This window comes from Asterias rubens, chromosome 11 (assembly GCF_902459465.1).
Source record: "Asterias rubens chromosome 11, eAstRub1.3, whole genome shotgun sequence".
Lineage (NCBI taxonomy): Eukaryota > Metazoa > Echinodermata > Asteroidea > Forcipulatida > Asteriidae > Asterias > Asterias rubens.
The window spans coordinates 15342500-15796478 of NC_047072.1; the positions used below are offsets into that span (position 1 = coordinate 15342500).

The 453979-nt window shown below is 38.9% G+C and overlaps 25 protein-coding genes and 4 long non-coding RNA genes across 48 annotated transcripts; 13 read left to right on the top strand and 16 right to left on the bottom strand.

Moving 5' to 3' along the window:
- Positions 1–17159: 17159 nt before the first annotated feature.
- Positions 17160–31065, bottom strand: LOC117296511. Of its 3 annotated transcripts, XR_004519770.1 has the most exons (7): positions 26859–26947; positions 25250–25880; positions 23935–24000; positions 23301–23371; positions 17920–18002; positions 17680–17759; positions 17160–17271 (listed from the first exon to the last, which is right to left on the bottom strand). It is a non-coding gene; the product is annotated as an uncharacterized LOC117296511 (long non-coding RNA). The 3 variants fall into 3 exon arrangements; XR_004519769.1 differs by lacking the exon at positions 26859–26947 and adding an exon at positions 30980–31065 and having other exon boundaries at positions 23301–24000; XR_004519768.1 differs by having other exon boundaries at positions 23301–24000.
- Positions 27633–35186, top strand: LOC117296510 (SET domain-containing protein 4-like). Of its 3 annotated transcripts, none has more exons than XM_033779477.1 (11): positions 27633–27780; positions 28038–28100; positions 28682–28777; positions 29392–29429; positions 29865–29953; positions 30260–30674; positions 31027–31201; positions 31624–31801; positions 32410–32530; positions 32985–33307; positions 34348–35186. In XM_033779477.1, the coding sequence occupies exons 1-10, from the start codon at positions 27723–27725 to the stop codon at positions 33102–33104; spliced, it is 1353 nt and encodes a 450-aa protein (XP_033635368.1). In that variant the 5' UTR covers positions 27633–27722; the 3' UTR covers positions 33105–33307; positions 34348–35186. The 3 variants fall into 3 exon arrangements, with proteins under 3 accessions (XP_033635368.1, XP_033635371.1, XP_033635369.1); XM_033779478.1 differs by having other exon boundaries at positions 27743–27780; positions 28038–28104; XM_033779480.1 differs by lacking the exon at positions 28038–28100.
- A 1165-nt stretch (positions 35187–36351) lies between these two features.
- LOC117296415 (zinc finger MYM-type protein 3-like) lies at positions 36352–64709 on the bottom strand. The gene is made up of 21 exons (XM_033779321.1): positions 64689–64709; positions 60491–62127; positions 59803–59889; positions 59490–59633; positions 58581–58752; positions 58008–58078; positions 57276–57536; positions 56345–56575; positions 55259–55504; positions 52042–52275; positions 50390–50698; positions 49692–49791; positions 48879–49059; positions 48292–48473; positions 47857–47925; positions 47087–47323; positions 46318–46644; positions 45343–45483; positions 44084–44851; positions 43251–43389; positions 36352–39622 (listed from the first exon to the last, which is right to left on the bottom strand). The coding sequence occupies exons 2-21, from the start codon at positions 62099–62101 to the stop codon at positions 39430–39432; spliced, it is 5703 nt and encodes a 1900-aa protein (XP_033635212.1). The 5' UTR covers positions 62102–62127; positions 64689–64709; the 3' UTR covers positions 36352–39429.
- Positions 64710–66160: 1451 nt separating this feature from the next.
- On the top strand, positions 66161–92787 carry LOC117296476 (paraspeckle component 1-like). 3 transcript variants are annotated; one of them, XR_004519766.1, is made up of 10 exons: positions 66241–66822; positions 67330–67631; positions 67906–68064; positions 68183–68316; positions 68873–68936; positions 69475–69652; positions 70648–70821; positions 90702–90761; positions 91353–91415; positions 92125–92787. XR_004519766.1 is itself a non-coding variant. In XM_033779422.1 (8 exons), the coding sequence occupies exons 1-8, from the start codon at positions 66241–66243 to the stop codon at positions 76717–76719; spliced, it is 1815 nt and encodes a 604-aa protein (XP_033635313.1). In that variant the 5' UTR covers positions 66161–66240; the 3' UTR covers positions 76720–78032. The 3 variants fall into 3 exon arrangements, 2 of the variants coding, with proteins under 2 accessions (XP_033635313.1, XP_033635314.1); XM_033779422.1 differs by lacking the exons at positions 90702–90761; positions 91353–91415; positions 92125–92787 and adding an exon at positions 76498–78032 and having other exon boundaries at positions 66161–66822; XM_033779423.1 differs by lacking the exons at positions 90702–90761; positions 91353–91415; positions 92125–92787 and adding an exon at positions 76498–78032 and having other exon boundaries at positions 66161–66822; positions 69475–69637.
- Positions 92788–96479: 3692 nt separating this feature from the next.
- LOC117296746 (tctex1 domain-containing protein 2-like) lies at positions 96480–97118 on the top strand. Its single transcript, XM_033779790.1, has one exon. It carries the CDS (start codon positions 96480–96482, stop codon positions 97116–97118), a length of 639 nt encoding a protein of 212 aa, XP_033635681.1.
- A 1036-nt stretch (positions 97119–98154) lies between these two features.
- On the bottom strand, positions 98155–104751 carry LOC117296265 (EEF1A lysine methyltransferase 1-like). Its single transcript, XM_033779106.1, has 5 exons — positions 104679–104751; positions 101117–101258; positions 100682–100764; positions 99798–100075; positions 98155–99141 (listed from the first exon to the last, which is right to left on the bottom strand). The coding sequence occupies exons 2-5, from the start codon at positions 101249–101251 to the stop codon at positions 98999–99001; spliced, it is 639 nt and encodes a 212-aa protein (XP_033634997.1). The 5' UTR covers positions 101252–101258; positions 104679–104751; the 3' UTR covers positions 98155–98998.
- Positions 104752–105199: 448 nt separating this feature from the next.
- LOC117296947 (uncharacterized protein KIAA0895-like) lies at positions 105200–114220 on the top strand. The gene is made up of 6 exons (XM_033780051.1): positions 105200–105613; positions 106460–107004; positions 107727–107877; positions 109036–109204; positions 109729–109896; positions 110522–114220. Exons 2-6 carry the CDS (start codon positions 106586–106588, stop codon positions 111265–111267), a joined length of 1653 nt encoding a protein of 550 aa, XP_033635942.1. The 5' UTR covers positions 105200–105613; positions 106460–106585; the 3' UTR covers positions 111268–114220.
- A 2416-nt stretch (positions 114221–116636) lies between these two features.
- On the bottom strand, positions 116637–123173 carry LOC117296376 (interferon alpha-inducible protein 27-like protein 2A). 2 transcript variants are annotated; one of them, XM_033779256.1, is made up of 4 exons: positions 123014–123173; positions 122136–122160; positions 120657–120908; positions 116637–116902 (listed from the first exon to the last, which is right to left on the bottom strand). In XM_033779256.1, the coding sequence occupies exons 1-4, from the start codon at positions 123095–123097 to the stop codon at positions 116865–116867; spliced, it is 399 nt and encodes a 132-aa protein (XP_033635147.1). In that variant the 5' UTR covers positions 123098–123173; the 3' UTR covers positions 116637–116864. The 2 variants fall into 2 exon arrangements, with proteins under 2 accessions (XP_033635147.1, XP_033635146.1); XM_033779255.1 differs by lacking the exon at positions 116637–116902 and having other exon boundaries at positions 119394–120908.
- A 1138-nt stretch (positions 123174–124311) lies between these two features.
- Positions 124312–135355, bottom strand: LOC117296374 (ubiquinone biosynthesis O-methyltransferase, mitochondrial-like). 2 transcript variants are annotated; one of them, XM_033779252.1, is made up of 5 exons: positions 135128–135355; positions 127976–128255; positions 127294–127536; positions 126836–126995; positions 124312–125832 (listed from the first exon to the last, which is right to left on the bottom strand). In XM_033779252.1, the coding sequence occupies exons 1-5, from the start codon at positions 135250–135252 to the stop codon at positions 125675–125677; spliced, it is 966 nt and encodes a 321-aa protein (XP_033635143.1). In that variant the 5' UTR covers positions 135253–135355; the 3' UTR covers positions 124312–125674. The 2 variants fall into 2 exon arrangements, with proteins under 2 accessions (XP_033635143.1, XP_033635144.1); XM_033779253.1 differs by lacking the exon at positions 135128–135355 and adding an exon at positions 128621–129100.
- On the top strand, positions 130020–134347 carry LOC117296375 (putative uncharacterized membrane protein YMR173W-A). The gene is made up of 3 exons (XM_033779254.1): positions 130020–131656; positions 132542–132631; positions 133089–134347. Exon 1 carries the CDS (start codon positions 130314–130316, stop codon positions 131181–131183), a length of 870 nt encoding a protein of 289 aa, XP_033635145.1. The 5' UTR covers positions 130020–130313; the 3' UTR covers positions 131184–131656; positions 132542–132631; positions 133089–134347.
- Positions 135356–137530: 2175 nt separating the features above from the next.
- LOC117296747 (interferon alpha-inducible protein 27-like protein 2B) lies at positions 137531–142026 on the bottom strand. The gene is made up of 5 exons (XM_033779791.1): positions 141965–142026; positions 139566–139590; positions 139121–139190; positions 138031–138342; positions 137531–137658 (listed from the first exon to the last, which is right to left on the bottom strand). The coding sequence occupies exons 1-5, from the start codon at positions 142024–142026 to the stop codon at positions 137531–137533; spliced, it is 597 nt and encodes a 198-aa protein (XP_033635682.1).
- A 6515-nt stretch (positions 142027–148541) lies between these two features.
- On the bottom strand, positions 148542–150258 carry LOC117296749 (interferon alpha-inducible protein 27-like protein 2). Its single transcript, XM_033779792.1, has 3 exons — positions 150238–150258; positions 149404–149740; positions 148542–148705 (listed from the first exon to the last, which is right to left on the bottom strand). Exons 1-3 carry the CDS (start codon positions 150256–150258, stop codon positions 148542–148544), a joined length of 522 nt encoding a protein of 173 aa, XP_033635683.1.
- Positions 150259–161290: 11032 nt separating this feature from the next.
- LOC117296262 lies at positions 161291–163276 on the bottom strand. Its single transcript, XR_004519732.1, has 2 exons — positions 162672–163276; positions 161291–161795 (listed from the first exon to the last, which is right to left on the bottom strand). It is a non-coding gene; the product is annotated as an uncharacterized LOC117296262 (long non-coding RNA).
- A 258-nt stretch (positions 163277–163534) lies between these two features.
- Positions 163535–167026, top strand: LOC117296263. Its single transcript, XR_004519733.1, has 4 exons — positions 163535–163823; positions 164179–164288; positions 164630–164698; positions 165854–167026. It is a non-coding gene; the product is annotated as an uncharacterized LOC117296263 (long non-coding RNA).
- A 7293-nt stretch (positions 167027–174319) lies between these two features.
- On the bottom strand, positions 174320–177304 carry LOC117296264 (interferon alpha-inducible protein 27-like protein 2B). Its single transcript, XM_033779105.1, has 3 exons — positions 176962–177304; positions 175944–176097; positions 174320–175035 (listed from the first exon to the last, which is right to left on the bottom strand). The coding sequence occupies exons 1-3, from the start codon at positions 177109–177111 to the stop codon at positions 174713–174715; spliced, it is 627 nt and encodes a 208-aa protein (XP_033634996.1). The 5' UTR covers positions 177112–177304; the 3' UTR covers positions 174320–174712.
- A 1391-nt stretch (positions 177305–178695) lies between these two features.
- On the top strand, positions 178696–207134 carry LOC117296595 (trifunctional purine biosynthetic protein adenosine-3-like). Of its 2 annotated transcripts, none has more exons than XM_033779614.1 (17): positions 178696–179036; positions 182169–182318; positions 184330–184603; positions 185168–185279; positions 185895–185963; positions 186453–186578; positions 189385–189472; positions 190312–190566; positions 194426–194657; positions 196314–196533; positions 197055–197253; positions 197368–197616; positions 198717–199076; positions 201642–201770; positions 202550–202686; positions 203406–203663; positions 205042–207134. In XM_033779614.1, exons 2-17 carry the CDS (start codon positions 182174–182176, stop codon positions 205231–205233), a joined length of 3045 nt encoding a protein of 1014 aa, XP_033635505.1. In that variant the 5' UTR covers positions 178696–179036; positions 182169–182173; the 3' UTR covers positions 205234–207134. The 2 variants fall into 2 exon arrangements, with proteins under 2 accessions (XP_033635505.1, XP_033635504.1); XM_033779613.1 differs by lacking the exon at positions 178696–179036 and adding an exon at positions 179159–179317.
- A 6551-nt stretch (positions 207135–213685) lies between these two features.
- On the bottom strand, positions 213686–261436 carry LOC117296564 (AT-rich interactive domain-containing protein 1B-like). 11 transcript variants are annotated; one of them, XM_033779558.1, is made up of 18 exons: positions 259997–261436; positions 254063–254269; positions 252051–252233; positions 247620–247802; positions 231837–232050; positions 231319–231426; positions 229604–229888; positions 227854–228927; positions 227426–227598; positions 226534–226707; positions 224088–224120; positions 222199–222375; positions 221559–221838; positions 220396–221056; positions 219365–219632; positions 218472–218712; positions 217052–217429; positions 213686–216052 (listed from the first exon to the last, which is right to left on the bottom strand). In XM_033779558.1, exons 1-18 carry the CDS (start codon positions 261050–261052, stop codon positions 214110–214112), a joined length of 7638 nt encoding a protein of 2545 aa, XP_033635449.1. In that variant the 5' UTR covers positions 261053–261436; the 3' UTR covers positions 213686–214109. The 11 variants fall into 11 exon arrangements, with proteins under 11 accessions (XP_033635449.1, XP_033635451.1, XP_033635455.1 ...); XM_033779560.1 differs by having other exon boundaries at positions 247653–247805; XM_033779564.1 differs by having other exon boundaries at positions 228469–228927; positions 247620–247805.
- Positions 261437–264975: 3539 nt separating this feature from the next.
- LOC117296526 lies at positions 264976–266928 on the top strand. Its single transcript, XM_033779497.1, has 3 exons — positions 264976–265282; positions 265704–266051; positions 266275–266928. The coding sequence occupies exons 1-3, from the start codon at positions 265148–265150 to the stop codon at positions 266509–266511; spliced, it is 720 nt and encodes a 239-aa protein (XP_033635388.1). The 5' UTR covers positions 264976–265147; the 3' UTR covers positions 266512–266928.
- A 22-nt stretch (positions 266929–266950) lies between these two features.
- Positions 266951–291103, bottom strand: LOC117296528 (SWI/SNF-related matrix-associated actin-dependent regulator of chromatin subfamily A containing DEAD/H box 1B-like). The gene is made up of 21 exons (XM_033779499.1): positions 290782–291103; positions 289640–289844; positions 289351–289511; positions 287801–288156; positions 286306–286396; positions 285717–285841; positions 281953–282076; positions 281548–281699; positions 280882–281114; positions 279874–279964; positions 279318–279417; positions 278602–278737; positions 277809–277944; positions 277311–277445; positions 276299–276406; positions 275222–275476; positions 274751–274939; positions 273978–274096; positions 271241–271423; positions 269206–269318; positions 266951–268432 (listed from the first exon to the last, which is right to left on the bottom strand). The coding sequence occupies exons 1-21, from the start codon at positions 290963–290965 to the stop codon at positions 268371–268373; spliced, it is 3258 nt and encodes a 1085-aa protein (XP_033635390.1). The 5' UTR covers positions 290966–291103; the 3' UTR covers positions 266951–268370.
- Positions 291104–291598: 495 nt separating this feature from the next.
- On the top strand, positions 291599–306920 carry LOC117296750 (serine-protein kinase ATM-like). Its single transcript, XM_033779793.1, has 11 exons — positions 291599–291665; positions 294613–294741; positions 295405–295567; positions 296274–296360; positions 296697–296861; positions 297409–297574; positions 298530–298695; positions 300901–301005; positions 301821–301903; positions 302541–302598; positions 306720–306920. Exons 2-11 carry the CDS (start codon positions 294670–294672, stop codon positions 306918–306920), a joined length of 1266 nt encoding a protein of 421 aa, XP_033635684.1. The 5' UTR covers positions 291599–291665; positions 294613–294669.
- Positions 306921–308173: 1253 nt separating this feature from the next.
- LOC117296527 (serine-protein kinase ATM-like) lies at positions 308174–374093 on the top strand. Its single transcript, XM_033779498.1, has 50 exons — positions 308174–308230; positions 308727–308834; positions 309187–309321; positions 309810–309938; positions 310473–310676; positions 311167–311482; positions 312118–312243; positions 312813–313052; positions 313469–313643; positions 314153–314340; positions 314530–314565; positions 315177–315259; positions 317940–318098; positions 318872–319096; positions 328773–328887; positions 330197–330367; positions 333168–333328; positions 333667–333922; positions 334458–334567; positions 335250–335379; positions 336123–336434; positions 337002–337079; positions 337552–337710; positions 337901–338027; positions 338660–338776; positions 339353–339527; positions 340737–340881; positions 342116–342304; positions 342924–343086; positions 344236–344326; positions 344696–344830; positions 345254–345454; positions 346733–346844; positions 347523–347896; positions 348626–348848; positions 349255–349422; positions 350169–350291; positions 351828–352033; positions 352965–353184; positions 358515–358628; positions 358831–358995; positions 359485–359629; positions 360603–360826; positions 363866–363982; positions 364328–364486; positions 364974–365142; positions 366271–366357; positions 367423–367537; positions 371782–371845; positions 372807–374093. Exons 1-50 carry the CDS (start codon positions 308196–308198, stop codon positions 373146–373148), a joined length of 8121 nt encoding a protein of 2706 aa, XP_033635389.1. The 5' UTR covers positions 308174–308195; the 3' UTR covers positions 373149–374093.
- Positions 374094–375134: 1041 nt separating this feature from the next.
- Positions 375135–376355, top strand: LOC117296863. Its single transcript, XR_004519806.1, has 3 exons — positions 375135–375688; positions 375844–376077; positions 376312–376355. It is a non-coding gene; the product is annotated as an uncharacterized LOC117296863 (long non-coding RNA).
- A 201-nt stretch (positions 376356–376556) lies between these two features.
- LOC117296751 (cytochrome P450 2U1-like) lies at positions 376557–379332 on the bottom strand. Its single transcript, XM_033779795.1, has 4 exons — positions 378841–379332; positions 378255–378438; positions 377682–377825; positions 376557–377321 (listed from the first exon to the last, which is right to left on the bottom strand). The coding sequence occupies exons 1-4, from the start codon at positions 379330–379332 to the stop codon at positions 377140–377142; spliced, it is 1002 nt and encodes a 333-aa protein (XP_033635686.1). The 3' UTR covers positions 376557–377139.
- Positions 379333–383616: 4284 nt separating this feature from the next.
- On the bottom strand, positions 383617–387473 carry LOC117297103 (peptidase inhibitor 16-like). Its single transcript, XM_033780237.1, has 5 exons — positions 387283–387473; positions 386392–386646; positions 385515–385609; positions 384931–385079; positions 383617–384215 (listed from the first exon to the last, which is right to left on the bottom strand). The coding sequence occupies exons 1-5, from the start codon at positions 387424–387426 to the stop codon at positions 384205–384207; spliced, it is 654 nt and encodes a 217-aa protein (XP_033636128.1). The 5' UTR covers positions 387427–387473; the 3' UTR covers positions 383617–384204.
- Positions 387474–393669: 6196 nt separating this feature from the next.
- Positions 393670–399141, bottom strand: LOC117296961 (monocarboxylate transporter 13-like). Its single transcript, XM_033780065.1, has 5 exons — positions 398923–399141; positions 397967–398229; positions 396881–397021; positions 395639–396448; positions 393670–394495 (listed from the first exon to the last, which is right to left on the bottom strand). Exons 2-5 carry the CDS (start codon positions 398208–398210, stop codon positions 394353–394355), a joined length of 1338 nt encoding a protein of 445 aa, XP_033635956.1. The 5' UTR covers positions 398211–398229; positions 398923–399141; the 3' UTR covers positions 393670–394352.
- Positions 399142–400126: 985 nt separating this feature from the next.
- On the bottom strand, positions 400127–407387 carry LOC117296960 (monocarboxylate transporter 13-like). Its single transcript, XM_033780064.1, has 4 exons — positions 406965–407387; positions 402242–402382; positions 400818–401648; positions 400127–400542 (listed from the first exon to the last, which is right to left on the bottom strand). The coding sequence occupies exons 1-4, from the start codon at positions 407197–407199 to the stop codon at positions 400352–400354; spliced, it is 1398 nt and encodes a 465-aa protein (XP_033635955.1). The 5' UTR covers positions 407200–407387; the 3' UTR covers positions 400127–400351.
- Positions 407388–410175: 2788 nt separating this feature from the next.
- LOC117297095 (eukaryotic translation initiation factor 1A, X-chromosomal-like) lies at positions 410176–415429 on the top strand. Its single transcript, XM_033780228.1, has 5 exons — positions 410176–410382; positions 410628–410711; positions 413158–413261; positions 414019–414225; positions 414848–415429. The coding sequence occupies exons 1-5, from the start codon at positions 410367–410369 to the stop codon at positions 414851–414853; spliced, it is 417 nt and encodes a 138-aa protein (XP_033636119.1). The 5' UTR covers positions 410176–410366; the 3' UTR covers positions 414854–415429.
- A 3385-nt stretch (positions 415430–418814) lies between these two features.
- LOC117296735 (polycomb protein EED-like) lies at positions 418815–426835 on the bottom strand. Its single transcript, XM_033779779.1, has 10 exons — positions 426686–426835; positions 425621–425956; positions 425174–425296; positions 424396–424477; positions 424089–424180; positions 423711–423844; positions 423440–423545; positions 423023–423184; positions 421233–421306; positions 418815–420919 (listed from the first exon to the last, which is right to left on the bottom strand). The coding sequence occupies exons 1-10, from the start codon at positions 426782–426784 to the stop codon at positions 420793–420795; spliced, it is 1335 nt and encodes a 444-aa protein (XP_033635670.1). The 5' UTR covers positions 426785–426835; the 3' UTR covers positions 418815–420792.
- A 779-nt stretch (positions 426836–427614) lies between these two features.
- LOC117296736 (macoilin-like) lies at positions 427615–452968 on the top strand. Its single transcript, XM_033779780.1, has 11 exons — positions 427615–427786; positions 431838–431979; positions 432741–432867; positions 437306–437438; positions 438876–439069; positions 439595–440078; positions 440970–441128; positions 441830–442012; positions 443003–443126; positions 443404–443578; positions 445795–452968. Exons 1-11 carry the CDS (start codon positions 427707–427709, stop codon positions 446193–446195), a joined length of 2202 nt encoding a protein of 733 aa, XP_033635671.1. The 5' UTR covers positions 427615–427706; the 3' UTR covers positions 446196–452968.
- Positions 452969–453979: the final 1011 nt, after the last annotated feature.

The following is a 453979-nucleotide window of genomic DNA, read 5'->3' on the forward strand; positions in this document are numbered from 1 at the left end:
ACGAAGTCCATTTTTTTCTTACTTATATTTTTTTTTAGGCCTGTGAAGTTTTGGTTGTGGGCAATTCACACGAGACACAATTTTGTAAATCGTAATGCCTTAGGAAAAGAATAAATATGCTACTGCCCAACGGTTAAATTCTCATGAACAAAACTCTGACTAATACTGCAGCGTCGTTTGTGTGTGGCAATTAAAATGGTCGATAATTAGCACTTTGGTTTGTTTTATAACACACCAACAGTCACTTGTTTTAAATTTGTTGACTCGTTGGGAATCCATAGATGGGCACAGTATAAACATACTGCGTCTTGCATGCTGTATTGTCATTTAAATTTGTAAGTTCAGTGCACACCACGTGATAATCAGAAACCAATCATGTTGGCTAAAGCAACATTCATCACGTGCAGCATCACATGCACACGAGGGCACGGGCGCCATTTTGTAGCTGACCTTTTAAATCTCTTCATACAGAAAAAAAACCAATAATTTCCCCCAGTAAAATAATTAATTTCCGGAAGACATGACTGTCTGCTTACAGCCTGCAAACGAGAGGCCCCACAGTGGTCACATTTTACCGGTTAGTTACTTGTAGATGTTTTTGTGAATTATTGAAGTTGTTGGAGCCTTCAATCATTTTGACTGGTACCAGGCAAAATCAACCAATGGTGCCTCACTCTAATTGCTCAGTGGAGGTAGCATGAACCATGCCATTGACCGTCGGCTGCTGGATATGGACTCATTTGGATGAAGCCTTATGGACTTTGTCTGCGCCTGCCTGGAGTGGAATTCTCTTTTCTCGTTAGCTGAACAGGAAAAACAGGATAGTAATAAATGTTTTAAACAATTTCATAAATAATGAAGATAAGTGGATTGTGTTGAGGACGACCATGAAGACTCTGCCATATCTGTGTGTATCTAGAGCTTGTTGCGCCCTCTCTTTGACACGTACTTGCATTCAAGTTACAATATCATGTTTTCAATTGCAGTGCTTTTCCACCAAACCAATAAATAATCACCATTGTCAACAGTGAACAGGGGGAAATTTTTGGACAATTTTTGCCAGACTAACCACCAGATTTCCCCATATTGACCAAAAATCATGGCACACACTCTAATATTAATAACATGATGGATTATTCTTAATAACCTGTGATTGTGCAAATCAATAAAATGTGCTCACCTTTTGGCAACCTGCGTTTTGGTTTAAGCTGATTGGTTGTATGTGTGCTCCGTTGGTGAGTTTCGGTAAAAGAACTTGTTGTTATCCGTTCAGCAAAAATTACTCCCATTACAAATGTTGCACAGAAATGCTCTTGACACAACCATTAATATAAACATAGTTAATTTGATCACTCTTGTGATTAACATTATTTCTGGTACATTTGGAAATCATATTATTTAGGATTGCCTATTTTTTGTGGTGATTGGTGGGGGGGGGGGGGGGGGGGCTCCTGACTGATGTGAAGCTGATAATTTCTGTCAATTCATAAACTGAGGAGTTGCAATTGCAATGAACCCCATCACTCATAGTTACTATGAGTCTGGTGTTGAAAGATTGCTCAGAACATACGTTCTTTACAGAGGTAATTTAGATGTTATTTTGTTTTTCTGTTTTTGTTTTCATTTCAGAATGCAGCCCATCATCTTAAGTCGGTATTTGAAGGTTCAGGATGTAAATGGAGTTGTCACCAATCCCAAGAGAAGAAAATGCTGCTAAAAAGGTAAACATTGCTTTGCATTCTAAGAATTCTTGTTTGTTTATCACAAAAAAAAAAAAAAATTATATTCCATATCCCTGATGCAAATTTAAGAAGAAAATGCTGTCTAGCTCAAGCTGGCAAAGGTTGTGGGTTCCACTCCACCGTAGTAAAGTAAAGTGAATTTTGATATGCTTCACAGGATCAAGGGGTTGGGGGGGGGGTTAGTGGCCGGTTGTGGTCGACTGGTCTAGTGTATCGGATTCCAGTTATGGTGGTTTAATTCCTGAACGGCACTTGTGTCTTTGAGCTGGCAAATTTAACATCTATTAATCTATTGCAGTATCCAGGATTCGAACTGCCTCATAGCTGCTAGGCAAGCTCGATGGGCTAGTGTTGAGACATGTGCTGTAGAATGGCAAATATCCAGGGTTCAAATCCCATTAGGGGTTATATGCCTAATAATTTTTCTTCACTCGGGATTAGTACTACAGTTCCTAAAATACACATCAATTAGTTTATTGTTTTCACAGAGGGGAGGGGAGGGGAGGGGGGGGGTCGGGGATTGCTAATTCTTTTTGAATTCGTTTTTTTAATTATCTTGCACAATAGGAAAAGATTAAATTGTCTAGAATGTCTATTAATATATCATTATGCTTACATGGTTTTCATTCTGACTAATAAGATGTTTGGGAATATTCAATAAAACTCAATTAAATTCATTGCTGTATTTTATTTCTTTGTATACAGGAAGCTCCTCGTCTGATGTTATAGAGAGAAGTTTCTTTGGCAAGAGGTAAAGACATACATAAATTTTGTCCGTTTGCAAACATTGTTAAAATGGGGAAGATTTTATGTTGAAACATGTAAGGAATCAGCCTTGTATACTTTCTGGTCATTTTTAAAAATTAGTTCATCCACCCTGCAAACATATAGTTACAGTTTCCCAACTTTATTTTTTTTCTCTTCAATATAGGCCTATAATAAAATTACTTCAATGATCACACACACATTTACTAGAAAGTGATACTTTTGGGGAGAAATGTCAAAAGATACTGCATTTTAAGAAAAAAAAGTCAGCTTATCTTCAAGGGGAATATTAAGCTACGTTTGGGATAAGAAAAAAAACATTCACAAGCATAGTTATCTTTTTAAAGACTTGTGGATGATATTTTTCTAGTTAATTTTTGCTCTTGAACTACAGTTTGATGGGTGGACATAAATTTGGTTGTTGCCATTTGTCTTTATGAAATGTTCATGAATTGTTTTTGTATTTCAGGAAGTTTGTTGTTTGAAATGTTGAGCCATCTATACACAAAGTAACACCAGCCCTGTTTCTCATCATATGAGGTAAGATATTTAATTTAATCTACAGGATTTACAAATTAATAATGTCTACGGGTTTTGGTGATGTGTTCTCTACAAATAAAGATTAGGAAAGTTACAATTTGTGCCCCAAATAATAATAATAACAGTGGCATCTTATAGACGATGTGACCTTTGTTTACATTCAAACCGCCCTCTGTTGACAAAACACTATATACGACATGTTTGGCTGGGCACTGAGTTGCGTAGTCATAGTAAGATTGCGTACACTTTCTAGCTGGCTGCCAAAACACAAAGGTTTTGCCCGGCGGTATGCGCGCGAATCATGTTATGGTTTTTGTGTAACGTCAGAGGTCACATCGTCTATATAGCATATCCGCCACTCAGTGACGCTCCTGGCGCTTGTGGATGTGGGACTACGCTTGAACTATGAGACCTTATCCATGTATGCCTAATGGTTTGCAATGTGCTGTAACCTTTACTTTTTCTGTTCATCAGAATGGTTTTTCCAAGGACAAAATATTAATGGGACACAAGTGACAGATACTTCAATGAAATTAATATTAGATTATGTTTTATTTTGACAAATAAAATTCTTCTTTTATTTTGGAGAAATATTCAGATTCTGTATGAATGAGTTTTGTATGAATTCTTGGATTATAACTAAACATCAGCCCAACCATGGAGAATGCTTTAGATAAAAGGTTTAGTCTAGTCTATCGATGGTTTGTCAAGCCATATTTTGTCTTAGATTGACTAGACTAGTTAAGCAGTTTCTTCCCTTAGGATTTATCAAATCTTAGGCCCAAATGTGATAAAACTGCTTGACTTTATGCTTTTGATTTTTAAAATATTTGTCTTGACTTTGATTAAACTGCTTTACTTCCTTCCCACTTGTGATTTTTAAATTAATTTGAAGCCTAAATTTGATAACACTGCTGGTCTCTTCATTCAGGTCGTCTGTCATGTGAAGTCATCTCTTTGTTACGCAAACTATGGACAAGTTCATCTCCGATGGAAAATTATAGGTAAGCTGTGTATATAACCAGGCTTTGTGTGAGACCAAAGCACAAAGTTAAGGTTTTTTGGGTCGAGGCAGCCCTCAATAATACAATACAATATACAATACAATGGGTTTTAATATAGCGCCATTTCATTTAGACCACAGCGCTTTAAACGAACAATAGCAATGCAGATAATACAACAAATGAACAATAAAGCAGTAAACAGACACTAAGGAAAAAGATGTTTTTTAAGTGCTTTCTTGAAAATAGGCAGTGAAATTGAGGTGCGTATTGTGATGGGAAGATGGTTCCACAGTCCTGGAGCGGCTAAGGAAAATGATTTAGATGCAGCAGATTGAAGAGATTTGCTGCTCGGTTTATTTTCAGCAAGACGGGTTTTGTCTGATGCTGAGCGAAGCCCAGCCCTAGTTTGAATGTGAAAAGAAAAACAAGATGAAAGATATGCTGGTGCAAGTCCATTTAAGCATTTATACACATGCACCAATATTTTGAATTTAATTGCGCTCTTTCACCGGGAGCCAATGTAGCTTTTTGAGAAGAGGAGTTGCATGATCATGTTTAGAAGCACAAAATATTAGTTTGGCAGCCCAATTCTGAAGATGTTGAAGTCTATTAATTTGAGTTGTGTTTGCTCCAAGTAAAAGTGCGTTGCCATAGTCCAATCGTGAAAGAGCAAGAGACCTTGTAACACTGCTACATGTGTCAACGTCTAAAAACCTTCTTATACGTGTAATAATACACAGATGGTATGACACAGACCTAGACAATGATGTTATTTGTGAAGACATAGACATAAGATTGTCAAAGACAATGCCAAGGTTCCGAACAATTTTAGTGGGTGTGATAATTTCATCTCCAATATGCAGTTGAACACTGGGCATGAGGCGATTGAAATGAGGTGAGGTTGCAACAAAGAACTCGGTTTTATTGTTGTTCAGTTTCAACATATTTTCAGTCATCCAGGATTTTAATTCTACAATGCACTTTGTGAGCGCCTGTAAGGCAGACTGAATAGATGATGAATCCGAAGGTGTGAAACTGGTATAGATCTGAATATCATCAGCATAGATGTGATAGAGTAGATTGTTCCCCTTGATGATTCTACCAATGGGAATGGTGTAAATGGTAAAGGATTTTGGTCCAACAATTGATCCTTGCGGCAATCCATAAAGCATATCGTGTGAGGCTGAATAAGTATTGTCTATCAAAACCTGCGTTGTTCTACCACTGAAGTAAGACTTAAACCACTCAAGAGCTGTCCCTGTAATGCCAATCTCACATTCTAATCTGTTGAAAAGGACATTGTGATTAACAGTGTTGAATGCGGCACTTAGGTCTAAAAGTACCAGGAACACGCCCTTCTGATTGTGGATCATGCCCATGATATCACTTTTGACTTTCAGTAGTGCGGTTTCAGTACTATGAGACACACAATAAGCTGACTGAAATTCCTCACCCAAACTGTTTTTAACAATGTGATCATTGATGTTGTTGACCACATGTTTCTCTATCAGCTTAGATAAGAACTTGATGTTAGCGACAGGACGATAGTTCTTGAGTTCGTCTGGATTCAGTGACCGCTTCTTAAAGGAACACGTTGCCTTGGATCGGACGAGTTGGTTTATTAAAAGCGTTTGAAACCGTTTGTTATGAAATGCATATGGTTAGAAAGATATTTTAAAAGTAGAATATAATGATCCACACAAGTATCACTCGAAACTGCACGGTCTTCCTTTTACGTCGCGAACTATCACGGTCGGCCATTTATGGGAGTCAAAATTTTGACTCCCATAAATGGCCGACCGTGTTAGTCGACAGGGTACAAAGAAAACCACGCAATTTCGAGGCATATTTGTGTAGATCATTGTATTCTACTTTTACAATATCTTTCTAACCATATACATTTTACAACAAACGGTTATAGAACGATTTTCAAAGACCAACTCGACCGATCCAAGGCAACGTGTTCCTTTAAGGAGAGGGTTGAGTACAGTATACTTTAGAATACTGGGGAAAATGCCTGTAGTGAGAGACTTATTTATGATGCGTGTTAAAACCGGTAGAAATATGGAAACATTATCTTTAAGAAACCAAGTGGGTACAGGATCCAATATACAACTTTTTGTGGCAGCTTTGTTAACAAGCTTAATAACATCTTCTTCAGACACTTGACTGAATTCAGGTAGTTTACATGCTACACAAACATTGCGGGAATTACCACCTGTTACACTTGATTGAACATGTTTCATACTAGAATAAATGTTAGCAACGTTCTCTTGGAAATACACTGCAAAGTCATTACTTAAATCTTGTGCGGACTCATATGCGGGTAACAATTTACTTGTATTATTCAAGAGCCCATTAACAATTTTAAACACAGTCAGATTGCAGCTTTTCCGAAATATGCTGCTTTTTAGCTTCCTCTATCCTGCAATTGACTGTTCTGTTTTGTTCAATATAAAGCTGGTGATGAACTTCTAGACGAGTCTTGAGATACTAACTATTCAGGCCCCCCCCCCTTAAAATTAGAATGAAAAAGACAAGCAAAAAGGAAAGAAACTGAACATTTTAAGAACAAGATAGTAGATATTAGTAGAGTTTATTTTAAAAACAAATAAAATATTGCCAAATTTATTTCGTTGTGTAAAGTTGTTAATGATGTTGAAGTGGAAGGAGGTGGCCCAAACTGCAAGGAATAAACATTGTCTAGAAAACAAAACATATTTTACCTTGTCCTTCCTGTAATACATATTTAAGGAACTAATCCTTAGATCTCTAACAAGGAAGTGGTCATTTGTGGTTGCTCACTCATCTGTCTTAAACGAGGGCTGAAAAATAAATTCTGCCTCCAAACGGGGAGATGGGTGGTGGGGGGGGGGGGGGGGGGGTGCCAATTCCATCTTCGATGTCTTGAAACTTTGTTCAATACTAACAGCCTCTTGGGGGAGGCTTAAGGGTGCACCCCACCAAATAGGAGAAAACAGAGCGTCGAGCTCATTAATATTTTGTAGGCCCTGAAAATATTCTATATTAGACAGATTTGGGAGCCCCCCAGAAAGTGTTTCAGTGTAAAAATGTTGTCCCATTGTGACCTGGGGGTTGTTGACTTCCAGCTTGAGGTATTTTGGATGACATAGGCCCTGAAATAAATGGTCCTATTTGCTGAGAGGTGTAGGGACATTTTTCAAGATTGATGCTCGGACATTTTGAAAATTAGACCTGTGAAGGGGTGTTTTTACTTGGAGGGAGAATAACTCGACGGGCCCAGGGACTCCCCATATAAAATCAATAATTTTCCCTTTCAAGTTAAAAGCTGTGAGACTTTTAAGTATTTTTCGTGTATTTTTGAATATTTAGCATTTTGCACTCTGTGCTATGGGAGATTATTTGGTGGGGTGCACCCTTAAGCTCCTTGAGCCCTCCTCCCCAGGGTGCACCACTGGCTCAATGAGCAATAGTTAGGGATTAAGTAGCTTTCTCTGCCTTCAAATGAGAACATGAGGTGGTGTTAGGGGGCATGGGGGGGGGGTAGCCAATTCCACCTTCAATGTCTTGTAACTTTGTTCAATACTGACAGCTCCTTGAGCCCTCTTCCCCAGGGTGCATCACTGGCTCAAGGAGGAATAGTTATGAATTAAGTAGCTTTCTCTGCCTTCAGATGGGAACATGAGGTGGTGTTAGGGGGCGGGGGGGGGGGGGGGGGGGTAGCTAATTCCACCTTCAATGTCTTGTAACTGTGTTCAGTACTGACAGCTCCTTGAGCCCTCTTCCCCAGGGTGCATCACTGGCTCAAGGAGGAATAGTTATGAATTAAGTAGCTTTCTCTGCCTTCAGATGGGAACATGAGGTGGTGTTAGGGGGCGGGGGGGGGGGGGGGGTAGCCAATTCCACCTTCAATGTCTTGTAACTGTGTTCAATACTGACAGCTCCTTGAGCCCTCTTCCCCAGGGTGCATCACTGGCTCAAGGAGGAATAGTTATGAATTAAGTAGCTTTCTCTGCCTTCAGATGGGAACATGAGGTGGTGTTAGGGGGTGCCAATTCCACCTTCAATGTCTTGTAACTTTGTTCAATACTGACAGCTCCATGAGCCCTCTTCCCCAGGGTGCCTCACTGGCTCAATGAGGAATAGTTAGGGACTAAGTAGCTGTTAGGGACTAAGTAGCTGTTAGGGACTAAGTAGCTGTTAGGGACTAAGTAGCTGTTAGGGACTAAGTAGCTGTCCAGCTTTCTCTGCAGAGGATGTTTTAAAAAAAGATTTACAAGACAGTTTCAACTCATCTAACATCATCTACATTTATCAAACTTACAAGGAATGTCTGGACTGTTTCCAAGATCTGGTAAGACTGACATTAATAAATGGTCATCCATAATTGTAAATTGTTCCTAGTAGTATAGGGAGCAAAACAAAGGGAGGGGACAATGTTTGCATACATCATTCATTCTGTTCCTAAATGTACAGAGTAAAGAGACATGACTGAAAAAGAACATTTGAAAATATTGGGAAAAATTCACCATGATAATTGAGACCATTCTGGATGACTGGAATTAGTTAATCTTTAGAGAAACTCTTTAAAGGGAAGGTACATGTTTGGTTATTACTCAAAACAAATATTAACTTAAAAACTGACTAACGGGCATTTGAGAGCTGATAGTAAAAAACATTGTGAAGTAAAGTAGTTTTTTAGAAAGAGGTAATTTCTCACTTAAATATTGAAAGACTTTTAGCGAGAAGTCTTTTATTCCTATCTGAAAGCACACAGATTTGTCAAACAAGGGTGTTTTTTCTTTCATAATTTTCTCGCAACTTCGATGACCAATTGAGCCAAAAATGTTCACAGGCTTGTTATTATGCTTATGATGGGATACACCAAGTGAGAACACTGGTCTTTGACAATTACCAAACATGTACAGTGCCTTTAAAGCAATATGAATGCTTACAAATTCATCAATATACAAGTACATCTAAATTAATGTTCAAAGGATTTGGTGTTATAAGATTCATTATAACCTAAAAGATCACTTATTTAAAGAATACACCAGATTAATCCTCCATGGAAATTAATTCCATCTGAACTTGAGGAAATAACGTGTGGAGATCTGTTAAATCACTGGTTCTTTAAAGCCAAATGTGAACATCAAATCCCTGAAGAAAAAAGCAATTGTTTCTCATTTTGTGTCAAAATGAGACCAAGATGAAATTTTCTGACATTGGTTTAATGGTGGTGTGTTCATTTTATAACTAAAACTGGAGTTAATTAATTCGTCCATGAAACAATGATCAACTTTTTTATTTTACGTTAAATCTTCAATTGTCTCCAGTCCCACTCAAATAACAGACTTTATTTTAATTTGGGCAATAGACAGAAATCGCCTACTTTTCTCGTAAGTTAGTATTTATGCAAATGTATCCATTATTCAGAACTATTGGTTGTAGCATGAAACATTTTGTAAAACACGTTTGTTTAAATAAATAAACATATCTTATTTCATATGCTTAGTGTCAGAATTGTAGTAAACCATTTTTAGTTGCCTGTGTCCATTTCAAACATTCCCAGAAACTGCACAAACTTCCCTTGAATAGCCTACTGTAGTCCCCACCTGATGTCAATTTATCAACCTCATTTTACTACTTCTCCTATAGATTGAGCTGAATGAGTGAAATTTACCGACTACAAACTTCCCCTTACCAAAACCCCATCCAATATCCAGTCACTGCATCCCATTACTTACTATTGAGCTGAATGAGTGAAATTTACCGACTACAAACTTCCCCTTACCAAAACCCCATCCAATATCCAGTCACTGCATCCCATTACTTACTATTGAGCTGAATGAGTGAAATTTACCAACTACAAACTTCCCCTTAGAAGACACTACCAAAACGTCATCCAATATCCAGTCACTTCATCCCATTACTTACTATTGAGCTGAATGAGTGAAATTTACCAACTACAAACTTCTCCTTAGAAGACACTACCAAAACCCCATCCAATATCCAGTCACTTCATCCCATTACTTACTATTGAGCTGAATGAGTGAAATTTACCAACTACAAACCTCTCCTTAGAAGACACTACCAAAACCCCATCCAATATCCAGTCACTGCATCCCATTACTTACTATTGAGCTGAATGAGTGAAATTTACCAACTACAAACTTCTCCTTAGAAGACACTACCAAAACCCCATCCAATATCCAGTCACTGCATCCCATTACTTACTATTGAGCTGAATGAGTGAAATTTACCGACTACAAACTTCCCCTTACCAAAACCTCATCCAATATCCAGTCACTGCATCCCATTACTTACTATTGAGCTGAATGAGTGAAATTTACCGACTACAAACTTCTCCTTAGAAGACACTACCAAAACCCCATCCAATATCCAGTCACTGCATCCCATTACTTACTATTGAGCTGAATGAGTGAAATTTACCGACTACAAACTTCTCCTTAGAAGACACTACCCAAACCTCATCCAATATCCAGTCACTGCATCCCATTACTTACTATTGAGCTGAATGAGTGAAATTTACCGACTACAAACTTCCCCTTACCAAAACCCCATCCAATATCCAGTCACTGCATCCCATTACTTACTATTGAGCTGAATGAGTGAAATTTACCAACTACAAACTTCCCCTTAGAAGACACTACCAAAACGTCATCCAATATCCAGTCACTTCATCCCATTACTCACTATTGAGCTGAATGAGTGAAATTTACCAACTACAAACTTCTCCTTAGAAGACACTACCAAAACCCCATCCAATATCCAGTCACTTCATCCCATTACTTACTATTGAGCTGAATGAGTGAAATTTACCAACTACAAACCTCTCCTTAGAAGACACTACCAAAACCCCATCCAATATCCAGTCACTGCATCCCATTACTTACTATTGAGCTGAATGAGTGAAATTTACCAACTACAAACTTCTCCTTAGAAGACACTACCAAAACCCCATCCAATATCCAGTCACTGCATCCCATTACTTACTATTGAGCTGAATGAGTGAAATTTACCGACTACAAACTTCTCCTTAGAAGACACTACCAAAACCCCATCCAATATCCAGTCACTGCATCCCATTACTTACTATTGAGCTGAATGAGTGAAATTTACCAACTACAAACTTCTCCTTAGAAGACACTACCAAAACCCCATCCAATATCCAGTCACTTCATCCCATTACTTACTATTGAGCTGAATGAGTGAAATTTACCGACTACAAACTTCCCCTTACCAAAACCCCATCCAATATCCAGTCACTTCATCCCATTACTTACTATTGAGCTGAATGAGTGAAATTTACCGACTACAAACTTCCCCTTACCAAAACCCCATCCAATATCCAGTCACTGCATCCCATTACTTACTATTGAGCTGAATGAGTGAAATTTACCAACTACAAACTTCTCCTTAGAAGACACTACCAAAACCCCATCCAATATCCAGTCACTGCATCCCATTACTTACTATTGAGCTGAATGAGTGAAATTTACCGACTACAAACTTCCCCTTACCAAAACCCCATCCAATATCCAGTCACTGCATCCCATTACTTACTATTGAGCTGAATGAGTGAAATTTACCAACTACAAACTTCTCCTTAGAAGACACTACCAAAACCCCATCCAATATCCAGTCACTGCATCCCATTACTTACTATTGAGCTGAATGAGTGAAATTTACCAACTACAAACTTCTCCTTAGAAGACACTACCAAAACCCCATCCAATATCCAGTCACTGCATCCCATTACTTACTATTGAGCTGAATGAGTGAAATTTACCGACTACAAACTTCTCCTTAGAAAACACTACCAAAACCCCATCCAATATCCAGTCACTGCATCCCATTACTTACTATTGAGCTGAATGAGTGAAATTTACCAACTACAAACTTCTCCTTAGAAGACACTACCAAAACCCCATCCAATATCCAGTCACTGCATCCCATTACTTACTATTGAGCTGAATGAGTGAAATTTACCTACTACAAACTTCTCCTTAGAAGACACTACCAAAACCCCATCCAATATCCAGTCACTGCATCCCATTACTTACTATTGAGCTGAATGAGTGAAATTTACCAACTACAAACTTATCCTTAGAAGACACTACCAAAACCCCATCCAATATCCAGTCACTGCATCCCATTACTTACTATTGAGCTGAATGAGTGAAATTTACCAACTACAAACTTCTCCTTAGAAGACACTACCAAAACCCCATCCAATATCCAGTCACTGCATCCCATTACTTACTATTGAGCTGAATGAGTGAAATTTACCAACTACAAACTTCTCCTTAGAAGACACTACCAAAACCCCATCCAATATCCAGTTACTGCATCCCATTACTTATATTGAGCTGAATGAGTGAAATTTACCAACTACAAACTTCTCCTTAGAAGACACTACCAAAACCCCATCCAATATCCAGTCACTGCATCCCATTACTTACTATTGAGCTGAATGAGTGAAATTTACCAACTACAAACTTCTCCTTAGAAGACACTACCAAAACCCCATCCAATATCCAGTCACTGCATCCCATTACTTACTATTGAGCTGAATGAGTGAAATTTACCAACTACAAACTTCTCCTTAGAAGACACTATACCAAAACCTCATCCAATATCCAGTCACTTCATCCCATTACTTACTATTGAGCTGAATGAGTGAATTATACTAAGTACATGTACAAACTTCCCCTTAGAAGACACTACCAAACCCCATCCAATATCCAGTCACTTCATCCCATTACTTACTATTGAGCTGAATGAGTGAAATTTACCAACTACAAACTTCCCCTTAGAAGACACTACCAAACCCCATCCAATGTCCAGTCATCTCACTCCATTGGTTACCTTGAAATTTACTGAGTACAAACTTCCCCAAAGGCCTTACCTTGTCTTGTACCAATACCTAGTCATTAGACTCCTGTGCCTGCTGTATACATAATGCACTGAGCCAAGTTTAGAAAATTTACTAAGTACAAATTTGTTCTTTATATATCAGAAATGAACACATTTTGACGGGGGGACCCGATTGCTCAACATGGTAGACCCTCTTAAGAAACTTGCATCTGACGTTAATTAAAACCCTTAGAATGGACACAGGCAATGAAAAAGAAAATTAAAACACAGGGGGAATTGAACCCAGGACCATAGCACCCAGAGTCACTGAGTCCTTCCACTGGACCACAAACTCCTCTTAAGAATGTTGCATCTGACGTTAATTAAAACCCTTAGAATGAACACGGGCAATGAAAAAGAAAAGTAATAGAGTGGGGTTTGAACCAGGGACCCAAGTGTCTGGAGTCACAGAATCCTTCCACTGGACCACCAACTCTTCTTAAGAAACTTGTGTCTGACGTTAATTAAAACCCTTAGAACGGACACAGGCAATGAAAACAAAAAGTAACAGAGTGGGGTTTGAACCAGGGACCCAAGTGTCTGGAGTCACAGAATCCTTCCACTGGACCACCAACTCTTTTTAAGAAACTTGGATCTGACGTTAATTAAAACCCTTAGTTTTATTGTGTACACTTTATTAGCTTATGGTCAAGCTTATGGGTGTGTTTTGGGGACCATAACTGGAAACAAATTTCTGATGTAAAGTTTACTGACCGAAAAAAAATTCTGAGAGCTATGAGAAAGCGGTTACCAGAAATAGTTCATGACATAATTACATCTCTTGAGGTTATTTCATTTTAAAAATAATTCCGCTGATATTCTTGAAAGTTTGCCTTGAGAGTCAGCCATCTTGAAATTGAGCCAAACTGAGCCAACAAGTTGGTTACTGTTTGGTCACCGCATTCAACCAATGACCAAAGCTCAAATATGTTTCTGGTTGGGGTTGCCAAGACGCACTTTATGCAATACAAGAAAAATAACACGGGCTGTAAACTGAACCAAGATAGCATCCACCAACTCTTGCTCTAACTCTGTTAAGGAGAATGGACGAGAAAGTGTAGATTTGTGAATAGAATGTACGAGGCAAAGGCGAGTACATTGTGTTCACGAATCTACACTTTAGAGTCTATTCTCTGACTTAAACTATTTCCCCCTTATGGTTATGTAAAAACAGTTTCAATTAATTGGGTTTATCAATGTAACAACACTAGTTAGTCTATCCAATTAATTGGATTTATCAATGTAACAACACGTCGAGTTAGTCTATCCAATTAATTGGATTTATCAATGTAACAACACTAGTTAGTCTATCCAATTAATTGGATTTATCAATGTAACAACACGTCGAGTTAGTCTATCCAATTTTGTATACATTGTCAAAGGACGTTTGGTTACATTATTTTTATAATTATTTTACTAAGTATAATGGGCAGGTCTTTAGTGCTTGCAACATTATTGAGTACAACGTCAGTTTGCTCAGCTAACAATTCATTATGTTATTGAAGTGATTTTTTTCTAAACAGGAATTTTTGTTAGTAAATTAAAAGACAACATATTTTCAGCTATGTTTTGTTGCACTTCATGCTATCTTTCAGTTTGGAAAGACAGTAATTAAGTTGAACTATTTATTTATGTTGTACACTCTACACTCAACTGTAGATTATGTTACGAATCTACACTTAGGCCTTAAGTGTAGATTCGTAACGAAGCTACAGTTAAGTGTAGATTCGATAAAATAATCTACTCTTTCAACAATAGAGTGACATCACAGAAATAGTTTAATTGACTTTAATTTAAATGGATGATTAGATTGTTCAAAAGAAATACTGCACAGAAGTCTTTCCATTAGATTCTGCTTAAAAAATGTTATTATTCATTGTATGAGTTATTCATATACATGAATTTAGGCCCAATGGCACTGCTTGCTTGCATGTTCTAGGCCCAAGTTCCTTAAACATGTAAGCAGCAGTTTTGTGCTTACTGAGCGCCTCTTAGCAGAAATTCTATTTCATAAATCTGTTGACCATAAGCAAGGGTAAATTCTTCCTTATTCCAGTTATTATATAAAGTGCTGTCGGACTCTGTTATTCTGGTCCATACATTGTTGCACTGCTTGTGTGTGTGTTCAGGTCATAGATTCACACACTTTACAGCAGGCTGTAAGCACATAATCTCATGGTAAGCAGGACCATGACATTGGGCCTTGCTATTGGAGTGTTTAATTTGTCTAGACTCACAATAACCCGAGTATTCATTTCTATTTTTTCTACTGTTACAGAAACCCACCCATGAACCCATGTCCAGCATTGATAGATTCAGGAATGACTGGAACAACCATCCAATAATCCATATGATGATCCTAGAGAACTCGTCCTTGTCTACACAGTGGTAAGCACCACATATGCAGCTTCTAAGGAATACTTGTCTCGGAGTAATTGAAGCTAATTGAATTTAGGTGATACTAAACCTGTTTGTGGGGAAACATTTTGCTATGTTTGGTTACGAACTTGTACTGTTGGATTCAGCACAACAAAACAGCTACTAAGGAATACCTGTCTTGGAGTAATTTACAAAGCTAATGTGTACTTGAAAACCTATTTGTGTAACATTTGTGATCAGGAAAACAAATGTTGGGCAGATTTATAAAAATGGGCCTTTTTGAGCCAGAATTTTTGGTTAACAATACTGCAAGGGGTTAAACTTTGACTTTTGAGCGAATTTGGACAATTATATTTTTTGGCAAATTTTTAAAAAGTGGCCTTTTTGAGCCAGGATTTTTGGTTGAAAATTCTGCAAGGGGTTAAACTTGTACTTTTGAGCAATTTCTGACAATTATGTTTGTTGGGCCAATTTTAAAAAATTGGCCTTTTTGAGACAAGATCTTTGGTTAAAAAACTGCAAGGGGTTAAACCTGTACTTTTGAGCGATTTTGGACAATTATATTGTTTGAAAAAGTGGCCTTTTTGAGCCAGGGATTTTGGTTGAAACTCCTGCAAGGGGTTAAACTTGTACTTTTGAGAAATTTCTGACTATTATTTTTTGTGTAAATTTTAAAAAATGTGCCTTTTTGAACCAGGATTTTTGGTTACAAATCCTGCAAAATGTGCCTTTTTGAACCATTTTGTGCGATTTTGGACCATCATATTTTTTGGCGAATTTTAAAAAATGGGCCTTTTTGAGCCAGGATTTTTGGTTGAAAATTCTGCAAGGGGTTAAACTTGTACTTTTGAGCAATTTCTGATAATTATATTTGTTGGGCCAATTTTAAAAAATTGGCCTTTTTGAGCCAAATTTTTGGTTAAAATACTGCAAGGGTTTAAATTTGTAGTTTTGAGCAATGTCGGACCATTATATTTTATGGCAAATTTTTAAAAATGGGCCTTTTTGAGATAAGATCTTTGGTTAAAAAACTGCAAGGGGTTAAACCTGTACTTTTGAGCGATTTTGGACAATTATATTTTTTGAAAAAGTGTCCTTTTTGAGCCAGGGATTTTGGTTGAAACTCTTACAAATTTGTAGTTTTTAGCAATTTCTTACTATTTTTTTTTGTGTAAATTTTAAAAAATTGGCCTTTTTGAGCCAAGATTTTGGTTAAAAAAACTGCAACTTGATTTGAGCAATTTCGGATCATTATATTTTTTGGTAAACTTTTTGAAATGTGGTTCTTTGAGCCAGGATTTTTGGTTAGGAACTACTCCCTTTTGCCAACCATTTATTATAAAACCATAATCATCTCCCTGATGCATCTTTAAGATCAACAACCAGCTGTTATCCTGGCCGGAAGTAGGACTCCACATTCCTTGGTTGCATGTGTCCAAGCCCCTTTAAAATTAGGGCCTTTTAAAAAAGGGCCTTTTTGAGCCAGGATGTTTGGTTAAAAATGCTGCAAGGGGTTTAAACTTGCATTTTGGAGGGATTTTGGACAATTATATTTTTTGGCAAAAATTAATGGTAAATGAGCCTTTTTGTGCCAGGATTTTTTATTAAAAAAACCGCAAGGGGTTAAACTTGTACTTCTGAGTGTTTTTCGGACCATTCTATTTTTTTGGCAAAATTTTAAAAATGGACCTGTTTAGGCCAGGATTTTGTGTACAAAAGAACTACAAGGGGTTAAGCTTGTTCTTTAAAGTGGTTCCAGACCATTTTACTTTCGGACCAAATTTGAAAAATTTGCCTTTTCGGGGGGGGGGGGGGGGGGGGGGGGGCAAGTCCAATATTCAAAATATTTGGTCTTTTGAGATGGGCGTTGAAACTCTTGTTCTGGGTAGCTGGGTGATCTCACTGGAATCCGTACCACACTGCAGGAAAACATACAGAAATATACACATGAATACATGTACTTTTGGTCAAGTGGTTAGACTGCAGGACTTGCAATCACAAGGTTGTGGGTTGAATCCCCAGCTAACTGCTGATTTCACAATGACTAGAATAAATATTGAACCACAATTTCTTGATTTGTGTAATTCATAATCATAGACGTTAAACCAATTGGCTGTTGCCAGCTTGGTGTTTATATCCAGAATGTTTTGTCGTCAATCCAAATGTTCTACCTTATCTTGATTCAAGGCCCATCAGTATTTCATGTGTTTTAGCCAATTGTAGGCCTACCAATCATTTAAAGCATCCGCCAGAATCACATAAATTGTGACACTACAGAACAAACACTGAACCTTGTCTTCACTATTAAACATTCATCTTGTACATACTTTTTAAAAGATGACTTTGAGATGGGCGTTGGGACTCTTGTTCTAGGTAGATGGGTGATCTCACTGGAATATGTACCATACTGCAGGAAAACACACAAAAGTACACACATAAATACATGAACCAACATAAGGATAGAGTGAAATGGAGCATTAATGAAGAGGCTTTCCTCCTACAGTGAAGGGAAAAGAAGAACAAACGCTGCACCTTGTCTTTATATTAAACAGTCATCTTGTACATACCTTTTAAAAGATCAATTTTAAGACGGAGGATGTTGGAACTTAATATTCTGGGTAGATGGGTGATCTCACTGGAATCCGTATACCTGCAGGAAAACACACAAAAGTATACACATAAATACATGAACTTTAGGACAACATTAAATGACTGAATACAGTTGTGTTGAATGTCTCTAAAATTTGAGCACAAATTTAAAAACAAACAAAATGTGTAAGTCCAGCATTTTAATCAAATTAAAGGGTGAAAGGAAACTTACAGAACTGTTTTTGTTTTTTCTACTAAAACAGTTTCTGGCAGTGTAAGCACTTTATGTAATTCACTATTAGCACAAACAGACAAACCTGTAGAAGTTTGAGAACGATCGGCCATCTGGGTCACTAGAGTGAAAAATTGATTACACATTTTGCATGACAACGATTTAAAAAAAGTGATAAACATCACTAGATAGGTAAGTTTTATGTAAATCTGTGATTTTAGAAGTTTTTTTCTTCTTACAAATTCTGTAATATCCCTTTAACACCAGCCTATTAATCAACCAAGGTTAAAAAATAAAACACAATTCAGGTAAAAGTTTCAAAAAATCTCAAGGGGTAAATCCAGAATTGTAATCAAATTTGGTCACACATTGAAAGAAAAAAACTTGAGGAAGGAAATTCAGCATTTTATTCGAATTTGGGTCTAAAATTAAAAGAAAAAAATCACAAAGGGAAAGTCCGGCCATTCAACAAAATTTTTGCCAAAAATGGGGAGGGGGTTGGGGGGTTGGAAGGTGTTTGTCTAGTTTTTATTCGATCTGGGTCAAATAATTAATTGACAAAAATCAAACGGGGATAAGCCCACTAGCCCAGCATAGCTTGCAGATGCTTAATGAGTTGTGACATCATGATGACATCATGATGACATCATGAGGTGTTGAAACTGTTTCTGAAACTGAAACTTTTTCTCGAGTGCTTCAACAATAAGTAGGATGCCAGTAACAATTGTGCTGAGAAACAATAAGTAGGATGCCAGTAACAATTGTGCTGAGAAACAATAAGTAGGATGCCAGTAACAATTGTGCTGAGAAACAATAAATAGGATGCCAGTAACAATTGTGCTTAGAAACAATAAGTAGGATGCCAGTAACAATTGTGCTGAGAAACAATAAGTAGGATGCCAGTAACAATTGTGCTGAGAAACAATAAGTAGGATGCCAGTAACAATTGTGCTGAGAAACAATAAATAGGATGCCAGTAACAATTGTGCTGAGAAACAATAAATAGGATGCCAGTAACAATTGTGCTGAGAAACAATAAATAGGATGCCAGTAACAATTGTGCTGAGAAACAATAAATAGGATGCCAGTAACAATTGTGCTGAGAAACAATAAGTAGGATGCCAGTAACAATTGTGCTGAGAAACAATAAATAGGATGCCAGTAACAATTGTGCTGAGAAACAATAAGTAGGATGCCAGTAACAATTGTGCTGAGAAACAATAAATAGGATGCCAGTAACAATTGTGCTGAGAAACAATAAGTAGGATGCCAGTAACAATTGTGCTGAGAAACAATAAATAGGATGCCAGTAACAATTGTGCTGAGAAACAATAAATAGGATGCCAGTAACAATTGTGCTGAGAAACAATAAATAGGATGCCAGTAACAATTGTGCTGAGAAACAATAAGTAGGATGCCAGTAACAATTGTGCTGAGAAACAATAAGTAGGATGCCGGTAACAATTGTGCTGAGAAACAATAAGTAGGATGCCAGTAACAATTGTGCTGAGAAACAATAAGTAGGATGCCAGTAACAATTGTGCTGAGAAACAATAAATAGGATGCCAGTAACAATTGTGCTGAGAAACAATAAATAGGATGCCAGTAACAATTGTGCTGAGAAACAATAAGTAGGATGCCAGTAACAATTGTGCTGAGAAACAATAAGTAGGATGCCAGTAACAATTGTGCTGAGAAACAATAAGTAGGATGCCAGTAACAATTGTGCTGAGAAACAATAAGTAGGATGCCAGTAACAATTGTGCTGAGAAACAATAAATAGGATGCCAGTAACAATTGTGCTGAGAAACAATAAATAGGATGCCAGTAACAATTGTGCTGAGAAACAATAAATAGGATGCCAGTAACAATTGTGCTGAAAAACAATAAATAGGATGCCAGTAACAATTGTGCTGAGAAACAATAAATAGGATGCCAGTAACAATTGTGCTGAGAAACAATAAATAGGATGCCAGTAACAATTGTGCTGAGAAACAATAAGTAGGATGCCAGTAACAATTGTGCTGAGAAACAATAATAGGATGCCAGTAACAATTGTGCTGAGAAACAATAAATAGGATGCCAGTAACAATTGTGCTGAGAAACAATAAATAGGATGCCAGTAACAATTGTGCTGAGAAACAATAAATAGGATGCCAGTAACAATTGTGCTGAGAAACAATAAGTAGGATGCCAGTAACAATTGTGCTGAGAAACAATAAATAGGATGCCAGTAACAATTGTGCTGAGAAACAATAAGTAGGATGCCAGTAACAATTGTGCTGAGAAACAATAAATAGGATGCCAGTAACAATTGTGCTGAGAAACAATAAGTAGGATGCCAGTAACAATTGTGCTGAGAAACAATAAATAGGATGCCAGTAACAATTGTGCTGAGAAACAATAAATAGGATGCCAGTAACAATTGTGCTGAGAAACAATAAATAGGATGCCAGTAACAATTGTGCTGAGAAACAATAAGTAGGATGCCAGTAACAATTGTGCTGAGAAACAATAAGTAGGATGCCGGTAACAATTGTGCTGAGAAACAATAAGTAGGATGCCAGTAACAATTGTGCTGAGAAACAATAAGTAGGATGCCAGTAACAATTGTGCTGAGAAACAATAAATAGGATGCCAGTAACAATTGTGCTGAGAAACAATAAATAGGATGCCAGTAACAATTGTGCTGAGAAACAATAAGTAGGATGCCAGTAACAATTGTGCTGAGAAACAATAAGTAGGATGCCAGTAACAATTGTGCTGAGAAACAATAAGTAGGATGCCAGTAACAATTGTGCTGAGAAACAATAAGTAGGATGCCAGTAACAATTGTGCTGAGAAACAATAAGTAGGATGCCAGTAACAATTGTGCTGAGAAACAATAAGTAGGATGCCAGTAACAATTGTGCTGAGAAACAATAAATAGGATGCCAGTAACAATTGTGCTGAGAAACAATAAATAGGATGCCAGTAACAATTGTGCTGAGAAACAATAAATAGGATGCCAGTAACAATTGTGCTGAGAAACAATAAATAGGATGCCAGTAACAATTGTGCTGAGAAACAATAAATAGGATGCCAGTAACAATTGTGCTGAGAAACAATAAATAGGATGCCAGTAACAATTGTGCTGAGAAACAATAAGTAGGATGCCAGTAACAATTGTGCTGAGAAACAATAAATAGGATGCCAGTAACAATTGTGCTGAGAAACAATAAATAGGATGCCAGTAACAATTGTGCTGAGAAACAATAAATAGGATGCCAGTAACAATTGTGCTGAGAAACAATAAATAGGATGCCAGTAACAATTGTGCTGAGAAACAATAAGTAGGATGCCAGTAACAATTGTGCTGAGAAACAATAAATAGGATGCCAGTAACAATTGTGCTGAGAAACAATAAGTAGGATGCCAGTAACAATTGTGCTGAGAAACAATAAATAGGATGCCAGTAACAATTGTGCTGAGAAACAATAAGTAGGATGCCAGTAACAATTGTGCTGAGAAACAATAAATAGGATGCCAGTAACAATTGTGCTGAGAAACAATAAATAGGATGCCAGTAACAATTGTGCTGAGAAACAATAAATAGGATGCCAGTAACAATTGTGCTGAGAAACAATAAGTAGGATGCCAGTAACAATTGTGCTGAGAAACAATAAGTAGGATGCCGGTAACAATTGTGCTGAGAAACAATAAGTAGGATGCCAGTAACAATTGTGCTGAGAAACAATAAGTAGGATGCCAGTAACAATTGTGCTGAGAAACAATAAATAGGATGCCAGTAACAATTGTGCTGAGAAACAATAAATAGGATGCCAGTAACAATTGTGCTGAGAAACAATAAGTAGGATGCCAGTAACAATTGTGCTGAGAAACAATAAGTAGGATGCCAGTAACAATTGTGCTGAGAAACAATAAGTAGGATGCCAGTAACAATTGTGCTGAGAAACAATAAGTAGGATGCCAGTAACAATTGTGCTGAGAAACAATAAGTAGGATGCCAGTAACAATTGTGCTGAGAAACAATAAGTAGGATGCCAGTAACAATTGTGCTGAGAAACAATAAGTAGGATGCCAGTAACAATTGTGCTGAGAAACAATAAATAGGATGCCAGTAACAATTGTGCTGAGAAACAATAAATAGGATGCCAGTAACAATTGTGCTGAGAAACAATAAATAGGATGCCAGTAACAATTGTGCTTAGAAACAATAAATAGGATGCCAGTAACAATTGTGCTGAGAAACAATAAGTAGGATGCCAGTAACAATTGTGCTGAGAAACAATAAGTAGGATGCCAGTAACAATTGTGCTGAGAAACAATAAATAGGATGCCAGTAACAATTGTGCTGAGAAACAATAAATAGGATGCCAGTAACAATTGTGCTTAGAAACAATAAGTAGGATGCCAGTAACAATTGTGCTGAGAAACAATAAGTAGGATGCCAGTAACAATTGTGCTGAGAAACAATAAATAGGATGCCAGTAACAATTGTGCTTAGAAACAATAAGTAGGATGCCAGTAACAATTGTGCTTAGAAACAATAAGTAGGATGCCAGTAACAATTGTGCTGAGAAACAATAAGTAGGATGCCAGTAACAATTGTGCTGAGAAACAATAAGTAGGATGCCAGTAACAATTGTGCTGAGAAACAATAAGTAGGATGCCAGTAACAATTGTGCTGAGAAACAATAAGTAGGATGCCAGTAACAATTGTGCTGAGAAACAATAAATAGGATGCCAGTAACAATTGTGCTGAGAAACAATAAGTAGGATGCCAGTAACAATTGTGCTGAGAAACAATAAGTAGGATGCCAGTAACAATTGTGCTGAGAAACAATAAGTAGGATGCCAGTAACAATTGTGCTGAGAAACAATAAGTAGGATGCCAGTAACAATTGTGCTGAGAAACAATAAATAGGATGCCAGTAACAATTGTGCTGAGAAACAATAAGTAGGATGCCAGTAACAATTGTGCTGAGAAACAATAAATAGGATGCCAGTAACAATTGTGCTGAGAAACAATAAATTGGATGCCAGTAACAATTGTTAAACTTAACTTGATTCTTAGCATAAAGACCACCAACATCACAAAAGTTTAAACACTCATTATGTACATACCTTTTAAAAGATGACGTTTGAAATATCATATCCTGGGTAGATGGATGTTCTCACTGGAATCCATTATCACTCTGCAGGAAAACACACAAAAGTGTACACATAATTAACATGCACTTGAGGGACACAATTGTTACCTGAATTAGTTATCAAAACAGTTTTATTGAATTTCTCCAAAGTTTTTCTATTTAAAAAAAAAGAATGGGTTAGACATGCATTTTAATCAAATCACGTCACAAATTGAAGCAACAAAAAAACTTAAGGGCGGGTAAGTCAGGCATTTTAATCAAGTTTAGATCATTGAAAAAATCACATGGGTAAGTCCAGCATGTTAATCAAATGGTGGTCAAAAATTGAAACAATAAAAAACTAAAGGGGTGGGAAAATCAAGCAGTATAATCACATTGGGTCAAAATAAAAAAAAATCACAAAGGGTAAGTCCAGCCAGATGCTTAATGAGTTGTGACATCATGAGGACACCATGATTTGTTTTCTTTGCTGCTTAAAACCTATCGTTAAACTTAAGTTGATTCTTAGCATAAAGACCACCAGAATCACAACAATTGTGACACTATAGACTAGATGCTACACCTTGTTTTAATTCTTAAACACTTATCTTGTTCCTCTAAAAGATGACTTTTGAGATGGGCGTTGAAACTCTTGTTCTGGGTAGCTGGGTGATCTCACTGGAATCCGTACCACACTGCAGGAAAACATACAGAAATATACACATGAATACATGTACTTTTGGTCAAGTGGTTAGACTGCAGGACTTGCAATCACAAGGTTGTGGGTTGAATCCCCAGCTAACTGCTGATTTCACAATCACTAGAATAAATATTGAACCACAATTTCTTGATTTGTGTAATTCATAATCATAGACGTTAAACCAATTGGCTGTTGCCAGCTTGGTGTTTATATCCCTTGTGGGAGTTTGCTGAGTTCCCTTGATGGGAAGATCATTCAAACAAACAAACAACAATAGTTATCTGATACATGGTAATCAGTTTGATTCAATTTAAAAAGACAGTCTTTTTCATGTTGAATTAATTCACTTTAGTTTGTAACAAATTAATAGCAAAGCTAAGTGAAGATTCCTAAAAATAATCTACAGTTTCATCAATAGAGTGATATCACAGAAGTAGTTTAATAGTTTAACTATGTATATTTAACAGTGTATTTTAAGTGTGTACAGAAAGGTTTGTTTCTATTTTTTTATTTTATTCTATCAAGAGAAACGCGTAGTGCACAGGTTCATAGAGCTGCAAAAAATACGCTAAATCAAATTGTGCTAAAAAAAAACAATAAGCAGGATACCAGTCACATCAAATACTGCATATGAAATGGCATTTTAGCTGTTAATTTTTTTCTGCAACAATACAGTATCTTTACACACTGACAAACTTTGAAATCTGTACAAATTAAAGGTACGGTAACAGAGTGGTGAGTACTCCAAAAATCAATTACCATAAAGGTACGGTAACAGAGTGGTGAGTACTCCAAAAATCAATTACCATAAACACTTACTACAGCTGTCAATAATATGAACTTTTTTTGAGAAAATACAGTTTGGATATTATTGTTCACCACTCCACTATACATTTGAACCAGAGAAATAATTTATGCATAAATTGTGTCTCAGATTTCTGTTTGCCAATGCTGTTGCCAAAGAGTTGGTACCCATACCACTTTCACCTTGCTAAGCTTGGATGGATTCAAGGTTATTGTGAAAATATCACGATAGTTTGTTGCTGATTTCTTAGCAATTAAAAACTGTACTCAACTTAAACTTCCACCTTTTATTGCAGCTTACTACATAAATCAGGGCTATGTAACGAAGATCAATCTATGAATGACCCTATCATTATAGACATGGCTTCCAATTGGCTGGTGTTATGTCCAAGTTTCAACATGACAAATTTCTAGATTTTGGAATCAAGACCAGCTCTTACATTATGAAGAGAAAACATCTGTCATAATATGACACTGATGTAGGTAGCAGGCATCACATGATTGGTTGAACTTGTTAAGCATCTGTCATATGACACTGATGTAGGTAGCAGGCATCACATGATTGGTTGAACTTGTTGAGCATCTGTCATATGACACTGATGTAGGTAGCAGGCATCACATGATTGGTTGAACTTGTTGAGCATCTGTCATATGACACTGATGTAGGTAGCAGGCATCACATGATTGGTTGAACTTGTTGAGCATCTGTCATATGACACTGATGTAGGTAGCAGGCATCACATGATTGGTTGAACTTGTTGAGCATCTGTCATATGACACTGATGTAGGTAGCAGGCATCACATGATTGGTTGAACTTGTTGAGCATCTGTCATATGACACTGATGTAGGTAGCAGGCATCACATGATTGGTTGAACTTGTTGAGCATCTGTCATATGACACTGATGTAGGTAGCAGGCATCACATGATTGGTTGAACTTGTTGAGCATCTGTCATATGACACTGATGTAGGTAGCAGGCATCACATGATTGGTTGAACTTGTTGAGCATCTGTCATATGACACTGATGTAGGTAGCAGGCATTGGTTGTTGTCAGACATCAATCTCAATGCTTTATTGATAAATGGAATACAAAACATTCAAATGAATGCCACAATAAATTATTGTTATTATTGTTATTGTTTTCTATTGTTTTTCTCAAGACTGGACTAATCTGCACCAAATAAAGATAGTCTCATCAGGGTGCATGGCAATTACCCTTTCTATGAAAAAACAAGAGTATAATATATAAAGTTTAGTATTGACAGAGAAATATTGCAAGTCACCAATTATTAAAGAAAAAATGTACTAGGTGTGTTAGCAGGGTGAGTGTGGCAGGGTAGTGTAAGGAAGATGCACCCCCCCCCCCAGAAGTTTTGTGTTAAATGAAAGCCCAATTCAAGCCAAGGATGACAAGGTTATTTTCGCGCTATGATATTGGTTATTATAAATATCAATTACTTTATCAATTATTTATTTATTTAATTTATATCTATCTATCTATTTATTTATTAAGGTTATTATTTTGGTTTAAATTTATTAATAATATTTTCTTTTGAATGGGTGGCCCCCGCCGGCTATATGGACATGCAAACAGAAATTTTTGCCAGAAGTGCCCCCTAGAAAAAAAAACATCAGTCCACGAAGGTGAACGTACGAGTAGTAATTAAAACAGTGTTTAAAATCACATTTATGAATTTGGATAAGATTTGTACCATAAAAATAAGCTACTTATTATTCATCAAAACGAGTCTGAAATACACATTAGTATAAACTAAACGGACCATTAATGGATAATTTACTTTCGACGGACAATGAGCAGATGGGAGAACGATAAAATGAAGTTGGACACTATAATTCATGACATGAATGAAAAGACTGTCAAAATTTGCTTTTCTTCGACTGTACAATTATCGTCTGCTCACACACGTGAAAAAAATCCACTTAAATCTTTCCACATTTCCCCACCAGTGCAACAAACTTGAATGTTCCTAGTCTATGGGTCACAAAAAACCATATTATATTCTTTATGACTACTCTTTCAACTTACCATGCATGACTTTAGGGGTTAATTTAACGCCGAAATTGTGAGACAAAGTCTTGAAAATAAAGTCGTCTTTTTTGTTTATGACCTTCGACCCTCAGGCCACCCTGGGCTTGTTTGCATAACAAAACATAGTTGCGATGACGTAACCCTCCTCCCGCGGCCGTCGGGAGGAGGGTTACGTTATCGCAACTAAACAAAGCAGAGCTTTCTTTTGCAACAGGGACAACTTGAACTTCATTTGGAAAACTAATTAAGTTTTTAAACATAAAGTTGCCTGTAAAAAATGTGACAATTTTATTGTCTTTCGTATCGTTGAATTCCAACAAGAACATAATAATCAGCACACGATTTAAAGAACTTAATAAGTGAAGTTGTGTTTAGTGGTTTTTATTCAACCAAAGTTTTATATAAAACCTTTAGTTTAATGGAGGATACCAGTGAAGTCAACACCACGGAAGAATTTCGGATTGGATGGTTTGATCACCGCAAAATTTAACGCACGCGCAAAACATCTTTTGCGCTTCCTGCTATCGACGAGAAAACGCCCATCTAATGTTTAACACGCTAAAAATAGGCAATTCTTTATACGGGATAAACAATTTTCAAACGAATAAACAATAACAAATATTACTCAAAAAAAAACCTGATACTGGTATCAAATTGATAAAATTGAACGCTTCAAAATAAACTATTAAAAACTTGGTTATGCCTAAAAGTGTGCACCTCGCCGGTTGAGGGCGCTATTGAAAATATACTTCTGGATCAAAATGCTGATGATGTGTGTACGTGTGTGGTAGCATGGCACTTTCTTCTAAACTCGTATTTTGCTTGTACAACCAGCTAAAATCGTTTCCAGTTTAACATATAATGGGCAGAACTTTGAGGAATCGGAGGAGAAGACAAAGAGGAAATCATCCGCTACATGGTGGAGTAGTTTATGCATTTGATTTAGTCAAAAATGATGGCACATTTGTTTTCTTATCTACTAGCAGCAGACGACACAATCAATTTGTCAACAAACTAGTTCGTTGCGATAACGTAACCCCCCCTCCCGACGGCGAAGGAGGGCTACGTTATCGCAGCTATCAACAAATATGACATTGTTGAGGTTAAAAAGTTGTTTCTACCTCCATCATGTTGTAATCAATTATATTATGTTTGTAACCAAACCGATTGATGAAGTTAAGACACCAAGCGTTAGCTCCATTGCTCAAATCAACAAACAAGTGTTCAACAAAACAATATGTATGTAAGTCAATTCGTGCTGTTGTTTCACATATGAGGTGAATGAATGATATTCAATCCAATATGTATTTGGTGGTCGCTAAACCATTTGTAAACCAGGCTCAGCCCAGTAACATTGTTGTTTTCACAGCCTGGATATTATGTAAGTTATGTATAGACCCAGTAACGAGGTGCTGTACTCCTTAAGCAGTTAAGTTCAATTGACATTTCGTAGCACAAAATACAGATCTCAATTTTTTAAGGAGTACATCGCCCCAGTTGCATATGGAGGTAGAACTACCTCCATCGGGCTAGGCCGGATCACGGGCTGCTGCATGGACCTAGACCCAGTAACTGGGGCGCTGTATCCCTTTTCCGAAATTTTGACATTATCGGTCATACTAGCCGATTATGTCAAAATTTTGAAAAAGGAATACAGCGCCCCAGTTACTGGGTCTAGGATGGACCTACTTTCATTACTTGAGTGTGTTTATTGAAACAATGGTCTCCCATTGACATTTTGATTAATTCAAGCATTTCTTATGGCCTACAAACTGTTTACTATTACTAATAATGAACAATCGTCTCACTATTCATCACAGATGATTCAGCTCAAACAGCCATGTACATTCAACTAATGAAATGGATGGCATGTAATGCCTTCACAGGTACTCAACTACAACTAGCACACTTTCAAGGTAAGCATTCCACCAAACAAAACTCTTATTTAGTGTTACACCAGTAGTGTTACATGTGACGATGATGTTACATGTAACACTGCATCCATGCTGTTTGTGTCAAAGTAACATTGCAAACTGTTACATGTAACACTGTAACATTAACACTGTAAACAGTGTTACATGTCACACTGTAAACAGTGTGACATGTAACACTGTAACATATTGTTACATGTTGCGTTATATGTTATGATACATAATGTTACAATTAACATAGTAAACTGTGTAAATATCCATATGATCAAACTTTACGGTGCCATCTTGTAAAGTTTCCCTTTGCAAAATGTTCACCAAAACATTTTTAAAGCCAATAGCAAAGGGGACATGCTCTATCTTAAATAAGCTACATAACTAATGAAATCTGCTGATAACCACATGCATCACATGCATTTGGCAACTGTAGCTACAAACACAACCTTGTGATACATGTAGTACACATTTTTTGGAAGATAATCTGTACAAAAAAGCACATGAGATCGTATTTTAATTTGCTTGTATTTACTCTTACACACAATTGTTTGGAATCTACTTGTTTGATGTGTTGCATTAAACTTTGTATTCTCTTGAATTTACAGATACTGGAAGAGGCCTGAAAACGACTGTCGATGTAAAGGTGTGAATTCAAATTCAACTCTGAAAACATTATCAAGAATAAACACCTGCAAATAGTCTCATTTTTCCCTGGGACTGTCTCTATTTCTAAGTTTAAAAACTTATCATCGATCTTATTTCATTGGATTTCCGCAAAGCATTAAAAGGAACACACAATGAGGGTTACAAAGAAGGAAATCAGAAATAAAATTTGCATAGTAAAAAAAGTTGAACATGTGCAACTTTTCGGAAAACCTACAAAATTGAAACTGAAATAACCAGTTTACCGTTTACCAAGCAGTGTGTTCACCATTTCTAAAAAATGCCAATAGTGTTGTTCAGCTTCTGAGTTTTTAGAATTAAAAAATGTATCTTTGATTTGATTTTACACACCTCTTGATTTGTGAACAGAAACTGATTTTTTTAAGGCAAATAAAAAAATATGTTTATTTTTCAGTCAGGAGATACATTGTTGTACATCCCAAGCAGGCTGTTGATTACAACTTCTACTGTACTCAGAAGTCAACTTGGACCATTCATTCAAAAGTAGGGAGTTTTTAGTATTTTTTTAAACTATTTTTCCCCATCAAAAGCAACTACATTTTTCTAAAAGCTTACACATTTTTAAACTGCACAGTTAAAAAGAAATGTCATATCAATAACATGTGGTGATGATATTGTGCACATAATCCTAGTTACTAGCATTAGTATCCCTGTTCATCCGGCTTACTAAAACCATTCCTCACACTCTCTGTGGAGCATACAACCCTAAGCTACTCATTAGTAAGACATTGAAACGATTGCATTAAGCTTAACCAGTATTTTTGTTGATGTTGTGATTTTATGTTACAGACATAGCCCACCAATGACATCACAACAAGCTCTTGCCATCTTTCTACTCTATGAGGCCACCAAGGGAGTACACTCAATGTGGTTTCCTTACATAGCAATCATTCCTCCATCTTACACCACTCCAGCATTCTTCAATCAAGAAGAGTTACAACTTTTACCCCAAAATCTTCTAACTCTTGCAACGATGCAAATAAAAAAAGTCAGGACTGCATTCAAGGAGCTTGAAAGTTGTTTTGTAGAAATAAAGAAGTTGCGGCCAGAGATGGATGTTAGTTATGAGAGATTTCGTTGGGCGTGGTTTACTGTGAATACAAGATGTGTTTATGGGAAACAAGAAAAGTTGTGTTTTGCGGAGGAGGATAATTGTGTCTTAGCGCCGTTCTTAGATCTACTCAATCATTCACCAACAGCGGAGGTAAGAAGGCATCCACTAGAAGATGTTTTTTAATTTCTTTCATTTAGAATAATGCTCTGCTCTGTGTGAATTTTACATCACTTGTTAAACAAGGAACAATAATAACAATGGTGGCTTCTTATAAAGCGCTCAAATCCGTCACTCAGTGATGCTCATGGAACTACAACATTCTAATATTAACCATGGGTCACTTGGCCATATCTTATATTCCTTAAACCATCTCAGCTCCCTGGGGGAGTATACAACCTAAGCTCAAAATGCTAATATAGCTCTATTCTTTAAGATGAAATACTGACTTATTGTACCTTTTGATACTTGCATGTACACCTTTTCTCTTTTCTGTTGACTATAGATACAGGCTGGATATGATGCCTCACAGGAGGGCTATGTGATTACTACAGATACTCCCTACAAGAAGTGGGAACAAGCATTTATATGTTATGGACCTCATAGCAATCAAACACTACTATTAGAGTATGGCTTTATAGTGTGTAACAACCAACACAGCTCACTGCAGTTTCATATAGGTATGTTGCCCATTCAACATTCCTACTCATGGCAGAGTTGTAATCGTGTCACCAGTGTCTAGTCCGAGTCACTTTGTCCGAGTCCGAGCCTTTTGCCAACGTGACTTGAGTCAAGTCCGAGTCACCAAAATTGTGACTCGAGGCGACTCGAGTCCAAGTCCTGGACTTGAGTCATACAACGCTGACTCATGGAGACAATTTCCAGCAAGTTGACGCCGTCATTTAAAACCATTCAACTGCAAAGGTAGTTTTGGTTTACAATTATACTAGCGTCTTGAATCAAGACTACTGCAAAGCTTGTGTATGCTGACACCAGCGTCTTGAATCAAGACTACTGCAAAGCTTGTGTATGCTGACACTATTTTGTTCAACACCAAAAATAACTTTGTTCCACTACTAAGTTAATTGTTTTTTGTTAACAGATGATATCATTCAGTGTATAGACTGTAGAGTAATGAGGCGCTATAACGAACTACAAGACAGAAAGCTAGAAATCATTAGAGAGAACAACTTTCAAGATAACTTGTGTTGTGGATGGGATGGACTATCATGGAGGTTAATCACAGCACTTCAAATCATGTGTATGGATCAAGTGGAAATGTGAGTTTGCTTATTAGTCTTAACTCAAGGCTTGGAATTGAGAGTGCAAGGCCATTTTCATTTGGGGAACTTGTGAAGGGGCACCAAGGCCAAGGACCAGGGCAACAGAAGATGTGTAATACTGTCAATTAGGGGCACCAAGGCCAAGGACCAGACAGAAGATGTGTAATACTGTACCTGGCCTGCCAATTAGGGGCACCAAGGCCAAGGACCAGGGTAACAGAAGATGTGAAATACCAGGCCTGTCAATCCATTTAATTTCTCTAGTTTTTATATGAAAACAAAGTATAGGATTTCTTATAGTTTCTTCAAAGTAGTTTCAATCGTAAATCTCACTGAATATTTAGTTCATACCAATCTTCCAGAATTATTTTCAAAGTTCTGAAAATAGCATTTGAAGAGCTTATTTCAGTTGTCCCAATTGAAATAAGCCCTCCATGAACATGCACAAAACCCCTGAAAAACACATAGTATATTGCTGTTTTCACTACACTTATTGAAATTCTCATCTTTCGGCTGTTCGTTTTGTTTTAGAGAACTAGGGGACAGTCCTTATTTGTCTGTTTTATAACAAATTACTTCAACATCCGTTTTACTTTTATCACTAGAAATGACTGGAAGAGGGTCTATACAACAGACTCTATCTCACCACACTGTGATAATCAAGTCATATGTTTGGCTACCAGACTATTGTCAAGAGAAATGCAGGAAAACCAGTGTGTTTTACAGGTAACTAAAAACACTATGTCATTTTAGTTCATCAAACTCACTGTGTTTATATTAAGTGAACTTCCAATTCAAAGAAAGATCCAACATTGGTGAAACGTTTTTCCTGTTTGGAATACTTTTGTGTTCTTGTCTGTGTACTTATTTTGTTGTTTTTTGTGTGGTTGGTCTTTGTTATAAAATAATAATAAGGATAATTCTTTTAGCAAGATTACATTAATTTGAATTACTTGAACCAGTACACCTGATGTCATCACACAATAAATTTCACTTGCGCCATTTTGGTATTCAGTTGCCCTTTTGCAGTGTGCATTTTAGGAGATTTGTGTGCAGATAGATTTGCACAATAAACTGTACAGTTATATTGACTTCCAAAATGGCAGGCCGTGGGCAGACAGTAGCTGCGCGTTCAAACAGTCTCAGTAACATCAGTGTCTGGGTTTTTGTTTTGTTTCAGAGTATTCAAGACAAGATGGCACTCCAAATCACTCCGACTGATCACGTTTCTCTTATACAAGGACTAAGACTTGAAAGACAACATCTACTGCAGATTGCTCTGAAGCAACTCTCTTCCTGATCATTACTGCACTGATGAGGTGCTTTGAATCACACATGGTTGATGAACATTTAGAAGCCTGATGTGACTGGACGTTAAAGTGGGGTTACCGAATGCAGACTACTGTAAGACTGCCCTCTATTGACCAAAGATACACCTAGTCAGGTCGGAGCTGGGCTGTCAATGATATCCAATTGACAGATTGGCTTACTAATCCTAAAGCAGTAAGTATTTACATGAACTATTATCATGCCCCCAACTTCACAAAATTTGTTCCAAACACAACATAATAATAGCAGCTCTGAAACAGCGCACTTCCCAAAGAAATGGTCATTGTTTTCTTTGAACAGTATCACTCATAGTCACTGGGCTATATATTTTATTTCTTAAACCAGCTGCCTTGTGAGTATACAGCATGTACTGCCAAGTATGTAGCACACAAAGCTAAATCAATCACAAGAACCATTGCTGCAAGACACAATTGCTTCTCATCACAAAGGAGTGAATTATTAAAAACCTGTGCACCCATTTTGTCGCCAGTGCTGCCAAGTATGTAGCAAGTATGTAGTACACAAATCTAGATCGACCACAAAAACCATTGCTGCAAGACACTTGACAGTAATTGCTTCTCTTCACCCAGTGACTACCTGTGTGGAGAGAGCGTGTCGATGTGAATTATTAAAAACCCTGCACCCATTTTGTTGCCACGGTTGCTGCATACTGCAGAGGAGATGAGATGGTTTTAAGAATACCTAATGAACAATGAACAGGGGTAATAATACTGTGGTTTTAAGAATACCTAATGAACAATGAACAGGGGTAATAATACTGTGGTTTTAAGAATACCTAATGAACAATGAACAGGGGTAATAATACTGAAAGGTGCTTTAAAAAGCCTACTCGGCTTGAACAAGTGATAATAAATAAAATGTTTTACCTGAAATCATTCTTGACTCTGGTGAGAAAGAACTGGAACACTTGAGCCTGCATAAAATGTTGCCAATCAAAGGAACTCGTTTTACTCCTGTACAAGAAAACATGAATGAAATTTCAATGAACTTCACCCATCAATTCAGACATGGCTTACGGCTTACATTCGTGTCCAAACTGTGTGACTGTTGCTATAGGTCTATGCGTCAACACACGTTGACAAGTTAATCTAGCCCTAGCCTTCGCCACCAATAAAGACTTGGAAGAACAACAGCCTTCTAAAGTTAACTACAAGACATACTAGACTTCCAAACTCCTTTTTATATATTTTCAGATTTGAAGTCATGGATTCCGACTATGAAGATTCCATCTGAGGTTCCATCCAGCTTCCTTATCATCCGACACACAATGATGCTCAACATTTTACTCACTAAGCTAAGCCTAAAAACTGTTCTAGACCAGCAGGTACTTTTAGCCAATAACCTGTAAACTGCCAATCAGTTTTGACATGCCTATAGCAGATTTATGAAGTTTAGCTACAATCACATGCAGAGAATGTAAATTCAAAACTGACCTCACTAAAGTCAGACCAGTAGTTTACTTTAAATATTTGGTTGATTGAGGATATCAAGAGCTTTGCAATAAACAACCCTAAGAGGTTATATGAGGTTTTATGCATCTCAGGAAAGTCAAACAGTCTCAGGAGTTGATTTGATTTAATATCTCTTGCTTTGTGAGTTTTGATTTTGTATTTTTTTTTAACCTTGCCACGCATACCGTTTGAGTAACGAGGGGCCAACTTGCTGTATTTTGACGACCTCCAATGTCTTACACCACGAGTAGTGATTAGTGTACAATATACAGGGGGAGAATTGGAAAATACAAGCACAAAAAGCAAATACACTGATACTAAGTAGTAACTACACTTGCAACTAGTAAACTTGTCGGTCCACAACGCATAAAATATCTTTGCTAGAAGTACTCCCCCAGAAGGAGATTTGACACAAAAACCGCAAGTTTACTAGTTATAGTTACTTATTTTCCACACCATGCAAAGCGTCAAACATCACTTACTCTGTTACTGCCCTATCCATTACTACCCAACCTCATTATCACGTAACCCAATCGCAGTTGCAATCGGAGACTTTCAAACAGTGATGGCAGCAGACGTCCCAGGTAAATATCTGTCAATGTCATTTTGAGCATGCGCACATTTTGTACTTAGTAGCTTTGCTGCCACCTAGTGTTTGCATTGTGTTTAAACCAGAATAAGAACATGAGATTAATATTGTCATCTGTGTCTGCTGCACACGCCCTCTATGTCAGCTGTGGACGTAGAGTATCTATACCATGTGCCATCCCTGTATGGATTCAGATCAACCAATGAGAAAGCTGTTAAGCAGTACAATTTCTTATTTGAGTGGGTCACCAGCCACAACAATGTAAACTTAACATAATTTTGGCTGGTAACCTGTTTATGCTAAGCAATACTGTTCTCTGCTAAGCAAGTTTTTGTGCTTACAGGCTATTATGAAATTGAGCCCAGATAGACACAGATAACTACACACATATTTCTAGTTTACATAGTACCAAATAATGAAATCTGAAATTAACATGTACTGCTAATCATGTACTGCACAATGACATAGCTTGAGTACGCTGGGTGCTGCACAATGACATAGCTTGAGTACGCTGGGTACTGCACAATGACATAGCTTGAGTACGCTGGGTACTGCACAATGACATAGCTTGAGTACGCTGGGTACTGCACAATGACATAGCTTGAGTACGCTGGGTACTGCACAATGACATAGCTTGAGTACGCTGGGTACTGCACAATGACATAGCTTCAGTACGCTGGGTACCTTTAGAGCAAGCATAGGTGGCATTGTTAACCTTGTAACTAAAACTCTTGTATGCTGGACTGGATAAGTTATCGGAATGTAACATCAATTATCACATTGAGTTAATCCAAATAATTGAGTGGGATATATTTCAAGGTTTTAATAGAGCCCTTGCATTAGCTGTCATCTTTAGTGACAAACAATTGAATCGTGCACGCGTGTTCCCACAGCGCACAACTCTCAGCCAATGATGGCTCTTCATGCATGCATGTTTTAATCAGCGATAGCGGCCAATGGAAGGGGTCTATACAATTGTCACAAACAACATCAAAGTTCACTTTTCGGAAACCAAAAGTTTGTGAGACATTTTAAAAAGCTCCGACACAAAAGTATTGCAGAGTATGTTCTCATTGTGTTAACTAAAACTTCTTATGTGCTTCACTCTTCCGTTAATCAAGTAAAATTTGTAATAAATTTTCTACATTTAAACCCAATTTTATGACATGCTAAATTTTTAATGATCTATGATGTTCCAGAGCAGGTGGAAATTGACAAACATTAAGTAAAACAAACCAAAAATAAGGATACAAGGTATGAAGTATTTTTATAGTCTTTGCATTTCGCCTAATCTAACACATGAACTCACAAATCATTACTAAGTAAAATAACTAGTTTTTACAATGCAGGGCATTTCAATTTGGTTACTCAATTACACTAAATTCTTACAATTATGTCTGTTTCATCAAGTACTGAAAAAATCATCTATCCCTTAAATAATTTAATGGGTTTAGCTTAACTTAATATACATCTTCTTGATGAGCTATTGGTAAAAAAAAAACCTTATTGTAAACAATAACCATGTACAAGAACTAACTACAGATACAACTGCGAACCTGGGCATAATATACACAGAAGCTTTGCAGTAAAAAACAATTTACAGGCAACCAGTTCTTGGCGATCTCAAAGATTGAAAACGCTTCATGCTTCAATTGTTTTGGGGAGTGTGAGGAACTGTGGCCCATGTCACATGAGGCAATTTACAGGCAACTATTTCCAGGCCATCTCTAAGAAGAAAAGGGCATTCATGTTTAAATTTTCACATCATTTTCTTTGCAGTTTTGCGAGTCATTGTTTAAAAAAATGCTGTGCTACGGAAAAGTTGCTCTTTCATAAAGTGCAGTTTGCCTCTAAGCTTCTAAAGAAACTGCCCTGTGTAATAAGGCCCCGACACCGAAGTGTTCCTTTGGCACACCTGGAAATTCATCTTTAAGAGGGCAAGGCCATTATCATTTTGCAAAGGTCACTTCCATTGAAATCTTACAAGTCTACAGGAAATGTCTTAAGGGGCACCAAGGCCAGGGCAAACAGAAGCCAGGGCAAACAGGCCTGCCTTTGCATTAAATGCAGTTATTATTTGCCTGTAAGTACTGTGGAACAATCCTCTCTTCTGCTCCCTCTTGGGAGTGGCAATTGAGTACGGTTTCAAACAGTAATACACATGCACATCTTTCATGAACTTTCACCCCTAAGATAAGACCCTTGGTTTAGCTGTGTGATGAACCTACGTATATGAAGTCTATATAAAGAGTATCAATACTTCTTCAAAGTTACCTTTAATACATTACCAGTCTCCGCAACTGTAGTGATTCCAAGTATATTTTGAACCAGTAGCACATTTACAAATCCTGCATTTTTAAGCTGAACTTCTTGAAGAAAATTGGTCAGAAAAAAAGTGAAAACACTGTACAGAATACAAGAGTATGACTGACGACACAAAGATGGGTCCATGGTCAAAAAGCATAATAAAAGCAACTAGAATACTAAGAAAATCAAAATGTCAAAATATAAAAGAATTTAGCACAACTCAAACTTGTACCCATGAAGGTCATCCCATTGTTTTGGGTTCACTGATGTGTCCACTATAAACATCAGTTTGTATCAAGTGATTCACAATTAATTCATTCATTAATCAAACCATAGAACAGTTAGTGAAATAAGCATAGATGGTTAGCCTTAAGCCCTTACAATAAAAATGTTGACAGCTCTCCAATGAAACAGATCAAAAATTGTGGCTTACAGGAGACAACACAGAAGAAAAACTCCTCATTTACAAAATGTACAAATGCACTTTAAACTTGAAGCCGCATCCGCCTTATCGGCTGTGGCTGTTGCTAAGGTATGGGCCTTCTATACTTTAACACATGCTTATGTCAACTGTAGCCAGCAATAAGCAGTTTGTGAGTTAGTTTTGAATAATGTATGGTACAATGACTTGCTTGGTCACAAGTAATCGCTAAATTTGATTTCCTCAGACTATAGAGACTGTGAGACAGTCTTATGATTTAGGACAAACTTTTGCAGAGTTACTAAAGAACACCCATACACAATTGTGAATGAATGTGTATGGCACAATGGTATCAGGGTTTGCTTATCTGGAGGTTGCTATACAAAGCTTGCCCTGAACCATTTTGACATAGCCTCCATAGTCTAAGGAATTCAAATTTAAGCAGCTTACGTTTAGCAGCCTTTTACACTAAAAGAGAATGAGGTATTACTAATTGACAATAATAAAATTTACAATTCTTGTTTCAACATGTTTGGTTTTTAAGAAATGTCTCTAAGGGTCGACACAACTAAGCCCAATCTCAGCCGTTCGGAATGACTCTGGAGCAGATTGGTTCAAGATGTTGATTCTGTCGTGAGCCGAACCTAATGCAAAATGTATTTTAATGTACAGTAGGAGAAATGTAGCTTAATAATGCTTTAATTTAGGGCATTCTTCTCCAATCCGCTAACATGGGGCTTTTATATGGCTCCCATACTGTCAACTACACCTTAAAACAAAAACCTTTTTCCTTTTTTTTTTACGCCAAAACGATCGTCTTTTGTTGACCCTGTTGATAATACAAATAGTAGGATGGAACACCCTATTACCATGGTACTAAGCACGTTTTTTTTTATCAAAATAAAGCATGTTCAGCAACATATGAAAAGTGTCCTGCTATTAATATTTGGTGCATTGTTTATATCTCCTGCCAATACATTCAGTTTGCCTGTCTGAAAATAAAACTTATTTGGATTGACCAAGAGTTCCACCTAGTCTATTTGGTTTGGGACGGCTCTAGAGCACTTGTCTGGAATGGGTTTAAGACAGAGCCAAATATGATGCTGTGGATTGCAATAGCGCCCGAGACACTTTCTAGCTCACTACATTATCACACAACCGGATAGAGCCTAAAGCCAAAGCCTAAGATATCTTCTTGCTTACTATTGAAGTATCATCTTCTTTAAGATGCCATCTGCTGTAGGCTTTTTGTTTTTCTGTTATTGAAAATCTGTCTTGTTCAACACAAATGTTAAATGTTTCCTAATTTCAAAATGCCCTCGTTAAGGATTACCTCTGTCTGCAAGCACTAAATTGAAGATATCAAAAGCCAATCTGAACCATGTTGACTAAGGTCCTGTGATAGATATCTATAATCCATTTAGTAAAATTAAACAAACGATCTTCCAAGTTGACTACCATCTGATTGGTTGACCCTCAGCCAATCAACTGATAGGTGACCTGCTCTCTAGTCATCAAGGTCATCACTTGCCTCTGCCCAAGTATCATGAATATCAGTCACCATCAAGATACGAGTCAAGATCTTATTCATATCATGTTGACCAAGAGGTGCACTGGAGTACCATACTGGGCTGTCTGGAACACAGGATCGCTCCGGTACAAGGTAGAATAGATCAGTGTTACTACGCACTGAGTCAGGGCTGTTGGGCATAAACACAAATCATATAGAAGAGTTACTAGGGTAGGAAACTAATTTAACCCTCCTACTATGTGACTAGTCAATATCATCCACTGTGGTTGTGAATGCTAATTGTAGTATGCAGCCCTCCAATCGGATGCTATTTAGTGAATGCCTCACTTTTACATGGGCCCAAATTACAGGGTTTGTCCTCAACTGTTTCAGTGACTGGCCATCTGGATGTTAGCTTGTCATTTCACTGGTCCATCAGCCTTTTCACTGGTCCATCACCCTTTTCACTGGTCCATCAGCCTTTTCACTGGTCCATCACCCTTTTCACTGGCCTGTCACCCTTTTCACTGGTCCATCACCCTTTTCACTGGTCTGTCACCTTTTTCACTGGTCTATCCCCCTTTTCACTGGTCCATCACCTTTTTCACTGGTCCATATTTAAAATAAAATAGCGGTGCTTTGCAACACTGACCTAGCCAGCTGGACCTCGCACTGACCTAGACAGCTGGACCTCGCACTGAACTAGACAGCTGGACCTCGCACTGACCTAGCCAGCTGGACCTCGCACTGAACTAGACAGCTGGACCTCGCACTGACCTAGCCAGCTGGACCTCGCACTGAACTAGACAGCTGGACCTCGCACTGAACTAGACAGCTGGACCTCACACTGAACTAGACAGCTGGACCTCGCACTGACCTAGCCAGCTGGACCTCACACTGAACTAGACAGCTGGACCTCGCACTGAACTAGACAGCTGGACCTCGCACTGACCTAGCCAGCTGGACCTCGCACTGAACTAGACAGCTGGACCTCGCACTGACCTAGCCAGCTGGACCTCACACTGAACTAGACAGCTGGACCTCGCACTGAACTAGACAGCTGGACCTCGCACTGAACTAGACAGCTGGACCTCGCACTGAACTAGACAGCTGGACCTCGCACTGAACTAGACAGCTGGACCTCACACTGAACTAGACAGCTGGACCTCGCACTGAACTAGACAGCTGGACCTCACACTGAACTAGACAGCTGGACCTCGCACTGACCTAGCCAGCTGGACCTCGCACTGAACTAGACAGCTGGACCTCGCACTGAACTAGACAGCTGGACCTCGCACTGAACTAGACAGCTGGACCTCGCACTGAACTAGACAGCTGGACCTCACACTGAACTAGACAGCTGGACCTCGCACTGACCTAGCCAGCTGGACCTCACACTGAACTAGACAGCTGGACCTCGCACTGAACTAGACAGCTGGACCTCGCACTGACCTAGCCAGCTGGACCTCGCACTGAACTAGACAGCTGGACCTCGCACTGACCTAGCCAGCTGGACCTCACACTGAACTAGACAGCTGGACCTCGCACTGAACTAGACAGCTGGACCTCGCACTGAACTAGACAGCTGGACCTCGCACTGAACTAGACAGCTGGACCTCGCACTGAACTAGACAGCTGGACCTCACACTGAACTAGACAGCTGGACCTCGCACTGAACTAGACAGCTGGACCTCACACTGAACTAGACAGCTGGACCTCGCACTGACCTAGCCAGCTGGACCTCGCACTGAACTAGACAGCTGGACCTCGCACTGAACTAGACAGCTGGACCTCGCACTGAACTAGACAGCTGGACCTCACACTGAACTAGACAGCTGGACCTCGCACTGACCTAGCCAGCTGGACCTCGCACTGAACTAGACAGCTGGACCTCGCACTGAACTAGACAGCTGGACCTCACACTGAACTAGACAGCTGGACCTCGCACTGAACTAGACAGCTGGACCTCACACTGAACTAGACAGCTGGACCTCGCACTGACCTAGCCAGCTGGACCTCACACTGAACTAGACAGCTGGACCTCGCACTGAACTAGACAGCTGGACCTCACACTGAACTAGACAGCTGGACCTCGCACTGACCTAGCCAGCTGGACCTCACACTGACCTAGCCAGCTGGACCTCACACTGAACTAGACAGCTGGACCTCGCACTGACCTAGCCAGCTGGACCTCGCACTGAACTAGACAGCTGGACCTCGCACTGACCTAGCCAGCTGGACCTCGCACTGAACTAGACAGCTGGACCTCTCAGAGTGAGGTTTGACTGGTCCTTTGGGGCCAAAGCCAAAAGTGGTCATCCTGAGCTCTAAATTTTCAAGTCTTTCATTTGGGTGAAATAAGTATGTAGCTATGTAGAGTAATATCTAAAGTTTCAGGATTAAAAAAAGAAAATGAGATATAGTCTCCTACAATGCTAATTATGAAGTGATTTAAACGAGAAACGAGCGCTTAGAGTGCAACAGGACGGAATTATTAATTAAAACTATAATACCTTAACTAATAATTAACAGATTTATCAGTTTAGTTATTTTTGTATGTAGACTAGCTGGTCATGGAGCACATGTATCTAAACCAAATACTTAAAATAAGTTGTTTAATTTATGCGAATATGCAAATCTAAAGGTATCAATTCTGTCCTGTCGCATTTTTTAATCTATTAATTAGTATTCAAATGCTTAATTTTGTATTTATTTGTATGAATTCTTCCAAACTATCAATGACAAGTGTGTTTGACACTTTAAGCATATTTGCTTTCAATTAATTCCTCCAATTAACTTAATGAGGCAATCCGTAGTGTTCATAACAGGACAAAAACAAGTGCGACAGGACGGAAACAGGTGCGACAGGAGAGGAAAAAGTGCGACAGGACAGAATTATTTAGTCAGTTTCCCATTGTATGTTTTGTTTTTATATGGTTATTTATACACTGGCTTAAAATGGATTAAAATAATTTAATTAGACCCATTTTTATAATGGTTTTAGTTGATTAAAACCATGTGAATGAAATTCCATCCTGTCACATTTCCATCCTGTCGCATGTATATCATAATTAATCTTCCATTAATTGAAAGAAAGAAACATGCAAAATAAAATCTTTTTCTGTAGGTTAGAGTAAGACCTTCGTTTTTGAGCAGTGCGATCACGCTCACGCTCCTACCGCGCTCCTGGGGCTGTTTTCAGGTGCGCGATCGACAGCGCTCCTCTTCGATCACAAAAGCATATTTCACGCCAGTCATTGTTACTTTGCGTGCGACAATAAATAAAAGAAACATTGAACGCTAGAGGTCGCTTTGGAACGATACACTAGCTTGATATTAAACGCCCTCTATTGGTAAAATCTTCAAACATATGTTTCTATCGATCCCTCCTGTCGCGCGAATAAATTTGTGTTACTATGGCAACAAACTAAATACTATTCAATTTTTGTTTGGAGCTTGCTTGGGTCAGTTGGTTCCTTGTTTACACACCATAAATTAATTTGTGTTTTAATGGTTCTATTATTAAATGCACGAAAATACTACATCAAATTCCGTCCTGTCACACAAACGATACTTTTGGCTTTGGCCCTTTGGTGTTTTATCTGGTATTTGGTTATAGCGGACTTTTGCTAAGCCAGAACGCCGAATTTGATTCTTGCTACTGAGGCAAAATATTGCACCAAGGATAAAGAGAGCAGGAACTCGCTTTCACAGAAGAGTGGACCCTCAGGTTTGGTTCTCAATTCGGAACCGGGTAACGGAAGGAAACTGCCAAGCTTAATGCCAAACAGGTTCCTGTAGTGTGGTTAGGTTTTTACCATTTAGAGAGATAGAATTCATAGAGTCTGACTGGACATCTTAGTGGGTTCACTACATTCTCTGTCTGCTCCAGTCGAACCATTTCTGCATCACTGTCTTTATCACGTTTCCTCTTGCCTCCAGTTTCTGAGGATCCAACTGTACAATAAATACAGCCAGTATTATTAATATAGCACAACATGAGTATTATCAACAGTTACCCCTCCTACTGCTTTACCACTCAATATTGCCCACTATGGTTTGAAAGATAAGATTGTGCCAGAGTGCAATATTCATATGGTGTGGTGAATGCATATAAAAACAGTACTCAGTCAACCCTATGTCTGACCGTTCATAACTATCAACTGTGGCGTTGCCATCCTGCAAAATCAAACAAGGTGGTGAATACAACTATATACAGTCAACCCTACTACTGTCTGACCATGCAATACCAGCTATTGTTGTTTTTAGATGATAGATAATAAAAAATAAGTCAACAGTTTTTTGTATTATTGCAAATCTTGTATCAACACTTTTACCATTCGTGTATTCACTTGATACATGTACGGGTTCATCCTCAATGAACAGTTTGGAGGATTTATTTCTAAGGGAACAATACCCTTAGAAAACAAAAAGAAACTTAAATCCAATTTGAAAAGAGAGCACAAGAAAGCTTATGTGCTAAACTCGGCTTTGTATAAGACTGTGAATAGTACAGTCCACTGCTATTGCAGAAGACAAACATTGGACACACAAATCCAGTCTCCGTTTGACCTCAGTGAGGGTGCTGAGCTTGCAACGCCATTTAACAAAGGGAGTAAACGTTATTTAAGAGCGAGTTGGTTCTACTTACCCTTCTTGCCTGCTCCAGGGTAGTATCTCAAGAACATAGCGCGACCTGATCCCATCTTACGAATATGCTTCTGAATACGGCAGAATGCCAACGCTTTGTGATTCTCAATGGTCTTCAACTGGAAATGCTTAGCGTTGAAGTAAATCAACGTGCTGAGGAGAATGTACGGAGAGTGCGCCCCCAACTGTTTAGCATTCCATAACGTCTCCTCATTTATACGGGAGTTTAAGATCACACTGCTTAAAGGATCAATGTTAATCTTCCAGTGTTTAATCTCTTCATGTAGGAGATCAGTAAAGCGATGGTAAATCTCATCAGTGAAGATATTGTCTGGACGACCGCTGTTTGAGAGATAATGTTGAATTGAGAGGAAGATTAGATGTAAGATGTCTGGTGGATACTTAGATCCATCTGGCTGTGAAGCTTCTTTACACATCAAGCACAGTATATACGCTAGCTCATCCATACTGATCTCTAAGATATCTTGATTCCATGTTAAGCCCGGCTTATCTGACATCTCCGTTTTCTTTGTGGTGATGAAGTGGCTGTATGCATTCAAGCCAATGCTGGTCCGAGCATCCTCTTTGCTTTTCTTCAACTCAACAACTGGCTTCTCAACTTCCACCGGGACGGGTTCCTCCTCGAGACAGGCTTTCTTGTTTCCACGGCTACGTCCACGTCGCCCACTAGGTTTGGCTTTGGAGCGAGTAGTTGGGGGAGGTAGATCAATTTTGGGTTCTTCAACGGTATAAAGACTATCCAAATCATCTACGTGAAAAAAAACACCAAAATAGTTATCAAATTTGAATGTGGAGTCATGCTTCTTAACCCATTAGCCTAACATTGTTTATATTGTGCAACTTCCAATGGTTCCATGTATACTTTTGTAACAGGTAGTATACCATTATATTACCAACAAGCAAATGAAAATGATTGGTCACAAAGTTTGGTATTCGATTGAACTCAACAAGATAACAGAAATAGGCCAAAACAGGTTAAAACAGCTAAAGAATGGTTAAAAAGCTTTGCCCTAGACTGATTGGAGAGAAATGCAACAAAGTAAATGATGTTTATTGGTTGTTGATCAGAGCAAAAGAGTAAAAACAATTTTCCCAATCTCAGAGATGGGTTGTAAAGTTAGGACTTGGTAATCGGTGTGAACTAAGAACACAACCAACTACTGGGCATTTTGGATTGGAATGTTATTGGCTAAATTCTGACATCTTGCCCAAACAGAGAGTATTTCAAAATCAGCTTACCTTGCAGATCATTGTTGGGTACCTCCTCCATTACTTGAGCCATATCGGCAGCCATCTTAAGAATATTTTCAGACAAGAACTGCGATGACATCATGTCTGCAGCATCCTCCAATGCCATACTACTCAACTCATCTCCTCCACCTAAAACAATAAACAATGTATCCATAATGAGGCTGGAGGGAAAATAGTCTGGTGTACTGGATTATGAGCTTCCTTATTTCAAATCCCAAAATAATGCAGATGATACTTACATGATAAGCTGGGAGCTTCTTAAAACTAGTGATCCAATGCCCAATGTCCAATGCTTTAAGTACCCTTTCTTGGTGGTCATAGATGGTGTTGTAGGCGTGGTTTAGACTAGTTGGTTATTAATGTTCTTCACGTCTACAACCCCCTCTATGACCACCAACAAAAGGGTTTGTGACAACGATATTGTCAAAAACAAATTCTTCTGGAAAAAATAACACATCGCAGAGGCACAGTATTTCGTTTTACTATCGACATGAAGTGGGTTCAAATGCCACCCAAGTAATTTGCCTGTAGATTTTCACAGGACTCAGCCGTCGATTTCACAAAGAGTTAGGACTCGTCTTATCTTGAGTTAGGACGAGTAACTAGTCCTAACTTAGGATTTATCTTAAGGTGTGCATGCTACAGTGCAGGGTTGTGACTCGTCCCAAGTCCTAAGATTAGTCTTAAGTTAGGAAGAGTTTTGTGAAATTGACGGCTGGATTGTAAAGTGCTTTACACACATTAGTGTCGGGTAAAACTAAATTGAAAATCTATTGGAAATGGTTATTTATGAAGGTTGGTACATACGGCTTTGTTGTACCTCAGTAACTGTGAAGTTTGATTGGTCGAGAAGTTTGATTGGTCGAGAACCAATCACGTGCCGTGCAACAAATACGCATGTACCACGGCTGCACAGTGTAGCAGGTAACAACATTTGTATAATGTATGAAGGATGGTACATACCAAGAGCTTCTAATGCAGAAAGGTCAGTAGAAGCCGCTTCTCCTTGTTCTGATGCCTGACTGGATTTAGAACCAGCATTATCTACTGCTAATGCATCAGCTAACATCAATAACTCTGCTTCTAAAGGATCAGATGGGATCCTATCACGAATTTCTTTAATGGTTTCAAGAAGCCGGTCAGCATTGTTATGGGCAACGGGAAGAAACATTGGTATGGGTACAGGAACAGGTAGGGTGATGGGATGAGGGATTGGTAGTGTGTACATGTGCATTGGTACAGGGACGTAGATCGGCACAGGAATTGGAATTATCAACGGGAGTATAGCATCTGTAATAGACAAAAAATACAAAGCTGTGTTAAGTTCAAATGAAATGTTTACAGTAACTTAACACACTTTTAGTATTGAGGTGTTGAAGCTGGCAAACATTGATCAATTCTTCAAGAAATGGCTTCATTTCTCCCAAGACTTTTCTCACTAAGACCTTGGGCACTGCAAAACATGGACAAAAAATAATACATTCCAAAGTTCACACTTACAGAGATTTGCATTGCATTTGGTGCTTTGCTCAAGTAAATTGGTGTTTTTTTTTAATTTTTACAACAGTTCAAAGAGATGAGTGTGAATAATGACATCTAGTTTAACGGCACCTTGTAATAACATTAATAATAATAAGCATTGGGAGTTTTCTTGTGTTAACAACTTCTTATTTGCTAACCACAAGTTTTTCAACGAAAAAGAAAAAGAGAAAAAAAAAGGTTAATTTCTTACCAGTCATGGTTTCCTTGGTGGCAGTAAGAGGTCTGCAAGAGATTGATTTGGTTTGAGTGTAAGGTTTAACAAGAGTGACTTTATTCTTCATGATCTTAGGAGCTGGAGGTAAAGGTGTCGGTGGTGGGGGAGGAGGAAGTACTTTAGGGGGAGCTGTAGTAATCTGTGTTTGCTTGTGGCATTTCTTGACGATGTAGGATGAGATGCCAGCTTTCTGAGTGCTGTTCTGAGACAAGACTGTAATGTCAAAGGTTCAAAAGGAAATTAATGTTAGGTCAATCTTATATCAATTAATAAAGAGGAAATTGGTTTACAGTAAAGTTAAAGAAGTGAAATTGAGTTAAAGGGACATTACAGAATTGGTAAGAAATAAAATCGTCTAAGATCACAGATTTACATAAAACTTAGTCTAATGATGATGATAGTAGAAAACATCCCTTGAAATATTTCTGTCTGAAATGTCATATTTGATGAGAAATACATAAAACTAATTTCCTGTGTGGAGTTTATCGCTCAGTGAGCATTTTATTAATTTTTTGTTTTAACTAAGTCAAGCAAAATGGAAATCGTTTTTTTTTTAGTTTTTTTTTAGTTGTGACCCAGATGGTCGATCGTTCTCAAACTTCTACAGATTTGTCAGTTTATGTATATGGTGAATTACATAAAAGTGCTTACACTGCCAACAACCGTTTTGGTAGCCAAAAAACCCAATTTTGTATGTTCCTTTAAAAAATAAGGTGTTAGTTTTCAAGGTGATGAGACTGACTTACCAGTTGGTTGTTGTTTCTGTGGAGCAGCTGCTAAGGACATCACGTTAGTTATCACAGGTGTAGTCGTTTCTAGCAAAATATCAAATATACACAGACCGGGTTATAGACGATTCTCTGATTGGCAGTTGTAGTTTCATTCCAGAGAGCACAGAATCTGTCAAAGTCTCAGATCCATCTTAAGATGAGTTAATAGTATCACCATATCGGTTTGGATTTTAAGCAAAGTGTAATAACACTTTGCTTAGCAATTAAGATTGATACACAGTTAAGATCAATCTTAGCTCTATGTGAAATCAACCCCAGGCCTAGTAATAGCAAAGGCTGAGAAATAAAACCTGTGCTTCAGGGAGCTAACGTAAGCAGAAATCGTCTGCTTACAAGCTTTATGAAGTTGGTCTATTAAGCAGCATTAAGACCTGATATGGATGTACTTACTGGTTGCACTTTGTGTATACTGTGTAGCAGGTATTGTAGCCTGTGTCTGTGTACTCATATTAGGAATATTCTGCTGAGTGTAGAATAACAGGAGGCAATGCTGATTACAAACTCTCTTCATTTCACCACGCCATACAAAGCTCTCTGCAAGCTTACGTCCAGTGCACTTACAACCATCACATCTACAACAAAGTAAGGTCAGACAAGATAGTACTTGGGTTCATAAAATATTCTTTATCAAGTAACAGCCACGAGGGAAGCTGACTGGGCAATAGACAGATCCATTAAGCTCCGCCCCATTGCATATTGACCAATCACAACCCATTGCACAACCAAAAGTCCGACACTATAAGGTCTGACATGCGTGCGCATGTGCTTGGCGCGTGCGGCAGAGTTGTGCAGAATGGCCAATTGGAGAGGCTCATGTGTTCTTGCTCACACGTTTGCCTTGGGCAGAGCCTAATGGATCGGTGTATTATTAAGTAGTTAATGTCAGACAAGCGGATGTGCACACAAACAATGTAATGGCCTTGTTTCTGACCAATAACTCCGCTACTGACTTGACTTGATAACATAACAATACTTACTTGGCACCTTTGCTCAACCATTTATCATACTGTGATTTACAGGCCACACTGCAGAACTTCTTCTTATGGTTGCCATACATACGTTCCACTTTACTACGGCATGTTTGTGCACAGTAATCGCATACGGTACATCGTAGTCCTAAACGTTGGGCAAACTGCTGCTTGAATAGTAACTTGCAGCCTGAGGGAATCAAAATAAAAACTTTACAATAATAACGGAACCAAATTCTTCACAATCCTTTTCAAAAGGGTGTCTAGACTGCAGGCAAAAATAATAACTCTTTATCGATGTAACAAACATACTACTCACAAAAGAAGTGGGCGTTGAGTTGCCATGGAGGCCGGGGAGTATTTACGAGGATCTGGGAGAGTCTTTGGCAGACAAAACTTGCTACTGACTTATAATTATGTGCCGGGTACTTTTTTGCAACTATGTATCAGGAAATGCACAGATAGAGCCGAAAGCTAGAGCAGATAAAGCACTTACATTATACAGTCCTCTAAAACTGTTGGCAGGCTCTATAACCAACACTATTATGACTTAAAGTTTGCCTCCACATACAGTGGCGTTAGCTTCAAGTCATCTGCTTGCTACTTTAAATGGTTATGAAAAACCTAGCAGATTCAATTTCAGAAAGCTGCTCAAGCACAACAAGTTGCTAAGCACAACAAACTGAAGCTTACCAGAATAAGATTACCAACCAAACTATCGTGTCAGACCTTTCTGACAAATGACATTTTAACATCAGTTCAAAATATGAATAATGTTTTCAACCCAGCTTTCTGACTGCTGTGGTCAAAGTTGATACCGACCTTCACTGCAGAAGCTCCGAGCTTGACCAGAGAAGTAAATCCTCTCATGTAGAATCTTCTCTAGATGACAATAATCACATTCTACGACCACAGAGTTCACCTGTAATCACAACAGTAGAATACATTACAATAATCACATTCCACGACCACAGAGTTCACCTGCAATCACAACAGTAGAATACATGACAATAATCACATTCTACTACCACAGAGTTCACCTGCAATCAAAACAGTAGAATACATGACAATAATCACATTCTACAACCACAGAGTTCACCTGTAATCACAACAGTAGAATACATTACAATAATCACATTCTACAACCACAGAGTTCACCTGTAATCACAACAGTAGAATACATTACAATAATCACATTCTACTACCACAGAGTTCACCTGCAATCACAACAGTAGAATACATGACAATAATCACATTCTACTACCACAGAGTTCACCTGCAATCACAACAGTAGAATACATGACAATAATCACATTCCAGTTCAAGTACCCAGTGTTAACAGGTCTACTCCAGTATCCTTAAAAAACATGTCTGTCAGGTTTCTGTTTTTGTTTCTGAAATTTGTTTTCTTGTATACACGTCTTCTGACATTTTTGTTACTTGGGTTTGAGATTGTCACGCTAAAACATGAGGGTATTAAAAGTGCTTTGTCTTTAAAAAAATTCATCATAAAAACCTACCCTTTTGAATTCATCCAAGCAGTTCTGAGAGCAGAAAACGTTAATAACCGATTTAAAATCCAACGGCAGGGGTTTATTTGAGAAACCCCGATGGCATTGGCTACAGGTCAGCTGTAGAACCTCCTGTGGTAAGGTGACTGGAGGAACGTTGAACTGGGCTTGGAATGCAATCACGCAGGCATAGGAGCAGAAGTTACGAATACTGTTATCAGACATGGTCAGATGGTATTGAGGGCGCTGTTGCTTAGAGCAATGGTCACACTTGTTGCCGGATTGACCACGTGTATTCCCTTGTGCGGTTGGTGTCGGCTGAGAAATAAAAGTTTGATTTGTAATATTTTAAGAAATGCATGGCTTTCATCAGTTTCACTGCAAAAATATTTGATCCTTAACTAAAAATTAAATCTTCCCTGTTAAAGGCTGTGGATTTCACCCTCTGGACCTTCCATGGAGAAGATAACAAATTCACTTTTACTTTTTTTATTTCCATGACCCAATCTAGCACACAGCATTAAACAATTTGTTTATCTCTCATGGGGCAAATACAGGTAACAACACTCAACAGTCACTCATATAATTACAATAATTGTCAAATTAGTTGTAAACTTGAAGAGTTTCAGCGACGATCGGGTGAAATAATAGTGCATCTTGATCAGGTGACAAAATACACTATGTTGTTACACCAAGCCAAAATCCTATTCACAGCTGAGGTCAGTTGTGTTCACTGGATAAGCCATGTTCAAATAGTGGCTTCAGTAGTGGCTGTGGCTGGAATGCTGAATAGTCCTACTCTCCAACATTGTTGCAGCGAAAAGCCAAAGCCCTTAGCCAAAAGTCATGTCGCTTAAAATGTGATTTCCAAAAGGGTGTAACCAAGATCATAGATCGAGCAAGTATTCTGCGTATTGAATCATTTTCAAGATCATAGATTCGAGCAAGTATTCTGCATATTGAATCATTTTCAAGATCATAGATTCGAGCAAGTATTCTGCATATTGAATCATTTTCAAGATCATAGATCGAGCAAGTATTCTGCGTATTGAATCATTTTCAAGATCATAGATCGAGGAAGTATTCTGCGTATTGAATCATTTTCAAGATCATAGATCGAGCAAGTATTCTGCGTATTGAATCATTTTCAAGATCATAGATCGAGCAAGTATTCTGCATATTGAATCATTTTCAAGATCATAGATCGAGCAAGTATTCTGCGTATTGAATCATTTTCAAGATCATAGATCGAGGAAGTATTCTGCGTATTCAATCATTTTCAAGATCATAGATCGAGGAAGTATTCTGCGTATTCAATCATTTTCAAGATCATAGATCGAGCAAGTATTCTGCGTATTGAATCATTTTCAAGATCATAGATCGAGCAAGTATTCTGCGTAGACAATCATTTACTAGACCCTTTTAGTCCCACAAACATTACTGGCAAACCGGCACACTCTACAGGTCTAAATGTTCGTACACGCGAGGAACTTGCACAATCTATTATGATGATGACATCAGATACATTGGTTCATAAGTGTCAACTTTCACTGCTAAATCAGTTAGCAGCAACATGTTTGCTGCTACCTCTTGGACTTAACAGCGAAGTTAACAATAATAATAGCTACTTATTAAACTGATAACACTAAACAATTGTTTACCTTTTGTTGTGTTGTTTGAAGCTGCGGTAGTGGTTTGGCTGCTGGCTTGGCTATTGGTTTGGGTGAGGGTTTAGGTTCAAGCAAAGTCACATTTTGCATGTTAGCAGCAACCTTCTGAGCCGAAGTGGAGAACGGGATCAATTCTCTTTTACCAAGACATGATGTGGAGCAGAAGAATCGAACTAGCTCTGTACCATTCCATTCCTCAATCATACTCTGAGATGAACAGGCAGTCTGCCAAAAACAAAACCAAATCATTGTCAATAAAGAGATTATTAACAAGCCAACATTTCTGATCCCCCCTTGCTCTTGTTGGCAACGCTCACTATTATGGGAGTCAAGTCATTAGAATGTATTCCCATCATGAGAAGTACCCAATCACGATAAATTGAAAAATACTCAGTTCTTAAGACAACTGGTTCTTGTATAAACTCTATGTATCCTCTCAAATAAACTAACATGAAACAGCATTCACCAAGTAATTCACCATCAATACAGAATTATCCTAACCTCATCATCTGTGGGTGAAAGCTGAGGGTTTTTATATCATTCATTTATTGTAGCTGTGAAGCCAAGGACTCTCAGAAAAGCAAACTTGATCACTGTACTAGCCAAGAACTCGATGGAGAGAAGTAAACTTGATCACTGTACTAGCCAAGAACTCGATGGAGAGAAGCAAACTTTATCACTGTACTAGCCAAGAACTCGATGGAGAGAAGCAAACTTTATCACTGTACTAGCCAAGAACTCGATGGAGAGAAGACAAAGAATGAAGTAAAACCCAAACAGTTAGGTAGGGACTGAAAACCCTAATCTACATAGTGGCCTCGGCGTGATTGAACTTGGGGCCCTAGAGGGGGAAGGCGGGGAAAGATAGTACTATGTCAACCCGACCACCGATCAACCTGGGCCCAATTTCATGGCTCTGCTTACTGATACTCACAGTAGCAGAACAATCCACAACAAGCGAAAGCATTGTAAGCAACCCAAGTTTATATCAACAAATTGTGACTTCATACCTAAAAATTACTAAACATTCTTCTGTTAAAACTTGTGCAGAATTTTGGGGGTTACCCTTTAAGCAGAGAGTGATGACCAGATAAATACTGCAGAGCAATAAAACTAGGCTCAGCACCCCCTTCCCTTTCCTCCCTTGTACCGTCAGTCTTTAATAACTAGGCTCAGCACCCCCTTCCCTTTCCTCCCTTGTACCGTCAGTCTTTAATAACTAGGCTCAACACCCCCTTCCCTTTCCTCCCTTGTACTGTCAGTCTTTAATAACTAGGCTCAGCACCCCCTTCCCTTTCCTCCCTTGTACTGTCAGTCTTTAATAACTAGGCTCAGCACCCCCTTCCCTTTCCTCCCTTGTACTGTCAGTCTTTAATAACTAGGCTCAGCACCCCCTTCCCTTTCCTCCCTTGTACTGTCAGTCTTTAATAACTAGGCTCAGCACCCCCTTCCCTTTCCTCCCTTGTACCGTCAGTCTTTAATAACTAGGCTCAGCACCCCCTTCCCTTTCCTCCCTTGTACCGTCAGTCTTTAATAACTAGGCTCAACACCCCCTTCCCTTTCCTCCCTTGTACTGTCAGTCTTTAATAACTAGGCTCAGCACCCCCTTCCCTTTCCTCCCTTGTACTGTCAGTCTTTAATAACTAGGCTCAGCACCCCCTTCCCTTTCCTCCCTTGTACCGTCAGTCTTTAATAACTAGGCTCAGCACCTCCTTCCCTTTCCTCCCTTGTACTGTCAGTCTTTAATAACTAGGCTCAGCACCCCCTTCCCTTTCCTCCCTTGTACTGTCAGTCTTTAATAACTAGGCTCAGCACCCCCTTCCCTTTCCTCCCTTGTACTGTCAGTCTTTAATAACTAGGCTCAGCACCCCCTTCCCTTTCCTCCCTTGTACTGTCAGTCTTTAATAACTAGGCTCAGCACCCCCTTCCCTTTCCTCCCTTGTACTGTCAGTCTTTAATAACTAGGCTCAGCACCCCCTTCCCTTTCCTCAGTCTTTAATAACTAGGCTCAGCACCCCCTTCCCTTTCCTCCCTTGTACTGTCAGTCTTTAATAACTAGGCTCAGCACCCCCTTCCCTTTCCTCCCTTGTACCGTCAGTCTTTAATAACTAGGCTCAGCACCTCCTTCCCTTTCCTCCCTTGTACTGTCAGTCTTTAATAACTAGGCTCAGCACCCCCTTCCCTTTCCTCCCTTGTACTGTCAGTCTTTAATAACTAGGCTCAGCACCCCCTTCCCTTTCCTCCCTTGTACTGTCAGTCTTTAATAACTAGGCTCAGCACCCCCTTCCCTTTCCTCCCTTGTACTGTCAGTCTTTAATAACTAGGCTCAGCACCCCCTTCCCTTTCCTCCCTTGTACTGTCAGTCTTTAATAACTAGGCTCAGCACCCCCTTCCCTTTCCTCAGTCTTTAATAACTAGGCTCAGCACCCCCTTCCCTTTCCTCCCTTGTACTGTCAGTCTTTAATAACTAGGCTCAGCACCCCCTTCCCTTTCCTCCCTTGTACTGTCAGTCTTTAATAACTAGGCTTAGCACCCCCTTCCCTTTCCTCCCTTGTACTGTCAGTCTTTAATAACTAGGCTCAGCACCCCCTTCCCTTTCCTCCCTTGTACTGTCAGTCTTTAATAACTAGGCTCAGCACCCCCTTCCCTTTCCTCCCTTGTACTGTCAGTCTTTAATAACTAGGCTCAGCACCCCCTTCCCTTTCCTCCCTTGTACTGTCAGTCTTTAATAACTAGGCTCAGCACCCCCTTCCCTTTCCTCCCTTGTACTGTCAGTCTTTAATAACTAGGCTCAGCACCCCCTTCCCTTTCCTCAGTCTTTAATAACTAGGCTCAGCACCCCCTTCCCTTTCCTCCCTTGTACTGTCAGTCTTTAATAACTAGGCTCAGCACCCCCTTCCCTTTCCTCCCTTGTACTGTCAGTCTTTAATAACTAGGCTCAGCACCCCCTTCCCTTTCCTCCCTTGTACTGTCAGTCTTTAATAACTAGGCTTAGCACCCCCTTCCCTTTCCTCCCTTGTACTGTCAGTCTTTAATAACTAGGCTCAGCACCCCCTTCCCTTTCCTCCCTTGTACCGTCAGTCTTTAATAACTAGGCTCAGCACCCCCTTCCCTTTCCTCCCTTGTACTGTCAGTCTTTAATAACTGGGCTCAACATCCCCTTCCCTTTCCTCCCTTGTACCGTCAGTCTTTGCAAACCCTTCCTTACCTTACAAGCTGCACATGCGATGGTGCTCATAGAGCGTTTGATTTTCATTTTAAAGCATCTCATGCTACAGAATCGACGAAGTTTGCCCTCAATCTCAACACTCCGCATCATCTTCTGGTTGGAGCAGAGGGCGCTACATTGACCACACAGCGAGAACTGTAACTTATTCTTCTCCTTGAACTGATTGAAACAGTCTACAGAGCATAAACCATTCAGTTTCCCCTGTATGCTGATGACATGCTTGGCCTACAGAATGAAGAAACAACAAAGTCTAAATAATGAAGCATAACCCATTCAGTTTCCCCTGTATGCTGATGACATGCTTGGCCTACAGAATGAAGAAACAACAAAGTCTAAATAATAAAGGAACAATAAAGTCTACAAAATGAAAAAATAATTCTATTTTATACCCCGTTCACACATAGACGCCGCTTCTACTATGATGAAAAAGTGGCCGAGAGCGTGGTCAATTGTGGACCAATCGTGGGCCAAATGTGGGGGGGATCTCTATGGGCGTGGTTGGGTCGGGGTGGGATCTCCTAGGTAAGGAAGCTGCAAGCTCTCCCCTTGTTTATTTTTATAATGTTCAAAATAACCGTAGCCGGGTCGTGGCCAACAATAAGCGGGGCAAAGTCGTAGTGGGAACGCCGTTATCGTACAAGCAGCGTGGTAGCATCGACAACCATTTCCAGGTAGAAAACCGCTTGGTCGACATTTGTCTTGGTGTAATCGTAAGGACAGCGAGTTAGAACCACTTTTTACGAAGAAGCAGCACAGTTGGGTGGAGTTTTCAATTTGCCAAATTGCTTGATTTTGACAGCAATCATACCCCGACTTGATAATTTCTTGAGATCGGGTGATTGGCATAATCTGAGTAAAGTCGTAGTGCTGTCTGGACATAATGAGTAGTTACCAAACTAAAAATATATGAGTTTCATTTTGAAAGCTCACCAGTTAAAAACATAACCAATCCTTAAAAGCATTTCCATCTGAACATTCCAGACCCCTTAAATCATAATTGCTCATTTCAATTGCCGCAATACTCAAAGACAGCATGTGTTTGACGGTGTACAGAATAGAACTTACCTTGGCATACTGGTTACAGATCGCACAAACAAAGAAGGTATCTTGAGCCCAATATCTTGGTTGACCTCCTTCCAGTTTATTTAATCCTTGGGAGGAGGGTGTGACCACATTCTTGCCGTAGTTATCTACACATTCTTGCCGACAGAAGTCCACAAATTTCCCATCTGAGCCTGCAGGAGCTAGGATGCCTTCTGATGCTTTAGAGATCTCTTTGCCACAAGTGTTGCAGTGCTGGAAAATAAAGCATCAACATTAAATCATTGATAAGAGGTTTGAGGCATATTGTGTTATAGCAGTAGAGGGAGCCCTCGCTATCTCGCGCCATGGGCATGAATCCCTACAGGTAAATTGATAGTAGATGATGCTAGTGAAGGTGTAACCCGTTTCAGCCCCAGGAGTAGGTTGGTCTACAGCCCAAATCAGTTAAGTAACCCTCACCTTAATGTGTACAACCAGCCTTGTGATACTAGGCAACTTCTAATAAGTAAGTCAGTGCATCCCTACAGTGCCCCCCTACAGTAAGCTTGGGCGATATCACGATATTATCGATTATCGCGATATTAATTTGGACACGATTTCGATATCGGATGGATTTGGTTTTAATCGAAATATCGATATATCGCGATATATCGCGATAATCGCGATATATCGATTAAATATCGCGATGTATTTGCTAGCTGAGACATCTTGCACCCCATAGGTTTGGAGTAAAACCAGAAGAATAGGTCATTAGAACACCTCTCTTCTGCTAGGACTGTCTCTTCTACAACTTTCACTTGGAGTTTTAAGACTGATGATGTCAAATTTTATTAATCGCGATTATATCGAATATCGCGATATATTGTCGGCGATATATCGTGAATAAAATAAATCAATATCGCCCAAGCTTACCCTACAGAAAAGTCTCCCTTAGATTACACCAAATACTCACTCGAACTCGTTTAGAGAACTCCTCGGTGCAGGCTTGAGAGCAGAACTTCTTCCTTCCTTCTTGCGTATCCCTCACATACTTATTACTAGCAGCTTCAGTGATCAGACCAGAGCAGTAATCACAAACCTTAGTCTGACGACTCTGATAGTTATCTACACAGGTCTGAGAGCAGAAGTTGAGATCCCCAATAGCTAGCATGGAGACAGTGTCTACTGGCAGGCTGCACTCTGTACAGTAGTTGCTCTTTTTCACTGGTGAATCCTGTAACATGTACAAGATTTAAGAACGTTAGTATGTGTTCAGGACAAGAAAAATAAACTGGGTCTAATTTTACAGCCAGTTAAAATCTTTCCTGTGTATCAATCTAAATTGATAAGCAAAGTGTGATGCTGAATACAAATCACCATGGAGGTGTATACAAATCTGATTATGAATGCTGGTCATCTTGCAGCCAATAATGACGCCTCCTAAACAAGCTTGCCTTGGCTTTAGGCCATACCGGCTAACATGTACCTTCTCATCCTTCTTATTCTCATTCTGACCCCCATTGGCCTAAGAGCACTCTGCAGGTTACAACAGAGTCATTGCTGGACATTACCATTCAACAAAAATGTCAGTCAAATTTAAGCAATTAGCGAACAAACATTGCACTGTTATGGGCACGGCCATTTTAAACATTTGCACCGTGAGCTACGTATTAACGTCGCAAACAGAAAGTATTTGATTGCTTACCTTGACAGTTTTATCTGTGTTACTCTGCGCTGGTGCAATTGAAGTAACATTCGATATGACCAATCCAGGAGCTGTGCAAAGTTGAGGGAAAAGTTGAACACAAATCAATTTTAATGTATGGAGTATGGAGTCAAACTAATGAACTGAAAAATATCGTCTGTGTAGATAACTTATCGCCCAAGGAATGAGAGGAGGTTCTATTATGAGAGATTCAAATGAAAAGTGAGTACTCTATCGGAAAAGGAATTGTGTGTTGTCAACTGTTAAAGGCATGGTGAGAAACCTTAGATAGGATTGATGGCAATTGGGACAGGGGTAGGGGCAAGTGGGAACCCTTACCTAGAGTTGATGTTAGTCGGAAAAGGGGCAGGGGCAAGGTGTCTAGAGACTTACCAATAGGTGGTTTATGACCTTGATTGACCTTCTGGTTTGGTTTTGTCACACTGCCAGTGATAGGCAGCCTAATGTAGGATTGTAATGGCAATTGGGATGGGGGTAGGGCAAGGTGGGAACCCTTACATAGAGTTGATGTTAGTCGGAAAAGGGGCAGGGGCAAGGTGTCTAGAGACTTACCAATAGGTGATTTATGACCTTGATTTGTCTTCTGGTTTGGTTTTGTCACACTGCCAGTGATAGGAATCTTACTCTGTGTTAAACTGCTACTGAGCTCTATTCCTTCATCACTCTCTACTTTGTCATATCCGTACAAACCAAGCAGCTCATCCATTGTGCTGATGGCGTAATTCTAAAATTAAATTCACAACAAAAAACAAAAATTTAGAAAAATGCATGTTATCTATCTTTTGAACTGATTGTAAAAATTTGTCAGAATGCACCTTGTAAACAGTATTTACAAAACATCTGTGTACATGTATGAGTAAAATCAAAACAATACTCATTATTAACTGAGAACAGCCCTCAACACATACATACTATGAATAACTGATTGATTAATAGACTGCTTAATTAATTGATTCATTGATTAATTGGAAAAATAATGACTCAATGTTTTCTATGTGGCTGAAAATCATTACAAAACAGGGTTTGCCATTAATTGTTTTCAATGACTAGCCAGCAGGACCATTTATCCATACAAGTCCATCAGCAGTTTTTTCACTTGTCCATGTTTCATGTTAAAAGATGGAACACATGAAGTCATTGATCACCACCTTTGATGAAATGTGCTTGTGTGAACCGCTATCATTGGCTAAGAGAGTAGTGCGCAGTGCGTACATGCAGGCACTTTTCCATTGTCTATCATCAAATATGGCAGACAATGCTATGGGCAATCCATCTATAGAGATGCACTATCCAGCTGGTCCACTAATGGCAGACAATGCTATTGGGCATCCATCTATAGAGATGCACTATCCAGCTGGGCCACTTAGAGCAACTTATGAATGGTCCTTAGTTGTTTTAGTTATTATTTGGCCAGGGGACCACTATTAAGGGAGAACAAGATCTAAAGATGCTGTGTCTTACCTTCATTCCTTTAGCATCACCATCTCCTTTCTCTTCATCTTTACCATCTTTACTCGTTGCTTCATCATCATCTTCTTCCTCATCTTCACCAACATACTCTCCATCTTTCAGCATCATCAGCTCTGCATGTGCTGCTGCTCTCATCTATACCAAACAAATGTAAAATAGAGTTAGACAAACATTTAAACAGATTTGTTTTTGTCGAAGGGGTTTTGTGGTATTACCATGTGTTAAACTCTTTTGAGTAGCGGTGGTTCTGAGAAAAAAACTAGTGGTTGACAAACTCAATATTACAATCAGTATACTCTTTTACCTGTTTGCCTTGCTCTTTTTGCTCACTTCGTTTAGACTTTTTCTCAACAACTGCGTCTCCACTTTCTTTCTTGGTTTCTGTCGTATCCTATAACGAATAAAAATATATACAGTATTCATCACAGGAAGTAATGATTGACAGTTAATACAAGAAATCTCAAGATTGTTTACATTAAAGGGTCTAGAATGACTCTGAAAATTAATGGCAATAAAAACAAACTTGGTAAGAAGTAAAGCAGCTTTGGATAGTATAATAATATTGAAGTCTTATAAAGCGCACATATCTACCAAAAGGGTACTCAAGGTGCTGAGTGTATACAAACTTGCATTTTGGAGAAACTTTTCACTTCTAAGGACTGCAGTTTAGGCTACTGCGATTATGGAAAAAGGTATCACTTCTTATCCCCAAAATGTTGACAGTTATGGACAGTAACGTTTCCCAGATTGTGATTTCCAACTGCAGATTATTACTTTCAAGTCCAAACGTGTTGGTATGCAGTGACATTATATCAGAGTGGAGGGTAGTGTAGAATTGGCACCTACGAGCAAGTGGGCTGAGGTACTAATGGTAAGACAAACTTTCCCTGCTCTTAAAATGACAAAGTATCAGGCCCCACTGTACGTTGAATTGCTTAGTTTCTACCGTTGTTCCTTGATAGGGTACTGGTTTAAGATTGATTAATTCATACCTCTTGCTTTGATTCCACTTGAGTCATAAGCCTTGAGACGATGTTGGTTAGACTGAATCCCTTAGATGCCCCTTTGCTTCTCTTCTCTGCTGAGCCTGTCTTAGTCTGTCCATCTCCGGTTATATCAGATGAGATTGGTGATTTAGAAGATGCATCATGACTCAAGGAATCCTCACCAGCTAGAGGGAATGGTGACTTACTAATGGACTCATCAACAGATGGTGACTTGGAGGAGGAATCCAGCGGAGTATCTGCTAGAAGGAGGGATTTAGGCAAGTTCTCTTGTTGGCTCGTCTCATCCTCTAAGATTATCACGTCATCAACAACCTCATCACTAGTCTCTTTTCCTTCAGTGTCTACATCCATCTTTTCAGAATCAGCCACTTTGTCCTCATCAGCAACAAGTACAGGAGATTCAGATTTTGTAACTTCTGTTTCCATCTCCTCAATATCATCTTTCAATCCCTCTGTACGAGGTTCATTTTCCTCATCCATCTCCATCGGTTCCTCTTCACATTCCTCTACAAGATCCTTTGCTTTGATACCTTCAGTGGATTCAGTTTCAAGTTCTTCCCTGGAGCTTTCATCTTGTTGATCCTTCTGGAAAGTTGCTGGTGTATCTTGTATCTCTTCACTTGGAGTTATTTCTCCTACTTCCTTAACTATTTCAACATCAATCTTGTCGACCTCTTTCTCTCCCACATCACTGAGTGTTTCCACATCATCCTCTAGTTCTACTTGTGGGTCTTTGTCACCATGAACCTCAACCTCTTCAGGGACGTCATCCTTTTTATCTTGGAGCGATTTCTTCGCTCCTAAACTTTCTACATTGCTTTGTTCTTCCTCATTCCTGATTTTGTTTTCATCACTGTCTGTTATTTCATCTGATGGATGATCCTGCAGAATTTCTGAATTCAAAGGTTCTCCCGAAATCTGTTCAGTACTTCCTTCTTCCTCAGGCTCTTTTCCAACACCATGGTTACTAGAGTCATCAACACTTGCAATATCCTGACTACTAGAGTCATCAACTTTTTCAACATCCTGGTTTCTGGAATCATCAACTATTTCAACATCCTGATTACTAGAGTCTTTCTGTGTGTCTTGCATGGATGGAGTTTTTGTCTCCCCAGTATCCAGAGTCTTTTCTTGTTGTTGTTGTTGTTCATCTTCCGAATCAACTGGATGAACTGTGACACTTTCTTTGTCAATAGAGGATATCTCTTTACCAACGTCATCTTCTACAGCAGTGGGAGATTCTTGACAATTCTCTGGCAATGCTGGTGATGCTGCCGGTGAACTTTCTTTCTTTTCATCAGCATCCATCCGTTCCGTTTCAACCTTTCCAGGGTCAGAGGTCAAAGGTTGCTCCTCAACATCCTTTCCAGGAACAGAGGTCAAAGGTTGCTCATCAACATCCTTTCCAGGGTCAGAGGTCAAAGGTTGCTCATCAACATCCTTTCCTGGGTCAGAGGTCAAAGGTTGCTCATCAACATGTATCTTCCCATAATCATCATCTGGTTCTTTCATGTCTGTTTTGGGTTGTTCAATGAGATTGGTTTCTTGTTCGGTAGACGTGTCCACTGACGTCCCTGAATGTTCTAAGGATTCCATCTTGTCAGATGGTGCTTGCTGGATAGCTGAAACAAAAACAAAACAAATGTGAAAGACCAAATGTTTAATTTCTGTTAAGGTACATAAAATAATTGTAAAAAAACTGTGAAGATCACGATCACAGATTTACATAAAACTTTCACGGTCTAATGATGATGATAGTAGAAAACATCCCTTGAGATATTTCTGTCTGAAAAGTCATATTTGATGAGAAATAAATAAAACTGATTCCCCAGTTTGAGTTTATCACTTAGTGAGAGTTTTTTTTGGGGGGATCATTGTCAAGGGATGCAAAATAAGTCATCAGTTTTTCACTATTTTCTCATGACCCAGATGGCCGATCGACCGATACCCGATAGACCTCACAGGTTCTGTCAGTTTATGGTGGATTACATAAAGTGCTTACACTGCAGTGCTAGCAACTGTTTTGTTAGGAAAACCAACTCTGCAATGCTCCTTTAAATAATTCCACCATTATACAGATGATTCTCCTGATCTTGTTTACTCGGATCGTTGGGTGTGATGAGCAGAAGTAACAATGTAGACAATTCACCAAAGAACCATACACCTCACCACAAATACGGCCATGTTCGCAAAACAAATGTCAAAAGGCATTGTGGCCTGGGAGGGAAAAGCGAACACTGTGTTTGCACATTACTTGACTACCGCACTCCACAGTGCCTTTCAGACATTCAGCAAAATCATTATCAACCAAAGCAGTGTTTTTCATAAAGTCTATGTTTGAAATATCGTTCATTTAAATAGAATACCTCTTTATTTATTTATTACGGCAAATTATAATTTTGGCCACCCTTTGTTTACCTTTTTAAAGGCACTGGACACTAATGGTACATGGTAATAATGGTAACAAGTAATGGAGAGCTGATAGTAAAACAAAACATTGTGAGAAACGGCTTCCTCTGAAGTAAACGTTTACGAGAAAGTAGTAATTTTCCACAAATTTGATTTCAAGACCACAGAATTAGATCTTGAGGTCTCGAAATCAAGCATCACAACACTGACAGAGTGTTTTTTCTTCCACTATTATCTCACAGCTTCGACGACCAATTAGGCTCAAATTTTCACAGGTTTGTTATTTTATGCATATGTTGAGATACACCAAGTGAGTCGACTAGTCTTTGACAAATCACTGAGTGTGGACACTGTTGGTAACTGTCAAAGACCAGTCTTCTCACTTGGTTTATCTCAACATATGCATAAAATAACAAACATGTGAAAATTTGAGCTCAATTGGTCGTCGAAGTTGCGAGATAAGTATGAAAAAAACAAAAACCCTTGTTAGACGAAGTTGTGTGCTTTCGGATGCTTGATTTCGAGACCTCAAATTCTAAATCCAGGGTCTTGCAATCAAATTCGTGGAAAATTACTTTTTTCTCCAAAACTTCGTCACTTCAGAGGGAGCCGTGTCGTGTTTTATACAATCAACCTGTCCCCAGTACTCGTTACCAAGTGAGGTTTTATGAAAATAATTATTTTAAGTAACTACCAATAGTGTCCAATACCTTTAAGTTAACACAGGAAAGAAAGAGGGCGCTTCTATTCTAAAAAAAACTCTTCACCATTGGCATGTCCATGTGCATGTTCATTACTCCTAGAACTATTTCGGTTGCGTCCGGCTATCGTCTCCCATAACCTCATAGGTTTCTCTCTCACGCGTAAAACGATGATGGTTCAATGAATTTTGGAATCACAAATCTCTCTTTTTTCTTTTTCTTTTAAATCTCACCAAAATTAGGCTATATGTGTCCTTTGATATCTCACTGTACGAGGGGACGACCAGAGAATCCACTCCGCAATCTCACAAATGGTTAAAAAATATAAATTCTATGTGTTACTGCTCTGCCAACAATTTGCAGACACCTCATTTTAATTTTGCGAGAGTAGGTAACGAGAGGGCGGATAGGATTCGTGCTTTGTGTACAAAATATATGTCCATGTGGCATGGAACCACGAATCTCACACAGGGTACCAGTATGTACACATTTTGCACACGTAGCAAACAGCCGTAGGTAAAGCATTTGCAACGTGAACTCTGTTTTAGCCGGCCATGTGCGTGCGCTGTCAAATGTTTTACCTACGGCAGTTTGCTGCATGTGCAAAAAGTGTACATACTGGTACCCTGTGCGAGATTTGTGGTTCCATGCCACATGGAGATATATTTTGTACACAACCCCAAAGCACGAATCCTATCCGCCCTCTCGTGACCTACTCTCGCAAAATTAAAAAGAGGTGTCTGCAAATTGTTAGCAGAGCAGTAACATGTACGGTAAGAATTTATATTTTTTAACCATTTTTGAGATTGCGGAGTGGATTCTCTGGTCGTCCCCTCGGACAGTGAGATATCAAAGGACACATATAGCCTAATTTTGGTGAAATAAAAAAAAAAGAAAAAAAAAAGAGATTTGTGATTCCAAAATTCATTGAACCATCATCGTTTTACGCGTGAGAGATATTAACCTATGAGGTTATGGGAGACGATAGCCGAACGAAACCAAAATAGTTCTACACAAGGGCTGGAGTACATTTTCATAATAATAATATAATAATAATATTCATTATTATCTACCTGCTGAGCTGTGTTTTGTTTTTGCATCATTTATCCACTAACTACCCACAAATTATACTAAAATTAGACCTTGCAGTGCAGGTTTCTGTTTTGAAAGAAATTAGTGAGTATGATGTCCAGCTAGGGAGCCGGCCATCAGTGGCAGTTATGGCACGCACAATTAAACGTCCAGCCCAGGCTGGCCATGTTGCATGCATGCAAAAAAAACGTGCACAACGCACACCGTATCGGCTGCGGGTTAAACAGTCTCCAATTTCGGATGTACCGCCAAAGTTTGCAACCTTAAAAAAAACCATACATTTACTTGACAATAATACCCTCCACTTAATACGATAAAGGCCGTAATTCTTACCAATTTACCATCGAACAATGAAGCTGTAACACCAACACTTTGTACTCTGAACATCCGCCATCAAAAGAAAGGCCATTGCAACCTTTACACGCCAACCTAGTTGTATCTCGCTCGATCTCCTCTTACAATTATACACAATATCGCCCGTGCGCAATCATGAGAAACGAGGTTGAAGTGAATGCGCACCGCCGTGTGCACGCGCGCATTGACGCGCCGACCAAGTGACCCTTAGGTCATCTGGGGAAAAGGGCGCCAGAAATTCTGTTGAAGCAAAGTGTCCATGGAAAAAGCACTCAGCTCAACAATTCAACTTAAGGTTTTAATTGAAGAGGAGTGATACTCTGTCAGCTATGAGTTGTTTTGACATTTGAAAAAAAATATGTGTAAAGATTGTACTCCGAAAACAAACTACATCTAAGATGACCTCTGCGCAGAGGGTGGTTGGTGGGGGGGGGGGGGGGGGGCGTCGGAAAGAAAGTCGTGGCCATTGTTTTCTAGATCGACTGACTTAATCCACAATTTAGGTAACAAGGGCTGCCAGTCTGATACTTTTTCTTAAACACATTTGCATTGAAGCTTAAAACGACCCCTCCCCACCCCCTGACTTCAAAACTGCAAAGACATCCCCCTCCCCAAACCCCACACAAAACCACACCCACCTTAATATGACATCCATTAAAGTGATATAGCGCCCTCTCGTGCATGAAACAAAGATAATTATTGAGCTGGGAACCAGCCACTACTAGCAGCGCTTCTAGTACAGTAGGAAAGATGGCTGGTAACCCACAATTGGGACGCTGCGTGTGGTTAATTTAAGAACCGAGCCGTGACCCGAGTCGAAGCTTCGTAGACAATCGGCTATTCGGACTCTAGGCTCCTTCACAAATAAGTATTTATATAAATATATTTTGTATCTATAAAGTATGTTTAAATAAATATTGAAACATTTATTAAACTTTTCAAAAATATAATTCTTTTTAAAACTATCTTTATTAAAAGAAATTGTTCAAATGTACTTGTAAAATGTAAACTCAAGTAAATTTATGAGATTTAAATTTCCGCGTCGTATCTTCGGCAAAAACCGGAATAAAGAGAACAGCACCGCAAAGAGTCACTCCGCCATTTTGTCATTCGCTTTGTGTGCATGTGCAGTGAATCTTCCGTTCAATTTCTCTCAAAATTGTCCTAAAATCGCTGAAAATGAATCGTGGTCGCAATGATCGTCCGTACAGGGGAGGCCATAGAAGCAATTACGACAACAGAAAGAACCAACCGCAGCGACCAGCCATCAAAAAAGAAGTCCAAAGTCCTTCGCCCAACGTCGCTGCCGCAAATAATCCCCGTACGCCGGCAGTCACCACGCCAAATGCGAAGCCAAACAACAAGGATGAAGCCAAGGTTACAAAGACGAGTCATCAAGACACGAAGCAAGAGTTGAACAAGTCAATGGAAAGAGGTTCATCTAGTATTTCTTCATCTGGTGATCGTGACAACAGACGCCATCATCAACGAGACCACGACCGACGAGACGGAGGAATGTCTGGCGGTCATATGTCCGGAAATCACGGGGGACACGGCGGTCCCGGGGGCAATCACGACCAAATGATGGTCGAATCTGCCACGCGAAAAACTGAGAAAAAGTTCACACAAAGATGTCGATTGTTTGTTGGAAATCTCACTCCAGATACGACCGAGGACGAGTTCAAAGGCTTGTTTGAAAAGTATGGTGAGATCTCCGAGGTCTTCTTGAATAAGTCAAAAGGATTTGGCTTCATCAGATTGGTAAATTCCTTTGTTTGGAGATTTGAACATCCTATTATTGAAATAAAATATCATGAACCACAGTCTGTGCTGTGAGGAAAAAAGACTTCACATAAAACTGTTTTCCTCTTCAACATGTTCAGTTCAAGGCACATTTGTTGAGTTGAATTTGGAAAACTCCACAATAAAAATTGTCCCAACCCCAAGCATGTGCGCAAATTACAATTAGGCCTAGCACAAAACACTTTTAAACATGTGGGACTTACTATTTTTTTTTTTTAATACTTCAAATGACCTTCATAACTGTTTTGGTGTTCTTATGAAATCATTTTGTCAGATTTTTTTCTAATTATGTTATTAAAATGCAATGCATGATGGTTCAAATGTTCGTACAGTTTCAAACGTCAAGAACTAGTATTTTCAAATTTATATCTTTTCAATGATTTTAAAACTGGTAAGTTTTAATGATTAAAATTTATAAAAACAATTATGAATCTAATTTAAGAATCTTTTTTGTTTTATTCATAGGACACAAGGTACAATGCAGAGGCAGCCAAGGCAGAGTTGGATGGCACAATGAGAAAGAACAGAATGTTGCGTGTACGCTTTGCTACTCACGGTGCCGCCCTAAAAGTCAAAAGTATCCCTCCATGTGTTTCTAATGAGCTATTGGAACAGGCTTTCTCACAGTTTGGTGTTGTGGAGAGAGCAGTTGTGATTGTTGATGATCGTGGCCGACCTACCTCCGAGGGGATTGTTGAGTTTGCAAGGAAACCTGGAGCTCAGAACGCATTGACAAGGATCAAAGAGGGCGTTTTCTTAATAACCTCGTAAGATTTCTAGATTGTGTTTTTCACTTGATTAGTAAACTATGAACAAATCACAGAGATCTATGGACTCTCGAATGGTTTTTGTTTTGAAATATATATACTTGTATTTCTTTTTATTCATTGTTGCTTATTGCTTCAAAGTTCAAATTTTATGTTGTGAAATGAGGAGCAAGTTTTTTTCTGAGGGAAGATTTCTAGGATTTGAAAGTTTGTCCAACTTTTTAAAATGAGAATTATTAATCTAATATGTAGGACTTTATTTTGTATTATTTAGATCTCCAAACCCAATCTCTGTGGAGCCTCTTGAGCAACGTGATGAGGAAGATGGACTTCCTGAGAAGAACTTGCCCAAGAATCAAGCCTATCACCATGAGAGGGAGAACCCACCTAGATTTGCCTCCCCAGGGTCCTTTGAGTTCCAATGGGGAAACAGGTAAGACAAATATCATGGTCTTGTGCAAGGTTAAGAAACTATTGTGAAATGGTGAATGCTTAAATAAGTACTTGTGTGTATTGATAACGGATTTTGATAAAAACTTGTTTTTGTGCAGATGGAAGGCTTTGGAAGATTCTGAGAGACAACAACGTGAAACACTTGAGAGGAAGTTACAAGACAACCGAGATAAAATGGAAGGAGAGATGGACATGATTAAACATGAACATCAAGCAGTCATGATGAGGCAGGGTAGGTTCTTCCTAAACCCTACACTACGCGTCCTTATATCCACATAATATTCTTCAGAGTCTGATTTACATTTTTTTTTTTTTTTTTTTGCCCTGGGAAAATCAGACAAATTGTGATTAAAAAGCCTGAAATGCCCATTAAAGCCTACACCTTGTGAACATATAGGCCAGCCCTTGTACTCAATTAATTGTTCCTTCTTTTTTCCAATAAACAATTATATGCCTGTTCTAGACATCAAACATGACTTTGTAATAGTCATGGTCAGTACAAAAGAGCCGTATAGAATAATATCAAAAATTGTTGTTCAAAGGCTCGACTTGGGAGGCAATCTTGTGAGTATGGCCATTTTTGTATAGCTCAAATACTCCAATAATTGATTTATGGAACCTTTGTTTGTCTGGGAAGTATTGAGCCCTTTAAACTACCAGCTTGCCCAAGAAGATGGATGTAGGAGTGTTTGGAATAATAGGCCGGATGATTAATTAAATCGATTACTTCTAGCATGATTAGTAAGTAATGCATTTTTTTTTTTTTTTTTTTTTTTCATCTCATCCAGAATTGGTCCGTCGTCAGGAGGAATTGAATCGTCTTGAAGAAGCTCAAAGGGAGATGCAGCTAAAGTCAGTGTTTTATAATCAGATACTGTGTCATTATTTGTTTAATTTTTTGTTTTTAATAAATTAGGGCTGGAATTTATTTGAGAGTAAATTCTTGATTCATTTCAAAGTGCAATCCAAATTTTGCAAACAAGATGTTAATTTTTTGTTTTATTTTATTAAGTTGATTCCATCTTCTTCTTTTTTACTATTAAGATGTATCGCTTTAAATGAACAATCCTTTTTGTATTTTATTCTAATACTCTTGTCATACAAGTTTATATTAACAGCACTGTTTAAAACTAAACTGACTTAAATCAGGTCTGGAAACTTGTCTGTCAATGATTGGAAAACTGAATCATTTTGTTGGGGGGAGCTGTAATTTCTCCGTTAACACATTTGTGTATATCTTTCCAGATTTTATATATATTTTTTCTGTTGGGGGGGGGGGGGCAAAGGGTTTCTCCCTCAGGTACAGGATTGCCAATTAAGATTTGAAGATAGGGTGTATAGAACATGTCAAATCTTACCTTAATCATGGATGGTTTGTTTGGGTTTACAGGCGACAAGAGCAGATGCACCAGAGGGAGGAACAGCGAAGACGAGAAGAAGTCTTGATGAAACAGCAGCAGGAAGAGATGTTGCGTCGCCAGCAACAAGGCGGTGGTGGTGGTGGTGGTGTCAGTATGCATCAAGAAATGCGTCGGCGTCAAGCTGATGAAATGGTACGTCATGCTAATGTGAGTGCATTTTTTTTGTTTTTATGGTTGCGGTGGTAGTCTCTCTAAACCTGCGTCTTCATCTTCTAAACATCTTCTAAACATCTAAGTATGCACCATCTCTGTTGTTTTCTTTTGTATCGTTTCAGTTGTGTAAGGCTCTGCAAAGAAAAGAAATTATTTTTAATGATTATAATTTCGCACTTTTCTCAATAAAATGGCTTTGAGGGTGGAAGAGGTAAAATGCAAGAGGTGAAACATTTGTTGAGCTTTGTGAACAGATGCAACGAGCAAGTCGATAGATCATACCTCACTTGGTGTTTGTTTATAGCTGAGTTGTGTGATATTAAAATAGTTCAGCCTCTTTACAATACTTGGTTTGAAATTTACATTAGAATTGTTCAGAGGACCAATTTTCTGTATTTGAACTTTGAAATGTAGCCCAGATTCACACAAAAATATCATTGAACTGTTTGATCAATTTAGAGCAAACTTTTTAGGTGTTATACAGTGGACCCTTTAGATTGCTGGTCCTGTATACTACCGAGGAGTTGAGATGGTCAAAGAATGCTTAAAGCCATTGGACACTTTCGGTAAACATTATTGTCCAAGGCCCACACTTAGTGTATCACAACTTATATATAAAAAGTTACAAACAGGTGAAAATTTAGGCTCAATCAATCATCGGAGTCGGGAGAAAATAACGTGAAAACCCACCCTTGTTTCTGCATGTTTCGCCGTGTCATGACATTGTTTAAAATAAATCTGGAATTCTCGATCCGTTATTCTCGATATCGAGAATTGATATTGTTTTAATGTTTTCTCAAAAAGTAAAGCATTTCATGGAGTAATATTTCAAGAGAAGTCTTTCACCATTACCTTCTGTAAACCCTGTAAGTTATTTGTAAATCTGTGCACTTTTAATTTTTGTTCTGTTCCGAAAGTGTATAATGGCTTTAAGGTCTAATGACCAGGGTTTCTTATTTGTAAAGCTCTTCTATTATTCTGATGATCAGGGCATGAGAGGCAATGGACCACAGGGTCAGATCAATCCGGCTAGTGGTATGGGAGGACCAGGTAATAGTCAAGGTCTACTGAGTAGCCAGGGTCTGCAAGCTCTTCAATCTATTCAAGGTCAATCAGGAGGGAATGGTAACGGTGGAAGGATGGGACCTGGACAAGGACAATCGGTAAGTCAAACTCAATTAATATCTGCGTCTTGATTTGATGAAGACAGCAAACTGGAGAGAATCCTTGCAGAATAATCATTGTTGGAGGATATTGCAGAAATTACGTGGTTTTTATGGTTATACATGATTTCTTCACAGTACTTGCTGACTTAAATTTTGTCCAGAGGTGTTTGATATGTTTCAATCAGACCACTGCCTGGGCTTATAACTTTCAGGCATTATTACCTCTTCACACCCTTCCAAGATATAGTTCTCAAATTAAGAAAGTTTAACCAGAAACCTTTGTTTGTCTAACCTGTACAATCAAAGCATGTACTACTCCCTGTCATCAGAAACCCAAGTTGATAATCTTAGAGTCTGTCTATGGATGTGTGAGGTTGATACATCAAGATGGATTCCATGTTATTTCCGTGCATCGATTCATTACCAAAGAGTAGTAAATTGGCCACTTCTCTTAACATGAAGCAACACACCATCTCATAATCACACCACCTGAAAGCAAACTGACGACAATTACAGCACACTAGTTGAAACATTGAGAATGACCAACTGGCTCTGTTCAGAGCCAACACCTCTCCTAAGAGATAGTTTGCATGGTGTACAACTGTTAACTCCAACCATGCCAAAGTTTAAATCCTACAGCAATGAACTGATGATTCATCTTTCACTCAATCTCCGGAAATATTAATATTGTAACCCCACCTTTTTAGACTTAATATTCACAAGGATAAAGGATGCAATGATTTTTCTTATAATTAATATATATTCACTTGAAGATCAGAAATTGCTCTTTCGCTTTTACCTGAGTGCTGTACATTGTGAAAATGTTCTCCCGTATTAATGTGAAATGGTGCGTTTAATCTTGAAGGAATATTTCAAAGAAGATAAGTCATTGAAACAAAAGAGCTCTGAAAGGGTTTGAGTAGCAAGTTCTTCTAAGGATTTGTTTCTGCTTATGTAAAATAACATCTGAGTGTATGATACAGCAAAAGTTAAGTGAGTGTTGCAACAAGTGGAATTCAATTATGTCTTCTTTTGACTACAATCACTACATATTGGATCATGACCAATTCATGTGTTTTTCACATTTATGTTAGGGTTTTTTTTGGGGGGGGGGGGTGAAGACTGCTTCACTATTGTTTTTCAATGCAGATTATGTATCTAATTACAGTAAGCTACCATATTCTGCAATGCTTATCTGTTGAATAGTGTCAAGATGTAACATTTACTTGTTTGGAAACATTCAAATCATCATCTGACTACGATATCCAGCCTAGAAACAGCAAAGCGATGATCAACAATTCAGCACGGAACCTCACAATTTGCTCTTTGAGGTCAACAGTCTTCAAGATTATGTTAAAACAACACAGTTATCTCGGACCAATATTTATTTCCGTATTTATAATCAATGAGAGACGTCCCATGACTATTTAATTAAGCACAAGTTGAGGGCAGTGTTAATTGGTACTAGTGTTTTGCACATGATCAGAATCTGTTTGTAACTTGGGAGGTGTTTTGTAAAGTAGTAATGACGATGGAATTTGACCATCATGTTATGAATATAGGGACTGTTACCGTGTTTAGATTAGTGATGATAAGATATATAATGGGTTGGATGCCTCTGTCCTGACACTGTTGATTATGTCTTACTGCAACCCCATGTTCATTTAAGTCCATCAATGTGTGTTAACACCCTATTTGAAATAAATTGAGGTTGGTAATGGCGGACACCCTGTGTAGCTGTGCAGTATTGACTTTTTCAAACTTGTACGATGAGGGATTTGGGGGACTTGAACAATGTTCAGATATTCTGAAGGGGGACTTTTTAATCAATAGGCCTGATACTTCGTTCAAGGCAGTTAAATTTCTGCTAGAATATTTTTAATTGGCACCAAGGCAATGACCGGGGCATTAAGACGTTGGCCAGATAAAGTATCGGACCTTCACCATATGCTGTCACAACGCCTTGTGTTCTTCTCACTTTGTGTAGTATGCTTTTCATGGTAAATTATTGCAGGTGTAACTGACAATGGGTGATGACGCTAGACAATCGTGGACAAACAACACAATCAGACAGGATGTATTTTGTGTTGTGTGACCTTGGATAGGGCCACAGTCTTTTGCGCGTAAACTTTAAAATGAGATATGAAAGGAACAAAATAATGACTACTGTAGGTTGCTTACTGAAGAAGTCATTTCCGACGTTGAAGGGAGATCAATGTAATCGTCGTATAAATAAATTTATTACATTATTAATAAATAGTGATCAGTGCAACTTATAACAAGATTTTTTACTCCCATGGCTATCTTATTTTGAACTGATTTAGTCTTTTGACTTGCTAGATAAATTGTCAGGCCCTAGTGACCATCCGAAAAGTCCATGTATTTGGTAGAATCTGTAACACAAAGGATTGCTTACTTTATGAGTGTATTTCTTGTATGTTGTTTCTGTGTTATATGACCAAGTAGAAATTTAGTAACTTTCGCGTTTGGTATTGAAATCCATCTAAATACTGCCTGCCTGCCTGCCTGCCTGTTGCTCTTCATTTATTTACGAATATTCCTGCTGTTTTACAGTTTGCTGAGCTGCTTTACACCAGGTAATCATATCTTCTAAGACGATGCACTATAATAAAAAGTAGGGCCATGTTGACTAAGTACACAGCCCAATGGGATAGGTACCAGACGGCTTTGTACTATGACTTGGATTGGTACCAGACTACTTTATACTACTAGTTGGATTGGTATCGGACAGCTTTGTACTACGACTTAAATTGGTACTAGACAGCTTCGTATTATGACTTGGATTGGTACTATACAGCTTTGTACTACGACTAGAATTGGTACTCGACAGCTTTGTACTTTGACTTTGATTGGTACTAAACAGCTTTGTACTACGACTAGAATTGGTACCAGACAGCTTTGTACTATGGCTTTGATTGGTACTCGACAGCTTTGTACTAAGACTTTGATTGGTACTCGACAGCTTTGTACTATGACTTTGATTGGTACCAGACAGCTTTGTACTATGACTTTGATTGGTACTCGACAGCTTCGTACGACTTGGATTGGTACCAAGCAGCTTTGTACGACTTGGATTGGTACCAGACAGCTTCCTACTATGACTAAGATTGGTACCAGATAGCTTTGACTACGACTTAGATTGGTACCAGATAGCTTCGTACTACGACTTAGATTGGTACTAGACAGCATCGTACTGCGACTTGAATTGGTACAAGACAGTTGTGTGTTACGACTTGGATTGGTACTATACAGCTTTGTACGACGACTAGAATTGGTACTCGACAGCTTTGTACTTTGACTTTGATTGGTACTAAACAGCTTTGTACTACGACTAGAATTGGTACCAGACAGCTTTGTACTATGACTTTGATTGGTACTCGACAGCTTTGTACTATGACTTTGATTGGTACTCGACAGCTTTGTACTATGACTTTGATTGGTACCAGACAGCTTTGTACTATGACTTTGATTGGTACTCGACAGCTTTGTACTTTGACTTTGATTGGTACTAAACAGCTTTGTACTACGACTAGAATTGGTACCAGACAGCTTTGTACTATGACTTTGATTGGTACTCGACAGCTTTGTACTATGACTTTGATTGGTACTCGACAGCTTTGTACTATGACTTTGATTGGTACTCGACAGCTTTGTACTATGACTTTGATTGGTACTCGACAGCTTTGTACTATGACTTGGATTGGTACTCGACAGCTTTGTACTATGACTTTGATTGGTACTATACAGCTTTGTACTAGACTTGGATTGGTACTATACAGCTTTGTACTAGACTTTGATTGGTACTATACAGCTTTGTACTATGACTTGAATTGGTACTCGACAGCTTCGTACAACTTGGATTGGTACCAAGCAGCTTTGTACGACTTGGATTGGTACCAGACAGCTTCCTACTATGACTAAGATTGGTACCAGATAGCTTTGACTACGACTTAGATTGGTACCAGATAGCTTCGTACTACGACTTAGATTGGTACTAGACAGCATCGTACTGCGACTTGAATTGGTACAAGACAGTTGTGTGTTACGACTTGGTTTGGTACTAGACAGCTTTGTACTATGACTTGAATTGGTACCAGACAGCTTCCTTCTATGACTTGGATTGGTACCAGACAGCTTCCTACTACGACTTAGATTGGTACCAGACAGCTTCGTACTACTACTTGGATTGGTACTAGACAGCATTGTACTGCGACTTGAATTGGTACAAGACAGTTGTGTGTTACGACTTGGTTTGGTACTAGACAGCTTTGTACTATGACTTGAATTGGTACCAGACAGCTTCGTACTACACTAGGGTGGCATTGTTATAAGTTTTGGTAAACTAAGGCAGGTAATTTGTTTTCTTATATTTTTTCGATGTCCACTAATGAGCGTGTTTAAAATCATCAATGGGTTCTGATCATGTGCATTATCAAGTACCAATTAATTAAGTAGCAGTATATTTCCAATTATCTATAAAGCCCTTAACAGAAAAAAAGTATATTAAATGTCATTGAGGATTGTCCAGTGTTTTGGCTATTCTGAATAGGTAGCAGCCATATTCGTAAATGCGCTATTTTTGTTTTGATTGAAATTAAACAAGTTATTTGCATCTTGTTACTGACCAAAATAGTTACTAGGGTCATCTTGAAGAAGAGACACTTGATTTTCTTATTACTTTGCCAAGAATTGCTCGTATTGAACAATCATGCATTTGATTTGTTGTGCCTTTTTCCTTATTTGAAATCCAGATTAATTTTATGCTTGCCAATTTCAAGTGTAAACTTGATTAACTCTCATTTTATTTTCGTAAATGCTTGAGTTATGTTTACCTGAAAACATGAATTGACATTCTTCCTTGAATTGAGACAATACAATATGAAATATGAAGTTGACTATTTTTAACAAAAGTAACATTAGGATTCAAAATTCTCATCAAACACCCCCCCCCCCAAACGTGCAACAACAGCGAGATAAAGAGGAAGCAATGAAACGGTGATGTAATCTTCAAGTTTTGTATTAGAGCTAAGAGTAGCCTTATTTTAGGTAAACAGATATCCAGCTTGGGAAATATGAGGGAACGACGCCAACAGTGATTGTCCAAGTCAAGTCCATACTTTTCAGTATATGATCCTTGATGATTTTTTTTTTTGGGGGGGGGGTATGTCATACTTGGCTTCAAATTAACAAGACGCAATTCCATACAAATATTAAGATGACAAAAGCAACTAATCAGTACCTCCACTATCAGTTAACAAAACAGATCATTGAGAATTTTGAATCCTTTTCGTTGTTACAATATGCCAACGGCCAATGTAAACGCTGTTTGAACACTGTTCAAGTGGGTTTATTTCAAAATAGCTTATGTTTGAAGTCACAGCGCTGCGCCAAGAATCATAGCCACTGAACTATTACTAACGTGACCATGTCCTATATCTCTCCTCTCCCATTGGGTAATGTGACTTCTCCTTGCATGATGGATACCAACTTTATCATCGATGTCATCGTAACCATGGAAACATTCTTCGTCCTGATTGGATTCTCAACCTGTCCATATATCACAAACCCCTGATGCTTTTATTAAAAAACTTCTAAACATTGTATGAAATCTAAACAATGTTTATTGTTAACTGGACATGTACTATACCCCAGCGCCAATCTCGCTTTGAACAAGCACCACCGGCAATGGGAGGGCGTGGCCAGGGAGGCCCAGGAGGAATGGGAGGTCCCCAGCAGAGTGGTGGGTCTTATGGAGGGGCATCAGCTGGAGGGCCGCGCCCATTAGATGAGATCCGTACCAGGCCTCCACCTCGTGATATGGACCGACGTGAGAGACGTGATGATTACATGCCTAAGCGTGCTCGCCACTACTAAGCTTTGATTCCGATATTTTTTATAAAGTCATGTGAAATCTGATAAATTAGTGGTGAGTAAGTGATATTATGTTGTTGTAAACCACTTAATGATTAAGATGCATGGTTGTAAATACTTGGGAATCACCATTAGAGACCCATAAACATGTACATGTATAAATGTTAGTGTTCATCACATTAGTTTAGTTCTTGTCATAATCAATCATAACTATTTTGTGTTCAACTCCAAAAGTTTTAACAAAATTTTAGCTTAAATTTGTTTTTGATTGATGTCACTGTACACTAAAAAGCTTCTCGTGAACTTGTTTTAGAAGGAAAAAAATAATGCGACAAAAACATGTTGTCTGCAAGAGAATAAGACCATTGTTGAAAATTGTTTTTTATTTAAGTTCACAGTTTTTTAATATTTTTCAAGTCTATTGAGCTCTCGGTATAATTTCAGTTCAAATTGTAAAATTGAACGAGTTATTAGTTTTGATTTATTATTCACAGCACTTGATCACTGCGCTGTTAATTGCTTCAAAATTGTAAGAAGAACCTTTTAAAAACATAAAAATCATTTAAAAAGAACAAAAATAAGACTATCAGACACAAGTTTTAAAAAGTTGTTTAAGTGCAGAGTTGTAGATAGGATGATTGTGTCATAAAAAAGCTCTTGTATGGCTTTTGTTTGGTGGGGTTAAACACATAGTTAGTTGTGACTTGTCTATAAAGTTAGGGGGTTGGGTGAGAGGAGAATAAGTTGGGAGGAGACATGTTATTTGGTTGGGTCCACACATGAGAGGTTATTGAAGGATGAACCGGGTGTACAAATAAAATCTTGGGTTAGTCAAATTTAGGGAACAATAGGAGGGGTGGGTGTTTGTTTTTTTTAAAGAAAATTTCATGGACTTGTCTTTTAGATTAGAAGAAAAACTTATGAAGTGGTTCCTTTGTTTTGGGGTTATATTTTTATTTTTGGGGGGAGGCAACACAAATGGGGATGGTGTGTTTATTGTGGGAAGTTAACGCCTTGTGAGGGTTTAATGGACGGATCCTTTGTTGTTGTTTTGTTTTTTTTGTTTTTTTCAATATACATATATATTTTTTTAAATTAGGGGGGGAGGCAACACAAACTGGGATGATGTATTGTTTATTGCAGGAAGGTTTGTTTGTTAGGGGTTTAATGGATGGATTCATTGTGATTTGCCGTTTACACTTAAAATAAATTGTTTTAAACAAGTCCCAGATTGCAGATTCTTACCACTGTATCTTTTACATTTAATGTTAGAATAAATACTTGTAGTTCACAGTTTTGATGTCAGTTCAACCAAATCAGTGACCATGTTTGTTTTATTCCTAAATGCTCCATGTTGTGTAGCTACTTTCTTTTCTGTTTACTCCAATTCTAACAATTGATGAAATGTTTGTCTTCATACAAAAAAACACATTAGATTACTTTGAACGTTTCCGATGAAATGAATAAGTTATGACAGATGTCGCACTCATTGTTGGTAGTGATAATAATTAGGCTGATAATAACAACCTTAAAAATTGCACAAACATTGTCTGTTTGACCAACTCTACCTTAAATCTGATGTGTAGGCGAGGGAGAATACTCTCGGCATAAAACCTAGTTGAGTGCTTGATGTTATTACAAGTGCCAGAATATCTCCTGAAATGGCCAACGTTAAGTCACAAAATGAACCCAAAACGTTTCTGAATTTTATCTCGACATCAATTGAAAGTCTATACTTTCTATTCATCAGCCAGGCCTGCTTTTATTTTAATGATTTGGGGGAACCTAGCCCCATTGTGAAGTCAGAATTAATCACTGATCAATGCTCCATTTAGAGTGCGGTAGTAATACTTGGTAAACTTGAGGCAAAGTTTAACCTTCCTCAGACTTATCTCAAGCATACAAACTCTTGTGTTTTTTTATGAGAGATAATCTAACAAAACAATGCCTCAGCCCTTGCAGGTTCTCATTGATACACCTAGGTTAAGAGCAGCAATTTAAGGTTAAGTGGACCTTTTAAGGGACACAAGCATCATGGCTGGCCACAGGCCTGGAATTACATGCAGGACACAGGCCTGTAATTACATGCAGACCAAGGAGGCAATGGCCTCTGCTGCCCCTGACCTTGGCTTCGGTACCCCTTCGGTTGCCATTTCAAAGATGAAATTCCAGGCCTGTGGCCACAGGATGAGATTCTAACTGTACACGTACCACTAGAACAAAGTCTGAAGCACTCTGAGATGGCACACAGTTTTTGCATTTATTTTACTTTTTGACCAAAAGTGTTGATGTTTTTTTTACCAAAAGGTATTTATGAATAGGAACCAAAGTGTGTTGAATCGGTTTTCAACTAGTGGTTTAAACCCGCCGAGGCCTGGTTCTTGATAATTTACCCCGACTTCGTCTCGGTAAAATTATCAAGAACCAGGCCTAGTTGGGATTAAACCACTAGTTGAAAACCTCTCCACAACACTATGATACCCTTATTTAGCGAAACCAGACTTCATGTTATTACATGATTTGTTGTTCATCTGAGACACACTGAGTTTGGTGGCTGTGAAAAAGCTATGCATTAATCTTTTCTGGCCTGCATGTTGGCCAATTGACCCGGGCGCTGTAAAGTTGTTTTTCTTGTTGTTTAAGACACTGCTCATAATGACAACACGTGAAGATTTCTTTCTTTTTTTTTGGGGGGGGGGACGACGACTAACAGTGTTGTAGCTAGACCAATTGTAGTGGTGGGCTCTAATTTAGTCCATCAAGGGCTAGTGGTTCAACATAACTATTCACGTTTAGATATGGGGCCATCATTAGTGAAGTGCAATCTGGGGGAAATCTGTGATGGGCAGCAGAGAGTATTTTGCTCAGAGTGCTGGGCGAAATTTGTTAGTTCTGGACAGGCCCACCCGGCACCGCCCACCGTGGCTACAACATTGACAACTAATCGTATACGGATATTCTGAATTGCCTTCAGCTTTTTTAGATGAACTTGCGAGTAAGCCTGGGCGACTACAGAAACATATAGCTCAAATAGTCACCGCCTCAAATAGTAAGAACTAATTTTTAATTCCCAAGATGCGTTGTTGCATATTGCCTGCCGCAGGTGCAATATACTAAAACTTGTGCTGAAAGGTTCGAAGGATTGTCTCACTGATGTTTGATTGTGTTTCTTAAGTAAATGATGTCGTGAATAGTCGCACTAGTCGCCCAGGCTTACTGGTGAGATTGTAGAAGTGGGAGGAAGCTTTGCTAAGTTTAGGCCTGTTACTGTAAGATTGATTATTGAGCCTGATTTCATCCAGTGGATGTGGAACGGTTCGAGTATCCCATACAATAATACATGTGCGCATAATTAGTGCACATAGGATTACAGGTGAAATCTGAGTACAAGCAACACAGGCAACCATCATAGTGCGCAGTCATTTTGAAGCAATGCGTTGCACAGCTTTACCAAAAAAAAAAATGACAGCATAGCATCCATCTTGGCAGCTTGTTTTATTTGTTAACTGTACTCGGTTCCTTCCCAAGATGCATTGCAGTATGTTTTTAAGGAAGTGCTTTTGCATATGGCCTATTGAATTTAAAAAAAAAAATTACAGGTTAGTTTTTCTCATATTTTGAGGAAGACTTTTAATCTTGATCCAACTTAAATTCTAAATAGAGATCAAGAAATAGTTACATGATTCCTTGCTCGAACTTGAATGCCAAAGGCAGCCCGAAAGAGAAAGAGTAATTATTTCACATTTCAACAGAACAATGAGGGCTCAATGTTGCAGGCTTAGAATTACACAAAGGCCTTGTCCTGCCCTGCGTTGCTCCTAGTTTCGGCCTTTGTGCCCCTTCAAAAGTTTCCCAGTGACTTTAAGATTTTTCAATGGAAGTGCGCTTTGCAGAATGAAAATTGCCTTGCCCTTTTAGAGATGAAATTCCAGGCCCGATATTGGATATGTAATCAATAATATTTATCTTTAACTCTCCTGATATGTAATCAATAATATTTATCTTTTACTCTCACAGTGATGTGTTTTAGCACTGTGTACTCAGTACTCTCCCGAGTCCTGTGAACAAAATCCACAGGCTGAAATTTGTTTTTTTTTATAAAATGGTTTTTTTTTATAAAATAAATTAACTGTGTTGTCCTGAAGATTTTATAAGTATGGATTTTATTTTTAAAATTTTTTTTTACCCGTACACCGATGTGTGTTAGCACTGTATACTAAGTACTTTCCTGTGAAAAAATATCACATGCATGTTACTCGGGTGGGATTCGAATCTTGCAATTCCAGAGCAGTATGGATTTGTTGGATTCATTTCACTAACAATACATTATTGATACATGTACATGTTTGTTAGCAGCAAAGACAAACTTGGGTCCAAACTGCAACCTTACTGCTTGGACACAAGTTTTCCAAAGCACTCATAGCCAAAGATAACAGGTTACAGTAGAATGTCTTGATTGGCCAGATAGGCTGGTCAGTGTTTTCTATTCATGTTAAATGGGAACTCCTAACATTATTTCTGATCGTCAAGCAAGTCATGCCGAGTTTCACACAAAACTACCGTCCAGCTGCATCCTTGCATTCAAAGAGATGCCTTATGTTGAATAACCACAGAAAGTGATGGACTTCTGTTAACAAATTGTTTTTCTTTGATCAAATTTATTTGGCTGAAGCCAAATCCATGTTGTAGTTTTGAAAAGATCTATGCAACATATTTTACCAACTGTGAATGGTTACCTTTTCAAACTAGAACTTAAAGGGGTATTCAAATTTATACCAGTACCAGAAACATCAAAAACTTTCTTGCAGAACACTTGTGACAAGAAGCCGAACAATAACAGTGTCATTTGAGAATTTAAACAAATAGGAACAAAATCTATAAAGATGACATCTATGAATTTCATTGAGCAAATGAAACAAAAACAATGTTTCTTTTTCAGTAGCAATCTTTTTCAAAGTAGGGTTGATAACCACCACTAAGTACCTACCAGTGGGGCATCTTCAAAAGTATCTAAAATAGTAAGGACGTTCCCTCCCCTCAAAAGTACCAGATTTGAACAGTAACTCTGGGAATTATTATTTCTTTGCTTGTACATCTTGAGATGAAAAAGCGGACATAGGAAAAATATTGTCCTACGTCCAGCCCTCCCCCCAAAATATAAAAATGAGTGGGGTGGGGTGGGGGTGTCTGTCGTGTGTTACAAAGAAGTTTCTTCAAGTTGGACCCTGTAAGTGATAAGACAACATCAAGAGGACACAAGATCATCCACAAGATAACCAACTGAGAGTTAAAAAACTCATCAAAGTATTGTTTGGATGACCATGTGGCCCCTGATGTTTTGGCTTCAGCTGATGTGATTCTACAGACGTAGGGCCTTTCATCATGTCATGCTAAAGTATCTGTGATCGTACTACCCTAATATGGCATCCTACTTATACTGTTGATGTCAGTGAACCAGATCCCATTTTGAATTGTGACAATAAGACATACTTCACCATGTGAATTTACTGATCTAAGACTGATGCCATGGATGAAGACGCTGGTCCAGGAAAAGGAAATCAAAAGTTGCAGTTAATACAATCGGCTTAAAATTGCGCACTGTTAAATGGTTTGATGTAAGTATTGTTAAAGTTGGTGATTATTTGTGGACACTTTTTGTACTCGGTTATCTGTGCCTTTTAAAAATAGGACCAATGTTTTTCCCCATTTATTTAAAACCATCTTTAATGACAGTTGCCCATCCAGCAGAGTTGATTATTTGGAACCCGCACATGATAAAAAATTCATCAGCATTTTAAAACAAATGACAAGATTTTGGCAGAAAGGGGCACAAAGACTTATTGAGCCCCCTTTCCATGTGCAATTTTTTGTAGTAATTTTGTGTGGGTACATGTACTGGTCTTGGTGTTAATTCAAAAGAAGATTGATTCTTAAGTGCCCCACAAATTAAACTGGTGCTCTTCTATTTTGACTTCCTTCCCACAGCTTTAAGGGCCTGACCTGAAACATTTCTCCAAGTGTTTAACATGGCATCTTCCAAATGCTGTTTTCTTCCCCTGAACACATGAGCCTTTGAAATTCCATTTTAATTTGTAGAGTTAAAAAAAAAAGCATGAACAATTTCATGGCATACATTTTGTAAACCAACTTTTAATTTATTATGGGAAGATTGTGTTTTGATAAGTACTTGTTAAAATACTAAATGTTCTTTGGAAATCAGCTCAATTTACATGAATCCAAACACATAAAACTAGACACAGTAGTTGGAGAAAGATCACAAATACTGGCTTAATCAAAAAAGGAATAAACAAGTTTGCCCAACAATCGTGAAAATCCTGGTAGGTGTCTGCTGAACTTGTGACTTAATAGATTCTGACTGTCTTTGTATTTCATCATTCAACTCTTTGCCTTAAATAATTACCTGATTAATTTGCATATTTACATTATAATGTACTTGTAACTGCTGTTGGATTCCAGACACTCGCCATTAGTATCCTTACACAACAGTTATTGGTATGAAAGGCACCAGTCTGTACTAGAATAAGACTTAGCCTCACCTTAATTCCATGAGTTTTGTGTTGTTTAAAACCTGATATGGGTACTGAGAGGGTTGCGTAATGCTATTATGACTGTGTCTGACTGTACCGTCTTAAGTTTCCCCCTTGTAATTCTTCACCTAGCCAAACTATCAATTACTCCCAAAGCTTACAGGTGATCATAACAGGTGTAACTACAGGTGGCAGATTCTATACAAGTGTTGCAATGAGCTTCAGCGAGAACCCAGGATCGATCTATCTACCAGAGTGCGATCGATCTATCTACCAGAGTGCGATCAATAAACTATAAGAGACGCATGGAATAACCCAAGCATAAGGAAGGTATTCTGTATAATAAACGACCACTGTTGATGTTCTGCAGTGGTAAGGTGATGTGTACAAGGATAGCACCTAGACCTAGCAGACCATACTTTTATTGTTGTAACTTGCATTTTTCAGGTCTTAAAAAATCTTACTTTGTAATAATATGACAAGTTTTTCTTGGAATTTTCCCAAGCTGTGTTAATAATTTTCTCAGCCTCTTTGTATGCCATGTTTAAAAGAAATCTTTGAGGACTTTGTTATTGTAAGTATGTTTGTGTCGCTAAGCTTTGACTTGCAACAAAACACATACAGAAATGCATTTGTTGCACCATGTGTTAGCTAAATGCAATGCGCAACTGCATTGGGTTATATCATGCAAAGTCCTGAGGCTGTGCTTTTGTACTTAAATAACTCCTTTAGTCCTTAAGTACTGTCCTTTATTACTTTAGACTTGAGGCGCAAGGGACTGTTATAAACTGAATGAGACCTCATCTTTGTATATGACTGCGGAAGCAAAAGACGTATACAATACTGATATAATAATTTTGTTATTCTGAAGTTGTGCCTTTTCCACTGCATAATATGTAAGATGTAGCATTTTGAAAACAAGAAACATCACTATGTCAGGCATTTAATTTCTCAACTGTTGAATAAGGTGCCTTATCTTGATATTTATTAAAGCTATTGTGTAAAGCGAGTCAAAGACATAATCATATTTAACCCTAAGGAAATTAGCTTGTGAGTCAGTGCAGACATTGCCCAAATGAACACTGCACCCCTTGAGTTATCAAGAAGCTTTTGTATTTGATCAACGTTTTAGGGATATACTGGAAGAGTGAAACAAAGAATGGACCCTGTGCAATATGACATGAAAATCTTAAACAGCGCCCTCACTGAGGTCCAAGGAAGGCGTTTTCTTTTCTGCGAGTTATGTGTGGCCCCTACCCACTGGAGTAGTTTTTATTGTCAGCAATGGTGGTCTATGCAATGGGTCTACTATTTGAATGTATTCTTAAATGATAAGAATACATACAAACATCTTGAAAGATGGTAAACTTTTTTGAGTATTTTACCAAACATTTTCTTGAAAAGTGACATCATGAATTAAAAAATATAGTGTGAAAATACGGGATAAACACCTCGGGCACGACGTTTTTAATGGAATCTCTGTTGCGACCGCTAAATGATGATTATGATGGAAAGAAGCTTATTAGGATAAAGCCTGTCTAATTTAGTTGATCATATTATTGATATCGATGTATGTAAACAACTTATTCTAACCTTGTGACTTCTTTTATCTACAGCTTTATACCTTGGAAGTGACAACATTACTGAGAATGAGTTTGAACCATAAACCCGAAGGGTTTAAAATCTCTATCAAAATGGGATTGGGGAGGGCGGATTAGTGACCATGTAAAAATTGTTTAAGAAGTGGGAAGGTGGAACAGGCCTGTATGCTTGGTTTTTTGAGAGGGCAAGGGCACCAAGGCATTTTCTCCTTGTAAACCAAAAGGCAACCTATAAGGGAATAGTAAATTTGTACGGGAACATTTCAAGGGCACCAAGGCAATGAATGACCTGTGTTGCCTCCCTGAAGTATCAGGCCTGGTGGGACGTGACTAAACCATTGAACACCAGTGATTGGCTAACTCATAGGTGGACTCGTGGAGTTAAGAATTTGCAGTGCTAATTCAACACTGCTAATATTACTTTTTGGGGGAGGGAAACGTTTGGTCACTAAAAATGTTTTGCGTCGTTGTTGGTAAGCGCAAGCAACTTTTTTTGTTGCTCTAAATTGGAAATTTGTTTATTATTTTACATCATAAGTCTTCCCCATTAAATTGGCAAAACAAAACCAAGATGTAAAGAAGGGCATTGTTGTATATCTCATATGGCTAAGTATGGATTGACCATGCATCAGAGCAGAATGGAGCTTATGCGAAACACAAGTTGCCATTCTGAGCTTAAATTTAAAAAAAATCTACATTTACTGCCTGTTCCTTCCAAAAGTGTGTCAATGTCATTTTAAATCATGAACTCCGCTCAAGTTATATCTTACATGTGTAAAGGTTTTGTGAGGTTCTTCTTTTTCACTGCATGTTATTTTAAACAAAACATTACTTGGGGGGAGCGGGGGTGAAGGGATACAGTCTTAGTATGTTGCATGTCCCTCCCTGCTGTAGACGACATAATATTCATAATAAGGCACCTGACAATTGAATATAACGCCATTATAATTATGAGATTATAATCATTACTTTGGACAATACTACCCCAGTTTTTTCAGTCCTTGAACCATATTATCTCCATATGGAAGTGCAGCATGTGCAACAAGGACTGTCTCTGCTCACACAGGTACCCATTTTATCCTTGGGTGAAGATGCAAATAACAGCGAAGCATTTTGCTGTTGGACATGACTGTCATAACCAGGATTCATTCGAACATGCACCCTAATGACTTTGCTACCAGAACCCGAGTCTATTCCAGTACAGAAGACTTGTGAAATATCCCCTCCCCCTTTTCATCCATCCCCTCCTTGTCCCCCTTCCTTGATCCCTTGCCTCACCCTGGATAAACTTTGTGTTATACTGTTGGTAGTGTCCTTAAAGTCAAGTATCAAGGTTGAGTCTCTAGTCATTAGAGATCAAGTCTTGATTATTTAAGGGGGGGGGGGGATCTGACAGGGTCTAAATATTTGCAATCCTTGTGTTCTCGGATGCAACTTTGAATCATGAATTGTAAACCTTTCAAATGATGGCGGGGGGGGGGGGGGGTGCATGACAATGAGCAACATTCACTGGATTATATCATCATTACTCAGTGTTCTCTAACATGTAATAAAAAGGGCACATCCAAGCTTTCTTTGGTGATCACCAGGTTTAAAAAGTGCCACCAAGGTTTGAAGTCCTTCTGCCACGTTTTTTCTCCCTCTTTTTGTTTTCCAGTTCAGTTATTTCAGAGTTTGAATGCAAATTTCATTGATCTTTACTCAAAGAAGTTAGAAGGAAGTGGCCATTAGGAATCACTTTAAAGTTCATCACCATGATCACATACATTTTTCTGGGTCCTTAAGTGGGCCCAAGACCCATGCCTGTAAAGTCTTCATGCTCGACAAGCCCCAGCCCCCCCCCCCCCCCCCATTAAAGTTGGCGAACACTGATTTACTCGTAGACACCTGCATGTATGCATTTTACAACCCAAATTCTTGGCTCGATGCTTAACATGGGGTCAACTCGTATCGTTCAAGCTCTGGACAGAACAAGGGGATGCAATTTCCAAGGACTGGGGGAAAGAATTTGTTCAATATCAAGCATCTTGTTAAGTAAGTTGACCACGCATCTGGAAAATGGCTTTTGTCAAATGTGATCGAGCAAGTTGTACCTACTACACACTTTTCTTTCTAAATCTTTTTCCAGAAGGGGATGCTATGGGAATGCTGAGTGGTCTTCTATTTCATTTTGTAAAAGTGCTCGTTCAAAGTTGTCTGTTTTTTTTTCATGGGGGGGGTGCCGATTTTATTTTTCCTTCATGTTTTTCGGTAAGTTAAAAAAAAAAAAATTAAGCCAACTGAATTTCGACAAAAGGATCCACCATTCTAAATGGCTAAGATCTTCCTAGTGTGTAGCGCAGTCATTAAATTAACTTAAATGTCTTGGATTTAAAGAAAGGCACCAGTCAATACTTGAGACTTTCCTAAACTTCCAAGTTTTACTAAAATAAACACATGACTGCTAGGTGGTCTATAATAGATGTTCAATTTGCATCAGGGATAATGAATATTTATTTTGGTTATACGGCGATGTGTGTTAGCACTGTATACTCAGTACTTTCCCGAGTCCTGTGAAAAAAAATATCACAGGCATTACTCAGGTGGGATTCAAACCCACGACCCTTGCAAGTCTAAAGCAGTTTCTTGACTACCGAGGTTGCCCGGTAGCTAGAGGCAGTTCAAATCCTATGCAGGGTGGTTGATAAGTGCAAACCATCAACATTTTCTGAGAAAGAAAAATACTCTTTTCATGTTTCGCACATTTTTGGTGTTGCAAATCACCCCAACAAAATCTCCATTTGACCATTAAATAAATATTCAAGTGCCCAAATATTGACAAGTTTTCTGGGAATGGTTTCATCTCGCAATTTTGCATAGCAAAATATTTAGACTGAATGTTTTTGTGCACAAAGAATTTACGAGAAAAATAGTTCAGCTGGTTTTCATAAAAGTAGTCTTTTCACAATGGCATTTCAGTGATTGTCCAAGGGGGGAGAAGGGGTTAGGTTATCTGGGATTCCATACTCGTCCGAATAGATGGTCTACCTTGAGAAGGAGTGGGGAAACTAATGATGAGGAAATTATTTTGATAACCCCAGTTTCTTTACAATAGAACGTTGCTATGTTTGTAAAGTAATCAGCATCGACAGTACAGGAGATGAGCTCAAGATAGTTCTCAAGATAGTTCTCAAGATATTACTCTAGTTTGTGTTCTTAATGCAGAGCTATGCTGCAGGTAAGTATAATGTATTTGTTTTAAAAGACAATTATCACGTAAATGTTACAGCACTTGGAATCTATTGGCAAATTATATGTGTTGGAGGCATTGGCAAAGATGCGAGTGTATTATGATGGCATTTGGAACAAGGTGAAAACTGCCGACATTTCATTATGTTTTGTAAAATAATCGACAAATATCAATAATTAATTTCCTTTGGTGTGATGTAACTTGTTAGTTGTTGTTTATAGATCAATAGTAGACAATAGATGAAGGCACCTGTCAATGTAATGGAGCTTGTTTACCTTGTTATACAAAACAAGGTTTGGTAATCAGATACATGCACATGTATTCTTTTTTGTGTGTCTAGTTTTGTTGAGATTTGTCATCCAAAATGCAAATCCCATCTCTGCAGTATACTTGCGGCTAATTCATGATGTCAAAAAGAACTAAAGGCACAACAGAAAAGTGAGAAGGAAAAGTGAAGCCTAACCAGCGATTATATTTACAAAAATTAATTCAGAAAGAAAAATGTATCCTTTTCAAATTCACTTTGAATGAGATTTGAATTGATGTCGAAGTTGCAAGATAAAAATGACAGAAAAAACACCCTTGTCACACAAAGTTGTGTGCTTTCAGATGCTTGATTTCGAGACTGCAAAATCTAATTCTGAGGTCTTGAAATCAAATTCGTGGAAAATTACTTCTTTCTCGAAAACTATGTTAATTCAGAGGGAGCCGTTTCTTACAATGTTTTATACCATCAACCTCTCCCCATTACTTGTTACCGAGTAAGAATTTATGCTAATAATTACTTTTAGTAATTACCAATCGTGTCCACTGCCTTTAAGGAAGAAAGAAGAAGCACTCCGCAAGTGCTAAACATATAAGCTAATTTTCCGGGATCTTAGACAAGTGTGTCAATCACACTAACAAGCTCACACGTATGTCCTTTACCTTTATTCATGTGCACTGGCTTTACTACTAGTGCAGTTTGGCGCATCAAAATGTGGTGAAGTGGAATGTTTCAACTTAAAGCTTGGTATTTTCAGCAAAAGTGACGTCGTTGGTGCAGAGTGCTATTATTCTATTATAGAAATTGACTGTCTTTATTTGGCAAATGATTTGGATGGAAGGCTATCATCTATCATGAATCCTATGAAACCATTCTTGAAAACAATTTCCGTAAGCCAATATCTACATGTTACTAAATGACAAAAGGACATTTTTGTCCCCTCTTATAATTTGTAATACTATGAGAAATCAACTTGTGGACATTTTATACACTGGAGTATCAGTAAGAAATGCCAGACGAGATGTAGGTTGATAACTATCATCTTTGTTCTGAAAGACTTGCACTAAACTTAAGTCAACTGAAACGACTTCTTGGCTTTGTCCTTAGGTTACAATTCTGTAAGATTGGTACTTAAGTATTAAGTGGGATTTGTAGATGGACAGACTCTGATGATGTCCAGACTTCTATAAAATTGAATTTGTATTTACAATCATCTTTATGGGGCTAACCCATCCAGTGTGGCTGATTATTTTAGGCCTTCTCGTTAAAAATGTACAGGAAATAAAGAATGGATCAATGCAGCGACAATACAAATTTGAAATTACAAAGTAAAACAAAGCAAAAAGGCAAAGAGTATGGCATAGACAGGGCTGGAACTACACACGCCATGACATCTGCTACCTTGGTCTTGGCTTTGATGCCCCTTCAAATGCCCGTTTGAAAATGACCTCGCCCGTTAGAAACAGGTGTTATCTTCCCGAATTCAACGTCTTAAATCGCAACTCTTGACAGAGTGCTACAGACAAACTAGTATTAACCGATGTGTCGGTGAGCAACACTCGTGTAGCATCTGAAGTTTGTATTTCTCTCTAAGTGGGTATTGTATTGCAAACAACCAAACCTATTGTGTGCTACCTCATTAGACACCGCAATTGATGTCTGTAAAGAAAGATACAATTTATTAACAGAGGGATTGGGTTTATTGGAGAAGCATCAAAAGGACATAAACCTGAACCTACTGATAGTTCAGTCCCACTGAGATCTGCTATTCACTGCTTGATCAACAGCTCGGTTACTTGTGGCATATATATTGACCAGCAACGCTTAGTAGTGTTTCACTGCCAGCGGACAAATAGGATGATATAAAAATGGCACAATTGCTACAGTGAATAGCAATGCATGTTTGTTCCATCTGACTGACCAGTTATTTTACAGTTTAACATTATCCAGATACCAAACATGTGCCCTTTAGTATTCTACTTCTCAAAGCCTTTGTTTCTCGCTTAAAATGGTGTGTTTTGTTTTAAGGAATTGCTTGTAAAGTTTAATCTCGTCATTGGACAAAGAAGTTGGTTGGAAACATTTAGAACAGGAAAGTCTGTAAGATGGTAACATTGTAAATATTCTCATTGTCTTGACATTAACCTTATAGACTTGAAGTTCTTTTTTGTTTAAGAATTGTCTTCGAAATTGCATATTGAACATGATCAAACTCATAGTAATCACTGTAACTAACTTTTCTTGTTTAAATCTCCTCAATAATTATCTGCATTAGGGTTGAAATATTTGATGATATTTTACTAACACATTTTAAATATTTTAAAAAATTTTTGTTTTGTAAGGTATGGTTAGCCAGTCCAGGATGAACTGTACCTTTGCCAGTTACTGATGCCTAATGAATGGTGAGTTTATCTTTTGTTATAAATATAATTTGAGTGCTATACTTGCAGGTGTAAAGGCCCGGCCACACTGGCCTCGATAACAATGCACACCCTGATCAGTGGAATAAGCGTGCACGTATTCTGCGCGGAGCAGTTAAACCAATAGAATTCGTTCTCTTTCACCGTGATCGTTATAATTTTCGGTATCGCTGCAGTGTAACTGGCGCTAAAGTTTGATACTAAAGTTTATTAATTTGATTCTTGAAAAAATCTTGTAAGAAATGTAGAATTGTTTGAGTGAACTTGTGGTACAAAGACATGACAAGCGACAATGTCTCAAGTTTATTCAACAGGTTACTCTCTCATGTTATAAGCAATAAACAAGATTTGTTGCTGTACCCAAAGTTTGATCTTTTGGCCTGGAATTTTATGGAGACATAGAGTTGAAGATTTTCTAATGGCCTTTTCCTCTTAAAGATAAAATTCTTTCAGTTGTGTTTGTTAGCAATACAGATACAATAACTGATTGTATTGTTTAAACTTCTTTCTTAGTTTCATTTGTTTATTGTTTTCACTTTTAAATTGTTTTCACTTGTTTATTGTTTTCATTAGGTTGGCTTTGATGAATCAGCAGGAGAATGTGTCGACAGATGATGAGACTATTCTGGAATTGAGGTGAGGATCAAGCTGGGCCTGAGTTATTCATCAAGCGTGCATGGAATTCTCATAGTGTTGTACTTATTTGTTTGGCTGCAAACCTTTACGAAATGAAGACATCTGCTATTGCAAAATATGACTGTTCCAAAAGCTGGGAAAACGAGCATTTGTGGTTGTTGCAGTCTGAACTCCTCTTGTTCATTTCTAACCTCAAATTTAAATACATGTAGGTGTTCTGAGCAGTCTTGTATTGTACCCTTGTTTCTTCAGGCTAATTTGAGAATTGTTTTCCACTAACGTTGGTCTTTGCATTGTCTTTTAAACTTGATCGATCAACACTTTTTATAGTTGATGGTGACCTGATTTGACCTCGCTTCCTGTTCAAACCAGAAGTTTAATTAAAATTTACATTTTAATGTTCTTTTTGGTTTAGCTTTTAAAATTCACACACACTCACAAAACATAAACAGTTTGAGTTTGTGTTAACACAAGCCCTAAACTTTTTTTTCATCTTATTATGAAAACCCTACCAGCACCTATTTCATCGTGTGAGAGAGATTAACGTCATCATTATGTGTTTCACACAAAGTGCATGTAATTTAAATTGGTTCTTTATTAGTAACAACAAATTATGATTTGTGAGTATCTTTATTAGGCAGTGGTACATTATTCTCAGATGACCCCCCAAATATTAAACCTTGCCTCTTGTCTTCTTTTCTTCATGCAGGAACTCTTGGTTGCAAATACGATGGAGGTCTTGCTTCTAGTGAAGAGGAGAGTGTTCCATGTTGCAACGGACACTCGTAGTCGCATGACGTTTGCATATCCATAAATCTTTATCACACTGTGGCAGTCTCTGTCTGGTCCCCTGTGTTCACAGTAAATCATAAAGCCGTCTGACTATATCTCCATCAAGCATTGTAGTTTGGTGGTGTGTATTTTGCTATGATGAAGAAACAAAAACCTGATGGGGTAAAATAGAATCTTATTTTTCCCGTTTTCCCTTGTATTTTTTTTGGGGGGGGTTGAGGTAGTTGTGGGATACATTTTTCAAAACCCTGGTGCAAACAATTCTTGGATGAGTCTTAACTTTTTCTTTTTTTTACTAGAAAAAAACAAGCAAAGTCTACCAAATCTGTTGTGAGCTACAGGAGGGCCTGATTTCACAAGGGGTTAATATCAATCTTAGTCCAATGCTCGATTTCACAAAGCACTAAAAAGATTCTTTTTAAGATGAGTTGTCAATATCACTATAATTATTTGTATTGTGACATCACACTTTGCTAAGCAATTAAGATTAATACAAAATTGTTAAGATCGGTTCGTACTCTTTGTGAAATCGAGCCCAGGTCGTGCAACAAAAAATACAATCGTTTTTTTTTAACAAAAACACATTAAACCTGAGTCACAGATAATTCAGTTATTTTGTTGTGTTTCTTTATGAATTAATAAATGAAAAGTGTCTTGAAGAGAAACTGATAAACCTCTGTTCAGTGATTATGATTATTGTTACGTTATCTCTTTTTAGTGATTGTACGTGTTGTATCTGTATGTCTGCCTGTTAGTCTTGGTTCATGCTGACATTTCACAATTCTTCAAACTGATAAACCCAAATAACCAAATTAATGTGTACACATGTATTGTGTCTCCCTTCGGAATTATTTCTTATTTTATTTCAAAATCAATCTGCTAGTATACTAAGGTTGAATAAGACCTAAATGCACTCTCTTTGAACCAAGACTAGCTGTCTGACTCTTTTGTTAAATACAAAAAGGAGCTTGAATTACCTAGGGTTGAGTTTCAATTCAGTTATTTTGAAGTGAGGTACTCAAAACTCATGTTTTTGAGGGAAATGTTAAATTCTTCATGTTCTGGGATTGGGCACTTGTAACAGATTAGTAAATAAGGGCTAAAATAAATAGTTGGTAAGAAAGCATCTTACCAGGGAGCCTTGTTAAACGTTTGGATATGACGAATACTTGCTTTGCGAAGCAAGATTTATGAGGGAATATCATTATACATGTAGTATTTTCCCCCATGTGACATGAAGTTGTCCTTTGCCACACGGTCACTGACAAGAGACTATCGATATAATTTTCCCTTGTCTGGTAAAGTAAATAATTCTACAACATTACCGAAATTCGAATGAAATGGCAGGCTCTGTGGCTTTCTGACTAGACACTTCCCAAGTATAAAGTGAATGTTTGATAATAATCCTTACCTTTAAGAGTCGGTCTATAAAAATAACAAATTTCACAACAGTCACACGTTGTCTTTCATCCTTTGAACTCTCGTCTGCTCGGCGGCTACTTTTGCAAAAGTGAAAATATGCAAATTAGGCATTAACAACAAATTTATTTAAAACAAGGTAAGCAAAAGGATTTAATTTTAATCATAATTAAAATGAATACTAAAATCTAGACACGTTTATTCAAAGTAACCTTGTAATTTAAATGTTGTAAATGAGTTTTTCATCGTCAAATAATTTGATGTGAACAAAAATGCACTGCACGAGGACACGTATTGAACTGTACAAGTTAACAGGTTTTTTTCCGCGAATCAAAATTATGCATTAAAATGACCCGTGAATAAAGTTTCTTGTAAAAACACATTTTTTGAGTAAAACAATCATTTTTAGAGTATTTTATTTGTTTAATTAATATTTAATAATTTAAGAACTTGGGACCAATACAGAGCGTTTATACATAACTCGTGGACCAATCACATCTGTCGACAGAAAAGTATGACGCCATCTTGATTTTACATGAGCGCGTTTTTAAGTACACCTGTGCACACGTGTAATCCTTCACTGCTCAAGCTGTGGACTGTTGGAAAATGACTCAAGATGATACGAATTAGCGGCTTCAACTTCAGCCATAGAGGAGGGAATTAATGCTAAAAGGTAGGCATGTAACCTTGAAACATGTTCACCTATGTTTACTCTCGTGTCATGCTTGTGTTGGACAAGTAATCAGGAGTTTTGAAGTCACCCAACATTTATGCTTAGTGCATACTTATGTGCATGTCTATACACTGAGGATAATGCCTGGATTGATTGTTCATAAGGCGTACAACGTTTGCTGAGTATATGTTGTGTGTTGACTGAGACTTGATTGTAAAGTGACATTCTATGCTGGGTAATAATAGCTAACAATAGCTCAATACGGGTACGGTTTGGCTTTTTGGTGGGAAGCTGTTAAGTCAACTTTGGGCCATTAATTGTCAGCAGAGGAGCCGCGGCATTTTTGTGCTCAAACCATCTCTTCAGTAGATGGAATGAACCGTTGATTCTCGACTCCCATGACTCGACAAAATTTGTCCCAAATGCATGTTCTTAAAATGTGTATGTGGTCTTCATAAATGTGTTCATAAATGTGGTCTTCATGAATGTATGTGGTCTTCATAATGGTTACATGTACATTGTTTCAAAAAGACAGTTTCTCTTGTGGTTTATTTATCACTGGATGTTTTAAATAGTCAAACACAAAAATCGGTTAAGAAATCATATAACTCGAATTATGGTTCATTTTCACGCCCTCTTCCGAGATTTTCGGAATTTTTGTTCGAAACAAATATTGGTAGGTAGGCCTATACAAGGGCCAAGAGGAAACATTCGGAGTTTTATTTCATACTGAGTAAACAATTTTTGATTGGGCTTTTTACAAAGGTCTATGGGCAATAATACTATCGAAAGAAATTGAAAGTAATATGCACTCTAGATCTAGACTATCTGCTTCGGCTAATAAATGTTAATGGGCTTTGGAATTAAAACGCTCAGTAAATCGTGTACACTATGTACTCAGGGCTGGAGGTTTCCATAGTAACAGTTTGTTTTAACAGTGTCGTGAGAGTTCTTCGCCTGTCTCGTAAAAATTCTGTTTGAAGTCGGTTAATATTTAATTATGAATTATGTCAATCCATGATCTATACAGGCAGGGTACACGTTTCAAAGGTTACCAATGTTGCTTTTGCTGTGCAATTAATTAACCAGGTGAAACGTGCTTGTTTGCTCTAAGAATTTATTAAGGAATACGTGCAGTATTGGTTTATCAAAGAGTTCGTTCAATAAAACTTTCTTTTCTCAATGAAATGTTTTTATAATGATGTTTCAATGTTCATACAATCGTGTTGTTTTACATTGCAGGGTTTGCCCTGAACTTTTTGCATTGCGATTTAAAGGGTTTGCTGGGTTTATCTTTTTGTACGAAACAATTAAACACAAACGAACACAGATTGACATTAAACTTTTGTAGCAGCTGAAACTTCTACAGATAAATCCTTTTACAAACAGCTTCATTCACAGTGAGTGGAGATTCATGTCATGTTCAAGATGTTGATATACTAAAAAGGTATCAAAACCATGTTTTAGGTTTTGAGTGTAGCCAGTCAGTTTTTATGAGCTTTGAATCTTAAATACACCTCTTGTTATTATGTGGACACCGTTCTGTGAATGTTGAAACGGCCTTAAAGTGACCATCGTGACACTGTAAAAATAAGAAAACTTCACAATACTATACAGACGAAGTGCTCTTTCTCTTATCACAAGAAACTGTGAAACCTCTCAAGGGGTGTTTGCTGAGTATTACCCCCAAGCTTTCTTATTGAAGACCACTCGCCTCTTGTGAAGATATTATACAAGTGACAAGATTGTTACGACACAACTCCTCACTTTGTTTTTACAGTCATGTTGCAAAGCATTCACTCTTTGTGATGGAAGTGAAGTGCTATTACTGCACGTGCGGGTAAATAAACCTCTATTTAATTTTGGAAGCGGTGTTCCCATGGTGACAATGCTATCTCTCAATCGTCTGCTGCCACTCTCGCGCTGGGATAACTCAGTTGGTCCACACGGGTCCAGTGTTAATACAAGATATAAGCGGCTGCGACACGGGAGTTCACAATCAACACGTCTCATGAGCCTCGATGAGCCTCTCTATAGCTCATAAAATACATCACACTACACCTCGGCTGAAAATTAGACGTGAGAAATCGTGACTAAAGACTTAGTCCTCGTGGATATTGGATACATCTCATCCATCCTGATTTCAAAGCTTCAGCTGATCTTTGATACAAGTTGTTACAATGGAGAAGCTGAGAGCCAAGTTATTGATGCCAACTGTGGTGGAGGATAGTAGTGCAGGACACGAAGGTAGTGACCAACCCTCATCAGAGACTGCTGTAACACCCAAACCGAAACTTGCTCAACTTGGCCGGTCAAACAGTAAACTTGCAACATGGAATCTCCTCAAACGCAAGATAAGCTTCACGGCATCAGGTAAAGGTGTCCACATGGGGAGTCCGATGTTGGGTCGGTCTAAACGGCTCCATAGCTTAAGCTCAACATCAGAACAATCTGTACCTAAGATGGAGAACACATTCAGAATAACTCCAGACGATAAGAATACATTTAAACCATTGTCAGTACAACAAGAGATTGCAGATGTCTTAGAAGGAGTTCTTGGTAGTATGGAGTACAACCCAATAACAAGTGGGAGGATTACTACTCGTTTATCTGAAGCCATCAAGGTTCGAGTCAAGGCGTTGCAATTCAAGAGACACAAGCTCGTTGTACATGTTTTGGTTGGTTCTCATGATGGTCAGAGTATGGAATTAGCAAGTCGATGTTTATGGAATCAAGACACTGATAGTTACGCCTCAGCTAGCTATCAGAATACTTCACTGTTTGCCATTGCATCTGTTTACGGTGTTTATTACGAATGAGCACGGGAATTAACCATAAGAATGCTATTTGCACGTAAAATACACCAGTTTTTCAAAAACTTAATTTAGTTTTAGCGTGTCCAAATGTGCCAGGTGGAATACTTGTTTCGTTTCAAAAGAAAAAAATTATTAATAGTGTTTCCCTTTGTTATAGTTGTATAAAAAAATTGATAACTTTTTCATCATCAGTAAATAAGACAAATCGTTTAGATGCATCACTGTTCGTCGATCTTGCAACAATAATTAGATCCATAGGGAAAATTTCATTTTTGTCTCGACCTAGAGATTTTGCAGTTCTTTACAATTTGTATTCTGTATTACTTTCTAGTGCAATGTCTGAACTTATTGTATCATTATTGAACATTATGTCCTACAAATATGCAACACGTATTAATTTATGCAGCTGTAATATTGCACCACATAATCAGTCCGTTTTACATCCAATGAGCAAATAGACTTTACTAAGTGTACTTTTAGCATGTTCATTTCTTAAATTGGATGTAGGCATAATCTTCTAAATCCTCTTATACAGCAATTAAGCTAGAGGAGACTTTAACTTCCAAGTCATTAAGTAAATCGACTAGCTTTCTTGATGGTTATTGACAAGCATACAGGGGAGTTTAAAACTGTCGAAGTACTTGTTATCTTGTTCCCATGGTAATGTAATCAAACACACATCGATCTGGGCAACTATTCAACTATTTTCGAACACATGTTTGATATCTCTAGAAAATAATATGTGATTGATATGACCGAAGTGTAAACTAGAAACTCCTTAGGGTGTCGGCTCTCAATGCATATTGTAACTAGAAATGAAGCACCATTCAATAATGGCGCCTAAAACTATTGATGTCGATTATCATACCATGATTGTTGATTCGTTTGACACCCTTCATTAAATAAAGGATTCATTTACAGCAACACCCAATCAACTTGGCTGTACCATCTGTCCAGATATAGAAGCCGACCTTTGAGTTTTAATAGTAACAAACACACCTGTTCAAATCTTTACACAATAATTTATGACTGCTTTGCATTAATTATTTATCACTTTATTATTAGTTTTAAGGTGGAATTCAGACCACTACCGTATAATCTTTTAAAAAGTCTATACATTTTATTTTATTTTTAGATTAGTAAAATCTATAAGTACCTAAGTACCTTCAAATCCAACTAGTTTTTTTGGAAAATAAAATAAAATGAACAGAAATTTGGGGCGAGGCTTATGAAATTTCAAGAAGATAATCATATAGATTATTACAAATCATTTGACTCCTTAGGAGTTTCATTTGGAGTCTTTGGCTAGTATTGTGATAATGTTGCTTCACAGCAAAAATAAAAAACAATCCATAAACATATTTGCCCCTGTTCATTAGCTTTCAATTAACGTAAAACAAAACAAACTTTTTAATTAACTTGTCTAGACTTAAGTTCCCCAGAACTATTATGTGCAGCAATGACATGTATTGTGTGTGTTTACGTTGGTCTAGCAAGTCAAATCAAAGCTAATTTGTGAGTATTTCAGACAGACATATTATTGTCAAAAGTTTTAACAAAACAAAACTTAGGTTTTCAGACTAACTATAGTTTATATTAAAGTTTATGTAGCATTAAAAGCTATCTAAGTGTGCCATTAATTTAATAAATTTAATGAAATACTTTGATGTTTAAAATAATCGATAAACCAATGAGTAGCGATTTAAAGACAGAAACTATCAATAAACAAGTAATACTGTGTTGTTAAACCATTGGCACCATTCCTGATTTCCTGATATGCCAAACATGTAAATAGATAGTTAAAGGTTTAACAGTTATGCTTTGAATAAAGCAGCATCATGTTTTTTAGCGTAACAAATTAAAAACTAAAAACTGAACAGTGGTCATCTGTTGTCTGTGTTAAGAAAATGTGTCTGGAAGTTTGCATAACAGCGGAATTCGTTGGCTAGATTTCTTGTGTGATGTGGAATGAAAGGGCATACAGTTACACCAAGTAGATCTTGAGCTATCTCTAGCATCACAGCACCTGAAATGGTAAACAAAATTCAAGACACTAGTGAATTTTAAGTTTTCATTAACACACAGCGATGATGGAAACTGTGTCTTTTACATTTACCTAGAAGTTTTCTTTGCCTTCGAATTTAATAATAATAATAATAATTATAAGACATTTTGTAAAGTGCCTAATGCAAAAGCCTCTAAGCGCCTTAAAGAAACAATAAAATAAACAATTAGAGAAAGATACAAGATACAAATAGGCAAATTACAAAAAAGAAGCTTTAAACAAATGAGTTTTCAACAAGGACTTCAAACATTGTAAAGTATTAGCTTGGCGAATATGCACAGGAAGACTATTCCAAAGAAACGGTGTGGCGTAAGAAAAAGATCGGAGTCATAAGAAAGTTGTTTTAAATTACTTCAACGCTTTCAATGTTTTCAATCATTGGTTTCGGACTCATTCCTGAAAAAACTGTATCATTTCAAGCTCAAATATGTCATAGGAAAATTTCCACCATGACCAGCTTTATATCATGTAAGTAAGGTGCAAGTTTGTCAACATTTGTATTTTCAGTCTTTCCAATGTTATGCACAGTATTTAAACAGACACTCGAAACAGAAACACAGAAAAACAGAAGGATGCATTTGTCACAGAAATATGAAGACAATTGCTTCATTCATTACCTGTGCATAAGATGATTTTTCCTTTGGTCAAGTACTTGATAGTCTGTGCTGTTTTCTTCAGACACTCCTCAGCCAGGTATGGAGGGTCAGCAATAACAACATCAAATGAATGCTGCTGGAGATTGGATAATTCTAACGGTGCATTGTAGTCATAGAAAACAAAGTCGTCTCCATAGACTGAGAATCGCTTATCAAACTCTAACAGAATCGTTGTACAAGATGGGGGCTTAACCTGCTGTAGTTTCTGATACAGTGTTGGTGAAGACACACATGCAATTCTGCATCATTAAAACAAAGATATACAAATTATTGGTAAATATTGCATGCATTATATAATGAGTTTTGATTTAAGTCATGCACAGAGGTCTCATCAGGGGTACAGACATCAATTAGGGAGGCACTTGCCCCCTTTAGTTATGCCACTGCTTCTAGATATAACAAAAGGGCATGCTGTGTCTCATCTAGTATTATCCACATTTTCCTCTTAAAACATCCAAAGGTCATCTGTGCAAAATTAAGCTCACCAGAAAGCAGCACATTGTGTGCAATGTTTCTTTCAATTTTAAAATCAACAGTTTTTTTCTTCAAACTTTTGTTCACTTAAAGGAACACGTTGCCTTGGATCGGACGAGTTGGTCTATAAAAAGCGTTTCTAACCGTTTTTTTTATAAAATGCATATGGTTGGAAAGATGTTTTAAAAGTAGAATACAATGATCCACACAGGTTTGCCTCGATATTGCATGGTTTTCCTTTTACTGCGCGAACTACGACGGTCTGCCATTTATGGGCCATCCATTAGATGACTGGATGGCTTGCTAGATGAGGACACTTAGGGCATGCCATTAAAACACTTTCTTGACTAAATAGAATTTTATAAACATACCTTCCACTCTCACCAGCTACTTCGAGGGCCTCCTTAGCCAAGATGTCACTAGTAACTTCATCGTACCAAAATTGGGATAAATTCTGCATGAAATCAAATAATACTGTAAGGAAATCTTCATTTCCATTATGCATTTTCAAGGTATGTGATGTTTAATGAATGATACAGTAAGGTCTGACCATCAGACAATGTGGTTTTCAAAACAAAATGTCAGGGAAGCTCAGGGCTCAGTTACATAAAACTGTGAAGCAAAGTTCAGAAAATGTTCTACTAATCAAAAACTAGAAGGGAAACACTATACACTACAGTTTGGCTGTTGGTAACCTGCTTCTATAAGCAAGACTTTCTGTGCTAAGCAGTTTTGTGCTTAACACTAACAGCTTCATGACAATGAGCCCAGGCCCAGATTTCATGGCAGAAGCTTTTCGTACTAACCCAGTTTTCACTGATATTACTTCCTTGTGATTCTGATTCCGATGACTGAGTCTTAGCTTGGCTGCTGTAAAACTCTTGCAGAGCAGCCATTGTTTCTGCAGAGAGCTGTGGAACCTCATCATCCGAGTCACTCATTGTATTCCTGCGGACGGAGAGTAAAAAAAATGATATAGTTGATGACACTTTAGCTTTGGGCCAGTTGTATCACATTAGGACAAGCCCGGCCGGTGGTCATGTGGTGTTCACTTTGATGACTGTACTACTGACATAGACCCAGTAAACTGGGGCGCTGTATTCCTTTTTCGAAATTTTGACATTTTCTGTCATGTATTCCTTTTTCGAAATTTTGACATTTTCTGTCATGCTAGTAATAGTATGACAGAAAATGTCAACATTTCGAAAAAGGAATACAGCGCCCCAGTTACTAGGTCTATAACAAACCCTAATCAGTAATCGGTGAGCTTTAATTAAGAGTGCCCAACTCCACCTCTTATTTTTCACTTGATAAATGTGGCACGTTTCATATTTAAAGTAGGTTAGCCTGGGACTGCTTATACTTATTTTAAACAAAGGCCACAATGCATAACTTGTAGTTGCGATAACGTAACCCTCCTCCCGACGGCCGCACAGGATAACGTAACCCTCCTCCCGACGGCCGCACAGGATAACGTAACCCTCCTCCCGACGGCCGCACAGGATAACGTAACCCTCCTCCCGACGGCCGCACAGGATAACGTAACCCTCCTCCCGACGGCCGCACAGGATAACGTAACCCTCCTCCCGACGGCCGCACAGGATAACGTAACCCTCCTCCCGACGGCCGCACAGGATAACGTAACCCTCCTCCCGACGGCCGCACAGGATAACGTAACCCTCCTCCCGACGGCCGCACAGGATAACGTAACCCTCCTCCCGACGGCCGCACAGGATAACATAACCCTCCTCCCGACGGCCGCACAGGATAACATAACCCTCCTCCCGACGGCCGCACAGGATAACGTAACCCTCCTCCCGACGGCCGCACAGGATAACGTAACCCTCCTCCCGACGGCCGCACAGGATAACGTAACCCTCCTCCCGACGGCCGCACAGGATAACGTAACCCTCCTCCCGACGGCCGCACAGGATAACGTAACCCTCCTCCCGACGGCCGCACAGGATTACGTAACCCTCCTCCCGACGGCCGCACAGGATAACGTAACCCTCCTCCCGACGGCCGCACAGGATAACATAACCCTCCTCCCGACGGCCGCACAGGATAACATAACCCTCCTCCCGACGGCCGCACAGGATAACGTAACCCTCCTCCCGACGGCCGCACAGGATAACGTAACCCTCCTCCCGACGGCCGCACAGGATAACGTAACCCTCCTCCCGACGGCCGCACAGGATAACGTAACCCTCCTCCCGACGGCCGCACAGGATAACATAACCCTCCTCCCGACGGCCGCACAGGATAACATAACCCTCCTCCCGACGGCCGCACAGGATAACATAACCCTCCTCCCGACGGCCGCACAGGATAACGTAACCCTCCTCCCGACGGCCGCACAGGATAACGTAACCCTCCTCCCGACGGCCGCACAGGATAACGTAACCCTCCTCCCGACGGCCGCACAGGATAACGTAACCCTCCTCCCGACGGCCGCACAGGATAACATAACCCTCCTCCCGACGGCCGCACAGGATAACATAACCCTCCTCCCGACGGCCGCACAGGATAACATAACCCTCCTCCCGACGGCCGCACAGGATAACGTAACCCTCCTCCCGACGGCCGCACAGGATAACGTAACCCTCCTCCCGACGGCCGCACAGGATAACGTAACCCTCCTCCCGACGGCCGCACAGGATAACGTAACCCTCCTCCCGACGGCCGCACAGGATAACATAACCCTCCTCCCGACGGCCGCACAGGATAACGTAACCCTCCTCCCGACGGCCGCACAGGATAACGTAACCCTCCTCCCGACGGCCGCACAGGATAACGTAACCCTCCTCCCGACGGCCGCACAGGATAACATAACCCTCCTCCCGACGGCCGCACAGGATAACATAACCCTCCTCCCGACGGCCGCACAGGATAACATAACCCTCCTCCCGACGGCCGCACAGGATAACGTAACCCTCCTCCCGACGGCCTCACAGGATAACGTAACCCTCCTCCCGACGGCCGCACAGGATAACGTAACCCTCCTCCCGACGGCCGCACAGGATAACGTAACCCTCCTCCCGACGGCCGCACAGGATAACATAACCCTCCTCCCGACGGCCGCACAGGATAACGTAACCCTCCTCCCGACGGCCGCACAGGATAACGTAACCCTCCTCCCGACGGCCGCACAGGATAACGTAACCCTCCTCCCGACGGCCGCACAGGATAACATAACCCTCCTCCCGACGGCCGCACAGGATAACGTAACCCTCCTCCCGACGGCCGCACAGGATAACGTAACCCTCCTCCCGACGGCCGCACAGGATAACATAACCCTCCTCCCGACGGCCGCACAGGATAACGTAACCCTCCTCCCGACGGCCGCACAGGATAACATAACCCTCCTCCCGACGGCCGCACAGGATAACATAACCCTCCTCCCGACGGCCGCACAGGATAACATAACCCTCCTCCCGACGGCCGCACAGGATAACATAACCCTCCTCCCGACGGCCGCACAGGATAACGTAACCCTCCTCCCGACGGCCGCACAGGATAACCTAACCCTCCTCCCGACGGCCGCACAGGATAACCTTACCCTCCTCCCGACGGCCGCACAGGATAACATAACCCTCCTCCCGACGGCCGCACAGGATAACATAACCCTCCTCCCGACGGCCGCACAGGATAACATAACCCTCCTCCCGACGGCCGCACAGGATAACATAACCCTCCTCCCGACGGCCGCACAGGATAACGTAACCCTCCTCCCGACGGCCGCACAGGATAACATAACCCTCCTCCCGACGGCCGCACAGGATAACATAACCCTCCTCCCGACGGCCGCACAGGATAACATAACCCTCCTCCCGACGGCCGCACAGGATAACATAACCCTCCTCCCGACGGCCGCACAGGATAACATAACCCTCCTCCCGACGGCCGCACAGCTGGCGGCCGAGGGTTACGTTATTACAACTACATAATTTGTTGCATCTTACTCTGCGTTAAAGTTTACTAGAAAAGAAAGTGGTTGTAACTGCTGGTGCTGGTGTGTGTAGGACTGATTTGTGGGAATTGGTTTTGTCTGTACATTGTCTGTATCACTCATAATAGATCACATGACTCAGTTTGTATTGTATTGCTGTGTCTGATTTTACTGGTGGAGCATTCAATATTCAATTCTTCTATTCAATTCAATACACAGTGTATTACTCGTCATGCCCAGCCATGACTCATGGTTCTTGTATGTATCAAATGGCGACAATATTACTAAATATCCAGTGCTGTTTTCGGTAAATTATACGTAAAATAAATTACTGCTTAAACTTCAAGAGATTACTACTATCATGGAGGTAGTTCCATGCTACTACTAAACTAATAAGTCTCCCAACGAAACTGTTTTACCTGTGTCTGAGTCGGAGTCTCGATCACGGAACTAACAAAACTCACGTGTGTTGTTGTGTGACAGCGCCCGCTAGAGGCTGTACTGGCAAAGGGTCAAAGTTCAGTTTAAAGGTCGGCAACATCGCTGGCCTTTTTTCCAAGTTTTATGTTGTTCATAAAAATATGTATTCATAAAGAGTATTCATTGATAAGTATAAATAAGTAGGTTTTATAATTGATTTGTTTTAAATTTAACTTTTTAAGAGATTATTAATATTTTGGGTTATATTTTGCTTTTATAATCTGTCAATACCAAATATTCTATATACATATAAAAGGAATTCATGGTATTGACAGATTATAAAAAGCATGTTTAACCTGTAGACAAGACTAGTTCTAAAAATAAACACAACATAGAATGGTACCAACGAGTTTGCCATTTTGTACATTGCGCAAGTTGTTGTAGGCGTCCAGGTAACGGCCACTTATAAACAGACAATGCAAATCGGTAATCGATCTGGCTGGCGTGGAAACAACAAACATTGATCGAGAGAAGTACTAGCGGCCGTCGCGTGGTGGTCTAGCCGTGATATCGACGCGTAAGTCCCCGAGGCGACTCGACCATACCCGCCTGTCCATCCCCCGACCCTCAACGTTTTCCCGTGTACTGTTGGGGTGTTATTGTCTTAACGGTTGTGTGCGTGAACATACAATTTGTGAAAACAAGCGAGATTCGACAAAAAGTAATTCGGCCCGGTTGGCAACATCGAGCAACGACCATATACAGTCCTACCGTACACAGCAGCAGGGGTTCGCAGCAGGACAGGGGGGCCAGAATAAAGCAGGAAGGGCAGACAGCAGGGGGGCAAAGCCGACGATAATCATTCACCTCAACGAGACATCCTGCTAACAGTGCAATACCAAACATCGTAATCTTTTTTTAAAGTTATGCCGTGGTAAGGATGCTTATTAAACTTTACTTAAATATTTAATCATATTCATTGCCTTGTCAATGTCAGGTTGTTTTATAGTCGGTCAGATTTCTGTTCGGTTGGTTGTGGTTTTAAAAACTCTGGTATTAATGGAATATATTGGGAAAAAGTTTCTGTATCATGCCACCACTTTTTCATTCGATATGAAATAGTATAACTCAATGAAAATCTCTTTTTGTAAAAATGAGTGAAAAAGTGGTGGCAGGATATGAAAAGTTATCCGAATAATATGGCTAATTTATTAGCTTCAAAAATACAAATTGACTTTATTTATAATATTAAGGAAATTTACACATGTTTCAACTACCAACCTTCATGGTTACTTAATTAATTGCACTTCAAATCACAAAACAAAACTATATGCTTTCACATAGTTGCGATAACGTAACCCTCCTGCCGATGCCGTCGCCAGGAGGGTTATGTTTTCGCAACTAGCTTTCACAGTGCCACACGTACCAGTTGTTGATGTTGTTGAATAACTGTTTGTTTCAGGTTCATAATATCTTTTTTTGCTGTGCTGTTTTTTTTGGGGGGGGCACAAAATGATGACCACAAATTTTGTATCAGAATATTTTTATTCTAGTAACCTGTATCCTCCTACCCAATCAATATGAAAACAACCCCATTTTTTATTAACATGGCTACAATATATTGGCCAGGTTTGTCTGGTCTAAGACTTTAAGAGCCTAGGAAGGGTCAATAGTTGTGGTTAATTGCAAAATGACAAATCACTCAAATATAATGACTTGATTCTTGGTTAATGATAAACATACATTTTCTGTTAATAGCTTTCTAATTTTCTCTTTGCAGATTCCTAATGTAGTTTCTACCTAATAGTGGAACATTAAAGTCACTCAGCCAGAAGACTATGGAAACTGAGTTCAGAATTTCCAGGGAGCTGTTATTCACAGCTTGTTGGGAGTTTCAGAGTTAATCATGAAAACTAAGCACAAAAAGTCCAAGAATAAATCTGCACAATCAAAGAACAAAGTTGTAATCCGTAACTATGACGAGACCCCCATGAAGTTCCGCTCCAAGATAGACCCACTGAATCTCGAGGAACACAAGTTGGAATTCCTACAACACGGTCACATCTCGCAATTTCAGTTCAAGACATTCCATGATGATTCAACTGGTAGCAAAGATGGTCAGATCAAATTTGATCTCCTTCCTGAGGCTACCCGCATCCTTGAGATGGTTCGGGAGGAGTTTGGGTGCGGAGATCGTTATATAGAGCAAGCATTTGGGCCAAGGATTGAAGTAGAGGAGGCATCTAATCTGATCGCTAGTTACCTGAAAGAAAGTGGATCTGAAGGAATGATGACCGTCAGTTGGAGCAAGGATCTGTCATGCAGGTGGGAATACAGCTCTAGTTTCACTAAGATCTTCTATTTCAATGTCTTATCCATCCTTTTACACACATCAGCTTGTTAAGTGTTCCTTCCACTAAGAAAAGGGAATTGTAGGAGCACCAAGAAACCTATATTTAGATTTTGCTTAATTAAATTACATTTGAATACTCAATAACAAAGGATTGAAATTCAAATACACTGCCTTCTCCCCAGTTGGTATTGTATTGTTTTTGTATACTGCAAGAAAAGGAATACCCTGTAGATTTTGAATTATTCAACAAAGTTAAAGGCTGATTATACTTTTGGTAAAGTCAAAGACCATTATCCTCCATTGGTGTCTTCCTACTCCTAGAACTATGAGGTTCGTTCAGAGCTGATAGTGGAACGAACTCATAGTTCTAGGAGTAGTGTCTCCCAACATACATAAAATACCAAACCTTTGAAAATTTGGGCTCAATTGGTCATCGAAGTTGCGAGAATAAAATGAAAGAAAAAACTACCTTGTTGCTTAGATATGTGTGTTTTCAGATTCCTGTGAAAGGCTTAATGCCCGAAGATTCAAATTCTATCAATGTTTAATAAAATGAACAGCTCTTCTCTTTACCAAATTCAAACTTGTGGAGTAGTATTCAAAAAGAATAACCTTCTTTCAAAGGAAGGTTGTACCGACACATCAGAAAGATGCCTATTAGTTCTTCTTTTTGTGATTTTGTTTCTTCCATTAGTGGTCAGATGTGTTGGCATGGTCCTTCTCTTCGATATAACCGGCCTGAGGCAAGGAAGTACTCCATGTGGATCAAGAACTCTAAAGATAATCTGTATCTTCGCAAGCATGGAATCCGCTGTCTAGCAAACCATGAAATTGCAACACACTTTGTATCCTTTTACATCTCCTAAAAGATTATTTGTCAAAGTTTCATTATAGATGGATTCATTGCAACATTCAAGCAAAGCTTCTTTGTAGCACAATAATGAAGGATAGGATGTTAGTTTGATGAAGCATGACATAGTTATGTCTTAGTGTTTGACCATACAATATCATCCACTGTGGTTTGGAATGATAAAGGCAATTCTATGCCAACCTGCAATATGATATATCATGTGGTGAATGCACCTACACAGTACACAATGTACACAGTCAACCCTCCTACTGTCTGACCATACAATATCATCCACTGTGGTTTGGAATGATAAAGGCAATTCTATGCCAACCTGCAATATGATATATCATGTGGTGAATGCACCTACACAGTACACAATGTACACAGTCAACCCTCCTACTGTCTGACCATACAATATCATCCACTGTGGTTTGGAATGATAAAGGCAATTCTATGCCAACCTGCAATATGATATATCATGTGGTGAATGCACCTACACAGTACACAATGTACACAGTCAACCCTCCTACTGTCTGACCATACAATATCATCCACTGTGGTTTGGAATGATAAAGGCAATTCTATGCCAACCTGCAATATGATAATTCATGTAGTGAATGCACCTACACAGTACACAATGTACACAGTCAACCCTCCTACTGTCAGACCATTCAATATCATCCACCATTGGTTTGGAATGATAGATGCACTAGTTATGTCAACCTGCAATATGACATCAATTCAATTAAATTCAATATTTATTCGCCAGCATGAAAATCATTTCCTCTGTTTGCCTATATAACAATTTACAAATATTTAAGACAGCAGATAAACCGTTAAATAAGAACAAGACGCAGTTGGGTGAATGCACCTACACAGTACACAATGTACACAGTCAACCCTCCTACTGTCTGACCATTCAATATCATCCACCATGGTTTTGAATGATAGATGAACAAAAAATCGCATATTAATTTAGAACACAGTTACTGAAATCAAAGAAAGCTGGATTTAATTGTGTAAGCTTTCAAGCCCAAGTAAGGGGAACATTTATGGGGAAGTTGATGGTTTAAGTAAGTGGTTTTTGTTTTAATTAACAAACTCATATCAATATCATTATATCAAAGAATAGTTCCTTAACATTTGTTGCCAGTATCGATCATTGAATGATGGCCTACAACCTTGGTTTTCACATCGTCAGAGGTTTGGTCTTGGCAGCTTGAGCAGTTATACGTTAACAGAATCAGAAGAGGGCTTAGCATCGATCAACACAATGTTAGAAGCAAATCAGAAGTATCTCTACTTTCAAGCTTTGACATATTGTAAGTCTAGACAATATCACACTGCTCAATATCAATTGGTGTTTTAAGAGGTGTTGTAAGGGCATTTGCTTTCAGATGGTATGATATGGCCAGTTAATTAGCTGGTCTCCCATTCTTAAACACCTGTGCTCATTTTCAGGTTATATCTTGAAACGTGGAAATAGGAGGGCAGATAGGGAAACTATTTTGGGCCTTGACAATAACTGATTTCAGCACACAGTCAGAGTATGACATGAGAAAGATATTTGGCTATGGGGGCCATCCCAGATGTTATTTGGGGAAAACATGTAGAGTTTTAAAAATGGCTGCCATTCCCGTTGTAATCCCTTTTTTTCCAAGTGAATAATCTTTGATGAGTCTGTAGCCAATATCAAAGTCTGTAACAAACTCTGAGTGCCAATTTGCATGCTCGTATCAATAAAGGTGCACTCCGAGAATCAACCTGGCATATGAAAAGTATAATGTCTACAAGGGATCTTGATAGCCCATTAATCAGTATAACATTCTTCTTTCCCGTTTAACAGATGTGGCGTGCAAAGCAACAGAGCTAACATTTCAAGAGTTATTTGATCATCTTGGCCAATACGTTGTCGACCAGGAGCTTAGATGGAAGTATGTCATGAGAGTAAAACGCTGCTTGCAGGATCCGGGCAGTGTAGGGGGTTATGGAAAAGACCAATGCTACTTTGCAGGTAAGATATAAACAAACCCCTTGGGTATGATGTCACAAGCTTTAAACAGCGCCCTCACTGAGGTCAAAAGGAAAACTTATCATAGACCCCCTTGCATGTGACGTCAAACGCTCAAAAAAGCACCCTCATTACTGGGGTCAAAAAGCCCCTTCACTGGGGTCAAAGGAGGCAGATGATTGGAAGGTAGCTGTTCTTTGTGCGTCAAACAGGCGCGGGACCCCAGCCTCCTTGTAGCACTTGGCGTTATGCAAGGGTCTTTTTGCTGATGATGGCGCGTTCTTGTATGTTTGTGTATCCACTGTTCCTCAGTGATGGCGGTTTATGCAAGAAATCTGTTCTGACAGCGTAAAATTGTCCAGTGATTCGTAGCATCTTTTGTTGTGTGTGAAGGGATGAGCAATTTGAGGTTTATCTTAGTAAGCATTAAATATGAAGTGTGGGCCTGAGAACACAAGAGGTCCACACAAGGCAGGGTTTTAGAAACACTATGTGGACTTACACATGTCCACACAGGGTTTTCACCAGTGTTGAAGAATAGTATTTGAAGACCCCAAAGTAAAGCATTGAAACTGCTCTAAAGACTACCTCTCTTCTGAAAATATTAATTAATGATCTTTCCTTGCAGGTGCTGTGGACATTCTTCGTAATATTGACACTACAGATTTCCATCTGATGTATGCCGGCAAGATCAGCAGAGAGGAGATACCTCGGATCAAACGTCTGGCTCGTCTTGATTTCATCAAGCTGCCAATATTCCTTCAGAATATGGAGTCCTACCGAAAACAGCTTAGACATATAGCTGTTGTCAATGGACTCATTCAGATCAAATCTGTTGGAAAATCTAGCCAGAAATCCTCACAGATGAGTAAGTTTGGCAAAAAGAAAGTTCCTCGACCTCCTTCAGCAATGTCTCACAGCTTACAGGAAAATTCAGATAAAGATGTTCGCTGTGCATCACAGACTTCATCAAGGTACACCCCGTCATCAAGACATTCTACCAAGACAAAGTCTAACACTAAACATGCCAACAAGAGCAGTAGTTGCCGCACAAAGAAGCAACCATCTCAGAGATCAGTATCACCACTGAGTGAATCAGAAAGCAAAACGGTCGTCAAGATGATTTACATCACTAAGGAGGATAAGAAAGAGAAAGACAAGAAGCTATCATGGTGGTCGTCTAGATCCCCATCTCCTGTAAATGGTAATGTACCAAGTGAGGATAGGATGACTGCCGTTAGCCCGGTGCCATATTCACCTCACCGATGGCTGCTAAGGAGACGTAATAGAACATCACCCAATACTTTAGGGAGAGTTAATGAAACCAAAGATAATGCTAGGTCTACCTCACAACATCCTCTTTTAAAGATATGACTTCTCACAGTTTCAAAACCTATGTAGTTTCTATGTCATTCTGTAGTCAAATTGGATGTAACAACTTTTCTCACAACTATTTCTCTCAGTGATGCTGATTGCTGAGATGGTATGTCAACTCCTTAGTTTCAGTAAGTTGTCTTGGCAACAAATCAACACATTCCACACAATCAGTGGACTAGGCAAGACAAGTATTTCTTGTATAGTCAGATTGCGTTAACTTGTTCTCAAGAACCTGTCTTGCTATTTATTCTGGATTTATTCTCCTATTTATTCTCTCAACATTTCAATCAGTACGCCTATGCTCTGATCATCTTCAAGGCATGTGTAAAAATGCCTGCCACGACTTGTAGGATTTGAGACTTTGGCAACTTCTTCAAGCCTTTTTTATATTTATTTCTTTACTTCAGAAATTTTTTGGCACCACATCTTTTAATTTTCTCTAATTTGATTCAAAAATTTTGTTTCTGTACATTGTCTTTGTTAACATCCTTTGAGCATAGAGAAAGGTAGTCTAACCTAACTCCATGCTTTAACAAGCAATACATTCTTCAAGTTAATTTCTGATACTCAGGATGTTTTTGTACTGATGTAAAGCAATCAATTTACCATACTGTTATGTTATGATTATTTTATCACAATATTAATTTAAGTTTCTACTGCAGTAAAAGCAGGGCCCAGTTTAATAGAGCTGGTTCAACAGACAAAGGTGCTTTAGAAGCAGCTCTATGAAATTGGACTCCATAGAGCTGTTCCATAGAGATGTATCTATAGTGAACACATTTGTCATTTAGAAGCAGAAAAATCCACGCAATACATATTGATTGGCATATTTACATTTTGTGCAGATATTTTGTTTTGCGATTGTGTTGGTGTATTTCAAGGTTGGACTGCGACTGAGGATTATTCTTTATATGGGATCAGGCAGGGTGTCGAGTTACCATATGGTGTTGGGTTATGTTAGAATAAATCACTCATGGGTGATAAGGGCTGGCATACCACCATAATCAGAGTCCAACAGTTTGGGTGCTGAGTTACCATATGGTGTTGGGTTTTGTTAGAGTGTGGAAGGATCTTAATAAATCACTCATGAGATCAGGCTTACCACCATAATCAGAGTCCAACAGTTTGGCTGCTGAGTTACCATAATGGTGTATGGTTTTGTTAGAGTGTGGAAGGATCTTAATAAATCACTCATGGGATCAGGCAAACCACCATAATCAGAGTCCAACAGTTTGGCTGCTGAGTTACCATATGGTGTATGGTTTTGTTAGAGTGTGGAAGTATCCTAGTAAATCACTCATGAGATCAGGCTTACCACCATAATCAGAGTCTAACTGTTTGGCTGCTGAGTTACCATATGGTGTATGGTTTTGTTAGAGTGTGGAAGTATCCTAGTAAATCACTCATGAGATCAGGCTTACCACCATAATCAGAGTCCAACAGTTTGGCTGCTGAGTTACCATATGGTGTATGGTTTTGTAAGAGTGTGGAAGTATCCTAGTAAATCACTCATGAGATCAGGCTTACCACCATAATCAGAGTCCAACAGTTTGGCTGCTGAGTTACCATATGGTGTATGGTTTTGTTAGAGTGTGGAAGGATCTTAATAAATCACTCATGGGATCAGACATCCCACTATAATCAGAGTCTAACTGTTTGGCTGCTGAGTTACCATATGGTGTATGGTTTTGTTAGAGTGTGGAAGTATCCTAGTAAATCACTCATGAGATCAGGCTTACCACCATAATCAGAGTCTAACTGTTTGGCTGCTGAGTTACCATATGGTGTATGGTTTTGTTAGAGTGTGGAAGTATCCTAGTAAATCACTCATGAGATCAGGCTTACCACCATAATCAGAGTCCAACAGTTTGGCTGCTGAGTTACCATATGGTGTATGGTTTTGTTAGAGTGTGGAAGTATCCTAGTAAATCACTCATGAGATCAGGCTTACCACCATAATCAGAGTCCAACAGTTTGGCTGCTGAGTTACCATATGGTGTATGGTTTTGTTAGAGTGTGGAAGGATCTTAATAAATCACTCATGGGATCAGACATCCCACTATAATCAGAGTCTAACTGTTTGGCTGCTGAGTTACCATATGGTGTATGGTTTTGTTAGAGTGTGGAAGTATCCTAGTAAATCACTCATGAGATCAGGCTTACCACCATAATCAGAGTCTAACTGTTTGGCTGTTGAGTTACCATATGGTGTATGGTTTTGTTAGAGTGTGGAAGGATCCTAGTAAATCACTCGTGGGATCAGGCAAACCACCATACTCAGAGTCCAACAGTTTGGGTGCTGAGTTTACCATATGAAATACCAGAATGTTTATTCCTTCATCTTGGGGCGATGTTTCTGTTTATCGTGTCACTAGAAAATGTATATTTTGTCTTTTAACTAAACCTATTGAATCGTGAAGTGTGTGAATTCAAATTATACATTCTGTACTCTCTTAGCCATCGGGTCAGCTATAAGCTTACATTAACTTATTGGAAAATTAAAAAGAAATTCTAGATTTTTTTTTTTGATAGCTCATATTTAGATTAGTCAATTTTTGTCTTTTCATCTGCTTTGAATATCCGTTGAATCTTGCCTAAAATATTATTTATAACTAAATTAGAAAATAGCATTTGCTGTTGCAAACTGTTTACCAACCGAGAGGATCTGTGGTATAAATGTAAACACAATAGCAGAGTCTTTCTATAATTAGATAATAATACATGCAGTGTGTGTGATATTAAACAAGTCAGGTTATTCTAAGGTTTCTAGTTGGTAATAAGTTGCAAGGCCTCTTTGAGGAAATTTACTTATCTTGCTGTTTAATTTTGACTAATTTTGTTCTTCAAATGAAGATAGAAACCCACACTTTGGGAAGTAAGGTTAAAGGCAGTGGACACTAATGGTAATTACTCAAAATAATTATTGTCATAAAACCTTTCTTCATTACGAGTAATGGGGAGAGGTTGATAGTATAAAACATTGTGAGAAACAGCTCCCTTTGAAGTGACGTAGTTTTCGAGAAAGAAGTATTTTAGAATTTGAGGTATCGAAATCAAGCATCTGAAAGCACACAACTTCATGTGACCATGGTGCGCCAAGGGTGTTTTTTCTTTCATTAATAATAATATCTCGCAACTTCGATGACCGATTGAGTTCAAATTTTCACAGGTTTGTTATTTTATGCATGTTGAGATACACCAACTGTGAAGACTAGTCTATGACAATTACCAAGTGTCCAGCGTCTTTAACCATGTATAAATCTCTATTGGGACGAGTGTTGGCTTTGAGAAGATTTGTTGCTGTGTGGTCTCACTGTTTCAAACAGTATCTTGTCTTGAGGAGTTGTCTTGAGGAGACTACTTTAGGTTGCAGCAAGGGCTGGAGGAATGCACAGGGTAGACCGTTAGAGGTCTAGCAATCTCCTGAAGATGAGCAGAGTATACTTGTATCAAATTGTCAAGATCACAACCGCTCTTTTCAGAGCCATCACTCCTCCAAAAGAGATTTACGCATGGTTGACAAGCTTATTAGTGATAGTTTGTCCACAGCCTGCAAAGCTTCAAACATCACTGATACAACCACACCCTGGTGGCGAGGGTAGTTAAATGCAAAGATTGGTCAAACTTCCGTTTTATTGTCATTGATTCCAATCAAACATGAGAAAATGTTTGTTTCAACAAACCTTGGAAAATTTGCTTTTGTGCCATTTGAAAGACAATTTTGGGAGAGATGAACTTTTCACATTAAAACTACATTGTTTTGAAAAATATATCTTTAACAAAATTTACTTGTCCAAATGCTTTTTAGACATTAAATGTTACAACACAATTTGCCTTTCTGTAGAAGATTTTTATTTTAGTTTATTTCCAGTGTGCTCATAATAATAATGAAAAGTGTGAACTATACAGGAACAAAAATAAACTCGGATGCAAGTTTTATTTGAGAAACATTCTACGTCCATTTTTATTGAAGTGTAATAACAAAAGTTCTTTACCAAAAACCCAATGTAATTAAACTTTTTAATCTAAGCAGTTACTATATATTGATTACATTTTATTAATGCATAATCTAAATTTTGACAATTTTGAGGGCATTCACTTTTACAAACAATGAATGTTTGCATTCGTGCAATGATGAGAATTGATTCATAAGTTGATAGATGGAATGCTTCAAAGGCGAGCTAAGCTGAATGGAACATTCCATCTATCATCTCAACAGTCATTGCTTTCTGCTACTAGAGCTTCTTCCATTTTTTATGGCCACAGATCTTTTTCTTACGCAGCACCGTTTCTTTGGAATAGTCTTCCAGTGCATATTCGCCAAACTAATACTTTACAATGTTTTAAGTCCTTGTTGAAAACTCATTTGTTTAAAGCTTCTTTTTTGTAATTTGCCTATTTGTATCTTGTATCTTTCTCTATTTGTTTATTTTATTGTTTCTTTAATGCGCTTAGAGGCTTTTGCATTAGGCGCTTTACAAATGTCTTATTATTATTATTATTATTATCAACAAATTGAAATATTTTCTTTATTGTACAAATGCAAAACATTTATTATTTATTTAATAAAACACCCAGGAAGATCTTTGTCATTTGAAGGACAAACCAAAGCTCAAAATGTTCAAGATATCGCTGAAAAACAGGCGAATAGTCTAAGCAGGAAGAACAATCCCAAATACACAATCTGAGACAGATTCAAATTAAATATTGGCCATAAAAACTAACAGTTTTTATTGCCATTAATTTTATGAGTGATTATGTAAAAAACTAACAGTCAAATGTCTGGCTTCAAAAATCTTCCAAGTTCACTGTACGAAAATAATAAAACTAAAGCAAGCAATTTACTTTAATTTATAAGCAAATCAACATTTCAAGGTTGTGCACACTATTGACAAGATTGAAAATATAAATGTTCCCATAACATAATATAAATGTTCCCATAACTTTTGCCTGAAATGCTACCACTTTTGAGAAATGAGAAGAAAAAAAAACTGAACAAGTTTCTCGTTACTCCGATGACAAACTGAGTAACTTTCACAGGTTTCTTATTAATTTATATGTGGGTGACGTGGGTCACATAAAGTGGGAATACTGGTCTATGACAATATTGTCCACGGTCTTTAATATACAAACATTTTGTGCAATTCAATTAAAACATATGAAACACTTACTTGTAATAAGCATACACTGCAAAATCGTAACTCTTGTTTATTGGCCAAAAGTCTACCCTGTAGGTCCAAAAATAGCGTGCAAAGAAAAACAGACAACGTTTAATAACATTTCTGTAATATTGAAGATATTAGAAGTTCCTACTTAATTATCCATGCCCAAATTATCCCTTTAACTGAAACAATAGTTTGTCTTCACAAATCAAAGTCATTCTTCCTTAATCCCTTTCCTGTACAGTTCAGCCATCATATGATGAGTATATGACGCACTGTAAATTGAAGCAAATTTAGTAATAAGTGTTTTGCCCAAGGACACACAAGTGTCATGACCAGGATTTAAACCCACACTCCAGTGAATTAGTCTCCAGAACTTGAGTTTGATGCATGCGCTAAACTACTCAGCCAAGATACAGTACCATTCATCCTCTAGAATGCTTCTGAAACAGCAGCCCCAGCTGCTGCACCAGCCACAGCTGCTGCAGCAGTACCTGCAGCTCCTAACCCTGCAGCTCCAGCTGACTGCAGAACAGCCACTGCACTTCCTGCTGCAATACCGCCACCATTTGCAATTGCTGCAGTAGACATCATGCCTGCTGCGTAGGATCCTGCTGCTATTCCACCTGATGTAAATCCTACAGCAGGGAGTATTACTGGAGCTGCGACTACAGCAAGTAATCCGCAAAAACCCATTGCTAGGAAACCGCCTAAAGATCCTGGAATAAACACAAAAGAAATTAAACTGTTTTAGGCTTGCATGGATGACTTGGAAATCAAGTTACAAGTGCTCTGTGTGATGATAAGTGTTTTTGAAAAGGCTGTTGTGTTCTTCCCACCTTTCCAATGATGATTTCGATTGGGTATCACTTTTTACATAATTTTTAATGCAAACCATTACCCAGTTTAAAAACTTACTTTATAAAGCAGATTTTGATTACACATTTTGCATGACATCATTCATCAATTTAAAAAAAAATAAATAAATGCTCACTGAGCGATAAACTCCATGCAGCCATCAATGAGGGTTAAAAGTGGAAAGGTGTTCCCAAGTATGGGCCAAGCACTACTCTAGCTGCAGGTCTTTGGTGACTTTTAGTGAGGATCTATTTGGGTTTGTCGTGATGTCAAATCATTTTGACAAATGCCAGGGGTTTGTCTCATGTTTACACAAATTACTTACTTGTTTCAGTTCCAGGATGGGTGACCTTATCCTCATAACTGACATCATCCTCAAAACTGACCTGTTAGACAAATAATCCACAAGGGGAAATTGACTGGGTTTGTTATGATTTGGGGGTTGATAGAAAGATTTACTAGAGCGAGATCTGAACCAACGACCTCTGGATTAACTTGGCAGTGCTCTACCAGCTGAGATTCTCTCGGGCGGCAAATATGACAATCTGGTCCAACACGTATAATTTCGACAGCTGGTCACCAGATTTGCCCAATTTTTACCACTTTCAAAAATCATGACACAAATTCTAAGGGCACGAACTTAATCCTCAATGTCTATAATGAACACTCAAAACACCATTGAGAAAATATTTTTGGAGAAAAAGGAACAAAAACTTACCAGATCCCGGAGCGAATTCCCAGGTTTTTTTACACTGATTAACATCCATATCATCTAGACCCACTTAGGGGCGCTAGATTCCCTTTTTTCGAAATTTTGACATTATCGGTCATCTGTCGATTATCGGTTAAATTTCGGGAAAAAAACAGGAATCTAGCGCCCAAGTTACTGAGTATCAATTGTCTGATAATGCATACAAGGAAAAGTTTCCGTATGGCGCCACCACTTTTTCATTCGATATAAAATAATATAGGAACTTATTTACCTGATTGATATATCCCTTTTTGTAAAAATGAGTGAAAAAGTGGTGGCGCCATACGGAAAGTTATCCGAATAAAAATGAGCTTGGTTTTTGCATCAAGTTTAGCCATTTTAACGTCCACTGCTTACACCTCCAGCGATCTGCGCCTGCGCATAGTAAAAAAAAAAAACACTGGCGGGAATTCCCCGTTGTGAGAAATAATGACTTTAAACTTAAAGGGGCTTTGCGTATAATAGTTTCAGGGTTGAAATAAAGAGAATATGATGATATATAAATTGACAGTAGCTACTAATAATCCACAGGTTTTCTTTGAAGTTGTTATTTATAGAGCAAAGCCTATTATACTTGCAGTGATTGCTTAGTTGCTAAAGACTCGTTGGAAAATATGTTTTTCAAATTACTAACCCACTTTGGGAGTTAGTTGTTGACGTAATAATATGGAATCACACACATACTGATCTTACGATAGGCTTTATTAAGCAATGGAATAATTTTAGTAAGCAATAGTATACACTAGTGGAAGCACAGAGACATGTGTCTCGTTTGGTGGTTGGAAATAGAGTGAGGGAAGAAACTAATAAGTATTTTGGGTCAGGCTTTCCAATTTAAGAGCCATCATAAACCAAAGACCAGAAGAATGTAATGGGCTTTTAACCCAGGTGATGACATGTGGTAGGAAGGACAAGGTAATGCACTTGGGTCAAGGGCAAGGCATACACCTGGGCCTTGGTACAGTGAGTAGTCAATAATCAATCAGGGAGGTTGTTCTAAGGTCCAATATTTAAGCTACTGGACTGTTGATGGGGCAATATACAGGGGTTAAAAGTTAACATGTATTTGTATCAATTGGAATCTACACCACAACGCAGAGTCCTAGACACACTTCCAATAAACATCGCAGCACGTAGAGATGCCCTAATTCGTTACCTAAATAACTGGGGTAGGTGGGGATTTCCCGCTATAATTATTCTTCACTGTGTATCAACTTCGCTATGATTGGTTGAACATTCGTCGGACACAGGAGAAAACAGTGAAACATCAAAACTTTTGTCAAATCAAATGCGATGTAACTTCACACCACGGTACGGACTCATCGGGAACACAAAATAAACTCGGATGCAAGTTTTAGTTGAGAAACAATTTACGTCTATTTTTATTGAAGTGTTCCAGTATTTCATAAATCTATAAGCAGCCACTATATTTTGATTTCTTTTTATTACGCATTATCTAAAGTGTTCACTTTAACAAATAACGATTGTTTGCATTCGTGCAATGATGAGAATTAAGTTATTGAATGATGGAATGTTCAAACCAATGAGGTGAAGTCGAGTTGAATGGAACATTCCACCTTTCATCGAATTAAATATTCTCTCCATTGTAAGAATACAAAAGACGTATTTTTTTGTTTTATATAACACCCAGGTAGATCTTTGTCATTCTTAAAGGAAAAACCAAAGCTCAAAATGTACAAGATATCGCCGAAAATCTAAATCGGGAAGAATAATCCCAAACAATAACACCCAAACTGAGGAGTCTTATTGCAATAACGCTTCACCCAAACTGAGGAGTGTTACTGCAATAACGCTTCTCAGATTTTTATTTTTGAGATTAAAAACTGATAAATTTTATTAACCACATCTTAGAAGTGAAATGTCTCTCAGAATGCTTTATACTAACCGTAAACCCCTGTAGGCTTTTAACCAACAGTTTTTATTGCCAATAATTTTATTGCCAAACGAGTGATTCCCAAACGTTTACCTTTCCTTTAAGTTTATACTGAAATCTAGCACAGAATCATTGAAAGAGACAAACCACAAATGCCAAACACAAAGTCTGAAACAAATGCATTAAAAATTCACAGTCATCCTTATAAATCAGATCACATGTGAAGATTTTAGAAATCTTCTAAGTTCAGATTATGAAATTAATCAAACTAAAGCAATCTATTAGTCAGGTGCAGCATATTTCATTTATAAGCAATTCAACATTAGTTGAAACGGGGAGTGAAATGTAACTTGGTTAGGGTTAACTCTATGGCTAATAAAATAATGATTAGTTATTTCATGTAACTATGTTTTGTGACTTGGGTCACATTAAAATTAAATGCCGATACTGGTCATTGGTAGTTAACAAGTTGCCCATGGGCTTTAATCAAATTTAATAAGCTATTCTTTACACTTTCCCTTTTAAAAGTTTATGCTGCGAAAGCTAAGCATTGATTCATTGGCCAAAAGTCTACTGTACTGAAAATGAAAGTTCCTTAAATCTACTAGAAATTTTTACTTAAGTAAAAACAAACACAGTTTGCTTTCATTTAATCCGAATCATTCATCCTCATCCTCATCTTGGTTGATTGCAGCAACAGCAGCAGCCCCTACTGCTGCACCAGCCACAGCTGCTGCAGCAGTACCTGCAGCTCCTAACCCTGCAGCTCCAACTGACTGCAGAACAGCCACTGTACTTCCTGCTACAATAGCGCCACCATTTGCAATTGCTGCAGAAGACATCATGCCTGCTGCGTAGGATCCTGCTGCTATTCCACCTGCTGTAAATCCTACAGCAGGGAGTATTACTGGAGCTGCGACTACAGCACCTATTCCGAATAAACCCATTGCTAGGAGACCACCTAAAGAGAAGCCTGGAATATAGAACACAATATTATTAAATTCCCTAAGGGTGGCATGGTAGACTGGAAATCAACTAACATGTACTGTGTGTGATTAGTGTTTTTGAAGAGGTTGGTGTTTTCACATTTCCTCTGATACCATTGGGTGGGTATAACACAACTTTTTAAAGGCAAACTTACTAGATCTAGAGGTAAATTTACCAAAATCAGAAATTTTTACTTAAAAACAAAAGGATTCTAGCCAAGTTCTAACCGCCCTGTATATAGCAAATCTCGACCAATCAGCAGACACCAAACCGCTGTTGTATGCATGATGCTCATTAATATGCATGCAGATTTGTAACATGCACAATGTTCAGGTTGCGCCGCTTGTTTGTGTGATTGGCCGAATGTGTCACATGGTGTCCTGAAAAGAAGGGGTATAAATTTGGGAAGTCTGGTGACTAGAAATTGCAGTAAGTTCTCTGCTGTGCCACGAGGGTTTTCCAGACTATCCGGTTTTCCTCCCTCAGGAAAAAATCAAACACTTTCGATCTTGGCTGTGCTCCGTGGTCATTATGGGTTGATGTGGCTGGCAGCTGAATGCGCCCTTGCATGTCTGCTTCTCGAACACGTTGTAGCCGCGTCCTTCGCATTTCAGCTCTTAGCTGCGAGTAAGGATGATTAGCCCCCCCCCCCCCCCCCCAAATTATTATATTATTTGGCCTTATGGAGTATGAGGGTTACGATTATCGCAATTAGTATTAACTTGACTGTATATAATATATATAAATAGATAATAATAACAATAAATTATATAGGATTTGAGGCATTGCATGGTGAGGTATCAATGTGTACTTGGATTGCGGTAACACCATGTGTGTATCTACTTGCCAGGTAGAGTTGTTCTTAGGGAACTGTCTTGCTATATTCTACTGCCGCGGAGTAGATAATCGGAGGTTCGGGAGACTTCCCAGTTCTGAAACGAACTGTCCTGCTTTTTAACAGGGCGGATGGTATAGAAAATCCATCCTGGTAATAGTTAAAAAGCAGGACAGTTCTTTTCAGAACTGAGAAGTCTCCCGAACCTCCGATTATCTACTCTGCGGCAGTAGAATATAGCCAGACAGTTCCCTAAGAATAACAATAAATTAATTAATTAATAATAAATAACGAACAATAATTTCATCTAAAGTGATGTATGAATATTCATTACCCAAGACAATTAATATTTGTCCATATACATTAGGATATACATACCATCACTTTCTTCCCTGTGCCTCCCCTGAAAAAGTAAAAGAAACTAAATTTACTTATTGGGATTTTAAATTTCCATAGACATTTTGTCAGGAATTTTGTCTATAGAATGTTAGCAGTGTAAATTTTACAGCCATAGAGCGGAGGGACTTTTTTTATGACAATTGTTATTGTGTTTTATCGGCTCATTTTAAATAACTCCTGTTTATTTTGTTGGTTGTATTTTGCTTATCTGCCTATTATGCGATTTTATGAGTGTTTTCTATTTGTATCTTTGTATTGTTTGCTGATTTTTATATTATTGTAAAGCATTTTGAGGCCATGCATAAGGCACTGTATAATTGTTTTGGTGGCCCTGAAGGGACATTGAACATATATATTTATGTGAATATTTACGTAAATATTTATGGATTTTGCCCTAAATCGCAAAAATATATTCATGTAAATATTTACGTAAATATTCACGGTTTGTGGCCAATTCGCAAATATTAACGTAAATATTCACGATTTGTGCCCCAATCTTAAATATTCACGTGAATATTGACGTGAGTATTTACGTAAATATTTGCGTATGGTCAGAATTCGCAAATATTGACGTGAATATTGACGTGAATATTTCCGATTTAGGGCAAAATCCATCATATATTTACGTAAATATTCACGTAAATATATGTTTAATGTCCCTTCAGGGCCACCATATATAACTACAGCAGGTAGAACTAAATTACATGATACTTATAAATTATCACTGTCGGCAACAGTCATCACTGTCGGCGACAGTGATGAGACCAATGTTAAAAGCGGAGCCATTAACAGCTCAACAAGGTGGGCTACTTGAAATGGATCATATTCATAACAAAAGTACGTTTCTTTAGACCTACCTGTCTTCTTGCACTAGTATTAGTAATGCTCAGGAAGAGTAAAATGAGAATGAACTTGCCCTTCGTTTCAAGTTTCACCATCATGTCCTGCGTTTATTAACTCATGGACGAAGGAAAAGCACTGATCACACCACAATGACAAAGCACGCTGCACACCTGCTATTATGCATCTAAAAAGGGAAATCCCCTTGTGAGAAATTCCACTCGTGAGAAATATTAGAAGAAGTCTCATGCTGAAATCTGTTGAGCGCGTTAATCAGTAATTTTCGTCCCTTCGTTATTAAGGACAGAAATCAATAAACAAACAACTGTAGACACTATGCCCTTTCCTATTGCTCGCTAGACTTGTGGACAAGTCGGCCCACGCGCTGAGATAGTGGTCTCGCGAGATCACTGCTCCACAAGTCTAGGTGCTCGCAGATTCAAACTGATTTCAACCTAAATGTTTCCTTGCAGTGTTAATACACATTATCAATGTATTATTTAGTGAAATTTGCTTTAGGGTTTTAAGCAGGGGACGTTTGTTATGCGCAAGAGACGGACTACAAAAGAGTTGGCAAACAATGCCACTCTTTACATTTTTAAATATATATTGAAACTTGAAAAATTATATCAAATTTTCTCAGTAATTATGAACAATAAATAGCAACACTTCATGAATTGTCAACAATTAAAAGTCGGTTACACTCAAGAAACTGGAGGGGGCTCTTTACAAATGCAAGGACAATGATTTCCAGTGAGGGACGACACATTATGAGACTAATTTATAAAATCAACAACATTTATAAAGTCTATCTTGGAAAATAATTTTTAACATAAACATTTGTAAATAATATGATTTGAGAGAAAAAGTACAAACAAATGATTTATTTGAGATGTTTGAGCCCGTTTTTAAAGTGATGGACGGACGTGAGGGACGAACTTGTGCTTGGAACTGCATGTTGTCATAAGACATGGTATGAAAATAATTGGAATCAATTGGGATAATCTTTGACCTCACAGTAACATGATAATTGCAAAATAAATTTTTAACTTGGTATAAAAGACCTGGTTATATCAGTTTTGGGGTAATGTCCCTCCCTCTGTGGCTTTCCAAGTCGGAGTCTTTGTCCCACATCAAAAACTCATTTTTTCATCATTCCCTATTCATCCTGTTATAAGCCTAGTGCCTATTGTGAACACAAAAGGCATTCTATCACTTGATTTATGTGCAAGGTACAGTTTTGCTATTATTATTATTGCAAAAATCAAATAACTATAATGGGCAAGAAATAAACATGTCTCAAATTTACCTTGGGAAACATTCTATATATGCTATTTTATTGTTTCTCAATACAGTTACAGAAACAATAGACAATATCAAATAACTCCTTTGTTGCTATGAAAGTGGCCATATGTTAGGGCAGACTGTATGGGTGTGTCTAAATGCATATATCAATGAAGCATGCAGCGTACCGCCCACACGCACACCCCGCGCCATGTTGTGGGACAGGCTATTTGAATGATATAGTCGCATTCAATACGGTCTACATATTTTACATTTTATTTCATCCCAAAACTCACATTAAATTTATTACACTCTTTTTGTCTGATATAAAATTTGTTTTGATTGTTATTTTTCAATGGTAAAACACCAGTTGGGCTGATGTACAATTTCTTTTATTATGCCTTAGCCTTGGACTTTAAACCCATTCACTGGTAAGCAAATTTGGTTGCTAATTAAAGTAGGAAAATGTACTTGTTTATATTGTCTGCACTAAAAACTCTGCTGGAAGTTTGTGTGCCTACTGTAGTAGTTATGAAGAATGAAACTGTTTTTGTTTAGCTTATTGTACAGCGCCATGACCAATGACTGTTGGATTAGCGCCTTATTAATTTAACAATTGATTGATTGGTTAGGCAGACAGCTGCTAACAGTCAGTTGTTATCATCAGCCTTGTGGTTTTAGGACTGTCTGTGGTAGATAGCACTACCCAATTAAATACTGCCCTCTGTTGGCAGGTTGGATGGTGATCGATAGTTCTTGACTGGTAGTTAATAGAGTCGCTTCTCCTGAAGACTGTTCTGTTCGAAACGAGTGTACTGTTCGAAACGTCGAGACCAAACCAGCTCTTTTCAGAGCCACCACTCCTTCAAAAGAGATCTTACTCATGGTTGTACCCACAAGTTTACTATTCATATTTATTTGTATTTATAGTTTTTCTTAGAGTCCCTTAAACTGCTCAAGAGATGAAGCCTTCCAGATGGACATAAAGAATTCCATGGTTTGAGCAAAAGCAAGGTCCCGGTACTCCTCCTGGTAGTGCAAGGGAAGCAAGGTCCCGGTACTCCTCCTGGTAGTGCAAGGGAAGCAAGGTCCCGGTACTCCTCCTGGTAGTGCAAGGGAAGCAAAGTCCCGGTACTCCTCCTGGTAGTGCAAGGGAAGACCAAATTGGACTTCCAGAAGAGACCCTGTTGCAAGGGTTGGCCGAGGTCGAGAACATCAGAAGATGGAAACTTATTATTCATGGTTTTCTGCATGTTGTATACTGTCTTCAAGATGATCCTCGGGTTGATTGGAGCTAGTGAAGTACAGCAAGTTAAGGTTTGGTGTGGAATACTGCCCTCTGTTGGCGCATTGGAGGATTCTTAAATCATCTCAGGAGAGTCTGACCCATGGAGTCAACTTTGTGTTTCCTCAATTTCATCAAAGTCCGTTTGTGATCTATCATTCTTGATAGCATGGATGGCATAGTTACATGCCTTGGGAGACCCCCATGACCAGCGCATTGTGATTGGATTCAAAATCATCCCATGCACTAATCTCATGTTACAGTCATCTGTTGATAAAAACAAACATTCAAAATAAAGTGCCATAGGAATGTCAAGAAATCTCTGACAAAACAAGAAACTGGTTTTCATTGTTTGCACCTAACATAACCATATAATGTGGAGGAATCATCAAAATGTGGCGTGTTAACTGAAACTAGAGGATGTGTAAGAATTTTCTCTTCTAAATATCAGTGTTTTAGTTTTCAACTAACCCTTCTATACACAGGTACCACAGCATACCACAAAATACCACACCATCCAGGCTAGCATTGGGTGCATGGGTTTCTTCTGTGTACGAGTACAACAGACAGTGACTGGCACAAAGTACCATACCATCCAGGCTAGCATTGGGTGCATGGGTTTCTTCTGTGTACGAGTACAACAGACAGTGATTGGCACAAAATACCATACCATCCAGACTAGCACTAGGTACAAGGGTTTGTTTTGTGTCTGAGTACAACAGACAGTGACTGGCACAAAGTACCATACCATCCAGACTAGCACTAGGTACAAGGGTTTGTTTTGTGTCTGAGTACAACAGACAGTGACTGGCATAAAGTACCATACCATCCAGACTAGCACTAGGTACAAGGGTTTGTTTTGTGTCTGAGTACAACAGACAGTGACTGGCACAAAGTACCATACCATCCAGACTAGCACTAGGTACAAGGGTTTGTTTTGTGTACAGACAGACTGGCACAAAATACACTTGGTGCCAGACGGAGACCACAGAGGTCATGGCCTCTGTACGTTGCCCCTGGTGTAGGCTGTAGTGTCCCATCAAAAGTTTCCCATACACTTTTAAGATATTTCAATGCCATGGCCTTGCCCACTTAAAGATGAAATTCCAGGCCTGGGGATGCATAGGTTTCTCCTATTTGTACAGCTGATATTATGGGATACCCTGTGGCTTGGTGTACTGTGGACTAGTTAGTCTCCACAGTCTCCTGTGGTATTTTGTGGCAAGGAGAGTTTAGGGATAGTAAAAGGGTATAAGAAGAATATACTCACTTGCTTCAAGAAACCTCTGCAAATCATCTGGAGGGATAAACTTAGTCCAGTCATGAGTGCCATGTGGTACAACCCTCGCTATGTCCTCAGCCCCAATTACTGCTAAAGCATAGGACAGCCACGTCTTGTTAATAGTGGTGAAGAATATCGAACCTCCAGGCTGTTAAATAAGCAATGCATTGAGTTAAACTACAATGGTTGTGATACAATAGCAAAATGCAAAACCCTTATGGTCTTAATGCAGTTGCCAACCCTCCCACACTTGTTCCAATCTTCTACCCTCACACCCAGTGACCAGTCCTCGAAATAACCCACAGCACTCACAGCAAATGCCATACTTTTGATGTGGTGTCATTTGCAAAGTTCCATACAAATTTAAATCTTCCTTATAGAAGTACCTTTAACCAGAAAAAATTGCTGTGCCTTGAGTGACTGTGTAATTTTAAAATTGAACAAACCTTAGTCAACTGTGAACACGTCGCTACCAGCCCCTCTACATCACTAACATGTTCCAGCACCTCAGACGCAACAACTGCATCAAACACACCTCTCTCTGTCTCTAATAGTTCCTCTGCTGTTATACACATATACCTCAGTCCTCTGTGTAACAAAGGATCATGAGAAGCATGTTGTTGAGCCACTTCAATGTTCTCCAATGCAGCATCAATACCAGTCACTCTTGCTCCTAGCCTGGCCAATGGCTGCAAATATTAGTCAATAGAGTTTTGAATAGTTACATCTTGATAATGGGAAACTTTTAAGGATGCTAGATGACAGGTAAATTGTCCTCGGAGCAAAGCCTGTCATTGAGGATTAAGTGTCAAGCATAGTCTAGTCTGGGCCAGTCACAGAGGCTTTCACAATGATTGATTGACTATGCCAGCCTGCAATATGCAATCATGTGGTGAATGCATCTCCACATTACGGTCACCCCTCCTACTGTATGACTATTTAATATCATCCGATATGGTTTGGAATGATAGGTGCACTATGCCAGCCTGCAATATGCAATCATGTGGTTAATGCATTTGCACCACCATATAAACAACCCTTGCAATTGAATACATTATCAACTCAATGGCAAATATAGCCGAGTGTGAGAGGGTATGGGGGTGCCAAATATTACTCGACAAAACTCACCTCTGAAAGAATTCCTCCTCCACATCCAACATCCAAGATGACAGAGTCAGTGAGTGGTTGTGGCCTGGCTAAAGTTTGACCTGACCCTTGACCTTTTCTGACCAGACCATCTCTAATGAGTGGTATGCGTAGATCGTTGAGGCTGTGTAATGCCTGGAATGCACCATTCTCATCCCACCAAGATTCAGACAGTCTACGGAACTTCAATATCTCCTCCTCAACCACTGTTGTGTGCAGGGACCGATGCATCCCAAGGGTTGAATAAGATGCTTGTTCCAATCTTTTGTTTAAAGTCAAATCAAATGACATCAATAAATACAGGAGAAAATCAAGTGCAACTGTAAATTACGTTGTCAATTAAGGGCACTTCAAATAATAGATTCAGTTGAGAATCGTTTGACTAAAGGGAGAATATAGTTGAGAAACAATAATTACATTTTACTCTTACAAATATTATAGGTATGTGGACCAAATTCAGACTGAACCCAAATGCCACACAGGAGTTTTATCTACCCCAACCACTTTCTCAAACCTATTTTAGAAATGTTGTCTTTCATCAGACTCACATAGACGACAGTCGAGGAGGTAAACATTTCAATGAGTACAAATATTTCAATAAATCAAAGCAATTTGTTTTACAATTACCTTGTTCAGCCTTGCGATACGTAACAACCCTCCTCCCTCAGGCTGTCAAGAGATGAGGGTTGCAATTCACAAGTAGTTCAGGTCAGCCGAACCCGTTCAGCCAGAGTCCCTGACCATTATAGGTTTAATAATAAAGGGAATCTGTTTAATGTGCTCTTCTGTGAAACTGAAATAAAAGCTTCACTCTACTCTACTTTTCTTCTTACCATCTCTATTCTTTAATTATAATACCACTGAATTGAGATGTCTTTTTCTGAATCTTTTGTCATGTGTTTGTTGGGCTGGTTTAGTTGCGATAACATAACCCTCCTCCGCCGTCGGGAGGAGGGTTTTACGTTATCGCAACTGTCGATTGTAGGGCTGGTTCAGGTAAGGCTCTCTATAGTTTTAAATGATGTTTTTGTTTGACTATCTTTAAAAGACCGACGTTAACATGGTAAAACGAACACAGCTCACCAACAACAAGAGCTGTGTCTTCCCTTGTGTGTTCTCCTAGAAATGAGGTTCGTTCCGCTGTTCGGTCGTGGGAGACGATAGCGGAACCATGGAGCTATAAAAACAAACACTATTCTTTTCTTAATAATAATGTTCCGCCCCAACTTGATAATTGTCCCAACTATAGTTGGGACTGGTCCCAACTTGAGTGTTAAAGTTGGGGCATCCCAACTATAGTTGGGACAATAATTCAGGGTACCAGTGCGTTGCAGTGGTACCAGGGTTGTTTTTTGCTGCTGTGTGCTTAGTCTGGTTCCCAGACCCAAAAATCTACGACTAGGCTCTGTCGAGTTTAGGGTCCGGTATCACCCAAAATTACGACCAAAAAGGAGGAATTCCTCCTCTTTCGAAGTTATCCGAAATGTTCCGAACGTGTTGTCGTTAACATTCGGACAGTATCGTTGATGTTCGGTACGGACTCGTAATGTCAGTCCTGTCGGCCATAGATCCAGGAGTTTTTATGCCAGTTATTGCCAATGCAGGCGTTGTGCCTAAATAAAGCGTTTGCAAAGCGATGCGACAAGTTCAAAATATATAAACCTGGGAAATCGCTCCGGGATCTGGTAAGTTTTTGTAAAAAATATGTTTTCAAAGGTGTTTTGACTTGTGAGTGTTCATTAGAGTTAGACATTGATTGAGGATTAAGTTTCATGATTTTTAAAAGTGGTAAAAATGGGGCAAAATCTGGTGACTAGCTGTCGAAATTATACGTGTTGAACCAGATTGTAATTAATTGACGATCAAAATAATCTCGTAACCCTCCGGCCTGGCGGCCGTTGGGAGGAGGGTTACGTTATCGCAACTAGTAGTACGTGCAGACATGGTTTCCCTGGAGATGACCCCCGACCCTGACAAGTTGCGTCATGCTCTATTTTTAACCGTGGATGATACCTGACCTAAGAGTTCTAACAAGGGACGTCAAGGAATCTTTGGTCAGGGAACCAGACTACTGTGTGCTAGTTGTGTGAGCACAGATTAAACAGTGCCTCATGGTGTAAGCTAGTCTGCAGTGTAGTTTAAGGGACGGTATTTTTGTGGCTAGAGCGTGGTGGTGCGTAGCTAAGGGTTTGAGTGGGTAAATTAATTATTCTCAAGAAATTCTAAATTTGATATAGTTTTATGTTGAAAATTACAGTGGTATGCGTTTGAGCCTACTTGTACAAATAGAGATGAACTTGTGGGCATCAAACAAAAAAACATGCCTAGCCTACCCCTAGGGGCCAAGACAATGAATGAACAAGCGAAGTCAAGTTATTTCTACAGTTGGGACTGGGGGGTCCCAACATGCCCAACTAGAGTAATGACTGTCCTAACTGTCCCAACATGCCCAACTAGAGTAATGACTGTCCTAACTGTCCCAACATGCCCAACTAGAGTAATGACTGTCCTAACTGTCCCAACATGCCCAACTAGAGTAATGACTGTCCTAACTGTCCCAACCTGCCCAACTAGAGTAATGACTGTCCTAACTGTCCCAACATGCCCAACTAGAGTAATGACTGTCCTAACTGTCCCAACATGCCCAACTAGAGTAATGACTGTCCTAACTGTACCAACATGCCCAACTAGAGTAATGACTGTCCTAAGTGTCCCAACATGCCCAACTAGAGTAATGACTGTCCTAACTGTCCCAACATGCCCAACTAGAGTAATGACTGTCCTAACTGTCCCAACATGCCCAACTAGAGTAATGACTGTCCTAACTGTCCAAACATTCCCAACTAGAGTAATGACTGTCCTAACTGTCCCAACATGCCCAACTAGAGTAATGACTGTCCTAACTGTCCCAACATGCCCAACTAGAGTAATGACTGTCCTAACTGTCCCAACATGCCCAACTAGAGTAATGACTGTCCTAACTGTCCCAACATGCCCAACTAGAGTAATGACTGTCCTAACTGTACCAACATGCCCAACTAGAGTAATGACTGTCCTAAGTGTCCCAACATGCCCAACTAGAGTAATGACTGTCCTAACTGTCCCAACATGCCCAACTAGAGTAATGACTGTCCTAACTGTCCCAACATGCCCAACTAGAGTAATGACTGTCCTAACTGTCCCAACATAACCAACTAGAGTAATGACTGTCCTAACTGTACCAATGACTGTCCCACCATCCCTACACTGTTAAAAGAGCTGGGCAAAATATCGCTGGGTAAACGCCATTTGTGATTTGTTGGTAAATTTTTGTTCAACTATTGAGTAAACTTAAGGGTTGGTTAAGATAAAAAAGTTACCAACGTTGAGTATAGTTTAAACAACAATTGTTGGATAAACATTGTCCAATTAATTGGTATTGTTTATTAGATTTATCCAACCACGAATTGCTGGGTAGAAATTGGAGAAACACTCCCGGCAGATGGGCATTGTGGCGTGAAAGGGTGTGACGTTAACCATTTTGTTGTGAACCTTGTTATCGTGCGCACACGCGCTCATTACCAAGTCATGAAAGTTATAATGCGACGTCGATGATGGCTGACCACCAAGTGTTGAGATTACTGGAGGAGTGTGGCGTTAGCTCCCTAACGGACGTTTTCTGAGGTGAGAGTTGATAAATGTATCTCTAAAGTTTATAAGTACATGTTCTTATTATGATTTAGATCAAGAACGTGTGGGCCTGTCTGAAAACTCGGCTTGAGCTATGAATGCATGGCCTACCGCACGTTATTGCAGTTTCAGGGACATCGTCGACACACAACACACACACGACGCCACACGCACAGCCATGCCTAGCCCTTGTGTAGTAGTAGTAGTAGCCTATATAACGTCCAAATAGTATCCTTAGTTAACCCCCTTATCATTAACTTTGATTGATAATATCCCTTGATATAAAACATGTAGATGAACTTGGGTGAACATGTAATGTATAGCAATTAAAACAGCATGGGTTTGGTAGGCCTCTTCTTCCCAAGGAATGGGAAAACTGTTTTAATTATCTCCAAAGACTTGGTATTTTCTCCTTAGAAAATGGGTAATCGGTTCTGTTCTTCCAAAACGTTGAGTACATGCTATTATCTTGCCCAACTGTTTGCTTACTGATCTAAAAAAGTTGGGTTACATGTTCCTGATCTCCCCAAGGGTTGGGTACATGTGCACCGCCAACTATATTCTCCCTAAATAGTGGGCGCATGTGCTCCTATACCAAGCAGTGGGGGTACGTGACACTGTTTGACCTGGGACCGGGGTATGTCCCTATTTTTCCCTGATGCTGACAATTTGGAAACAAAATGACCACTTCTTGATAAAAAGGGAACACAAAAATCGAAGCAAAAAAAAAAGGACCCTTAAATTTACCATAATGACACTAGTTTTAAGAGTATTGGAAGCAGTGCATAGTTACACACAGCTACTTTTAAGATAGGATAGCTATGCCCATGCGTAACAGCTTTGCAATTAAATTTATTTTTGTTTACAACTCATATACAGATAATGAGATCGACATGCAGGCAATGAAGGTGCTGACCGAGGCAGATAATTTGCAACTTATTCCCAAAATCATCCATCGACACTCAACGGGTAAGTGATGAATTTCTCTGAAAACAAGCAGCCTTGCTTTGGTCTTCTATGTAACTGTTATCTGAATTTGTTTTATTTAAATGACTCCAGTATGTTTTGAAAACCCAATTTCATGAATCATTTGTTTTCAGAAATAATTACAATTCTTACAAACCCAACACAAAATAATAGTAACACACATGCCTACTAGTAAATTACTGTTACTCTTCTCAGTATACGGATCTGTCCTTATGTTCGTGCGTGGTTGTCTTCAGATTGTGCCGTCACCTTGTAAACCCTAACAAGGCGCTTTAAACAGCTCTCATAACTCAAAAAAATAACTCTGTATATCCTCTTGTTAAATAAAATACTAATGATCACTTTACTTGACATTTGAATGTTATATTAGGCGCTATATCTTAAGAACTGAGTATTAGGATATTAACAAGTTTTATTTATTATTCTTGTTATGCCACAGGATATAATCAAGCCACAATAACTGAAGGATAGACACAAAGCTTCATCCCCAGCCCTTTGTGCTATCATTAGGCAGCGCTGATCTGGAGTCAAGAAATGCTTTTCCACAACCATCAGTCATGAAAGCAGTAGATGTGTACTACAAGGCACACTATGTGCTGGACTGCAAATACCAAGTTCAGTGCCAGGGGTATGGACTTTTTTTGAAACGTGTGTGTTCACCCAGCAAGGTGTGCAATCGAGAGAAACCACCACACTGAGAGGTGTAATGGCTTATCTTGCACATTAAAACGTGCTGTAAGTCACTGCAGTAATGCTGCACCCATCTAAAAGTATAAAAGGCTACCTAACAAGTTATAATTATTGTAGTCGGTGTGTGAGAGAATCACATTATAAAACTTTGTTTTAAAAAAATATGTTGTTGTTGATCCTTAGGCAGTCTTATTATAGTTGGTGTGTAATAGTAGCAGATTCTTAACTTTGGTATGAAACAATATTATGAGTAAATATATTACATTTTGAAAGTGTACATCCCAGTAACGTCCGACCTGTCTGACTTGTCATGCAAGTGTCATCAAATTGAAGTACTTTGCTTTACACAATAACTCTCATTGTTTTAAAAGTCACTGCAGCAATGTCTGCTGAACCCATTTACAAGTATATAAGGCTACCTAACAAGTTGATCATTACGCAGTCATATTGTAGTCGGAGAGTAAAAGTAGCAGATTCAAAAAAATTGTTTTAGTTTGAAACAAACAGGCTTTTTCCGTTGATTTTTTTTCTGGGGGATGGGGCGTTTAAGTCAGCAGCTTTAACGGTTTTATGAGTAAAATAGCCTATGTTTGTATTTATTTGTGCAAAAACGTTGTTTCATTGCTTGTTTGATGTTCACAAATAAAAAAGGAAAAGCAAAGAAGTACTTTCTGAAGTCTTTCATTAATGTTTGTGCTAATTACTCAACTGTTGGATGAATAACTTGGTTCAATCTAGTCTCAACAACTGAGCTTTAGTAATGGATTTGTGCCCAACAATTTACAAAAACCAACGGAAATTTACCAACAAGTGGTCATTATCTGGATACACGGTTGCCCATCTATTGCATAGTCATATTCCAACTACTAAGCAGTTATTCTAAAAGGTTGACCAATATATGAGCAAACATGGTTATACAACGTTTGTGTAACTGTTACTACCCAAGTATTGGGAGACTTATTATTACCAACCCTTGGACATATAAAACAAACCAAAGGTTGGGCAGAAGTAAATTCCCAACTTATGTGTAGGTCGTTTGCTCAATCATTAAGCAATGACATTGACCAACGACCGTTGGGCTATAATTGCCCAATAGATGTTGAAGCTGACTATTGTACCAACGTTGGGCAATAAGTTGGGCAATTTTTTGCCCAAATTTCTAACAGTGTACCAAATATTGGGTGCGTTCGTTTAGTTTCCCTTGGTCGACCCCGGTGTGTGGCTTTTTTCGCAGGACGAGTGTGCGCAGATAGTTACCCACGTTCGTCTGGAGAAAAAAAAACGCCACACACCAGGGTCGACCCAGGGAAGGTAAATGAACGCACCCGAAATATTGGAAAAGTTTCCGTATGGCGCCACCACTTTTTCATTCGATATGAAATAATAAAGTATCTTATTTGCCTCAATCAATGAGATATCCCGTTTTGTAAAAAATTGTAAAAAAGCGGTGGCGCCATACGGAAAGCTATCCAAAATATTATAAAATAAATTTGGTCTATCCCCACTACAGTTGGGACAATTTACAATCATTACTCTAGTAGTTGGGACTGGGGGTCCCAACCAGAGTAATGACTGTCCCAACTCCGAACTGTACCAATGACCATGATGACTGTCCCAACTACAGTTGAGACCATCCCTACCACTACCAGATGAAAATGTTAAGACGACCCAATTATTGTCCCAACTATAGTTGGGATGCCCCAACTTTAACACTCAAGTTGGGACCAGTCCCAACTATAGTTGGGGACGATTATCAAGTTGGGACGGAACAACACTCACTAGTCTTACCTTCTTGAAATCATCTTAAGGTTAGTTGAATGATGCATTCTTGTTGGTCCCCTACCCACGATAAAACACCATTTCTGATGTTTATGAGCAACAGAGATACCGTGTTTGCAAACTCGTTTTAGCATCTTGAATAAGACCAAAGAATTAAGTCATTTTTCATCAAATTGTAACCCCCAAATCGCGGCACTTGACATAGGCATGGTTCATTGTTACGTGTGTACAATCGGTAGTAGTTACAAGACGGTCTCCACTGTCTCAACCACGCAACTGCTTTTAGTCTGGTGCGGATTGTACGTGTACAGAGCCCTCTAGAGGGCAAGAATAGTTATTAACGTTGAAATTAATGTCGTCTGCTAGCATTCAGTAGCACACTAAGTGTCAAGGGAACTATTAGTCTTGGTTCAGGACTCTCCTGGATTTGTAACAAGAAAGCGCGCTATCACCCCCAACGCGCTATCAACCACGAACCGCTATCACAGGAGAGTCTTGGAACATTCGTTAAATCTCCCCCCAAAATCGGGGGGAAACATAATGCGCGTGCGTAGGTTTCCCGCAGAGCCCGCCCCTTTTTTTGGGGGGAGATTTAACGAATGTGCCAAGACTCTCCTGTAATAGCGGTTCTTGGGTGATAGCGGTTCGTGGTTGATAGCGCGTTGGGGGTGATAGCGCGCCCAGTTGTGACAAATCCAGGAGAGTCTTGAACCAAGACTAGGGAACTATCAGAAAACTTGTTAATAAGTGTTTGTAATTTTTCTTTCAGATGTCGGAATCTTTCCGAAAGATTAACACTTCATGCCATACTAGTACAGAGAGGTGACTAAAGGTAAGGAGACATGATTATTATAACAACTCGACTTCAAATAACCTTTTTTGTTTCTTTTATTTTTCTCAACAAAAATTATAACAAAAGTCCAAAACAGAATGTGTACGTATTTCATTGTTTTCATTGACAGCAAACAACAAAACAATAAGACTCAGGGTAAAAACACCCATATGTTTGCTGACTGCAGATATTATATAATGATAATTTGTAGATGATTTTTCATCACAGTGTGGACCTTGTCAAAATACAAATTATGATAGTGTACAATAAGCAGTACTCAATTGGAACTCTGTCATATAATATCATTAAATGAAACACATACCGTTTAATTAAAGTCACTTCTCGTGTAGGACCTCGCATTTGCAAAACTTAAACAAAGAAACCAAATACTGTTCATAAAGTCGGTGGTTTTGAAATAGGCCTAATTGCTATTGATTTGAAGATCTTTATTTTAGCCTTGTTGTCCACTCATCTTATATACCACCCTCTATTGACAAGTTACAGTGTATAATATAACTCATGTACTGAAGCATTACTTGGACTGAACATGACCCAAAGAGTTCTTAGGCAAGTCAGGCTGTCATTGCCTCTTTCCTTTGAGTCTCAATCTAATGAACCCATAACAAGCCTCATTGTACTGTGGCTATATTGACATGCAGGGCAGGAAGGAAGACCAGTCAACCAAAAGGCAACTGTTTTGGCTGTTTTTATACCCCCCCAACTCAATCTGGTTTAGCTCACATTTCAATGTTTTGATATGAGACCTTATTGTAAATAAACCTCTGAAAGAAGAAATATATGTGTCAGAGTAGACATTTTTATAGTACTCGTTGAATCCTTTAAAGGCAGTGGACACTATTGGTAATTACTCAAAATAATTATCATCATAAAACCTTTCTTGATTACGAGTAATGGGGACGAGTAATGGGGAGAGGTTGATAGTATAAAACATTGTGAGAAACACGTCCCTCTGAAGTGACGTAGTTTTCGAGAAAGAAGTCATTTTCCACGAATTTGATTTCGAGACCTCAAGTTTAGAACTTGAGGTCTCGAAATCAACCATCTAAAACGCACACAACTTCGTGTGACAAGGGTGTTTTTTCTTTCATTATTATCTCGCAACTTCTACGACCGATTGAGCTCAAATTTTCACATGTTTGTTTTTTCATGCATATGTTGAGATACACCAAGTGAGAAGACTGGTGTATGACAATTACCAATAGTGTCCACTGTCTTTAACTGGACAAAGTTTATTGGCAACAATTATGTAGTCTTCAATGCAATTGGAGGATACTCGTTTAATGCCCTTAATTTGGTTGTATTGTACATAAATAACAACTGATCGATGTACTTCTAGATACAGTCTGCGTATAAGGGTTAGGGTAATTTTATAACTATAAGATAAACCATCTATGTACAGGTGCCAATTATCATCTCAATCAGCCCCCTCCTTCATTTAATCTTCTCTTATCATAATCATTGCCCCAATCCAATCATAACCCCATCCATCCTCCTTCATCCAATCTTATCTAATCTAATCATTATCATCATCCCAATCCCAATCATAACCCCCCCCATACCTACCCTCTCCCCCCTCCCCCATCCTTCCCACCTTCCCCATCATCATCATCATCCTCATCATCATCATTATTATTTTCATCCTGTGTTGTATTGGATGTCTTTTTCTTGATTGTAGAGTCCCCATGTCCTAGGAGAAAAGAATAAGAAATGAATCTGTGACAGAAATGATGGATAAGTATTAAAAACTCACTGTTTAAATGAAACGAATGAAGTTAAGTTTGTTTGTGTTTTTTGTTTTCATTTTTCTACTGAGGTAAGGTAGGCTACAATAGCCATGACTTAATGTTTTTTAAATAATTTTGTTTTCATGAGAATATGAATACAGTTGGTTTGTCACATGGCTGTTTTTCGCAGTGAATGTTTTGCATAGTTCAAATGTTGGAAATTATTTGTTGCGGATTTGGGACATCATAATTCGTATCATGCTCATTCACATGAAGTATGAACCAGGCTTTAATGTGGATGGATTCGACAGACAATAACCAATCTATGACCCTACCTCTAAAGTAATTCTGAAAGAAACCTGCTACACCAGAAACAGCAGCCCCAGCTGCTGCACCAGCACCACCAACTGCAGCAGTACCTGCAGCTCCTAACCCTGCAGCTCCAACTGACTGCAGAACAGCCACTGTACTTCCTGCTGCAATAGTGCCACCATTTGCAATTGCTGCAGAAGACATCATGCATGCTGCAATGGATCCTGCTGCTATTCCACCTGATGTAAATCCTACAGCAGTGAGTACAAATGGAGTTGCAGCAGCAGCAGTTACTCCGACAACACACCCTGCTACAACATGTCGCACATAGTAGCCTAAAGTATAAAAATAATACAACCATGACAACCATGTAGAATTATAGGCATCACATGTTAAACCAGCCACAGAGCCTGGACTTACCGTACAGTGCAGGCACAAGTTGTACACAACTCAGGGAGTGGGAGTGGCAGCAGAGCAGACCTACCAGGTAAATTTTCATTGTTTACGCATAGATTTAGTCTGCTGCCACCTCGCGTACCAAAAGCCCAGCAGCCCGTCAATATAGCTGGGCTGCCGGGCTTTTGGGACGCTAGGTGGCAGCAGACTTACCAGGTAAATCTATGCGTAAACGATAAAAATTTACCTGGTAGAGCTGCTCTGCTGCCACTCCCTGAGTTGGGTACAAATTGAAAAAAACAATAAAAAAATCTTATGTTCAATCATGGAAAGTGCGCAGTTTGATTTTTAGCAAATTTAATATGAAGAAAGGGGCATTACATTACTAATCGCTTTTGAATTGAAGATGAAATTTAAAAGAATTCATATAATAATAATGATCAGTGTACAGGGTGTAGTACTAGTACTACTACTCTATGAGTTTCGTTCTGCTTTCAAAGCCGTCGGGGGAGGGTTATGTTATCGCAACTATCACAGTTCACGTCTTAACTTCAGTTCGGACAAAAACATTCCAGGGATATACCGTACTTGAAACAGTTTGATCCTCAGTACATTAGAGAAAAAACAGGTTTCATGCAGATTCTGGCATAACAATAACATTCATTGGTTATGACAATGAAATTTGTCCAATGATATATTAACAGGATAAAAGCTTACCTCTTTTACGTTCTTCCGGTAACTGAGCCCCAGGTTCTTCCGGTAACTGACCCGAAAACTCCTTAGCAAACTGCTTGGCAAGGTTTATCGACTTTAAACTGGTGTCTCTTTGACCCATGATAAAACACCATTTCTGATGTTTATGAGCCACAGAGATACCGTGTTTGCATACTCGTTTTAGCATCTTGAATAACGACAAAATAAACTAGACATAGTGTTTTTTGTTAATTACAAAAACACGGTGTTCGGTTGGACTTTACGTGATGACGTAGTTCAAAAACATTGAACCATAAAGATGTTTTTTATACAATGTGTCGTTATTTTATAGTTAAACTTGTATCACACTTTTGAACGCCTTGTTTCTTCAAAAATGCAATATATTTGTGTGAGATTGGCATCAGTTTTTTGTCTGAACTTATGAAAGCCCTTTAAAAATCTAGCTCACCCCTGCACTTGATGCTGTACACAGATTTGATAATCAACAGCGCCCTCTTTGGTGGGCAAAAAGAGAGCGCTGTTGGGAATTCACCAAAAAACTTTCGCGCCATATGATTTTTACACATTTTATTGTTATTCAATACCTGATGACGTCATTATGACGTAATTAGGCCTGTGTTGTCTTAAAAATACTAAGGTTCAACTATCTATTGAGTTTCAAGGTTCAAATCGATCTCAATCTTGAGTTATGCCGTAGATAAGCTCAAAAGTTGTTTTTTTATGAAAAAAACACGAAGGCCAACTTTGACCCAGGGTAACGACCCGGAAGTTAAGGTGGTACGATTTTAGCGTTAACTTTTCAAATGTTGTCCAAGTCTTTATCTATCCGATGCCCAAATATGAACATCATAGCTTTTATATTCGTTGAGATACAGCAATAAGCAAATGGTCATTTTTTAACATTAAAAACCCTGTCATGACGTCATCAATGACGTCATCATTCTAAAAAAGTGGCGGTTTCATCAACTCACTGGTGCCTATGTACATAGTAAGTTTTAAGTTTATACAAGCTTAACTTTTGTTTAAAAGCTCAAAAGTAGTTTTTTTATGAAAAAACACGAGTCGAAAAACACAAAGGCGAACTTTGACCCAGAGTAACGACCCGGAAGTTAAGGTCGTACGATTTTGGCGTTAACTTTTTAAATGTTGTCCAAGTCTTTATCTATCCGATGCTAAAATATGAACATCATAGCTTTAATATTCGTTGAGATACAGCAACAAGCAAATTGTAATTTTTCAACATTAAAAACCTTGCCATGACGTCATCAATGACGTCATCAATCCAAAAAAGTGGCAGTTTCATCTACGCACTAGTGCCTATTTACAAAGTAAGTTTTAAGTTTGTACATGCTTTACTTTTGCTTTAAAGCTCAAAAGTTGTTTTTTGATGAAAAAATGCGAAGGTGAACTTTGACCCAGGGTAACGACCGGAAGTTAAGGTCATACGATTTTGGCGTTAACTTTTCAAATGTTGTCCAAGTCTTTATCTATCTGATGCCCAAGTATGAACATCATAGCATTCTTATTCGTTGAGATACAGCGAAAAGCAAATGTCGTTTTTGAACTTTAAAAACCTTGCCATGACGTCATCAATGACGTCATCATTCCCAAAAAGTGGCGGTTTCGTCTACTCACTATTGCCTATGTACATAGTAAGTTTTAAGTTTGTACAAGCTTTACTTTTGTTTAAAATTGCTGGAGAAGGTTCGCAGGGAAAGAAGAACGCGAGGAAAACTAGACATAAGAATTTGTTTGATAACAAATTCGAGGTGTTCGGATTTCTGGCCTGAATTAACGAGCCATCACTTTTTAAGTTTAGTTGACTGGGGAGATAGTGAGCTATGCTGTGTGTTAAATACCCAACTTGAGTTCAGTTTAGGTAAACATTTTGGAATTTTTACTCAAGTTCTACTGTCTGAATGATCCAAATGGTGATTAAAATCACACACATTGGTTGTTGTGCTCTTGGACGTAAAACTGAATAGATGGGAACGATTAACACATCTGACTCAAATTCTAGTCCCTGACTCACAATGTTAGTTCAAATGTTACTACTCATGGCTTTCCTGGCAGATCTGCTCATGAGCAAATCAACCCGATTGGTGAATACATGTACAGTCAGCACATCTTTAACCAATTTATTTTTACCCGAGTCAGAGTGTGTGTTTGACAATTATTAAAATGTGCAACTATGACACATGTACTTCACTGAATGATTAAAATTACAATGCTAGGATGTACTCTTTGAAAGGTTCAGTACACGTAAACTGGCCATCTATGATTACAGTCTTTACAACATTTTATAAATGATTACTGTTTCCATTAATCAGAAATAGTGACAATACTATAACTTTTTTATTACAATGGCATCTGGATTGGTCCACTTGATGATGATGGTGATGTTTATAAATTGTGATGAACTTAGATTCCTGCACTCGTGGCAAGACAGGGCCAACTGGTTTATCACATCGAACTCAAGTTCTGATGTCTAGTCATTGGGGTGTAGATTCGATTCTTGGTCATGACACTTGGTGTCCTTGAGCAAAGGTACTTAACCATATTGCTTCGTAAAAGTCAGGGAGATAGTGCTATAGAAAATAGTGATAAAAGAACCCAAACCTACATCCTTATGGACTGTAAAAGGGTAACCCTGTTTCAACCCCAGGAATAAGTGGCAACGGCCCCTGGAAAACAGTTGATTTGTAGCTCACATATTAAAGCGGCTTTCAGGCTTTGTGTCTCTGGCAACTTCAAAAAAAAAAATCATCAGCATCACTGTCCATACTATCAGCACTTTAGACTCAAGTTCTGGTAGGGGAATCATCAGAATGTGGATTACAATTTTACTATTCAGGAGAGATGGTACACGTGTACACAAAGTAGTTTTCTTGATTGTCACCTTGCAACATCTCTCCTTAAAATGTAGATGATTTCATACATGACAAAAATAAATGTACTTAGTACATTATCCCTTTCTGTCAGCAATAGTATTGCTGAAAGAAAAGGATAATAAAAATATGAGATCTCGGAACCTCTTATGTTATACAATGAATTAGCTTTGTTTAATCAAAGATTCTTCAGATAAATACACTTATTTTATGATAAAGTGTTCTGTTTATAATGCCTCTGCACCAAGACAATTCTTTTAATACAAAACAAAATCAAACTTCTATGTTTGTAATACATGTTGTCTATTGTACTGTAGTATCGACCTATTTTGGTTTTCGTTATAAGTTTGCTTAGTTTAAGAATGTCACTAATAAAAGACAGAATAATTTAGGAATTGCAGTATGGTGATGATGTATAATTAATTTTGGTGAAGGCCTACATGGTTATTCTAAGAATGTCAATAAAGACAGAATAATTTAGAAAATGCAACATTCATTATTAAAGTGCAGACCTCGCTACACTACACTTACACGCGTCGGCGGTAAATCGCTAAACATTTCACTGGAACTCCCGGTTTGGACACAAAGAAGGGTTAATAAACGAGGTCACAATAAATCACTTTTAGAGCAATTTGAAAAGCTCAGTTGAGGGGAGGTCATTACTGTGTGCAGGTTTTTTGTCTTTTTGTGCTATGCTGACGGGCGAAATATTTATTTGTACTTTTTTATCTTTATGCATGAGGGTTTGTCATATTAAACTTCAACTTCCAGTTTGACAGGATGTAAAGGTCAAATGGGGTCACACTTTGTGCATAACATCTAGAATTGCCAGAGAGCTCAAAATTGATGTAATAATTATTAACGTACCACGTTTCATTAATAAAATACACAATTTTGAATGGACATTTTTTCATATTTTCATTCACTTAGGCTCTAGAGCCCAAAATAACATGAGTTGTTACTTTAACTTCCGATTTCGACCGGAAGTAAAGGTCAAATGGGGTCACGTTGTGCACCGCATTTGTAGATCTTTATAAGAGGTTTCATGTACAAAAAGAATCTTGAACGTAGCTCTTTTGGTTTTGAAGATATGATTTTTCAAATTATTTAAGGTTTATTTAACGTTTATTTAACGTAATGACGTCACCATTCCAAAAAAGTTGCGGTGCCGTCTACTCACCGAGGTTGATGTTCATGAGAAGTTTCAAGTTCATACAAGTTTCAGTTTTTCTCAAAATTGGCGGAGAACGTTCAGGCAGAAGAAGACGGACAAATGAAGGTTTGTCATATTAAACTTCAGCTTCCGGTTTGACAGGATTTAAAGGTCAAATGGGGTCACACTTTGTGCAAAACATATAGAATTGCCAGAGAGCTCAAAATTGATGTAATGATTATTAATGTACCACGTTTCATTAATAAGATACACAATTTTGTATGTACAAACTTATACTTCCGGGTTCGACCGGAAATGAAGGTCAAATGAGGTCACACATTGTAAACATTTGTAGAATCGTCGAAGGGCCTTAAAATTAAGTTATTATATTAATACACAAAATAATATTATTCAGATACGATTTTTTATAAAACAAACTACTACTTCCGGTTTCGACCGGAAGTAAAGGTCAAATGGGGTCACACCCTGTGTAAGATTTGTTAAATACTTCATGACCTTTCATATGGTGTAAAGATCACGTATGTACATATCTGATTCCGGAGATATGAGTATTTTAATAAAAAACTTCAATTTAATATAATGACGTCATCGATGACGTCATCATTCCAAATTTTGTTCTTTGTCATATACACGCTTTGGTCTAAGTACGTGGTAAGTTTCAAGTCCGTACATGCTGTATTTTTTGAGATAGCAAAATAATTTTTTTTTCGACCTCGTGTACCATTTTCGTTGTGACGTAGCTATGACGTCACACATTATATTTTTAGAATGCTCTTGAGTTTAAAAAAATTTTATGCATTGGACATTTTTTCATATTTTTATTCACTTAGGCTCTAGAGCCCAAAATAACATGATTTGTTACTTTAACTTCCGGTTTCGACCGGAAGTAAAGGTCAAATGGGGTCACGTTGTGCACCGCATTTGTAGATCTTTATAAGAGGTTTTATGTAAAAAAAGAATCTTGAACGTAGCTCTTTTGGTTTTGAAGATATGATTTTTCTAATTATTTAAGGTTTATTTCACGTTTATTTAACGTAATGACGTCATCAATGACGTCACCATTCCAAAAAAGTTGCGGTGCCGTCTACTCACCGAGGTTGATGTTCATGAGAAGTTTCAAGTTCATACAAGTTTCAGTTTTTCTCAAAATTGGCGGAGAACGTTCAGGCAGAAGAAGAAGACGGAGAAAACTAGACATAGTGTTTTTTGTTAATTACAAAAACACGGTGTTCGGTTGGACGTTACGTGATGACGTAGTTCAAAAACATTGAACAATAAAGATGTTTTTTATACAATGCGTCGTTATTTTATAATTAAACTTGTATCACACTTTTGAACGCCTTGTTTCTTCACAAATGCAATATGTTTGTGTGAGATTGGCATCAGTTTTTTTGTTTGCAACTTATGAAAGCCCTTTAAAAATCTAGCTCACCCCTGCACTGGATGCTGTACACAGATTTGATAATCAACAGCGCCCTCTTTGGTGGGCAAAAAGAGAGCGCTGTTGGGAATTCCCCCACAAACTTTCGCGCCATATGATTTTTACACATTTTATTGTTATTCAATACCTGATGACGTCATTATGACGTAATTAGGCCTGTGTTGTCTTAAAAATACTAAGGTTCAACTATCTATTGAGTTTCAAGGTTCAAATCGATCTCAATCTTGAGTTATGCCGTAGATAAGCTCAAAAGTTGTTTTTTTATGAAAAAAACACGAAGGCGAACTTTGACCCAGGGTAAAGACCCGGAAGTTAAGGTGGTACGATTTTAGTGTTAACTTTTCAAATGTTGTCCAAGTCTTTATCTATCCGATGCCCAAGTATGAACATCATAGCTTTTATATTCGTTGAGATACAGCAACAAGCAAATGGTCCTTTTTTAACATTAAAAACCCTGTCATGACGTCATCATTCTAAAAAAGTGGCGGTTTCATCAACTCACTGGTGCCTATGTACATAGTAAGTTTTAAGTTTATACAAGCTTAACTTTTGTTTAAAATTGCTTGGGACGGTTCAGAGGTAAAGAAGAACACGAGGAAAATTAAATCTATGAACAGATTGTTGATAGCTTTTTAATTTTCACAGAAAGTAAAAGTGTAAATCTATTACATTTATACCTTTCTTTGCACAGAAAACAAATGCTAAGTTTAATACTTGTTAAAGCGATGTATTTTATTAGTAAAGAGCTAACTATGTGCAAAGTTTGAAGGTTTTGTGATCCTTGTGATGTTTAACTCAAGAGTAAACTTCTTAAAAGGTTAAATGGATTTGGGGAAACTTTATACGAAATTTAGACTGTTTACTAATTTTAGACTTGTGAAGTAAATAACTGTAAAAGACTTATTTATTAAGTATTACAGAGGTTTCGCAAGTGTACGACACGGGTACAGATACAACTAAGATAACTGGGATGCACGTTAGATTTTGTTAGGCATTAAATAAACACTTATTTTGAAAAGCAATGATTTGTACACAAAGCTTTACCGTGTAGCGCGCTTAACACTGCCGTGAGTGCCGGATAGAAACACCCTTCACGAGTCGATGTCACGAATCCGCTTCCCGGTGTTTGATCAAAACATAACCAATGTTCGTCTTTTTCTGGTTGCATTTTCTCACATAATTAAAAGTCATACGAATCGCTGCAGTAGGTGGCCATCTCAGCGAAGCTTCGTCTTTAATTCCGTTTTGATAATTAAGCCATGAGAAGGGCGAACAGGGGAACAATTTGACGCCGAATATGATATGAGCGGACTTCAATTGTAAAATGTTGGTACACCATTAAACTAGCGCTACGTTGTAAGTACAATGACCTGAGACTTGTCAAAACATGAATCGAAATCACGCGTACAGTCAAACGATGCACTATTCCGAGCAGAACAGACAGGCCTCGTGGACTGAACAAGGTGTGATCAATGGAGCGGAACGGCCAGCCAAAGCGCTTTTGCAGTGTACGCAGTTATCACGCGGGTCAACACATCCGTGGGCTTTATCGTCCGATTTCGACCAGAGTTTCAGGTCAAATTGGTATCATCTCTGTGGGAAAGTTTGAGCAGGATCACTCATCTATAACGGGATGCAAAATTTATGTTGAAATGTTACGTAGTTTTAGAGATCAAAAATTGTAAAATTGTTCAACCTTTGGTTTGAACCGGAAGTCAAGGTCAAATGGGGTCATTTTGTGTGTAGCGTTTTTTGAAGTTTGATCGACCTGTCCGATGATATGTAGATTGTCAAAATCCACCATGTGGTTCAGGAGTTATGATTTCTTTAAAATATTTAACTTTGATTTGTTGTAATTCAAAACCTGATGACGTCATCATGACATCATTAAGTTTGTGTGGTCTTATTATTAAGGTTCAATTGTCTGATGAGTTTCAATGTTAAATTCCATATCAATCTTGAGTTATGACAACAAATTGTCTTTTTTTACAAAAAAACACAAAAAACACAAAGGCAGAGTTTGACCTTCCGGTACGACCGGAAGATGAGGTCATGCGATTTTGGCGTTAACTTTTCAAATGTTTTTCAAGTCTTTATCTATGTGATGCCCAAGTATGAACATCATAGCATTAATATTCGTTGAGATACAGCGAAAAGCAAATGTCGTTTTTCAACTTTAAAAACCTTGCCATGACGTCATCAATGACGTCATCATTCCCAAAAAGTGGCGGTTTCGTCTACTCACTATTGCCGATGTACATAGTAAGTTTTAAGTTTGTACAAGCTTTACTTTTGTTTAAAATTGCTGGAGAAGGTTCGCAGGGAAAGAAGAACGCGAGGAAAAAAAAAAAAAAAAAAAAAAAAACAGAACAATAACAATAGTTGTTCGGCTGTTGGCCGAACACCTAAAAAAAAAAAAAAAAAAAAAAAAACTTAACAATAACAATAGGTTTTCGGCTAAAAGCCGAACACCTAAAAAAAAAAAAAAACAGAACAATAACAATAGTTGTTCGGCTGTTGGCCGAACACCTAATGAGTCACTTTATTACAAAAACGTTCGCTGTATATGTGGAAACCCCCTAAAATCGCAGAAGTTGACGTAACATTATTAGGGTACTGCGTTCGTTTAGCTTCCCTGGGTCAACCCCGGTGTGGCGGGTTTTTTTCCATGACGAACGTGGGTAATTATCTGCACACGTTGGTCCTGGAAATAAACAAGCCACACACCGGGGTGGACCTCGGGGAGCTAAACGACCTATAATGTCTGTAGTAGTACACACCCAGACGGTTTTGTAATTGTGTACAGAGCCCTCTAGAGGGCAAAAATAGTTAATAACGTTGACAATAGTGGCGTCTGCTAGCATTCAGTAGCACATGAAGTATTAGGGTACTACCAGAAAAACTTTTTAAGTGTTTGTAATTTTCTTTCAGGTGTCGGAAAGATTAACACTTCACGCCATACTAAGACACAAAGTGACTAAAGGTAAGGAGACATGTTTATTTATAATAACTTGACTTCAAATAACCTTTTTCATGTTTCTTTTATTTTTCTCAACAAAATTATAACACTATATATGACTCTTAACAGAAAAGTGGCTTATTTTATTATTTTCAATAACAGCAAACAACAAAATAATAAGATTGAGGGTCAAATTATACCTATTACTCAAGCTTGTTTGCTGACTGCAGATATAATGATAATTTTCTCTATTAGTATTACACTTACATTAAATCACAGACAGAAAAATTCTGCTGATTTTTCATCATACAGTGTGGACCTTGTCAAGATACAATCATGATAGTGTACAATAAGCAGTACTCAATTGGAACTCTGTCATCTAATATCATTACATGAAACACATACCGTTTCATTAAAGTCACTTCTCGTGTAGGACCTCGCAATATGCACAACTTAAACAAATAACAAAATAAAAAATACTCTTCATAAAGCCGGTAGGTTTTAAAATAGGCCTAATTGCTATTGAATTAAAGATCTTTATTTAGCCTCCATTGTACTGTGGCTCTATTAACATGCAGGGCAGGAAGGAAGAGCTGCCAACCAAAAGGTGACTGTTTCGGTTGTTATACATCACTACCTCACATTTCAATTGATTTTGATGTGAGACCTTATTGTAAAATAAACCTCTGAAAGATTAAATGTAATACTCGTTGAATCTTTTGACTGGATAGGTTTTTCGTTCAGACAAAGGTTATTGCCAACAATTGTCTTTGAGGGATACTTAGTCTAATGTCCTTAATTTTGTTGTCGTGCACATAAATAACAACTGATCGATGTACTTTTAGTTACAATCTGCGGGTCAGGGTTAGGGTAATTTTATAACTATAAGATCAAGCCATTTACAGGTGCCAATTATTATCATCATTATCATCTCAATCAGCACCCCCTAATCCAATCTTTATCTAATCATTATCATCATCCCAATCATAACCATAACCCCCATACCCACTCCCCCCCTCCCCCAATACCCACCCATCCCCATCTTCCCCATCATCATTATTATCATAATCATCATCCTCCTGTGTTGTATTGGAGGTCTTGTTCTCGGTTTTAGAGTCTCCACGTCCTAGAAGAAAAGAATAAGAAATGGATCTGTGAGAGAAATTATGGAGAAATATTAAAAACTCACTATTTATTAGTTTCAACTGCGGTATACAGGTTAGTAATTGCCGAAGACCATTCTTCTCACTTGGTGTATTCTCAACTATGCATAAAATAACAAACCTGTGAAATTTTGAGCTCAATTGGTCGTTGATGTTGCGCGATAATAATGAAAGAAAAAACACCCTTGTCACACTAGTTGTGTGCTTCCAGATGCTTGATTCTGAGACTTCAAAACCTAAATCTGAGGTCTTGAAGTCAAATTCCTGGAAAATTACTTCTTTCTCAAAAACTATGATACTTCAGAGGGAGCCGTTTCTCACAATGTTTTATCAACAGCTCTCCATTGCTTGTTACCAAGTATGTTTTATGCTAAAAATTATTTTGAGTAATTACCAACAGTGTCCTCTGTCTTGAATATTTTTAATCATTATGTTTTCATGTGGATGTCTTCCTGCAAATGTGAAAACAATACAAATTTTGACGTCACATGGCTGTTTTCCAGCGAATGTTTTGCAGGAGTTGAACACAGTTCAACTGTTGGGAATTATTCGCTGCGAATTTGTGACGTCAAAATTTGTATTGCGTACTCAATCACATGATGTATGGACTGTGCTTTAATGTGGATGGATTCGACAGACAATAACCAATCTATGACCCTACCTCTGCAGTAATTCTGAGAGAAACCTGCTACACCAGAAACAGCAGCCCCAGCTGCTGCACCAGCACCACCAACTGCAGCAGTACCTGCAGCTCCTAACCCTGCAGCTCCAACTGACTGCAGAACAGCCACTCCACTTCCTGCTGCAACAGCGCCACCATTTGCAATTGCTGCAGAAGACATCATGCCTGATGCAATGGATCCTGCTGCTATTCCACCTGATGTAAATCCTACAGCAGTGAGTACAAATGGAGCTGCAGCAACAGCACATACTCCGACAACACACCCTGCTACAACATGTCGCACACCATAGCCTAAAATATAAAAATAATACCACCACTACAACCATGTATAGGCATCACACAAAACAGCCACAGAGCCTGGACTCTGCGAGTGCAGGTACAATTTGTACACAACTCAGGGATGGGGGATACTCTGGAGCACTAGGTGGCAGCAGAGCAGACCTACCAGGTAAATTTTCATTGTTTACCCATATCCGAGAATGCTCACATTACAGAGAACAATAGATATACCTGGTAAGTCTGCTGCCACCTCGCATCCCAAAAATTCCTGATGAAAACAGCAAATCTTATAAATTATCTTCGTTCATGGAAAGTGTGCTGTTTAATTTTTAGCAAAGTTTGATATGAAGAAAAGGGCACATCTTTAAAACCTATTCAGCCGTTACTTTTATAACTAATTTTTGAATTGAAGATGAAATTAACAAATTTACATAATGATAAGTGTAGTACTATCATGCCTGCCAAAAAGGCCCTGGAATGTACAATGTTTCATCTTGATCACTAAAGGGTTACATTACCTGTTTACCTGTTTACCTGTAGATTCGGGCTCTGCATAATGAAGGCTAAATGAAGCCTTATAAAACGCCCATCCATATTCACACAAAACTTACTGCAAAAGCACTGAATGCAATGGAAGTAGCGAAGTCAAATGTGAGAGCAGAAGAGAATGAACTTAATATTTCCATATATCCTGTGGTGAACATCCTGCAAAACTGTACATGTCAATGTTTTTGGTGAGGTACTCATCAATGCCATTTTTGAAGATGTTAGTTGAATGAGAATGAACAACTGCAGCTGGTAGTTTGTTCCAAACATTACAGACTCTCTGTGTGAAGTTGTTCTGACGAATTCTGGTAGTACTACGTTCCTTGTTTATCTTCAGATCATGGCCCCTTAGACCCTTTACATTTCTTGACATGTCAAATAACTTATCTGGATGGACATCCTGGAACCCATGCATCACTTTGAAAACTTGAATGAGGTCACCCCGCAATCTTCTGTAGGCAAGTGTTGGGAGATCAAGGAGTAGCAGCCTTGTTTCATATGGCAAATCCCTTAAAGATGGAACAATTTTGGTTGCCCTCCGTTGCACCTTTTCTAACTTGTTAATGTCTCTCTTCAAGTAGGGGCACCAAACGCTGTTGGCGTACTCCAGATGTGGGCGAACCATGGTCTTGTACAATGCCTTGAAAGTCTCCTCATCCATGTAGTCAAAGGTCCGTTTTATTACACCTAGAATTCGAGTCGCCTTGTTTGCTATTGCTCCAATGTGCTTACTGAAAGTTAGTGACTTGTCAAACAGGACACCAAGATCCTTTTCGTCGTCCATTTCATTCAAATTTCTGGAGTGGTTTCCTTCTGTCATGGTGTAAGTGACTCTGTCGACCCCTTTCCCGTAGTGCAGTACTCCACACTTAGCAACGTTGAATTTGAGCTGCCATTTTGAGGACCAGTCACCCAACCGGTTGAGGTCTTCCTGTAATTTCTGACAGTCGTCTTCTTCCTTGACTGGAGTGAAGATCTTGGTGTCGTCCGCAAACATCATTACAAGACTGGAAACTACATTTGGTAGGTCATTGATGTATATTATGAAAAGTATTGGCCCAAGAACACTGCCCTGCGGGATGCCACTCCTCACACTGGCCCAGTCTGATTTCTCACCATTTAAAGACACTCGTTGCTTTCTTCCAATCAAGAAACTTTTGATCCATCGAATCAGCTTGCCACCAATTCCATTTGCTTCGGCCTTCTTCAGGAGGCGCAGGTGTGGGACAGAGTCAAATGCTTTCCGGAAATCTAGGTAGACTACATCAATATCCGCACCTTCCTCCAGCAGTTTTGTCCACATTTCCATTAGAACGAGTAGTTGCGTTACACACGAGCGACCCTGTCTGAATCCATGTTGTTCCTCCTGAATGATGTTATGGTTGTTCATAAATGCCATAATGTGGTTTCTGATGATAGACTCCATAATCTTGCATACTATCGAAGTGAGGCTGACTGGCCTGTAGTTCCCAGCATCTGCAGCACTACCTTTTTTGAAGATGGCAGTAACTTCAGCAACTTTCCAACCTTTTGGAACTTCACCTTCATCCATTGACTTTCTAAAGATGATGGCAAGTGGATGTGCTATCTCATTACATACTTCCTTCAGTACCTTTGGGTGCAGTCCATCCGGTCCAGGGGATTTTGTTGGGTTGAGTTTCTGCAACTGTTTCGCCACTTCTTCCACGGTAAAGACTACATCCGTAAGTTTATCGCCATCAAACATATTATCGGGAACTGGTACATCACTTAAATCTTCGTCTGTGAACACACTAGCGAAGAAGGAGTTCAGAATCTCTGCCTTGTCACCATCTGTATGTGCATAAGATCCATCTTCTTTTAGTAGGTCCTTCACTCCTGACTTGACTTTGGTTTTTGACCTCACATACTTCCAGAAGGCTTTAGGGTTAGTTTTTGTCTCATTGGCAAGATTTCTCTCGTAGTATTTCTTGGCTTTTCTCACTTCTTTGGTGGCTTCATTTCGTATATGGCAATATTCTTCATAGTACTTGTATTCTCTCGTTCTAGTATAACGCTTCCAGGCATTATATTTCTTCTTCACCTTTTGCATGACGTCTTTATTCATCCACAATGGCTTGAATTTCTTCTGCTTTTGGTCACATTTGGTAGGGTTGACTTTAGGAATGTGGTTTCCCATTGCATTCTTAAGTTTATTCTCAAAGAATATCCACGATTCGTTGACATCAAGGGTGCACATATCTTGTTTCCAGTTAACATCTCCTAATTCGTTCCTCATCATATCATAGGCACCCTTCTTGTACAGAAATCTTTCTTTAATTTTTGTCCGGTCGGTTGTTACAAAGCAGTCCAATTTGAAGAAGAGGGTGACATGGTCACTCTTTCCAAGCGGGCTGCTACTTTTCACATCACTAATTAGTGATTCGTCGTTGGTAATTACTAGATCTAGTAGACTGCTGTTCTGTCCTATTCTGTGTCTAGTGTCGCAATCGATCAGCTGGTGGAGGTAATTATCCTGCAGGCAGTCGATGAGTGCTGAACTGCCATGGCCTTCACCTGCATTTGATGTCCATGATTCCCACTCTACATCTGGGTAGTTGAAGTCTCCAACTATAACAAGGTGCGAATACTTCATCTTGCTAGCTTTGCTAATTAGGTCCGTCAACCTTGTATTATTGAAATCTGTGGAATTTGGACTTCTGTAGATACAACCAAGTAGTAGTCTCTCTTCACTCTGCAGTCTCATCTCACACCAAACACTTTCCTCATAGATTGAGCTAGTCAGGTCCTCGACGAGCTTAGCGTTAAGAGACTTTCTCATATAAATACAAACTCCTCTTCCTGTCTGGCCTGACAAAAAGCAATCGTAGCCCTCTAATTCTAATTCTGATTTATCAACATCAATATGAGTTTTAGGATACACTTCTGTGATCGCTATGACATCTGTCTTTGCTGAGGATAAGATGGCCGTCAATTCACTCCTTTTGTTAAGAAGGCTATCAGCATTCGTGTAAAAACAAGCAAGTCCACTTGATACTTGCAAATAATCTTTATCTTGATCGGGTGCTGTGCAGTGCTTACTGGCATTGGGTGTGCTAAATAAAGGTGCAACATCAATCAACTCATGTACAATGTGCTTCCCGTTGCCGTCTGACTTTCCTTTCGCTGGGTTAGCCTCGAAAAGGATCGCTGCTAGTGGCTGCGTCCTCAACATCACTGGCTCGAGTCTCTCCTTCCATTGTGAGTAGGGTAATTTGCCCTTTCCTTATTACGAGGCGTTCTTCACCCAGTTCTCGTCTCCTCTTAAGTTCTTCTCTCAGCTCTTTATTTTTTTCTCTTTCCCTTGGTGTCATGTCTGGAGTTATAAATATCTCCTTCCAGTTCTGGGTATTACGCAGCTTTTTAGCATTCCTCAGCACCTGGATCTTGCGGGAAACAGAGTCAAGGGTAACCTTTAACAATCTATGTCTATCGGGTATCCTCTTGCCTAATCTCACCACTGATGTCATCGTTACATCTTGGATTCCTATCTCGGATAAAAGCTGTTCAATATTTCCTTTATCTTCTTCAACTCTATCATTTGCTTCTGGTTGTGTTGACTCTGACACCTGGTGTATGATGATATTACATTTTCTATTTTCTCTGTCTCTGTATTCCTCAACTGCCTGCTGTACTTTGTCATCGATTGAGCTCTCCAATTTCTCAACCTTTGTATTTAGGATGTTTACGTCTGATCTGCATGAAGTCTGTTCATCCTTTACTCCACTCAAGACTTTGGTGAGATTCTTAATTGTAGGAATAGCGTGAATACATGAGTTGCATGTCCAAACAAAGCCTGGTATTTTGTCATCCATATCCATGTCATATACAGATTCTGGAACCCCTGAACATGCGAGGCATGACCATACAGCACAAAACTCACACTGCAGGGCTTTCACATCTTGATCCACTGAGCCTTTACAGCCTGAACAAAAGAATTCTTCATCATCTTCAGTCTCAGTTTGCCCCTTCGTATTTCTTCTGTTGGCTTGCTTTGGCTTTGACTTTGCACTTGCCTGCAATTTCTGGTTTTGAGTACTCTGACTTGGTTCAGCTAATGAAGGCATGCTTTTCCCCTGCCTCCTTGTGTTAGGTTTCTTTGCCTTCACGGTCACTTGGGTTCCGCTCATTTTGAATCAGACTTTCATAAAAGCACCAGTCTAGCTAGATAGTAGTAGCACTAGTTGTTGCAGTAATTACATGTCATGCATGTGGATGGCAGAATGGTACAAAACAATATCTCAGATTTCACTGCGAATACAACATTTTTCTCCGTTCAGCAATTTTAACATCGGGCATAGAAATGGAAGATCTACAGCAGCCTATCATCAGAGACAAATTGTGGTATATCTATCACTAGCACATCTTGGTTGAAATAGCCTTGCCTACATCTTACAATGCTGAATGTGCATCATGATGGATGGTTCATACACAATCAACAATGTGATGCAATGTACTGTCAAATAATCCCTCAAAATCACTCAAAAAATGCAGCCATCCAAGCTCAAAATACTCAGGAATAGTCAATATATGTTACACACAGTACGATTGCAGCATGATTTTTGATATATGGATGATATATGGATGAGAAATAATTAGAAAACGAAAATCTTAACTGGAGCTATCTTCTTGCCCGTCCACCTCCTTCTATGAACCGGTATACATGTTGTATACAATGAAATTTTTACTTAGAATTAAAAGATAACTAAGCAGGTTTAAAATCTCAGTACCTGGTCTAACCATAATAAGGTTTTAAAGCTTGTGAATTGTTGAACCAAAATTAGGTTTCAAGTCCAAGCCTTCTTTAGTTCTTCAGTTCAGACAAGAAATTGCCAGGGATATACTCAACCAAACAGTTTGATCCTCAGTACATTTGAGAAAAAAAAGGTTTTATGCAGAATGTGGCATAATATTCATTGGTTGTGACAATGAAATTTTATCAAATGAAATTGGATATAGGATAAAACTTAAAAGCTTACCGCTTTTAGTTTTAGGTTGTTCTTCTGCTGGTAACTGGCCCGAAAACTCCTTAGCAAACTGCTTGACAAAGTTTATTGCCTTCAAATCTGCCTTCAAACTGGTGTCTCTTTGACTGAAATCATCCAGGGATAGCTGTAGGCTCGACCCGTTTTCAAAACTGACCTGAGGAGACAGATGATTAGCAGGACAACTTTTAGTTGCGATAACGTAACCCTCGCTGTCGGTAGGAGGGTTACGTTATCGCAACTAGACAACTTTGAACATTTACTAATTTGATTTGGACAGAATTGAGTGTAGCCTGGAGTCGTTATTCTTTTTATTGCACAAACATCAATATACATTGTGGTGCAAAAGAGAAACTCGGAACATGCACAAAGGCCCAGCAGTCAAAGATCATCATTTTTTATTTAAAATGTAAGAAATATTTTGAGGTTCATGTATTATACCTCGCCCCATAAATCGGTCCAATCCACTCCGTAGCCTTGTGGATTGGACCGATTTATGGGGCTAGTAAAGTAGTATAAATAGTATATATACCGTTATATTTCTTCCAGTTTCATCCTCTTGCACTGCACTGACAGCCACGATGAAAATTAAAACATCATGTTCATTTCGGACTGGACGGTTATTTTGAAGAAGTATGAGCTTGTTTGCAGATTCAAGTTTCTCTACCCACCACATGATGATCTTAACTAAGGGAACCTTATGTTTCACAGTGGTCAATAATAATACGACATTTGCCTGCTGGAGTTAAGCGTACGTGTCATCCCATGCAAAATTGCGATAACGTTTACAATTATATAACACCCAAGCAGATCCTTGCCATTTGATTGGAGGATTGTCCGTCACGTGATAGCAAATAAAAGTACCATTGCACGCTGAGTCACTCGCCGTGCTTGTTCGTTCCATCCGAAAAGTACCATTGCACGCTGGCACGCTGCCAGCGTGCAATGGTACTTTTCGGATGGAACGAAAAAGCTGAGTAAAAACATCACTGCGTGCGTGTGTCTTTGGTAACGCAGCAGGTGTTACTGCAAGAAGGCATAGTAAAATTACTAGCATTCGGCTTCTACAGTTGAAATTGTTTGTTTTGAAAGTTGTTTCTTTCAATCAAAATGACAAAGTTCTACTTGGATGTTATATAAAACAAATAATGAATGTTTTTCATTCGTGCAATGGTGCGAATATGTTCATTCGTTGAAAGCTGGAATGTTCCATTCAACTCGGCTCCGCCTCGTTGAATAGAACATTCCATCTTTCAACTCATGAACATATTCGCACCATTGCACTCATAAACATTCATTATGTGTATACTATTGAACCTATAAGTATATAACAATTAACTATAAGCTGCTCCAAAAAAAATTAATGTGGCCATTGACATGGTGTTCGATCAACTCTTCTTCAATTTGCCTGTAAATAAACAAATTAATAAAATAATAACTATTATGAAAATTGAATATCATGATAATACCAAAATATAATTATATTAATAACACTAATAATACTATTTAAAATGGTATTCATTACAACTAGTACTAGACTTGTTTCCCTAGCCTATCTTATTTAATTTTTAACTAGTAAATGACAGAGTAGCAGTTGAAACTCGTATGTTTTTTCCATTTTCGTTGATACAACAAGGAAATTTGATTTGGATGACTGCGCAGACAGCTTTAAAAAAAAAACATAATAAGTACTACATGTACATAACAAACCAACAGTGCTGCATTTCTATGCATTCTAAGGAGTCTTGATTCCATGTGAAAAAAACCTGTCCAGAAATCTCATGTTTGAATCTGCCGGCCGCACTCGCGTGCTCATCAACGTTTACCTGTCCCTTAAAACTCAGAAAATAATTGGAAGCATGCACAACTCATTTCCATTGTTCTGTTATAATTAAATTAAAAACCTAGGGCCTATTGAGGCCTAGGCTACCGTTTTTGTAGTTCCCAATTTTCTCACCGTTTGAGTGGTCATACTTCGACTATTTTCTATCAAACGAGGGCGCTGTCTTTTGTTATTGTTTTTATAACAATAGTCTCGCTCCCTGTCCTAAGATTCAGTGGCGTGAATTCTATGTTAGTCAATTTTGCTTCTTGGACTATGCTAGGCCATCGCCAGAAAACTATTGTTTGGTGATGCTCTGCATTCCCCAACCTTTTCTCGGGGGACCACACGATGGCTACATTTTGACTGCGGGCATGCTTAGTAACCTCTCGCACGAGAACGGGACTTGAATCAAGTCTAGGTTGACAGCACGCAACTGAGTTGTCGAGGCCGCTGCCCCAAAAATTGTCCAGGGACTTTTAATATTATTATCAACACAATTCGGGTAAGATTTCAAAAATTGACGAACAGAACTCGCTAAAGTGCTTATTGACTTACTACATGAACAATTATCAGTCGGTATGGTCGGACACACCCAATTAAAAATCAGGAAAGGTCAGCGCCCCAATTGGAAAATTGGAAAAGTTCGATGTACTCTACAAGAGCTCTACGTTTCAGGCACAATAAGTTTAGTGCCAACCACACTGTTGCGTCGCTATCGAAGGTAAGCTATCATCCCATTTTCACATCCCAGATGCTCTTCGTTGATAATAGGTTGCTGGATCATAATTTTGTAAACACCATAATACTATAATAGGTTTTGAATTGTATTTATATATACACAAAATATTGGATTAAAAAAGTTTGAATTGGGGGGGGGGGGGCTCAGTTTTCAGCATTGAAAGTGGTATCTATCTGCGCGCGTGTGGTGGACGTGGACTGTCACTTACGACATTTATATAGTAACACTGGTCATTCTCTTCGGATGTGGATGGCTGGATGTCAGCACCAACCATGGAGCTAAATCTGTAAAACTTCATTGTGAACAGCTGTGTATGTATTAATGGACAAAATTGCCGCGCGTATTTTGTCTAAGATAAGAATGTTGTATAACGAGCTGTGGATAAGCAAAGATCGTAGGCGCCGCTGATAAGAGATTTCCAGCATGTGCGCGATGCATGGCATCATATATCGCATGGCAAAATGGCCTGTGTGTGTGGATGTGTGTGTGTGCTACGCGTCTTGTTGTTTTGATACCCGCGTGGTTGTTGGATGGAGTTCCTATAGAGCTGGTTGTCCCAGCCCGGAGGCGTGGAGAACGCGTGTGTTTTTGTAGTTGAATAAGAAAGTATTATGGAATGATTTTTAAGTTATCTGAACGCGTGGGCGTTTGGTTAAACCATGAGCTCAATGCAGGTAAATCTTATAATTATTTGTCACTGTTTTATTTAGTGTTGCTGTTTTCGTTCAGGGAGGGATCCTCCGGGAATCAGCAGCGTAAGCCTACAGTAAATCATGTTTATTGTAATATTCGCTGAAATTGCGAAGCTGTCAATATTTTACATTCATTGTACAATGGAGGTAGAAATAGCCTCCATGATTGTATTATTTCTACCTCCATGGTTTAATCCATCGTGCTGCATGGGCTATTTTACATCATATATTATACACATAATGAATGTTTATGAGTGCAATGGTGCGAATATGTTCATGAGTTGAAAGATGGAATGTTCTATTCAACGAGGCGGAGCCGAGTTGAATGGAACATTCCAGCTTTCAACGAATGAACATAATTCGCACCATTGCACGAATGAAAAACATTCATTATTTGTTTTATATAACATCCAAGTAGAACTTTGTCATTTTGATTGAAAGAAACAACTTTCAAAACAAACAATTTCAACTGTAGAAGCCGAATGCTAGTAATTTTACTATGCCTTCTTGCAGTAACACCTGCTGCGTTACCAAAGACACGCGCACGCAGTGATGTTTTTACTCAGCTTTTTCGTTCCATCCGAAAAGTACCATTGCACGCTGGCAGCGTGCCAGCGTGCAATGGTACTTTTCGGATGGAACGAAAAAGCACGGCGAGTGACTCAGCGTGCAATGGTACTTTTATTTGCTATCACGTGACGGACAATCCTCCAATCAAATGGCAAGGATCTGCTTGGGTGTTATATAAACGTAGTTATTAGGTCACACTGTCTGCTCTGATGTGGGCCAGGACTGGAGTAGACTTGTGGACAAGTCGTTAAATCGGCCCCACGTGCTGAGATAGTGCTCCCCCGACAACACTGCTCTCGCGCGAACTCACTGCTCTCGCGCGAACTGATGGCTCCCCGATTTTGACTCCTCATTAACGACTTGTACAAGTTGTCAGCGGTATGTATTCATGTATTCAAGTACGAACGCGGTATACCTTCACTGTTGCCGCGGAGACAATCGTGCAGACGAGTCCATTTTTATAAGAGGGTAGTAATAGTTTCTAATACTGTAAAGCTTGAACCGGAGGGCATCTGTGAATCTTTTTTATTTTGATTTAACTGCTTTATTGGTTGATTAGGGCCTAACTTTACGAAGTCATCTTCAAATGCATTACTATTTATCTGTTTAATATCCGTGAGCTGCCTCATGCAAATAAATAATGCCCACGGTCAATGGTAATGGTCCAATGCAATCCTTTAACCCGATGTGTTCTGCTCGGACTGTGTACACTGGACAAGTTGCAACATAAAATATAGTTTGTATTAATACTACCAGTCCCAAAATTCATTATTTGTTTACTGACAAATGTTTTTTTATTTTAAGTTTTCATCTAAAAAGTGATTTTGAAAACCATGGTCGACATGTGGAAGTTTGATATGTGAGTCTTGTGGACAAGTTTCACAGGGCAGTCGTGTGCGGATCGCAGGGATTCCGGAAAATTTCAGTAACTCTTTTCAGATGTCGATGTATTTTAAAGGTATTATAGCTAATCATCGACATACACTCTACTTGCCCAAGATATTGCAAGACAAGGTTTCATATAGCAGCTGTACTTTTGTTTTGTTTTAAGCAACTGTAACCACGAAAAATACTTCTCACTTCCAAGCAATCATAACAATTAATATAAGGCTCACATAGGGTAAAGACACCGTGAAATGCAAAAAAGGAACAGTGACTCAAATTGTAGTTTGCCTTAAACAAAAAACAAGAAACAAATTTATTGATAAATCGATCAACAAATGCAAACCAGTGGTTGAAATAAATAAATTAAATTGAGCAATAAACAATGAAAATACCTTCAGACTAATGGATATTGATGGTAGAAACTGTAAATAAAGAAAATGTGGAGTGTTTCCCTTGCACTTCCAGGTTGCTATATAAACATAGTGAGTAGTTGACTTTTGCAAAACCTGTTCATTACAAAACACTTTAAACAATTTACAAACTAGGCGAGTGCTAGAAGGGTTACAGCTCGATGGCCGAAGGTTCAATAGTCTGAATGTTCGATAGTCCAAATTGACAATAAGGTCCGATAGTCCGAATTGACAATAAGGTCCGATAGTCCGAATTGACAATAAGGTTTGATCGTCGATTCGGACCTTATTTGGACCAGTGAACCTTCAGATCAATGAACCTTCGGACTATCGTATCAAATGTACGGGTTAATGAAACCTACTTCATTTTGGGACTAATGAACCCCCTGTTATGGGAAATTTGTGCGTTCGGACAATCAAACCTTCGGACTAACGGACCTTTGGGTGGACACCGCTAGAAGACCGTACAGAAATGTAAACAGTGGTGGATATGGGAAAACTAACTTGAATGAACATTTTAAATGGGTCTTCTACCTATGTTGCACAACCGCCTAGCCTTTATACATTATCAAACCCTCTCAGTCTGTGCTTTGGATATTTAAGTATTTGGATTGGAAAGAATAAATTTTAACTAAAATGAGCAAAATAATTGTTGGTAATTGCACAGTATAAATGTCATTCTTACATTTGGAACCATTCAGAATGCACCATCCACATCAGTCAAGAACTTTGGTGCATATTTTGATTGAATTGTCTATGACTGATCAAATAGACCTGCTTTCGTTTACACCAAACTCTTTCCAACTTGTGTTAATCTTACGACTTGAGTTGAGTCCCAGCCTTGCAACGTAACATGCAAACCCTAAGATTAACGTTTCGTGAAAACGGCTCCAGCTTTGCAAGTCTGTTCGATTTCATGTGTCACAGATTAGGAAGTATGTATCTGACGATTCATAACATCATGTGATTCGCAGCCATGTTCTTTCTCGGTTAGATTGTTGTAATGGGCTGCTTACAGAAAACCCACATGCATATTTTAAAAGAGACTTCACAGTTTGCAGAACTGGGCTGCTCGTGTTATATTTAGGTTAAATCGTCGTCGTGATGCCATGCTCCTTCTAAGATCGCTTCATTGGTTACCAATTAAACAGAGGATTGCAATTAAGATTATTTTATTTGTATGAACATTTCTTTATAAATCAGGCACCAGAGTAATTTAATGAGTGTCTAGAGTTGTATCAGTTTTTGCGTACACATCTTCACTCCAATGCAGATCCATCTCGGCTAACTTTTCCCATGACTCGCAGTAAGGCAGGAGATCAAACTTTCACAGTTTTTACAGCAGCTTAGGGGTAGGGGTGGAACGAACTTCCTTCTTAAACGAGGAGTGTTTCCCTTGCACTGTCAGGCTGCCATGTGACCCTGTGGAGAAAAGAAAGAAACACACAATGTTGACCTGAACATATGTTGATTGTGTAATACTATCCGTAGTATGATAGGCTAATACCTATTGCAAGCAAATAAGTTAACGTAAATGTCAGAAAATTGTGTTGTTAAAATCACACATGAAGATACCATTTTTCACGTCAGGTACCTCTCTGTGCAGACGTCTTACGTGAGCATGAATTAAGCCCAAAGTGGTGACGTCACCTAACAACACAATGTTTTGACCTTCACGTTCACGTGTTTGCTGGCATAACATGCAGCTCATAAAACCTACCTAATACTTACGGGCTAAAGTGAGGTTCGAGGCAACACCATCACAAATAAAGACTCTCATGTAATTTCAAATCTTATTTAAGTTTTAGTGTTTAAATTTTTTAAACATTTTGTTATTATGTTTTATTATTGTTTCTAAAAAAAACAACAATTATGTTTAATTATAAAAACCAACAACAACAAAAACAGTGAATTTGGTACTTTTTGCATTGCTTGAGACTCTACTCTCTAGATACAAAAGTTCCAACAACAATGCAAAACAAGTAACCTTGTGTAGAACTAGAACTTTAGAAGTAGGGGCTCAATTTTAATAACCTGTGTGTGTCGGTGCAACCGCCACTGACGACAGTGCTTTTTGTGGAACCATGGAGGTAGAAACTACCTCCATGGTGGAACCAGTGAGTTATATGAATAATAACACATGTTTTGTTAAGTTTTACTTCAAAACAAAACTTGTTCTTTTAAGTAAGAAGCCCCAAACCAAGTTACCGGTAACTCCATGGAGGTAGATTTTTGCAATATTATTTGTCAACGCAAATTTATGAGTAGTTTAATTAAGAAACTTAACAGCAAGCTCACCTGTTTTGATTTCATGATGCCAACACAGTATGCACCAACCATCACCACTGCCTTGAGCAAGGCTACTGATTTCATCGAATATTCGGCCGGTGCAAATCATTTGTTTACAAAAGTGTCATTGCCTTTCATCAATCAATACACGCTGTGTGCAGTGTGTGTGTGTTGGCATGATGCATATAAATGGCGGCTTCTTCTTCTTTTTCCTTGCGACCTGTCGTCGACGTGAGCAGATCTCTTGCATGTTGCATGCCTTGAGAAAACTGGCTACTTGACAGCTGCTTCTATATCTTGTTCTTCAAGTTTATCAACCAAGTCAGACCAAGTTAAGACGAAGTTATTTATTTAATATGCACGTCAAAGTTCCCGATGAAAATCCGTACTCAAAAGTACAACCATACACACACGACGTCTAGTGTGTAGGCATAATAAATACACGCTGACAGGTTTGTTGATCGTTCATTCATACATGTGACTTCCCGAACCCATCCAATACAGGGTGTACTGTTTGATAGCATATACATGTTGAATATTCATTGATTTAACGACATCGACCAATCAGATGCGTCCGTACGATTTCGGCTGAAGTGCCCATAGGCTGTGCACAAACTGATGACAACTTGTACAAGTCGTTAAAGGGGGGGTACAGAATTGGTAAGAAAAAACCTCGTAAAAAATTCCTAAGATCACAGATTTACATAATACTTACACGGTCTAATGATAATGATAGTAGAAAACATCCCTTGAAATATTTCCGTCCATAATGCCATATTTGATGAGAAAGAAAGAAAAGTAATTTTCCGATCGGACTTTATCGCTCCGGTAGCGTTTTATTAATTTTTTGAATCAATTTCGTAGATACTGCCCTCACACGACCAATAATAGTTATTTTGTTTTCTCAATTCGGCACGCGTAAATAATTCGCGAACGGTCGGTTACTGGTTCGCAGCAAACGTCGTTCTCAAGGATGATCGATCTCGCCGCGCAAAGCGCACCAAATTAACCCTCCGTGGAGATGAGCCAAGCATATGAGGTTGTAGTGTTATTCACGTCGATGAGTTGGCCACGTTGCTGCTCTAGACACACGCACGAACACACACACGTAAGCTAAGTCATGCCTGAGACCAGCACTATGGCCAGTTCAAGCCCAATGAAGTGAGTATTTTGTTTAATTTAGAATCCAACAAACTTGTCATTTCATCATCTGATTTTTTTTTTTTTTTTTTCAATAAGAAAATCTTCACCGTCAAATCGGAAAATCTTCGTGTGGCATTCCAACGATACCACTAATAATAGTATCGTTGGTCACAGTTTAGCTACGTCAAAAGCACTCTGAAATCTCTGTGAACTCATGATTTTGACAGTTTTACGAAATTATTTCTCTTTCACCTTGTTAAAATTTTAGGGCCTTGAAAAAAAAGCCAGACAAAAACTGAGACTGGCCTCTGTCTCTGTGAATTTGTTCAGTCAGTCACTGAAAATAAGCTATTTTTTTATTCCTACATTTTAGTCCTAGTGGTGGCAGTGCATCTAGATAGGCCTACTCTACCATGCTGTTTCAACACCTGTGGATAAGGAGTTCCATGAACAACAAACCCTTCCCTCTGTTTTAATTAAAATGTAAGTTATCAGATTTGTGTTAGACTTTCCAAGATAAGTAATGTTTGTATCAAAAAAACAAGTTGTGATAAACATTTTCTCTATCAAATGGATGAAACCAGGAATGTTTTTTAATTGGTTATCGAGGGTGGTTCATCAAACACAAGTCAAACTCAAAGGTGTTGATTTATTTTAAAAGGTTATGTGATGGTTGAGGTGAAAGCTCAATCACAAAAGGAAAACAAAAGATAGTTATGTGGCAGAGTAAATGCAGTTTATTTGCAAGGCATCTAACATGACAAGACGAGACTATAAAAAAAGTTTTTTAAAGAAATTTATTGGTGTGGCTTTCTCTTTTTCAGCAACCCTGTGGGAACTACCAACGGTTAAGATGAATTCTTTGAAGACAGTGACTCGATTTCCTCTGGATTGTAAGTTCAGTATGCTTCTCTGTTTTTGCATTGCAAAGATAATAAAATTGACTAATAAATTGATCTTTGCAATTTTTAAAATAGTTTTATTTCTTCCTAAAGTGGCCACCTAAAAACAAAAAATGGCTGACATTTTTCAGTTGAAATTAATCTTGACCTTTTTCTAACAGCCATCCTGCTAGTGCTAGAGTACGTTAAACTTCCTACGAATGCGAAAGCGAAGCGACTATGGCGTGAATTTGACGTCACAACTCCGTTTTCGCTGCGAATATTTGCAAGAGTCGAGCACAGGCCAACTTCCGCGAATATTTGTTGCGAATTTGTGACGTCAACATTCGCTTCGCATTCGCATTCCCAGGAAGTATGAACCGGGCTTTACAATACTTTAGGTAGAACAATGTTTTGTGCACTTTAAACAATTTATGCATGTTGAAAGTAGCTTTTTTAGGTGAAAACAAATAAATAAAAAAGAAAACATACATGTAACTGATTTTTGTTTTGTTTTGCCGCAGTCTTATGATGAAAGATGTCACTACTTAAAGCCTTTTTAGTCAGAGTTTGTTTCAGTAATTCACCTCGAGGTACTCCAATCTGATTAAGCCTTCTTTGTTTTCTTTTTTATTGAAATTGATGTGTAAAAATGCAAGTAAATTTCAGCGTTCAGTTTTATCAGATCAGACAGTAGTTTACTTAGATTTTATGAAATTTTTGGCTCGTATCTGGGCCCAATTTCATGGCTCTGCTTACCGTAACGTAAGCAAAGAGTCAGCGCTTACTTAAGCAGGGAATTCTGCGCGTATGTCAAGCGTATTTAACAGGTTAACAGTGAATTTTTGCATGTGCACGCGTGTACTCGACGTTACTAAAATACTAGTCATTATTCGCTTACACCGCTAGCGCAAAAATTCTGCGCTTGCACAGTAAGTGAAGTAATGGTGATCGCAAGCACAAAATACTGCGGTAAGCAGAGCCATGAAATTAGGCCCCGGTCATGCTTATTTTGTATTGTAAATTTGTTTGAAGAAAATTGAATCATGGTAAGTTTGGTTGGGGAGAAAAGGTTAGTTTTTTCTTTTTTCTAATGTGGCTTGGTTAAAACAACAGTTTAGTAAAATGAAAATTTATCTTATTGTTTCTATTTCCCTCCAATTTCAGGCCTAGCACTCTTGATGACCTACCGTTTTTTCAAGTTAAAGTATTGGGCGATTCCTTCACGAGGTACTTGCCGAGGAACTTAAACAGTGACTGGTTTCTTCCTGATGTTGTAACCCAGCCAGGAGCAACATATTTCTTGCAAAATCGGAAAAATTTTCCTTGAAATGTAGTGTCATAGATATGTAAATACTTCAACAAATAATGACCATAAAAAAGTTACTTGATACTTTGTAGGAAACACTGCAGCTGTTGATAGTTTTGAGAAAAGATTATTTTCGAAATGATATGGTTTGGACAATTGGTCATCAGAAAATATGTGAAGCTGAGAAACAATTTGATTCATGTATGAATCGTTCCGCTGTTGCCAGATATGTGGTTGGTAGCGCTAAACATTGATGAACTCTATGTTTATGTGAACATATTATGGTGATATTTTTTAAAATTTGGTTTGGCTGTCACATAGACAAAAACCAATCTGTGTCCCTTAATGTTATTTGTTATTTATTATAGCAAGGTACATGGACTTAGGTGTCTGATTTTTGTGTTTAAGGTACTATACAGGATTGGTAGAGCTGACAAAATAGTAGTAGTGAATGTGATGGGATCAGCTAATGCCTTTTTTCTTTTTTCTTGAGGTTTTCAGATTCAGTTTTGTCGAACATGACTTAATTTCAGAGGGAAGTTTTTCACAGAAAAGAATGTCTCTGGTATGAATTTCATTGTCAAAACTGAAATAAAGCAACATTTTTGTATCCTTACCGATTCTGTGTAATACAAAAATGTACCTTGAAGGTAAAAAGCAATGTTCATATGATTGCTTTACAGGGTTTTCATTATTAATATTTAACTTATTTTATGCAATACTAAACATTCCAAAATGTCCTAACAGTTGTATTACAAGTTGGATGTGATACTACAAAAAGCAAGAAAATAAGTATCAAGTGGAAAGTATTTTAACTTGGGTAATTAACAGGTCTCCTAATTACTTGGGTGTCCCTGCAATTACTTTTAATTGTACTGCCACAATACTTGTGTGTAAATCTTTTATATAATTGTATTTTTTCTGTTTTATATAATTGTGTGTACATGGAAATGTTGGTAACTGTGTGAGACATTCATGCTGCTGAAAGAAGAAACCGAAAACAAATAAATGTTTCCATAAAACAGGAAAAAGTGTGACAGAGTTTTCATTTTGTTGGTATTAAAAACTATTAATTTGACTACTGAACCCCCACAAGAGGTGCAAATAAATAAATAAATAAATGAATATGTGGGATTGGGCTCGTGACGGTGATGCCTTACAAGAAAATAGTGCATCTGAAATAAGAGTATAAACCAATGAGATTTTTTTAGCATCTGAAAAATGCTTTAAAATTGTTATTTGTTGAGTGAAAAGTTAAAGTGAAAAGTTTGTGAGACCAAATGTAAGAAAAACAAAACTGTTTTCCCAGTAGCTGACTGGCAATGGGGTACAAGTTTTTCTTCACAACGAAACCACGAGACGCTAAATAGTCTGGTACCTCACTGTTTACCAAACACAGCTTTCAGATTTCTCGTAGTAAGTAGGAAGCCGCACACAATCAACTTGCCTAGCGTTTTCTTACGCAGCAGCTGATTAGTCAAGAAGGCAACGTAGTACAGTCTGACCAATCACAATCGGGCTCTCATTTTTTAGCCATGCTGGACATTTTGATTCAAACGATTACGCTGAAAAAGACATATTCTGTAAAGGTTTTTGACTGTTTTGGGTTTCCTTAGGAAAAACGAACATAGTAAAATACTAGATGAATAGTGTATCTAACACTCATTAAGGAAAATTATTCTGCCCAATTTAGTTAAATATTATGAAAATGACTTTTACGGAGACCCTTATTTCTTCTCAAAATCCGTGATGCTTTTGGTCTCATATTTCTGTATTTTTAGCACAAAAAATCGTGTTATTAATTTTCTAGGTACAATAAAACATTATCGCTTCGTTGTGTGATGTTTTTTTTCGTTACAGTGTTTAATTTTCCCGAAATGAATTTTTGAAAACGTGTCCTCCAAGCAGAAGCTCATAAGATACGCAGCGAATAGCTGTGTTTTAAATATTATAAAAACGACTTACGGAGACCCTTATTTCTGCACAAAATCCGTGATGTTTTTGGTCTCATATTTCTGTATTTTTAACACAAAAAATCGTGTTATTAATTTTCTAGGTACAATAAAACATTATCGCTTCGTTGTGTGATGTTTTTTTTTCGTTACAGTGTTTTATTTTCCCGAAATGAATTTTTGAAAACATGTTCTCCAAGCTTACTATTTATTGATAACGGTCATGCATCCGACTGACTGTACAAGGGTAACATGGTCTATACACGTACACCTACACGCAGTTTGCAATACATACACATTTCCACACACACACGACGTGCAGTTGCATGGCCGTACGTGAAAGAGCTCATTATATATGCGGATGACCCTTCAGTGGCCTTTCAGTAGACGACCGCAAACGGCCGGGCCACCTCCGCCCTAAAGCCTGAATGGGAATGAGTGTACCAACGGCGCTGAGACGCATGAGGGCGATATTCAAAAATCTATACAGGGAAATTTGCAAGCCTGGACCGTGCGTGGCTATTCAATGATTTCATGCAAAATGTGTAATCGGTTTTTCACTATTTTCTCGGGACCCAGATGGCTGATCGATCTCAAACTTCTACAGGTTTGTCAGTTTATGTATATGGTGGCTTACATTAAGTGCTTACACTGCCAGCAACTGTTTTGTTAGTAAAAACCAGACCTGTACCCGGCCTTTAATGAGGAGTCAAAATCGGGGAGCCATCAGTTCGCGCGAGAGCAGTGAGTTCGCGCGAGAGCAGTGTTGTCGGGGGAGCACTATCTCAGCACGTGGGGCCGATTTAACGACTTGTCCACAAGTCTAGGACTGGAGGCACTTGTAGTTGAACATCCCGTCCCATGTACCTGATTATCCATGCATTACCAGTGCATATGTACATACATATTTAAAAAATAATTTTCTTATTCTGAAATAAAACCAAAATCCCAGCAGTAGCCTTCCGGCATCAGACTTAGTTTTGACATGGTTGAGAAGAACCACTATTTTGTTTGACTATTTTGAATGACTACTATTTTGTTTACTCTAAAGATTAAGAATTGAAAAGGTCTATTTTGGTTGTGGGGGGTGGGGATCCACATGAGTTTCTGTGTGCATGCAGAAGCTCACTCTAGTGGCTCAGAATATTTACTGGATCAGAATTTTACAAAGCCAGGACAAAAACAAGAAAAATAATCCTAATCCCTTACGTGCATCTGTTTGTATTTTATTAGAACAAGCACATCAATCTTCTCTTACACAATTTTGTGTAAGAGAAAATTGATTTAAATTATAACCACTTGCCTCGGGCATGGGTTCCAGTGTAAAATTTTAGGCCTGTTTTTAAACAATCTAAACAAATTATAAACTATTTTATTTATGAACATTTTTATGTAGGTTACCATCATAAACCTCGGTGAAAAGCCACGGCACGCCTACTATCAACCCGTCAGTTTTTGTGGAACATGAACATCTTTTGCAAGCTGTTCTGACCACAAACTAAGATCACATTCTCCCATTCATGACTTCGAAGAGATATGTACAAGGTTTTCATACAGGTGGTGTTGGCAACAGTTGCATGTATTGTCCACACCAAAGGATGACTTTGACAGTAATGATGCTGATATCAATGATGAGTCACAGACACAATTACCCAGTCAAAGGTAAGTGTTCTCTACATCAAAATGAAATTTCAGAATCTTTGTTTTTTACCCATAATGAAACCTTGGACTGTAATGATCCATTAGGTTTAACAATAATTCGAGAACCCCTCCCCCCAATAACAACAAAGATGTATAAATTAATATAAATAAATAAAAAAGTATAAAACAAAGGTTATTTCAATGTTTGTGAACTTCATTTAAAGGAACACATTGCCTTGGATTGGACGAGTTGGTCATTGAAAAGCATTTGAAACCGTTATGAAAAGCATATGGTTAGATAGATAATTAAAAAGTAGAATATAATGATCCACACAAATTTGCTTTTACAACATCTTTCTAACCATACATTATATATCGAACGGTTACAAACGCTTTTTATATACCAACTCGTCCGATCCAAGGCAACGTGTCCAATGTGTTGGCTGGCTCATGGAAAAACACTAACAATTAACAAATGAACAAAAACAAACAAGAATTTTTGTTTTTCCCACTAAGATGTAGGCCTACAAACCCATTTTTCTCAGCGTGATGTCATTGGATGTTTTGGATGTTGAAAAAGGTTATCAAATACAATGGCTATTTACACCATTTCAACGTGAGGTTAACAAAAAATTCCCCACTCACAGTCACATGAAGACTCTATGTCTATTGGAAAATGAGGATGAATTTGACATTTTCCTTGGCCTTTAATAAAATCTGACTGCATTATTGAAAAATTAAACATTTTTCATTTAAACATTGAAATTGTTCATTCTTTATGTTTAATTTTCCAGTATCTTGACTGGCCATCCCAAGAAGCATAGGAGAGGAGATATCACACCCCCCCCCCCCTTGCACTCATACAAAAGAGACGGACCCCATCACCATAAGCAAAACAGCTCTCAGGCGGAACAGTTCAAGAAAGAGGCACAGAATGCATGAGACTTGAGCAGTTACAGTACAGGTGTCAAAGCTTCTTCCATGTTAAAAAAAAACAAAAAATCTGGTAAGTAACTTTTTGCAATGACAGCAGCGACAAAATTAGCTTAGCTAATCTACACAATCGCTTGAAAAAATTTACATTGTTTTTGTTGTAAAGCATTGATTTTTACTGATTCTTATAATGAAGTTTGGTATGTATTTAACATCTATTATATCGTTGTGGTACCCGCTGCCAAAGCATATGATTCGAACTGCCTCTAGCTTACGGGCAGCCTCGGTAGTCTAGTTGGTAAGACACTGCTCTAGAATTGCAAGGGCTGGGGTTCGAATCCCACCCGAGTAACATGCCTGTGATAGTTTTTCAGAGTATACAGTGCTAACACACATCGGTGTATGGGTAAAAAAAAAAAAAATTAATATTCTTTATCCCCGATGCAAATTTAACATCTATTGTATGTATGGTAGTTTCTGTGCATGCATCTAAAGACACTGGACACTATTGGTAATTGTCAAAGACCAGTCTTCTCATTTAATGTATCTTAACATATGCACCAAATAAAGAACCTGTGAAAATTTTAACTCAATTGGTCGTCAAAATTGCGAGATAATAATGGATGAAAAAACACCCTTGTCGCACAAAGTTGTGTAAAGTGCTTGATTTCCGGACCTCAAAATCTAATTCTGAGGTCTTGATATGAAATTAAAATATTTTAGTGGAAAATTACTTCTTTCTCGAAAACTACATTACTTCAGAGGGAGCCATTTCTTACAATGTGCTATACTACCAACCTCTCAATTGCTTGTTACCAAGTAAGTTTTTTATGCTAACAATTATTTTGAGTAATTACCAGTAATTGTGAGAATAAAAGACAAACCAGAACAGAAAATGAATATTTTGATTGTCATACTCGGTTTAGGCCTATTTGTTTTTATATAACGATATAATCTGCTTGGTTATGCCAATAGTACCAGCATGTCAGAGTTTGTTCATGTATCGCCTTTAAAACCACCAAGCTCGTAGCTAGGGGGGGGGGGGGGGCAGGGCGTCAGATCCCCTCTCCAACCAAAAAAAGCCTCCAAAATATATTTTTTTAAATGAGCTCAACGATTGACCACATGGCTTGAATATGTGGTCATTGCGATTTGTACAAACCATGTTAATGTTTCACTAGGAAGAAATTGGATCTCAGCGGTCATCACAGCTGGAGAGTGAAATAAGGTTAATTACTCACTATGTTTGTTTGCTTTTTTCTGCAGAGGAGCCTCTACTCCTTCAGTTTATGTCTGGTGTTGGCCTTGACAAGGACTCAAGGAAGCAAAAGAAAGTAACCTGGGCACTTAGTGTGACACACGGACAACTTCAGCAAAAGGTTTCAGGATGATGGGGAAGTTGTGGAACAAATGCCCCTCCATATCTACAGGGACTTAAGATGTATGCTGAGGCACAGGTACTTTTGTTTGAACAAATCTATGAACTTCAGTTTATGTAATGCCAAGGCGAATTGTTATTGGTAGAATAACAATCACATGATGCTTTACCAAGGTTAATACATGGTTCAGATGAACAAAAGTGCATGCTGTAACCCAAGCACAATGATAAAACATTTTTTGTAACTGTAATCTTTTATCATGGCATAACAAAATGCTGTGATATTGTCCATGGGTTTTTCACACACTCTGGGACAAATAGCACCATCTGTTTTACCTCAGATTCCACTCGCTCATTGCTCATTGCGTGTACAAAACCCATGGACACCATCACAGCGGGCAACTAATGAATGGGTCCAAGCCTGGGTTTTCATTTTTACCAATGTCTTTGCTTCCATCACTATTATTTAAAGAAAGTGACAAAATAAAACATTGTTTCTTCATTGTAGGAACTAGGCTCATTGCAAGGAGGCACGGAATACTTGTTTTGCCACGGACAGCAATATAGTGATGCTGCAGCACCTGAAGGCAAGATGCCACACTGAGCTGGAAGGGAAGACAGGAGGGATAAGTCACCAAGATGCAAGCTCGATTGACTATTAAGTCACTGATGGTGAGATTGAAGCTTTGTGATTTGTGGAGTCACAGGATCAATCTTTGTGAATTAGATAATTCTACTTTTAGCCCTTTTTATCCTAGCTAAACCCATTTTCTCAATTTTCTAGTGTGTTCTTTAAAAAAGCTATCCAACTGTATAATATAGTATATTGCAGCATAGACAAGCCCCTGAGGGTACCCCAATTTATGTTCCCTACCTTTGCTCTCTGATGGAAAGTGTAACGTGGGGGTTGGTCGAGTAAGAGATGCCAATATATATCCCCTACCTTTGCTTTCTGATGTATAGTGTAATATGGGGTTGGTTGGGTAAGGGACGCCAATTTATGTCCCCTACTATACCAACCTGTATGATAGACTTTGTACATTGAAGCATAGACCAAGCCTCTTAGGGGACGCCAATTTATGTCCCCTACCTTAGCTTTCTGATGTATAGTGTAACATGGGGTTGGTTGGGTAAGGGACGCCAATTTATGTCCCCTACTATACCAACCTGTATGATAGACTTTGTACATTAAAGCATAGACCAAGCCTCTTAGGGGACGCCAATTTATGTCCCCTACCTTTCTTCTCTGATGTATAGTGTAACATTGGGGTTGGTTGAGTAAGGGACGCCAATTTATGTCCCCTACCATTGCTTTCTGATGTATAGTGTAACATTGGGGTTGGTTGAGTAAGGGACGCCAATTTATGTCCCCTACCTTTCTTCTCTGATGTATAGTGTAACATTGGGGTTGGTTGAGTAAGGGACGCCAATTTATGTCCCCTACCATTGCTTTCTGATGTATAGTGTAACATTGGGGTTGGTTGAGTAAGGGACGCCAATTAATGTCCCCTACCTTTGCTCTCTGATGTATAGTGTAACATAGGGTTGGTTGAGTAAGGGACGCCAATTTATGTCCCCTACCATTGCTTTCTGATGGGGTATTGTGTGTTCATTCAGGTCGGTTGAGTATTAAGGGGAGGCTATTTTATCTTCTTTGCCATGTATGCCTTGACTATAATGATGTTGTGTTCAACCTGTTCTGAGTAAGCTTGTATATACATATGGGTGTTCAATAAAAAATTGAGTCATGTAGTGACATTGCCTCATTTTCTCAAATAAAGATATTTACTGATTAAATTTAAGAACAATTGTTGAGATTTGTTTATTTTGTGTTTTTCTCAAAGAAGTTCATCATCATCTCAAAAATAAATAGGAATCACCACTTTTCTGACAAAAAAATGCATCTTGAGATAGGAACTAATACAAAGAACTAGATTTGGATTTTATACATGAACAAAACAATTCGTTTAACTTTTTCAATTATTTAAGAGGAAAAAAATTTAATCTACCCATTTCCAATAATGCGAAAATGTTTCCAATACTGTTAATATACTTTGCAGTTTAAAAACGAATTAAAGGCAGTGGACACTATTGGTAATTACTCAAAATAATTATTAAAATAAAACCTTTCTTGGTGACGAGTAATGGGGAGAGGTTGATGGTATAAAACATTGTGAGAAACGGCTCCCTCTGAAGTGCCATAGTTTTCGAGAAAGAATTAATTTTCTACAAATTTGATTTCGATACCTCAGATTTAGAACTTGAGGTCTCGAAATCAACCATTAAACGCACATAACTTCATGTGACAAGGGTATTTTTTCTTTCATTAATATCTCGCAACTTCGATGGCCGATTGAGCTCAAATGTACACAGGTTAGTTATTTTATGCATATGTTGAGATACACCAACTGTGAAGGCTAGTCTTTGATAATTACCAATAGTGTCCACTGCCGTTAAACCAAATGTAATTGTTCATCAAGCAGGTCTATTCTGATTTAGTCTCATTTTTTCAATATAGTTTTGTAACGGGGCAGGAAGAGCCAAGGACCAATAATTGATTGTTTTGTTTGTATATCCTATCTGAATGACTAACAAAAAATGATGCTTCGTGGCACATTATTTTTCAAAACTTGTAAACATGTTTTAGCCCAAGCAGTATCTTTCTCAAAGGGTAGGGCAAGAAGTATTTCTTTAACTATAAATGAGTTTTAGAAAGATGTGAGACAACTTTTTTTTTAAATCTATTTCCATTCAACTAAATTATATAAAGGTCTTAAGATTATTAATGAATTACAATCTGTGTCTGTGTCACGTCATTCCTTAGAGGACTTCTTAACCCTAACTGCATCTACTACACCAGAAACAGCAGCCCCAGCTGCTGCACCAGCACCACCAACTACAGCAGTACCTGCAGCTCCTAACCCTGCAGCTCCAACTGACTGCAGAACAGCCACTGTACTTCCTGCTGCAATAGCGCCACCATTTGCAATTGCTGCAGAAGACATCATGCCTGCTGCAATGGATCCTGCTGCTATTCCACCTGATGTAAATCCTACAGCAGCGAGTGCAATTGGAGCTGCAGCAACAGCAAGTAATCCGCCAAAAAGTGCTGCTACAAGATGTTTCTTCTTGAATTCTAAAATACAAAACAAAATTAAAAAACTTGTTAAAGACTGTGGACACTATTGGTAATGGACAAATACCAGGTTCTCACTTGGTGTGTCTCAACATATGCATAACACAACAAACCTGTGAAAATTTGAGTTAAATCCCTCATCAGAGTTGCGAGATAATAACGAAAGAAAAAACACCCTTGTCACACGAGGTTGTGTGCTTTCAGATGCTTGATTTCGAGACCTCAAACTCTAATCTGAGGTCGCGAAATCAAATTTGTGGAAAATTACTTTTTTTCTCTAAAACTACGTTACTTCAGAGGGAGCCGTTTCTCACAATGTTTTATACTATCAACCTCTCCCCATTACTCGTTACCAAGAAAGGTTTAATGGTAATAATTATTTTGAGTAATTACCAATAGTGTCCACCGCCTTTAAGATATGGAGTGGGGCTCTTACTGTGCTTTCTCTTTTACTTTCATTTATAACTAGGCTAGTTTTTAAATGTTATAGGAGCGGCTTTCTTACCAGGATGAATTTATAACTTCTCAAGGATTACATTCACCTTGTTTTTAAACAACATGCTTAATATCAGGTTTTTAGAGATTTAAAAAAAAATAGTTTTTTTGGCTGGTTAATAAAATTATAAATGTCAAATTTAAACTCAGTTTTTAAGCAAAAAAAAACCCAAAAAACAAAACAAAAACAACAACAAACAAATAAACAAACAAATAAACAAACACCCCCCCAAAAAAAAAAACAACAACATACAAACAAACAAACGAACACACAAACAAACACCCCCAAAAACAAAAAACCCACAAACAAACAAACAAACAAACACACAGACAAACAAACAATTAAACAAACAAATAAACAAACAAACAAACCAGGTGAAATAATAATCGTTGATTGTGAGAAGACAACTCACTAGTTTTAGAAGCAGCTGGCTTTAATTGGCCTGAAAACTCCTTAGCAAACTGCTTGACAAAGTTTATTGCCTTCAAATCTGCCTTCAAACTGGTGTCTCTTTGACTGAAATCATCCAGGGATAGCTGTAGGCTCGACCCATCGTCAAAACTGACCTGTAAAATTACAATTTTTGATAAAGAAAATTATTTTTATTGGGACATCCGCACCAACAAAGATTTTGTTTAGAATAAATTATGTTAGTGATGATGGCTCAATTACGTAAGTTTTGCGTAATCTCCACGTGACTCTGGTAGAAAAAACGCACATTTTTTCTGCAATTAGTATACAGCAAGTGTATGTAATCAAATAACTAAATATGCATCAAAAACAAACTCATCATCAGAGGGATCATTTTCCGCACGTCGCAACAATAGCCGCCCGAATTAACTCCAATTTCACTGATGATTTGAAAACCACACTTTTTGACCCTATAGCCCAATCGATTAAAATACTCATCAGGTGTGAAAAAACTGGCAACAAATGTTGGCGAGGTCGCCAAAAAATGTGTCCATGAGTCAGAGATCAACCTACGTATAATGATTCAAGTGAGTAAAAAAGTGTACAACTACAGCATGCAGAGACCAGACAAAAAATAAAGTTTGGTTACAAAAAGTCTGCATCCGGTCACCGTTTTATCTCAGGTCGATTATTTTTCCTTGGGGTTTACCGCGAATGCACATAATTATTGAGCCGGGCAGTCACTTTGATGTATACAAACAAAATCAAGCCGTGTTCAGGCATGGTGGTTTTTACAATGCTGCTCGGCTCTTACACTCCATTTTGTGTGTTTAATTTCCCTTTGTGAAGGTCAACAATTTGCGTTTCAGCAACCAATATAAAGTCCAACATCACCATCTAAAACCATCAAAATAATAGTTCCTTTTTCAGCATGCATCTTTTTTTCTCCCAACAAAGTATTTTGTAACTCGTGTAAGAACTTTTTAATGAGTTTGATATTCATTTATTTCAATATTTACCTTAATTTTTCTTCCAGTTCCATCCAAATATGCACTGACAGCCACTATGGCCACGATGAAAATGTGAGAACCATTTTTATTTAGGATTAGACTGCCATTTTTGATAAGAATGAGTTTGTTTTTAGAATCAAGTTTCAAAATCCACCACATGGTTGTATTTTATGAAGACACTTTGTGGGAGATAGCCATGCAATGTTGATAATCAAGTATTTTGTGAGGGGCGTAAAAAATGGAAAAGTTATTAATAACTCAATGGAAAAACCGGGAATCATAGTTATATTTAGAGCGCTAAATTATCAACCCGCCGCGCGCAAGATTGTCACGGTGCCATGCAGCCTCGTCCCCAGGGTGTGTCGAGCATGCAATACGTGGTTTACGCCAAACATGAACATGGTTGAAAATAAAGTAAACCTCTGGGACGAGGTTGAGCTCATAACCGAATGTGTTCAAAATGCAAACTTCTAAAAAGCGCGGATTATTTTTGACTTTGCCCTCGTTAAGTCCGGTATTTGCGAAAAGGTCTATAAGACCTTTTCGCAAATACCGGGGCGCGCGCGTAAAGCTTGGAATTAGGTGCATTGTGGTCTAGCTGGTATCCAAATTTGATCCATATCTATCCCACAATGCACCTCATTCAACAGTCTGCGCTTGCGCATTGGTATTTGCGATAAGGTCTATGAGGCGAGTTCAGTGCTAGTCTTGGTGCAAGACGTTTCTCGTTCCCTTTTCACGCACACCGCGGCCAATTCACCGACAGCGCGCGCACCGACTCACCTGACTTATAGTCCACTCACCGCCCCGGAGAAACGTCTTGGTCCGTGTGCTGATCGCTCGGGAAATTCCGAGCACATTCCAATCATGCCGTGCTGCGCTAGGCCTGCATAACTCTGACGTAGCAGTATCAGCATAATTTCCCACAGTCTGGTATCTGTACGTCTTCTGTGCAACGCAACCAGAAACAGCGAGGCTTCCTCGTATGTTAGTTGGAGTGTCGGGATTGTACATTTACGTTCGTCTTTTAATTTTTGTAAACATGATTGCTGCTGAACGATGGGCGAATTTTAGTTTGCCCTAAAATACGTTTTTGGGGAAGATTGATTTTGAGAATTTTTGTAAGTGCAATTAATTGAGGGGAATGGAATCTTAAAACGTTATGAACGATGATGTTTTTTAGCAACAGAGCTAACAAAAATAGATCGATGTACACGAACGTGGGATTTTCTGGCATTTGTAGTCTTAGTCCAAAGGGTGACTTTGTAGGTAAAAATAATTATAGGGTCACAGTGCCTGAAAGTACTTTTTATGCAGAAAAAAACTAAACACTACATCCAAAACTTCCGTATCATACTCACACAGCTTGGTCAAAATCAACCAGTGGTCGACCACTATTAAATATCTAAGCCTATGAGTAATTTGACACAGAAGCCCAGCCACAACACCACGTTGGCATTCGGTTGTGTACTGTGTGCATGTGTACAAGAAGGTACATGTACATATCCTTTGCCCACGCACTTGGCCACAAGTAGACATGACATTTAATGGAGGACAATTTTGGCGAACGATTGTGATCTCTTCGCCCAAAACTGTGCCGGCCATGCAGGATATCTTTCTTTATTTTCGAAATAATGTGCAAATACACCCATACAAGTTACAAGTTCTCTCATCTGCAAATAAAACACTCGACTCCTCGAGTCTTGCCGATGGGGTCAGCAATATTGTTATAGTATTTTTTTCATTGACTGACAATTTCTTCCCTCTAACAATCGATCGCAACCGCTGATCTCTAATTAATAATAACATAAAGATCAGTGATCGCCTTTGCATGCGCAACAAAACGCACATGGTGTGTATTTCCCCGGGTTCCCGCCGTAGCATGATGCAGCGAGGCTTTTTGACTCGACACGTCGGGTGCATGCAAGTTACCAGGCTGGCCCGCTTGTCTGTTTCCAGTTGTGCGCGTGCGTAGTATTTTGTTGACCCACACGTTGAATATGTATACGAAGGTCACATAACTCAATCTAGCATACACACGGACCAAGACGTTTCTCCGGGGCGGTGAGTGGACTATAAGTCAGGTGAGTCGGTGCGCGCGCTGTCGGTGAATTGGCCGCGGTGTGCGTGAAAAGGAAACGAGAAACGTCTTGCACCAAGACTAGTTCAGTGCGAAACAGCGCCGTCATGAGTTCGGGGAAAAAAGACAGTTTACTTGCGGCGTGCGGCGGCTTTGCTTGTGCTTTGCCGCGAAATCCCAGCAAGTTCGATTGAAAATATCAATAAGTTCAATTTAATGGTGTTCAGCGATACAACAAGAAACAGAGACAAACACTGAGATAAAGTGGAGTGCAGGGAAATTAAGGTAGCTTTAGAATGTCGTTGTTTAACAAATATATATTTTAAAAATGGAATAGGAGTCGCTCGTCCGTCTTTTTATTTTATTACGAATCGTTGGTTGGTGCATGAGAGGTTTGGCTTATGAATATGAGTCAACTCGGTCCCAAGTCAACTCGGTCCCAAGTCAACTCGGTCCCAAGTCAACTCGGTCGTCCCAAGTCAACTCGGTCCCAAGTCAACGCGGTTGACGGGAAAAACTACTGTTCTTCGGGGTATATCGTAGGAGGTCCTGTTTATGTTTTCGAGGTGTCCCTAAAATCGTGGCAAATCTTTTACCTCTCTGTGCGCGATGTAAACAGTCCCTAGATAATAATTGTGTGGTTTTATTTGCCAAGCAAAGAGTCTCCTCTCCCTTGACCAAAACTTAGAAACACGTAAGGCTCCACTGGATATTTGCACTTGTAAATGCAAAAAGTTTGGTAGTTTAGGCATTTCTACAATACAAGGTACAAAAATATGTCATAATGTTGAGGCCATATAAAAATATTTGCCCACTGAAAAAGTTTCATCAAACACTATTTCAATTCACAAATCATGATGATCAAACCATGTGACTGAATATTTTGCTGAGCATTCTGGAAAAAAAAATACAGAGGCTTAAAGAAGCCATGTGCCTTATATCATTTTCTAATATTTTTGGAGAATTTGTTTTTTAACCCTCTGATCAATATTTTTATTAATATAAAAATTTAAACGATCAGCTTGTTGATTCAATTATCACTTTATTTATACGATTAATCTAAATTTTAAGAGAAAAAAAAAGGGGGAAAAATAAATAAAAATCAGATTTGAAAGCCAATGATTATTCACACTTCTTTTTAAATTATTATCTTTTGGTTTTTTTTGCAAATTATCATGGTAACTGAAAAATTTCATAACAAAATATTTTGAATAAAACGAAGACAACTGCTGGCTATAGAGTAATACACAGAGTCTCAAAGAACACTTGTAGTCACTGTAGATGTTTCTTCCATGTATGGCTTCACCGGGAAACTATGCTTTCTTGTTTGCCGTGAAAACAGGAAAAACTCAAAACAAATGGAGCCAGTTGAAGTCATCGAAGATCGGTGTGTAGTGTGAACATTTCAATGTCCATCAAGTTTTAATATATGTTTGCATACTTTATATTAACAAAAGAAGGTAACTAGGGCATCGGTTGATATAAGGCATCATTTTTTTTTCCCAATTCTAAGAAAAAGGCATAATAGCGTGAAAACTGGTAAGGGGAGTATATATATTATAATATTCGTTGCCTTCAATAGCAACCCATTTGTTTCTATATTCAACATTCACTTTTGAAAATTACCGATTGTGTTGGCCAATAAATTTCAACTAAAAAAAAGATCTTCAAAATGTCTCTTTGCTTTCAACCAGTCTGTATGGCTCTCAACAATTCATTAATTGACACACATTAACAATTGAATCCTCTTTGAGTTTGATTTCTTTTCAAGTAACTTACATTTAAAAATTAAATAACCAAAATCTACTGATTCAAAAACGAAAACTATTAAGGAAAATAGTGTTTGGTCGAAAATAAATAACAAATATAATATTGTTCAATTATAACTTGGGTTGCGGTCCCTCCCCGCCCTCCCTCCAGCCCATGCAAGCTTCCCTGCCTTGGGACTGAGTTGTCTTGGGACCGAGTTGACTTGGGACCGAGTTGACTTGGGACCGAGATGACTTGGGACCGAGTTAGCTGGGACCGAGTTGGCTTGGGATCGAGTTGACCGGTACCCGAAGTAGCTGGAGAAGTAGAAGTTAGAAGTAGTCTATTTGACCTCCATGGTTGGTGTATACACAATTCGATGGTAGTTATGCATTGGTAAAATCGATGGTAAAACAGGTACCACCCTACATACACATCATTAAAACACAGATGGTATTGCACCACACTCCTTGTTTATTGTAGTTTTGTACAGTATTGTGTGCACAGTCCACTCCTTGTTTATTGTAGTTTTGTACAGTATTGTGTACACAGTCTACATCATGGGTTACATCATTCTTGTTTATAATATTTAATTTGAATTGACCCTATAACTTTTGTATAAATAAAATATTGATTTATAAAAATTGAAACTGGCATGACCACCACCAGACCACTTTTTTGTTCAGTGTCACACATTCCTGATTAATTTACTGGAAACACAGAACACACATTGTCAATGTCATTGACACAGTCACAGTAACATTCGGAAAAGTGTCCATATTGCGCCATTTTGTCATTCGATATTTTCCAAATTCCATCTTATCTCATTTTACTAGCATGACCTATATAGGGAGGTTGATTTTAAAAAGGGAAAGATAGTCAAATTTGCACTTTAATCATACATTGTAATATATCACCAGAGGCCTATACATTATTTATGAACATGTCCTCATTGGACTCTGGAGGATGATTTCCAAAAGAGAAAATCAGCCCAAGTTTTGAATCTGCATCTTCTGTCTTAAATATCCCTCTATCACGATTTGTATATTTTGAACTTGCAGGAAAAATGTGTTTATGCTGCCAGCTGCCCCCACTTTTCCACTCAGTTTTATCAGTATGAGTATATTAATTATAATAATAATAATGAACAGTTTTGATATAGCGCAAAGTGACAATGAAGTCCAGATACTAATTTATTTCATAATGCATGAAAAAGTGATGGCAGGGTACAGAAATGTGTCTAAATCGCAACCCACCCTCTGCAAGACAGCACAAGGCTTTTAGAAGGAGAGTACTTTAAAGTAAGACTTATTCTGTCATAGGTTTAAACTGGCTCAGCATTTTGTGGTATTAGTTTAACCTAATATATTTCCTTTGTTTCATGAAGCTGAAATGGGAGAAAAAGTCCTGGTTCTTGGCAATGGAGGCAGGGAACATACCTTGGCATGGAAGTTGGCGCAGTCAGACACAGTAACTCAAGTCTTTGTTGCCCCTGGCAATGCTGGCACTCAAGCAGTCCCCAAGGTTTTGAACACAAGTGAGTTTAAATTGATAAATTGATTGATTTTGTTCAACAAGTGTATTGTAACTAATTATTTAACCCTCTTGAGGGCATTTGAATATTTTTTGTTGATTTTGGTGCTATATGAATGTGTTCTGATTGATTGATTGATTGGTTGGTTGATTGATTGATTGATTGATTGATTGATTGATTGATTTGATTTGATTTGATTTGATTGATTGATTGATTGATTGATTGATTCAGGCCTCGACCTCTGCAGCGGCCACCAGCGGCCATTGCCGTGATGCCCCAGCGAATTGCCGTGAAGCCCTTTTAAAAATCACGTACCTTACGGCCACTTGGCCGTTGTGCCCTTTTTCATTGATTCCATAACATTATTTATTCGAAAATGTTATTTAATATTAACATTGTGACCCATTTGATTTATATGGAGGTAAAATTCGGAACGTACGATCCCGCACACTAGTTTTCACAATGCTGATTCTGTGCACTAAAAAATGTGTCGAGAACGTGGCATGGTAACCATATCAAACTTAGTTGAGCTGTTTACTACTAAAAACGAAGCACCAGACTACTCCAATGTATAAACTCGCCACAAGTCCCTACACTAAATTACGCATTTTTGCACTGATTTGTCTATCAAGATCTGTATTTGTAGCGGATGGGGCGGGGGAGGCGCGCGGCCGGGGACTGGATACAGTCTATGTTTTTCCCCTGGCTATTTCGCTGGTGTCCAAGGCTTGTACTGGATTAATGTTTGTGACCCACCACTACCAGTGATCTGCCTGCCTTGCGACTGTTTTTCATTGCCAAACACATGTTTGTGTACACACAACAAGCGTGGAGTTGTAAAACGTCAAAATCGGACTAAATGGAGGTAACGGCAGAGCCCTAATTTTGGAAATCATCATACTCCATCAAGTTCATTATAGATCAGCATGCCATCCCACAAAGGATGCAAAAATAAGCAGGAAGGCGAAAGGGCTGGAGTGCTGGCAGCAAAGTGCCAACTTTAGAAGCATTTTTAAATTACGTGCGTTTGTTTACATTTTTATAGTATTTATTTAGCGCAGTCTAGCGTGGCAGGCAAAATACAACTTACAAGTTTAGCTAAATGCTAGGCCAATTATTTTGTGCTAAGGGGTTCGTTTTTAATTTTCATAATCATATTTATATAATAGAAAAAGAAAAAAAAAAAAAAAATCCAAATCATCGGATTTAGCTGAGCCTCCGGGTTGTTGGTGGGTTTTTGGCGTGGGCTGGGTGGACCCGTTTGTCGCGCAGAGATGGGGTAGTGGTGAGCCAGAGACTAATTGATCTTTTTTTCTTCAGATTGGCATGCAGGGAACTAATTTTCTTAATATTTTTTTCTGTATGATTTTTTCAACAATTCTTTGTTCTGGAGCAATGATTTGTTTTCAGATGAGCAGAAGGGAGTTTTATTAAGTCGATGAATAAGGGGAGGGGGTAAGGGGTAAAATGGGGCAAGTTAATTACTGGGGTAATCGTTTGCAATTCGAGTGCTGCAAAAAAACTGTAAATAATTCAGAAACAAATATTTTTAAACTTTTATTTAATTTCAGTTGCATAGCATGTAAACAGCGACAATGAAATAAATATGGGTTGGAAAGTTGACCACCATCTTGAAATCAGTGGAAAGTATATTAACATAATCATCAACAAATAAAGGTTTGAAAATGGCCGTGGTGCCCTTTCAGTTGGCCTTGGTGCCCCTTTCTTTTTTAGAGCTTTTGAGGCCAAGTGGCCTTGCCCCTCTGAAGCTAAAGGTTGAGGCCTGATTGATTGATTGCATATTGCGCCACAGCACCTTGTAAACAATTACACAATGCTTTAAAGGAATAGGTTTCATACTTCAAATCATAGCTCCACGTACCTTGCAGGAAGAAGACTGTGCGCTTTGATACGCTCCTTGGGGGTTTGATAAAGGGCTATATAAGAACCGAGGAGTTTTATATTATTGATTGATTGATTGATGGATTGATTGGTTGAATCATTTCTAAACTAGATGATGTATCAGTCAAGGACTCCTCTCAGCTCATATCATGGTGTCAAAGCAATCATATTAACCTGGTTGTGGTTGGACCGGAGGCTCCACTGGCTGCAGGAATCACAGATACACTCACAGCAGCTGGTATTGACTGCTTTGGACCAACGAGGGCAGCAGCACAGATAGAATCCAGTAAAGAATACGCAAAGGGGTTCATGGACAGACATGGGATTCCTACAGCAAGATGGAAAGCTTTCTCTGATGCAGAGTCTGCTTGTCATCATATTATGAGGTACACCAAGTTTGATTCATCTGTCGGGTTGTTTGGGATTCATGAAACTTCACCTTGTTTCTTAGTTGAAGATAAGTAGGATTTGAAACTTTGCATGGTGGAAATACGATATGGAAAGGTTTGCGGTAACACCATGTAATGACTATCTCTAATGAGTTGGGGTGGTTCTGAAATAAACCGTTGGTTTCAACTCGACGGTTCGATCAGTATGCTCTGATTGTCTTCTGGAGAAGGCTTAGTTGAAGATGTTTTTCTAAAGATATTTGTTTAAATATACAATATTTTCAAAGTAGTGAGTTGTATAACCCCTCACAAAGATTCTGCCATTTTACTGGTTTAGAGAGCATCACATGATAAGTCTAAGTCTTAAAACTGAATACTTTATTAGCGCATTCACCACATGATAATCACATGACAGGCTGGCATAGTTTATCTATCATTCAAAATCATAATGGATAATATTTAATGGTCACATGGTAGGAGGGTTAAGAGATTTCTAATTTTGTCTGTCAACCTTTTGTTAATGCTATCATTGTATGATTCTGTTTGTGATTGTCTTTCTAGTGCAGAGTACCAAGCGTTAGTAGTGAAAGCCAGTGGATTAGCAGCAGGTAAAGGTGTGATTGTAGCGTGTACCAGGGAAGAAGCGTGTCAAGCAGTCAGGGACATCATTCAGGTAACGGACAAAGGCAATCTTTACATTCTCCAATCCATCATGGAGAAGTTTTGTTTTTTGTTTTTTATATATGCAAGTTGCCAGACACACAAGGCCTGAAAGCCACTTCAAGGTGTAGGCTACAAATCAACCATTTTTCCAGGGGCCATTGCCACCTACTCCTGGGGCTGAGACAGGGTTACCCCCTTTACAGTCCATACATATGTAGGTTTGGGTATCAGCCATCGGAAGCCTGGCTGATAGAACAGAAAGCACTACCTCCCCAACTTTACGAAGCAGTCATGATTAAGTGTCTTACTTATCACTAGTGTTCAGAAGAATGTGTTGAGGATAACACTCGGGGGAGTCCTAGACAGTTGGGCTAGTCAGCTTATCCTTTTACTAGTGGTGTATCTTTCTCTAATATTATCTAGTGGGAAAACTGACTGGTTCAAGTTGACTCATTTAGCACTGTTTTCATTTCAACTGTGTTGTATTTTCAATTAGCAGGTTTTTCATTTCTACTGTTAAGCAAAGTTTGATTCTACTGTGTTGTATTTTGATGTATTTTATCAAGGTGTCTAGAAAACACTTGGTGATGGTTTTGGTTAAGACAATGTTTATTTTTGATTGCAGGATAAATTGTTTGGAGAAGCTGGAGAGAGGGTTGTGATTGAGGAGCTTCTAAAAGGCCAAGAAGTCTCTGTAAGTAAATCTCCAAAGCCAATTGGATTTCTTTATTTTTGAGAAACTGCACTGAGGTGTATTGATTATAGATTTATAAGTAATTGATTATCAACAATATGATTTGTTGATGTATGTGTTTTTTGGAATGTGTATTGATTATAGATTTATAGGTAATTAATTATCGGCAATAACATTTGTCGTTGTATCTATTTTGTTTAAAATGTAAACATAGCGCACACTTAATCGCCATCTGTTGGTGAAGTGTGTGTTTAAGAAAATTCATGCTTAAAGTTTTTTAAAATTTCGTCACACTCAACATTTTGCTCTGGTATATTCAGATATTGTAGAATATGAATGCTTTGTGTATTGATGGAATATAGTGTGGTTCTACTCTAATGAAATGCTAACTGAATTATTCTAAACCTTGCTTTGTGTTTTGTAGTTTACTCAGAGTCTGAGATGTTTTGTAGTTTACTCAGAGTCTGAGATGTTTTTTTGTCATTTCAGGTCTTGGCATTTTGTGATGGGACGCATTTTGCACCGATGCCCCCTGCTCAGGATCATAAGAGAGTAGGGGAGGGGGACACCGGTCCTAACACAGGAGGCATGGGGGCATATTGCCCCTGTCCACAGGTAACAATTGATTTAAGGAAATCATGGCTTAAGAGGCTTGGTTTGATAAAGAGCTAAGATTGATCTTAAGTTATGTACCAATCTTAAATGCTAAGCAAATTGTGATGTCACGTTACAAATTACTGTGGTGATATTGATAACTCATCTTAAGTTGAATCATAGTTCTTTGGGTTTAATTTAATTCACTGCTGACTTCAAAGTTCTACACTAACAGCGTTCTGTAAAGTTTGTATTCTATCAGCAGCTAGCGAGGAACTTCACTGCGAGCTTGGCTGTGAAATTAAGCCCTGATGCTTGAAAGATGTAGTTGCCCCCTGGCCATTACCTTGGTGCTCCTTGAAATATGCCAGTAAATAGTTTAATTTCCCTCATTCAGGTGCCCTTTACTGATGAAAACGGCCTTGCCCTGCAAGAATGAAGAATAAGAGCGTTTTAGATGGGTCTAAGATTTGAGATGGATGCATGCATCTTTGACTTGAGACAAACTAGTAGCACTTCTTAAACAAACAGATATTGCTCACCAGAATTGCTTGACAAATGTTAACAACTTAAACACCATGTAATGTTCAATACTGTCCAACCCAAGGCATAGGTGACTAGTGTGTAAAGCCCTCACCTCTCACAACTGTGGCCCTGGTTCTATTCCTGGTTGGGGCCGTAATGTGAGTAAAAGTCAGCATTGGTTCTCTTCTATTCCTGGTTAGGGCCGTAATGTGAGTCAAAGTCAGCATTGGTTCTCTTCTATTCCTGGTTAGGGCCGTAATGTGAGTCAAAGTCAGCATTGGTTCTCTTCTATTCCTGGTTAGGGCTGTAATGTGAGTCAAAGTCAGCATTGGTTCTCTTCTATTCCTGGTTAGGGCTGTAATGTGAGTCAAAGTCAGCATTGGTTCTCTTCTATTCCTGGTTAGGGCCGTAATGTGAGTCAAAGTCAGCATTGGTTCTCTTCTATTCCTGGTTAGGGCTGTAATGTGAGTCAAAGTCAGCATTGGTTCTCTTCTATTCCTGGTTAGGGCCGTAATGTGAGTCAAAGTCAGCATTGGTTCTCTTCTATTCCTGGTTAGGGCCGTAATGTGAGTCAAAGTCAGCATTGGTTCTCTTCTATTCCTGGTTAGGGCTGTAATGTGAGTCAAAGTCAGCATTGGTTCTCTTCTATTCCTGGTTAGGGCCGTAATGTGAGTCAAAGTCAGCATTGGTTCTCTTCTATTCCTGGTTAGGGCTGTAATGTGAGTCAAAGTCAGCATTGGTTCTCTTCTATTCCTGGTTAGGGCCGTAATGTGAGTCAAAGTCAGCATTGGTTCTCTTCTATTCCTGGTTAGGGCTGTAATGTGAGTCAAAGTCAGCATTGGTTCTCTTCTATTCCTGGTTAGGGCTGTAATGTGAGTCAAAGTCAGCATTGGTTCTCTTCTATTCCTGGTTAGGGCTGTAATGTGAGTCAAAGTCAGCATTGGTTCTCTTCTATTCCTGGTTAGGGCCGTAATGTGAGTCAAAGTCAGCATTGGTTCTCTTCTATTCCTGGTTAAAGCCGTAATGTGAGTCAAAGTCAGCATTGGTTCTCTTCTATTCCTGGTTAGGGCTGTAATGTGAGTCAAAGTCAGCATTGGTTCTCTTCTATTCCTGGTTAGGGCTGTAATGTGAGTCAAAGTCAGCATTGGTTCTCTTCTATTCCTGGTTAGGGCCGTAATGTGAGTCAAAGTCAGCATTGGTTCTCTTCTATTCCTGGTTAAAGCCGTAATGTGAGTCAAAGTCAGCATTGGTTCTCTTCTATTCCTGGTTAGGGCCGTAATGTGAGTCAAAGTCAGCATTGGTTCTCTTCTATTCCTGGTTAGGGCCGTAATGTGAGTCAAAGTCAGCATTGGTTCTCTTCTATTCCTGGTTAGGGCCGTAATGTGAGTCAAAGTCAGCATTGGTTCTCTTCTATTCCTGGTTAGGGCCGTAATGTGAGTCAAAGTCAGCATTGGTTCTCTTCTATTCCTGGTTAGGGCCGTAATGTGAGTCAAAGTCAGCATTGGTTCTCTTCTATTCCTGGTTAAAGCCGTAATGTGAGTCAAAGTCAACATTGGTTCTCTTCTATTCCTGGTTAGGGCTGTAATGTGAGTCAAAGTCAGCATTGGTTCTCTTCTATTCCTGGTTAGGGCCGTAATGTGAGTCAAAGTCAGCATTGGTTCTCTTCTATTCCTGGTTAGGGCTGTAATGTGAGTCAAAGTCAGCATTGGTTCTCTTCTATTCCTGGTTAGGGCCGTAATGTGAGTCAAAGTCAGCATTGGTTCTCTTCTATTCCTGGTTAAAGCCGTAATGTGAGTCAAAGTCAGCATTGGTTCTCTTCTATTCCTGGTTAAAGCCGTAATGTGAGTCAAAGTCAGCATTGGTTCTCTTCTATTCCTGGTTAGGGCCGTAATGTGAGTCAAAGTCAGCATTGGTTCTCTTCTATTCCTGGTTAGGGCCGTAATGTGAGTCAAAGTCAGCATTGGTTCTCTTCTATTCCTGGTTAGGGCCGTAATGTGAGTCAAAGTCAGCATTGGTTCTCTTAGCCCATATTTTTTCCTTTCATTCTAAAAATTCAACACTTTTGATTTCTGGCTGTGCTTTGTGGTCATGTATGGTTCTATATAGCTAGACCACGTAGTAGCCGCGTCCTTTGCAATTTCGCTTCTTAGCTACAAGTACAGATAATTAGCCAAATTATAATTACTTAGATGATGATATCAAATACCACAGTATACTTTCTGGTGATATAGCGTGATGGTGAATTTGGGTATTGATACAAGCTTCCTTTGTATATTTATCTAGTCATTTATTTTGTGTGAAGGTGTCCGGTGATGTGCTGAAATGTATCCATGATGCGATACTACACAAGGCAGTAGTAGGCTTGAAGGCAGAGGGCAGACCATACAAAGGTAACCATTTTATATCACTGGGTAAATAAGTGAATTAATTCTTATCCTCTAGTTTTCAAAAACGCACAAACAAAACCCACATGTGATAATGCCATCAAATGTGGCGGTCACAACAATCTATTTATTGTATTTCTACCATGCAAACCTTTTAAAGAGAGCGTCATTTTACTGCCATTTGGAGAAGAGAGGGTCACAACAATCTATTTATTGTATTTCTACCATGCAAACCTTTTAAAGAGAGCGCCATTTTACTGCCATTTGGAGGAAAGAGGGTCACAACAATCTATTTATTGTATTTCTACCATGCAAACCTTTTAAAGAGAGCGCCATTTTACTGCCATTTGGAGGAAAGAGGGTCACAACAATCTATTTATTGTATTTCTACCATGCAAACCTTTTAAAGAGAGCGCCATTTTACTGCCATTTGGAGGAAAGAGGGTCACAACAATCTATTTATTGTATTTCTACCATGCAAACCTTTTAAAGAGAGCGTCATTTTACTGCCATTTGGAGGAAAGAGGGTCACAACAATCTATTTATTGTATTTCTACCATGCAAACCTTTTAAAGAGAGCGCCATTTTACTGCCATTTGGAGGAAAGAGGGCAATATGTATTTAGTTTTTATGTCAAGTTTTTTTTAAATGATGTGAAAGACGCAGATTTGTTGTCTTCTGAGATGGAGTGTTATATGTTGCCGATGTAGACAAGTTGTTTGGGTGTCGCTGCTATTTAGGGGACCTTGTAGTGCAATTGCACAAGGCTACGACATAAGGTTTTTTCCTATTTCTGACTGTTCAGTATTGGCATTTATGTAAACGGCTGTACTTTCTGACTACAGGGATTTTATATGCCGGCCTAATGCTAACGTCTAACGGACCTCGCGTCTTAGAGTTCAACTGTCGTTTTGGAGACCCAGAAGTCCAGGTGGTTCTACCACTGCTCAAGAGTGATTTGTATCTGACATGTAAAGCATGTGTCCATGGTAACCTACCCAATGCACTGCCTAGTTTCCATGACAACATGAGCGCTGTAGCTGTGGTCAAGGCTAGTGGAGGGTACCCAGGCTCTTACAAGAAGGGAGTTGAAATAACAGGTAAAATAGTCTTTTTCCAGCAGTCTGAGAGCACCAGGGCCCAATTTCATAAGGCTTTTTAAGAACAAAATGTTGCCAAGCAATGCTCTGCTAAGTAGAAATGAGCAGGATACCAGTCACATATGGTACATGTGACACGGTAGTTTGGCTAGTAACCTTATTCTGGTAAGCATAACTTTGTTTTGCTTAGCATGTTCTTGTGCTTAAACAGCTCTGTTAAATTGTGCCCTGATTGTCAATGGGTTTTTTCCATACATTTCTAAGCCGTTAGTGTATCCTTTCTTATACATGGATGCCTGTTACAAAGTAAAACTTGTATAGTAAGGTTTGGGGTTACACCACAGGGCTCGAATTTGGGGGAAAAATCCATAAGACCGCAGGGCTTGTTGCTCAGAATTTTTACTGGATCGGAAGATTTTTTACAAGACCAAAATTTTATTAGGAAAAAAAAAAGTTAACACGATAGAACAGCAGGCCTTTTTCATCCCTTAGGAGGCTTTTTTTTTGCTGTGAAACCCAATCAATAAAGTTCCATATACCTACTTCACGTCATTCTTGCCGCCTAAAAAAAAAATCCAATTTGACAGGCAAATCACCAACAAAACACTGCAACGTGCAGCATTCATAAAAAGATCGTCATAAAAAGATTGACCAAATATTTGACAGCAGTAGTCAGAAGCTCATCACTGTTGGTAGCCATACTTAGCAAGACATTTGGCAACAAGACCTTACTTTTAATCCATGCAACACAGGGATGTGTGGTATTGCAACCAGACCTTCTTATAATGCAAATTTAATACTCCTTTGTAAGGTATCAGACTTTACACATGGTCAGTGGTAAAAAAAACATCGCTGTACTAAGGTGTGCTGCCGCGCCGGGTACCAACACATCACTCCCTCGTCCCCGCTCGATCACTCCCCGGGTGCATAAACATAAATGGTTTGAGACTAGATGTACAAGGTGTGGGCATGAGTAAACTGAATGGAAAACTTGTATGCAGCCTGATGCACGTGAAAAAAGGACGGATTGACGTTCCGCAGGCGTGCTCAGAACACTGATTTGACGACAAGTGAAACAAAAACTTTTATTTTAAATGAGATTGAAATACATTTTTTAATGAAAGAAAATATATTTCATATAATTATTTGTAATAGTAACTATATTAGTATGCATAAAAAAAAACACAAGACCGCCGGACTTGTTCGGCATAAAGTTTACTGGACCGAAGCTAAAATCACTGGCCTCGGGCCTGCGGTCCAGCGTGAAATTCGAACCCTGGACCATGTAATGATAATCTCTATTTGAGTTGGGTTTGTTCTGAAAAGAACTCTTGAGATTTCCACCTTGGTAAATTTGAAATCCTACTTAAAGTAGAACCTCTTAGTCTCTTTTATAAACTACAACAATGGAGAGTAAGCCCAACTTTCTAGAATATTGTGCATAAGTGAAACATAATTCCACTGTACATTCAGCGTTCGACCTTAACGCATTCGACCTTTCAGCGTTCGAAAATGTAACGAATTTGCATCAATTGTTCTTGTGACGTCATGCAAGTAATGGTGGCTTCTTATTGGCCAGCAACTCACCACGCTAATGTATTATGCATTACATTTTCTCCCACCAAAATCGTTGGCAAATGAAAGAAAAACAAAAGGCCCCTGAAAACGAGTTGGTAAAGGCGCTTCGCGGCTTCGCCGCTCGCGGTGATAGTCTTTTTTCGTGCGTTACATTTTTGGGGCTGTGCATGCTATCCGGTGTGCTGCGTGCTCCTTGACTAAAGGCTAGGAAGACTTGGGTTCTAGAATGCAATTATGTGTTAAACAAAGGCGCGGTTGATTTTGCTGCTTTTAAAAACATTTTTTAAATGAAAATTTTGTTCACCGACCATTCCATACACATAATTGAACAAAATACCGTAAAACTTATAGGCTTCTTCATGGATTTTGCAACTACTTTGATGTCTACTTTATGTTGGGGGTTTACTTTTTCTGGACGAAAGTGAGAAGATTTTGGGAACTTCGGTAGATGTATTATGTTTATGAACACTTTATAAAACTACAATAATAGGCAATGTTTATACATGATAAAATAACTTGAGCGATCGCACGTAACCCTCCCCACCGTAGATTTGAAGGCAATACATAAAAAGTTTATGATATTTTAAGTCTGCTTTAAAGTGTTTTTGTTTGTTTAGTAAAACACTATTTTTTTTCATAACAAAGATCTTCTTACTAGGAATACTTTGATGTCGAGTGCTTACAATAAACCCTGGACTAAAAAAACTACCTTAATAAAGATCATATTAAATTTTCCAATTTGCTCTGACAAATAATTTGACCTATTTTTAAATTAATTTTAATAATATTGTTATTACATTTTTATATTGGTAATTGTCAAAGACTAGCCTTCACAGTTGGTGTATCTCAACATATGCATAAAATAACAAACCTGTGAAAATTTGAGCTCAATCGGTCATCGAACTTGCGAGATAATAATGAAAGAAAAAACACCCTTGTCACACAGAGTTCTGTGCGTTTAGATGGTTGATTTTGAGGTCTCGAAATCAAATTCGTGGAAAATTACTTCTTTCTCGAAAACTATGGCACTTCAGAGGGAGCCGTTTCTCACAATGTTTTGTACCATCAATCTCTCCCCATTACTCGTCACCAAGAAAGGTTTTATGCTAATAATTATTTTTAGTAATTACCAATAGTGTCCACTGCCTTTAAAGAAAAAATACTCTCAAATTAATGAGCCCCCTTTCGAACACAATAAGAAGTTGACGTTGCAATTCATGTTGAGTTTTGAAATAGCGACGATTGGAAATCGAGCAGTTGGTATACAACAGTATACTAATAGTTTGTTTTTTTTTTATAAAAAAAAATTGACGGACCAGTCAGAAACCTGGCGGACCAGTGAAAAATCAAGCCAACTGGTCCTGCTGGCCAGTTGAAAAAAAAGTTAAGGGCAACCCCTGACATTGTTCTCACCTCACACAAACCGTTGCCAGAATTACATTGGAAATGTTTTGTGCTAGTCTTTCTGTGATGTTTGGAATGATACATAACTATACCAGGTTCATAGAGTATGGATCTGCACAGTACACAGTCAACCCTCCTACTGTTTGACCATTTAATATCATCCACCATGGTTTATAATAAGGGAATAAAAGGGTAGCAACGAGTTCTTAAACGGCCGTTAAAAACCGGCAGGGTCGTTGCCACACTCAAGCCTTTATCGCACGGCAGCGACCCTGCAAGGTTGTAAACGGATGTTTAAGAACGAGTCACCACTCTTTTATTCTCATTCATAAATGCCCCTTTGTTAAAAAACCTTTAAAAATATACAATTATAGACACTTTGACAATTGAAAGTTCGAGGTTTTAAATATATTTTTCAAAAACTTTGTGAAATAATCTGTTTGATGCGCGTGGGTTGTGTGTATGTGCGCATGCTTGTTGTGTGTACACGAACGCGTTAGACATAGATTACGCGCTGGTACTAATAGCTGCTATGAATTGCGTTCTGTGTGATAATATTGGTGTATGCTCATGCCGACACGCGGAAGCCAGCCGGTTATAGCTCCAGCTGGTCATTATCAACCATTTAAACACCCCCACGTGACACGCTCTCCACCAATAGGAGTAGAGAAACTGTCTTGGGTATTTATGAATGATAGATAAAAAATGCCAGCTTGCACAATAAACCCATGTATGTTATATGCCACCACACAGAACCTGTGCAGTTGAAGGTTTTGAATTTGTTTGTCAACTCGCTGGAAATATTACAAATAAAATTTTCAAAATGTGATTGATACATATTTTCACATTATTCATTATATATATTTTTGTTTTAAAGGTTTGGACAAGGTTGATGAGCTAGGTCAGATGGTGTTTCATGCTGGAACAGCTATCAGAGATAACAAGGTCGTCACCTCTGGTGGGCGTGTCTTAACTAATGTAGCCATGGCAACAGATCTTCGATTGGCTGCTGGTCAAGCACAGAAAGGAGCAGAGTCCATTCAGTTTGAGGGGGGATTCCATCGGAAGGACATAGCTCTCAAGGGGTGTGAGTTCCTCCAGAAAAAGAAGTAAATAATCCGCTCAATATTCTCATTTTACAGCCAGAGTACAACTTAGTGTCCCATCTGACGAACCAAGCAATTATGGTTAAGTACATACCTGAGTCCATTATTACGTGAAACAAACTCAAACCAACTTGTTTTCTGCTTTTGAATATTTATCAACCAGTTGTTAACATGCCAATAATTTTGTATTTTTACGTCTAATTGAATGACCAGAATAATTAGAGGTGAAAATACAGTTTCGCTGAGTATTTTCTGTGGATCGTGGTTCCAATCCCAACGGTCTTTCTGGATTGGGTTTTCAGTCCCTACCTGATTGAGTGGATTTTTCCCATCAGGGTTTTTCCTTCCATATTGGAAACTAAACATGTCTTCATCAATATCAATTCATCCCGTTATTGGTGCTTAAGATTTTATATTGTTACAAATTCATCCCGTTATTGGTGCTTAAGATTGTATATCGTTACCAATTCATCCCGTTATTGGTGCTTAAGATTTTATATCGTTACCAATTCATCCCGTTATTGGTGCTTAAGATTTTATATCTTTACCAATTCATCCCGTTATTGGTGCTTAAGATTTTATATCATTACCAATTCATCCCGTTATTGGTGGTTAAGATTTTATATCGTTACCAATTCATCCCGTTATTGGTGCTTAAGATTTTATATCGTTACCAATTCATCCCGTTATTGGTGCTTAAGATTTTATATCGTTACCAATTCATCCCGTTATTGGTGGTTAAGATTTTATATCGTTACCAATTCATCCCGTTATTGGTGATTAAGATTTTATATCGTTACCAATTCATCCCATTATTGGTGCTTAAGATTTTATATCGTTACCAATTCATCCCGTTATTGGTGCTTAAGATTTTATATCGTTACCAATTCATCCCGTTATTGGTGCTTAAGATTTTATATCGTTACCAATTCATCCCGTTATTGGTGCTAAGATTTTATATCCACTACCTTATGGAGACCGAGAACAAAACAGAAAAGTGAACACAAAAGTGGGAATTCTAGTGACTGGGGTGCTCAACAAAGAATACAAAGTCTATCGGAGGTTCTTAACTAAGTGGGAATTTTAGTGACTGGGGTGCTCAACAAAGAATACAAAGTCTATCGGAGGTTCTTAACTAAGTGGGAATTCTAGTGACTGGGGTGCTCAACAAAGAATACAAAGTCTATCGGAGGTTCTTAATTAAGTGGGAATTCTAGTGACTGGGGTGCTCAACAAAGAATACAAAGTCTATCGGAGGTTCTTAACTAAGTGGGAATTCTAGTGACTGGGGTGCTCAACAAAGAATACAAAGTCTATCGGAGGTTCTTAACTACAGGGACAAAGAGAATAAGAAACTCTGTCTCTTCAAAGATGCAAACAATGTTGTTTGTTAATTTTTTTTTTTACCCATACACCGTGTTAGCACTGTATACTCGGTACTTTCCCGAGTCCTGTGAACAAATATCACAGGCATATTACTAGTGTGGGATTCGAACCCACAACCCTTGCAATTCTAGAGCAGTGTCTTATCAACTAGACTAACGAGATTGCCCAGTAGCTAGAGGCAGTTCGAACCCTATGTTTTAGCAGCGGGTACTGCAACGTTGTTTGGTTCGTAATCAAATCTAAATAAATTTGTTGTAATGATTTTCTTCTAAGGTCTTCTAAGTTATGTGGTTTGACGTATGCTGACTGTGGTGTAGACATCAATGCTGGTACTGCGTTAGTGGAAGCAATAAAACCATTAGCCGTTAGTACATCACGACCTGGTTGCCATGCTTCACTTGGAGGCTTCGGTGGCTTGTTTGATCTCAAGGCAGCTGGTTTTAAAGACCCAATCCTCGTCTCTGGTACCGATGGAGTTGGCACTAAGTTAAAGGTTTGTTTAAATCATGACAATGGGGCAAATCTTTATGAGTGCTGAAGAGTAGAATTTGGTGTACATAATGGAACAACGGTCCCCACGGCATTATTCTTTGTTCAACTGGGTTCACTCATGGGAATTCTTTAGAAAAGGAAATAATAGAACAACTAAAACAAGTCCCCTCAACCTGACCTAGGCGTTTAAACAGCCGTGTGTGGGTTGGAGTGTTTGGGTGAACATATCTTCATGTTGATTGAGTTCGGGCGGTGTGTTCTTGGATGCTCAGGAACATGTAGGATTGCTGTTGGTGTATCTTCCACTCACACAATGACAATGATGATGTAGCGCCATTTTGCACAGTGTTGTTCTCAACTGATCCCTGCTGCAAGGAGGTGTGTGATCTTGTTTTGAGTGCATTGTACTTTGATCGTGTTCTCATTGTTCAAGCGTGAGAACAGCGCACTCATGCCAAGAACACACCTCCTGAACGTGGCCATTGAAACCTTTTTATTTATATTTTGATTGATATATTTCAGATTGCACAGTCATGCGGTCTTCATAAGACAGTGGGCATAGATTTAGTGGCTATGTGTGTGAATGATATCCTTGCACACGGTGCTGAGGCCCTCTTCTTCCTGGACTACTTTGCGTGTGGCAAGCTGGATGTAGGCGTGGCTAGGGATGTTGTGAGTGGGGTGGCCGAAGGCTGCAAAATGGCCGGATGTGCATTACTAGGTAAACTTAATTACAAAAGACATGACATCATAATATTTTAAATATATCAAGTAATAAACCACAAGGAGACTGAGCATTGAATGTTTGTGTTTTGTTTTGTTGTGTTTTTGATAGGAGGAGAGACTGCAGAGATGCCTGGTATGTACCAAGCAGGGGATTATGACCTCGCTGGGTTTGCCGTCGGTGCCGTAGAGCGTCAACAATTACTCCCTCGTACTTCAGATATCACAGCAGGTGATGTTATCATAGGCATTGCATCATCAGGTATCCATAGCAACGGATTTAGCTTGGTGAGACGCGTCGTGGAAAAGAGCGGCCTTGGGTTTGCATCTCCTTGCCCCTTTCAAGAGAACCGAATGTTAGGTAAGATTGGTTTGCATCTCCTTGCCCCTTTCAAGAGAACCGAACGTTAGGTAAGATTGGTTTGCATCTCCTTGCCCCTTTCAAGAGAACCGAACGTTAGGTAAGATTGGTTTGCATCTCCTTGCCCCTTTCAAGAGAACCGAACGTTAGGTAAGATTGGTTTGCATCTCCTTGCCCCTTTCAAGAGAACCGAACGTTAGGTAAGATTGGTTTGCATCTCCTTGCCCCTTTCAAGAGAACCGAACGTTAGGTAAGATTGGTTTGCATCTCCTTTCCCCTTTCAAGAGAACCGAACGTTAGGTAAGATTGGTTTGCATCTCCTTGCCCCTTTCAAGAGAACCGAACGTTAGGTAAGATTGGTTTTGCATCTCCTTGCCCCTTTCAAGAGAACCGAACGTTAGGTAAGATTGGTTTGCATCTCCTTGCCCCTTTCAAGAGAACCGAACGTTAGGTAAGATTGGTTTGCATCTCCTTGCCCCTTTCAAGAGAACCAAACGTTAGGTAAGATTGGTTTGCATCTCCTTGCCCCTTTCAAGAGAACCGAACGTTAGGTAAGATTGGTTTGCATCTCCTTTCCCCTTTCAAGAGAACCGAACGTTAGGTAAGATTGGTTTGCATCTCCTTTCCCCATTTTAAGAGAACCAAATGTTAGGTAAGATTGATTCATGAAAATCTTAAACCTGGGTTACCAGTAACCAGGTCATGTTGGTAACCTGTTATTTGTTGCTGGACAAATAAACTTGTTGATTGTCAGGGCGTTGAGTTATTTCATGTTGACATTCAATTTTCAAACCAAATGAAATGACCATGTGCTGAATATCATCCGTAACCATTCCCAATCCTTTAAAATCCAACTGTTTGTTTGTTTGGTTTTGTAGGGCTAAGGACTGCCCTAGTAAATGGGTCATTCATTACATGGGATCAGGCATACCACCATAATTAGAGTCCAACAGTTTGGGAGGTTTTTGTTGGGTTTCTAATCGAGGAATGGCAGGGTCTGTTAGAATGCAATCTGGACACAGCTTCTGTGTTCAAGTCATTTGATGCAACTTGATCAATACATTCTTCTCATCTACTCATCTTCCTTAATTCCCTTTCAGGTGAAGCCCTCCTCTCACCAACTAAGATCTACTCTAAGACAGTCTTGCCAGCAATCCAGACGGGGAAAGTCAAGGCCTTTGCTCACATCACAGGAGGAGGTCTCTTAGAAAACATCCCTCGAGTTCTCCCTAAATCCCTGGCTGTCCAATTAGATGCCAGCAATTGGACTGTACCATCGGTCTTTGGGTGGATTGCGTCTACTGGAGCGATTGGTGAGGGTGAGATGGCAAGGACCTTTAATTGTGGGATAGGCGGAGTTCTGGTGGTATCGGAAGGGGACGTAGATACGGTGATAGAGGCAGTGAGGAATGGTGGGGAGACTGTGTGGCGTATTGGCAGCGTTGTTGACTTGGCACAAGGTAAAACTAAAAATAATCTATTTTACAAAGTTGGCTTCAAATAGTCAGAAAACACAGGCCAAACATATTTTTGCACAAACTGTCGCTCAAAATGGCGCAAGAAAATGCTCCAAAATCATTTCAAAAAAGAGGAACAGTTCAGTATTTTGACCTCAGTTGCTCAAATTTGCTTGAAAATGAAAATCGTCCAGCATCGCTAGGCCTGGATTGCTACTTCAAGGTGAGGGCTACACTTGTTTGGGCTGCCAACTTAAAGTTAAGTGTCTTGTCATGACGAGCATGGGTTTGTTGAACTAGAACACCACCAAGGGCAAGGCTGTTGATAAGGGACTAAAACTAGAACACCACCAAGGGCAAGGCTGTTGGTAAGGGACTAAAACTAGAACACCACCAAGGGCAAGGCTGTTGGTAAGAGACTAAAACTAGAACACCACCAAGGGCAAGGCTGTTGGTAAGAGACTAAAACTAGAACACCACCAAGGGCAAGGCTGTTGATAAGGGACTAAAACTAGAACACCACCAAGGGCAAGGCTGTTGATAAGGGGCTAAAACTAGAACACCACCAAGGGCAAGGCTGTTGATAAGGGACTAAAACTAGAACACCACCAAGGGCAAGGCTGTTGGTAAGGGACTAAAACTAGAACACCACCAAGGGCAAGGCTGTTGGTAAGAGACTAAAACTAGAACACCACCAAGGGCAAGGCTGTTGGTAAGAGACTAAAACTAAAACACCACCAAGGGCAAGGCTGTTGATAAGAGACTAAACCTAGAACACCACCAAGGGCAAGGCTGTTGATAAGGGGCTAAAACTAGAACACCACCAAGGGCAAGGCTGTTGATAAGGGACTAAAACTAGAACACCACCAAGGGCAAGGCTGTTGGTAAGGGACTAAAGCTAGAACACCACCAAGGGCAAGGCTGTTGATAAGGGGCTAAAACTAGAACACCACCAAGGGCAAGGCTGTTGGTAAGGGACTAAAACTAGAACACCACCAAGGGCAAGGCTGTTGGTAAGAGACTAAAACTAGAACACCACCAAGGGCAAGGCTGTTGATAAGGGGCTAAAACTAGAACACCACCAAGGGCAAGGCTGTTGGTAAGGGACTAAAACTAGAACACCACCAAGGGCAAGGCTGTTGGTAAGGGACTAAAACTAGAACACCACCAAGGGCAAGGCTGTTGGTAAGGGACTAAAGCTAGAACACCACGAAGGGCAAGGCTGTTGATAAGGGACTAAAACTAGAACACCACCAAGGGCAAGGCTGTTGATAAGGGACTAAAACTAGAACACCACCAAGGGCAAGGCTGTTGGTAAGCGACTAAAACTAGAACACCACCAAGGGCAAGCCTGTTGGTAAGGGACTAAAACTAGAACACCACCAAGGGCAGGGCTGTTGGTAAGGGACTAAAACTAGAACACCACCAAGGGCAAGGCTGTTGGTAAGAGACTAAAACTAGAACACCACCAAGGGCAAGGCTGTTGGTAAGGGTCTAAAACTAGAACACCACCAAGGGCAAGGCTGTTGGTAAGGGACTAAAACTAGAACACCACCAAGGGCAGGGCTGTTGGTAAGAGACTAAAACTAGAACACCACCAAGGGCAAGGCTGTTGGTAAGGGACTAAAACTAGAACACCACCAAGGGCAAGGCTGTTGATAAGGGACTAAAACTAGAACACCACCAAGGGCAAGGCTGTTGGTAAGGGACTAAAGCTAGAACACCACGAAGGGCAAGGCTGTTGATAAGGGACTAAAACTAGAACACCACCAAGGGCAAGGCTGTTGATAAGGGACTAAAACTAGAACACCACCAAGGGCAAGGCTGTTGGTAAGCGACTAAAACTAGAACACCACCAAGGGCAAGGCTGTTGGTAAGGGACTAAAACTAGAACACCACCAAGGGCAAGGCTGTTGGTAATAGACTAAAACTAGAACACCACCAAGGGCAAGGCTGTTGGTAAGGGTCTAAAACTAGAACACCACCAAGGGCAAGGCTGTTGGTAAGGGACTAAAACTAGAACACCACCAAGGGCAGGGCTGTTGGTAAGAGACTAAAACTAGAACACCACCAAGGGCAAGGCTGTTGGTAAGAGACTAAAACTAGAACACCACCAAGGGCAAGGCTGTTGATAAGGGGCTAAAACTAGAACACCACCAAGGGCAAGGCTGTTGGTAAGGGACTAAAACTAGAACACCACCAAGGGCAAGGCTGTTGGTAAGGGACTAAAGCTAGAACACCACCAAGGGCAAGGCTGTTGGTAAGGGACTAAAACTAGAACACCACCAAGGGCAGGGCTGTTGGTAAGAGACTAAAACTAGAACACCACCAAGGGCAAGGCTGTTGGTAAGAGACTAAAACTAGAACACCACCAAGGGCAAGGCTGTTGATAAGGGACTAAAACTAGAACACCACCAAGGGCAAGGCTGTTGATAAGGGACCAAAGTTTTTACTGGAACATTTCAAGGGGGTAAATGCCTCCCAAGTGTCAGCCATACTATTATTAACCCCTTGTAATTTCATATGTTGTTTTTTTATACCAAAACTGATTGAATTTCTTTCCATCAGGTTCTCCAGCGGTAACCATCCACAATTTATCGTCTTCCCTCATCAATTGTTGTCCTGTCAAGGAAGATTCATCTGATCAAAGCATCGCTACAGAGAAGATGAAAGTTGCTGTCCTAATATCAGGAACAGGTCAGTTTCATTCTTCCTTCAATGTTTCACTGATGGTTATTCATTGGACAAAAACTCCATTGTGAATATTATTCCTTTGTTCATCACTCTACTTACATGTAGAGTGAATACTATATTTGCATTGTGTCCCAATAGACCTTTTTCGCAAACACACATTGCGCAAGCACGAGCTATAGAATGAGGTGCATGCTGATCTAGCTAGCGTTCAAACTTGATCGCTTGCTAGACCAACATTTGATCGCTAGCTAGACCAGCATGCACCTCATTCCACGTGTGCGTACCAAGTATTTGCGATAAGGTGTATGCCGAAGAGTTTTAAATCGTGACACCCTGCGACCTGTGCACTCCATAAGCTTTCTCTTTTTCTTTGATTGCAGTCAAAGTTAACATGTGAATTTCAGCTTTTTGATTAAATTTACTTTACTGCTTTGACAAAGCTTGTTATCAAAATCGGAGGGACCTACATCCCATCGGGACAGTCCGTGTCCTAGGGACATCACATCGTCCACACTACATTGGGGCTACTCTTGGGGCACTATGTTTATTGGGTTTTTCAGATTTGTGTGGGTTTTCCCTGGAATAATTCTCGGTGGTTTTCCTCTCACATCTAAAACTGAAAGTTTCTTTTCTCCATAGGGTTCCTGGCTTGTATAGTGATTAAGTGATAGTGATCACATCCTACTCTTAGCAGAAAGCTTGGTAACACATACTTACATGCTCTGATAATGCGATATGAGTAACCTTTTCGTTGATGAATTTCTGTTTTGTGCCCTCTATAGGCACCAACCTGCAAGCGCTGATTGACCATACTAAAGATCCAGCAATAAACAGCAGAGCTGAGATTGTTATGGTTGTATCTAATAAAGATGGTGTGTTAGGATTAGAGAGAGCTAGAGAAGCCGGGATACCAACCAAGGTAAGATGACTGACTACCCTCAGTCTTTTGGGACGTAGCGACCAAATATAGCATTTTTAATCACGTAGGAATTGTCCTGTTGTTTCCTGGGACCATAGGATTTCATAGTAAAACTCCAAAGCTGGGACGCCCCATTTAAAGACAGTGGACACTATTGGTAATTGTCAAAGACAGTCATCTCACTTGGTGTATCTAAACATATGGATAATATAACAAACTTGTGAAAATTTGAGCTCAATGGGTCGTCAAAATAAAAAATACACTTGTCACACGAAGTTGTGTGCTTTCAGATGCTTGATTTCGAGACCTCAAATTCTAAACTTGAGGTCTCGAAATCAAATTCGTGGAAAATTACTTCTTTCTCGAAAACTACGTCACCTCAGAGGGAGCCATTTCCCACAATGTTTTATACTATAAACCTCTCCCCATTACTCGTTACCAAGTGAGGTTTTATGCTAAAAATTAGTTTGAGTAATTACCAATAGTGTCCACTGCTTTAACAGGGGAGGATTTTTATTCAAAGTCCAAGAGGTTGTTCCCATCAGTTGTCGGACTGCTTAAATTGAGCGGGCTCTGAAGTTGACATCGGTAGCAAAAAACATCTTGACATAAAAACAAATTGGGTGGATATACTTGTAAATCAATGTGAAGTTTGAGGGAGAAAAAAAAATATGTTTTTATGTAAATCTTGAAGAATGTTTGTGATTTATTTGACACAGGTGATTAACCACAAAGACTTCAAGTCTCGCGTAGACTTTGACATGTCTGTTCATGCAGCATTGGTTGCTTCAGGAGTAGAGTTTATCTGTCTAGCTGGATTCATGAGGATATTGAGTGGAGAATTTGTCCGACTTTGGCACGGCGGTTTGATCAACATACATCCATCATTACTTCCATCATTTAAAGGAATGCATGCTCATCAAATGGTTCTAGAGTCTGGAGTCAGACTCTCTGGGTGTACTGTTCATTATGTTGTGGTAAGTCAAATAACTGTCTAGAGTCTGGAGTCAGACTCTCTGGGTGTACTGTTCATTATGTTGTGGTAAGTCAAATAACTGTCTAGAGTCTGGAGTCAGACTCTCTGGGTGTACTGTTCATTATGTTGTGGTAAGTCAAATAACTGTCTAGAGTCTGGAGTCAGACTCTCTGGGTGTACTGTTCATTATGTTGTGGTAAGTCAAATAACTGTCTAGAGTCTGGAGTCAGACTCTCTGGGTGTACTATTCATTATGTTGTGGTAAGTCAAATAACTGTCTCTTACCACATGCACGACCAAATTTCATGGCTCTCCTTTTTTACCACCGATCACTATTTTCCGCTTGCACAGCCATCACTGAATTTCTGTGCTAGCTGTGTAAGTAAAAAATGCCTCACATGGAGTCCACACAAGCAAAAATAAATGGTCAAAAATCACTCAAGTTTAACCCCTCACACTTTTATTTTACCAAAAATCTTGGCCTCAACAGGCAAATGAACAGACCAAATCAAAAGGTAATCTTGGCCTCAACAGGTAAATGAACAGACCAAATCAAAAAGAAATCTTGGCCTCAACAGGTAAATGAACAGACCAAACCAAAAAGTAATCTTGGCCTCAACAAGTAAATGAACAGACTGAATCAAAACGTAATCTTGGCCTCAACAGGTAAATGAACAGACCAAATCAAAACGTAATCTTGGCCTCAACAGGTAAATGAACAGACCAAATCAAAACGTAATCTTGGCCTCAACAGGTATATGAACAGACCAAATCAAAAAGAAATCTTGGCCTCAACAGGTAAATGAACAGACCAAATCAAAACGTAATCTTGGCCTCAACAGGTAAATGAACAGACCAAATCAAAACGTAATCTTGGCCTCAACAGGTAAATGAACAGACCAAATCAAAACGTAATCTTGGCCTCAACAGGTAAATGAACAGACCAAATCAAAAAGTAATCTTGGCCTCAACAGGTAAATGAACAGACCAAATCAAAACGTACAATTTTTATCAATCACTTTAATCCTAGCCCTTTTAATTTTTTTACCATAAAAAATGGTCAAAAGTTACTCAAAAATTTGGGCCAAAAGTTAAATATTCCACAAATGATCAAGTTAAACCCGTTGCAGATTTTTCTACCAACAATCCAAAAGGCCCTCTTTTTTTGAACGGCCGAAGAACAAAAAATCTGAAATCATTCAAAAGTGCAAGTTGTATCCAAAATCGCCCCCAATACAAATCAAGCATTTGGAAGTTTCTCAAAATAAAAATTTTTATTCAAAAATTGCAAGTTTCTTAAAAATTAAAACAAATTTGTTGAGTATTTCCCAATGTAGGTTGATTGATAATACATGTATTTTGCATTTGTTTTCCTACAGGAGGAGGTTGATGCAGGCGCTATCTTGGTTCAAGAAGCAGTTCCAGTCTTACCAGGAGACACCATCGACACTCTTCAAGAACGTATCAAAACAGCTGAACATACGGCATACCCACGAGCATTAGAACTAGTAGCTTCAGGAGCAGCTACACTGGATGTAACTTCAGGCAAGATACAATGGAAATGCAAATAATTCATCACCACAATATCCCACCGTAGCTTATGTATTCATAATAATTATAAGATCCAATTTCATAGAGCTTCAGCACAAAACATATCTAAGCACAAACACTTGACGCTTACCACAATACGATTACCAGCCAATGTCACACTAATCTATGGTATCCTGCTTGTTTTTTGCTTGGCATAGAGTTTGCAAGCAAAACTTCCTGCTCCAACGTCCTAAGAAATTGGATCTTGGACTCTTAATGAACTTATAAAGTTCATGTACTGTTTTAGGGTTTTTGTATATTTGTCTTTAGAGGTTTTCGAAATGAACAAAGTTCTTTGAAGTCTAACTGAAATAAAGTCTTGTCTTTAATGTGGAAAATAAGTCTCCTTATTAAGAACACAAACCAGGGTTTACCCTAAAAAAAAATATATTTTTGTTTAATGGTGAAATCTTAGTGCTTATTTTTTCTTAGGTTATTGTTATTTCTGAAATGGATTCAAAGCTTGAATTAAAATAAGTTTAAGTCATGTCCTTTAAACTTCAAATAAAGTTATTTTTGATAGGCATTCCACAATATAATCAAAAGGCTAACTTTTGTTTCTGCCAAATTGAAAAATTTGTCTTGTATCCATACACACAACGATAAATTGAACTATCAATGGCAAGATGGGATATATAGTAATACAAGTGCATTTTGTACTTTAGGCGCACATCCGCCATCGATGCAAACATGTTTATTTATAAACACAAGACTTCAACAAAATTTAATTGCCTGGAATTGTTTTCTTTTGGCAATTTACATTTAAGGGTCATTTATCTTTTTAATGAAATTATTCACCTTTGTAAATTGTGTTATTTTGAAATATTGCTTAACCACTAACAGGACCATCAATAAACCACTTTTCTTTTTCCATATGCCTTGTGCCCAATCAGAAATTTACTAAGTACAAACTTCCCCTTAGAAGACACTACCAAAACCTCATCCAATGCCCAGTCATCTTATCCCATTACTTACTATTGAGTACAAACTTTCCCCATAGGCCTTTTACCTTGTCCTTTTCCCCCCAGTACCTAGTCATTAGACTCCTGTGCCTGCTGTATACATAATGCACTGAGCCAAGTTTTGAAAAATTTCTAAGTACAAATTTATTCTTTATATTTTAGAAACGAACACATTTTTAATGGGGGGACCTGATTGCTCATTAGGGTAGACCCTGCGTTAGGAAGCCACTGACCCAGGTTCAAACCCAGTGCATGTACGCCGAACCTGAGGTCCGTGCCTATGAAACTAGAATAAGAAAAGGTTCCTTTTGCTAAAATTTAATATTTTAAATTTAATTCGTTTTTATAAAAAAGGCCAGAGTTACACACAGGGGAATTGAACCCAGGACCATAGCATCTGGAGTCACTGAGTCCTTCCACTGGACCACAAACTCCTCTTAAGAAACTTACATCTGACGTTAATTAAAACCCTTAGAATGGACACAGGCAATGAAAAAGAAAAGTAACAGAGTGGGAATTGAACCCAGGACCATAGGGTCCAGAGTCACTGAGTCCTTCCACTGGACCACCAACTCTTCCTAAGAAACTTGCATCTGACGTTAATTAAAACCCTTAGAATGGACACGGGTAATGAAAAATAAAAATAAAACACAGTGGGAATTGAACCCAGGACCACAGCATCTGTAATGGTGAGTCCTTCCACTGGACCACAAACTCCTCTTAAGAAAACTGTGTCTGACGTTAATTAAAACCCTTATAATGGACACAGGGTATGGAAAAAGAAGAGGAACAGAGTGGGACTTGAACCCAGGACCATATCTTCTGTCATCAGTGAGTCCTTCCAGCAGACCACCATCTCTTCTTAAAGGCAGTGGACACTTTTGGTAATTACTCAAAATAATTATTAGCATGAAACCTTTCCTGATGGTGAGTAATGGGGAGAGGTTGATAGTATAAAACATTGTGAGAAACGGCTCCCTCTGAAGTGCTATAGTTTTCGAGAAAGAAGTAATTTTCCACGAATTTGATTTCGAGACCTCAGAGGTCTCGAAATCAACCATCTGAACGCACACAACTTCGTCTGACAAGGGTGGTTTTTGTTCTTTCATTATTATCTCGCAAATTTGATGACTGATTGAGCTCAAATGTTCACAGGTTAGTTATTTTATGCATATGTTGAGACACACCAACTGTTACCAGTAGTGCCACTGCCTTAAAGAAACTTACATCTGCGGTTAATTAAAATCTTAAGAATGGACACAAGCAATAGAAAAGTTAAGGAGTAGGGCTTGATTGAACCCAGGACCCCAGTTTTTGGAGTCCCAAAGTTCTTCCAATGGCCGACCTACTCTTCTTAGAATTTTTACAAATTCTTAAATATTTAAAGCAAAACCCAGCAGGTTCAGAATTGGAAAATGATTAAAGTCTGATAGCCAAAATCTAGCATAGACTTGCGTTGTGGATATTGATAAAAATTGTATTGAGTAATATGGCTATGAGTATTGAGTGTTTTAGCACCAATGTCACATGCAGCTACTGTCCTGCATGGCTCCTCAGTTTGCCAGTCAAATAGCACTAACGTTACACCTGTTAACTTTTAATAAATTTTAAGGTCCATTTTAAGACAGAAAAATAATGACTATCTTGAAAAGATTCAAAGATAAGACATTCAAACCAAAAAAATTCTGCTCCTTGCACTTAATTTCATCTCTCTATGAAATATCAGGGGATTTGGAAAGCAACACTATTGGTAATTGTCAAAGACTAGCCTTCACAGTTGGTGTATCTCAACATATGCATAAAATAACAAACCTTAGCTCAATCGGTCATCGAAATAATAATGATAAAAAATAAACACACGAAGTTGTGTGCAGTTAGATGGTTGATTTCGAGACCTCAAGTTCTAAACCTGAGGTCTCGAAATCAAATTCGTGGAAAATTACTTCTTTCTCGAAAACTATGTCACTTCAGAGGGAGCCGTTTCTCACGATGTTTTATACCATCAACCTCTCCCCATTACTCATTACCAAGAAAGGTTTTATGCTAATAACTATTTTGAGTAATTATCAATAGTGTCCACTGCCATTAAAGACAGTGGACACTATTGGTATTTGTCAAAGACTAGTCTTCACAGTTGGTGTATCTCAACATATTCATAAAATAACAAACCTGTAAAAATTTGAGCTCAATCGGTTGTCGAATTTGCGAGATAATAATAAAAGAAAACAAAAAACCTTGGTCACGAAGTTGTGTGCTTTCTGATGCTTGATTTCGAGACCTCAAATTCTAAACTTGAGGTCTCGAAATCAAATTCGTGGAAAATTACTTCTTTCTCAAAAACTACGTCACTTCAGAGGGAGCTGTTTCTCACAATGTTTTATACCATCAACCTCTCCCCATTACTCATAATCAAGTCAGGTTTTATGATGATAATTATTTTGAGTAATTACCAATAGTGTCCACTGCCTTTAAATCTTGCTTTTTTTCAACCTCGGAACGTTGTTCTCTCTGATTTGCCTCAAAATTAAATCAATTAAATGTACATGTATGTAAAGGACAGTCGCCAAGTTACATGTGCTTTGGGCAAGGGGTTTGAACTAATAATAAATTTCAAGCTCCATTTGAAGGCATCAATATATCACAAAATAACAAATATCTTGGAAAGTTGCAAAGATAAGCGACTCAAACCAAGAATGTTCTGCTCTTCGCACTCCATTTCACCTCATCAAATATGAAGTGTTTTGGACAAATTTTTGAGCCATTTCGGACCATTATATTGTTTGGCCAAATTTTAAAAATTTGCCTTTTTGGGACAGGATTTTTGGTTAAAAATACTGCAAGGGATTCAGACCATTATATTTTGAGGCCAATTTTCAAAATGGGCCTTTTTAAACCAGGATTTTTTGTTCAAAAAACCTGCAAGGGGTTAAACTTGTATTTTTGTGCGATGTCGGACCATTAGATTTTTTGACCAATTTTTAAGAATGGGCCTTTTTGAGCAGGATTTTTTTGTTAAAAATACTGCAAGGGGTTAAACTTGTACTTTTGAGCATTTTTGGAACATAATATTGTTTTGCCACTTTTTAAAAAATGGGCCTTTTTGAGCCAGGATTTTGGGTTAAAAATACTGCAAGGGGTTAAACTTGTACTTTTGAGCAATTTCGGACCGTTATATTTTTTAGCCTACAAATTTTAAAGAATGGGCCTTTTTGAGCCAGGATTTGGGGTTAAAAGTGCTGGAAGGGGTTAAACTTGTACTTTTGAGCAATTTAGGACTGTTGTATTTTTTGGCCAATTTTAAAGAATGGGCCTTTTTGAGCCAGGATTTGGGGTTATAAGTGCTGCAAGGGGTTAAACTTGTACTTTTGAGCAATTAAGGACTGTTGTATTTTTTGGCAAATTTGAAAAAAATGGGCCTTTTTGAGCCAAGATTTGGGGTTAAAATACTGCAAGGGGTTAAACTTGTACATTTTGAGCGATTTTTAGACCATTATGTTTTTTGGCAAATTTTAAAAATGGGCCTTTTTGAGCCAAGATTTGGGGTTAAAAATCTATAAGGGGTTAAACTTGTACTTTTGAGCAATCTTGGACAAATATATTTTTTGACCAATTTTTAAGAATGGGCCTTTTTGAGCAGGATTTTTTTGTTAAAAATACTGCAAGGGGTTAAACTTGTACTTTTGAGCAATTTCGGACCGTTATATTTTTTAGCCTTTTTTAAAAAATGGGCCTTTTTGAGCCAGGATTTTGGGTTAAAAATACTGCAAGGGGTTAAACTTGTACTTTTGAGCAATTTCGGACCGTTATATTTTTTAGCCTTTTTTAAAAAATGGGCCTTTTTGAGCCAGGATTTGGGGTTAAAAATACTGCAAGGGGTTAAACTTGTACTTTTGAGCAATTTCGGACCGTTATATTTTTTAGCCTATTTTAAAGAATGGGCCTTTTTGAGCCAGGATTTGGGGTTAAAAGTGCTGCAAGGGGTTAAACTTGTACTTTTGAGCAATTTTGGACAAATATATTTTTTGACCAATTTTTAAGAATGGGCCTTTTTGAGCCAGGATTTGGGGTTATAAGTGCTGCAAGGGGTTAAACTTGTACTTTTGAGCAATTAAGGACTGTTGTATTTTTTGGCCAATTTTAAAAAATGGGCCTTTTTGAGCCAGGATTTGGGGTTATAAGTGCTGCAAGGGGTTAAACTTGTACTTTTGAGCAATTAAGGACTATTGTATTTTTTGGCCACTTTTTATAAATGGGCCTTGTTGAGCCAGGATTTTGGGTTAAAAATACTGCAAGGGGTTAAACTTGTACATTTTGAGCAATTTCGGACAAATGTGTTTTTTGGCCTTTTTGAGCCATAATTCTTGGTGAAAAATACTGCAAGGGGTTAAACTTGTACATTTGAGCAATTTTGGACAAATATATTTTTTTGGCAAAAAAAAAAAAGGGCCTTTTTGAGCCAGGATTTTTGGTTAGAATTACTGCACTTTTGAGCGATTTCGGACCATAATATTTTTTGCCTAAATTTTAAAAAAGGGCCTTTTTTGCGCACAAATTCTTGGTTAAAATACTACATTTGAGCAATTGCGGACCATTATATTTTTTGGTAAAATTTAAAAAATAAACCTTTTTGAGCCAAAATTCTCGGTTAAAAATACTTCAAGGGATTAAACTAGTAGTTTTGAGCGATTTTGGACCATTTTTTTTTTTTTTTTTTGCCAATTTTTAAGAATAATCCTTTTAGAGCCAGGATTTTTGGTTAAAAACACCGCAAGGGGTTAAACTTGTACTTGTGAGAGATTTTGGAACAAATTTGCCAAAATTTTAGAAATGGGCCTTTACGGAACTGGACTTGGTGTAATAAAAACCAGAAAGGGGTTAAACTTGTACATCAAATATTACACCATTAATGAAATCTCTGGTTTCATGACATCATATTGTGAAGATCCACGTTCTGTATTTACACTTTATTTCATAGACACTTGTATATAAACCATTTTAAGGACATTTTACAATGGTTAAGCCTAATGCTCTAGAAAAGACTACAATATTAAGAGAAACCTCTTGCCTAGCTTAGACAATTTACCTCGTCACGTTACCTTACGTTTCTCTTTAAACCAAGTTTGATGTCTCTTAATAAAGCTACACCTAAACTTTCTAAATTGGACTGTACAGTGAACATATACAAGTAATATTCAGTCAAAAACACTTTTGATTTGACTTACAACAATACAAAAAAGCTGGACAAATAAAGAATCTTGCACATGATAATTATATCGAGTCGTCAAGAAAGAAGACAACATTGCATGCTTAAGACGTGTCCAAAAAGAAAGAAAAAAATAAGCAAAAATGACCAGTATTGTCTTAAATATGATGTAATAATGTGGTCACACACAACATTGTCATTGCAGGGACCCAAGCAATTATCAGTATGGAATTTAATACAAGATAAGATATACAAAAACTGTGAAAATGTCCTTAAGCATAAATATGTGCGACCATAAATTAATCATGTCACCAATGACACTGATACACTTCATATTTTGATAGTCATTTTTCTTTTGTTTTGTTTTTATTTGTTTTTTAATAGTTTTTTTAAATATTTTTTTCAAGTTTTCTTTTTTACAAAACTACACATGGGAATTAATTTGGTTGGTTAACCCCCACTTATGCCAATTAGCTGTACATCAAAACATTTGTGCCAGAAATGCATTCACAATCGGCTCACTCTGTCTGCCCCGGACACTTCAATAATTCTTCTCATTATTTTGAATAAAGTGCCTCACAATCTGTGTACTAATTTATAAAGGAAGTTTTATATTCTATAATAGGCATATCAGTCAGTTATTGCAAACCAGCAATAAGACTACGAGTGCAAATCATAAATAATATATTGTCTTACAAGTCATTACTCGATAACAACTGAGCACCAATTAGTCCACATAACTCAAGTCCAAATATTCCTCCAAGGGTTTGCCCAACACAACTGAGTGAAAGAACAATACAATATTTAACTTTCAATTATAACTACAGCAAAAAATAAGACTGTAATACTTTAAAGGACATCTCAAGAAACATTACACTACATTTATAAGGCTTGAGGTTCAAGCCATCAAATTAATTTACATTGAATCACCAAATATCTCCAAAGAGTGACGCTACTGACAACTGCAATGTTCACCTCATACAAGCAAACAATATCCAAGTCAAATGGTTGATGTTCAGCAAATACACCTGTTTCGCCCAGTTGAACAACAAGAGCAATTAAAAGTACTGATTTAATGTAAACCATTGATAGGGATCTTGAATCAGCTTCAACACAAAGTCATCGCACTCAATGTTGTCTTCCAGAATCAAATGCAATCTGAAGAAACAACCTGTTTGCTGTAGGCTTATTAATTGGGTTTCTACATCTTTCATATGCCGTGCTAGAACCAGTTCCAACATCATTATTACAAGTTGTAAAATAAATAAGTGTTTATGTAGAAAACTATTTCATCTTGTCATATTCATTTATTCTGAGATGTTTTACCAGTAAAGGCATCTTGTTGATGTTACCATGGTGACTGATCTCCATCTGATCCTAATCATATCAATCAAATAATAAGTCAAAAAACACATAACTACATTATTGGATTTGTTTTCTGTCAGTAAAGGCATTTGCAACAACAGTGAACATAACAGCGCCCTCAAGCTGTCACATAGGAACAGTGTGAGATCGCTGCAGTGAAACTAATTTCTTTACAAATTCAAGTTCTCATCAATTATATAACAATCACCATGGTAACATAGATTAAATTTTAGTCAGTGGTCTGGTATCCAGAGCATCACAATAGCGAGCTGCTGTGATTTCTCCAGTACAAAATGCAACCTGTTTTCACATACAACTAATAACATGACAACAAATTGCGATAAATTGACAAACTACAAACCAACATCAACTGAACAATAACTTATAAATTGTATGAATCAGCTACAATCAAAATGTGGAAAGCTTAGGATAATTGTGAAGACTGTAGCACATCTAACAATAAATGAATCAAGTAATTTGTGGACAAGGAGGTAAGCAGGAGGCTGTATTCCTGCATTTATATTACACAAAATTAGCATCATGATCTTATTTCTTTTAAAAAAACACCACAGAAAAATGGCCCAATCTGGAAAAATATAATTGTAATATCCAATGTTTACACAACAACAAAATTCACTTGATAATGTGCGGAGTGTGGGTGCAAGTGTACATGTTTGCTATTAAACATGTAGGTAGTGACACGTCTTCATGAGGTAAATTAGCACTAATTAAAAGGTCAAGTTGTAAACAACACCGCAATGGAAATCTAGATTTATCTTAAAGACAAATGACCAATTATGGAGAGTTCATACAAGATTAAGTACTAAAGTTGACTCCAGCAGCAGAACGTGAAGGGAAGTCATGCAAGAACAATCATAAACTACATATAAAGACACCCCCCCCCCCCCCCCCACTCAAAGCGCTGGACATATTGAGATGCAAGGACCTGTGAACACAAAATAGCATCACAATGCATACAAATATCCCCTTAAATTACAATGAACACAACTTGCAGAAGCTGATTTTGTATTGAATCAACTGATGTAAAGTGATTATCCTTGGATTGAATCACAATCTTATGAAGCTCACAGGCACATGGCTTAGTCTAGGATGAAATGGTTCACACCCAACATTGATGAAGTATTTACTATGGGGGGAATAAAAATGATATATGAGATGTTTCACAAGGAGAATGTGTTGAATCCAACTCAATGGCTTAAAATGATCATATCAGATGTTCGGTCTCTATCAATGTGTTAATCCATGGTAAGATAGTGATGAACACACAAGTCTTAAAGACGAGGACTCTGAGGTCAAAGGTCATAGCTCATGACCTAGAGATCTCATACAAGGCATCAGCGATGAGACATTTAACAGGATCTGTCACCATATGAGACATGGATAGGTTTAGCAGTCTATGTTGATGTTGAAGGAATAGGGGTCGGTTATCAGGAACTTTAGCTAGTGATGCTAAGAGGATCGCTGTCCGTCGCATCATATCAGGACTAACTGATTGAATGTCTGGGTTCTGGCTCAGCTGCTTAGCATTACTGCCATTCTCCAACGACTTGGCATATTCAGAATCCTCCAGGTAACAAAGTAGGAAAGAGATGGTGGAGTTCTGGGTTGCAATGGCGCGACTCGCTACATTTTCACCCTGGGAAATGCTGGATAGAAGTACTATTGCAAACTCCCTCATAACTGGCTCTTTACGATCGCTCAGGTACTGCGTCAAGGTGGAAAAAAGCTTCTCTAAACGCTGGAATGGTGGAGTGGCTAGAATCATATCCACATTGCTTTCTTGAATGCTGAGTTTGGATAGGGCTTCAATGGCAATGCGTTTGGGTGTGAGAGGAGATGTTGCAGGCAGTGTAGGGAATGGATCCATTGCACAGGCTGACAGACACACTGCCCAATGTAGCAACCCATCTAAGATAGGTAAGCTAACACTCTCAGCATACAGTGATAAATCCAATTGTCCAGAGACATTAGTCAAGGTTACCAGGGCATTCTCACGTAAGCAATTTAAACAATGCCACCACCATGTGTCCTTATCTGTAATAGGACATTCAGTGTCTAGATCATCATGGTCTTCTCTATCATACGTTTGGGGGAGTTGCTTCCTCTCTGCATGTTTATGATGCAATAGGAGTATTCTACCAAGCACAACCAGGACACCAGCATGCTTTGATAACTCGACATCATTCCCAGGAATAAAAGACAGACTACGGATGATGTTAGATATAGTGATACAGCGTTGAGCTAATGAATGCTGTGCATCCGTTGATGTAACAAGAGCTGTGTGGTCATTACATGTCCCTTCATCTTCAAGAAGTGACATAGGAGAGGGAAGGGAGGGTCGCGTTTCAAACAGGGAGATTACACTTTTCTTTTCTTTAGCAGCTCGGAGTTCTTCACTGCATGCATCCAGCCACATATGATCCAAGTCTACTTGCTTCTCCTTATTCTGCTCATCTCCACTTCCTTCTTCTTCTTCAGATTCATCCTCAGATTCTTTCTCTGAATCAACTTCTTCTTTGATTCTTATTTCCTCTTCCTGTTCACATTCCTCCAAGCCATCCTGACTCCCATCATCTTCTTCTTTCTTTATTTTCAATTCTTTCTCTTCTTTAATCTTCTTGGCTTTGGTGGCCTTTTTGACAAGCTTTTCTCTCTCGACCTTCCTTCTCTTAGCTTGTCGTTTCATGATGTCCGCTAGGATTCCGTCACTCTCAAACACATGTACAACATGTTTGGTCATATCTCCCCCACCTAGCTGCCAATGTTGATGATTACTCTTAAAGCCTTCATGACAATCCCATTCCTTCACACTAGAATAGAATCCATCCATACCTGGTTCTATCCGAATGGGTTTCTCTTTATCCGTTCCTTTCAGTTTCTCAATGTCAAACAATCCCAATGCTTCTTGGATCAACTCTAGTTCTGTTTTCATAACGTTCTGACTACCGTCTAAATGTTTCCTGCACACACAATCAGAGTCTTTCAGTGAGTCTCTACTTTCATTAGAAAAATCTTTCCTACGAGTTCTTGCATTTACTTCCATATCCATCAAGGTTCCAAAGACTCGGATAAGACTTGCCCGGAAATGGTCCACCAGGATCTCAAGAAGGCCTTTCAACTGACTTAGGTCAAAGTAGACGATGGTATTGTTGTCATAGAGTAGGATATTGAGCACTTCAAGAGCCCAAGTGCTTTCAGCTAAGAGACCCGACTTGAGAGCCATCATCAGTTTCCACGCCTCCACAGTGCCTGGTTTATAAAGACAAAGCACAACCAGAATGTAAGTTTGGTATCAATCTGCAAGCAGGGTTTACATTGCAGTGTTGAAACCATAAATCACGAGCTAACCCAATGACAAGATTCAAGTTTAACACGCATCAGACCATGCATTACAATCGATAATCACCAGCACAAATTGGGCAGGCTGCCATCAAATACATTATCCATCAAGATTTATAAGATCTTGATATTGGGACAGGGTAGGGGGTGGGGTGCTAATCAGCTTGGCTTATCAATGAGAATCAGTAAGAAAGATTATTGAGACACAATAAGTACAGTGAGTGTTGACATCTTTATTTATTGAATCACAATGCAACCCCAGCGGGCAACAACCCCAGCGGGCAGCAACCCCAGCAAGCAACAACCCCAGCAAGCAACAACCCCAGCGGGCAGCAACCCCAGCGGGCAGCAACCCCAGCGGGCAACAACCCCAGCGGGCAGCAACCCAAGCGGGCAGCAACCCCAGCGGGCAGCAACCCCAGCGGGCAGCAACCCCAGCGGGCAGCAACCCCAGCGGGCAGCAACCCCAGCGGGCAGCAACCCAAGCGGGCAGCAACCCCAGCAAGCAACAACCCCAGCGGGCAGCAACCCCAGCGGGCAATGACCCCAGCGGGCAATGACCCCAGCGGGCAACAACCCCAGCGGGCAGCAACCCAAGCGGGCAGCAACCCAAGCGGGCAGCAACCCCAGCGGGCAGCAACCCCAGCGGGCAGCAACGCCAGCAAGCAACAACCCCAGCGGGCAGCAACCCCAGCGGGCAATGACCCCAGCGGGCAGCAACCCCAGCGGGCAGCAACCCAAGCGGGCAGCAACCCCAGCAAGCAACGACCCCAGCAAGCAACGACCCCAGCGGGCAACGACCCCAGCGGGCAACGACCCCAGCGGGCAACCCCAGCTGGTTTACAGTACTAGTGTCTGATCATACTACATGAAGTGAATAGGTCTACCATGTTACATGATACTACTCACCGATATCTCGACTGGTTTTCTTCTTTGGTTTGGTTAGAGCCGGCTGAGAAGCCTCTACAGAGTCAGGTGGAAACACAATCTCTTTCTTCTGTGGTGAGGTAGTATGGATCTGAGGAGGAGATGATTTCATCATCTTACTAGGAGGATGTCGATCTCGCTGAGCTGCCATCAAGGCTTGTTGAAGAGTCCTTGGAGGACCAGCTTGACTTACAAAGGTATGAGGTCCAAGGGAAGTGTTGGTATAAGGTGGAGCTGGTTGACGTTGCTGCATGGTTCCCCAAGAAGGAGAGGGTCCTCCTCCTGAGAGGGCTCTATCTCTCATCCCAAAAGGTTCTGCCATAAACCCACCTCCACTACCAGGTAGTTCATGCTTGGCACCTACAAAAACAACATACAAAAGCTACATTCAAAACCAATCTTCAATCCTAGAAAAACAAAGCATTCCTCAACCCTGACCACCATTAAAGAGTGGTTCTAGAATGCTCAGAAATTATTAGTTTTTACAATTTTTAATTAATTGAGTGCCCAATAAATAGACAAAAATCCCTTACCATTAGCTAAAATAGGGTTAGAATGTCTTTTACTCGAAACGCTCCCAGCCCAAAACGCGAGATCAAACAAACCACGCAAGAAAGTACGTTTCAAATAGGTTTAACCGTAAAAGAAATCCATCCAAAAAGTGCCGCAAACCGAAGACCAAATACACTACTCACAATACTTGTGACACACACGCACTCACATCATTTTCAATTTACGTGTTCGTAGGCTTTGTTATCTCGTTACGATTGCACTCTGAAACATTTAGAAGAATGCAGTAGCATGAAAGAAAGTGCCCTCTGTTTGTGATAGCAAACAAAAAAAGTTACTGAGCCTTGACTAAAGACTTAATGTTTCTGTGCATGCTCAGGAAAACAGTTATTCCCCTGAAAACATGGCAATAATCATTGCTGGTTGCGTGTGTGTTAAAACCATACACAGCTCTATCGTTGCTAGTCTGCACGTAGTTTGTTTACAACAAAACTACCCAATGTGTAAGCTTCATTTTACAACAGGGACACAAACTAGGGTATCCCAGATGGTCAGACAGATGTTGTTCTGTAGAATAGATCTGATTAATATTGACCAATACTGAGAGCTGTTTTAGAAAACCGGCACACAGGATTGGCCAATAAACAACGTCTTGTTGACCTCTAAGTGAGGGCGCCCTACTTAAACGACATAGACCTCATCGCAAATACTCAGTATGCACGCATTGGGTGTGGAATGAGGTGCATGCTGATCTAGCTTAGTGATAAAGTTTGATCGCTAATCGCTTGCTAGACCAGCATGCACCTCATTCAACAGTTAGGGCTTGCACAACGGGTATTTGCAAAAAGGTATATGACATGCACAAAGTCTATATAGAAGAAATCTGTCTTACTTGGCTGTGGCACAGGTGTAGGCCCTTGGTGTGAAGGTCTACCTTCCCTATAGCCAGGGGGATACGCTCCTTGATTTCCCATGGGTCTATCACCTCCTGGGTAAGCATTCTGTGGATATGGACCCTGTTGACCAAAGGGTGGCATCCCCCTGAATGCTGGTTCATCAGGTCTAGCCATTGGTGGAGTTGGAGTTATGATATCTGGTCGTTTAGCGGGTGGCCCTGGACCATACATCTCACCCTATCATGGAAAATAAATGACTGTCACAACCATGTACAAACTCAGTAACACCAGTACTTATTAACAAAAAGAGACTTTGGAACACAAGGTGGCAGCAGACAAACCAGGTCCAATTCTGACTGTGACAACATTTCTGAAAACAAGGGATTTACCTGCAAGTCTGCTGTCATTTATTGTCCGTAAAGAGCCAATATAGTCACAGTTAAGCTTCTGCAATTACATTTCAGCTTCAGAATTCCATTGATGCCAATGGCTAATTCAATTTCTTGACGATAGAGTATTAAGCAACTTGATAACACTACTATAAATGATTCTTAACTGTGCATTATGATGAAAACGATCAGAGCATAGTGATCGAAACCTTGAGTTGTTTCACCACTGGTTCTTTTCCAAACAACTACAACTCACAAGAAAGATTTGTGAACAAGGTGTTACCAAAGCTAACGATCAAGGAAACAGAGGCAATGGCCTCCTCAATATATGTCCAGGCTTGGCATACAGCTATTTACTGATGCTGCAGTGAATACCGTGTACTCCACAGTCTCTGTGAAATTTTGTGGTAAATGCTAGTTGGGCAGGAGAGTGTATTGATCAATAGTAAGAGGGTTAAGGTTGTGAATCAGTAAGGTGAAACAACCAATGATGTACTTACAGGTCTCTTCTGAGGGAACTGTTGTCTCAGTTGATCATTTGGTAATCCAGTGCCAAGAGTTGGTGGTTTCTGCTGATTAGGTAAAGGAGTCGGGCCAAAGGAGTCATTAGGAGTAGCTGGTCTAGACCCTGCATGTTGCTGACTGAACCGAGAGGAATACATGTTTTGGTCCATGGAATTATTAGGATATGGTGGGATGATACCAGGGGTGCCTTGTTGACTCGGTTGACCAGGGCTGGCCGAAACTCTCGATCTCTGCTGGTCAAATCTAAATATCAAAACAAAACCACAATTTAATGTGAGTGCACAAACTTCACATTAAAAAACGCATCACAGGAATGTCTAGAAGTTAAGTAATGTATGCAACTTTCCTTCAGAGTAAACAAGTTATATTTGATAACTGTGAAGAAACATACGCAAGTCACTTTTAGCACTAGTGTGCCCAACAAGTCTATTGTACAGACATGTTGGTTATTAGGATAGTGCTGTAGGCTGTGACAAAAGCAAACTCACAAATAATCATAATAAGCGCTTAATGTTTATGGCAAGTTTCTACATTTGATACATTTTTAACAGCACCGTGTAAGGGTTTTCAAAGTGATGTGGTGCAATCTGCAGCCTACTGAGCCAGAAACACCAGGGCAAACACTCTACAATGATATTAATGTACCAAGTTCTTATACATGTATTACACAACACACTAGACAATGGCTTCACATCCCATCTGTAGGACGAAGCATTTATGGTTAAGGTCTTGCTCAAGGAACAAGCATCGAGACAGGGACTTAAACCAACACTCTGATGATCAGAAACACCAGACAAGAGATAACTCCATAACCTTGGGTGCATTTTGGCAGTCGTATCCAATAACTGTTTCGCTCAATAGCCAGTGATTAACCAATGGCAAGTTGAAGCGAAACAGTTATCTTTGAACTTCTATATCTTGCTGATTTTGCTATACCTTAAAAATCAAATGGAAACCTATCAAGATGTTGAAGTTGATATTAGTGATAAGACTGAACATTGCTTACCTTTCTCTATCATAAGGCCCTCCATATGGAAACTGGCCAGCAGCAGCAGCAGCAGCCACAGCAGCAGAACCTCCTTGATTCATTGGTAAGCCAGCAGCTCTATTATTAACAGGAAATGGCTCACTACCAGGTAGGTTAGTCCTTCTATTGAATCCATCAGGTATTCCCATTGCATCACGTCGAGTTGATGTAAATGGATCAGTACCAGGAATGGCATTGTTCCTCATCCCACTAGGGAAAGGTTCACCAGGAGGATGGCCTGATGAGGGTGGCATGTTACCCATAGCATTAAAGCCATCTCCTCCACCTCCCATTGAGTTGTTACGATATTGAGTCATACCAGGTCCATATGCACCATCCATTGAGTTCTGTGGCATACCAGGAGGGAATGGACCTTGAACTGGTCGTGGTCCTTGGGCATTACCAGATGATTGGAAATCAGCATCAGAGAAGGGATCTCTTACAGTCACACTATTGCTACTAGCAGTATGGTTAGGCATGGGCATCATATTGTTGGGCATTGGTGACATTCCTCTACCCATGTTGTTATGCATGGCTTGAGAGTAGGGGTGCATCTGATTCATGGGTTTACCTCCTGGGTGGGGGCGCTGTTGATACATATCCCTAGGTCCACCAGGATAGTCTTGTGGATTGGGACCTGCTGAAACAATCACAAGTACACATTCAAACGTGATGTTAACACTAAACCTATTACATTCAGTGTGAACTTATAATAATGATAATACTACATGGTTCTTGTACTGCAATTACCCCATTAACTAGCTAGAGACGCATTAAACATTTTAATCCCTGTTCATCGGGCGTTCTTAGACCATTCCACAAACTTTCTCAACTCCCTGGGAGCATATAACTCCAAGCTGCTTAAATTAGCGCTAAGAGAAGCAATTATGATAAAGGTTTCTTGCGAAAGGACATAAGTGTGATGACCGAGAATCGAACCCACAGTCTAACTCAGACATCAGACATCAGAACTTGAGTCCAATGCAGTAGATTGCTAGACTAGTCACATAGGAGACATATTAAGAACACTTGAGTTTGAAGACAAGTAACATATATATCATTTGAGCCATCTTGATGTTGCCAACCAGGCTGAAGTCACAAGAAGACAATGAGAGAGAAAGAGGATTGATTGTGTACAATACCTTTACCTGCCATGTTATCCATCATGGGGTTAGGTGCTGGGTGGTGATGGGTAGCATCGCTGGTTGTGTTACTGCTGCTGCTACTACTACTACTACTCTTCTTCTTACTAGTGTCTATCTCAGCCATAATGACCTGAGGGTCAACGCCCCCACGGTCATGGAAGCACTCGAACGGTAGAAGGTAACGGATGTAGTTCTTCTTAAGAGTAAAAGCTGCGCTGTTAGAGCTGCCAACGGTCAGATGGATAGCAATCTGCTTCCATTGTTTGTTCTTAGAAACCTACAAGCAAACAGATAATGGTTTGAAAGATAAACTGGTCATACTAACCCAGGCAAACCAACCAGGTATATTGGCCAAAGTGCCTCAATGAGAGAGGTTAATTGGAGAAGCTACAAGCTGAGCTTAATTGCAATGGTATTTGGGCCACTCTTGGAAAAGATAAGGTTCTAAACCTTGGCCAATTCTGCAGGGGCAATCTGTGGCACTGATTGGTTACACATAAAAATACAAGGACAGGAAAGTATGACATGGGTTCCTTTACAGTTAAGGGTATGGTGTGGCATATTGGAGTATGAATCCTTCACAAATAAGTGAATGGTGTGGCATATTGGAGTATGCATCCAATTGTATTTAAATTACCTTGACTACACCTCCACGCTCCTTGACTGAATGATACAGCTTGAATAAATCCAAGGTATGTGTACTAATCTGTGGCATGGTGCGTATAGGCTGGCCACGATCCTCCATCAATCTAAACACAGCATCTAAGAAAGGCTTTCGCTCCGGATGGTCACATAAGTCATATAGCTTCATCAGCTGAAGGAAGAAGGAGGCAGCATTGCCATGACAACAATCATTACTCATGTCAATCACTGACATTGTTATTTAAGTCACAGCATTACAATCAAACATGAGCAGGCAAACACAAAAATGCAACTAACAGAATCATGTGTGGTGTTTGTTAGTAGAAACTCATCTTGGTTATTTGGCATGACATGCATTAGTAATTAATCACAATTGCCAATGGATCAATGATGATCCATTCTAAATCACTTCAAAACAAATCATGAGACAATTAATATGAAATATTCCCACTCTTATGAACTATCACTACACTGTCTACAAGGGGAGAGTACAGCTTATCAGTTTGGATGAAACTACAAAAAAACCATAACTTCAAATTGGCAAACATCATCTGGCATGCTACTGCTAGAATTTGGTCTGTGTTTTTCAACTTTCATTGGCACAGCTAAGAAACCCACAAGGAAATCAGCTGATGAGCTGAAAATGGGTCCCTAAGTAGCAGTGAGGTTGGGTACTGTTTGAGGTATTGAACACCCATTGTTTATGATTACTAGCAGTGAGGTTGGGTACTGTTTGAGGTATTGAACACCCATTGTTTATGATTACTAGCAGTGAGGTTGGGTACTGTTTGAGGTATTGAACACCCATTGTTTATGATTACTAGCAGTGAGGTTGGGTACTGTTTGAGGTATTGAACACCCATTGTTTATGATTACTAGCAGTGAGGTTGGGTACTGTTTGAGGTATTGAACACCCATTGTTTATGATTACTAGCAGTGAGGTTGGGTACTGTTTGAGGTATTGAACACCCATTGTTTATGATTACTAGCAGTGAGGTTGGGTACTGTTTGAGGTATTGAACACCCATTGTTTATGATTACTAGCAGTGAGGTTGGGTACTGTTTGAGGTATTGAACACCCATTGTTTATGATTACTAGCAGTGAGGTTGGGTACTGTTTGAGGTATTGAACACCCATTGTTTATGATTACTAGCAGTGAGGTTGGGTACTGTTTGAGGTATTGAACACCCATTGTTTATGATTACTAGCAGTGAGGTTGGGTACTGTTTGAGGTATTGAACACCCATTGTTTATGATTACTAGCAGTGAGGTTGGGTACTGTTTGAGGTATTGAACACCCATTGTTTATGATTACTAGCAGTGAGGTTGGGTACTGTTTGAGGTATTGAACACCCATTGTTTATGATTACTAGCAGTGAGGTTGGGTACTGTTTGAGGTATTGAACACCCATTGTTTATGATTACTAGCAGTGAGGTTGGGTACTGTTTGAGGTATTGAACACCCATTGTTTATGATTACTAGCAGTGAGGTTGGGTACTGTTTGAGGTATTGAACACCCATTGTTTATGATTACTGGCCAAACTTTCAAGCTCAGAGTCCGATATTTGAGTATCTGGTAATTGTACAGAATGGAAATGCTTGAAATTCATTACAAGTTTACATTTTGAAATCTTTGCCAGTAAATTAACAGAACGAGCCAAGATCAAACTCAACACTTGAATTCAGTTAACTTCACCCACTATTACTCAGTTGGCATACAGGTTACACCCCCCCCCCCCCTTGACAAATTACAATCAACACAAATGTGACTAGAACATGGCGTTGAAAAATCACACAATGCAGGAAAGACACACATTAAGAAAAACCTGTGTTGATCCATACGTGAGCTACATAGTCATATAAAATGAGTGCATGGTCGTACCTGTTCATGCACCGAAGGCTTGGTGGAAGTGGACTGAAGAAGAAAAGAGAGATAGAGTCAGTGCAAGAGCCCCCTCCCATAGTGCCATGCAAGCCATACCACCATGTGCAAAACACACAATGTCACAACAGTCATAACCCACTTAAAAGTGTTTCAAATCATGTAAATCATTCTTATCATCCAAATCAATCTATGCTCTGATGATTGTTATCCAGAGAAACACATTATTGCTTTAGTTCTCAACCCATAACAACAATTCACAGTGGGAGTAAATACTGCCCTCTGTTGACAACATTTGTGAAACAAAATGACGGTTGTATTTCTTTGATAAATTTTAACATGTTCTTCACACAGGATCTCAAAATCTTTACTCAAAATTACTTAACTGTTGCCCCCCCCCCCCCAGTGATACTTATTAGTGTTTTTTTAAGGACCATGTTGGATTGACATTACAATTTGAATCATGTGAAGTGAATTACAATTGTTGTGCATTATCCTGCTAATCATTTCGCTTGACTAGAATCATAGAGGGTGCCCCCAATCAAAGTATCAGGTCATAGTGTTGTGATGGCATGTTGTGAGTAGACCCCATAGGACCTCCCGTCACTTCAATTAATAACTTCCTTTCATAATGACTTGGGATTCTTCTTTGGTCAACCATTCTGTGTGAAGTTTGTTTTTGAAAATCATGAATGAAATTTGATCTTGGACAACAAAATAGGGAACAGTTTTGGAGTATGATGGCTGAACATGATATGTCTACATGTTACAGGCATACCACTTTGGAACTGAAAACAACTAAAAGGCCAAGCTAATGAAGCCATGTGCGGTAATTTATTTTGCCAGAGATAGACATGGAAGTAGCAGAATTGCTTGGACAGCCAAAACTTTTCTCTTTGTTTGAGACACCCTGAATGTAATTAACACCAACGATCATAATACTTCACTCTGATTTCTAGAATTCAAAGCTTAGCATCAGCAAGGGTCGAGTGTACATGCAATGGACCCAAGATTCATCCACTTTGGATTTTAAATTAGTTTCCAAATGAGCGTTAGCATCTTTTCCTTTCGTGTAACACAACAAACAAAATCAACGATTCATTTTGTTTAAAAGTTGTTGATTCTGAAACAGGATGATTCCATGAAATACAAAATAAACATCAAAATATACAACTTAAATAATAAAAACAAGATTTGCAAAATGTCTGAACAAAACCATTTATGCACTTGAGTTAATAGAACAAAAAAAGCAACAAAATGTTAACATCCTGTGACATTTTAAAATGAACTTGATACAATTTGTTGCCCAAATATCTTGCATGCCATCGAGGGACTCAATATCAACTCCAAGAATCCAGAGAAAGAAGTGCAAAAAGAGTCCAATGCAATTGATTTGTTGTTGGAACCAACAATCATGAATACAGATTAAAAAACTCTGTGCACCCAGTGTTAACATAGCAGCATGCAAAATATGCAACAACCCTTCCATTGTATTGATTAAGTTATCCCAACAGTAAATGGTTATATTAATAGCGCAGATCATGTGACACTACGCTAATCCTACAGGCGGCAATCTTGCCTAGTTTCATTGACGATGGTGACATGTGCTGAAAGGGGGGGGGGGCAAGTGTGTAGACATGACGTGCCAAAAGTCAAACTAAATATGCGACTTGACTTTCCATGAAAACAGGTACATGAATTGGAGAATTTCACTACTTAGGTCTGCAGCCCTATTCCAACTTGTGTTCAAACTAAAGAGTATTTGTCAAGGCGCCTGGCCGCTTTAGCAGTTGAATATCTTGTGTGTACTGGAGAGGAGATTGATTTGTATGGAATGGGTTCACGATTGGGTATACTTTGGGATCACGTGGGATTGGAGTAGGGTTGATCTGAGTGGACACGGGTTAAGAAAAGGTTTGGGTGTAGGATAAGGTACACATGGGAAGACTAAAGATGCAAATCTGGGCGGATTTGGGTATAAGATTGGATTTGGATGTAGGATAAGGTACACAGTAGGTGGGAGAAATATGGGTATTGTACGGTTGAGTACACAGGTGTGGGAAAGGGTATGAGGTATAATTGGATAGGGCGATTATGGACTACTTGGGGTACAATTGAAGCACACTTTATATTCAGCAGAGTTCCTACGACCGCAATACAATGTGCAGTGCCTCTATGACTACAGCAGTATTTCTATAACCATTGTAGTAATTGCATGACACTAGTTACTCTAGCACAGAGTATATATCCAATACTCTACTAATAAGAGAGTATTGGTAGCATTGTATGCCCATACAATGTGCAGATAGTGATGTGACAGTAATAACCATGTACAATCCATGTACAATCCATGAACAGCTAGACACCAGTGCATAAACCATCACCGCTTAGAAAAGCAAATACAAACACCAATGCCCAGTCACTTGACCATTGTTTTAAGACTCACCCTTTTAGGAGGTTTATTTGCAGGACTAGCAGGGAGTTTATTGATGAGACTTGGAGAAGGACTTGGAGCGCTTTCTTCTTGAGATGATTTACTGATGGCTCCTGGTGATCCTAGCGGAGATGCTCCTAGGAGTCCAAGAGGAGGTGATGAAGGACGAGATGCTGTCTCAGACTGCTTCATTCAAACAATAACATCAGCATTACTTAATAATTTCATGACTCAACCATTCCACTCCATCATCCAAACACTTGTTCTCAACTTGTCTACATAGACATGGCTTGAATCAATCTAACATGTTGAATCAATCTAACATGTAAGAAGGTGACTGACGCTCACACCATTGGATATTGGTATAAGCGCTAATTTTCCTTCTTTGGCTGAGCACAGACAATTGGTACTGCCTCAATGTTCAAGTTGAAAGCAGTAAACAATGTGTCTGTGCAACTTCAATTATTGAATATAAATGACAACCATAACCTTAGCAAGGGCCCGTAGAAAACACATGCTATGCCATCTTAGTCGTTTTATTACTACTTTGATTATAGAAATTGCAGACAAACATTATAGAAACTATACCCGCAGTCAAGGCATACATTAGTATAAAGCCAACTTTAAAAACGTTTAGTTATTAATTGAATTTTCACAAAGGTCATTGTAAGGGCACATGATCCATTCTAGACAATACAATATCAATCTAAATCCCTGCCAAAGCTGTAAAGAACTTGGGCTGATTCAAACATCCCTGTTTTGGTTAACAAACAATTCTCAAGAATAAATGTCCATAGGCCAAAGGTTGTTTTGTCATATGGATTTAAATAAATGGTGCAGTACAATTTGTAAATGTAATTGGCTATTCATCTGCAGTTGGGTTTGGATAGTAAATGGACTTTACCTTGACAGTTTTCTGAGACTGTGGAGTATCTGCTCTGTTGTCATCCTTGGACATTGCTGGACTGTTTTTAGGAGTGTCCAGCATATTAGGCATGCCCCCTCCACCACTGGTTGTTACTGAAGGCATACACACTGGGGCTGTTATACTTGGAGTTACTGTAGTTCCCATCATACCTGGGTAGATGCAAACATTAAAAACCATTGCAACTCTTGCACTACTCTAAATGAACAATTACCTTCTATATTAGACACAACTAGGAACATTGTGGCAAATAAAACTTGTTTTAAAGGAGAGGCAAGACAGGGAGTGTTTTAAGAAGCCTCAAGACAAGAAGAACCAAATCTTCATTGCCTCTGTGAAGTTCAAGGATTTCAAAATCAATATAAATGTATTCAAGACAGTTGTGGTTGTGGTAGAAGTGGACTCACCAGGTAAACTATTAGCCATTGTGGTCGTAACTTGTCCGGATGGATCCGTTGACATGAAGGAGTTATTCCTTTGTGAATTGTTTCCGTGTGGAAATGGTGGCATGGAGCCTGGAACGTTAGCACTGGACATGGAGATTGGTATGGAACCAGGCATTGAACCATACCCAGAGTTAGGTATGGAGTTAGGCATGGAATTCATGATAGAGTTGGGAGGCATGGGACTACCCATAGAGTTTGGCATAGAAGCTGGCATAGGACTGGATGAAGAGTAGGGTACAGGACCAGCTGCGTTTGGATTTCCCTGATTTGGTGGCCCATGAGGCCACTGCTGCTGCTGTTGTTGTTGTTGTTGTTGTTGTTGTTGTTGTTGTTGTTGTTGTTGTTGTTGTTGTTGTTGTTGTTGTTGTTGTTGGTAGGGTGGTGGATAAGGAGGTTGTTGTTGTGGTTGAGGTTGTTGCTGCTGTTGCCGTGCATGTTGTGGTTGAGTACCAAGTGTTCTATGATAAGATGATTTAGCTGATGCCATGTTGGCAGCAGCGATAACGGCTGCTTCTGCAGCAGCTTGAGCTCCTTTATTACCAGGTCCTAGAAGCCCCGGTGTCGGGTTGGGCATACCTGGTGATGTAGTTCCACCAGTCAAACTTGTTTCACTGGTTGCACCAGGGATTCCAGAAGCACCTGTGATCATTCCTGGACTGCCCATCCCGCTGCTGCTACTACTTGTATTACTGCTTCCCTGGACCATTACAGGCATCTCTGTTCTATGGGGTTGGTTATAACCATAACCATGCCCTCCTAAGCCTGGACTTTTCATACCAGTTGAGTTTACTCCTGGAGTACCTTGTGAGGGACTGATTCCAGGCCCGCAAGTATTAGGCATGCTTCCTGAGTTGTATCCTGGGTATTGTGAGTTGCCAAATCCTTCCATGCTAGACACGCTGCTACTACTACTTGTACTGCGCATTCTACCATCCATGTACATTCCACTGCCACCATTACCCGCGGAATGGGACGGGAAGTTACTATGAGGTCCACCACCAAAACCCTGCATACCAGCTTGCCTTGGGAAGTTCCCTGATGAGGAAAATCCAAAGAAAATACTTGCATCAGAACAAGTTAGCATCAAATTACTGCCGACCCTACTTGAAGTTGACGTTTGAAGTCAAAGTGGGGATTGGTGGACGTAAAGCAGAGCTTTCCAGCACCTTGTCAGTCAAAACTGCACATCTTGAGCTCACAAGTGCTTTTCCTGAAACATTTGATTCATTTTGTTTGAAACTCAACCCTTTGGAGAGGAGGAATTACAGGTCTTGAACTTCACTAAGGCAAGGAAAAACACTTTTTCTTTGCTACTTGTCATTGCCTTTGACTTCCTAAAAATGTTCCCATGAAAATTACATTCAATTAGTATTTTCCCTCCACCAAATTAATATTGCCTTGCCTCTTCCAGAATGAAGTTCAAAGCCTGACATTCAGATTGGACGCCATCGCACAGATATTGTTTTTATTGCTAAATTGCACAATAAATTTCAACAACACAAGTCTGCTGGAGTGTTGACATTGATTGCTTCATTGTTAACAAAAACAATATCTGAATACTTTTTTTTCATCTCCATCATTGAAATCAATAAGCAATTGTTTGCATTTGGTGTTTTTTTCGCAAGAACATGAACAACTATTTTTCCGAGTGAAATAACTAAAATAAGATTGATAGATTTAGAGTTAGTAAATATGACTTGTGTAACGTTACCTTGCTGGTTGAATTGAGGGGCCATGTTGGGCCCAAACCCACTCCCTCCTCCTCCAGGGTAATTGCCAACAATACCAGGATACATCTGAGGTCCTCCTGGTGTGTTCTGTTGGTGGGTGGGTTGTGGCTGCCCATGGTGCATCTTAGGTGTACCTGGTTGGGAACCATATGGAGGGGGCATCTGGTTGCTTCCCATTTGGGCTGCTGTTCCCATTTGGGCTGCTGATGCCATCTGTGCTGCTGTTCCCATCTGGGCTGCACCAGGCATCATTGGTTGATTAAAACCTACAGGAGCAGAACATCAGCAAGATAAATGTGGTGCTTTGTGAATATATATCTGAGAACAAACATCAAACAGAGGACTTTGTTATTTGTTTGTTGTCCAAATTGCCAAAGCTTCCTTTACATGTCGATGTTTAAGCCACCCAAAATAGAAATCACAGAGCATGTTCAAAATCAGTTCAAAAGCCTCAGCTTATGGTCCGCAAATTATGGTACTACAAAAGATTTTGGTAAAAGTAAAAAAATTACTTTAGCATTGCAATGCGAGGCTTTCATATCATTAAAGGGAAGGTACACATTTGGTAATTGTAAAAGACCAGTCTTTTCACTTGGTGTATCCCAACATAAGCACAAAATAACAAGCCTGTGAAAATTTGAGCTAAATTGGTCATCGAAGTTGCGAGAAAATTATGAGAGAAAAAACACCCTTTTGACCTATTTGTGTGCTTTCAGAGAGGAATAAAAGACCTTTGGCTAGAAGTCTTTTATTATATTAGTGAGAAATTACCTCTTTCTCAAAATCTATGCTACTTCAGAGGGAGCTGTTTCTCACAATGTTTTATACTATCAACAGCTCTCCCATGCTCATTACCAAGTCAGTTTTTAAGTTAATATTTATTTTGAGTAATTACCAAACGTGTACCTTCCCTTTAAAGCCATAGTTACAATAAAAACCAACAAATCAACAAAATGAATCAAAGACCAGTCGGCTTCCCTTTGTTGTGATTGAGATCTGCTCCTGCCTGAAACAAATCAATCTTATCTCATCTATTCCAAGATGTGGTGTGAGCAAATTTGGCTGCAAAAAATCTAGCCCTGAAAGTTTATCGAGTTGTTATTTCCAGAAAGATCTTGTTGAAAGATTTTCAGAAAAAGATTCAAGAAATTGAACATAACGTCTGTGAACTCTGACTTCCCATTATAGCGGTAGATCAAATCTTACAGAGTCAAGTACCATTGCCATTATAGCGCTAGATCAAATCTCACAGAGTCAAGTACCATTTGTTTTCCATCATTTATGTGCTCATTAAAACAAGAATCAAGTGCCTGTTAGGAACAATCTAAAGATACATTTGTCAAACGATCCGTTTGTTAGAAATGAACTTCCACTAGTTTCCATTCCCCATGAGAGCCATAAACATCAAGTTGTATCAAGTGGATAAATTTGAAACAACCCAGTGTGGATTCAAACTTTGATTTGCTGATAAGTCATATGTTTTATGACCAGGCCAATTTGTCATTCCTGATTTGTAAAAGATACAATGTAATATAAATAAGAAGGGAAACACACACTGTAAAGGTTCGACAACTAGCGTAATTGATTATGGATTGTGTTCCTCGTGACATTACAGATCGCACAGTGAATGGCAAAACTCCATTCTTGAATGAAGCAAATAATATCCAAACAATATCCAATCAATGAAGTGTCTGACCTCTATCCTGCTGTCCCATTGGTGAATGAGTCATCTGATTATGAGAGCTGGACTCTGATTGGCTGGAAGGTGGCGGCATGGAAGTGGGTTGGGGAGTTAGCGATCCTCCTAATGTGAACAAATTAAGTGGGTTTTACATCAGAAAAAAACATAAATAAACAATCTTAAATACTTGACATCAAGAGTTGGTGTGAGATTAAAACAAACGCCAGCAATGTTTATGTATAGAGCAGGAAGTGTAAGATTCTTTACACGAATATTAATTGATGTTGACTCAACTCTAATCGACATTAACCAAACGCCAATTGTCACTATCCTTCTTAACAAGTTGTTTACACTTCAAGAAAATTTAACCAGGGTTGAAAACAAAATCTAAAAAATATTGTGTAGACAAGTTGTGTAATCTGATCATGTCATATTATATGATGATTGATTTTATAGACCAGACAAAGACATTTTAATTGATGATATATTTTTTGAAGGGGGGCGGGGGTGATATTTGGAGTCTTGGTTTGTACCTGGTACACTTGCTGGAGACAGTGATGAACGTGACATGTGACTTGCCGGTGAGCCAACTGGCGATGGAGATGGTCTAAGCGCAGACACAGAGGGATGCATGTGAGGAGATTGTGAGGACTGAGAGTAGGTATCAACGCTCTGAGAGCTGGTTGCAACATTATTCTGAGAGAAATCCGCTCCAGTTGGCAAGTCATCTAAAGAACCAGAGAGATCCTGTAACGGGAAAAAGGAGGAGATAATAAGGGAGGAAATGAAGGAAATCTGGTGACTTAGCACGTTGCTATCACAGCAAATGGGAATTGGAGAGTCCAGATAGATTGGATACGGCTGCTTGGGTGGAATGAATCAAGGCAAGGCCTAGAGGTTCACATGAACAACCACTCACAACCCTAACACAAAACTAAGAAAAAACCAATGCGCAAAATTGGTATGTTCCTGTGTGGAAGGGTGACTCACATGGCTTGATGAAGCTATAAATTGCTCACGTATTTGCTACGTCCGCTGTAAGGCCTATCTTCTCATGCCTAGTCAGCCTGCACCCACCCACCGTAGTCTCCTACCCCTAGTGCTCTTTTTGGACAACCAATGTGTGTTTCTGGGAAAGTGCTGGGTTTCTTCCTCCCCCTACGGTATGTTGACAAGTTGTCAGATTGGGGGTTTTACAATGACGCTTGATGCCCCAAGGGATAGCACTTCATGAATAGAGAAATGAATAGGAGGCTTTAAGACGATGCATGGGCCAAGACCTTGATCATTAGATATACACTGGTACTACACTGACAGATATTAACTCTTAGTAGTCATTAGTAATTTCAATCACCAAATTAATCACTGAATTATGACTGACTGGAAAGAACATGTATAACGGTTATGATGATTCACAAACATTGAATGATCAGTTAGTGATTTTGATAAACATGATGTGCAAATATTTTTCATTTAGTAATCAGTTTTTTTAATGATGCGTCCAACAAGTTAATGTGATGTTTTAATAACAGGTGGAAGTAATTAAGATTTAAGTATTGTGCAGGATTTAAAATAATATAGATGTAAGAATTGGCTGTCGATTCCAACTAGTTAGTGAATATTTTGTTGTATACTCAGTGGCTTAAATTGAGTGATTTTAGCTAACGGGAAAGCTAACTCACAAATCATTAGCAATTACTACAGGTCCAATACTTCAGGGATGCAATGTTCACAGGTTCAACCTTCTCTAACTTAGAGACCTTTTCTGAATTAAGAACTACCATATCCCTCTACAAGAACGATGTATCCATCTTATGTAGCTGACTTTCTTGTTTACAGTACGCAGTACTAACCCTTCATTATAGACTTTCACTCATCTCCACTGATATGACAGTTATGATTTAGTTGTCCATTAATATAAAGTCACTGTAATAACGTAGCAGTTTGCAACAGCTAATTCTACTTTCTCAGTGATAATTTAGGCGATAACATTTGATGTTTTCTTTTTATATTTCAGAGAATCTGAGGTCTGATACTACATAAAGGCAATGAGGAAAATTGCCTCCATGCCCCATGATCATTGTTTTATTGCCCTTCAAAGATGTGCCCTTTACTATATAAGTCTTGCCCTTACATGACAAGAGTGAAGCTTAGTGTTTGATAATTGAAAGGATACGTTTAATCAAAACTGAGCATCTAAACGAAAAGCTCCTACAACTTGATCAAAGATGAAACTCAGTATTTGTTATTTCTTTATCTTGTTTAAGGATTTTCATTCCCTGAATTTAACCGAGATAAAAACACCAGTATACATCTAAAATGAAAAAAGGACTTGCCACTGAATTTGTTTTTTTTCCAACCAAATTTCAGTGGAACAAGTGCAAAGACACACTGGATAATGGAAGTTCCTCCTGATTAATGTATGCATTCTTCACCGATATATTCCTCATTGCCGATATCAGCCACTGCAGAAACTATGCACTAACCCACAAGCAGAGATTACTGGGCTCCACAGCGCAAATTTCAAAGAAGAGCAGTTCTGCTTTTCAGCACAAAGAGTAATTAAGCACAAAACAATTGTCTAAACTAGAATAAGGTTACCAGCAGCATTAAATGTATCATTTGTGACTAGTGTCCTGCTTATTGTGCTCAGCTAATTTCTTTTTATGATAGACCCCTGTCTTAATGCCCAAATAGCTCTTATGCAGAACATTCTCAGGGTACCAATACCAATAAGCTGCTCTCAGTGACATTTTGGCTGGTGACAGATTCCTGCTGAGCAATACTTTTCTACGCTTAGCAGGTTTCATGATATCAGAAAAAAAAATCTTATTTTCCAATATTAATGAGAAAATAGAATTAGCTGTTGCAAACAACTTACCAACCAAATGGACCGAGAGTATAAATGCAAAAAATAGTTCATGGCCTGACGTTTCGACCCTAGCAGAGTCTTTCTCGAAGGCTCATTTACAATTTTAAGCAAGAGTTTTGATTTGGACAGGTGTGGTAAAGGACTGCATCTGGCAAGCAGAGTGGCGAGGATGTAGCGAATTAGAGTGTTATAAGCTACAACCCATGCTGGCTATATACATCCATACACTAAATAGATGCTTACAACTTGCTGTTTTCTGGCTATATACATCCATACACTAAATAGATGCTTACAACTTGCTGTTTTCTGGCTATATACATCCATACACTAAATAGACGCTTACAACTTGCTGTCTTCTGGCTATATACATCCATACACTAAATAGACGCTTACAACTTGCTGTTTTCTGGCTATATACATCCATACACTAAATAGATGCTTACAACTTGCTGTTTTCTGGCTATATACATCCATACACTAAATAGACGCTTACAACTTGCTGTTTTCTGGCTATATACATCCATACACTAAATAGACGCTTACAACTTGCTGTTTTCTGGCTATATACATCCATACACTAAATAGACGCTTACAACTTGCTGTTTTCTGGCTATATACATCCATACACTAAATAGATGCTTACAACTTGCTGTTTTCTGGCTATATACATCCATACACTAAATAGATGCTTACAACTTGCTGTTTTCTGGCTATATACATCTATACACTAAATAGATGCTTACAACTTGCCGTCTTCTGGCTATATTGTATCCATACACTAAATAGATACTTACAACTTGCTGTTTTCTGGCTATATACATCCATACACTAAATAGATGCTTACAACTTGCTGTTTTCTGGCTATATACATCTATACACTATAGAAGCTTACAACTTGCTGTTTTCTGGCTATATACATCTATACACTATAGATGCTTACAACTTGCTGTTTTCTTTTCAAATCGTGCATGTTGTACATCAGATTCAGTTTCAGACTTTGTGTGTTTGTGCATCAAGAAATTTTCTATTTGATTAATTCTACCACATGCGCAGCACCTTTTCACTTAAATTTGAGTAACACACTCAAAGTTAATAGCTTATTTTTTGAAAATCTCTTTGAAATTTATATGTAGGAATACAGTAAATAAATCTACAAGGGCTTCCCAATGAAACCTCAATGTTTCATGGGGGAAAAAAACTAAGTGTGCTTGAAATATGTTGATAAATTATAGACTACTCAATTCAGCATAGGACCCCTAAACAACAACAATTAATTAATAGCTATTCATAAATACCTCAGACAGTTTCGCTATTCCTATTGGTGGAGAGTGCGTCACGTGGGTGTGTATAAACCTTTATGACCGATAAAAGTGTTAATTCATGGGCGTGACACGCGACCTTGCACCTGTTCTTATAAGACAGTTTCTTCATTCCTATTGGTCGAGAGCAACGACTGAAACAGTTGTGCCACATCACGCGATACGCGCGACGCGCACAGCATTCCCTTATAAGGAGTTGTTTACCCGAGGGCGGCGGAGGGCTTTACCATTTCATAGCTGGAGGGGTGTTGTGTTGAAAGAAATCATTTAACAATTATAATATTTAGCTGTTCCGACCTACCGTCTTCATTTGAATTTTTAATTTGTAAACTTGATGCAGTCACTTTCATGTTATTGTGAAATATTCTCTTTGGTAAATGCCATACAGTATGTACCTATCATGAGTTGTGACTTCTTGAGATGAGTCTAGGCGCTTGAACATAACTGGATGCAGTCACTTCCATGTTATTGTTAAACATTCTCTATGGTAAATGCAATTCAGTATGTACCTATCATGAGTTGTGACTTCTTGAGAGGAGTCTACTCAAGTCTCTTTTTCTTGTTTTTCTACATACGTTCTGGACCACAGCGCAGTGTATGTTTCTTCGTTTCCTAACCGATTTCTGGACTAATATGCTTTGTACACGAAGGCTTAGGGTTTTCGTTTAACGAACGTGCGTATATAAATATAGGGGTTTTTGACGACGACGACATACCATGGTGTCCACAGAATTACACTAAACTTAAACAGTTTGAAGATAATGACAGTTGAAAGCTTCCCTTAAAATATTACTTGCTGTGGTGTTGTAGTTTTTGAGCAATGAGTGAAAAAATGTCAAATTTAGACTCCGAGGTGGCGTCCTCCGTGGACGAACGTGCGAAATTAAATAGGGGTTTTTTACGACAACGACGTCCTCGTCAAAAACTCCTAAAGGCATCTTATACTACATTTCAACCCTACTTAATAGTTAAAGGCGTTAGCAGTTCATATTTAGTGACAATGTTCGCAAAATCATGACACAAGAATTATTTCGCCGGATCATAATCCCCTCTGTTGATATAAATACATGTAAACCCTCGAGTGATGCATTGGCCCTCATAGCCTAGTGGTCATCAGTCGCGCTTACTTCACTGGTACATGCGAGTTCGAATCTGCGCACGGGAACAATATTTTGTTTATCCCCCAAAACTAAAAAAATATTTCTTTTTGTAATATTTAAGTTAGATTCTTATCTTATATCGATAGTGTTGCCTTTTCTTTTTCTCAATTGTTAGCCCAACATAACATGTGTGCATGCATGACACGATGATGTTTGAAAAACACAGTAAGCGGAAAATGGTGACCATAAGCGCCAGGGTGCGAAATTAACGGTTGCCCGGTTGCCCGGGGCAACCAAAAAATCATCCGGGCAACCTGTGATTGTGTCGCCGTTGCCCGACGGGCAACCTTATGAAAAAACAATTTAGGCCTAACCTGCTTATATTGTGCCAGCTCCAAAGATCGTTTGATATTATGATGTTCAACCATTTTTGTATATTCCACGACCGAACCGCGAGCCATGTGAGAACTTTCCAGCATCATCATTCACGTATTAAATAATATGCGATGGCACAGCGCGGTTAAAATTGCAGTGCTGTGTAATAGCGGGACAGTAATGCACGTGCGTAGGGTACACGTACAGCATTTACAATTGGAATTCACGTTCTTGTTCTGTCCCAACTATAGAATCAGCCTAACTGCAGATATATGGGCCTTTACTTACCATCTTTGCTGTGTAGCAAAACACATAGTTGGGTCATTTCTATAGTTGGGACTGAACGTTTGCACCGCTGATCCTGGTCGCACACGCGCTTTCCAGCAACCGCTGGTGCCGCGCAGTTGTCAAGCTGCACAGTGTGCCGCGCGCGGGACCAGCTTGCAAATGATAAACACGATGAATGGAGGCTGCGGGCACACGCGCTTTCTAGAAATTGCGCTTTTCCGGGGATCACTGGTGCCACGCGTGTTATGCTGCACGCGCACATAACAAGCGTGTGGGAACAGCTAGCGAGCATGTGTGAGCGCAGATCCACTCGCTACTTTAATTTGCGTGGTTGACACTGACAGTTCTAATATTTACGAAAGTTGCATGACACAAAGAATAACAATGATTACCTTTATCGCTTTTTTTTCGGGCAACCTATTTTTCTTGTGGGCAACCTATTTTCAGTTGCTGGTTGCCCTGGGGGCAACCAGCAAATTTTCTTAATTTCGTACCCTGAGCGCAGAGTTTGGTGGTTAAGAGTTCTGTAAAATCAAATCGTACTAGATCAAACATCAAACCACCGACCCCCAAAAATGTTAAAAATCGTAATTAATTAACCACGTGACCCTTATTTGCATATTTAATTGGGAAATCTTTGTAGCACCATATCTCAAGAAGTAAACTGCCGTTTTTTAGACTGTTTGTAGTTAAAGACTCCTTGGTGATTGGAGATTTATTTTGAAAAACCGTGACCTCAAGTTGACCTCTACTTCCGGGTCAACCCAAAGTGTGGCAATATCGATTTTCAAACTGTTCTCAGTTAGAGACTCCTTGGGCATTGGAGATTAGCATTAGGTTACCATGACCCCATGTTGACCTCTACTTCCAGGTCAACCGGAAGTGGCACCATAACTCATTCAGCATTTTCTTCTTTTTTTCAATGATAGACTCCTTGGTCATTTTAGCTCATAATCCAAGCAAAAGAACACAGAACAGCTTTGTGTTTGTTCACAAACACCTAATGTCTAGTTGCATTTATTTTACTCTTTGACCAAAAAGTGATGATGATGTTTTTGACCGAAAAGGTATTTATGAATGGGAATCAAAGTGTGTTGAATCGGTTTTCAACTAGTGGTTTCAACCCGCCGAGGCCTGGTTCTATATAATTTACCTCGACCTCGTCTCGGTAAAATTATCCAGAACCAGGCCTCGTTGGGATTGAACCACTAGTTGAAAACCTCTTCACCACACATTGATTCCCTTAATAATAATAATAATCATAATACAAACAAAAGCAAACAAGCACAAAAGGTAAAACAGAAGCTACTTGAATGTAATACTTCACATAAATTTAAATACATTGATTATCCAACAGTAATACATTTATTACATATTATTATAAACAAATCAATATGTAACAAAAGTATAACAATAATGAATTTCCAGACATCAATTCAAGCCTAGAATTTCAGAGCAGATACAAAACAAGCCATGGCTTTTTATATACAATAATCTTCAAACTCTACCAGTCTAAATTAAGTTTGTTTTTCCTCTGTATGAAAAAACCTCCCCTGTCCCACCAAGAACAGATCCAAAACACAAAGACAAACTGTACAAGAATACAGCAAGGAGCTAATTGTACATTGTTCTTAAGACTGTAGATGTAGCAATTTAGTGATGATGCTAACCACTAGCCTTGAGCCAATGTCTGATGTGATAAGGTAAGCACAGTCGGTCATTCACCTTTTGGCCTACATGTAGAAACGTCAAGCCCTCTTGATTTAATTTGAATGAGGACATCTTGAGCAGTCTCAAGAGGACTTGGCCAAACCAAACGCTACAATTACCTTTCATTGATTCACTACCACTTCAAATTGACTACGTGACTACAAACAAAATTGAAAATTCTCACCAAAACAAAACAACACATCTCTTCAATCAATGACGTGGGAATTCCATGAAATCTGAACTAACACAGTCAAATTAAGTCGCAATTTACATTGTTAAACATTATTTTCACTTGCTTGTTAATAATATTTGTAAGACCTACAACTCTACAAAACCTTGTAGATAAAGATAACGTGGTAAAAGTGTATGCTGTGTGGGTGTTGAAAGAAGATGAAGATAAAAGCCAGAAATTTCCACTGCAGAAGAGGCAAGGTTCTCAACCAAAGCAAGAAGGCCATTGTGAAACCTTAAATCTACCACATGAGCAACACCTACAAACAAAATTAATAGTTTCTTTTTCAAAAACCTCTTTGAACTTCTCATCGTCTTGAAACCTTACGACTAGAAATAAAATAAAGATAATATTTGTTCAACACTGATAAATCATTCAAACACAACCTGAACTGGCCCCAAATTACACCTCAGAATCTTATTTCATTGTTATCACATTAATTGTTGGTAAACACTTCATACACACAAACAACCTGTACAATTGTCATCAAATTTGATGGTCACATTTTGAGGGAAATGGACTGAAACTGTTTTTGTTGTGTCAGACATTTTAAACACCTTCACATCAGGTTATTTTAGTTGTAGCAAATTAAATAAGAAATTATGATTTGGGGAATTTCCTCCAACACTTATGCTGTTATTGTTTGTATAACATTTAATGATCTGTGATGATATATTGCTTGTTACTATTGTAAGCGCTGTGAAATAGTTAATGAATAGCATACACTAGTTTAGATGTAAATATTATTTCTGACTATGAAAATATTAAGTTAGGGCCTATTTACTGATATGAAATTTATAATGAGAAGGCTTTCAGATTTGTTTATAATTACTATTTACATAAATCAAACCGTTTTAATAACACACACCTTCATTGGCCGAGAGCATGACAAATTAACATTCTATTGTCTGGACCCCTTTCAGTTTCTTTTACTTTCATTTAAATTTCTTACTTTAAAATTTGTGTGCACAATATCCACCTAGAATTTACCATTAAAATTAGATTGAGTGATAGAATGACACCAACCACCTACCCAGTACCCACCCACATCTTCTTCATTCAAAGTTAAATCTAGTCAAATTCCCAGCATATTAAGCCCAAACAATGAGCCTCAGTTCCCAGACTTTGCGCCTGTCACATTCTGTGCTGAAAAATGGCCAGGTCCAACTTGAGTCACGCTCAGCCATCCAGGAAATCAGCGAGCTGCATTAGCATAACAGGGGTTGCCAACCCTAGAGAGAGTCCAGGTGAATACAAGTCAAGCATTGGCTTATTCTCTTCTCCTACCCAGGTACTACAAGAATACCCCCAAGGAAATAATAGACATGGCCCAATGTTTTTTCGCATGCCAAACAGAGTTTATTGTGCCATCTGAAATATTAGAGAAAATGATAAAATATTCATGCAGAGAGCTAGCAGTAATAATAACAGTGAGGACGATTTTCAGGCCGTCCCTTAAGGTCCAATTAAAAGGCTGGTTTCTGCCTGTATGCATGCACAGTGCATGTGAGCATGTGTTATAGGTTTCTCTCTCCAGAGGTTGTACTACATGCATGAACTGCACTCAGTGCACATTATGCAGCGCCATTGTGCTGACTAGCCCTGTGTACAGCGTATGCATGCTGAATGACTAATGGCTTATTTATGAGCACGCACACTCATTTGCATCTGAAAGTAGTTCCGTCCTTGCTAGCAGGTTGTGGCAATACATCTCCAGTGCAATCTCTATGCATGGATTGTTTGTGGACTTTTTTCTCTCTTGGTTTTACTGCATATGGATTCAGGGTGTAAGGATTCTACAGTAAGTGCTAAAGCAATAAAAGAGTACAGGCAGGTTCTGCTTTTATATAATGGTGGGTACACAAAATGACCTTTGGCTACACATGCAAATGAAATAAGGGGGTAACTTTGGGCTTTGTTAACTCGCTAGTCTCAACTGCCATCAGTGTATGACTGCAATATTCCTTCTCAATATGAAAAACAAACCGTGTAAAAAATACCAGATTGTCACACCACACTGGGAAATAAAAAAGGGTTATATAACTAAATCTTCTGACACAACAAAGAAAAAGTTATACTTTTCAATTCCTAAAAAAAAGAAGTGTTTTTTTAAGTTAACGTTGTGGATCTTTTGGTTTTGATCAACCCATAATATCTTCTCTTGTGATGAGTGCATTCTTTAATTTTACCTTTTCACAACTAAAAATGTGCCATCTTCACCAAATATTTTGTTCAAACAGTTCTCCAAAAACTTAAATAAATACTATACACACAAAGGGGTATCATTGCCAATACACCTTTATCCTACACTCCGCTTTTGTAAGCTGTGAAAACGCTTTCTTATTTTTCAACAGTTAAAAATCCCTAAATTTAAAAACGCAATTCAAAAAAGAGTTTTGAGAAACAAAGAATTTATTGAGTCTTTGACTGAGAAGTCCCAATATTTTCAAACCCCCTAAAAATGGAAACACTTAACACTTAACACTTAATCTGTTTTAAATAAATTAATTTTAAGTGTGTGTTTGTTTAATATATCTGGGTTTTGGGGGCAGTTATGTTTTGAAAAGATTTTTCCGTCAAGAAAATAATAAAATAAGAATGGCAGTACTGTCCTGAGATTCATCAGAAAACAAAATACAGACTGGAGGAATTCAAAGAAAGAAAAAAATACTTAATATTCTCACACTTTCATTTCATCAAACAGAAACCTTTCCAAAAACTAGAAAAGGTTTCCCCAAACAACAAAAACCCGTCCTCATTTCTGAGAATCTTGACCAATTAGTCAAACTCATTAATCTAAATATTGTCCAGCCACAGAGTGACAACAACAGACCCACAAAAGGTATACACAACTTTATTCTCTCTGGTCTGATCAGTGTTTACCATTGCCTAGTCCTGAATAAACAACCCATTGAAACAACCTTTTTAGACACGATCCCTGCATTGTATTACTGTACAGTGTGCCATTGTATGCAGTCAGGTAGAGTTAGGTTTTTATCAGTACACATTGGGCTCAAAGGGCACAGCTTGCGCAGCTCAATGCTGCATACATTTTTCACCATGTAGGGAGGTCAGCCAAGTGACCTTAAGGGATCGTCTTGAAAACTCTTCCAACACTGTGTTCTAACTTAAAATAGACTAGATTGTGCCTGAATAAACAAGTAAAATTTAAGTCTGTAATGTTATCAATTGCAGATAGATGTACTGGGGCTGTTACTTTAATTCTAAACACTGAGTCATTTATTCTTTGTTAACTAAAATTGTGTGTTACAAAACTACCCATGAAATCCTAATGACTGCAGTACAGTTCCTCTCTCATCATGGTACCAAGCCTAACAACACTGAGTAGGCAGTAGGCCTTTAGCTTCAAGTCTGGGGCTATTTCATGGCTCTGCTTACCAGATAATTCTGTGCTTTTACAGAGCCCTATTGGTGCAGATGGACTGTTAACGCCTAATTCAATGTTAAGCACAGCCATGAAACAAGTGAATAAAAGGGTAGCGACGAGTTCTTAAACTGCCGTTTAAAACCGCCATTGTTGTGGTTGTGCGATAAAGGCCCGAGCCGCAGTCGAGGGCCTATATCGCAAAACTGTATTTATGAATATAAATTTATAGTCAATCTGTCTTTTATTAAATGCATTTTCTATATATTGATTCAAATAAATTAAATTTTGTTTTATATTTAGTTTAGTATGTTTTTAAAATTTAAGCAGCCATAAATATTACAAAACCATCGTCACAAAGTGAACAGAAGTGCTGCACATTAACTGCTCTCACCACAATGGGATCACGATGTCCACATCCCCCCTCCCTCCCCCTCCCACCACCCCCCCCCCCACCGTCACATGAATGTACTCTTTGATAATTTGTTTTAAAAATTCAACATCTTGCCTTTTATCCCCTTTTGTTTTTGTTTCAGTAATAACAAGTAATATTCAAAATGAATAGAAAGCATCAGGCACTTTGTAATGAATAAACTTCCATGCAAGTCCTGCAAATTCAAAATCCTTGGGCACATTGGGTCCCTGCATACATTGCTTTAACATGTACAGTGAAACAAAATCGCAGAATGTCAACATTTGAATTTATAAGCAAAAAGACTAATGCGCAGTCTGTAAAAACACAGTACATAATTGTGGAGTTTAAATAGACCCCTTGCGTTGGCTGCCATCATTGAAGTTAAATGATGGAAACAGACAAGTGTGTACACATCGCACACAACTCTCAGCCAATGATAGGTCTTTACTGACCTCAGTGAGGGCGCTGTTTGGATCTTATGACATCATATTCCAGGGATCTATCTATTCTATCTATTCAAATCGCTCTTTCCACAAAAGTCTCTAATCTTCTCTGATAATTCTTTAGAGTGCCAGCCTATAGGACTACAAAGGAAAGTCTGGACCTGTCTACAGCTGTTTCAACTGGCAATCATCCAGCAGACTAATGATAAGGGCAAACAAGCATTAGACGTCTTGTCCCCAGACTCTTCAATTGGAAGACGCTTCTCCATTATCCAAACGATTGACAGTTTAGAGTCCTAATGTATTGATGAAAACTTGCTGTACCTAAACTGATACAAGATACTGTAGTATTTCCATAACCCTCAAGCCTTTAGATCATCTTGACAATAATAATCATAGCAAATTGTGACATACTTGTTCATTCATAGGCTACATTAACACAGGATCACATTCATGTAGTCCAGTATCACATTCATGTTGTCATCCATTATTCATCATACAAGAACCAGAATAAATTTGCAAATGACATTATCTGCTCATATAGTGCAGTCAACTTGCGCTGAGCCAAATAAATGCGGTTCAGGCAAACACTAATTAGGATATTGGTGAATGGGTAACCCATAGAAGCGATGCAGCAGCGTGGGCACCATTACACTTTCTAGCGACCTTTTTTATTTCAAAGGGTCTGATGGCCAGATTGTATGAATACCACTATGAATCTTTACCTGAATCTGTAAATAGATGACATTTCATCGCAGGGATCTGTGGAGCAAAGAAATTAGCCTCGGGATGAAAGTCTTTCTAAACATCTTTTGTTTTGACCACCTGACAATTAAAAACAACAACTACAACACAAACATTTTGTTGTTATTAGTTGTTTTCAATACCACAAAATCTTGACCCAAATAAACATTAAGATCAATCAGAGATTTACAGAAATTAATTTTAGCTTAAGACGAGTTTTATCATACCACTGGCTTGGAAGAGATATTGTATGAAGACTGTCAAAGGCCAAATGACTTGCTAGGAGCAACTGAATGCCCAGTGTGAGTATGCCGCTATGGCCATGTGGGAATGCCCATGTGGGAATACCCATCATTCGCTTCTTTACAGTCGAAGCTCTTCACCCGAGGTAGAGTTTCGGTAAAAGCATCATCGCAAGAAGTTGCGTCTGCTGAATCTTTTCTGTTGGAACAGTTGTCAACATAGTGCCTAGGCATCTTTTAGGGCACTTGACTTTTAATTTAACCCCTGCTCAGTCTGTCAGTTTACATGTCATTGTCAAATGAATTGAAAGTGAACAAGTTGGATAACCTGGTTTGGGGATTTTCAGTCAGTTTGGGTGACTTGTATACCTTGTGTTACATACAATTTCAAGAGAGAGCATCGTGCTTCAGTAAAATAAAAAAGCAACAGCACCTGCCGATTTAAATCAACTTCTACACACCCAAGTTTCCTTCAATCCTCCACAATGCTATAAAAAATCAAGCCAATGCTTAAATTCTTATGTTAATCACACTACATGTCAAGCCTGATCCTTCACTACGGAAATGGGGACATCCATGCCACAGCCTTGGTGCCCCACAAAATGCTCCAGAACAAACTAAAGTTCTCTCACATATGTGCTCTTTACTAAAAAATGCCTTGCCCATGTAAGAACAAAGCATTAGTTCCTGTATGTAGGCTACTCAAGGGCCAAAGCAAAATCACAGTAAAATACACATGCTGAAATCCCTTGATGTTATGAACAGTACACCCCATTCACCTTGAATACACTAAGTACTAACCTATCACTTCTTGTGAGTCAGACACGCCCCCAAGACTCCCATCATTACCACTAGAGCTTGAGATTTATGTTCCTGATCTATTTACAGCCTCATCCCCAGTTACAGTTAAATTGATTATGTAGGATAAGGCATCGTTTATAATTGATTCATACCAGTAATCTCAAAGAATCAATAACAAACCAACTCCAAATCCAATGTTGCTGTCTTTGGAATCAAGATTGCTTCGACTTTCCTCAAGCCCATTATTTGGGATTCAGACAAATTGTAAGGAGTTTTACGGACTTGTGGTTTGTTAAAAATTTATTTAGTTTTTTTTAAAGGGATCTTCCCATCAAGGGAGCTCTAGTGTCATTCTCTAAATAGCAAAATTGTACTTGATAAAAACCCAACACAAGAAATGCTACCTAATTGATAACAAGATTATTATGTTGGTGCTGTACTCGATCACTGATGTTTGATAAGCACTAAATAATGGTTTCTAAGACTTGAGTGGAAACAATCCAAAGACCACTCAGGTGGGATTCCAACCCCCCTAGCTTCTCATTTACAAAGCTACTTGCTCAATAACAAAGTGTATAAGTTTCTATGAATATAGTTTTTGCAGCAATGTTCATATATGAAGGTGAATTGAGATCTGTGTCCTGGAAGCTCTAAGAATTCAAAATGATAGAAGGCTGCACTAAGGTAAATGTAGCCTACATGTAGTTTTCTGTTCAGCTACAGAACTAACTACAGTGCCTCCAATCATTTACTATGATCTTAGACTACGTTTAGTATTTCACAAATGCTCCTCAGTTTTGATCACAAAAACTGTCATAGCAAGTGAGCCTTCTGAAGTATGACCCTCTTCAAGCTGATTGTACATCATGTAGTTCCTTGTCTCAATCACAAAATATTGCCTAACAACACAGACGGCGCCTTGCTACTCCTATGATATTCACTACAAGCATTGAATGGCAACTTCATGTACAAGTTTATGTACAGTGTACATGAGCGTCTGAGCATAGGGCATGGATAGGGGATCCTTTCCAAACATTGAAATCAATCCTATAGTAGGAAGCAGTGAAGAGTCAATAGCACTTGATGATAGCTTCCTAGCATCAACAGGCTACATACCGCTAGCAGGCCTTCTCAGTAACACTACACCAATATCACTGCTGCAACTCACCTACACTACAAATCAACAAATAATTCACCATGACAATAACAAAATGTGCATTTCTTTAATATAAGACTTAAATACCTAAAGGCATGGTTAGTCAAGTCTGAGACGAGAACATGTTAACGCCGCCGTACCGTCAAGCTAATAATCAACGCTTGAGTTATAACTACTGCCTTTTATGAGGTTGAATGTTGGAGGGTAATAGTAAGACCAGTACACCTTACATGCATGGGGCTCTCATTCATTCATGAGGAAGTTCACGACAGGACATGTGAATGCCCATGAGCCAGGCAGACTTCTTAGAGCACACACGGCTCCACGTAGTCTGTGCTTGTGTTTATCTCCCTAGAGTCAATGACCTCAGTCGCTATGACTCTATTCACTTTCCCTCTCTCTTGGCTTTTACTGCATCACCGCTCTCTCTCTAGCTCATGGCAAATTGCATCGCTGGCATCAATGACGGTCAAATTCAGCTGCAATGTGACCCGGCTCTCATCAAATCCATAATGTTTACCATCAATCCCGTTAGAGGGCGCCGCACAAATATGATAGCCTGGGACTACTTGTCTTTTTGAGGGTTTTTCTTAACAATAAGGGGTTTTATTTGTATTGCTTGACATCACACACAATGATGTGCCACATGTATACGCTCATTATTTACTCTTGTACTTTACCCACAAGTACAATTAAAAACATTTGCATAAGTGGTGAGGATCCAAACAGATATTTTCCTCATAAAAGTGGAAAAGAAACAAACAATGTTAAATGAGAACCTAATTAAATTAACAAATCATGCAAGTGTTGTAAATATTAATGATGGTGAAGTTACAAACTATAGGAACTAAACACAAATAACAAACAAATTTCACCACAATTAAATATTAAGGAAAAGACAAAGAGATGCCCATGGAAAGTAAGGCAATGGCAGACCCAGGGGGGCAAGATTCATACTTTCCTTGTTTTGGGAAATGCCAGTTATAGAGTATGCACCTGTTTGGGAAAATGTCTCTGCTTGGAGGAATTCCCCCGTTTGGGGAATACCTTTTTTGGGAGAGTGTCCCTGTTTTGGGGGAGTGTCCCTGTTTTGGGGAAATGCACCTGTTTTCAAGTATGCCCCATTTGAGTGGGGGAAGTTGCCCTGTTTGGGGGAATACCCCCTTTCCCTTGACTGCTACACCCTGGGTTGGCCATTGCACACAGTGCAGGTTAGTTTGGATGAAAGACTTACAGGCAGACTGGGTGGTCTGTTAGCAACACTCACTTCATCAGGGGGATTTCCAGATTTACTGTTGTTAGGCAGGGCCTGTTGCCCTCCTCTATTGAAGCTAGGTGTTGTCTGCTGCGGTTGCTGATAGTTGGATGAAGACTGGGACGGTGGCTGCTGCGGTGGCTGCTGCGGTGGCTGCTGCTGCTGCTGAAGTAACAAACGGCAACAATGTAAATCACATGGCAATATTAACCCAATTTTATTACACCAACTTCCCACATTGTTCTTTATAGACCAGTGCTATGCTACCACCACATTAGTTAGTCTTGCTCCCCTTGTGGAAATGGTATTACTCAGTACTGATTTTCATTCTATTAGAAAGATGCCAGACTACTTTCCCCAACCAGCCTCAATTCTGCATAAAGTGCTTTGAATGGTGGTGGTGGGGGGGTGGGGGGGGGAGGGAGGGGGAGATTGCGGCACCAATGATAAAGGTAGAGTTAAATAAGAACTGGAGGGCGTACAAACCCATGCGACATAGCCCGACAAGACACATGTTTTATCATTCAGACCATGTTGCGCATTACATTAATGTTGCTCAATCAAACAATGTTGCTCATTACATTAATGTTGCTCAATCAAACAATGTTTCTCATTACATTAATGTTGCTCAATCAAACAATGTTGCTCATTACATTAATGTTGCTCAATCAGACAATGTTGCTCAATCAGACAACTTGCTCATTAAGACAATGGTGCTGACCCATCATATTACACCGACCACTTTGCCGTTAATATAGCCACCTTTTTCCAATTGGACATTCAGATCCAATCGACCCATAAAGATTTGTGTCCGAGGCGGGTTGACGGAGTTACATGGCCAGTGCTCTCTCTAGTTCTTACATAATCTCTGGGGAAAATATCAATCCATCGCAAGTATGCAAGCTCACCTTTTAATAAAGGTACTCTCAGTGAGTTAACAGTGCCTCAATTATCAGGCTCGTATATTTATATAAACAAGAGGAAAGGTTGGTAGCCTTATATTGTACCGGCATATATGCATTCATTTGAATTTGTTCCAGACATGTACAAATACAAAATAATTAAGAGTCTAAGAAAAGAAAAAGATGGAAAATGATGTGTTTCTTTGACATAACTAAGGGTGTAGAAATATAGAAGCCAGCACACTTCCAAGACTTCCCATGATGCGACCATGGATGTTAACACAACCCAATGTGGTTCTTGCACCAGCTACTAATATTATAAGGTAACTCAATTTAAAAAAAGAAACACTGATAAAAATAAGTATTGTTTGAAGCTTTGCATGGTGTGGAGAAATAAGAACTATAAATAAATAGTCAACTTGCGGGTACAACCATGTAAACTATTTATTTATATAGTTTATTCTTACTGATAAAAAAAAAAGTAATGAAACATGCGAATCTCGTAAAAAACTCTTTCATCAAATTCCAGCTCAAATCAATATACATAATTAAAATGTAATTTTGGTAGGGGGCCAAATCATTTGGCCCCCTACCAAAATTACATTTTAACTCTATGTATATTGATTAGAGCAATGTCATTTTGGTAGGGGCCAGTTGAGTAAGCAAAACTCAGAAAGTGAGACCATAGGAAGAGGGAATGAAAGCCTGCACTTAAATTAACAGGTCTTGAACTTTTCCTCTAGTAAGAGGCACTTCTAGGCATTGTAACTTTGCAAAGGACACCTCAACAAAACCACAGGTGACATAGGTTTATTTGAGGCCTGAACTAAAATAAATATTTCAAATTAAAAGAAAAAACGTGATTTGTTTTTACCAGTTACGATGGTTTCAAAGTTAAGCTAACAAACATTACCAACGCTGCACCCATTTAGCTGAAGCAAACCACATTGTGAAGGACTTGCTATAACCCCCACATGGACCATACTGCACCATGTTAATTCAATTAGGGAAAGATCAGTTTACCATTGTATTAACAGGTTTGAAAAACTGCTTATAACCGGTTTCAAAAACTACTTATATTCATAATGCATTATTCACATTATCCCACAAAATTACCCACAAAACTTCAAATACTCAAACAGGCAGAGGACAAAAAGATCACTGCTGTACCTCTAGTTTTTAATTAATGTTGGATTAACCAGGAATAAAATTTTGAATGTCAAATTCAACATATTGTTTATATTCCCAAATTTTATTGTGGCCTAGTCATGATTTAAAATCAAGCAATTATAAACTACTACCTGCAGCACAACTGCAAAAATATATTCCTGAATTACATAAGGAGGACAATATCACTTTCTGTTTAGAAAAAAAAAACTGCAATTAATTCCAGTTTTACGACTTCACGCATGTCTGCACAGAGGCGACATCGTAGGGGTTTCCCCTTTCAAAAGGGATCATTATATTAATGGAATTATCTAATAACGTAGTTTAAAAGTGGATTGTATATCAACGTCACAAAGGCTCAGTAGATCTGAAAATACAACACAAACTTTATCAGGGATAACTCCCTAGAGATAATTGAATTGTGAAGGATGATAAATGTGGCTTATAACATTACATTTCTCATTATCAAGTGTAAGGTATCCAGTCATGACATAATGAGGCCCAAATTCAATGATAAACAATCTCACTTTACAAACATCAAATGTTTTTAATCATCCCGCTTGCTTTTTGTGAGTGTCAGTCAGTGCTTTTAATGCACAAAGAAGTCCATGGACAATGAATGGACAAATTAATAAGTGCCTCATTTTTGTTGGTAGCGAACTAGTTTCTTTTCTAGACCAAAATATAAAGTAATAAATAAATACCCGGCTGATTATATTGACAAATAAATTTCCTCCTTGAAATACACTTATTATTCAAAGCTTACAAGGTTTGTCCTTTTGCTTATTGGATCGCAATATTTTCAATTCAGTCTCATTTGTTGTAATTTTAACCAAATAATACATTTAACACACAGAAATCAAATACCATGTTTTGGAAAGTGTGTTTTTCAATATGAAGTGTAAAATTTCAAGTGATAGAAAACTGCAGACAGTGAAAATGTCAGTGAAATTTTCACACTTTAGTCACACCGAAAAATCCTGCAAAATTTATTATTTCAACTAGAAAAGACTAGGAAAGTATTTGATCAGTAGGAATGGTTTGGTTTGAATCCCATAATCGAAACAGAGGCTATTCGGTGAAAGATGGTCTTGGTTTAAAATGCATCAGGTGCTGCTCAAAATATTCACCATTTGCTGCTCAAAATATTCACCATTTGCTGCTCAAAATATTCACCATTTGCTGCTCAATATTAGCATTTAGAGAGCACCAAACATCTCAATTCAATTTAATCTTTTCTTCAATCAACCATTTACACAGAGATCAAATCATATCTCCAAACATTTTCACATCATATCCATTTTGAATGTGACTAATCACTACACCCAGAAAAAGGGTGAAAGTTTCAGGGTGAATTTCACTTTCTGTGATAATTAATCACTTGAAATAATGCACAGACCCTTGTTGATAATTTACACACATCAAAGCACACATCCCACTTCTTCTTCAAACACACAGCAAACTGGCAAATAATTATCCAGAAACAACAAGCAAAATTCCCTGTAAAAACAAATCATTATCAAACTCTTACTCAATGATTATTTTACTATTTTAGTTTTTATTGTTTACTATTGCACATCCAGCATCCCCTATTGTTTAAGTCATTCATGGCTTATCATGAAAACCGGTTCACAATCCAAAGATATTCATCTCACTGATTTTATTTCAAGATGTAGATTTCATGGTGCAGTATGATTCACTGAGAGTTGGGCAGGATAGCGTGATGCTATCTTCACAGAGACAACCAATTAAACAAATTTAAACTCTTCCTTTGCATGTCTTTAAAAGATTTTGAAAAATCTTGTTGCGATTGAACAACAGATACAGAAGGCAAAAACCCTGGTGCTGGTTTTGTTCTATGTGAGTATCCAGTGAACGATGCATTACCAAATAAGTACATGCAATAAAGGTGTGGTACAGCGAGTCAGCCACATTGTCCATTTAAAGTTCTACTTGAAGCACTAAGGTCATGCAGTGTGTTCAAACTTGCATGATGTGACTTTGTCCATTGTTACTTGGCTGGCCTAAAGATTTTATTTGATCATCATTCTTCACCAGTGTGAAATACATTGTACATTAGGTTAAATATGATAGAGATGTATTCAGTCCAAACCATTAGCTTGAAATTTAATTAGTGTCAACAAAAAGATCCACAACAGTACCACCAGATATTAGTCTGTCAAAAGGGAAAGAAAGCAAAGTGATTGGCACCCCGGAACCAGACTATATAATAGCAAGTCACATGTTAGCATGATGTGTATATGTAGTCTATTTAGGACTAGGAGGCCAATGTTAGTACGTATGTGATGTACATGTTTCTTGTAAAGCACTGCGGCTATACCTGATGTGAAGACACTGCCTGTGAAGGTGTAGAGTCTTTCCACATGGGATAATGCTGCTGTTGGCTGTTGCTGTAGGGTGGCATGCCTTGCTGATGTGGTTGTTGCCATGTTGGTGCATGCTGTTGGTGATTGAACTCCATGCCCTGGCCTTGCTGACCATATTGTGAGGGCATCTGTTCATACTGAAGTGATAGTCACACCCATATTAATCTTATACTACCTACTTCTTAAAATTCACTTCACAAGGTTTACAATGCAGAAGTTGTTTCCACTGGCATCATGGTATAAGGGGCATGCCCTGCAATTTGCTTAAAGGCAGTGGACACCTTTGGTTATTGTTAAAGACCAGTCTTCTCAATTGGTGTATCTCAAGGTCGTCCATGTTGCAGGATAATAACGGAAGAAAAACGCCCTTGTCGTACAAGTTGTGTGCTTTCAGATGCTTGAGGTCTCGAATTAAATTTAAATATTTTAGAGAGAAATTACTTCTTTCTAAAAAACTAGGTTACTTCAGAGGGAGCCGTGTCTCACTGTTTTATACTATCAACAGCTCTCCATTACATTTTTATGCTAACAATTATTTTGAGTAAATACCAATAGTGTCCACTGCCTTTAAATCATGTTTTGCCATCTTAGTGCCTAGTCAATTAAACACTTTGATTTTATTCTTATATCAAAGCGGTTAATAAATCATAGCAACTTTACATTCATTTATTTTTCAAATACCGAATAAAGTCATCATTTATCATTTGGAAGGTGAAGACGTCATTCCAAAACAACAGCGGCTCCGACATCACAAAAATGGCACTTTGCACACCTATTGCTTGCATATTCCTTAGCCACTTCTGCCAGGGGTAACCCCGGTGCAATGTTATCAATTAATCTTAAGGCAACATAAACCACATTTTATCCACAAAGGTCTGTCTTAAATGAACAAATAGCATTTTTGGGGCTCCATTACCCAAAGGTTGGTGTTTGGCATAGCGACAGAGCTGTACGATCTTGAGCAAACATTTTGTTTCTTTCTGAAAATAATAGCGTAAAGTTGCAAAAAGCAAACATTTTAAAGCTTCAAAATGCCTTCTAGTTGAAAGCCTTGATATAGTTTTGGCGCTAAAGTAAAAAGGTTCTTTTCTTCTAAAATGTGAATAAAAATGATGCATGACGAATAAAAACAGGCCTCATTCCTTTTACACAGAGAAACAAGAAATGCTAAAATGACAATTATTGCAATATTTGAAGACTGTGGACCAATCAAAATCAACATAATCAAATTTGTTGGAGGATATCTTGCTTTGTGACGTAAATCACAGTCACACACAAATCTTTGTCATTTTTGTTAGTGGTACATGTACACCCAGCAGGGTGGATATGTGCGCATTACAAGTCTTATTATTATTATTATTATTACACATAATGTGTCACCTACAAAATTCTCAGGGTTGTTCAACTGCACTCACTGCACACACAGCATCAAAAGCTTTATAACTGCCTTGTTCTCAAGGTTGTTGATCATTATCACCATGCTTTAAGTGTACACAACAAAAGAGATAAGACTTGGGGACAAGGTTATGAATCCACAATTTTGTTTTTCACATTTATATTGGCTGGCAATGTACCACACCACAAAGGCAAACCTACAACAAATAATTGAGTGCAGTTTTATTCAAGTTTTGGAATCAAAACAAAAATCAAATCAAATGACAAAGGTTAGTTGTGGTGCTAAATGCAATGGCTTACTTCAATCTGTCTATTTAGAATAATAAACCCTTAGATACACCCCGTAATTGTTCAAGTTTCCATTATTTGTTTCCATTGAAAATGGACTAGTCATTGGATTTTGTTTTCATTCTTAAGCACTACTCTGTAGTAAGAGTTAACTACAGCAGTGCGTTAACATATGAAATAATTATTAACCAGATCTAATGTCATTGTAATGACCACTTGTGATTCTTACAATTTATATAAGAATGTTAGAATAAGATTGAAAATGTTAAAATGAATGTCTTACCGGTTGTCCGAACTGAGCGCTGTTTCCAATCATATTCCCGACCATTCCCCCTTGTCCCTGTGCATTATGGGTCGCTCTTGATGCTGTCATGTGACTACCTGGATACATCGGTTGTGACATAACAGGGTACTGTCGACTGCCAGGCTGCTGGTAGGCCCCTGGGTAGGGGCGCTTTAAGACCGAGTTTTGTACACCCTCTGGCACACCCTACATCAAACAAAAAACATTCATACATCACTCACTATAACACTATTCTTCATGATGTTAAAATACAAAAACATCCACAGTTCCTAGTATATGAATTCGAAAAATCCACACTGAATTGGAAAGCTGGAAATAGCATGATGCTTATCATTTCAAAGAATGCATCAGGTTTTTGTTTTTTGCCAGGAATCAGCTTTGTGCACAATGCCATACGTACATGTGCATGTTTAACTGCAAACTAAACAAGGAAGTGCTGCACAAAAAATACTAACTGGTGGCTTTCATGTGTTCATGGTATCTACATAATGTACATGTACATGATCTCAACTCTCTATACAATGTACACACACCACACTAGTCAGGGATTTTGACGCTACACTGCAGCGAATACAGTCTGATGTACAGATGGTATCACTAGACAAATCATGGGTTCTGCATTACGTTAATATCAGACTTGAAAAAAAAATACAACCAGTTGTAACAACCAGGTAAACAACTTGTTGATTTCAACTGGATTAGTTCATTCATAATCATTGATGAAGTTGTTTACTCATGCATTATAATCAGGTGCTATATGACAGTTAAGAATTCTGGTTAAGCTTGCATTTCCTGTTATCTTGAGGATTTATTCAATGTTTAGATCACCCAGAAGTCTTATCTATACATTCAAACACTTGACTTGAAGGGTGGTGAGGGTAAGTGTTGGTGTTTTGAGGGCATCAGGCACAGTTATGGGGGAAAACAAGTAAAGTAACTAACACTTAAGAGATGTGAATTTTTCCTATCATGACTTTGATCTAAGAATGATTTCAAAAACACTTTCCGCATGGATACAAAAGACAGTTCTCTTGCAGAATCCTTGTCAAACTACAATAAAATAATTGAACACAATTCAGAATGTAAAAATTCCCCCCAGACCAACCCATGTGTAAATGACAACAATAGAGTTGTACATGAACCTTGACAAGCCAGACAAATCAATAATGAGTGTTGAATAACATATGATAGCCTCTTGTGTCAACCACACAGGTAATTATCTCCTCTCAGTAACAACAACCACTCCAAGGGGATATTCCATTTCAACACTGACAAAGGGAAACCCCTACATTAGCATAATAATGATAAGCAGAGCAGAATGTAATGACAGGGGCTATCCCAGCCACCATCATACAGCAGCAGTCTGTGTTTACTCAAGCAGTCACATTGCCAGTTAGCAACTCAAAACCCAAGCACTGGAAATTCATCTGGGGCACTATTCTATAAATAGCATCACTATTATCTCCCAGCACAGGCTGCTTGACAATGGGGGGAAAGCCTGAATTATTTAATGCCTGAGTGTAAACATCCAATGTATGGAAGTGCAGGTCATGTGAGCGAGTTAGGTTGTGGGGCAATCCCCTTGTGGCTGACCTCTGTTGTGACTCAGACCAGGTGGCATTCACATTCCACAAATTCCAATCAACCACATGGCCTTCATTCATAGATTTCCCCCTCAAAAAATATATATCCTCAACATCATATTCATCATTCAACATTGTATAGTCATTGGGGTCGTACACCGTATAATGTTGTTTGACATGTAAACATTGCCTGGTACCAACATGCAGGCAGATTTGGGCAGCCACTAATTAGTAACATTCATTAGGAATTAGGATAACCCAGTGACAAACAACAACAGCGAGGTCCGACTCTGACGCTAATTATAGAATACTGCATTGATTTCAGTTGACCTTTTTTGCCACAAGTGTTACACTTTATTTGTCGTTGCACTTCCAAAAATGATAAATCCTGTGTTTCCCTATTCTTTATCTACTCTTACATTTGACATGAGAAGGTCCATAAGGAATGAGCATAGAACTTCATTGTATCAAATTGGTACAGATTCAAAAATTATCAACGGTCTCAGCCATTGCAGAAACCAATATTGATCTTATAGGCCTAACTCAAAATTAAACTGGACCTAATATTAGTGCAATGCAATCTTCCACAATTAACATCAAGCACAATGTCCAGACTCCCTGCCAAAATGCCTTGGTGCCCTTGCCCTTTAAAAACAAAGCATACAGGCCTGTAATCATCCTAGTTAATCATTACACAGAACCTCAGCTGTACCCAGTTATAAAAAACAAAACCGTACAAAAACTTTACAGTTTTGCCTCATATTGTTAGCTTCGTATTGTTAGCTTCCTAATTATAAGATACATTCAACAAGTCCCTCATTAAAATTGTTGCAAGTCTTTCCATTACTTCTTGTTCCATATGTTTTATACAACAACACAACTATCCCAACCTAAAGTAGTACCGGTACTTGTTATTTGAGACAACACTTGTCAGCTTTCACAAGGGAAACCTCCTGTCCTTGTATGAAGACGGGTAAAATGAAGACCATACTTTCATTAGTTGCGTTGATCTAGTTATAACTCTGTCAAAGAACAGTAGAATATTACTACATGATATATAGTAGTATATAAATGCAATATTCAGAAAGCCCATCAACCTACAACATTTATGAGCAACTGGCGACCATACTTCATAAAAATGCACTAGAGATTGATCCTATGCCGCCAATACTGCAGAGCTGATTGTGTGTGCAGCTGCTGGTTTCAGACGCCAGTGTGCCATACGGATTGGCAAAGGATTTCATCAAGCATGATTCAAAGGGGATGGAATATACTTCAAGAGGCTCCCTACAAAATGTATTTTTCATAGGGGAATCCATCAAAACTCAACGAACAAATTGCTGCCGAAGTTTATAAACTACCCCATGATTGACTGTGTTAGGATTTGTTGTTGTTGCAGCGAAATGGAGACCATATCTATATGTTGGTATGCAGAAATTTAAAAAACCCTATTCACTTTTTTATCACTGCTATTAATTTCAAGTAAAATCTGGAATGTGAAGTTATAATTCTTTGCTGCAGTCTGCACTCTACAATTCAAAAGAAGTTCAAAGTACTTTATATGTGATTTTATTTTGAGATTACGCAAGGAGAGACTGGGTGGCTTTTTCAATTTCTGACATTTTTCCATACTTGTGGATCGAGTCCTCGATTGGAGTTTGCAATTAATCAACAAATAGTCGTAAGCTTTTATAGTAAAATCACATCAAAACACTCACATTAGACTGGTAGCTGCTTATCAACTGCTGCATATTTACATTTTCAATACTGAACTATAGTTGGTTCCTTTTAGATGGGGCTTGAGAATATAAAAAACTTGCACAAACTCTTGTAAATATATTGCCGCCATGATGCCCGGGCTGCTCACACTGAACTGACCAATCATAAGATAGCACACTAGACTTGGTTGCAAGTCTGTGCATGTGAATTCAATCCTCATACATACACACTGCATGGTAGTGCATAACAGGGCCAAGCTTCAACAAGCTTGGACTAGCATAAAACTCTAGTTTTTGCAACACATCACAAATATTATTTAAATAAAAAGACAACTGCCATGTTTGGGCTTCTTAAATTCAATGAATAGTTTGTCACATTTCCCTTTAGTTTGTGTACTTTATTGGCATGAAAACAGTCTATGACATTGAAGGTGCAGGCTAGTGTCAGAATATGAATACAATTTATACAAAGGAAAAACACACAACAGAAAGCAAACATGTCTTATTTACTGATTTCTTCACCAGCTTTATACCAATTTGCAAAACAATCAAACATTATGAGCAGGCCTTGCAATATGCAGAAAATTTTAACATTTAGAGCATTTTCCTTGATAACAAACTTAACCCACAGACATTTGTTTATTTATCTCAGAAGACATCAAGGGTTCCCCACAATGCCTCAGGAACTAAAACTTAACGTCTTGCCAGGAGTGAAACTATGAAATCGCTTCAAGTTTTAATTACTTGGGGGAGGAACACCCCCAGTTATTTTTTCTAAAGCCAAAATGAAATGCCATGTAAGTTATTTACAGCTTATCGATAGCTTTACATTGATGGGATTTGAACCATGGTCACTAAGGTGCATGCAAGAAAAATACTATTGTACCACATGGGAACATGTGCCAGACTTCATGGCAATCTCCTATCCAAAGATGTTGAAGCTTTACATGTTGTTGAGACTACACTATCCCTTGGTACAACCCCCGGATTGTTCCTGAATTTGGGCAAGGTATTGTCTTAGGATTTTATGAAAGCAAACGCCTAGTGTCGTACAATTTCTTGAAGGGTAAGTCTGTTTTTAAGTGTTGTTGTTGTTGTTTTTTGTTTTTTTAATGGTTACAAATCTAAAATGTCAACAAATTTCCCTTGCTTCATTTTATAGTGACAAAGGAAACGAGCATTCTTTTTGACGTTTATTCGGTTCTGCTGACTTTTCAGAGGATGATTGTTGGACCACATCGCGAGAGATCTAATTACAAATCTTTACGACTTGATTTGAAAAGTGGAGTATTGTTTAAAAGCAAATTTATTTGTGTCAATGTAGAACAAGTAAAAATCATCCTGATCTTTTCTTAGAAAGGATAACAATATTATTTTACCTTTTAGGACCGTTTTTATGATACGGGTTTGATGTTGTAAATTGTTCATCCATTTTTGTCTATCATTATATTAATTATGGATGGAAGCTGCAGCAATTTACTTTAGACTCATTAGAAGTTCAGAAGTGTTTCCAAACTGGGAAAAATTATCAGGCTATGCTGATTTGCAGAACGAGAAGACTGTGTAAGAAAGCGCATAACAAAAACTGCATTGCTGCTACATTGAGTAGTTCACAAACAAATGAGTTATTGTTGACGTCACTATGTTGTTAACACAATAACATCCATGTAGCAGTTCTAAGGGCTAAACATTTGGCAATAAGTAAATGCTCAATATTCGATTAAGTTAAATAAAATGTAGAAATGTTAAACATTCTTTGTTCAACCCCAAGTCTTTTCTTTTAACATAAAGTCTTAAACAAAATTTACCAGTTGAGTATGTTGTTACTCCCAACAATACAATAATAGAACCAAGTTTAAATATTCAAATTCATGTTTATTTCAATTAGCTTTGTTTAATCCAATAAAAACAATTACCCCCCTCAAATAAGAACATCCATGACAACTATCGATGCATTTAACAGAAGCACCAAGACTCAAGAGAAAACAAATCAACAAACATAAGTTCTGATTTAATTCTACCTCCATGTTTTAACAAACACAAAGGCAAACAGGTCCCTGTGACTAAAATGTATACCATGCCATTCAATGAGCAGATGAGTTGATTATGTATGTGTGTATGTACTCAAATGTTATTATTAACTTGACATTCAGTCAACCAACATCTTAATGAATGGTTAGACAAGTCATAGATGTTGACCAATCATCGCACGAACGTGCAACAAAATGCACAGCTGTCATCCAGCTCCAAGATTTACCTCCAAATTCAAAACAACTCGCAGGCACACACGCCGGCGAACTTGCACTTGACACCCGCTGACCGGCCACAGTCAACCACACACGGTTCCAAAAAGTCTACCGAGTGCTACAAAAAAGTATCACTTCTATTCAAGTCTCACCGAACTTCAAAACTTTTGAGGAATACATCGTACCATTATATGATTCAGCAACAACTTTTGTTAGTTTTTGCTGTCCAAATAACATGAAAAAAAGAAAGATGTACATTATCATGATAATCAGGCAGTTGTTTTCAAATTATACATGACAAAAATAAAGTTGTAAACGTGAAAATTTTGGGTGATACTTTACAGGATGGAACGTTGGTTTACGTACCTGATTTCTGACCATGTTTGGACCAGCATAGCCAGTGCCATGGCTGCCACTTGCTGACTGAGGATGGACTTGTGAGTGCGACATGCCTGCGCTTCTTTGTCCCCAATTTTGAGGCGATTGGTGAAAACCTGTGCCTTGGTTTGTCATCATTCCTAGTGAGCCTCCACCATCAGAACCCTTCACCATGTTCTCACCTGGACTAGGATAACTACTAGAATAGTTTGGCATGTGTTTTTGGCCTTGGAGAAGTTGGGAAAGGGTTGGGGCAGAGTTTGAAATTCGGTCTCCGCTGTAAGGTTTGGGTTGTTGCTGATGCGACGAACCGTAACTTGGCGGCATTGGTGGGACATTTGGACCCGCCCTGGAACCCATAACCATGGGGGAATATCCCTGTCTAGATCCCATATGACCATCGTATTGGTTATACGGATTATTTGACATATTTTGGTTCTGGTTTGGGCCTATATTCATGTTTAATGAAGAGTTCGGCGGTGCGCTTCCTGTCTGGTGTCCGCCATGTTGGTTTGTCATGCCGTATCCAGCATTTCGATTCCCATAATATCCGCCATTGTAGCCTTCACTGCCGGACATATTTGGAACAATTTTCTGTCCAGAACTGTCTAGTAGTTGGTTGTGCACACTGCTGTTACTTTGATAGGTTCCTCCTGGTCCAGCATAAGGATCTAAACTTTGAGTCTGTGAAGGATGGTGGCCTGCGCCCAATCCACTTTGTCCGCCATGACCATCTTGTTGTAGCATTACAGAGTTTGAACCAGGCATGCCAGGACCAACATTGCCATGATTGCTTGCTGTCTTTGTCCCCATATCAGTTCCACCATTTCCCGGTGGTTGGCCTGCCGAAGTCATGGCGTTATTCATAACGGTTCCTTGGTTCTCTGTGGGTCCATTTGCCCCCTCCCCACCGGTGTTGTTGCGGGATGAGGGCCTAAAATCCTGGCCCGTGCTATCCATTGTGTTGTTTGCTGCTTGCTGGCCCTGCGGACGAGAGCTAATTTCTTGATCGCAATTGACATTTCCAGCGACTTTGGCTGCCATACTAGGAACAATTTACCCCCAGTATTCTGCCCTCCTATAAAGAGGCAGCGCGGCTGGTGTAAGTCCACAAAGTATCATAGATAAACGGCTAGCGATTCTTCGGTCGGACACACGTGTTTTTCCAGGAGTGATTTGGAGAATAACATCGGATCTTAGCAGACCATCGGAAAGACTTGCTCACACGTAATTCATATGGCGCACATTCTGCATGGCTGAAATGCTAGCAAAAGGCGACATTACAAATATTTAGAGTGTGAAATCCATGCGCCAGGCAGGGGAAAAAACAACGCAAAAAAGTCCAACCGACAGTTTTTTGCCATCCCCATAATTTTTTGATCAAATTTCAAAACTATCCCAAGTTTCCCAGGTGATAATGGGCGCGTAGGAATTACCTATTCTTCATTTATTTGAGAACTAATTCATGCTGGCTCGGTAGGACACTACATTCCTGGGCTGTGGACTGTCCCCAGCATTCTTTTCATGCTGCTTTCGATTAGGATTTTCAGACATCCCTCTGAAGCACGCTTCATTTATCCTCTAAATATCTCTCTCCATACCATTCAGTACTACAAAAACTCACTTTTCTGATAAAAGCTGATTAGAATATGTCTGAAGTATTTAAATATTTTCATTTTATCCCCCTTGTCGTATAAGCAGTCAAATTATGATGATATGATTTCAAGGTTGCAGAGGGAGTAAGCACACTGCCCTCAGTTCTCAAATTACCGGGCCGTAATTGAAGAGTGACGTCAGGCGAGGCTGTATTTCCATGCGATCTTTTGTTTGCAATCTCTTCGCAGCTAGCGCACGTTTCACGGCTCAATTGAAGAAGTTATTTTCATTTTCGCGGGCAAATCCGTCGCAACGACTGGCGTTATCTCTGCCCTCCTGTGACGGGCTCTTCTCCCGGTGGCGTCGCTTTGTCACAACTCCAGAAAAAAACCAGTACAGCAGGAAGACAACGATTTCTTATTTATTAAAGTGATTTAGTTAAGTGTAAACATAAAACCACATTGCAAGACATACCAAGCGAGCATCAATTTTAATTTATTAACACAAGACAATCCATTAGTTGGAAGGGAAAGTGTGTTTTAACAAGACAAACAAAAACAAACCAAAATGTTCTCAGTGGTTATATGCTATTCCTCTCGGTTGAAGGTCATTCTGTCTTTATGCGTGTAAAGCGAATACCTGATTATTTTTTTACCGTTCTTTGCAGTGTATTGGTAGTAGTGGGTTGGGATGTAATAACTAAGCACTATGTCGTGCCTGTATATTGATGGAGCTAGCCAGCCGGCCAGGCAACGGTGCACGGGCAGAGGTGGCGCGCTATAATATAATCAGTGTGGCACACGACAGCAAGGATATAAATGGATGGGAATAAAATTAATAACAGATTTTTTAAAATAATTTTAACAGAAATTAAAAAGACATAACAAAGGAAAGGCAGAATTGAAGATTGTTTTTATTACTTGTGATATCACGTACTTTTAAGAATTAACTCCATCTAGAAGAAGGCCTAACATCACTATTAAATGACTTATACATTAATAATATAAGTGAATAAAATGGTTTGAATAAAGCAACGACTAAAGTGGGGAGTTTTTTTTTACTGTTAATAACAAGAGCTATAAACAAATAATTTCTGTTTGCTTTGTTGTAATTCTAATCGAGTTTAAAAACATTATCTAGTTCTGTTTAAAATAATTTAATTCCCCACAGCAGCAGTTATTTACCTAGTTTGAGGTGAGAAAACAAAGACAGACATTTAAATAATTCTCACCATAAAGTTCATCTTAAAAATATAGATATTATAGTCTGTGTTGTTTTGATGTCTTCTTGGTCTGCTTGGAGTTGCCAAAAACCTTTGCAATTTTATTTGTCTGACAAATATTTTCCGTTTTAATGTCCATTATTTATTTATAGTGCATTGCCTGTTGAATAATTACTTCCCCACTTAAATAAATTACAATCTTTCCCGAAAACTGCATTATTGTATATAAACTGCACCTCAAGTATAGTGGGCGGTAATGAGGCACTGAGCTAGCTAGCAAACGAGGCGCTCCTATAGCGCCCTCATTGTCAGTAATTTTAATAAGTGCATTACTATCGGAGTGATGAACATAGAAACGAAATAAATTACAATCTTTCCCGAAAACTGCATTATTGTATATAAACTGCACCTCAAGTATAGTGGGCGGTAATGAGGCACTGAGCTAGCTAGCAAACGAGGCGCTCCTATAGCGCCCTCATTGTCAGTAATTTTAATAAGTGCATTACTATGCGGAGTGATGAACATAGAAACGAAATAGGGATGGAGGCGGCGTGTCGGGGTCAGGGGGTTGTCTATTATTGCCAAATGAATTCCAGATCTGTTATACAAAACAAATGAGCAATTGTATATAATTAAATACAAATGTAATATTGATTACACAGTTACTGATTCTTTTCATTAATTGATTTTAGGCTGCGCGTAACGACCTATGGTCGGTATTTGGGGCATGGTTTACCAGGGGGGGGGGGGTCTTTTTAAAAGTAAGTAAAATATGGGGTGGGGGTACTCTCTGCGCCGTATCGGACATGGTATACAGAGAAGACAATAACATTTTTTGTTCTTCCATACACCTAACTATGCATGCCTGAAGTCTCATTAATAAAAAAAAAAAAACCAAAGAAAACAAAAAAACGCTACAACACCAACGCTTGTAGTGATTATATAAAAAATAGTGAAAAAAACTATCAAAGTTTCCCCCTTCCCCCACTCAACCCCGACGCCTCCAGATCTCCCTCCCCACCCACCCGCGGGGGCCATTATCACAGGGACAGTGTTTTTATTACATCTTTGTTGTCTTTTTAAAGCGACGGAGTATAACGCGGACTCCTGAACGCCACAAGATGAGGGGAAACTTTAAAATGAAATCATTCCTTAGGCTTCATCTACTGGTTGGTTCGACTTCTTGGAACGAGTACGTCGGTTACCGGAACTATATTCACTGCTGGGATGAGGCTCTTGTTGGGTTTATGTTGGGGATCTTCCTGTTTCAAAAGTTTAATGAAACGGGTTGAGTATCCTTGGGGTTATGTTGGATGAAATATTTTAGACGTCTTCTGCATCTTCGTCGTCATTGTAATTTGGCCAGTGGATGTCAAGTTTTTATGTTTTTAACGTGGACAATAAAAATAATTATAATTCTCATTGTGATCTTGTCTGAAAATTACTAACACACTTTTGTAATACCTACCTTACCAAGAGGGCGCTATACGCTCACTTTACTGAACTGCAGATGCGGTGTATAATCCAGGAGACTCTGTCCCACGGAGATTTCATTTGAAATACATCCAGCTTTATGAAAACATTTCTTACAAGGGGGATATTGCTGATCTGGTTGTTCTCTTAGCAAACCATAGGCGGAGGATAGTTTTTATTATCTAAAGAATACTACCCATGAAAACCCCACAAAAACAAAGCCAGGACAATATTAAGTAATTTTATTTTCAAAAGTGTACGAAAACCCCCCACGAATCCATTATAATTCCATACGAGTTCAAACACACATTCTTTGATTGCGACAGGTTGAAAACAGCATCAATGTACAACAATGCTCTACAAAACAGTGCATTCAATAACAAAATATGGACTATGGTAGCAATTTCTTCACATTGAAAATGCCTATTAAAAAATTACCGTCATATTCAAATATAAATAAACTATCATTGTGAATGGTGAAAAAACCCACCACAATACTCAAATTCTTGCGATTTGTTTAATACCACATAATATTACCCATTGGTGACGTGTAAGGATGCGGAGACTATACATGTCCATTGCACCTGTTACATCTATTATTGTTAATTAACATAATATTAATTTCGAAGGTTGGGTTTATTTCACGTTGTTTCACGTTGGACCAACTAAACAGGCATTCACTCACCGAATTAATAGCGTATTATCGTTACGTATTATCATTACAATCAGAACACTGCGGATTATACCAGCGTTTAGTAATTTTAAGGACTTTTAAAAATGGCTATGCTTCAGGAAATTGTTCACATTTTGGGGTAGTTTTTGGATGATGGTTTAGAGAGAGTGATTCAATGGCTTCGGGCCGGACAGTGTTAGGATGTATCTTACTTCTACTTCTTGGGTTTTTGTGGGCACCAATTTGGATGTTGACGAATGGATCGAAGGATAGTGTCAACGTGCATGACTTGTTTGCTGGGGACGAGGTGGTGAGTTTATATTAACCAAACATTTCAACAGATGCCTTCATTGTATCGCAGAGGAATAGAGTCACACTTTGGTTTTACCGTTAGCGAAACAATTCCCATCATTTTAGAGACCACCTCTCTTTAAAAGTTTGTTTCATTAGTTTTTTAAAGTATCACAATTCAAGAATTATGTTGTTCTTAGCATGTGCGGAAATCCTTGTTGAAAGAAAACAAATATTTACAGGGTTATTGGTTATATTTAATAAGATTTCTTTTCTTCCATATTTACTGCAAGAGAGTTCAGCATTCTCTTGAAGATGATCAGAGCATATTGATCAAAACGAGTTGCAACCACTGGTTCTCCAAAAACCTATACTAGATTGTTCCCGCCATGTCGATGTGGTGAAAATACTTCACAAAATATGATTATTTTTTTTTATAGGATGCAGGCACCCTTCTGAACCCTTCACAAGAACCTCCCACACAAAGTACAAGTGACCACGCCCCTAAAAGATTACCAACCGTAGAACTACAAGAAGGACATGTACAAACCAAGACTTCAGTTTTATCAAAGAAGAAAAAGAAACCACCCAAGACATCGACGAGTTATGAAGTTAATCCGACTGTAAAATCAGTGGGGCGCGGGGATGCGATTCCAGCGGGGAAAGAGGGAAGCCATCGGTATAATGGTACCGTTCAAACTGTCGGAGTGACGGTAGGATTGGAGGGTCAGGCTTACGGTAATACTACCATGGATTACGGGGCAATACAGACAGCAACGACAACCACAGTGAGTTAAATCAATTCCTTCATCCGTGGTTAAATTGCATCCACAGTTAAACGATGGGTAATCAAGTCATTGGAAAAATCAACCTTCATAAATAACTCTAAACATAAACTAAATTCACTTGAAACAGCGTAAAACGTTTAAAAAATGCCGACTTCATTTACTGTAATGACCCCTTAAGTTATCAACTGATCCATTTTTCAACATACATTGCTTTTTCCTCCAGAGTGTATGCAGCCAAATGACACTTTTACGCAACTCCACTTTCCGCTGGATTGCCAAGATATGCCAGGCGCTGAAAAGGCAACCAGTTTACTTACGAGCGGGGCTCCTTATTGCAGTGGGCTTGGCTAGTCTACTTGTGACATTGATTGCTTATAAACTGATGTGCCCCAAAGTGTACAACAGGGAAGGTGTGGAGAAGGTCTACGATATGGAAGATAGTTGGCTCATAATTAACTGAAGTCATTTATATTCAGTCAATTTGTAAAATTCACTTCAGTGTTGTTAAACTGAAATGTTATTATTATGGATGTTAATTTGATGTATTTTTTTTATGTACATATTACTTTAGACAAAAGGTATAAGGGCATTAGACTTAGACTCAATAATTATGGTCATCGATTCCATCTAAATATTAATTTACAAAATGAAACTGCATTTTTTTAACTGGAAACATTGGGGTAGGGCGGGGAACAGCCACCCCGCCCACAAAGAGTAATGGGATATTGGATAAGTGGCAATCTCTATTAATTTTTGTATGGACAATTTAAGGTTTTGATGTTGAGAACTAGTGTGAACAACTGTCATGTAAATATTGTTGTTATAAAATAAACAACAGTTCACAAAAAAATATACACCAAAACACAAACAACAAATAAAGAACAAAATGCCAATTTACATTAAAAAATACAATATTTTTTTATTAATCCACTGAAGCTTCCCATGTTTTAAATTAAATTAAATATGAAATGCTGAATGTTATTATGCATGAAACTGTTACATAATCATGCACACTTGTAGACAATACTCTCTGTTCAGTCAGGAATCACCTTTTCAATCATAGACTAATCCATCAAAACACCTCTAAGCCTTGCCCCTCCCTCCATCACAACTACTATTTATAAATGGCACATGTGTGGGGAGCATGTACATTAGTCATGTGCCTCAATAACAACATTAAGTTGAGACAACTTGTTTACCTTTTGGTAGTGTTTAGTTGGTTTTAGGGGCATGTGTTTGTGGCTGTAAAAAACTGGGTTGAGCTTAATGGACCCATCTATTCTATGTTGGGGGGGGGGGGGCTGGGGTGGAGACAGGAGATGTAAAATGTGCCTTATTATCATTAAATTGTAATGAAGTTTTTCTTAAAGTAACTTGTTTTTGTTCCTGGTACTTATTTGTGACATTAGGATCCCAGAGTGTTTTGGGTTGTGTGTTGTTTCAAGCAAAGGTTTATAAATGTTTAGGAAATGAGCTCACACTTAATTATAAATTGGAATTTTGAACTGATTTTAAGGTATCATTTAGTATTCTTTGGATAATTTTTTGCGTAAATTGCGCGAGATCAATGATTCTTTCAATAATTCTCAGCAATATAAACAAAGGAAACAACTGAAATAGAAACGGCTCACTGCGAAATAAAAGACTCACAAAAATACTGTATATTTGTAATGAATCTAAATAGACATAATTCAGTTAAATTAAAACAAGAAACAACAATTTCATTATGGTTTGGGGGGGGGGGGGGGTGGGGGAACAGACTATTTTATACTTTTAATAACATAAACTAAGTGAACATAAAGACAGACATAGTATAAATGATTTGGTGTCAAAGTTCCAGTTTTTGGATCTCATACACAAGCTCTTTTGAGAACAAAAATACATAAATAATAGTTTTAAAAGTTTGAAACATTAATCCCATTTCTTACATTTGTGTACAGCAGTGTGCAGACAACAAAACCACAAGTGGCACATTTGGGTGTGAAAACACCAAGTATTAAATACATGGACAAATTTGTAAACAGAATTGACTATCGCTGTGTGGTGCTTAATTTGTTTTGATGGGTAACAATTATGGGTAAGACAAAACAAATGAAAGAGACGTGGTAACACAAAATAAACAATGATTCATACAAACACCTTTAACTCAAGATATAACCAAAATGGCAAGCTCTTGATTGAGCTCAAATCTCAATTTACGCTTCATTTGATGTTGGCAAGATGACAGGACATTGTACCTTTGTTACCCTTTCTAATGCCCTTTGAGGTAGACCTTGGATTGCGAAGCTGATCAGGGTGGGGCCTGGGCGTTGCCATCTATCATAGATCTAAGGCATCTTTAAGTAAGCTCGCAATATCTGCTGCACTTTTATCATCTCCTTCTGAAATGGTTTACAAAAAATAATGGAAGTTTTTAATCTCTCAGAAGAATTAGAGCACAACACTGCTTTTAAACAGGCAGCTACTCAATTTAAAAAAAGGTTTTTCCAGTTTTTTTTTAAAGTTGAACTGCTATAACCACTTTTTCTCCCTAACTTGCCTAGAGTTCCCAAACCAACCTCCAACTGATGAACTTAGTGAGGTGGTAACAAAACCAAATTGATGATTGAAACAAAACTGTACCCTACAAACTCATGAGAATGAAGCGCTAACACAAATGTGTGATGATTCTATTTGTTGTCGTTACTCTATAAGTACACCCAAATTGTGAGTTTATAATACATACAGATCAAGCAATGACACAAAGTAAAACATTGTTCCCATTATTATTGACTTTATGGTAAATGTAGACAGCAAGGTGTAATATTGGCCAACAAATGAGTGAAGTGGTCACTCAAGATAAACAGGATACCAGTCATAAGTGGTACATGTGCTTAAAAGTATTTTGGCTGGTAACCTTATTCTTGTAAGCAATCTTTTATAATAATAATATAATAAAAGCGGCACAGCGCTCATATCCGTCACTCAGTGATGCTCAAGACTACGTTTTTGAATAACAAGACCTACTCCTGTGCTTAGCTACTCTTTGTGGTTAAGCAGCTCTACGATATTGGACCCAGATATACATTTCAAGCAATGTTCATTATTATCTACTACTAACTTATGAATATTCAACATTCCATCTCATGAATATTGATTGATAATTTCCTCTTACCAGCGTCTTCATTGGTTGTCATTTGTTCCTCTAGCCTGAGCTTATATTTAGCACATCGTAGCATTCCTTCCTCAATGGAATTATTACTGATCAATTTCGTAACCATCACGTCCCTATAACAACAAATCATACATAGAGAAATTACAGTGCAAATATCAAAATATCAAATATCATGAGAAAAATAATGATCGGCAAGGTCGAAGAAAACAAATATTAGAAATGTATAATTTCAAGACATTTTAATTAGGATTAATATTTTTTGAAAGATATTTCATTGAACAAACACCTACTGTATTCAAAATACAAATTCTGATAAAGGTGAAAGCCTTTGTGACATTATTATTATATTTTGTTTGCTTTTGCATCTGTTTATTTATTCATTTGTTTGTAAGTCTTGTCCCGATGTGTTGATAGGTTTTCTGATTTTCATTGGGGAAAATAAATTAAGTAATGTGTCGTGGCCAAGCAGTTAAGAGCACTCGACCCAGCAGAGTGTGGGTTCGAGTCCCGATCATGACAATTGTATCCTTGAGCAAGATGCTTAAACAAAATTGATTTGTCCTTTGGATGGGACATTAGCCTTCGGTCCCATGAACTAGGATTGATCGTACACATAAAAGAAACCAGAACACTACCGTGGAAGAGTAGGGGTTAATTAACCACAGTGTTTCTGCTTCACATAGCAGGCACCATTGTTTACAGGTTTACTCATTAGCAGAAATATTTAATATCATCTTGCTGTAACCGCTACCAAAGGGGGCTTAACTGGAAATCTAGCCATAACCAGGGCTGTGGTTACCATTTTAATGGTGTAGTGGTACAAACAAACAACACCAAATTTAATACTGTTCTGTATACCACATACATGTACATCTGTTATTAAATATCAAGTGAATTTATTACTCCTAGTGATGTCATTGTTTAATGAATTATACAACTGAATTGAATGGAACTGCTAATATGAACAATAATGTGACAATAAATTCTGGGTTTACAACTTAACACACTGACACCTGTTGCAAAGTCCTTGGCCAAAAGGCTAACAAACTCACTCCAACACTTAATGGCAATCAATCAAAGCTTTCACAAATCACAATGGCCTATTGATTTTAGAAATATTTGAGTTCTGTCTAGTCTAATTTGAGAACGAAGGACAGGGATTTTGTGTTTTAATTGTGTCAGATTCTATTGTAGCTTCATGTACATCACAGCTTTGGATTTATATGCGTCTATTTATAGTCTGCCTGTGGCTCTAGCCTGGTCCATGCATATCTTGTGGATATGTAGCCTGGGATGCTCCTCTCAATTACATCAATACCTCTCATGCTAGTCGAATGCACAAGGAATACAATTGCTAACCCTTACTAATAAGGGATATATGATAGGCTGTTTAGAATAAAACCCAAACTGTGAGCTCAAAGCATGAGAGCTTGAGAGAGCATGAAAGCTTGCGAGTACAGAGCTTGATACAAACATTTATCTTTGGTTTCAAAAACTCTACTCTGTAATCTGGGGCATTCTACATGGTTCCATTCTAATGTTTTTATGAATTTGATCTAAATATGAAAAAGGGAGAAATCACATCCCTGTTGATCAGAACCAGATTACCAGATGAAAGCACACCTTATGTTCCTTGATTTTAAATCACATCCCTGTTGATCAGAACCAGATTACCAGATGAAAGCACACCTTATGTTCCTTGATTTTAAATCACATCTCTGTTGATCAGAACCAGATTACCAGATGAAAGCACACCTTATGTTCCTTGATTTTAAATCACATCCCTGTTGATCAGAACCAGATTACCAGATGAAAGCACACCTTATGTTCCTTGATTTTAAATCACATCCCTGTTGATCAGAACCAGATTACCAGATGAAAGCACACCTTATGTTCCTTGATTTTAAATCACATCCCTGTTGATCAGAACCAGATTACCAGATGAAAGCACACCTTATGTTCCTTGATTTTAACTGGTTTCCTTCTGATATATCGTGAGATCTAAAAACACAATATTCTTCTTATAGATACTTACCTTTTTTGTCCGACCCGATGGCATCTATCCTCAGCTTGTTTATCATTATAGGGATTATAGTCAATATCATGTAGGATCACGTGATTGGCGGCTGTTAGATTGATTCCAAGACCACCAGCACGAGTTGATAAGAGAAACACAAAGATGGACTCATCATTGTTGTATTTATCAATCATAGTCAACCTGCCAAAAGGAGGCAAGAAATGCAGGATCGGTTATTAGTGGAAAACAAAACTGATCGTGTTTGAATCTGAAAGCTCACTGATTCTAAAGTTCATACCAGTACCAATCCTCCAGAGAAATATTCCCCTCTGAAAGCTCACTGATTCTAAAGTTCATACCAGTACCAATCCTCCAGAGGAATATTTCCATCTGAAAGCTCACTGATTCTAAAGTTCATACCAGTACCAATCCTCCAGAGAAATATTTCCATCTGAAAGTTCACTGATTCTAAAGTTCATACCAGTACCAATCCTCCAGAGGAATATTACCATCTGAAAGCTCACTGATTCTAAAGTTCATACCAGTACCAATCCTCCAGAGAAATATTCCCCACTGAAAACTCACTGATTCTAAAGTTCATACCAGTACCAATTCTCCAGAGAAATATTACCATCTGAAAGCTCACTGATTCTAAAGTTCATACCAGTACCAATCCTCCAGAGAAATATTTCCATCTGAAAGCTCACTGATTCTAAAGTTCATACCAGTAAGCTTGGGCGATACCACGATATTATCGAATATCGCGATACTAATTTGGAAACGATATCGATATCGGATCGATTTTGTATTAATCGAAATATCGGTAAATCGCGATATCGACTAAGTATCGCGATGTATTTCCTAGCCGAGACGTCTTGCGACAATAAATCTCATAGTGGAGATAATCTTACATCATCACTAAAGAGCTGCGAGTCACCTGCGGTCTGTGACAGTCACAGACGCAACCGCAAGATTCCTTTGTAGATTGGACCGACCGGGTTTCTTCGGGAAAAAACCCAATCAAAGCGGAGATTAGGCGGTCTTACACAGACTACCGAAAACTACATTTAGTATCACTATTGTATCACATTACACTCCCTTTGAGTGTGCAGCTCAGGGCCGCTGTCTGCGCCCATCCGAGGTGTAAATCGGCTATTAAACTTGGTAGTTTATTTGGTTAGGCTCTATAGAGAAGAGTGATGGTCAACTCAGTTTGGAAATAATTAAAAGAGCCGATCTTTATTCATTCATTCTTTTTAGTAAAACTTGCTGATCCAAAATAACTGACTGCAAATATACTTACCCTAACAAATTATTTTTCAGTGGTTTCAAATTTAACTCGGAAAACTCTTACAAAACTGCTTACCTTAATTTTGTTATACCTCCATTTGATTAAACAAGAGAAAGTGAGAAGCTGTAATTATATACTTTTAAATTAATCAATATTCAATACTCCATGATTCGATTGTTGTTGTGTTTAAAAAATACAATTAACGGAGGTGCCTTGTTCCTTTCCTTCCATTTTGTTTATTCTTGATGTTATCTTCTTGTTGTCACTAATGCTGAAATAAACTTGACTTGATATAGCCTATAGTTTCATTCAACTAAAGTTAAAGTGTAACGGTGCTTATTATTTTGTTATTTTGTTTTTAAGAGGCTGAGGCAAAGATCAGTCCGTTTAACGTTAGTTGTTTATTTTTTTCATTAAAAAGGTAATAATTTATGAGTACCAGAAAGTTTACCCGTTCAAAAAGAAAGTTTTATTTGAAAAAAGAAATCAACTGCCAATGGTGCGTCATTGAATTACCAAACATTACTAAATTATGTAAGCCTTTACTTTTACGACGGCAGCGCTAATCAATTGAATACATTTACCGATCTGTTGGTAAATGTATTCAGATGATAAGCGCTGCCACACTGCGCCGTCAAATAAAAGTAAAGACCTACTGAATATTGGCTTCCCTCCTCACTCTCAGTCTGTGACGCAGCCGCAAGATTCCTTTGTAGATTGGACCGGCCGGGTTGTTTCAGGGGGGAAAAAACATCAAATCGGGGATTAGGCGGTCTCACACAGACTACCGAAAACTACAGTGCGTCTGCAGAACGCCAGGGTCACTGCATGCTCACTGCACCACCACGTACGTGTGTGCTGCACCACCACGTGTGTGCAAGTAGCGCTAGCGCGAACTTATTAATCATGCAAACAATAGAGCAGTCTGTCATGCGCAGACGTTAACATCTTAAACGCATGTAAGTAATGGCCACTAGTTTTACACCCCATTGGTTTGGAGTAAAACCAGAATAATAGGTCATTACAACACCTCTCTTATGTTACAACTGCCTCTTCTACAACTTTCACTGGGAGTTTGTAGACTGATGATGTTAAATTTAATTAATCGCGATTATATCGAATATCGCGATATATTGTTGGTGATATATCGTGAATAAAATAAATCGATATCGCCCAAGCTTACATACCAGTACCAATCCTCCAGAGAAATATTTCCATCTGAAAGCTCACTGATTCTAAAGTTCATACCAGTACCAATCCTAAAGAGAAATATTTCCATCTGAAAGCTCACTGATTCTAAAGTTCATACCAGTACCAATCCTAAAGAGAATTCCTATTTACAGTGCTGTATTTTATTTAATAAGTAGTTGCAATCCCCTGTTTAAGTCCACTACAATAGACCCCTGTCATAGAGTATTTGTGTATTCCTATTTGAAACTACCAGATATTGTTGAGTAAGCTTACCTATCACACACTGGAGTCTGGCCATCTAGGCGTAGATATTTATATTGATGATGTTTCATATAAATCTCAATAATGTCTAAGACCATCACAAACTGACTGAACATCAACACTCTGCTTCCCTGCAAACAAAATACACTTTAATTATTAATTCATATTATTGAATGTTAGGGGTTACTTTTGTCAATTTCTCAAAGTACAGACGATGCACCCGTCTTGTAGGATGTTGTGGCTGAGCGGTCTATATCCCCAGAGCCCCGAACTCAAGTTCTAATGCCCGAGTCATCACAGTGTGGGTTCAAGTCATGCCTATTATTATTATTACTATATCACATGTTTACAAGAGCCTGGGGTTCCTATACACATTTTTGGCACTTGGCAAGTAACCAAATAATTGAACTAGTCATCCAGTGTAGTGCCTTTTAAAAGATTATACTTTAAAGATCCTTCAACTGCATACCTCATGCTAAATTAAAAAACAACTTCTGGGCCCAATTTCATACACATTCTCAAGCACACAATTTTGCTTATCAATGTTGTGCTAAGCAAAACATAGCAGGCTACCAGTAAAAGATTGCACATGTGACATGGTACTTTGGCTGGTAACCTTATTCTGGTAAGCATAATTTTGCTGTACTTAGCCTACTTTCTGAACTTCAGCAGCTAATTGAAATTGGACCTAGGTCTTGTGTAAAATATTTCTGGTCCAGTAAAAGTTTAGAAGTACAAGACGTGTGGAGGCTGAGATTGTTTTGAAATCTGAGTCAAGTACTTACATTTTCTTTGAGTTCTGGAAGCATCTTATCTAGAGCTTGGAATTTACCAGAAGCAACAAGAAGCTCAGTGGGGAGTACGAATGGTTTGAGGATGCTGTATTCCTTACAGAGTCGATGTAACTCAAAGTCTGTCATGACTGACATGTCCTCAAAGATTAGTTCAGGTTCAGCATCATAATGAGTTGGCTCCTGTTAGTACAAATAAAAGAGATATTTTGATGTCCAGATGTAATGGTCCAGATTTCAATACATGGTAGCAATGGGACTCCAGATATTTTAGATCAAAGGTCTCTACCATCAGTAGTTTTCAATGGCTTTTTTAGATTTAAACAAACAACTTTGAAGTTTAATCGGGAATAAAATTGACTTCTGACTTATCTTGTAATAGAAGGTTTCAATTGAAACACCAATCTCTCAGCCTTAAATCAATAAACGGCAGAGAAAAGGAATAGTAAGGTTTGCATGACTGACCTTGAGCATGAGTTTTGACATCTGTCGTAGTTTAGCGTCGTCATAGTGATTTCTCATCAACATCTCATGATTAGCACCTTTACGTAACTGCATCATGGCACAAGACAGCTTAGTCAGCTTGATCTTAGATCCATCTCCAAGATGGCGTAGATCTTGTGTTAAGGCCATCTTAATATTATTATAGCACTCTTGTTGACTGGCGATCATTGGACATTTAAGTATAGTTTCACTCTTCTTTGGTAGTTGTTTAAGCACCTGTGAAAATTAGAAACAAACGAAAATCCTTAATATCTGGCACTGGTTTAGGTTAACCCCAACCCTTCTGAATCCCACTCGCTGGTCTGGAATTACACAAAGGTAGTGTCCTCTGTTGCCCTGGTCTTGGTGCCCCTCAAAAGTTTCCTATAGAATTTGAAAGGATAAAGGATAGTGAGACAATAAAGAAAAGAGCTGGAATCAAGTCAGATCATCAAAACACAGAGGTTATTCTCCTTTGGGCACATCAGCATACTGCCAAACTTCCGATACCCCAAAGATCACTCTGTAGGGAGGCGTGGAGACCACCCATGCAATGAATAGAAACCAATAATCAAACTGTAGTGCCAGAGGTACCTACTCTACCAACAGAAGTCAGTAGTAAAGCTGAAAACCATCAGCTCAGGAGAAGTTTCATTATGCCGCAGCCAAGTCTAGCAAAGACAGCCAACTACTTAGCATGAATGGTTGTGAATTGAGACATGTGGCTTGGTATACTGACCTGTGATTTAAGTCTTCTTAGCATGAATGGTTGTGAATTGAGACATGTGGCTTGGTATACTGACCTGTGATTTAAGTCTTCTTAGCATGAATGGTTGTGAATTGAGACATGTGGCTTGGTATACTGACCTGTGATTTAAGTCTTCTTAGCATGAATGGTTGTGAATTGAGACATGTGGCTTGGTATACTGACCTGTGATTTAAGTCTTCTTAGCATGAATGGTTGTGAATTGAGACATGTGGCTTGGTATACTGACCTGTGATTTAAGTCTTCTTAGCATGAATGGTTGTGACTTGAGACATGTGGATTGGTATACTGACCTGTGATTTAAGTCTTCTTAGCATGAATGGTTGCATAATCTGCTTAGCATGAGTAATCCGATCTCTCTCAAAGGAACTCTGCTCCAAGGGATTCTCACTCTTTTGTTTCTGTCAATCAAACAAAATCAGAAATGCAGACAAGTTTAAAGGGAAGGTATACATCTGGTAATCACTATTAAAAATAATTGTAATAAAAACATTTGGTTAGAAGCTCAAAGACAATGGACACTATTGGTAATTGTCAAAGACAAGTCTTCTCACTTGGTGTATCTCAACATATGCATAAAATAACAAACCTGTGAAAATTTGAGCTCAATTGGTCATCGAAGTTGCGAGATAACAATGAAAGAAAAAACACCCTGGTTACACAAAGTTGTGTGCTTTCAGATGCTTGATTTCGAGACCTCAAATTCTAAAGGTCATGAAATCAAATTCATGGAAAGTTTCTTCTTTCTCGAAAAACTACGTCAATTCAGAGGGAGCCGTTTCTCACAATGTTCTATACTATCAACCTCTCCCCATTACTCATTACCAAGTAAGGTTTTATGCTAATAATTATTTGGAGTAATTACCAATAGTGTCCACTGCCTTTAAAACAGCTTTTGATAATATGAAGCATTTTGGGAAACATTTCTTTTAGAAATAATGCAGTTATGCAAAAAGATAAAAGTTTTGATTTCCCACAATTTGAATCTGAGAGTAACGCTTCTCAGATTGTGTTTTCCTTTCCCTATAAGTTATTCTTTGCCTGTAACTATCTAATAATTAATAATAACTTCCATCTAGATCAGGGTGTTCCTTGCAGGCACATGGAAGACAGAAACAAAGCAAACAGTTTAGAGAAATAGATAAAAACGTTCAAGCTTTCAAGTTCTTCTTGAATAATAGAATAGAACCAGAGTGTGTCTGCACCCCGCATGCAACACTGCCTTTGGCTTCATTCCACACATGATACAAAAGTGCGATATATTATACTGGTACATTCTAAGGAAACTGATGTAACTTAACTTACTGTTAGTGTGAACATCTTCTGTAGTTCTGCTGCGTTATCGCAAAACATTTTAGGCATGACGAAGCTTAACAATGAAATCAGCTCTTTCAGATTGTTCTGTAGCGGGGTACCAGTCAAAAGCAGCTTCCTCTCAGCCTATCAATAAAAGAACAAAGTAACAAAATGAAAACGTGGACTCCTAAAAAGCTTCTGTAACCCAAAGGCCAGAAGATACATGTGTAAAGAAAACGATGAAGAGATGTTTAATAACAAATGAAATCAAGTACAGACTGAAAGACCAATCCTTAGCGAAGCTTGGATCTGAGAAAGGATTCGAACCTGGGTCCAGAGAGGTGAAAGACGGGGTAAGATATTAATAAGTCAACCCCCAAAAAACCTTCACTATAAGTTTAAACTTTGTTATTGCATGACAACTTTATCTCCAGCTTTATGATTTAGTTTTGGATGTAATTCCTTGGTAGTGATACTAAGAATTGGTTCCAATAACTGATGACTAACCCTGATCTTCATGAGAGTACCATAGCGTTGAGATTGCATATTCTTCAGCATGTGTGCCTCATCAAACACAGCATAATGTATCCCCATCTTCCTGAACAAACTACGATCATCTGCATTACTAGTACACATGTTGTATCTGTAAACAAGAACAACCAATAAACATCAACAGTATTCAAACCAAGGACATGCTGTGCCTGTAAACAAAAACATATAACATTAACACTGATATTCAAACATGATGACCAGAGTAATATTAATGTATCAATGGACTTTAGGACCTCATGTTCATTCCTGACATTTTCTGAGCTCCTTTGGAGTATGCAGCACCCGCAGCCAAATTAGCACACAGGTTGCTAATCATTCACATCAATAATCTCTAACCTTGAAGGTTTATAGTTAACCTATCAAGTTAAAGGATTCTCTTTGCAGTAATACAGTTTGTTATAATTTTTCACTTCAAAACATTTGAATCTAAGAAATGGTTCATACATGATTTTTTTCTTAAATTTTTGAGGGTTGTTGTTCAAACATGAATACTGCGGCCAGAGATGCGTTTGATATCCGCTGTCACCTCACTTAACGTCGATGGATTTTACTTTCTTGTGAAAATACTGCGATAGTTTTCTCAGGAAGTAAACATGGTATGCAACTTTCACATGCGACTCTCACATATCTTTCTTAATAATTTCACATGCGACTCTCACAAATCTTTCTTAATAATTTTGTTGACAAAAACCAATTTATGATGCTACCTTCAAGGCATAATGATAAATCAAGCTTCTGATCTACTTACGATGTAACGATGACATTACATGAGATACACTCAGCTAAGATGTTATATCGTAACTCTCTCCTCTCCTCAGCACTACCCGAATATAAAATCACCTCCAAGGCTGGGCACCATGTATGAAGCTCACGAGCCCAGTTCTCTGATAAAAAGAAGAACAAAATCGTTCACATCAAAATTAGATTCATTTGCAAGAAAAAAGAAAGATGGATTTTATAAAAATAGTTGGAAGTTATGAGGATGAGTTTGTGCCCAACATTTTTTATCTTTAAGGTTTGTTATTGGAAACAATCTTCATTGAGTAGTAGGTTTGGAATTGGCCCTGATCTTAATCCTAGCAGTTTTCCGGGCTGATTAAATTAGCTTATATTTATTGGTTTATTTCATAAAAACATTACAAAGAAATGAAAAGTATGACAACCGATACGGTTGAATTGCACTAGATCATGTACATTAGAAAATAAAAAAATCTTTAAAAAGAGCTAAAGGTTAAACAATTAAAACACACAATAGCTAATAAGTAAGTATTACAAACAGTCCAAACAACAAACAATCACCCAGCACTTAAAACAATAATGAGACTTAACAAAAATAGACGTTAACAAAGGGACAAATTGTGGATAAAGAGCCAACATTAGAATCCATACAGCTTGATTCATTGGCCGTGTCTTGGAAGGGAATACTAAGGATTAATGACTGATAATGAGGAGTGTATTGGTTACCTAGAGTTGATGATGGAACTACAATAAGATGAGGTCCTCCATCTCCTTGCTCCATTAAATAAGCTAAGAATGCAATCGTCTGTACAGTCTTACCAAGTCCCTGTGTAAACAAAGGTTATTGAATTCAGATGCTTCATGTCACAAAACAAGGGCCCAGTTTCATAGAGCTGCATAAGCACAAAATTGTGCTTACCAGAAAAAGATCACCAGCCAAATTAACATGTCACAAGTGCAATTTTTGACTGGTAACCTGCTCATCTCTGCTTAGCAGAACATTGTTAAGCAATATTGTCTGCTTAGACAGCTCTATGAAATTGGGCCCAGGCACGATACAAATAATTCAAAACAAAGGTTTATTTGCTTGTCAAATAGATGAAAATAGCTATTGGGATTACTAATCAGGTATGGACTAAAAACCCAATCCACATACAAGGCTTTAGTGTGCAGTGGGATTTGAACCGGTGACCACAGAGCAAAAAAGCGGGGAAAGAAACTAGGCCCCAACATAATCCCCCACTTATCACTTTTGGGTCTATATTTTGAGATGATATTTTACCATTTCATCAGCTAGGATGCCATTGACTTCCTGTCTGTGCATCAAAGCTAGCCAGTTGAGTCCAACCACCTGGTATGGCTTCAGGACGAGTCTAGGAACAAGACACACACACAGGTCAAAGGTTAAAATTAATGGCAGATTAGTGATGATTCTCTTGAAGACTTCACCTCATCATTCATCTGTATATCAGAGAGAAAGGTAGTGTCTGAAACGGTGACTTCGGCTACAGCTAGATCGCTCACTTCCTGCCTATTCTTTAACACTGGCAGACGCACTGATCTAGCTCTAGCTGTGTCTGAAATGGTGACTTCGGCTACAGCTACAGCTAGATCGCTCACTTCCTGCCTATTCTTTAACACTGGCAGACGCACTGATCTAGCTGTAGCTGTGTCTGAAACGGTGACTTCCGCTACAGCTACATCGGTCACTTCTGCCTGTTCTTCAACACTGGTAGACGCACTGATCTAGCTGTAGCCGTGTCTGAAATGGTGACTTCGGCTACAGCTACAGCTAGATCGCTCACTTCCTGCCTATTCTTTAACACTGGCAGACGCACTGATCTAGCTGTAGCCCTGTCTGAAATGGTGACTTCCGCTACAGCTACAGCTACATCGCTCACTTCTGCCTATTCTTCAACACTGGTAGACGCACTGATCTAGCTGTAGCCGTGTCTGAAACGGTGACTTCGGCTACAGCTACGGCTAGATCGCTCACTTCTGCCTATTCTTCAACACTGGCAGATGCACTGATCTAGCTGTAGCTGTGTCTGAAACGGTGACTTCGGCTACAGCTACGGCTAGATCGCTCACTTCTGCCTATTCTTTAACACTGGCAGACGCACTGATCTAGCTGTAGCTGTAGTCAAAGTCACTGTTTCGAACACGGCCTAATCTAGCCCTCAGTCTGGTCTTCTATAGCATATATTGATTACTGCATTTATATCAGCAAGAAGGAACCAGCCTTGGTTTAGGGACATGGATTAGGTTATTGGAAGATAAGATTACTTACTTCTCCGAGAGGATTAGAGGTTGTTTTGTAATCTGTCCCTCAATATCTCTCCCATCATCACTGTCTTCACCTTCCTTATTAGGTAGTAGCTTAGATACTATGGTCTGAATGCTATCTGAGATCTTACAACAACGATCCATGATAGAGGTCATGACCTGGTGACTCTCAAACAACTCAGCACAGTTCCATACTAAGGAGATCGTTAGTCCTTTAGTCAGCTGCATCTTAGATACCTGAAGGTCAAAGGTCAAATCAAGATTGTTTCATCGTTAAAGACAGTCTTTAGGGAATATAAAAGGGCGATGACAAGGTCTTGAATGGAAGAAGAGGGTTTTGACTAGGGGGTAATGAACTGAGCCAAAGTTACCCCACGTCTAAGACCCTATCCAGTCTTAAATGGCTCACTGAATCTTAAGTTCATACCAGAACACATCCTCTAGAGAAATATTTCCATCTGAAATACTGTCAGTGGAGATGATGGTATTATCTGAACTCATAAAAACCACCATTGCTCATTTAAATTGCTGCAATGGGGGACTTTGGGGACACTAGGTGGCAGCAGATATTCCAGGTAAATCCATTGTTCTCTGCATTCTGTGCATGCTTGTCCATTATTATGAAATGATCCCACTGTAGGAGGGTTAAGCAATAATGATGAATTCTTACCAAGTCATCATAGTCTTCATACGGTCTTATAGAAATTATTTTCTGAACTTTAGTCTTGGAGCAATGATTGATACTCAATAACTCCTCAGGAGTTGCTTCGTTGAAAAATGTAAGAATCAAGTCATCCATCTCAGTCTTCTCTCTAGATCCACCTAACAAGATCAAGATAACAACAATCAATAATAGTTCAATCAATCAATCAATCAGTCAATCAATTTATCAATTAATCAGTTGCAGAATGTTAGACTCAAGTCATCCATCTCAGTCTTCTCTCTAGATCCACCAAACACGATCAAGATAACAACAATCAATAATAATTCAAAAACTTTATGCTCCATTGGGATAATCCTACTCCAGAATCCTGCAGAACTAAGGTTGGGTGAGGTGGGAGCATTAATGAGTTACCTCTTTGTTCAGTATTTTCACTGTCGCTACTCGTTGAGTAATTCTCATCCTCACTACTCATGATCTCTTTATCGGGTCGTCTCTTCTTCAACGACTCATCCTGCTTAGTAGACGTCTTAGTTACCTTTCAAACAAGACAATCAAAAAGTCAAGATTTAAATGTACATTTCTGTCACATTTGTCCCAATAACTTGTCTTTAAAAAAGGCATTGCATTCTGCTCTACCACCGGGTCTGCTAGTGGATGCTACCCATGCCTACATCCTTATACACTGTGAAGGGGTAACCCTGTTTCAGTCCCAGGAGTAGGTGGCTCCTAGTGGATGCTACCCATGCCTATATCCTTATACACTGTGAAGGGGTAACCCTGTTTCAGTCCCAGGAGTAGGTGGCTCCTAGTGGATGCTACCCATGCCTACATCCTTATACACTGTGAAGGGGTAACCCTGTTTCAGTCCCAGGAGTAGGTGGCTCCTAGTGGATGATACCCATGCCTACATCCTTACAGACTGTGAAGGGGGTAACCCTGTTTCAGTCCCAGGAGTAGGTGGCTCCTAGTGGATGCTACCCATGCCTACATCCTTATACACTGTGAAGGGGTAACCCTGTTTCAGTCCCAGGAGTAGGTGGCTCCTAGTGGATGCTACCCATGCCTACATCCTTATACACTGTGAAGGGGTAACCATGTTTCAGCCCTAGGAGTAGGTGGCTCCTAGTGGATGCTACCCATGCCTACATTTTTATTTATTAATTATTAATTAATATTTATTTCATCGTTGTCCATTCATCTTACAATACATAGATTAACATTACATTCAGTTACACAATAACATGTTTATGATAAAGTAGGCTATTACAATGTATACGCAATATAAATAATAGATTAACAACAATTTTATATGTAATAAGCGGTTGGACAACAATTAGGTTCAGGTGAAGCCGTGGCTTTTGTTCCTTAACCCATGGACAGACGAACACAAAAATAACAGCACCAGCACATATTGTACAGACAATAGACTTGACAGACAAACACAACAACGGCTAATGTAAGGTGTGTTGAAAGATAACATAACCTAGGCAATGCAGAAACAGTCATAATCTATGAATATCCATCAAGTAGTTGCTTTTTCAAATTTCTTGTAAAGACAGGTAGAGTAATTGATTTTTTAATTGAGTTACTCAGACCATTCCAGAACCCAACTCCACGCTGAACAAAACTCTTTTGGTATAATGATGTTCTTTGGCGGGAAACAAACAAATTTGTCTTTGCAGTACTTCGAGTATTATATGAATGGACTTTTGAAGTTAAAGTGAAAAATGATCTAAAACAGCTTGGTAATGCGTTAGTCATAAATTTATACATAAATTTACCCAAATTAAGATGATAAAGGTCGATGATTTGTAGTATTTTAAGATTGAAAAATAATGGAGCTGTGTGTTCGCGAAAACCAGCATTGGAAATTATGCGAACAGCTCTCTTTTGCAATGGAAGAAGTTTATTGCATTGTGACAAGGAACCACCCCATGTAAGAATTGAGTAATTTAGATACGGCAGAACTAAAGAGTTATAAAGTGTTAGTAAAATATAACCGGGTACGAATTTCCTTAGCAATTAATTATACCAATATTTTTAGCTTTTTTACTAGTAACTTCACTAATATGATTTCTCCAGGATAAATGTTCATCAATTTCTAAACCAAGAAATTTAGTGTGTTCCAATTTGTTAAGCCCCACACCGTCCAAAACTAGAGGAACAGACTGATTGTATCTTTTCTGTGCTGTACAGAATATTATATAATTACATTTCAACAAATTAATACATAACTTATTAGCTTTAAGCCGAGTACTTATTTTTACAAGCTCAATATTTAAATTATTGACAGCTACGTTAACATTTTTGTGGCTGTAAACTAAACTTGTATCATTAACAACAAGACAAAATGATATAATGTCAGAGGTGTTGCATATGTCGTTGACATAGATAATAACAAAGGTCCTAAAACAGAGCCTTGAGGCACTCCACATGTAATAATAGGTTTCTCTAATGAAGTAGCAGAGTTATATGAGACTGATTGTTTCCTATTTGATAAATAACTTTTAAACCACTCCAGAGCTATACCACGGACTCCACAGTGCTCTAATTTATGTATCAAAATGTTATGGTTAACCGTGTCAAAGGCCTTAGAAAGGTCCAGAAATATGCCAATAGAAATGTTTCCGTCCTCAATGCCTTCGAGCAGTTTGTTTGTTAAAAAGGATGTTGCTAACTCTGTAGAGCGATTTTTTCTAAAACCAAATTGAGATTCAGAGAGAAGGTTATGCTTAGATATAAAGCCTATTAGTCTTGCATACATTAGTTTTTCAAAGGTCTTCGAGAATGTCGATAGAACTGATATGGGCCGATAGTTCCCGATAACATTCCTATCACCACCTTTATGAATTGGAGTAACTTGAGCTATTTTAAGACCATCAGGAAATATTCCATGAGTTAAAGACATGTTGAAGATCTCAGCAAGAGGTTTTGCCAAGGAATACCTTGCTTGTTTGATAACAATAGGGCTTAGTGAGTCGCAGCCTGTGGCTTTACCAGAAGGAAGATTGCTAAGAATGTCGATGATTTCTTCTTGTGTAATTGGGCTAAGAAAAAGAGAATTGTGACATTTACCATCAAGAAATGACTCAAATGCAGTGTTACATGGTGGGAGCTTACTGGCAAGCTTAGCACCGACACTAACAAAATAATCATTGAATGCATCGCTAATTTCTTTGTCACCTTCAATTGTCACACCATCTTGAATAATGCAGGAAGGGTTTGGCTTGTGTTTTCCTTTATTTAAAACCGAATTTATCACATTCCAAGTACCCTTGACATTTCCCTTTCTAGTTTCGAATTGAGAACTAAAATACCTCTTTTTAGATGTTCTAATTAAAGAATTTAATTTGTTTTTATACAGAGTTGTGTTTTTAAGGAATTTTTTATATAGAAAGTTTTTCCTCCTGATTGAATTATAGATACCAGCAGATAGCCATGGCGATTTACATCGGTTATACCTGCATTTGACTTCTTTTAGGGGGAAGTGTTTATCATACAATTTAAGTATGTGGTCTAAAAAATTTATCATACACATCATGCACATTATTCTGTGCAGCCGTTACATTCCAATCACTTGTACTTAAATCGTGAATAAAGTGTTGGATAATAGTGTCGGTAATGTGACGCTTTTTATATATCTGTTTGTTTTGTACATGATTGTGCATTGTATCGGCAATAGGAAAAACTGGTAAATGGTCACTTATGTCAGTTTCCAGAATACCAGTAGTGTGATTCACAAAGGTCCTTATAGACTGTGAAGAGGGTAACCATGTTTCAGCCCTAGGAGTAGGTGGCTCCTAGTGGATGCTACCCATGCCTACATCCTTATAGACCGTGAAGAGGGTAACCATGTTTCAGCCCTAGGAGTAGGTGGCTCCTAGTGGATGCTACCCATGCCTACATCCTTTAGACTGTGAAGGGTAACCCTGTTTCAGCCCTAGGAGTAGGTGCCTTCTAGTGGATGCTACCCATGCCTACATCCATATAGACTGTGAAGGGGGTAACCCATGTTTCAGCCCTAGGAGTGGGTGGCAACGTCCTCCTGGTGACAGTTGATTTGGTCGATAGCCCAAATCAGTTAAGTGTACCCTCACCTTGAAGTGGTTGTCTGTCATTTTGTGAACAGGTCTTCTCATTAAAAAATATAAAAATAAAAATAAAAGCCCATTTACCTTGGGGAAATATGCCGTCATTTTAGACTTTGACATCCGCTGACTATTTTCTTTATCAGACGCATGCTCAATTCTACGACGCTTTTTCCTTGGACTTCTTTTTCTCACTGGAGATTCTTTAGTATCTACATAAAAGGATCAACCACTCACTAAGTATATTTCGATGTTAGAATTGTTGAAATGAGAAATAAAGAAAACAAGTCATTCTGGTCTGGACATTTGACCTAGGTGATCCGAAAACAATAGGCTTCTGGGGATCCCAATAATAATCCACAAATGAAGTTTGGAGTTGATAGGCCAAGTCCTTTTTTAAATATCTGTCGCACAATGATCGCAAACACTTACTTCTGTGTTGCAGTCACTGTGTGGATATTCCTTTGTTCCATTCAATTAAGGAAAATCCTTAAAAGTATCATGTAAGTTGGAGTGTGTGATGGCACACACATGCAGCACAGTTACAGGGTAATTCTATTGTTGTTCTATTCCTTTTTCAGACAAAACGATATGCAGAGCCATGTAATTGGGCCAAGACGATTTCCAATATGATACGATATATGAGGATGGCATAGTGATTTACTGGCTAGCTTACCTGACTGACCGCTATCACTGTCTCTATTAGCCATCATAGAAGCTGCTGTATCACTACAACCACCAGACTTAGTTAACACTTCTTCTATTTCCTGTAAACAAGATTAACAACCACACAATTTAAAACAATAATTTAGAGGTCGAACAAAGAAAACTTGACTAAACCATTGACGTACGAATTAACGTGTTGAGACTCTTACCAACTGAGCTATCTAGACTTAATATTGACAGTCTCCCTACATGGTGCCAGTCAGAAGCCATTTAGACTGTAACTGTCAGGGCTTACAACAAGTTTATGATTTAACCTGTGAAGTGACAGGAGAGGGATCACAGAATAAGGGGATCTGACATTTTATTTCAAATAAAGGTAATTAACCATGAGGAAAACTGACTGGATATACATTTAAAATAATGGTGGGTTGAACAAAGGCAAATTGAACCTTTGTCCTCCATAGTGCTCTAGTACCAACTGAGCTATCTAAGTTCATGTGCTTTTTATTACCACCACATTGATTTTCTTTGTGACATCACATTGTTGAGACTGAAATTAAAATGTCTACAGGAACATTTCAAGGGACACCAAGGCATTGACCAGGGGTATGGAGGCAATGATCAGGGGCCACAGAGGCAATGCCCAGGGGCCACAGAGGCAACGACCAGGGGGGCATGGAGGCAATGCCCAGGGGCCACAGAGGCAATGACCAGGGGTATGGAGGCAATGACCATGGTCCACAGAGGCAATGACCAGGGGTCACAGAGGCAATGACCAGGGGTCACAGAGGCAATGACCATGGTCCACAGAGGCAATGACCAGGGGGTATGGAGGCAATGACCATGGTCCACAGAGGCAATGACCAGGGGTCACAGAGGCAATGACCATGGGTATGGAGGCAATGACCATGGTCCACAGAGGCAATGACCATGGTCCAAAGAGGCAATGACCAGGGGCCACAGAGGCAATGACCATGGGTATGGAGGCAATGACCATGGTCCACAGAGGCAATGACCAGGGGTCACAGAGGCAATGACCATGGTCCACAGAGGCAATGACCATGGTCCACAGAGGCAATGACCAGGGGTCACAGAGGCAATGACCAGGGGCCACAGAGGCAATGACCAGGGGTATGGAGGCAATGACCATGGTCCACAGAGGCAATGACCATGGTCCACAGAGGCAATGACCATGGTCCAAAGAGGCAATGACCAGGGGCCACAGAGGCAATGACCATGGGTATGGAGGCAATGACCATGGTCCACAGAGGCAATGACCAGGGGTCACAGAGGCAATGACCAGGGGCCACAGAGGCAATGACCAGGGGTATGGAGGCAATGACCATGGTCCACAGAGGCAATGACCATAGTCCACAGAGGCAATGACCAGGGGCCACAGAGGCAATGACCAGGGGCCACAGAGGCAATGACCACAGGCACCAAGGTGATGACCAGGGGCATGGAGTATCAAGCATGCACACACATAAATATTGTTATGATCATACCTCAGATCTCCATTTAGGAAACATCTCCTTTAGTTTCTTAACATCCTCCTTCCTCCTCATCTCAACCGCATCCTTCTCTTGCTCACTGTCTCCTCCTCCATCAACACTCTCCTGCCCCTCGGATAAAATACGCCTCCTCTTCTTTTTTATTCTCTTGACTGTTGGAGGTGGAGTTTCCAGATCACTGATTCCATTGCCTACTGGGTTGTATTTGAGACTTTGTTGATGACTGCCGAGGGTGGTGATGTCTGAGTCAGATGAGGAGCTTGGTAAGGCACTGTATTTCATCGGAGAGTAATGATTCGAGGATGCTTTGTTGGGAGAGGAGTGTAGGCCTGCACTCTTCACTCTGGTACCTATTAAATCAACATCAGAATATTAAATCAATATCTACAGAAAATGAAACCTTACTCCAAAGGCAACTGAGATTCAGTGGGCACTGTTGGAGAAGCAAGAGATGGCTCAAGTAGTTTGACTCCGGGAGCCTCAACATTAGGCCTGGGCGAATTATTCGAATATCCGGTTAATGGCGAATAGGTTTTCCTATCCGTAACCGCGAATGCCTTTTTTTTCTTAACCGGATATCCGCAATGGGCGCGAATACCTATTTACAAACCGGATAGTTCTGTAATTACAACCAAGTAACCGGATATTCTTTAATATCCGAATATCCGCGGACGTCGGGTGACAACTGATAGGAATGTTTTGTCTGAATCCTTATGAAACTTCTATTAAGACAGCATAAAACAGCATAAATTAAGTATTTAACTATGCTCACCTCCGTGAAGAGTAAAAACAATGACACTTCTGACGTAATTTGTTCAAAGATTACGAAAGTTTTCCTTCACGTAGAGTCAATCACGATCAAAAGAAAAAGCAAATCGCCATCTTTAAATTAGATCCGGTTATTTTTATGAATGAACCGAGTGACACTGTCTAAAACTAATATCAATCCGCCCATAAGATCTCATTCATAAACGAACAGCGCCCTCTAGCAGCAACAAAAAATTATTTTAAATATTTTGTTTCATTTTTTTAATTTTAAATAGCGCCCTCTAGCAGCGAAAAAACTATTTGAATATCTGGTTAATTTCGGATAGATGGCCAGCGATATCCGAATACCAAAATTTCACTATTCGCCCAGCACTACTCAACATGGTAAAAGCAATATTTGTTGACACTCCTGGAGTGTGATTGTGAAGGATACAGATGCAGGCCCAAAGAACAATTGCCAGGCATACCAATCTCATCAGAGTCCAATTATTTTGATGTTGAGTTGCAATAGAGTGGAGTAACTTGGAGGATTCAGGAGGGTGTAAAGCCAAAGGTACCATTGAGTTACAGTTCCAATACTCCAGTGTCTTATTGGTTTGAGGATAAGGGGGCAGGGTAGGGGCTTGGGGACGCACCTGTTGGTACCCGCCCCTGGCTGCCAAAATCATAAATCATGAGTGTGTCAAGCCAAATGTACTGGCAGTGAGTTACAGTTCCACTACTCTACTTTTATATAAGTTTGAGGATAAGGGGTGGGGTGGGGCTTGGGGACGCACCTGTTGGTACCCGCCTCCTGCTGTCAGAATCTGAGGATGAATCAGTTGTATCCTCATCCTCTGAGCCATTAGTAGATCTTTCTTCAGACGATAATGCTGAACTTGCTTCATTATCCTCTGTATCGGATTCTTCACTTCCAGTTGAGACTAAACGGAATTTCCTGAAATATGTAAAAAACAAGAAACAGTTATTAATACATGAAGAAACGGAAGAAGCATAGGCCTGTATGCATTGGTTTTGTTAACCACAAAAACATAACAACAGTCATAATATCTTATGTTTCTTTACCTTTCACCAAGTGATCTCATTGTTGGTTTATTGCTGCTTTTGGCTCCTTTGGAAGTCTTTGGTGTTTCTGCTAAGTCTTTATTACATTCCTCTTCTGAGTCTGATGATGAGAGGTTAAGTCTTGATGAGCGTTCCTTCATCTTTGGGAAGACAGGGCTGGACGCAAGAGATGTTGGAGTGTCTGGTATACAGGTCACATCCGAGTCTTTAAAAGCAACAACAATAGCACACAAATTAACTTAGCACAATAAAAAGATTCTTACCTGACTAAGTTCACCAGGCAAAACACCATGTCACTGTGTACCATTGTCTGGTAATGTGATCATGATACTTTTCAGTGAGCAGAAAACGTTACAAGAAGCCCCCTATGAAATATGGCCTGATGTTGATTATTAATCATACATTTAAATCCATGGCACAATTTGATAATAAATAAAGGTGTAGGGGCTATAATATAGCAAAAATGTGTGCTTAGCAAATGTTTAGTTGGAAAAGTTTCCGTATGGCGCCACCACTTTTTCATTCGATATGAAATAATATAGTATCTAATTTACCTCAATGAGATATCCTTTTTTGTAAAAATTAGTGAAAAAGTGGTGGCGCTATACGGAATGTTATCCGTTTAGTTCTCAAAGGCAACATATTTTTAGTAATGTAAAATCAAAGGCTAGAGAGCAAGAAGCACATCCCTAACATTAACAACAGTATCGAAAAGTCCCCCAGAAATGTTAAAATAATTCTCACAAATAACATGAACCAAACATTGATTAAACAACCATAATTTATAAAACAAAACAAACAAACAAAAGCTAATATTTATTTATGTGGATTACATAAAAACAAAAAAATTTATGGTTTTGTTGTACACAATAATTAATGTGGATGCATGAACTGGTGAAAAACCTACACCGGCAGACAGACAGAAATCCAGGATAACAAGCCCCCCAACAGCTACAAATAAACCAAGAAAACAAACTTCAACTCAATGAAAATTGACTCGGAATTGACTGAGCTGACGACTGCTGGAGTGTGTAGTTTCAGTCACAGACCGGTGTTTAAAAAGTGAATTAATGAAGAAACAAACAAATCATACAATCATAAAAACACAAAAACTACGTGACTATCATAGACATAGTGCTTACCTTGTGAATTCAATGATGGACTTGACAATGTGGCAAATGTCGATGAGTTTGAAGGAGACACGTTTGAACGTGATGAAGTCATGGAAGTGTCATCAGCATGTTGTTTTCCGTCAACCAGAAATTTCTTAGATCTTTCCTGATATCTAAATTTATTCAGTAGTGTCGAAAGACTCCCGGCGCTCATAGTTTTTAACTTTGGATTGTTCACAAAAACCAGAGGAAAACGTGTTACAAATGTATATTTGGATAAAATACAGAAAAATAAACGTTTTATTACGAACCACCGGTCACACAAAACTACCGACACTGGAACTGGAAAATTCGCGCGACAGTTTTGTTCACTCTACTAAAAGGTAACTGGCGGCGTGACCCGCCACACCGGCCCCTTCCCAATATCTATTACATGCAGTAGCGCGGCTACTAGTTACCTTTTATTAAGTCTTTCAGCGAGCTCGAGTCTCGTGTAGTAGTTTTTCACTGTGCACATGCGCATTAGCAATTCCCTAATACACTAGTCGGTGATTTTAGTACGGAACCGAGACTTAAAAACATTAAAAATTGTTTCTACTAAAAAAATAAGAACGCCCATACATTTATTAAGATATTTTCTTGAACATCGGTAAATAATCATTAGAATGTATTGTGTTTTAAGTCATTATTTTGGTAATTGAACAATATTATCGCCATTATTTTGAATCAACAACAAACTTTACCTGTCATTCTTTTCTGGACGAATGAGGGCGCCGTGTACATCCGGAACTTTTTCGTTGCTTTAGAAAACTCCGCGGTAAACACATGACACAAACAGAACATGACCGTCCGTGAGAGAGTCGGAAAGAGAAAGTGCAGTGTACGTCAACTCATTCTATTCCAATAAAGCGCTGGTAAATACTCTAGTATCTTAATATTGAAAGTGTCAGGTTTATTGGATTATGTTTTGATGTTTAGTTTTTAAATTGTCCAATGTCCTGATGTTAATTAAAAACGCCTGGTTTTGACGTTTTCTTGAATCTTCTTCTTGTGTTGTGTTTCGTGCAAGCCTCACTCGACATTATTGTGTGTGGCAGCTAGGGGGGCTTTCCCGTGGTGGTGGTGAGAAATTCCACTCACTGTCGTGATTAAGGTTATTTTTTATGTGTTTCTTATATTCTATTCTATGACTTTCCATCAGCTTTTACTGAGCAAGCCGTCGGCAGGAGGGTTACGTTATCGCAACTATTATTAGTTTTACTGAGTAAAGTATGTTAATGTTATGTAAATATTTTTATGTTAACAGATATTATTATTTTGTTCTAAAAATGTTTTAAATTCTAATAATTCACTGTAATTCAATTACTAATTGACTTTCCAAATACAATTTACAAAACATGGTTTTTGTTTAAATTTAAACTAAGATTAAGAAGTAAGAATAAGATCTCAATTTAGTTGACATGGGATAGGTGATTCAACTGCTGCTTGGATTAAGGCATGGCTGTCTGACAGACAACAGAGGGTGGTGGTGAACGGGGCCCAATCGGAGTGGTCAGGAGTTAAAAGCGGTGTCCCCCAAGGTTCTGTTCTTGGCCCGTTGTTGTTCATCATCTACATCAACGACATTGACGAGGATATCTTGAGATCGGTCCTGAAGTTTGCTGACGACACCAAGGTCTTCAGAAAAGTGAAAACCCCAGCAGATGCTCGCGCTCTTCAGGACGACCTCGATCGCCTTTACCGGTGGTCTGATGACTGGCAAATGTTATTTAATATTGACAAATGCAAGTGCCTCCACTTCGGGCATAGTAACATCAAGCACAACTACTCCATTGGTGACAGTATAATTCAGACAGTAAGTGAAGAAAGAGATCTTGGAGTAATCATCCATCAGTCACTAAATGCAAGTACCCACTGTGCGAAGGCAGTCAAAAGCGCATACAGAGCCCTGGGGCTAATCAACAGAACCATTACGAACAAAGACAAAACAACAATCATCAGACTGTACAAAGAACTGGTTAGACCACACACCTAGATTACTGTGTTCAGGCGTGGAGGCCTCATCTTCAAAGGGACATTGACCTAATAACAAGAGTGCAAAAGAGAGCATTGCGAATGATTGGAGGTCTATCTCACCTAGACTACGTTCACAGACTCAGGGAAGTGAAATTGACCACCCTGGAGTGCAGGAGGCTGCGAGGAGATCTTATCGAGACCTTTAAGATACTCAGGGGCCTTGAGGGCTTGAACCCTGAACACTTCTTTGATTTGTCAACCGTGCAGCACAGGGGTCACCAACTTAAACTGTACAAATCAAGATCCAACCTCAACCTCAGGAAGTTCTGGTTTACCCAGAGAGTGGTCAACTACTGGAACATTCTTCCTCGAAAAGCAATTGAAGCTTCAAGTGTGAACATTTTCAAGGGACATGTGGATAAATTCCTAAAGAACGTCGGGGGGCTCTACATAAGCTTATCTAAGCTGTCTGCCCCAGTAACCAGAACCACCGTCTCCTCCCCAGTTGTGTGATGGCGTCGGTGGATTCAAGTAAGTTCAAGTAAGTTCAAGTAAGTAGTTTTATTAAAAGATCGTCCTTAGTTAGGCCTGTTAACCTCAACATGCTGTTTTTGTGGTCAATGTATTTTCCTATTTAACTGTCCACAGAGTCAGTGGAGCATGTACACATGTCATATGCATTGAATTAATTAAAGGCAGTGTGCACCCTGTAATTACTCAAAATAATTGTTAACATAAAAACTTACTTGGTAACAAGCAATGGAGAGCTGTTGATATGATAGTATAAAACATTGTGAGAAACGACTCCCTCTGAAGTAACCTAGTTTTCAAGAAAGAAGTAATGTTACACAAATTTGATTTGGAGACCTCCAGAATTAGATTTTTTAGACAACTTCGTGTGAAAAGGTTGTTTTTTTCTTCCATTATTATCTCGCAACTTTGTCGACCAATTGAGTTCAAATTTTGACAGTTTGTTATTTTGTGCATATGTTGAGATACACCAAGTGAGAACACTGGTCTTTGACAATAATACAAAGGTGTCTAGTGTCTTTAATTTGAGGGTTGAGACCTTTTTTAATTAACCACCATTTGACTCGTGAGAAAAAATCTTATTTAATTATGACTGGAAATTATTGCTACTGCAAGATTATATGAGTATTTTTCTCTTGTCGTGGGATAGTCGGTTCCTCGGCTGGGTAGATAATAAAATAAAATAAAATCATTGAGAATAATTAGTACATTTTTCTTGGTGTGTGTTTGTTTTTATTACAGTTTTGTTTAAAAGTTTTAGATTGGTCAACTCAAAAAGTCTGACATTTTCTCACTGCAAGTGAAACCTTTACTTATATTAACTTTTTGTTATGATTTCTGTATTTGTTTCTCTTCTTTGTTTCTCTTCTTTTTAAGCCTAGAATGTTAGTAATAAAAAGTTTATTGTCATGCTGTAAAATTAACTTATTAAGGTAAAGTAAAGTAACTGGAAATGGAACCTAAACTTTGTTACATGGCATGATCAGGGATGGTCTGAATTCGAAGTATTAGCAATATTACCAAAGAAACCTCAACTTTGTTATAATATGGCATGATCAGGGATGGTCTGAATTCGAAGTATTAGCAATATTGCCAAAGAAACCTCAACTTTGTTATAATATGGCATGATCAGGGATGGTCTGTAGCGATATTACCAAAGAAACCTCAACTTTGTTATAATATGGCATGATCAGGGATGGTCTGTTAGCAATATTACCAAAGAAACCTCAACTTTGTTATAATATGGCATGATCAGGGATGGTCTGTTAGCAATATTACCAAAGAAACCTCAGTCTCTCTGTAATTTCTCTGCAGGAATACCAGATGCACACTGGATGCTTTATGTGCTGTGCTTGGTAAACAGCAGCCATAATGTCTGAGGGTCTACTATCACTACAGAATCACTGTGATCAACTTGACTCAGACAAAGTTACAGAAAGAAAGGTATGACCATTAAGACGCTCTGATCTACAGACTATGTGTTGAAATGTGGCAAAACAAATGTATGCACCAAGATTTCGGAGTATTCAAACATCGCCTGCCTTAATTGTATGAGTTGTTCTTATATGGTCTGCTATGAAATTGACTTTAGGAGCCTTTGGCCTACAGAGCACTGTCGCATTGGGCCTACGGAGCACTAGCGCCTACATGTAGGTGCCACTGGAAACTGGTGTCTAAGGAGCCTTTGAAACACTGGTGGGCTTACGGAGCACTGATGCATTGGGCCTACGGAGCACTAGCGCCTACATGTAGGTGCCACTGGAAACTGGTGTCTAAGGAGCCTTTGAAACACTGGTGGGCTTACGGAGCACTGCTGCATTGGGCCTACGGAGCACTGTGGTGGGCTTACGGAGCACTGGTGCATTGGGCCTACGGAGCACTGGTGCCTAGGGGCCCACTGGATACTTGGGTCCTAGAAACACTGGCACAAGGCCTAAAACTTCCCCTGGTCATTGCCTTTTTGCCCTTGAAATGCTCCAGTAGAAATTTACAATTTCCTCATAGGGTGCCCTTTACCAAGGAAGAAAAACAAAGCATACAGGCATGACAAGGTCAATTTATATACAACCTGTTTTTTTTATATGTAATATTTTTGATATACTCTAGAAACACATTGAGTCATTCAAGAGAGAGCTGAATCGAACTGTGATCGTTCAACAATTAGATCATAACAGCAACAATGGACGAGGCTTAACATGGAATGCTGTCTTCAATTCTTTAATCTCATACATGCTGAAAGAAATAGATCATCTCAAGAAGCAGAAAGGAGGTATGGATGAAAGCACGAATGGTCTGCTGCCATCTAGTGGTGGATGAACTCATTTGATGATTACTTGTATACTCAAAAACAATGAAGTGATGTTATAACTCTGTCAGGCTCTAGCTGTATTATTGGTTTTTACTCTTACAACCAATAAGTAAAAAGCACTGTATACTCGGTACTTTCCCGAGTCCTGCCAACAAAATCCATAGGCGTGTAATACTTAGATGGGGTTCGAGCCCAGAACCTTGCTTTTCTTGTGAGATTGCCCGATAGCTAGAGGCAGTCTTAATCTTATATTTTAGCAGTGGGTACAGAGCCAGGTTGGTTAGGACACGGGTCAACGCTGTTTTGAAGTAGCGTTCAAAGTTCAGTCAAATAATTTTGATTTGTTAAACAGTAGTTTTGGTGTCTAGCAATTATGTGTGCTTTGCGATTCCAAGTAATAAAGCACAAGGGGAAACTGACTGAATATTTTAGGGTTGAACAAAGAAAGATTTGCTAGAGCAGGAATTGAATCTGTGACCTCCAGATTAATGCAGTCTACCAACTGCTGCGCTCTACCAAGTAAGACTGTTGGCGGTCTCACTATTTTGTAAATATCTTTGTTTGTACATGTAGGTGCCAGACGGTTTTGGCATTCCATGACTTTAGCCCATGATTGTTGACAAACTATTACTGTGAAAAACACTCATTTTGTATATTTCTTTTCAAGAATCCAGCACAAGTTTGAGCAGCAAGGACCGTAAGAAGCAAACAGTTGGGGAGGTCTTCAAGTGGTTTGTCCGCAAAGCTAATCAAAGTAAGCAGCTATAAATAGTTTTATTCAGGCCAAATACTTGTTTATATAACGTGTATGCTGCAGCCAGAGATGTGGTTGTTATCTGCTGTCACCTCACTTAACGTTCTCCTGAACATACTGTGACATTTTTTTGCTGTTTTCTCTGCAAGAAGACACTGTACTCAGCTGACACTTTCACATGTGACTTTGATTGAATCTCTCTTTATTGTTTTGCCTATAAATCAGCATTACATTGAAAAAAACATTCTGTTACCCTACCTGTAAGAGCAGTATGCTTTCTGTCGATATTCCCGAGTGTTGTCATTTATTGTGGTTATTATTTATGATTTATTTCAGGAGGTGAGAAGCTGAACTGCTCTGATCTCCTGCATCATGTTCTAACCCTAATGAAAGATGACTTCTCAGGTATTGCCTTTGGTGAAGTATGTTGCAGCGTCATATTGAAGGATATACTAAGAAGTCGGAAATACTTTTGTCAGATTTCTTCAAGTAATTGGCAAGGTACGGATTAGGGCCCAATTTGAATAGAGCTGTTTAAGGAAACAATAGTGCTTACCAATTCAAGAAGCAGGACACCAGGTTCAGAAGGTATTTTTGACATTGTAACTTGGCTGGTAACCTTAATATAGGAAGCGAAATGTGTTTATGCTTAGCTACTTGTTGGACTTAAGCAGCTCTATGAAATTGGGCTCATGGTTAACAATCAGTAAAAATCAGATTATTGTTTATCAAGACTTTACCTCCTTACCTAATAATAGTAATAATAAAGACATTTGTAAAGTGCCTAATGCAAAAGCCTCTAAGCACATAACGAGTACAATAAAATGTACAATAAGTGAAAAATATATTACAAATAAGCAGATTACAAATAAGCAGCTTCAAACAAATGAGTTTTTAACAGAGACTTAAACAGTGTAAATAACTAGACTGGCGAATATGTACAAGAAGACTATTTGCTGCATCTTTGATAAGTACTCGGTGTAAGAGCGCTCTTATAATGTTATACTTAATATTAATAATGTGTTTTATTATTGGTGGTTGATTTCAGAGTTATTGAAGTACTTTTGTAAGGCACTCCGTGATCCTGTGCAGAGAACGAGTCATGATGTACTCTCTCGTATTGTCAGATTAATCTTAGCAGGAGCTCTCAAACAAAGTAATGTCTCTACATCATTCATCTTGACCTTCTTCAACTCAATCATTAACAAGTTCAGGTAAGATGAAACTAAGGCTGCTATATATACTTCAAGATGCTGTTTCAAAGGGACTTCCTTTTTGATGGACGTCAACAAAATTTGATCATAAACCAGAGGTTGATCATAGCAGTCACTAGTCTTGGCCCAAGACGTCAGTGATTGATAGTGGGTCATGCTGTTAGAGGGCGAGCTATAACGATTTACAAGCTGAGTGCAGTACACTATCAACTATCGATTACTGACGTCTTGGGCCAAGACTAAACAGTCATCTGCTCATCAGATGCGAGTGTCAAAACACTTCCGTTTGTATTTTCCCGGGGCCAGTCAAAATTCAAATAAATGTGTGAAAAACTGGAACTAAATTGAATTTCTCAAACCATAGCTCCTAGATCCGGAAGCCACAAGTTTAACATGTGGTTGGAAAATGGTCCCTGCTTTTACAAAACACATTTTCTTGCAACATGGTGCTTTGAATTGATGTTTGTTTGTGTGCATGATGTGGTTTTACGATATGGTTCACACATTGTATTATTTGATAATTTAGTGCACCAGCTTGGTGGTAGGTGCTATTAGTAACTAGTGTATTGATGAGAAAACATAAAGGAAAGTGTAAGACGGTGTCCCAGGGAAATCTGTTCAGCTGGCGATTCTGTCCCCCATATGGGAAATTAACATGGGCTGAAGGAGGACGATTCAAAAGAGGACGCTACCACAAGAAGTTTGTATACAGTTCAGTGTAAGGTGGGTCAGAATCTCCTACCACACGGTGCTTGAGGGGCTTGTTAGATTACTCACAGCAAATTTGAAACCACAAATGTTTCATTCTTATTACATATTTGTTATATTTTATTTTAATAAAACCACAAATCGTGGCCCAAGGGCCAAATTGCATGTGACGGTACAGATAAATATATTAAAAATATAACAAAATATTGTTTATTGATTTGATATTTATTGGTGTGTTGTCTTTTAGAACAAGTGAAAGGAGTGCAACGGTAGTGGAGAATATTTTGGGATCACTGAACCTGTTTATTCTGACTTGCGCTAGTGATTTAAGGACACAACTTTGTAAGCTTGGTGAAGACTCTATTGATAACTTACTACATGTATGGAAGAAATACTCCACACCTGCTGTCAAGGTAAGATTTAGAGGGAGCAGGTTAGCTTTGTGGTATCTTTCCCTGCCTTTCACCTCTCTGGAGCCTGGTTCGAATCCCACCTTAGACCAGAGCCTGCCATGTGATTGGGCTTTCAGTCCCTACTTGATGTATCTTGGCTAAGCAGTCAATCACACTGGACTTTAGCTCTGGTGTTTCTGATCAGCAGAGTGTTGGTTCGAATCCCACCTTAGACCAGAGCCTGCCATGTGATTGGGCTTTCAGTCCCTACTTGATGTATCTTGGCCAAGCAGTCAATCACACTGAACTTTAGCTCTGGTGTTTCTGATCAGCAGAGTGTTGATTTGAATCCCACCTTAGACCAGAGCCTGCCATGTGATTGGGCTTTCAGTCCCTACTTGATGTATGTTGGCCGAGCAGTCAATCACACTGGACTTTAGCTCTGGTGTTTCTGATCAGCAGAGTGTTGGTTTGAATCCCACCTTAGACCAGAGCCTGCCATGTGATTGGGCTTTCAGTCCCTACTTGATGTATCTTAGCCGAGCAGTCAATCACACTGGACTTTAGCTCTGGTGTTTCTGATCAGCAGAGTGTTGGTTTGAATCCCACCTTAGACCAGAGCCTGCCATGTGATTGGGCTTTCAGTCCCTACTTGATGTATGTTGGCCGAGCAGTCAATCACACTGAACTTTAGCTCTGGTGTTTCTGATCAGCAGAGTGTTGATTTGAATCCCACCTTAGACCAGAGCCTGCCATGTGATTGGGCTTTCAGTCCCTACTTGATGTATGTTGGCCAAGCAGTCAATCACACTGGACTTTAGCTCTGGTGTTTCTGATCAGCAGAGTGTTGATTTGAATCCCACCTTAGACCAGAGCCTGCCATGTGATTGGGCTTTCAGTCCCTACTTGATGTATCTTGGCCGAGCAGTCAATCACACTGGACTTTAGCTCTGGTGTTTCTGATCAGCAGAGTGTTGATTTGAATCCCACCTTAGACCAGAGCCTGCCATGTGATTGGGCTTTCAGTCCCTACTTGATGTATCTTGGCCGAGCAGTCAATCACACTGGACTTTAGCTCTGGTGTTTCTGATCAGCAGAGTGTTGGTTCGAATCCCACCTTAGACCAGAGCCTGCCATGTGATTGGGCTTTCAGTCCCTACTTGATGTATGTTGGCCAAGCAGTCAATCACACTGGACTTTAGCTCTGGTGTTTCTGATCAGCAGAGTGTTGGTTTGAATCCCACCTTAGACCAGAGCCTGCCATGTGATTGGGCTTTCAGTCCCTACTTGATGTATCTTGGCCAAGCAGTCAATCACACTGGACTTTAGCTCTGGTGTTTCTGATCAGCAGAGTGTTGGTTTGAATCCCACCTTAGACCAGAGCCTGCCATGTGATTGGGCTTTCAGTCCCTACTTGATGTATGTTGGCCGAGCAGTCAATCACACTGGACTTTAGCTCTGGTGTTTCTGATCAGCAGAGTGTTGGTTTGAATCCCACCTTAGACCAGAGCCTGCCATGTGATTGGGCTTTCAGTCCCTACTTGATGTATCTTGGCCAAGCAGTCAATCACACTGGACTTTAGCTCTGGTGTTGTGTCTGATCAGCAGAGTGTTGGTTCGAATCACACCTTAGACCAGAGCCTGCCATGTGATTGGGCTTTCAGTCCCTACTTGATGTATCTTGGCCGAGCAGTCAATCACACTGGACTTTAGCTCTGGTGTTTCTGATCAGCAGAGTGTTGGTTTGAGTCCCGGCTTGATGCTTGTGTCCTTGAGCAAGGCATTTAACCATTATTGATTTATCCTTCGGATGAGACCTAAAGCTGTAGGTGCTGTGTCTTGTGCGATGTACATAAAAGAACCTACTTATCACTAAGAATAGGGGTTTGCCCTGGTGTTTCAGGCAATGGCTGCTGATTACACTAAAGCACCTTACACTTAAAATGTATTGAATAATTGTGTCTTATATTTCATAAACTTCAAAACCTGTTTGGAAGTAAGTAATGATAAGTGCTTTGAGACACTGAAGATAAAGAACTGTATAAATACTAGCTATGTGGGATTTCACAATCTTGGGTTTTTTCACTCTCCCATCTAGAATTCTGTGAAATAAATCTGTCGATATTGAGTTTGAGTTTTTTTCTGTCGATAAAGTTTGAGCATTATTTAAAGTAATAAATAAGATGGTAAGATAAATTTGTGATGCTTTTGATATTGATGTTATAGGAGGAGGTTGTTGTGTTCTTGAGGATGCAGATGGCGTTACATCATCCTAAGGGAGTTGTTACAGAGGAGCAAGGGGCATATGCTGAAGACTTCACAGTCTGGAGGGTGAGTATGCTAATATTGGTCTTTTATTAATCATGGTCTTCATGGCTGAGTGGTCCAGTGCATTAGACTCAAGGTCTAGCCTTGTCCAAATGTGAGTTTGAGTCTGGTGCCCAATTTTATAAAGCTGCTTTTAAAAGCAGAAAATATTGCTTAACAGTTTTCTGCTAAGCAGAATTGAGTACAGTTAAAATGTGTACATGTGACATGGTAGTTTGCATGGTAACCTTATTCTGGTATGCATAACTTTTTGTTGTGCTGAGCTACTTTTTGTGCTTAAAGACAGTGGACACTATTGGTAATTGTCACAGACCAGTCTTCTCACTTGGTGTATCTCAACATATGAATAATATAACAAATCTGTGAAAGTTTGAGCTCAATGGGTTGTCAAAATTGTGAGATAATAATGAAAGAAAAAAACACCCTTGTCACACGAAGTTGTTTGCGTTTAGATGGTTGATTTCGAGACCTCAAGTTCTAAACTTGAGATCTCGAAATCAAATTTGTGGAAAATTACTTCTTTATCAAAAACTACGTCACTTCAGAGGGAGCTGTTTCTCACAATGTTTTATACTATCAACCTCTCCCCATTACTCGTTACCAAATGAGGTTTTATGCTGGTAATTATTTTAAGTAATTACCAATAGTGTCCACTGCCTTTACGCAAATCTATGAAATTGGGCCCTGTGTCATTATTGATTTATTATTATGATGGGAGAAAAAGCTTTAGGAAACGCTCTGCAAAACCTCTTATGTCTTGTTGTTGTGGTTTTAATTTGACTGACTTTCATGCCTTGTGTGTTCACATTGTATTTCAGGGTCATTTGAAGTATCTGTATGATGAGTTAGTTTACAATGAATGGACTAAAGTCAACACTAGACGGAAACTCAAAGGTGTCATGTGAGTAGAAAATAAACTATAACTGCTTTAATAATTGTATGCATCCACTGTCCATCACCAACTGGATTCCTATAATGAACTGCAGTAAGCAATGATGTCATGATATTATAAGTTATCACACAAGCGCGAGTTGAATACGGAAAAATGCGTGACATAGAACACACAAGACGCATGGTAGTGATATTAGCCATGCAATATAGGTTTTTATCACCACTCCATTCTGCGAATCTGATTGGAGGATTAGCACGTACTTGAAGATAATTGTGATTGCCTAAATGTTAGATCAGAACACTTATCACAGGATTGTTGGAAGAACCAAAGCTTAGAGAAGATCTAAATAGCTGGGTATTGCTCTTAAAGACTGGCTCTAAGGTTAGATTCAGTTTTGTGATGCACTCATATGAAAAAGAAGGGAGTCTTTTTGAAAAATTATGTTTCTCAGATTGAAACAAATAAATTTTATTCCGTAAAAAAATGTCAATTATGTACAGCTTCCAATTTCTTTACTGCAAGTTTATTCTGATCGAAAATTATTTCTAATGTGTCATTATGGAGATTCAGGGTTTATGATGTCTGCTATTGTCTGGTGTTGAGGTGTAACCAATCTGATTTGAATCCTTTCATTGTTTATTGCCAGTGGTCGAGAGATCTTCAAGGAAACTGATGTAGATTTAGCAGCAGACATCTGCCATCAGGTAAAGAACAAACCTAGATTAATAATTTGTTGTTGTGCTTTACCCCTCCATTGATGTGTTTTAGGCACAGTACACTAGCCCCCCCCCCCCCCAGTCCTGTGTGAACAAAAGTCCACAGCTGTATTACTCAGGTAGGATTCGAACTTACAACAATTGCCATTCTAGAGCAGATGTTTTACCAACTAGACCACCGAGCTTGCCCCTTAGCTAGAGACAGTTGTTTTACCAACTAGACCACCGAGCTTGCCCGTTAGCTAGAGACAGTTGTTTTACCAACTAGACCACCGGGCTTGCCCGTTAGCTAGAGACAGTTGTTTTACCAACTAGACCACCGAGCTTGCCCGTTAGCTAGAGACAGTTGTTTTACCAACTAGACCACCGGGCTTGCCCGTTAGCTAGAGACAGTTGTTTTACCAACTAGACCACCGAGCTTGCCCCTTAGCTAGAGACAATTGTTTTACCAACTAGACCACAGAGCTTGCCCGTTAGCTAGAGACAGTTGTTTTACCAACTAGACCACCGAGCTTGCCCGTTAGCTAGAGACAGTTGTTTTACCAACTAGACCACCGAGCTTGCCCGTTAGCTAGGAGAGTTGTTTTACCAACTAGACCACCGAGCTTGCCCGTTAGCTAGAGACAGTTGTTTTACCAACTAGACCACTGAGCTTGCCCGTTAGCTAGAGACAGTTTGAAGAGACAGTTGTCTTACCAACTAGACCACCGAGCTTGCCCCTTAGCTAGAGACAGTTGTTTTACCAACTAGACCACCTAGCTTGCCCGTTAGCTAGAGACAGTTGTTTTACCAACTAGACCACCGAGCTTGCCCGTTAGCTAGAGACAGTTTGAAGAGACAGTTGTCTTACCAACTAGACCACCGAGCTTGCCCCTTAGCTAGAGACAGTTGTTTTACCAACTAGACCACCGAGCTTGCCCGTTAGCTAGAGACAGTTGTTTTACCAACTAGACCACTGAGCTTGCCCGTTAGCTAGAGACAGTTTGAAGAGACAGTTGTCTTACCAACTAGACCACCGAGCTTGCCCCTTAGCTAGAGACAGTTGTTTTACCAACTAGACCACCGAGCTTGCCCGTTAGCTAGAGACAGTTGTTTTACCAACTAGACCACCGAGCGTGCCAGTTAGCTAGAGACAGTTGTTTTACCAACTAGACCACCGAGCTTGCCCCTTAGCTAGAGACAGTTGTTTTACCAACTAGACCACCGAGCTTGCCCGTTAGCTAGAGACAGTTGTTTTACCAACTAGACCACCGAGCTTGCCCGTTAGCTAGAGACAGTTTGAAGAGACAGTTGTCTTACCAACTAGACCACCGAGCTTGCCCGTTAGCTAGAGACAGTTGTTTTACCAACTAGACCACCGAGCTTGCCCGTTAGCTAGAGACAGTTGTTTTACCAACTAGACCACCGAGCTTGCCCCTTAGCTAGAGACAGTTGTTTTACCAACTAGACCACCTAGCTTGCCCGTTAGCTAGAGACAGTTGTTTTACCAACTAGACCACCGAGCTTGCCCGTTAGCTAGAGACAGTTGTTTTACCAACTAGACCACCGAGCTTGCCCCTTAGCTAGAGACAGTTGTTTTACCAACTAGACCACCTAGCTTGCCCGTTAGCTAGAGACAGTTGTTTTACCAACTAGACCACCGAGCTTGCCCGTTAGCTAGAGACAGTTGTTTTACCAACTAGACCACTGAGCTTGCCCGTTAGCTAGAGACAGTTTGAAGAGACAGTTGTCTTACCAACTAGACCACCGAGCTTGCCCCTTAGCTAGAGACAGTTGTTTTACCAACTAGACCACCTAGCTTGCCCGTTAGCTAGAGACAGTTGTTTTACCAACTAGACCACCGAGCGTGCCAGTTAGCTAGAGACAGTTGTTTTACCAACTAGACCACCGAGCTTGCCCCTTAGCTAGAGACAGTTGTTTTACCAACTAGACCACCGAGCTTGCCCGTTAGCTAGAGACAGTTGTTTTACCAACTAGACCACCGAGCTTGCCCGTTAGCTAGAGACAGTTTGAAGAGACAGTTGTCTTACCAACTAGACCACCGAGCTTGCCCGTTAGCTAGAGACAGTTGTTTTACCAACTAGACCACCGAGCTTGCCCGTTAGCTAGAGACAGTTGTTTTACCAACTAGACCACCGAGCTTGCCCCTTAGCTAGAGACAGTTGTTTTACCAACTAGACCACCGAGCTTGCCCGTTAGCTAGAGACAGTTGTCTTACCAACTAGACCACCGAGCTTGCCCCTTAGCTAGAGACAGTTGTTTTACCAACTAGACCACCGAGCTTGCCCCTTAGCTAGAGACAGTTGTTTTACCAACTAGACCACCTAGCTTGCCCGTTAGCTAGAGACAGTTGTTTTACCAACTAGACCACCGAGCGTGCCAGTTAGCTAGAGACAGTTGTTTTACCAACTAGACCACCGAGCTTGCCCCTTAGCTAGAGACAGTTGTTTTACCAACTAGACCACCGAGCTTGCCCGTTAGCTAGAGACAGTTGTTTTACCAACTAGACCACCGAGCTTGCCCGTTAGCTAGAGACAGTTGTTTTACCAACTAGACCACCGAGCTTGCCCGTTAGCTAGAGACAGTTGTTTTACCAACTAGACCACCGAGCTTGCCCGTTAGCTAGAGACAGTTGTTTTACCAACTAGACCACCGAGCTTGCCCGTTAGCTAGAGACAGTTGTTTTACCAACTAGACCACCGAGCTTGCCCGTTAGCTAGAGACAGTTGTTTTACCAACTAGACCACCTAGCTTGCCCGTTAGCTAGAGACAGTTGTTTTACCAACTAGACCACCGAGCGTGCCAGTTAGCTAGAGACAGTTGTTTTACCAACTAGACCACCGAGCGTGCCAGTTAGCTAGAGACAGTTGTTTTACCAACTAGACCACCGAGCTTGCCCGTTAGCTAGAGACAGTTGTTTTACCAACTAGACCACCGAGCTTGCCCCTTAGCTAGAGACAGTTTGAAGAGACAGTTGTTTTACCAACTAGACCACCGAGCGTGCCAGTTAGCTAGAGACAGTTGTTTTACCAACTAGACCACCGAGCTTGCCCCTTAGCTAGAGACAGTTGTTTTACCAACTAGACCACCGAGCTTGCCCCTTAGCTAGAGACAGTTTGAAGAGACAGTTGTTTTACCAACTAGACCACCGAGCTTGCCCCTTAGCTAGAGACAGTTGTTTTACCAACTAGACCACCGAGCTTGCCCGTTAGCTAGAGACAGATGTTTTACCAACTAGACCACCGAGCTTGCCCGTTAGCTAGAGACAGTTGTCTTACCAACTAGACCACCGAGCTTGCCCGTTAGCTAGAGACAGTTGTTTTACCAACTAGACCACCGACCTTGCCCCTTAGCTAGAGACAGTTGTCTTACCAACTAGACCACCGAGCTTGCCCCTTAGCTAGAGACAGTTGTTTTACCAACTAGACCACCGAGCTTGCCCGTTAGCTAGAGACAGTTGTTTTACCAACTAGACCACCGAGCTTGCCCGTTAGCAAGAGACAGTTGTTTTACCAACTAGACCACCGAGCTTGCCCGTTAGCTAGAGACAATTGTTTTACCAACTAGACCACAGAGCTTGCCCGTTAGCTAGAGACAGTTGTTTTACCAACTAGACCACCAGTCTTGCCCGTTAGCTAGAGACAGTTGTTTTACCAACTAGACCACCGAGCTTGCCCGTTAGCTAGAGACAGTTGTTTTACCAACTAGACCACCGAGCTTGCCCGTTAGCTAGAGACAGTTGTTTTACCAACTAGACCACCGGGCTTGCCCGTTAGCTAGAGACAGTTGTTTTACCAACTAGACCACCGAGCTTGCCCGTTAGCTAGAGACAGTTGTCTTACCAACTAGACCACCGAGCTTGCCCATTAGCTAGAGACAATTGTTTTACCAACTAGACCACCGAGCTTGCCCATTAGCTAGAGACAGTTTGAATCCTATATATTAGAGGAGGGTACCTAAATTTGCATCGGGATGAAGTGTTTTGTTTGTTAGATGATAGTTTTGCAAATTGAAATTCTGCCAAACAAATTGAAAGGCGTCTGCTACAGGCTATATAAAATTTCTTCTGGTATTGATTAATTTACAGTGTATTTCTATTTGCTAATCAGATCCTATGCCGGAGTGACTCAACAGCAGATGATAAAACTCCAGGCATCAATCCTGACTTGAACCAATCATCAAATAGCTCTCGTTATATCAGCCAGGGCGGTAGTGCAGCTAAACGACGTAAGGTTGACTCCTCAGGATGTAGTTGGGAGATTCTACTAGACATGATCTCTATCCAGACCTCAAATCTTATCCCATGGTGAGTTCCATTGCTAATAGTCCTGTGGTTTGAGCGATTCTGTGTTAGAGACTACGCATAGCGTACTGTCATAAGACGCATCAAGAATGTAGTTGGGAGATTCTACTAGACATGATCTCTATCCAGACCTCAAATCTTATCCCATGGTGAGTTCCATTGCTAATAGTCCTGTGGTTTGAGCCATTCTGTGTTAGAGACTACGCATAGCGTACTGTCATAAGACGCATCAAGAATGTAGTTGGGAGATTCTACTAGACATGATCTCTATCCAGACCTCAAATCTTATCCAATGGTGAGTTCCATTGCTAATAGTCCTGTGGTTTGAGCCATTCTGTGTTAGAGACTACGCATAGCGTACTGTCAAAAGACGCATCAAGAATGTAGTTGGGAGATTCTACTAGACATGATCTCTATCCAGACCTCAAATCTTATCCCATGGTGAGTTCCATTGCTAATAGTCCTGTGGTTTGAGCCATTCTGTGTTAGAGACTACGCATAGCGTACTGTCATAAGACGCATCAAGAATGTAGTTGGGAGATTCTACTAGACATGATCTCTATCCAGACCTCAAATCTTATCCAATGGTGAGTTCCATTGCTAATAGTCCTGTGGTTTGAGCCATTCTGTGTTAGAGACTACGCATAGCGTACTGTCATAAGACGCATCAAGAATGTAGTTGGGAGATTCTACTAGACATGATCTCTATCCAGACCTCAAATCTTATCCCATGGTGAGTTCCATTGCTAATAGTCCTGTGGTTTGAGCCATTCTGTGTTAGTGACTACGCATAGCGTACTGTCAAAAGACGCATCAAGAATGAAGTTGGGAGATTCTACTAGACATGATCTCTATCCAGACCTCAAACCTTATCCCATGGTGAGTTCCATTGCTAATAGTCCTGTGGTTTGAGCCATTCTGTGTTAGAGACTACGCATAGCGTACTGTCAAAAGACGCATCAAGAATGTAGTTGGGAGATTCTACTAGACATGATCTCTATCCAGACCTCAAATCTTATCCCATGGTGAGTTCCATTGCTAATAGTCCTGTGGTTTGAGCCATTCTGTGTTAGAGACTACGCATAGCGTACTGTCATAAGACGCATCAAGAATGTAGTTGGGAGATTCTACTAGACATGATCTCTATCCAGACCTCAAATCTTATCCCATGGTGAGTTCCATTGCTAATAGTCCTGTGGTTTGAGCCATTCTGTGTTAGAGACTACGCATAGCGTACTGTCATAAGACGCATCAAGAATGTAGTTGGGAGATTCTACTAGACATGATCTCTATCCAGACCTCAAATCTTATCCTATGGTGAGTTCCATTGCTAATAGTCCTGTGGTTTGAGCCATTCTGTGTTAGAGACTACGCATAGCGTACTGTCATAAGACGCATCAAGTCTCGGAGAAACTGACACTATCTCATTCATTTTCGTCCCTGTGATCAACTAACTGTATGCAGTTTAGGGTGACCATATCAAAACATGATTAATTTGGAATGTATTGCTTCAAAATACGTGTATTTTGACTAAGTCCCTGCGAAGGGCCTGTCAGGAATTTAATGTTTTTAACAAGCGTGTGCGCAAAGCAGTAACTTTTGGTTAGCCAATCAGCATTTATTTTCAGTGCTTTCCTTCCAGGTGTTAGTGACAGGAGGTATCTTGATATGTCATGCTGCCCATGGTAGAGAGAGTTCTGTACTTCTGTAGTTCTGCACATACTGTAACATCCACAAAACCTCCCAAAAGTACTTCTTCTTATGTTTCTTCTTGCAAGATGATTTAGAATGATTTTATTGAATCGTCCCTCAGGTTGCAACTAATCCAGTTAGTACTACACAAGTATCCAAACAGTCTTCCACTGGACCAACTACTGCCGTTAATATCAAAGCTTCATCAAGTACAGACTGAAAGCAAAAGGTGTGTGTAGATCAAGGTTACTCCATTGCTGCTCTAGTTAATCTTTCTTTGTTTAATTCCAAATGAAAAAAATAGTTAATGGCCTGACGTTTCGACCCTAGCAGAGTCTTTCTCGAAGGCTAAATTCCAAATGAATTACAACTTGAGTGTTCACTTGTGACTTAGCAGGTCATTGTACTAAACAGTCTTGATTTGCTGTGCCATTTTAGGAAACAAATATTAATTGGGTTCAGTTTGAAATTCAAATCAAAATATATTTTGGCCGTAAATAATAATTCTGTATTTACCAGCCTGTTATAACTGATGTTTAAATTCAACAATTAATCATCAAATTGGGCAAATCTTTTTCCAGAGCCGAAGTACAAACATGGTTGTTAAAGACACTACAAGCGTTGGCTGTTTGTCAATTTAAACTGAGCAATCTACCCACTGGATTAGTAACAGCATTGCAAACAGAGTGGAACAAGATCTGGTCCTGTGCCATTAGGTGAGTCAAAGATTGAGAAACATTACACATTTTGTCACTGTGTTTTAAAAACAGGTCCTGCTGTTCCATGATTTGGGTAAATCCTGTTTTAAGTTGAACTATTCAGTCTTCCTACTTAAGTCTGTTCTCCAAATTTGTTTGCCCTTTGAAATATTTAAAAATTGTTGTTATTAATGCGATCAGAAAAGTCTACTTTAGCCTACACCATGTGTACATGTAGGTCAGCCCTTGTACTTGACAACATATTTTTCCAGGGAACAAATTGCCAGACTACTTTTCAAACTGCTGTCCATAGACTGCTGACTGTTTTTACGAAACCCCAAATAAAGCTGACATTTTTACAACTATAAATATCAGTAGCTTTGTAGGCATGAGCCAAAATAGCAATACCGGGAATGATCATGGCTCATGACATCAGGTGAATTAGCCCAGTATATTCTAAAACAATCTGCAGTCTTTAAAAGATGTTGTGCTTCAATTAATTACAGAACGATCAGCTTGCATTCAGCCGAGTGTGATGGATTTGACCTTTTGACCTCTATGTTGCATTATGGGATAGTCAACCCAGACAAGGAACACTGGCGCCTCTTCATGGCAGACTCTACTCAACCAACAAGGTAAATTTATTCATTTATATAGTGCAAATTCCAATAAGGTTTTCAATAAGATTCAAATGTGCTGATAATAAAAAATACAAAAAAATACACTATAAGAATACCCATTTGCGCTAATACACACATTAAACTTCCTCCCTCAACATGCCCCGTCTAACTTTGTCTCCATCAACTATGCAGATTTCTCTGCTGAAATCATCTGGAAGTGCAACACCACTGCATTGCCATCAATCGTTCTTGGAAAGTTTAAGAGGGAAAATACATTTGTTTTGAAGAAGATTTTCATTTGAGTTTTCAATAAACATGTATTACAGCTGTAACATTGAATCAAATGATTGAATCAAATGCAGTGGGCATGCCTCAATGAGAAACGCTAAAAACTATTTGTGTTGTTATTTGTGTTTATTGTTATTATTAAATGTAACACAGTAGCATAAGCTACACATATATTCCACTGAAAAACTCATAGTCCAAATTGTTGAAGACTTAACTATTGCATATAACTTAACTATGCATTGAAATGATTTTTATTTACAGGAGCTCTGTTCAATTTTTGGCAATGTATCTGAGCCATCATTCTCTACCAGAGAACTACACCTGTAAACCTGGTGGGATCCTAGTCTCTGAATCAGCCGCTGTTAAAGGAATCTATCCATTAAGACACCAGCTGCTCAATTGGCTTCTACCAATAGAGGAACAAGATGAGCCTGGAGAGAGACTAATTATGACGCTCCTTAAAAGGTATGAACACCTGCAATGTGGTGGCCTAACGGTCTAGTACACCAAACTCAAGTTCTGGGCGAATTGCACCAAGTGGTCTCAAACCAATCTATGTGCTATAGTGGGCTAACTTGAGATGCGCTTAGGCAGTCTTTAATCATAGACCGATTGCAATACCACATTCTATACTTAAAGAGCCAGTCTTAAATCATTAGACTGTGTTGAGCTGGCTGTAATTGTTTTTTGTTTTGTTTTAAAACGAGGGGCTACATGATGTTGAAGATGATGATTTGCAAAGAGCCTTACTACCAAGGCAAAGACTTGTACCACCAAGGCAATAAGGAACTTTTGTTCCAAAGTCTCCCATTGCCTCTGTTGCATCTGTGAAGTGTCAAGCCTGACTTAAAGGAATGTGTCATTTTTCTAATTCCAAATGTTTACCATCCCCCTAACTTCCCTTTAACCTACCAAGATAATGACAACCTGTTGATCTCATTTTATTTATTAACAGCCTACCAACCACCCTGGTAGCCAAGGTTTTGGGTAAACTGACCCAACGTACTACCCAGTGTAGACCTCAAGACACAACCCACAACAATCCTCCAGATCCCACAAGAAGCAAGACAGAACAAACACTGCAAGATGTAGAGACACTGTATCTCCAGTCCTCCTTTAATAAACTAGTCTGGCAAGTTACTGAGGATAGATGTCTGAGTGAGAGTGATGTTAAAGGAGGTTCTGCTAGCGTGGTACTCTCAGTCAAACAGAGTTTAATGAAGACTCTTGAGATTATCGGAATTCAAGTTCTAGACTTCTCAAGCAATGAGGTTATTATATTCATTTTGGTTTTGCCCATATACACTCTGATGTGTGTTAGCACCGATACTCAGTACTTTCCCAAGCTCTGTCAACAAAATCACATGCTTATCACTCGGGTGGGATTCGAACCCACGAACTTTGCAATTTTAGAGCAGAGGTTATTATATAAACTTAGAACTCATCCAAACTGAAGTGTACTCGGCATCTAAGATGGACACGTACTTTTTTGCCATCCCAATTAACTTTCATCATTGGTACTTCGCACCCTGCACTGGTTACCATGTCAATGAGCCCATAGTTTTCAAGGTTTCATTCCTCATTAATAAATACATTCGTGAGTTGGAACCAGCGTCTTTTCTGGAAATTAACCAACCACCATGCTTTATAGTTGAAAGTAACTGCTTAAATATGACTAGAGACAGTTGCTATGTCATATGGTTCAGGGCAAGCTTTTATTTAGAAACCTCTAGATGAGCAAAACCTGGTACACATTCATTTTAGAGGCACTCCAACTTTAACGAGAGGTAAAAGACTTGTCATTTTTTCACAACTTTCATGAGGACTCTACCTATTGGAAAATGGGTGCATCACAAAACATGATTTTACATTGGAGCCTTATATTTTGATGCTGTTTCATTTACAGGTGTCTTGTTTTGAGGCTTTGATCCACTATGCCAGCTTTCTATGCAAGACTCTATCATGGCTAATTCAACTTGGTGTTCTATCAAATCTAGAGATTGCTCAATCAAAAGTCACTGACAGCTTAAAGGTACACACTTATTACTTTGAATAATAGACCCTCGACTAGAGGTCATAAGAAGGTTACTCATTGCCCCATCCTGTGCGTTGGCATACAAAGATGTGGGTTTCCGTTTTCATCATTGGTTTATCTTTAAGATGGCAGCGTGATGACATCAATGCAAAAGGTATACAACAATAACAGTAACTTTTTATTTATGCCAATTAATTCTAAATTGATTTTCATGGTGCAGAGAGATAAAGTCAAATAATCATATCATAATGAAAAGGAACCTTATAACAACAGGTGGTAGATAAAAATGTATTATTAAAGCAATGACAAATAGATTAACAAACAAAATCAATACTCTTGAAGCTACAGAATGCTGTCTTGAAAAGGTGAGTATTCAGAGAAATATGAAAGTGTGGATATTACAAATATTGAATATCTTGAAGAACATCATTCTAAAGAGAACATCTAGGACACTAATGTAATAATATGTTCTTGTAAAATGCACCCTAGTTATTATTGTTATTATTGCTCAATAAACTGCTGTTCCTCACTTACTTTTTCTATTCATGTGATTTTATTGCTGATAGACTTTACTAAAGAGAGTCTCTGTTGCCCTTCGTACTCTCTGGCATAAGAACGAGTCCGATAACAAGGTTCGAATCCAGTCTCTGGAATCTCTGATTATGACTTTGGATGATATGTTAACCTGGGACCATTCATCTAGCGGTCAGATGGTTCAAGACTCTGCTCAATGGCTAGCTGATACTTGTAGACGTAGCACACCAAGGGAGCTCATTGATTTACTCTTTGAAATCATACGCAAGAAGGTAGTTTTATTCTCTTTTTACTAATCAGGTGATGTTTGCGGTACCACAATGTGTAAATATTTTTTGAGTAGTGTTGGTTTTGAAAACAACAGTGGTTGACCACAAGGGAAACTGTATTTTTATTTTAATTATTAAGTAATAAACCACATGGGAAACTGTCTGGGTAAATTGTAAATAATTTTGGGTTAAACAAAGAAACACTTACTGGAGCAAGATTTGAACATATCTTTTCTGGAGTACATGTAACTCGCCTATTCCCTACCAACTGAGCTATTCAGTAGCCCTAATGTTAGCAGTTTCTGTATTTTGTCTCTCGTAGTTTAGTACTTCAGATTGGGTTTCCATTCATAAATTCCTAAGAATTGCAAATAATTTCTATCAATATTAAAGCAGCATTCTTTTGTTGTTGTCTGTAGGGAACCAATGCTGTAACCAGTAGGAGTGGACCACCCAAGATGGCTGCCAAAGATCCATTTGGTGATGATTTCATGGATACTGAATTTGACGATGATTTAAGTGACACTAATCATGATGAAGTGGATTCATTTGATGTCAACAGCAATCTCCCTGATGAGACTGCTAATCAGAAAGGTAAAAAGAAAAGCCCCCCCCCCCTCCCAGAATACACAAAGCTGTCAGGCAGAAAACCTCCATAGAATTTTGGTATAACTGTTAAGCAAGGTTCTTCTGTGGTTAGCAAGATTTTTCATGAGGCTATGATTCTGACTGAATGTTTCATCAGTTGGAGCACCACTGTATCCTTTTACAGTACTTAAACTGGTTTCTAAGTAGTATTGTATTTATTATACACACATGGAGGTCAAGTTAATACACAATACATTTGGTCTACGTCCAGCAGTATGGGGGTCTGGTGTACCTGTTTTTCAGAGTCTGGTGTACCCACTTTTGGGGTCTGATGTACCCCCTTGTCAGGGTCTAGTGAACCCACTTTTGTGGGGGTTTTGTGTACCCGCTGTATTATGTTCAGTGTCCGGATTGCCAAAAACATTTGGTATCCAGCCTAAAATAAAGACAGTTGATTTTGATTGTAGCATTGTGTTTGCACTGAGTCTTTCTGATTTGCTTGTTGCAATGTCCAGATAATCTGAGTCTACTGTCTAGTGATTCACTGTCTGAGTGTGAGCAGCTAGCATTGAAAGCAGCTAAGTGTCTATGTTCATGGAGTCTTACTGGTGGTGGTAAGCTGAGTCAAGAGAAGCAGATTGCACGATCTGCACTCAGCCCGTTCAGTGTTCAAGAAAAACTACTAGACTTGTTTGAACAAGATGTAAGTAGTTTATTTGTCAATTTTTTGCTCCATATTGCATTCAATATGATATCCAATCAAGCATTGTGATTGTGTGTTCATGTTCGTTGATACTCAGCCATGACTATTCGACCATTCGGTTTTTAAATACTGACAAATTAAGAGAACTTTTTTGATTTGAAGGCTAATCCAATTTGTTTTTTTATTCAGGTTTGGGATCCTAGTTCTGCATTTGATGTACAATTGGTAAGTTTCAAGTTGATCATAACCATTACGTAGCTAAATATTTATTAAAGCGATGTTTAAGTTTGGCATTACAACAATTTCCTTTATTTTGACAAATGAGAGAATGGTATGAATGCCTCAGCTGTCAGGTGATGTATTCAGCCAGAATTGTGGCGTGTGGCGTGTCGTTCACCGGATCCCAATTTTGGTGCTGTCAGCAGCAGAGTGTGGGTTTGAATCCCGGTCATGACGTTGTGCTCTTGAGCAAGGAGCTTAACCATTATTGCTTTGTAGAAAGTTTGGAAGGTAGAGCACCTTGCTCTACCAGCCAGGCTCCTAGTGGATGATTCCCATGCCTACAACCTTACAGACTGTGAAGGGGGTAACCCTTTTTCAACCTCGGGAGTAGGTGGCAATGTGTCCCTAGTGGCAGTTGATTTGGGTCGACAGCCCAAATCAAGTGTAGCCCTCACTTTGAAGTGCTTAATGCCTTCTGATGTTAGGCAATTTCTCATATAAAAACAAATCATAAATAAATAAAAATTGAGAAAACTGCTAATTTGATACGTCATTATTGTATGCAATCAGGAATCAATATTAACCTGTGTCTATTGTTTCTTTTCTTGATGAAGTATTTCTTGGTTGCAGATGCATTTATTGCATGTGATGAGATACCAGATGATGCTCACATCAATGGTTTGCTGTATGCTTTAAAGTAAGTCTTCATTCTCACTCTTGAATCAGCACAAAAGTAGCAATTATTATATTTAGTTATGAAGAATTCCTGCTCTTTGATCTTCTTCTCTAGCACTGAGGATACTGTTGCGCAAAACTCCTTGGAATCTATAACTCCAGTGGTTACCAAAAGGTGCAAATGCCATCAATTCAATGTACTTCACGTACATGTAATGTGGATCATAGTTTGAAATTTTTTTGGTCAGCAATGACTTTCAACTCTGTTAAAAAACACTTGATGATACACCAACATTCCTAAAAGTGAATGTATGCGGTTGTTTTTTTGGAATACACAATCTGAGAAGAGTTACTCTCTCAGATTCAATTGTTGGAGAATACAAACTGATATAATTTAACATAACCACATTACTTCAAAGTGAAATGATTCTTAAAATGCTATTTTATTGAAAGCTGCTGTACTTCTTACCAAGTAAATGTTTATTTCCATTATAATGGAAATTAATGCATTAATGTTAATGTTAATGCATTAATGCTAAGAATGACTACCAAACATATTATACATTCCCTTTAAGAGTTACTGACATTCTTGCTACTCCAACCCTGTTATATGATTGTTCCCTTTAAGAGTTACTAACATTCTTGCTACTCCAACCCTGTTATATGATTGTTCCCTTTAAGAGTTACTGACATTCTTGCTACTCCAACCCTGTTATATGATTGTTCCCTTTACGAGTTACTGACATTCTTGCTACTCCAACCCTGTTATATGATTGTTCCCTTTAAGAGTTACTAACATTCTTGCTACTCCAACCCTGTTATATGATTGTTCCCTTTAAGAGTTACTAACATTCTTGCTACTCCAACCCTGTTATATGATTGTTCCCTTTAAGAGTTACTGACATTCTTGCTACTCCAACCCTGTTATATGATTGTTTCCTTTAAGAGTTACTGACATTCTTGCTACTCCAACCCTGTTATATGATTGTTCCCTTTAAGAGTTACTGACATTCTTGCTACTCCAACCCTGTTATATGATTGTTCCCTTTAAGAGTTACTGACATTCTTGCTACTCCAACCCTGTTATATGATTGTTTCCTCTAAGAGTTACTGACATTCTTGCTACTCCAACCCTGTTATATGATTGTTTCCTTTAAGAGTTACTGACATTCTTGCTACTCCAACCCTGTTATATGATTGTTTCCTTTAAGAGTTAATGACATTCTTGCTACTCCAACCCTGTTATATGATTGTTCCCTTTAAGAGTTACTAACATTCTTGCTACTCCAACCCTGTTATATGATTGTTTCCTCTAAGAGTTACTGACATTCTTGCTACTCCAACCCTGTTATATGATTGTTCCCTTTACGAGTTACTGACATTCTTGCTACTCCAACCCTGTTATATGATTGTTTCCTCTAAGAGTTACTGACATTCTTGCTACTCCAACCCTGTTATATGATTGTTCCCTTTAAGAGTTACTAACATTCTTGCTACTCCAACCCTGTTATATGATTGTTCCCTTTAAGAGTTACTGACATTCTTGCTACTCCAACCCTGTTATATGATTGTTCCCTTTAAGAGTTACTAACATTCTTGCTACTCCAACCCTGTTATATGATTGTTTCCTTTAAGAGTTACTGACATTCTTGCTACTCCAACCCTGTTATATGATTGTTCCCTTTAAGAGTTACTAACATTCTTGCTACTCCAATCCTGTTATATGATTGTTCCCTTTAAGAGTTACTAACATTCTTGCTACTCCAACCCTGTTATATGATTGTTTCCTCTAAGAGTTACTGACATTCTTGCTACTCCAACCCTGTTATATGATTGTTTCCTTTAAGAGTTACTGACATTCTTGCTACTCCAACCCTGTTATATGATTGTTCCCTTTAAGAGTTACTGACATTCTTGCTACTCCAACCCTGTTATATGATTGTTCCCTTTAAGAGTTACTGACATTCTTGCTACTCCAACCCTGTTATATGATTGTTCCCTTTAAGAGTTACTGACATTCTTGCTACTCCAACCCTGTTATATGATTGTTTCCTTTAAGAGTTAATGACATTCTTGCTACTCCAACCCTGTTATATGATTGTTCCCTTTAAGAGTTACTGACATTCTTGCTACTCCAACCCTGTTATATGATTGTTCCCTTTAAGAGTTACTGACATTCTTGCTACTCCAACCCTGTTATATGATTGTTCCCTTTAAGAGTTACTAACATTCTTGCTACTCCAACCCTGTTATATGATTGTTCCCTTTAAGAGTTACTAACATTCTTGCTACTCCAACCCTGTTATATGATTGTTCCCTTTAAGAGTTACTGACATTCTTGCTACTCCAACCCTGTTATATGATTGTTCCCTTTAAGAGTTACTGACATTCTTGCTACTCCAACCCTGTTATATGATTGTTCCCTTTAAGAGTTACTGACATTCTTGCTACTCCAACCCTGTTATATGATTGTTCCCTTTAAGAGTTACTGACATTCTTGCTACTCCAACCCTGTTATATGATTGTTCCCTTTAAGAGTTACTGACATTCTTGCTACTCCAACCCTGTTATATGATTGTTCCCTTTAAGAGTTACTGACATTCCTGCTACTCCAACCCTGTTATATGATTGTTCCCTTTAAGAGTTACTGACATTCTTGCTACTCCAACCCTGTTATATGATTGTTATTTATGTCCTTATAGAACTGTTGTGTCCAGTCATCGTAAAGATCATGCGTTATGTGCAGCAGCTTTTAGTCTCTTCTCAAGACTGATACCATGTCTTGATTGTGGCACGGCAGAAGTGTCACAGACACTCAGACAAGCTAGAGATGTTGCACTACGTCTCATCAATGCAATTTGGTAAGATACAAATTAAATGGACTTGATTCAAGAACAGCTGGTAAGAAACATATTGTCTTTGAAGAAATTCATTTCAATTGTGTTTAAGGTTACACTCAGTTTACAACATTTTGTGGTAGCCCCGTTTTGTATAGTTGCTTTGTTGCAATAAGAAAGCAATATACCACAGATGACGGATAGGAAGCCACTATTTCAAAGGTTTTTCAAAGGTTTGAGCTTAAGTTTTTGATCGATAATTTAACAAATTTAGAATGGTAAGATATCAAAATTACAATGAAACGAGAAACACACACCTTATAAACAAGTTTAAATAGTATCTACTAAAGTAGCTGTTTAAATACTACCACAGAATCTAAAATAAACCCCTGGACTATGTTAGATATTTACATTCAGTCCCTTTCTAATTATTTCACCATGAGGATCTTGCAACCTTGTTCCCACATGCACTTTTGACACATACACAAGCTGCAAAATCTTCTGGAACGTTTTGAAGTACACTTAGCTCTTTGACATAGTAAGCGCAACTTTAATAGATGTTAAATTTGCATCGGGATAAAGATTGTTCATTTTGGTTTTACCCATATACACCGATGTGTGTTAGCACTGTACACTCATTACTTTCCCGAGTTCTGGAAAAAAAAAATATGCATAATACTCGGATTGGATTCGAACCCACGACCTTTGCTCACTGGAAAAGACTTTATGCCACTGGCCTCGAGTCTCAAACTTTCTAATCAACAATACTGCCTTTGTTTTATTTGTGATTTTTGTAGGAAACTCCAGTGTGACTTCACCCCTCCAGAACGTCTAGCCATTGCCAAGTGCATACATGCTCTGGTTCTGATTGACCCCATGGGAAAATGGACTATTCTGAGGTCAAGGGTCAAGGAGAGTGGTCAAGGTGATAATGATCTGAGTGCTCATAGCTTGATGTACATGTTAGTCAGAGATGGAGGCAGTCATACAGTCCGAATGTACATGGCTCTTGCAATCAAATGGTATGTACTATTTGTTTTTTTCTCCTTAACATAAGGGCAATTGCCAAGGTGCCTTGTGCTTATGCTGTGGTGCCCTTTGTAAAGTTCCAATACAAATTTAAATGTTCTTCTGAGAGGTGCCCCTAATCAGACCAAAATTGCTATCAAGAGTGAACTTCATGGCCTGTAACACCAATGTGTGCTATGTCCCTTCATCAAGAGTGAACTTCATGGCCTGTAACACCAATGTGTGCTATGCCCCTTCATCAAGAGTGAACTTCATGGCCTGTAACACCAATGTGTGCTATGCCCCTTCATCAAGAGTGAACTTCATGGCCTGTAACACCAATGTGTGCTATGCCCCTTCATCAAGAGTGAACTTCATGGCCTGTAACACCAATGTGTGCTATGCCCCTTCATCAAGAGTGAACTTCATGGCCTGTAACACCAATGTGTGCTAAGCATTGAGTGCTAACACTGTGTGCTTCCTTATTTCCAGTGTCCTATGAAAAACATCCACAGGTACTTAACAGATATTCTTTATCCTTGATGTAAATTTAACATCTGTTTAAACTAATGCAGTACCTTCTGCTAAAACATTGGATTCAAACTGCCTCTAGCTACTGTAAAAGCTTTGTGGTCTAGTGGTAAGACATTTGCTCTAGAAAGGCGAGGGTTGTGGGTTCGAATCCACCCAAGAATATGCCTGTGAGTTTACAAAGGCCTTGGGAAAGTACTGAGTGTACAATGCTTAACATACATCAGTTTATGGACTTAACACAAATAATATTTGTTATCCTTAATGCAAATTTTAACATCCATTTTGAAAAAACATATTGAAATAGAATATTACTTGTAGCGCTCGCAACATAAAACAACAGCTGCTTACATAGAATTAACCCTAGCCTTTTATGGAGTGCCTCAATAGATGGATTGCACTAAGCGTCAACGGCCGCCATATTTGATGAAACGTGAAACTAAGGGCTGTGCGTAGCGCGTACACGCATACACTTTCCCCTTGTTTATCATCAAATTATTATGGCAGTAGTCTTTGAAGAACATGTAAAAGCCAAGTCAATTTATTATAAGTTATCACACAAGCACGAGTGGAATGCGGAAAAGCGCGTCTGCGTCCCATATCCAACGAGGCCGAATGGGACGCAGACGCGCTATATTTTTCCGTATCTTCCAGTCTCACTTGCAACGTGCACAATTTGAAAGTTCAGAGCGTTATTTTACGCGCACAAACTTTAGAATGTAATTTTTGCACTGTCCGTATACAGAGTGTGACAAAATGACATTTCACAATACGCACTTTGTAATAAAAACAGAGGAAATAGGATATAGTTATTATTAGTTATTATTATTATTATAAAACAGAGGTCAGAGCATATATAGTAGTTGGAACTTTTGATTCGTGGATTAGCGCGTACTGGAAGATAACAACTTTAGTTGAGATAGAGATGCCCCTATACTATGAAAACTGACTGCCCTCACAAGATTTCAGCATCGGTCTTGCTACTTGTCTATGATTCGTTGCAACCATATGTTGTGTATTTTTTATAACTGATCAAAATCAGAATTTCATTTCAATTTTGAATGAAATGCACATTTCTGGCACCAATTCTATTGTGTTTCTTGAAACAACAAAGAATCACTGCCTCCCTGACCCCACGTTGAAATGACTTGTACATAAATGAGTAAATGATTGGATTAATTACTGAGTTAATTACAGGAAAGCATTGAGGCTAGCTAAAAGATCCATCCTGCTCATCAGTTATAAAAGCTATTGTATACAGAGTTAGAAACGGAACCCATAACATGAAATACGCTCCTACAATAACTAGGACAACCCTAGCCACCTTCCTCTGTGCTTTCATCAACTCATTTGCAGGGGCGTGGTTGTTATTGCGTCGTTGTAGTGCAGCAGTTTTTCTCAAATTTAGAGCGATTTTGCCGTAGAAACCAATTTGAAAACACATGGAAAACAGAAAGCTTCCTGTGAAAGTTGCGAATTCTGCGATATATGTTACTGAAAATGTGTAGGTGCCCTGGACTCGGAAACATTCAAACGTTGTCAAATCTTTCAAAGAGAAAAAAGCTGGGGCGTAACCTAATATCATTAACAATGGTGCGATCCAGACTACTGTGATCATTAAAAAGGTCTTGACATGTGTGAAAAACAGAGGATAGTGCAACGAGTGCACAATAGCTATGTAGCGCTCAAAAGTAACCAACAATGTAGTGTTGGATGACACAGATACAAAGTACCACACTATACTTTTTCTGCGAAAAAGCGCACAGACTATAACAACATTTGCACCGTTTGGAATAAAATGCTCCAAGAATATAATGTTTGTTAAGCAGACTAAGAGGTCTACCAGAGCAAGATGGCCGATCAGTAAGTTGGTGATGTTGTGCATGAATTTAGCTCTGATGATCGTAATGCAGACGAGAGTGTTGCCCAAAATGCCAATCATGCCTAGAGTCAGCGACACTGCAAAGGAGACGTTGTCTTGGTCTAAGCTGGTGCTGTTTGTTTCATTCATTGTGCACTGATGTGGATTTGTTCTTGGTAGCATAGTAAATAACTGCACAAACATAAAAAAATAACTTAGAGATAATAAGTAATATTTACTGTCAATAAATAAAGTTTGGAAAGTGATAAATGAACCAAATAATGGTTTTAAAGTGTCTTGTTTAAGGACACATTTGACACGACTACGACTCAAACCCACCCACACGTACACGTTGCTGATCAGAGCTTGGGTCTGTTGCTTTTATCCGCTCAGCTACAACACACATTAAAATCAATCCCCAGCTCAGGTTTAAGAGAAAGTGAGCCTTACAAATGCTGTCTTATTATAAAGCTGGTATAGATGTGTTAGTCCAATGACAGAGACATCACACAGTAAGTGTTTGGCTAATATCTAACAAATAGATTACTAAGGAATTTGCTGTTGTCAATTTTACTGCCAAATTGTTGCATTAACTTAGAGGGTGGCTCCAAGGTTCTATTCAGTTTTGTGTTGCATTCATTTTTCAGTAGATAGAAAGTGGGGAAAAAGTTAAGTCTCTTAAACCTCATGTTAGAATTGTATAACAATCCCTTCTATTTGATACCCAACCAGTGTGAACTTTTTCAACATCCAAAAACATTTGATTTAAAAAAAGGGGGTCTATCTTTAGAGACTTGTATTTTTATTTACCATCTTTCATATATTAATTTTGGTTTTTACCCATACACCGATGAGTGCATCACAAAATCCAATTTCTTCTTATAGAGCCGCTCTTAAATATCAATTCACTTACCAGACTTTGTAACATATATCCAAGCAAGGTTGATCAAGTTGGTACTGCTGACTGCTGCAACACAGGATGCAACACAGGAATAACTCCCTGAATAATCATTTGTAAAATTCAAGGTTCATTATGTCCTGCCTCTCCAATACGTAAATAACTGAACCAAAAATCCTGCCCACCTTCACTTACTCAGATACCTAAATTGACTCCAACTCAAAACACTGTCCGTCAATATTACTCCTATACCTAAATTGACTCCAACTCAAATTCCTGTCCGCCGTTATTACTCTGATACCTAAATTGACTCCAACTCAAAATCCTGTCAGGATTCATTACAAAGAGCCACGCCTAAGTAAATAAAAAATGCATTAACCACAAATTGCTGTTTACATGGCATCAGAGATTCATCTTGGTTTATTAAAATTCAACAAACTACTGCTTCTCCTCTTTTATTTAATAATTGAAAATAATAATAACAAATAGAATAGCTGTTGCAAACTGCTTACCAATCAAAAGGACCTATGGTCCAAAACAATAGTTAGTGTCCTGTTGTTTGGACCCTAGCAGAGTCTTTCTTGAAGGCTAAATGATACTAATACAAATTAAAAAAAAAATAGTTACAAACTTCATTTCTATAGCGCACATCTCCTGTGGTCTTGGCCTTTTACAAATATACTAATAGGCCTAAACTAGAAATAAAACGATCTAAGCAATACTATTCTTACAAACAATTAAAGGGATTAATCCAAATTGTCTTCCTCCATGGTCCAATGCTGAGACATCAGCCATCTCAGGTTCCCTTGTATAAAACCTTGGTTAAGAGAAGCAATTATGGTTAAGTGCCTTGCTCAAGGACACAAGGAAAGTGTCGCGATCAGTGTTAGAACCCACGCTCTGCTGATTCATCAACTTTTTGTAAGTTTCAACTTCATGAATTTTCAGTAAAGTTTCTATTCACATTGAGTTTGATGCAGTAGACTGCTCAATCACAACATACCACTTCAGACAAGGGAAAACTACTGGAAGTTATCATAAGATACGTACTTACTAGTAAGCCTAGATGACTAGTGTGGCTAGTCTAGTGATCACAGCCTTGGATTAAAATATCTCCCTACACCGCCATGTATTTAACAACTTTTACTTTTGCTGTGATTTAAAACATGGGCTTCATGTGTTGATGTTTCTCCCTGTCATTGATAAAGCCATACAGCAACCCATAAAAACCTGGCAATGCAGCACTCCTTTTGTAACACCAAACCCTTAGTTACACATACACACTTCTGGATGTGCATACTCTGTTGTGACTGGCTCACAGATTGTCAGATCTAATAGTCTTAACCATTCACTGCAATTAAGCAGTACCAAGGCCATTGTAAAGATCATAGATTGGTCATTACTCCAAAACATAATGGCCATAAGCAGTACGAGGCCATTATAAAGGTAGGGTCATAGATTGGTCATTACTCCAAAACATAATGACCATAAGCAGTAGAGGCCATTATAAAGGTCATAGATTGGTCATTACTCCAAAACATAATGACCATAAGCAGTAGAGGCCATAGATTGGTCATTACTCCAAAACATAATCGCCATAAGCAGTACGAGACCATTATAAAGGTAGGGTCATAGATTGGTCATTACTCCGAAACATAATGGCCATAAGCAGTAGAGGCCATTATAAAGGTCATAGATTGGTCATTACTCCAAAACATAATGACCATAAGCAGTAGAGGCCATTATAAAGGTAGGGTCATAGATTGGTCATTACTCCAAAACATAATGACCATAAGCAGTAGAGGCCATAGATTGGTCATTACTCCAAAACATAATGGCCATAAGCAGTACGAGACCATTATAAAGGTAGGGTCATAGATTGGTCATTACTCCAAAACATAATGACCATAAGCAGTAGAGGCCATTATAAAGGTCATAGATTGGTCATTACTCCAAAACATAATGGCCATAAGCAGTAGAGGCCATTATAAAGGTCATAGATTGGTCATTACTCCAAAACATAATGGCCATAAGCAGTAGAGGCCATTATAAAGGTAGGGTCTCAGATTGGTCATTACTCCAAAGCATAATGACAATAAGCAGTAGAGGCCATTATAAAGGTCATAGATTGGTCATTACTCCAAAACATAATGACCATAAGCAGTAGAGGCCATTATAAAGGTCATAGACTGGTCATTACTCCAAAACATAATGGCCATAAGCAGTACGAGGCCATTATAAAGGTCATAGATTGGTCATTACTCCAAAACATAATGGCCATAAGCAGTAGAGGCCATTATAAAGGTCATAGATTGGTCATTACTCCAAAACATAATGGCCATAAGCAGTAGAGGCCATTATAAAGGTCATAGATTGGTCATTACTCCAAAACATAATGGCCATAAGCAGTACGAGACCATTATAAAGGTAGGGTCATAGATTGGTCATTACTCCAAAACATAATGGCCATAAGCAGTAGAGGCCATTATAAAGGTCATAGATTGGTCATTACTCCAAAACATAATGGCCATAAGCAGTAGAGGCCATTATAAAGGTCATAGATTGGTCATTACTCCAAACATAATGGCCATAAGCAGTACGAGGCCATTATAAAGGTAGGGTCATAGATTGGTCATTACTCCAAAACATAATGGCCATAAGCAGTAAGAGGCCATTATAAAGGTCATAGATTGGTCATTACTCCAAAACATAATGGCCATAAGCAGTAAGAGGCCATTATAAAGGTCATAGATTGGTCATTACTCCAAAACATAATGGCCATAAGCAGTACAAGGCCATTATAAAGGTCATAGATTGGTCATTACTCCAAAACATAGTGGCCATAAGCAGTACAAGGCCATTATAAAGGTCATAGATTGGTCATTACTCCAAAACATAATGGCCATAAGCAGTAAGAGGCCATTATAAAGGTCATAGATTGGTCATTACTCCAAAACATAGTGGCCATAAGCAGTACGAGGCCATTATAAAGGTCATAGATTGGTCATTACTCCAAAACATAATGACCATAAGCAGTAAGAGGCCATTATAAAGGTCATAGATTGGTCATTACTCCAAAACATAATGACCATAAGCAGTACGAGGCCATTATAAAGGTAGGGTCATAGATTGGTCATTACTCCAAAACATAATGACCATAAGCAGTAAGAGGCCATTATAAAGGTCATAGATTGGTCATTACTCCAAAACATAATGGCCATAAGCAGTACAAGGCCATTATAAAGGTCATAGATTGGTCATTACTCCAAAACATAATGACCATAAGCAGTACGAGGCCATTATAAAGGTAGGGTCATAGATTGGTCATTACTCCAAAACATAATGACCATAAGCAGTAGAGGCCATTATAAAGGTCATAGATTGGTCATTACTCCAAAACATAATGACCATAAGCAGTACGAGGCCATTATAAAGGTCATAGATTGGTCATTACTCCAAAACATAATGGCCATAAGCAGTACGAGGCCATTATAAAGGTCATAGATTGGTCATTACTCCAAAACATAATGACTAGGAAAAACTTGCCTTGTAAGAAGCACTATAATGTTTCGTATAAGATTCAGAGAAACGGTTCCCTTCTAAGGAATGTGGTTTTACAGAGAGGGATTTAAAAACATTTCAGTCTGAGAAGCAACTCATGCATAAAATGTTCCTTCCAGACTGTGTTATCAATTACAGATTATTATTCCCTACATGGACATTAAATCACTCTAGATTTTCAGCAATCTCTCTAGAAACAACTTTCAAAATAAAAAACTCACAGAATAGTTTTATTGTTTATAAAAACAATGGAGCGGTTTCCAAAAACCAAAGGATGTATACTTTGCCTTTAATACAAATATTGTCAGTGAAAACAGTGCCATTATCTGGTATCACTAATGGCCAATATAGAGGTAATATAAACACACTAATTACAGCTGACATGTCTTCTTTTTACCCCTTGCAATTAGTATACTTACTTAGTCTGGCAGGAAGTGTTTACATTTCATCTATTGTCTGTGAAAACAGTGCCATTATCTGGTATCACTAATGGCCAATATAGAGGTAATATAAACACACTAATTACAGTAGTCTTGGTGCAAGACGTTTCTTGTTCCCTTTTCACGCACACCGCGGCCAATTCACCGACAGCGCGCGCACCGACTCACCTGACTTATAGTCCACTCACCGCCCTGGAGGAACGTCTTGGTCCGTGTGCATATCGCTCGGGAAATTCCGAGCACATTCCAATCATTCCGTGCTGCGCTAGGCCTGCATAACTCTGACGTAGCAGTATCAGCATAATTTCCCACAGTCTGGTATCTGTACGTCTTTGGTGCAACGCAACCAGAAACAGCCAGGCTTCCTCGTATGTTAGTTGATGTGTAGGGCTTGTACATTTACGTTCGTCTTTTAATTTTTGTAAACATGATTGCTGTAGAACGATGTGCGAATTTTAGTTTGCCCTAAAATACGTTTTTGGGGAAGATTTTGAGAATTTTTGTAAGTGCAATTAATTGAGGGGAATGGAATCTTAAAATGTTAAGAACGAGGATGTTTAGCAACAGAGCTAACAGAAATAGATCGATGTACACGAACATGGGATTTTCTGGCATTTTTAGTCTTGGTCCAAAGGGTAACTTTGTAGGTAAAAATAATTATAGGGTCACAGTGCCTGAAAGTACTTTTATGCAGAAAAAACTAAACACTACATCCGAAACTTCCGTATCATACTCACACAGCTTGGTCAAAATCAACCGGTGGACGACCACCATTAAATATCTAAGCCTATGAGTAATTTGACACGTCTTCGCGAAGATAAGAAGCCCAGACACAACACCACGTTGGCATTCGGTTGTGTACTGTGTGCATGTGTACAAGAAGGTACATGTACATGTCAGTATCCTTTGTCCACGGCTCCACGCACTTGGCCACAATTAGACGTGACATGTAATGGAGGACAATTTTGGCGAACGATTGTGATCAACTGTGTTTTATAGTTAAGTGCCGATAGCCATGCAGGATATCTTTCTTTATTTTCGAAATAATGTGCAAATATACCCATACAAGTTACAAGTTCTCTCATCTGCAAATAAAACACTCGACTCCTCGAGTCTTGCCGATGCGGTCAGCAATATTGTTATAGTATTTTTTCATTGACTGACAATTTCTTCCCTCTAACAATCGATCGCAACCGCTGATCTCTAATAAATAATAACATAAAGATCAGTGATCGCCTTTGCATGCGCAACAAAACGAACATGGTGTGTATTTCCCCGGGTTCCCGCCGTAGCATGATGCAGCGAGGCTTTTACTCGACACGTCGGGTGCATGCAAGCATAGAGTAAGGATGCAAGTTACCAGGCTGGCCCGCTTGTCTGTTTCCAGTTGTGCGCGTGCGTAGTATTTTGTTGAAACCCACACGTTGAATATGTATGTGAGGTCACATAACTCAAACATGCACACGGACCAAGACGTTTCTCCGGGGCGGTGAGTGGACTATGTCAGGTGAGTCGGTGCGCGCGCTGTCGGTGAATTGGCCGCGGTGTGCGTGAAAAGGGAACGAGAAACGTCTTGCACCAAGACTATAGTTACAGCTGACATGTCTTCTTTTTACCCCTTGCAATTAGTATACTTACTTAGTCTGGCAGGAAGTGTTTACATTTCATCTTTTTATTGAGAAAACGAGCCTTGATTTCACCAAGAGTTAATAAATGATCCCAATATTGGATTCATATTGGTACAATAGCTGATTATAATCACAAAATGAAGTCTGGGCTGTTCACCTTGTGAAATGGAACAGTCCAAATTCAGTGACGCTATTGTGTGTGTTTTGTTATAATACTTATTTTGTTCTTTATTATTTTGATTGGTTTGTTGTGTTATCGTTTCTCTTTTACTGTGCCTTTTGATGTACTTGTATTTGTTGAGGTCAAATATCTTTTAATTAATGAAGTGCATTAATTCCGTCTATACACCTCATACTTTGATCCTAGTTATTTGAACCAACAGCCTGTATTTGATGTTAAATATATTGTCAAATATCAAGTAATAAACCACAAGGGAAATTGACAGAGTACATGTAAGTTCTTAAATAATTTGGGTTGAACAAAAACAAATTGACTGAAGTGGAGTTTGAACCAACAACCTACTTATGAAAATGCCAACACTCTAACTGAGCTATCTAGCCCTATGGTGATGGTCTCCCTCGACTGTCAATATTTTTTATTTAAAAAAAAAAGTCCTGCTTTGTACATTTTGCTTTCTTCAAGCCTAAAGTATTTGTACCCAGTCAGTTTCCCTCGTTAAACTTGAAATGAACTATTTGAAATTAACTACATAATATAAGGTGTATCCTTCCTGTGAGTTTTTATTTACTAACACTGTGATTTATTTACAGCCTTTTCTGTCATCCAAGTAAAGATGGAACAGTCAGTACACCTTTTACTAAGGAGATACAGAATCAGGCATTTGACATGGTGTACCAGGCAGCCCAAGATGCCATGGATATCAAGGTAATATTCATTACATTGCATCAAAGTGAGGCTTGGTGGAACATAGACTGGTACCTTAGTGTGGTTGTTTACTTGGGTAATACTTAGAAGCTGTACAGAAACATGTGTGTTTGTAGGCCTGATTAAATTGGCCCTACACTGTGTTTATGTGTGTTGGTAGGCCTGATTAAGTTGGCCCTACACTGTGTTTATGTGTGTTTGTAGGCCTGATTAAGTTGGCCCTACACTGTGTTTATGTGTGTTGGTAGGCCTGATTAAGTTGGCCCTACACTGTGTTTATGTGTGTTGGTAGGCCTGATTAAATTGGCCTTACACTGTGTTTATGTGTGTTGGTAGGCCTGATTAAATTGGCCCTACACTGTGTTTATGTGTGTTGGTAGGCCTGATTAAGTTGGCCCTACACTGTGTTTATGTGTGTTGGTAGGCCTGATTAAGTTGGCCCTACGCTGTGTTTATGTGTGTTGGTAGGCCTGATTAAGGTGGCCCTACACTGTGTTTATGTGTGTTGGTAGGCCTGATTAAGTTGGCCCTACACTGTGTTTATGTGTGTTGGTAGGCCTGATTAAGTTGGCCCTACACTGTGTTTATGTGTGTTGGTAGGCCTGATTAAGTTGGCCCTTCACTGTGTTTATGTGTGTTGGTAGGCCTGATTAAATTGGCCCTACACTGTGTTTATGTGTGTTTGTAGGCCTGATTAAGTTGGCCCTACACTGTGTTTATGTGTGTTGGTAGGCCTGATTAAGTTGGCCCTACACTGTGTTTATGTGTGTTGGTAGGCCTGATTAAGTTGGCCCTACACTGTGTTTATGTGTGTTGGTAGGCCTGATTAAATTGGCCCTACACTGTGTTTATGACTTATTATGATTGGTTGTAATGCACTATGAAACCTTGAAATTACCTTTTGTTAAAGTTCAAGATGTGACAAAAGTTACGCTTTGGAAGTCATTTTTGAAGTTGTGTAAGCTTTGACTGCAGTCATTGATTAAGAAAGTAGTAAGTTATAAGTTAAAATTCATTGCGTGCACGTAGAGTTACACTCCAATGAGGCCATTAGTGCATGTATGGACTGGCAATGAGGTCATTAGTGCATGTCTGTGTGTGTCCCCCCCCCTATAAGGCTGTGAGTGACCAGTAGATGATTCTATTTCCCAGGACCGAAGGCCACTCAAGGCCTGAAGGGTGGTAGATGTACACTAGTCACAGCATTATGCCAGTCCATAGTGTTTATAAACAAACATCATTCCAAAGTATAGAATAAGAGACTATTGACCATACAGTTGAAAGTCACGTTGTTGTATTGTTACCATAGGGACGATTGAAGACCCAAGATCAAGCTGAGCAGTCAGCTAATCATACAGCTAGTCTGTTAGCGACTTTGTCTACGATGGCTCGATACAGTCCAGCCTGTGAGAAGAAGACTGTGTTTGCTCTGATGCAGATTGTTACCCTCAATGGAATCAACATACCACTCATGAACAAAGTAAGCAGTTTCTTCCTTTCAGTTCAGCCATTCTGATTGCTTGGGATTAGATCACAGGAGTGAATGGCTGAGAAAATTGGGTCAAAAGAGCGCGCTATCAGATGATGCGTGCACCGTGCAAATTTCACAAAATAAATGAAGTGTAGCTCTCACCTTGAACTGGCTGTCTTGTTATTATTATTATTTAGGTGTTCGGCCAACAGCCGAACAACTATTGTTATTGTTCTGGTTTTTTTTTGGGTTTTTTTCTCGTGTTCTTCTTTCCCTGCGAACCTTCTCCAGCAATTTTAAACAAAAGTAAAGCTTGTACAAACTTAAAACGTACTATGTACATAGGCAATAGTGAATCGATGAAACCGCCACTTTTTGGGAATGATGACGTCATTGATGACGTCATGGCAAGGTTTTTAAAGTTAAAACGACATTTGCTTTTCGCTGTATCTCAACGAATATGAATGCTATGATGTTCATACTTGGGCATCAGATAGATAAAGACTTGGACAACATTTGAAAAGTTAACGCCAAAATCGTATGACCTTAACTTCCGGTCATTACCCTGGGTCAAAGTTCGCCTTCGCATTTTTTCATCAAAAAACAACTTTTGAGCTTTAAAGCAAAAGTAAAGCTTGTACAAACTTAAAACTTACTTTGTACATAGGCACTAGTGCGTAGATGAAACTGCCACATTTTTGGATTGATGACGTCATTGATGACGTCATGGCAAGGTTTTTAATTTTGAAAACTGACCATTTGCTTGTTTCTGTATCTCAACGAATATTGAAGCTATGATGTTTATATTTCAGCATCGGATAGATAAAGACTTGGACAACATTTGAAAAGTTAACGCCAAATTTGTGCGACCTTAACTTCCGGGTCGTTACCCTGGGTCAAACTTCGACTTTCGTGTATTTTACATCAAAAAACAACTTTTGAGCTTTTAAACAAAAGTAAAGCTTTAACAAACTTAAAACTTACTATGTTCATAGGCAATAGTGAGTGGAAGAAACCGCCATATTTTGGGAATGATGGCGTCATTGATGACGTCATGACAGGGTTTTTAATTTTGAAAACTGACCATTTGCTTGTTGCTGTACCTCAACGAATAGAAAAGCTATGATGTTCATATTTCAGCATGGGATATATAAAGACTTGGACAACATTTGAAAAGTTAACGCCAAAATCGTACGACCTTAACTTCCGGGTCGTTACCCTGGGTCAAAGTTCGCCTTCGTGTATTTTACATCAACAAAACAACTTTTGAGCTTTTAAACAAAAGTAAAGCTTGTACAAACTTAAAACTTACTATGTACATAGGCAATAGTGAGTAGATGAAACCGCCACTTTTTTGGAATGATGACGTCATTGATGAGGTCATGACAAGGTTTTTAATGTTTAAAAATGACCATTTGCTTGTTGCTGTATATCAACGAGTATAAAAGCTATGATGTTCATACTTGGGCATCGGATAGATAAAGACTTGGGAAACATTTGAAAAGTTAACACTAAAATCGTACGACCTTAGATTCCGGGTTGTTACCCTGGGTCAAGGTTCGCCTTCGTGTATTTTACATCAAAAAAACAACTTTTGAGCTTTTAAACAAAAATAAAGCTTGTACAAACTTAAAACTTACTATGTTCATAGGCAATAGTGAGTGAAATAAACCGTTGGGAATGATGACGCATAGATGACGTCATGACAGGGTTTTTAATTTTGAAAAATTACCATGTGCTTGTTGCTGTATCTCAACGAATAGGAAAGCTATGATGTTCATATTTCAGCATCGGATAGATAAAGACTTGGACCATATTTGAAAAGTTAACGCCAAAATCGTACGACCTTAACTTCCGGGTCGTTGCCTGGGTGAAAGTTCGCCTTCGTGTAATTTACATAAAAAAACAAACTTTTGAGCTTTTAAACAAAAGTAAAGCTTGTACAAACTTAAAACTTACTTTGTTCATAGGCAATAGTGAGTAGATGAAACCGCCACTTTTTGGGAATGATGACGTCATTGATGACGTCATGACAAGGTTTTTAATGTTTTAAAATGACCATTTGCTTGTTGCTGTATATCAACGAATATAAAAGCTATGATGTTCATACTTGGGCATCGGATAGATAAAGACTTGGGAAACATTTGAAGAGTAAACACTAAAATCGTACGACCTTAACTTCCGGGTCGTTACCCTGGGTCAAAGTTCGCCTTCGTGTTTTTTCGATAAAAAAAAACAACTTTTGAGCTTATCTACGGCATAACTCAAAATTGAGATCGATTTGAACCTTGAAACTCAACCGATAGTTGAACCTTCAAAATGACGTTATCGGGTATTAAATAACAATAAAACAACGTTTAAAATTTGTAAAAATCATATGGCGCGAAAATTTTTTGGGGAATTCCCAACAGCGCTCTCTTTTTGCCCACCAAAGAGGGCGCTGTTGATTATCAAATCTGTGTACAGCATCAAGTGCAGGGGAGAGCTAGATTTTTAAAGGGCTTTCATAAGTTGCAAACAAAAAAACTGATGCCAATCTCACACAAACATATTGCATTTGTGAAGAAACAAGGCGTTCAAATTGTGATACAAGTTTAACTATAAAATAATGACACATTGTATAAAAACATCTTTATGGTTCAATGTTTTTGAACTACGTCATCACGTAACGTCCAACCGAACACCGTGTTTTTGTAATTAACAAAAAACACTATGTCTAGTATTATTATTTATTTGGCAATTCACATAAAAATGCGATCTCCCATTAAATAAAACCAAATAAATGAAATCAGAAATGTTTTCTGTGCAGGTTCTACACAGTATATCAGACAGTCTACAGTACACCTCAGTCACCGTCTTCATGGAGACCCACTTGAGTTTTCTTCTTTATCAATGGCTTCTGGAGAAGTATTTACTCACTCAGTTTCCTTACCAGCTCTTAGGATGCCAGACTGAGCAAGAGTTCTACCGGTAAGATTGAGTTTAAAGGTAGTGTCATTGATTGACAAGAGCTCTTGAAATTAATGAGCATAAAACTTTGGTGTGAAGCACTGCAGCCTTTGGTAGCATGAAGTTGGTATACTTTTTTAATCTATGGAATTTTGCATTTGGGATAAAGAATATTAATATTAATCATATATAATGTTTAAGTTCACTTTTCTGGGAGTCCTTGGCTTCACAACCAGAATAAATGAAAAAGAAAGGTTTGTGATTTTGATTTAAAGGATCAATACAATACTCGTCACACATCGAGGTTGGAGGAGTGGAGTGGAGGTTAAACCCAAACTATGATTCTGATTTCTTGTTAGGAGATATCACCGAGTAGTAATTCCTCATCTTGTTACCATGGAGTCTATTGATACAGTACAAGACATCGCAAAATCCCTCCACACTGACTGGACACAACTCCTCAAAGACTCGTTCCCACAAACCATTGCGCATATCCTACCCCTGTTTGCTAACACAGGGGCAGCAGAGGAAGGTATTGGAAGTGAAGATTATCAGAAGAGGCGTAGTGGAGCCATTAAGGGATTAGCAGCGCTTGAAGGCACCCTGGGAAAAGAGGTCAGTATTTGGCAGATAACTCTTCTTGTTGTTGTTCCTCTAGGTCTGGATCTAGGTCTGGATCAAGTCAAGCTCTCTCTGTCTCTCCACTAAAGTCGTGGCTTTTAAAGTGTCTCCATAGTTGGGACTTCCCCATACTATTGCAGAAAATACATCCCCTCTGATATCTTCAAAGTAATGTATGTACAAATGCGCAAATCCGCTGAGCAGCGTTGTGATGACTTTACAGCACACCATTTCTTCTAATCGCTTTCCGTTCACACTAATAAAGTGCAAGCAGTTTGCTCAAAATTCTGGACACCTCAGCAAATAGACGTCAGAATAAACTCAAGATTTTATAGACTTAAAAGTTTGTCTGCATCTTGCGAATTTTGACTGACTCATTGTGACCCTTTTGATGATGGAGTTTAACCTCTTCCTGTCCAGAGCTGACTGTGGTCAGAGACGTGCTATTTACTCCATCGGTCCAGCAGAGTGACTCTTGGTGAAAGGCTTCCTTCAACAATGATAAATAAATGTGTGTTTTTCATTGCAGGCAATAGATAGCATGATACAAGTCAATCTAGATCAGATTGTAGTGGAGCTTCTTGCCATGCTGTATGAACCACACTCTGTAGGAAGTAGAGATGGAACTCAGTTTACAAGGTAGGAATGGCTCAACAGTCAAGCAGTCTGTCTGTCGGTCTGTCTGTTTGTTTGTCTGTCTGTCTGTCTGATGGTTGGGCTGTATGAACCACACTCAGTAGGAAGTAGAGATGGAACTCAGTTTACAAGGTAGGAATGGCTCAACAGTCAAACAGTCTGTCTGTCGGTCTGTCTGTTTGTTTGTCCGTCTGTCTGATGGTTGGGCTGTATGAACCACACTCAGTAGGAAGTAGAGATGGAACTCAGTTTACAAGGTAGGAATGGCTCAACAGTCAAGCAGTCTGTCTGTCGGTCTGTCTGTTTGTCTGTCTCTGTCTGTATGTTTGTTTGTCTGTCTGTCTAATGGGTGGGCTGTATGAACCACACTCTGTAGGAAGTAGAGATGGAACTCAGTTTACAAGGTAGGAATGGCTCAACAGTCAAGCAGTCTGTCTGTCGGTCTGTCTGTTTGTTTGTCTGTCTGTCTGATGGTTGGGCTGTATGAACCACACTCAGTAGGAAGTAGAGAATTTGGCTCAGTTAGGCTCAGAATTATCAAGCCATATTAGCGTGTATCTGTTGTTTAACTCCATTGAGTTATTTTTCCAATAGTTTTCTCTTAACTTAAAGGCCTGCTTTGCAATGATTCTGAATAATTGTCTGTACTTTTAAACACAAGTTTTTGTATTTGCTTTTTGTCTAGTGACAGAGATCCGGAGCCCAATCCACCATTCTTTACTTCCTACACCATCAAGGCTACCCTGGATTACTTAACTACATGTCATGCTGGTAGTAAAGCTCTAACGTTGGTCACGCTGCTGGCTAAGACACAGGTAAGTTCCTTTTGCCTCATTGAGGGCACTGTTCGACTTCTCATGCAACGGGTTTATTGGTGAACCATCCCCTTTAAACCACTGGTTATTTTTGTATGAAGTAATTTCCTCACAACTAAAGTTTTTGTTTGGCTTACAACTGTTGGGAGATCAAGCAAAACACTAAACCATTATTGCTGTTCCATCGGATGGTATGTAAGCAGTTGTTATTGTAAAGAGAAGGGGTTCGCCCCAGTGTTCCTGGTTTGATTGGCTGCATATTGTGCCACAGCACCTAACTATTACATTGTGCTGTATAAAAGGAAAAGGTCTCATACTTCAAAACATAGCTCCACATACCTTTCAGGACAAATACTGAATGCTAATGAAGTCTACAGCACCTTGTAAACCATTACTTGGTGCTGTGTAAAGGAAAAGGTCTCATACTTTAAAAAGTAGGATTATATTCAGATATATTTGAGGTACTGGTTTTCCTGTGAGTATTTTGAATACTTTTCTGCTGTAATTGGAGGGCCAGTCCTCAATCCTACCCCCATAATCCCACCCCTGACTGGGATGTACCATTTCACAATAAAACCAAATGTTTCTTTTCACTGATAGATTGATTGATTTCCAGAATACTTGTCTTCTGTAATTGGAGGGCCAGTCCTCAATCCTACCCCCTTAATCCCACCCCTGACTGGGATGTACCATTTAAAACAATAAAACCAAATGTTTCTTTTCACTGATTGATTGATTTCCAGGACAACATTCAGAAGATTCTATTATCCCTTCACATCAAGATTTCTAAATCTCCTGGTTATCATGAGAAGCAACGTATACTCCTAGCCTATCGTCTCTTTATCTCACTACTCCTAGCTGAGCTTCCTACTGGTGGACTAGGTGGATCTTGGGCAATGGTCTTACAAGATGTCATCTATACCTTAGTACATAGCCTACAGGAAGGACAGGAGTTAGGCAAGGGGTTAGAGCTAGGGGAAGGCGGACGTCTATGTGGTCTGTGTGTGGATCTATTACATGATGTTTGCATGACAGCGCTCAAGTGTTGTGCTGAGGTTTGTTAAGTTAAAATCTAGACTTGTATAAGCTTGATGTATACCATTACACTAGCCCTATGTTAGACACTTCCTCTGTGCTGTACACAAATACATAGCCCTAAATATGAGAGTTCGTTTCCGGTGTGGGAATATTCAACATTCAAATTTTACTTGTAAGAAGCTACTCATCTCACCGGATTGATATTCCGTGGCAGCATATATTTTTTGGCGGTGGGTTTTGGATGTCAGATATTCCTTATAAATTTGTAATATTGTGAAATATTTCAGTTTAATATGAAACATTCTTCAGACTTAAACATAGTTCATCACGCTAACGTTTGTATGTATGTGGTCATTGATGGAATTTTCTTTTAAGTCATAGTCAACTCGATGCTATTTGGCGGACCCAATACTGAAGTTGAAATTTTTGACCGGCCAATGGCATACTCGGTTTTAACCAAAATTCCCAATAGAACTTAAAATGTAATTTTTACAGGTTTATCAATTGGATAGGTATGGCAGTGGTATAGGGTATACTGTTGGATTCTGATGGGTTTATAACGGTTTGTATTGGTTATTTTACAGGAACTTGGTAAGCATCTATGTGTGATGATAGGAGCTCTAGTACCATTAATGGAAACAGATGATGCTGTTGCTAATCAGGTAAGCAATCAGGCCTCTCGGTCCAGTTACGTAGAGGTGATGAAGTACAGTAAGTAACTAAGCATGAAACAGTTTTGCTTACCAGATTTAGGTAACCAACCAACGTACTATGCCATATGTACCCTTTGTGACTGGTTTTGTGCCAACTTTTGCTTAACAATGTTTAAATTGACTCCTTGGTCAATTTGACTCCTTGACTACTCTGAGTCGATAGCGAAACAGTAGACGTCTATCCCTTGAGTGGATCAGGGGACTTCTAGCAATGATCTTCACTACTGCACAGTGAGATTTATTGTGCTTTTTGCTGACTTTGGTTTAGTTGAAAAAAATGGCTTTGTCATTAATCAACCTTCTAGTGATAGACAATGCGGATACACTTGGCCCTTCTCTCAAACTCCTAGATCCATTCCCAGACTCAGCCAAGCTTGCTTTATGAATGACTACTTGATGTCTTTATTTTCTATTCCACCAGGCTTTGTCATTAATCAACCTTCTAGTGATAGACAATGCGGATACACTTGGCCCTTCTCTCAAACTCCTAGATCCATTCCCAGACTCAGTCAAGCTTGCCCCGGCCAGGGCGGCTCAACAAGCAGTCAAATATGAGGCAGGAGAGTTCACTCTAATGGAGGTAAATTAAATCTTAAAACTACTGGTTCACTCTTGTCTCCATGTCTGTGGATAAGTTTGTACATACTGTCCTATTGTACATACTTTAGTAATCTACAAACAAAATGACAACAAAACACGCATAACAGGTATCCTAGTGAATCAGAATCAGCCTTCCTTAATTGAATCAATTGTTTTTGCATTCCTATCAGGAAGTGCAGCATTTCTTAATGGTTGGTAAACAGGGAGGTGTTTTAAGATTAGAGGGATTGAGGCATCTACATCATCAGCTTGCTACAAAGAAAGAAGAGTTGGCTATCATGGTACAGCAATGTGCAGGTTAGTATAAGACCTGGCTATGGCTGTGGGTATTGGCTTCAGTGATGATGTTGGAGAATGGGAGTATCCAGCAATCTTACAATATCCACAGTCAAAGCCATTAATTCAGACAAAGCCTTAGAACAGCCCTCTTGATGGAGATAATGGTACAGCATCCCAATACTAGGTTCGTTATCCTATTCCAAAGTGTGAAACCAACTTCACTCAAACAATGAGCAACTACAGAAAACTTCATCCAATGTTCATGTTTAGGGATTGCTTGTGCAGCCTGGGGCCAAAGCTATTGTTCCGTCGCAGACTAAGGTGAACAAAGAAACAATTAGGATGACAGTGTGTCAGTGTTAGTGGTTTTTGTGTCTTGTTTGATATGGTTTTTATTTGATTACACGCCCAGCAGCTTGAGTGCCACTAACATGATGAATATGAGAGTGTTCACTTTTAGGAGTGGGGGGAAAACCCCATGGGGGAGAACCCACGCAATCAAGTAGGGACTGAAAACCCAATCCACATGAAAGGCTCAGGTTCGAGGTGGGATTCAAACCAGGGTCCTTAGATGAAAGGCAGAGAAAGAAACCAATGAGCTAACCTGACACCCAAATGTTTACAATGAATGATGTTACGTTTTCTTATAGAAGGATGTGATAGAACCATCATTCATCTCCTAACTGAGCTGGTCAAGATAAGTGGAGCTGGAGATCACGTCTTAGGATCCAAGGATAACGTCTCACAATCACTGAAGGAAGAGGCTGGTAAGGAACATTGAAATCATTGTAATCAGAAAAGTCACTGGAATCAAAGAAAATCATTCATATCTTCATTTAGTTCTTTCTTGAAAAAATAAACAACTTAAAAAATTATGATAGGACTTTTTGATAATAATAAAACTAAAAAGTTATAGAATTGCTCCAGAGCTGTGTATTGAGAGAGTTGCGACATAGAGGGACCAGTTTTCTTCGGTCACATTGTTGCTGTTCGCCATGTTGGGGTCCTAATCATTATAACCCAATGGGCACCCTGTATTCACCAATGCGTTTTGGTATTGTTTACTTTGGGTAACGTTGCCAACTCAAGCTCTGGTGTTTTTGATCAGCTGAGTGTTGGTTCAAGTCCTGGTCGTGACTCTTGTGTCTAATAAGCAGACACTTGACTATTATTGCTGCATCTTTTGGACAGATCCACATACCTTACAGGATAAAGTATAATAACTTTCGAGGGCCATGAGCGTCACTGAGTGATGGATTTGAGTGCAATATAAGAAGCCATTATTATTATTATTATTATTATTATTATTATTATTATTATTATTATTATTCTAATTACTGCAGGTCGTTGTTTGGGTGACATTGGAGCACCTAATCTATCTACAGTAGCATTACATTGTGATGAAGCTGAGAATGTTGCTAGTTACACCACTGCCTTGAAGGTGTTTGCTAAAGATCCAATCATGTCTAGGCATGTTGTTATCATTCATCTACTTCAACAGTATCTCTCAGATCCAAAGTAAGACACTCCAATTATCATTCATCTACTTCAACAGTATCTCTCAGATCCAAAGTAAGACACTCCAATTATCATTCATCTACTTCAACAGTATCTCTTAGATCCAAAGTAAGACAATCCAATTATCATTCATCTACTCCAACAGTATCTCTCAGATCCAAAGTAAGACAATCCAATTATCATTCATCTACTCCAACAATATCTCTCAGATCCAAATTAAGACAATCAAATTATCATTCATCTACTTCAACAGTATCTCTTAGATCCAAAGTAAGACACTCCAATTATCATTCATCTACTCCAACAGTATCTCTCAGATCCAAAGTAAGACAATCCAATTATCATTCATCTACTCCAACAGTATCTCTCAGATCCAAATTAAGACAATCAAATTATCATTCATCTACTTCAACAGTATCTCTTAGATCCAAAGTAAGACAATCAAATTATCATTCATCTACTCCAACAATATCTCTCAGATCCAAATTAAGACAATCAAATTATCATTCATCTACTTCAACAGTATCTCTTAGATCCAAAGTAAGACACTCCAATTATCATTCATCTACTCCAACAGTATCTCTCAGATCCAAAGTAAGACAATCCAATTATCATTCGTCTACTCCAACAGTATCTCTTAGATCCAAAGTAAGACAATCAAATTATCATTCATCTACTCCAACAGTATCTCTCAGATCTAAAGTAAGACAATCAAATTATCTTGAATTACTAGGAAGACATGAGACAAATGAATCTAATATTAACGGTCTCCCACTCCTGGTTTGCTAGACTAAAGAAAAAGAGTACTTGAAAAGCCTTTCTCAGGCAACTGGAACCACAACTGTGCAACAAGGGTGTGTTTTTTCTTTCATTATTTTCTTTCAACTTCGATGACCATATTTTCACAGGTGTGATTTATCACACATGTTGAAATACACCAAGTAAGGATACTGGTCGTTGACAATTAGCAAAAAGATACCCTTCATTTATTGTGTGTGGAGTGTGGGAATGTGCATTTAGTTCCTGGCACCCTGGAATGAAGGAATCAACAAAATAGTGAGACTGCTGAAATGAGAGCCAAGATAACTCAGTTGGTAGACATCATCAATGATCCAAAGGTTGTTGGACTAAACACTACTCTGGTCAAATGTTCTTCCTAAAAACCCAAATTAGTTACTTACATGTACCTGTGTATTCTTTCATTCACAGCGTTGATATAGTAGAAGCCGCAGCCAACTGCTTAAAGACTGTACTAGCAACAAACTCAGGACAACGATGTCATGAGAAGTACAAAGAGAAAAACATTGATAAACTCTTTGGTTATCTACAGCCGTTCAGACCGAGCAAGAGAAAGGTATTCAGTACCCAGGGCCCAATCTCATACATTGATAAACTCTTTGGTTATCTAGAGCCATTCAGACCTAGCAAGAGAAACCTATTCAATCCCCTGGGCCCAATCTCATACATTAATAAACTCTTTGGTTATCTGCAGCCGTTCAGACCTAGCAAGAGAAAGGTATTCAGAACCCAGGGCCCAATCTCATACATTGATAAACTCTTTGGTTATCTAGAGCCATTCAGACCTAGCAAGAGAAACCTATTCAGAACCCAGGGCCCAATCTCGTACATTGATAAACTCTTTGGTTATCTAGAGCCATTCAGACCTAGCAAGAGAAAGGTATTCAGAACCCAGGGCCCAATCTCATACATAGATAAACTCTTTGGTTATCTAGAGCCATTCAGACCTAGCAAGAGAAAGGTATTCAGAAACCAGGGCCCAATCTCATACATAGATAAACTCTTTGGTTATCTAGAGCCATTCAGGCCTAGCAAGAGAAAGGTATTCAGAACCCAGGGCCCAATCTCATACATTGATAAACTCTTTGGTTATCTAGAGCCATTCAGGCCTAGCAAGAGAAAGGTATTCAGAACCCAGGGCCCAATCTCGTACATTGATAAACTCTTTGGTTATCTAGAGCCATTCAGACCTAGCAAGAGAAAGGTATTCAGAACCCAGGGCCCAATCTCATACATTGATAAACTCTTTGGTTATCTAGAGCCATTCAGACCTAGCAAGAGAAACCTATTCAGAACCCAGGGCCCAATCTCATACATTGATAAACTCTTTGGTTATCTAGAGCCATTCAGACCTAGCAAGAGAAAGGTATTCAGAACCCAGGGCCCAATCTCATACATTGATAAACTCTTTGGTTATCTAGAGCCATTCAGACCTAGCAAGAGAAAGGTATTCAGAAACCAAGGCCCAATCTCATACATTGATAAACTCTTTGGTTATCTAGAGCCATTCAGACCTAGCAAGAGAAAGGTATTCAGAACCCAGGGCCCAATCTCATACATTGATAAACTCTTTTGTTATCTACAGCCGTTCAATAAATTCGCTCTGGGCTTACTAACTCAAGATAATGTAAAAGAATTCAACATTTTCTTTTGTATGCTTTCAGGTTCAGGGGTGGGTAGGAGGGGTCCTGAAATAGTGTACGGTCTGTACTTTTGTGAAAATGTTGATAATTGTGAACAGCCTGATGATAGCCTTTGTAATGGTGCTTATATTTATGATTTATTGACAGATAACCCACAAACCAGCACTCCCGCCTTCAGCCGCTACCTTTGAGAAGACCATTGGAGATCCGTTACTATGGCAGCCAGTTAGTAGTAACCATGGTGATTGGGTGAGGAATCTGACTGTTGCGTTGATTAGGAGTGGTGGAGTGAAGGATGAGATTCTACTTCAGTTGCAACCGATCTGTACAGTCAAGGTATTCAACAATCCCTTCCCTCCTCTCTCATGATCAGGAAATGTGTTTCCCGTGATCAAATTATCTCAAGAGAATAGTTAGATAATATAAGTCTGTATCTAGAAATGGGTCTGAAGCATATTCATATCCCAAGAAAATAAAGCCTCTTCAAACAAGACATTTATGAGTAAGATTTGAATAATGTTTGGTAGAATGACTTGCTTCATCCAAAGTGGCCGCTCAAGTTTGACTTCCCGTCACCACTTGATGTTGGATGACGTCTTTTCAGCCACAATTTCCTCAACTGAATAACAGTGTATGTTTAGGAACTAGCCTCTTTTAAGTACTATAATTTGACGAGCAGGCTATCAATTTTAGAACAGTGTACATTTTGAAGCTGAGAGACGAAGCCTTATTCGATTAGGGATTGCCCTTGTGTCTATAAATACACTGCAAAAACTGGGGTGTTCAATGTGCCACATATATCCCACAGAGAGAAACAAAGTTTACATCAGTGGGTGTTAAAATCACATCAAATCACCTTTTGGTGTAAATTTGGATTCTTCCTTCGGTATTTCTATGTGTCAACACCTACATTATATTTAAACCATCTCTTTGATTGTTTTGTTTTTCTGATTAGGTTGAATTTGCAGAGAGAGTCTTACCCTATGTATTCCATGACATCTTGAGTCTAGGTATTGATAGATTCAGACAGGTTTTATCACATGGTGTGGAGACAGTCTTCTCTAGTCATTGTCAAAGTACTAGTAATAGTCGAGCACCTACACCAGTCCCCTTCCACGGTAAGACACCATTTTATGACATCTTGAGTCTAGGTATTGATAGATTCAGACAGGTTTTATCACATGGTGTGGAGACAGTCTTCTCTAGTCATTGTCAAAGTACTAGTACAAGTCGAGCACCTACACCAGTCCCCTTCCACGGTAAGACACCATTTTATGACATCTTGAGTCTAGGTATTGATAAATTCAGACAGGTTTTATCACATGGTGTGGAGACAGTCTTCTCTAGTCATTGTCAAAGTACTAGTAATAGTCGAGCACCTACACCAGTCCCCTTCCATGGTAAGCCAACAGTCTAATCAACTTAGACCTTATGCACATGCTGTCTTTCAAGTAGGGCGCCCTAATCACTAATTTTTCACACTGTGTACTACCATCTTCTCAAACTGGTAGAAAAGGCTATTGCCCATATAAAGATATCTGAGTAGGTCATCAGATGATATTTGCTTCATAAATGTTCCGTCATTTGTTGGGTTTTTCCCTGATAATCCTTTTTTGAACTTTCTTGAAAGAAACTACATTGAAACATTGAAACTACATTCATAAATACCTAAGACAACTTATCCATTCTGATTGGTCAAGAGGCCATCACGTGGGGGTGTTTGAACGGATGATATAAAAAGTGTTGAAACATGGATGTGACACGCCAGCTTGCACCTGTGCTTACAAGACAGTTTCTTCATTCCTATTGGTCGAGAGCAACGGCGTGAACAGTTGTGCCACATCACGTGATACGCGCGACGTGCACAGCAATCTCCTTTTAAGGAGTTGTTTACCCGAGGGCCTTACCATTTCATAGCTGGAGGGGCGTTGCGTTGAAAGAAATCATTGAACAACTATAATTTTTGCATTTATTTTACTTTTTGACCAAAAAGTGTTGATGTTTTTTTGAACGAAAAGGTATTTATGAATGGGAATCAAAATGTGTTGAATCAGTTTTCAACTAATGGTTTAAACCCGCCGAGGCCTGGTTCTTGATAATTTACCTAGACTTCGTCTCGGTAAAATTATCAAGAACCAGACCTCGGCGGGTTTATACTACTAGTTCAAAACCTCTTCACCACACATTGATTCCCTTAATGAAACTACATTGAAAGATAGCTGATGTGATTCCTGTGTGTCATGTTGGGTGTTATGCGTTTATTGCAGATGCGTCTTCAAGTCAACTAGGTCAAAGGTCAATCCACACTCTTCTTGATGTCATGTACTACTTGAGAACACAAGAAAGACCAACAGGAGGGTAGGTCATGACCTTTCAACTTTGACATAGGTATTGAATCTGACTTGGGTCATTGATACCAGCTCTGATTGCCATACTCAAACTTCATGTCATTGCACACCATGGAACTCTCTTAATACTGCCTTGTAAAATGCATAACTCTGCTGGCTGGATAACAAAGACTTCTGCTTGACGCAGCATTATAAAGCTTGGATGTACGCTTTTAACTGGTGCACTAAGCTTTACAAACATACAATCTGTGGCTGTATTTAAATTGGGTGCTGCAGCTACAGCTATTGGAGACTTTTTCTTACAGTGTCTTGTCATCAAGTCAAATGCAAGTATATTGTCATTTATGTCGCTGACTTATTGACCTTTCTTTGCTCATAGGCGGAGTAAGAGCACAGCATGGGATAATAACTTCTGGCTTGACGTCAACTACTTGCTAGCAGCTAAAGCAGCACAGAATTGTAGAGCACACTTCACCTGTTTGCTGTATACTGAAATATGGTGTGACGTTCAGAGGTAAGTGTATCCATCAATACAACTATTTGTAACCTGTATTCCCTGGGCCATTGTATGTCTTTGCAGCGTTCTGCTTTTCAGTGGTCCGTGCGTCAAATTCTAGCGAAAACACATAAGGACCAGTCAGAATTCTCCAGCCAGCTAGTTTAGTAATAAAAAGCTTTTCAATTTAGTATGAAATGTGGACTAGTAAAAACGCTATTGGACTAATGAGACCGTAGTGAAACTGTTCACTAAGTAAAGATTCAGATAATCCTTGTTTTGTATGTATTTTCAGGTCCCAGCAAGGATCTATTGGTTCTAGTAGATCCTGTAGCCAGTTACTAAATCAACCTTCAGATATAGAATCTCTCAGTGTACTGTCTAATGAATCCCATATTAACATACAGAGTCAGATAACCCTTGCTTTGTATGTATTTTCAGGTCCCAGCAAGGATCTATTGGTTCTAGTAGATCCTCTAGCCAGTCACTAAATCAACCTTCAGATATAGAATCTCTCAATGTACTGTCTAATGAATCCCATATCAACATACAGAGTCTGCTGCTAGAGGCTTATAGTAGTATTGGTGAACCTGATGGGGTGTATGGATGTGGAGCTGGGAGACTCACTGATACATGTGCAAGGTTTGTCTGCTCACTTTCATTTCATTTATTCATTCGGGTTGTGAAGCCAAGGACTCTCAGAAAAGCAAACTTCATCACTGTACTAGCCAAGAACCCAATGGAGAGAAGACAAAGAATGAAGTTTCAGTTTAAGATGTGGCAGGAAAACCCCAGAGGATTATTCCAGGGAAAACCCACGCAGTCAGGTAGGGACTGAAAACCACCTCCACATAGTGCCCCTGGTGGGATATGAACCAGGGTCCTAGAGGTGGAAGGCGAGGCAAAATACCACTACTGACAGTCAGGTAGGGACTGAAAACCACCTCCACATAGTGCCCCTGGTGGGATATGAACCAGGGTCCTAGAGGTGGAAGGCAAGACAAGATACCACTACTGACAGTCAGGTAGGGACTGAAAACCACCTCCACATAGTGCCCCTGGTGGGATATGAACCAGGGTCCTAGAGGTGGAAGGCGAGGCAAGATACCACTACTGACAGTCAGGTAGGGACTGAAAACCACCTCCACATAGTGCCCCTGGTGGGATATGAACCAGGGTCCTAGAGGTGGAAGGCGAGGCAAGATACCACTACTGACAGTCAGGTAGGGACTGAAAACCACCTCCACATAGTGCCCCTGGTGGGATATGAACCAGGGTCCTAGAGGTGGAAGGCGAGGCAAGATACCACTACGCCAACTCAACAATCAACATTTATTTTCATACAAACACAATTAACAAATACAAACAGAATTGTACAATACTGAAAACTGTATGAAAGTACCATTTATCCCTCATCATTGCTGTTCTTGTCCATACTATTCCTGGATAATGCCAATTATTATGTCATCCCTTCATCTTCTTGTTTGTCTGCCTCTTCTTTTTTTCCCTGTCCTTGTTTCCCTGTTCTTGTTTCCTTCATCCGTCTTGCTGTCCATCCGGCATTCTCTCTGTCTTCCTGTAGGAATCCTACAGGCAGTGCTTTTTCTCCATTTGGTCATTTAATTTTCCTTATGATGTCTGTAACTCCAGTTTTGTTCGCATTTCTGTACATATTATGTGACCTTTCGTCTGACAAATTAGAAATGTCTACAAATTTAAAGATCTTTGCCTGTTAACATAAAGCTGCTGAAGCAGACATTAACGTTTAACAATTTCTGCTCAGCGAAAATGTATAGTATGCTTAGCATTATTTGTTTGTGCTTGGTTACTTTTGTGCTTGATGAAATTGTGCGCAGAAAGTAAATGTCTAAAATTTAAAGCGACTTTCATTGATTGATTCGTACTTGGTGTATGTTGTAGGATCCACACGTATGAACATGAAGGTGACTGGGATAAAGCACTGAGTGCGTATGATCTGAAACTTCATTCTAAATCAACCCACACTGGACAGGAAGAGATAGGAATCCTACAGGTAAGAATTGCATACAATGGACATACTCTCTAGTAAAGTTTGCAGTGACATCTTGTAATCATAGATAGGAATCCTACAAGTAAGTATTGCATACAATGGTCATACATACTCTCTAGTAAAGTTTGCAGTCACACCATGTAATCATTTCTCTCTTTCAATTGAGGTGGTTCTGAAAAAAGCCCCAGTGGTTTCTAGTATGGTCTTATCATCTTCTATTCTCCTGAAGATCATCAGAGCATACTGATCGAAACGTCAAGTTGCTTAACCACTGTTTCTATACAGAATCACAACAACTCATTCATGATTATTACATAGTGTTACTGCAAACCTTGTTAGATTAATACAAATTTTAGTTTAACTTTTGTTCACAACACTGGAAATATTTGCGTACCTGTAATTATTGAGTGAAACTCTGGTTTTCATCAGCAGATTGACTTGGTTTATCAATCAGTGACATTGCGGATATGTGATCCATTCATAGGCCCTTTAAGGCCACGGCTTCGGCTTTGGATTAGGCTTGAGGGTCTCTCGTCTGAATCCCAAAGCATGCTGCGCAATTGTCAAAACAACCGGCGGGGCCAAGCTAGCCTGAGCCTAATCCAAAGCCAAATTAATTTTTCGGAAAGGGCCTTGGACTCCTGGGTGTTTAAATTGATCTTGTGTTGTTTTTATTGGCAGGCGATGCAGAATAAAGGTCTAAGCCACATTCTAAATGTCTACCTTCATGGTTTACGATCAGAACAAGTCGTCATTGGTCCTGAGATGGCTGAGTTTCAATATGAAGCAGCATGGAGGAATGGACAATGGGATCAGGAACTAGACCATTCGCATCAGACTCAATCCACTGGTTATCATCAATCCATATTCACTGCGTTATCATGCCTAAGGGATGATGAGGAAGAATCATTCCAAATGGCCCTGCAACATGCACGATTAGACACAGTCAGGCAGCTATGTAATGTCAGTATGGAGAGTGCTTATAGTGTGTACCCGATGTTATCCAGGTTACAGGGCCTTACTGAGATGGAGGACTTTGGATCTGTGTTGCTTGAGTAAGTTTCAATCTTTCGGTGAAATGTACAGTTGCCTTCCCTAAATTTTGTTCAACTCTATCCCAATGTGTGTTAAGCTCTGTATACTATTTTGCTACTACATGTTTAAACATGGACACATGATCTCCTCTTGACCAATCAGGAGTGAATAAACTGTCTGGAGTATTTGTAAATCAGAGTTAAGTGGATCAGGCTATGTCTGTATTGGCAGCCCTGGCTTAGGCTGGTTTACCATGTCATTATGCGTTGAAGTCTAGGATGGCTTTAGCAACAGTCGTATCTTAGGCTGGTTTACCATGTCATTATGCGTTGAAGTCTAGGATGGCTTTAGCAACAGTCGTATCTTAGGCTGGTTTACCATGTCATTATGCGTTGAAGTCTAGGATGGCTTTAGCAACAGTCGTAGCTGTAGCCAGAACTGGCAATTTGGATACAGCTTTACTATTTTTCATAGCATCTTTTATGAATAATGGTTTTTGACTGGCACACCCTAAACAAAGATACTAACAAAGTAGAGAGACCACTAACATTAGCTCAGTTGGTAGAGAACTGGCACAGTAATTTGGAGGTTGCAGGTTCATATCCCACTCTAGTCAATTTGTCTTTGTTCAACCCCAAATGCTTAATATTGAAGCGGTCACTTGTGACTAAACCTAAGTCCCACTGCTTATTCAACCCCAAATGTAATAAATAATGTGACTGTATTTCCTGATCTATTGTTGATTACAGGAACAGTCAGCCAATGTTAGTGCTTCACAGCTGGAGTTCTCAACTCACCTTAATGGATAATGACTTTGAGTTTTGTGAGCCAACCCTTGCCTTAAGGACCGTGTTACTTCAATTACTACTAGAGAGGAATAATGAGACTAGTTATATACAGCAAGCCTATGAAGGACTCGTCACACATCTTAAGAATTACACTCAACTAGCTCGGAAAGCAGAACGCTTCCAGGTATAATCAGACTGTCATTCATTTAAAGGCACTGAACACTATTGGTAACTACCAGTACTCAAAATAATTGTTAGAATACAAAACTTACTTGGTAACGAGCAATGGAGACTGTTGATACACATGTAGTATACAACATTGTTAGAAACGGCTTCTCTGAAGTGACAAAGTTTTTGAGAGGGTTTACCACAAGGTGTAAACTTCCTCATTGCAACTAACCTTTTCAAACTTGTATCAAAGTTGTCAATCTTAGGTTGAGGTGACTCTATTCACTACTTTCAGTGGTGGGCAGGGGACCTTTGAAAGTACTGGTCTCTCTCTCTCTCTCTCTACCCGTTATGTATTTAAAAATGAATTTAAGGTGAATAAATAAATGAAATTGAAAACTTTGGATGTACTTTGTGTTTAGATTGCAGAGAAAGCCTTAGCGACGCTACAGTGCTTAGATAGACCATCTGATGTACAGAGTGATCCATCATGGTGGAGATTGATTGAAGAAGCGAAAGTTTACTGGACTAGAAATGAGAAGACTACTGCTATGCATCTTATTAAAGCACTGTTAGACAAGATCAGTAGGGTACGTGCAATTAATAATAATAATAATAATAATAATAGTAATAACAATAATTGTGGCTTCTTATATAGCGCACATGTCTGTCACCCAGTGAGGCTCCTGGCGCTGTAACATACAGTATTTCCTGCCAGATGTGGGACTGAGTTGTGAATTATGAGACCTAATTCTGAAAGCACCATGTAATGCTTTACAAGATGCTGTGGCGCAATTTGCTGCCGATCGGACCAGGAACAGCGTGCGAACCCCTTCTCTTTTCAATAAGTGCACTGGGTTCTTTTACATGCGTTACATAACACATGGGACCAACGGCTTAACGCCCCATCCGAAGCAATGGTTAAGTGTCTTGCTTAAGGACACAAGTGCCACGGCTGGGGATTCGAACCCACCCTCTGCTGATCAGAAACACCAGAGTTTGAATTTGGTGCTCTTAACTGCTCGGCCACGACACTTCGAATTATTAGTATTATGGTGTTGCTGGTAATTAAACCAAGGATGCCTCACTGCAGCTTGCAAGTCTGAGGAAACTTACAAACAAGAGTGCTTGCTACGTGAACCATAAACACAGGGGGTAAACCCTACTCTTCCATGTTAATTGTTGTGGGTTCTTTTCAATCACTACCAAACTAAGTGCATGGGACTTACAGCAACTAAGGGAAAAACAATTACGATTGGTGTGGGGTAAAACACCAAAGTAACCTTTATTTTATTGCTACTTCATGGCATTTTCTTTATCCTTTTGATTCTCCCAGATTCACACCCAAGACCCCGTGGCAGAGTCCCTTCATCCAGAGGTTCTGACAATCTTTGGTAACTGGCTGGCTGATACATGCTCAGAAAGTCCTAATGTCATTATTGATAAGTATATGGAAAAGGTGATTACCAATGACCAGCCCTCGATTTCACCAAACTCTTCGTAACTCAGGATTACTTTTAAGGACATAGGACGAGTTATGTTCCGTATCCGGGACGTTAGGACGCATTGAACCCATCCTAAGTTGGGACGGGTTACTCGTCCTAACTCGAGATAGGATTAATCCTAGCGTTTCGTGAAATCGGCTGCAGTACAACTACTTACTAAGTAGACCATTATTTTAAACACCTCTTTATCAGAAAATAAAAAATTTTATTCACCCCTTCAAGTCAGTATTTATATTTGAAAACAAATTGTACCCACTTGCAGAATTACTTTTGACCTTCCCCCCCCCCCCCCAAAAAAAAATGAAGAAAATACGAACTTGTTTCGGGCGTTACAAAAAGTCTGCTGCAAGTCTTTCAAAAACATTAAAAATAGAGTATAAACGTGTGATCCGGTGTGTAGTGGTTAAGGAGCCAGTCATTAATAATATCAATCAGATGGCATTGTGGCTAAGCAAATATTGTTGACACTTAGCAGCTTATTGTATATCTCTTTGTTTGGTGTATATGCAGGCAGTTGACATCTATGATACTAGGAGTGATACCAGTGCTCTAGCTATCAATGCTCATCTATCCCTGGCTCGTTTTGGCTAAGCAAATATTGTTGACACTTGGCAGCTTATTGTATATCTCTTTGTTTGGTGTATATGCAGGCAGTTGACATCTATGATACTAGGAGTGATACCAGTGCTCCAGCTATCAATGCTCATCTATCTCTGGCTCGTTTTGGCTAAGCAAATATTGTTGACACTTGGCAGCTTATTGTATATCTCTTTGTTTGGTGTATATGCAGGCAGTTGACATCTATGATACTAGGAGTGATACCAGTGCTCCAGCTATCAATGCTCATCTATCTCTGGCTCGTTTTGGCTAAGCAAATATTGTTGACACTTGGCAGCTTATTGTATATCTCTTTGTTTGGTGTATATGCAGGCAGTTGACATCTATGATACTAGGAGTGATACCAGTGCTCCAGCTATCAATGCTTATCTATCTCTGGCTCGTTTTGGCTAAGCAAATATTGTTGACACTTGGCAGCTTATTGTATATCTCTTTGTTTGGTGTATATGCAGGCTGTTGACATCTATGATGCTAGGAGTGATACCAGTGCTCCAGCTATCAATGCTCATCTATCTCTGGCTCGTTTTGGCTAAGCAAATATTGTTGACACTTGGCAGCTTATTGTATATCTCTTTGTTTGGTGTATATGCAGGCTGTTGACATCTATGATGCTAGGAGTGATACCAGTGCTCCAGCTATCAATGCTCATCTATCTCTGGCTCGTTTTGGCTAAGCAAATATTGTTGACACTTAGCAGCTTATTGTATATCTCTTTGTTTGGTGTATATGCAGGCAGTTGACATCTATGATGCTAGGAGTGATACCAGTGCTCCAGCTATCAATGCTCATCTATCTCTGGCTCGTTTTGGCTAAGCAAATATTGTTGACACTTGGCAGCTTATTGTATATCTCTTTGTTTGGTGTATATGCAGGCAGTTGACATCTATGATGCTAGGAGTGATACCAGTGCTCCAGCTATCAATGCTCATCTATCTCTGGCTCGTTTTGCTGATTCTCAATATCAGAACATTGTGAACTACACTAAGTCTAGTGAGTATGAAGCTAAGGAGAATCTACTGAAGAGGGCAAAGAGAGACTGTGAAGAACTCAAGGCCATCGGGGGAAAGAGTAGCAGCAGGTATCTAGCCACTTTTATCTTTTGTGCATGCTAAGTCGCCAGACACACAAGGCCTGAAGGCCGGTTCAAGGTGTGGGATACAAGTCAACCATTTTTCAAGGGGCCGTTGCCACCTACTCCTGGGGCTGAAACAGGGTTACCCCCTTTACCGTCCATGCGGATGTAGGACAGACGAATGTAGGATTCTATCTTAGTTTATATAGTCGAATCAATTTGTCTCTTGGATGAAATTGGGATTGGTAGTACTTGATAAGTTGAGGGCACTGGGTTGTGAAACATATTGCCCTAGACAAGAACTGAGTATTACTATTTTCCTATAGCACATGATTCAGTCAGAATGAAGGTAACATATATAAAACCAGTGTTAGAGCCAGTATCAGAATGAAGAGCAGGTTTAGGCTTTAAGGCACACTTGAAGTCAAAATAAGGGTCTGTTAAAGTTTAAGGGTCTTCTAGCGCAAAGTCAGACCGAATTTAAAGGGCTGGAGCGTTTAATCAAAGTAAAACAAAACGGAACAGCTTTGTGTTTTTTCACAATTACCTAATGACTAGTTATTGTTATTATGTATATACTGCCGTGAAGTAAATTATGAAAACTTGACAGGATATTAATAAGAATCTCTCTTTAAGAAGCAGTGTTAGTTTAGAGAATGAAAACATTGATGTTTCAAATGACAGGAGATTACAACATACCAGTAGAAATATCGGTTTGATCTCTCCTCTAGTTTTTCTCCAAACCAGCACTTTATCCAAGAAGTAGGTTTTGGCTCCTAATCTAAATTCCTTTCACCATCCACACTTTCTTGTTTTCTTACAATGACAGTAAATACTTACATACCCTTCATAAGCAATCCGGGATTGATGAGCTAGAGTTGGGTTCACTTTCCACTCCATGCAGAGCATTAAATCTCGCTTTCTTGTTTTCTTACAGTGACAGTAAATACTTACGTACCCTTCATAAGCAATCTGAGATTGATGAGCTAGAGTTGGGGTCCATGATGGAAGACAGAGAGAACTTCTTACAGAAAGCGATTGAATGCTATTTGAAGTGTCTTCAGCATGGAAGCCAAGATCATGATATGAGAGTCTTTAGAGTTTGTTCATTGTGGTTTGATAACTCATCAGATGACTATCTTAATCAACTCATACAGGTTGGTAGTAAGGCTTTTACAGCCCCCTTTCACACTACTCTATTCCCAGGGGTTGATAACGGCCGGCCCCTTTCACACTACACTATTCCCAGGGGTTGATAACAGCCCGCCCCTTTCACACTACACTATTCCCAGGGGTTGATAATGGCCAGCCCCTTTCACACTACTCTATTCCCAGGGGTTGATAATGGCCGGCCCCTTTCACACTTCTCTATTCCCAGGGGTTGATAACATCCAGCCCCTTTCACACTACTCTATTCCCAGGGGTTGATAATGTCCAGCCCCTTTCACACTACACTATTCCCAGGGGTTGATAATGGCCGGCCCCTTTCACACTACTCTATTCCCAGGGGTTGATAACGGCCGGCCCCTTTCACACTACACTATTCCCAGGGGTTGATAACATCCAGCCCCTTTCATACTACTCTATTCCCAGGGGTTGATAACATCCAGCCCCTTTCATACTACTCTATTCCCAGGGGTTGATAACATCCAGCCCCTTTCACACTACTCTATTCCCAGGGGTTGATAACATCCAGCCCCTTTCATACTACTCTATTCCCAGGGGTTATTAACATCCAGCCCCTTTCACACTACTCTATTCCCAGGGGTTGATAACGGCCGGCCCCTTTCACACTACACTATTCCCAGGGGTTGATAACATCCAGCCCCTTTCATACTACTCTATTCCCAGGGGTTGATAACATCCAGCCCCTTTCACACTACTCTATTCCCAGGGGTTGATAACGGCCGGCCCCTTTCACACTACTCTATTCCCAGGGGTTGATAATGTCCAGCCCCTTTCACACTACTCTATTCCCAGGGGTTGATAATGTCCAGCCCCTTTCACACTACTCTATTCCCAGGGGTTGATAATGTCCAGCCCCTTTCACACTACACTATTCCCAGGGGTTGATAACGGCTGGCCCCTTTCACACTACTCTATTCCCAGGGGTTGATAACGGCCGGCCCCTTTCACACTACTCTATTCCATAGGGTTGATAATGTCCAGCCCCTTTCACACTACTCTATTCCCAGGGGTTGATAACGGCTGGCCCCTTTCACACTACTCTATTCCCAGGGGTTGATAACGGCCGGCCCCTTTCACACTACTCTATTCCATGGGGTTGATAATGTCCAGCCCCTTTCATACTACTCTATTCCCAGGGGTTGATAACGGCTGGCCCCTTTCACACTACTCTATTCCCAGGGGTTGATAACGGCCGGCCCCTTTCACACTACTCTATTCCATGGGGTTGATAATGTCCAGCCCCTTTCACACTACTCTATTCCCAGGGGTTGATAACGGCCGGCCCCTTTCATACTACTCTATTCCCAGGGGTTGATAACGGCTGGCCCCTTTCACACTACTCTATTCCCAGGGGTTGATAACGGCCGGCCCCTTTCACACTACTCTATTCCCAGGGGTTGATAACGGCCGGCCCCTTTCACACTACTCTAATCCCAGGGGTTGATAACGGCCGGCCCCTTTCATACTACTCTATTCCCAGGGGTTGATAACAGCCCGCCCCTTTCATACTACTCTATTCCCAGGGGTTGATAACGGCTGGCCCCTTTCACACTACTCTATTCACAGGGGTTGATAACGGCCGGCCCCTTTCATACTACTCTATTCCCAGGGGTTATTAACATCCAGCCCCTTTCACACTACTCTATTCCCAGGGGTTGATAACGGCCGGCCCCTTTCACACTACACTATTCCCAGGGGTTGATAACATCCAGCCCCTTTCATACTACTCTATTCCCAGGGGTTGATAACATCCAGCCCCTTTCACACTACTCTATTCCCAGGGGTTGATAACGGCCGGCCCCTTTCACACTACTCTATTCCCAGGGGTTGATAATGTCCAGCCCCTTTCACACTACTCTATTCCCAGGGGTTGATAATGTCCAGCCCCTTTCACACTACTCTATTCCCAGGGGTTGATAATGTCCAGCCCCTTTCACACTACACTATTCCCAGGGGTTGATAACGGCTGGCCCCTTTCACACTACTCTATTCCCAGGGGTTGATAACGGCCGGCCCCTTTCACACTACTCTATTCCATGGGGTTGATAATGTCCAGCCCCTTTCACACTACTCTATTCCCAGGGGTTGAAAACGGCTGGCCCCTTTCACACTACTCTATTCCCAGGGGTTGATAACGGCCGGCCCCTTTCATACTACTCTATTCCATGGGGTTGATAATGTCCAGCCCCTTTCATACTACTCTATTCCCAGGGGTTGATAACGGCCGGCCCCTTTCATACTACTCTATTCCATGGGGTTGATAATGTCCAGCCCCTTTCACACTACTCTATTCCCAGGGGTTGATAACGGCCGGCCCCTTTCACACTACTCTATTCCCAGGGGTTGATAATGTCCAGCCCCTTTCACACTACTCTATTCCCAGGGGTTGATAACGGCTGGCCCCTTTCACACTACACTATTCCCAGGGGTTGATAATGTCCAGCCCCTTTCATACTACTCTATTCCCAGGGGTTGATAACGGCCGGCCCCTTTCACACTACTCTATTCCATGGGGTTGATAATGTCCAGCCCCTTTCATACTACTCTATTCCCAGGGGTTGATAACGGCTGGCCCCTTTCACACTACTCTATTCCCAGGGGTTGATAACGGCCGGCCCCTTTCACACTACTCTATTCCATGGGGTTGATAATGTCCAGCCCCTTTCACACTACTCTATTCCCAGGGGTTGATAACGGCCGGCCCCTTTCATACTACTCTATTCCCAGGGGTTGATAACGGCTGGCCCCTTTCACACTACTCTATTCCCAGGGGTTGATAACGGCTGGCCCCTTTCACACTACTCTATTCCCAGGGGTTGATAACGGCCGGCCCCTTTCATACTACTCTATTCCATGGGGTTGATAATGTCCAGCCCCTTTCACACTACACTATTCCCAGGGGTTGATAACGGCCGGCCCCTTTCATACTACTCTATTCCCAGGGGTTGATAACGGCTGGCCCCTTTCACACTACTCTATTCCATGGTGTTGATAACAGCCCGCCCCTTTCACACTACACTATTCCCAGGGGTTGATAACAGCCAGCCCCTTTCACACTACACTATTCCCAGGGGTTGATAATGGCCGGCCCCTTTCACACTACTCTATTCCCAGGGGTTGATAACGGCCGGCCCCTTTCACACTACTCTATTCCCAGGGGTTGATAACGGCTGGCCCCTTTCACACTACTCTATTCCATGGGGTTGATAACAGCCCGCCCCTTTCACACTACACTATTCCCAGGGGTTGATAACAGCCAGCCCCTTTCACACTACACTATTCCCAGGGGTTGATAACGGCCGGCCCCTTTCACACTACTCTATTCCCAGGGGTTGATAACATCCAGCCCCTTTCACACTACTCTATTCCATGGGGTTGATAACAGCCAGCCCCTTTCACACTACACTATTCCCAGGGGTTGATAACGGCTGGCCCCTTTCACACTACACTATTCCCAGGGGTTGATAACGGCCGGCCCCTTTCACACTACTCTATTCCCAGGGATTGATAATGTCCAGCCCCTTTCATACTACTCTATTCCCAGGGGTTGATAACGGCCGGCCCCTTTCACACTACTCTATTCCCAGGGGTTGATAATGTCCAGGCCCTTTCACACTACTCTATTCCCAGGGGTTGATAACGGCCGGCCCCTTTCACACTACTCTATTCCCAGGGGTTGATAATGTCCAGCCCCTTTCATACTACTCTATTCCATGGGGTTGATAATGTCCAGCCCCTTTCACACTACTCTATTCCCAGGGGTTGATAACGGCCGGCCCCTTTCATACTACTCTATTCCCAGGGGTTGATAACGGCCGGCCCCTTTCACACTACACTATTCCCAGGGGTTGATAATGTCCAGCCCCTTTCACACTACTCTATTCCATGGGGTTGATAACGGCCGGCCCCTTTCACACTACTCTATTCCCAGGGGTTGATAACATCCAGCCCCTTTAATACTACTCTATTCCCAGGGGTTGATAACGGCCGGCCCCTTTCACACTACACTATTCCCAGGGGTTGATAACAGCCCGCCCCTTTCACACTACTCTATTCCCAGGGGTTGATAACGGCCGGCCCCTTTCACACTACTCTAATCCCAGGGGTTGATAATGTCCAGCCCCTTTCACACTACTCTATTCCCAGGGGTTGATAACAGCCAGCCCCTTTCACACTACACTATTCCCAGGGGTTGATAACATCCAGCCCCTTTCACACTACTCTATTCCCAGGGGTTGATAATGGCCGGCCCCTTTCACACTACTCTATTCCCAGGGGTTGATAACGGCTGGCCCCTTTCACACTACTCTATTCCCAGGGGTTGATATGGACGGCCCCTTTCACACTACTCTAATCCCAGGGGTTGATAACATCCAGCCCCTTTCACACTACTCTATTCCCAGGGGTTGATAACGGCCGGCCCCTTTCACACTACACTATTCCCAGGGGTTGATAACGGCCGGCCCCTTTCACACTACTCTAATCCCAGGGGTTGATAACATCCAGCCCCTTTCACACTACTCTATTCCCAGGGGTTGATAACGGCTGGCCCCTTTCACACTACTCTATTCCCAGGGGTTGATAACGGCCGGCCCCTTTCACACTACTCTATTCCATGGGGTTGATAATGTCCAGCCCCTTTCACACTACACTATTCCCAGGGGTTGATAATGTCCAGCCCCTTTCATACTACTCTATTCCCAGGGGTTGATAATGTCCAGCCCCTTTCACACTACTCTATTCCCAGGGGTTGATAACGGCCGGCCCCTTTCACACTACTCTACAGAGAGAGGGCGCTTTACTACAAGCTGTATTAAAAAGCCAACACTTTGAGACAAGACTAGGCACACATGGTCTTCCCACTTGACGTACGTATGTTGTGTATGTATTTTGCGACAATAGCAGTCAACGTTCACGCTTCTGGCTTGTGGAATATCTGTCTAAGGAATGAAAAATATCTTGAAAATGAGGATGCACAGCACATTGTTACAATGTAAGAGTTGTGGCCTATGTTTCTGTGAATGTTTTGTCTACGCTGCAGTTTTAAGCCTTCTAACCTTCGTAGCCCAAAATCGACAAGTCAACAAGTTTCTTGATGGCCCCAAATCCGGACAACCGTTTTCCGCTTTTTTTTCATGACCCATTCACAGGCCTGGTAACTGTTTTGTTTTGTTTGTAAAATTTCTGCTGAATTTTAAAGGTCACATAAGCACATCATAAAACAGCAGTGGGATTTGAATTAATTTTGCCTCCCCAGGGTTACATTTGAACTGCTATTTACTGTGTTTGTTTTCTTCAGGAATCTTGTGAGAGAATTGAAAGTCGTAAGTTCTTACCCATGTTGTATCAACTAGCAGCTAGGATGACCACAAAGACTCAAGATAAACAACTGTTTCATGAAGTACTAAATGAGGTAAAGTCACCCAATATTAATATCACTAAATAGTATACAAATAGTCAAGTGCAATGGACAGAATCATTTCAGAAATGTAGTGATTAGGAAGATTTAAGCGATAATCTTCAGTTGATAGAGAAGATGGCTAGAGACCATCCTCATCATGCACTGCCTATTATTCTAACTCTTGTTATTAATCTTTGTATTTAACAATCTTCAGTTGATAGAGAAGATGGCTAGGGACCATCCTCATCATGCACTGCCTATTATTCTAGCTCTTGCTAATGCAAACAAGGATGCCCTGATCACTGCATCTAAGACTACAGGTAGACTGGCCCGTACTACCTCATCAGTCAAAGACTCAGATACCAGCCATGCTGATCAAGTAAGTACAACGAATCATCTATAGTTTGTTTATATACAACGTCCAAACAGACAAGGAGACCGGCGGCTGTGTAAGTCATCCAGAAGCTGAAGCTGATGATTTGCAACTCTATTGCTCCCTTTGAAGTTAATGAAATTGGCGGCTCAAGTCTTACTCGAGTCCAAGACAGCAACTCGATTCTACAACACTACATTAACAGCATTTCAGATGGAATATTTCCCTGGAAGACTTGCACAATTTCAACTTAATAACATTTCATAGAGCTGCTTAAGAAGAACATTTCTGCTCAGCAAACATAAGCAGGATACCAGTCATAGATGCTACATATAACATGGTATTTTGGCTGATAACAATATTCTGGTAATCAAGCTACATTTTGTGCATAAGCAGCTCTATAAATTTGGCACCTGAGCTATCAGCTTATTTATACTAATAAATCTGTTCAATTTTAACAGTGAATAATTTTGTACATTGACCTTAAACCTTTAGGCCAGAATGCAAGCAGCTAAAGGCATGTTAGAGCGATTGAGATCTACTCCTAGTATTCGTGATATTCTTGCTGGATTAGAGAGACTATCTGATGCTTATATTGAACTGGCTTATTGGGATGTCTCGGATCGCAAGAGAGAAACAGGTTTGTATACTTGGTTTCTTACCCTAAAGTAAGCACACTGGACTCAAGGTCCTACAGTAAGCACACTGGACTCAAGCTCCTACAGTAAGCACACTGGGCTCAAGCTCCTACAGTAAGCACACTGGACTCAAGCTCTGGTGTTTCTCATCAGCACAGTGTGGGTTGGAGTCATGGTCATGACTCTTGTGTACTTAGGCAAGACACTTTATCATTATTGCTTCTTCCTTAGGATGGTGTTATAGACTCTTGTGTACTTAGGCAAGACACTTTATCATTATTGCTTCTTCCTTAGGATGGTGTTATAGACTCTTGTGTACTTAGGCACGACACTTTATCATTATTGCTTCTTCCTTAGGATGGTATTATATAATAATAATATAGTATCACTCAATGACTCTCATGGCTTCAGTATCATTATTCTTCCTGCAAGGTTTGCGGAGCTACGTTTTGTAGTATGAGGCATATTCCGTTACATAGCACAATGGAATGGTTTACAAAGTTTACTAGCTTCGTGTACTTGCATTACATCATGTATGGGACCTACAGCAACAATAATGCTTAAGTGTCTCGCTTAAGGTCACAAGTTTCACGACTGGGTCTTGAACCCACACTCAGGTGTTCTTATCCACTTGGCCACGACACGCCAGTTTTCCAACTGACACACACGGCGGGTCCATTGGCTTGGCAGAGCATTGCATGGGAATGTTTAGCACACCACTGTGTAAATAACCCATTGAGGAATGCTCCTATATTTTGGTATAATGCTACGGTCCAGCAGAACATTCGTGTAGTCCAGTGGATTGTGAGTATAGGGAGGATGTTTGTTGTATTTGGCCAGTGGATGTCAAGTTTCTATGTTTTTTTAACGTGGACAATAAATAAATCTATTCTATTTATTCTATTCTTGTAGTTAAGAAGCTCCCTGACATTACAATAAAAAAACAACAAATAAGTCACTCTTTACTTTCCCCAGGAGCCATTCGACTTCCCTCGACTCAACCACTGACTCAACTATCGCACTTACAACATGTTGCCATGCCAACCATGGAGGTACCTATTGATGCAAACTGTCGCTATGACAACATAACTTGGATTGAAGGATTTGAAGGGACGTTCAAGTTAGCTGGAGGGATTAACCTTCCTAAGATTATCACTTGCATCGGATCAGATGGGATCAAGAGGAGGCAGCTTGTTAAGGTAAGAAAGGAAAGCATCATCCAAAATATTTACTGTAACACTCCTAATTCCTTGACTTAACTCTATTTACTGCAAGTTAAAGATAACACTCTCAGTAGAAAAAGACAAAACACTCTGTAACATCAGATACTTAACTTGTAATGATCATGTGGCACACTGTGGTGTGTCATGGCGGAATGGTTAAGAGAACCCAACTAAAGCTCTGGTGTTTCTGATCAGCAGAGTGTTGGTTCAAGTCCTGGTCATGCCCTTGTATCCTTTAGCAAGAAACTTTACCATAACTGCTTTGTCTTCTGGATGAGACATTAAGCTGTAAGTCCCATGCACTATGATTGGTAATAACTGTAAAGAAAAGGACCTAGAACACTTAACATGGAAGAGTAGAGGTTAACCCTAGTGTTTCTGGTTCACATAACAAGCACCGTTGTTAACAGGTTTCCTCAGGCTTGCGAGCTATAAGAACACTTAACATGGAAGAGTAGGGGTTAACCCTAGTGTTTCTGGTTCACATAACAAGCACCATTGTTAACAGGTTTCCTTAGGCTTGCGAGCTATAAGAACACTTAACATGGAAGAGTAGGGGTTAACCCTAGTGTTTCTGGTTCACATAACAAACACTGTTGTTAACAGGTTTTCTCAGGCTGGCGAGCTATAAGAACACTTAACATGAAAGAGTAGGGGTTAACCCTAGTGTTTATGGTTCACATAACAAGCACCATTGTTTACAGGTGTCCTCAGGCTTGCGAGCTATAAGAACACTTAACATGAAAGAGTAGGGGTTAACCCTAGTGTTTCTGGTTCACATAACAAACACCGTTGTTAACAGGTTTCCTCAGGCTTGCGAGCTATGAGAACACTTAACATGGAAGAGTAGGGGTTAACCCTAGTGTTTCTGGTTCACATAACAAACACCGTTGTTAACAGGTTTTCTCAGGCTTGCGAGCTATAAGAACACTTAACATGGAAGAGTAGAGGTTAACCCTAGTGTTTCTGGTTCACATAACAAACACCGTTGTAAACAGGTTTCCTCAGGCTGGCGAGCTATAAGAACACTTAACATGGAAGAGATGGGGTTAACCCTAGTGTTTCTGGTTCACATAACAAACACCCTTGTTTTTCATGTTTCCTTAGGCTTGCGAGCTATAAAAACACTTAACATGGAAGAGTAGGGGTTAACCCTAGTGTTTCTGGTTCACATAACAAGCACCGTTGTAAACAGGTTTCCTCAGGCTGGCGAGCTATAAGAACACTTAACATGGAAGAGTAGAGGTTAACCCTAGTGTTTCTGGTTCACATAACAAACACTGTTGTTTACAGGTTTCCTTAGGCTTGCGAGCTATAAAAACACTTAACATGGAAGAGTAGGGGTTAACCCTAGTGTTTCTGGTTCACATAACAAGCACCATTGTTTACAGGTTTCCTTAGGCTTGCGAGCTATAAAAACACTTAACATGGAAGAGTAGGGGTTAACCCTAGTGTTTCTGGTTCACATAACAAACACCGTTGTTTACAGGTTTCCTTAGGCTTGCGAGCTATAAGAACACTTAACATGGAAGAGTAGGGGTTAACCCTAGTGTTTCTGGTTCACATAACAAACACTGTTGTTAACAGGTTTTCTCAGGCTGGCGAGCTATAAGAACACTTAACATGAAAGAGTAGGGGTTAACCCTAGTGTTTATGGTTCACATAACAAGCACCATTGTTTACAGGTGTCCTCAGGCTTGCGAGCTATAAGAACACTTAACATGAAAGAGTAGGGGTTAACCCTAGTGTTTCTGGTTCACATAACAAACACTGTTGTTTACAGGTTTCCTTAGGCTTGCGAGCTATAAGAACACTTAACATGGAAGAGTAGGGGTTAACCCTAGTGTTTCTGGTTCACATAACAAACACTGTTGTTAACAGGTTTTCTCAGGCTTGCGAGCTATAAGAACACTTAACATGGAAGAGTAGGGGTTAACCCTAGTGTTTCTGGTTCACATAACAAACACTGTTGTTAACAGGTTTTCTCAGGCTGGCGAGCTATAAGAACACTTAACATGAAAGAGTAGGGGTTAACCCTAGTGTTTATGGTTCACATAACAAGCACCATTGTTTACAGGTGTCCTCAGGCTTGCGAGCTATAAGAACACTTAACATGAAAGAGTAGGGGTTAACCCTAGTGTTTCTGGTTCACATAACAAACACCGTTGTTAACAGGTTTCCTTAGGCTTGCGAGCTATAAGAACACTTAACATGGAAGAGTAGGGGTTAACCCTAGTGTTTCTGGTTCACATAACAAGCACCGTTGTTTACAGGTTTCCTTAGGCTTGCGAGCTATAAGAACACTTAACATGGAAGAGTAGGGGTTAACCCTAGTGTTTCTGGTTCACATAACAAACACTGTTGTTAACAGGTTTTCTCAGGCTGGCGAGCTATAAGAACACTTAACATGAAAGAGTAGGGGTTAACCCTAGTGTTTATGGTTCACATAACAAGCACCATTGTTTACAGGTGTCCTCAGGCTTGCGAGCTATAAGAACACTTAACATGAAAGAGTAGGGGTTAACCCTAGTGTTTCTGGTTCACATAACAAGCACCGTTGTTTACAGGTTTCCTCAGGCTGGCGAGCTATAAGAACACTTAACATGAAAGAGTAGGGGTTAACCCTAGTGTTTCTGGTTCACATAACAAGCACCGTTGTTTACAGGTTTCCTCAGGCTTGCGAGCTATAAGAACACTTAACATGGAAGAGTAGAGGTTAACCTCAGTGTTTCTGGTTCACATAACAAGCACCGTTGTTTACAGGTTTCCTCAGGCTTGCGAGCTACAGTAATTATGTTCACTTATGAGGTATCCTTGATACCAATACCAGAATTATTTAGTAATAATAATTAATCTCAACTTAAAGTTTTTGGGTATTTACGAATGGGAATAAAAGAGTAGTGACTCAGCCTTATAAAACCTTGCGGATCATGGCTGTGCCGGTTTTAAACAACCATTTAAGACCTTGTCACTGCTTGCTTTTTGGATTAACGAATGACACATATTCTTACATAGGGGAAGGATGATCTGAGGCAGGATGCAGTCATGCAACAAGTGTTCTCATTGGTCAATAAACTTCTTCAAAGAAATCAAGAAACAAGAAAACGGAGACTTCAAATCAGAACATACAAAGTAAGATTGTAGGTCATTATCAGTCAAAGGTAGAAACATAGCTAGTTTTTCAAAACCTTGAGGTTGGGCCTAATTGTTTTGATTGATAATTACGGAAATTCCAGACATAACAAATTATCAAGATATCAATTATATGATGAACAAACCCATTATACAAGTTAAAATAGCATTCATGTTCAAAATGTTCACTCAAGTAGCTTCTAAAACACAATATTAATAAGGACTTCAAGATAATAAAGTTCTTTATAACACTGGGTTATTATAATTACCTATTTGGGATAGCCCTGGAGAATACCTACAACCACAGAGAGTGTGACCTTGTTAGTTTTTGTTTCTTGCCTTTAGATTGTACCTCTTTCTCAGCGTAGTGGCTTACTAGAATGGTGTGAGGGTACAATGCCTATTGGTCAATATCTCATTGGGAATCAAAGGACTGACTTTGGAGCTCATAAACGCTACAGACCTCAAGATTGGACATCCATGGAATGCAGATCTAAAATGGCGGTAAGTTAGAAATATTCAGTAAGAATTATAATAAGAATGGCTTTCATGTTTCCCTGATCAGTATAGCTTCAATTACCATGAGAGTTGTATTGGTCGTTCACACTGGTTAAATTGCATAAGAGATGCAGAGGAGGATTGATTTGACCCATTTACACTGGCATTGCTAACCCTGGCAAACTCGGAGGAAACAGCTACCCCTGCTTGGGTGTTGAGGTTAGCATAACAAGTGTTTGTTTCCCAGAATTTGTTTTTGAGAACTAATTTTGACGTGTTCACATTTGAATTGTCATAACCCTGGTGTACTCTCTCTGGAAAAAGCTACCCCTGCTTATGAAACCTGTCATTGGTTGAGTGTTTTGAACCACAACGATGCCAGGCTATGCAAGGGGGTCTAGAGTATGTCTTTGACTGTTTTTACAGAATGTAACATTACAAAGTTGGTAAATTAAATTTAAAAAAACTTATGTTGTAATGTTTTCACTCGTAGCAAGCGCACAAAAGCTCTGAACAAGGGAAGAAGTACAGAGAGTATTTGGCTGTGATGGCACATTTCAAACCGGTGTTCCGTCATTTCTTCTTGGAGAAGTTTCCTGACCCTGCTGTGTGGCTTGAGAGGAGACTAGCCTACACAAGAAGTGTAGCTACATCCTCTATTGGTAAGACCACTATTTGTTTGTCAGTGAGCAGTTTGCAGACTTCAGAATTATCCGCATCATGGTGAACACAAACGGAATCGCGGAAATTGGTGTAGAACACGGAATCGATCCAATTGCACGGAATTTCACGGAATTAAACAAAAATCTAAATGATAGGTTTAAATATTGTCTAAAATAAGATCGAGAACCAACAAAAACAACATTAAAATACCTCAAAAGTTTTTATTCTTGCGATATAAAATCCATCACTAGGCCTACCGATTGGATCTTTCCCCAGTAGAGCGAGTCAGTATCGTCCGCGCACGCACACACCCGGCCCGGCTGCATTCACGTATTTCAGTCTGTGTATTGTTTGCAAGCATTCCACTTTGTACATGCTTAGCTATGTAAAGTGTAGGGTTCCAGACGACAGTGCCATGAACCATGCACCAGTTTTTCCCAGGGCGAATGTGGGCAGATAATTGCCCCCTTCATCCGGGAAAAAAAACCCGCGCAAACCGTGCTGGTATCTGACCATTATATGCACAAATGGATAGGTTTCCGTCGGTTTCATCAGCAGTGTCTCAAAATGGCGTCCAAACGGACTGAAGGCTTTGCCGCGCCGTCGGGGAAACAATCCACAACGCAACGTTCGAGTGAGACAACAATTTTAGTGTTGAGGTAATAAAGTTTACATTGAGCGTTACAAGTGGGTATTTGTGTCATGTTTATAGGGGTTTGTTTTTTTTTCACCTTAAATTTACACCGTTGTTATCACGGAAACAGTTAAAAGATAACACCGGTAAAAAACGGAATTCAGGGTTTTAGAAAACGGAATTCTGGGTTTTAGAAAACGGAAAATTCTGATGTCTGAGTATGTTGGACTTTGTGTGTCAAGTTGCTACATTATAATTGCTTAAGTGGAGACAAGCCTACACAAGCTACGTTTGCTATTCAAATATTAATGTGTTTGAATTTGAATAAAAGTGATGTTTTTAAGCATTATTATGAACTAAGACTTGACATTTCAAAGAATTTTTAATAGTGATTTAGCCATTACAAAATCTGTACTTTCAAATACTTTTTTTGGCGAAAAGAAACATTTCCAATTGTTTTTAGTTGATTGATTGATTGTTTATTTATTTTTAGTTGGGTACGTGGTGGGTCTTGGTGACAGACATGTACAGAACATCCTGGTGGATTGTAACCTTGCTGAGTTGGTGCACATCGATTTAGGTGAGTAAATATTCTTGATGTCCTCATCAAATAATCTCTTCACTTGTGTGCTCTCTGGGTTCAATGTCTATAATATGCATTGATCATGTGAATGTTATAAGCAGAGATGCACGCACAGATATTTGTTATTAAAGATACAACCCTTTCTTATACTACTGGGTTCTGAAAGCCAGAAGTCCTAGTAGCTATAGATCAAGGTGCATTAGGGCAATTTCCCTGTTTATCAGAAATACTTGAACCATTCCTCTAGCTCCCTGTTTATCAGAAATACTTGAACCATTCCTCTAGCTCCCTGTTTATCAGAAATACTTGAACCATTCCTCTAGCTCCCTGTTTATCAGAAATACTTGAACCATTCCTCTAGCTCCCTGTTTATCAGAAATACTTGAACCATTCCTCTAGCTCCCTGTTTATCAGAAATACTTGAACCATTCCTCTAGCTCCCTGTTTATCAGAAATACTTGAACCATTCCTCTAGCTCCCTGTTTACCAGAAATACTTGAACCATTCCTCTAGCTCCCTGTTTATCAGAAATACTTGAACCATTCCTCTAGCTCCCTGTTTATCAGAAATACTTGAACCATTCCTCTAGCTCCCTGTTTATCAGAAATACTTGAACCATTCCTCTAGCTCCCTGTTTATCAGAAATACTTGAACCATTCCTCTAGCTCCCTGTTTATCAGAAATACTTGAACCATTCCTCTAGCTTGACTCAACTCCCTCAGAATCATACAAACCCAAGCTGCTTATCAAAAATAATACTGTCTCAGTCCTCACAGTATTCCATTTATACACCTGGGTTGAGAGGAGCAATTTATGGTTTTTTGCTCAAGAACACAAGTGTCATAACCAGGATTTTAACCCACACTCCAATGACTAGGCCATCTGAACTCAAGTCTGATGCGCTAGACAATTTGGAAGTAAAGTAATTGCCCTAGTTGTACAAATCCAGTGTGTTCCTAATGTATTTATAACCCAGTTGATAATGTGAGATTCTAATTCAGTTGATTTTGTGTGATTCTAATGTATTTATAAACCCATTTAATAATGATTGACTGTATTCAGGTGTGGCCTTTGAGCAAGGAAGGATTCTACCGACTCCAGAGACTATTCCCTTTAGGCTTACCAGAGATCTTGTAGATGGAATGGGTATAGCTGGAGTGGAAGGGGTCTTTAGGAGGTAAGCGAGACACCCCTCACTATTCCCTTTAGGCTTACTAGAGATCTTGTAGATGGAATGGGTATAGCTGGAGTGGAAGGGGTCTTTAGGAGGTAAGCGAGACACCCCCCACTATTCCCTTTAGGCTTACCAGAGATCTTGTAGATGGAATGGGTATAGCTGGAGTGGAAGGGGTCTTTAGGAGGTAAGCGAGACACCCCTCACTATTCCCTTTAGGCTTACCAGAGATCTTGTAGATGGAATGGGTATAGCTGGAGTGGAAGGGGTCTTTAGGAGGTAAGCGAGACACCCCTCACTATTCCCTTTAGGCTTACCAGAGATCTTGTAGATGGAATGGGTATAGCTGGAGTGGAAGGGGTCTTTAGGAGGTAGGCGAGACACCCCCCACTATTCCCTTTAGGCTTACTAGAGATCTTGTAGATGGAATGGGTATAGCTGGAGTGGAAGGGGTCTTTAGGAGGTAAGCGAGACACCCCTCACTATTCCCTTTAGGCTTACCAGAGATCTTGTAGATGGAATGGGTATAGCTGGAGTGGAAGGGGTCTTTAGGAGGTAAGCGAGACACCCCTCACTATTCCCTTTAGGCTTACCAGAGATCTTGTAGATGGAATGGGTATAGCTGGAGTGGAAGGGGTCTTTAGGAGGTAAGCGAGACACCCCTCACTATTCCCTTTAGGCTTACTAGAGATCTTGTAGATGGAATGGGTATAGCTGGAGTGGAAGGGGTCTTTAGGAGGTAAGCGAGACACCCCCCACTATTCCCTTTAGGCTTACCAGAGATCTTGTAGATGGAATGGGTATAGCTGGAGTGGAAGGGGTCTTTAGGAGGTAAGCGAGACACCCCTCACTATTCCCTTTAGGCTTACCAGAGATCTTGTAGATGGAATGGGTATAGCTGGAGTGGAAGGGGTCTTTAGGAGGTAAGCGAGACACCCCTCACTATTCCCTTTAGGCTTACCAGAGATCTTGTAGATGGAATGGGTATAGCTGGAGTGGAAGGGGTCTTTAGGAGGTAGGCGAGACACCCCCCACTATTCCCTTTAGGCTTACTAGAGATCTTGTAGATGGAATGGGTATAGCTGGAGTGGAAGGGGTCTTTAGGAGGTAAGCGAGACACCCCTCACTATTCCCTTTAGGCTTACTAGAGATCTTGTAGATGGAATGGGTATAGCTGGAGTGGAAGGGGTCTTTAGGAGGTAAGCGAGACACCCCTCACTATTCCCTTTAGGCTTACCAGAGATCTTGTAGATGGAATGGGTATAGCTGGAGTGGAAGGGGTCTTTAGGAGGTAAGCGAGACACCCCTCACTATTCCCTTTAGGCTTACCAGAGATCTTGTAGATGGAATGGGTATAGCTGGAGTGGAAGGGGTCTTTAGGAGGTAAGCGAGACACCCCTCACTATTCCCTTTAGGCTTACCAGAGATCTTGTAGATGGAATGGGTATAGCTGGAGTGGAAGGGGTCTTTAGGAGGTAAGCGAGACACCCCCCACTATTCCCTTTAGGCTTACTAGAGATCTTGTAGATGGAATGGGTATAGCTGGAGTGGAAGGGGTCTTTAGGAGGTAAGCGAGACACCCCTCACTATTCCCTTTAGGCTTACCAGAGATCTTGTAGATGGAATGGGTATAGCTGGAGTGGAAGGGGTCTTTAGGAGGTAAGCGAGACACCCCTCACTATTCCCTTTAGGCTTACCAGAGATCTTGTAGATGGAATGGGTATAGCTGGAGTGGAAGGGGTCTTTAGGAGGTAAGCGAGACACCCCTCACTATTCCCTTTAGGCTTACTAGAGATCTTGTAGATGGAATGGGTATAGCTGGAGTGGAAGGGGTCTTTAGGAGGTAAGCGAGACACCCCCCACTATTCCCTTTAGTCTTACTAGAGATCTTGTAGATGGAATGGGTATAGCTGGAGTAGAAGGGGTCTTTAGGAGGTAAGCGAGACCCCCCCCCCCCCACACTATTCCCTTTAGGCTTACTAGAGATCTTGTAGATGGAATGGGTATAGCTGGAGTGGAAGGGGTCTTTAGGAGGTAAGAGAGACCCCCCCCCCACACTATTCCCTTTAGGCTTACTAGAGATCTTGTAGATGGAATGGGTATAGCTGGAGTAGAAGGGGTCTTTAGGAGGTAAGCGAGACCCCCCCCCCCACACTATTCCCTTTAGACTTACTAGAGATCTTGTAGATGGAATGGGTATAGCTGGAGTGGAAGGGGTCTTTAGGAGGTAAGCGAGACACCCCTCACTATTCCCTTTAGGCTTACTAGAGATCTTGTAGATGGAATGGGTATAGCTGGAGTGGAAGGGGTCTTTAGGAGATAAGAGAGACACCCCCCACTATTCCCTTTAGGCTTACTAGAGATCTTGTAGATGGAATGGGTATAGCTGGAGTGGAAGGGGTCTTTAGGAGGTAAGCGAGACACCCCCCCACTATTCCCTTTAGTCTTACTAGAGATCTTGTAGATGGAATGGGTATAGCTGGAGTGGAAGGGGTCTTTAGGAGGTAAGCGAGACCCCCCCCCCACACTATTCCCTTTAGACTTACTAGAGATCTTGTAGATGGAATGGGTATAGCTGGAGTGGAAGGGGTCTTTAGAAGGTAAGAGAGACACCCCCCCCCCCCCACTATTCCCTTTAGTCTTACTAGAGATCTTGTAGATGGAATGGGTATAGCTGGAGTAGAAGGGGTCTTTAGGAGGTAAGAGAGACACCCCCCACTATTCCCTTTAGTCTTACTAGAGATCTTGTAGATGGAATGGGTATAGCTGGAGTAGAAGGGGTCTTTAGGAGGTAAGCGAGACCCCCCCCCCCCACACTATTCCCTTTAGACTTGCTAGAGATGTTGTAGATGGAATGGGTATAGCTGGAGTGGAAGGGGTCTTTAGAAGGTAAGAGAGACACCCCCCCCCCCCCCCACTATTCCCTTTAGTCTTACTAGAGATCTTGTAGATGGAATGGGTATAGCTGGAGTAGAAGGGGTCTTTAGGAGGTAAGGGAGACTCCCCCCACTATTCCCTTTAGGCTTACTAGAGATCTTGTAGATTGAATGGGTATAGCTGGAGTGGAAGGGGTCTTTAGGAGGTAAGCGAGACACCCCTCACTATTCCCTTTAGGCTTACTAGAGATCTTGTAGATGGAATGGGTATAGCTGGAGTGGAAGGGGTCTTTAGGAGGTATGAGATACAACCCCCCCCCCCCCTATGAATCCAATTTTTACCTGGTCGGGGCATGGTGACATTTCAGACAGTATACTCAGTAAAACTGTACAAACCATCAAGACTAGACCAGCTTATTACTGAGTCAACACTCTAACAAAAGAGATGACTGTACTTGCAAGTTTACTATTTGTTTATAGTTTTTATTATTGAAATAATGCAACGCTTAAAACTTCACTAACCTTCAGGATAGCAATGACTGGTATCATTTTGCCCCACAATTCTATGAGAACTATTTCTGGGTGTTTGTCGACTCTTGTGTAACTTAGGAAAAGCGATGTCCCTTACCATGTTACATAGCAATACTGGATTTAGTCTGAGGAATTCCAATTGAGCATTGACTTGAGACTGAACAAGGCAATGTACCAGACATCATTTTTATCTAACTCACAAATGTCTTGTTGAGACCTAGGCACAATTTCATAGAGCTGCTAAGCACAAAATGAAATTACTGCCTCGCTAAAAAAAGAGGATTACCAACCAAATTTCCACATGATTTTCAGGATGAGCAAACATAAGCTGAATACCAGTAACAAGCAATATGCAACAATTGGAAATGTTGTTTGTAATCCTGTTTTTATCAAGGAAGAACTTTCATGCTAAGCAAATTTGTTTGCTCAGCAGCGCTATGAAATTGGGCCCAGGGCACAATTTGATGGCATTAAAGGAAGGTGTCAGCGCTTATCATATTAAAGGAAGGTGTCAGCGCTTATCATATTAAAGGAAGGTGTCAGCGCTTATGGAAGCAGGAATTCCACGCAGCCATCAAGCAAAGTTCATGGGTTAGCAGGGATTTGTTTTTCTTTTACAGAAGGGTTGTCCACATTACTAGACATTCTTCACTTAGCACAGCTAGTGCAGAAACTTGGTGCTTTCTCTGTAAGTGCAGAATTCACTGGTAAGCAGGGCCATACCATTGGGCCCTGTACTTTCCATAAGTTTCACAGTCTTTGTCATTATGAAAACCTGAATGTTTCAATCAATATAGTTTTTGACAATGATACTGATTCTGAATTGCTTTGATTGTTTAGGTGTTGTGAGAAGACAATGGATGTAATGCATAACTCACAGGAGGCTTTGCTCACCATACTCCAGGTAAGGTCATAGGTTACCAACATGTAGACATTATGGCAGACTCTGTAGTGGTTATTAGGGAAACCTTAGGTAGTGGTGACTTGATGTTGTAGAAATCGGTGCCTGTATTGTGTATGAGTGCCTCATATTGTAGATTCAGAGCCTCATTGAATTGAGTTGGGATTAGTGCCTCAATTTGCCTCGTATTGCCTCGTATGTCTTCAGCCCTTATTGAGTAGGAATAAGTGCCTCTTTCTGTAGAGCTCCATACATCATCGAGGTAATATTATTTCCTCGTGTTGTAGAAATCAATGCCTCATTAAGATGGTACCACCAGTACCTCGTGCTGTAGTGACCAAAGCCTCATTGAGTAGAATTAAGTTTCTCTTATTGAGTCGGTCTGGGTACTAGGTATTAATGGTTCATGATGGTGATGATTCTTATTGAGTCAGTCTGGGTACTAGGTATTAATAAGGGAATCAATGTGTGGTGAAGAGGTTTTCAACTTGTGGTTTAATCCCAACGAGGCCTGGTTCTTGATAATTTTACTGAGACGAAGTCGAGGTAAATTATCAAGAACCAGGCCTCGGCGGGTTGAAACCACAAGTTGAAAACCAATTCAACACACTTTGATTCCCATTCATAAATACCTTTTTGGTTAAAAGGCATAATAAAGTAAGAAACTCTGTCAAACTTATCCGTTTCCGAGTGCTTCGTCCGTCGTCCGTCACATGCACGTATAGTCTTGGTGCGTATTCGCTGGTTTTTCTTTCACACACAGCGCGGCCAACTCACCGACAGCGCCTGCATCGCCCGCAACACGAAATGTCATGCATCAAGACTAACGTGGAGTCTCCGCTCACAACCGGTTATAAACAAAGGTTTAAACACCCCCACGTGACGCGCTCTCCACCAATAGGAATAGCGAAACTGTCTGAGGTATTTATAAATGGTTCATGATGATTCTTTTACTACTCATCAGGTACTTCTATACGACCCTCTCTACATCTGGACCATGTCTCCACATAAAGCCATTGCACTCCAACAGCGCCGCGATCGCAACGACCCCGATGCCTCAGACCTCAACACCACCGCAACAGACCTTCCAGATGGTGAGACAACCTTCAAAGGTCAAGACAGTAATGATGGGTCAGAGGTCAACAAGGTAGCTGAGAGGGTGGTACTAAGATTACGGCAGAAGCTACAGGGTGTAGAGGAGGGGGTCGCAATGAGTGTCAAAGGTCAGGTCAACAGATTAATCCAAGAAGCTACAGATTCTAAGAATCTATGTCGAGTCTTTCCAGGTTGGCAACCTTGGTTGTAACATGCAGGGCACTTAGCATGGAACATTTGTGCTTAGCATATACAGGTTACCAGCCAAAATCCCGTGTGATAACATGTTGATTGTGCTTGGTTCACTGCTAACATACTCGGAACTTAAGCAGCTCTGGATGTAGGTGTGGAGTCAGTGAGTCAAGACTTTCCATTCCGCCAAATCGTATGATGCATTTTACTGAATAACATTGTATTCAGTTTGTATTGGAGTCGTCCTTGCCAGTGCAACACTGCACTAAAACAAAGTACTAACAAAAATAGTTTGCTGCAAAAATATCTTTTATATTGTATTCTTCCATTTGTGAATTGTATACCAAGTTGATCATCAATTAATACTCATAAGATTCACCCAGCATTTGGATGTCTCTTAAGATTATTCCTCTACATAGAATCTCTATCAGCAATAAGTTCAAGTAAATTTACAAAATTGTTGTTTATCCGACACAGCTTTATAGAAATCTTTCGCTTTTCTGAGAGATGATCAATTTGACTGAAGTTGGATTTCATTAAAAAATATTCAATATTACATTTATATCGATACAAGTAAACTTGGCATAATTTCTTTTTAGAAGTGCAGGTATAAAAACCCAGAACACTTATAGGTTTCCCCAGCCTTCTAAGTTTCAATGATTAGTTTCAATCATTAACTTCGCTTTTGAAGATTCCTTGATTTCATTACCATAAATGAATAATTAATAATCTGTCTTCACACTGAGTTGTCCCTGCCAGCTAGTTTTCATTTGTATAACTATCATCATGGTGTATGAAGAATGTCTAAGCTACATGACATATAGAGTGTATTCCTTATAATGTAAAATCTTTAACCATTGTGGAGCTACTGTCATTAAAAGGATATGTTGCTTAAAGGGAAAGTACACGTTTGGTAACTACTCAAAACAATATGAACTTAAAAACTGACTTGGTTACGAGCATTGGAGAGCTGTTGATAGTAAAAAACATTGTGGGAAACGACTCCCTCTGAAGTAACGTAGTCTTTGAGAAAGGGGTAATTTCTCGCTAAAATAATAAAAGACTTCTAGAAAGGGGTAATTTCTCGCTAAAATAATAAAAGACTTCTAGCTAGAAGTCTTTTATTCCTATCTGAAAGCACACAAAATTCGTCCAACAAGGGTGTTTTTTCTTTCATCGTTTTCTCACAACTTCGATAACCAATTGAGCCCAAATTTTCACAGGCTTGTTATTTTATGCTTATGATGGGATACACCAAGTGAGAACAAAGGTCTTTGACAACTACCAAACGTGTACAGTGCCTTTAAAGGTCATGTCACACAGGTTGATTTTTACAGCTTGGAGGCAACCACTTGCACTGTGAGTAAAAGGAAGACTTCATCAATACAAAAGACACTCCTATAGCTTTCAGTTACCATCTCCAAGAAACTAGTAAGAAAGCTGGAATGGGAATGTCTTTTCTTGTTAGAGAGTGCCTGGAACTGGTTGGCTGTAAATTGCCTCATCACGTGTGACGTAGCCTTTAGATTGGGCGCTTCGGGCTATAAACGACGCGTTTCCTATGAAATGAATGTTTTAAAAGTAGAATATAATGATCCATACAAATATGCCTCAAAACTGTGTGGTTTTCTATTTACTTGGTCAACCAACACAGTCCGCCATTTTGTGTTGTCAAAAATTTGATTTTGACAAGATGGCGGACTGTGTCAGTTCATTAAGTAAAAGAGAACACTCAATTTCAAGGCTTATTTGTGTGGATCATTATATTCTACTTTTAAAACATCTTTCCATCCGTATTAATTTCCCAAGAAATGCTTTGTATAGCCTGAATTGCCCAAATTTGAAGCAACGTGTTCCTTTAAACCAAAACATTCAATGCATATTGTCTCAACTTGTGATATTCAGAAGTGTTTCAAATAAAACAATAAAATAGAAAGACAAAGCTCATTGGTCACCATTTATTTATTGATTGATTTGCAGAAATCTTCCACCCTCAAGTAAAACAATGATATGTTTATATACAATGTACTAAGGATTAGGGTTGACATTTTGGGCTTTATAAACGAGTGGCTTAAACTGTGCCAGTAAGGTTACAGCATTGTTAATAGTGCACAACACAGAACACACTGTACATCATTTTGGGAGTGAATTCCTTTGTGTTTATCCTGATACCCAAAATGGCAGACAGGATAGGCATGTACGTGCGCTGTGCAATGAGTAAGTGTTAAATGAAATATTGGATGGTAACCTTATTCTATTAAGTGAAAGTTTTGTGCTTAGCTACTTTTTGTGCTTAAGCAGCTCTTCTATGAAACTAGCCCCTGGTTATATCATCTGAATGACGCTAAACCTGATTATTAAAGTTTAATTTGTATGGAAAAAATAGACATAAATATTGGTTAGCTATAAAATGTGAATTACTCTGTCAACATTTATCTTATAGATGACATGGTATGAAAAAGTAGTGTGAATGTAACTAAGTTTGTATCATTGGTATTCAGGTTGGCTCAGTGGTATTCAGGCTGGTTCAGTGGTTTCTTTCCCATCATTGGTATTCAGGTTGGCTCAGTGGTTTCTTTCCCATCATTGGTATTCAGGTTGGCTCAGTGGTTTCTTTCCCATCATTGGTATTCAGGTTGGCTCAGTGGTTTCTTTCCCTCCCTTTCACCTCAATAGACCCCGGTTTGAATCCAACCTCAGACTGCAGCCTTCAGGTTGGCTCAGTGGTTTCTTTCCCTCCCTTTCACCTTAATAGACCCCGGTTTGAATCCAACCTCAGACTGCAGCCTTCAGGCTGGTTCAGTGGCTTCTTTCCCATCATTGGTATTCAGGTTGGCTCAGTGGTTTCTTTCCCTCCCTTTCACCTTAATAGACCCCGGTTTGAATCCAACCTCAGACTGCAGCCTTCAGGCTGGTTCAGTGGTTTCTTTCCCATCATTGGTATTCAGGTTGGTTCAGTGGTTTCTTTCCCTCCCTTTCACCTTAATAGACCCCGGTTTGAATCCAACCTCAGACTGCAGCCTTCAGGTTGGCTCAGTGGTTTCTTTCCCTCCCTTTCACCTTAATAGACCCCGGTTTGAATCCAACCTCAGACTGCAGCCTTCAGGCTGGTTCAGTGGTTTCTTTCCCATCATTGGTATTCAGGTTGGTTCAGTGGTTTCTTTCCCATCATTGGTATTCAGGTTGGCTCAGTGGTTTCTTTCCCATCATTGGTATTCAGGTTGGCTCAGTGGTTTCTTTCCCATCATTGGTATTCAGGTTGGTTCAGTGGTTTCTTTCCCATCATTGGTATTCAGGTTGGTTCAGTGGTTTCTTTCCCATCATTGGTATTCAGGTTGGCTCAGTGGTTTCTTTCCCTCCCTTTCACCTCAATAGACCCCGGTTTGAATCCCATCTCAGACTGCAGCCTTCAGGTTGGCTCAGTGGTTTCTTTCCCTCCCTTTCACCTTAATAGACCCCGGTTTGAATCCCACCTCAGACTGCAGCCTTGCATGTGGATCAAGGTTTTCAGTCCCCATCAGGTTGTGTTGGTTTCCTCAATTTGAGTTTTCCTCCCACATCTAAAAGTTAATTTTTTTCATAATCTTTGCTACGCTCAGATATCTTGAGGCCTATGGGTCACACTTTAAGGCTCAGGTTCCAAGGTTTTGTTACCAGACAAATATTAATGATAATGATAATGACTAATCATGCAACTATTACTGTATTGATCTATTGTCAATTATTATTTGAAACAAGTCATTTGAATCAGGTGAGGTTTGCGGTGACATTATGTTTAACATCTCTCTGAGTAGTGGTTGTTCTGAGAGGAGCAGGAATGGTTCTCAGAATCAGTTCTATCCAATACCTCCATTATGGGGCTAACAATTTAGTTTTTTTCCCCCATTCAATTCATTGTGATCAAAGTGAGGCTTGGAGGTAATTAGTCTGGCTCCTGTGTATAAGATCATATTCTATGATTATTATTATGCATGCAGTTAGATGCATGGTGTATTGTGTATTGTTTGCTGTCAGCGTTTCACGCAGCAGACCTTGAATTTTGGAGCATACATGACGAGACCTCCAGTGGGTAGATCTAGAGGCGGGAGCCCTTCTCCTTCTGGTACCTTGAAGGTGAATCGTTGTAAGATGGTCACAGTGAATATAAACAGCTCCATCTTAGTCAATGCTTCACCCAGACACATACGCCGACCTGAAAATTGGCAATTAGGCAGGAATTAGACAAGGAATAATCAATTTTTAGTCATTTGCGTATGCCCTGTTTTTTCCTGGAACTACTTGCAATTTTGGTGTGTATGAAGAACAAATTGACTGGAATGGGATTCGAATCTGTGACAATTTGATTTACATTCTAGTCAGAATTTTAAACTAGGGGTTGCAGGTTCAAATCCCATTCCAGTCACTCGATGTTCACTCCAAAACAAGAATTATTAAACGAAACAGTTCTCCAACCAGGTTCTTTTATATTGCTTTATTATCCCTGGGGTTCCACCAAGGTTTGTTTTATTTTGTCCAGTGTGTTTGTTGCTTTTTTGTTTTTATGTTAACTTACCCAAACCAAAAGGAATCCAGTCTTTCCTAGGAACGAGTGTCTTTCCATCTTCAGACAGGAATCGCTCTGGTCTACATTCGGTAGGATTGTCAAATACTGCAGGATTATTGTGAATGTAGAAAACATTGCCAAACACTGGAGTTCCTACACACAACAGGTAGATAGCAAACAAATACACAATAAGACAAGTGTTTTGTATAAAACATGAAAATTACTGAGTTTTCCAGCAAGGAAGAAATAAGAACAAAATTGCCCCGTTTTTATGATAGATAAAACAGTGAAGACAGTGGGAGCACTTTAAGACTAATGCCTTATGCAATGTTTTAATGTAACTAGTTAATCTTTTTTGTTTCATGTTCTAAATGATAGTTGTTGGTTTATAAAACAATTACTAGTTTGCAAAATAAGAATATTATTTTGTTTAAAAAAATGTTAGCTCTAAAATATATAAAAAATACTGAGAAACAAATATGGGAAATGTTATTGTAAACAATAGGTGAACAATTCTTTATACATTTGTTGTTGTATTTCTCTTTAATTCTTTGAGCTGTTATCCAAAGTTGAATCAATTACCCTTTGGAATGTTGTAACCGCACAATTGAACTCCAGACTGCTGTAAATGTCTAAAGATGATTGCCGCCAGAGGGCGCAGTCTCTGGACCTCCATCAAGAAGGCACATGTGTATGGCATTGCTTCTCTGTGTGTAGTGGAGACTATGCCATTTGCTCCCACAGCGTGATCTATCTCAACCAGTATCTGTGTGCAGTTAACAAAACATAAACATTGATATAAGAAAAAAATTAATTGGTGATAACCTTTTGTGTATAAAACGTATAAGGAAGAAGAGAACTTATGACAAAATAATGTGTTCATGTATAAATGAAGAAAGTTTTTACATGGTTCGTTGATTGAAAGTCTTTTTAAAGCGCAAAATATTGAATGCGAAATGTTTATCTTCAAATATGTTTCAATATCAACAAGAAATATTAGTATTTTGTGTTTACGACAGAAGGTTGTACTTATGAAAGGGTTGAATTTTGTTCACAAGTTTGCAGTAAGAGTGTTACTATAATTTTGATGTATTTACAAAATATTCCTACTTTTTTCCCCCTTTTTTTTTATAATGGTGGCAAATTGTTATAATTGATTTTACTTTACCTTTTTCTGTATTTCGGGGTATCGTATCAAATACACAATGATCCACAGTGTGGTATTAGACAAGGTACCAGTCCCTGCTCCAAACAAGTCCGATATACTGTGTACAATTCCTAGCTCACTATGTTGTATTGGATCATTGGTTTCCTGACGTCTCTCCATCTCAACTAGATATGCATCCATCATATCCCGTAGGTTGGTTCGATCCAATGTGGCTTTATGACGTTCCAAATGTGCCCAGATGAAGTCCTCATGCGCTTTGAACATTCCTCGTCGTCTCTTGTACCATCTTGAATGCCATAGGGGTGGGATAATATTAGCAGGCTCTAACAGTCTTACTCCTTCAATAAGCTCCATCATGATGTTAAGCTGCTCCTCAAAGTTCTTATCATGGAAGTCGTATCTCGTCCCGTAAGTGATTGTACTAATGATGTTAGATGAAGCATTGAAGAGGAGGCTGTTTAGAATCACAGGTTGCCCGTTGAGTCTTTCCATCTCTTGACAGAAGAATCGCCCTTCTTCCTGGATGCGAGATTCTAAGCTTCTCTTACCGAATCCGAAACCTCGAAGTGTCTTCAAGGAAAAACGTCTTCGTTGTCTCCATTTCTCTCCGTTCTCCCAGAAAAGACTGCCTGGTATTAAAGTAAAACGATCATTATCCGAATAGCTAATAATGTGCGATCTCAATTAACTTAGTCAAATTTTAATGGGGTGGTGCAAAAGTTCTGAAAATGCTTTCATACTTTAATATGTTTTAATAAGGGAATACCAATAGGAATAGCGAAACTGTCTGAGGTTTTTATGAATACATGTTTTAAATGTGCATAAGGGTTAAAGAATATTAAATGTGTTTTAATTTTTATACATGTCAGGACATTAATTTTTGCAAATGTCGAGAGGTTCGGATCCCACTCGAGTAATATTTACCTGTGGACTTTTTTTCCAAAAAGTATGTGGTAGTGGACGATGAAATTTGGGTTTAAAGGATACTTTTTTTGATAATGTATAAGTCCTGCAGGATGTCTTACCTACATCTCGTTTACTCTCTAAAACCCAAGACATGATCATATTATCTGAGAACTCATCAGCTCTGCTCACATAAGCACTTCTCAACGTCTCGTAGTCACTCAACATCACTACAAGCTGCGGCCCCATACGAATGCTCAAGATCTTGCCATATTTATCAGCAAGATTGCAAAAGGAAACCAGTGGGTCCGGGAAAAGCCCAGGGAGGTAGCCGAGTAGAGGCCAACCCATGGGGCCTGGAGGAAGATTCTTCGGCTTGAGAATGTAGATGAGGAAACATATGAGGCAAACTATGACTGCTGTTATAATATGCTGGCTCTGGATGAACTCCGGCAGCATCGCTTGCCTGACTGCCTCCATGATAAATCCCTCCACAAGAATATCCACAAGGTTTGGATTTCTCTTGTGCAGGAGGTGTGTAGTTCTCTGCAGTTCTCTGGTGTTCTGAACTAAAGTCTGTGTCGAGAATGGTGAACCTCCCTCGTGATCTTTGGAATTTATACTAAATGATAAAGGCTAGCAGGAATTTGACCCAACAAACCATAGAAAACAAACTATGCTGTGGCTAAATTTGTTTCAAAAGCTTTTGTTTATTCTGCTTAACTTGGCTTGTCGCTGCTGTATCAGTGTGTTATTTGTTTATAAAGTTAAAAACATTAAATGCGGATTCGGTGCTACAAGCAGCTAACAAAAGCTATATAATTTTTCAGAAGCCTGTTATTTGTTATGCTGGATCCAACAACAAATAAATTCTCCATGAAATAGTATATCAGAGAGACCTGAAAATCGATTTGTGTTTAATTTTAGATTTTATCTGCCAAGTTTTTGAGGATAGGCAATGTGAGGTCTAGTTAAAATGTCTATATTTGTCAGTAAAAAGGTTCATTGTGGGATATAGCATTATCTGTTACTCTTTGTTAATTGAAATGGAGGTCAACATCGGTATTGAAATAGACCAGTGTATTGTTTAGGAAACTAATAATAGTAGATTATCACACTATTAATCTTGAACTTGGGATGCTAAAGTTCAGTACGGGGCATACAGGAATTATCACACAGTGTGCAGTAACCCCTTCGACCTGTATTAAATTGAACTTTGTTGGGTACCCTTTTTATTAGCATGATTATTGATAGTTTCTGCATATACGAGCCAGCCTATTGCTTGTGTGGTCTCAGTGTTAAATTCAAAATTGTGCCCACCCCCCCCCCCTCCAAAAAAACAAGCCGAACATACCAGTGGTACTATAGATAGGTAGGCCAAGGCCTAATTGAAAACAAACACAGCTCAGAATATGAATAATGTTTTTGAGTTTGTTAGTTTACAGTGTGAGTTGCGAATGGAATCGTTTTTACAAAACAATACAAATGGTATTTTTTTTTAGCCGTGTAGTCTTTTCGAAACGAAAACATCATGAGATAGGCCTAGGCACCATACTTTCACACCTTGAGGTGTTGCGCCTGCACTACACTTTTTAAGTTTCCTAAACGAATCAGTTTCGTTTGATGAACTTTTCAATTATCCCTATACCCCGCCACTGTGCAATTTGTTGTGCACAATAACCAGTTCACGTTATAGCACCCGTTGTGTTCATTAGCTAAATTTCTCATTTCCTTTGATCAAAGGTCTTTAGAAACTTCCATGACGTGTGTTGTCTTTTTATTTAATAGGTAGATAATCATACGCCACTCATAACCCTAGTATAATGTCCTTAGAAGTTAGCATGAGGGCCCTGTATTATTAGAATCACATTTGTTTCTCTGCTATAGACCTATACAAACTAAATTTAATATTTAAAAATAGAATTATGGTCTAATGATAAACCTGTAGCCACCCCTCCGAGATTAATTTGTCTCACCAAACAAGTTTGGAGCCCTTTCTGTGACCATATAAGGACAAAGAGTTCTCACGTGTTGGTGTTATGCAAATCAGCCCAGTGGCGTGACCCCACGACCCCGAGAGACGCGCAAGCGCAGTAGCCGTGCCGTCCGTGAACGTTTTTCATACTGAAGAAGCAATGGACGACTTCAACATGTAACATGTCTTCGTCTCAGAAATTCAATATTTTGACCGCGATTCCGGCTTCAAAATTACCCCCAAAGTATGCATGGTAAGTCGAGAGAGTCTTTGTTCGAATTATGATATGAAAGTATGAAAATATTACTCGTAAACTTTGAAGAATGTTAAGCTTGTTTCCAGTACAGGGCGGTAAATTAAAGATTGAAAATACCACGTGTGGATGTGACGTGAGCAGACGGTATTTTAATGTTCAGTTTTGTGTTTGTTGACATGTTAACTTTTGTGCTTTTGACATGTTAAGTTTGAATTCCGACCCTTTATTGTTTGGGTCTTAAGTAGAAGAAATTTGAACCGTAATTCCCTCTTTACTATTGAATATTTTTAAAAAGTGGGAACAAGTTATGGAGGGCTGAAATAGAGCATCTTGAAGTCCACCACTTCATGATGGGGGTAGGCAAACAGTAAGGGGATTGGGTTTGAAATAGAGCATCTTGAAGTCCACTACTTCATGATGGGGGTAGGCAAACAGTAAGGGGATTGGGTTTGAAATAGAGCATGTTGAAGTCCACCACTTCATGATGGGGGTAGGCAAACAGTAAGGGGATTGGGTTTGACATCTCCTCTCCTTAAAAAGTGGGCTTCGCTTACCCTACTCCTAGAACTATGATGTTCGTTGCTATGAGTAACCTTACCCTAGCCAGAATTCAGGTCCTATTATGACTGGTAGGTGGAGTGAGGCAATTGAAAACAACAATTTAAGTCACAAAGGACAAATATATAGCAGTGTATATACACATCATTTTATTGGCTTAAGTTGAGTTGACCAGACCCAAGAACAAAGATATACAAAAGCAATATAATTAATAAGCTAATAAGATGATTACTAAGTGTTGAGGATATTGCATTTTTTAAATGCAAATAGGGGTTTTCTCTATTGTGAGGACGTTAATAATGCGGTTCGGCAAATTTTCCGTTACAAGATTTGCAATGAGATGATCTTGAAAAGCTTACCCAAACTGAAAACTAGATTAAAACATTAAAATTCACTAAGAAAAACTTCCTGAACCCTTCTTGTTATCTTGTACCCTCAGTTTTTCCCTGTTAAGTACTCTCGTCCAAAGCAACACAAAACCTTTTCAGTTTTGTGAATTCAAAACAGAACACACCAACGTAAAAAAAAAAAAAAAAAAAGACACAAATTTCAGCCACCAATTTTTAGTCTGGAGAGCGCGCCTCGTTATCAAACATAGTTTTAACCACGTGTGAGCCGTTTTCACCCAGTGACCAGGAACACTGACCCAAATTTAAAACGATGAGCACTGATAGTTTGTTCTCTGCAGAAAATATTAAATTATTCTTGAAAAACACTTGTAGCTGTCACTGACCACGGTGTTTTACTTTGCATTTCCAAGCTTAAACATTATTTGAACTTTAGTTTCTGGCAACCATTGATCTCCGCAGTATAATGGAGATAATTGGTTGTAACTCGGTAAAGATGTTAAAAGTAACGTCTGGAGTTGGAAAGAAGGGGCTTTTGATAATCAATGAGCAGGGGGGGGGGGGTTGAGTTAAATTTAAATACTCCTTGGTGTGTTAAACTAATTAGTTATCTTAAACCTTATTAGTTGTCTGCATGGCTTTCTTAAATGACTATTTTTTCCCTCGGTGGTGGGGGGGGGGGGGCGGGTGATTAGAACCAGGGTTTTCAACATTTATATAATAGAAAACAAATAACATTTCATGAGAGCAACTTCGTTGGGTTTATTTCGTATAATATCCCGCATAAAGACATACATTTCAAATAAATAACTGGCCGTTTTTAACAACCCATGTTTTTAATAACAACCGGATGTCAACTTTATTAAAATCATGCAATTATAGACAATGTTTTATAGCAGTAATAAACTTCCATTTTGATGATTCTAAAAACACTTCACGGTTTCATTAATAATAGTTTTGTCGGAAGGGGAACTGCTTGTGAATATTGGTTTCAAATAAAAAATATCATGTTTGTAATATTTTCAGCTAGGGCGTCTGAAAATGTTGAAAGTTTCGGTAAAGGCCTACCCATAATCTACTCTGTGCAAATAAATAAAACGTTTATTTGAAAGTTTCGGTAAAGGCCTACCCATAATCTACTCTGTGCAAATAAATAAAACGTTTAGTTGACTTAGCTTTATTTATTTATCATAGAACCTCCAGTAGATATTAAAATCATTTAGCAAGTATTGATAGCTCTATAGTGAACTATTGAAGCGGTCGTTGATCTTTCCTCTTCTTTAACCCAGTCAAGCGGAACCAACAGCGGATCATGACGTCATCTATTAGTCCAGAGCTGTCAACAAAAATAAAACATCAAACGTTTTTTAAACAAAAGACCGTACAAGTTTTCCGTTTATTTTGACTTTTTGGGGAAATTTTAAGTATAAAACGTCTGATGACGTCACATTTATTTTCGTTGGCTATTTAAAAGTACTTAAAACGTGCAAATCACAATTACACACGACGTCATTGACCGCCATCTTTGATACAATAAATGAAATCGTCCTGTGCACGGCGGGCGACACGCTGCGCACGGTTTGTGCATGTTTCATCAGAGATTGTGACTTTTAGCTGCAACGCAACGCTGGATGACACGCGTACGTAGTGACACTCCGTGCATGTAAAATCATGTTGCGCCAGCATACCCGCATTGATAATGAAAGTGATAAGGATCAATTGATTTCCATTATAATAGAGATCAAATAAATTGGTATATCCTGTTGGAACAGTTTGGAAAGTCATTGCGTCACACGTGCGCGTATCTGCCTCACCTTAAAATGGTTGTGTGTTTGTTTGCTTCTTCCAAAATCACATGTCATCGTTCAAAAGCATTTCTTATGAAAGAAACGTTTAGTTCCTTTAAAACTTAATATACAAAATGTAAATACAACTCTGTGATTGTTGAAATTTTTACTGGTTGCCTTTTTTTAAACATAGTATTTCTTGCATGCACGCATCCTTGTAGGTGTTCCTTTTTCTGTAATGATGTATTAAAACATAACATGTACCTTCCATGTCACTGGGGGTCTCAAAACACCTTCGTCGACGTGGTTTGGATTTCTTAGAGCAGAGATTGTCCTTGCATGAGGTGAAGCCGTCTGGGCAGGCGCTGCATTTCTTACCAGACGTATAAGGTTTCTCACCAATCATGTTGCCACTTAAGAGAAACATAGACAAAGAAACATTTACCATTAATTATTTTTATTATAACAATAGGGAGATGTTCACTCTTACTTTATTTCATTCCTGCATTTAGGTTTGTGGTGGTTTCGATTGTAGCAATTCAAATAATTAACGGTAATCACTTTTGAAATTGGAATTGACGGTAACACGTTTTTTATGGATTCGCCTTGGGTTTTTTAAAATTTGTATGCATGTGTAATTATTTCCATTGTGCGATTTAATTTCAATATAAAGCAGTTGTCATTAAAACTAGGGGCTTCGAAGTGTATGGATTTGCTCGACATGACAATAATTCTCTGGGTGAACTTTCTACTTTGTGAAACTCTTTATCTACCCGGGGCTCCCCGATGAGGCAAGTCGGCATCACTAAGTCATTGAAGACTAGAAGCCACGATTTACTATAACTTACCCGATAGCGTAGTTACAGACGAGTCGATTTGGCAAGTATCCAGAACAACCAAGCTTCACACCACACCCTATGAAATGAGTCTTGGCCCATACCATCTGAAAATAACAATAATATTAGGTGTTGGTTAACGGGCTGCGGATCTGACAACGGTTGACATTTGCACCAAAAGTTTAATAATTTTGTTATCAAACTTTTTATCAAACTAATTCTAATCCATTTTATAAGGGCTTGGTGTTGACATAGGGCTCAATACATAGTTGCTTTATTAATTCACTCCTCAAGAAAATGTATTTGTTATTTAGAGTGTAGTTGAGGTTTGCGAAATGTATTTGTTATTTAGAGTGTAGTCGAGGTTTGCGGTATCACCATGTGTGTTATTCTCTGTTGAGTAGTGCTTGGTTTCTAAAAGAAATGGTAGTTCACACCTTAAAATTTTGATCAGTATGGTCTGATCGTCTTCAGGAGAACGAGTTGTATGAAGTTGAGCCCCGTCAAGTTTGCTCAGAATGACAGTTGATAAAAACTATCGGAACAACTGTTTGGGTTTAAGGTAGTCATTTGTAGAAAGTTGTGTAATTTATTGTCATGGATGTAACTTATTGTCATTGTCAATGTCATTCACCCGACTCAATGTCCGCGCAGTGGGTCATCAATATTGTTTAGGAAGAGCTTTTGGAGCAAGTAATCGGGGGTCATTTTACGGTAGGCCCCTAATGGATGTCATTTATTGTCATTGTCACTGTCATTTACCTGAATGTAATGTTCACAAGCTCTAAGCAGTGGATCACTAGGGTGTTGGTTGCGTTGTTTGGAGTAAGTCATTGGGTCATTTACAGTAATGGATGTCATTTATCGTCACTGTCACTATGTCATTTACCTGAGTGTAATGTCCACAAGCTCTCAGCAGTGGGTCACTAGGGTGTGGGTTGCATTGATTGGAGTTGTAGTCGAAGATCTGCTGTTCTTCTTGCCACATTTGCACCATATTTCCCAGATCTTTCTCAGTACTGAATGCCATGTTCTCTCCAATCCAACTCCATGATTTGCCGCTGATGGTATGGGAAGGGTTGTGGCCAAGGGTGCAGGTATCAGCCCAATCCTGGGCCTTCTTTGCCAGTGAATTGTCCCATTCCTGATGGTTAATCAAACAAAAACATTCATCAAGTATGCGGACAATTATTATATTAATTACTTCAAATTACCAAGATCGATGTCACAGAGTGTCGTCCAAGTGTAACTTCTACCAGATAAAGACCATAACCACTCGGCCTACGATAACAGGAATTATTTCGACATTAAATTGAAAAACTAAAACAGGCATTAAAGTAAGTTATACCATAGGCCTAAAAACAGTCTCACTCAAATAAAGCAAACCAAGTAGTTCAAATTAATTGTGCAAGAAAATACAGTATGAATGACAAACTAGGGTTGCACCTGTTCGACAATCCCTATATTGTTCCAAACTCAAACGAAACAAAAAATCCTTTCAAAGGCACGAACCAAAAACAAATAATCCATAATGCAAAATATCACATTTTACAATTCTTAAGACGCTTTATTATAAAAAAAATAAAGTCGTATATTGCGTTTATCTAACTAAAACCAAGGTCTGAAAACAATATAATTGTGAATGGTGGCATAAGTCAAAATTTGTCGCAGTGTCTTAAAATGTAGACCTAAGTACATTACTGAATCAAAGTTGAACATTGTTGAACATCGGACATCAGAAATGCAATTCTCAATTATGAAGTAATGTTCTAAGACTTACCAGTTTCACCATATCAGATGCTTTAATGGAAGCACGGAACTCATTATGCTGGTTAAGGATTTTTTGTTGTTCCTTCTTGCTTAACCCAGCAGCAGCAGCATAGCCGATAATACAGCATACGATAAGAACAAGTGAAGTGTTCATGATGACGAGCAGTAGACAGCTTCCTCTGTGGATGTTACTCTGTTGATGCTTAGAGGCAACTGAGATATCCAGGGGGCTTGGATGTGCTTTTATATACTCTGATAACCCATCGTGATTGGTGCTCAAGCTTGGTTGGGTTGTTATATTCTCATATAGCTCATCGTACCACTGACATCAGTTGCCACACCCACTCGTGGTTCCACCCACATCTCTGTATCTATACATTGCAGTATGGCAGCAGAAGTTGAAGTTTACCAATACGTCGTTTTCACAACCGACAAGTCATGCTTCAGTGACGTGTTAATGTTTTCTTAAGCGTTTTTTATTTCTGATGTGATGACGGAGCTGAAAAACTATACCGAATGTCTATACCAATATCATGGTAAACAAAAACTAAAGACACATTTTCTACAAAATGTTGTCAAAAAAATTACACTTCATGAATACGTCATACTAAAAACTAGCAGAATGTTTTTTTTTATAGTAACAACTGATCCTGAAATCAATAAAATCACATTTGATTTTTTTTTATATATTCCTATAGTAAATCTCCACATACATTTTCGATTGTGTTCTTAATGTGGACGTTGTGTGGGGGAAAACCAGAAGACTTCTTGCAGTTTGTGAGCTTACCGTCGCTGTTGTTCTAACCGAATATGAAAGACTCGGGCCGTTGCGCAGAGGAATCCAACACCCTCTTTTATATGGGAAGTTTGATGACAAATGGCTCTAAAAATGATAGGTTTTCCTTTCTCCTAATTGTGAAAACTTACTTTCTAAGCGATACAAATTCTAGACTGTTTGAGAATATGGTGGTAGTGAATGTCCTGGTTATATAATCATTATGCAGAGGTGTGTGACAACACCTTTTTGGCCCAACGTTTTGACAGTGGTATCTATAAACAAATAGGTTTGTATTTGGGGATGACCTGAAAACAGCTCGCGGCAGGTCTGAGGTGCATTATTTACCAAAATTGTTAATAAGATCAAATGTTTACACGTTATTTTGGAATAAATAAACTTTTAATGTTTTTGTAATTACAAAACAAAGTGACCCTTTTAAGAGTAGCCTACGTATAAACGGAATCAATGAAGACCACCGCAAGAGGGCTGCCGGACTTAATTGGGCTTTGTTTTAAACAAAGTAATAATAAGTAATAAAGACCATCTGCATTGGAGCTTTTCGGAAAAGAGTCTGCATCAAAGAGTCGTTGCTGAGTTAAAGAGCACTACACCCACCAATCCGCATGTGCCTTTAATATTTACAGATAACTATTTGATGAAGAGACTGGAGCACATTAACTTCGTTTCTAACTATAATGGATCTGGTGGTGGAGGTTATAAATAGATTTATATGGCCGTAGACTCCTCGCTTACTGACACACATTGAGTCGAGGTTTGTGTAATAAGACATTGGTATTCTAATAGGTTTATATTGATACCAAACTAACCAAATTACTTAAATTAATGAGAAAAAATTGTCTTCCAAAGCTAAAACAAATGCACAAGTGAAAACGGATATTATGCGTGTTATGGATTATTACCGAAAATTGGTTTGGGATTTATTTTTGTGAAATGAAGCTATATATTTTATTTACTCATTTTTCGGTGGACATTTATCTCCCACAGGAATAAATAACAAAAACAAACAACACATACAAAAACGAGTGTTAAAATTTAAACATCCACGAAACCGTGAAGTAAAGAATTGGCGATCCCGGTGGTAAAAGCACAGTGCTTCAGACATGACATTAAGCTTAATAGACGTTCAACCCCCCCCCCCCTAAAAAAAAATAATAATAAATAAATAAATAAATAAATAAATAAATAAATAAATAAATAAATAAAATAATAATAATAATGTTGTTCAATGACAAACAAACACCCCAACAAACAGTTTTATTCAGATGATCAAGATTTCAAATCTTCAAATATTGCAAAGAATGTATGGGCTATTTAGGGCATGAAATACTCCACACAATTTTTTAAACTTGTTTAGCTCAATCAGTTTTAAGTTGAACCATCAAAATATTTACCCTCTATAGGTCCAAAGCTTTACCTTCTTTACTCAGATGATTTTTGTTTTCTTCAAAGTTGAGTTTGGGGTTTATTTCCTAACAGTATCCCCCTTGATAACACATTATCAATTAGCACAAGTTTTTCAATAGAAACGTATGTCATCGTTATCTTAATATATCAAATATTTATTTATTATGCTTTTCATGACTTATAGATCTGAAAAAGGTGCAGATACAAATATTTGTGTTTGATGGCAATATGAACTATCAAGAAACTTGGCTTTTAAGAACTTTGTTATGTTCTCGATGGGTGATATCTACTGCTGATGTATGGATACAGAATTGACTACTTTGGATCGTTTATGTGTTTATAAACGTGTACACAGTTGCAGTTTCAAATTGCAAGTGACCATTCCTTGTGTATTTTCATTCACAACAAAACAATAGCTTTTAAACTCAGCGTGGAAAGAAAAACTCACAAAGTATGGAAAGTTTGGAAGGGTTTCATTGCTGCTGCTGACATAACCAAATGGGCTTAAATGACAATTGATTGGGAAACTGATGCAGATGTTACGGTGGACAGTTTCATGGCGTAACATCCAAACTGATATGACAAAATAAAACATCTGTTATCTAGTATTTAAAACTATTAGCGTGATAGACATATATAATAAGAGACAAGAAAATAAATGTAAAAGCAGACACTGAACACCAAGGAAACATGAGGCATTGGTAACTAGAGCGTTATCTACGTAATAGGGGAGTGTCCAAAACCGGAAATATTACCACTTTCTGGAAATTCTATCATGTCTAAAAAACTAAAAAAATAAATAAAGGGAAGGTACTTTTTAAAAGCTTAGTTATTCTCCGATTTTTATTTTTAAGCTTGCAAAATATCTCTCTAAATGCAAAGGAGTGAAAAGGAACTCTTTGAAGAACCATATGAGGGACAACTCCTTTTCGAGTGGTCTTCCACTCTTTTAGATTTTAGATTGAAGTTTGCATCTTTTTGAGTGATTTTTCACTCTGTCCTGGAGTGAAACCCCTCTAAAAGAGTGAAATACCCACCACTCTTTTTAAAGAGCCATATGAGGGACAACCTGAAATGTAAATAGTGGTATTTTTCACTCTTACATTTGAGAGTATACTTGGAAACTGCCTGGCATCTACAATTTTCTAAAATGTTCAAAAGGTGAATGCCTGCTGGGTATACATTTTAAAACAGTTATACATAACATTGTGATAGGTCAATACAACAAATCTATAAATGTGAGACCGGTTCCCTTGAAAAAGGGGAATAGGCCCTATTGGCTACTTGTGAAGTTTATATATCTGTCAAACTTCAATGTCAACCTGACATTGTCATTTTATATTGGCCTATATATATGATGGTCTCAACCTATTCAAGAACAAGGTTTATTGGAAATTGATATGAAGTTTTTCTTTTTCCTATTGTTGTTTTTCTGTTGGTCTTTGATTAAGGACAAGTAAACATTACCTAGGAGGTGATTTCACAAAAAGCCAAGATTGATTTAGAGTGCCAATCAATTTTAACTGTTAAGCAATATGGCAATTCTGACAACTCATCTTAAGATGAGTTCTTAGTGGTTGTTAAGTCAAGCCCATGCTTGAGTAGTTTTAGGTCAGTTTTCATCACTGTAATTCACAAGAATGAGGCATAAATGTTTCTAAAATAAAGTAGAAATGATCACAGCATCAAATGTTTCTGATGGGAAATTTCATTCGAGGGGCAGGCAGTTCTGACGCTTCATTGTTGACGGACAGGGCGTTTTTCCTAAGTGAAGGGCAACTCCATTCTGAGAGAAAGTTTAAAGAGGCACCAAGGCAGTGACCGGGGTGGATTTCACAAAGAGTTAGGACTAGTCTTATCTCAAGTTAGGACCAGTTAGTTACTCATCCTAACTTAGGACCATCCATGCAATTTGTATATTTCCTAGGACTAGTCCTAAGTTAGGACTAGTCCTAACTCTGTGAAATCGACCCCGCGAGCATTGAGGCAGTTATGACGTGTCAGACCTTGTCATATTCAAAGAACCATTCATTGTATTCAAACCTTCTTACCAGAGTTTATATTTGGGGGCGGGGCAAGCAGGAGCAAAGACACACTTTGGAGGAGGGGCTATTTAATGACAATGACGATGCAAACTGTCTCTTGCCTGAGAAAATTAAGCGAACACAATTACTAAATATTTGAGTATAAGTCAATGTACCAGACCTTATTCAAGTCTACTCACAAATTGCCACCATACCATGCATTTGTTCACTGTAGTCACTTGTGCATTGTTGTCTCTCCATTACATGTAGATACTTGGTTATGTTGAAAGTAATACTAAACTCCAAAGCACTGCACGCAAGTCCAGCTTATGGCATTTGTCATGGTGGTTTAATTTACTCTGGTGGTTTCCAATTCCTTCATGAAACTCTACCCAGGTGAACCCAAAGGCTTGTACTTCAACCGAAATACAGATGTAACAAGGTTACATAGCTTTCAGTTTAAAATGTGTGAATGCAGCTATGCAGGACCATGTCATGTGATGAAGGTTTAAGCCCAACCTCAACAATATTAGAAAGCAACCAATATTGAAAGCAACCAATAAGGAAAACAAAAGCACAAATTTGATTAGCAAGTTTCTCCACTTTTACAATCTGCTTGCTTATCCTTAAAGCCATTGGACCCTTTCGGTACAGAAAAAAAAGTTCACAGATTTACAAATAACTTACAGGGTTTACAGAAGGTAGTGGTGAAAGACTTCCCTTGAAATATTATTCAATGAAATGCTTTACTTTTTGAGAAAACAGTAAAACAATATAAATTCTCGTTAGCGAGAATTACGGAGAATTATTTTAAACACATGACACGGCGAACGCGCGGATACAAGGGTGGGTTTTCCCGTTATTTTCTCCAGACTCCGATGACCGATTGAGCCTTAATTTTCACAGGTTTGTTATTTGATATAGAAGTTGTGATTCACGAAGTGTGGGCCTTGGACAAAAGTGTTTACCGAAAGGGTCCAATGGCTTTAAAACAGCTACCCGACCCATTGAAATATTTAAGACAAATTAAACCAACTACGTAGACACCGTCTTCAAAAGCGTAAAACGAAAACTTTTACACAGACTTTGTCTGTTGACATAAAGTTTTTGGAGGCTGCTGCCGCTGGAATGTAATGACCACATGAGGGCGCTATGCTCCTCACTTTTGTGTTTTGCTTTTACACCACAGACGTACGGCCCTTTTCGAAACCACGGATTCAGCTCCAGGTTCGGCTCAGGCTTTACACACCAGTAGATCAAAGTGCAGTTGCTATAATAGTACATGTACACTGTACCCTGAATATGGAGACGACGGACACAAAACCGTGCTTTAAAAATCCGCCCATCAAAGCTGACGGGTAAGTTCCTCAAATCTCAACATAGCTGTATGTAAAGGCTTTGTCAACACGAGATGTAACTTTTCTGCACTGATTATGTTTTATTTAGCCAACGCCAGGATCCGAGGAACACTTTCTAACCGACTAGTGCTAGAAGGAATGTTTAAAAGGTAGGCCTACAATATATTGGGGGGTTTCATGGGAAGATGGTTGAATTGCCTCTAAATCGCCTGGTGAATGTAACATAATAATGTTAAAGCCGATGGACACTTTCGGTAAACAGTATTGTCAAGGCCCACACTTCGTGTATCACAACTTATTATATAACGTAACAAACCTGTGAAAATTTAGGCTCAATTGGTCATCGGAGTCGGGAGAAAATAACGGGAAAACCCACCCTTGTTTTCGCACGTTTCGCCGTGTCATGACATGTGTAAAATAAATCCGTTAATTTCGATATCGAGAATTGATATTGTTTTCCCAAAAAGTAAAGCATTTCATGGAATAATATTTCAAGGGAAGTCTTTCACTATTACCTTCTGTAAACCCTGTAAGTTATTTGTAAATCTGTGAACTTTAAAAAGAAATTCTGTTCCGAAAGTGTAAACTGAAAATAATATATAGCAGGTGTGACCCCCCCCCCCCCAATACGGCGAACACTGTGCAAAATTTCTGATATAGCGCCCTCTTATTTTTTTTTCGTACATGAAATTAAACGGGACGATACAACAAAGAAACGAGCAATACAAGTTTGTCCCTTTGTGGTTATCTAACTAAATGCAAAACACTCTGAAAGATCCTAAAATAAATATGAGAGGCGATTGAGATTGTCATTTTCTAAATACTCTACACAATGATCTTTATTAAATACAAATAACAAAAGTAGAAACATATATCTAGAAATAATAAATAAAACTACCTATTCAAAAGACAAAAAAATAAATTAAAGTTTGGCAGAGGGTAATTATTGTCTATAACGTATCAATTTAAAGCAATATATAATTAGCACACGGAGAAAGCTACAACCGTCCGCACGGTGGCCATCAGAACTGTGTATTGAGAGAGTTTCGAAAGGGGGGGGGGGCAGTTTTCTGTTATCACGTGGTTGATGAGCGTCGGTTGTCATCACGTGGTTGGTGGGCGCCGGCTGTCGCTTACAAAAAATAGCACAAAGAATGTGCAGTCTAGTCTGGAACCCTGTATGCGGACAAACGTTTCTCTTGGACCTTTGCTATAGTTGTGTCTTAATAGTGTGTGTGTGCTTGGACTCTCAGGAGTTCTGTAGAGGAATTTAGGAAAGGGGCAGGGTGTACTTCCATAACAGGAACTCAGTAGGGCCACTCCTGCTCCCATATCGGGCAAGATGGGGAGATCTGGTCTGTTTTTGCTGTGCACACCATGTCCGCTATGTTTTTTATACATAACTTCCTTACATGAACGTTAAATGAAACTTTGTGAAAGAAATCACAGGCATATTACTCAGGTGGGATTCGAACCCTTGACCTTCGAGTTCATCTTAAATCTGCCGTTCGACAACTTCACTCCGACCCCGTCGACGTATGAACATCAACAAGGATACAATACAAAAGGCTGTCAGATACATTCCACCTCCAACCAAGAAAGGAGCTATGTAGTTCCCTGTTGCGTCATAGATCTCACCTAGAAACAAAAAGATGAAGACGAAGAAGGGATTTATCGTGAATCATTGTTGTGAAGATACAAACAGAGCGGTAAACGTCATGAAGTAACAAATATCCATTATATTACAAGTGTTATGAACACCATGAAGTCACATCTTGAAGTGACACCTTGATTATTGGAGAGTTCTTCTCCAAATTATAATCACAAACACTTAAAGCCATTGGACCCTTTCGGTACAGAAAAAAAAAAAGTTCACAGATTTACAAATAACTTACAGGGTTTACAGAAGGTAGTGGTGAAAGACTTCCCTTGAAATATTATTCCATGAAATGCTTTACTTTTTGAGAAAACAGTAAAACAATATAAATTCTCTGGTAGCGAGAATTACGGAGTTATTTTAAACACATGTCATGACACGGCGAAACGCGCGGATACACGGGTGGGTTTTCCCGTTATTTTCTCCAGACTCCGATGACCGATTGAGCCTTAATTTTCACAGCTTTGTTATTTGATATAGAAGTTGTGATTCACGAAGTGTGGGCCTTGGACAAAAGTGTTTACCGAAAGGGTCCAATGGCTTTAATAACTTATGTCAGAGTTGTTACTATAGCGGAAGAAACGTTCAGGACTTAAAAGTCGTCCACAAGGCCTTGTTTTTTCTCACTAAACGGTAGTTTCATGAGAACAGGAAATCAGAAATGCTGACAAAATGAGGCGAGCGGCCTTTGTGTATAATCCCAAGACCCTGGTTAAAAACGCTAAAAAAGATAAAACATTTCGTGCAAGTATACTTGACACTTTTGTAAATTGGAAGGTAACAAATTAGTTCCTTTTGCATTACCCTGGGTGTTTGGTAATGAAACGATGGCGCTGTCCAATTATGACTGTCGACTTGAAGACAATGTGTTTGCAAAATAAATCTTGTATTATTGGTGCGGTCCTTGTCATTTATATATCCGCCTCCGCCATTGTGGCCAAGAGGTGTGGTGGGCGTATATTTGGAGGTGCATCTTAGCAATAACATTTTATCATGCCTTCTTGGCAATCACCAGTTGCGGGTGTGGGTGATTCTAAATGAATCGGTGGGTCTCACGTCTTGTGAAAGACATAATTTATAACTTACCATACCTGAAGAAGGGAAATGACGCTTTGATAACTTACCTGCAATCAGTGTTCCAGTTCCCGCGAAGAGAAAAAACACTGCTGAAATCAAGCTGAGAGCTGAGGGAAGTTGAGCAGGGCTTGCCAAAGTTCTCACATTGTATATCAATAAAGGAGAACCAATGCCAGTGAATGCACCGACAACTATAGAGTTACCAACCAAGAATGCATAGCTGTCTGATATAGGGTTTAAGAAAGTTGCCACAGCGCTACCTAAGATTACAATCTGTTGTAGAGTGAAGGAGTTGATGTAGTTTCTATCTACAAACCAACCATGGGTTGCTCTGGTGATCAAAGACACAACTGCAAACATTGTAAGTAATGAAGCACTCTGGACATTTGTGACCCCGCCCTCCATTGCCCGTGCAGGTATATGCACGAGGTTGACCATCAAACCACATGCATACAGGCTGGTAACTACAAGCATCATAATGACCGGTACATTTCGAAAAACCATCAAATTTCTCTTTAGGATTTGCAATTGAGTTTCCTTTCCATCTTTAGCTTGTTTAGTGTCTGCATCGTCAAGTGTCTCCATTTCTAAAACATTTTCATAAACTACAGGAAGTTTAGCCTTCAAGGGTCTAAAAAGAGCACTGGCAGCGACGCCATTTAGCTGAATTGCTCCAAATATAAACATGGCGCCTCTCCATCCATATTGATCTACAAGATGACGAAACAACGCAGAGAAGATCATCTGACCAACATTGGCCCCTACGTTCACAATCCCATTGGCAAGTGCAAACTTGTCATTAAAGTATTGGGACAGTATTATAAACGCCGGTGTGACAACCATGGTAGTTCCTATCCCTGTAATATAGATAGACAAATAAACGATAAAAGAGTATTTTATAAGACACGTGAATACGACGCCACAAGCTCAAACAATGTTTCCAGACGAGGTCAGAAATGGCCGAGTGTTTGACCTTCCATATCATGGCGGCCAAAGTGAAAGGTCAATGCTATAGTTAGAAATGAACATCCAAGTACATTGAATAAAGGGTGTATTTTTTTTTTTAAGTTTAAACAAGTAAGCTTAAAACACTTTTGAGAACACATAATAAATTTTCAATACGTTAATATCAACAATGGGGAACACGACAGAAACAAAATTGTGACTTTTATCAGTTGTGACAAATCACTTTAAATTGCTCGTTATTATCTATATTTACGATGTGTATTAGCAGTCAATTCAATCCATATTATTTGTTGATTTGATGTTCAATCAGTTATTGATATTACCTGACATTACACCACAGAGGTAGAGTTGTTGTACATTCCTTGAGTACGATCCAAGTACAGTGGCAAGTCCATTAATTACTGATCCTATCATAGCTACTCGACGCACTCCAAACCTGGTTGCAATCATACCGCTTATAAAACCTGGGAGTAAAGACAAGAACATCATCTAAGAACGAAATAGATGGTTCAGACTGCACTCACGGTCATCCATTATATGTTGATGATCTAGTAAGGTCAACAATAATATTTTCATGAACTAGTTGCTCTGATATTATTCAGGCGCGATTATTACCTAATATAGTGTATCTCCAACATGCAAAGTTATAAATCTTATGTGTTCTATTAGATTTTTGGGGTTGAACAAAGAATTGACTAGAGTGGGATTCGAACCAACGACCTCCGGATTAACGTGCCGGCGCGTTAATCCGGAGGTCGTTGGTTCGAATCACACTCTAGTCAATTCTTTGTTCAACCCCAAAAATCATTTACAAATTTACCCAGTCAGTTTCCCTTGTGGTTTATATCAATGCGTTCTATTAGAGTTACACCCACCGCTTAGACCACATATAAATAAATACCAGTGGATCGTCCGGATTTTACGAAAAAGAGGAGGAAGAGGGCCTTTTTATTTAGTATTATTTTTTTGGTCCAAGATGGCGGCTTAGTATTTCAAATCAAACAGGCCACCAGTTATTCAGTTTGAACCCACCGCAAACTTATTTTATATCTATTTGACTCATGTTAACAGGGTCAGATAATAATACACTAACAATATTTGCTGGTGGTAGGCATTTACTAATATTTGTTTTATGAAACAGACGGTTACACCTTTTTAATAGTTGGATTTAAAAAATAAATAAAAGTATCGAAAAATAATAAATAGTAAACAAAAGGATGCGGGCGGGGACGATCAAATTATTATTTGGCCTTATCCTCCAAATTAATCTAATTCTTCAGATGGCTGGTTATTTTTTAACTTCTAGTTTTGACAGGTAGACAGGGTCAACATTGGGTCATGTCTGTGTAAGAAATGTAGCACTAAAAATAAGCTGCAAGACTGCATACAATGATAGAGCTTGAACTTACACAATGGACTAGCAACCAGGAATGGTATGCTGACGATCCAGCTAGATCCTGCTGCAGATAATGCAAAGTATTCTTTCCATTCAATATAGAGTACTCCTAGGGAAGTAAGATAACCTGGTGACAACATCACACATAGATGACCACCAAAGCACACCATCCATGCCCATCCACCATCTACAGTAGCTGGAGCGTGTTGAGCAGAGGCTACATCTCGAGTTGGTTTGTTCCTTCGTCTAAGATTCATGATTGTTTTTATTTCTCACCTGGTGACAAGATAGAAACTTAATCTCAATACATAAATGTAGACAGATGAATTTAGGCTCCAGCTGTTTCTGTTTCCTTCATCTGTATTTTAATATTTACTGGATCTTAAATGTTTTTACTTATTGATATTGTGAATTAGCCTATTGTACTTTTTATCTACCGGAGAAATATGCAATAATAATTTAAACACAAATAAATACTGGGTTTAGTGAGGAACTTTTATTTGTTGATTTTGCCGAAGTTGCCGATTCTGAATTGGTGTCAATTACTAGTTTAATAGTGTCCCCACCTGCAACCTGCCAGGGGACATTTGATATTAGTGGACACACACATGCAAATCATGTGTGCTATGAGGGGGGGGGGGGGGGGGGGCTAAAAATGTGTGTGTCCCCCCCCCCCCCCCCCCCACCATCCTTATGACCTTCAGCTTAGGGCACCCTTACTGTGGGTACATCAGATCCACTGTCATTATGAGTAAGATTTACGATTTTGAACTAAAGATTGCAAAATGATGGTATTGGTAGGTTTACTTCCTGCATCAGTTCATGTACACTACGTCAATAATTACTACAGTGGTATTAGGTATATGATCGGCACTATATCACGTATTTTCTTCAGATCTAAAATTATGATAATGTGTCAGTCATGAATAGGACTAGGTCTAGGAGGGATGGCTTATCTATCACACTCACCGTTCAGTCGTGATGGTTCTTCTATCTTCAGCTGCGACTGCAATGAGTCAAAATGATGGAGATGAAATGGACCCAATGGCCATACCGGCCCGGCACGAAACAGTACACAGTGTGAATGTGAATTCACAATACAATCGACTTTTGAGAAGGGAATATTATAGCTCGAGTAGGCAAACTGGCCAACAATGGCGGTGTATTGACCTTGCACACACACGTGCGGAAACCGGTACGGTATGCCAACAACCCGTCCGTACGCACAACAGGAATACAATCATGACGTACGGGGGGGGGGGGGGTAGAAAGAGGCTTGGTAGTCAAACACACTATTTTCTTATTGAACAGATGTAGGCCCCTACCCTAAAATCCTCTTTAAAAAATCTCAGATTCCGAAACAGTAATATAATTATGAACACTCCTTTTATTATTATTATTATTTTATTTTGTTTTATGTATGTATGTATTATTTTTTTTTTTGGTGGGGGGGGGGGGGGGGGGGGGGGAGGCGGCAAATCAGGGCTTGCGTGTTTTGTTTCTAACGCATTGTTGTTCATCAGTAAACGCCAGTGTCCCACGGAATCTTTCTCCAAGAGATTCTGTCCCCACATGGGAAAATACTGGATGAACTTCTAAAACATTTTGTTTGGGCGTAAAATAATTGTACGCTCGAGCCCTCTTTTTCTTATTCAAATTAAGTTTGGCCAACAAAACACGAGGAGGGGTTATAAGTGCAATACACGTATGAAGACACAATCGTATCACTATCTTCGAAGGTTAAAATTGTTTTCCTTTAAATAATTTGAATAATAAAGTGTACTAAAAAGTTCAAATAAAAGATGGCCTTGACCATTTAATGGACATTAAGCACTGATAGCACACTAATCCGGAGGGCAACTGGTTGCACACTAATCCGGAGGGCATTGGTTGAAACTCCGCCCTAGTTAATGTTTCTTTGTTGAACCCGTAAAAATTAGGTTTAAACAATGCTCTTGGCATCTTCATCATTAACCTTTGTCATCATGTTTTTGTAGGGTGTCATATTATTCGAGCAGTTCAGAGCATCGGATTCAAGTTAAGTGGTATTTTGTCATTAGATATTTAGGGTGTGGGTTTTCGACTCCTGGTCATGTGATTTGTGTCTTTGAGCAAGGCACTTCGTCATAACTGCTTCTCTTCACCCAGGGGAATAAATGGGACTTGCGGGGGGGGGGGGGGGGGGGTTGATATTGTGTTTGATAAAGTTTTTGGAGCGCCTTGGCAGCCGACCTCCCAGAGCTGTATACTCCATCTTGGGGCTTCATCACACAGCTGCAGTTGACATCATAGGTTCTGACTCTTTGCACAATGTCTTGCGTGCAATGTGTCCATCTTGGGGCTTCATCACACAGCTACAGTTATGTCTTGTGTTCAATGTGTCCATCTTGGGGCTTCATCACACAGCTACAGTTGACATTGGTTCTGACTCCTCACAAGGGTTGTTAGTGAATGTCTTGCGTTCAAGTTTACCATCTCTTCGCTTTTTCAGGAACAAAATTAAGATAAAGAGTAAGAACGATGCCATGAAAAGTGCTCCGGCGGTCAAGAAAGGAGCAACGTAGTTTCCAGTGCCATCGTATATTTTACCTGGAAGAAAAATCTAATATTATTTTTAATGTTGTTTTACATTCCTTTTTGAAACAAACTTAAACAAACTTAAACAAACATACAACAAAAGTTATAAACTTGCATCACAAATGCATGTGTCCATCTATTTGTAAGACCTTAACATCCTACCAAAAATATCCAGTTAACTTTTACTACAAATAATTTAAATACTGGATCAAAACTTTAAATAAATATAAGATATTGATGGATATAACAACAGATAGCAACACAAATATGAGTGAAATTGATCTTACCTGCAACAACTGTACCGATTCCATTGAAGAGAAAGAACACTGCGAAGATTAAGCTGAGTGAAGCAGGCACATGGGACGGATGAACCAAACTCCGTAAATTCACGATCAATAGCGGTCCACCTATACCAACGAATGCTCCTACTAGTATTGTATATCCCACTAGAAACACGTAGTTATCAGACACAGGGTTTAAGAAGGTCACTATAGAAGCTCCTAGAAGAACAATCCAATGTAGTTTATAGGCACTCACGTAGTTTCGATCCACAAACCAACCATGGGTAGCTCTCGTTAACATGGATACAATCCCAAAGGATATAAGTAACATTGCCCCTTGGTCATCAGACCAACCACCCTCTTTAGCTCTAGCTGGTAGATGGGTAAGATTTGTAATCCAGCCTATGGAATATAAAGCTGCAGTTGCAAGCATCAACATCGCTGACAAATCAGAGAATATATCTAGAAACTGTAAATTTCTCAACCATGTATTACCCTCATTTGGTCTGGCATCCTTTTGGATAACTGATGTTATTGGTTTAGGTGGTGTTACTGCAGTCTGATTTACCTCCAAATCTAGTTTCACTTTGATGGTGGTTGTCTTAAGAGGACGGAAGAGGGCACAAGCAGCAACACCATTCAGCTGAATTGCTCCAACAATCAACATAGTTCCTCTCCATCCATAATGAGCAATAAGGAGACGAAACAAAGGAGGGAAGACGATTTGCCCAGTGTTGGATCCCAGAACAACAATTCCATTGGCGAGAGCGTATCGTTTCTTGAAGTATTGAGACAATGCAACCATAGCTGGAGGGATCATTAGCACTGTACCCAAACCTACAAAGTTAAACAAAGTATAGATCAACTCAAATTATAAAGAAAACAAAATACTTCAAGAAAATAAGTGAGCTGCCCCATTTATGCGGTTTTGTTCCATCATTGTTACTTTTTTTGTATGAATTCAATTAGTTTAAAATATGATAAACATTGTGTCAATTTTGTAAGATATACTATTACTATGGCCTCATTTTGGGGTAGAATAGTGACGTATTCATGGATACATTATTATAAGAGGTGTATACCGATGTCGTATTTGGATGTGGTATTCTGTTTTTAAACGAACTGTTTTTATTGTTTAATCCGCAATTATCATTATGACTGATGCTGGATACCAGCACTTGTTCATTTATAGCTGGTCCGACAATTGCTTTTATGATTAAATATGCTCATTTAAAACAAAAATCCATTAACAGTTTGTACACGAGGAATGGTATTTTCGCTAACCTTATTCTGGTTAGCAACCATTGTTAGCGCTAAGTTACTTTATGTGCTTAAGCAGCTCTTTGAAACTGGGCTCTGATCTTACAATACTGGATTTAATTTAAAAAATTATATTAAATTTGTGGGTGGAATAATGATGTGGTAATTACCTGACAAAGCACCACAGAGGTAGAGTTGAGTGACATTGTTAGCGAACGATCCTAGTATTGTGGCCAGTCCATTAATTGCTGATCCAACCATAGTTAGTCGACGTACACCAAGCCGAGTTGCAAGAACACCACTGAACAAAGCTGTGCAAGGAGAAACAGTGTTTACTGTCAGTTCTTTTAAAATTATTTCAATTTTAAGGCTCACCGATTTAAAGTTCATATCAGCACCAATATGCATCCAGAGAAGAGTTTCCATTTGAAATAAGCAGCAAACCTTGTTATTATGTTTAATTGTTTTTATTGGGTTTTATGTGGCATGATCATGCCTGGTGGATACAGCACTAATACAAGTGTTTATTATTATTAATAGCTGGTCCCCAGTTTGTATTTGCTTTTACGATAACTTACCTATTTTGTTCAGACAATCAAATCTCATTCATTATATCGTATGTTTGTTCTGTCTTGTAGCATAGGACACTTTTTATTCAAAATGATTGCCCACTTTGACTTTTACTTCTAGTCCAAACGGGGAGCTCTCAAATTAAAAGAGAATCATATCTCCTGAACCTGATATCATAAAGTCGTATGTTTGTGATGTCTGTATAGCTTACAATACTTATGCAATTTCATTCAAAAGGATAACCCTGCTTTAGCAATAAAAATGGGTTTGCCCCAAGGGAAGTCGCTATTGTTCTTAAAATATGAATCCTGAATCTTCAGGGTTCTCCTTCGAAGGCATAAACATCTCAAATTAACATAAATAATTTATAGACGTGCTTTTAGGAAAAAATAATGGGCTCCATTAAGACATGGAGGTAATTACCTCAGTCGCTTATCTGGCCCCATAAAGCAATGGCCAGAAGGGCTGGAAGCAATTGCCTAAGTTGTCAACTGATATGTACAGTATATGTGTACCAAATCCTGACAGAACATGTAATTTTCCTTGTTCATTAAATGTCTCCAATAAAATAGCTCCACCAACAGTACAACAAAAATGTAATGAACAATATTCACAGGTTGATTTGTTTGTATTATTGTGTTTATTAAAAACTAATTTAACAACAAGGGGGTTATTTTTGCGCGTGTTGGCTCAGCATGCGCGTTACTGCTCTTTGGCTGTTGGGAGCCACCAGCCCCCCCCCCCCCCCAGTGGGGGAGCAGTTTAGTCTTGTAAGAGCAGTCTTCAACCACCGTTAAACGCAACAAACGATACTTTAACCACTTTAAGTCTACCTTGGGCCTTCAATTTGAATCAGGGATAAATTATTTATGTTTGATCCTACTTATGAGTATTTTAAGTACGACGTCAGGCCATTAACTATCAGAAGCAACCAAGATAATAACAGTTTTATTTACATAATGCTCCTATTTTAGAGTCATAAGAGCGTGATGAAGCAATTCGTGGTTAATGGGATAATTATAATTGTACAGTGCCGCCCCTGTATATGCTTATGCTAACCCTATATAATATGCTTTATAAATAAATTACATTGGTGTGATAACGGACAATGGTCGCAAATTGGTCTAAAGCAACTATGAATATAGTGCAACAGAAATATTACTGCGTCACGGACTCTCACTTTACTTGTGACTGCGTTTAACAACTGACCATCTTGGAGTTTGCGTCTCAACAATTAGCATATTACCAGAAACCAGAAGATTACTGAAAATGAAGTTCTTTATAGTGACCTCAATCACTGTGTTTGCTTTCTCTGTAATCATGGTAACCAAGGCGTTTGCAGCTCGTGGGTGCCCTGAGGGATGGGTGCCTTATGCTGATTCTTGCTACTTGGGTCTGGATGGATCCATGAAGGGCAACTGGTCCATTGCCGTGAAGAAGTGTGATCAGAACAACGCATCTATAATGGTCCCAAGCTCAGATGGCGAAAATGAGTTCATATTTACATCGTTTCAGCACCATGAAGATCTATATGGTGTTTGGATCAATTGTAATGACATCGAAGTTGAAGGTGAATGGAACTGCTACGAGGATGGTAAATATCCAACTGAATATCGGAAATGGGAACCAAACCAACCAGATGACAATGAAAAACCAGGAGATCAGGATTACGGCTTCATGTTAACCAAAGACTACAAAAACAATCCTGACATTCTGGGTTATTGGGGCGATACCTTGGGAAATGAAAACCAAATGTTTGTCATTTGTGAACGTCTTCGTCAAGCTAGATGTGTTCAATCCACTACGTACTGCCTGACAGCAGATGAGTCTACTGGTCGCTTTGTGTCTCGTTGTCTCTTCAGCCACACCCTGGACAGATATCCAACTACCACAGTACCTGCCTGCGGACAAAGATGTGTGGAGCGCGAAGACTGTCTCTCATTCAACATCAAGTCAAGTTCCACGTCCCGTGTTTGTGAGCTCAATAACGCCACTCGCTCTCAAGTCTTGAAGGAGTATTTTCAAGAAAGTAAGGGATGCAACTACTTTGATTTTGAATGTGTTGAATAAATGATAAATTTTTGATTTGGCAAATATTTAGTATTACCAGATAATTTCTCAATAAGCTTGTTGAATTTGTTTAATATCATATGTAACTTTGTAAAGTAGGCCCTATACGTAAAACTTGTGTGTTGTTTTTACGTATCAAGAAAATTTTAGCTTTGTTAATTTGATTAATATATAAACTTAAGTGGTCTATAAATTTAATATGCCGTTATCTTTGAGCAAAGTCATTGTATTCGTAGTGTTTTTTGACTTGCACTTTAGGCTAGTTAAATTAAAATCACAAATTTGAAGGGAAAAAATGAAAAATATAAATTTTCTGAAGTCTTGAAATAATATAGAACATAAAAAAGATTCAATGTTCAAGTATAATTAGAATATTTTTCTAAGAACCAAAGCTGTACCATAATCCATGTTGCTTCATTGATCGCTACTGACTTTTTAAATACATTTTGAACATCAATTTGAAAAAAGTGATGTACTACATTTTGTTTGGGAACGGGAATGTTTTGGTTTATATAATTGACTTTTTCAGAGCGAAACTTGAAACATGACGTCACTTTGATTTCAACAACTAATTGATCTTTACACTTCAAGGACGATTTTGTTTTGTCAGTCTAAAGGTACAGTTCAAGCCCATTTTGATTGAATATTATCGGAAGTCGGGAATTAACACGAAATCCCTATACAAATCTAGTGGAAATTTATTACATCACAAAAGTGAATGTTACATTATCTTCCTCTTTAAAAATTTTATCCTCTCAGACATTCTATTGTGGTTGTCTGTTTTCTTACATTTTTTGAAAAATCATTGAATAGATGGATGAAGAATGTTGTACTAATCTTTTTGTTTTTCCCTTTGGTAAAATTTCCCCGGTACTTAATTTGGGATGAGCACAAATCTGTTCAATATCAGGAAATCTCTCATTTTATAAAGACATTACTTTTCGGGGAAAAACATGTATAAGTTTAAAGCTGAAAGAATTTGAACAGAAAACAGACGGCCAGTTTGAAAAGGCAAGTTGAGTATAATTAAACTTACTGTTTCTGTTTTTTGTATAATGATAACTTATTTTATTATTTGTTGTAATACAATGTACGATGACAATATTAAAGTTATCAGTGTTGACATTATATTCTTAAAATGGAAATGCAAGTGACTTTCAGATTTTATTGTATTAAACTTCTGGGACCATGGTATTGAGTTTTGTACATTTATTTGGTTTATTTAATCACTTTAGTTTAGTGGTTTATGGCTACACAGAGTGTTGGGTAAATGATATCAATTTAACAACACAACAACAAAACACGAAAATAAGACTTGACCTTCATTTATGATTTACCTGTAAAACAGTTTGCCTAATCGTTGTTCATGTTGTAAACCTAGTGTAAACCAAGTAGCCAAGGCTGTATAGTAACTCGGTCAATTCTGTTTACTACTATCGGTTTATGAAAAACAAATATCAAAATTTGATTGGTTGATTGAAATGTATGGTTTAAAATAAATTGGCATCAATGTACAAAACGCTGTTAGCATCTTCGTCCCCAGTTTTAAATTATATTCAATTATAATTAAATTGTTACGGTCCATGTCATCTTGTGGAATCAACAATTTGGTTCAATGGAATTGCGGATTGTTTGTTACGAAGGAAAATCACACAATTTCAATGCAAAGTTATGTAGATCATTGTTAACAACATCTTGCCAAACCTGTTTTACCGGTACACAATAGATGACACACATTCAGGGTCGGGGGAGGGGGCTTTTTTTAATAAGAGAATGATTTTAATGCGGCCTTTCAAATCCACAATAAAAGTGTATGATATTGTACCCTAAGTCTATAGACTATAGACTATAGACTATAGAGTACCCAACTTCCACTTTTTCACGTAAAAATCAAAAGCAACATCTCATTATTGAGCAAAATTGTATATTTCAGTGATTTCATGAAAAAGTGGCAGGTGGATATTGAAATTTAACCCATCCCGAAAGTAAATGGTGTCAATCCACTTCATCATTGGTCATAATGACCCTTATTCATCCATGGGACTAATATCTTTTAAAATAACATCACATGAGTGAGAGGCTACTGGGGTACTCAGACAGCTTAAAATCTAGCATAGACACTGTAGAAACCACGGGACGGTGAAGCTACACGCTAAGTATTGATGGCTAATTTGGAAATCTAATGCTACACACGTGTCATTGGTTCCAGTTCCAATTCACTGGGCCATGTAAATGTTACACGGTGGTACTTACTCAATGGACTAGCAACCAACAATGGCATGCCAACTAGCCAGCTGGACGATGTAGCAGATAAATCAAAGTAGTCTTTCCATTCTAGGTAGAATATCCCAAGAGTAGTGAAATATCCCGTAGTTACGACGAAACATACATGAGCAGCAAAGCATATAGCCCATGCCCAACCAGTGCCGTCCCTCATTACACTGCCTGCTCCAGCACTGCTTGGTTTGCTCGCTGTTTTCAACCTCATTATTTCACAAGGTGTTATGGAAAGTCTAAAACGGTAGACAGTCCCAGTCTCATGGAGAGTGTTTTAATGTCCACTTTTATTGGCGAAATTCTATCCTTTGTCAGTGTCTGGTTATGTTATTTCCCTCATACAACAATGGAGGGGGTCGACCTTGCTACCCAGACCAACGTGGTGGTATGTGACGTAATACTCTGCCTATCAGTGAGTTGGCGTTATTTGTGTATGCGGGTACCCGGCTAGACTTGTGGACAAGTCGTTAAATCGGCCCCACGCGCTGAGATAGTGCTTCCCCGACAACACTGCTCTCGCGCGAACTCACTGCTCTCGCGCGAACTGATTCGCGCGAGAGCAGTGAGTTCGCGCGAGAGCAGTGTTGTCGGGGGAGCACTATCTCAGCGCGTGGGCCCGATTTAACGACTTGTCCACAAGTCTAGTACCCGGCTCAAGGTGGTAACCGTGTTGTGTCGTCTGCTCCGACTGGCTGGCTGTATGCTCCGTCCATGAACATGTCCTGAAGGCGTGCAGTGAATTCAACCATAGCAAAGGGACCACATTATTTTTTCAAAGTTCATGCGTTGTGGATTTGGGCAAACTTCATGGCACGTTTTGGGATGAATTGCCGCCTATAACCCGCCCGGGCGTGATGAAAGTTGCACGTCTTATGGACGCAGTCTAAACCGAAGCCGTGTTTCAGAGGTAGTTTGGAACCTATGGTGTAGATTATGGTTATTTGTCATAATCAAAGTATAGCTGGCTGGACTGGTTTGCATTAGAAAACAGACTGTGTTCTTTTTACACAGCTACAGCGCAAAATATTACTGAAATAAATTCAACCACGAGCCAGGCTTTGCACAAAAAGGTTCCCTAAAAAGCTAAAGACAGGTGGAAATAATACTCACTAAGGATAATTTTGGACATAATTGGACATAAAGTCAAAAAGCACAATCTTGTTGTGTGTTCGTCAATCAGAATATGTTTGTAAAACTGAGGCATTCTGTCCGCCTGAAATTCGGTTCCCGATAATCTTTGGAAGTTTGAACAATGGGCTGTATTATGAAAAGAGGGCATGCCATGCTAGCAGAAGAAGTTTATATAGTTTGCCATTTGGGGACTGAATCACGGTCCCGAACCATCGGGGGGGGGGGGGGGGGCTGGGGAGGGAACCGGCTAATTATAGATTATCATTCAGGTCCACAAAAAATTAAAACCGTGTTGTTGATATGAATAATGAAACTATGGTTATAATAATTATAGTGGAAAGATGTTGTACTATAAGTCTAATGTTCTATGTCCTTCCTCTATGATGGTAATCTAAACCAGACTATTTAGGCATTAACTGTATTGGCTTGGATATAAGTGCGCTTTCACCATCACGGGGCCTTTATTTGGGCGGATTGATCCAGAACAAAGCCCAGTCAATCTTACGAAATAAAGTTTGCCGGGCCCCTAGTCTGGTTCCCAGACCCAAAAATCTCCGACTAGGCTCTGTCGAATTTAGGGACTGGTATCACCCAAAATCATGTGACCAAAGAGGAGGAAGTTATCCGAAATGTTCCGAACGTGTTGTCGTCAACATTCGGACAGTATCGTTGATGTTCGGTACGGACTCGTAATGTCAGTCAGGTCGGCCGTAGATCCAGGAGTTTTTATGGCAGTTATTGCAAATGCAGGCGTTGTGCCTAAATAAAGCGTTTGCAAAGCGATGCGTTCAAAATATATAAACCTGGGAAATCGCTCCGGGATCTGGTAAGATTTTTTTTCAAAGGTGTTCTGAGTTGAGTGTTCATTAGACATTGATTGAGGATTAAGTTTCATGATTTTTAAAAGTGGTAAAAATGGGGCAAAATCTGGGAACTAGCTGTCGACATCATACGTGTTGAACCAGATTGTCATTAATTGACGATCAAAATAATCTCGTAACCCTCCGGCCTGGCGGCCGTTGGGAGGAGGGTTACGTTATCGCTAGTAGTACGTGCAGACATGGTTTCCCTGGAGATGACCCCCGACCCTGACAAGTTGCGTCATGCTCTATTTTTAACCGTGGGTGATACCTGACCTAAGATTTTTAACAAGAGACGTCAAGGAATCTTTGGTCAGGGAACCAGACTACCGGGCCCCCAGACAAATTACGCGTGAACTGTACAAACCGTAGAGGTCGCTATTGCAAATTAGCGGTCACCGCGCCGAAGGGTGCACCATACCAAGTGGACACAAAGACTAGTCTTCACACAGTCGGTATATCCCAACATATGCATAAAATAACTAACCTGTGAAAGTTTGAGCTCAATCGGTCGTCGAAGTTGCGAAGATAAAGAAAAAACACCCTTGTCACACGAAGTTGTGTGCTTTCAATGCTTGATTTCGAGACCTCAAATTCTAAACCTTGAGAGGTCTCGAAAATTACTTCTTTCTCAAAAACTACGTCACGTCAGAGATGGTCAGAGGGAGCTGTTGCTCACAACGTTTTATACTCAATCAAGAAAGGTTTTATGGTGATAATTATTTTGAGTAATTACCAATAGTGTCCACTGCCTTTAAACAATGATAATGCTAAATATTATTCCCCAAAACATAGAATTGTTATAATATCTTATAGCCCCTTGAAAGCCAATCGGATATTATTTTCATACAACTAAACGTAAATCCCCCCCCCCCCTAGGTCAGCCGTTTCGATATATGTTTTTGCTAATATTATTATTACCCTAGTAAAAAAACATCCGAAGCCTTTTTCCAAACTCAGTGAAACCTGACAACCTAAAACCATAGAGTAAGGCTAAAACCGAGCTAAAAGAGCGATTACTGCTGCTTTCTACGCCTTTTTAATGATTTATAATTGTATTTCAGTACTCTATGGATCGGTATCATCGTGCTTGATTAGGACAAAAAGTAGAGTCAAATACGAGTAGTCGATTTTTTCAACAGCGCTCGTCATCTCCCTGGTACCTGAGCGACATTCCTCGCCTTTATTATTGTAACACTGATTACCAGCTAACAATACATGCATGCTCTGCTGTGTGTGGTGTGTGTGTGCATGTGCCCAATATTAAGTACGTGCGAGAATTTGCGCAATACACTAAACAACACAATATTGAACTTGTTTGTCAGATTTTCAACAGAAAAACAACAAACCAGATCGTCAAAAGTAGTTCATACATAGACTTGTAAAGATGCCCAAGAATAAAGGTGAGATTATAAATTTGTTTCAACATTAATACAATAATTGTATTGGTTCATTGATGCAGTGTTTGATTTTTGATTGTTCACAACCCACGAATTCTGTTTGTGCATGTTTTGTTTTTAGTTTAACTTTTAGAAAATTTTACCTAAATCAAATAATTGTTTTTTTGTCCCTTCTCCAATCATGCTCCCCAACGATAATACTTTAATGAGATCATAAGTTAAGTTATTATTGTTTGTTTGTTGAACAGGAAAGGGAGGTAAAAACAGAAGGAGAGGAAAGAACGAAAATGAATCTGAAAAGCGTGAGCTGGTTTTCAAGGAAGATGGACAAGGTAAAGTTAATTAAATTGCAACATTGTTCAGTCGCACTAAATACCGACAACTCAAGACCCCTCACGACAATAATTTTTAAATGCACTTTAACTGAACATTTGAACATAATTCAACCGTTTAATATGTGCACAATAACAAGAGTCAAATGCATCTAAATCACTTTCAAACTGTTAAAAAATTTGTAGGATTTTTAACTGTAAAAAAGTTGTTTAGTACACCGAATTTAGTAACGAACAGAAATATTTGCCATGTTGTCTTTCGATGAACTTGGACGATTCTATTACACCGCAGGGGGCGAGTTAATTTCTGAGGGCTGAGTTGTATATTTTTCTTTTTGGTTTTAGCAGAGCTGCTGTTTTTTTCTTTCTTGTTAGTAACTAAGCCGCCACTCTGGAATTCGAAGTTAAAAGGGGAGATTCAAATATAATATTTTTTAAAACTCCATGAGAGGCACATAAAATGGTAAATAATCATCTTGCATGTATCACCCCTGCGGTAGAATAGAACTGTCCAATTTGTTATTTGTTATTGTACGCTATAGTTTATTTATTTTTTGTTTACATTGCTTTGACATCTACATTGAATGTTGTGCTGGTTGCAGGTTAACACTGCAGCAGATTTTATGTCTTTTAATAAATGCATTTGATGCATTTCTTATCTTTGGTTGGATTTTATAACTAAGGCCGAACAAAAGAATAGTTGTGTTTCCTATAATACACTGTGGCAGGAGAATAGGGTAGGTAGGTAGGCAATAACTTTTTTTTTTGCTTAAAGTTTTTATGGCTCTGAAAATTAGGGTAGGCTAATGTTCCGATATTTTTTTTATTTTGCGCACTCAATTGAAAAACTGACTGTGTCAAATTTGTTATGTAAATATCAATAGTCCCTACATGCAGTACTGTCTATTCACTGATTTGTGAATACATGTATCTGACTTAATTAACACCAGTTGAAATTGGATGGTTTGAGTACAAATACAAACATAAGAACATGTAACCATTCTTTCAAGAACAAATAACAACATGTTTTTATTGCAGTTTTTATGTAAAAGTAAATGAATAAATATAAATATGTGAGGTTTGTGGAGACACCATGCTAGATCCGTTGCAGCAATGCGAAGACTCCCCCTGTCCCCAGCTGTGCCGCCATGATGCTGCAGCGAAAAACACTATTTATTTTTACATGCGGTGCCGTGACACACACAGTACACGGCATGCACAAACACACGCCGCACGTACACACGCCGCACGTACACACATAGTACATGTTTGGTTTAGATGTACATGTTTATGTATATGTACATACTCATGTACAGCACATGCATGCAACGAAAGGAGTTGAGAAGTCTCGATTGATTGCGTCTCGGTGGGGCACCATGCTTGTGTTGACCCTTGTCAAACATTTTCAAAAACACTTTCCTCATTTATATTAATGTATTCTTAAGTCATAAAAACAAAATTGCAAAAAATAACTTTTCAGAAATTGCAATGCTTGACCCCCAACTTTATCTGCAAATAAACGGAGTGACAAATTTCTGAAAACACCCCTGCACTCCTTTTTCGACGAGCCCAAGTACGTCACAGAACCGCGCAAAAAAAGTAATCACGCAAGTTCAAAATTCCAATGCGCAATGTTGGAAATGTGCACATTCTCGCAGGTAAAATGTTTTAATTTGCGTAGGCACGTCTTCAATTTGCGCAAGTGTTGCAAGCACACTTCTAGAATATATAAACACAACAACTGAATTTGTCGAGAAGGTCCTGGTGCGTGTGGTGTGTGTGTGTGGACGGACGAAATCATAACGATCCGAAGGACGGGACGACACGCGGCGTGCTGGTGGGTACGTACGATTGAAGTGACCAAGGTACGAAATGACAAAGGTTCAAAGTGTCTGACAATCTTGTTTGGATGAATACAAAATATAGGAAAAAACATAGAAACATACCAGGACGATGTGCACAAAAATGAGGTTTAGGGTCGGCACCATAATATTTTATTTTATACGTTTTTTTTAAATAAAAAGATACAGGGTCGGCGTGATTTTCTAGGGACGGTCGGGTAACCGGAAACACAAAAATTATTTTGTTCAGCCCAATATGTTGGAGCTTGGAGGGATAACTTTCCGTATGGCGCCAACACTTTTTCACGCATTTTTACAAAAAGGGATATCTCATTGAGGTAAATTAGATACTATATTATTTCATATTGAATGAAAAAGTGGTGGCGCCATATGGAAACCTTTCCGCTTGGAGCATCACTGAGTGACAAGTTTGTGTGCTGAAAGACGTTCTTGTTAGTAGTATTCTTATAAAGACAATATTGTTATTTAAGATTGTTTTGTACACATCTAATGTGTAGCATGTTATTTGGTAATAAACCCTTCCATAGAAATTGTCATGGTGTTTCTGCAAACTTGAGGTTCTAATGTCTATCTCTATTTTACAGAATATGCACAAGTATTGAAGATGTTGGGGAATGGCCGATTGAAGGCTCATTGTTTGGATGGACCAGAACGATTGTGCCACATTAGGGGAAAGCTGCGGAAAAAGGTAACACTTTTGCAACATTTGTATCTCAAACAATTCTAGAGAAAATACTATTTCATGGGCTGTTACAGGGAGATTCCAGATTAAAGTTGCAATTGAGTTTTCAGTCACTAATCCTTTAAATTAACTTTAAATGTGTAAATCCTTCCATTCAGCTGTGTGCACATTGCATCTGTAGGAAGTCAAGTTTCTGTGGCTCTTTGTAATCCTTTTTTACTTACGAGTATGTATTTTCAAATATTTTTAGGACCTAGTGACTTGTTTCATGGACAGGCCTTATGTAAATGATCATTTAATTGCATACTCCAAGATGGCTAAATATCATCCATATGGTGTACACATGTGGTGAAGTAACCTGACCAATCAGTGCCACGGATTGCCACTGCAGAAAGTGACAGAGATTGCTCTTCCAATAGTTGCCCCCAATTCCATTGCAATTGAGCACAACTTGTAGATTCTTACCACTCATTGGAGCTTTTTGGGTTCTACTCATCAGCATACATGTATGTGTGCCTCAAAGTGCCACTGTTGTAGCATAGTTAGGTATGGGGTGGTTGCCTCAAGATACTCACTGATTGATAGTACTTACATGTATGGAGGGAAATGTTAATAAACACCATGTCATTATTGACATTGACTTCATGATCTAACACAGTTTAGTAAAAGATGTTGCATACCAACCCTCATTGATCTAACACTGTTGTTTAGCAAAAGATGTTGCATACCAACCCTCATGACACGTACTTGTTTGATTGACCAGGTATGGATCAATACTGGTGACATCATACTGGTAGGTCTACGAGATTACCAAGACGACAAAGCTGACGTCATTCTCAAATATAGTACAGATGAAGCCAGATATCTGAAGGACTATGGGGAGTTACCCGAGTCATGTAAGATCAATGACACCGCGACGTTTGGACCTAATGATGATGACGATGATATCCACTTTGGGGACATTGAAAAGGTAAACAAATTCTTCTTTATCCTCTTTGACTAAATGAAGGATTCTAAATAATAATTTCTTTATTTACATATCTGGTAATGGAACAAGGATGCCTTATAAGTGAACTTAATCACTGTAGCTTGCAAGCCTGAGGAATTTTGTTACAAGTATGCTTGCTAAGTGAACCCAAAACACTGGGGTTAACCCCTACTCTTACATGATAAGGTTGGTTTATTTTACATGCACTACTTATTTTATTGCATCCGCTATATTTACACACCAGTTTCCTGCACAGGGGAAAGACGCATGCCTAGTAGACATGTGCAACAGTCTACTACTCATTTACTTTACGAAGCAATCACAAACAATGCCCTGGTATAGAAATAATAAATTGCGGCACACATACAATGTCAAGCCATGTTTTGCAGAGCTCAATGATGCTGAACTAGTACTGGGTATACCAAAACAAAAACAACCTGGTTATTTCGGCTGGGTATTGGAAGATGACAAACTACGCTTCGGGAACCAGTTTTTGGAAACCAATACTGACTATTCACCCTCAAACCCTGTAATGTTTGTTAATAACCTAATTCTCTGTCAACAAAGTGTTATTTTCTATCTTCTTATCTGTTTGTTTGACCAGGTTTGAAAATCGATGTCATTTGGAAGCCAGAGCGGTGCTGTAAAGATTTGTAAAATATGAAGTTTTCTAAAACAAGAGAGAGTATGTGAGTGAACACATAAAGTGACTTAACCCAATGTCACTCAATGTCCCCCCCCCCTCCCTCCCCTGATTATTATTAGCCAATATCAATTTATTTTTCCAAAGAGATTTGTAAATATTCAGCAAGTCTTGCTTGGTTTCTATCCGAGGAAACCAATGCAGTGCTGAGGTTTTAATGCTTGTATCCCCAGCATGGACTTCTAATTGTCCTAATTCACCCGATGTCATAGTCTAAGCTGCGCCATAATGGGAGTCAATGTCACTGTGTGAATACAGTGTAGTGCAACAGTTACTATAATTTGTACTCCCAAAATGGCCTGCCTGGCAGACAGTATTTGTGTTTGTGGTTGGTGTAGAGGGTTAATATACATATAAGATGTTTTGTTAAAGGGTCATATATTGTTAACTGCTCACAGAGTCAACTACCAAAAAACTTACTTGATGAGAAGCACTGCAGCTGTAGATAACTCTTGATGAGAAGCACTGCAGCTGTAGATAACTCTTGATGAGAAGCACTGCAGCTGTAGATAACTCTTGATGAGAAGCACTGCAGCTGTAGATAACTCTTGATGAGAAGCACTGCAGCTGTAGATAACTCTTGATGAGAAGCACTGCAGCTGTAGATAACTCTTGATGAGAAGCACTGCAGCTGTAGATAACTCTTGATGAGAAGCACTGCAGCTGTAGATAACTCTTGATGAGAAGCACTGCAGCTGTAGATAACTCTTGATGAGAAGCACTGCAGCTGTAGATAACTCTTGATGAGAAGCACTGCAGCTGTAGATAACTCTTGATGAGAAGCACTGCAGCTGTAGATAACTCTTGATGAGAAGCACTGCAGCTGTAGATAACTCTTGATGAGAAGCACTGCAGCTGTAGATAACTATTTTGAGAAAGGATTCCCTTCGAAGATGGTTCCACCTAAAAATATTTGATTTGAGGAACGATTCCTGCATGAATCGCGACTCAAATTTCTGAAGTTTAGTGTCCAGTTGTGAATGCTACTGCCACAGAGATGCAAGATGGGCTTAACGTAGATGGATTGGACGTTGATTTGAAAATACTGCGACGGTTATTTCTGTTATCTCAGCAAGTAGATACTGCAATGTGCTGAATCTTTCGCATGTGACTTTTAGCATACCTGTCTTTATAATGTTGCTTATAAATCAGCATAGCATTGACAAAAACCAATCTATGACCCTACCTTTAACAGTGTCAAGATTAACTACTCTACATTGGGTCACATTATAGGGTTTCTCACTGCTCAAGGAGCATGAATTACTGTATTTATACTAAAACTTAGCTGTAAAATCAACATGCAGAGCTAACCAACACATAATGACACTGATTAGTGCAATTGTATATTTTACCTTTCAAAGAAAACTTCATTAAAATCTGTTGATGTTGCATACGAACTATGGTAGAATTTCTTGTTTTTTTAATATCTGAAAATATTTTGTGGAGATACGTCAGAGGCGTGCACCGGATTTGATTTTACAAAATAAGAAAAGTGTTGAAGGTTCTTAAACCCTCCTACTGTGTGACCAATCAATATCATCTACTTTGGTTTGGAAAGATTGATGCAAAATGCCAGCCTGCAATATTTCATGTGGTGAATGCACCTTCACAGTACACAGTCAACCCTCCTACCATGTGACCATTCAATATCATCCAGTGTGGTTTAGAAAGATTTATGCACAATGCCATTCTGCTAAGTACATGCTGTGTTTAGAATGAGCCAATGCGCAATCATCTGCTGACCTCTGCACGAGGGCGCCCTACTACAGTAATGTCATGTGTATAAGGTCTATTTATTCTATTTGAATGCACATAATGTTTTCTATTATACGATTTTGCACCCTCTTGGGTTTTGCTTTATGAGGTTCTTGAAGGTTAGGATTAATAAATGTATAAATGCCTCCTTAAAAACATTTGCTTTTTCAATGAAAATAAAATAACGCTTTGTTCTAGTCATTCACAAATTGTTTAGGATAATGAGCACATGCATATTCATGCCATCAGCTAAAAGTTTGTACTACTTAAAGATCGTGTACCTTGGGCTCATTAAATGTACTTCAAAAATACAAGAAATATTTCTCTGTATTAGAAAACATTACGGACTGTCAATGTGATGCTGAGGATATGATGTGTTCTAAAAAGTTTGCGTTTAATTTATGGATTCAGTTGTGTATTGGCCGTCTTGTGCCATCTAAACAACTCCACTGTTCTGTGGTGTCGACTGTATGCATTTTAAAAGTCCTTTATGTACAGAGGTTATTGAGGCATTGATTAGAATGCTATTTCTTTGTTTTAACCATGGAGGACGGAATAACCACATTGTTTTAAGCCTACTTGGCGAAGACATGTTTGAGGCTGGTGTATGACTGAGGAATGAATTGTCAGTACAAACCACAGTACCTACATCCCTGTGTTGCAGTCACTCTGTGGACATTCCTTTGTTCTATACACTGATGGAAAATCATATTCTTCAACACTGGGTAAGTCCACAAAGTGATAAAAAACTCTGCCTAATGTGGACTTCTTTTGTTCTCCACACATCATGCTTATCCATGTATACTAATTATGTGTGTAGTTAAAAGATTTCTGCGACACACAGAAAAGACCAACTTGCTATGTATACACAAACTTGGATGGAGCCACGCAGCTTCGAATCGCAGGCCTTGTAAGGACTCTGGTCAAGTTACATGCCTAGCTCTTAGACAAAATCAATCATGTTTTATTCATATATCATCGTTTCTTCATATTATCAAAGCTTCCAGTTGGTTAAATCATGGAGGAAGGAGCTCGAATGACCCGCAAAACCGCAGAGTAACAAAAGAATACTCTGACAATGCCCCTGTCTGGCCAGTGGAAAAAGATAGGGGACCTCCAGCTGGACAGCCGATTAACGAGCAGGATTAAATCTCTTTGTGCAGAACGTGTGGTACCGCCAGTCTGCGCGCTTGCCTGCGTGTAAAGTTGAATTATTGGAGACAAGAATTGTGAATATACACGTTTTAATTTACTGTTGTGGTGTTTCACTAAAACATCATGGCATATTTTGAAAAATTTTGTGACTTTCCGGTCACTAGCGGTGGTTCATAATTTGGGTATTAGCACACGAGGGTGGTTGGTATTCAATTGTGTTTTTCAATTTGGTGAGCACAAGTGTACACAATTTTTATCAGGTCTCAAAATAGTTGTTTTTCTGTATTATATCCATACGACATACGACACCATAGTTGAGTGAAGAACCAAGTGCGCACGCGCAAACTCACATACGCCAGGTCGCCCATTGTCTGTGTAAGGTATGTGGGTTATTACGAGGTGTCGTTAAACGGTTATGGTACCACGGGTTGGCCTTTTAAGTCCCTTCGTTCGAGCTCCTTCTCTTCCTTCCTCCATGGTTAAATCGACATGCTCTCATTTAGATTTTCATGCATCTTACTCTAAAACATTTCAGAGAATAATTTTATATTTCTGCAGGTGTACAGTCTAGTGTGTTATCAAGTTGTCTTGTTTTAGGATTAGAGATTAGAAAAAGAGATGTCTGTGGGGTTAGATAAAATCACGGCAAACCTGGCATGGTAGTAAATACCATAGTTTAACGCCTCTGTTGTCAAATAAAATTTCTCTTTTGAATGATTGTAAAGTTAAATGAAATGCTATAACAAATTTGTAACAAAACTGGTTGTAGGTTGAAAAAAGAAAAAGTAATTTGTCAACGTGAAAAGTGTTGTGTTAAAGATGTTAAGTTAACTCGTAAGATAACGTTTATTTTGGTACGCAAGATTGAAAATGTATTGAAAATTGCTACAAAATTACAAATCTTGATGGATTTTGGACAGTAATAAGATTTTTGTAATGATGTATCTTTTTGTTTAGATAGAAAAACAAAACCTTCAATTTGATGTCATTTGAAATACTGTTTATTTTTTCTATCCATTAAAACTTTAGGCACCCAACCTCGCCACCTCTAGTGAACACCTCACTCATTGTTTGTCAATATCAACACCTTGCTGTGAAGATTTGTCACACAAGAAATACTCGTACAAAAATGTTCATTTTTAGTCATTTATTCCTTTTCCTTAATCTCTATGTATCAAAAATTCACGATTTTGATGTGTTGTTATTATTATTATATATTTCTGGCAATGAAATTGAGGATGTGTCATAGGTGAACTGGATCACTATTGCTCGTAAGCCTGAGAAAACAAACGTGCTTGCTATGTGAACCAGAAATATTAGGGAACCCCTATTCTTCCACGATAATTGTTCCGAGTTCTCCTACATTCACTACTAATTCTTGAGCACAGGACCTATGGCTTAATGTCCCGTCCGACGAAATAAATTATCTTGCCCAAAGACACAAGTGTCAAGATTGGAACTCAAACCCGCACTCTGCAGATCAGAAATACCAGAGCTTGAGTCCGTTGCTTTTAACCACTGCTCAGCCATGACACATCAAGCAATTGTACGAGAGCTGCGTTCTTGTCAGTTTACAAAAATATTGCTTCAACTCTGTATGAGAAAATAGATTGTAGTAATAATATTTAAAACTTGGATTTTTCAAGAAAAGTGTTTTAGGAAAGAATGCCGTCTAAATATCTAGGGCTATGTCTTGAGTATCTTCATTTATTCTTGTTTTATTTTCTAAGATGTAAAACAATTGCTAGCAAAGGTGACATGTTTACTACTGTGAAAAACGTTCAAGAAAATGTACGAATAAACAATTTATTTCTGCTTCTTAAATTTACGGATTTGTTATCTTGTTTGCTACTTCAAGTTACACTGTATTTATGAAATTCTTGGGGATAGTATTTACTTTGCTGTGTGTTGTTCATGTAAGAACTTGTCCTGCTGTTGTTACTACTGCCGAAGGTAAATTCTGAAAACAAGAAGACTACTCATTTCTAAAAAGAGCTTGTCCTGATGTTTATCTACTACCTCAAGAGTTCTACTTTCACTGTAGTGACTAGGGAACCAATGAACTGTCTTCACTGAATAGCAGTGGACTCAACTTGCCTGCTCTAGTTATCGTACGGAGACTGAACAGAGAGTAATTAAATATAAATGAATCCAAAACAGCAAAGTTGTGAAATGTTTACTATGAGATGCACAGACTGACACTAAACACCAATTTATAGAAACTTGTAAAAAAGAAATTTATTTCACTCGGGTTTTCAGAGAACAAAGAGTAGAAAATGTATTAGTTATAGTACATAAAATCAAAATGGTTCAAGACGACACTGGTTCAGACATTTTTAAATCTTTCAATTCAATGAAGAAAGATTTTAGAGGGAACAATGTTTAAAAGCACCTAATAAAAAGCCTACTATTAATATTTACAGAGATCATGGAGAGCAGTGTAATCGGCAAATCATTTGTAAGAGTTTGTCACCAACACAAAGCCTGTAAGCAGACACTTTCTGCTCACTAAGCAGCCGTTAGCATAATTTCTATCTCATAAACACTGCTAACCATAATCAAAGTAAAAGGCACGCTAGCTTGTTAGCAGTTCTTGTAAGCAGATGAGAGACGCAGTAATGCAAATGTTGATCAATATGAAATAAACTTTTGCTTAAGCATGCTTTTTAATAAGCACCAAAGTTTGCTGACCATTTAGCAGCTTTATGAAATTGGGCCCATTTGCAACCAAGGTGAGATGTAATCAATCGTATACTGTAGATGCCAAGTCTGAAGATTTATACCAAAGTTAGGTGACTTTGGCTGTTGCTTGTGGCTGCAGCTAAAATGTTGAAGAATAGGGTTTGCTTTTCAACTGGTAACATTAACATGTCTAGTAACCCTGACTCCATTCCCAGATGACAGCCTAAATAACCATGGTTGGATTAACTGTTTTTTTATCGAATCCGATCCCATCTCCAGACTGTACTGTCATCACTCACACCAATAATAACGGATCCATCTCGAGATATACTTGTCTGTCTGATTGCAGATAAACACTTGGGATGAGTCAGCTTTGTGCATCTGTCAATGAGAAAAACAAGACACTAGTTAGTCAAGATGTTGGACCATGCAACAAGCAAGAAACTTCAGAGTAGGAGTTGTTGGCTATCATAGCAAGGGAGTCGTGGGTTCGAATCCAACCCGAGTAATATGCATGTGATTTTGTTTCACAGAGCTCGGGAAAGTACTGAGTATACAGTGCTAACGCAAATCGGTGTCTATGGGTAAAACAAAAATCAGTATTCTTTATCCCGATGCAAATTTCCATCTATTAAAAGGGATTTATGCAAAGAAAAAGTATAGAAATCGAAAAATGTAAAATTTGTTGGCTTACCTGGCTTTACTTGGCTCTTCTACATCCAGATCCCAAACATAAAGTTTACCAACTTGATTACCAAGAGCTAAGATCTGAAATAAAAATATAATAATAAGAACTAGATATAGTGTTTGTAGAAACAAACACTAGGTGTTCGGCTATAGTTGGGTCAGTGTTTGAATCAATTAAAAAAGTGTTGTTGTTAATAGCTCGTCAAAGTTCAAAGAAATCAAACGAAAATGTTTTCTTGATGTGTGATATGGTAAGCATCAATGTCTACATTTCAACCTATAGCCTTTAAATAATGCCTTTTCCAAGCATTTTACAGGCACTTCCGGTTTAAAAAAGTCAAAAGGTCAAGAGAAGGTCACCAACATACCTATTTTTGTGAAGTACGTGAGGCCCTTTCAAATGATGTATAGATTGTCAAAATAGCTTTTGTGGTCGAGGAAATGTAAACTGATGAATAATGACGACTGGAGAAGAGACTAACTAACCGGAAGGAAAATGTTTGTTGAAAACGCCTTAAAAACAGGCTACGTACGTAAAGCCCTTTCATATGATGTAGATTGTCTAAATAGCTTTTGTGGTTGAGGGCATAGGAACTTATGCATAATGACGACTGGAGAAGAGACTAACTAACCGGAAGGGAAATGTTTGTTGAAAACGCCTTGAAAACAGACTACGTACTTAAAGCCCTTTCATATGATGTATAGATTGTCAAAATAGCTTTTGTGGTTGGAGCCTTATGCATAATGACGACTGAAGAAGACATTAACTAACCGGAAAAGAAATGTTGGTTGAAAACGCCTTGAAAATAGACTAAAAACGAAGCTAATTACAGGAGAAGAAAAAATTAAATAAAAAAATAAAACATACAAAATTTGATCGGCAATTGGTCGCCCATACAAGTACTGACCAAGCCCGATTTTGATTAACTTCAGTGATCGGACGGGAGCCGGTGTTATCAACTAGTACGGTCGTAGATAATATACAATAAATTCGATTTGAATTAGAAGACAAGGTCAAAATGTTAAACGCCTTAAACGAAGACTATTCTACATGAAGCTTTTTCACGCTCTATGGATGATCACTGGAGCGTGACTCTCCCGCACAGCTTAGACACTACACGTTGTGTGTATGCCTAAGTGTAATGTTTATGCACATACCAACGGGGGATTTACGTTGTTCTTTAGACGTGAATTTTGAAATTTTCAACCTCTCTTTTGAGCCGGAAGACAAAATCAAAATGGGGTCATGTCTGTGAGGCGTTTACGGAGTTTTTAATGCCCTTTTCGATGATGTATTGATTGTAAAAATCCCTCATGTAGATCAAAAGTTATGATTTTTTGAAATAATAAACTTTGAATTAGTGTATCTCGTCAACTGATGACGTCATCGTGACGTTACAACTTTTGTATCATCTACTGGTTATTGTCTCCCTGTGTGCAAAGTTTCAACTTAATGCAAGCTTCGCATGTATGCTTTTTCTTGCGGACAATCGACAGCGAGAAGAATAAGAAAAAAAAAACAAAACAAAAAACGAACAAAATCAAAGAGTTGTTCGGGCTGTTGCCCGAACACCTAATTATACTGGGTGCATAAATAGTGCTTGATCAAATCCCTAGGGGGTGTATTGAAGCACATTCAGCAGCCACTGCCAGAAACACAGAATAGAGAACCTACAGCTTTATGTCCCATCTGAAGGAAAAAGCAATAATGGTTAAGTGTCTTGCTGAAGAACACAAGATTAGACATGCCAGAATACAAAATAAATGAACAGACACTTAGCCTGGCACCTTGCTTACCTTCTGTGCGTAATCCATACTGAAGCGCATAAACCAGATGTCGCATTGGGCGTATTCAAACTTGTGTAGTACGGTGACGCGTGATGGAGATGACTTTGTTATGGTGTCCAATGGGTCCGAGATGAGACCGGGTTTCCAGCAGGCTATGCAGTTCTCACATGACTTAAAGAATAAGAAAAACATATAACAAAGTCAGACCAGTCAAATTCATAAACAAAAAGCCTAGCTGAGCACATGTAAACAGAAATGGAACACAAATGCTGAGCTATTGGGTTTTTTTTTCCACATCTAAAACTGATATTTCTTGTTACTATCTTCTCTACACAGATATCTTCAGGTCAAGGGGTGACAGTTCAAGAAACTTTTAAGGGTCCCATTCCCAGAAAGACATATAAATAAAAACAATAAAAACCTTACCTTGGACAGGACAAATTCTCCCAACCATCGCACACAATCAACGTAGTTCCGATGTATATCCCTTGTTGAGAAGTCTGGCGTGTTAACATGGACAGTCCTGAATGGCCTAGTAAAGAAAACAATTTACTACATGATATCATATTGAAGGCTGGTCTGGCTTATTCAACACTACAGTGGATGATATTGAATGGTCAGACAGTAGGAGGGTTATTTTAGAGTGATACAGCAGTGTGGGGCAGCAATAATTATAAATACATGTTATAGTTTGTACCTGTCCGTCTTGCTGGCGTTGTATTCGTATGAATTCTTGATAGCTTCTTGTACCATGGGTCTTTCTAATCTCCACATCTTTAATGAATGATCCATTCCACAGGACATAATCCGGGTTCCATCGATATCAAAATCCTAAAAGACAAATACATCAATCATTCTATTATCACAAATTCTCAACCATTTACACAAAGTAGTTCACTTTTTGGTGCATCTTCCCGCCTCCATTTCCTAAGGCCAGTACTGTTGAGATATTCATCCAGGATTTTCCTTCTTCTTCAGCACCAAGGAAGACACTACCCCCATGTTACAATTAGCGGCTATTGGTTAATTGTCATGCATTGAACCATTATTTTAACAAAGTGTAGATGGTACTTACGGCACTTAAGACTTCATCTCTATGACCTTCGACCCCACCGAATACAATGACAAGAGTGTCTGTTTGGATGTTCCAAAGTCTAACAGAATGATCTGAAGGGAAAAAAACTTGGCTTGTAAGTATAAACTGCAAAGCTTAGTAAGTCTAATTAACTCAGATAACAACATTTGGCTAACTGGAGTATCTATCCCAACAACAGTTGGCAAAAGAAAGCTCTAAATGCCAACCATTCAATAATATGTCAATATTAGTAACCTTCTTATTAGTCTTGTCTCGGTTCACACTCCAACAAACTACACAAACTCACCTTTACTGACTGACAGAAGTAAATTACAATCCCTTGGGTGGAACTTTAATTCATTAACTGCGTTGCCGTGAGCGATATAATGCTGAAATATAAACAAAACAGATTCATTAGAAATAGTACGCCAAATAAGGGCCCAATTTTATAGAGCTGCTTAAGAACAAAAGGTAAGCATAATTGAGGTAACCAGTCAAAATATGATTCCACATGTATCTGATGTGACTGGTACCCTGCTCATTTTTGCTCAGGGGCAAATGGTTAAACACTAAATGTTACTTAAAAAGGTAGCTCTACGATATTAGGCACAGGGCCCAATTTCATGGCTCTGCTTTCCACGGAATTCTGTGCTTACAGTCACCATTCTCTGCTTAAAGAGTGAGCATCAAATTTGTGCACTAGCTATGACCTTTTAAAAACAAAAAGTTTACTTAGGTTCTGTCTGTCTCTTTCAAATTCTGTATGGAAAGCGCACATTTTAAAAATAAACTGTTAGTGCCTAAGCGATATCAAAAGCATTGGTTACAAAAAGAGTTCATGTAAGCGAAGAAAACTTAGTAACATTGGAGTATAGGCATTCAAAAACCCTTTACAATCTTGTTAATTAATATTCTGTCATTGCATAGGCATGCAACTGCAACCTTTCTTCATAAGAGTAAAGTGCTAGGTAAGGCAAGACTTAGTTCTGTGTTTTTAAATATTCAACAGCACAGCAAAGACACCAAATAGGAGATGTTTTCTTTGCTACATTGCATTACAGTGTCGTGTTGTTTAAACACTGTACCTTAATACACTGCATTGTGATTGGGCTGATGATGCGTATGGTACCCCGTGACCCAGCTACAGCAAGCAATGGCAAACCAGTCTTCTCATAGGACCAGGCACATGTATAGAAACTCTCATCAGACTGGAGAGCAAATTAAGGGCAAATCTACTCAACATTGAAGAAAAATAAGACATCACAATCATAAGGAACCCACAAATATAATGCAAGACCATATACTGGTATAAAATTGTTGTTTAGTTTGTTCACTTTCTTTCTAAATTTTAAAGAGAATCAGCAAAAGACCAGTTTGTAAATAAGCCATTAATGAGTAAGATTTGAATAAAGTTTGGTATGTTGACTTGCTTAGCTACAAGTGACCACTTATTTGAATACCTCAGACTAAGTTTTTAAAAACAAATCCTCCCCTTTCGCTCCTGGATCCGCCCCCAATAATTGCAAGGATACATCAGCATCTATATAGCTCTGTAGTAACTTCATTCCTCCACCATCCAACAACTCATAAACAGAAACACGGTTACTGCCTGCTGTAGCAAAGACTAGCGCATCACCTTCTTTATAGAAAGGGTTAAAGGTCACACCAAATATGGGTTGGCCATGGTCTTCTTTCAAGAAGGAACTGCACTTGTATTGGAGTTTGTTTTTATTGGTTCTCCATCGTCCGCGGTTGCTCTTTCTGTTATTGAAGCTGCCAGTCGATGAGCCTGTGGGTGTATCTGAACGGGAGTTGCTGTCGACTGTTGGAGTGCTGGCTTCACTCCGGCCATCATCAAGCTCTAGAGACTGATCATACAGAAATAAATAACATTTGTCTTCAGATATATAATCTTCTTAGAAACTTAGTGCTTTTTGATATGAAAGATAAAATCAAAACATCATCAAAATGCATAGTACGACTGGTAAAATTTTAGATCAATAAAAAATCACATCAACAAAACCTCATTCCTAAATGCTTAACATAGATCGAACCAAAATTCATTTAAAAAGTGATCATCAGGGTTTGCATTATGTAGTTTTTTGTTTACGGTTTTACCTCTGCCTTTTTAATTTCCACTTTTCATTGAACATATGACGGCCTTCATCATCATATCATATTATGTGAATTGATTGTGAATTGTTATAAACAACAAACTGTCTTATATTACAATTTAATTAGGCCTATATATCAATACTATTACTAATTACTACTAACTAGTACTACTAGCTAGTGTCAAATGTCAAAAATGATTAGAAATGATTAAAATTAAATGATTTTGATAGTCTTTATAGTCTTTATTTAATTATAAAAAAATAATGAACACTGTCAGCAGGATACGGAGAGTTTTATTAGCAATATTTAGGCCTAAAATTGTTAAATTTGAAGTGTGCACTTGACTTGAGTTGGTTGCACTTTGCACTGTGACTTGGTTGTGGCGTCCGGAAACTGGACATTCGAAATCTAATGACCGCAAAAACATGAAATAAGTTGGCAACCTTGACGATCCAACAGAAAAATCACAAAGACTCACTCACATTCTCATCCCCAGAAGCTGTGTTTTGATTTCCATTTTGCGGTAGAGATTTGGGTCTTTTTAAAACTGGTCCTAGATCGGATTCTTCTTTGTCAGACATCTTCGTATCTCAGTTCGCGGGAGAAATTCGTTTCATGTTTTTTTAATGGTCTTCTTGAACAGCGCCCTCTACTACAAAATTCATTTTTTATTTTCATGGTGAGTTTTTAATTTAACGGTCTCCTTGTTTGAACAGCGCCCTCTACAAATGTTTTTTTTGTGTGTGATGTTTTTAACGGTCTCCTCGAACAGCGCCCTCTCAACTTTCTACCTCCTAATTAGCCTGAACGTCTGACAGGGGCCCAATCTACCTCCTAATTAAATTTCATACTTAATTACCCCCATGGTTATAAAAAGATAAATACTAAAACAATCAACCTCTTGCATTCGTATATTTTGGGGTCTATCATTATCTCCGAAAAAGGATCGCCATTTTATTCTAATATAAGTGCTTTAGACAGTTATATAACAACCAAAGGTAGAATTTTAGGGGAAAAGCTGCAATTTTCAAACTTTGTCACTTGTGCGTTTCGGATACAGAATAATATTTAATGACAGCATTTCACTATTTACGCGCCTTACTTCCAATGATATTGGAAGTTATTGGCGTAAATCACGTTTTGGGGTGGGGTTTTTGTGTAACACAGTGAATTTTTTTTTAGTAGCCGAAGTTTCTTTGTAGGGGAAAGAAGCAACAACATGCCGCCTAAAAAATAGAAGACCCTTTGTTCTTCTTTATTTGGAATTTACAAGTTACAGACAGACGGACGGACAGAGATCGAGCGAGAGCACCCGGGACAAGTGTCATTGCGCATGCGCAGTCACCAACAATAAACGATACACAGACATCACGAACTACATGACAAAAAATGCAACAGGAGTAAAATTCAGTAAAGAAAGCGGACATTTTTAGCTACTGATGAGAAAGGCATCGTGTAATTATTTTGCCGAAATTCTAACATAAGTTCGCCGAACTAAGGAATATGAAGAGGAGAAATGCCGAATGTGGTAAGCTAAGACGCCCTCTGAAACGAAACAAGATCGCAGAAGGCATCTACGGCAGGTGAGATTTTTGATTGAAAATAAGAGAGTGGTACAAAAAATCAAGGATGTCTGTGTGTGTGTGTGTACTGTAATGGGTTTGCATACTGCACATCATTAGTAAATGCACAGATTGGTCGCCATGTAAAAAATGTGAACACATTATTCGCTGAGTGATGTATACAATTTTGAATGTTACATATAAATTATGATGTATTAAATGTTTATTTGTGGATATTGGGTATCTATAACGTATAAATCAACTGTTAATTCATTGGATTTAAGTTTGAAAAGGCTGCATTTAGAAAGGTAGTTTTCAATGTTGACAAAACATTAAACAGCATGGCCATTTAGTGTGACAAGCCAGGCGCATTCTACAGTGTGACATGTGGTGGTCAATGGTGGTGGTGGGACCGTGTGGTGGGTGGGGTGATATTGCTAGTAATACAAATATCAATTGATTGGTAGTCTCCGAGGCCAGTCATAAAAACCAAAGTGTATAATTGATGTTTTGAATTTACTCACACTTAAATAAACCTAAGGTTCATCCATGTTGAAATATTATTTTATCAGTTCATTCAAGTTTTGTGATTTTTGTTGTTCATGCATGCTCACTTACTTACTTTCACTTCCTGTTTGTAGAGTTGGAGTACTTTTGCATATATTATTATTAGAGAACATCTGCATATTTATGGAAAAGTTTCCGTATGGCGCCACCACTTTTTCATTCGAAATAAAATAATATAGTATCTAATTTACCTGATTGATATATCCCTTTTTGTAAAAATGAGTGAAAAAGTGGTGGCGCCATACGGAAAGTTATCCATATTTATTGGTGGATATTCGGTTACATAGCTTTCTGAAGAATGATTTCAAATATTGGGAAAAAAAACATGAATTATGGGTTGGGTTTATTGGGTTGTATTATAACAAGGTCACTCACCCATGTACATGCACATGGTCTGAGTCTGACTGAGTACACAGCATACTTGATACTTCATGGTAATTGGCTCCATGTCTCTGTGTTGCCCCTGAGTGTATCTGTATCTGTGTAGCTGTAACAGTTTCCTTATAAAGGTGCCCATCAGGCTTATTAGGAAAAATGCCTTTCCCTGCATTTGAGTATTTTCTATTTCCATTCTTATAATGTCAAATGTACTAGTGACTGGACATTGGTTTTTTCAACACTGTACATGTACATCATACTTGTACCTGTACTGTAAACCACTGGCTGCTTTAAGAAATAAGACAATAGTGCCTAATAATTATCTGCTAGGCAAAACAAAGCAGGAAACTAGTTGCAATATGTTCATATATGGACATTATATTTTTTGCTTGCAACTAAGCTTTCTGGTAACCCTTTTCTGGTAAGCAATGTTGTTTTGTGCTTAGCTAATTGTTGTTCATAAATTAGCCCAGCCCCTCATAAATTTGAAAGGGAACATTTGCATATTGAGATTTGGCCTGTGACCATGGTGACTAATGAAATGTCAAATAGGCTGGAGCATAGAGCAAGGCTGGACCAAGTACTTGGGGGTGAAATTTGACTGGTAGTCCTCAGGTGTTATTATTAGCATTTGGCAAGCCGTTACTGAGAAGAAAACATTGTTAGTATGCGGTAGGGCTCAGTAGAAACTTTTACAGCACCGCTAAAAAACATCCAATTCAATTCTCTTTATTCTTGACGTTGCTTTAAAATGAAATGCAATCAACATCAGGACATATTGGTCAAGGTTGGATTGGATTTAAGAGGTGTTAAAAATAATTTCTGCTGGTAATAACTAATGAACTGTCATAATAATTGTGAGTGGTTGACATACTTTGACTATTGATTATTGACTATTGAGTAAAAAGTATACATGTAGCAGCAAAAAGAATGAAAGCAAAACTACAACAATAATTTATACAAATTGATGAAACTGAAAAAGTAAACAAGCCGAGTATTAAATTTGAAAAGATGGTATTCTCGCTGGAAAGTCTGTTAAGATACATGTAACTTGTAGGTCGGATCAGGTGCTTTCTGGGGGTCTTTGTATCCTGTGTGCCTATTGGCAGATATGTAATATATGAATGATCTACGTAATGACATCACAAAATACTATCAAAATGTAAAACTACTTAATAAACAAGATTTTTACTCAGTTGCATTCTTGCTTCAGATTCCACAGTGGGTACATACATGTAGTTTGAATGCAAAATTGAATGATTGAATCATTCCATGCATGTAAAATGTGCAACTTTTTCTTATGTTACCCACCACTAGCTCTCTACACTATGTAAGTTTGGAATGCACTTATGTAACCTTTGATCACCTTGACCTTTAATGACCCTCATGAAGGGTCACTTGGTTTGGTTAAGGGTCACTTTAGGTTAAGGGTCACTACATGTAGGTTAAGGGTCACCCGATTTTGAATAAGTTCCTACAGTACTGCAGGAAAGAGATACAGTAGAACCATAACTAGGCCCTGCCAAGGATGTTTTTTTTCTGACCAGCCCCCTTGGGCTCATCAGCTACCAGTATATTTTTTTAGTTTGCATTTAGAGTACGCGTTTGTTTTGTTTGTGATCTTTTATACACCATATAAAAACAAAGTCAGTTTGCAAATTGTGGTGGAGCCTGTTCTGCTACCAAATTTATAGTAAGCAAATTGTATGCATCACTTTTGACAAGTGTTGTGCATACATGGAGACATTTAGTATAATAGCAAGAATATATAGGGCACACACATCTACATGTACCTAAATAAAGGCAATGTGCTTTGTGGCGCTACAAAAGAAACAAATTAACAAAAATCAGTATATGAATGTTAATTTGAGACTACACAAAATAAGTTTCCACAGTATTTATTATAGGACCTATAGTGTCTGCACTAAAAAACAGAGCATGGGGAAAGGTAATTGCGGCTTCTGGTTGGACCGTGTAGAGAAATCATTAGACAGACAATTATAAACAAACCATACCATTAAACTGAAAAAGAAAAGACAACAAAAAACAGAAGCAGAAGTTGCTAAAAAAAGGTTTTGAATTTTTGAAATGTTTGTTCTGTTTTAAATTTAAGCTAAATTTCAAAACAAATACTTGTTTGAACTACTGTTTGATACTTGGTTTTTCATGTAAACTTGACAATAATTCTCTTGACTAGGATAGTTGGAGAAATTGACTAGTTACATTGAGAACAATATGTGTATATATGCATTGTTTATTACAACAATCATCTCAGATTTGCTTGTGTTGTCCTTTAATTTCAGTTGTCAGAAATTATCAGTACATTGTACAAGTACTGTTATGTTTGTATAGCTTGATAAATCTGTGGGCATGGTTAACTTGGACAGCCAAGATCATAATGTGAAGCAAATATACTTGCCTATTGTTGTCGACCTTTCCTGAACAGTAATTTAAAAGCAGAAAGGTTCTATGCAAGGCAAATCAAACTGAGTTACATGAAAGGCTATAGAAATCAGGCAACACAATTAAAACTAGTGTGATATAAAGGTTTGCCTCGGGCCAGATAGTGTCGCCATCTACGCGGTGAATAAACAAGAGGAAGGCCATTGAGTGCTTTGAGCCAACTACGCGTCTGAATAGGTTTTGAGATTCAAAAGGATTTGATTTCATCAATTATAGAGTATGGAAAATAGGTTTTCAGGTTAGGCAATCTCTATTTGTTAGGAATATGATAATTTGTCTACTGTCCAAGCAGACACAAACTGTACAGGTACAAAACATCACAAATAAATAAACGTACATTATTTCTGTTGGTGATATGCATTTAATGCAAGCATTTAAAATAATTGAACCAAACTTTAATATAATTTAGCAATTTATATATTTTTTGTGTATGTTTGGTTATTCTAATAAATAAATAATATATATTAAAAATATAACGCAATAAAGCACTGTCACAAAAATCTAGAGTTTGCAGGTTAAAATACCGCTCTACATTCAAATCTGTCACTCCAAATTTTGTAGCACCAGCAGCCTCAGAGCCGGTTTTCCTTGTGCTTATTACTTGAAAGATGTGTTTGCAGTTGACATTAATAGCCATTGTTTGTTATTGTTTCTTTATTTGCAGTACTTTCTTGTACCTGAAGTTCTTGGGAATATGGGCGTTTGTCCTTTTACTAGACTTCATTTTGGAGTTCCGCTTTGAGTATCTGTGGCCTTTGTGGCTGCTGTTACGGAGCATCTATAATTATTACAGGAACCAGGGACTGGTAAGTCATGTTTCAAATTGCTATTTTAAGTCAAGGTACCATTACCTATTGTTGAGTATTCACTTTAAAACATAAACAAAGGCTTGAAATAACACAAAGGGTATGACCTCTGTTGCCCTTGGCTTGATTTTAGAAAACAGTAAGATTCATCTTAAGTTGAGTTTGTTGTGCACCATGTATTTATCTTAGCATACCATCACTGTATGAGGAGAGCTCTATGCACTCTTCATATAATGCCAATATTCCACCATCACCATCTTGATACCATTTGAGTTCTGTGCAAATCTGTGGACATTAATTTATTGATTTACAATCTAACCAATGTTGTGCACACCCTTTAAATAGTATTCCTCATAAATTTCCCCATAGTATTTGTTTAGCAAACATTTTTCTGTGATGTATGATTATTTTATTTTACAATTTATTTATAGCCTTTTTAGATGTAATGTGTTTGATTATTACAAAAACAAATCAAAACTTTATGGGAGTGAGTAAATTGAAGGGAAGATATTTATCAGTTCTGAAAGCTTCAGATTGGTGTATCTTACTTAGTTAGCTGAGTAGAAAAACATAGAATGAATGTTGAAAGTTAATACAAGAAATGCAGACAATTTTCATTATTTCATAACCCAGTTTCTATATGAGTCATGCATTGTATAACATCATCAATGGATAAAAACCTTGACAAAATGACAGTGAAAGTTCTGTTTTTATAAATTGCTCAAACAATGAATGAATGCATGTTATCTGTTTGATTGCAGGCGTTTTCTGTGGTCTTTATATTCATTGCCTTCACATCAGACATGATCTGTTTACTCTTCATACCAGTGCATTGGCTCTTCTTTGCTGCTAGTACATATGTATGGCAGCATTTTGTGGGACATACTGGTAAGTAATGACCAAGCCAACATATCATAAAGAATGCTACTTTACACTTTCTGCTAAGCAAAAATTAACTGGATACCATTTACAAATACTGCATGTTTTTCTTGCCGGTAATCTTATTCTGCTGGTAAGCATGATTTTGTTGTGCTTACTGTAGCAATGTTTCGTGCTCAACGAAATGGCTGTATTTCATCAAGAGATTGCTTAAAGCACAAAAAGCAGCTAAGCAGAGTAAAATTATGCTTACCAGAAGAAGAGTTCCTGCCGCAATTCATGACACTTGTATCATCTACATACATGTATGACCAAGTTAGAAAATGACACTGTTTGGTATTTGGCTCATTTTTGTCATTTATTTATCTGAACAAGTTTCGCATGATATCAAATTGGACAGCACGTTTGTGTTTGAACTGGATTTTTACTTAATGTGGTACGAACACGTTATTAAGGACTGCAAGTGTGCATCACAGTCGAACTTCAGCTCTTATAGTTCTTCAACAGTTCTCATTTATAGAATAAACACTTGACATCTTCAAATAACTTCAGCGTTCTCCCTTAACATTGGTCTACAAGCCAAGTTGTTTGAAACACCCTACAAGTCAAAGTTATTTCCAAGTGGTCAAGCTGGATGGTTTAATTTTGAAAATCAAATGTATTAAATGTTACATGTGAATTCAGATTGTGTAGTGAAATGACAGACTATTCTTCCTGCGTTGACCTAACCGCTCCAGATTTTCAGCGACTTACATGTATTTCAAATTAGCTACTACTTTCTGGAAATATAAAAGAAATTGCAGTTAAATTTGTTCAATACAATTGAGTTTACTTATAAAGGTAAAGTCAATCTCATCAAATATTTTATATGATTAGAACCAAGTTTTACCCTTTATAAAAGTAGTGAAGTTTGAGATTAGTGGAAAATATTTTTAGCTGTTTAAAATTTGAACATTACTTGAGGCTATGTACAACGTACATGTACATGTAGCTAGCATACATTAGATCTCTCTATATGATCATTGTTTGCTTTGTATAGTGAGTGTAAACTTGAAATGTTTGTTTTAGGTGAGAGGCAAATGGACAATGATTTTTTGTAGCTGTGTTTAAAGGAAGCCAGAGTCAATGTTAATTAGTTTGAAATTGTTAATGACCGATATGACCTGTGATCAGGTCAGCAAAGTATACAGAGGAAGGATTGAGATGTCATTTGTAAATTTTGCACACCACACAACTAGAACTGTGAGTTGATGCAATAATGCAGAATACAGTCAAAAATGGTGTTCTTTGCTAAAGAGTCTACACCTAGACAGCATTAGGCATTACATTCCAAACCCAACCCTAATTCACACCCACTTATCCTTGCCTCATCAATTTAACCTCGGTCCACTGTAATCCTCACCCGACCAAGCCTTATCCCTGGGCAACACAACTCTATCCCACCCTAACCCTTCACCTAATCTAATCCATACCCATTTAACTCACCCACTCCACCCAATCCCCAATCCCATCCCACACCCACCCAACACCCTCGTCATTTTGTTCTTATTAAAGGTGGCGTCATAAATTGGTATCTGCTCCATAAAGTAATGGCCATAAAAACTGACTTCATTAGAAAGGATTCTTCTCAAAGTAGTATGGTTTGGATAATTTTTCATTCCAAATGTTTGAATCTGAGAATCGATTCATGTGTCGCTTCTCAGATTTCTGAGGGTTGGTGTCAGTTTGTGATTGCTGTGACCGGAGATGCAGTTGGTACATGTATATGATGTCACCTTGCTAAGCATGGATGAATTCACTGTTTTTTTCAAATATACTGTGACACTTACGTTGCTGTTTTTTGTTTAAATATTGCAAATATGTATTAGCTAGCATCACCTTGACAAAAAAAAGCTACTTTTTTCAATGATTTGCCGGCAGCTTGGCATTTCAGAAGTCCACCAGGTTGTTCCCTCTTCCAAAGAAAATAGAGATGCTTTTCAATTCTGAACTAACCAATCAAACATTTGGAGTGAATTTTGACTGGTCTTTAAGTGTTTTATAAGTAGTACACACGTTGTATTTGACCTGTGGACAAACATTTTAAACATTTGTTTACATGAAAGTTTTGTGTTGATGAACAAAGTCGGTAAATTTCTCCTCTCGTTCAATTCATTAAACAACTCAACCTTTAAACCCCTTGCTACCAGACAAGGAAATATTCCAAGATATTCAAAAACTGTCAAGACGTGGTAAAATGTCAAGTGATATGCATAGCCATGATCAAGTGCATTGCACTCTCTCTTAGACTATGTTAAGTTGAATCATACAAGGAACTAGAGTTACCTCTAATTTCATTTACTTTGGAACCAAATCTCTAGGCACACATTTTGTATGGGGCTTTCATTTATAGAGACCCCTTTGAGTGGTGACTGGGTCTTTAGTACTCCAGTAGAGTAAAATAAATTACTGATAAATCACGTTTCTTGCTCTTTGAGTACATTTATCTTGGGTTTCATTCTAGTTTCCTCTCATCATAGTCTTTACATTTTTTTATCTGACCCAAATACTTTTTATTTTCCATAGTCTTACATCATAAAGAATGTCAGTTGGGTAGCATTAACTGACAATGAACAAGTAACCGACCGGAAACTGAGGTCAACTCTAATTCTAGGGTTTTCTTAGTCATTCATTGAAATGTTTTTACTTTCATATTGTTTCTATTTGACTTCCCCAAAAACTACATAAAACTTAAGCATTGTAAGAAAAGGTTCAATGTTAATTGCACAATGGTTGGTTCTACAATATGCGTGAGACGTGCCGAAACTATTGTTAATAACATTTAAACCCAATCAAATATTAGCAGTAAAAATTCATGTGTCTTGGCCCTTCATTGTTTCTTAATCAAATGCAGTTGTTATCAAATAGGAAGTTATTATCCACATTGTTTGTTTTGTTTTAATATTTTGATATTAATCTTATAATCCATTGATTATGGATATAAGCTGTTAACATAGAGATTAATATAAATCCTCATCACACAATGGCATGAATGAGATACTGTAAGGTGTATGGTGATTCACTATAGTGAAGTGACTTCCATGCTTACACAGTGCACTAGACGTCTCTTCAATTTGTACATGATTATGAATCTAAGTGCATCATTTAACGTCATCTACGCCGTGGCAGACCGTGGCACATCGTCCACTACTCACACATCACATTACGACCCTGTAATACTACCTCATCTCTTAACAATACCATCAATCCCACCGGGAGAGTAAAACATAGACCACCACTCCCTGCCCTATCACCATAAATTGTGTAGTTACCATGGTAACGGATCTTCCCCAGACCAAATGTCGTCTGACTAAGATGAATCAAAAGAGATTTGATCAAATTAAGAGCGAGATATTTGTGTTGGTTGGACATCAACAAGTGGACTGGTCATTGGGAATAATAATTGCATCCTGCCTAATGTTTGGATAATTCCCATCTCAGTAGATGGAATGATTTATTAACTTGTAGTTGATGTTATTACCAGCTTAATTTGCATTATGACAGTGTCCCTCTGTGAATATGATTTGTAGATTACATGTATAAGGTAAATTACAACATGTACAAATGTCAAATTGGAGGGAGAATATTTTTAAATGGAGTGCTGCATGATTTCTGCAGAGAAGTGTTTTTGTTTGCAGCTATAACAGAACCAAATAATGATGAATAAACAAATAGATAAGTAAATAGATAAATGGATAAAATTAGTAAGTAAAAAAAAATAAAAAAATGGAAGGTGGGGGAAAGTGTTTCTTCAACCCTAACCCTGCCAAATGCAACAGAATTCACATAAGTTATGGTTATATTTAGTTGCGTTCAACAGTCAACTCCAATCCCATACTCTAATTGTATTTAGCTGACATTTTGTTTACATCAATGCAACAAACTTAATTATTTGGATGTCGGCGCCAGGAGTGTCATTTATGACAGACATGATGCACTATCATTTGGTCTTGTTTAACCAGGGTAGCCCCATCATTTATCAAAGAACTGGGGCCCTAGGGTCACACGAACAAGTACTGTACATGTACATTGTACACAACTACACAGTACAATAAATAACATGCACTATGCACACAAAAGACGCTAAGCATTCAAAAAATATCCAAATCCATGTACTGTGCATAAGTAATCTTATGTTCTCATTCACTTCTTGTAGACATGTACATGTAACCTTACATCAATTACTAGGGTATAACATTCATTTTACTCTTCTTAATATTACACAGTCTGTTGCCTTCATCAGTAGCTAGAATTTAAATGAAAGCATTACCTTGAAATATTAACATGGATATGATTGGAATTTTGTTGAGAGAACTACGTACATTGTGTGTAATTGCATCTTTTATTGGTACGATATTGTCACATTGGTAAGTTACTAATGAACCATTGATGTATTCTTTGTCTACAGATCGAGGCATCTGTCTGCCCACAGTATCATTATGGCTGTTGTTTGTTTACATCGAGGCGTCGGTTCGATTGCGAGAATTCAGATCAGCCATACCTTTTCATCTGGATCTCTGTAGACCATTTGCAGCACATTGGTAAATAAAATACTTGATGATTTGTGCTATTACCTCAATGCCCCTTGTCATTGCCTTCATGTCCCTAGTCATTGCCTTCTTGCCTCCTCATTGCCTTCTTGCCTTGGTCATTGCCTTCTTGCCCCTACTCATTGCCTTTATGCCCCTGCCCATTGGCCTCATGTCCCTAGTCATTGCCTTCTTGCCCCTACTCATTGCCTTCTTGCCCCTACTCATTGCCTTTATGCCCCTACTCATTGCCTTCATGTCCCTAGTCATTGCCTTCTTGCCCCTACTCATTGCCTTCTTGCCCCTACTCATTGCCTTTATGGCCCTGCCCATTGCCTTCATGTCCCTAGTCATTGCCTTCTTGCCCCTACTCATTGCCTTCTTGCCTTGGTCATTGCCTTCTTGCCCCTACTCATTGCCTTCTAGCCCCTACTCATTGCCTTTATGCCCCTGCTCATTGCCTTCTTGCCCCTACTCATTGCCTTCTTGCCCCTACTCAATGCCTTTATGCCCCTTCTCATTGCCTACTTGCCCCTAGTCATTGCCTTCTTGCCTTGGTCATTGCCTTGCCCCTACTCATTGCCTTTATGCCCCTGACCATTGCCTTTATGCCCCTGCTCATTGCCTTTATGCCCCTGCTCATTGCCTACTTGCCCTTAGTCATTGCCTACTTGCCCTTAGTCATTGCCTTCTTGCCCTGGTCATTGCCTTCTTGCTCCTGCTCATTGCGTTTATGCCCCTGCCCATTGCTTTATGCCCCTGCTCATTTCCTTCTTGCCCCTACTCATTGCCTTCTTGCTCCTTTTCATTGCCTTTATGCCCCTGTTCATTGCCTTTATGCCCCTGGCCATTGCCTTTATGCCTCTGGTCATTGCCTTGAGATCAGATTATGACTTGTAATTTTTGCTCGTAACCTTGGTCTGGTAAGCGCAATTGTTTTGTGCTTAGATACTTTCTGTACTTGAAATTGGGCCCTGGTAATGAAAAACAAATATTTTGTTGTATATTTGGTTTGTGGTAACACCATGTGTGTATCTACTTGCCAGGTAGAGTTGTTCTTAGAGAACTGGCTTTCTTTATTCTTCTGCCGCGGAGTAGATAATCGGAGGTTCAGGAGACTTCTCAGTTCTGAAAAGAACTGTCCTGCTTTTTAACTATTATCAGGGCGGATAGTATAGAAAATAGACTGGACTACTACTTAGCTTATAGGATCGAAATTAACTGTACTGCCGCGGAGTCAGTTCTGAATTGGTCTCAACGTTTCGACTAGCTTGCTCTAGTCATCGTCAGCAGAACAACTCTACCTGGCAAGTAGATACACACATGGTGTTACCGCAAACCAAATATACATTGATACCTCACCATGCAATGCCTCAAATCCTATACAAATATTTTGTTAGTTTGATAAGATGTGTGATGTTAAATGATTTTTTTTCTTGTCCATTGTAGCATTGGTTATCCAGTAGTTACACTCGGTATTAGTTTTAAAAGTTACATCAGCGATCGTATGAGACTTCGGAAGCAGAAAGAGGTCCAGAAAGAAAACGATTTCTACATCCAGCTGTTACAACAAGCCTTGCCACCAGAACAACAACAGCACCATCAGCTTCAGAATGCTGTCTTAATAGCAGAGAAGCAAAAAGGTGAGACTCAAGTTCTGATGGATGAATCATCCAAGTGTGGGTTCGAATCCCAGCAAGGCACTTAACCATAATTGCTTCGCCAGGTGTGTAAGTGGGTACCTGAGAGGGGCTGAGATGTTACTATGTGGGATTAACCCCCTTGGTGCCCACTACCAGGGTGTGCTGCATCCCAGCAAGGTACTTAACCATAATTGCTTCTCCAGGTGTGTAAGTGGGTACCTGAGAGGGGCTGAGATGTTACTATGTGGGATTAACCCCCTTGGTGCCCACTACCAGGGTGTGCTGCAACCCAGCAAGGTACTTAACCATAATTGCTTCTCCAGGTGTGTAAGTGGGTACCTGAGAGGGGCTGAGATGTTACTATGTGGGATTAACCCCCTTGGTATTTACTAAAGCAGTCCTCGGCCCAATACAAGACATGCAGTTGGATTGTGATGGGTGTAGGCTGGGCTAGAGTTAAAACTATGATTCAGTTGAATATTTCAATGTTGTGATCTAATTCTCGTACCTTGCGTTTCAAATTAGGAGCCATATCAAATAAACTAGAAGAGCCTACGTCCAACGGTGTTACCTCAAGAAAAGGGTCGCCAGTTATCCAAGGGACTAAGGGTTCTTCAGACAATGACAAAAGCAGCAAGGAGACGTCTCGTAAGCAAGCTTCTAGTAACAATGCCACTGTCACCTCTAAATCTGGAGACCCAGACTTGATTGAGACTAGACTGCCACAGCGCAGTGTGAACGATTACGACGGGTCAAAGGAAAACTTGGCAAATGAACAGATGCAGGCTAAAAACTTAAAACATAATACGGTGGGGTCAGGACAACGTCAGAAGAATCCACCAGGGAAGGATAATAGTGGATCATCTCTCTCTCATAGTGGAAGTAAGAAGCCAAAACCATTAGCCTCAAAGCTGGAAAACAAAGACAAGGAAAAAGATACTAATCTTAATGCTGATATAGCTAATGGTACGGTGCCTTCTGCTCCTGTCAAAGATGATAAGGTTTTGAGGTGAGTTAAAGGATCCCAGACTTTGGGTTGCTTTTATTTATAGGGAAGAGAGTTGTTTTCCTAGGTAAGAAATGGCTCTAAGGAGTTGAGCTTCAGATGATGTACCCTCTGACGTCATAGCGAAACCATAACATTCAGTTTCTGCCCAGTGGTGAGTGCACACAACAAGTTTTGGGTAAATTTGGTTTAGGAATGACATCATGGGCTGAATTGTCTCAGAATTATGTAATCTTTACGCTCTTTGAATATTCATTTCCTTGTTCTGATCAGGATGCAGAAGATTCATGAATATTCATTTCCTTGTTCTGATCAGGATGAAGTAACCTTATGAATATTCATTTCCTTGTTCTGACCAGGATGCACAAGCTTCATGGATATTCATTTCCTTGTTCTGATGAGGATGAAGTACCCTTATAAATATTCATTGTCTTGTTCTGATTAGGATGTAATAGCTTCATGAATATTCAGTTCCTTGTTCTGATGAGTATGAAGAAGCTTCATAAATATTCATTTCCTTGTTCTGTTTAAAATTGAGTAGCTTCATGGATATTCATTTCCTTGTTCTGTTTAAGATGAAGTAGCTTCATGGATATTATTCCTTGTTCTGATGAGGATAAAGTAGCTTCATGAATATTCAGTTCCCTGTTCTGATTTATTTTTTATTTGATTCATTTCTTTTTAACCCTGGGAAAACCTCTCAGTGAAACACTGTTTCTCAGAAGTGCCCAGCCACTGCAAACACAATAAAATTTTGAAATTATATTAATATAAAAATATATTTATAATATTATATTTATTAATATTAAAAATAGAAAAACAGCCAAATTTAAATATAAGACTTTGAATTAAGATGGAGTAGCTTCATGAATAGTTATTTCTTGTTCTGATTAGGTTGGAGTCTGATATAAAGAGACTGAAAGCTGACCTACAAGCGAGTCGTCAGACACACGCTGATCTGAAGTCACAGGTCAACACTCTACTGTCTGATGAGCAACATAGTCAAGCTGAGTTAGATCAGATGAAAAGAGATTATGAGACTTTGCAGACAAAGTAAGTAGCTCACATAGGCTTCTAAAACTCTCTACTAGTTGGGGACAATTGCAGAACTAAACAAGCGGTAATTAGATGTTGAACCCTGGATAACCCTGGAAAACCTTGAGGCTAACATGGAGTTATCACCTGTTTAACTTTGCATTCCTCCCTTACCATATGGTCAAAAGGTTATAGATGTGTTTGACTGTGAAGTTGCCAAAAAATACGATTTGCAAAACTAATTTTTAAGGTATTATATGGCGTCCAAGTAGAACCTTGTCATTTGATTGGAGGATTGTAGGTCATGTGACATTCCTTAACCCCCTACTCCATAGGTCAACTTGCCAACAGATGACCCAAGACTTGCGTAAGATTGGCATGCCTGACCATTGATCAGGAATTGGGTTTACAGGCCTCAGTCCACCTGAATCTTTGATTTCAGTGATAATAGAAGATGGGAGTTTTTTCCTTAGTCATCAACCATTTAAAGAATGCTAAATCTACATCAGGAATAGGAATGTTATTTGTTTCTACTCATGTCATACACCGATGTGTGTTAGGCACTGTATGCCTAATACTTTCCCAAGTTTTGTGAAAAGAAAGCTGAGTGGTTGAAGGATAAGACATGCTCTAGAATTGCAAAGGTCTTGGGTTTGAATCCCACCCAATGTATGTGTTCCTTCATCCATGCTCTTCAAACTTTGTGTGTTTTCTTTTAGGTTGCATAATCTTGTTACTCAGAAACAGCAAGATAAGCAGAACATCGCTCGTTTTGAACAGCAGCTGAAGACTGAGCGTGATTCTCGTACGTCTCTGGAAGGTCTGATGCGAGAGGAACGTAAAACCCGTAAATCTAAAGAGGCAGCAGCAGCGAGGGCAGCAGCAATGGTAACACCAGGAAGGTAAGTTGTCTTTACAGGGGGAATCATTCATAAGACAGCATTGTTTAACCACTTCATGCAGGGAGACAAGTTACCTTGCTAATTTGCTTATAGGGAAGGTACACGTTTGGTAATTACTCAAAACAAATATTATCATAAAAACTGACTTGGTAACGAGTAAACGGTGGGCTATTGATAGTATAAAACAATGTGAGAAACAGCTCCCTCTGAAGTAGCAGAGATTTTGAGAAAGAAGTAATGTCTCACTCAAATAACTATCTGAAAACACACAAATTCGTACAACAAGGGTGTTTTTTCTTTCATCATTTTCTCGCAACTTTGATGACCAATTGAGCCAAAATTTTCACAGGCTTATTATTTGTTGCTTATGTTGGGATACACCAAGTGGGAATACTGGTCTTTGACAATAACCAAATGTGTACCTTCCCTTTGAGGATGTTAGGCAACGTAAAGGAAGTTGAATGTGTGGCAATTGACATAAATAAGGGTTTCATTTTAACAACAATATTCCCCCCTGAATTTGTCAGGTTTGTGGTAAATGGCAAGTACAGACTATTATGTGGAAAAGACAGACTGTATAAAACATGTGATGACTAGAGTACTGAGGCTGTTTTCACTAGATAGTCCCCATAAAGTCGGTCATATTTACGGCAATAATAGTCATTTTGTTAACTAAATGCAAGCAGGAGTTTGATGACATTCCTTGGCGCAGCCTAAAGCAAAAACCCAAGTGCCATCTATCGGACACTATCTATATCTTGCATGAATGAGCATAAAAAGAAGATGAAATACCTTGCATGATTGGTCAGTCAACTACTTGGCTGCAATGAAAAGTTCCTCCACTTGACACAATCCAAAGAGAAAACCCAAGTGACATACATTGGAAACTATCTATATGTGACAAGCTCCTAAGCCATGTAATGATTTATACTCTATGATTTGATTTGATTTGATTTGATTTGATTTTATTTTATTTTATTTTATTTATAGATATGGAGAATGTGGTGAGACTTGTAGGATGAGGATGTTAGATCAAGAATCTGAGATCCAACGTCTACGACAAGAATCTAGAGATAAAGATGATCACCTCAGAGAATTGGAGAAAAAAACAGAGGTATGGATGTTAACATTGTTTCTTGACACACATCTCCTTGTTGTTATTTTGGCAACCTTAACCAAAAGGTCTCAGAGAACGAGTATGCTGTTGGATTCAGGATAGTCCAACAGATTATGCTTTTGGAGTTTGAAAGGGTTATCCAATGGAACATGTTTTAGATTTGTGAGGATTGGGAAGAATCCAACAAAATCCAACATACTATGAACATTTTATGTTAACAAATATATTTATTTGCCACCGATTGTAAAACTTTCCTTTGTGTTATTTCTCTTAGTTAATGCATGAGCGTCAAGACACGCAGAATAAAACGGATATCTTAATGTCTGCGCTGATGGCAATGCAAGATAGAACAGCTAAGCTAGAGACTAGCCTGAGTGCTGAGACTCGTTTGAAGCTAGACCTCTTCTCTGCTTTGGGTGATGCTCGTAGACAGATGGAGATCATGCAGAGTAAGATTTATCTCTCTCATTCTAAATCAAATAATGGCCCGTATACTTCAGTCAAGGCAGGTTTTTTCCTTAGCCTTGTTCCAGGTGACTTAACGGACTCCAATGGGTAGTTTAACCGGCCACCTTCTGTCTCTCATCCTGGTTAAACCAGCCAGTAAAATACCATGTCTAGTTTTCTGCACAGCCATGATCACATGACACACTGACCTAAACTACAACATGCCTGTACTGGTGATGTTCACACTCGTGTGATTGTCGTAGCAGTATACAGAACTCAGTAGGTTAATAATAATATCAATAATAAGACTTGTAATGCGCACATATCCACCCTGCTGGGTGTTCAAGGCGCAGTACAACCAAAAACAAAAAAAACAAAAAAAACACAACACAAAGAAAAACAGAAACAACAAAATTAGTCATTGAAAACCTGTGACATAAGATAAGTTTTGAGAAGAGACTTGAATTTTGCGGTACAAACACAAGATCGAAGATTAAGTGGTAGAAAGTTCCAGATGCGTGGCGCAGCTGAAGAAAAAGACCTGTCACCCCATGAGTGTCGAGACTTGGGTTCAATGAGGAGAAGCATGGAACTTGATCGAAGATTCCTTGATGGAGTGTAAACTTGAAGCAGTTCAGAAATATAGTGGGGAGCCTTGCCATTAAGAGCTTTGTGGACAATGAGCATCAGCTTGAAGATGATTCGTTGAGAGATAGGTAGCCAGTGTAGTTGTTTCAGAATGGTGGTTGATAGCACAGGATTTTCTAGACATTGTCACAATGCGGGCAGCAGTATTTTGGAGCCGTTGAAGTCGGGAAATCTGGTTGTTAGGAAGACTGTAGAGAAGAGCATTGCCGTTGTCAAGATGAGAAGTAACAAATGCGTGAATGACCTTTTCAGTGGCACTTTTGTCCAAGTACTTGCGAATCTTACCTATATTCCTGATGTGATATGATGATAAACGAACAATGTTGTTGATGTGTGGCTGAAGTGTCATCGATGAATAAAAAATAACCCCTAAGTTCCGAGCTTTCAGCGAGGGAGCTATCCGAGCATCACCGATGGAGATGTATGGCACTGAAACCTTAGTTAACTGTTGACGTGACCCAAATAAAAGGAACTCTGTCTTATCATCATTTAACTTCAGGAAGTTTTGTTGTGTCCAACGTCGAATCTCTTGGATGCATTTTTCAAGTCTTGCAATAGATGCATTGGCGTATTCTTGAGAAGATTTAAACGTGATGTATAGCTGAGTGTCGTCTGCGTACACATGGTAATTCAGATTAAATTTAAGGATGATGTCACGAATCGGTAAAGTGTACAGTGTAAACCACTGCGGGCCGAGTACCGACCCCTGTGGCACAGAGTAGTTCAAAACAACTGGGTCGGATATCGCAGTGCCAATACATACATGCTGAGTTCTATTGTGGAGATACGATTTGCACCATGCTAGGGCTGTGTCCTCTATGCCAAGGTGATTCTGGAGCCGAGAGAGAAGGATGTTATGATCAACAGTGTCAAAAGCAGCACTCAAGTGTAGCAGGACTAGTGCTGTAAGGTTACCATTGTCCATCGAAGAGAGAATATCGTTGCTCACACGGTTGTCTTACTTATTTGCTGTGCTTCTCTTCAACAATTGTTAACAAGCAAGGTTAGTTTTTTGTCACATCAAGTGAGAGGTAACTGGCATTGTGCTCTTTATATTAAGTCAGTCAATTTGTTTTACCATCGTTTAGTTTACCTACGTCAAATAGTCCAAGTAAGGACATTGATAAGATTTACCCATTGGAATGTTACCCATGGTCTTGGTGAATGTTAATCTAATGTGAATGCGATTAAGTAAAGGGTGTTTTTATTTGTAAATGTTTAACTGGAATAATTAAAGGGGCTCCAAGGCAAGGAGGAAGTACGGGGCAATTCACAATAGAGTGCGCCCTCTTTCCCTAGAAGAGACCATTTTCACAATGTATCATGGGACAATGGTTGACAAGGTTTAGGTTGTCATGTAGCGTCCGCAGCAGGATCCTGGTTTTTTAAGTCCATTCATTGTGAAGCAGCAAGTTTGATGTTGGCACTGTTTTAACTGAAAGGGTAGAAGTGAATGGTTTTTTAATGACATATTTCACAAATCATCTTGGTGAGAATGTACTCTGTAACTTCACTTCCAAGCAAACTTATTACCTAGTAATTTCTAGTTTTGATATTTCTTTGTTTACAGCTGCACTGATGAAGAAAGAGCGTGAGATTCATGACCTGAAGACTAAAATAGCTGAAGTGATGGCCGTAATGCCTCATAGTAACTACTCAGGCTCCACGTCTCCAATCTCTGGTACTCCTCGCTATTCAGGTAACTTTGTTAGCTCTGAAGAGCCTCCAGTCATTCTGCCAGTAAGTCCTCATGCCCATGGTGGTGGTGGTGGTGGTGATGCTTCTAGAGGGGTTCAGGTCACACAGTCAGTGACTACAGGAGCGTCGGCTTCATCTACCCCAGTCTCCATTCCACAGGGTTCTTCATCTTCACAGTCACCGTCTCCTTCAGTTAGTCCGGTGCCAAGTATTGGTAATGGCAAGTCAGTGTTGGATCCCAACGCGGCTGTATACAGACCAAAAAGTAACTAGACAGGGTAGAAAACCACACAGAGAGTACCTTACGCAGACCTGGGCCTATATTTATAGAACTGCTAAAGCAAAAAGACTTTTGCTTACTGGAAAACAGTTGCCAACCAAAACACCATGTCACATTAACATTTTGTGACTTTTGTTCTCCTGAGCAGAAAGGCTTTCTTCTTGAGCAGTCCTGTAAACTTGGTTACCTGACCATTTTCAGAATGACATAACATTGTCCAGTAAGTTGACCAACCATTTGAAACCATTCAACTGTAGGGATTGTGTTTGGTAGATACATTTACTACATGATAGCATATTACAGTCTAACGTAGTGCATCTTTCATTCAAACCCTCAATGAATGGTATTGAATGGTCAGACAGTAGGAGTGTTGAATCTCGTGCCACATCACGGTTAATTTCCTAAAGGAAATCATCTCAACTTTATTCATCATGCAAACCTTTCGTATCAACAACATCTTCAAGGCAAAAGTTCATCAGAATGTGATTCCAAATGAGATTACTTATCCATTTGAAACCAAACAAAATGTCTGATCTTATGTGAGGTTGAAATTATGGACAATTTAATTTAGATTCATTTAAGAACAGCATGAAATATGTTTCTTGAAGAACCCAATCAAAGGAAGGGAATTAAAAAGGACATAGATTGACGTCATCCAAACTAAATAATAATAATCAATGGGATAACATAAACCTTGTGTAACTGAAAGTCATAGTCTCATAGGAAGAAACTCAACCAACTTCATCAAGATTGTTCTGTAATGGTCTAGACCGCATTGGTGTTTTGCTTTAACACTAATTATTTCACAAAGCTCACGCCCATCTTGAGTCTTTTTCTGTTTGATTGTAACAGCTAACACACAACTTGTTTACTCGGTGGCAGTGTTGTGGCAAAGCGGTCTGGTGTACTGGACTCAAGGTTGTCAGAGCTTGGGTATTGGTCTTGTTTACTCGGTGGCAGTGTTGTGGCAAAGCGGTCTGGTGTACTGGACTCAAGGTTGTCAGAGCTTGGGTATTGGTCTTGTGTGTCTTTGAGTATAAAGACACTTTACCATAATGGCATCATCCCTCTGATTGGACAGAAAGCCCTAGGTCACAAGTTTTGTGTAGCGCATACAAAAGAACTCAATACGCTTATTGTTAAGAGAAGGTGTTTTCTGGTTGAAAACGTGGCGCTATATACATGTATGTGGGTCTCATAACTCAAACAGCTCTCCATACTCGCCATCAAATCAATATGTAGTTTGATCACCCTTCAGTTGTGATCAAGCACCTGATATAAACAACATCAAGTCATCACAAATAGGTTGATGACATCAATTGCACAAGGTTAATTCAAGTTAGCCACTGTAACGCTCCATTAAAAACCATTTGGAGATATTTTAGGTCAATACCATTCTGAAATATTTAAGGTCAAAACCATTCTGAGACATTTAGGGTCAGAGGTCAAATGTCATAGGTCGTAACCTCTCTGTGTATACATACCAGTCTAGTGATGTAGTACTGTATTAGAGTAAGCCGTATGACTACTGTACAACCATGTGTTATGGTTGTCTAATTTTACCATATGCTTTGTTTGTATTGCAAAGAGAAGCATGCAAGTATTGCGTGCAGTTATTGCTATTTTTTGCCATTACATTGCTTGTTTTCAGAAACTTTGTCGTCTTACATGTGCTTTTTAGAAGTGGAGTAGCAAGGTTTACAAATGGAAAAAAGTGCATCTTGGGACGCTTGAAAAAAATACTTTCTCTCAACTTTTCTTAAGAACTGCAAAACTTATCAGGAATGTACTGTAGGTGGTTGCGGAATCTCATGAATGTGTCTTTTGTGTTGTGTTTAAACAAGGTTTCTTACTCCATTCATATGTGTCTTATGGTTTCTTGGGAAACACGTTGAATCAGTCGATGAACAAAGCTGGTTTACAAATTATGTGACATGGTTTTAAAATCTTCTATTTTTAATGTAATCCAAGTTTTTCTTTTTTTTCTTTTTCTGGTTTGACAATGGGAACCTGATGAAAACAAAAAGGTGATGTTGGTTTGACTAGTTCCACATAACTAAGTGAAAGATGTTGCACTAAAGGCATTTTCTGTCACTATTACTTAATTAATAAAGCAATTTGTTTATTAAGTTCCAACCTGATGGTCATTGGTCTTACTAAACCCTGGTTTATACTTGACAAATGTAAAATGCCATGATTGATTCCTCAAAAGTTCACAATGTAAGTCTTATACTTGTTCAATTGTTTGAATTATTTTAGCAAATGGGAACATGAAACCATTTTATTTAAGGACTGGGTGCTGTAATAACTTCTATTTGAATCATTTCTATTGAGTGTATTTTATTCTGTGTGTCATTGAGTCATGTCTCAAATGAATATGATACAGAAGCTCATGACAGGTCTTCCGATAAAGATGTCCAAATAATGGCCATGTACAAATAATCTCTTGTTTCTCATGCTTAGTTTAATCTTTGAATCTGTCAATACTTGACTTTATCAAAGTCTCAAACTTTCCTTTAAAAGGTAGATATTTTATGATTGGTCGGCATCTGATCTTGTACCCAGGGTGCTGTGGTGGTTATGATTCTTGGTACACAAGAATTGTTTTTCCTTTGCCAGCCTGGGGCTTTCTCTAAACCCCGGCTAAAGCTCCTTAGTTCATTTACAACAGGAAAGCTATAAGCCAAGCACTTGAGTGCATTATGTCGCAAAGTTTGCAAATTGTAGTAAGTACAAGAATTTGAGAGAGATGAACTCACCTTTGCAATCACCTTTTGCGTGAAACTACCATCTCCCGCAGCACCACACAATAGTCAACACTGCACCATGATTTCAATTAGTCACCAGAAACAAGAGATTTATTTATCGGCCAAAATATGAAACTGTCAGCCGGGTTATGGTTTCCACTTTTCTAAACCCCAACACTTAATACCCATGCACATCCTAGGATCTCACTTTTCTAAACCCCAACACTTAATACCCATGCACATCCTAGGATCTCACTTTTCTAAACCCCAACACTTAATACCCATGCACATCCTAGGATCTCACTTTTCTAAACCCCAACACTTAATACCCATGCACATCCTAGGATCTCACTTTTCTAAACCCCAACACTTAATACCCATGCACATCCTAGGATCTCACTTTTCTAAACCCCAACACTTAATACCCATGCACATCCTAGGATCTCACTTTTCTAAACCCCAACACTTAATACCCATGCACATCCTAGGATCTCACTTTTCTAAACCCCAACACTTAATACCCATGCACATCCTAGGATCTCACTTTTCTAAACCCCAACACTTAATACCCATGCACATCCTAGGATCTCACTTTTCTAAACCCCAACACTTAATACCCATGCACATCCTAGGATCTCACTTTTCTAAACCCCAACACTTAATACCCATGCACATCCTAGGATCTCACTTTTCTAAACCCCAACACTTAATACCCATGCACATCCTAGGATCTCACTTTTCTAAACCCCAACACTTAATACCCATGCACATCCTAGGATCTCACTTTTCTAAACCCCAACACTTAATACCCATGCACATCCTAGGATCTCATTTTGGTCCTGTATTTAGATTTGTTTTGATTTATAATACAGCCTATAATTTTAATTTGGTAAATTTGTTAACCCTGCAAGATTGTTGATAGATAGACCAGTTTTGTTTTCCCCTTTTCAGAAACCCAAATACGGAATGTCTTTGTGAGAAAAAGAGTAATGTTGGGCTTAAACATATCCTTTAGAATTATCAAGTGCTTAAAGGTCCTGGAGCCTTCCAATTTTCTTTGAAAAAAAATTGAAGCAGTCACTTAAGGGTAAAAAGTTGTGTGTTTCTGGTTAACCTCTTGAGTTGTATCATCTTTGAGGTTTGGGGTCTATAATAAGACCTTGGTCAAGACCTGCAAGCTATACTTATTGAATATTCACTTTTTATTGTTGGTGATTTCATCAACACAAAGAAAGAACGTTTTGGACTTGGCTGTTAAGGTTTGTAGTCAATATATCATAAATGAAAGTGTTGACCATAAGATAATATCTCATTGTTTTATCTCTGAATTGCCTTCATTGATGTCAAATGAAGTAGAAGCAATAACAATTAGAATGTCTTTATGTTGTGGAATAATCCCAAGCAAAGCTTGGTTTCGGAGGAGTTTCTGTTTTATAATCAGTAAAAAATTAAAAAAGGTACATTTTCATTCAATAATCTCTTCCAAATATGACAGATATTATTTCAAGAGATAAACAAAATTGTAGTCTGATTAACTCAACCAAAGCAGAGAAAATAATTGATATTGATGATTTAATTTGTATTTTTTTAACAGAAGGTATGAATGGTTAACCCCGAGTATATGTCATAACAAACACTTTTGTTTCTGAAAATTTAGTTCTTTAATTATATTTAATTTATCTTGTTTGTTCATTTTAAAACCCTTACATCGACTGTAGTAATAAATGATAAATAAGGACAGGGCTCCATTTTCTTAAGCATTAAGAAGTTGCTTAGCACAAATAAATCAAGCTTAGCCGAAGCAGGGTACCAGTTACAATGCTGTGTCCTTCACATGATTGCTACTGATACCCTGCTAGTATTTGGTTTAGCAATTATTTCTGCTTAGCGGCTTTGAGGAGAAGGGCCCAGGTGTAACTGAAGATCACTGGTCTGTTCCTGCAGTAAATTTTAAATTTATTTAATTTACTGAACATTTTTGGCTGCTTTCAATAATTGTTGCCACTGTGGCCTACCAACTAAGCTATTTGTGAGTTTGATTTTGAATGTCTGATACAATGACTTGACTGGTCAAAAGTGAATAATCAAATTGAGTTCTGAAGACTAAAGATAGAATCGCTTTGTCATAGGGTTCAGGCAAGCTTTTACCAAGCTTGGTACTATTAGGCAATGCATTCCTTCAGAATTGTGTATGAGTGTTTGGGTTCAGGCAAGCTTTTACCAAGCTTGGTACTATTAGGCAATGCATTCCTTCAGAATTGTGTATGAGTGTTTGGTTTCAGGCAAGCTTTTACCAAGCTTGGTACTATTAGGCAATGCATTCCTTCAGAATTGTGTATGAGTGTTAGGGTTCAGGCAAGCTTTTACCAAGCTTGGTACTATTAGGCAATGCATTCCTTCAGAATTGTGTATGAGTGTTTGGGTTCAGGCAAGCTTTTACCAAGCTTGGTACTATTAGGCAATGCATTCCTTCAGAATTGTGTATGAGTGTTTGGGTTCAGGCAAGCTTTTACCAAGCTTGGTACTATTAGGCAATGCATTCCTTCAGAATTGTGTATGAGTGTTTGGGTTCAGGCAAGCTTTTACCAAGCTTGGTACTATTAGGCAATGCATTCCTTCAGAATTGTGTACGAGTGTTTGGGTTCAGGCAAGCTTTTACCAAGCTTGGTACTATTAGGCAATGCATTCCTTCAGAATTGTGTATGAGTGTTTGGGTTCAGGCAAGCTTTTACCAAGCTTGGTACTATTAGGCAATGCATTCCTTCAGAATTGTGTATGAGTGTTAGGGTTCAGGCAAGCTTTTACCAAGCTTGGTACTATTAGGCAATGCATTCCTTCAGAATTGTGTATGAGTGTTTGGGTTCAGGCAAGCTTTTACCAAGCTTGGTACTATTAGGCAATGCATTCCTTCAGAATTGTGTATGAGTGTTTGGGTTCAGGCAAGCTTTTACCAAGCTTGGTACTATTAGGCAATGCATTCCTTCAGAATTGTGTATGAGTGTTTGCAAAAGCTTGCCCGATACCATCTCTAGTCCATTGAATTTAAATGTAAGCAGTCACTTGTGTGACTATAAGCAAGTCATTGCAACAAACTGTATTCAAATCAAATTCACAACTGGATAAATGAGAACTCGGTATTTGTGGCCACTTAACAAATGTGGTCACATATAGATTTAGGACAAAATAGCAGAGACCACATTATTTTGGAGTTACGGTACAATGGTAGTGTGGTTGCTCTGTGTTAGGAACTTGTCATCAGACTTACATTTTTATTGAAAAAAAAAACAAAAACAGATTCCTATTGGTTTGAGAGTGAGTAGAGAAACCTTGATTAGTTTCCCTTCATTTGTCAAAACATCTGAAGATGAGAACTTGTCAGCAATCCTGTTGAATTTATTGACAAAAGTTAATTTCTAACCTTGAAGGTGATGATTGAAAAGAGATTGTTTGTTAACTGTTGACTATCCTTGAAACCTTGTTTATCTTCCTAAAGTGATGCAGTCAGTTAAACATGTTGGTAATTTGCATAAAATATCTGAAAGTATTTCTACAGCAAAGCCAAGAAAGACTTGATTTATTTCGCTCTGTATTTGGTTTTCCATACAGTATGATTCAAATGAGGAAAGCCAGAGCTGCAACCTAAGGCTAAGCTGTTCTTTTATATAATATGGCCTTTGACATTGGTTTGTGAAAAACCATGCACCTTTTTTCTGAAAAATAGGTCACTTGGTTTACCCTAAAGTTCTTATGCAAATTATCTAGACATTTTTAACTTGGCTGTGTTTTGATTGGACAAGATATGTGTTTTCTTTCTGTGAGTGCAGTCCATTCCTAGTTTTGCCTTTTTGGAGTCTTTGTATGTCGCTAATTGATGCACATTTTGCGCTGGGCTATGTCAGCTTAATCTCTATCCTTATGCTTTATAAGCTACAGATTGTACATGGAGTATGTATGGATAGTAGGGCTGTATTGCCAATGGGTGGCAAAAACATTAAAAACTGTGTGTTGCAAAAAATTAATCATTTTGAGTCTCTCCATTTTGTTTCATTGTTGGTGTGATAAGTATAACCCAGATAATTGTCTACCCTCAGTGGGAACAAACAACAATAACAAGTTGTTTCCTTTTGACTATGTAGAAATAACATAGCGACCATTTTGTACCAAACTGCCCTTTGTAGCAGCCTCAAAAGAGGTTATTGTCAGGAGGGGATATGACAAGGTTAGGCTAGGAACAAAAGGATTAGGGTTGGGAAGGGGTTAGGGTTAGGAAAGGCTGGGGTGTTTAAAGGAACACGTTGCCTTGGATCGGACGAGTTGGTCTATAAAAAGCGCTTGTAACCGTTTGATATAAATTGTATATGGTAAGAAAGATGTAAAAGTAGAATACAATGATCTACACAAACATGCCTCAAAATTGCATGGTTTTTCTTTTACCTCGTCGACTAACACGGTCGGCTATTTATGGGAGTCATATTTTTGACTCCCATAAATGGCCGACCGTGTTATTTCGCAAAGTAAAAGGAAAACCATGCAATTTCGAGGCAAATTTGTGTGGATCATTATATTCTACTTTTGAATTATCTATCTTACTATATGCATTTCATAACAAACGGTTTCAAATGTTTTTCAACGACCAACTCGTCCAATCCAAGGCAACGTGTTCCTTTAATGGTTAGGGTCATAAAAGACAGGGTTAGGCTAGGAACGAAAGGGGTAGGGTTAGGGTTGGGTAATGGTTAGGGTTTTGGTTCATAAGGGTTAGGATCATGAAAGGGTGGGGTGCCTTGGGGATAGAGACAGGGGAACAATCTAGCCTACACTGACACATTCCTTCATAACATTACCCATATTCAAACCCAACTCTTACCCCTCCAAAACCTGACCCAACCAACCCAGGTCAAACACCCTGACCCTGACCAAAACCACACCCTAGTTTAAAACCGACCCAATCCTTTCTCCGGCATACCCTAACTAACCCTTTAACCCAAATCTAAACCCGAACTGTGAACCCACCCCCATAACCCTATCAA

Bases quoted from the DNA above. Each gene is read 5' to 3' on its own strand.
- LOC117296510 (XM_033779477.1), top strand. From the start codon at position 27,723: ATGGGCAGAACTTTGAGGAATCGGAGGAGAAGACAAAGAGGAAATCAT. The intron at 28,778-29,391 runs GTAAGCATTCCA...TTGAATTTACAG, and splicing joins ACAACTAGCACACTTTCAAG to ATACTGGAAGAGGCCTGAAA. The intron at 29,954-30,259 runs GTAGGGAGTTTT...TTTATGTTACAG, and splicing joins CTTGGACCATTCATTCAAAA to ACATAGCCCACCAATGACAT.
- LOC117296415 (XM_033779321.1), bottom strand. From the start codon at position 62,101: ATGGAATCCTTAGAACATTCAGGGACGTCAGTGGACACGTCTACCGAA. The intron at 47,926-48,291 runs GTAAGTACATCC...ATATTTTGCTAG, and splicing joins GTATACACAAAGTGCAACCA to AAACGACTACACCTGTGATA. The intron at 44,852-45,342 runs GTAAGCTGATTT...TTTTTCACGTAG, and splicing joins ACCCAACAATGATCTGCAAG to ATGATTTGGATAGTCTTTAT.
- LOC117296476 (XM_033779422.1), top strand. From the start codon at position 66,241: ATGAATCGTGGTCGCAATGATCGTCCGTACAGGGGAGGCCATAGAAGC. The intron at 66,823-67,329 runs GTAAATTCCTTT...TTTTATTCATAG, and splicing joins GATTTGGCTTCATCAGATTG to GACACAAGGTACAATGCAGA. The intron at 69,653-70,647 runs GTGAGTGCATTT...TCTGATGATCAG, and splicing joins AAATGGTACGTCATGCTAAT to GGCATGAGAGGCAATGGACC.
- LOC117296746 (XM_033779790.1), top strand. From the start codon at position 96,480: ATGGAGAAGCTGAGAGCCAAGTTATTGATGCCAACTGTGGTGGAGGAT.
- LOC117296265 (XM_033779106.1), bottom strand. From the start codon at position 101,251: ATGAGTGACTCGGATGATGAGGTTCCACAGCTCTCTGCAGAAACAATG. The intron at 100,765-101,116 runs GTTAGTACGAAA...GATTTCATGCAG, and splicing joins GTAATATCAGTGAAAACTGG to AATTTATCCCAATTTTGGTA. The intron at 100,076-100,681 runs GTATGTTTATAA...TTAATGATGCAG, and splicing joins GTAGCTGGTGAGAGTGGAAG to AATTGCATGTGTGTCTTCAC.
- LOC117296947 (XM_033780051.1), top strand. From the start codon at position 106,586: ATGAAAACTAAGCACAAAAAGTCCAAGAATAAATCTGCACAATCAAAG. The intron at 107,878-109,035 runs GTATCCTTTTAC...ATTTGTTGCCAG, and splicing joins ATGAAATTGCAACACACTTT to TATCGATCATTGAATGATGG. The intron at 109,897-110,521 runs GTAAGATATAAA...CTTTCCTTGCAG, and splicing joins AGACCAATGCTACTTTGCAG to GTGCTGTGGACATTCTTCGT.
- LOC117296376 (XM_033779255.1), bottom strand. From the start codon at position 123,097: ATGATGGTGAAACTTGAAACGAAGGGCAAGTTCATTCTCATTTTACTC. The intron at 122,161-123,013 runs GTAGGTCTAAAG...TTACTTTTTCAG, and splicing joins ATACTAGTGCAAGAAGACAG to GGGAGGCACAGGGAAGAAAG. The intron at 120,909-122,135 runs GTATGTATATCC...TCTATATTCCAG, and splicing joins GCACAGGGAAGAAAGTGATG to GCTTCTCTTTAGGTGGTCTC.
- LOC117296375 (XM_033779254.1), top strand. From the start codon at position 130,314: ATGCCTAGCCTACCCCTAGGGGCCAAGACAATGAATGAACAAGCGAAG.
- LOC117296374 (XM_033779252.1), bottom strand. From the start codon at position 135,252: ATGCTAAAACGAGTTTGCAAACACGGTATCTCTGTTGCTCATAAACAT. The intron at 128,256-135,127 runs GTAAGACTAGTG...TTTAAACAAAAG, and splicing joins CTTAAGATGATTTCAAGAAG to ATTGGAACAAGCATCTTATT. The intron at 127,537-127,975 runs GTGAGTTTTGTC...TAATATTTGCAG, and splicing joins GAGGAGGAATTCTTTCAGAG to CCATTGGCCAGGCTAGGAGC.
- LOC117296747 (XM_033779791.1), bottom strand. From the start codon at position 142,026: ATGTTGCAAGGTGACAATCAAGAAAACTACTTTGTGTACACGTGTACC. The intron at 139,591-141,964 runs GTAAAATTGTAA...TTGATTATCAAA, and splicing joins TGTACCATCTCTCCTGAATA to TCTGTGTACAGCATCAAGTG. The intron at 139,191-139,565 runs GTGAGCTAGATT...CTTGCCAAGCAG, and splicing joins GTACAGCATCAAGTGCAGGG to TTTGCTAAGGAGTTTTCGGG.
- LOC117296749 (XM_033779792.1), bottom strand. From the start codon at position 150,258: ATGCAGAGCCCGAATCTACAG. The intron at 149,741-150,237 runs GTAAACAGGTAA...ACATGGTTGTAG, and splicing joins TGCAGAGCCCGAATCTACAG to TGGTGGTATTATTTTTATAT. The intron at 148,706-149,403 runs GTAGGGTCATAG...CTTTTCTTCTAG, and splicing joins CTCTCAGAATTACTGCAGAG to GACGTGGAGACTCTAAAACC.
- LOC117296264 (XM_033779105.1), bottom strand. From the start codon at position 177,111: ATGTGGTGGATTTTGAAACTTGATTCTAAAAACAAACTCATTCTTATC. The intron at 176,098-176,961 runs GTAAATATTGAA...GTAATTTTACAG, and splicing joins GAACTGGAAGAAAAATTAAG to GTCAGTTTTGACGATGGGTC. The intron at 175,036-175,943 runs GTGAGTTGTCTT...TTTGTATTTTAG, and splicing joins GCCAGCTGCTTCTAAAACTA to AATTCAAGAAGAAACATCTT.
- LOC117296595 (XM_033779614.1), top strand. From the start codon at position 182,174: ATGGGAGAAAAAGTCCTGGTTCTTGGCAATGGAGGCAGGGAACATACC. The intron at 185,280-185,894 runs GTAACGGACAAA...TTTTGATTGCAG, and splicing joins CAGTCAGGGACATCATTCAG to GATAAATTGTTTGGAGAAGC. The intron at 196,534-197,054 runs GTTTGTTTAAAT...GATATATTTCAG, and splicing joins GAGTTGGCACTAAGTTAAAG to ATTGCACAGTCATGCGGTCT.
- LOC117296564 (XM_033779555.1), bottom strand. From the start codon at position 261,052: ATGGCAGCCAAAGTCGCTGGAAATGTCAATTGCGATCAAGAAATTAGC. The intron at 228,928-229,603 runs GTAACGTTACAC...TTTCCTCATCAG, and splicing joins CCCTCAATTCAACCAGCAAG to GGAACTTCCCAAGGCAAGCT. The intron at 218,713-219,364 runs GTAAGTACATCA...TTTCCATGATAG, and splicing joins AGTTCCCTCAGAAGAGACCT to GGTGAGATGTATGGTCCAGG.
- LOC117296526 (XM_033779497.1), top strand. From the start codon at position 265,148: ATGGCTTCGGGCCGGACAGTGTTAGGATGTATCTTACTTCTACTTCTT. The intron at 265,283-265,703 runs GTGAGTTTATAT...TTTTTTTTATAG, and splicing joins TGTTTGCTGGGGACGAGGTG to GATGCAGGCACCCTTCTGAA. The intron at 266,052-266,274 runs GTGAGTTAAATC...TTTTTCCTCCAG, and splicing joins AGACAGCAACGACAACCACA to AGTGTATGCAGCCAAATGAC.
- LOC117296528 (XM_033779499.1), bottom strand. From the start codon at position 290,965: ATGAGCGCCGGGAGTCTTTCGACACTACTGAATAAATTTAGATATCAG. The intron at 277,446-277,808 runs GTTAGTCATCAG...TTTTATTGATAG, and splicing joins GTACTCTCATGAAGATCAGG to GCTGAGAGGAAGCTGCTTTT. The intron at 271,424-273,977 runs GTAAGCTTACTC...TCCTTTTGGCAG, and splicing joins CAGACTCCAGTGTGTGATAG to GTTGACTATGATTGATAAAT.
- LOC117296750 (XM_033779793.1), top strand. From the start codon at position 294,670: ATGTCTGAGGGTCTACTATCACTACAGAATCACTGTGATCAACTTGAC. The intron at 295,568-296,273 runs GTATGGATGAAA...TTTCTTTTCAAG, and splicing joins TCTCAAGAAGCAGAAAGGAG to AATCCAGCACAAGTTTGAGC. The intron at 301,904-302,540 runs GTGAGTAGAAAA...GTTTATTGCCAG, and splicing joins CGGAAACTCAAAGGTGTCAT to TGGTCGAGAGATCTTCAAGG.
- LOC117296527 (XM_033779498.1), top strand. From the start codon at position 308,196: ATGATCTCTATCCAGACCTCAAATCTTATCCTATG. The intron at 333,923-334,457 runs GTCAGTATTTGG...TTTTCATTGCAG, and splicing joins AAGGCACCCTGGGAAAAGAG to GCAATAGATAGCATGATACA. The intron at 337,711-337,900 runs GTAAATTAAATC...CATTCCTATCAG, and splicing joins GAGAGTTCACTCTAATGGAG to GAAGTGCAGCATTTCTTAAT.
- LOC117296751 (XM_033779795.1), bottom strand. From the start codon at position 379,332: ATGGAAAGACTCAACGGGCAACCTGTGATTCTAAACAGCCTCCTCTTC. The intron at 377,826-378,254 runs GTAATTGATTCA...TGTTGTGTGTAG, and splicing joins CGGTTACAACATTCCAAAGG to GAACTCCAGTGTTTGGCAAT. The intron at 377,322-377,681 runs GTAAGTTAACAT...GCCAATTTTCAG, and splicing joins CTGGATTCCTTTTGGTTTGG to GTCGGCGTATGTGTCTGGGT.
- LOC117297103 (XM_033780237.1), bottom strand. From the start codon at position 387,426: ATGAACACTTCACTTGTTCTTATCGTATGCTGTATTATCGGCTATGCT. The intron at 385,610-386,391 runs GTAAATGACATA...TGTTATTTTCAG, and splicing joins CTTGTGGACATTACACTCAG to ATGGTATGGGCCAAGACTCA. The intron at 385,080-385,514 runs GTAAGTTATAGT...GTTTCTCTTAAG, and splicing joins GTCTGTAACTACGCTATCGG to TGGCAACATGATTGGTGAGA.
- LOC117296961 (XM_033780065.1), bottom strand. From the start codon at position 398,210: ATGAATCTTAGACGAAGGAACAAACCAACTCGAGATGTAGCCTCTGCT. The intron at 397,022-397,966 runs GTAAGTTCAAGC...CTTTACTCCCAG, and splicing joins CCTGGTTGCTAGTCCATTGT to GTTTTATAAGCGGTATGATT. The intron at 396,449-396,880 runs GTAATATCAATA...TCTATATTACAG, and splicing joins CCTCTGTGGTGTAATGTCAG to GGATAGGAACTACCATGGTT.
- LOC117296960 (XM_033780064.1), bottom strand. From the start codon at position 407,199: ATGAGGTTGAAAACAGCGAGCAAACCAAGCAGTGCTGGAGCAGGCAGT. The intron at 401,649-402,241 runs GTAATTACCACA...TTAACTTTGTAG, and splicing joins CCTCTGTGGTGCTTTGTCAG to GTTTGGGTACAGTGCTAATG. The intron at 400,543-400,817 runs GTAAGATCAATT...TTTTTCTTCCAG, and splicing joins AATCGGTACAGTTGTTGCAG to GTAAAATATACGATGGCACT.
- LOC117297095 (XM_033780228.1), top strand. The intron at 410,712-413,157 runs GTAAAGTTAATT...TCTATTTTACAG, and splicing joins TTTCAAGGAAGATGGACAAG to AATATGCACAAGTATTGAAG. The intron at 413,262-414,018 runs GTAACACTTTTG...TTGATTGACCAG, and splicing joins GGGGAAAGCTGCGGAAAAAG to GTATGGATCAATACTGGTGA.
- LOC117296735 (XM_033779779.1), bottom strand. From the start codon at position 426,784: ATGTCTGACAAAGAAGAATCCGATCTAGGACCAGTTTTAAAAAGACCC. The intron at 425,957-426,685 runs GTGAGTGAGTCT...CTGTATGATCAG, and splicing joins CAGCTTCTGGGGATGAGAAT to TCTCTAGAGCTTGATGATGG. The intron at 425,297-425,620 runs GTATCCTTGCAA...TTTGCTCTCCAG, and splicing joins AGAGCTATATAGATGCTGAT to TCTGATGAGAGTTTCTATAC.
- LOC117296736 (XM_033779780.1), top strand. From the start codon at position 427,707: ATGAAGAGGAGAAATGCCGAATGTGGTAAGCTAAGACGCCCTCTGAAA. The intron at 431,980-432,740 runs GTAAGTCATGTT...GTTTGATTGCAG, and splicing joins ATTACAGGAACCAGGGACTG to GCGTTTTCTGTGGTCTTTAT. The intron at 443,127-443,403 runs GTATGGATGTTA...TATTTCTCTTAG, and splicing joins AATTGGAGAAAAAAACAGAG to TTAATGCATGAGCGTCAAGA.